The 576,716-nt window shown below is 41.8% G+C and overlaps 11 protein-coding genes across 31 annotated transcripts; 6 read left to right on the top strand and 5 right to left on the bottom strand.

Annotated features, from left to right (window-relative positions):
* Nucleotides 1-906: 906 nt before the first annotated feature.
* Nucleotides 907-278,623, bottom strand: rbms3 (RNA binding motif, single stranded interacting protein). Of its 5 annotated transcripts, XM_069177075.1 has the most exons (17): nucleotides 278,509-278,623; nucleotides 276,183-276,371; nucleotides 217,995-218,213; nucleotides 156,666-156,823; nucleotides 140,733-140,791; nucleotides 123,931-124,022; nucleotides 106,716-106,757; nucleotides 72,980-73,137; nucleotides 67,345-67,424; nucleotides 41,344-41,450; nucleotides 33,140-33,183; nucleotides 29,431-29,527; nucleotides 25,806-25,856; nucleotides 14,445-14,555; nucleotides 7,293-7,382; nucleotides 4,841-4,965; nucleotides 907-4,094 (listed from the first exon to the last, which is right to left on the bottom strand). In XM_069177075.1, the coding sequence occupies exons 2-17, from the start codon at nucleotides 276,354-276,356 to the stop codon at nucleotides 4,091-4,093; spliced, it is 1,611 nt and encodes a 536-aa protein (XP_069033176.1). In that variant the 5' UTR covers nucleotides 276,357-276,371; nucleotides 278,509-278,623; the 3' UTR covers nucleotides 907-4,090. The 5 variants fall into 5 exon arrangements, with proteins under 5 accessions (XP_069033176.1, XP_069033177.1, XP_069033178.1 ...); XM_069177076.1 differs by lacking the exon at nucleotides 106,716-106,757 and having other exon boundaries at nucleotides 278,509-278,621; XM_069177077.1 differs by lacking the exons at nucleotides 217,995-218,213; nucleotides 276,183-276,371; nucleotides 278,509-278,623 and adding an exon at nucleotides 192,671-194,076.
* Nucleotides 278,624-338,770: 60,147 nt separating this feature from the next.
* eomesa (eomesodermin homolog a) lies at nucleotides 338,771-342,865 on the top strand. Of its 2 annotated transcripts, XM_069177100.1 has the most exons (7): nucleotides 338,771-339,694; nucleotides 340,092-340,246; nucleotides 341,044-341,165; nucleotides 341,418-341,576; nucleotides 341,747-341,808; nucleotides 341,957-342,675; nucleotides 342,803-342,865. In XM_069177100.1, the coding sequence occupies exons 1-7, from the start codon at nucleotides 338,985-338,987 to the stop codon at nucleotides 342,814-342,816; spliced, it is 1,941 nt and encodes a 646-aa protein (XP_069033201.1). In that variant the 5' UTR covers nucleotides 338,771-338,984; the 3' UTR covers nucleotides 342,817-342,865. The 2 variants fall into 2 exon arrangements, with proteins under 2 accessions (XP_069033201.1, XP_069033199.1); XM_069177098.1 differs by having other exon boundaries at nucleotides 341,957-342,865.
* Nucleotides 342,866-350,761: 7,896 nt separating this feature from the next.
* On the top strand, nucleotides 350,762-395,757 carry LOC138215100 (sodium bicarbonate cotransporter 3-like). Of its 9 annotated transcripts, none has more exons than XM_069177088.1 (26): nucleotides 350,762-350,945; nucleotides 364,098-364,179; nucleotides 365,098-365,247; nucleotides 367,189-367,327; nucleotides 368,071-368,231; nucleotides 368,417-368,605; nucleotides 369,653-370,027; nucleotides 373,816-373,931; nucleotides 374,762-374,919; nucleotides 375,473-375,560; nucleotides 375,876-376,022; nucleotides 376,384-376,490; nucleotides 377,836-378,010; nucleotides 378,883-379,016; nucleotides 379,134-379,379; nucleotides 381,504-381,609; nucleotides 381,886-382,047; nucleotides 382,495-382,608; nucleotides 382,752-382,913; nucleotides 384,161-384,412; nucleotides 384,691-384,759; nucleotides 384,995-385,168; nucleotides 385,456-385,593; nucleotides 386,311-386,411; nucleotides 386,884-386,932; nucleotides 395,102-395,757. In XM_069177088.1, exons 1-26 carry the CDS (start codon nucleotides 350,904-350,906, stop codon nucleotides 395,480-395,482), a joined length of 4,017 nt encoding a protein of 1,338 aa, XP_069033189.1. In that variant the 5' UTR covers nucleotides 350,762-350,903; the 3' UTR covers nucleotides 395,483-395,757. The 9 variants fall into 9 exon arrangements, with proteins under 9 accessions (XP_069033189.1, XP_069033192.1, XP_069033196.1 ...); XM_069177091.1 differs by having other exon boundaries at nucleotides 368,417-368,566; XM_069177094.1 differs by lacking the exon at nucleotides 395,102-395,757 and adding an exon at nucleotides 389,119-391,438 and having other exon boundaries at nucleotides 350,763-350,945.
* A 97,161-nt stretch (nucleotides 395,758-492,918) lies between these two features.
* Nucleotides 492,919-517,013, top strand: LOC138214415 (adhesion G protein-coupled receptor B1-like). 2 transcript variants are annotated; one of them, XM_069176018.1, is made up of 32 exons: nucleotides 492,919-493,400; nucleotides 496,676-497,582; nucleotides 498,539-498,688; nucleotides 499,344-499,442; nucleotides 499,566-499,730; nucleotides 500,183-500,347; nucleotides 501,634-501,798; nucleotides 501,909-502,073; nucleotides 502,202-502,303; nucleotides 502,414-502,520; nucleotides 502,644-502,838; nucleotides 503,003-503,071; nucleotides 504,199-504,307; nucleotides 504,814-504,957; nucleotides 505,059-505,128; nucleotides 505,359-505,461; nucleotides 505,858-505,901; nucleotides 507,911-508,037; nucleotides 511,322-511,425; nucleotides 511,557-511,659; nucleotides 511,791-511,941; nucleotides 512,065-512,134; nucleotides 512,241-512,307; nucleotides 512,435-512,520; nucleotides 512,674-512,845; nucleotides 512,976-513,071; nucleotides 513,187-513,226; nucleotides 513,416-514,038; nucleotides 514,140-514,175; nucleotides 514,279-514,383; nucleotides 514,612-514,662; nucleotides 514,896-517,013. In XM_069176018.1, the coding sequence occupies exons 2-32, from the start codon at nucleotides 496,877-496,879 to the stop codon at nucleotides 515,091-515,093; spliced, it is 4,587 nt and encodes a 1,528-aa protein (XP_069032119.1). In that variant the 5' UTR covers nucleotides 492,919-493,400; nucleotides 496,676-496,876; the 3' UTR covers nucleotides 515,094-517,013. The 2 variants fall into 2 exon arrangements, with proteins under 2 accessions (XP_069032119.1, XP_069032120.1); XM_069176019.1 differs by having other exon boundaries at nucleotides 499,569-499,730.
* Nucleotides 517,014-525,659: 8,646 nt separating this feature from the next.
* Nucleotides 525,660-528,012, top strand: LOC138214368 (ATPase inhibitor A, mitochondrial-like). The gene is made up of 3 exons (XM_069175943.1): nucleotides 525,660-525,813; nucleotides 527,293-527,405; nucleotides 527,528-528,012. Exons 1-3 carry the CDS (start codon nucleotides 525,742-525,744, stop codon nucleotides 527,667-527,669), a joined length of 327 nt encoding a protein of 108 aa, XP_069032044.1. The 5' UTR covers nucleotides 525,660-525,741; the 3' UTR covers nucleotides 527,670-528,012.
* A 302-nt stretch (nucleotides 528,013-528,314) lies between these two features.
* Nucleotides 528,315-535,379, top strand: LOC138214366 (heterogeneous nuclear ribonucleoprotein R). Of its 2 annotated transcripts, XM_069175941.1 has the most exons (12): nucleotides 528,315-528,492; nucleotides 529,890-530,050; nucleotides 530,183-530,301; nucleotides 530,422-530,529; nucleotides 530,639-530,752; nucleotides 530,944-531,120; nucleotides 531,332-531,467; nucleotides 531,574-531,779; nucleotides 531,867-532,016; nucleotides 532,102-532,223; nucleotides 532,306-532,844; nucleotides 534,798-535,379. In XM_069175941.1, exons 2-12 carry the CDS (start codon nucleotides 529,894-529,896, stop codon nucleotides 534,830-534,832), a joined length of 1,863 nt encoding a protein of 620 aa, XP_069032042.1. In that variant the 5' UTR covers nucleotides 528,315-528,492; nucleotides 529,890-529,893; the 3' UTR covers nucleotides 534,833-535,379. The 2 variants fall into 2 exon arrangements, with proteins under 2 accessions (XP_069032042.1, XP_069032041.1); XM_069175940.1 differs by lacking the exon at nucleotides 534,798-535,379 and having other exon boundaries at nucleotides 528,316-528,492; nucleotides 532,306-533,748.
* A 2,259-nt stretch (nucleotides 535,380-537,638) lies between these two features.
* dnajc8 (DnaJ (Hsp40) homolog, subfamily C, member 8) lies at nucleotides 537,639-540,856 on the top strand. Its single transcript, XM_069175946.1, has 9 exons — nucleotides 537,639-537,742; nucleotides 538,317-538,418; nucleotides 538,840-538,896; nucleotides 539,292-539,358; nucleotides 539,501-539,595; nucleotides 539,700-539,771; nucleotides 539,973-540,064; nucleotides 540,201-540,276; nucleotides 540,376-540,856. The coding sequence occupies exons 1-9, from the start codon at nucleotides 537,671-537,673 to the stop codon at nucleotides 540,493-540,495; spliced, it is 753 nt and encodes a 250-aa protein (XP_069032047.1). The 5' UTR covers nucleotides 537,639-537,670; the 3' UTR covers nucleotides 540,496-540,856.
* A 501-nt stretch (nucleotides 540,857-541,357) lies between these two features.
* Nucleotides 541,358-546,503, bottom strand: LOC138214371 (uncharacterized). 2 transcript variants are annotated; one of them, XM_069175948.1, is made up of 5 exons: nucleotides 546,061-546,503; nucleotides 544,164-544,339; nucleotides 543,636-543,988; nucleotides 541,897-541,981; nucleotides 541,358-541,787 (listed from the first exon to the last, which is right to left on the bottom strand). In XM_069175948.1, the coding sequence occupies exons 3-5, from the start codon at nucleotides 543,857-543,859 to the stop codon at nucleotides 541,644-541,646; spliced, it is 453 nt and encodes a 150-aa protein (XP_069032049.1). In that variant the 5' UTR covers nucleotides 543,860-543,988; nucleotides 544,164-544,339; nucleotides 546,061-546,503; the 3' UTR covers nucleotides 541,358-541,643. The 2 variants fall into 2 exon arrangements, with proteins under 2 accessions (XP_069032049.1, XP_069032048.1); XM_069175947.1 differs by having other exon boundaries at nucleotides 541,358-541,790.
* A 104-nt stretch (nucleotides 546,504-546,607) lies between these two features.
* On the bottom strand, nucleotides 546,608-556,596 carry clk2a (CDC-like kinase 2a). Of its 2 annotated transcripts, XM_069175944.1 has the most exons (13): nucleotides 556,306-556,596; nucleotides 554,932-555,137; nucleotides 554,504-554,789; nucleotides 552,400-552,490; nucleotides 551,403-551,469; nucleotides 550,678-550,794; nucleotides 550,285-550,451; nucleotides 549,598-549,692; nucleotides 549,169-549,298; nucleotides 548,861-548,943; nucleotides 548,479-548,558; nucleotides 548,275-548,365; nucleotides 546,608-548,097 (listed from the first exon to the last, which is right to left on the bottom strand). In XM_069175944.1, exons 2-13 carry the CDS (start codon nucleotides 555,135-555,137, stop codon nucleotides 547,909-547,911), a joined length of 1,602 nt encoding a protein of 533 aa, XP_069032045.1. In that variant the 5' UTR covers nucleotides 556,306-556,596; the 3' UTR covers nucleotides 546,608-547,908. The 2 variants fall into 2 exon arrangements, with proteins under 2 accessions (XP_069032045.1, XP_069032046.1); XM_069175945.1 differs by lacking the exons at nucleotides 552,400-552,490; nucleotides 554,932-555,137; nucleotides 556,306-556,596 and having other exon boundaries at nucleotides 554,504-554,592.
* Nucleotides 556,597-557,862: 1,266 nt separating this feature from the next.
* LOC138214908 (histone-lysine N-methyltransferase SETDB1-B-like) lies at nucleotides 557,863-563,976 on the bottom strand. Of its 3 annotated transcripts, none has more exons than XM_069176757.1 (9): nucleotides 563,896-563,976; nucleotides 562,676-562,850; nucleotides 561,543-562,264; nucleotides 560,945-561,064; nucleotides 560,120-560,318; nucleotides 559,920-559,993; nucleotides 559,113-559,303; nucleotides 558,864-558,987; nucleotides 557,863-558,760 (listed from the first exon to the last, which is right to left on the bottom strand). In XM_069176757.1, the coding sequence occupies exons 2-9, from the start codon at nucleotides 562,843-562,845 to the stop codon at nucleotides 558,738-558,740; spliced, it is 1,623 nt and encodes a 540-aa protein (XP_069032858.1). In that variant the 5' UTR covers nucleotides 562,846-562,850; nucleotides 563,896-563,976; the 3' UTR covers nucleotides 557,863-558,737. The 3 variants fall into 3 exon arrangements, with proteins under 3 accessions (XP_069032858.1, XP_069032859.1, XP_069032856.1); XM_069176758.1 differs by having other exon boundaries at nucleotides 558,864-558,984; nucleotides 560,120-560,321; XM_069176755.1 differs by having other exon boundaries at nucleotides 560,120-560,321.
* A 3,020-nt stretch (nucleotides 563,977-566,996) lies between these two features.
* LOC138214849 (histone-lysine N-methyltransferase SETDB1-B-like) lies at nucleotides 566,997-573,225 on the bottom strand. 2 transcript variants are annotated; one of them, XM_069176682.1, is made up of 9 exons: nucleotides 572,872-573,225; nucleotides 572,058-572,147; nucleotides 571,473-571,805; nucleotides 571,196-571,369; nucleotides 570,419-570,620; nucleotides 570,230-570,303; nucleotides 569,071-569,261; nucleotides 568,278-568,392; nucleotides 566,997-567,377 (listed from the first exon to the last, which is right to left on the bottom strand). In XM_069176682.1, the coding sequence occupies exons 2-8, from the start codon at nucleotides 572,140-572,142 to the stop codon at nucleotides 568,294-568,296; spliced, it is 1,158 nt and encodes a 385-aa protein (XP_069032783.1). In that variant the 5' UTR covers nucleotides 572,143-572,147; nucleotides 572,872-573,225; the 3' UTR covers nucleotides 566,997-567,377; nucleotides 568,278-568,293. The 2 variants fall into 2 exon arrangements, with proteins under 2 accessions (XP_069032783.1, XP_069032784.1); XM_069176683.1 differs by having other exon boundaries at nucleotides 566,997-568,167.
* Nucleotides 573,226-576,716: the final 3,491 nt, after the last annotated feature.

A 576,716-nucleotide genomic window follows, 5' to 3' on the forward strand; every position in this document is an offset into this window, starting at 1 on the left:
CTGAAGAGTCACCGAGAGACGGTTTGAATGACGCACGTTTGAGTCTGACCTCGGTTGGTGGACGGAGGATCTGCAGCGGGCGTTCACAGCGTGACGGAGGAGAAATGAAAGATACGTATGGCTTTAAAAGTTCAGTTCACTTCAGGAACCTGCGCGCCCGTTTCTCTTTTGTCAGAGCGAGTTCACGGCCAAATGATTAACAGTGCCCAGCTCATCACAACGAAGGCAGAAGCCCGGAACAGCTTCGTCTTTAGCACCATGGAGTAGCTTCAATATTTCATAGCATTCCTTCAGCACATCTTTAACCAGCTCTCTCGTGTGCTTTGCTTTATTAACCGTAGCACACATAATTTGGAATCATTTGGAAGCTTTGTTAAAAGGCACTCGATGTACAATCTGATTGTTACTAACAAACATCGCCGCGCGCGATGACACGGTTTGCCTGTAGTGTGCACACCCATCAGTAGCGCTGGATTTGAATGAGTCACATGAACTGCGAGAGCTCAATTGCAATTGTCACCAAACAAAAAGCTCCCTCTGTCTGGAAGAAAGGGGTCTTTTGAGGGACACTGGAGTGGATCCTATTGCCCCGGAGGGAGACAAATTGGGCCCGTCAAGCCTCATTGCGAGAGTGACTGAAATTGGTTTGTGGTTCTGCTTCTGCACCATCCAATAAAGAGAAGAAACCTCAGAGAGAGAGTGCGAGAGAGGGGGGGCAGTGGGGGGGGGGGGCAGAAGAGGATGACAGTGAGGGAAAATGAGAGCAAAGGAGCCTGGTTTGGCTGTGGCACATTAATGGTGCCAGTGAAGCAGGGTTCTTTTTAGCGCTGGAGCACCACAGCTGAGGGCAGAGCGGGGGAGGGGCGTGTGTGTGTGTGTGTGTGTGTGTGTGTGTGGGGGGGGGGGGGGGGGGGGGCACGGGTGAACAGAGCTCCTGACACACACACACACACACACACACACACACACACACACACAGGCTGCCGTAATGTGGGCAGAAAAAGGCCGTCGTCCCACAGGCAATTTCTTCTGGGACAAGCCTCAGAGACGAAATCACCGCAAACCCCGGCAGCTCAGGGAGGGAAGGACTAGATCAGATGCGACGGGGTTGTTTGTGCAACAAATTGGGACAACTACGGGTGTAACTGACACTCAGCGGCGGGGTCGAGGAAGGAGCTGCCATCAAGCTCTTGTTATGGCTGGTGAGGAGCCGAGTTGGTTCCCACAGGTGTGCTGCGACCTGGGCAGATGATCAGGGGTCCTGTTCAAGACAATCAGTCCTTTCAAACACACTTCCTCCACACAGTGTTAAGTGTCACAGTGATGACAGACGGTCGTCTTGCGATGCAAACGAGACCTCGCGAAGCAAAGTTGCCTGGTTTCCTCTCAGCGGGGTAAAGAGTCAGTTTTGCTTCTTTTTCAAGTGTATTTTAAAGAATGAAAAAAAAAATGTAACATTTCATCGCAGTGACTTCTTGGGAGTCGTCACCGGTTGCCTTTCGACTTTACAGAGACGAAACCTGGCCAAGGAATAGTCCAGCTCATGAAACCGTAAGCGCTGTTTTCGCACTGGTTTTTGTATAAAGCAAACAAAAAAATAACATGTCAATTTGTGAGCTTTAGAGGCGCTTGTAGGTGACTTTTTTGTCACCAGTGGACGGAACCAGGCTGGCTCTCTCCTCCTGTTTTCAGTCTCTGTTCGAAGATAAGCAAACAAGCTGCTGCTTCTTGCTTCTTATTTACCATCCCCGCATGAGAATGATCGATTTTTTACATTCCCCAAAATGTCAAACTTTTATTGGCCCCTAAAATAGTTGCTTTAAAAGGCTTCGGCTGCCAGATCCATGCAATCAGTGCCATTTAGTGCTATAAAGTTTATGCAATCGTTGCTTTAGATTTCAAAGTCTATTTGTTGTTTTGTGACTAACAACTTACCAAATGTAAAGTCTATAGTAAACACCACTCATCTGGTATTTTGAGCACATAAATATTTAAAAAGTGACCTATGTCGAGATGGACATAGCGATGAACATAAGGTCAAACGGCAGCGGGGAGATTCCCACTGAAGCTTAATACACTGAGAAATGGTTGAGTTAGTTCTGGTTGAATCAAAGAGATAAAGAGACAGACAGTCAAACAGACAGGAGTCACTAAGAGGACAAAGCTGGAAGCAATGCATCAAACGACCACGGAGCGTAGCTAGCAACATTCCCCAATCTGTTTCCAAAAGTTTTCCCTGCAGGATCTGAGAGAGTTAGAGAGAGAGGAATGCACCCACGGTGTGTGTGAAAGCATCATCGGAGGGATGAGACAAAAAAAAAAAAGATATGAAGAGACGGGAAAAGGGACTTTCGGAAGAACTGCCACCAGTTGTGTCACACATTTAAATACTGTCTGATGTGTGTGTATGAGTTTGTAAGTGTATGTATGTTGAGGTTTGTGTCCACGTATATGGGCACCTGTGTGTGTGTGTGTGTGCGTGCGTGCGTGTGTGTGTGTGTGTGTGTGCGTGTGTGTGTGCGTGACAGCACGGACAACTATGAAAAATGATCTTAAACCCGGCGAAAACAACATGTCAGGAAGGATAGTAAGGACTGGTCCGGCCATCAAGGTCAAATAAAAAAACGACGACAACAGCAACAACAACAACAACAATATCAACATTAACATCAACAACAACAACAACATCAAGAACAACAAAATCAAACTGAAAAATGAAAAGGAAAAACAAACAAAACAAAACAAAACAAAAACTCTGGTTCAGAGTGTCTCTTCATCTTTGGTATAAAAATGGCCATCCATGGGCTGCATTTGATCCACAACTAGGAAAGACTACAGAAATTGTCAACAATTTCTTCTATTGCTTTTGCACTGATTGGTTTAAACCATAAGCTCCTACTGAATCTACTGTTTTTATTTTACTGCCAGAATTATTTCTGTAGTTGTTTTTTTCGTTCGTTTTTAATTTTTTTTTTTCTTCTTCTTTTTTTTTCTTTTTCTTTTTGCAGTGTGACAAGCAAAGCGGGCTAAAAACATCTTAAAGCTCATAAAAAAGGTAAAATGTGGCAGATAAAAAGCACTAATGTCATCGACAGCAACTTTGCCATGTAAAATAATAATGATAATAAAAAACAAGTTCAGCATTTGCAACAGACTGCACCCACAATGCAGCATGTTCTCTTATGTTTTCTTTTTTCCTCATTGTGAAAAATCTCTTCAAAGCTTCATCTTCCCCCCCTCGAGTCTTTTTTTTCCCCAACAGACATTTTGTTTTCTTCTGATACTTAGTTACCTCTGACATAATAATTATCAAAGTTTTCTTCTAATGAAGAAAAGAAAAAGCTCTTCTCTATTAAATCTGTACAGCTTATGTGATAGATTCTTTTTTCTCTTTAGAACAACTCATCCAGTGTCTTGGACCCTCAAAGTGGTTCAAGACACTGACTTTGTTTGCTCCCCTTCCCCCACCCCCCAACCAGACGTCAGATTTTAACTCTGTAAAAAGTTTCTGGCGCCCTTCAAATTAAGGCCATGAAGATTCAAGAAAGAAAAAACACGTTTTCGAATATATCTAGAAAACTAAGATTTAACACTAGAACATAAAAAAAGACAGAAAAGAAACTGTAGCTTAACATCTGAGGAAGACAATCTCTGTGTGTATCTCAAACTTGACTCCCCTTTTCTAATTACAAAATAAACTTCATCACCTACCTGCGCATTCAACCTTTTTTTTTGTTGTTGTTGTTATTTTGTCATTTTTTTCCTTTTTTTGTTTTTAATTGGTTGAGAATTTTCTTTGAGAAACTTTTCGAGCTTCACCTCAGCCCTTCAGGCAGGTTCCCAGACTAAACAATTTCGCTTCTTTGCACTGTGCCCAGCAATTTCCCCATCCCCTTCCTCAGTACGCTTTGCCTCCTTCTTGATTTTTTTTTTTCTCGTAGGCCAGGTAGGAAATGAAAAAAGTGTCTCTTTTTTGGTGCCTGGGCAATCTGGAAGCAATCTCTTTCTTTTCTCTTTTCCTCACATTCACAGTGCAGCCACCTTCTGTCTCAAGGCAACGCTGTCACAGGAACATTCGCTCAGGCCGTAGCTATCTGATGAAAGAGGGGAAAACAGAGAAGGGGGGGGGGTGCAGTTGTAATCAAAGCACAATTTTACAAACACAGAAGAGCAATGGAGCTGACAGCTGACAGCTCAGTCGGAGGACGGAAGCAAAATGACGCACGTTAAAGAGTTGTGATCAGGTCAGGAAGCAAAACTTGATGCCAAAATGACGAGCGAGTGACAACAGCAGCCAGGATTAATTACAATCATCGTATAAATGGAGCTGCGCCTCTTAAGTACCCTGTGTTTTATTTCAGTTTAAGACCTGTAATAAGTCCTTTACTGCTTCACGAAAAACATTTGTGAAACTGTTTTTATTATTCACAACAGCTGTCAGATTTTGATTTGGATAATATTGCTACAGTTGACTTAATAATTTGACTGTCAGGAAGTTTGTCAATACAGGTAAGATTTAGTTAGAAAAATCCTCTCTCTCTGCACATGTAATTAGCAGTGTGTATGTGATGGCAGAATCTTCTGAAAAAAATTGGATTGGAACATGACAGTCGGCTTATCGAGCAAAATAAAGGTGGCTAATTTGATGTGATCTCAAATATCTATAATGTATATAATGTCATAACTTCCATCCTTATCGCTCGCAATTTCAAAATAATAATAGATTTAATAAAAAAAAAAAAAAAAAAAAAAAAAAAAAAAAAAAAAAAAATGCGTCGGAGGAGGATTTGACATCTCCAAAAGGCTAACGGAAAGTGTCTTACTTCCCTGCTGGACTTACTTGGACTGGTATGAGTAAGCAGGAACATGGTCGGCAGCACTGTCCACCTGCATCTGTTGCTGCTGGCCAGCCACCTCCTGTGATGAAGGAGCCACTGTCTGGGGTGAGGCGTCTGTCACCACTCCCTGGAGACAAACACGACAGACAGGAAATGTGTCAAGAACAGTATGTGGCTGAAACTAGAAAACGTCTCCTTCTGTCCACTCTGCTTATACACCTGTGGTGCTGCATTGCGTGTCTGTCTCGGAAAGAAGACCACCTCCTCCGTTTCCTCTTCCTCATACCTGATTTTTTTTTTTTTACTCGGTTCACTTTTATCCCTGAAACCAAGAGTCTTAGTAAGAGTGTACGGTGTCGTGTAATAATGACACGCATGGGATTTGGTTTGACACAACATTACACTTTCCAAACGGACTCTGCGGCAGCAATCCGAACACGTGCTCGTTCTTACGCTCACGTAGGGCTGGGTTAGATTTTCAATACAGGTACCCGATACTTTGACTTGATAGCGGTTCTTGAGCGATACCAATCTTATAAAATCCATTAAAAAAAAAGAAAAGAAAAGACAATTACAATAAAAAAATGACAGTACAAATCTTTAGTTTTTGATGCAGCTTAGAGGGGGGCAGTGGAAGCCAGGCTACTTTCTGTCACAACAATTAACTGGCGTCAGTTACTGCAGCACACAAGAATCAGACAGATTGTGGCCAAAACTTAGATTGAAAGGCGTGAATGAATTTAGCCAGGTTGAAAGCAAGCGGTTTTATCTACGTGGGCGAACCGCCGAAGTACAGAGCCTGTTCATGGTAAACACTGTGGCTCACTGATGAGATTTTCTCCTGCATAAACGTTGCAGAAAGTACGATTTTAAAACCAAAATGTATTAGTGTGGATGTAGCCTCGGTATCAAAATGTGGTACAGAATAACACAACTTCATAAAACTAGACAGTATCGAAATAATTTGCTCAGTGCCATAAAAGTATTAATGTTCAGTAGGCAGCCCGACGCCCTCAGTACTAAAGTACTACAAATATTTCCATTCGTAGATGCCAAAATATGTCCAGTCGAAAAACACACATTGTAAGAGCGCGACCATACAAAAACTGCTGTCTTCAATTTTTGTGTTTGCTTCAAGGATCGTAGCAAAACTGTAAAGAATATTTGTTTTTACCTGGACATTAATAGGGGAATATTGAAGACTAAAGTAAATAAAATGCAAAACAACACAAAGCCAACATTCTGTGACATTTTGTCATGATGAAAGAAAACAATCTATAAAATGTGCCACTTCCTTTGCAGATTTTTCCGTCCGTGTTTGAGATAAGAAACGTCTTTAAGGATGGCTTTGCGCATCGAATTCATCACGACAACCTCTTAGCCTCTTTATGTGTCGAGCGTTACCGATAGCCCTATCACCGAGTCATCTCAATCACCTTTAACAAGCTCTCAAGGATACGCCGTCCTGTCCATACATCAGCCCCGCAGACACCGGCTGATACAGTGATATACACCCCGCTGCTGACGTTGGCACTGAGAGGACAATGGTGAGGATGAAATAGGTGAGAGGCGCCGTGGGCTACACTACAACTACATCTTTCTCTTCCATCGCACTCCTTCATGAGGACGACTGTAACTTTCTGAAGACGGAGAGGAGGAGGAGGAGGAGGAGGAGCGACTAATGGGTCTGTCAGGGGGAACTGTCATTGTCCGTGGCTGGTGGGCTAACCAGCGCTCTGTGGCTGACGGATGTGTGTGTGTTCCAGCTACCTACCAGCCCGAACCCGGCAGCGTGCGTGTGTGTGTGTGTGTGTGTGTGTGTGTGTGGGGGGGGGGGGGGGGGGGGGTGTTCGCACCACCGCCGGCACTGTGTCTCACTTCAGCTCCTGTCATTTGATACACGACTGATAGTCCATCTGAATACGACCGCACTGTCAGCCGCCAGACAGCTGGCCCGCTCTGCTCGCCGGCCTGCCTCTACCCGCCCGCTCTCCACGTTCATCATTTCTCAGGCTGGACTGCCCGAACCTGCCAGGAGCTCAGACAGCCGCCGAGGAAGTGAGAAAGTCTGGGCTGCACTTCAAATGTCTTTCCCAAATACTATAAAACTTCTGACTCATCTCGCTATGCTTGCAGTTTTTGATCCTTGTTATTTGCCGGTGGTGCGAGGCCATTTGTTTAGAGAGAATGGGAGCAATTTGTAGCGTGCTTCAAAATGCAATCCGTCTATTTAATGACTTTTTTCGTCTATTAATGTGGTGAGCAGGTTTTAAGATGGTGAATCGTGTGCTTGTGGGTGCAGGTGAGAGGGCTGTTAGTGGTAATGATGTCCTCCTTTGGGAAGTGGGCGACAGATTTTTGACTCTTGGTAAGTAACCTCTGTCTGCATGTGTGTGTGTGTGTGTGTGTGTGTGTGTGTGTGTGTGTGTGTGTGTGTGTGTGCATGTGTCTTACTTCAACAGGGACGGCTGTTGGAGGCACAGGAGTGTACTGGGGAATGTAGGTCCCTTGCATAGGCGCCGCGGCGGCTGCAGCAGTCATGTACTGAAACACAAGCAAAAGACAAACGCACATCAGAAAATCCTTACATATGCAAATCTCTCCCACACACATCAGGATTACAAGTCCCAATCTACTATCAGACAAGAAATATCATAATTCCCCGGAAGTCTCATTCAGTTTAATTATTTCCACAACGATTGGGAACGGGAGGCTGCTGTGCCCTCAGCATCCTTCGGAGGGCGCTAAAAGAATATGTGTACACGCTCAAGAGGAGCAGAGTGGATCGGAAAAGTGCATGTAAGGAGACATGGGAGAAGGAGGAGAAAGAGATGTCCTGCTGTCCCACAAAGACTTCACAGGCAAGCGGATGCAGAGGGCCACGGCTGAGAAGATGAAACATGAAAAACAAAGCTGAAGGGAATGAAGGAGAATGTGCAAGAGAGGGAGAGGAAAGAAGAAGCAGGGGTGGCCTCCTTGCCTGTGGCCTATATTCCTTGAGTCATGCCTTTTAAAGGGGGTGTTAGCGTGCTTCATGATGGCCATTTTACAGACGTGACACAGGTTCGGTTACATGACAGCCGTGGGGCTTTTACATGCAATATGAATGAGGACACGGCACTTTGTGCAAGGGTTTTTCTGTAACTTGCTGGGAATGCTTTGTGTGTGCGTGCGTGTGTGCGTGTGTGTGTGTGTGGTGTGTGTGTGTGTGTGTGTGTGTGTGGTGAATACACCGGTGTGAGCCTGATTTGTCAGTGTGTGTGCGTGTGCTTGTTTTTAATTAGCACATGCCTGTGCATAAAAGATGACTTATCGCTATTTGTCTGTCCAACTGTGCACGCGCATGTATGGGTTCTCCTGTGTGCAGCTGTGTGTGGGACACATACATGCGTGTGTGTGTGTGTGTGTGTGTGTGTGTGTGTGTGTGTGTGTGTGTCTGTGTGTGAGAAGACAGACAAAGAGAAAGAGGCTTGGAACGATAATGCTGCAGTACAGCGCTAACGGATGTGATCCCAGATAAAAGCCACCAGGCTGCCGCTCCGCCTCTCCTCCTCTTCCTGCCGCTTTTCCGGACCAAGGAAAAGGGGAAGTACAATCCCTCTCTTTCTGTTTTATTTTTTTTCCTTTGCCTCTCAGTCCCCCTGCCAGTGCTAAAAAGCGTGGCGGCAGTATGCAGTAGGAGTCGGTAATGGAGGGGCTGTGCCGGGCTGCGAAGTCTTTCTTGGCCGTGGGCCCGGCGGTGCTGGTGAAGTGTCATTACCGGCAGCGTTGCTAATGGATCGGGTACGGCTCCACCGCTCACCGCTAATGAGAGCAGCTAAAGGCCATGGACATGGGTGATTAACTCCCCCACCGACGCTACACATGGCCAGGAGGATGCCCTGGGATGGATGTTAGTGTGCGTTCGTATGCGAGTGTGACTGTGTGGGTCTTCGTATGCGAATTTAAGGTTATCACACCTTCAGGCTGTCACACTCAGGACAGGGTGAGGCGGCATATCCAGACCTCCTGACACATTAGCACATTACCTCTCTGTGTCATCCCTCCTTCCCTCTCACCTTCCTGTCACTCTCCTGCTCTCTTTCAACCTGCTATCGTGGAGGAGGGCCTATCAGATTGTTGAAGTGACCTTCTCCCTGGTGAATCGAAACCATGCATACCAATTTTCCCCGGGACTTTAGGTCTTTGCCTCTCCTCCCCATTAACTTATTCCGGCAACTCACTTGTGAGGGCTGCATGAAAGCAAATGAAGGGAAGTAGGAGATAATTAGCTATATCAAAATCTTCCTGTCACAGGGAGAATGTCCATTTGAAATGTTATATTTCTCAGCAGGACTACTAAAGGAATTTAAATTGGATTTAACAAGAAAATTTAATAAGATCATTTTCTTTTTCTTCTACCACAACCATTAGTTAACCTATTTAATGTGGCAGGTTGAGCAAGGCATATTTCCGCAGTTGCTGCTGTTGCAAGTCACAGGGATGTCAAGCCCAGCTCCATTGGACTGGGTTGCTATGGCGATAAAGATGATTTTTTTTTTGTCCAATCTCAACTCTTTTAATATTTCCCTGTCCACAGTCAGGGGACAGGTTTGGGTATTATAAAGCCTCCCTAATTGGCCATAAATGGTGCTTCACTCTTGGAGTCGCACACACAGCCACACATATACATTTATGCACATGCACACGCACACACCTGTGCCTGAAGCAGATGGCGTGTGCGTATGTTTGATGAACGGGAGGCCTGAATAGCTCCTTAACGAGGCTGGTGTGAGAAGACTCCTTAAGTCTCTTCTCCACCATCACTCTCCATGACACACACCTATAACTACAGTACAAATTCACACCGCAATGCAGCAATGCCGCGACGAAAATCCATAGCGTGGATAGACCCACTCCGGCACCGCCGTGGTTTGGACCTCTGCACCAGATTGACAGTTTGGGTCTGATGGGTACAGGGATAAAGGGACCGTTTCAATTCTGCGTTCAGTTCTCCACATCGACAGGAATTTCTTTAGAAACTGTAATCCTGGCATCGGTCGAACGCGGCACAGCACATTAGCATTTCTAAACGTTCAAATAAATCATCCGCCTGTCGCTCCGCCACTCAATCTCCTCGTCAATCTATCCATCCTCCCTGTGTTGACATGCTGTTCTGTTGTGTCATCTGCAAGGTGAAGGATAACAGTTGGTCAAGGCGAGAGCATCCAGCCACTCAGCGCAGGTTATTAATGGCAGTGCGGCGTGGGGGAAGGGCTCTGATGACTATTGATCTGAGCTGTGGTGCTCCAACACGGTGGGAACAATTGGACACCGGTGGCTGTGAATTACAGTGCCGTACCACTTCACTATGAAAAAGCTCATCATATCCCTTGGCTTTGTGAAAACCTGCAGAGAACCATACCGGCTAAATCAGTCACCAGTCGGCTGTTACTACATTATTTTGCTAATTTGATATTTATGTCTTGACATATTAGAGGTTATGTGGAACGTTTTTAACAACAAGTGGAGCAATGGAGACGTTTTTTTTTTTTTTAATGAGTGGGTCCTCGATTTGTTTGTCAGGAGCCCACAAAGAAGGAAACACGGGTGCACGCATAGGTGATATAATGTATAATCTGGCCTAAAATTTCACAAATAATCACATAACTTTGATAAACTTCAAGGACACACACAATGCCATCAATGAGTCAGAAATACAGTAAATAACAATAACCTTTTGTTTGTCTACGAGGCATCTTTAATGTAGTTGCTATCTATTAGTTCTCTCTTAGCCTAAAAGTTTTGTAAGTTCTTTGGGGGTGTTTTTTTTTATTATCCAGATATAATAAGAAGACTAACTTTATATTTAAAGCAGAATTTTCAAAGTCTGGGAACAAATAAAACTCATTGTCATAGTTCTTGGCTTTGAGCCCTCAAACACAGTCAAAACTGATTGTAAAATTTTAAAATGCCATAAAAGAGTTGTTCCTCCCCTAACAATTACCCTCAAGGTCCTGCAAGGACTAAACTGCTCAGTGGTGCAGGGGATCACCCACGTGTCAACATGTGTTACTGTTTGAATGTGAAGATGGAAAGGAAGGAGCGTACTCAGTCAACTTTCCCTGTGTGGGTAAAAGGTTAAATATAGCTATGCAGTTATGGAAGTGTAGAATAACATACTGTCCTTAACTTCACCACAGTGAAACCCGGAGAAGCAGCCCAGATAATAGAGGAAAGCGCTTCATACAAATCTGTCTTCCAGGGACACAGAAGCTGTCAATCACCACTGTCACCATGACAACAGAGACTTGGGTTCTACATGCAATGACAGGAATAGGATGGAGAACACAGACGGAAGGTCACCTCTTGTCATGTCAAACACTATGTCGCTCACACACAGACACTGACATGCGTGCGTGCAAACACACACACACACACACACACACACACACACACACACACACACACACTAAAATGACAACGGGAGCATATGCAAATCCACACATGCACAGCAACTAGGAGGCACACACAACTTGACATGACAGATAGACTCATGTTAAGCGGTGAGAGCTCCGAGATGGTAAATAAATCAGTTACTGAGCAATATGCACCAAACACGGTCAAATAAATCAGCGCGGATGGCATGTTTATGTGTACCATCCATAAACAGCACGCCTTAGGTTCTTTAGGGTTCTGTAATCAACTTCTTCAAGCCAAACAGACACCGAACAGAAAACAGAACACTTTCGGGTGAAGCAGCGAAATTCCAAAGCAGTGACCATCAGGTGGCATCGATCCACACTCCCTCGTTATGAGGCGAGGTTTTCCTTTGCCGCTCCTTTTTCAGGGCCCAAACACCCCACACAGCAAAATAACACAGCGTTCTCGGAAAGCTACGGTCACCACCACCAGTGTCACAGCTTGGGCGGACTGGGAACATTCGGTTCTTTTCTTGGAGAGAAGAAGGAAGCCGAAGCTGTGCACAAACAGCCGCAGCGAGCCCTGGAACAGCCAAGAGTATTCTGAGGTGTGGCTTCTCCTCCAGCAGCCAGAGGCAGCCATGATATGTTGTTGACTCTGGAGACGGTGCTCATTGCAGGTGCTCCTCTGCTGCCAAGGTTAAATCACGTGACCAGCAGGGGCAACCAAAACAACCTCACCACATGTGTGTGCACTTGAGGAATGTGCTTTAAGAGTATGCGGTGTCAAGTCCAGTTTACTACACGGATAGTTACAGATCCCGGTTCCTAACCCCACTTTTAACAGGCTTTCCCAATCAGGCAGTATGAAAGAGATTTCACATCTGGCGTAAGAATCGGCTTCACAGGAAACACGTCTCAATTCCCAGAGATGATCAAGTGTGGCATGCCGTGTGTGCAGCTCAGCCGTAGAGAAGTTAGGCTACACAGCGCTTTGCCTCAGGAAAGCTAAGCAGGCAGAAAGGGGAGAGGTGGAGAGGGTAAACCAGAAATGAAAAAAAAAAAAAAAAAAAAGGAGGGAGAGTGCCTTAACCCACTTTCTCCTATAATACAACCCATCAGACATCAGAAGCCATCATCATAGATTAGCCTGTCTCTAATCCTGGCTGTTAGCACAGCTGAGGCAGATTAGGGAGGGGGCATTCCTGACAGAGCCAACATGGCGTCACAGTCGCTGACAGCTCACCTGGAAACACATGGGTAACTGTACAATACGGCCCTGTTTCAATCATACACACAGAAACAGACACAGAGAGATCAAACGTAGTGCTGGAGCAAAGCTGTCTGCTTGCCTGCCCCCAGGCAGCAGGGTTAGAGCAGGAAGTCCGGCTTCAGAACTGTGTGACACTTCTAAGTCGACTTGATCCTGAAACAGGGGGGCGGGGGGGGGGGGGGTAGAGGGGTAGGGAGGGGGTCATGGTTTAAGGGGCATTGACTGTAAGTGAGTGTGTGGAATAAGGGAAACCGATGGAGTGATAGATTTGATGTGTGATTTAGAGAGTGAGGGAGACACAAAGTGTGAGAACGAAACAGAAATTAGAGGGTGAAAGTGAAGAAGGTGGAAAACAGAAAGCCCTGTCACACTGTTAAGCTTCACAGGAAATCTGTTTAATGTGGAAGATCAGGGAGGAAATATGCTCTCTCAATATCTGCCGGTGAATACATGCAGTGTAAAACAAATGATATGGCAGCTCCACGGCTGAGCACATGTGGCGACAGCCTAAGAAGGTTTGGCTTTCTCGAAAGGAAACGTAAAATCCATCTCTTACTCCGTGTGTACTTTTGTTTCTGAGCTAAATGAACAATGTTCTCCCGGATAAAAACCCTCCAACCTGGTCGTCCTCACCCATAATGCAATGGACACCAGCCACTTTCTTTCTAACCATATGATTTTCGGTTTCATCTCTTAAAAGCAGATGTAGACTTTTAGATATTTTGCATTTTTCTGTACAGGTATGATGAAAAGGAACAACAGCAGAACAGCAGGCCACAAATATATTGAAAATGTATTTTTCTATGACTGAATATGGTTTCAGTTTTGTCACAGAAACATGAAACACAATAAAGTTATGTTTTTTCTACGCCTCCAAAAAAACTGAGACTATGTGAATGCAATTTACAATCAACAGTTGATTAACTGTTAAAAGTGAATGAATTAGAGGGATTGTTTTTCCATAAGCCAATTGAACCGTTTTAATATAATACTGACACTTTTGTTGAAAATCGGACTCATTTTCCTTTATCAATAGTGCTGCGATGGTGTCAACAGAAAATTACCTGTAATGTTACCAAATGTTTCCGACAAAGTTCAAATGCATAGAAATCCGAACTTTCCTGTCACCGGTGTCTGTTACGGCCAAAACAAAACATTGAACTATGTACGTTTAACTTGATCTTTACACATTTGATCATTTTCACTTTCAAAAGTTTCCTCTGTATACAAATATTGAAAAATATTTGACATTTTTTTTTTGTGTTTCTTGTTAAATGCGGGATTACAGACTCACTGTACGAATCATGTTACATTGGTGTATGAACTTTTGAGATTTACATACGTAAAATGTTTTTATGTTTTTACATAAGTTGTGATGTGTACATTTGTGAAAATGTTTTCCATGCGTTTGAATTGCTTGGTATTTGTGTGTGGATTGGAACACGCATTTGTGAGTACCCAGAATGTGAACAAACTGTTGGACATATTTGCAAATCTTATTTTTCATCTGTAGATTATGCAACTCACATTTATGACCATTTTGAGTTCAGTTGCTCTCCATAATTGTGCCAACAGGGCTTCATATGAACTGAAAACAAACTGTGATTAAACTTGTTTTAGGAAAGATATTGTATCCACAAAAACTTGCAGAAGGGGTTAATATTGTTTTCTTTCAGCTCTGAGCAGTGCGTCCATATATCAGAGTGGAGCTAACATGCTGTGTAAAGGCAAAACCCAGTAGAAAAGTCTACCCAAGACTTCTTGCAGCTCATAAATCTTACTGCTACGATCACAGAGTAATAACTGAAGTCGCCCTAGATAAGTTTATCAGCAATTTTTTTTTTTTTTTGTCAACTTGGAGGTTCTCCCATGACAACTATGACAACAACATGGGGTTATGTGATTCATTGTGCCACAGTGAGGGGTACTTACACTTCCTGTAGTGCCCAGGGACAGATGGTTCATCTGCTGGGCGAGAGGGCCCATCATGCTGGCAGGCTGCATGGACATAGTGTGGTCCATGGCTGGCGTGATCACTGCACCCTGGGGGAAGGAGGTAAAAGAGAAGGACAAGTTGAGATGAAAGAGGGAACAGAAGAGATGATGAAGATTCTTTTGGTGCATATCCCAATATGCACGCTTCATGTGATCCTTCCTGGAGTTCCAACTTTATTCTGATTCCTCTTCACCTCCACAAAGTGTCTGCTAGTCCTCATGTTGGCCACAAATAAATTATACAAATGTTTGAAACAGTGGCGTCAATTTGTTTTTGTTCTTATGTAGCAAGAAATGACAGGGAGGGTGAAAAGAATAAATGATATGGTCTGAAGGAGGTGGTGGTACAAGGTAAAAGAGGTGAGACACAGTGTGAGGAAGTACAGGCAGAAGGCAACATGAGGACAGCACGGCCAGAGAAGAAGAAGGAAAGAGCGACTCTGTCAATAAACAGCAACAGAACTCAGGGACATCGTCAAGATCAATACACTCTACTGTCTTTGGTGCATCAAAATTGTCAATACGCGCTGCTGATGTATCAACAAGATGTGTTTGTGTGGTTCGCTGGCTGCTGAGAGAGAGGATGCTTCCTCTCCGTCCCTCCCTCACTGTTGAGCCTCCCCTCTTAGTATAATGCACAGCATGTTTTCCCTAACGGGTGGATGAGAACGCTAGAAGCTGCTTTTTCACGGTGCGGTGAAACATGAGGGAAAGTGATGAAACCATTGTTGCTCTTTCATCCCTTGTCATGATAGCTCCATTTCCCCGGCACTGAAGCTTTGGGAGGAGCGCCTTCAAAACCAGCCCTTATTCCTCTGTTCAGCCTTCTCATTTTTGTGTATGTGTCTGTATTGTAAGTGTGCCTGTGTGTGTTTGTGGGTAAGCCTGCAACGCACTTGTGCATGAGTGTGAACGAGATTGACAGTGTTTGTTTGCGTGTGCATGAGCGTGCAACTCTTGAGAGTGCATGTTTGCGAGCGTGTGCATGTGTGCACCCCACTGGTGACTCTGTGTGGGCCTGTTGGAGAACAAACTGTGCAGACACAGCCTGTCAAAAATGCTCTGCTTGTCTACTCCCTGCATTCACAACACAGCCAGCTAACTCTCTCTTTCCTCCCTCCTCCCCCGCCACTTCCGTCTCCCTGCCTCTCTGACTCTGTGTGCAGGCTTCATGTGATCCTGCTCAGAATTACGACTCCACGCAGAAATAAAGAAACTGGGTGGCATGCTGAGATCACTGGTGGAAGAAGTATTCCTTTTGTACCGGCTCTGAATATGTTTGAACTTAGTCTAGTTATAATGTAAGTGCAGATTAGCCAATCCCTTCAATAAAATAGGTTCCGCCACACAAATTAGCTCTAATGTAGATTAAAAAAAAAAAAAAAAAACGGATAAAAAGTAATCTCAGTTTCCTAATATATGCTGTGTGTGGAGTGAAGAGTAATAAAGGTCAACATGAAATATGTCAAGACTTTTGGACCGTTTTGAGTGCATCTCCTGGGTACTCACAGTGGACTGCATGTTTCCATACTTGTCAGTGTGAGTGCACTTATCCACTAAAAATAGTAAGTGTTATTACGTAGGTACACAATTTGAAACGGAGCATAAGTCTTTGCAATCAGACATTGGGTAGAAGTATGAGCACATGATCAATACAATTAACTCCAAATAAGTTCAAGGGCTTCATGTGCAGGTTTAGTGGACTCTGTCATTGCTATAATATTACATATTATTGGATTGATAGTACTGATACATTGCTGTATAATAATGCATCACATCAGAAGCGGATAATACACTTTGGACAAATTTTTTTTTTTAAAGTAATTATAGCTGTCATATAAATCTAGTCAAGTAAGAAGCACAAGTTTTTTTTCTCTGAAATGTTGTGAAGTATAACTTAACACCAAACAGAAATACAGAGTACTTACTATCGTTTTACCAGAGGCTGTGACAGACGAATAAAGGAGAGGAAGAGGGGAAATGAGGAGAGAGACAGAAAGACAGTGAGAGGACAGGAGGTAGATGATTAAGGACAGAGCCGATGGAGGTCATGGGGAAGACAGGAGCGAGGGAAGATGGACTTGGGGGGGGGGGGGGATTAGAGCCAAAGGCTGAGGACCACACAGAGGGAGAAAGCGAGAGAAGACAAAGGAAGAGGAAGAAAGAAGAGAGAAGGTGAGGAAGGGAGAAGGAAGGCGAAAGAGAGGAGTGAGAGGGAAGCAGCAGGAGCTGTGAGCTACCTGTTACTGATTCAGCCTCTGACAATGCCTTTATAATGGGAAAGGGAGAGCAACGGAAAAGCTTAATTCACAGACGTGTCAGGGAGAGTTAAGCCGATTTGTGATTTCGATTTTCTGTGTTTGTGAGACTGAGTGTCTGTGAGACTGGGGGTTTTAGTGTGTGTGTGTGTGTGTGTGTGTGTTCGTTCCGGTGTCTGTCTGGTTGTGTGTCAGTTCGTTGACAGGCTAGAGAGGAAAGAAATGAGAAAGAGATTGACACAAATAGACAATATATGTTTTTGATTTGTCCTCTGTGTGTAAGAGAAAGAGACAGAGCAAAGATAATAGATGCTGCAGACGTATCTGTTACAAATGTGCGAGTCAATGTATGCACATGTTTTGGTGGATGTGTGTGTGCGTGTGCGTGTGTGTGTGTGTGTGTGAAAAACCCATCTTGCTTAAGATGGTATTGATCCCGCTCTAGACAGGAGATGAGATGATATCAGCTCCTCGGTTGTAAAATACATTGACAAACACTCAACGACCAGAGATAATGTACAGTAAATAAGAAATCTTGTAAAAAAAAAAAAAAAAAAATCTTACGACCAGCAGTGTTTTTTAATGACTACTCATTACAAGTGAATGGCTGATCGGTATCAGCTGATTTTCATTACCTGGTCTTTATGTTTGCTGATCAGAAGAAACAATTGTAAAATAGGTGAGGCAGATACATAAATGTCACACAAATAGTGACTGTTTACTGCTGGATCCATTATGGCTGAAGGATGTCCACCGCGTTCAGTAGGCTGTTAAGGTAATTATATTCTGGTCTCAGGGTACAGGCAGCTCGGCAGTGTTTTCAGGCTGATTGTGTGAAACTGAAAATAGCATTTCTTTTTGAAGGATTATTTTGGGAGGTGTAAAAGACTTTAATGCAGTTTTGTGATCACAAAAATATCATCAAAGTGGGACTATTATTTTTGTTGTAGTCAAGCACACACACGATGACAATTGTCCTGCAGATGGACTAGAAGTTTATTACTTTAGAGTCCAATAAAGAAAATCATGGAACCTTAAAAATGAGAGATGTGTTATGTTTTTTTTTTTCTGCAGTAGCTCCCTAATGGTGCGTTCAAGCAGCTGGGAACGTTTCGATTTGGTAACCTCCGACTTCCCAGTTGAGAACGTTCACATGACAACAACAAAGACGCTACATGGCAGCCCCAGGAAATCTGCTGTCTTAATACAGAAAAGGGACAATCTCACCCATACAGACCATCACAGGGAAGAAATGGAGGTCATAAGGTCATTAGTACGTGGACACTACATTTCTACATGCCGTTTTTAGCAGATAACATTTAAAACAGCCAGCAAACTAACGGCAACACGGTAATGGCAGTGTGAGAGGGCTGTTACTGCTAGTCGTTGTCTGTCAATATAGTACTTAGTATTGTTTACAAGGAAAATACCCTGCTCTAATTAGTATGACCTAAATCAACCGTGAAGTGACAAACGTTGTCACATCGAGTGACGTCAGACAGACTTTTAGGAGCTCTGAAAAACCTCAGACTTTCCGAGTGGGAAATTCCCAGTTCGACAGCCGTTCAGGTGTTTTATCCCACTCAGGGGTTGCAACTCTCCCACTTCCTAGTTGCTTAAAAAAAACGCACCATAATAAAATCCTGCAAAGACCCAATTTAAAGTGTCTGATTGTGATGACATGAACACTGATCAGTATCAGCCCCAACAACCCGATCACAGCACCCCTACAGCTAGCCATTTTACTCATCTCTAGCCCTGCTGCAGGTTATAATATCCAACATGATTGCCTGTCTACACTGCTTGAAACTGGTGTTGATATATCCCAACCTATAGGCAATGCCTTCACTGAGTGAAAACAGCTTGAGTCCACAAAGAGAAGTTCACACACCGATCCTCACTGCTGGTGTTTCACTGCATTGCAAGTAGGCGTCTTGTTATTAAAACCAACCTTGTGTAATGTTCCAACAATGTACACAATATCATTAGCAGCCTAGTAAGAAGCAAGCATGAGTTTTAAAATCGCATGTGCTCTCTGTCAGGTGAAATGTGAAAGTTAGGCGGCAGAAGGACAAAAGAGAGGCACATCAAAAACCTCAAGAACATCAAACCACAACTGTGGTTGTATTCTTACGGAGTCTTTCATTAAAACAAAGCATCTCTTGTGTCATTCACGAGAAAGAGAACCTGGGCTTGACTCAACACATTCCTCGCTGTATTTGACAGTTGGTTTCTCCACCTGAGCTTCTGTGGTTTGGATACTGATGCTGGTGTGTGCATGAACACTGCAGAATACTCCAGGCTACAGGGTTTATTCGGCTAAAGCCTTAGCGTTGCATAGGTATTTGGTAACACACACATTATCAAACACACACACACACACACATATACACATAGACTAAGCTTGTTCAGTCAGTCATTCTTGGTGTGGAGAGCCCGGTGTTAGAGAAACATCTGCTGATGATTGAAAGGTAATTGTATACAGTGCATAATTCCGGGGACCTCTTATATTACAGGCTTGCCCATCCGAAGGCTATACACTATAGGTAATGCAACTGTAACCATGGAAACCACAAAGACAAAAAAAAGGTTTCTTAATGAAATATCATAATATGAGAGTGGGTAGAACTCCTGTAGTCCTCCAACATCTGAATGTTGTCTGAATGTGCTCTTATTTCTCCTGCTCTGTGTTGGTGCTGTATTAAGCTTTACAGTAGCAGCAGTAAGTCTCCCTTCGCCGACCTCCACTGTGACCACACTCTCCAGATGCCCTCAGGCACCTCTCTGTTCGGGTAAGCCCAAAAAAGGGAGCCAGCATCCCGTGTCTTCCACTCTAATCTGCAGCATGAATCCCTCCCCGGGGGCTAACAGACTACCAGGTTTGCCCTACTATTAACAATGCAGTCTGACTATAAGACACAGTGAGCCATAGACTGAGCGGTGGTGAGATGAACCGCTCATTTTACCCAACCAAGGCGGCGGAGAAATGGTCACGCACACTCATGAATAGCAATGAAACCTCACAAGTTGACAGTGATGTGGGGTAGCGGCTTATCTTTCTCTTCGCCATCGTGTGGAAATTTTAAAATCTCATTTTTTTTAATGGTTTTGAAAATCTCAATTGCAAACACGAGACCTACAGGGAATGGAGAATCGTTACTGTGAAATCGAAGCAGCTGAGGAAGCCACAAAAATGTATGTGAACAGATTAACATGTGGAGCCTGATACAGATGAAGGATTTCTCACCTCTGGCAATGTGACAATGATGTTTATCTACTGTGTGTCTATTTGTCCTCCACTATGAAATGACAATGAGAGGGATGACGGATCGGCCCCCTTCCACTTATTGATTCATTTGCCTGTCCATCAGGCACAATATCTCAGGGGATGCACATTGGATTGCATATTCAATTGACTAGATGCATTTTTACCAATGTGATTTAGCTTCTTTAAAAACACAGTTGCTGTCACATGAGGCGCTGCAGGCTAAAAATACAGATCAAAGTTTGGAGACTACAGACCATGACTGAGACAGTTTATGGTAATGCTGTTGCTTTGTTATAGATGGAATATACAGCGTGTGTGTGTGTGTGTGTGTCTGTGAGAAAGACGTAGATCCAAACTATTAATTTCAGTTTTATGACTGTTTATGATTTTAAACTGCTTTTAGTAATTAAGTTACGAGGAAAAATAAACCACTTACTTGTCCTCAGTGAAGAGGACATGGTATTTGAAGAAGTTATGTGTGCATGTATGTGTGTGTAAAAGAGGATAAGGGCGCTAGATGAAGCATGTAACAGTATTTGTCATGTCTTCGTGGGAGGTCCATTCCTCTCTGCAGTCGGACTGTAATCGTTTATCAGCCGGTTCTCTGACTGCCTTTTGTAGACAAATGGATCATTTCACACACAAGGATCTCTTCAGAATATTTACGCTATTTACAAAAGGAAAAAAAACGATTAGAAATCCAATTAAAAAAAACACAGCCGGCTAATAAAGCCTTCCCACCAAAGCATATCGGCTTTTGTCTCAAAATGTAGTTTTTGCTGCTATCGCAAAGATTTGTCGAGGTAATATCCAAAAGCTTATAGAGTAAATGCAGCCACTCAATCTCTCTGTCAGTCACCCCGTGGCTCTGCAACAATATCTCGCCTATATGTAGGAAACTTTAACTCTGAACAGACGATTTTTCACTGGCACCGACACAGTAGCTACAGTTGTCCTCTGAAAGGGCAGCAGAGGAGAGAAGGACAGAAAAAGAAAGGAAAGCAGGAGAGATGGAGAGAGACCAAAAAAAAGAGGGAGAAATGAGAGGGAGATGTATTGAAAAAGAGGTAAAGCGGGAGTGAGGATGGGAGAGAGGGTTGAAAAGATAGAGAGCACAGAGATAGAGCGGTGAGAGCAACTCAAGGACGAGTGCAGCCCTGTCTCAAATTCTGCCTCGCCAGTCAAATCCAAGAGACCCAACATAATGTTCCCCCTCTGAATCCGTGGAGCGTTTTTAATGTCAAGCGGGGAGATGGGTATCACAGAGTGCACTGATTCACCCCTATCCGATGAGGGCAGATAGTTATGGTTCAGTTCTAAGAGACCCAGAGAGCGTCTATTCAAAGCTTTAGCCAGGGTGGGGTGCAACTGAGAGAAATTCAATAATTCACCCTCAGTATGTAAGGGCCAATGCACCCCGGTAAATGCACACTTGAAGCACATACAGCTCAGAGTGAGGAAAAAAAACAACCCCGAAGAGTACGGATAAGTCATGGGGAAAGACAGCAATGCTGCGCATGGCTGGCACTGCAGTTACTCCAGCACTCTTTGGCAGTGTGAAGTGAATTTGAGAGCTTGTGCGTGTGTGATTGATGATCTGTACGTAAGTGAGTGTTTCTGCACTCAAACAATATGTGTGTTTAAGTCGTTGTGTATCTGTGTGTGAGCTGCACATGTGTATTTGTCATTTGGGGCCGTTCAAGTTTTTCTCCACATCGACAAGGTCTCCTGTGCTTGTGCAGCACTGACCGGAGAAGAGAGCATAAAGAGCAAGTGGTCACGCTGTTCTGACATCCCATGCCTAACTGCCAAATAAAGAGACAGTATGAGAGGAGAAGCGAGAAGGAAAACAAACAGATATAAACAGAGAGGAAAAGAAAAGCAGAACAGCACCTGGAAGAACAGTCTGTAGCTTCATTTAGCTGTCCACTCTCAAAAACACTGTCACTTACTATCAAGTTCCACACCACGTACATCTGGTCCATTAATTGAGGATAAACACATATTGAAAACTGTTCTCTCCTAAGTCTCTCTTTCTTACTGCAAACAAAGTACCGGCTCCTCGGCGGGATGAAGTCCAGTTTCGTATGGATAGACTTGTCAAACTTAATCTAGTCACATACAAACAAACACTTTTGCCGAAGCAATACATGCTGCAATGCTCTCTGTTTACTGTGCAATAAGCCAACGCTTGGCCGAGCTGTTGTCAGCTTGCAAACAGACACAGGGGTCTAGTCTATTCTATTCTGCGTTCCACTTAATTCTATTCTACATTGTGTTCTATTCTATGCTACTTTCAATTTTATTCTATTCTACATTGTATTCTATTATATTCTACATTCTAGTCTATATTCTATTCATTAAAATTTTATTCTAAGTTCTATTCATTTATATTGTACTCTCTCTACTTGACTCTATTCTATTCTATTCTATTCAATGACTGGTTGGCTGTGACCTCTTCCCCTTCCACGCTCGGCCGCCTCCATATTGCCCCGACACCAGGAGCACCATTGCACAACGCTCCATTGGTTTAACACGCGACACGAGGAGGGAGCCGCCAAATTGCAGCACAATCAATTGGTTTTTAATGCTTTGAGTAGCCCCCCAAGCATCTGAAGCTAGGACGCTTGGCTAATTTGATGTGATTCACCGAGCTGATGGCAGACTGTGTAAGTGTGTGTAAAGGGTGGTCTGCTGTGTATGGAGCTGGTAGTTCATATGAGCGTGGGTCATAAAGGGAGACAGATTGGTAGCTACGATACACTGACGGCTATGACAGCTGGGGTTAGCACCTAGCAGCCATTTGGTGACAGAAAGAGACACTGGAACACAATGGGGACGGGGCCATGGGGACGGATATGGACACATGGCTACTGCTGGCATGAGGGCGTGATGAGACGTACCCCACAGGACAACATGGCTGCTGGTTAGAGGATAGTGCCAAAGGCTCCAATGGGCCTCATGACATAAGGCAGGAAGATGGATGGCTGTCAGGCTGGTAGGGAATAATCAGTATGGACCACACATATGGTGATACATAACACATACAGTGCACACAAACATGTATCAGACAAACATGAGCAGTTACACAAACATAGATGATGAGGCTGTGTATATTCTCTCTACGTGATGACAGACCGACCATAACAACACATGACTAAGAGTCTGAGAAGCCAGACGATGAAGAAAATGGTGTGTACATTTAAACAAACACGAGCGTTAGTACAGTCTGGATGCAAGCACACATGCAGATATACAGATGTGTGCAAACGCAGATGCTTGTGGAAACATACGGGTTCACACAAGCAGATAGCCCTGGACATGCCGCGCAGTTACACGATCAGAGGTTTCAGAGGTTCACCTTGTACTGCTGCCTATCACCCATGAAACCCTCACTCTCACAACAGACAGACTCAGCAGCAGCAGCTAAAATAGGTAGTCTCTTAGCAAGCTGGCTTTAATTCAGTGTGAAACCAGTGTCACCAGGAAAGCGCATACCTGACTGAGAAGGAGGTAGACAACAGCAGGGCGGAGGTGAGTTAAGATACTCGCAGAAAAGGCAGGAAGTCGCGGGGCTGAAAGGCAAACGGAGCGCCTCGGAGGGCAGCTGCAGCTACAGCTGGGTGTGGTGTGTGTGTGTGTGTGTGTGTGTTTGTCTGTGTGTGTCTGCCGGGCTGGCTGGTGGCCTGCTGCGACCAGATTACATGTTCACTGTCCCACAGCGGGAGTGGAAGTGAGATGGGTAGGACTGATGGGTAAATGGCCACAGCGGGGAGCCATGCGGCTGGTTGAGCACTCCTCCCGTGAGTGAGTGCAGGACCAGCTGTAGAGTCCAGTGTTGCCAAATTTGTTCAGTTGCAGGGACTCACAAGCAGTTGCCTTCTTGACCGAGGCTATTGGCACTTTTACAGATAGTATCACCACCAACAACTAAGAGAAAATATGAGATCATTATATTTTCAGGTGTCCTATCGGCATTGAGTTATTGTATACTAGTGAACAATAATGTAAATGTCAAGTATTGTTTTTTTCATAGTGAGACTTTCAGGTGATTATTTGGTATCTATCCAGGGCATAGAGTGTTTCTCGCACCATATAACTTAATTATATTTTGCTGTTCTGCAAGATACTTCCCAAACACCTTGGGTGATAAATTCTAATTGTAAGGTGCTATCTATTCACCCATATTCATATTCATTTGCTCATTAGTACAGAATAGTGAACTTTGATATTAAAGCATGTTTTAAATTATACGGCTGTGTGATTCATTAGAGGTAACTTTAGCACACAAAGAAATAACACAAGTTAACCCTCAGGGTGGCAATTTCTTTTCCAAAGAGAAAATAACCGACTGTATAAATAAAATTACAACCGTCGTGCAGTTTTTACATGCTTATTATATACCGTCCCATAATGCATTTCTTAGGGGTATCGCACAGTTCAGTAAACATACTGTACTAGAATATATAAAATATGACAGCGCACTCTGTACTGCCGTCCTCGAAAGTAGCAGCCGCATATTTAGATGTGATGAAGTGAAGCTGTTTTATAGTTGTAAAGAATCAAATACATTTGCCCTTGACTGGTACCCAGTCTCTTTCTGTGAATAAACCGAGAGCGACGAGGAGCAAAGTACATTGAATATGCTTCGGGGGCCACAAAAAGCCTCAAGCAAACACTAAAGCCTCTGGCAGAATGATTTAAAATCTCTAAGCAACAAAACGAGAACAGTTATGGTGCCAGGCTCAATTAAAAAAGCTCAACCTTTAAACAATTTACTAAACCACTAATGTGCTTCGTTGTTATAATATTAGGGAGGCAAATCTGCTGAACATTTTTAAACAATACTGTGCGTAGGTAGCTCAAAATATGAATGTAAAGCTGAATATACAAACTGGACTATTTGAAGCTGTAGAAATTAAATAATCTTTAATCGTTTGATTTGTAATCAAAAAGTGAATCAGCCAATAAATCACAAAAAAATATATGTATATATTTTTCCCTAATAGAAGGAAAGTATGACTTTGCCAGAGTCATTACAAACTCTGGTATAAACAGGAATTTGGACACTCTGAAATGTAATGTTCTGTAAAGTCTGACCCCAATAATTGAGCTGAACCACTGGATATATTGCGACTACCTCACTGTTGCAGATTGTGTTTCTATTGAGTTAAATTGAATTAATATTATTTTTGTCTCCTGTCTGGGCTGGTAACCCCGAGCAACAGTCTACAGTCAATCCTGTGCTGTGGTCTGGTAAATGAAGCTGAATTGCTTCCTGGCACAACCAATACTTATAAAGTCCCAACCAAAAAAATAAAACAAAATGTGTTTGTATACTTAGGAGAGATGGAAACATGTGGTTATCAGAATGGGATCATGTGCTTTATGGAACTCTGTACAGTAACTGCAGGACCAACATGGTGTAATCATTTCACCAAGAGAGGGTTTCATGTATAGTGTACATGTGTGCAGTTAGTTGGTTTAACATTTGACCTGCAGCAGAGGAATAATGCATCTGAAACGTTTTTCCAGACTCAGTCTATTTTTCTGGTCAGTCATATTGCTCTAAATATAAAAATAAACTCTCCAAGTTGGAAACTATTTTCAGCACAACCGTAAAATAAAACTTAAAAAAATGTCCTTCTTAAACCTTTCACCAACTCTCACAAAATACTGTGCAGGAAGGAGAAAGTGGAAACAAATCATAGCTGTTCAACTAAGGGTGGGCAGTCAAGGGCACCTTGTGCAGGTGAATGGTAGAATACTTACTGTAGGTTGCATAACATATTGTTGATGAGGCATCCATGACGTACTCTGGACCTGAGGAGAAACACATAAAATGTAAAATGACGATGACTGTATACATTTTCCTCAGTCTTAGTCTGAAGTAGTATTCCACATAAAGCAATAAGTGCTGTTCAAATATTCACAATATGTTCAAATACTCTTCAGTGTGGAGGTTTTCAAACGATTGCACTGGTTTTAATGGACCAAAAATGGCTGAACTTTACACACACTAATTTGCGCCAAAGAATTAGTAAAAGAATTTTAAAGTCTGGAGGCAGCAAATCCCCCTCCTGCTTTGTCATCATTGCCAACACTGGGTCTTGTGCATAGAGCCCATGAATCAGGTTCCTTCACTATTATAGTGAATTAATGACCTAACCAGTGCTGTTGCAGGAGGGGTGAAAGATATTCTAGGAACAGATCTCGAGAAGATCCGAAAAAATAGCAGATGCAAAATATTTTCTACCTAAAAATGAAGGGAATTTGAAAGCAGCGAACAGAACAGAGACATTACTAGAGGAAAACATACACAGACATGCATATTTACAAATGTGGATGAAAAAGTTAAAGAGAGGATGAAACAGTGACAGTGCGAATGATCAAGAAACTGGAGGAATGGGCCGTGAACAAACAGAGCTCTTAGATATGCTGGAAAGAGGAATCAGACAGCTTGTAGCAGACAAACACACAGACTGGCCACTGATCCTGGTAAAATGATTAGATTAAACAAAGACAAACATGGAATAATCTGCTGTAAGCGCAATCAATCCTCTGAGCCAACCCAAATGCATGATTTGGATCCGTACCTAAACAAGCCTGATATTCTATAACATGAAGCCAAGTCTGCTTGTTTATACACAGCAATATTTGTTCTCCCCAGCTGAACGGGACAGCAGATAGACACAAAGAAAGCTTATCTCTAATCACTTCTCCTCAGCGTTTTCTAACTGAAATACTCCATGACCATCATGTGATGATTTACTAGAGAGAAGGGCTGTAGGCTTGAGACGGAGACAGTTGTAGGACTCAGAAAAATGTGGTAAAATCTTTGGTCATGAATTAAAAATAGTAGTCTTGTGTACTGAGAGATGTTTACACATGATTTAAAGCTTCGGCAACTCAACGAGACAAATGTAATCAATCAGAATACGCAGGAAACACTGGAGAGCTATTATAATGTACTGAAAAAAGAATTATTATTATTATTTTTTTTAAATCAGATTTACATTGCAAAATCAGCATTTCACTCTGCCTTATTTTCCACAGTCCTCAACAGTTTCAAGATCTCCTCTTCTTTTCACGTTTTACTGCACGCTTTGTCCGGGGATCTTTTATTATTTTACCAAATTTTCTAAACTCAAGAGCAGCACAGATGAATGATGAAATATAATGGTGTCTCCCAACACACCAATTATTTTTTTTTCTCAGTTTACATTGAAGCATTACGTTTCAGCAGACATTCATTGCATCACCTGACATGCCCAATTGTTCAGACGTTATTAGAACCATCTCACACAGTGTAACAAACTGGTAAGATTGTAGCTACTATACAGCCTATATACACATTCAAGTTACAAAACTAACAATCACAGACTAGGGTGGGATTACACTTCACCAGAACAATAAACAAAAACCAGACAGCCAAAAGTAGATCAGTTATCAGTAATGTAACAAAAACGCTAACAAATGCAGCATCATGAACAAAGATATCCGAATGACTTCGACTTGATTTGATCTTGAGACCTAAAACTTGACTTGAATCTTCCCCGAAGGACCAAAAAACTGCTCTGACAGAGTGCTTTCGTAAAGTCCAGGTATTTCACAGCTGCATTAGGTTCAGTGTGAGTGAATAGTAAATGTGAGCAACCTAAGAAGCTCTCTACCTCTGGCTGAACTTCACAGCTTTTGTTAAAATTTAAAGCAGGCCGTCAGCCAATAAGCCAAAAAGCTGGACAGTTGTTAAGCCGTGCGCTCAGCCAGTTGGCCCCCCCATCCAAAAAAAAAATCATACGTAAAGCCAAACAGTCAGCCAGTTAACTAGTTGGTAAGCCAGCCAGCCAGCCACATATTTAGTCAGCCAGCTCAGCTCAGTCTGCAGAGCCAGTGATGTAAACCAGGCCACGGCTGGCTAGCGGCTCTAGCTGAAATCTTGGTAGAGATCTGGCCTGGACTTGCTCCTGTCATGTGGATCATCAAAGCTGTTTTCCAGGAAACAAAGCCAATCATCATTCAAGCTCACTGGAGCCAGGCTTAAAAGAGCAGCAGAGCACTGCTGTTGGTATGGATCATTTGCAGATTTGATAAATCAATCCTCTCAAAACTGCAGCTCAAAAAATATCAACATAAACATAAAAGAGAGAATGGCATATACAGACATTTCCATACACCTTGAGATTTTCATTACAAAGGCAATACTTTCCATCATAAAAGGAAGTGATTTCCTTTTGTCTGGCATATACGGCTGCCTGGCTTGTCTCCCCTTTTTCTTTTTCTTTTTCTTCTGTCTCTTTGTACTTGAGCAGAAGATGAAGGACTCACCTTCCTGCCGTGACTGGCTGAAGGGCAATATTACAGGAAGCGGCGGCAGAGCTGCCCAATATTGAAACTGTGAGGATTAATATTCCTCAAAAGCCAGGCCATTGTTTTTGATAAATCAATTTGGGAAGCCTTCCGAGAGCGGATTAGAGACGCGCCCTGGCCCACTTTTCTCCCTCCTCCCCTCTCCCCTGCCCCGCCACCGCAGGTACTGGACCAGAGTTTTAATCAAGCGTGCCTCAAAGACGGGCACAGCAACCTTCAGCAGCACCCCTCCTCTGCCCACCCACCCGAGCCGCCGCCATCACCGCCACCTGAACTATCCTTCCTACTCTCCCCGTTTGTCTTTCTCTCCATCTGCCTCTTCTATTTTCCCATCTATCCTTCATCTCCGTTCTTTTGCTCACTATCCTCGTCTGTCTGTCTCTGCATACCAAGCAGAGCCGATGTTAAACGATAGTGTCTGAGCGAGAGGGCATGGTGGCAGCGCCTCTTGATGTTTAGATTCGACAAAGGGTGTTGCGTGAAATGTGCAGTGACGGAAAACGGTTAACGCTCCTGACATATCACAGAGACAATTTTTACGTTCCTGTTCTGTTCTGTTGGATTACTCCACAGATCACAGCCGTGAGCGATGTCGAAATTCACTCAGGAAGAGGAAAAGGATTGTGTTGAAGTTAGTAAAAAAAAATTAAAATAAAAGCAACAACAACAAAAAAAAAAAGCAGCCGAGAGAGCACGGAAAAGGCCAGCAAACTGGGAGGGAGGAAACTCTTTTCCCAGACACTTTCATTCTTGATGGGTGAGTTTCTTTTTTTCTACCCTGTCAGCCCTTTTTTAATCACCATTTTTTTTGTTGCTTATTTTCTGATGCCTGTTGTGTTTGCCGCCTACGAAACAGATGTCATCGAGCACAGCTGGAGCGGCGAAGAAACAACGAGAGAAGAAGAGAGAACCTCATGCTGTTTTGCAGCCCGCCCCTCTCTCTTCCATCCCCCCCCAACACAAAGTAAGCCCTCGTATTACACACACAGAGAGCAGTCTGTCCATAATGCGGCGCATTATGGCCCACCTGATATGTAGAAACGGGGGAAGCAGCGATGAAGGGCGTGATGGAGGTCTGTGCGATCATGCGGTTGGTGGCGATGCTGTAAGGCGAGGAGTAGAACCTGAGACGGGAGGAAAAAAAGGTTGGGAGGGAAAGAGGGGAGACAAAGGTGGAGGAGTCAACATCAGATAAAGAGGAGTGGAGAGTACAGAGGAGAGAGATCACTGCACAGCTAATTTGTCAAATTCACATTAGGTACATGGAACATTACGTCAGTGTGACTTTCTCTTACCTTCATACATAAATAGAGTGTTAACTGACACAAATATACGGTGGGATCCACGAGTCTGAGACCACTAATGAAGATGATTTTATTTTGTCTTGTCAGCGTCTTTTGAACGTCCACCGTCGATGTCCCTTGGACGTCAATGTTAAACGTTTAAAACACGTCGTTTTAAAAATAAAAACAGATGTCATCCACAGGGAATGTAATTTAATAACATCTTTTCATCATTCATCGTGGATGTCCTTCGGACGCCAATGTTGAACATTGAAAAGACATTATGAAAAGACGTCTTTTAAACGTTTAACATTGAAGTCCAAGGGACATTCGTGGTAATCAATGAAAATACGTTCAAAAAAGACGTGGACGTGATGTGAGTTCGGCAAAGACATTGAACTGTCATCTGCCTGATGTTGCATGTTTGCAGGATGGTCTTCTTTGGTTTTTGAAGCTATGAGGTGTGTTTGGGCTCCTTGTCCTGCTGGAGTGTGACTCCGTGGTCCAGGTAGAGTTGATTCGGTGCAGGTTTCCAACTCCTTGGAGTGCAAACCATGTTTCATTGTGGGTTGAGTACACTGTTATGATTCTCTTTCCTCTCTGTCTCCGAACACACATGCTTCCATTACTCTCATAGCTCAAACATGGATCCATCAGTAAATAAAACCTTTTTCTTTTCCATCCATTGTAATATTCTGGTATGTCTTAGCTAACTTTAAGTATGTTACCTTGCTTGCCCACCTGAAACCACAACCAGACAGCGTTCCTTCAACAGTACTTTTTCTGATTCGAGTCTTGCGCTCTTTATTTAGAAAATTCAGTGTCTGCGATGAAGCTCTTTCTCTCTTAGTGAACAAAGCTTGATGTATTGATCTTCTGAGGTTGCGGCACTTTTGATCTGCCTGATCGTGCTTTGGATACAACTGATCCAGTTTCTGCACAGCGTTTCAGAGCCCCATGCACTGCTCCCTTACAAAACCTCAGTCTGGCCATGATTTGCCGCTGAGAAAGACACTCTTGGCTAAGAATCGTTTTATTCTGAGGGTCTTTCTGGTGCCATGTTTCCCACTCTCACAAGGCTACTTTGTAAACAACTGGAAATTTCAGGCGAAGCCATATTTATAACAGGCGAATGATGGCTGCAAGTTGATTTACTTGAAAAAGCCTTAAGTCAATTAAATCCAACTGTCACCTGAATGCTGCTTCAAAGGAAGAATATGACTCAAGGAAATTTTGCCTTTTGTACAAAGAGTAAACATGGTACATTATATACATTTTCGTAAATTTGATTGCAGGATCCTGAAAAAAATTCCCTTATATTTTCAAAAAGACATAACTTTTTCAAATCTGTAAATTTCTTAATTATTTCTGGGTTTACATGAAAATATGTCAGATTGTTGATGTGGTCTCAGATTTTTTGGAGCCCACAGTAAACTAGAACACACACACACACACACACACACACACACACACACACACACACACACACACACACACACACACAACATACACATCCTTTAGCTCAGAAACACATGGCCATATTTTGTATTTTAAACAGCACATAAAATTCGTTAAGTGCGTTAAAGCGTTCTCAAGTTAAAAGCGTGGTTTTTGTAGTAGGATACCAGTATTTAGGTGACCCTGTGCTGTGCTGGCTGCAGAGCTGCGTAGCATGCTCGTAGGCTGAGCTTGGAGAAAACTACATTTCAAGAAAGTATGGTTTTAGCTGTGAAGAACTGACGTGATGCTGCTTTATCTTATTGCTCTGATTGAAGTTTTATAGCCAGCAAATGTCACTGAGATCTCCCAGGAAGCTGAGTGAAATGTCCAACAGTCTCTGCCACCTGAGCTGAAGACCATAATACTGGCCGAAGACACGAGATAGGTCACGTTCGATTTCTTCATACAGCATCAACACCACATGTTCTCTACGCCATTATATTTGAACCTTATTGTTATGCTTCGTGTCCTGAAGACCTTAGACCCACATTGACAGCTAAAAACTGGGTCTCTGAGGTCAAATTGAGCACAGACACAAGTGACATCACTATGCAGGATAACATAGTGTGCATTTGTTTTGTATCTTTATTTTTGTATCGCAATTATGGTTGCACTCAAAATTATATAACTTATATAACATGAAATACATCTGCATGTTGTGTGATTGCAATGCTGCACGGTCATTTTGATATGTTTGCGTCTTCATTAAATGAGCATGCTGAGTGTCTGGCAAAGGGAAGCATTTCATATTTTTCTACATATTTTAAAAGAAAAAAGTTGCAGTGAAGTTAATTTCACACACCGGGTCCAAATAATTAGGAATCAGACCCAAAGATAACAAAATCAAGGCAAATAAATATAATTATGATAAGACCCTTCATGCGTTATTTACAGTATGAGACGCTGCAAGAGCATTCAATTTCCTATCTTTTTAGGTTGGTTTTCACCATGGAACTTACCAAAACTGTTCCTGTCTGGTGCTCTTCTATAAAAGAGTACAGTTAAATGTATTCAAAGATGAGTGCAAGGGAGAGAATGGAACTCTAGCCCCACAATAGCATATATATATGCATTATATATGTGTAATCTGCATCATAGCTATATATATTTTTTAATCCAATTAGAATTTTGATGCACCTGTAAGCACAGTCTGACAATTATGCAGGGAAATTTCAGTTTTATATTTACAGTTCAACTGCCTTTAGATTTTCTACTTTGCATTATTTTGATATTCTTTGCCACTTATTTCAAATTATCTCCCTTTTTTTCAGGAACATGATCATCAGCCTAAACATCAAGTTGAATGTCTTGAGCGTTCTGCAGGTTTGTTGCTTAACACAACTATCTTTGGGATTATAATTTGGCAGATTTGCAAGGTTTTACATGTCGGGCTGTGTGAAGTGACTGATGCTATTCATCCAGTTTTTTTTTTTTGGTTGGGATTGACCCAGAGTCACGGGGGGATAAGTGGTTTAGGAAGAGAGAGTGAGGAGCTTCCTGTGAGTGAGGCCAGAGGGAGATACAGGGGAGCCTCTGCGCCTTCCTGTCTCAGTACGGTGGGGAAAAATAAAACACGTTGCCGGGTCATTTATTTCCACAGCACCATTAAATCATGACATAAAGACACAAAAACACACAGGAACGCACACATACACAAAGACCCAAACACATGTACACACACACACACACACACACACATGCACACACACACACATACACGCACACGCACACACACGCTCACGCTCACTCAGCGCTCCTTTGCCATTTCTCACCCGACCCCACCAATGAAAACCGATATTTGAAGTCTATATAGATTTCCTTAATCAAACAGTAACAAAGTGCACACACTACATTAATCTTTATGTATGACAGAGGTATCGACTGGGGGTCCTATGAGCCAAGAGGTGAGTGTATTAGATGGTGCCAAAGATGGATTGACTATCAAGCTCTTACCCATTCTGCATTGCAGCAGGATCATATGTTAACGCCATGCCAGTCTGAAAGAGAAAAACAGGAAGCATGCAGGATTAATCACAAATTAAGAGATCAATCAGAATGAAATATGTAAAACAGAAATAATAAACAGCAGGAATGACAAATGTGACCATTGAAAAGACATTTCAGGTCATAAAATTAGTCATGAAACAACAACTTTTTTCTTTTATTCACTTTTTTTGCACATTACAGTTGCATGAGAAGATTGTATGTTTTTATATTTGAGTTTTTTTTAATGGATTAAAACAAGGGCTATAATGTGATAATTAGGGAGCTGCTTTCCAGATTTTGTCAACATTGGACAGACTTAGGCTGCTTCCAGTCGTTCAGCTAAACTAACCACCTGCAGACTCCATCTTCATATTTTGTGTTCAGATATAATAGCATTATCAATCTTCTCATCTAAATCCTGGCAAGAAAACAGAAGTGTATTTCCCAAAACAATTATTCCATTACAGCTTATTAACAGGTGCACATAGGAATCCAAAACCTGAGAAGGAACCAGAACTCCTGCTCACTATCAGCCACTTGTTCGAACTGTATTAAGTCACAGCATTTCAGTGTAACCCTCCATTGGTGTGTTATGTATGTCACTGGCTAAGCTGTTCATATATTCCCCCACCAATGTCACCGAGATAATTTGCTGTACATTTATTGTACTTGGGGAATAACGTGATTTAGACCTTGATTCTTTTTGTTCAAAATAAATGAAATCTATATCAACTCATTTCAAATTGGAAAAACTGACAAATGACAAAGCCAATGTGGGAGAAAGCTTAGTCAATAGGACAAAGTGAATTAGTATTGAAAGGGCCTCTTTTTCTATTTCAATCACGTACAATCATGTTTTTATGAATGAGAGGAAATGAAGAAATGCCCTTTGGAGAGAAAAGGAGCGAGAGGAAAACCAAGTTCCTTGTCTGGTGATGGTGTGTGCGTGTGTGTGTGTGTGTGTGTGTGTGCGTGTGTGTGTGTGTGTGTGTGTGCGTGCGTGCGTGCGTGCGTGTGTGTGAGGCCCTCTTAGAGTCCAGGAGAGAAACCTGTGAGCCGCAATCCTTCATTTGCATTCCTGAAGGTTCTCTCCCGGAGGAGGGCTAATCCGATTTCTTTTAACGGGAGGCTGCTGAGGATGGCAGATTTCATCAGCATACACACACACACACACACACACACACGCACACACACACACACACACACACATATGCGCGCGCACACACACTCTTTTCTTGCCCTTCCCTTTCCCTCACCTTCCCTCTCCTTTCCTTCTTCAACATCTTGTGTTCTCCTTTCTCTCCTTACCTTTCTCTCTTCATCCCCCACTCTCCTCATCTCTTAATCTACCCCTCCCCTCCCTCCACCCCCATCCATCTCTCTGTACCCTTTTTGCCCTTGTTACTCCAGAGGGCTAACTACACCGAGCTACACAGTTAAGGGAATAGTGGCTCAGAGAAGCAGGGGGATCAGTGAGCCTGGACCAAACTGTCGAGAGTGAGCAAAAACAGAATCTCCAAGTGAATAAGCCCTTCCTGGACATAGGGATGGTTGGACATAGGTGTGTGTGGTGGAAAGCCTTTGTGTTCAGTTTGTGTCAATGTATTGATACATCTGGTTTAAAAAAAAAAAAAAAAAAAAAAAAAAAAAAAAAGCTTTAAGAGAGATTTTATGTAAAGTTGCAAAGGCTGGACGAAGATGCTTGCATTCGTTTTCTACATTATTTGCGTATTTTGCTTCAGTGTCTACGAGCGTCCTTTTCTGTGACTCCATATACCCAAAAATGTGAGATCACAACAGTCTCGCTGCATGCCTGTCAGCATGTTTGCGAGTGTGTGTTCACATGTGTGTTAATAGCAGCGGCAGACATGGCCAGCTGTCTGGCGAGGCTGATAACTCCCCTAAGTGCCGCCCTTGGTTCCATGAGCTGATGAATTCTACAGCAGAGAAGCTCCTGACCAGGAACCCTGCACAGCCAGTGACTGATTACTGATGCAGCCAGCTTTTGGCTCTATCACAACGAGGGGAAAGGAAAAGACATAGACAGGCTGTGCATGTGTCTGAGCTTGATCCAGGACTGGAAAAAAAAAAAAAACGTTACACTGTACAGGCCCTGTGAACAAAGCCTCGGCCCTGACTTGACTTTCAAAGGTGGAGTAGCTATTTATTGCAAGCATTGCAAGCTTCCTCAATTTATGCAGTAAATATGATGATTTAACAGAAACTTTCTGCCAAGACATTATGAATTTCTAATAATCTCTGAATACCAACACCGAAAAAAAATATTTGCGACTGTATGTACAGTAAAGTGCTCAAATGTAGCAGTGACAGCTGGATTCAAACAAAAAAAAAGTGACTCGGTTGCGTCTTCTTGGAGTCAATCATTAATTCAAGTTTAGCAAGTTGTGAAGAATTATTTTGCATTAATATCTTTATGACTGTGCTCTTGGGTTTACAAAATGAATATTTGTCTTGCTAATATAGTCTCAGTGCAAATGTAAATGTAAATTGTGCACCAAAACAGCAGCTTTTTCTTTTTAAAGTGCAGTAATATGTATGTAAATGTATGTATGCAGAACTAAGTTTAATACAGTTCGTAAAAAGGTTGAGGACATTTTATGTGATCAACTGTAAGGACACCTGCTGTACAGTTTTTATACAGGAAAACAAAGCTGGGCAATAGTCTCTGTGTCCTCATACACACACACACACACACACACACACACACACACACACACACACACACACACACACAAAAACACAAACACACGGACATCTGTCAGGCTTTCACACCGAGTGGAAAGCCGGATGTTTTTTTTTCATCTACACTCATTCCCCCAGAGTAGATGCTTGAGAAGTGTGACTTTGAAAGTTTTTTTTGTGTGTAGGAGTGTGTGTTGGTGAAAGAGAGTGAGGACGTGAAAAGAGAGAGCGAGGGTAGAAAAAAAAAAAAGAGCACCCATGGCGCTGGTGTCTGTGTGCGTGGTGGAAAGAAAAAATGCAGTGACTAATATGTTTGTCAGCATGAGACAGCGAGAGACAGCACTTTCTAGACTCCCACTTTGGGTAGTTTACAAGAAAATCTGTCATATATTTCTCAATCCTCACCACCAGCCACCCTGCAGCACTCAACCCCTTGTAACTCCTGACTGATAATGCAATGTGTTCCCTCTCTTTTTCTCTCTCAGTCTCAGTGAGTCACTTTCTCTCTCCATATGTTGCTGTGGGATCTGGGAAGACTTCAAACACAGAGAACTGCTAGAGGGAGGGTGCACTTGGAAAAAAAAGACAGAAAGAAAAGGAAGAGAGTGATGGAAAGCAAAAAGATACAGGCAGAGTGAGATCAACTGGAGAGAGAGCAGGTAGGGAGACGTAGAAGGAGAGAACAATGGATGGTGTGGGCTGTTGCTCCCCTTCATCTGCCTGCCACAGGGAGCGAGGTGAAGAATGGCCTCAGCTCTGATAAACACACTAACACGTGATGCCTATCTCCCATCTCCCCTGCCCACAGCTGATCAATGACCACATGGATGCACACACACATGAAACACACACTACATTTGGAAGGGCTTTTGTATTGATTACGTAAGTAAAAAAAAAAATAAAAAAAATCATGCTATCAGATCAGCCAAACCGTATCTGCAGGTGATCTCACTTGCACTGCGACCAGATGTGTGCCAGGTGTAAATATAGTCTGTACATATGAACCACACTCTTAAGGGGAAAACAAAATCACTTGAAAGGTCTTCTAAAGGTTTCTGCTATCTCAAGAGAGCCTGGCAAAGCTGCAGACGTCAAGTAGAGTCCACGCAGCTGCAGCATTTGAGATTTGCCATGTTTGTTGACCAAGTCAACCAGCTCCACCTACTGAATTTAAATTAAATATTGAGATATTTAATTATCACACTGTAAGATAAAAGGTAGTTCATAAAAATAGACACACCTCATCTTATAATATCCCTTAAGTCAAATATTGCCCTGGAGAGTTTGAAAGCTAAAATAACCTCAATTAGTAAAAACCTCTTCAGTCTGAAGGTCTAAACCTCACACTGTTTATCTCAAGGATAGCAAAACAACAACACACACACACACACACACACACACACACACACACACACACACACACACACACACACACACACACACACACACACACACACATAAAAGCACACTGGGGCATGTTCTGCTACATTCATACACACACACACACACACACACACACACACACACACACACACACACACACACACACATAAAAGCACACTGGGGCATGTTCTGCTACATTCATACACACACACACACACACACACACACACACACACACACACACACACACACACACACTGCCTTGAACTCAGGCAGCTACACTTCGGCCTCTCAGTCATGTCGTCATGCTATAACACAGAGTAATGTGGAACATTGAAGGTGGAGGGCACCAGAGAGGGTGACTGAGGGGAGGGAGGGGGGGTAGGGGGAGGAGAGGGGTGGGGAAATCATGCAGCGGACGGCACAGGAAGACAACATGAAAAACTTTCAAAGGAGACACAAACACCTGCACACCGACTTTGATTTGAGTTTGAAGGTGTGCGCAGACAGAAAACTGAGCAAATGTTTGCTTTCATTTGCATTTATTTGCTCCGCAGAGCTACCACACTGTACCAAGAGTGGAGACGTAAGCTGTAAGCCAGCTAGCAATGGACGCAGCAGCCGTGTCTGTGAGAGGGTGCTCGTGTGTTTTTGTTGAGCTCAGCCTCTGGCTGGACTCCGAACTCTCCAGAAAAACTCTGGGTCTCTCTGTTATTTCCCCACTAGTCTCTCTCCTTTTCCCTCTGGCCTCTGTATGTTTATTAAGTCCCAGGATACACGCAAACATTTTCACTCAACTTGAAATTTCACGTTCGTTTCTTTGTGTCAACTCGCATCGTCCGGGGCCAATTCGCATTTTGATCGCGCTCTGTCTCAACACACAACTTGTGTATGTCTCTGCTTTCTGAACGTTAACTTGTAATTGAATTTCTTTTTCATGATGAAAAAGCTGAAATCCTATTTATAGCCAGTGGGTTTGCATGCTTGTTTGTGTGTGTGTGTGTGTGTGTGTGTGTGTGTGACACCAGTCCTGTCTGCTAAAACTCTTTTCCAAACTATCTTTACACTGTAAGCAAGCATTGTTGCCCAGGTCATATGTTTGTTTTGTAAAGATGTGTCTCCTCTCCGCCGTACCTCTTTCTGCAGGCATCTTTTGGCCCAGGAGAAGCATTTTTTTGATCAGCGGTAATTGCACCCACCAACCTGACCAATGTTTATTGTTTGTTGCCTCGGCATGCTGTTATTTTCTCTCTGCTCTCTCGTCACCCCAAATGGTCGAGGGAAATGGCCTCCCACCTCTGATTCTTGTTCTATTGGAGGTTTCTTCATGTTGAAAGGGAGTTTTTCCTTCCAGCTGTCGCCCATGTAGAAATTGTTGAATGTTGGGTTTCTCTCGTTAATCTTGTAAGGGCATGATCTCACTATTCAAAGTACCCTGAGATGACTTACGGCGTCATATGAAGAAAATTGAAATGAAATGAATTGAAAGATGGCAGATATATAAGCAAATTTAAATGCACAATATCTGCAAACTGTGCACTTCCACGGGAAAATATTATTCCTGAACATTCCAGCAAAATGCTCACTTTTAGTGTCGTCACTTCAATGTTACAACAACTAAAGCACAATTAAGACTTTTATGGTTATATGAAGGCAAAACAAAGCACTTGATACGAGCAAATTAGTACTATATAAACACATTTTACAGGCTAAAGGACCAGTGCTACGTGGCAAGCAGCTGTTTTGAACCTAGGTCAAAGACCATGTGTGTGCACTGTCTGCAATGCAAAGGATGTCGGGGTTGGAGAATTAATACAGCAAACGGATTAAAAGGGCGTTTCCTGTATTTTTGGCAGTATCCTTATTGCACATTCAAAATTGAAGCATCCAAACACACAAACACGGTCACACATCCACAGTCATCTCACTTTACCCTAAGTCAACTGAGCTGATCCTGTCAGCGTGCGGGCCTTCGAGGGGGATGTAGCAATGTGATTTAGGTTAAACACGCCTCACTGGCTTATAGGTGCTTGGGCTGCTGAACATGTGATGGACAGACACACACACACACACACACACACACACACACACACACACACACACACAGCTAGTGCAGTACTCCACCTACCTCTTCCAAAACACACACACACACACATACTGCATCTCCACCACCCACACAGACACACAGAGAGCATGTGTTTTCTGAAGGACAAACATTTCATCTCCTGGTCTCCCCTACGTTGCCGTTTCAGCATAACTGTCATCCTCACTGAATGTGTGTGGGTGCAGATGCATGCGTGTATTCTCTCCCCTCTATACAGCCCAGTCTGAAGCGCTTCTCTTCCAGTCTCCTCTGTGTGTCCTTTCCAGTATAGCTGCTTGGTAGCATGTGAAGAGACTTTAACCTTGCCTCCAAATGTTACCGCGATAGATCCAATTTCAGTTTTCCCGGCATTCTGGTGTATGGCGGAAATATATGCGTTCAGTGAGGCGTTTGGCTTGAGATGCAATTTACATGACAGCTCATATACATCCGGGGGCAGCTTGTTCGATATCTGAGGTATTTTTCCTTTTCTTTTTGAACATCGCCATAGCTTTGAGTAAATATGAATGACAGGCAGTAATGGTTTACATAACGCCAGATGTTGCGGCCAACTTCTCTTGGGGCCTTGTGAGCAGGGTGGGGTCTGTTCTTAGAAATACCATTACCCCAGAGGTAAACGCCTTGTGCAGAACATCATCATAATGAATTTTAGAGAGTTCTGCTGACATATTTTGGATAAATTCGGTCCCTTAGATATCAATTCATAATAAATGTTTGCTGTAGTATCGCAATTTGCTCTCGTTCTGGAGGCAGTTTGTGAATCTGTAAAAGACGTATAACAGTCACAGAACTATGCAATCCTTCAACTTTTAAAGTTTGAACATGCAAATTCCATAGAAGTAGCTCATATTGATATGTTACTACATTTCTTTTCTCTGTTAATTATTATTTTTGCTACGTGTGAACGCTGGTGAAGGCAAGGTAATTCCTAAGCTTGTTTTTACTAGACCCAAATTTGTAAATATATGGGTCTGGCCAAGCTCCATTGGGGATTGTTTCCAGTCATTGAATCCTAATGGGTGAATTTTGAAACCATAGAAGCAGCCTTTAACCAATTACCATTGACCCGCATACACAGTCTGTGGTGTGCCAAAATTCCATCATTGCCCGTGTTGTTGGACCAATTAGCGACCGCTACTGGTTGTTAATGGGTCTGCTCTTCAGAGTCGCTGAGTGAACCCTCATGTTTCCAGACCATAATCACAGCAAAGACTGAAGCTGTGAGTCATAAATGGGTGCATCCAGGCTAGTAAATTCTCTTAAGTGAGGTAAAAGTAAGGTTTGTTGCAGAATATAAATAAATATAAAGATATGAAGGTTAATTGGCCGCCATGGTAAAAGCAGTTTATCATCATGAGGCTAATTTGTTGTTTTTCGCTGCATATTGGAGATGCATCCTGCTGCGTTCATCAATGGATGGACTTTGCTTAATGGTCAGGGAGGCATTGTTATTTTTTTTTTTTAAATGACTTACATGGGGGCTGGCTGTAAAACCTGCCTCTTCCCCCCCTACTACAGGTTGATGACTTTGAAGGGGTAAAAGACATCCAACAGTTGGTGGAGAGCAGCAGAGACATCAAGGAGGAATAGCTGAGACCATTCTTGAACAGAAATGTTACAATGTGAGCTGACTGCTCCTGAAAAAACAAATAAATGGACCTTTTTGTTTATTGTGATTTGTCCTGGATACAAATTTATATTAGTGGGTTTTGATGCAGTTTAATAAAAAAAACGTTTAAGGTCTGTATGTCATGTGATTCCATTACTTTACATTACCTACAGAACAAACCTGAAGAAGTTGGATGTGGCTTTTGCCAAAGAAGCATATATGAGGCAGAATTTAAAATAAATCCCAAAGATCTGGTGTGAGTTTAGTTTTGCACTCAACCCTGAACCAACACCTTGTGGAAGATTTTTTTTCAGTTGTGGGTGAGAAAATAAACGGGATCTGAATCCATTTCACACTAGTGTAACATCTTACCTCGCCTTCTCTGTGCCACGGCCTCCCGTTCTGAGGGTACTTGCTCTGGCTTTGGCGTTTCTTCTGCCCTCCGTCAGCAAATTTGCACAGCAAAGGCTCCGTGGGAGCTGCAGAGAAAAAGAGAGAGATAGGACAAAATCATGTGAGGAGGACTACATCGTGTGACCCTCAGTATGACGAACACCCTTTTGAACTGTGGCTTTTTTCTCTTCTTCTTCCATCACATCTCTCTCTCGCCCTTCTCTCCCTCCCTCCCTCCTTTCTGCCTTCCTATGGAGCTCCTAGACAAATTCCCAGACCGTCGATGTTGGCAGGCCCTCCCTATCCTCGCCCGGGCTGGCAGCCCATGAAAGAGCATTGCAGGGTATTGTTGAAATAATAATCACAGTAATCGCTCTTGTAAATACCTCTGAGATGGTAAGGCAGGACCGCTCTGTCAGCCAAAGCTTATTTCTAGAAGGCGTTCCTGTTCCTGACGCATAATCCCTCCGTGTTTTACTATAACAGCCATCTCCTCTTTTATTTGAAATTTTATGTCTTTTTCCACTCAGCAACCATCAGTGTAAGCACCTCACTGGGCTGTGTTGTTTGAGGAAAGACTGAAATACTGTAGATATTAATTGCGGTGCAAACACTAGGGGCAGTCTAATCATTTTTAACAAAAATTCCCTCACTTCAGATCACATCAGCAGCAGCAGCAGAGGTGCCACCTCGTCTTAGTATCAACAGCCTTGTGGATGCATAATTACCAATAAAAGGTAGATGAAAGTGTCTCGGTGACCTACATAGCTATAAAGATAACTTCTCAAAGGGCACTTTCTCACACTCGAGCTGCAGGTGAGCACCGAAAAGAGACAAATACCAATTCAGGTAGAGCACTCTCCTGATGAGATAGTGTGGAGAGGGAAAAAAAAGAAAAAAAAAAAAAGCCTGAGAAACGGGTGGCTCTCTTGGATCTTCGCAGTGTCCATCCCCTTTTCAGTTTGCGTCGGCGAGATCCGAATCTTTCAAGAAGCAGACAGATGAGAGACGGGAAGAGAGACAGTTGTATAAACCAGTAGACCTACAGGAGTGCAGACAGAGTAAAAAACAATAAGCAAAAAGAGGAGAGGACAGTGAAAGATAAGGGAAATGGCTGGCTGAGAGGGAAAAAGAGAAGCAGAGTGCCAACCTATACCAGGATCAAACAGCCGCAGCGTGGGAGTGCTGTACACTTCAGCGATAGTACAGTACACACTGAGCTGAGCGAGCTTGTCCAAACACTGAACCACGGCTGCCCTGCACCTGGTGGCTTAGGAGGGAACCTGACGGCTCTCCTGTCATCGCATTCGCATTACAGGCCCGGCAGCTCGTGACACAGCCGCTCTGTGACGACACAGGCCATTGACGGGGCTGTCTGCAGGAGGTTGAGCTAACGGGACCTTTCATCACGCTGCGCCAGCGATGACACCCACCGAGAGAATTGTTGATGCTTTAATCTCCGCTCCCAGATGTTAGAGGTGGCTTGATAATAACGCAGACATCACAAGACAGACAGGAGGGAAAGATATGCTGTCAGGATTGACAAGACAGCGGCAGCAACGAAACAACCTGATGTGACGTGAACTCATGACAAGGAGGTTTTCCAGTTGATGAAATAACTTAATTATCTAAACGGGCGATTTGTTTCTTTCGTTTAATTTAACTTTCTCACATATCAGCACTGTAACTGCTGCCGAACGCAGAAGATAATTATTTGTTAGTTACAGTAGGTGTCTGAGATGCAAATGAGAAGAGATTTGTGGAGTTAACAAATTTGTTTGTGCGCTTATGTGGCTAAAGGGATACTACGGGGCTAAACACATGCAAACAAACTTTCTCTAGAAGAAAGAAAAAAAACAACTAAGTGTGTTTATGTGCCTTTAGGGTCTACTATGGGACCAAACTTTTCAGAGTCAGCCCTGGAGAATGTAGCTGGGAAGGGAGAGTGAGAAAGACGCTACAGAAGAAAAACAACAAAAGCTCTTCCAAACCTCTCCTCTGGCACTCTGGGAGATAATTAGCTATCGGAGAAATTTGGAGAATCTGACACAGAGCACGCTGACGTTCCCCCTGTGACTACATCCCAAGTTCCCACAGCGAACTAGCCAAATTTGTATAAGACTCGAGCCCAAGATCAACACCTCACACCACCCCAACCACCCAGCCTGTGAACACACTCACCCCTCTGTAGCCCTGACACACACACACACACACACACACACACACACACACACACACACACACACACACACACACACACACACACACACACACACACACACCCTCTTCCTGCCCTTAAAGTCTCCCTGCTCTCACCCTCGAAAACACACGGAAATACACACAGACACACACACAATACAAAACTACCACCAACCTTACAACCCTTCTCGGACCTCTCACCACACACCGTCATCACTGGCAAAGCTCAGAATAAACGAAGCCACTGACTGTACATTCTGGGTTGTTGATGCTGCATCTTTAGTTCACAGGCTCCAAGTATAACACATTTCACTTTGACTTCAGAATAAGTGCTGTGTGTGTGTGTGTGTGTGTGTGTGTGTGTGGTGTGTGTGTGTGTGTGTGTGTGTGTGTGTGTGTGTGTGTGTGTGTGTGTGTGTGTGTGGGTGGGTGGGTGGGTGTGTGTGTGTGTGTGTGTGTGTGTGTGTGTGTGTGTGTGTGGGTGGGTGGGTGGGTGTGTGTGTGTGGGTGGGTGGGGGGGCTTAAAAAACACAAAAAACAGGTGTGAACCAATTTGCTGCTCTTTAATGATCCAAAATCATGGGAACAAAACATGAAGTACTTTTGGTCAGAGGTCAGCAACTGCGGCTAACAAGGTGCTCCATGGGAACCCCTAATTGTTTTTTTTGCAAGTTGCCGTAGGAACTGGTAAACACGTTAACGAGGGGCGACCGCAGACGTACGCACATGCCTGCGTGCACGCCAAGACCAACCACAGTCACGCACACATGTACGCACACAAAAGAGGAACAGTGCTGGAGAGCGAGAGTCAGATGCCTCCAGCCTCATTTGATCACAGCCTCGGCTCAATCACGCTCCTCGCTGGCTCTGAAGAGATTGTCATGGCTTTCTGCTCATCAATAGACGCAGTAAAATGAACCAATAAGTGCATGCAGATGTACTTCTGTACAATTACAATAGCAATTTAAATTGAGGCTTGTTGCAAGTTTCACTTATTAGCGCTGCGTGCATCAGTAATTATTTGCTGTTCCAGTTGTTTCCTATGAGCCGGCATCTGGTCGACATCAGCCCTTTGGCTGCAGACAAGCGCCGTTTCTCTCTGGTATCTGTAGACAAAGAGAGCTCGGGTGCTGCGGACGGTCTCGCAGAGCCAGCTGAAAAACATCTTGGTCCATGAATGCAAATCAGTACGAGCATTATGAAACACCAGTTTGAGCATGACATGCAGTCATTTGCTGCTCTGAATTGGACCGTACATCTGTTGGGCCTGAATGGTGAAATCAATGCAGGAATGCCCCAGCGTTGCAGAGGGGCTGGGTGAAAGGTTTTGCTCAGTGAAACAGGCAGCTTTTCACCATCAAGACAGTTACAAAAGAGGCCTCTCACAAGGGTTTGGAGTCAAACCGGGCCGGCCTCGCTTTGCTCTCAGAGTGTCCAAAACTCTTGAGAGGGCAAACAGAGAGAACTGTTCAGCCACAAAATATGTCAGTCTGAAAAGCTTCAGTGAAAGGAAGCTTTCAACTTCTCAATGACAACGCCGGTTAAAGGTTCCTGCAGGTTCTTGGCTTGCAGTTTCAATGATCTAAGCATTTCTGGAAAAAGTCTTCAGACGGCTCTCTGTGTTTTGCAGCACGGACATGTTTGGAGAAAGTATGGAAAACGAAGAAAGAGGAAAGTATTTTCTTATATTTTCTTGGAATTCTGCTGTGCTCTGATACTGCTCAAGGGGATCACTAATTGGATCAACAACTGTCTGATTCCCCTCAGCCGGCTTGACCTGTCTGCCCAGAATGAGGAGTGGGAGGAGAGAGAGACATAGAAAGACAGACGGATATATGAGGAGAAAGAAAGTGCAAGGGACGGCGTTCTAGAAATAGATGAAGAAGAAGGAACACAGGGATGAAAGAAGAACACGTGGCAGGTGGAGGGGACAATCGAGAAGGGTCACGGGTCAAAACCAAAGCAGAGTTGCATATATGTCTCCATTTTTCAGAGTCCAACAGACAAGCTCAGAATGGCTGCCAACCGGGGAAGCAGGCGGCGGCAGCAGCTTTCCTACAGGGAGGGCTTTGACGGATCCCAGTCGATAGCTCTCACAACTGCCACGCTGGCCTCGCATCCTTCAGCATGGAAATGAAGACAGTCTGCCAGCCGTTTTGCTGACAGGGACGGCACACGCTGCTCAGTGACACGGCCCAATAAATGGAGAGGGGCGCTGAGAGGAGAGCGAGGCGGAGAGCGACACAAAGAGGAGAGGGAGATAGATGGAAAGACAGATACGGTGTCACAGACGGACCAAAAGATATGAGGAGACTGTGACAGAAAGAGACAGAGGGGACAGAGATTCGCTGAGGGTGGAAGTGACAGGCGCAGTCCCGTCCCGTCCCCCCTTCCCCCCCCACCTCCTCCAATCCATACTGTACAGCTCATCTAGCCGAGCGGGATGAGCGCAGGGAGAAGGATGTCAACAACACCTTCGCTTCTCACCCTGCATCTGCTACACATGCTCTCCGGCTATTGATCAGCTTTTGCTCAGACTGTTCCATAGAGGGCTTCTTGCAGCACGGCAGGCAGTTCAGGCCCGAGATGATATTATGGATTACGGGAAGGGAAATGGAGGGAAGAGCCCTGGATGCGGGCGGTAGAAGCCTGATCGATGAGCTATTGCACACTTAACAAGAGTAATGCTATGTAGGGAGTCTCTGACATGCTAATCCATCTCTCACTCTCTCTGTCCGTCTACCTCGATCGCATTTCTCTCCGTAGTGGTTATCTCCTGTCTGCCTTTCTCTCTTCCCATTTCTATCTATCTATCCGTCCTTCCTCCCTTCCTTCCTTTCCTTCCCTTCCTTCCTTCCCTCCCTCCATCCATCCATCCATCCATCCATCCATTTATCTATTCATACGCCATAGAGCACTGATCCTCGACCACATTTTGACAAATAAACAAAGCTGATGGATGAGATGAGCTCCATGTGTGTCTGGCACTCAGTCAGTCTATAACGCAGCAGACAACAAGAATTGATTGAGACCATCTTATGGGAATAACAATACCTCAAAATGTGTTTTTTTTTTCAAAGAATATGCAAAAATCGGTGGGAAACGATCCAACAGAAAGGTGAACAATATTCTGCTTAAAACACAGTCGTAATTATTTTAGCAGATGAAAATATGGTTTGAATATAATTGCGCCTTCAAGTAGTGATACTGAATTAATCTGCTCTTACATTAAATTTGAGAGCAGCAAGTGCAGCGCAGCGCCAAACAGGCGGTGGGTTTCCAGCTGCTAGCCAACTCCTGAGAGACGAGCTCTGAGGTACCAGTTAAATGAGAACTTCATTTTAGCTTAATCAGCTAATTCCACTTGCCATTCCCGACACTGAGGTTTCCATGGTGAGTAAATAACTGAGAATAACAGAGCAGATAGACGCGTGTGAGCGAGTAGAAGTAAGTGTATGTGCGTTTGCCAGCCCCAATGAATGCCTCACAATCCGACATCCGTATATTAAAATAACATTTATACAAGCAGACAGTCCTCACCGCATTCATTCCAAATGGCATATTTGAGTGTCGCCGGGTCCTGCAGTCAGCTGCAACGTTAAAGTGGTGGTGGCAGATGTTTCTAATGCTAGAGCCACACATGCTGCGCCACGGTGCCAACATCTTTGTTGCTCCAGTAGGTCTCGGTATCGCTGGTCGCTTTGCACAGCTGGCCAGGGTGGCAATTACAGTACAAGTGGCCGCAATGTGGTTGTTTCAAAATTGTAAGACTATGGTATGAGATTGAAAGCTCTATTTGTAGAATGGATTCGAAATAAGATCCCAGCTAAGAAAACGCCACAATGCGCAGCAGGAAACGCGAGCCAGTACGTCACAGACGAATCCGCAAGCAGCGAGCCAAATGGTCTTGAAAATGTTGAAGACGTGTAACAATCATCCAAAATGCTGCATTACTTCTGCCCCGCTGAACTGATGAAGGAATTATCTTTGAGAAGAAAACATTCACAACTTACTGACTGACTTCATGACTGACTGTTATTGATCATTCAATAACTGTTATTACCTGGATGACTGAGGGTCTTTTTTGGCCTGCACACGTTTTTGAAGACTGGCTGGTAACAAACTGGGAACAAATAATACTGGACTTGTCAAACGTTTTCATGTTTTGCAGCAAAGAGATTAGAAGAAAAAAAAAGGCACCCACTTTAGACCAAAACACATATAATGAATTCAAATAGCATTAAAGTATTAAACTAGCCAAAATGTGTCTGTTTTTAAGGGAATTACAAACAAGTAAACCTTGTGGTATGAATCCAGCTCTGGCCTTTAGAACCGGCTGCGGTCGAGGGACTTCAGAGCTGGTATTGCTGGACTTTGCCTGCTATGTGGGGGTTGAGTTGTGCTTCCACTGTCTGTGTCGCTGCCTGTGTGGGCAGACAGTGGAGCCTGCTCTGTCCCTGTTAGCACAGTATTATAACACTGCCAACGCCTCCAGTGACCCGTGAAACCTCCCATCTATAGAGATGAATCATACAGATGGGCGCTTTGTAATTCAACAGAGCTGCCCATCTACCAGACCTACAGCAAATATTTCTCAGTGTATATGACACCGTATCAGAATCAGAATAAATCAGCTTTAAGCTCCGAAAGTACACTTGAAAAAGTACAGTGTACTCCATTGTTCTGTGGGGTTTTTTTCTTGTCAGGGCTTCATTATTTACATCAAGCACAGGAACTTGAATGCATATTAGCCTCTTACTCAGCCCCGTAATGTTACAGCAAATTATTTAGGTTCATTTATCAAGGTGAGGATTTGCTGAGGGAGGGATTTTTGAGTACTGCTCAGCTTGACATTCACAGAATTACATACATTCACACTCAGACTGCATGACTAACAGCCCTCTTCTATTGCCCAGGATGAAACTGAAAAGCAAAAGTGGATGTTGTGTGTTTTGCTAAATAGTTTCCTGCCTCTCAGTGAATTTCTCAGATGATTCAGGGATTCAAGCTTTTGATTCTCTTGTTTAAAGTAGGGTTAAATAATCTTGAGGCTACCACTGCCTGAATATTGATCATGAAATTTGAACACAGGCAGAATATATGTTACAAACACAAGAGATCCTCTTCAGTTAGAGTAGCATGCCGAAGCACACAAAAGGCAGCGTGTCTGTTAACTCGGTTTCCACCGTAGGGGCTTCCAGTAACAACGGCATGGACAGGAAAGAAAATGAAATTACAGCACAATAAATGAATTATCAATAAAGAGCCCTCAATACTGTATCTGAGGGAGGATCAATATGCCACAGCTGGGCTGCAATGTGGGCCCAGGGCTGAGGGCAGGCCTGTAGCTGAGGGACAAGTCGGATCGATAGTGTCACTGGGGGTGATTGACGATCAATGCTGCCAGTGACGTTGATTTATGATCAATGAAAGCAGGGCACCCGACTAATAAGGGGGTATCGGGTGGAGGGGGATGGTGTGTGAGGGGGATTCCATAGCGTCCCCTTTACTGTAACTGATTGGGGATCGATGAGGAGTGGCACCACGGCTGATTAGGGATCAGGCGAGTCTGTGGCAGAGGCAGGCAGCTATGTGTGAGAGGATTTGGTTGGCTGCGTGGAGACCAGCTCGTCTGAGCCGAGCAGAGCTGCACAGACTGTAATTAAAGCTGTGCTGAAAGGAGCTTTCCACTGTTTGATAGAAGCTGCAGGTGCAGCTCTCTTTGCTCTTTCACTTTCAAAAGAGCAGACACACACACACACACACACACACACACACACACACACTCACACACACACATACATACATACAGTATACACTCTGTTCACTCAGAGATGTACACACACAACCGAAGACAGCACAGGAAGGTCTGCACTATTCTCTACAACTCTCCCTCACAAAAAAATCTATTACTCTCATCGACATCCTTTCTACTTGTTTTCTCACAGTCTTCAGCTGTCTTTAAAAAAAACAACAACATAAGTGTCATTAATTAAAATAATGAGTCAAAAAAAAAAGTGCAACTGAAAACAGATCATTTTGTCTTGTTTCATTTCAGTAATATAATTTCCTCGTGCTGTAAGTTGCTATTCGTGTTACATATGGCTTTTTAAACTTTTTGTTTCTGTCTTCAGGTTATATTAGAAGCTAATTTTATGAAGTAATTTGTGATACTTGCTCTTGATTAACTGAACATGAATCTCACCTGTATTGGACGGAGACGTGTTGGTGTATTTGTTTTAAGGAGAAGAGTGATGTCAAGCATCTCTTGTGAATTAAAATTCCAGATGACCATCTCTCCTTTCTTAATTCTGTAATACAAGATACCAAGAGGCAAACTGGTCTTATGAACTGGCTGGAGCATCAAAGATTAATCATGCAACACAAACTGGCAAATTTTATGGAGTTAAAAAGCCACAGCGAAGTCCAAAGTTAAATCATTTGTGCTTTGTCTGAAAGACCCACACTATGGAGTCAGATTCGTATCAATGTCATTGAATGCACACAGAAGGATTCACAAATGTATTTCAAGATGTATATCGAAATTACTCCCTCCACAAAGTTTTTCAATGCACACAAAAACAAGTTTTTTTTTTAATAAATATAAAAGAGGAGTCTAACAAGACCTAAACACAAAAGGTCTTGTAAAAGTGGTAAAACATTTTATTGTTTCAACAGCTTTTATGTATTATTACTTATTGTAAGTCACTTTGGATAAAAGCGTCAGCTAAATTAAATGTAATGTAATGTAATATATACATGTAACAATATTCAAATAGGGTTTTTAATGGAAAATTGCAAATATTGTAAAAATATTTATTTGTGGATTTCCGTTGCATATATTTAAAACAACACATATTTGTGTGTGCATCAGAAATACATTTGTAACCTTATCTTTTATATTATTTTTTTCTTTACATGTATATGCAATGCTAGATATTTTGTATGTATTGGAAAATATTGTTGGGAGACAGACATTTACATATAAATCCTAAAATGGATTTGTAAATCATTCTGTGTGCACATTCACTCATATTGAGATCTGACGCCATACATATATGTCTGAACTTCAAACGGTGCGTCAGACGTTCCCAAGGCTCATAATTCATTCATTCATTTCTTAGGTATTCTCTTTGTTCTTGACACTAATTTTTCTCTGTCTTTCCAAAAAAGTTGCTGACAACAAAGTGGCAATTTTGTTGTGCTCACTGAATATGTCAACTGTTTTCCACGGAAAATGCAGAATCTGCTGGCTTCATTAAGTAAATATTACTACAGCACTGAAATTTATCAAATTGTTTCTGATTTTAAAGTGAGGGTAAGGCTAATAAAATTAAGTCTGTATAGCATTAAGGTGGATGATGTGCTTCTTTCTTCTGACAATTATTATGAATATCAAAATTAGTTTAAACCAACGAATGGGGTATAAACCTCAAAAGTGCCAAAATTAAACAGAAATCTGACCCCACTTCTTTCCTGTATCCATCCTCCAGGTTTTTCTTTTCAGTCTTCCCATTGTCTCAAATAAAATAAAATACGAAAGCAGTTTCAAAGCACGTTCCTCTTTTGGCAAAATATACACAAAATGAACCCTTTTAATAGCTTCAGCAGGCATGTTCCTTCCCCCCTGAGACAGCAATATCAGAGTGAAGACCAGAGAGAAAGGTTGACCTGTGTAGAACAACTTTGAGTAAGTCCTTGCTTAAAATCTCAGACGTGATGAAAGGCTTTGTTTTTCTCAGTCTGCGTTAATGGGCCCCAATCGATGCGGGAGAGCTGTGTTTTTTTTCTCCACATGTCCTGACCCTTGGGGAAACACAGGAAGGTAATGTGGGAGGGGAGAGATATTGACACACAACATCAATACCACGAGGGTTCACAAACAGCAGCGCTGTGAAGGTAAGTTCTTACTTGAAGTTGTGGCCGTTTATCGGGGACTCATCAGTGCAGCATCAAGGACAGAAGTACAGCATAAGAGGACCTGACAGTAAGTGTGGACTGTAAAGTAGCAGTTGGATACAAAATAAATACTGATGTTAAAACCGATGATATTTAACAGCGTCTACGATTCGCCCTTGCAAAACAACGCACCTGTCCCAGATACACCGACGGCGACAGCAATGCACTCACTTAAACAATGCCAGGAATGTGAGGCAGCACAGCACTGCCGCGGAGGCAAGCACATCGCCAGGCTGGCTCTCATCTGTCACCAACGGCAACTAGCCCGCCCGCCGCCATGATGTGCAGCCTAATTGGGGGAGCTGATGAGGTCTGATGAGGCCAGTACTTATTGAATTCCCCGGCCTGTTATTTAGATAATGCTGGAGAGAAGCGGCCTCCCTCATCTTTCCCATTCTCATCCATTCACTCTCCCAGCAGGGGGCTGCTGGCTAATCCACTCTTGTTTATAATGGCTGTACGAACTGAGGGGATTTGGACATGGTTTCCCCTCGCTAGCACACATCTAACACTCCCCACTGTTGATTTTACCACATAATGGGTCTATTGGACAAGTTAACCAGATCCCAACACCCATCTCAACCCCCTTGCCTGTCTTTCTTTCTCTCTTTCATGCAGGAAGGGCGGCGGTATTGTTGAAGAATTTGACTTTGAAGTAATGTTCCTTCCTTTTTTCTCTGCTTCTCCGAATGCAATTATCAAACTTCAAATATGTGGCTGTACAGTATTCACTGGTTTACAATGTGTGTGTGTGTGTGCATGTGAAAGTGAGAGAGAAAGGGAGTGAAATAAATTGTGACGGAGAGAAAGAAAACTGTAGAAAGAAGCGAAAGTTGCTGAACAGATGGCTAAATGGCAGCATAGCAAACTTTTAATTCTCTGCTTCAGACTGGTGAAGGAGATGGAGACCGTGAAGCCGCAGAGGGGTGCCAAAAGTACTGCTCAGTATGGGACAGCACATCAAAATGCATTAGAAGTGATGGAAACTCTGTGATTTATGTCTGTGCTGCACAGCACTGTAAAGGATCTGAATGTCAAATGCAAACTTTTTATTGAAAAATTCTGCATCGAGGTGGTCGGACATTCATTAGTACCAGCTGTGGTGTGGAGAGAATCCAACAAAGCTAATTTACTGAGATGACTGCCAGAGGAGCAACAATAGAGTAAATATCTGACAATTATTTTGAAGAGGCGGTATAAGAGACAGTCATATAACTGTAAAAACTGACTCACATTGTGACTACATAAAATATAGATGGGTTGTTTTTCTAATGTTTGCACCGGAGTCTCTTTGCAGACCATGAAAATCCCAGCTATTTGTCTGCCAGTCCGCATTTCAATAAAACACAATCAGCTGTCAAAATCTCTGAAACGCTGACATTAAATGTGCCTACAATATTTGTTTTCATTCCTTGAAACAGATCTAATATTATTAGCTGCAACTCTGACTGAAAAATTGGACCGCAACATAAACCAAACCCACTGAATTACTGGTCCGTGGAGTATGAAACGCCATCTAGAAAAACAAAAGCCCATATTTATAGGGGTCAGCTGTTGCCGCCTTATAGATCAGGGACGATACTGACGGGAGGGGGGGGGGCATTAAGGCAGCAACATTTAAAAGCTTACATGGAGAAAGTACAACCTTGAGTTCACCAGGGGCACGGCGAATCAATATTAGCTCGACTCAGAAATCTGCTGTATAATCCTTGATCTCCAAGGCCATTTGCTTTGCTGCCTGAAATTGGATACACCCTGACTGCATCCCCCCTCATACATCCCCCGCTGCGCAGAGCCGCGCTGCTCGCTTCACAAATAAAGACATCCTGAAAAATTGATCTGGATGCATCTGTGGCAAGATTACGTCTCGGGCTAAAAGAGAGATATGACTAGCTCAAGGTAATTCATAAATCTGTGTGTCTATGAGAGGATCAGGACAGGGGGGAAACCTAGTGGTAGTATTATCATCGCTGCATCACTATCTGGAAGGCTGCTCAAGCAACGAGTCAACAGCTTTACAAATGTTAAGAGCTGGTAAGGGCCACGTATTGAAAAACATTATTGTACACACTATAATGTAGGTATGATTAACAACAACAAGGAAAACAAGTATTCTTTGTTTTGCCTGTAAGCAACGATGCATTTTGTGGTCTAATACATTTACTGTGAAAGATGACTTCAGTAGAACTGAATGGAACGACCTTTTCAATCCATTTTTTTTTTCTTCCAATTTTAAAGATATCTATGATATTTTATTCACCAAAAGTTGTTTCTTTAAATCCATTCTTCCTCTCAACCTGGATTCCTCTGTGTTCTCCAGCTGCCTGTTTCGGAAGCTACTCACAAAAATAATTTGCATTATTTATGACCACCTACTCCGATTGGCTCCAGCCAATAGAAATACTACCTGATGAATAATGCAAATGTCCTTACGCTGCATCTTTACTGCGAGTAATGGTTACAACTGCAGATGTAAGACTCTGTTGGGGCTCTGAACCAGAGTCTGATCCTGATAATGTTTTCCAATGTGTCTGATGGTGGCTAGCTTAGCTTTAGCACCACTTGCGTATAACAGCAGGGGGATTGTGTCAAAAGATGACTATCAGCCAATCCAGGCATATTTCATTTCACTTCCTGGTGTGAGGTTTGCAACAGGTACTACCCTCAAAACCACTCGCTTGTGATGCTGGAATTTTAAAATTTCATATAATTTAGTAGCCTTACAGCCGAGGAGGAAGCCACCGTCACCCTGACTTCGACCCCAAAGCTTATTTTCTTGCTAAACTAGCGCTTGTAAATGCGCTGCCAAACAAAAGCTGATACACAAATAACCAACCTGTAAAATAATACAATAAAAATGGCAACATGGAGACTTGACCTGTCCTACCTGTGTCTGACATCATCTCAAGATCAACAAAAATATGCCCACTAACTGCTTTAATTTCAGGTCAAAGAATTTGATTTTCCACAGCAAAGCATGTGATGAAAATGCCACTGTCGGTTGATTATTTGATTCAGATCGGTAGCCCTTCAACTAATTTATGATAATTTTCCACTAACAGTGTCTTCATGATTCTTAAATGTTTTTACACTACACATTTCCGTGGGAGATGGCTCCTACTTGAACTTTTGCAGCGCTTCAAAACACTTTAGCGCCTCTTAAATGTTTTGTTATCTGACCCTTTCTTGTGCCTCCTGGCAGGTGAAACAAAACAAACAAAAGATTCCTCTTCAAGAGAGAAGCTATCCTCCAGTAACAGTACTTACTACTGCGTAACAAGCAACACATGAAACGTGAGATTTGCCAGAATCTGTTGGTGCTTCTCCACTGTTAGTGTGGGCTGCCTGACTTTTTTTGTGTGTGTTTTATTCCCATGGCAGTGTGTATTGTTAGAGTGGCAGTTGTTGGACTCTCTGAGGCCTTTAAGCTCACTGTTTTCCCCCTATTACTTGTGCCCGGTGGGGGGACAGACAGTTGTAGCGAGATGCGGCGCAGCGCAGCAGGGGTGGTCCCCAGATACCACCGATTCATACTTTCCACCTGACGCACAGGATAGAGAGAACAGAGAGCTGGCAATTACCAGACTTCTCTCTCTATATATACTGCAATCCTGGCCAGCTCCGCTCTGCTGTACTCCACTCTGAAGGCTGTCTCAGGGCCAAGCTGGAGGTAATGAAAGCAACACACTCCTAATGGACTATTGATGTGTGCGTGTTTGTGGGTGTGTGCGTGGATGTATGAGAGGAAGACAGGGAAAGAACAAAGGAAGGAAAAAGAGAACGTAAGAAATCATTCTGTTGGGGTGTTTTGTGTATTTTCTGTGTTTATGCCGTGGCAAAAAAAAAAATAAAATAAAAAAAAAAGGCCGCATCCATGTCTGCGAGCTACTGTAAATCATATATACAGGCAGATCAGAAATAAACTGCGAGTGAGATTCAACAGCCATGATGTGCCGTGCTGCCAGCCAAGGAAAGAGAAGACAGACAGAGAGACACTGTGTCTGAGGCATGAGGTCACTGAGAACCAGGTGTGTTTCCATCGTCCTTCAGCTCAAACCACCAGCAGGCGGCTCGCATATAAATACACACACATTCCAAAGAGAAAGGCACAAACAGCCCGAGGTGACAAAAACTCAGACACCATCACTGTAAATTTCACACAAATGGACCACGTCCCACCCTTACTGATGTTCCACTGGCAGAGCATGGAAGTTGTGTACGCATTTGTTTTTTGTGTGTGTCACTGTGTGTGTGTCACTGTGTATGTCACTGTGTGTGTGTCACTGTGTGTGTGTCACCGTGTGTGTGTGTGTGTCCCCTAACCTGCTGGCAGGCAATCGGATGAATGAATGGGCGTCCACTCCTGGAGGTCCGGTGGCACTACAGAAATAACTCTGTTGACCACAGTGACCTCTGCTTGTTCCCACACAGCCTGCGTCCTGTTCTAATGGAGGCGCGTGCTCTATTTTGGGGGCAGCGGCTCGATTTATCTCACTGCCCTCTGTGTCCTGGGACGGTGACAGTGACGTGGTCGGGTGTAACTGATGCCTCCTTTTTTTTCCCCTTTTTCTTTTTCCAAACCCTGCTTCCCTGACGCAAGCACACACAGGATACTATCAGTCATGTCTGGGCAATGCGATGACCCGCCTGTAGCTCACTATTGCGGTTTATTTTTAAGTGTATACTTTAAAACCTGCTCCAAACATCCTGAGGTGAAACAAAAACAACTTGAAAGCTGCAATAGATCAAAGTCATGTGTTGCGATACTCCAGCCTGATTATCTAATGTCGCATAATGAAAGGTGCATGAGATGGAGAGGAGTTGACCAGTGAACCACAGAAAGCAAGCCTGCTGAATTGCTCGCATACCACAGAGACCTTGGAGCATGATTATCCTCCTCAGCAAACTTAATCTTCATTCTAGAGGACAGGCAGGCTGGCCGGAAGGCTATGAGCTCAGTGACCTACTGTATCTGCTGAGAGGCTGAATATTATTCTTTGCAAAAAGAAATGCACTGCCTCGGGTCCTGCATTAGATTAAGTTGACTGATAGCTAAAACCTGGAGTCTATCTATCCGTGAAGATAACATGCACGCTGCAAGACTTCACTTCGGTGGTGGAGAGCCCAGTTTGATTTAAGGGGAGGAATGAAAAGAAAAAAAAATGAGAAGCGTTTGCGTGTGACTGTAAATTGTGCAGTCTGATTTTTAGAGCTCACCAGAGGAAAATTTATAGGGGAAACAAATAAGAAGTGCTCTACAATTTTTATTTTTTTATTTTTTTAATAACCGTTATGTCCTTAAGTAAAACATTCAGCCAATAACTGGTGCTTCAGCCATGTTTCACTGCGCAGTAAACTAAATAACTTTGCTCAACGATACATGGACATGGCTGCTGTACTTATGTGGATATTTAGGTTTCTGTTACTTGTGTGCATTTTTGATTGTAGTGAACAGAAACAGAACAATATATTCACGCTGCGTTTAGCTGTATATGACATCACGACGCTGCACTTTACTGTAAACTGGAAGCGCGGAGGCCCATTCCTGATGGATTATTTTGTAACACGAATGTTGTATTCCTTCTGTTTGCCTTGTGATTAAACGATTACCAGCGTGATAACTTTTAAGAATAGCAAAATCCAGAGTGTTATAAATGATACTGAAATATTTTAGCATCAGATTAACCTCCAAAATCCAGAGATCTATTAGTCAAAAAGGGCTGCCTGCATTGTAATTCAGTCTCACCCTTACCCGAAACAACATGCCTCTCGCAACGAGGCTTTATTTTAACGCTCGACTTTTGTCAGATTTGAGTGTGTACATTGGCGCTTTAAGCTTGATGTAAATGTCAGGTTACTAACATGTTCACAGCGGCAATGCTAACATGCTTATGTTGAGCACGTATGTTCACCACTCTCACCATCTTACTGTCTTAGGTTGGTAATGTTTTCTCATCAACAAACCTGGTGTTAGTGCTTAAATGTTCACAGGTTGTTACAATTCATCTTCCAGGGATCATAAATGCCTGTAGGAAATTCCAATCCAAACTGTGGGAATCACTAAATTCACGAGGATTCATCTTCCTTTGGGAACCATCACTGTACAATCTGTTCTGGCAGTCCACTCAAGGAATGTGGAGCTATTTCAGTTTGGCCCAAAGTGGTGGACAGACAGACGTTGCCATGCTCAGCTCGGAATGAGGTAAAATGTCAAAAGACTTAGTAAAGTATTTAACTATTGTTTTTCTCCTCCTTTTGTCGTCTAATGGCGGTTGGCAAACAGCTTTCAGGTGAATTGCTGCCACCTTCTGGCGGGAGTGGCACATTCGCACCTTTTCCACGAGCACCAATTCGATTTCCACAATTGTTGCTGCTTCACTTTAAAAAAACAACAACACATTGACGCCTGGAGAAAAGACATTTTTTTTGTCACAACTGTCAGCTCTCCACACCGTTAGTAAATCCACGGAATAAAAGCGAGGCGAACACACGTCAAACAATAAAGAGAGGAACATGTTCTTAACAAATAAAAGCAGCCTCATGTTTGCTCGCACCAATATTGTGTCCACTCATCTACAGCCAGTAGATGAGTGTTGGGGAGGTATGAGCAGGAACGTGTGTGAAGGCGAGCAGAGGAGAGGGGGGGAGTGCGTGCCGAGAAAGTGAGGGATGAAAGACAGTGGCGGTGGGGAAGATAAAAGCGGGGAAGGGATGAAATAGAGCCAGTATAAAAGCAAGGACAACAAAAAGTGCAAGGAGAGGTGCGAGCCGGGTGAACGGGAGAAAGATAGAAGGGGATCAACGCGGTGAACAGCTGGGCCGGAGTCACCAGGGTCAAGCTCAGGAAGCGGTCGCACAGTCAAAGTCATCCTTTCATCTCATCTGCTGGAGATGTAGCAACCTAAACTTTACTCAAATTTAACCTTCCAAAAGCACAGGTTGATCCAACTTTCATTCCTCTCTCTTCTGCTGCCTCCACCACCCATCCTCTTCCTCCCCTCTCTGCCCTTCTCCATCTGTTCTCTTTTATCTTCCTCGCTTATTCCTGTCACATTTCCTCAGCTCCTAATCTACTTCTTTCCATTGCACTCCTGCTATATTTCTCTCTATTACTCTCCCCTCGTTACGTATATTTTTCTCATGGTAACGCTCCTTCATTCTGTCTCTCTCCACATTAGTTGTGGTTGAGTGGAGAGCAAAGTCAATCGTTCCTGTCTGAACCCCTCCAGGAGCCAGAGCGCCTCTTCTCTGCCTAAACAAACTTTGAAGCCAATCAAAGGGCTTATATCATTTTCTGTGGAAGGGAACTGCAGCAGGTGAATACTTTATATTTCAGTGACAGATCCACTCTGAGCAGCTCCTCTCACCTCCTCCTCCTCCTCCTCCTCCTCCTCTCTGCTAACCATTGGCTTTGCTCATGAATGATACAGTTCAGTGGCAAAACAAACAAAGCGTGACAAATCCAGATTATTGTCTGTAGGCGAGATAAGGTTATAATGAGAAAGTGCATCGGGGGAAATTGATCCTTTTTCAGGAAGCTGTCTGATTTACTGGGGATGCCAATAATAACTTCCTGTGTGTCCTGCCTCTAATGGGAGGCGGGTGAAGTCAGAGGTGGGGGGTGGAAGGTTCTTGCTAACGGGACAGATTTCATTATGATGCAATATCCTGAGAAGAGCATTTGAAAGGGACGTTTTGTGGCTAATTATTATCTGCGGCAGGGTATATTGAAAAGCTGTCTGATTGCCGCCGCTGATCACAAACAGAGACAAAAATTTAGCGGGTTTACACCGGGTGACAGCAGAAGCAAATTAATTATCAATACATAAAGGATTTGACCTTTTTGTTTCTGTCAAAAAAGAGGAAGGAAAACATTACTTCGAAACAATTCACAGATCAGCACCCGCACATGACACACACACACACACACACATATGCATCATGGGAACTCACGTGCCTTTGCCTACTTGGAAAGGCAGCCATGTCTGAGACACGCTGACAGCCGAGCAACCAACCTACTTGGCTGCATGTTAAATCTACATGCCATAGGGGAGAGAAATGGGCCCACCGACAGGCCAGTTATTAGCCAGGGGAATGTGGGAGGGATGGCAGAAATTAACATAGATTACTCAAGTATGACTGACAGTTTCAGACTGGCTTTTTGTGACTTACCAAGTGATTTGGGACTTGTCTTAATTCAGCGAGGGACGTTTTAATACCGTGGGCTGTCTCCGCTATTTGGCACCGTTGCCTTGGTGAAGAGGGAAGGAGGGAATCTTTTTTTCTTTCTGCTATAGCACCCCCAGTTACAGCTCCCCCCCCCCCCCCCACACACACCCTCAGTGGCAGAGGCCTTGTGATCTGCAAATAATGATGGGGAGTGTTGGCGGGGCAGCACTTGGTGTTCAGGACTGTCTTTTGGTCCATACTGTGTTTTATATAAAGGATGCTTGCCAAAGAGTAGCTCCTGTGAAATCTGTCTGGCATTAGCCTGGGAGATGTTGTGGCTCTGCAAAAAGCCTGGGTGTCATTTGGATCTCTGGCAGATCAGATAACTGGGACTTTGATCAGTTTTTTCAAATACAATCATAAGCAGTGGTGCTTCCCACAAGTGTGCATGAAGAATACGTCTTTTACTACAAGCTTAAATTAATTGTGTATGTATACGACAGTCCTTTGAAACTTTAAGACAGAGTGATTGAGACAGTGCGAGTGAAGACCGACAGGGACAGAAAATAAATTGTGAAAACAGATAAAGTTAAAGAGAGAAATTCCAGAGTGTTGTAGAAAAAATAAAAAGCAGGAAAGCTTGTACATATTGCATGTTTCCGCTTGATTCCATCTCCCAAGGCCACTGTGGCTGCTTCCTGATGTGGTTTTTCATTATTTATCCGGCATCTATTGGACAATATTGGAGCCGACTCTCAGCTCTGCTGCCATATTGGCAAGCCACAACAGCGGAAGAGAAAAGGAAGAATCTGTAGTGTTATTGCACATTCAGTCTGGACTGAATCTCTGTTCGCACAGTTAGACATTCGAGCAGGGTTCATCGAAGTCCGATCATCTTTCCAATGCACAACACTACTCGTATCTAGCACTTCTGGAAATGCACCTCATCGTTTATTTAGCTGTTGCTCGATTGTTGACAATAAAATGAAGTCAAATAATACAAAGAGATGCCATTGGCTGGAGCAGCCCGGCACATGCTGCGCAAGAAAGGTTATACATTTTCTTTGTGCCACTGCAGACACACAGTAAGGTATGTACATGAGATTACTCACCTGCCAAAACCAAACAATGGCTAATGTATCTCCGGTTCGAATTACATTTACCATAGGGTGTCATCTCTAAGCTGTTTAATGCATTGTGGGACGAAGGGCTTTAATCAGCGAGGCTCAGTGGAGCCAGCGGATTAAATCACTTTTTATCTGTGCTTCCTTTGACTTTCCCAGTGCTCAGGGTTGCAGTGTAAATCATAACGCGTCCCTGTTGGGCTCACTTCAGTGTAGTTTATGACTGTAGCCACATTTCATAAATTCCATTTATTTTGTGTATTGAGTAAATCCACATCCACTAAAAACAAGGATAAGTCTTTATCCTCACCTCAAACTACAAAGTTGTTCATTTCTCAGAAAGGAGGATGATGTGTCTTCATGAGTGTTTCAGTCCATCAATTCCTGTGTGCAGCAGGTCCATTTATATGTACACTACGTACCTGGAAATTGACGCGCACGTATCCACATTTGAAACCACGATCATGTACGCGGTACATCCATGTATCATGTGCCGGTGTATGTGTATATATATATTTGTGCGCGCATGCATGCGCGCTCACAGCCGACAGCAGCGACAGGGAGAGCGGCTGCCGCATTGCACAGAATAGCTAAACAGCTGTAGTGCTCCATCAGGGCTATCGATCATGTCCCTCTCTCTGAATCACAATCAGACGTGGGCAGAGCAGAGCGGCTGGAGCAGGCGTCGGCGACTGGCTTGTTGGACAACTGCTACGCACCTCTCATATCAACCAGGCCTCGCCAAACAAACCTGACCTGGACTGCTGATCAGATGCATCTACACGCGAGTGCCACGGTTTCTTATTTCTGTAGAACTTGCAGGAACTTGCAAGTATTCAACTCAAGTTCTTGGTGTCCGAAATGTTTTCGAGCATTTGGGTTTTGTTGCCAGTGAACTGTGATGCACTCTGCTACTTATGTTACTGTTGTAAATGATGTCTGATCAGAGCAAATATTGATAGAAGATGACATTAACGGGGAGCTGAAATTTGTATTCATCAACAAAGAGAGAATTACACATGATTTCATTTATAAAAGGGACGTTGTTAAGTATCATTAGGTGCCATCTGCTATCATCTCTCCTCACTGTAAATCAACTCAGTCATGTAATCACAAGGAAGTTACATGTTATTACATTAAAATTTAAACAGGAAGTGAATGAACTTTGTCTGTGGCGCTATAAGCTGCCATCTGTTAGCATCTCCACAATTCTCTGTTGTTCCCTGAGATTCCTCCTCCCTGTGTGCATGTGTTATCTCTAACTCAATGTTAACTTCCTGCCAATATGGCGACTTCCTTTTCGTTTGTTTTTTCCGTGGTCGGTTGAATTTAACAGATGACCTGCCACCTGACATCCAGATATTTACTTCCTGGTATGGGACAGCAAGGTTACAACTCAATATCCTTTTTGTATTGCCACTGGACACACCTGAGTGGAAGAGGGCAGCTATAACAAGACCAACTCCCATCACACACACACACAGACGCACACACACTCACGCACGCGCACGCGCACGCGCACACACACACACACACACACACACACACACACACACACACACACACACACACACACATCTCTTGACACAGTGTGATTGAGTGGCTTAGCTGGAAATGCAGAGGCTTGTCAGATATGGGCTGGAGAGGATTGGTGAGTAAACTCGGTACATTGAGAAGTGTGTGCATGTATATGAGCGTGAATTCATGCATGGTGAGAGTATTGTGCTACTCTGTGTGTGTTTGTGGGTTATGTTTAAAAGCTAAATGGTGGGGGAAAAAAAATTCTCATTAGCATTTTATGGATGTTGACATTCCTTTCAGGTCAAAGCCAGCGGTGCGTGACCATATTTGTGCTCATGTGGTTTATGTGTGTGTCAAGGCTCACACACCGTGGTAGTCATGGCTGTCACACAAGCATACACATGCACGTGCACACATACGCACGCGCACGCGCACACACACACTCTCCTACTGTGCTGTGTGTGGTGGGAGCCCCCCGGGGGTGCCGCTGAGCTGTCAAAGCAGGATGGATGAAGAAGCTGCCCTGCATAGCAAGGGTCTCTGGGGAAATACCACCAACACGACACACACACACACACACACACACACACACACACACACACACACACACACACAGAGACACACTTCCAGCACACAGTAATGTATGTGTACCTCTTTTAAAATGCATAAATTGGAACATGCACGCATGGATGTGAACACAAAAACAAATCCAAATGTTGTGAGAACACTTTACGTGCGCACATGCACGCACGCACACACACGCACGCACACACCTACAAAAGAGTTATTTGCTGCCTCTGCGAGAAACAGAAACAGCCCTCGGGTCCTCCGCAGAAGAACATCTGAGTTTGATAAAGAATGTCCAGAGATCTCCATTTAGCAGACAGCAAGTCAACATGGACAGTGTCCGACAAGAGGAAAAAAACGAACTCTTCCTCCACCATCTTTTAAAATTTAAACTGAGGGAAAACGTATCAAAGAAACGACTCAGGGAGCCTTTATCCATAATTATTCACCAACAGAACATCTGAGAAAGCATTTTAGGAGCATAAATATATGTAATCTTTTTTATTACAATTTAAGTGTTACCTTTTAAGTTTTGGACATCATTCATATACAGTGGTGTGAAAAAGTGTTTGCTCCCTTCCTGATTTCCAATTTTTTTTGCCTGTCTGTCACACTTAAATGTTTCAGATCATCAAACAAATTTAAATATTAGTCAAAGATAACACAAGTAAACACAAAATGCAGTTTTTAAATGAAGGTTTTTATTATTAAGGGAGAAAAAAAAATCCAAACCCACATGGCCCTGTGTGAAAAAGTGTTTGCCCCCTCCTGTTAAAACATAACTTAACTGTGGTTTATCACACCTGAGTTCAATTTCTCTAGCCACACCCAGGCCTGATTACTGCCACACCTGTTCTCAATCAAGAAATCACTTAAATAGGACCTGCCTGACAAAGTGAAGTAGACCAAAAGATCCTCAAAAGCTAGGCATCATGCCGAGATCCAAAGAAATTCAGGAACAAATGAGAAAGAAAGTAATTGAGATCAATCAGTCTGGAAAAGGTTATAAAGCCATTTCTAAAGCTTTGGGACTCCAGCGAACCACAGTGAGAGCCATTATCCACAAATGGAGAAAACACGGAACAGCGGTGAACCTTTCCGGGAGTGGCCGGCCGACCAAAATTACCCCAAGAGCGCAGTGACGACTCATCCGAGAGGTCACAAAAGACCCCACAACAACATCCAAAGAACTGCAGGCCTCACTTAAGGTCAGTGTTCATGACTCCACCATAAGAAAGAGACTGGGCAAAAATGGCCTGCATGGCAGAGTTCCAAGACGAAAACCACCGCTGAGCAAAAAGAACATTAAGGCTCGTCTCATTTTTACCAGAAAACATCTTGATGATCCCCAAGACTTTTGGGAAAATACTCTGTGGACTGACGAGACAAAAGTTGAACTTTTTGGAAGGTGTGTCCCATTACATCTGGCGTAAAAGTAACACCGCATTTCAGAAAAAGAACATCATACCAACAGTAAAATATGGTGGTGGTAGTGTGATGGTCTGGGGCTGTTTTGCTGCTTCAGGACCTGGAAGACTTGCTGTGATAAATGGAACCATGAATTCTACCGTCTACCAAAACATCCTGAAGGAGAATGTCCAGCCATCTGTTCGTGACCTCAAGCTGAAGCCAACTTGGGTTCTGCAGCAGGACAATGATCCAAAACACACCAGCAAGTCCACCTCTGAATGGCTGAAAAAAACCCAAAATGAAGACTTTGGAGTGGCCTCGTCAAAGTCCTGACCTGAATCCTATTGAGATGCTGTGGCATGACCTTAAAAAGGCGGTTCGTTCTGGAAAACCCTCCAATGTGGCTGAATTACAACAACTCTACAAAGATGAGTGGGCCAAAATTCCTCCACAGCGCTGTAAAAGACTCATTGCAAGTTATCGCAAATGCTTAATTGCAGTTGTTGCTGCTAAGGGTGGCCCAACCAGTTATTAGGTTTAGGGGGAAAACACTTTTTCACACAGGGCCATGTGGGTTTGGATTTTTCTTCTCCCTTAATAATAAAAACTTTCATTTAAAAACGGCATTTTGTGTTTACTTGTGTTATCTTTGAATTTAAATTTGTTTGATGATCTGAAACATTTAAGTGTGACAAACATGCAAAAAAAAAAAAAAAGAAATCAGGAAGGGGGCAAACACTTTTTCACACCACTGTAAACATAACTAACATAATAGCCACCACATTTCTGAAATCTGGAGATCAAGTTGTCATTGCCAAAAAGAAGTCAGACAGGGTGAGAAACAGCAGCAGTCTGACAAAACAGTTCTGCATATTTTGAATAATCCCTTCAGAGTTGCGTGCACAGTTCTCATGCGCAAAGAGGAATTTTATTGACATTTCTGACGTGCTTACATTCGGTTTTACTTACAAAGAAAGTGGTTTAGATAATCTAGATGGACTGTTTGCCTGTTTATGACTTCGTATCATCTGACTGCTTGTGTTTCTTGCGTGGTCAGGCTTTGTTGCAGCATTTTATCCAGCTCCCAGATTTCAGCGATTACTTTGGTGAGTGAGTACGTTGCTATCATAACTGGTAGGAATGATGGCAAATATTACAAAAATGAAAAGCTAAAGTTGAGATAAACCATAAGCTGGGTTCCCACTCAAAATCGAATGTCAAATTTTCTGACATTTCCCTGGCTGTCACTGACTAAAAAAACCTGAAATTCCATGACCTATAATGAACAGAAAAACATGCTGCCGTTGTGCTGAGCAGACAAAAAACAGTGACATTTTCTGTTAAAAAACCGGCTGGCACATGCCACCCTGTTAGCACCAATATTGAAAGAAATTAAATACATGTCTAAATACCGGTTGCAGAGGCAAAGAATTTATCTAACAATACGGTAATTAGCTTCTAATAAGCTACATTTTTAATCTGTGTCAGTGACCACTAATGCTACCAAACATACACATTAAAAAATAATTAGTTAACTAATGTTAGAGCTACATAAAGAAATTCCCTGATATTCCATGACTTGGCCCAAAAAATTATAAAATTCCCTAATATTCCCTGAAATTCTCTGACCCGTGGGAATCCTGTATGAAGTGATTGCCGTGTCCATTACTTCAAATTACAAATGGCAACATCACGGGGAACAATTATATGTGTTACAAAAGTCAGTCTACGTGTATATTCAGATGTACAGCATGGAAAGGGAAGATTTCATAGACCCTTCAGCAGGGACCACAGTAGCAACGAACCCAAGCAGACCTTGTAAACTTAACCATTCTTAATTCCCCAGAAGGATTTCCTCGATCAGGGCGGTAAAATCTCCATGCTTGGCACAAGCCTGAACAATCCATTAACAATAATAAAGCCTGAGCGGCGGGGAGATAGACCCTTAAAGGGGAAGGTCAGCCTGATATTACAGCTTTAAAGGTTTCCTATTACGGCTCAACTTCAATATAACGGCTCACCTTGCCTTTAATGGCTGCTGGCTATGCAGTGGCTGAGCACATATGGAGATTCTAAATCCAGTCTCTCCGAGATATTACTGGAGAGTGGAGAGCGATTTATGGCTCTGTTTCTGTGCCGCTGGTTGGAGGTGGGAGCGTTGTTAATAAAATTGCCACAGTGGTGAAGGAGATCTCCTCGGCATCGCCCCTATCTGGCCTGCATGGCCTGCTGGGAGGCGCAGGAGACTCTGAGTGCTGCAGCACCTGGCCCCAAAAGTGCTTAAGCAGCATTTTTCCTTCATCCTGGCCTTTCCCTCTGACACTTTCTTTCATATCTTTACTCCCTTCCAACTCACTTTGTTTTTTCCACCTCCTGACACCCTCACTCCTCTGGAGACCTGCTCTGTTTCCCACATTTCCACTGCTTTGTCTCCTTACTTCTGAAACTCCGCTGCCTCTTTGGACACCGACGAAAAGACACATTTCTGTGATAACACACGGTGAGAACATTTCGGTCTCTATTTGGTGACACTTCTTTCTTTCACCCACTTTTTTCCCTGCCTGGTTTCTCCTTGGCCACCGTGTAGGGTGACTGCAGACAAGAGAGAGACAGGAAGGAGAGAGGACACTGCAACAGAGAGCAGGAGCAGAAGAGGAAAGAGGGGAGAGTGCAAGCTCTTAAGTAGATTGCAAAGAACAGCACAGAGGCATGAGGGTGAATATTAAGAGGGCTTTTTTTCCTCCTGCCCAGAGAAGTTCCTGCCTGCAGCACAAGCACCACCAGGGAGGGAGAGAGACGGTGACAGAGAGGAAGAGACCTATAGAACCATCAGCCAGAGCCACGGCAGCTAGCTTCAGGTGTCACACGCCACAGTGTACATTATCTATCAAGCTGTGCAGCAGATCTGAGATGAGAAATTGCCATAATTGAATTAATAAGGTGGATTCCTAATGAAAGAGTGATGATTTTTTTTTTCTGACAATGAAAGGGAAAGGGTGAGAGAAATGTCAGCGAAGGAGGGGAGACTCACCTGGAATGCCTGGCGGGGTTTTCAGGTATTTTCCATTGAAATGCTGTATCACTACTTCACATTTCTCTGTAGACTCCATCCTGCAAGAAAAAGCCATACATGGGGTTTCAAGTGAAAATAGTTATTGTCCATTTCTAGCAAAAGTTGAAAGTGATAATTCTGTCACCATAAAAAGCCCTCCAATTTACACTAAATCATCAGTGCTGGGGGGAAACAAACTGGATTACTTTCTGTGAGGATGTTTCTTTATGACACAAAACAATGATCGTCGCTGTTTTCTCTCTCACAAACAGGTAACAAAACAAAAAAAATCTATCAAGGTGAGTTCCAGCCCGCAGAGAGCGGCGCTACAGTTGTTTTTCATTATTAGTTTTAAACGACTCCGCAGCGCTCGTTTCCATTTCGCACTGTAACCCTTCACACGTGGAGCACGAGGGTAAATACTGCCACTGATGACACATTTACAATAATAAAGAATCACCCACTCGTGTGTGTCCTGCTGGCTGCCTTGTATCAGTGTGTTCATTTGAAAAATAAAGAAAAAAAAAAAAGTTCAGTGAGACTATCTAGAGAGTGTTACAGCTACGGAACGTCATTGTCTGCATGAGTCAGAAGTTCATAATGAAATTCAGGGTTTTTAGGGGAAGAGTTGTTATGCAGCTTTTCTCCGTGCATAATAGAAAAGAGAACGGATAGAAAGGCAGAACGAGCAGGTGAAAGGGATGTAGGAGAATAAATAGGAGGAGATAGAGATGAGAAGGTAGAAATGATATGCTTATGGATAGTAATGACTCTGATCTGCAGGACTGTGGCTAGAGAGAGAGAGAGAAAATACGGGAAGCCCACTCCCTCGTCTCCACTTTCCCAGCCACTGGATCAAAGACTGTGTTCAGGCCAAGCGGATGACCAGCAGGGGGGCTCTGTTCTTTCACATCATAAGCCTACAGACACTAATGTCACACACACTTTACATCAAAACACGTACAAAAGTATATCAAAACGAAAATGACGGAGGAAATGTTCTGTTTGTGTGCATGCGCACACACACATCTTTTTTCTTTCTACTGCGCTGCGACGAGAAACGCTAACTGGTGGGGGGGGATTTCAACAAGTTTGTCTCTGACTCCGAACTTTTGACCATATAAAAGACATGTAAGTCAGATAACATGCACACACTCTTGTTTTTATTCTGAGGCAGGAACAGTTTCAACGCTCAAGGAAACCCCTTATTTTCTTTTTTCCCCACTGTGCGTGGGTTAATGTGCTGGACTTTTTATTGGCTGGGTGCAGTGACTTCCTGGAGTCCCGGCTGGTTGATAACAAGAAAACAGGAGATCACAGCCTTAGGCTAAGCAAATAATCAGAGTAAAACTAGAACTTTTAGTTGTTGTTTTTTTAACCTCAGGTTTTGTACATATTAAAACAACAGCTATTATATATTAATCATAGCTGCTGGAAGGAGATTTTCCTTTCCTTTTCTTTTTTTAACTACGGACATAGCCAGGCTAGCTGTTTCTCCCTTATCCAGTCTTTATGCTAAGCTGCGGGCTGGTATATGGTCTTTAAGAAGCACATTGCAAATCAAATGTGTCATTCTGGGTGGACACATTGCAAAAGGCTGTCATTGAGTGAGGGGACTTGCAATATCCTTTAAAAATGGGCATACAGGCAGTTGCATTTCTCTTTACGGAGACACTGATTGTGTTGCATTAATTTGTACACAAAGACACGTACCAATGTCTCCCGTCTCCTTTTTGACCTCTGCACAGCTGGCAAATCGTGGCGTGAAGTGGGTGTGAATTCTGGATTGCTGCTGTTGGAAAGTTACAGCAAAATGCTCGGCATACACATCCCCCTGATCTGACATTGAAAAGAAGTGGGGGAAGAGGGTTTCCGATGCCACCTGAGTATCAAACGTTCCTCTGAGACGGAGTATAAATCTGACTTCAGGGTCTCCTGGATGTAACCTCACATGTAATGGACAGATATGACAGTGGTATCGATCTTCTTATCTGACTTGAAGCAAAAACAAATAATTATTATTTTAAATGAATTGCCTTACATTGGATTTAAAGCCAATCTGTACACTGTTCCCATCATCACAGCATGTTAGGATCCTATATGAACTCTAGCTGAACAAGAGTCCTCACGACCGACTATAGTTTGACTTCCTGCAGCTTCACTGATTGAGCTGCAAGAATTTTAAAACATCAACCACAGCAGAACTTTATCAAAGAGTGAGATTTGCTTTTCTCTTTCTATTTCTTCAGTCAAAAGGTTCCAGTATATTTTGAACATAATAAAAGCAAATATCTTTATGCATCTGCACATACTGTGTTGTACATATATTGGAGATTCCCTGATACACAGAGGACTCATTAAAATGAGGCGTTTTTTAAATGAAGGGTTGAGTGAACGCCTGTACGGTAATATACTCGGGGAATGTGCAGAATTCATTGCATTCCAGATTTTCATGCTTTATTCGCCCTCACCTCTTAAAATACTCATATCATCCTGTCACCCTCTCACTTCACTGTCTTCTGTCTCTCATCCTTCTCCCATCGCTGCCTTCATCCTTCTTTTTTTTTTTTTTTTTTACCATAGCTTCTTTATCGCTCTCTCCGTCCCATCCATCTTACTCCCGGGCCCGTCTGCACCTTTTCTTTTTGACGTCTCTCTCATTCCTCCCCGTCTTTCAACCTTGGTTATTTCCTCCATCTTTCACCGTTACCCTCACTCTCTCCTGCCCCATCTCTCTCACTCTCCGTGCCCTCCTTTCCTTCCCTCTCTGTCCATCCTTTTCTTTCTTACATCACGTCCCCATCCACATCAACATCTTTCTACCCCCTTTGTTCTCCCTACTCCTCTTTTTAGAATATGTAATCTCGCACACTTCCTGGCATCATCAATCTCTCACCGACCCTGTAGCCACCCCTTCTCCCCCCCTTCCCCCATCTTTCTTTCTTTTCCCTCTGTGCCCTGGTGTGTTAGGGAAGACTGATACTAACCAGCCTGCGTGACTCAGCTGATCACGAATCATAACAATTGGCCTTGTGTACATCACTACCACTCAGGAGCTAGAAATTAGATCAGTAGAAACACTTAGCTGAAGATGTATACAGGACAAAGAAAGGGGTTAGAAACCTTTAGATTTTATGTATTTTTATTATGTTATATACTGTATAGTTTCATTATACAAAAGAAACCAGACTACTCTCTCAGCAAAACCAGCAGCACGTGAACTTTCTCACTTTTTCAATAACTTGTTTATGATGTATTCTTCATTTTGCTCTGTCAGTGCATGCTTTTGCAACAGATTCTGATGAAAGCATCAAACCAGAAAGCTTACCTGAATACATCATACAGTGTGTTTATGTTTATATATAATCTGTATGCATGCACACATTGATAATCATGCTCCTAATCCGTGTTCACCAACACAGCTGAACCTCAGCCGAGTCCCATAAACATGCCAATAAGCGCTCCATAATGCTTTCCTTTCACGAGGCAGCCCAGTGACACAGAAAGGATCTGCATGAAGCACAACTAACCTCTTTATCGCTGTTGCTCTCTTTTGCTCAAGCTTAACAACCTTGTAGTGCTTATGAAATAATGACTTTTGTGCTTGTGAACTCCATTATCAAAATAAAAGCTGTGGTGAGGTTGTTTGTTAAGATGCTTTTGTTGTCCACTTTAAAAGTGTCTTCTCCAGAGTTTATTTAGTTGTTCTCTGAAGTTGATCCTGAGCTTCTCTCCGTGTTTTATTGCACTCTTTATCCCATCCATCCTTTATTATTTGCCTCCTCCTTAAAAAACATCCCTCCTTCACAGGTAGGGCAGGTGGACAGAAAACAGGTTGGTAAACAAGGCGTAAACAAGGCAGACAGGCTGTTAGAGGGAAAGAAAATGCTAAGCCAGACTGTCCGTCGGTCAGTCGGGCTTTTGGGGTATCGAGTTAGTCAGAGAGTCGGCCAGGTAGACAGTGAAAGCAGGCTGGGCATTTCTCTGTGTGCTGCTGGTTAATAGCATCAGGTGCTGCTGTCTGCAATGATTAGTGCTGGGGCTGGAGTAATGGGCTCTGATAACAGTAATGGATCGGCCCACAAACACTTAGCTCAGTTTACTCTCTCTAATGCCCCTCATAGCCCAGCCCTCAGCAGCTGTCTGTCTGTCTGTCTGTTGACACAGCTAATGGGACTTCTACAATTCATGAAATACATTGATTCGATTTTTTTTTCTGCTTTGGATCTCTACACGGCTTCTTTTGTTTAGATTTCTACATCCATACCTCTCAAATTTCTTTACTTCACATGCCCACACTCGCTTCTCTCACTTTACATTGCTCAATATTTCTGTCTCATAATGCCCTCTCTGTCCTGTCACCTTCACTCTCTCTTTATAATGACCTCTACCATTCTTTTTCACCAGACCATTGTTTCACACTCATGTCTCTCTCTCCCTCTCCCTTTCCATCACGTCTCTTCCTCCTCTCACTGAGGGCTGCATGAACAGGTGGCCTGTGGCAGGTTGTTGCTGTGCTCTGCTTGTTGGTCTGCAGGAGGCTTCCTACCTGTCTGCGTGTGTGTTCGTGCGAGAGCCTGCTTTTCCAATGCGCGTTTGTGTGCGTGCACAATCTCACAGGTGTGTAGGTATGTGTGGAAACCTGTCTGTGCATATGCTCATATTTGTGCCGGTTTATGTGTGTGTTTGTGCGTGTCTGTCCTGCTGTAACCTCCGGTAATAGAGCAGGGAATAGGAGAGGAGTTCAGCCAGAGCAGGTGATTAAGAAAAATCCCTGCAAGATGGCGGTTGCGTGGCCGTCAGTGGCCTCCTCTGGGTAAACAAGGGAGGAATGTGTGGAGAGGAATGAGAGCCTGGTGGCTGCTGTCGAGGACAAGGACAGAACGGTTTATGACTTTGGGGGATTAACAAACTGAAGTGGAAACTTTTCTAAGTAGAAAAAGAAATAAACCAGCAGTGAATATACTGTAAGGGTAATTGCTGGTATCCGTGAATGTTTGTGAATGCACAGACAGAAGCATCCATAAACAAGGATGTGCGCGCACACACACACACACACACACACACTGAAGCACAGGCATGAACAACAACAAACTCTTCCACTGGCAGACGCACAGTCAGACCGGCTTGGAGAAGAAACCAATCACCTTTTTAAACCTGCAGGTAGAAAGTGTCTTTTTGAAGCGAACATGTCGGTGCACACAGAGTGTACCATTGTGTGTCTGAATGCAAGTGCACGTATAGCTCTGCACACAACATGGGTAAAAATCCAACTTCAATTGACTCATCACAGGCAATATTACTCAACCTGTGACAACAGTTGCAAAGTGTCTTCTATGACTCTGGAGGGAGCTTTCCAAAGTCTGTCAAAAGTAACCCTGATTACTGTGTCACCAGGGTTATCTCCGCTTACTCTTGAGAATTACCATTTTTAATATAAAGCCCCAATTAAAAAAGTTGAGGTGTGGAGTTTGTAAGTTAAAGCAGGTGTAGACAGAATGGGTATAAAAACGGTCCTAGTACACAAACTGTCTGGTTTTTAGAGCTTGTTGCAAACTACATTTTGGGACCAAAAGACATGATATTTTAAATTGGTGTCATTATTATTGTTTACCTGGCGAAGCCGACTCCTCTGCTGACCCCGTTGGCATCCCTCAGTATCCTCGTGGAGATGACGTGACCCAGGGGCTTCAGCATGTTCTCCAGCTCCTGCTCATCCATAGACACTGGCAGGTTGGAGATGTACAGGTTGGTGGGGTCCTGCTCTTGTTGCTGCAGAGCGACGATGTTGACGAGAAAGCAAAAGAGGAGAAAAGCAAAGTCGGTGTGAGAAATAATGCATCAGTATCAATTGTGGGCACTGTGAAATAATGCACCAGCTTTGTGTCATAGGAAATCACGTAACATGTTGCAGCACTGCCAACTGTGCAGCCAAACTCTGGTTTAACTCGCATGACATTTGGCCTTATTGACACTCACACATTCATCTGCTCAAATGCAATATGGATACATCAATAATTCACTGTGCCACTGCTGTGTGCACGTGTGTGTGTGTGTGTGTGTGTGTGAACAAATGAGCGTGTTGGCTACATTACGTGTAAGTGAGTGGAAAGTATTACGCCGTATCGCACGCTGTACATATTTACAATAGCTTTTATACGGAGGCTTCTTGTTGTTTCCTTTTAACCAGATTTTAATGGTCAAGATTGAAGACCAAGTGAAAGAGAGAGAAAAGCTGTGTGTAGTACAGCAGTGTTTTTGGTGTAACGCCCAGGGGCTACCGCTAGCTGGGTAAGGCAGCACAGCTGGTTGTGGGTTGAGCCTGAGGTAGCAGAGGACCCGGTGAGCTCCACACTAGACCAGCTGGAAATAGCCCCCACCAGTCAATCAGGCACTGAGCCAGGCAGTCACAATGTGAGTCCCCAAACTGTGCATCCGGCAATGATTCAAGTCACTCAGTCTCTAAATTAAGCATGAATCCACATTATGACATCCATATCTCTAATTATGTATTTTCAAGATACCATATGCACATTAACATACACTTTCCTAACATACAAAAATTACATTCAAGCCATCCTTCCACCAGGTAGTAAGTGACTTATCAGATCAGGCAGCCAGCCAGATTCTGATCTGTTTCAGACTCGCGTCTCCATTTAGCAGCAGCCAGGACCATTGGGATTTAAATCTGTTGATGTTGATGCACAGGTTATTACATAATAAAGTGAAAATGCATTGTGTAACGCATTGTTACAGTGTCAGTATATTTTCAAGTCAGTCAATTTAATATTAGATTAAACAGAAAGAAAATGTGATCTTTCTGATAATTTTGAACCGATCTTGAGATTCTGCCATTTTGAACGGCACTCTAAATATATATACATGTATGTCATGCAATAAATTAAATGTAAATTTCCTTCTGATTCATCATAAAAGCCTCTCATATCAGTTTAGATCAACCATTTTACCAGTGGGGGGCCTTTAAAAGAAGCATCACCATGTAAAAAGGCAACAACAATCTGTGTCGTGGCCTACAATCTAATAAAGAAGACTGTTGAACCGATCCAGAATAACAATAGCAATTTTACAAGACATACATCCATAAAAAAATTATGAAATTATATTAATGAAAAAGAAAAATGTTCCATTACAGTCTGGGAGTGGATTAAGTTGAATCGGCCAAGTCTACTCTCGTAAACTTTAAAAACTGGCAAGACGACAAGTGAGGAAGAAAACCAAGGACAAGTAGGAGAGCAGCTAACTGACTGTAACTCAGAGAAAATTAAGACAATCTGCACATAACTCAAATTTATATTAATATGGCCTGGACCCCAAGCAGCCTTGTAATGTTAGTACAGGACTACTTTACTTTGAAAATAGTTGGTTTGGCCTCAAACAAGTGCGTCAAAAGGAAAAAGAAATTGAATTCTCAGTATAATATTTCATACGTAGAACTGTAAACAGCAACTTCAATGCAGAAGTCTGTCAGCTTCTCAGTTGGGGGTTGTGGAGATACTTCAGTTGCAGACAGCGTAAACACGGTCTTTGAGAATCTTTACAAACTCCGTGATTCACCACAGGCGACACCGTCTAACTCTGTTTTGTTTTGCTTTCCGCCGACAATTGAGGAAGAGGTTATGGAGGAGGAGAGGAAGTGCCTCCACCGGCGTCCTGCCTCCATATCTCCTCCATCTGTCAGAGGAGAAGACTGGTCCCTCCCCTGATTAATTAGCTGCCTTATCTGACAGGACATGTTTGATCTGATTAAAACCTTTGGGAGGAAGCCGATGCCTGAGACTACGGCTTTTTCTCCTTTTAACCAGGAACTCCATTACCAAACTAAACTCCTCCTTCTTCTGCAGGTTTGTCACATTTGGATGCTTTAGAACGTGAGAGGAAAAAAAGCTCACAAGAGTTTGTATAACACAGGATTTGCCAGTGAATGAAGCTTAATTAAATCTGCCTGTAAAAATCTACTGTACACGTGTCACTCTCCTGCTAAGTCCCCTCAGTGTGTGCAGCCTTTGCAGCTGTGCTTTCCTTTGAGTTTCGCTGGTTATGTGAGCCGATGTTTTTCAGGATTATGTCAAATAGGCTTCGTATTCCGATGTAGAAAGGAGGTTTGGATCAAAGAGTTAACTGACTGACTCACTCATTGGGCTAAGCCAATGATAAGAGAGTTTATATGTGTGTGTGTGTGTGTGTGTGTGTGTGTGTGTGTGTGTGTGTGTGTGTGTGTGTGTGTGTGTGTGTGTGTGTTCACTTGAATGGAAGCACTTTCTCCTATAAGCATGAGACGGTACATGCAGTGAAAGAGTGCGACAGCAGTAATTCGTGTGCGTGGGCTAATAGTAGAGGTCTCCGTTAGCAGGAGGGGGATTATCGTGGGGAGGCCTCGTCTACGCACGGCGCTAAGTTTTCTCTTTGATGACGTTCCGCACCACAAAGCCCTAAATACCCAGATGAGAAGGTTACGGAGAGGAGTGGAAATTGGAGCATTTTGACGGGAGGTGAGATGGGCTGGCCCATTCCACGAGGAGATTTAATTTCCTTTAATGTCAGCCTTCGCACTGCTGTCAGGCTATGAATGAAACGGTAATTGAGGTGTGCGTGTGCTCGTGTGTACCTGCGTATATCCTATGTCTCGGAGTAATTACGAATGTGTGTATATTCCATTACTGTACGCCTATGTATGCGTGCATTTTTCTGCTTTAAGTGTTTCCAAAAGAGAGTAAGCATGCCTGCCTCTTGTGTGTGTGTGTGTGTGTGTGTGTGTGTGTGCGTGCGTGCGTGCGTGCGTGCGTGCGTGCGTGCGTGTGTGTGTGTGTGTGTGATGGCTGGTTGTGTCTGTCCCCTCGCCATTGACCAGTGTTGTAGAAGGTTAATGGAAAGGCTCCAGGCTGCGCTGGGGCTTTGATGAGCATAATTCCTTCACCTTGCCACCAGGAGGACAGGAGGAATCCAACTGCGTGTGTGACAGGAGGGGGTGGGATGGAGGGGTGGTGGGTGGACGACGTGTCATTTCCTGCTGACTGATGGCCCCCTCGCTAGAGCTGACAGCCCCGTAGCAGTTATTTCATTTCGACACTCTGCTCTGTTTACCTCACTGTAATTTCTGAGAACGTTACCATGCTACAGGGGAGGGGGAGTATTAGTAGAGAGAAGAAAGGAAGAAAAAAAAAGTAGGCGAGGATCTGGGTTAAGGGGAAAAAAAACAGGAGTCAGAGATCACGTGCGGAAAGGTTAAAGAATGAAAAAGAGAGCTGAAGAGAAAGCGGGATGGAGGCAGCTGACATGACAGGCAGATATAACACATTAAAGGGAGCCCTTGTTGCCTTTTGACAACGCTGGAGGGTAAAGAGACGTCAGGAGTTAGAAGTCTCTCGTTCCGCCTATGGGGCTCTCAGGGCTGTATCCATTTAACTGATAAAAGTTAGAGATAGATATGTGTCTTGACTGGGGGCGCTGCATTTAACGCCATGTTGAGGCTGGGAGCTGCCCTCTCTCTCTCTTGCCAAAACTCACACACAAAGTCACTCCCCACATCCTTCCCCCTTTCCATTCCACATACCTCTCCATAAGCTTTTGTTTTCTTGTTTTTCCCCTCTTTTTTTCATTTCTCCTACTTCCCTTACTTTGTACATGAATCTATTGCTGATTGTCCCCCCCCCCCCCCCACCCCCACACTACTACTGGCACCTTCTCGGGCCCTTCATCCTCGCCTCTTTCTTCTCTCCTTCAGCTTGCTCAAGAGATTAGAGCTGTATGTGTAATTGGCACTACAGAGCTTCTCGGCTGCTCCTCTGAGCACGGACACACACTCTACGACCGTGTGCGTGCTTGTGGACAAGCATGCGTGTATATACGGCTGTCAATCCGTGGTAAAACAACACACAATTCACTTCCCTCAGGTATGCCACTCCTGCCTGCTGTGTGACTAACCAGAAGCCTGAAGGAGCACAATTAAAGCCAAAGACAATGGGACTGGCGGGAGAAATCTGCAAGGAAGCAGCAGTTGCCGTGTTTCTGCTGCTGCGAGGATGTGTTGCTGACAAGTTTGCCGATGCCGGAGGGAGTGTTCCTGTTCTCTTGTATATAGGTTGAGAATCTGTACTCAGATCTTGCTGTGGGAGCCTGAGTCTGCAGAATGCATTCAAAAGACAAGCAGGCCAACCGGTTGGAAGAAAGGAGTAGGGGGATGCGGGAACGGGGAGATGGAGAAGCATATGAGCGCGTCAACTCACTTCAAAAGCTTGAGTTTAATTTGTGAGGAGCCAGAGAATTCAGAGACAAAAAGGTAGCACTACAAAGGACCTATCATTCTGTCAGCTGGCTAGTCAGCTGGTCAGACAACAGCAGGCAAAGTCAGCCAGAGCAGCTTACCTCTCTTTGATGAGTGCTTCCCAACATTTTCTATTTTCACTCCCGAGCGGATGGCTGGATCATTCTACTTTTCCCTTTTGTAGAGGCTGTTGTCAAATGCTTCCTCAACACTCTGCCATTCTGTCTGTTACTAAGAACCTCTGTGACACCAGACTTCAAACCCCATCCACATCCAAGACTTTACATTACAACGTGTCCCCATCACAGTCTGTCTCTGTCCATTTCAGCCATTTAAAGCACGCATACAGTAGCCAGGCTGCAGCAGACTTGAAATTACACTAACAGATGTCACAGCAAAGCCTGTAATTTCACCCGTCAGTCAACCAGATGATACCGTGTTAGCGTCAGGTTTTGCTTCGCCTCGACACGAAAAGCAAAGTGCCTAAGGTTTAGGCACTAAAAACCACCTGGTTCATTTTATGTATGTTATGTTCGTAACATAAGTTACTTCAATTAAGTTACATATGTTGAGTTTCTGGCCCTACCAGCAGTTTATCTGCTGTATTTCTATGATGTTCTTTTCTCTCTCCGCTCTCCCTGCTCCCTGACCGATCGGGCCGGATGGCTGCCCGAGTGGTTCTGACATTTCTCCCTGTAAAATTTTGGGCTTTCTCTCTACAACATTGTAAAGACTTTACTATTTTACGTGCCTGGAGATGACTTGTGTTGTGATTTGACACTATATAAATAAAACCGAATTGAATACGTGACGTTATGTACGCACCTTTTGTTACTTAAAAGAAGTGCATGTTTTTTTTTTGTTGTTGCTTTCCCTAAGACTCGAACACTGGTTGTCCAGGTGAAATTCCCTAATTCCCTAAATTTCCTCTTCCCTTCATAGACTTTAACACTCTTTGTCACATGGCCTCACTCTTCAACTGTGGTCATACATGCGTGTACTTCTCACACCTTGGCTTGGCAAAACGTGACACTGACCAGGTATCCCCATGTTCAACAAATAGCATGCTGCATTTTCTGTAGTGCATTGGTATTTAAAATAAAATTTCAGAACAAAAAAATAATCCCGGTTCAAAGTGTGGTCTGTACAGTGGATTCATGTATTCATCAAAGTCAAACAGATGGTGAAACTTCGTAGGCTTGAATTCTCTCTTTAAACGTGATACACATCCTTCCAAACACGCCAACATATGCAAACGCACATTATAATCCAACACATGCATAAATGTCTTCAACCTAGACATGCTCAATCACAGAACAGCATGTTACAGTGCAAAAGAGAGACGACAAGAGCGCAAGCTGGTAACGTGTGAGGTCCTTCTGCTACTCGCTGGGGGGGAGCTGGAGGGGGAGGAGGGGTGACGAAATCCACATTTCTAATTCAAACCTTCTGTTGGAAACAAAGGGCTGCGAGGAGGAGGATTTGTGCCATCACCCAGGGCAGCCATATTCAATCCAATTACCACATTATGTCTGAACAAACAGCCTAAAACACCTGTCATTTAAACATGGCTTTAATAGCGCAGCATTAAAAGGGTTCTGGCAGAGGTTTAAGATAACGACTGCAAACATACCACGCAGGCAAACAGTTGTCAGTGCTTAAGAAACGGTATTAAACCTAATTCATTTTTTCTGTTATAGATAACATCTTTCCTCTGATTCATAATTTGAATCACCTGAGTGGGCAGCATTGCTGTAATCAGTTTGGCATGTACACCTTTAGGCTTGATTGTGATAAAGCGGAGAGCAGTTCCCATTTAAATGTTACTTTAATCTGAAGGTAATGTTTGGAAATTTGGCAAAGTAGAATGTGAATCAGTGTATATTTAAGTCAGATTCCTGTATGTGACTATATACAAGAATGTGAGGAGATTAAATAATTAATACAACATCAGTAAATCTGAAACATAATGGCTTTTGATTGAACATCAAATTATGCTTTAGTTTTTTTTAATGAATGAATTTCCCTTGTTCTGATCCAGATATATGTTACGTCAGCTGCTTGTGTTGGAGGCAAGTGAGTGTGTGTGGCAGTAAAACATCGATGCTTTGTCTACAGTAGAAGAGGCAGAGGTTGGCATTGCAATGTATGTGCAGTTTTAACATTTGCTCTCAAATCTGGCATCTTCCGACACCAAAAATGTGCCGATCCAATATTTTTTCTCCTCACATTGATTCATATACTTCAATTTAGGGTGTCTACTCATACTTTGTACAGATCTTGCAGCAGAACTCTCTTTTTCTCAAATATAAAAAAAAAATCCATTAAACCTCCTGGAATCACTTTAATGGGGACCTATTATGCCCATTTTCAGATTTAAAAAAAAAAAAATATTCTGAGACGCCACTCGAGAAGCTTTACAGGATTCACATTTCAAAAAAAAAAATCCTAGCATATATTATACTATCCCGTTATGGAGCCTCTCAGCTCATCCTCTGTCTGCAACAAGCTGTTTTAGTTCCTGTCTCTTTAAAGCCCCTCTCACTGAAAGCGTGATTTCTTTTGATTGGCTGACTTCCAGAGAGCCTGTCAAGCGCTAGATGCTGCCGTAGTGATAGAACTAGATTGGATCAGCGGTAGGGATGATTCGCTACGATTGGTTGTTATGTTGTGGTTGAGTTAGGGACCACTTGACTAACAGTGAAACAACGAGTCACAGCAGTGTAGAGTTGAGCGTGTGCGTCTCCCGGTGCTTGTGACCCCGGCCTCAGCCTGTAGCTGGTGCGGAGGTACTGAAAGGAAACCATCAACCTCCTAAATAACAACATTTTTCAATCTTGATCGGAAATGGAAAAAAAAAAATTCTCAGTTCAGTCCATAAATGTTCAAGGCTGACCATGTGAATGGAAAGCACAAACATTTACAGATTGGAAGGACGTCTCTGTTTGGTCAATTTTAGACTCATTACCTGCTGTTTTCAATCACAAGCCGTATATACAACGTTTCTACATATGGCCCTGCTAATTACATTACATTACATTACATTTCATTTAGCTGACGCTTTTATCCAAAGCGGCTTACAATAAGTGGCTAATAGGGGTGCATTTAGGAAATGCGCTAAAATAGCTAGTAAAATGTTATTCTGCTGTCGCCAAACAACTATAAATTATAGTATCTCTGGGCAACGTCGATCTGTACTTTGTGCATGTCCTTTGCCTGAAGCAGATGACCACACGAAAAAAAATCAATGACGAACTGACTTCACCGTTGAGAGCAACCTGAAGCTGACCTCTGAACTCAAAGAAATTACTTTAACATACATTCACGTAGATATTTGAAGCTTTGGCCACATTCAATATGAACACCTGACGTTGTAACATCATATATATGATAGAAAATACGTAAAACCATAATAGATCCTCTTTGATGTAGGGTAACATTAATATGGATTCGTCAGATCAGTGCATCTTTAATAGAAATGCAACATGACATACGGAAGAGTTCTCACTACAATACCTGATGCAGTGAAACTTATAGAGACAAAACTCTCTTACACTGCACAAACTGTCCATATGCCCTTCATCAAAAGAATCTATCCTTATGTGTCCAAAAATGATTACCACCCCTTTCCTCTCAATATTAGTGCAGCTTAGTCTGCTTTTCTGATCCGTAATCATTCTCTCTGTAAGCTACCAAACTGATCAATTATTTAATTTGTTCACATTAGGATGCTCATATGATTGATCAGTCTCAGCAGCAGCAACAGGATTATCCACTCACCAACAGATGGTGGCGAAGAAAATGCCCATTAATTAACCTCCCAGTGTCATTTTTACACCAGAAAGGAATTCAAAGTTTGTCATAGGACACAAAGTTTTTTTACAATATGTTTTTTACAAGATACAAAAGATTACAAAAAAAAAGAGCAGAATCTGAAGCTCGGGGGCAAAGGATTAGAGGTTCACCTTGCTCACGCACTGTTCCATTTGGCTGGAATACAATGTAACCTGATTAAATAAAAATCGTACAAATTACCATACGTTGCTGCAGAGCACACCTTAATACATCACATTATTCAGCTGCAGAATTCTTCCCATGAGTCCAATCCAAGCCAATGACAACTAAGTGTGTCCTCGCACCCAGAGGCACCGAGGTGTTTAGTTTAGTTTTAAGACCTACACTCATTCACGCACATAATTACACACGACGGTGCCGCACCGCACTGCATCTCAGAAGTGCAGAGTCGCGCGCGCATGCACAAGCCCGCATAGGACTGTACACACTCACACGCAGCAACGCGCATTGTCAATCTTTGTCCTATTACCGCTTATGGAAAAAATGCCTTTCTAGCTCCTCTGTATTATGCCGAGATGATAGATGCTGCGTAAGGAACGAAAGTGGGTGATACATTATTGAGCCTTTGAGTATGCTAACACAGTGGTGGGGCTTTGTTTTACTCATTCTCTCAGCCCGGCCTGCTCTCAGCTGGCATAGCTGGTAATATATTCATCCAACATAAGGCACAGAGAGCTACGAGCTGCGGCTCAAAACTGGCTTTCGATATGTCCTTCCATGTGCCGATTGACTTGCACTGTTGCAGTAAAGTGAATACAAAAGTAGAGCGAGAAACCAGTGCAGACAACATTGAAGGTCAAACACTCCACATGATTTTGATGTAGTGGGACTCACTACGGTAAAACACAAACTAAGACTCAGCTTCAAGTACTGGGAATGTTTAAAGGTAAGTGCAGATGGTTTTCTGAATTATCTATAAACTGTAATGCTCACATGTTGCAAGAAAGCCATCGTAGGTCAGGATTCAGCACTGGGCTCCGTCACGGAGATTTAAAAATGTGTACGACCACAAAAAAAAAAAAAAAACCACACGGGACACCCGTGATCACATGTATGACACATGTTTACCATATTTTGCAACATATGATAATATGGGGAGAATATGTGGAAAGGTTTTCACATGGCAATGTGCATGGACTTCACATATTACACCATGAAGATGTTACAAAACCACGAGTTTCCAATGGGCAAGATACATGTTTCACATGTGCACAATCACGTGAGTTTTTGCACATGTGAAATTCATTTGTTTTTTTCTGTAAGGGAACAAACCCCATGAAAAGACCAAATCCAAAACCTTGTTGGTTCATATCTCAATACTGCTTTACCCTGTCTGTCGCACTCAGCCACAACTCCATTTCTACACACTGAAGATTGGGGAATTTTCAAATGATTGTTAAAAATGACACAAATCAAAAGGTTTATGCAAAATCGTTTGTGTTTGGCAGGTGGGTGGGTAGGGTCTTTGAATAATAGTCAAATAGTTCCCAACAAACATCAAAGAGTGTTTTTGTTTGAAACGCCCGTCCCTACTTAAGATATCAATCTACAAAATATTATATATGGATCATTTTGTTTAAAAAAACAACAACAAAGCCTTAGTTATTACCTTAAAAAGCTGGGAACTATATTTCATAGAAAACATAACTCAATAGTAAATTGTTAATTTGCTGGGAAATTTTTTTAGCCGTGGATTTAACACATCACTTTTTACTACAGTGTCGATATTCATTGCCATATAGGAACATGTCACAGAGTGCCTGATTAGCAATAGTTTTGTACAACAACGGAGGTCTATGGCCTCAAAGGAAAACATAATCAGCTTAGCTCTTGTTAGAAAAATAAATGATTTGTTGGTTTTGCTGACGATATTCAGAAATACAAAAAGCACCAACCGGATCGTTTTACATTTTAAAGGATCCAGGAAGTGTGTTAACAAATCAAGTATCATTTCCTCTCATTTGCAGATGTGTGATGGGCGGATCACAACCTTTACTTTGCAAAACAGACATAACACCTCTAAATTATGCCTGCCATCAATGTCATGGCTCATACATTTTGATGCTGGGTTAATGTGAATTTAAATGGGTCGATATGCGCTTCACCCGCTTAATCACGACCCCCTGATTTGATTTTGTATCTCCCTCAGTGAGCTAATATTCCAGAGATTAAAATTTCATGTGGAGCTCATATCAAAAATCCATTATTAACATGGAAGACGGGCACGCCGGCCTCATCCCCGCGCTCCGCCAAAAGGAGACAAAACTCATGCACGCATAAGTGGGCAGGCACACATTCATGCAAAGACACTTTTTTCGCTCTGCTCCCCGAGGACTTCAAGACAAATTCATCCTTCCTTTGTAGATTTATTGAGGATTTTCCTCATAAGCTGCGGTTATGTCCTCGGACGTGCTCCCTGAGCTCAGGAGCAGACAACATTCACGAATGTCTTCCTGGTTTCATAATACATTTTCATCACCGTAACCTTCGTATTTTTCCATTACGGTGTTTGCAACAACAGCTCATTGTGTCGTCGCCAGGGTAAATGCATTTTTCTGTCTTATGCATCATTCATGATATCATTTCTGAGATTGAATTCCTCCTGGCTGACATCATGTGGAGGCGGAGAGTGGTGGTGAAGGTTTTGGTTTTGGAGTATGATTGGGGGGGGTGTTAAAAGGAAATGGTGGCGAGCTGTTTGATTTTCACCACTGACCAGCGCGAGGACCTCTGTCGGGAAACCTCCTGGGTTTCCTGCATCTGTAAATTATGGATGACTTTTCAGTTTGCACAAGAGCTCATTTTCTTTTCTCTCCAGCTTTTTGTTTTTTTTGTCTGTTTGCTGACATAAGAAACCTCTGGAAATTTCAACTTTTCAACCCACTATCACACTATTACACAAATTGTCCTCTTTCTCAGTGGACCACGCTTTTGAGACCACGATGATTTACTCTGAGCTCAGATGAGATACTAAACTGAACATATTGCATTCTTTAACTGTAGTGTAATGCCAAAATGAGCAAAGTGATGATGATATTTGGTGAAATAGACTTTTTTCAATTACCTTAGAAACTTAATTTAAGTCCATGGAGAGCTAGTGGGACTCCAATATCGCAGTAGCTTTCTGCATATTTTGCTCCATGGCAGCCTTAAAAAAAAACATGCTTTAAAAAGGAAATGTGAGGCTCTTTTGTTTGAACGCATTGATTTTATCAAGAGGCAAGGAGGACAAACATTTCCCACTGGTGAACACGCACGTCAGTTATTTTTGGCAATTAGCCACTTCACACCCAACAATACTATTCATGTTAGGTTAAGCCTTTCCTCCTCCAACTATGTGGAGAAGTGGTAATTCTGATTCTTGAACTATGAAACAAAACATGGGCATACTTGATTGAACTGTTCAAAAATAATCCTACAAACAAATGGTATGAACAACTGAACAGAGAGCGATACGATTTTGAAATTTGGCTTTTTAACTGAAAACCATAAAATCCAAAGTGGAAAACCACGGACCACTTTGGATTTTACAGTTTACAGTATTAGTCTGTGTTTTATTGTCAATGGTGCTGGACAAGCACAAACTTTGAAAGGTTGTCCCTATAAGTGATGAGTAGCTCTCAACCAGGGGTTTCTATTGGACAAGGGGTAGTTCTTTGTCCTGAAAAGATAGATTGATAAAATAGCAATTATAATTTGGGAAATAAATTGTATCCATATATTTGTATTTGGGTGGAACATACCGCACAAATAGGACAAAATGAAGTGAGGGTGATCTACCAAACATTTACTGTCACAATAACCAGAATAATGCAGATAAAGTAATGAACATCGAACAAGGACGAGGAAGGCAGCCGGAAAGTCTTTCTGTTGCCATCCGAGAGGTAGTTTTACAAATACAAAATCAACCAGATGTACCAAAAAAAAAAAAAAGAGAAAGAAATCAAGTGTAAAAACGAACAGTTGAACAATAACTAATTTATATGGATGTGAGGAATCCACTACAGTCTTTTCTACGCTGCGGAGGAGCACCAGAAAAAAAAGAAAATGTCGGGAACTGCCGCTCTAGTTTTCCGAGATCACAGGTATGCTGCATGTTGACCTCTGCACTTTTAAAAATCCCTTGCGTCTCCGACATACAGTCTCCTCTCCACTTCAGAAAGAAGAAGTCTCATTCACTGCACACTGTTCTCAGAGCCAACACATACGTTCCTCAGAGCCGCCCGCAACGGGGTTTACCACATCATAAAATTGTCATACATGTTAACTCCCCGGTGCGTGGGTCAAATGAGCCGAGGCAGTGGATGTTAAGTGACTTCAACAGGCTCACAACATTGTGTGAGGAGAGTGTTCACCAGACTGGCTCGCTTCAAGGATCAAAGTTGACTGACAGGGAGGAATGCAAAGTTACATGCATGCACTTAAAACATGCATCGATGACTTCCTATAAAGCTCAAAACACTCACAAATACACAAGCACTTGCGCACAATGGCACACAATCACAGCTCCTTTTCAATCCAGTTTGAAAAGCGGACACATGCAATACGTTGACAAGTCCGATTCAGTGCTATGATGACAGCTAGGATGTGTGAGCCTTTCAGTAGAGTGGTGTAGCATCATCAGAAACCAGGAGAGTGACAATCTCTTTGTTTCCCTCCACACTCCATCACCTGCTCTCCAAATGGAGGCACAATGCAATTTTCACTTATGAATCTACTGCAAAGCAAATGGCATACGCTGTTTGCCTACTCCACAAACACACCCTGAATAACTACCCTGGGTCATGGACTCATTTGTTATTCCTTAATGTGCCACAACTCACCGGGGAACACTAAGGCTGCCACGTGAAACTGCACAGCGATGTGAGCATCATATGTCTAACTGCGGCAGGAACACTTTGCCTTAGCTCTGTCACATCTGTGCAGAAAAAATGAAAACACAGTGGAGGCGAGAGCTGCAGAAATATTGAAATATATATTAAAGAATTATTTCTCAATGGAAAACAGCAACAACAAAAGTAATAAAAAAGCAATAATGGAAGTGTTGTGCGGGGAAAGCCACTCAGAACAAATCAACATTTATGTGACATCAGTCAGGTTCAGTGGTGGAGCTGATGCAGTGATTTTCAATTACAAAACAGAGATGTGGAGTATTAATTCCCTCTCAATCACAAAACACGGGGTCTTGTGAGCTGCTGATTAATTCCTGATTTGAATACTTTTTCCAAATCTAACGATTTTAATGTGTTCTTTCAGACCAAATTAGGCCAAAAATCATAAAATGTGCTTTTAACACATGTATTCATGATAGTACACGCACACATTAATGGAATTTGACATACAAAAAAAACTGACACTGTTGACAAACTACTACATTTTCCATTATTTTACACAAAGTTCATGTGTTTTGTACAGGAGATCTTTTCTCTTCCCATGCTGACAGCTGCCCCGCGGGACTAGTTAACATGCATGAATTTACGACTTGATATAAATACTGCCATTACTATGTAGTGGTCTGGAGGCAATACTTTTGTGACACAATTGTTATCAATATTGCATGTTTAAATTAGCAAAAATATTTGCTACAGCCCTGTCTGACCTTGAGAGATAGAAAGTAAGCTAAGTTTATTACTCTGAGCTCAGTGTCTGCAGTCCCAACTTTGTCTCTTTTTAAATACAAATTAAATAAATAGTGATTTGGATTTTTTTTTTTTTTTTTTTTGGGGGGGGGGGGTAATTATGTATTAGCGGTTATGGCATATTTTTCATGTCTTTTTTACATTATTGCAATTTTTTTATGTCATACTTTTGAAAAGTAAGGCTATACACATCTCATGGCTTAAGAAATGGTGAATGGAAATGTCTCTTAGTTATACAACTACAACTAGCTACACCCCTAAACACAGACACACAAACACAGACAAAAATCCACCCCGCCCTGTTAAGTGATTCTGTTGACCCATCAAAAACAGTACAGCTAGTTTCCGAACCCAAACCGTGTGTATTTCAGTGAGAGCATCATAAGCAGTAGATGACCTAAATAAAAGGGACGGCTGCTTGTTACAGTCTAATTATCACCCTAAATGGCCTGGAAGAGGGGCGGTACAGCGGGAGATAATGTGTTTGTTATGGACACTAATGATACAGTGGAAGCAAACTAACGACCCACCCTGGGTTTCCCACCGAGTTCAGCGGCTTCATCACTCCCTTCCTATGAAAACTTGGAAAAGTCTCCTCTTAACAGTTTCCTTTTTTCCTGCAGAGGGAGGTGTGGAGGGACACGGTGGAGGCAGGGAGAAAAAGAAACAGAAAAGAGAGGGAGACTAGGAGTTGGTGAAGCCATGAAGGGAGGAAGAATAATAAAGTCAGGCAGAAAGAGAAGAGGAGGAGAAAATAGCGAGTAATAAAAAGTGTGGTAATAACAACAACAACAACAACCAGTGCTTTTATTGATGGCCAGGTGGAGCCCGGGTGGAAGAAATAAGCTTGTTAACACCAAAGTGCAGCGGTGACAGCATCTAACTAATTCTAAACAAATGTTGAAATCTTGCATGAAATTAGTGACTGCAGTTTAAAAAAAATAAATGAATGAACCAAACTAAAGCCGGTCTGCTAGTATGACTCCTGCCATGCAGTTTGGCATAGAGCATTACAAGCACTGAATATGCAAATGTTAAGGTGTCGGGCTCTTGAACGCAGGCCTTTTAATAATATCAGGTGTGTGTGGTCAAGAAAAATTATCACATTTCATAGGAAACTATGCAAACAATAGTTGATTTAATACAAATGTAACAGAGAAGTAAGTGAATGTCTTTTGATGTAGCACAATTTTCCCCATTTTTTTCACATCCGATCACCTTCTGAAGATGTATTTAAGAAAAAGAGTAAACGAAGGAGTTAAGACTGATCATAGGAGGCAGGAGTGTAAGGACAGAGGGGAGGGAAGAGCAATGGCTGCTGGGTAATCAGGAGGGGGGGGGGCGGACCCTGGTTTGTAAGACAAGAGCATGAAAGCGTTGCGACAGACGTCATGGGTCTTGGCAGCAGAGACATCAGTGTCCACATGACAGCCATGACGGAGTGAGTGAACTCAAGACTCGGGAGAAAAGGAAGTGGAGAGGAAGACGAGGAGCACCCTGCGAGATGAGAGGGGGTCACCTTAAGCAGAGGTCATCACGGGTCGAGAGCGAGAGGAGAAGAGGAACATCACATGCGAGGCAACTTTGGGTAAACATCGGTCTTCTGATGTCAACACCTGCTTTATGTCGGCAGATAATTAACTGTCACACGTGTCCCTGCGGCTCTGAGCGTTTCCATAATCCCGCCATCATTTATCATTGCCATTAAAGGGGACATTATCATGGTCAACGCCATTGTCATTAGAGTCATCAACTTGTACCAACTGAGTGGGATCATATAAACAGACCGACAAGCCTTCGGGAAGCGACGCTAAGGCCCATTGCACAGGGCTACACAATAAACACAACAACATGAAGTAGGACATACTACCCCTCTTCATAAATTCTTCAACAAACCATCTCGGCTCATCAGCATGTCATCTGCGTAACGTCTAATGAGCTCTTCATTTTAAAGCGTCTGCATCATAACATGGCCCGTTGTTTGATGTCACAGCTGTCAAACAAGACTTTCATCCTAACATGATGACAGGAAATGCATGATAATTGTGTGTTTGCCCTTGTGTATGCATATGCATGGGAATTTTTCCCATTGCATTTGCGTGAAACAAACATGATGTGAAAATCGAGTGAATGTTTGTGTTTATTACAAAGTGGTGGTAGATTTGTGGAGCAGAAGAGAGGAGTAGAGACGCAGAAGAGGCACGAAGGGAGTCAGGGAGTCTCCCAGAGAGAGACCAAATGTGTTTACCGTCTCCTAACAGGTCTTTAAAAACAGGGCACTTCAGAGCCTCCTGGGCAGCCGGCTGGGAAAACCATCACGATGACCCGCAGTGCTGTTAGCTCGGTAGCGTATGAGCGCTGCCATTCTGTGTAATGTCGTCGGAGATTGCTACGGGGGCCCGCAGGTGTCAAACATGACTTCAGAGAGGGAGGAGGGATTTGTTGAACGATGTCCTTTTACAAGACAAACCAAAGGGGTTTAATGTTCATCACGTCATCGCGTGATTAACAACACCCATGTCCTTCCATTAGCCTGACCTTGTTAAGTATGTGCGGTGTGATTACACGGTCTGTCACTATCGTGTGTTTCCACCATTACCGACCACAGCCAGTGTTTGCTGAAATCTTCGCAGCTGTTGCTATGATGTTGTAAGCGCTTTCTGTTGTTGGTTACTGTTGTTGTTGTTGTTGCCACCAGAGTGACCTTAAGGCTGCCCGGCCACACTCGCATTCCTGCTCTCTTAAGTGTGAAGACTCCCCGTGTTCAACTCGCTTTCTCTCGCTTACTCTACTTCGCCGTCTCTCGTGCTCGCTCCCAACCCTGGCTGCTATAATTAGAGTAATTGGAATCAGATGATGCTGGCTTAATTGGAAAGGAATGCAGACGGGGCTATGGGGCTTTTCCGCACGGGAAAATCAGCTGGAAGAGAGAACACGAGACAGTAGGGAGACATGGCAGAGGACGAGGTCTACAGTCACGCATTTGGCTGCTCTGGCTTTAATAAAATTGCCAGGGTTTTGTCGTAAACACACAAACAAATTACAGCGCCCGGTGGAGTCCGAATACCGTCGTATGTTGGCAGCGCTAGAAGTATGATGTCAGGTAAGGCAATACATGTGATCTGAGTTTGGCAAAAGTATTCAAATTACAGGAGCATGATTTATGCACAGTAATGACTCGAAGTTGAAATTCAATCTCCTCATCTGACAGTAGCTCGGGCTTTGGGCAGAGCGATGCAGAAACATTTCACAGTGAAGGTTAGAGGGCCACAGGGTGATAGCGATACATATTGCATGATGAAAGTTGGATATACACTTGCCAACAAAGGGCCAGAATATTAAAGGTTAGACTCGGTCGGTAAGAGGGCAAGTTTCATTTAAACTGTGCCAGAAGCGAATTCTTCTTCGGAGTTGAAAGAGACTGTGTGAGAGAGGCTGAAAGAGAAAGAAAGTAAGAGAGAGGGAAAGGCAGAAAAAGAGGTGAGGGTGGTTTCATTCTGCTGAAAGTCACAGTTGAAAGTCAGCCTGATTGTTTGTTGTTTGTGTGCTGTGGCCGCCGATGCGTGGGAAGAGTGGTAGATTCCCTGCAGGCACTGGCAGCTTAATGAAGGAATGAGACACACTCCCGCTTCAAGAGCTGGGACTTCCTCATTTACACCAAACCCTGGGGGATCAAATGCTGCAGTTGGCCTCCTCATCAAAAGGGGGCAGTGTGGCATATTAGGTGTGTGTGTTCTGCGAGTGAGAGTGTATGTGTGTGTGTGTATATTTGTTCTTTGTTTATCTAGTTAAAGAGCTGGAACTGCATGAAGTCAAGAGAGGTTGATTCAATTATCCCGACAATCCCATCGTCTCTGCACAACTCATTTTCTACCACCGGAGTTTGCACCCCGTGTCTGGCGAGCGTGATAGAGAGGCTCGTTTGTCAGGTTCAAGCTCTCTATCTCCGGCTACATCTCATTACCCTTAACATGGGGGTGGCAACCGGGGACGGCTCGGAAGCGGGCTTCCATCTCCGTGTCTCACACTCATTCTATTTGTCCGTGCGGGCTTTAAATGTGTGCATGCAGCTCTTTTGTTTTGCCTGCCGCTTGCTGCCGGACTGCTCAGAGCCTTTGTCTTCCTGCGATGCTCCCCAGATCTCAGTTCGTTACAGAGCGTAATTAGCGTGGCGCGAGCGGGCTCCCCAGCCGACACACAAAACTCATTAAATTCCACTAGCCTGCTTTTCGCTGGCACACTCTCCTCGCCCCATATTAATCTTCCTTCCAACCCAAACTTTAATTCTCTGAGAAAATGTTTATGGGAGAAAACTGCTTCCGCCCTCACACACAATAACCGTGCGCCTGTTTATTGTGTCTTTTTCCTCTTAAAGTCGGTGCTGTTTTGTAACGCTGTGATCCAAGGTCAGGTCTAATGAGTGTCTGGCTAATCAGATGCAAGGTGCCACAGTGCCTCCCTGGTGACTGCAGCAGGTCCAATATGAGACCGGTGCACTTTCTCTGTGCCGCTCTCTCGGTCTTTGTCTCTGTCTCTCTGCATTCGCCTGCCTGCATCGCCAGACAATGACCAGACTCATTTCCAGAGTCTCCCTCGCTGCTAACAGGGCCACACAAACAAGGTCATGCCGACGGCTGTAAGAGGAAGACGTATCATTTACTGGGAGATGGATGACATGATGTCTTCGCAAAAAGCTTTTCTTTTGACCAGAAGTATTACTGCAACCCTCCTTACCTCCCCCCCCCCTCCTTTTCTAATTGAACAAAGAGGCAAAAGAACACTGCCACTTGAGCTGCAAGAGGAAATTGCCTCTTCAGTGTGGCAGAAAGTACATAAAGCATTGTTGAGAAATTGGTGTATTTGTTCAATAACCTGGCCTAAGAGGGCTGAGGACAGATTGAGCAAATTGAAGATGGGCATCCTTGATGACCTATCTGACCAATGGTGCAAAAGGCAGTAAACCTCCCCTCATTACTTCCCATAAAGTTCCCATTTGGCACAATTACATAGATCAGATATCCTTTCAATGGCAGCAGTAAAAATCAGTTTCTGTCTTCACGGTGCTGTGAAGTACCAGTTTTCCTTTTGCATCAAATATCTTCCCATTGGTCCCATTATGACCCACTATGAGGTGGACATTTCAGTGAAATATGATACAAAAAAAAGATAGCATGGATTGGAATGAAATAAAACTATAGTTGTTGAAATAGAGGTGGGTCACCAGAAAATGTATTTGTAATAAAGTAGCACGTGTAGGGCTGCATACCGGACTTTAATAGTTTAATGGCACCGAGCGAATTGCTTCGATACAATCTACTCACAAAATATTCCTTGTCTTTTCGTGCCAAATTTGGATTCTTTGCTACATCCACATAAGTAGTTTTTTTTCTTTTTAAAACATTTAACTTTTACTGAGTTCACGCAGCAGTGTTCCTCATCAGTATAAACCTGCATCGGCTTTGAGTGGCTCACTCACGTAGATGCAAATGATTTGTTTTAGTTTAAGTCATTTTCGCGCGAGAAAACATTATTTTACTATTTTCTTTAATCATTTGTTTTGGTGAGATCAGTCCGAGTTTTGCGCGCTGGAGGCTTCTTTCTTGGCAGCTGGCGTCCACCATGTGAGGTGTACAGGGAACATTGGTAAATCGTAGGGTCTATTGATAGCTTACATGTGAGACGTTTGGGGAACATCTGTTAATTGTTTGCTATAAAAAAAAAAACTTAAAAAAAACCTTAAAAAACCCCCAAAAAAACTGGATTACATTCTTGTATCGTAATGTGTCATGTAATTTTCTTTGTCTTAAACTGTATTTTATAAAATTTATATAAAAAAAATAATTATTGTTTGGAAAACATTGTCGAAGTCAAGGTACTGGTGCTAGGGTTAAAAAAAAAAAAAAAAAAAACGGAACAAAACTCAGACCTAACCACATGTCCGAATAAGTTCCATATATTGTTTGGATAATAACTAAATACTCAAGACTAAATACTCATATGCCAAAGACTGCATATGTCTCTTTTCATGCTGATTTATTTCATCCAATTGTTGTTTTGTACTATAAAAAACCTTACGCACATACAGTACTGTATGTCGTAATACAATATAATCATCAGTTACACTTTACATATCTGCCCTCTTGATACACATATCACGTTATTTTTGTCAGAAATAATTCTGTTTAAACAAGTTTCATTTGCAAACAATTATCTGCAAAAATCATTTTGTGTTTGCAAATGAGCGTAAAAAGACGTGGTTTAGGGCACCGCAGTCCGAAGCGGTACGGCGTCGCGTGTGGTGTGACTTTTAGGGTCTACAGCAGTGCTTTTCAAGTAGAAAGAAACGGGATGTAGTCGAGTAGACTGACAGCTCCCGCAGGGCTCCGGGGCCAGACGAGCGCTGCCAGAGCTCCCGTGGGTCCAACACCTGCCGGATGCAGCGGGATGAGAGCGGGTGGCAGTGGGGTATCAGAACCCTTGTACCCTCCACTCAGCCGTCCCAGAAAGAGAAACCTCACCAGGACTGGTGGAGAGACAGCTACCACTGGGACTTCCACACCGCTGCCTAGCATTTAATTTAACCTACTTGATGGGTGACTGGCTGCATTAACTTGACATTTGCTTCTGCACATCATGTCAGTTGGCAGAGGATACCAGCAAATTAGCCGCACTGTCATAGTGTCACAGAGTTTTGCTACGAGTTTTTATAGTCTATATATTAATTTTCTTTTATCATATTATCTTTTCATCACCGAGATGATGAGTTTTTAATTAGCCACAGAATTATCTACATCGTGAGCGGTGACCTTGAAAGGGCAGAGGCTGATAACAAAAAAATGGAGTAGAATTAAAAAGAGAAGAATAGAGAAGCAGAAAGTAAACACTGCTTAACAATGTACTCAGAGTACAACCTATTATTATCTAAGTCTACATCAACTGAGACATCAAAGCAAATCTTTGAGCAAAAAAGAAGTCCAGACTCCAGGATATGAACTTCCACGGCTCCCACGGCTCCTGTTCCCAAGTCAAGTCCATTCAGTCCTATTAGCAAACTGCAGGTTTTGCTAATGTCTAAAGTTATCCAGGCAGGTAGCAGTCCCCAGTTATGGTAATGGTTTCACCCAACCTCTTTGAAGGCACACTGGCTGTAATGGCGTCTGAAGAGAGCGATTGCAGGGTACAACCCTCCAGGGACTCATTAGCGAGGAGCAAAGCTATTTGAAGAAGGCCGTGTATGGGAGAGTGCAGTGAGAAACAGTGTGGGTTTTTTCCTGGACATGTTTTTTCTTACTACTGTTTTCCACCACCCCCCCCCCTCCCCTGTCAAAAAAAAAAAAAAAAAAAAATCAAAAACATAAGTGTGATGCTGTTCAAATGTAGACTGGGATAAACTGGTTGAATGTCCTTCACTAGCCTCAAACAATTCTAAGTCAATAACATTTCACCACGAGTTATTTTGGTCCCCCTCCCCACACCCCCATATCTATTAATGGTGAGACAGCTCCAGTTGCTTTTACGTTGGTTAGTCCTTAGTTGGACTATTGTTCAGCATGCAGCCAATTTCTCTCACTAAAAGTTTCATATTGTTTTTCTTTATATGTCATCAACTTTAACTGACCCAAATCTATACAAAGGACTAAAAAGACACCCATGAATTCATTTTCATCCCCACATTGTCACATGCAACGAAAGAAAAAAAAAAAAGTAGGCAGTGCAGCGACTACCGGAGCGTGAGGTTGTTCGTTAACTGGAAGATCTCTTCCTTTAAAAAATAAATAAATAAATAAAAAAAAGACCCCCAGCATTTACATTCCCCTAAACCCTTGCCTTTCATGCCAAGCCTGCTTTCAATATCAAAGCTCCTTTTGAGAGCCTCTGGTGGAATGATAACAGAGAGAAGGGGACTTTAGTGAAAATGTAAGATCTTGAAAAGAGGGAGAGATGAGGAGAAGAGAGGAAGAGAGACGGAGGGGGAGGGCGGGAGCCGGGAAGACAGCATATCAATCGCCCCTTTAACTGACACAAGTATTCTGAAGTGAGGTGTTTTTTTTGTTGGGTTTTTTTTTTAATCTTTTTTTAAACATGCAGGAAAATGTGAACACAATGCCGAGAGTGTGATAAAACATCATTAGGCATCCATGAAAGAGCCTCAGAGTTTTTGGTGACAATAGAATTCTTCTGTCAGATTTGGTGAGGATTACACACAGCGACACGGCGAGATGACTTGTTAAGAGAAAAGGAAGCTTCTGTTTTTTGTCCCTTTGGATGACATGTGTACACTTGTATGTGGGCCTGCGTGCGTGCGTGCGTGCGTGCGTGTGTGCGTGTGTGTGTGTGCGTGCGTGTGCGTGTGCGTGTGTGTTCGAATACAACTGTGCAAGTATATGTTCTGTGTCTTGCAGGAATGTGTGCCAGCTGACTGCACCTGGAAGCTGTTTGAGATAAACTCAGGCTGTTAGGGATTACTTTAGACAGTGCAACATGCATGCCAATCCGTCTACACATGTAGGCATTTGTGTGCGAGTGTGTCTGTGTGGTCTGCACAAATTTTTTATGTGCATGTGTTCAGGTGTTAAAAAAGAGACACACACAATATAAAACAAGGTACAGAACAAAGTAATTGCAGACTGTAAGTGAAAACACGGCAAATATTTCAGTGAGAGGCCAACCAAGTTTTGGACAGGGAAAAAACTAAAATAAATCTAAATATAGGAAGAATGCATGTTTACCAGCTGCGCTGATAAAAGACAGTTTTGCTTTGTATCATATTACAAACGTGACTTCATTCACTGGGGTGTTGGTGAATTGTTTGTATCCAGGGAGTCAAAAGGAGAACAGGCAACTGTTGTTAGACAAAAAGCAACCGTGCAGCCATGTCGCTGTGGTTTTTGGTTATTGGGTCTGTTTTGCTCTAACTTTGTTCTCTGTATTCCTGTCCAGTCTGATCTTGTTTTGTTTCAGTCCCGCAGACGACATCTGTGCTGGCGCTCTTGTTCTCTTGTTAGCCTGGTTCAAGTCGAATCAGTTTTATATTTACAGCCCAAAATGTCGGAGGACTTTAGAATCTGTACAGCATATGACAACCTCTATCCTTAGACTTTGGTGATGGATAAAGAGAATAACTTCACAGGAGTAGAAAGAAACCTCAGGGAGGACAAGAGAGGAGTGATTGTTGTTTTTGCAGACTTACATACGACAATGAAGGTACAATATTAGCCACAAAAGAATTACAACAAGATGAAACAGAAGTTCAAAATCAAGGTGGGAACAAGACAACACAATAATGTCATACAGTCATGTTGTCATATCAACCAGCACATACAAAGCAACATGGGCATTCATTTGGAGTTGCGTCCCTGGCCATTTTATGAGTGCACATTCAATATTCACTCTATTTCTACGTCTGCTTTTGGTCTCCACCGACTTCAAAAAGAAATATCTCCAGCCGTTTAGCTGCTAAAGCCTGCATTAGCTTCCAGGTGCAGCTGTGTTTTCACCAGCTAGTCTTTTAACTTTGCCTGTGTGACATTTGGTGCTGTGGGTAGTGTGCAGTGGGGTTTCAGGAGTAAAGCAGCCTGCTTCAGCCAAATCACTGTTGACCAGAGCTGCGAGACTGAAGAGTAAATTATAAAGTTGTGGGCCGACTGCAGATTTAGTATGAATACATTTTCTATGGCTCTGTCACCACAAGTGACCCTTTTTACATAAAGATCGAAAATGTATTATTGCTATAATGTTGATTAGGCATTTTTATTACATAAAACTTGGAATGAATTATTAACTTATAAATATCAAGCGTGGTAACCTACAAAAAAATGAGTTAAATTTCCTGTGACCACGAGCTGTACGTGTGTGTTTGTTTCTGTGTGACCTCTCTGTGGCACTCAAGGCATCACGGGGCACGGTGGAGGAAATGTGCCCTCCCTCCTTGTCTCCCTCCATCTATCTCATCATCACTCACTCCCACGCTGTAAACATCACCCTCCAGGTTGTGACACTGATGAGGGGAGCCCCCTACCAACCTGAGGAAGCCTGCCACGACAGGAAACTGTACTGTATGTGTGATGGTGTGTGTGTTTGTGTTTGTGTGTGTGTGTATGTGTGTGTGTGTGTGTGTGTGTGTGTGTGTGTGTGTGTGTGTGTGTGTGTGTGTGTGAAAGAGAGAGAGTAAGAGTATTGTTAGATATATATATTTATTTTACAGTATAAATGTTAATAAAAGGAAAACGCCTCCCCCTGGCCTTGCATCTATCTGCTGTCAATTCACTGTTTTATTTGCATGAAAGTTAGATGAAAAACAAACAAACAGGAGAAAGCCTCTTAACACAAGAGTTCATTAAAAAGGAGAAAAAAATAATGAAAAGAAAATAAATACCCTGTATCAGCAGTTTGGCTTTGTTCCCAAAACCCAAGACTCAAGCCCAGCAATACGCAGCTCTCTTCCAAACATCCAGCCTCCCCCTGGAGAGTTCTTGATAGGACCTCCACACAGATAATGACTTCTCCTGCCTCTCCTTTTCTTCTGGCTCTCTGTTCTAGCAGTTACTGTGCCAGCAGAGGTAGTTTGACCCCAGCATGGTCCCCGGCTTCCTGGATACTTCCTGGGAGGCCCTGGAGAACCGGGCCGGTCTGGAGGGTTCTCATGTCAGCAGTAGCACGGCCCTCCCGCATGAAAGATTTGTCTTACACCCAAGGCCTTTGAGATGCTATCTGCCCCTATTCGGAGGCAAATCTGTGAAACTTATCCCAGCAGTTTAAAGAGATTTATCTCGTTCTCCTGCTCGCCTCCTTTTGTGTAATTTTTCTTTATTCTTGTCATTCTGTTTGCCTTTCTCACTCTCACCTCTCTGTGTTGTTTAAACCATGCGGATGCTTCCTCTAATGCTCGGGGACTTAACATGCGATTTTAAGCTCAGACTGTTTCAGCTTCTGTTTTGCCCCCCCCCTCCACCCTACACCTAACTGCTCTCGCTGCAGACAAACACAGTCAACGGGTAAGAAGTGAAACACCACCAAGAACTCTGTCAATTTTCCGCAAATAATACTAACAACAGAGTATCAGACACAGCTACCTCCTGAAGCAACGCAATGGCAATTTTCTTCTTTTGTGCTTCTGACAGGCCTCATACCCAGGAGGGGGGAAAGAAATGGAGGTTTCCCTTTGGGAGGCAGTTAACGACATGCTGAAGGCTTTTCAGATGGAGGGGAGGCTTGGCATGTGCCACTGTAAACAAGCTGAAATGCTGGGAAGTTCAGTGAGAGAGCAGTGCCCCAAGTAAAGCTGTTCCAACATGACACACTGCTTTTGATGTGCCGGCCAAGTTTGCACTCCCAACCACTATGACACTTACCAAGTCAGTCCTACACAAACTCAGTTACCCCGCACAAGACAAACACACAAAAACCATGTGTAACATGAACAGTTGTATGCAACGTACAGTCATGCTTGTGCGACTGCTGCGTGTTTGTTCATATGATACGCAGAATGAACGTAAACACACACAGCTCCGCCAAGCTGCCCCCCCCACCCACCCTTCAGACCCATCAATCAACTCTATTCTCAGGCTCGACTCTTTCGCCACCCCTGGCCTGGCAGCCAACGCCGCCGGCATCTTAACCGAGTGTTTTTCCATGGTGCCACCAGTTCATGCGGCGCTTTATTTTTCCATTTAAGAACAGATGGTGGAGTGTAATAGTAGTGACAGATTTGATATTGCAGTGCTCGGCGGTGAATATTAAAAAGTTTTTGCTAAGAATCTAAGAAAGTGCCGTAATCAGAAGCATAACAAAGATAACTCCTGGATGATTCCCCTGATGGAGGGATTCAGGAAATATATCACCGTGGCAGGTACCAACCACTTTGGGATTTATTCAAACTAAACAGGGGGGCGGCTGAGGAAAATGCTGGAGGTTGCATTTAATATGTTTTCGCTACCATCTACAGCATCTCCTTCCATCCACATCCTATTGGCCTCCCCTCTGGCAGCCGTTATATAGAAAAACTTGCCTCGACCAAAACATGATGAGCCTACAAATCTCCTGCGGCTGACAGAGGGAGATGTCTGGCGTCCCGTGTAGGAGGAGACCAAGATTTGATTACACTCTGTCACAGAGCACTTGGATGAAAAACACAGACCTCTGCCAGAGCCAAAATGGCGTCTGGGCTGAGGGAACAGGGATCACACTGTGATTTGGAGTCCGGTCCAAAGCGTAGTAATGGAGAAACCAAGGAACATGTGCCTTTCAAAGGTGCCACCAAATTGAATAAAAAGTGCGAAATACTGAGTATCTCTTCTCACCTACAACTGGGAGTCAAAAGCCTTTTCACAGGGGCCGCGGTCAAGTTTACACTTTTATAAAGTTCAGATTGTGGAATGAGGCTTGAGTGCAGGTTTCTCTGCTCTACTATCAGTCAACAAATCTGTATCAAAAATAAAGAAATAAAGAAATAGGAAAAAGGAAACAAAAAAAAAGCTACATTGGTTTACATGGTTATGCAACAAAAGAGGAAATGTAGTTTTATACACTTAAAATGGCTTACTGCAAGAGATAACGACATTAACCTGCAATATTATGGTCTTGATAGGAGCAGGGCTGTTAAACAAAAATCATGTTGGCATCACAGTCCCTGATGATATTTTGCTAATGGTGCATCTTGGTGTAAGACCATCTAACATCTATGACTGCTGTCCTGCGTCTCTAGGACGAGAGAAAGTCTCACTGAAAGTAGTTCAACAAAATAAAATGATCAGTTTCCAGTTGTGTCTGTTGTTAGCCGCCAAACTGCTGTTGTATGAAAAACCCTGACGCATGTTTTGATTAACTTCTGAACTGAACCGATCGTCCACACGACTTCTGGGCATTCTTAAACCCTGATACGTGTACACAGTAATAACATCTCAGACAGACAGACAGTTGCATGTAAATCATTTCTGCCGGCTTGTACAGATCATTTTCTGGCGGCCGCTGACAGAGCTGAGAGCAGTGACCATCTGGTTTCCCTGTGTTTACTTCTCTCTGGGTTCAGTTTAAGTAGCACAGCCAGATTTCACTGGGAGACACCACAGAGAGGCCGGCTTTAAATCTCAGCATCCGAGCCAGTAATGGACACGTGTGTGCGTGTGTTTGTAACTGTGTCCATCTGCATATACTGTATTTAAATCACAGGATCCAGTCAGAGACCAAATTTAGACTTCAGAACATTCTGTGTTTCTGAGAATGAGTGAGAATTTGTATGTATGTATGTATTACTAAGAAATTCAGAGTAATCACCGAAGAAAATGCACACATTTCTGCACTTGCACGGACAGACACATATGCAGAAACACGCACGCATAAATCACAGCTGCTTTCCACAGTTGGATTGAGTTAGTGGGATTAAAATACATCATTTGGTAATTAAAATAGCAGATGTTTCCGTAGCCAGCCAGGCTAGCTGGATTAACCAGGCTGCAGAGTGGATCCCAGGAAGTGCAGGACAAAGGTCGGCCTGCCAAACTGCCATGTGATGTGATGCCTCTGTCTGACAGTGGATGATACACACAACCGAGCTGTTTGGGTGTGGCAAGCAGCAGGCGGGTGGAGGAGGATGGAGGAGGGGAAGAAAGTGGAGAGGAATGAATAAAAGAATAACCACTAGGAGGCCAGATGGGGATGGGGATTGGGGGGAGGGGAGGGAGGGTAAGAAGACAGTGATGAAGATGGCAGGAAGGAGGGAGGGTGGCAAATCTGGTGTTGGACTAATAGGGAATACTAAAATATATAAATAAATAAATTCTCAGTGGGAGGCCGAGGTCAAAATACGACATCGCTTCTGCAGGGGAAGGGGGGCAGATGCAGCGATACGGCTTTAATAGAGCTGTCCCACTGACAAGGTCACTGATAGTAAGGACCTTGACATGATAATAGAGTGTAGAGAAAATCTGATGAATGAACACATTAGAATGCATGAACCTGTAGTAGTGATGTCTATAACACTTAAAGGGAGCACGACACACGACACCAACCGTAATCTAAGAAATGCAAAGGTTTTTTCACACTCCAGATAAGGCTAAGATACTGGTATATTTCTCTATTATCAAAGTGATAGTTGTAGGATCCTAGTACGAGTGCTGTCTGAAGTGTTCTTTGTGAGGAGGACTGAAAGCATCTTATTTCTTGTATCGCAGGATTATTTCACTATAATGACTCATATGACCTGTACGGCTGACATGTTGTCCATGCTCATTAATCATGACAGGCTGGCAGAGAAAAACAATGTTCCCTGTGTTTGGGACTTTTCTGAGAAGCAGAACCTTTTACAGCTTTTGGAGAACACTTCAAATGAAGCTTTGCGACAATAGCACCGAGTGGCATTGACATCTTTGTCAGTCAGAGAAAGGCACACAGATAGAAAAAAAAAAAAAAAAAAAAAAAAAAAAAGGCAACAGGAAAAGAGTTTGAGCCACTGGAGTGGTACCAGAGGGGCCTGGTAAGATGGCATCGTCCACAGAGGCCTAATAATTGGTTGGGCATGACGGAAAAGTCGAGACCCTGCCAGTCTGCCAATGATGAGGTCATGGGATTGGGGAGCTAGTGTGCAGCCGGTTAGTCATGATCTTGGCCCATCCATCTAAGTTGTTAGGATAATAAATCTAAACTGACAGCTGTCGTAGATGAGTTTAAGCAGCACGGGCTGGCCAGAACAGTCCGGTAAATAAGGTGTGCTGGTGCTTTTAAAGCTTTCTGAGCTGAAAGAGAGAAGGAGAGAGTCTGGCAGTCTTTTACGCAGAGCAGTAATTCCATCTAAAAGCAACCAATAAAAATATCTTTATTTACTGAGAAAAAAATGTAGATAAGATAAGAGGCTGCAGCTCAAACTTTATATATATATATATATATATATATATATATATATATATAGGTTTCTACCATCTGCCTCTTTCTATATCAGTTTCTGTATCACTTTTTATTCTACGGATGAGCCTGCGGGCCGCTAATCTCAACATCACCAAACTAAATGACTGCCCAGTCTTCAGAATCAAGACAGCAACACTCTGAGACATAATCGGTATAAAACTCCTCTGTGTACGGCCCCTTGCAAGAGTTCATCAGCTTCTGAGCATTCAAGTGAAGAATGTATCATTTCTAGATGGTGCTTTGGAGGCAGTCGGCTCTCTCAAGGCCGATAATGTCTAAACAAAGAAGATGAGGTGGCGGCGTCCCAAAGGACATACGGCGGCGGGCCCTTTTAAAGCAGCACGCCATCTTGTGTGCAAAGGGTTGTCTATAAAGGTTGAAGGCTCTATCAGCACACAGGGAGCTCGGGGAATTGAACTTTCAACCCCCTCTGGTAATTTTGTGAAGTGTGCAGCAGAATAACTGTAGCACGCTGACCAAAAATGTCACCCTGCCCTTTCCTCTTGTCAGAAAGAGCCCGTCAGAGTCCTGGGGGCACTAACTAATTACTGTTCCCCGTGCTGGGTAGGTGACGCGTGTGCTGTTGTGTGTGCGAGTTGTCTCTTTAAAGTTTTCTATAGGTGTGTGCGTGCACGCCTAAATGACAAAGCGCTGTTTCTGTAAGGTCAGGCTCAACTTGTGTATCAGCTCCTTAGTGGGATGATAAGCAGATGTGCAACAAACAAGACAGGCAACAAGCCCTCACGCGCTATGACAGGTAAAGAAATTGGAGGCAGGTGGAAGTAAACAAGGTGTTGTGGGGTTTATTTTTTTTTGGTACAGCATGAGAGGCTGAAACATAAACCTACAACACAGAAAAACAGAACATTAATTACCACCCAGGGGCTTAATAAACATGAACTCAACGTTAATTCTCCCTGACATGAAAGGTACTGCTGGATACTTTGGAATCTGCACAAGAATTTAAAATAAAGTTTGTTGGGTATTAGAGAAAGATTGGTTGCACAGCATGAGTTTGTACTGACAAGGTCTAGTTGGCTGAATTGAGGTTAACAGATAATCCTGTTTTTGAATCTAACCAAAATATATACACAGCAAAGAAGTCCAGCGGTAATCCCTGAAGTTGAGTAAGAAACTGCAAAACTAAGCAATTCAATTTTCAAAAATCCACCCAATGCAGGTCTACGTAATGTTGGCAATGGGTCCACAAAGATGGCATTAGGCAAAAAACAATAATCCATCCAGTCCCTTCCCTATTGCGGCTGCCACCTCCCTGCCAGAGTTAAAATCGAGGGCCTGATGATTGGGAATTACGTATCAGTTTAGCGCCCTGGCACATTTCTTTCTGACCATCAAATCTTATGACCGCACACTGCCGTGAAGTCTCCTGTATCACCCAACCCCCAGTGAATGGTTATGCTCTGTCTCTCTGTCATCCGCACATTCATCATGACAGGTTTAATGTCCTAACTAAATAAATAGAAGAAGAAAAAAATAAATGAAATTAAATAAATGAAGTTTCTTTGTCTTAACTTTTTTGATTGATTGATTCAATTCTATTTTGACATGTTTTCCTGACTAAATTCATTTGTTTGTTAAAGTGCCTCTTCAGTCAAAACTGATTTCTTGTTATTTCTCGGATGTCGCTCACCTCACTGTGCAGAACAGAGTGATTTTTGTGCAGACTGTGTTTTCTTATTTATCCGCTGAAGTGCGAAAGCTTCTCCGTGCTCACCTCAAATCACTGCAGTTTAAAACAAATCTGATCTGGAAAGTTAAACAGAAAACTAAAAGAGATTTTTCATTGAGGTTGGGGACATCTTGTGTTGAACACTTTTTACAATCAAGGCACTGAATAAATTATTACCACGATGATTCATTTGGGTAAAAGTATGAGATCAACATCCAGGCTTAACGGATACCGGTTTATTCAAGGGGAAAAGAAAAAAAAACAGCCTCAGCTCCACGGCCACCAGCGCCTACACCTGCTCGACCGTGCTTGAGATCTCTCTGGCAGACATATCGAGTCATCAGCAAGTTATCAGCCTATGTGGACGGAGAGCTTCATTAGCACAAACACTGCATGCCAGCTAACGCGGCATAATTTTACACCCCCACTCGCCCCCTGTGTGTGTGTGTGCGTGTGTGTCAAGGTGCATCTTTTATGTGTGTGGGAATGTACTGGGAAGATGTGAATACTGTAGATCTAATCTCACGCACTTTTATATAAAAAAAATAAACCTGAAATACGGCTTGATAATATTAATTGAAACTGTACAGCACAGTCAGCCATACCCAACACCTGGAGCTTTTGTAAGTACAGGGACTTTATGGAACATAATTGAGGGTCAAATTTATTTTTGTTTATCTTTTATCCTTGAGCCTCATTATAACTGGTTTTAATGTAGTTGTTGAATAATTTATGCCGAGTGACCAGCTTGAATATGACTTACTTTGTGGTGGCATGTGTGTGCACTGCTTCTGTATGTCATACTGGAGTCAGAAGGCCGAGGTGATTTAGGAGTGTTTGCATTTACAGTATGTGTGTGCTACAGAGGCAGAGGCATGCTACAGTCAGCAGAACACGGACGGAGCTCAGTGTTTGTCCCTGCGATGTGTGTTTAATGGGGCCTCCACACACAGCGTCTCCCTGGTGGGAATGATGCTAATTACTGTACAGCACCTTGCCACACTCTCCTGCTGCTCCACACACACACACACACACACACACACACACACACACACACACACACACACACGCACACGCACTAACACACACACACCTGCACACAGATGCACATGTGCACGTACATGCACGTTCACATACAAAGCGATGCGCGCAAACAGCAAGGAGGACTGCAAAGATTCACCCGAGTAAGCAGGCAACATGCAAACGCAACCGCAAGCAAATAAACTCGCACTCAACTTGGCATTCACGTGCACACATGGTCACACACATTAAAAAAAAAAAAAAAAAAATAGGACACAATACTCAGCACATTCCTGCCCTCAGCCCACTCTTTCACCACTCTACGATCTCTCCTCACTCTGGGACTCTTTTTCCCACGTAACCTCCTGTTTTTTTCTCTCTCTGCATTAATTCTTTGAACACATTTTCCCACCACCTGGTCTTTCCCACCCCGTCTCCCAAATTTGAGCTGCATCTTTCCCACCGCTCGCCTCCTGGACATAACGCTGACCCATCGTGTAAGCATCACCTCGTCAGCCTGACCTCTGACATGGCTTCCAGGATTATCCGGGTTCACAGGTCGTGCCTGCACATTGATCCGGTGGAAGCGGATCAACATCTTCAGTGAAGTTAGCCGGGCTTCTCCACAATGACTTGGCCTTGAAGTTGAACCAAGCAACCATTAAAAGCTTCTTATTCAAATGGACGCAGTGAGGCAGACTGCGGGTTCGTATGGATATCGGTGTGTATATGAGTATCGTGTAAATGTAGGAGCAACTGTGTGTGTGTGTGCATGCATATCATATGCTCATCTGAAAGTGTGTGGGTCAGACACACACACACACACACACACACACACACACACACACACACACACACACACACACACACACACACACAAATAGGATGCAGAAAGTGGTGTGGGCCTGAGAGGGTATGGGTGAGTGTGTGCTGTCTACGACTGCAATCAATTACAAAACGTTGGGGCTGCATGTTCTAATCAGAGGCATAAATGTCAGCTCCTTTCCCCCGCACACGCCTCCATTTGCATCCATTAATGCAGAGTGAGAAGGAAAGAGAGTGAGAGCAAGTGGAAGAGAGGAGCTGCCTTGTGTTTCATATGGAGGAGGTGGGAGCAGGCAGGAAAAAAACAGGGCAGAAAAAGAGACAGTCAAGCAGCATAAGCAGCGAGAATCTGACAGACAGGTAAATCAGAGGTATATTATATGGTCAGAAGTAAGTCATATTTTTTTCCAGTTTGGTGAGTACGTGCCTAGTTTGCTCACTGTCATGAGCTCGACCTAGACACATTTTAAGTTAACTGCCATGAAGGGGACCAGCTTCACAAAAGCTGTTCATGAGCACGGTGTAGGTTGAAAATAGTGTCAAGTTTAGAAAATCGTTGTTGCTCATAAGTGCATTTGTGAGTCCTAAAACTGTCAGAAGTATGACATTTGTTCCATACTCCACCTCACTAACGCTCCTGTGGCTGAATGCAAGCAAATTGCTGAATCCAAAATCATTTGGGAAGCCATCTCAGAAGAGTGGAGCAACATATGAGGCATTATTTAAATTCAATTTTTAAAAACGTACATATAGATATGCACGTTTTTAGGTGTTTCCACAAATATGCTGTACGTTTTCTTTTAATTTGGATAAACGTACTCATTAAATTCCAGTAAGATACTTGAGTACTGTATGTAAATCCTCTTTGTGCATCGCTGTACAACATCTACAAGGGATGAAAAAGGAAAGCTGGGTGCATGATTGGAAAAGGAGAGGCAGCAAGAAAATTATAAATAAATACAAGAAAAAAACAGAAAAAAAAGAATGAGGGCAAGGCCTGAGTACTTTCAGCCATTACTGAAACCTCTCTCCTTTCTGGGGAGCATGGGGAGAGGGATGAAGTACCCAGTGCCATACTCAGACAGGCAGGCCATGGAGCTGCAGCTGTGATAGCAATTAGACTTTTATGTATTAAACATACCTTTGTCGAGAGTGAGGAGAGGAGAGAGGAAAAGGGGGAAGACTGGGGAAATGGAGAAAAAGAAGCGGTGTGAATAGTAGCCAGAGGAGCAACAGAATCGTATCTCTTCCTCTCTTCCTTCCTCTCTCCTGCCTCCCTAAACAGCAAAACAGGGGAAAGTTATTCCCTCACTGCTGTTCGGCATCTCCAAATGTTCCAGTGATTAAAAGTGTGACAGAGGACACTTGTATACATCCGGATAGCATGTAAACAGCTAGCTCTCCCTTGTGCTGGTCTCCTCTTCCACGCCTGGAGCCAGAGAAAAGGCACCGGGTTCACATAACTCGCAGTTCATCTCCTCCTCTTCATCCTTTTAAAGACTAATCGACCGTTCACTTGATCTTAATTGATGTTGCACCGGTGAGCACTAGTTCTTGGAATATTCAAACGTGTTTAGGCTGGGAAAACATCTTGACTGTAATATATATTGAGCAGACAGCTTTCATTATAAAAACATTAGGTTTTACCGACAAAGTAAACTCCCGTGTGTGACACAAACACTATGCTGTCTGGGACCATGCACGGCTACTGAAAACTATATGGTACAACATATAGGTAAAACGGTACAGAAGTGGTGAAATAACTAAGAAACAATTATTTTTTTCCCAAGTTCTATACTGTTTTAATTCTTTGTTTACTGTTTCCTTTGGTGCTATGATCCATGTTTGATGATAATCAAGACATTTAAAGTCATTTTCTTAAGAATCTTTTAATCAAAACCAGCGATTTTACTAAATATCTCAATCCACAGACAGAATAGGTGTTCATATTCAAGACTATACAACAGCATTGGTGGCATTACCTCCGTTTTGATTGGCACCCTAATTCACACATGCTCCCTTGTTTGTATCGTGCTTGATGGAAGGGCCATATGTTTTATGAGATGAGGTTATTCATAGGTTGTTGTGTTAACCAGGAACACTGTTGAACCTGTCACTTCCTCTTGAGCTGACAAGCTTTATTAGAGAAGGGGGAAGGACGCTCCTGTTTATTCATCCTCGGTTGACGGCACGTGGCGTGTGTCAAAACCAGATCCGCCATGCATAAGCTTGTTACATTTGTTCAACTGGTGCTGTATTGGTACAATGGCTTTAGTCAGTCAGTTGTGATGGAATCAGATTTGTTCCTGAGAGGAAGTGTGTAGGAGGATAGGGACACATGCCACAATATTGTGAGAAGGCAGATTGCCAGCAGTCTAAAAAAAAAAAAAAAAAAAAAAAAAAAAAAGGGTGATTGCTCACTTATGGATACTTGCTGTGGTATCACAACAATAAGGCTTTTTTTTTTTTTACAGTCGCCTGACTGTCACCCACAAATAAGCATATGGCTGAAATAAAAAAAATAAAAATGTCAGCACTCCCAGAGCACATTCACACACACACACACACACACACGCACAGAAACAGACACACTTCAGAAACCCCATTCTGTTTGGCTGTTGTTTTTGTCAGTTTACGACCTAAACCCCCCATTGTTGAATTAACCGCGGAGAGAGGGGTGGGTGGCTGGAGCCACGGTGCCAGGGCTACGCTGGCCCAGAAAAAAGCCACAACACAAACTAACTCTTGGCAGGGGATGGAGAGGCAATATTTTTTCCAAAAACTGATTACCTTCCTCTCTCCCCAGTGATCCCTCTCTCTCACTTTCTCTCTCTCTCTCTCTCTCTCTCTGAGACAAGCTGTTCCCTTGGCAGCTGTTTCGACAATGCAGATCCCCAAACGCGTGGGGAGGGGGGGGGGGTATATATGTGCGTGGGGGTGGAGGGGTTGGATGGGGGGCACTAATTCAGGAACCCTCCATATGCAAATCGGCACGGAAACACGCCAGGCTTCTTCCCCATGATGGCCTCTGGATGCTGAAACCGAGCACGATTAGCACTCAACACCAGCGTCAGATGCCGGAAACCCTGCTCTTTTCTGAGGGCTCGGCCTTTTGTTGGAGCCCTCTTCTATTCAATGGCCGGCCCCATGGTTATGTTTTTCCAGGTGTAAGCTCTCCAGGCGAGCTGCTCCCCCCCCCACCGGTTTCACCAGGTTTTGTTGGCCTCATAGATATCATACTGATGTGCTTTTTCTCTAGCCAATCCAACACACTCCAGTTCTGCTGACATGTAGATATGGCAAGAAATGAATGTGTGATCTTATTATATGCTACATACAAAACCATGTGTGTTGAAAAATGCTACTAGAAGCACAAATATACCTTTTACTTGACTATCCTGGCAGGACTCATTAGAGGAAAGATGATACTTCTCCGCCTAAAACATGAGTCAAATGTGACCAGGCAGCCCACGGGCAGGAAACAAACACATCATAATCCTCCTCTGTAATTGGGCAAATGAAAGATGTTGCCATTGGACAATGGTGCTGAAGCAGATGGCAACAGAAAGGCGATGTAAACCTCCCACTACCCTGACTGTAAGCTTGGCATGCTCTATTTTACAGTATTGCTCCAAAAGGTTGCGATATAGGCAACATTTTAGCAACCCAACAAACCTTCTGTTTTATACACATAAAGACACACTCCACCAAAAGTGAATATCTCTCGTCTCCCATCAAAGCACCTTCTCCTTCAAGACCCCCCACTGAGCATGCTTGCTAAGAGCCCGCCTTTGAGCCCCTAATGCACAGGCAATGAGATTAGGGCCGTCGCTGTAAGCCTTGAATTACTCACGTTATGACTTGATTGGCCAATAATTTGATTGGAGTCACATCTCTACTTCCCCTGGTTCTTCTGATCCCATCTTCCCTCCATCTATCCTTTTCTCCCTTTTTCTTCTTCTCCCCCTGTCTCCCACCCGTTCGAGGCAACATGAAGAAGTCTGGCTTGTCAGCTTTTGAAGCAGGACGTGACTGTTTCCATGGGGATTACAAAACTGATTTCTTAAGGAGGGGGAGAAAAAGTCGTACTAAGTCAGATGCAACCTTTTAAACCATTAAACAAAAACATCTAATTCTCTTCTCACAGCATGGCTCTGAATAACCTTTGTTTTGGTACACAGTTACACTCACTATGAATATTCAATATCTGGAATGAAACTGGCAACTAAACAGATACTGATGGACAGCTCAAACAAGGCTACTGGGTATTGTCATTGTTATACAAAACTGAAATATATTTGCACGTAAAATAAAATAAAAAGACAATTGGAGGAATTCATACTTTTTACTATTGTACAGGTTAGGTTTTTCTTGTTCCCCCCTATTCCAAAAAATAATAAAAAAAAAGCCAACTGACAACAATGACAAAAGACTATCTTTCGCTGACTGATCCAATAAGTATGAGTTTTTGTGTCGTATATAGTCAGAGCACACAGGGATTAACACCATTACAGATAGTAGCAGGTAATTTGCATTTTTATTCTGAGTTCACAGTCTTTCTGCATCTGTGAATTCATGTAACAACTAATAGTGGGTGGTATACAGGTAGGAACACCGGTAGCAACATACTGTAAGTAGAAACCAGGGCAGAGGTGCACGTTTAAGCTCATGCAGCTTCTGCCGGATGTGCGACAAAAGATGAAAGTGTAGGAAACATTACACAATGTAGAAATACATTTGTACTTTTAATTTATTATTTTAAAATTGCATATGGAGCGTGGGAAGAGGAGATACATGGATCTTTTAACAAATGAAAAATACGATTAAGAGACACTGGAAAACTGTCTCTTTAGAGTGACTTTTCCTGAAAATTGTGAAATAAACTGCCCACCACGAATTGCAAATGTTTTCTCGAGCTGCTTCTGAACACACTTGTTTAAAATCAAGGCGCCGTCAGTCTAGATAGGGAGTGATGGGATGTAGTGAACAAAGGCATCCCTATACTGTATGTTAACCTAATCTCACAGAGGGGGCCGCTGAGAGCCTGATCATTATTCGACATGGCAGAGCCTCCCTACCAGCCAGCTCGTCAAGGCTGCGTCTCCCTTTTTTCTGACAGTTATGAGGTGTATATACCCTGTTAATAAGGGAATACTGAGCCTGTGATGTGGTTCGGCAGTCGCTCCAGTGTAGACCGTAACACTGCTGCAAAGAAATAGATTCTAGAAAGCTCTGATTTGTCCTCATGAGGACCTGCCGAGGCTGAGAGGCCTGACTGGTTTTCTGTTTAGATACCCGGTAAATAAATTTGTATGAAAACATCAGAGAGACATGTAAACCTTACTGTCAAAAAGAAGCTGAACATGAAGGGCCAAAGGGAAGGAAAGGAGGCATTAGGAGATCAACTGATGTGCAAACAGCCCGGAGTGCGAATTTAAGGGGTCTCCAGTCTTATTTTACTACATGGAGGCAAAAGAGTTGATTCTGTTTGACTGCTAACTTCAAAATGAATCTGTGAAGAGTGCGTACCGCTCTGCAAATTAGCCTGGGAGACATTTTGTATCTATGTCACACACCAAGCAGAGAGAAGGATGCGGTTGGATGCTCCCACTACTGAGCGGATGGTTTGATGGTAATCACATCCCTGTTTTTTCCTCCCTTTTCGAGCTTGTCTACCATTCTCGGTTTTTAACTTTCTTCAGCTGTCACACTTCTCCGGAAGAAGGCAGCCATCTGGTATGAATCATACCATGCTCCGAATCAAATGTAACAACACAGAATTGCTGCATGTAAACACAGGCACAACGCAAATGATGGCAGCAGACAAATCGCAGTCGCTGGCAGAAACAAAGATATGCCTGAGAGCTAAACATGTTTGACGCATGTGGGAACGCACACATCCAGCGGAAGGCTACGAAGCGTACACGAATGCTAAAAAGCGTGCAACTAAAAACAAACCGAAAAGATCTAATATTTTGACATTCAGCAAACACAAAAATGTGAAGTTAACATGCAATAGCTTGGAAAAAAAAAAAAGAAAAACACAGTAATCATGCATGGCAGTCAGAAAAACCTAAAAGCAACTGCTAAGACATCACTGGGAGCGGTTTAAGATGCTGTCAGAGAGAAAGGTCACCACCTTGATCGTGCCACACGATAACACGGGGACAACAGCGCTGAGATAACCCAGGAGATAATGCAAAGATAAAAACCAGAGACGGCAGCAAGATAACCCTCACACAACACAGCAGCAACACTAAGATGGCATGAAATATACAGAGATAACACACACACAAAAAACAATGTGTCAAGGCAAAGCACAACAAACCGGCACTCAGGCCAAACATCAAGCATACAGTAAAGCGAAGGAGACAGAAGAGCTGCTTTTTAGGGTGGAGTGGAGGAATGAGAAGCAGTGACAGACATAACAAAGACAAATGGAGATAACAGGAGAGAGAGAGAGAGAGAGAGAGAGAGAGAGAGAGAGAGTCAGCATGCAGACATCACAATGCATGCAGACACAATACTGACTGTGCACAGAATAAAGGACAGGAGAGAATTTAGTGACTTTTAGATAAAAGTTTATATAAATACACGTGGAAAAGCAGTATTTGCATAACAGGCTCTTTGACATTCTCAAATGATTAAAACACACAAGCTGATACTGCGCTATGCAACAGTAACACAACTTCAAACCTTTCAGTGAGAGTTTCTTGGCCTGCTCGGAACCCACTCGAATCCTCGGAGTGGGTTTTGGGAATGTGCTGATGCTCTGTTTTCAATGTAAAACACTTTGAAGGAGAAGCAATGATCTGAAATCAACTCAGAGGGGGCTGATACACCATTGTGCTACACATCTACCTGTCTCCTATCAATTTCTCCCTCTGAACTGCTGACCAGCTTTTATTTCATCCAAACCCTGGGGGAAACTCAAGAACCTCCACTCCACCACTCCTTCTTTAAGCTCTTTTCTTTTTTTTTTTCCTTTCGTATCCCCTCCACATCCATTTCTCATCCTCCCGCTGCAAAGGAACGGTCACGGTGCGTGTGCATGTACAGTGTGTATGTGTACCCATAGGGCTTGAGGTCTTAAGGGCAAGGTCCCTTCCGAGCTTTGATAAACTACGTTGACCTTAAGATTTTTAAGATCCCACATTTCTTCCTGAGCAGAGCTAGAAAGGTCCATCATAAAAGACCAGACGTGGTGCGTAAAAACAGACAAAAATACACAACTGATGTGAAAACTGTCTTGTCTCTATTATCGCCGCTTTTTGCATGGCCAACATTCACACAGAAAAACTCATGGGAGCAGAGGCAGTGAGATGAAAAGGACAAAAAGGGACCCGTTACTCTGTCTTTTCCCTTCCTCATTAGGCAGAATGAGCGACTGTGTTGGTGTCAGAGAGCCGGTTCATCAACTCCAGCCCTGATCTGCCCTGATCGGCTCTGCCTGGACTCGCAGCGGCTCCCTCTTACTACAGACCTCTCGCATATGATTGAAGCCACTGGAAATGGAAACAGTCAGTGTAATTTAACATGGCATACCCGTAGAATTCATTAAAGGGAGACAGAGAGGGAGGCAGTGAGCGAGATGGAGAAAGGAAGGTGAGGATGGAGGAAAAGAGAGAGGATCTAAATCGGGAATGTTGTGGTGGATGGCTTGAAGATGTTCCGGCTCTAAAGAAAAAGGAAGAGGCAGTTCAGATTATATTAATTTAACGGTAAAAGACGCAGTTCAGGAAACTACCTATAATGCCAAATAGAAACTGCATTGATCACCTAATTATTGCTTGAAAACGCATAGATATGTGGACATATCAATAGCTGCGATGCTCTTTTTTTCTTTTCCAGATATCTTGTATGCAATACTGTACAAAAAAAGCATATTGTGTTACTGGTCTATCTGCAATAGAAATCCACCTCTGCACTCTGCACTGATGCAGGCTCTAATCTCACCGTGTTGCAGCACTGCCATTAAATATGACCTATGAAGAGCGAGTCTCGGTGCGACGGGAATGTGAACTTACACAAGTGTGCGACTGAATGTAAGCAGCAGCTTAAAGGTGGCATATACACTAATGCTGCTGCGATGGGAGGCCTTCATTAATCAATTGAAATTTTCTGGTAAATTAAAGATGAATTTAAGACCCCATGTTTTAATACAGCCGCTTGGTGCATTTGAGTAAGCAGTGGCAACTTCACATCATCTCAGAGCAATAAAATGTTGGAAAATGTATAGTTTGTCACTAAAAATGCAGTTTTCATGATGGCACACAGCAATAAACAAGCATACAACAACATAATAAAGATGAGATCCTTATATTCTAGCATATTCTGAGTTTTATAATATCTTATGCAGGCATTTCACAGTTGTTATTGTCTTCATTCTCCTTAGTTTTGACACTAACTCTCTGAAGTGTGCTCTGTCCTAAACTCTAACAGTTTTATTTTGACATGGCTTGAACACTCAAACTGGTTTCATGTATAATGCACCAACAAACATGATTCTTTGTTATCCTATTTTAATATTTTTGGAACAGCCTCCTTGCTGTCACTGTCATAACTCACTCTAGTGTGTGCAATGAGATATTGTAAGAACCTACTTGTCATGCCACAAGATCTGCTACGTATCTGCCAGTACTGCAGACCTTGCAGTTTACATTAGTGAGGTGAATACATGAATGAACAAATCATTTTGAAAAGTTAAAGCCCTTGTGTTTGCTCAAAGCTGCACAGTTGGACATTTTACAAACTATGCAAAAGCATACAGACTGTCATCTCTGTGTGAATTTACTGAATGCTCATATGCATATGCTCATATGTTCATGCATGCATATTATCAAACTGTGTAGCTACAGAGTGCAGTGCATCCTGTGGTACTGCATGTATCTTTGATCATAATCTAATCATTTACCTTTTTTCTTTTTAGATAAGGTCTATATGTGCGCAAATAGCATCGTCCTTTAACATTTGGAGTCCCTTATTTAAAAATAAAAAAAACTCGGAGCTTCCAGGCTCCTGGACATCTTAAAGTATTATGTTGGAAAAAGCTATTTTGTTGTACTTGTCTGAGCAGATATAACTGAGAAAAACAACTGACATAAAGTAGAATTTGTACAAATAATAGGATATCACGTACTACTGAACAATCAAATTCAATGAAAGAAAAGTGTTCGGTGCTCTCTGTTTATGTGCATCAACAGTGCGTCTGCTACCGAAGCCAAATGCTGTGAAGCTGAGAACGCCGATTGTCGGGGTTGAACATCTAAAACATGTGCAGTGACAACACTGCGAAACAGAGGAGGGGATGGATGGAGGGATATATAGAGAGAATGCAGAGGTGGCGGTGTGTAGTGAAGACTGGAGGTGGCTGGCATTGGGGAATCTAATCCCTGAGTTAATTGGTATGACTGATGAAGACAAATTGAAATGGGTCAGCTGAATCAGGGTGGAGAGGAGGGGTGGAAGAGAGGGGCCATTGTGGGGACCTCTCAGAAGCACAAACAGACATAAAGCAGAGCGAAGTGCACGAAGATTGTGGCGAGATGGTTGGAAGTTAGTAATTTAGTCAAATCCCATTTAAACCCATGGCTGTGGGAAACCAACTCGTACAGGTTAAAGCATGCACCGCAAATTCTTGGCAAAAGCTTTCCTTAACACTGAAGCTGCACCATTGATTTTGATTTGATATTCACATCTATTCACAGGTTGTATTCTCAGGGCCAGCTGAGTAAATGAATGCAAAGCGTTTCACCTGGTCTATGTGTGTCAATGTTGAGTGTGGAAGCCCAGTCCTTTGAACGTTGTCTCTGTGGCCCCACTAATTGAGCCAGATCAATTCACAGAGACAGCGAGCAGGTTGGCACAGTTGCCACATCAAAGAGATTCTAATAACTGCACACTGTGGCCATTACCAAGCCTGAAAAAGCCATATTTATGTTTGCTTCAAAGCAAGCATGGCAGCATTGAACATACTGAGAATGCAGGCCTTCGCTGCTGTTCTTTTTCCAGCCCACAGTTTAGACACAAGGCCATTTTCTAGCAATTTGGAAACAGAATAGACGCTATTCTCCCATACATAAACACAACCACTCCAAATTGTACTTTAATTACATGCATTTTTGCAGAGAAAGTGTGAACCAATAAAAAAAAACAAAAAAACACAAAAAGAACACAATGACAGACTGATATTCTTCAGAAGAAATTTCAATAATGGGCAAATGACCCCTCTGTATCTGTGCTGTTTAACATAGAAGCAGTCGTGTACTGCTCTGTTTTAGTGCTGGAATGCTCAGATGCTTTTTGTCTCTCGGTATGCACCGGGTCCAGATCTCTAAATGCACCTAACATGATGTGACTGTACAGAGGGGAAGTAAACCAAACGAGCTTCATTACCCTCCCAAAACATAAAGCCGTAGGCTACATAATGCTCATAAAATCTGAAATATATAACTGTGTTTAGCATAAATCTAAAGCATAAAGTGTATTGTTTTTCACAGTTTACAAATTCAATTTCACCAGCTCATATGTATCTTAATTGTAGCCCGACAGGAGAAAAAAATAAGAAATGACCTGGAAACGACAAAAGTATTTAAACCAAAATGCAAAGCTAGCAGGCAGTAAAAGTAAATTAAGCACATCAGATGCTGCGTTCAAATGGAACTCATGAGCTTGTAGTTACAACATGGGAAGTCGTGTCCACCGTATGCTTGGTGTTATGCCTTCTTTAAATCGTAAAAACACTGTTGCTAGGTAACGACAATGTGGACGGTGTATGGAAGCCAGAGAGGCAGGAAATGCAATGGCACAGTGGGAAAATATGAGGTCGTTGCAAAGATCAACATTTTCCTCAGACACGTACTATTATCTAAGTTATCAAGACAAACTCTACATTAATAAAATAACAATATATCCGCTTGACATCCGACAAAAAACATGAACTTCCATGGCGTCTGCCATTGCCGTTAACGTCAGCAAACAAGTCACAACTCACGAACTCGAGGCTTTTTGAAAATTTTGAGTTACGACATTGTGCATGCCACGAGGGGGGGCGTTCATATGGATTCTTATGTGCACGCTAAATACGACCCCAATTGAATACAGAAACAGAGTCTGTCCAAAGTCGACAGGAGGGAAGAATCAGGAATGATATCACAGACTATCAGGCTAACAGGTCAACAACCACTTTTTTGGTATATTAATGAATCTGGAAAGACATGAAGTTCCCAGTCGGCCTGGGTGGTATTGCAGGCTGCAGTTCAGCACGCACCGTATAGGAAGTAGGTACGAGAGCTGGTATCAGCATCCGCTGGGTCGAGCTGAGCCAATTTAAGTATAGTGTTTGTAGCACTGTTTGTTCTCAGCAGTGAGCGTATGCAGCTTTGGTCACAGCCCGGCGGGAACAACAGGTATCAATCACCACCTTGCACTGCTTAAAGCACAGCTTTGTCACACACTACTGAAGTGAGCTTCTAACATTACTGAATGTATGCTTCCTTTTGCACAGCTGGCTGTTAGTTTGGTAATATATAAAGGCAGAGCAGGCCAGAAGTCTGTGTAATGTCAGACTTCAGAGTGTGAGCATATGGCTAATTCCTGGAGATATTACGTACGGGTGTAAACTCAATTCATATCAAACCCTTCAAATTAAGAGTGGGACCTACTTGGTCATTGATTTCTGGCCACCATTACTACCCTTGCATCCACAGCGGGATCAGTTATGCTAAGGCTGTTGATTACCAGTTATCCATTTCCTCCCGCCACCTCGTCATATATCTCTTTCTCACTCTCCTCTCTCTGCCTGAGAAGTAATAAGTTTGAAACTTTGTTCATTAGTGCTGGCCTGTCTCCTGCTGTACGGGCTTGTCTGGAGGTGACATTATGGCTGGCAGGGCTCGCACTCTCGCCTTCCAGCGCTCTCTCTTTCCGCCATCTCTCTCACTTTTTGTCCCCCCCTCTCCGTTCCATTTTTTTCCTCACAATCTCCCACCTTTTTTGCTTCATCTTTTTTTTTTTTTTTTTTTTTTTTTTTAACTCCAGCTCTCACTGATTTCTACTTAAGTCACTCTGCCTCTGTGTCTCACTTTCTCTCGCGCTCGCAGCTCGGCACGTCTCCGCACTGCTCGGCGAAATAATTTACCGCACGCAGTGCTCCCGCGGATGATTGAAGCGTAATTAGACGGCAGAGACAGTGGAAGCCAACAGAGGTGCTCGGGAGCCAGAGCTTGTCAGATGGTCCGTCTCACTCTCACTGGCTTTGCCCTTCAAAACTATCACTTCTGTGGGAGGAACAGGGAGTGTGCTCAGCCACGCTAACTAAACCAAAAAAAAAAACAGATACCAGTGATTGCATCTTGTTTTATGAGTCATATTATTTCACTGCATTGCAGCTATTTCTGTAGGTATCAACATTGTCCTAAAGTTATTCACGTCATTGTGTCTGAGGCTACAGAAACACCACTAGAGATTACGTGGAAAACAGCTCATAAATTAATTTATACGGTCAGATTGCTTTTTGTAGATCATAAACACAACTTTAGCAAAGTTAACACTTAAATTTAGGATCAACTGTCACGCGATAAATATGCAGACATGAGGGTGGATGAACATGATGCTGAGGTGCTTTTCATTATAAATTGAGGGCAAACAGAAGAGAGAGAAAAAAAATCAGCCACACAGCTGTTTGTAGAAAAGCAGCATCGGCTGTGTGTTGCAGAGAGTATGACAACAATACTGTCACCTTGGTGAAGTATATTAAGGCTACAGGTGCTTGCTGAATCTAAAAAAAAAAAAAAAAGAAGAAAAAATTTCCCCTTGGGGATTAATAAAGTAACTATCTATCTATCTGAAAGCTAAAACTATACAGATACAGTACATGCTATGCTTACGTGCTGACAAGCATCATTTGAATTCTTACGTGCCGTATTAAAATGTGAAACAAAATGCTCTGCTGTGAGTGACTACAATCATCACGATGCCCCTGTTGATGGCAGCGTCAGAGGGAAAGTGCTGATCACCACACTGACACCATATGCTTTGCGAACAAAACAGCGAGGTGGATGTCAGGGGGGAAATGGCGTTGCATTCAAGGTGGCGCACATCGAACGGAGAGGTGAGTGATGCTGCTGAGTGAGCACCTGTATCCCCAAAGTCTGTCCAATTATCCTGCTGTATACACAACACACCGTCCCCCCCCTTTACATTTTCCCCAGATTTAACCCATGCCGCGGGGGAAGGCAGGCTTCACTGGGGCAAGCTGTCGTCAGCAACCAACTGTAACAGCACTGTCAGCCGTCCCTTTGATTATCACCCAGAGGTCACCCCGCGTTGAGCCGAACTGTGGGGTCCTGGGTGTCAGCGCAGCTAAGACGTCAGAGAAGTCACCTTTAAAGGATAATAAGAAGACTGCTGACTGACTGCAGACCACCCAGTGGGGGATCCGTGCTTTTCACATGAATATAAATGTGATATTGACGGGAAATATTCCCCAGGAGACAGAGGAGGAAAAGTCGGGCGGAGAAGACAGAGCAAGTCGAAGGGAGCGAAAGCGAGAATACATGAGCGAGCAGGAGGACTGAACGCTCTGATTCGTTTCACACCGTTAAACCGTCTGAAGAGTCGGCTGGTGACCACCGGTTGATGGGCCGGTGTGTGCCCTGTGTTATCGTAAACATTTGGGATTCACTTCATGGAGGCACTTTAATGATGCTTTTAGCATAATGTCCCCACTGTAATGTGAAGTGAAGGGCAAACGGCGCCTTTCTGTCTGCCTGTAGCTCCAGTGAACCTTATAAATATTAGTTATTCGGACAACGGTGGTGATGGAAGCCCTCTGTGAGCATTACATTACATTACATTTCATTTAGCTGACGCTTTTATCCAAAGCGACTTACAATAAGTGCATTTCAACCACGAGGGTACAAAACCCAGAACAACAGGAATCAAGAAAATACAATTTCTTCAAGAAAGCCAAACTACAAAGTGCTGTCAGTAAGTGCCAGCACTCTCCAACATCGAGACCATTGCTTTGTTTGACACCTTGGTAACCACAGGCACTGACCATTATATCATATTTGAGGTTATCACAGTATAAAAATTCTCCTTTAAAACTTCTCTTCTTTCACGTAGCAAAAATGGAAACCAAAGAGAAAATCTCTGGATGAAATGAATTCTAAAACCACAGACTTACATGCATTTTATTTGGTATCGTAGGGTTTTTAGTCAGATCCAAAGTTTATATAAACCATAACTACAGTAAATCAGACTGTACAGTGTTCGAGTCCATATGATGTTAGGAGTTGTTTTGCTAATTCTAGGCTGTCCAGACTGAGAGGGAGAAAAAAAAAACAACAACCAGAAAGTACAAAAAGGACAGCTTTGTTTTCATCCGGGCTGTTATCAGCAGAAGCCGACTGCAGCGAGAATAGGGACGGATGATTTCCATAAAGACTGGCTGTTGTCTGAAAGCAAGCAGCTGTCAGGCGGAATTACCTCTCCGACACAGACACCACAATCGAGGGCGCCCTTCCCATAATTCAGTCTGATTGGCTCAAGGGGAAAATGGCAGCCTGTGGAGAGTGAGGCGAGCGGCTGGTTGACAGGTTTGCATCTGCAAAGCTAGACGCGGCGTTTACCTGTTATCATTCTGTCTGCTCAACGTGTCAGTTTTCTCAGTTCAGGGAGCTACCTGAACAAAGTGGCGAAGAGAATAGACTCCATGGTGTGAGGAGGCAAGTATGTGCCTATACTTTATCTCTCTCACACACACACACGTGAATGATTATCAGTATATTCTCATAATATTCACCAAGTTCAGCTTTTCTAAATACATGTGTGGACTGTGATTTTTCACACTTTATTCATGAAGGCAATGTAACTTTGTTGTAACACTAGTTTACCATTAGACTGGTGGCACATGTGCACATGTTGCTTTCAATTTTTAAAACTCCGTAAACTTCACAAAGCAATGATATTTACCACATATTGGGCTGCATTAACCTGGAATACTTTGCAAAACAACTCGTCACTTGTATTTAACCAGCACAGTTTGACATTTTGGTAAATATGCTTGTTCGCTTCTCGCAAAGAGTTGGGATGGTCAGATCAATACCCCTCTCATGTCTTTATGCAAAGTGTGACGCTAGAACTGAGAGGCTCTGGAATGACTAGAAAGAGGGAGAAGTTGGAAGCCTGGCTGACTCCAAAATTAAAAAAAATACACCCCAGAGCCACTAATAAACACAAAATCTTATATTTCTTGTGTCAAGTTTGTATGCTAAGCTAGGCTAATTACCTATTGGCTCTGCCTTCATGTTTAACAAGAGAGGGGTATCGATTCACTCATCTAACTCTGCATTAAGGTGAATCAGCATGTCTTCCGAAAATGTTAAACAATTCTTCCTAAATAAGGTCAGGCAACATATTATAATTAAATAATCACTTCAAATTATGTTGATTTATGTATTAGTACACATCAAGACGAGTAGATGAGAATACGCATAAACAAATGCTTATTTTATCAGTGCACACAAAAATAAAATGTTTTGTGTATACAAGCATATGGTATGAACAAGCGCAAGCACACAATGATACACACCGTCAAGTTCATGCACACACATACTCCACACCTATGCTAAGTGCTCTTATCTGTGACTTGTGCAGAGGTGAGTGACAGGAAGGGAGGCGCAGGGGGGAAGTGTCCTTTAGGTGTCTTAATTATGTCTCCTCTCCTCCCTCTCGCTGTCACCGTCCCCAGGGGAGGACGAGACAAAAGGAAGGCAATGTTTCATCTCTGCTGCCTTGGTATTTGAAATTCCGAGGGGAGTAAGAGCAGAGAGACAGCAGGCTGTTACACTGGTGGAAGAAGAGGAAATCAAGTGACGCTTCCTTTTTTCCCCCCCTGTTTCTTGCCTCCTTTAGCAGCTGTGTTTAAAATAAGGCACCTTAATAAAAGTGTTTTAATGGCTTCAAGGCAGGAAAAAAAGGCGCAACTTGATTGCTGTGACAGTTTTATTTAATGAGCTCAAAGCCTCTGGCTCTGACTCACTATTCGTTTATTACTTTGTTGTGGAAAGATATATGTGACAAAATGGAGCAGAGGGAGTGAGAAAATGAGGCTGAATGCTCTTATTGTGGAAGTCGTCCGCGGCGTTTGGCAATCGCCTTTGTGATTTACACCTTCCGCAGCGCTCACCTGCGTTTTCATCCGGCCCCACCAGGGGGAACGCTGCTCTGCCACGGCAGAGCGGGAGGTGTCAGAGACACCTTGGCAGGTAGGCAGACACAAAGACAACACGCTGTTAATTATTGATGGGAATAAATTGCACTCACTGGATGTTTGGCAGTGCAATACATGGTGGATGTGAATACCAACGCGTTTATGAAAGCGCGCCCATGCGTGCGTGTGTGTGCGTGTGTGTGCGTGTGCGTGCGTGTGCGTGTGTGTGTGTGTGTGTCGAAGAGAAAACGATGACGAGAGAAGCAAAAGAAAAGGCGATCAGAGGGAAGGAAGACGGAGCGAGGTGGAGACGTTCGGAGGAGGAGCCGGCGGAGCGATGGTGGTGATACCTGGTAAAGAGACATTAGAGAGATGCAGAGGGAGTCTATAAAAGCAAACTACTCCTTAATGTCTCTCACAAGTGTGATAAAAGCACAGAGCTGCAGCACAGAATGCTGTCCTTTCCATTTGTGTGAACAGAACAAGGAAGCATTGAAAACTAAACTATTATACACAAATGCTAATAGAAAATGATTTTGCAAATGTGCCTACATACACATACATACATACATACACACACACACACACACACACGCAAACAAAAATTCTTAAAAAGGTCAGCTCTTTTGTTTTGGGACACGAGACCTCTCTCATGAAAATATTGACTGAGAAAAAGGGGAGCAAATGCAAAGTGTGGTCTTAAAATGAGATGGACAAAGAGCACGGCTCCTTATCTGTATTCTGAGAGCCTGCCCTCTTATAAATATTGGAAGAAGGACACTGTTGGGGGAAAGGAAACGGCCAAATGGTGTGTTTGAGAAATGGCACACCTGAGCACCACGCGGAATATCATCTCCTCCTGTCAGATCTCATCCCATTTGATCAAAATAATTGCCACCTTCATCGTTATCATCGGTTCTGTCATCTTCACCGGCGCCATCGCCATTCTCCATCTCATCAGGCCTCTTCTTTGGGGTTCAAGAGGGAGGGGTGGGGGGATTTTTGGATCAGATCAAAATGCGTCTGGGAAAATCACTCACAGTGTACCCTCATAGTCATCATCATATTTATTGCTTCAATACGACTAGCATTTTCCTCACCTATTTAGATATTCTGACACGAGCAAATCTGTGACTGGTATGAGAATAGCCTGGTTTAGTCTCGTCTATCATAGATGTCCGGGGAGAGAGGGGCCCTGCTGTGCTTTAGTCTATGTTGAGTCTCTGTGCAGTCAACAGGGAAATGAAAACATTAGAGGACAAAAATGAGAAAAGGACAGCATGATCACTGCTAGCGTGAGCCAGAGGGTTGACATACAGCAAACAATATCACTGAAATCCTTCTCTCGGCCTCACAGTTCTTTTGTAAGAAAACCAAACACGCACCAATCCAAATTCAGTCAAAATGTTAATATAAGATTCTATAGTGGCGAATTAGATGACACAAGCCCAGTGTGCGGTTTCCCTCTAAGCTGCTACTCCTCTCCATGTGTGTCAACCTGCCTCTATTGTACAACTCGCTGGGGCTCTCTTTGTACTTCTCAAACAGCTCGTCTCATCTGCTTCCACTTTAGCAGCCTAATAATGCTGCACAACATTAGCACAAGCGGCTGCTCAAACCTCAGTTAGAGCGCAGCCAGCTCACACACTGGCAACCACGCTCGCCATGTAATACTGTAATTCAGCACACATGCATACTCTCACACACAACAAGCCCGCATAACCGCTTGAAACTAGGGACCCCCACTCATACACATCTCCTATGAGACTCCAGCTTTGTCCTTTCACAGAGTGTCGGTAAGATAAAACAGACCTCCAGGCACCGCAGTCACCTCCCAACTTGTCATATAACCATACTTAAATGCAGTTAACAGCCCACATTCAAGAGTCTTCTTATATTAGAGTGAACAAGTTTGTCATTAAACAGCAAAGCGCTGTGGAAAATTACTTCCTATAAACATAAAAATGTGTTTACGGTTAAAACCAGTTTGTACGTGGGAGATTTCAGATCCATTCAGATCTTTTAAGTGTGTTAAATGTGCAAAACTAGATCCCTGGAGGGAACTGAATGCCCAACAAAGTGCTAATGATAATGCACGGTGTAGAGTAGAGACGCTAACTTGTTTTTAAACACTCCTTACCTTGGCCATTTGGGCCTGCACCCCAGTGGCTTTGAGAGACGACACGGCCTTCTGCGCTGCAGCTGGGCTGTCAAAATCCACAAAGCCATAGCCTGGAGACAGAGAGAGAAAAGAAGAGAGGGAGAAAAGAAGAAGAAGAAGAAGAAGAAGAAGAAGAGGAGGAAGAAGAAGAAGAAGAAGAAGAAGAAGAAGAAGAAGAAGAAGAAAATACAGACATTAGTAAAAAAAAAAAGAAAAAAAGAAAATGGAGGCAGATGACTAACAAGGAGAATGACAGGCACTTGGTAATTGTAGCAGTAATAGGTTGGTAACATGACTACAGAGGCTGCCAGTTCCCATATCTGGTGAGCACTACATTGTTTGATAATTAGCGACAGTGACGTTCATAGGGGGATGCTATGCATCTTAATTAGTAGCATGGATGAGCGATTTAGTAATAACAAACCCCGGCACCCTGCCCACCTCCACCTCCACACACACATACACTGATACACAGTATGCATGTGCAAACACACACACACACACACACACACACACACACAGATACACACACTCGGGTGTAGACGCACGTAAAAAAAACAATAAAAAAAAAAACACACCGAGTAGCGTAATAATAAAAAAATATATCGCTGTTTGTGATAGTTTGCGGTTTAATGACAACTCATTTGAATTAATTCAAACAAGTAGAATAATTAATGTAATGGTAATTTATGAGAAGCCGATGATTTCAATTCCGTGATTAAAGAATATTACACACATGTACACATAGCACATACACAGAGACGTGTCAATTAATTTTTCAAAACATCACTTTTCACTTGTTCAGCCTTTTGATTTTCTGAGGCTGTGAAGCTGGCCGGCCCACATCGTGTTCCACAACACCCGGCATATTAACACAACCCCATTTCACAGGCTCTGTAATCCTCTCCCCGGTAACAAATCTCTCAAAGGTTGACAACATATCAGAGCTGCTGCCATTTCTCTCCCGCTTTCCTCAACTCCATCTCTCTTACATACACGTAAAGACACGCTATTTCTTACAATTTAGCCTCTCTGTTCATCTTCTCACTGCCTCCCTCAATCCCTCGCCGCCTCTCACACACTTTCTCTCTCTGTCCCTCGCTCATATTTTTCCTGACATTAACAGCCACCAGCTCCCCATCTGGAAATTCATCAGCGGAGGAAAGCAGGGGGAATGAAATCTGTGCCTGTGATTTATGAGTTATTGTGATCCTGACGTTCTCCGGGATGTATCGGAGACGGGGGTCACGTCTGTGTTAATTAAAATTTGGTGGCGGATTAAAAGCAGTCAATGGTGCCCTCTGATCCACTGTTTCAGAAGGAAAGTGTAATTACAAAAGGATAATGGCTGTGAGATAGGGTGGGGTGGTGTGTGTGTGTGTGTGGGTGGGGGGGGGGCGCACTGGCCATTGCGGTTACCCCATCAACTTCCCAACGATCAAACCCTCACGCATGTATCAGCACACACAAACATGGACTGTAACGGCTCACTGTGTGCCATTTGCTTTGCACAAATAGCAAACATCTCACTTTCTCAGTCAGTGGAGGTATGGGTCTGTGTTGTTGTTGTTGTTGTTGTTGTGGTGGTGGCGGCGGGGGGGTCATTTTCCTGTCGGACGGCGGTGAAGGAGTGCGGCGTAATGTGAAAATCATAACCTGTGGCGGAAGAGAAATCGAGCGCGAGGACTGATTAATGGCCAGCTGTTAGAGTGAAGGTGGGAGGGGCGGCTCTTTAATTGTGGAAATATGAAGAGCCCGAGTGAAATGTCCCCGTTGGAAGTACGGGCAATACGACGAGAAACCGGACCTGCTCTTTCAAAAACGTAAATGCTATCGCGGAATTAATTTCTTAAGTAGCTGCAATTAGACAAGGCACCCAACCATTTTGTTAGTAAACCTTTAAATGCGCACTTTTAATCGCTATTTATGATAAGCTAGAAAGCCTGGCTTATAATAAGAGAAGCTTATAAAAAAAAATATGTAATTGGTGGTTGGGTTTCAGTTACAGAGAAACACTCTCTCTCTCTTGTCTTCAGTAGTATCTACTCATGCATATTCTTCGGACTTTTAATAGAGAGGATTTGTGATACCTGTCTGAGACTTCTGCCACCTCCCACATCTAATGGAGATGAAATGATTATCGGCTTTGGGGAAACTGACACTAACATGTCTTTTTACAGACAGTCTTCACAGTGAAAACAGTTTTCAAGGGACAAACAGAACAGATGGGTGATACACCAACAACATAAAGAGATTCTTTAGGTGTTGAAGCACCCCAAAGACTTTCGATATCCCCTGAAATATACACAAACTGCACAGTGCATGTCTCGAACTCTACGATCGTGCGAGATACTTGTTCCGTAACAATCAAAAACTATAAAGCGAGAGAGAGAAAAAGAAGTGACTATACAAAAGAGAGAAAAATACAACAACAAAAAAAGACAGGTGGTATATAAATACAATTTCACAAAGTACAAAAAACATATAAAACACTATATAGTAATGCAATCAAATTTATGTCACGTTGCAAGACATGCTCACAAACAAATTAGTGTGGTCTTTTCTTGGTTTTTAGAGGCTGCATTACAGTAAAGTGATGTCATTTTCTGACCCTACGAGACCATTGTAGATGTTCTATTATTACCCCTTTACCCACTTATTCATTATATTCACATTACTGATGATTATTTTTAACAAAAATCTTACTGTGGAAATATTTTGTGAAAGCACCGATAGGCATCCCTACAATATCGACACTGAGGTATTTGATCCCAAAAAATATTGCGATATCGAATTTTGTCCGCATCACCCAGCCCGTCGCGCCATACAAATCCTGGTGCACAAATTCAACAGCCAAGAGTTGTAGAGGCAGATGGGAGCGCGAGACAAAACAAGGAGAGGCAAAGAGTGGCACCTGCGCTTATAGAACTAAGCAGCAAGCGCACAAACAGCCACCTCAGGCGAGATCATTTCTGCTTGGCGAGCGCTGGAGGGCATTCGCACTCTCACAGGTCATCTCTGCTCTCAGAGCGGAGCTCTGTTCGTACAAGTGGACCTGACTTTTGACAATTTGGGGGCGGAAACCAAGAGAGGCACTGGCCCAAATTATAATATAAAATAATAAAATTTGCTTGTGAGCGACATAATTGACAATATCTATAACATCTGAGCAATGGCCTCTAGTTTTGCTACGACCTCTGTTTCACTGAATAAAATAACAGAAAAAAACAATGCTGTTGTTTTTTTTTTTTTTTTTTTTTTTTTTGTGTGCATCTCAAGTCGGTATTTGACAACTATTTTTGTCCTACAAACAGATGTCAGCTGCTGCCGTCTCAGTTGCGATGCAGATTCCCAGTGCAACGTTGGTCCAAATTCTTTCAGTTGCTCTGAAATCTGATTACTATCAAACTATAGCACGCGATTAATATGACATAAACATCACTCATTAAACTGTTTGGTGGACGTAGGTTGAAGCACTGAGCACCATTATCAGGTGTCTTTCTCAACTCCCTTTAATTCGGCACATATCCGTGTTTCTCTGTTCACAGTGAGTTGGAATATCCAGACTATCCGGGTTACTGTTTGAAAAGACGCGATGCTGTTGAATTTTTAAAACTATTTTCAAGGTTGTGAGCACCACATGGGGTCGAGGCAGAAAACATGCTTTTTTTTTGTCATTTGGGTGAACTGACCCTTTTAATGATAGCAGACTCCACTTATTCTCACTCTTTAGAACATATTAAAAGCACATTTAGAGAACCACATATAATGTTACGGATGCCCTCCAGGAAACTGCTGATTCTCTTTAATAATCAGAATATTCCAATGGTGGATACTTGGAACCCCCAATTACAAATTTAATATTCACCCCAGTACCACCTGGAGTGCACTTATCAAACTTTTAGCAGGATGAGGATTTTAGAGAATGCTGACCTATATTCAGAGAGCTCTGAATGGAGGAAGGAGAGAGAGGAAGGCAGAGAAAAAGAGAGCGAGTGAAAAGGTCTGTACAAAAGAAAGGCAGAGCGAGGAAGGAGGTTATTTAAGGTCAGCTGAATGCACTGAAGACGACTGAATTGATGTTCAGCAAGCTCACTGCAATAATAGATCCCGTTTGCTCTTCCCCTATGCAGTTATTGTAGCTGATATATGCATAACGATTCCGTAATGTGGAATGTTTGATCCGTGGCCACAGGGTAAAACTGTCAAAGGCTTGTTTAGTTGAAAAAGAGAATAATAATTGAGAGATATAGTGAAGTTTTAAGGCTCTATTTGTGCTTTTATTAGGGTTGAATGGTTGTGGAGGTTACGGAGAGTCGAACTCTTTCCTACATGTGTATACTGTATGTATGAGTAAGCTCATTTGCTTGAATACCGAGACCTTTAAAGTGAATTGAGTCTGTCTGAATCACGCTCAGTGTTTAAAAAGGAACAATTTATACACAAGTATATTTAACGTTATCATTGGGTTTAAAGTGGAACTTATATTAACTTGCTTTTAACCTTATATGTATCATTCTATGTAAGGAAATACAAAATATAATGGCACAACATCTATTAAGCATTTTTACATTTTGCAGAATAATATGTTATTGTTTTCCATTGTTGCTGGCAGATTCTGGTTCGTCAGTGAACACATTTGATCCCTTTTATAAACAAATCTACACAGTGTACTGTTCCACTAGCAATTAAAAGCCTCTCGCAAGTCTGACTGTAAAGTTTGCCTTCCACTCGGGATTGCACACCAGTTAGCTTAGCTTGCTAACCTTAGCACTGAGTCCACTGCCACTGCAGAGACATAAATAAGACTTGTCCTTTTAGGTAGCCACAGATTTTTTATCAAATAATTACACAGTCCAAGCAAACACCACAAAAATGGAATTTACTTTCAGTGCAACTTTGATTTAAAGTAATTATAAGGATTGTTCATTCAGTTAGATTATCAACAGTAATTTGGACAGCCCTACGAAAGCCACACTGCCGGTAAATTGAACACAAACACAATTCCATTGACTTCCGCGGTACAGAAGGTGGTGGCAGAAGTCTTACTGTGTAGACAAATACATTATTACATGGCCAAATAAAACAAAAGCTATCAGCATGGCTAGACAATATTAGAGATGGCCCTCAAAGACTTGTTTGTATATACTTGTATAGTATGAAATACTGCAGTGTCTATGTGTGTACATGTGTGCGGGTGCACTAACTGTATGGTACAATGACCCTCGGTGAGTCACTGAGCTGAGAAAAAGTCGATTAAGCAGCAGGGTCAAGAAACAACATTACACTCGATGTAAGACATCACACACACACACACACACACAGCTACACAGAGATGTACGCAGATGTTGCTTGAAGAATGCGTTTCTGAAGCCAAGTACATGCTGTACTGTGAATGCATCCAATGCGGGTGCTCTGCAGTTGCAATTTGAAGTGGGATGCAGAGGGCAAGGTGTTGTTTTGAAGTGTCTGCACAAACACAAACATCCAATCGATAGCTGTCACTTAAAAGCAGCTCAAAGAGACTGCCTACATGCGTGGCTGCTAATAATACCATGCAGCTGCGCACTAATATGTGCGCGCGCACACACACACACACACACACACACACACACACACACACACACACACACAGACTGAGTTGCTGAGGGACACATATATCCACACGAAGCACACTGGGAGGATGACACCCACAGACACACAGACACACAGACACACAGACACACACACACAGACACACACACACACACTCTATGCACAGACACACAGACTGTCTCTCTGAGAGGAATAAAGAGAACATGAGCTGCCATATCATATTTCCTGCTCTGGCTCTAACTGGGAGCCTGTCGAGATGAAAGGACCAGCTTCAATCAGTTACTACATGATAGTGTGATGCTGCCATTGCTTCTACTCTACTTAGTGACAGTGCTTGTATGACTATGTGCGCATGAGGCAGGGTGCTCCTTAACACAGTCCCCTCACGGAGGTGTAGAACTACAGTAGATGCCTCCTCGGGCTGCGCTCTACACAAAAGTTTTCAGTGGAGAGTGGAGATAAGGGAGTCATTACAGCGCGTGTATCGACATATCAATCAACTACACATCATTCATGCATTCACCATCAAATTATGCTAATCCTAATTACTTCTGGGGAAAATTACTATTCTTTATCTGCTAATAGTTGGGATTGTTTGGAGTTCCCTATATCCACCACCATTTTCCCCAATATATCCATTTTTCACATTCTCATATTCAGCGCTAATGATCCCATTTTGCACCGCATACAATGGAATAATAATGCCCTAAGTATGAATAATGAATCAACGACAAGTCACGGAGCATTACAACGGTGTGCCGGGGCAAACAGTGTAATTGTTTACGTCCTTGTGAGTCATCAAGAGGAGTTCTGAAGCTGCTGTTGCACATGGATGATTAATCATTGCAGTTACATGTATGTTTATAATTCAAACTTTGCATGTATTAAAGTAATTATGGTTAATGGAGGAGATAGATGGGCCACTCAATGGAAAAATATGCATAACAATGCTGTAATATGATTCTCATGATTAATGGATTCATGGCTGGAGTACCGCATCACGTTCCTTCCTACAGCATGTGCATTGTTCATTACCCCACTATACCGGCAGATATGTGACTGTGATTTCATTTCTTTGTATATTTGAGTATATTTCATATACAGTTGTACGAAATGCTGAAATTATGAATCAGATAATCAATTTGTTGATGAATAATAAATTAAATCATTCTGACTTTGAGAATCAAGTTATTGTTTATATGTCATTTGTCAAGAAAATAAAGGCAATCAGGCACTGATTTTTGACTCTTAATATGAGGTTTAGGGAACCAACTAATAATTAAGCTGTTGATTTCTTTGTGATTGTCGTTAAGTCTAAAAAATGTCAGGAAAGAAAAAGAAAAACGCTCGAGTTTCGAGAGCCCAAGGTGATATCATGAATGAGCTCTATCCAACAGTCCTAAACCCAAAGATATTCAGTTCACATTGGTATTAAACAGAGAACGGCATCAAATTCTCACATTTGCAAAGTTTGAACTGGCTAATATAAAATTGTTGTCCTTAATAAATGATTAAAACAATAACAGATTTTCCTCTTTTCTTCTGTTGATCAAGAAACATTTCCCTCTGTGTTTTAGACTCTTAATTTAGTACAACAGACTATATTAATTTTTTCTTGTAATGTATTCGACATGAATGGAATTTAATCGCTTGTGCATTTATAGATGGCTTGTGTCCATTTGGAGGTTTGACCCCCCCCCCCCCCCCCCTTTAGCTCTGCAGGGAGGATGGGTGATGGTTTTGGGAGGCTGTGGTGAGCTGTGCAAACACTGACGAGAGAAAAAAAAAAAGCGAGATGGCATCCATGACTGACTGTGGCCAAGCCAAGACCGCCTTGGTCCCACTCCAAACCCAGAGGAGAGCATCCTCACTACGACCGCATTCCTCTGTCCCCCTTCCATTTATCTTGCACCACCAGCAGCTGACTGATGATACATTTTTGCGGCTACCCTCCGCTAAACCATGCGTTGGTGGGTGTGCGTGCGTGAAAGTGTGTGTGTGTGTGTGTGTGTGTGTGTGTGTGTGTGTGTGTGTGTGTGTGTGTGTGTTGGTTGAATGGGTGTGTACAAATGCTTGCGTGTGTGTGACCTCCAACTTTCTTGTTTGTGTGTGGGTGCGCGAGTAAACAGGGGAGGATCATAAATCCAGCTTCCCCATTGAGGGATCCCACAGAGAAACATCTGCAATGCATATTTTTTTTTTAAGGCTGCGTATTCAAATGTCAGCTTTAGGCGTGGGACTTCTGACCACATCTCTCTCTTCTGAGCATTAACACTGCAGAGAAGTGACAAGTCATATAAGTCAACAGTTCCCCCCAATAACACTACAGGCTCATGTGCATCTGACATCCTAAAAATATGCAGTTGTTTTTCTATCCGCAAACAACTCAAAATCCTCACACCAAAAGTTATTTGAAATGGCTTGTGCAAACTGACACACTGCAGCTCTTGGAACCACTCAAAATAAAGATCCCTCGTTTACTTGTCCGGCGTCACCATCCTACCTGCCTTGTGCTCGGAGACAATCCCCATTTGTTGTAAAATAACTCTCACAGAGGACTCTTTTATATTAGACACTGGTGACGAGATAGCAGCACAGGCAATTAACTTATCAACCCTGCAACATGGATTTATGGCTCAGGCATTCGTCTTGGGCTGAAGCAGCCAGCCTATTGGCTGTATTGTATTTCTTGTCATCTTCTCTCGCAGGTGTAGGAGTGTCCTTGTCAGAGAGCTGCAGTCGGGATCTGCAGAGGGCAGAGTGCCAGGGCTTCGGGCCAACGGGGGCACTGGCAGCTCGTTGTGTCGAAGACAAACTAAACGCAGACTTGAAAACAACGAATTCCTCAACCAATATCTGTAAAAGTATGATAGATGAAATCTGTATATTGTAACACTGAAGCGCCAACAGAAGATGCATATTTTTCACAAAAAGATTGCTTGTACATTATAGATGAAACTGTTTTCTTCTTTTATGTAATCGTTTGGACACTAATGCTGCAGTGATTGAGAAATCACACTGTAGAAATTGTTTTTATGAAGGTATTTTGTTCATACTGCAGCAGGGATGCAATGTGCAATGCAGTGCAATATGAGATGAACATTTTCACAGGTCAAATATAGAAATACTTCAACATATGGGCTCGTGATAATCATCTCCTCTCTGTCTCAGCATTTGTTTCATCCTCATTTTCCTCTTCATTTTTCTTCCTCCTTAATTAATTCACATTTATTCACACTCATTAGCTCTAGCACAGAGCCATATGGCTCATACTATATTTCAAGCTCTAAATTGAACATAACAGTCGAAACGTTATTTATAATAGAGAGGCCTACAGTTATATTACAATCAACACTGTGTTTTAAAAAAAAAAAAATTATTAAGACAAACAGAGTCTGGCTTTGGAGGACATAGCTTCTAGCATTACCTCTAGAGCCACAAGGTCATCTTCATAAAGGTCAAGAGGCATTCAAAAATAGTGTTTTTCACACAATTAAAGACAATCCTCTCATCGCTGCTATTCACTGATGTAAAGTGGAAGAATATTTTGTGAAAGATGTGAAAAACAGTCTCCCGCACTGCGCCGGCACATCGCTTAGTTCTCCGGTCGCTTCATTAGCTTGCTAACTTAACAGCAAAACCCTGATGTGTTTGGTGCAACATGTGAAGAGCACTCGAGAAAGGTTTGAGACCTGAAGGGTGTTAATTACTTGTGAAGAGGTTGTTAAAATGAAACCCGTGGCAAAAAAAAAGTAAAAACTGAGTGGCTGTACAGAACCCACACGCACGTATCTCAAAAGAACACACACAAAGACTCACACACACGCAAAGCACGAATGCTAACACTAAGCATGAACAGAAGTGTACAAGCAAACACAAACTGGTAAATGCCAGGATATACACACACACATGCCTGTACTCACACAGCCACGCATGTTAACACACTGCATATTCATAGCGATACAAGTACCGCCACTCTTTCACACACACTCAGGTTAGAATGTCAAACAACCTTGAATAGCTTCTCATCATTTGGCACCCGTTGATGTGAAAATGCCACCAGCAGTATAAGCACATATTTTACACAAAGAGCAGATGCAGTCCTTCTCTTCTTTCACACTCCTCTTCCACTTCACCCATAGAGAGTCTTAAAATACCTGCTCTCCAACAATACCTGCAGCTAAATATCTGCATTCATGCTGGGTAGCATCTTCTGGGCCTCCACGTTATCCCCATTTGAGCAGCAGTTTGAAGCACCACCAGAGAAGAGAGGCTAAATATTTGAACAAAGCCGGATCAATGAAAAAGCAAGTGCCCTCGGAACATGGAGAAAATCTCCAGGTAGAGACAAACATTAAAATCCGGACAAAGACAAATCGTCCTATTCCTCCGAACAACTATGCAGCCCATTTTTTTTGTCTTGCATCTGTTAGTCATTCATGAGGAACGGCCCGGCCGCCCCCAGCTAGCCCTCCTCTTCATTGCAGTTATGATTTATGCCTTCCTTAACTAATCAAGGGTATGATCATTAGTCAGGGGATGTGCAATGGGCCAGGGCCTTGGCAGGTCAGTGGAAGGCCATATCTCACATTGTGGTTCCCATGCCATCCATGGGTTAGGTCCGGGATAAGAGATGACGGGAGGTACGCCTCCTCACCGTCCACCTAGCTCGCTGAAGCACGTGTCAACAAAAAAAAAAAAACACAAGTAAACTAATCCAGAGACATGTTGTAAAATGGATTGAGCCAGTGACAAGAGGAGAAAACCATCACGGTGACAAAAACCTGCAAAAGAGATTCCCAAGGGTTTGTTTGCAGTTTGTTCAAATTTGTTAGATATTTTTGGTTTTTGGTTTAGATCCAGAGGACAGAAAAATAACGCTTTAGAAATTAACAAATTTCCTACATCTGCAACGGATCCGTGAGAAAAAAAATTTCTTTGCTCTTGGTCTATTTTGAACCATAATTCTCTGGTCCCTGGATCTCATCTCACCACGACCTCCACAGTAAATATATACACATACACACATACACATACACACACACACACAAGAATTAAAAATACAAACACATAAACAGGAGATTACCACACTGCATGCAAAAACAGCACAGGAAGCGGAGGGGGTACAAAAGGTCAGAGCTCCAGGAATGTGGTGCTCATGGCCCGAGCACTGCTTCTATTTATGACAAACTTGGCCAATCAGACTTGGTGAACTGCCAACTTGGATCTTACAGGGCAGTAGGGGGGCGTGGAAGGTGGGGCGGGGGAGGGGGGAGGGGATGTTTGTGATTGGAGGGGTGTTAACAAAGGCCGCGGGTGTTATCCAATGAGGTTCTGCATGCTGAATCTGTCCAAATCAATGTGATTATCTCTCAGCTATTGCTAATTAGAGTCATTAATAGGCAATGCGAGCAGGAAACGGCGAACACTTTCGCTCCCTTTCTCCTTCAGCTGATCTCGCCTCTTTCTGGAATGGCTTTGAGGGAGCGGAGGCATTTGGAAAAGGTCTGTTGTTGGCCACACTTCAGTCGAGATTCTCATCTGCACATAATTCACTTTCAAAGGGCAGAGGGGGCGGCAAAGAGAATCCTTAATTGCGCCGGCACAGTGTACAACATAGACAAATGTTTATATCTTGGCCCTCTAATGAGAAACCAATAACGGATGCAGAAAGCACTCTCTGCCCCCCCCCCCCTCCCCTCCCGCCACCCCAAATACATATGCACATGACAATGAAAAACAGGCCTTTTCTGTGCACGTCACCTCATTCATCAATACCCCTTCTGCTCGGAGTCATGCGATACTCCACTTAGGCACTGATGCAGCCATAAATCTGTTTTTATAGAATGTAACATTGCCTGTATTTCTCCATTAGGTTGATCTCGTGGTAAGGGCAAAGGATGCTTCAGATTGTAATGGTCAGTCCGGACAGGCTTTTAAACTGCACCATGCAGAGGCTACTGGGAAAAAATGTATTCTGTATTCCAAAACTCAAGGACTTCAAATTTGAATAACAGTATGTGGGGAAATTATGCTGTAAATAGGTACTAATTATATTTTTTTCAGATGAGAAACAAACATATGTTACTTTAAACTAAAATCAAATGTTTGGATACAAAATTTGTGAGGATAAAATAAGAGGTTAGCATGGTTTACATCAAGTCACCCACAAAATAGAGTAAAGGCGACAGTAATTATTTCAAGATGTGAGTTTATGTAATGCCCTTGTGAGTGTTTAGCATCCTCATGTAAAAATGGATGGCAAGTTACAGGGCAAAGAAATGAACAACAGCTAACCGGTGAACACAAAGCCATGAGAGACTATCTTCACATCTCATCTATCTCCCACAATTCAGTGCGGTGGGCCGTCGCGGCGCAGCGCCAGTCAGGCCAGTGGATCTCGGCACAGCCTTATCTCCCAGCGGCGGAGGAGGAAACGGAGGTCCTTTAAAGGGCTGAGGTCATTTCCTTTGCCTCCAGGCTCTGGCAGGAAAAATAAAATGTCTCCATTCGGTCAGCCCTGCTTTATTTCAAATGCCGCCGCTGCCTTTTAAGAGGCCCTCGTGGGCACGGATGGCAAATGAGCGGTTTTGGGTTCTCGCAATCTATTCCTTTTTCTCTCTCCCGCTGCCATTCTCAATCCCCCACTCCATCTGTGATGTAAACCCCAAACCTCTGCTGTATTTCTACAGTGTATGTGAAAGTGCAGAGACAGATATATAGATAGAGTATGAGAGGGAGAGAGAAAAACAGAGACAAAGAGGGAAGGAGAAGCGGAGTGAGAGTGTGGAGGAGCATGAGAGCGAGAGAGATGAAGAGCTGAATGCCTCCTCTTCACAGACCTAAAGCCCTTTCGCAACTTCCTGTTCCTCTCTGAACTGGGCGACGTCCACAGAATGCGTGCGTATACTGTATATATTGGAATGCTCAGTTTATATGCAACTGTTGTGTGCCCTTGTAGGATTACAGACGTGTGTGTGTGCGTGTGTGTGCGTGTGTGTGTGTGTGTGTGTGTGTGTGTGTGTGTGTGTGTGTGTGTGTGTGTCATGGAGTAAGGGAGGGAGTGAGTCAGTGCTGGGAAGATAGAGAGGCTCATTGAAAGGCCTGTGTGGTGCGGTGGTGGAGGAGAGCAGCCAGAACAGGCTGACAGGCAGGCGGGCAGGCAGGCAGGCAGGCAGGCGGGCAGGCGGGCAGGCGGGCAGGCAGGCGGGCAGGCAGGCACACATGCTGTGATGTTAAAAAGAGGAGTGATAGATCTATTGCATGGCCGCTGCTGCTGCAAGGGCCCCACACACCTCAGGCAGATGGATGGGGAGTGCGTGCGTGCGGAGGGGGGGGGTGGGGGGTTGGATTAGTCTTCGTGTGTGCGTGCGTGCCCTTTTGTGTGTGCGAGTGCGTGGGAGAGGTGTATTACATGGTGTCTTGGAGTGTAGTTTTTTTCTGATGTGATACTTCAAACAGGGCTTTACAAGCACTTTACGCCACACAGTCGTCCAGCAAATGCATAGATAGATGCGTGGCAGAGGAGAAACGGCGTGCGCGCTCACGTTTAGTGCGTGGGCACCTGTGTTGGTTTATGTTCGTGAGTGCGCTGCAGTACACGCTTCCCTAACGCCCTGACCTGTAAGTACAGGAAGCGTCATCGCTGTTTTGTTTTTTTTGTGTTTTTTTTTTATCTGCTGCTCCACAGCAGACAGCTTCCACTCCCACACTCGCTGTTCCATCTCGCATATCGTCGGCTTTCTATCATCTCATCTTACAGCGCACACTATTTTAATCGTTTAATAGGCGTTTAGCGTTACAGAAAAAAAAAAAAGGGAGGCACTGAGTATTTACATACTATATGAAAGAATATTGAAATTCTATATCTTGTAGGTACACAGTTGAGATGCATGTAAATGTATGTTAACACACACACACACACACACACACACAGAGATACAAAACGAGGCTGCAGGTGCAGGAAAACAAGAAATACAGTGATGGTAGTGTTTATGAAAAGGTTCAACCTGCTTTCATACAGCTTTTGCCAAAACATATATGTCAAGGAGATCCTGTCAAGGCAGCTATTCAACTTCAATAGCGAGTGGGCTAAATGGAAAATCACAGTGGGCTTGTGGTCCACACGGAATACTTTGTCAAATAATGGCTACAAATAACTCTTACAGTATAATGTTAATAGAAAGCAGTGCATTCGCTGCAAACCAAACAAAACGGTTTATTACTGGTTGTGGCTGACTAAGTAGATAAATACATTTCATTTGCTCTGGAACTGGGAATTTTCTAAATTAGCTTTACAACATGTTTTGAAGCTTGTTGTTATGTTAGCTAATGCGAGTTTCTCTGTGGCCCACCAGCGCAGAGGGCAACGCGAGGCTTGACTGAGCGAATGGCAGGTGTGTTGCAGGTGCCATCCTGCTGAAGTGAATCACATCACACGCTGCTGCTAACACACACACTCACCGGGTTTCCCTGATCCTCCTCGTCCCAACGCTATCCTGTCGCCAAGGTTACTAACGCAGGAGATGCACACTCCTCCTTGCTTGTATCATTTTTGGACTATTGTTCAGATGTCTAAACGTAGCGCAGGAATACACACCTTCGCTTTATTTATCACATCGCACATATGTCAGACTGATATTGCCTGGCCATAGAAAAAATTCAAAAGGGCCATATCCAGCCAGCCGGCCACTAGTCGAATAGGCCTGCTGTCGAACCTCCCCCATGTTGAACCTGCTACATGTTGAAATATAGTCATCAAACACATCTACCTGAAAAGAAAATACACTAACATCTAGAGTCCATGCTCTGTATAGTAACTAATTACGGCTTTATTTTCATAAAATCATGTCTAAAATTTTTCATAAATCATAAACAAATCATGCACTGGACGCCTTAGCAGAGAACATCACGTTAAGCCCGTTGCACTTTTTTTGCTGTATCGACATGTGATGTTCTCTAGAGGTATCTGCCTTTGAGTCACCTGCTGCTTCGGATGGACGTATTGAAAAAAAATGAAAGGCAGCATTTTCTTTCGACAGATCAGTATCCGCAGTGTGCGAGACGATAATGTAACTCAACCAGTAAATTAATTTATACATGCTTTAATACCTGAAACAGACACATACTTTCTTGCTCTGCATCTCCAAACTTCTGGAAACCAAAAGCTTTTCAAGCAACAAAAATGAAGAGGAGGAGAAAAAAACAAAAATACAAGCAGAGTAGAAAAAGTTAGTCAGTGAGGACGAGATATGATGCCCTCTTTGTTTTTCCAATGGCTGATTGTCGATCTTTCTGTCTCACTCGCGCTTTCTCAGAGATGACTGGTCCTGACCTCTTCTCTAAGCTCATTTTTTCGCATTGTTTTGGCAGTGCGCTCACTGAGCTGAACTAAAAACAAATAACACGAGGTGGAGGAGAGGACGAGGAGGAGAGGGAGAGGAGACGGAGGAGAGGGACGCTCTCTGTGTGACGGCGGCACAGCGGTGATGAGCCACCACCCTGACGTTTAAACAAGTGTCAGGGTCAGAGAGGTCAGATGACTGGAAACAATGCGCGAGTAGACCGGGGCGACGTGCCGATCCCGCTTTGTTGCCAGGAGCGCACCCCAAGGCTATCGGGCCTCGATGCATCTGCTCGGCACGCTTTGTTACCTGCTCACCTTTCAGGACATACCGAGGGTGGGAGAGATGGAGAGCCATTGCATCAAAAATGATATTTTTGGGCAGTTTTGCTTCACCTCAACTCGTCTTTCAAAGAAGAACTTTTTTTCTCCAAGGTTACGAAGCCCTTCCCCTCACACTCTTTCTTCCTCTTTGTGCACATCTCCATCCACCTCCCTCTCTCTCTCACCGGGTGCAGAGCAGGACCATCCTTTCCACTCATAAAATACGTCTGCTTATATTTGCTTCTTGGCATCTCGGCAGCGCTGCATTCCAGGAGGGTGAGTTATGGGAAATGTTGTCTCCCACACAACACAGTACTAAGCAGGGCTGATTTTTTTTTTTTTTTTTTTTTTTTTTTGCGCTGTGCATAACTCAGGTCAGCTGGACTCGGGCGGCAATAAACATTTCATGTATTCGATTTCTTCAATCCCAGAAATTCAAAGAGGTTTTGTCTCACCTCTTTTCAAAGCTGCCCCCTCCCACCTCTCCTCTTTAATCCACTCTGTTCTGTGTCCTGTGACCTGCAGATACATCCTTCCCACTAACATGCATCCAGTGTAGTCTTTAATAGCCAGTAGGGCTCACAAAAAAGGACCTGCCAAGATAATCAGCCTTTTTTTATATCCTCTAAAAAGGCACAGGTTCTTTTTCCTAAACATTTTGACCCAGAGCATGCCCGGCAGGATAAACTCATGTGTGCAGCGGGGTTAAGAAGGCAGCTTCACCTTGAAAGGCCACACTTCTGAGCCGGGGAAACCACAAAAAGCAATTAAAAGTATTGATGGAACTTCAATGGCTCTTAAACAGTGCTGCCAGACACCTCGGGGCAAGTAGCACACTAATCTTTTTTTTCTTTTTTTCCCATCCCCTCTTTCAGAATTTCCTCACTTAAGACTTCGCTGGTTGTCATAATTACCAACTCGTGTTCAAGAAAAAATAAAAAGGTTTAAACTGTATTTGCGGGCATGCAAGGCAGGTGGCCAAGACACTAAGAGGGTGAGGTTGACAATAATAATAATAATAACTGAAGTTGATCTAATCCCAGCTAGCTTGTTACCTCGCTAATTGGTCGAGTAAGTGCACATGTTCAAGCATGTAATTGCGTGTAGTACGTGTGCTCCAGAAACAATTTCAAATGAGCCTGTAATGTCAGTGTTGCATGTGTGCATCCTTTACTGTGCAGACACTAATGAAAACACCCTTTCAAAAAGATTGTCGTCCGTACGACAACAGGAAATCGAAGAGGAGATAGGGAGGGGCTGAGACAGCGGCTGCCTGCCCGCTCATCCTCTGAAGCAGCACAGCGCCATCCAAGAGCAGGTTGTTTACCCGAAACCCGACTGCGGCGTGAAGCCAGCAACTCTCTAAATCACTGATTTATGGCACTAGGCTTCCTTGGCTGATGTCTAAATTTACAGCGAGGGTTTGGATTGCTGCTCTGTGACAAGACAAGTCTCAAGAATGATAGCTGCTGCACTAAAACAAGGTGGGTGTACAAGCCACAGTAAAATAATCACTTACCTTTGCACTGGTTAGTGTTCTTATCCAGAATGGCCTTGGTTGACACTATTTTTCCATACCTGCGAAGACACAGAAATTAAATTCAGTGTTTTTGACTCAACATGACCCACAGGACCTCTGACTGGTGGGCCAGTTCATTCACATCACCCTCCTGTGGTTACAGCACGCGTCTTATTTTCCATACTCGCTGCCATTTAGTTGCAACTACCAATTTGCAAAGTCGCACAAATGTCAGAAACCAATGGAAAGAGAAATCCCTTGAGGTTAATAACATTATGTTTATGGCTGACTTCAAATGAATGTGCAGGCCTTTGCCATTTCAGAGAGTCACTGGACATTATCAAAAGGTCTAAAAGCACAGTACAAATGTTTATATTAGCATAAAAGTAAAATCATGTTTAATTCTGATGAATTTCTTTCATATCTAAAAACTACACAACGAACAGAAAACAAAGCGAGTCAAAGGAATACTGATATAACATGTTAATTCGTGAGTTTTACAGGTGTCGGTAGGTGTCTTAAAACAGACACAGTTTTGTTTCTCCTGCTGTTTCCGTTCTTTGTAGTTCACGAAGCTAACCGCCAGCTTCATATTCAATAGACACATAATGTACACCAGCAAGCCTAAATATTATTACCACTTCCAGAAGAAGCGAATAATGCAGCGATGTCATGACAGCAGCGTATTCTCGCTGTCAACGTGTTGGACGTAGGAGAAATGGGCACGGTGAAGACTTTAAGGAGGAACAAGTTGTTACAACGTGGGTCCGTGCAACTTCAAAGCACCAATGGTTGTGGTTTGCTCAGTCAGCAGTGGTGAGCACCTGCCGTCAGTGAGGAGGGACTAACCATGAACTGGTGACATGGTGTTGGGGAGGGGGGGGGAGGGGGGGAGAGAGAGTCTGATCTGCGGCAGCTCAAACTCACAACTTAAAGGGGTAAAGGATCTGCTGGTAAGGTCTTAGTGCCAGACACCACAGTGGCACCTTAAGCTCCAAAACAGCAGCACATGAGGCGGGGCGGTCGTACTATGTTTGGTGCATCGATGTATGAGAGTGGCATCAATCTTCTCGTCCACCTCTCAGAGGGAAAGTGAGCAGGTTTATTTCCAACACAGTTAAACTATTTCTTTCATCCAATCAGAACACTCCTTTACTATCACAGCACATTTGCAAAGAAGTGAACATGTACTTGTCTTCCTGTATTTTGAAATATTTCAGTCCATGGAATTTGTGATTAAAAAAGAAAATCATGAGAAGTGTGAGATGTGTACAATGCAGGATGTGACCTTGTGAAACCAACTACAGAAGCCTAAATGTATAAAAGCTGTATAAGGAAAACTATGCTCTTAGGCTAACGCGCTGCCGACGCAGCTCCCTGCAAATTATCATTCTTTAAGCCACAGCTGTGTATTCACAGTGAGTTGCTACGACAATTTTCACAACTGAAAGAGTGACCTTACCGACTGACTGACAGTGAGTTATTCTATCTGCTTGTCTCAGCTAAAACTGCAACATGCTGCATTGTGTGCAGAGCGAGAAGTGCTGTCGCTCTTGTAAGTACAGTTTGTGCCAATCTATACGTGCAGATATAATGTCTGCATCTGTAGACGTGTGCTCGCGGCTGCTTGTACAATTACACTCGAGTACGTGATGCACATCTGGGTATAAATATGAGAGTGAGAACAATTCCCTGTGAGTCAAATGCACATCAGAACGAGTGAACGGAGTAAAAACAGCCACCTCCACACACACACGCGCACACACACACACACACACACACACACACACGCATCCATGCACACACACACACACACACACACATTCTGAAGAAGTGGCGCATCCGGGTCCATATTTCACCAGCAGGGGATAATTGTGCCATTTCTCAACGAGTGGCGGAGACTCTATTTACTGCATGCTGCGGTGGGATGGGTGGTGGATATGAACTGATGAGCTCCGAGAGGAAAACTACCAGCTCACACACACTAATACAGATACCACATGAGTAGACTCAAGCGCCCACACGCACACACACGCGCGCACGCAGAGAGGCAGCACTCTCCAATCAGTGGATTGTCTCTCTTCAGCAGATAAACAGGCCATTTTAGCTATAGGGATTCATAATCTACTGCAACAGAACAGGACTAACGTGCACTGTTTGATCATACTGAGACACTCTCAAGCATGAGTACACAAGATGAACATGGAACAGGAAGGGTTCATTTGATTAGAGAGCAAGCAGCTCTGGGGCGGCGACCGCAGTAAATCAGCATTTTCTCTACAACCCCAGAGAGAAACTTTCAAATGAGAATTACCAATATGGGCGCAATCATGGTTTAGGTAGTTAAAGGAGTTTTCACAGCTGAAAGTCAAGGTTCATGTTTTTGTTGCATTGTTGACATTTCATCTGGTTCATTTTGGTTTCGCGTCGCAATTTTGCGAGTGCACGAAAGACCTTCGAATGACAAACGTGCAGCCGTCATCACCTACGTCAGCGGGGTGTCCTGTTACCTGACATTAATTGGTTTGTAAGCCGGCTTGCTTCTGACGTCAGCGTGTTGTCAATTTGTCCGGTAGCCTTTCCCATTTGAATGAAGAAAAATTAACTCTCATTTCATTGTCACTATGCTGTTATTATTAAATTATTATTATTATTATTTCCCTCTGAGGGATTAATAAAGTATCTATCTATCTATCTATCTATCTATCTATCTATCTATCTATCTATCTATCTATCTATCTATCTATCTATCTATCTATCTATCTATCTATCTATCTATCTATCTATCTATCTATCTTATTATAGTGTGACTACCAGATTTATATTCCTCTCAGAAAATAAGTTGTACGTTTTGGTATTTTTCAAGTTGACTTTTTGATTTTGGATTGTTGGACACAATTACTATCACATACTTTGTCTCCTCCTCTCCACATAAGCTACCAAAGCATATTCTTCCTTTTTGAAATGTTTCTTCTTTTATTGTTTAATAGGTGACAATGGACTGCCACAACTTCCTCGAATTTATCCAGAAGTCTAAACAATTGAAAAGTGTTATCACACTGCACTCGAAAAAAAACCTCAGTTTGATCTGGACTGATACCATCTCTTTTAGCTGATGACTTGAAATTAGACTGAAGAACCATTTACTGATAAAATAACAATTTGAAGACATTCACAATGGGTGATACTGAATCAAAAAATTTTTTTTTAAATATCAAAGCAAATTTCTCAATTCTAATATGCAACAATTCGAAACACTTTCAAAACTATAAAGTAAAAAACATGATTCTAAAAATGTTGTCAAAACTACAAAACAGTCTTCTGCAAAAACATGATTTAAGATATACTGTACGTCAAAAATATGATCAAATCAGACACGATATACAATCTTACACCACAATATTTACATTGTGTGATTTACTGCCTCTTGCCTATTTGCACACAGGTGTCTGCCCTCCTTCAGTATTTAAGTGAAAAATGTTGTAAGCTTTCATTCTGGGAAGCAGTTAAAAAGCTCAGTGCTTTTGGCACAAATTGGGGGAAAGTTCTCATTAAAACTTTGTTTGGACTCTGGGGAAGCAGGAGACAGTAGCTTTCCAATGCCAGCTCATCACTACTTGCCTCATTAAATGTTAAAGATGGCTCATCAATGCATCCTATCCGCGGTCCAAACACACCACAAAGACACTGCGGGGAGATGAAAAGGCAAGGAGGAAGGAGCCAGCCCCGCGCCCATAATGGAGACATATTGGGGATGGATGGCGAATGTGATCAGCGTGTTCATATATGTGGGGAGTGTGTGCGGCTGTGGATGACCCTGCTGGAGGCTCCTTCGCCTCTCTGCCAACCAAGCCTGGGGAGGCTTTGATGTGACAGAGGCAGTCCCTGTGAAGCGCAGGTTTAACACCGTGATGCCGTGGCCGGGATGCAAAGCCTGTCTCCACTAATCCTATTTCAATCACTCTTGCAGCCTCTTATCTCTTACTCTGCTGGCCTTCGCCCCCCCCCCCAACCCCCCCTCCATAAATCTTCTCCTTTCTCTTTCTCCCTCTTTCTCCCTTAACGTCTCTCGACCACACTTCCCATTTTCCTTTCCTGTACTGTATCCGTCATTTCTCCCCTTTTGTCTCTCTGTTCCTCGTTTCTCCTAATAGGAATCCCATGGCAATCATTCTGATGCAATATCGGATCAACCCTAAGAAAAGAAGACGCCAGAAATGAAACCGTCTCAAAAAAAAAAAAAAAAACAGCAGCTTTATGAGCTATTTTAGGCTGATGAAAATGTGCAAATTGTGGTAGATGTGAAACATGTCATTCGCTTGACAGCTGTCTGGGCACTGAAATGCGATAAAACTGAAGCTGAGCCGAAAGCTCGGCAACATTTTTGAGAGGGCAGCTGCGTGTGCGCGAGTGACATCCCAGTGCTGCATGTCTTTCTTTCCTCGCTCTCTTGCTGGATGAGAGGATCCAGGCGTATACCATTTCCGTCATCAGGGGTGGGAAAGTGAAGAGGCTCTTTACTGTACGTGGGCAGGGAGAGAGAGCTGGCCAGAACCACAACACGTCACTGTGGTGTTGCTGCTACGCAGGAAACACAGCGCTGGAAAGGACGGATGGACCACCCACATGTTGCGCTCAGACCTTGCCCTCAGTCTCTGGACACACTCTCCAAAGATCTGTGATTATGTGTCTGCATGATTACACAATACAGCGATGCCTTGAACAGCAGGCAGGTGAAACCTGAACTGGGATCTAAGACCACCTCCTCCCATCTGTGCTCTCAGAGGGTCCTTGTATACAGTATATGATTGGTGAGGTGTGCGAGTGCGTTTCTTTTCCTGTGCTTGTGTGTGCATATGACAGTCCATCTGTGCCTGAAGATGAAGATTTGAATACATACACCATTTTTGGAAACCTCTTCCCATTATTTCATTAAAAGAAAACAACAAGTAGATGTTCCGCCTCACGATTGTCTGCCTCCAACAACCGGTCATGTTGCAGTTTACGTCCGTGTATGTCCAGACTCATAATATAAAATGTGTTTTGTGTATGTTTTGGCGAAATGATAATTATCAATATATTGACATGTTTGATATTAGTGAATGTCTTCCAGTAAGAAATATGCTGCCTTCACATATTTTTTGCAGGGGAGTTCGTGGTGAATGACCAGGGGAACCGTGTCCAGGGTTGTCATCCAGGAAGAGGAGGGAAAGACGGCGGACTCCGACATGCCAAATGAAAAAAAAAAAAAACAGCTTGGACTCCCTCACTGAAACCCCGTCCAACAAGAGGCGGCGCAGACTGTTCCTCCTGAGGAGATTCAGATCCCTCAGTGTGCAACGTGCTTCTGTAGATAAGTGTAAAATTGTGTCATAATTAACCTATCAATTCTACAATTGGTGCCACGATTGCAAGGTCACAGTAAACCTTGACGTCTGACCTTCGACCACCAACATCTGACCAGTTCATGCTTGAGCCCAAGTGAATGTTTGTGCCAAATTTTACAAAATTGCTTCAAGGCGTTCCCGAGATATCGCGTTCACAAGAATGGGAAGGACGGGCAAACGTAGTCGGACAGACAACCTGAAAACGTAATTGCACCAACCGACAGCGCAAAGTCTTAAAAATAGAGAAAAGACTGAAAGACAAGGGTTAGAATGAGCTTCACTGTTTTCAGCTGTGAAACTGAATTGTATAAAAGCAGAAAACTGCTTCAGGGCTGCTCAGCACCTTTGGCGCACCTGTGCACGGAGGGAGGAGGGGGGGGAGTGCAGGTGCAGACAGCACCCTATGCAGAACAATACCTGTACTTTATCACCTATTGTAGGCCTTTACGCAGAATAATTAGTAGAATGTAGATACTGCAGTTTCAAAAGAAAAGACAGCACGCTAACATTATTCTCACGTCGGAGCAGATGCAGCAGACACCCATCACACGCGTCCACATTTATTTGTTTGCTCTGTGCAGCAAATATTTCTCTGATGGGTTTTAAAAGCCTTTTTAAAAAAAATGTGTAATGATTATATTAATACCTTTGAGAGTGACACAGAGCTGCATTCAAATATATTGTTTCTACCAAATTTTCTCCCAACAACCTTTCGTGACCTGCTAGAACCTCGCACTGCTTTCTTGTCTCTAGATGCGAGACAGGTATGGTCGTAGGTATCGTCAGCCAACGGTAACCAGAAAAAAACAGCAAATTGCCTAATGGCAAGTTCGATCTTCGTCTTGTTGTTTGTGTATCGCAATAATAAGTGAGAATATTTGCACTTCAGATGAAACAGCTTTACGTTTTGTTAAGTCTTTGATACCAACTGAGACAGGTGTCACTGTGGTAGACACAAAGACGACAGATGGAAGTAAAAAGACAAAAAAAGGAAAAAAAATGACTTTTTTTTTTTATACAAACAGGATGTAAAGAGACAAATATAAAGAAGGAAAATCTCAGATGAATTTCACATACAAACATTCAAGCATTCACACACACAAATGAGGAAAAGAAAAGAGTAGTGTATACGTAAATGTATGAGTGTGAGCCTTGTTGCTGACGATCAGTAAGAACCTTCAGAAACTGCCCTTGACAGTCGTCTCCTGTCGTACAACACCTAAAATGTCCCACAGCTCGCACATCTCTGGGGCTCAGACAGAGGTCAGGCCTCCTACTTACTGGGCATCTTTTTGGGAAGAAATAGTAAACAGATGTTTTTGTGAAATGCTCCTGCAGTTGCTATGCGACAACTGAAAATCTATTTGGATGTAGCCAGCCTTAACACTACGAATATATCTATGTATTTTGTTGAATTTCAATGTTTTGCACTATGGGGACTAAAGACAGACTAAACTGACTGCAGCATCAGGGATCTAAAGCTGTCTGCCGCAGCTATCAGTCTCCAAGTGATATTATTGTATATATTTTACTCAAACGTTTTACGACTGTAAGAACTTTCAGAATTTAAAATGTCAAGCCCAGGTATTTTTTGTGATATGTGTGCAACGGACCCTGAATTTGAAATATAATTGCTGTTGTGAAGTTGAAATCCAATAAATGCTGTTGTTGTTATCAGTAGCCAGCTAATTGATGTACTTTTCGTACGGTAAACTTAACATGGCGGTAGACATAATGAAGAAAGAGCAGCACAGACTAACGAGCTTTCACAAATGAAAAACATTTTAGACTTGGAAAGACTGGTGGAAAACAAAACATGAAAAAAAACTGTGCTAAGACAGAAAAAAAAGGATTGATTGATATCTCTGATATAGAGATGCAGTGAGAAGAAGGCAGTATAGTCGTGATCAACACCTCACCAGAAACAGAGCAGCGGTTCAACCCACCACCACTGTGCTGATATCACTAACTTCTTCTCATGACCTCAGAGGTGATAGGTTAATAATTATAACCGTTATCTTTGCTCCAGCGTGGAGAACACAATATGTTATAGCAAAGTGAGTGCAATAGACCTTTTTTGATAAAAGATAAACCGTATACAACACTGTAGTAAAATGCATATTAAAAGGACAATGGTTTCAAAATCACTTAAAAAAAAAACACACAAAAAAAACACTATCAAACATAAAATCATCGTGTTGGCGAGGATGAGCAGCAATGAATCAAAAAGCTTCAACAAATTGGATAATTCCTTTTAGCGCACTCTGATTTTTCTTGGCAGAATTTCATAATTTTTTCAGGTGCTGGCATTCCCCCGTGTTCTGTCGGCGGGTTTCGCAGTAAACTGGCAAATGTTTACTTTGAAACCTTTAATGGCTGTAAATATGGGAAGAATCTTGGAATGGAAAGGTAATGCAGCCTTAAGTGGTTTCTATTTCTTTTCTGTTTTTCTTCTACCTCAACAAAACGTACATTGTTGGGACAAAAACCAACTGGCAACATCACAGAACATCGAGCACACTGGGGCATCGTGCGGTGATGTACTTCAGTTTTATAATTTGCTTGACAAAAAAAACATCACAATCAACGCGCAGCTTAGTCCATTCATTTTCTTCATCACACCCATCTGTTGAAGTTGGCTGTGGTCTCTCACACATACTGTGGTCATTAGCTGTCATCAACTATTCTGATTTCAATTTTTCCTCATTTTCCAACCGATGTGATTTCTTTTTATGAACATTGCTTTCACCTGGCTGGTTTGAAACGGATGACAAGTTGATTAGAACCATTCAAAGTTCCCCACCTGCCTAAATAATAGGAATGGATTGTAGCTGCAAGCAGAAACGCGGCCGCCGGGCTGCAGTCAGGCAATTTATACAGAAAAAGAAGGCAATTTAAAGGTTTAGCATGTGTTCCCAAGTTAGTATTCACAGTTTGCGAGTTAAATTTAAAACAATTAATTTTCACATTTAGGGATTTTCAACAAAAGAAAGTTTAAAATTCAGATGGCCACAGAGACTCCAACCGGAAAATTGTTCCCACAATTTAGTCGGTGTCTCTCCGGATGAGACTGGATCAATTCGCTAAGTTGGATCAATTGGTATTCCATTCATGTCTTGCTATGTAACTTTCTCATGAATAATCAGTTAACTTTATTAAATCAATACTAAATTTAAAATTTTTCCCAAATTATACATTTCAGGATAAATGAAATTCATTTACCGCACTTTTACCCCTACGACCTTGATCTCATCTGTTCACATAGACCAGATAAATGTAGGCTTTAATATGTGAAAGAAAAGAAAGTGATTTTCTTCTGGAAGTCTCAAAATACAGTACAACAAATTATACATTTGTGTGTAAAGTGTAAATTGTGAAAATGGAAATTCAGTTCTTTTTTTTTTAAGAAGAAAAATCTGAAACGCGTAAGGACAGAAAAGTACAAATATAAAGTGAAAGGAAAATGGAAGCTCTGTCTTCACAAGAGTGAGTCCAGCAGTATGGCATGCCGGTGTAAAAACGTTGGTATGGAGCCAGCAGTAAACAGCTCCAAACAAAGACTAACTTGGTTTATTCTCAAAGCTTGTCACACTGCTTTGAGATGAGCTACTCGCACATCTACTGCAATTCAAGGTCTGTTTGTTTTCTGAAAGCAGGCTGAGCTGGAGGCGACGTGGACAACCACGTCTGGAGATTAACCACTTTGGTTTAGTTAGACATTTTTATTCAAATTTGTACACTTTGTTTTTGTTTTTTATGGATTAACGAGACAATATATAATGTTGTTCATCAGTGGATTCTGGCAAGTGGTTTTACTTATAGACAGAGTCAGGATAGCCGTTTCCCTCGGGTTTCCAATTTTCATGCAAACCTGCTTCAGGCTGAACCTTCATACAGTACTTGACAGACAGATTTGACAGGCTGGAAATCCATCCTCTCATTTAACTCTTGGTAAAACAAACTCATAAGTGTATCTCTCGCAATCGCTCTATCCCATGGTAACCTCTGGATGCTGTGTCCTGGAGAAGACGGGGAATCATGTGCCCTGTTCACGGGTCCGTGTCACATCCGGACGTAAGCTAGCAGACTGAGGATGTATTTGCTACACGACCTGCAGGTAGAGAAAGTTGAAAGGGTAAAACCGTCGATGTGGGAAATACGTTCGACACAGAGACTGAAAGCCCAAAGAGCGCTTCATATTGAGCCTGGGGAAGCCAACAACAAACTGGTAGCATGTGTTAACTGAGAGTGCGCACCAATAATAGACGAGAGCAACAGTCAGTGACAGCAGGAAGCATTAGCCTGTTGTTCTGAGCGTTACTAGTTACTATTTCTCTGTCTTTCTGTTGCACGCACACACGCACACACACACACACACACACACGCGCACACACACACACACACACACACACACACACACACACACACACACACACACACACACACACACACACACACACAGGTCTTCTTCAGAGCCAGCGTTGCAGAATCGCCTCTGTTTGTTTGGAAGTGTCCAACCTGTCAAACCCACATGCCATGCACTGCCGTCTGACACGCACAAATGAACACATCTCATCTGCGCTGCTGCCGCTTCTCCTCGCTAGATACTGTTTCGGGGGGGGGGGGGGGGAATCGGAAGAGGGAAATGGAGAGAAAAGAGAAGGGAAGGACGGACAGAAGCGTGGGGAGTTGAAGCCAGAGAGTCCAGAGATCTCAGGTTTTTGTCCCTCACGTCAATCAGTCTTTTTTTTTTTGTGCCACAGACTCTGCTCCCACTTCGCTGTTGGAGCTTAAAAACGGTCTCCAATCTGCAAACGGCTGGAGTCAGATAAAATGCAAAGCGTGTTGGGGAGGGGGGGGTTAGGATGGGGGGGGGGGGGGGGTTGGTGGGGCCAGTTGCACATAGAAGACATACAGATCCTCATGTTACATTGACGACTGGATCGGTTTCTATGGTTATTGGTTTTACATTAGTTCCGGGGGAAAAAAATGTAAGTAAGTACCCAGAAAACTTGGTATTTTTAGAGACTTTACATTGTGTGAACCTAAGACATAAATTCATATTAAATAAGCACCTAAATAGAAATAAAAATGCTACAAGAAATTAAATGTTAAGAGCATTAAGTGCCATCTTCAGTGCAAAAGTGGAAGAGGAGCTATATCCAGCCTCTAAATAGGCAAACTGCCTATGTGTCATGTTTTTAGTAATGGGGGGGGATAAATAATTCAAAAACACCAGCCTAAGGCCAAATAGGTTTCTCCACTCGCACTTGCGCTACGATCGATGTTTGGGGAGGAAAACGGTGAAGTATTTTAGTCAGTTTTGCCTGGCCGGTGAAATGACTGTGTCACTTCTGCTGGAGCAGAGAAGTGGAGAGTTTAACAAGATGAAGAGATGTGAGAGAGCAGACGAAAGAGAAAAGAGAGAGCGGGAGTGCAACAGAGGATAAAACTGAAGAGACAGAGAGGGAAGTGGAGGGAGGAGGGTGAAACAGAAAAGGGGGGAAGAGTGAGAAAGCGAGCGTTGTTCGCACATAAAAAAAAAAAAAAAAAAAAGCGGGTATGGAGGATTCTGGTTCCAAGAATAGCAGATGGTTCTACTCAACGCGAAGCTGTAGGTGTAGGAGTAGTTTAGGCATTCCTGCGGTTGTGTCACTACTTTTCAGGAGGTTAAACACCACTCACCACTATCTCTTCGTGGCCTGAGTGACGCACAAGCTGACCCCGCCGATAGGCCAGAGTAGGGGCCAACACAAATAAAGATATTCCAGAGTTTAAAAAGTGTGATTGCATGACATCAGCAGGTATACATGTTGTTTGATCAAAGCAGCGTTGGACTTCCCTGGTTGACAGTCTGTGTCACCTCCGTCCACATCATGCGTTACTGATAGGTTTGGTAAGACGTGGACGTGCCGTGCCCGTGACCACACTGCAGCGAGGTAAGGAGTGAGACCACAGGAGGTCAGCAAAGAAAGCTTTTCAGGGGATGTTGAGTTGAAGATCTTTTAAATTCAACAACTTGTCTGAAACAGAAGTAACTTTAAGCAATCAGCTAACAGTAAACTTTAATGACAGGTTAGTATGAAGAACATTTTCTTTTCATCTTGATCTTCTGGTGTTTCTGTGATACAAAAATACTCTCCAGCCTACAAATATACAGACATTCCAACAAGCTAAAATAAGCATTTGACATTATAAATACCAGTGCGTCTGTCTGGCTCTATACAGATGTACTGGTGGGCGGGGGGTAACGAGAAATACAGGACTTTGAGGCTGGACCGGAGAGCCTTCGCTTACACTTTTTTCTTCCCTCTGTCAGTTTTTTGATACAGAGCCATGGGATGGGCCAGCTCTGATAGCTGGGCAGCTAATGTCAACACTGGACCTCGGAGAGCCATTAGGGATAATGTGGTGGCGCTGAGTGCCCGGTCCTCTGCTTTATCAAAACAGGTGGTTCCAGGGTCACCCTTTTCTTTTCTCTGCCCCTCACCTCCTCCACTTAGCAAACCTCTTGGCTCTCTCCCTCCTCTCCACCATTCTCTCAGCACACACGGGAAAGGTTATTTGCACAATTGGTGGTGATTAACTCTTGATTTGGCTCACTCTGTTCGAGTGATCGGGTCGGTGCATGGATGCAAAAAAACCCATGCAGCTGAGGGCACAGCTGTGGCTCGGCCATGACTGAAATTGGGTGAGGAGAACCAGGAAGGGAGGAAGCAGATGAGAAGGAGGCAGGGTTGAAGTGGAAGAAAAAGAGGAGCAAGGAATTAGGAACCTCTAGGGTCCTTTGCTTTCTTGGCAGTTCGAGTTCTGGATTCGGGCTTCTGGCAGAGAAAATAAGAACAGTTTTGTCCCTGTTATTCCAGGTGTGGGCCCTCATAAAGAAAAAAAGAAACCCATATCTTTCTTCCTTTCAGCCTTTCATTCAACAAGCTGCTTCCACTCTCTCTATTCATATCCTGGGATAAAGAGTGCAAACAAGAAAAATGTGGGTGCTGCCTAATATCTGGCTGAGAAGAGTTGGAGAAGCTGTTTTCCCCCCCCAAAGTGAATTTGGGGTGTGTTGGCTTTGTTGGCTCGGTTGGATGTGCTGGCCTCACTGTTCAGTTGGTGTTGGGCTCAGGGTTGGACCGGTGCCGCAACATGGGCGGTAAGGCCAAAGAATTTTTCTCACACTAACGGCTGTTCTAGCCATTGCTCCATTTCTCCATCCCTTCATCCATCCATCCATCCACTCATAAAGCTAGCCAGGCAAGTCGGAAGGCCTCTCACTGTCTGGGTGTTCAGCCAACAAATCCCCACTCCACTCCTTTGGCCTCTTCTATACACCCATATATCAGGCTGACGGCTGCGGAGAACCCGACATCCAGCCAGCTGAATAAAACAGAGATTAAGCACCCACCCGAATCTATTTAATTACTCATTCAACAGCTCTCGGCATGCGACTCCAACCGCTGTGAGAACTTTGGTATTCTTCAGTGTTTACTTTTGCTCCAGGGGATCACAGGAACGTTGAAGGACGAGGCTGGTCACAAAGAAAAATCTTGGGTTTGGCAACGCAGACCAAATGCACACTCAGATGTTGTAAAGACATGACATCACGTCTGTTAAACATGCACGCGTTGCCAAGTATAGTCAGCAAATAAACGTCAGTAACACCAACTAGATCAACAAAAGTCGGTAATAACACCACCGCAATATGGTCAGTATTACAGAACAAGAACACCTTCTGCTAACAGGCTAAATCCTCCTTTTGCACAAGAGTAGCATTTGGCTCTTTATTTCATATATAGGAATCATTTTTGGAATACCATCACATTTTACAGTATTCTCTTCAATGTTAGGGATGTATCTTTAAATCAGTAATTAGTAATGTATATGCTAAGGAAATATAAAAGTAACACCAACCTTAAAAAAAAAAAAAAAAAAATTCTGTGTTGTGTAAATCTATGAATTAAAACCTCTGCATTTCTGTTTATTAAGCAAGGACTGTGAAATTTGAGAGTTTGAAGCATTGAAAAGGGTTACTGGACCCGAGTGTGACAGGATCTTGGCAATAAAATATTAAGAGTTCACAAGGACAGGGTTACAACCACAGGAGAAGGCATTTATTTTTTTGGCCGTCGCTCAGGCATGTTCAACAGCCTCCAATCAGCAGCTACGATATGGCCTGTATTCAAGAATGCATCAGTTTGGCGGCAGCGTGTTTGCTTTTGAGATAGTGGTGAACCAGGGTGGCAAGAGCTGCTGCTTGTGTGTGACAAAACAAAGCCAGGCCTGAGAATTAGCTTTGACTCGTCTCACTGCCAGAACTCCCAAGGATACGTACAAGTACAGTATATACGCGCACACAGAGTAAGGCTCTGAGAGAGACGGCAGCCCCGAGATACTGATGAGGAAGAATCGCTAAAGTCAACGTCTGCGACTAAAACTCTCCCATTTTTTTGTATTCTCCCAAAAATACAGTGCCATATTTAGAGAGCGTTTATGTTTAACACCGAGTCTCCCCGGGAGAGCTGACGAGGCAGAGGGCCAGCAGAGGAGGCGCTTTGTGCTGGAGGGGGTCTGGGCATCTGGGAAAAAACCTGAGGGGGACCCAGGGTGCTGCAGCCTGCAGAGCAGTCGCATGACCTTTTCTCGAATGCTGCCACCCGCCTGCCACTGAAACACAGTCTGGCTAATTAAAGTTTCAGTGGCATTGAATTTTCACTGGCACAGCACACCTCGGGCAACCTTGGAGGCTCTTAGGCAGGGGATACACACCGAGGGAAGGATGGGCGATATAAGAAAAGAGGGAGAGGGGGAGCTGAGGAAGCAGCCGAACAAGAGGCCAGCCACTGGAGGACAGCACGGCAGATCCAAGCAATAACAGACAAAGTCAGTAGCTCTCCGCAACACACAGGAGAAGAGCTATATATTGGAATGCTAATCTACATTCACAAACATGCACACTGGCAGGGTATTTTACATAAGCTCCGACATGGTTTGGCCTTCCAAATAGTTACGCTCAAAATATTCAAGATCATATGGAATTAGAAACTAAATTGAAACTGTCCAACTCTGTACAACTGGGTCAATGCAAGAGCTAAGCGAGAGAAATCTAATGTCAAAACGCCGAGTGCTTTTCCAAATCTTATCGGGCTGCCTCTCCGGCTAATGGAATCTTGATGGGTCAGTATCAAGAAGAAATGCAGGGCTTATGACACGGCTACCGGGAGCATTACCAAATATACTGGACGGCATGTTCCCCTCTCCGAAGGATCATTGAATAATTGGCCACGTTTGAACAGGACATTTCTGGAAATACGGCCAAGAAAAGGTTATGCAACCAGACAGACTCGCTCATGGCCTGTATTTCACAATCTGCTGGCCTTGTCTCCATTAATGATCTTGACCCCTTTTTCACCATTTTAGAAGTGAAAAGGGCTTAATGAAGCTGAACAAAGCTGCTTGCGAGTGTATGTGTGTGAGAGAGACAGTGTCTGTGTGTGTGTGTGTGTGCGTGTGTGTGTGTGTGTGTGTGCGTGCGTGCGTGCGTGTGTGTGTGTGATCGTGTGTGAGAGATAGAGACACAGAAAAAAATAAAGCCCGTGCGACTGTGTGTTACAGCTTGATGAGGTCTTGGACTGTGATTCCTGGGGGAGGCAGTCCAATCTAGGCTTTATTAGGCCTTATTGAGCTGTGTGCAGGCAGGTGTGTGTGTTTTGTCTATCAGGGACATTTGGCAGAGCTTTATGAGTACCTTTATGTGTGTCCCGACCATACACTCCGTTGGTAGCAGTTTAATGGGGTGTGCAAGGTATTGTGCATGGATTTTCTTTTCATGCCTGTAATTTTCTTCTTAGAGGCTAACTTTTGAGTCTGATCACATCATTTGTGTCCCTATATCAATGCCTGTCTACCGCAACCGTGGCTCGAGGCTTGTCTCTCGGTATGTGAAACAAATAATTGTAAGAAACATACAACAAATAAGCCAGCTTTAACTGTATTGGACAAGGTCATTGAGTTGGATACCTGCCGTGTACCTTGAATAATTCACTGTGTTTTATCAAAAATGAACATGACTATTGGGAATTCATACAATTCAAACTTAAAAACAGAATTCAAAATGACAAAATCACTTGTTCCTAAAACCTATACACTAACATGGAATATATGGTAAAGACGACTATGGATTTCAGTACATTTAGACACAGAGGTATAATCAATATTATATACTGCTAAACACTTAAGAGCCATTAAAAACACAGAAATGTGCAGGTAGCTTATTACGATGCTGTAGTTAAGTTTTGAAATGAAGCGACATCTTGCGGCCGTATAAGTAACGACAGCTAAGTGACGATATCATGTGATTTATTTTTGTTGTTGTTGTTGTTGTTTTTTAAACCTAACCAGGGGCACTGATTTAGGAAACATGACCGTGGGTCATATTTGAGGGTACAAATAAACAACCCATATAGTCGTAAGGGTTGGAGGACTTGTTGCCACAGAATTGTGCAACTCAAAAAAGAAAAGAAAAAGAGAGTGACTGCTTCCCAGTACTCACGGTTGGCAGAGTTTGATGAGGTCCTGGTCGGTGGTTCCAGGTGGCAGGCCTCGAATATACAGATTGGTCTTGCTCAGCTGCTCCGCCCCTCCCTGGCTGCAGCTGTTGGTGCTGGGGCTGGGAGGAGCCATGGGATGAGGGGGTGGAGCATAGGGCTGCTGGGAATAGAAGAAGAAAAGAGGCATAATTTAACACAAATGACTAAAAATAGATTTTTCTCATTTGAAGACACGGGATGATGAGTGAATGAGTTTGACAGACACTGAGAGGTGAGGTGTGAAAACATTCCTAACGTTACAAAAAAAAAATGTGAGGGTAGTTCAAAATATACGGTATCTTGAGCAGGCAACAACAGTTCAATGTCACTGCATTTATGAGACAAGATATTTTAGGGCAGCTGTGAGACAGAGAGAAGATGAGATCAGGGTCACTAAGAGATGAAAACCCTGCAGCAGAAATTAATGAGTAAAAATTTCAAGAAAACAACAGTCTCAAGTAATAAGAAAAAAAACACTTCAGGGAAAACACTTCTACATCAGGGAAAAAAAAGGTCTGCACAATGACAAACAAAGTCTGTTCAGAGCAATTCATGGGAGATACATTCTTTATCTGTATTTTCAAATCTACTTTTTTCAATTCTGATCACGATTTGTCACATTTGGTTCTTTGTCAGTGGGTGTTTTTTTTTAACGTGGGACTGGAGTCAAGAGGGCAAACTTTTCTTCATTTTGTACTTAAAGTAAACATTTCGCCGTGGAGACTCTCTGAAATACGGGTTCATGAGGCTTCCAGCGGCTTATAAACAGTTTGAAATGATGGCAACTTCCTGCTTTCCACTAATATCCTCAAAACCAATCTCATTACGCTGTGAAACAATTTACACCTCCAAGGGTGTGAGATCCTGAGGCAACAATCCACTCCAGCCTATTTATAAACATCACCATATGAATATCTTCTGGAATGTATTCAAAATATAATAACAGCCCCCCCACCCCACCCCACCCCCTCCCTCCACACACACTTCTCTCTCCCGTCCCGTTCTTTCCTTATGTGCTTGTTGTGCTGTTAGCGTAGATTTATGCCATAGGAGTCAGGGCCCGCTGCTCACAGCCCATTTATATCTCTATTGCGGGGACGCTGCATGCAGTGACAGAGGGAGAGGGAGAGGGCCGGGGCCCTGTGGGCATGAGCGGAAAGAGGAAAGAGAGAGGCACCAAACAAATAAAAAAAAATGTAAAAAAAAAAATGTAAAAAAAAGGGAAGAAACGCTAAAAGAGAGTGAGCAAGAAGGTGAGAAAGAGGAGGAGAGAAGGAGTGCAATAAAGTGAGTGAGCGCTAGGATGAAACAGAGGGGAGGAAAAAAAAAAATTTGGTCAGGGAGAGAGGAGGACATGACTGAATGCCACCAGCAGCTCCAGTTAACCATGTTAACCCTTATCCTCCCCAGAGAGAACCCCAGGACCTCCATACCATGCTGTAGAAACACACACAGCTGAACGCGTGCATTCATAGACAGACACACACACACACACACACACACACACACACACACACACACACACACACACACACACACACACACACACACACACACACACACACACACACACACACACACACACCATTAGCCCTCCAATCTGCCCCACACGTTAGTAGCGACTGCCGGAGCATGGCTGATTTGATGCGCTATTTTAAGCGTGTGTGCCATGCCAGCGTGTCGCCTCCCACTCCTCAGACAAAGAGCCGGGGTCCCTGGAGCGTGAAGAGGGAGCCACGTCCATCAATGGACGGCCAATTACCACGCTGAGCTAAGTGGAACTGATGGGCAGCCGCTCACTGCGCCGGACTCACACACACTGTACACGTGTATGTTTGCCCGCGCACACACACACACACACACACACACACACACACACACACACACACACACACACACACACACACACACACACCACACGTCACGTGATAACTCAGAAACACCTTTTTCACACGGAAGCCAAAACATCCATCTACAGTGAAGGCCACACGCATTACTATTAGAGCTCCACCTTAAGACTCGGTCTGCTCTCAGGTCCTTTAAGGAAAATCAGTGAAGTCTTCATGTGAAAACTGAAACAAATAACGCGAATGTTTCTGGTCTCTGAATGCCGACCATCAGCTTGATTTTGTTTATTTACCAAGTGGGGACCACTGCAGTCTTTCGATGCGCAGGCCTAGAAATCAAATATGCATAACCTGGGGCTATGATATGTTTTTTATTTCCTATTTTTGGGGGGTTTTACCAGGTCAAAACTTCGAATGTTTTTGCATTCAATTACAAAGCCGAGCCTTTAGGGAATCAAGAGCCAACGGGTCTGATCACCACAGATACATATACACAAATTCCAGTAGACTCTGCTTCATACTGCTTTTGGTAGCCTTGGTTGCGCGGGCAAGAATGAAAAAAGCAGGACTAGTCTCCAGTCATTCATGTGTCCATGCTGTGGCAGTCGTATAGAAGAATCTTAATCTCTTGAGTGCTCCATGGGAGTTATTTTCTCCCACTCAAAGTTGCTGGAAAATGCACAGCTGCAGTTCAAGCCTCGACTCGGAGTCTTTCACCTTTACGCCCCCCTCCTCTCGCCTCTTCGTTTTGTTTTTCCCCAGTCCACTGTAGCTTAAACTTCGCACGCAGTACTTAACGTACTGTGTGACACGTACCAATTCACCAGAACAAACGGGGGGACAGGATGCAGAATTGCTGTCAGTGCTAAATGTTAATTGAAAGCCTCTCTCTTTCTCAGGCTTTCTTTCTTTGTTTTAGCCCTTTAGTGATACACGCAGGCCCCCTCCCCCTCCCCCTCCCCCCACTTCCCCCTACTTCCCCCTCCCTCTCCTCCCTGGGCTCCAGGCTTGGCATGCATCCTGGTCTTTGGAATTCATGTGTCCCGCCCTATCGATTTGCTTTCATTTTTTAAGGTCAGAAGCTGAAATCTTACACAATGAGGCATGGAGGGTCAAAACCAGCCCATTACTTACAGTGCTGGGCGAAAGAGGCAGAGAGCGAGGTTATCCAAGGGGAAAGAAAAAGGCCGGAAGAGTCCCCCGCGATGAGGAACGGACTGGGTGCTAAAGGTCTCAAAGGAATGGTGGACCGTTGGGTGGATGGCGGGATGGGGTGAGCGTGTTCAATGGCACAGTCTTGCAGAATTAATGGCGGTCTTTTGTTTTTATTTCACGCATGATGAATTGTATTAAGGGAGCTGAGGACTGAACAAGTTTAGGTGTGGAGTACCAACACGGAAAGCTCCTCAAATGTAATTACTCAAGAAACGGCACCATTTTTGTACCAAAAGGACCCCTTTTAATGAGTTTTGTCCAGCGTTGTGTGGCGTGTAGTTTATGTATGTACATGCTCTAGGGGCAGCGTGTGAGCTTTTACATGCATGGGAGAGAACCGAGTGAGCACACAACTGGCTGCTGCACACAAGCACGCAATACACGCACATTACCACCATAATGTTTCAATCCAATTCTCTCTTGGCTTCTGCTGGTTGCCGCGCCGGAGGTTAATAACCCAGCTTGTTTCTCCTCACGGACAGTTTCATGACTGCTGTTTACCCTCAGCCTGTCAAGCCCGTAAGATCCGGCATCTCAAATATATAACAAATACTGGCCTCATGTGTCAGAATGATGAGGATTGAATACAACACTTGACAAAGGGTATTTTAGCGAAGATTGAGGGAAAACTGGGAGAGCGCGGAAGAAAACAAAAACAAACAAAAAAAAGAAGAAAGAGTTCAAGAGAGGAATAGAAGAGTGTGGGAGAATAGCTGGTTATGACACTTCAAAAACCTCCAGGTGGTAAATGAGAAAAACCTCCATTCTCCCTCCTCCCTACCCAGCTGTGACATGCCGCTACAGAGGCTTACTGGGGATTTCAATTTGCCGCACTGTATTTTAGACAGACAAAATGGTTTACACAGGCCCAATTTACCGAGCCAGCCGTGCAGAGGGGGGGGGGGGGGTTCACAGCCTCTGTGACATGCCAGGGAATGTTTATGAGTGTATTAAGTGAGGATGATAAATCTAGCGTACGTTGCATAGGCTGAGGGCACACGGCGTCGTGCTGTATATTCACACACCCACACAAGGACAACACACTTTTCTTTACAGTCCGCAGCTAGCGCTCTTTGTCACCGAGAGTAAAATGTCCTGTAGATGACCCGAATCTCCTGTGTGTATTGTATTGTACATATATATTCGTGTGCTGCATCTTCTCACTGTAGGAAATGGGATGGCCTTTTAAAAAAAAAAAAAAAAAAAAAAAACGTTTATCAATGGTTTATTCAGCTTTAGTTGCACTGGGATTTTCTTAAACATACAGGGACACATAATCCTTCATCTGAAAAATAGGAAGATAAATAGTTTTCAATGAGAACAATAAGATGCCATCGGCAAACTCTGGTCTTTGTTGGTCCTTATTTGTCACTCCGAGCACTCGTACCGTAACACCATGGACGGCCGTGCACTTAAAATCCTAGCGGCAGCTAGCTTGACCGGGTTTTAAGACATTACGCGGTGCTATTATCTTAAAAATATTTGATTAATTTGAGATTTGAGAAATCCCACACATTAAAACGTAGAAGAAATCCTCTCTGTTGCTAGGGTCGTTACCAGGGGTCAGCCTATTCCCTGGAGTCGCGAACATCGCATACATTACATAAGAGTCTTCGGACGTGACTGATTGTTGCCCAATTATTAGTCATACCCCGTGTGTTGCCGTGGAAACGGAGATCGTTAAGAAGAAGCTATATATTTTGAGAGCGAATGGCCCCACGATGTGAATACATTTCGGTTCCACATCTTATTTAGTCGGTAACTTGTTTTGTAATCGCAACGTTACACGCGACGGTGCGCTTTAACGTCATCGTTGGCCCGCCGGTGTCACGGTCAGGACCGAGGCGCGGTTCCTGAAGTTGTATTTATAGCGTGCACCTGAAAATTGGGCTGTCCCATTTTTCCAAGTTGATTACATAAAGTGGTCTGAAAACATGCTTTTTTGAGTTCACGCGCCACACACACACACACACACACACACACACACACACACACGGAGAGCTGAGAGGAGGACAGCCACAGCAGTAATTGGACTGAGAGCAGGGCTACGGCATCCCTGCCTCTCTCCCTTCCTCCCCTGCACTCTGCAGGGCAGGGCTGTGACTGGGGGAGAGGCGGCTTGTGCATCAGCGTGGTAATTGGCTCTGATTTATAGGAGGCCGGAGCAGCGAGTCGAGAGCTGGCCCGACGCTGGCACGAGGCCAGACGAGGCCACGCTGTCAATATCAGTAAACCAGCCTAGCCCAGCCCAAACCCCCTCCCCTCCCACACAGCCATGACCCCACTACTCGAGATCAGCTGTCCCCGGGGTGTCAGGGTGCACGTGTGTGTGTGTGTGTGTGTGTGTGTGTGTGTGTGTGTGTGTGTGTGTGTGTGTGTGTGTACGTTCCTGTGCGAACGTGCGCTTCCTGTTCTGTTTGCTGCTGCGTTTGCCTTTCAACAAGTCACGCAAATCAGACACGTACACACACACACACACACACACACACACACACACACACACACACACACACACACACACACAAAAACCGTCCACAAAAAAATGACAAGCTGTCTCCTTAAATTGAAGAAAAAAGCCTCTCAGCTCATTCTCCATTAATTCATGCTGGCAAAGTCTCTGCAAAGACTCTTAAAGACAAGCATAGTCCCAGAGGCATCCCTTCCAAACTGCCAGAACTAACAGCTAGCTCGGCGGTCGGTCTGCATTCACAGCAACCTCTGAAGCACGGGAGGAACACAAATCCCCCATCCATCCTGGATAGCTGCTTCCAAACCTTTAGCCCTGAAACATGTGTTTTGAGAACCTGCAGCTGCATCTCAATGCTGAAAGAAGAGGGAGGGACACTGGAAGACAGACAGGAAGAGAGCTATTGCCTGTCCTCTTCTCGTTTTCCACGCCACGCTCTTTCTCTCTTTGTCTGCACCTGTCTAGGTAAACCCATAGCCAGAGGAGTGAATAGCAAATCATCCGCGATTCACCTGGGAATGCAGCGCTGCTGATTCTATAGCCAAATGTATCCTAATAGGGAAGACTGAAAGCACTCTGTATGCGGGGGCATAGAGAGAGTGAGAGAGAGAGAGGGGATGAGAGAACGAAGAAGTACAGGAGAGATATAGTTACAGGTATGAATGAGTTGATGCCAAGGCCTGCGACAGCTGCCAAACCCGAGAGCTGAGATGAAGAAGGAAATATAAGGAAAGAACAAATTCGGAAAAAAAAAAAAAAAAAAAAAAAGACATTAAAGTACAGGGGTCATTTTGACTGACTGATTCTCCACTAATCTTTGTGCCTTCCTCCACAGAAAAAAAAATAAAAAGAACGCCAGTAAGCCGACACTGCTGTGGACAATGACGCAATGGGGGCTAATTTTAAATATGCTGATAGGTCCATCTACAGTTTCTTTCAAAGCAGGAGAAGAGCTTCTTTCTCTCATCCTGTTTCTCTCTTTATTTTTCTCTCTCTGACCTCCCGCTAACTTTCCTTTTCTCGAACTTTCTTCTTTCTTCTTCTTCACGCTCTCTCTCTCCCTCCCTCCCTCCCTCGTCTCTCTTTTCACTTTGGGGCAGATAAGCGAGCGATGTTGTGTTTTGTGTTGTGTCAGGATCCATGTATCTAAAGATACAGAGCCCCAGAGTTAAAATACAGGCCGTATTTTCCTGGGGGTGAGAGATAGGATGCATGCACGTTATCTGACAGCGAGGACAAGACCTATGGAGGTAAACAAGAGATGCTTTATGGATCACTGTTTAACAACAGAGTCATCTGTTTTAGCTGGGAGGTGACTACATAACAGGGGGAGAAAAAAAAAACGGTGAGGTATTAAAAGTAGGAACTAAACGCGGATTTACTAAAAAGAAATCGATCTGATTTTATTTAATAGTGAAGCTTTATTGTCAAACAAAACTTGTGTGTTTTTACTTATTGTAAATGTGGCATCCAAAGATAGCACAAGGATCTAATTAAAATCACCTCTTTAAAAAGGACCACTGTTTTTTTTTTGTGTGTTTTTAAAGCCGTTTCATTTTTTCTTTCACTTCTTTTGTAAGAATTAAACTCTCATTCGGAGAAGTACTGTGGACCAATAATTAGTCATCAATCACCGCAGTTTAGAAGACTAAAAATAAAAATGTGGAAGAGCAAACAATGCAAGAGTATGACCTAGAAAAGAGCTTTTTTTTTTTTTTTTTTTTTTTTTTTTAAACCAGGAGAAAAACGCTATCATGAGAAGGTGGAGGGAAAAGAGAGGAAGGCATTGTATCACAATGCCTCTGGGCTTTATGATACTATCACACCGACAGTGAGAAGAGCTTTTAAATGCCACTAGGTTGGTTCACATGATCATCATTTTTCCTTTCGAAATTATGTCAGAAAGTTTTGTGCGATCAACGAATATGAGAGTTTGTCTTACGTAGTCCTGAATAGTTCACTTGTGACATTAACTTCAATCATCCTCTCTACAATGTTTCTGCCCTGACTCTCACTTGCTTGAATTCTGCGTGAACGACATATTATATAATGCATTTTAGGCTTTACCCGAATTAGTAAAACATACACAATGATTCATACCAAAGATGGCAACAGCGCTGTACACCATGTGGAAAATATGCCTGAAGGCGCAAAACAAAGGAGGAATTATGTTTGCGTTGGAGGCAAATCACAAGTGACATTTGAACAATGTAAACAGCTGAGATGATGTATTAGAAAAGTTAGAATAAACACACTGATGTATTTTTGTTTTTGTTTTGAAATCTTCCGTTCTCTTGGATTATCATTTTATTGCATTGTGGTGCATTAAAAACAGCCTCTTTTGCAAAAAAAAAACAAAAAAACAAAAAAACATTTCCTAACATACTAATTGCAGCTAGTAACTTTCTGGTGACGTCCTCCTTCCTCTCAGATTCCTGTTTTAGTTTTTCCTCAAGTGAGCGGGACCTGAGGATAAACACGCTTCTCCACATGGCTTTTACAGAACAGGTCGGTCAATCGGTCCACGCCAAAAAATCAACGTAGGGACACGGTGAGCATTCTATGTTTATGCCACTCCGCCGGCAAACCATAAACCCGGCTCTGCGCGGACATTAACAGCCAGCCGGTGTTTAGGTGACATAACCGGGGCTAAAGTGTGTTTGTGGAGCGTGATTATGACGGTTTGGCCGCGAGCGCCGCAGAGGGATCCGTAAAAGAAAGCAGAGAGCGAGCCGTGGGCAGAGCTAAAGTGAAACTCGATGGACATAAATATTTGGGCTGATTTGTCATCATTATGGCCAGCTGGGTCTGTTTCCAAGCTAGCCAGTGTGGAAGTGGAGACTGCAGGATGGTCGGGGAGGGGGGGGGGGGGAGCACGAGTGGGAGGACTGACGCACTCGTTTAAAAGACAGGGTTGACCGAGGAGGAGGGACAAAATGAGAATGCTTTTAAACTTCGGTGGCCAGCTGAAGCCAACATACGCCGGCAAGCGAGAGCTTCAAAACAGGAGCCGCCGATATACCGCGGCTGTGAATCCCCCCGACAAATAATCGGTTGGTTTCCGGGTCACTGAATTAAACAGAGCCTACCGATTCTAGAGCTCGCAAAGGTGCGAGAATTATTTTTTGATTTCTTTTACGGTCGTCTTCGAATGACTCGTTTTGTCACGATTCCAAACACGGGAAAGCAACAAATCCTCACACGAGGAGGTGAAACGGGGAAATGTTTGGCATTTCGGCTCGAGTTTACTTTTCATTGGTTATTTTGATGAAATGCGATACATGAGTGACGCACGCACACACACGCACGCACGCACGCACACACACACACACACACACTGTCTCTAATTGGGCACATTCTTCAGGAGTCAGTTATGTTTTTTCACATGAAGTGTAAGCACAAACACAGGACTGTGGAAGAAGTGGGGAGGGAGGGGAGGGAGCGGTGTTGCCGTCTCTCACCGAGACAAATGTCTCGCAACCCAGTCATGCACATGGGCTGGCATCCTACCCTGAAATGTCCTCATAAGCTGCATAAAGAATCCAGAGAGAGAGAGAGAGAGAGAGAGAGAGCGAGAGAGGCTGAATTACAAGCACGTAAGTGCAAGTCTCCCTTTTTCCCTCTCCGTCAAAAAAACACATCTCAAGTCTGCTCTCAAAACCTGCATGTGATGGTGGTTCTACGTCCACCGGCCAAGAACACCAACTTGTTGACAGACTGCCATTTCTGAATGAATGACTATAGATAGCTGACTGGCTGATGAGAGTTATTCCTGAGGTGTGGAGAATGCCAGAGAGAGAGAGAGAGAGACCGAGACAAGGGACAGATTGATAGAGAAGAAGCTCTCCCATTGGCTACGCTGCTCTCCACATAAACAAATTTCGGTTCCCTCTGCCAGAAGGTCAACTGTGCTGAAATTCATAAATAAGGCTGTAATTGGTGCAGGAGCGGCAAAGAGGCGCAAAGTGTTCCCACCAGCTTAGCGCATGAGTTACTGCCTGACAGTGACCTCAGAGCACGTGTTTGACTGCGGGCCCTCGGCCATATGTTAAAGTCACTATGTAATGTTTGCATAACTGAGCAATGTTAACATTGCTTTTACAAATAGCAGACTGTTGGATTTCTTTTACGCACGGACTTGTGCAAGCAAGTACTGCGCCCCGGTATAAGTCTACCCATGCCAGTTACAGAATCAAGTACTTTCAGGGAAATATATTTGCCCTTTATTAATACTGTTTTCATCAATTATGAATACGTCAATTATGTAATTTTCTGAAATGCTTCAGATCTGGCTTTCCTTCTAAATGGTTGGCAAAGCCTGTGGGTTTAGTATTAAGACGTTGTTGTTTCATATTGTAAATTTGATGTCGAAACAAATGTCCATGAAATATATCTCTTGCTAAAAAAAAAAAAAAAAAAAAAAAAAGTGTGCAAGCGTTCAATCTATTCCTCGTTTTCCTGTGCACCTGCCCACACGTAGGTCAGTGTTGTGTATTAGTATCATTATTCTTCACCTTGTTGTGTGTACATACGCAATCATCCCCCCCCCCCTCCCATGTCTGTGGGGAAATTCATTTTAATTCAGTTCCTAGTTAATTGGAATGGACAGACAAAGCAGAGAAACATTATCCCCACTGATAGCATATAAAAAAGGTGAGGGAAGATAAAATTCACAAATGCAGATAGAAACATGCACAGGAGAGAACACATCCTCGTCCTTTTGAATATTCAATTTCTTTCACATGCAAAGTAGTTGCACTGGATCTGGAATGTCACTTTTGCCCCCCCCCCCCCCCCCACACCCCGCCCCTCCACCCCCAAGGAATATACTCACTGGAGCGTTTCTGACAATTGCCGACTAAATACTGGCACTAAACACCAGCCACTGTTGTGGCAGGAAGGCTTGAGACAGCCATAACAAATCAGCCAGGGAACGGAGGATGGCTGGTTTGTGGTCGTTTGTTGGTTAATTTTATGACGCACATCTGAAAAACCTATCGAGGGATTTCGTGCAGGGATCCAAACCGACCAGCCTGTGTTTGTTCCTTCTCTAGCCCAGCCAGAAAAAAAACAGGTGTATAAAAAGCAGTAGAAGGAGGGACGCGGCGGTACGGGTGTTTCGACGCTTACAAACGGTCGGACCCCAGCATTTAACGGTTTAGCTCGTATTCTTTTTGATTATCGCGCAAATGTTTCAACTGGACGGACGTAATTTAAATGAGGCGCGGAGTGACCCACGTATCCAGTTATTTATCGACATGACAACTGTGAAGAAGAAACAAAAAAACAAAAAAACATCATTGCGTGGAAAAACTGAATGGGTTCGAAATGGTACCACTTCTCTTAATTGCAAGGCGAGCTGTAAATGAGATTTTGATGGATGTGAACTTCAGGATGAGTTTGAGAAAAGGTCATGCAGCAGCAGGCAATCAAACAAACAAGTTTAGATTATTTTTTTTTAAAATGAAAGGGGAATAAAAGCAAAATGATAAAAAAAAAAAAGAAGAAAAAAACAAATCATCAAAATCAATGCACTTTTGGCCTTTATGAAAATGTATGTTGCATCCAAATATTTGCATTCTAAATACTATACGTAACAGTGACAATACAAAGCTCCATCAACATCTGAAAAAACAATCTGGATGCAGGACTGGATGATTAAAGATGACCCTTATCAACTCCTACAAGTGAGAAAGCTTATGATTATGTTGTATTTGTATCAGTCACTGATAAATTCAGTAAATTGCATCAACTAAACAAAAATAAAAAAGACACTGCAAAGTGCAGATGATGGAGGCCAAACATAAATTCCCTTTTTTCTTCCTTTTTTTTTTCTTTTTTAAGAGCTAAAACATGTTGTTTTTCACATAGTGTTAAAGATACATGTTGCTTATTGTATCACTCAGCAGATATCTTATTTGTCTATAATGCCAGATATCACAAGTCCTGCTATAAACTCAGGAGTGACAAACTCGTCCTGCTTGAAAATAAAGATGCTTTTGGTTTCGGCATCAAACACCCTGTAATCAGGTTTACCCTTTTGTGAAAGAACTTGGGTTAGGTTTAGGAAAAGGACATGATTTGAGTAAAACAAGTCATTTCACGTAAGTAACGTGAAGTACGTCACATAAGTGGCTTTTTGACGTTAAGTTATGTATGTAAGGAAATTCACGTTGACTTTTGCTTGCTCACGGCCTCGGACGCCGACCTCCAGGGTAAAAGTCCTGTGTTTGTTCCGTCCAACCGCTCCTGACCTCCTGCCTACATGGATCTTGATCAATCTTTGCACTTCGTCACGACCTTCTTCTGCCACCCGGGGCAGGCCAGTCATACATGCGTGAACTTTTCACACCGACGGCAGACGAGACGTGACACTGACATGGTGTCTCCCAGCGGAGTGACGGGAGTATTACACGCTCTGACGTGATGCCGGGCGGCTCGACGAGAACGGCCTGACTGAACCACAGTGTTCATCCGTGTGAGGCCGGCTCGCCTACGGCGCCCATCTTTACGGCGCACCCTTCCTTCTGAATACATTGATTCCTACCTGAAGGCATTTGTTGGGGCTCTGGGATGAGATTGAAGTTGTCACAACATTAAGCTAAGGTTACACTTTAGAGTGGGCTAATGTCCTGACTCGTCATCTTTACTGAAGGAGTGCACCTTGTCAACATGGTTCCATTTTCCGTGGCAGTCCAAGCCCTGTGTTTTGACAAGGGATTAAAGATTCCTGACAGCTTAAGTGGCTTGTTTTATCCATACACCATACATTGAACTTTCTAAACTAACATCCTGTGAACCAGGTCCCCCTCCTCCTTTTTTCTTCTCTCAAACCCTCCATAAATGAATCCATCCCCTGCTAGTCCTCCATCCATCCTCTCTCTTCACCCTCTCCAATCCGTTCAGTCAGCTCTCATCTATCTCTAAATCCATCCCAATCCTCATCTGGCTGCTCGTCCTCCATTTCTCCTTCCTGCCCCCCCCCCCCCTCCCTCCTCTTCCTCCTTCTTCTCTTCTTTCTTTTCCGAAACTCTCTCCTCCCCTTTTCTCCTCCCTGTCTAAGAGCCATTGGGGAGTTTTTACATAGTGTTGAGCAGAGTTTAGTAGGCCAAAGAAGACGCCCGTGCCAGATTCCGCACAGTGTGTTCAGCAGCTATCCCCCTTGAAGGAATATCAGCATTACTCAACACAAAAAGAGCCCTGTATCCGCCCGCCTCCTCGGGCCTGAGCGCGCATACTGCAAAGCTGCCATCAGCAGCAGACAGCGAGGCTATGCAGGGGATTGTTTTACTCGGGGTCAATGCGAGAACAATGCCGCATTGTAAAATCTGTGGATTCACCGATTGCCGTTCTGCCGCTGCGCACCTGGATATGCCGTACCAAGAAAAATGTGTAAAGAAAAGAAAATGGGTGTTCACGTCAAAGTGGGAGCTCAAATACAAACCCCCACACGTGCACTTTTATTTTGTCCTACTTTCCTATCCATCAGTCCATTTCAGTTTTTACTCTCTAAGTAGGGGCTTTCAGTATTTCTGTTGGTTTGGCATATTGGCATGACCGTTAAGTTAGGGACCTTTCAGATGCGCCTCTTTGAGTGATTTAAAGGAAGAGAGTCAGGCGGTTCTGGGCAGAGCATCCTGGGCTGTCAATCCCATGACTTAGTGGAAACCAAACGGGAATGATCTGTGCTTCCCAGCTCTCACAAGCAGGGTTCAATCAGTGCGGGCGTGCAGCTTTATCCAAAAGTGTCACAATTGCGTGATAAATAAAGTGAGCACTGTCAGGCAGCCAGCTAGAACGAGAGATATGAGAAATAAGATTGCAGGGTGGGAGGAAGAGAGAGAGGAAGCAGAAAAAGAAGAAGAATACAGAAAGAGAGAGAGAGAGAGAGAGAGAGAGAGAGAGAGAGAGAGAGAGAGAGAGAGAGAGAGAGATCAAAGATGAATAGGGATGCAGATGCCTGCCAAAGGAGAAGCGGTGCAGTGTCTGAGTTGTCTGGACCTTGGTAGTGTGATTTATTCATGAGATAAGTCACCGTGGCTGTGGAACAGGTGAGTGTAATGGTGTAATGTTTCCCATTGCCTGACTGCTTGCCTCAGTGACTCTGGCCTGCTGTGCTCTTGCCAGGCCACTGGAAGAGTTTAATGCATGCAACACTTGGACAATGTGAGGGATCACAGCCAGTATAGATAAACACAGGCCATCTGGGTTAAAACAAACTCAACAGAGATGCTATCGGTCCGTCTATGTCTTCAAAGGTAACTCAATTCATCACTTCTTTCCACTTTATGCAAGGTTGACAGAGAGCAAAGTCAAGGTTAACAATTTATTCCTATATTTTTCTGTCTGACTTCAGTGGGAATAAACAAGTGAAGAATGAATGTTTCTCGTAACGGCATGTTTTTTTTTTTTTCCCCCCCGCCGCTCTGTATCTATCTACGACTGCATGTATTCATGAAGCTTCTCGGGAGTCTAATTTAACATCACAGTGCAAGCTGAATGGCCATAAATTTCAAGAAAACATGTGCAATTGTCCCATAACAGCAATCTTGTTGCAAGCCACTTTACACATAAAAGGCCAGGGATTATGGTTCTTCCCTCTGACAATTGCTCAAGCACTTTTTCCAAGGATCTCTCACTGATATGATCTCACTCCAAACAACTTTCTGAAAACACAGAGCAGCGATAGCAATAATGCCTTTTTTTTTTTATTTATTTCTCCTGCTTTTGAAAATTCAAAAGGCTATTTGGCTTTCCTCTCTTTTTTTCTTTTCTTTTTATGATGTCACCCTTAAGTCTAATGCGCACACTTCTGTAGTCCATTGAAATGTAGTTACTGCTTATCCCCTAGAATCCTCTCTCAGCTAATGAATCTGACAACTGGCTTTCTATTTCATTTTAAATTCAAATCTTGCATGATGAAAATGATCCCGATTCATTTCTTATTCGTGACTAAGAAAGCCCTTAAAGCTCTCCTTCAAGGTGAAATGCAATTGAGTTTGTACGTTTTTCCTGCCTTGCATTATATTTTTCCTAAACCAGGGCAAATTGTTCGGAGACATCAAAGATGAAAATCAGCGGTGGTCTGGCCTATTGTATTTGCTGAAAGGTTTCTAAACTATTTATTTGCCCTCCAATGGAGACTTTTCATGAGATGATAGCAGCGGACTGTTATTGTTGTGGTGTGTGGCCTTCCATTTTTTTTTTTGGCTGAATGTGTGGGGCTGAGCTCTGAGACAGGAACTCTCGCTTCATTGTACCAACGCACAGATTACCACATGAACAGGAAGCTCCTTGGCTCAGTCGCCTGCCAGCAGCAGACCACCTCTAAAATACCCAAGACAGCAGAGTCATTGTGGAGCTGAATATGAAGGGGTCTGCCTACAACCGTGGATGGACCATTACCATCACAATGATGCTCATGCTGTTTTTGTATTTTTTGTTTGTATTTAAAGACAACAGAACAAGGAGGGAGAGCTTGCCACACACAGAAAGCGCCCGCCAAGGCCAGAGTGGCACTCCTTGTTTTTTCGGTTAAGAAAGAATGTGCTGAAAAATACATAATTAATTAGTTATGGCCTGTTTAATGTCCCACAAGGGGCCCAACTTATCTTTGCTAGAATCCCATCAGCCCCAGCATATGTTGAGATTCCTCTCAAGGGTCATCGATCCCGTTAATGAGTTTCAGTCACCGAAGTAGAGCTACGGTAAACTGCTCTGTTTCATGTACTTATTTCAATGATCGGCCATTAAAGGGATCCAAATTTGTTCACTGTACGAACAGGTTGTGCTAATTAAAGAAAATATTACGCTAAACTGACACAAACAAAGACGGTCAATAAACAGTTTGATGTTTAGTGTGTGGTGAGAGTTACAGCTGGATGGCAGCTGTAGAAGGGACTGAAGATAATGAGGCTGAGTCACGATTTGGAAGAGTAAACAACTCGTGACTGACAACGGCGCTCTGTGGCTCCAACAGGCCACTTCAGTTCAAGGCTGGTCCGCTTTTCTGGTCAACCGTCTCCAAACTTGTGCACTCGTTTTTTTTTAATTAAAAAAAAAAAAAAAAGGTATCCTGAAGAGCTCTGATCATTGGTTCTAAATTTAAAAAAAAATTAAAAAAAAAAAAAAAGACTGAATCCAGTCAAAGAGAAGTGTGCAGCAGCTGTTTCTGACACTGAGCGGTCTGAATCTTTAGACTTCAGCGCTTCTAAGCGAGTCTATTTTTGCTTCCCACTGTTAAATTTAGAAAAAGGAATTAGCCAGAAGTTTGATTACTGACAAAAACTTTACTTGCAGGCAGACAACACAGTCTTATTTGACCTTCTGTCCTTTTTTCGAAACTTCAGTTAGTTTGGTATTTATGAAATATTATGGTCCTTTTGGTCCTCCCCACATCTCCAATCCGATGAATCCAAATAAAACAGAGATATATTTCCCCTATGAGTATCACTATTCATCGAAAAATCAGCATAGAAAATAAAGGAACAAATACTATGTAGTTTGCAGTCATTTCTGTGTCTTTAGCTTTTTAAGAAGGTATATTTACACCTCAAATCATATTTAGAATCTAGTTTAGCGTGTCAATATGACACTAAAACATGAACACTGTAATTACGATGTGTAAATAACATTTTAACTGTTGCCTTACTGTCATTGTGCTGCCTATGAGATGGCTGACAACAGAGTCCAAAAAAGGATCTCGCATGCGTATTTGCTATAACTGTGGAAATTGCTGGCTTGCCAAACCCCGAGGGAGAAACCGAGTGTTCAAGGGAGAAAAGAAAAGAGAGAAAAAGAGAAAGATGATAATATGAAGGACATCGTGTCTGTGCAGTTTCTGGATTTCAGGCCGAGCTCGGTCTTACATGTCATTGTTTATGTGTTGTTGTTGTTGTTTTTTTCAGACCGGGAGAAGCAGCGATAAATGTGTACTTGTGCAAGCATTAAACTATTTCAGCCCGGTGGTTTTCAGAAACAACGTAGCAACTGAGGAGAAAACACTGAATCTAATGCCCGCTAAAGGGCACTTAAGCTATTTCAGTGACAAACAGGACCATGGTTAATGTATATTACCAAACCGAGATTGAACCAGCCATTTGCGACTATAAGCAAGCAGGCAGTCAGGATCTCTATTTAAAGACATCCGAGAGACCAGCATTTTCTTCTCGCCTCGTTCCCTGCAGCTAAACAATAAATAACTAAATCACAAAACACTTAAAAGCCCCACCGTGCCACAATATCCACATATATCCGTCTCTCCACAGTCCCGCTCCTCTCTGCTCTGAATTATTTCAATTCTGCGAGAAGAAAAAAAAAAAAAAAAGAAGTCATAAAGAAATCAGTCTTGGCTCACTCTTCCTCCCTCTGACAGACTTATTTGACAACTCTGCTACATTAAACAGCCCACTGGTGAAAAGAGACGGGGAAAAAAATAAATAAAAGGAATGCATCCAATTATTCATGCATAATGATAGCCGTGTTATCCAGTAAGGCAAGGACTCCCACACAAAGCAGTTCCCCGTCTCCATCCAATACATCTTAAGTACTGACAATCGCCAGGAGTCACATTTGACGGGCACCTAATTTCGCGGCGTTCTCGTCATTCCTCACGAGCTACGGCCCATTGGCACCACGTCAAAGAGTTACAGCATTTATGATGAGATGACGGTGCGAGGAACATTAACTTGGTCCCCCGCCCCCCCCGCCCCAACCAAAAAAAAAAACGCCAAAAAAAACACATTAGCAGGCTTTGGCTGACACCGTCGTTGGGTCATGTTTCAGGCACTGGAGCTGCCTGCAGCCCCGAATAGAGAGTTAACAAGCAGCACCCACCCTCCCCTTACTCCCGTCAACCCCCCCCCCCCAGTATATGGCAGTGAAGACCTTCCATGTCGACGAGAGCTCAAGGTTCACAGCACCTCATTGCCTTAGCTACTACCAGGCAATAAATTCTACAGCAGGAATGAATTGGTTGACCTCGAGGGTAGCCAGTGTTGCAAGTTGCAATCTAATATCGTACATTATCCTATCTGTCTCTCCTCTTCTTTTTTTTTTTCTTTTTTTTTTCCATCACCCATGCATGTGCTTCAATCCTATTTGTAGATTGAAAATAATTAAAATTGCCTAAAAATCACTGGGGCCCTGTATCACGGAGGTTATTTGCAGTTTAATTATAACAGCGGTTGTTGCAGTACACAGACAGCTTCCGCTTTAATAAATGCAGCTGTGGTGCTCAGGTGGCTCGGCCCTCTCACTGTTCCTCTGTCACTGCTCCTAGTCGATGGGGCGCTCTTAATAATTCATGACCTCTACGAATCGGCATGCCCTAATTGGTGGGCAGGCTTAATACTCTCAGCACGGCTGGAACCAAAGACAAAAGCAGCCAGCGTGTTTACAGTGGTTGTTTCTTTTTCTTTTTTTTTTTTTTCCCCCTCCCAAGCAAATTCGAGAAAAAAAAAAGTACATGCCTTTCTTTGGTTTCAAGTTAAAAGGCCTTTCCTGAAATTCAAGAAGCACCTTGAAGCGCACCAGCTCATCCATGCGGGAGCAAACAGCACGAGCACTTGAATCAGACTGCCTTTTACATGCTTCGAGAGTGAAGGCTGGCAGGATATGTTCACCCTTCAAAACCAGCCCCGCTCTCCTTCTGCTCCGTCCTCAGAGCAGGTAGTGGTGTCGCTGGTTGTCGAGGTAAAAAGGACACCTTAAAAAGTGACGATGATGCCACTGCATTATGCATTGACGTCTGTTCGGCAGTCAGCAATCACTAGCCGAGGCTTTGGGGACTACATTTTGCATTGTATGCATTATGTAAATGCGTTATACATTTATTTATTAGTACGAGTTGGAGCAGTTCGCGTCAAGTCCTACATAAGAAGAAAAAATATAACCAGGTGCCCCGCATAACATTTATAGGCAAAGTTTAGGATTGTCACATGCTCACATAAAATCACAGAGATGATTAAGGGGAGTCATTGAGATGACCTGAAGGGAACTATAAAACTGCAAAATACTCGGTGCCTTTGTGTGCTTCTGTGTGTGAATTAAGAGCGGGCAATACTCCTATATACTGAAGCAACAAAAACAATGCGGACACCACTCAATTACAATTTGCTGTACCAACATAGTTTCTTTTCAAATATATAGTTGTATTAGATAAATACATGAAATTAGTGAACAAAACTCGCTTCTTAATTTAAAAGATTCAATAAAAAACAGACACTTTTACCTGGTTATTTCTTCTATAAACAAAAACTTAATTGAATTTTTGGAGGAAAAAAATTTGACATAATGACATCTACTACATCCATATTACAATATTAAATCCCATATAGATACAAGGTTTTACCCATATACTGTCCATCCCCTGTGACGATATATAATATGGTCATGCATGTGTGACACTTCCTAAAGGATAATTAAACATATCACATAAATACACACATACAGATGTCTATACCTTTTATAACACTTGTGTCTGAACTCCATTTCCCCTGAATTGCAGCAAAGTGTTTTTTGTTCATCAAAACACTTCCCATTTATCCATCCTCCATGCTTTTTTTCTAATCTCTCCTCTGTTTGACTCTAATTATTTTGAATTCTCAAGTTGCCAGTTATTGTGCAGTTATTGCAGCAGAGTTAACTATCTGCTCTCAGTAGAATTAGACTGAAGACTCTCAGCAGGTTGCTGATGTCTGATTGTAGTCTTCAGAGTCTCTCTTCCCTGAGAGCCACACATCATTTCTCCTGCTTGCTTTTAATTGCATTGTATTGGCGCAAACAAAACAAAACAAAAAAAATTCCCTCATTTCTTTGTATCTCCACTTCATTCTTTCGGTTAAACATTTCCCTTTTTCCAACCATTTTATATCAATTACCAGAGTGAATTAAGTCTTTGAATTTGTAAACTAGTTTCTCAGTGCATACCCAATTCATCATGAACCAAACTAACATTTCCTTTGGATGTGGTATGTTTTCTTAAAAAGTCATCCGGTTTTTTTTAACACACCAAGCTGACTACAGCTTTGAGAAGCTCAGTTCTGTGTAAAAGTCCTGTTTGGCAGAAATCTAGTGGCTGAGGCTCAAGAAAAGAGGTGGTGTTGGGCAGCAAGTGGCAAATCACAGAGACATAACGTCTTAGTTTGGGAATTGCTGCTTTAAAGCCTTAAATTTGGCATTTTGGCTGTTGCCTTCTTGTTTTTTTTGGAGCCAGAAGGGATCATGTTTGGACAAGTTGGGGAGGAGTGAGAGATGGATCTGACTGAGGAGCAGAGTGCACAATGCCCCGCCCACCTATACCAGGAAAACTGACTGCACCACAGGCCTGTCAATCAAACCAGGCAACCTACCAAACATACCTCCCTGTGAGGCCTAATATTGAATTAATTATGTTATTTTCAGAAGAACTACCAGAACACTGATCATGACACCATAATGACTCGTTGAATACATTTATTGAGTTGTTATTTCATAAAAAAAAGTTGATGTTTTTTGATTGGCAGTCTATTGGAGACAGAGTTTTTTTTTTTTTTTTTTTTTAGCCAGCTCCAAGTGGCCCTCAGTTGTATTACATTTTTAGGCACCTCTGCATTTCAGAGCCCCGGTCTATTTTTTATATACAGTCTATAATGGACACTAAAGTGCCCGCTGAGTTTTGGGAGCAAAAAGGTAAACTGTTTATACATAGAAGTGAAAAAGACAAAGAGAGACCTTCAGCTGATGCTTTTCACCTTGAAATGCCTCTGACGATCCACCCTGTAGCTCCTCCTGCCTTCCCTCCCTCCCTCCCTCCCTCCCTCTTCCCATGCTTCCCTCCGTTCACTTTTATCGAATTACAGGGGTGCAGTCTCACCCTGTGCCACGTTTAAAAAGGCACTAATGCATCTCAGCGTGAGGCAGCGTAGCTGTATCATCGCCGGTGTATTCCAGACAATTACCACCAAAGAGAAGGGCCAAATGGAGACGAAACAAATAGGTGTGGAGAAGCACTCGTTTGGATGACTCATTAAACAACTCGGCTATCAGGCCCGATGGGATTTCAGTTTCCCTCAAAATGCCTTAACAATGTCACTCGTCTGTAGTCATCGATTTCCTCCACCCCGCCTTATAATTGGAAGAAGGGTAGAAGTGTAATCTGAAACCGCAAGACGAGGGCAGACATTTTTAGATGATAAAATCATCCCTCTTCAATGACACTGAATCTGAAATGATAATTGAAGTATAATGTAGTCCCATTGATTTAATTATAATTTAGTGATTCGGTGCAGCACATATTCCAATTGATTAGCAGTGGCTTTATGTTTGATGCTTCAATCACCTCATTAACCCCCAAAATTGATCTAATAAAATACATTCTGTCCATGTGTATGGTTTTCATATGATGTTACCAGCAGTAAGCTTCACCCATTTTAAATTTCTTTCTTATCTAAAGACAGAACACAGCCGCTCTCCAATTTCCCTGTCTCCATCCAGTCAAAGAGCAGAGTGCAGGAAGGGTCTAATGTGATTAAACAAATGTGCTGCTGCCACCTGTGAGCCAGAAACCCCCCTGCTAACACGGGTCATCACAGGTGAAAACAAACCAGGCTTTATTAGAGGAATGATAGACACTTTGCGGGAGGCAGGGGGGGGTGCAAAGTTATCAAATCGGACCGCTAAAACATGCACCATATCCCTGGGAGGAGATTGGATTCCAAGTGCTGGCTCAGGGCAGCACCACCGGGGGTCACTCCACAATCTGCACGGGTCAGAGGCAAGGCAGCGCTACAAGCTGGTTTGACGTTCTCCATTAACTCACCCTCTCTAAGCCACAACATAAACCTGAGCCGCTAAAGAGAAAAAGGGAAAGAAACACAGAAAGAGGGAACACAAAGGGAACTACACACCAAATATCTTTGTAAAATCACGTTTGATAGATTGTGTGTGGAGAAAGATTATTTTAAAATATAGGGTTGCAACAAAATCCTCAAAGAGTATATTTCTGAATTGAAATGCCCAGAATAAACACAAATAAATACTATTGAACGACTAACCATTATGAAACCAAAACTTTGGGATAGCATTTGGATCACAGTCTGCAAAATTACCGTACAACATATTTGAGGTTAGTGTCATCTGTTAAAACAGAATTTGAGCAAAAAGCCTTTACAGACTGTGGCTCCGGTTTAAAAATCTACATACAGGCCGGCGCAACGCCTCATGTTCAGTCTCCAGACTGCACACTGTTTGGAAACATGATCACCAAAAGAGCCTGTTGGGCACAGACTGTGCACAGCTAGCATATACAACACATATAGAATCAGCTAGCCGCCACAAGCCACATGCTTTATTTAAAACTTCACCCTCAACCTCAGATGACTCGCGGAACGAAGGTTATTCGGGGTAGCTGAGCACGCCGAACATCTGAAACAGCATTACAGCCGGCAGAAAATGGGATTATTACCAGCAGAAGAAACAGGGCAGACATATGCAAGCGGGATTGCTATTGATCTGCTCAGCTTTGTGACTTCCATGAGACAGAAAAGTGAATGTTAAACGCCATAGGCATCGTACTGTAAAAGTCTGCCAACAGTGACATTGGCGGCCGCGATGTCATTATGGAAGTTTGGTTTATGTCTTTGAACGATGGTGCTTGTTCTCTGGCTTTAGTACAGGTGTAACTGTCTCCTCTCTACGCTTCATTTCACCCCATTTTACCTCGACAATAGGTCTGTGTCAGGGCCAAATGGTTTCACCATAAAGAGTTACAATAAGCACGGTGTGAAGAAACCGCATTATCTAACCTGACAGTTATCTATTTTTAATGATATCTGAAAAAGTATTGCCTACAGCCGGTTTATAATTACTCAAATTACTTCCTCCCCCTTCTCCAAAACCAGACTTCTCCTTCTTGACAATGGGACCTCACAGAAACAGCATATTTGTGAGCGCTGTGATGTAGATTTGCGGTGCCTGCAACAGCGATCACCTCTGCGGGGAGACGTGGGGGCTCTTGATAACCGCCAACAAAAACAACAAACCGTGCCTGGCAATTATGCGTGTCCATTTTAACATAATGTGGGGAGAACATGAGATGCGTGGGAGCGAGAGGTGACCGTTGTGTCGTGCGGGTGGGAGGTTTGTGTCTGTGTTCGTCCTAGAGAAAGAATGTGCGTTAGTATGTGTCAGAATATCTGGATGTATATATAAAAATGTGTGTGTGTGTGTGTGTGTGTGTGTGTGTGTGTGTGTGTGTACAGAACATTGATTGAATGTGGGTGTCCATGTTGCAGGCTTGTATGCCAGGAGAACAAGAGCCGGGATCTAAAGAACACATGTTTAGGGTTCTTTTGAGACCATCTCCTTGAGTTTGACAGCATTGTTTGGGTTTGAGTGGGTATTTTCAAAGGACTGCTTGGGATAAAAGACGAGTCTCTGGAGCTTATGGCTGCTGCACATTTTCCATTTTAGGATTCCAACCTTTCATGGCTATCAACTTTGAGAGATTGCAGAGTGGATTGTTTTTCACAGCAGGCGGCTGACTAACTAGATCGCAGATACTTTGCGCCAATTGCCGACTGTCAAAGAGAAGTAATGTAGTGGTAAAGTTCAAAATAAGTTTCCGCTTCTCTCTCGCTTTGATTTGTTTGTGATTTATTACATTTTATACCCATTTTTACCTTCAATTTTCTTGTGACGCTTGTGCATTAAAAACCTCTCAATGTTATAATTTAAATATATGGTTTTTTTTTCCTGGAGAAGTTTTAGCTATCGTTTCTTTCAGCCATGATAAAATTGTGACCACTGAAGACGCAACTAAAAAACACCAGCAGCCAGATGATCACACAGGTTCTCAATAAGCAACAGTTGAGCTTAAGTTAAGATATTTTTGTACCTTTGTTGAAAGGTAAAACCGGTGAGTACTACATACCCAAAATGTTTACAATAACTCCCGAACGCACAGCAACAACAGCAAAAAATTAGAAATTGAATGTCCATCTGTAAACGATGGTGGGTGTCAACTGTGGATAAGGTGTGTGGTCTTTAGCTTCTCTCTCTCAGAGAAGTTTCAGGGTGAGTTTAAAATCTCCGTAGGGTAGTATGAGGGCTTAGTTTTGCTTGATGTCTTTTCAGGGATGCGGCTGGGTTTCCACAGCGTTAACTTACTGAGTGCCATTACTGTCGGGCAAAACTGTGGAAATATGACCCGAGTTGTAATATTCTTTCAAGGCAATTTGTAAAAGCTTTATGATCCTTGAGGGTGCATAAAACGTTCCTTGTAGTTCCAGAGATGCAGGACCCTCCCCCCCCCAAAAAAAGGGGAAAAACTCCTCAGTCCCGCAGACGTTTTCTCAGAGATACAGGTTTCACTGTGACGCAGTGGAGGGATGGTGGGAGGCTGGCTGGCAGGCAGGATCAGTCAGTCAGGGTGACCTCATGTGTTTGGCACAAGGAATGCCTATCAGGTTTCCCTGTGTGCAGATTCCAGCTTGTTCACTCCACACCATACCCAGGACCCAACCCCCTGAGGCATGGCTCATGTGTGTGTGTGTGTGTGTGTGCGCATCAGTGTGGAGGAGGAGATAATTGCATGTATGTTTGTGTGTGTGTGTGTGTGTGTGTGTGTGTGTGTGTTTGTGTGTTAGAGTGAACGAGACAGAGAGGTAGAGAGATAAATTATGAGATAAATTATTCAGATCAGCCATGGTGGGGAGAGAAAGAGAGCCGCCACGGGAGGGTGAGCTGTGTGTCAGTCCCCTCCGGTGAACTCAGTGAACTCTGCAGGGCTCCCACCCTTCCTCAAATACAGCCCCCCCCCCCCTCCCCGCCTCCTTCCTCCACGATAAACGTCCTGCCCTCTCGAGTTTTCTCTCGGCCTCGTTACGTATGCACATGATAATGCGGGTCAGTACTGTATGTATGTTGGGGTTTTGAAAGTGTGTGAACCATTTCTTTCATGCTCCAAGTGCGTATGTGGGTTTTGTTGCTTTATGAATATGTAAAAAAAAAGAAGAAGAAAAAAAAAAAGAAACTCCTACTCACTGGAATGTAATTGAAAAAAAATGTAAAACAAAATGTAAAAAAATACTTTTTACCATTGAGCTGCACTTCAGGCAATGTTACGGTTATGTATGTTTGGGGTTAAAAAAAATAAAATCTAAATACAGTTCCTAAACAATTCAATTTGAGTAACTTTGAATCTTATATAAAATCTATTGTGCTTTAAAGGAGCAGTGTGGAAGATTTAGTGGTATTTAGGTTGGACATTGAAACTACCTGAACCAAACTACCCACACCCTCTTCTTCCGAGCAGAGAATCTGCAGCGGCCCCAAAACTGGCCAAAAAAGGTGAAAGCTCCTCTAGATCCAGCGTTTGGTCTGACATGGCGGTACAACATGGTGCACTCCACCGAAGAGGACCTGCTCGCCGTGTAGATATAAAGGGCTCATTCTAAGATAACAACAACACAATGATTCTTAGTTTCAGGTAACACTGAGCCGTTAAATACAGTTATTATATCATAAGTTAGATTACCTTTGGAGTGAAAGTAAATTCTTGACGTTGAACCCTGAAGTCTGAGTGCTACGCATACAATTGTAACAGTTCACCTACAGGTCAACGCAACTGAACAAACTCTTGTTTGCCGATGTAGACGGTGGAAAGTGATGCAGCTGAAAATCTAGTGGCTGGACGGGGACTTGGGACTGTTTTGTGATAATCAGCTTCATTTTAAACTCCAAAGACTGGCATTCAAACGACTAACAGATATTGATTTGCTATGTCGACGAACAACATTTGCTACTGATGCAAATAAAAAAGATAAAAGAGACACATTATCTAGTGAGAACAAATCTCAGTATTTTACAACCTTGAAATTGAGTCCAAACAAACATCCACCGGTACCCCACCGCAGGGTTACCCTACTGTAACCCCGTCTGAGCTGCTGGAGTCAACAAGGTAAGCGCACACTATTTGCCACTGTCACTATGGTAACAATACAGCACATACTGCCAGCGATCCCCTTAATAAAGCTTCAACAGGCTAAGAGGCTTCCCATTTCACAAATCACTGTGGCAACTACCGCGCAGTCACACCAGCAGAGAAATGTACGACGGGCGAGCACACACTGACACACACGCGGGTTAAACAGATGCGACATGCTAGTTACTGCTGCCGTGAGAGCCGAGCGTCCTCCATAACCCATGAGCAGGGGATTGATGGAGCAGGGGCCACCTGCTGCAGCTCTCCCTGGCTGTTAAACTGCTATCTAGAACTAAACAGATCAGCAGATAACATCCTGCGCGCCACGGGAAGTCGACATAACTGGGGCAAGGAGTTCCTCAACATTTCTGAGGCAGACGAGCGTCAACAGTGGTCTTAACGATCACACCGGGTCTGCGTCGGGGAACGTTGGCTCACCATCGCCAAAGTGTTTATCCAACGTTCGCAGGAAGGCGGGGGTAATGTCAGCTTAGTGATTAATTGCCGGCCCAAAGTGCTGAGGACACAGAATCCGCTCCGAATGGCGCCGACTGCAGCTCCTACAAGGGTTTATTGCTTTATCGGCTGAATCGTAATGTGACCCTCTTCTCTCCTCTCCCTCGGACGGTTCCAGCGGTGCCGGAGCATCCGCGGACGCTCGGCAAGGTGCCACCGTCGTTAATTGCCCGACGTAGTTTGCCTTCTAACTGTTGTGGGAAGTTTCTACTGTACTTTGCATTGATATCTTGAAAGAAAAAAAAAAAAAAAAAAAAAAAAAGCTTTTAGGAAACAATTTAAGTGCGGCATGTCTGCAAAGGGCTTCACACAGATCTCCATGGGTTGATATAGAGCTCCCTATACAGCATGATTTCTCCCAATATGTTGGGAGAAGCACAGCATATGGCGGTTACACAAGCATGCAGCTGTTGTTTTTGGGGGCTAGAGATAAATAATGGATACAAGTCTTCCACAGGGTACTCAAGACAGCTAATGAGAGAGAGAAAGCAGACAGGGAATTAGTAAACTAACTGTTTTTCAAAGCCACTGTTTTCTAACATTTTCATAAGAGCCCAAGGACAAAAAAAAAAAACACAGGAAGATGAAAACATCAGTATTCATCCACCGTATACAAATGCTAACGTTTTCATGTTTTTTTTGTTTTTTTGGAATAGTGTGCATATTTTAATAAAGACACAAGGAAAGATTTGTCTGAGGTGCACGTTAAAAGCATTTATTCCTGTGTGCACTTCGTCTCTCACACACTCCCCGTCCAACTGTTTCTCTGTGAAATGTGGGTGACCTTAATAATTTAGGGGGAAAGAGGAGAGAGGAGATTGCATTTGCCTCGGTGCAGACTGTACAGGGGGAAACTAGTGTTCTGCATCAAACCCTTCGAATGGTTTTTCATTTTCAGGCATTCACCTGCTACAAACTGAAGCCTTGCCCTCTCCATGTGTGCACAGGGGGGTGTCTCTGAGGCTACATGATTAACTACTGAAAAAGCAGAGAACTGGCATGCCGTACGGAGACTACATATCATAATGACACTTTTTAATTCTGTTGCCAATGGCTGTTTATGTGCTACTAATTACTGGTGAAGAATAATAATCTCTCCTCCGATTGGACTCTATCACGCCGTGGGCTTCCTCCTTCCATTTATCCTGCTTTGCGACTCTGCTGGCTCGGCCTGCTCTTGCATCAGAGTCCTTGCGACGTAATTCATGCCGCCTACCTGTCCCACTCAGTGTTTTTCCGAACGCTGACTAATGTGCACACGTTGTGGCCTCAGAAGCAGGCTGGAGCGAGTGGAAGGGTCTGCCAAAGAAACCATTCAGGCTAAATCTAAGGGGGTGGCTTGAGTCATTTAACTCAAATAAAGCCGGGAGAAAGGCCTGTTTGCTTTTGGTAATCCCCCTCTTGCTCGACAAGGCTTCGCAAGGTTCATCTGCTGCGCTAAATTGGTGCACGTATCCTTATTTGTATAGGAGCTCATTGTGGCTGGGTGAGAGGGGGAATCTGACAGGACTGGCAGCCATTCAAGCCCTCATGCCTATTTGCTTATCCTCATTCATGGCAGAATTGGCTTTTTCCGGAGCCATTTTTCAAGCTACGCGCGACACGGTATTTTCATTGAGCCTGCCACTACTAATGCAGCTGTGTAGAGTAAATGTTGCAGGCTGCCAGTATGTGTGTTTAGGAGAGGGGTGACCGGGGCCCCCCCACTGTAATCACAGCAGTAAGGCTACACAACCATTTTGCATGTCTGTAGCTGGTGTCTCCTCCGATTTCCACATCTGAATATCAGGATGAAGACACCGGGTCATCGGTTCGTGGAACCACAATGGAAACGAAATGCAAATTCCTCAAAGTGAAATGTACACAGCGAAAGGAGTTGTTTTTTTTCATTTAGGCACGACTATGACATCATTAAGTAAATGAAAGGCCATAGTGAAAAAATTATACTGTTTCTATTGTCTCTCCACAGGTGGTTTTCCTGGTCTCTTATTGTAGAACAGAAACATTATACTTGTTTTTGCAAGACTCTCCAGCAAAACATCTTAATAAAATACACACTATTTCCCAGACAGAGCCATTTTTTTTTTCTAAATTTGTCACCATTAGGTGCCCTTACTTTCACACTACATGTCTCTGGTTAAGAGGCAGACCGCAGACCAGGACTACAGCCCAGTACTAAGCTGAAACCATATGCGTATGACAAAACTGTCTGTGCAGACACTTTTTTTTTCCTCTCAACACCAGGATCATTGGAAAATAGTCTTTACAGCACTTCGCGCATACAAAGGTTCACGTGTTATCCGATTCACAACAGCTCCATTCATGACAAATTTGATTATAATTCATTAGAAAATTGTCGACCAAGGCCCCCTGCTGTATGAAAACAGATTTGGGTCTGATTAGGTACGAACATCTAAAACCTGAGATGCCCTCAGTCAGGCAGGTGAAAAGGCATTTCTGCCGCACCGGGAGCCGTGCAGGGATCCTCTGGTGCGCTGCTCCTCAAAGCGTACGCAGCAGCCACTCTTTAAAAATGCAGGAGCAATTACCCTGCCTGAGTCTGAGTCAGAGAACGCTACCATGCCGAGCTTCCACCACCACCACCACCTCCTCCTCCTCATCTTCCTCCACCTCCTCCTACCCCTTCCACTGCTGTTGTCGCTACACCGGCAACCTGAGTAATCTTCATGTGAACCTGCATGCCAAAGGTAGGGTACAAGACGCAAGCAGACACGGAAAGCTTCAGTTACACCAGAGCAACAAAAGCCCTTCTCTGCCTCACTGCCTGTCTGTCTCTCACGAGGTGCGTTTACCCCTCTCCCCGCCCTCACCCGTCTCCAGCACGTGGCTTACATCCTTCACCACCAGCTCGCTCTGCCGTCCTGACCCAGCTCCTCTTCTGCCCTTTTTTGTTCTTCCCCTGACTCGGGGCCAAAACAGATACTATTCTCCCTCTTTATGTGCAGCTATGCAGGTTTTTGTCCATGATTTTCAGCATTCCACTTTCCGAATGTTCTGGATCTCTTTTTTTATTTTTTTAGGGATACACGGTAGCACACAGTTCAGTCAAACATACTGTAAAGAAACTCGGGAGGATGTGCAGCTACACGCACACAAATTACATTTCAAATTCAGTTGCTCATATGACACAGGGGGTGCTCTGTTTACCGCCACTCTCAGGTTACTGTAGAGGAAAAATCAAGGCAAAATATTGAGCCGTGTACTGAAAGGATTCAGTATTAAATCAGACATATTATTCAGAAAATATTGAGCAAAAACAAAAAGCCTACAGAAGTTTCAACAAAGTTTAAAATCCCTTTATCTCTTTTATAACAAAGCTGATAATCCCGGACTATACATACTTAGTTAAATGGATTCCTTTTAGATGGAAAATTATATTCACTTGAAATTAAGTCGGTACAATGTTATAGATGTATTTGACAAGTATTATATCCCCTATGTTCATCTGTATGTTAATATAAACTGTGTGTTTTAAAAGGGTCAACACAGGAGGAGCCTCTCCAGCCACTCATGTCATCCTGCACAGATGGCAAGACACCAACCCCAGCAGACAGCGGGGGCTCCCGGAAACAGAGTAAGAGGCATGCAAAGGGGATGGAGGATGGGAAAGAGTAATTATAAAAGAGGGACAACATGAAAGAGAATTTAAAGATGAAGGGAGTCTTGGCAAAAGAAGGAGCAAGAAAGAGTGATTTGAGCAAAAGTGAGGGGGATACATAAACAGTCAAAGATGAAAAGAGACAAAATTTTAAAGTGTAGCCCGCCATCCTCAGAGGCAAAGAAGGGGAGACAGAAAATAGAGCGTGACAACGCCAGGCATGGCCCTTGCCAGAGAGGCAGGAGAGTGAAACAGTAGGCCAGACTAGACAGCTCCAGGCAGAGACTATGTTACAGAAAGAAATGCTAGTAAAAACAAGAAAGGGGGGGGAAGCAGGTGTATTTGTAGAGTCCTGCTGCACTGGTGGGTTTGAGGGGCACATCGTGTGTCTCCTTTCATCTGGCTCTAAATCTAAAGCAACATCTCTCATGTCCCTCTCTCTCTGTCTCGGTCTCGCTTCACGTTGTCTCTTCGTGCCTCTTTGTAGAAACACTCTGAAAACACAAAAAGCCCGTCCCATCAAAAATGTGTCTCGTTTTAGCTCCACAAATGTTACGCTAAATATGCACACACGCTACTGACCACCTGTTCAAATCCACAGTTTATAATGATAGCAGTGTGTGTGTGTCTCTCTTTTAACAGCAATACCTTTAAAAAGCTCGGGGGGGGGGGGGGGATTCAGTGTCTTAACCCAGGTTTTCTGGTTGAAGGAAGCTCGACCTGCCCGCTGCACCACCTTCCTCCCCAATATGCCCCATTTCACCACACAGGTAGGAGTTCATCCCTTTCGCAGCACAGACTCCGAGTCGCCGGTTATCTCCAGATGGCCGGCGAAGGAGAGTTCAGAGACGAGATTCCCTGGGGCAAGAACTCCAACCACCAGGCACATCATTTTATATCTTGGGCATTTATCTTGGATGCCTTTTTTTTTTTTTTTTTTTTTTTTTTTTTTTCAATTGCAACCTCCACTGAGCGAGAAGGTACTTTGTTCTGTGACTTGCTCAAGGACACTTCAATACGACACAAACCAATTGTGGAGAAGAAATATGTGACCTGCTTTAGAGACCTTCACTTTAAGCACTAGACCATTTACCAACGACACAGACCGTCTCAAACACACAATATGCCCACAACCTGTGACTCTATGAAGTTTAAACGTATTAATTGACTTCACTTTATCTGTGCTAGGTGAAAAAACAGCACACACATGCACCATAGCTGCGACATTTGAAATCTCCAAAGCTAATGCAGAGCAGGCTTCTCCTCCCATCTTTTGAAATATAGTCCATCAAATAAAAACAAGATTTCCCCTCTTCTTTGTATGTTTCTCTGTTCCTCTTCTGACAAAATGGATATCCATCTTGAGAGAGCACTCTGGTAAAGCAGCTGTAATGAGATGTAGATGGTTGCATGCGAAGGGCCAGGTCCCAGCAGCCAGTGCTCTGCGGTGTGCTGTATAATAGGCCACGAGAAGCAGTAATGCAAACACAACCTTAATGTATGTGTGTGCAGAAAGGGCTGGGCTGTCAGTTGAAAGATGAGAAGGACTAAGAGTACCCCCTCACTGTAGTGTGCGTCAGCGCGTGCGTGTTAATGTTTGTGCACGTAGACAAAGGCCATAGCAAATAAATGGACTTGCCTGCCCCATTGAATGACACTGAGGCATTTCACAGTTGGATAATGCTAAAGTCACAGGCACATAAAGGCAAGAGATATTAGGTGGTTAATTATCACACAAAAAAAGATGCCTGACCCTGTGAGGTGAAGGTTGGGGAAAACATGAAAAAAAAAAAAATGGAAAGCCAGCTCTCGACAAAAAGCTTGCAAGCTGGAGTGAGCAAAGAGAGAACTCGTGGTAGGTTCGTTTACAGCGAGGCTGGGACAGGGTTTTGTTTCAGGGAGCCAATTGTGAAGCATATATCAAAAATAGCAAGTGGGGAAAGGAGTTATATTCCCCCTGTCTTAGTGCTAATAAGAACATATTGTCCCAGACTGAAAATAGGCGTGGGCTTTAGTAAATATAACAGAAGACGTGTATTTTTCCAGCCCTAAAAGCACTTGATAAACTCTTCAAAGCAAATCCATATCAGCGGAGGCACAGGGAACTAAGCTACGAGCTGAAGTTTACGCCACTGATTACTGATTTCATGAAAGACTTTGGAAACAAGTCCTTTTTCTCTGTCTTTGATTTTTGCTTGGTCTCCATGTCCATGTAAATCTACCCCCCCCCCCCCCCCCACCCGCTTGTTGTCTATGTTTCTCTTTTTCCTCTATCGGGGCATTACAGGAGGATTTAGATGGCTCTGTTGTTATTTCTGCAGCACAATGGATCAACCCGTATAACGTAACCAAACCCTTTTCCTCGCTTTTAACAGGCCCTTCCCTCCCTCGTTCCCCATAATGCCTTTCTTTCTCACGCACATGCAACCCTTCCCTCCGTAGCTTCCCCCATTTATAAAGAATTAGACGGAGTATGAATGGTGCCTATGGCAGGGCCAGACACAAGCACAGATCCTCTCAAAGCGCTCCATTGACTGGTGTTTACTTAAGGCCAGGGACATTAGCCGCTGCTAAATCTACCTCAATCTGCCCCTCTTGGCTTCTCAGATTCTGCGTGTACTAGTCTGACTGCAACACAGAGGCCGGTCTGCTGCCAGATCATAGCCACAGAGCAATTGTGTGTATCCGCGTGTGCTGTTTGTCTGTGTGTGTGTCTGTGTGCGTGCGTGTGTGCGTGCGTGCGTGCGTGCGTGCGTGCGATAGTTGACATTAAGCATGTAATGACCTAGAGTCTCAGTGGTGTAAGAGCAGAAGGGCGCAGCGGCGTCAGGTACAGCTCGGGAACAGTAAAGCCAGCTGAAATATCGCAACAGAGGCAGAATTTATTTTAAATTATCAGTAATTTAAGAGCTCCTTTTTAGACTTGTGGTTGTAATAATGAAACAGAGAATTGAAACGACTCATCACTGACTGAAAATGAGATGCAATGCAACAGGCACTTAGCGCCCACATTTAGTTGAAAGCCATATTCTTCCTTAAACAGCATCGTGAAAAAACAACAATTGATCTGTGTGCTGTAATTTTTCTCGTGGGTGAGGGGAGGGGCCCGGCTGGGGCCTGGGTGAGGCATTTTACTGTAATTTTCTCATTTATGATGCACATCTATTACCTATCATTAAAGTTGAATGCACAGCAAGCTGTGAACAGCACTAACCATCGAGCTCACATAGAAAGACACAAGCTGAATGAAGGCTGAAATTTCAGCAAATGACTCCATGGACTGATCATCCAGGGAATAGACAGAAATAGGGCCTTTAAAGGATCCTTTCATCAAAGCAACATCCTGCCAGCTCCCCCCAGCCATAACCTCATATAAAAGCCACACACACAGACACACAAATCCTCTTTCAGGAATCAATAATTCAGCTAAAGAGAAGCACATGCTACGCCCCACTGCACTAATCAATAGAAAGCCAAATGTTATTGTTTCATCTCATTTTCTGACTTTTACATTCTAATCTGGGCTGACTAGCACATGCCGGACAGCATCAAAGAACTCCATTAAATTAGAATACAATACACCCATACGGAGGGGACCCCAAATTTACAAGGCGCCTCAGTTTATTCGGCCATGAAATTATGACAACATTCAGCTCCTTTTTTTACAATAATGTCGTTAGTTGTAAACAAACACATACGTCATGTAAAATTTCAATGCGTAGAATCAAACACATGTCATAAAACAGTGGCGTAACACTTTCATATGAGTTACAGCCCACTCGCCCTCCCTACCCTACCAAGATATTCCTGCTCCCCCATCCACGTCTCTTGGGAGACTGAGGCCGTTCATTGACAATGCAGCGATGAGGAGGTATAGAAAGATCTGTATGACTTGAGTGGAGAGTCCAGAAAAGGGAACTTTGCCTTGAATGTTTGTGCATTTGTGCGAAAGAAAGGCCAAAGTGACAGCTACGTGATTTTGTCGAGTGGTGTGGACCTGCCAGCCAAGGCCCGTCTCCCCTCTCAGTAATCAGGCTATCAATGATCATTAATGAGAACGTGAGATAGCTCTCGCCACACCGCCTAACAACTCTGGCCTCTCTCCCGGCCTCCCCCTTCTCCTACTGACACCGTCTGTGGTTCTGTCATATCAACGTACAAGGCCACTGGCAACGCTAACGAACCATGAAAATGAATATGAATGTTGGCTGCTGATTTATGTACGGAAAACCGTGCTCCTTTTTGCCCCGCACGCCCCATTTTGGGTCTCGTTTGCATGACACAGGACCCTAGCGGCTCGCCCAAGGATACATCAAACGCTGACGGTGGCAAGATCGGATCTGCGCTGACCTTGGGAGTGAACTGCGGCATCGGCGAAGGAGGCAGGGGGCCCTGTTGCAACAGAGCGGGGAGGCAGAAAGTGAGAGGAGGCAGGAAGAGGGGAAAAGAAAACTGGGAGGGAGGGAAGGAGGGAGGGAGGGAGGGGGCATGCCTTGATTGAGAGGCCCCCGAGATGAGCAACTCTGAGATATGAGAAGGGCGAGGGAGGGAGAGGGGGATGATGGAAGGAGTAGAGGAGGGGGGTGTGAGGGAGGGAGAGGGAAGCCATATGGCAGCAGTACAAATGTATTAAACTATAAATCAGGGAGAGAGCGAGTGGACTGCCAGGTGGGGCTGCAGTCAGGTCCTCCTGGCTGGAAGTGCAGAGGTTCATAATCTAGCTCCACATGGAAACGAATGAAAACATCAATGCAATTTTACTGATACATATCTAGCCTAAATATTTATTTTTTTAACATTTTACCTCCTTGTTACAAACAGCACAAAATAGACACATTTAAACTGTTATTCCTCCAGCTGAGTATAATTTAAAAATATTTGACACTGGTGCCATTAAAATAGCTGACTTTTGGAACCAACATCAGAACAATATATATATATATATTTTAAACCTTTTAAATCTGATTAAAGAGTAAGCAATAAAGCCCAAAAATCAGTCTGGCACTGTGCTGCGGACACATTTGGGTTGGTTCTCAAAAAGTATTAAGTATTAAACCCGAGTTGTTACTCTATGCATGCAATAGGAGATATTCAATAGTCACATAAAAATGTGAATTAATGAAAATAATGTTTAAAAAGTATTGAATTTGTGTGTTTAAAGTAATAATATCAAATATATTACTACTTTAGTAACCAAATAAAGGCTCAACTATTGCACACAGCTTAATTGTACACCTGCACCATGTTCCCTGCCACTGCTGCTTCATCACGCCATCACAAATGGACAGAAATTAGTGTTACGCATGTGGTAGAAAAACAAATAGCGTAATCCCCAAAAGGCTTCCATTTTAATCCCTTGATGATGTCTGGGTAAAGTGCCCAGCCAGTGTCCTGGCAGCCATCAGGGCCCAAGCCTGGGCTTCCATCCCAAAGGCACCGAAGCATACTACAACGAGAACAAACACGGGCAGCCTTCCTCGCCTGCTCTGTTTCAGGACCATACCATCACCATACAAAAAGAAGGGATCAGAACCTGTTGTTTTCTCTTCTTGGAAAGAACTCCCAAAAGACGTTTGTTCTTCATAATCAGATGCTTTATTACTTTATTTTGGCGAAAGAAAGCTTTGAAACAATGGACCACAACCAGCTTGCAAAAACTTCAAAAGTGAATTAAATCTGGATCCTAATTCTTTCATTTGCTTAATGTATGACAACACAAATAGAGCTGCCAGTTGGTTATTTTGATGAACAAACGCCTCCAGAGCTACCATAGGTGTTGTTTAACATGTTACACGTCATGCCATCTCATTATGAGCTCAGCAGTTTGCAGGTGAGTGATGGATGGAGGTTACTGGACAGCTCCTGATTACGGTCGACTAGGTTACGCTAACAGTAGTCCAAAGCATCCAGCCTTGATCTCTAATCCTTGATCATTCACTCAGTGACACGTACGCGCGCACACGTGCGCGCACACACACACACACGCACACACACACGCACACACACGCGCGCACACACACACACACACACACACACACACACACACACACACACACACACACACACACACACACACACACACACACACACACGCACACACAGACATACAAACTCCAATGAGGTACCTGCCATCTGAAACCATCACTGCGAAGGCCAGCTATCCACCAAATCCCATCTCCCCTCAGAGATGAGAGGGGGATGTGGAGAGAGGGGGGGGGGGTAGAAGAGAAGAGAGGGGGGCGGTAGGGAGGGAGGGGTGGAGAGGATGAGGAAGGGTGGGAGGGAGAGACAGGGCAGGAGTGTAGGAGTGGATGAGTGGGTTTGAGGAATGAAAGGCGTACCTTGGTCTGGAGATAGTGGGGGTAGTAGTAGGTGTACTGAGGGTACATTGGCTGCTGCTCCAATCGCTTGCCCATGTAGCTGGAATCCTTAGCACTGAGGCAGGGAATGGTGACACGGGGGCGGGAGCTGCCAAGTAGCTAGAAATGGGGATAGAGAGGCGACGGTGGTGGGGCTGTGCAATGCCTGTTTCTGCTGTCAACACCACTGTGTCGAGCTGGTCCTCCTGGGGAGACAGCAGGGTCGTCGGCGTGCCGGACAGTGGCTGGGAGAAGGTCTGCCTCTGATGGGGGGGAAGCTCCTGGCGAACTGTGCCTCACCGGTTGAGAGACTCAACTATACCCTGCGGATGCTCACTCAGTCTCTCGCCACCAGATCGATGGAAATAAATATTTCCACAAGTGCTGGAACCAAGCAAGAGCGGCTGCTGTCAGATAGTAACACCGAGTAAGGGTGAGGTAGAGGAAGAAGAGGAAAGAGAAGACGAGGAGGTGCAGGTGGCAGTAGCTCTGGCAGTCCTATGACTGTTGGAAAACGGGAGAGGAAGAGGAGGAGGAGAGGAGGAGGAAAGGAATGGTAAGGAAAACCGGGAGAGGACGTCTAGGTTCACTTCTCTATTTAAGCTGTTTCACTCCAGTCTTTCGCCTGGGCTTTAATCCTTGTCTCTCAAACACACCGTGAATCTGACTCTCTCTCACTGCCCCTCTCTCTCTCTCTCTCTCTCTTTCTCTCTCTCTCTTACATACACACACTTTCTCTCTCGCCTCTGTAATCTGATTCGACGATGGCTGCGCACTGTCCTGTTTGACAGAAGGGGAGATATCCTCAGTGCAGGTCGCCGACAGATGCACTTTGTGCGAGGGGCAGAATCGCAACACGAGAAGCAGAGCAGAGCGCAGACACAGAAAAGCAATCTCAGTCTGTAGCGGATGAGCCAGCAAGAGGACAGATAACAGAGAAATGATCCCAGTCGTCTCAATGATGTGGCAAAAAGCGTGTATTAAAAAAAAAAAATCCACTGGTTGGTTAGTCAATCCACTGAGTTCCAGCTAGTGGACGAGTGAAAAAAAAAACACAGTGGCTGTGTCCCGGGTGTCCAGTGGAGAAGGAGTCCCTCGTCTGCGATCCTCCCTCTTTCTGCTCTTGTAAAATGTGTTCCTTATTTCTTCCTTGGCTCTCTCACTCCTCTAAGCAGCCTGCCTCGTTCTCTCTCTCTCTCTCTCTCTCTGTCACACAGCTGCTCGCTCTGGCTCTCTCTCGCTCTCTCTCTCTCTCTCTCTCCTCCACACTGACAGGGTGGTAAAGGGGGCTCGTCCAACGCCTCCTCCTTCCCCTTCCCCGAGCCCAGCCGGTGGGAGGGTCTTGAGCGGCTCTGTGCGGAGGAAGAGGGATCCAGACACAGACCAGCGGGCTGCAGCGTTTCCACAAGCTGGGAGAGGAGGAGAGGAGTGGGGAACGAGATGAGCGGCGAGCAGTCGATTCCCCCTACTGGCTGCACACGGAGCTGCCACCTGGAACACAGTGTCTTCACACAAATCCTCTCTGGCGAGGCCGGTTCAACCTCAAAGCCGAGAAAGTTTGACAAACAGATTTCTACGTGAAAACTTTTTAAGAACGTACGAGTACAATTTTTTTATTTTTTTTTTTCTGCCCCGATGGACCATATTCTTAGAATTGTTTTAACACTTGAGATCATTTCCAGTCACCATCCTAGCCCTTCTTTCTTAACGGCAAGAAATACCCATGTCAATATTGTTATGTGTTGTGGCGAACTGTAAAAGCATGAACAACATCACAGACCTGCTGTCCGTGTTAACAATAGCCTTGTTTGTACAGCAAAAGTCAGTGAACAACAATCTCCAAGTATCAACTGAGACTGAAGAGAAAACCGCATCCTGTTCAACATCAAAAGATGATCACAAATGGTCTGTCTTTTTTTGATTGAATGTGACCAAAACCAAAAGGAAGTCACAGAACATTTGGCTGATCACAAGTTACCACAGTTACTGTCATAGCCCAAAAATAACAAAGATCAAACACAATGCACTTAAAGACCCACTCCTTTTTTTTTGGCTCACACTCAAACAGACACAAACACACAGACACACACAAGCTGACTAGAATGAATAGCAACTGACCTAAAGTCCTCGAAGGCATCTCAATGACGCCGAGGCCACAAGTTCAGGAGCCTCATTTTTCACTCAATTAGCAAATCAAGTTAGCTTTCCCTTGAATTTCCTTCCACGAGAACCACAGCCAAAAACTACAACATGAAATTATCGGACTGAAAACAATCACATGTCTGAAAATAGACGCCTGACTTTGATGAGTTTAGTTTTGTATTTCATCTGTTCCACTTGAAAGCATTACACAAAAACCCATGAGGCTGATGTCTCTTTCTCCAATGATAATAACCTAATTACAGATTTCTAGTCCACTAGTATGCGCTCAAGATAAGCAAGTTTATATGAGAAAAACACAAAAACTTTTCACCACACAGGATGCTGGGAGCTACTTATGTCGCCCTTGTATGTTATGTATTGTAACTTCAGTCACTATTTGCTTTGATCAATCACAGGGAAATTAATTAGTGACAATATTGAACATTTTTCAGATCACATTTCAAACACTTCTTTTCAGAATCTATACACACCATGCGGTGCAAATGCCACATACTTTTTTATGAGAGTAATGTGTTTAGAAGGGCCCAGTGCATGTGGTCAGACCCGATCGATACAAGCAGAAGAATCCCAGGGACCAAAACAAAGCAGAGAGGGAAAGGGCAGCTTTTTACAGACATGGAGAGGAAAATATAATTATCAGATAGCCCACTTTTATCTGAAGGAGAGAGATGAGGCTGATATTGATTGCGGATTACCAGATTAACAGCCTCTGATTCAACTAGACACAAACTCTCAGCATCTGTGGAAAGACACAAAGCGGAGAACACAGACGGTGAGACAGAGAAAGGCCAGCAGAGATGGTAATAGAAGAGAAGATACAGAGCGATAAGTAAGACACGTCGAAGATAGAAAGTGAAAGAGGCATAAAAGATTCATATATCTTCATACCTCTGTGTGCCCACTGAGTGACCATGTGAAGTCATCTCTGTGTGTCATAGATAAGGCTCATCATTTTTGTATTGCCACTATTTTAAATGAAGTAGAACGGAGCAGCGGATCGAGTGATTTTCACCCAGATTTTGTCCACGTGAGACCGAAAGTCGGGTTTTCTTCTGCAAATTATGGTTCTAGCAATACAAAGTGGGGACTAATTGCACACGAGAGGCCACCAAAGTAATTTGAAATAAAAACAAAAACTTATAATTTGGAATAAAATAAATCTTGAATCAGTGTGTCTGCACCGTGCTTTGTTAATCAGCTTCTGATTGTTACCCACATTTCTTACCTATTCATTTGTTTTAAATTCCAATTATCCAAAGTAGAGCAGCATTAATTACTGGATTAATTGACAATCAATCAACAACAAACTGTTTTGATAATAGATTAATCATTTACATAATTGCTACCAGCTTCTCAAATGTGAGGATTTGATTCTTTTCCTTGTCACACACAATAATGAGCTAAAAATATCTTTTGGCTTTGGGATTGTTGGTCAAATACAAAAACAACAACAACAACAAAAAAGAAGTGATTTGAATATCACATTTGGCTGTGGGAAATGTGGAAAAACTCTGATAGTTTCTGATATTGTTTTTAGAAAAAAAACAAAAGAATCTGTAATGAAAATAGCTGCAAATCTAACCAAATCAACACTTTTTGTAAAAGAGAGTTATCAAATTCTGTTTTAATTATGGAATATTTGCTGCAATTTATGACTACAAAGTGACCAACCTTTTCTAAAGTGTATTCACATTAGTCGACAGAGAATGGAAACACAGGAGAGTACCATTACACAGGCGTTGGTCAGCCGAACCATTAATATTCATCCAGCCATTAAGAATTAAGAGCCGGGAATTGAGACTTGACTCTTGAAACTAAAGAACTTGACCTGCGGCCCTACAGACAACACCAGAAACTACCTGGAGAACCGGCTGACATGAACTTTCAGCCTCTACCCACGAGCCCGGCGAAGGGTAGTTTATGAAGGCAATCTGACGTGAAGCGACCGGAGAGCAGTGCCGCACGCTGCATGTAAATAAACGTCAGCGCTGTGTTGCGTTACGTCGAAGCGGACCTTGAAAACTACGCGAGCTTTGCCTCGGCGGCCTGAACCGCTGCGACCGACACCACGGAGAGGTGACGCTTGGTCAGCTAATTCAGGGGAAGAGATGCGGTGCGAGTTTGACGCTGTTCTTGTACTACGCTCTGCTGCACTCTGCTGTGAAACGTTCTCATTTAGCATCATCTCCATGGTGTTGTGGTCGGGGCAAAGATAAGGCTCGTCATTTTCAGTTTTTATAATGACTAGCATATAATTATTCACTATAAAAGACAGAGTTCCCACTTGAAGTCAAATGTCAAATTCCCTGACTTTCGCTGATTAAAAAAAATAAACTGAAATTTACCATAATGAACACAAAAACATGAAAGTATTAAAAAAACAAAACAGTGGCATGTCTGTTAAAAAGCGGTCGGCCTAAATACATGTCTAAATTGCAGCGGCAAATAATTTATCTCACAGTAGCAGTAACTAGCTCACAACCTAATAAGGTACAGTTTAAATTTTTGTCAATCCCCACTTATGCTACCAGACACACACATTGACAGTAACTAGCTGACTAACGTTATAGCTACATATATGGAAAACATTACATTTTTATAACGAGCGACTAAAATTTAAACATGCAAAAAAAAAAATTATTTCCCTGATATTCCATAACTTGGCCCAAAAAATGATAAAATTCCCTGACTGGAAAAGAGGTTTTAAAATTCCCTGATATTCACCTGAAATTCACTGAGCCGTGGGGACCCTAAAAAGAGCCAGAGTTTTAAAGGGAGTTCATCAAAGACATATATTCAAAAAGTGATTTTCACCAAGATTTTTTTGTTTAATCCCACTTCGTCCACCGTTCGGCACCGGGGCATTTGCCACCCAGAGCAGCAGCACAGTAAGTCTCTTGTCAGTGTTCTTCACAGCGACAGAGAACTGATCTGATTCACAAGCTGATTTATCACGATGAAGCTCAAACTGTGCCGCTCCGCTGTTACTGATCCTCGAAAGCCCACACCGAGAAATATTTGCTAATAATTCTGCAGGGCCAGGTCTGTCTCACATTTTCAGAAAACAAATCAGGAGCCATCTGCTGCTCTTCTGTTCGGAGGTCCTCCTCCGATGCTTGTTGATTCACTTTCTACATTGAGAGCATGAGTGAGTCATTCCCGAGACTTTAAAATAGAGAGAGAGGAAGACAGCTGAGGGTGTATCATGCCCCTGAGTGCGTTGAGTAGTTACGATTCCCTCAAACGAATCAGGCGAGTCTAGTAATAGAAAACCTCAGCATGATCAGAGTGTGGCCTCTGGACAGGACCGGAGCGCTTATAAAGAGTTTGAGAGGATTTTTTTTTTTTTTTTTTTTTTTTTTTTTTTTAAGTCAAATTCTCTTGGAGAGTTTGAACTGCGTTGAAGGGAACATGTTTTGTAAGACAATTTAATTCTACTGAGATCCATGGAGATATGAGTGTTCTGAAGAGGCACTGAAAGAGCTGCACTTTAGTTCAACGGCTGCTCTGACAACACGAGTTCTTCTGCTCATGTCCTCAATCTCTAATAACAAGGGAGAAACAATGAGAGGGAAGAGATGAAGACGGAGCTTCAATGCCAGAACATGGAGAGAAAAAAAAAAAAGCTGAACGAGAACCTAAAAAGTTGTCTTTTAAATACAAAAAAACTGCACAGAACTACACAGTGTTCCCTTCAAAAACGAATTCCTAGAAAGTCCCAAGCTACCTCACCTCGCCCTCCCTCCCTGACCCCTTCCCCGAGGGCAAGGACTGGCCTTCTTCAAGCCGCTGCTGCAGGAACCAAGGGGCTTTGTTTCCTGTGGTTTGCTGGACAGTCCTGCCGTGGGTGTTTCCCAGAAATTACCAGATGCATGGAACTCAAGTGAAAGCTGGCGCAGAGCCAGGGGACCTGTGTGTGTGGGGGGGGGGGGGGGGGGGGTGAGAGGAGGGAAGGGAGTGGTGTAAGAAGGGAGGGGAAGGGGGAAGGGAGGGGAGTTGAGTAAGGGAATGGCTGGGACTGGTATTCCTGGAAAAACCCTTTTGCTTTTGGCAGCGGTTCTACTGGGAGATACCCAAGCAGCAGCAGATCATCTTACATATTTTATGCAGACCTGCTGATGTAGCATGACTAACCAGCTTCTCTGAGGCACGATGTTCACGATATAGTAAAAGACAAACTTTCCTGCATGAAATTAAATGGGAAAACGCAGTCTTGATCCATACCTCTATGCGATCACATTTCTACCAAGTGAAAATACTGTTAAAAAAATTTGATTTAAAAAAAAAAAAAAAAAAAAAAAAAAAAATATGTGCAAAAATAGTACCTTGTTCAGAGGTTGTCCTTGATAAGAGAAGACAAGAGACTAAAGTTGATTGTTTTTATGTTCAGTTTCATATTCATGAAGCTGCTGCATTTAAGCTAAAAACAAGAAAAGTCCCTTTCTATAGTGATATATCTTTTCCATTAAAGCATGCAGTGGTTATCAACTGATCCCGCCTCAGGACCCACATTTTTCCATATAGGCATCAAGTCATGACCCAATTTTTGGAGCCATTTAAACTTATTACAAAAATATTGCAGTAATACCCAATGCCTTTACGCACTGTTGAAACGTGAAAAAAAGCCTCAAAAAAAATGCAACTATGGTTAAAAAGAAAAACAATCAAATCAAAAGGCAGACTTACCTTTTACTACAGCTGGAGGCTTCACAAACAAGTTTAAAGTAGGGTTACTCAATGTTTTAATCATCTAAATTAAACCATATGAAATATGAAATAAAAAGGCGGACTTATCTTGAACTAAATGAAGTAGCACTTATTTAATCCTAACCCTTTTTTTCAAATGCTTAAATAAGAGCAACGATCCAAAATATAAGCGCAGCAGAAGTAGTTTTGTAGGCTTCAAAATAAAAGTTTGACTTCCACTCAACTTTTGAGGATTAACTATTTTTTTAATTTTTTTTCCCCATGCATTAATAATGGTTCGTGACCCGGGTTGAGAACTACTGCTAAAAGACACATATTAATGTAAAATCCAGATCAACTGTGAAAAAAGAAGGAATCATTTACTTACTTAAGATAATTCAGAGTATGAGGTCTACCAGAAAACCACAGGATTTGGCAGTTTGACTAAATCTGAAAGGCAAAGCAGCACAAACCACAGAAAGAAAAAGAGGGTGCATAACCTCTGATGGTGTCCAGAGAGCAAACTGTGTTTGATTTGGTCTCTTCCTATCCTTCAAGTCTTTTCTATTTCACTTATTTGATTGTGATTAAGGACTGAAATCAACAAGCCAATTAGATTAACAACTGAGCTTCGTATTATCCCAATGACAAATTGTACTTGCAAAAAAGTTCTGCTCTGAATTCAAAGTGTCCGTCTCCAATTAGAAACAAAGTTTTGTGTTTGTAAGTAGTTAAAAGCTTATCTAAATTGGCCAGTAACATAACGGGCATCTATTCAAAGTTTCTAACTGAAACACTGTAATCTGAGAATCTGAACAGATTTATGGAGATAAAGGAACTAGACACACTGGATGATGAACTCGCTTAAAAAGGGCCTCTAATGTTTCTGAACTCTGTACAGAAATTTCTACTATTATGTGTGTAAGTTCACTACATCCCAGACACATGAAATTTCTTAATACATTCTTATCAGTGCAACAACGGATGACAGCCTGAGGTAATTCAACACGGTCCCCCTCCAAGAGCATCATTTTCCACAGAGCAAAGAGCAAAGTGATAGAGTCAAGATATCGTTGCAGGGTTCTTCTCGTTATTATTATTATTATTGTTATTATTATTATTATTATTATTATTATTTCTTTATGTATGATGGTGTCATCGTTTGGTTTCAGCTAATCTATCTAATACTTTACGATAATGTAAAAAGGGCAGGCTGACTCCGGACCACCAGCTCTGCACTGAGACATGTGATAAACACCAGGCAGATTTCCAGTGAGTCATTAGCTTCTATCACAACACAGAAGAGAGTGATGCAGGCCTAATGGGGAGGAAATATGAAACCAGACGTGCACGAGTACAAATGACGCACAGCACATCCAACAAGGGACAGGCAATAGACCTAAAAGAGTTAATTGCATATACTTACTAGATCTCTGTTCCAAATGTGAAATGTATATACAAGTCACGCCGGCCGACTCGTTTCCTGATTAACGAGGTTCTGAGAAGAGTTGTTGCAAATTGATTTGGAACTGGGAATAGAGGCCTGCACCCGGGGTGAATTATACATGTGTGTGAATCTGCAAGCGTTTTAACTGCATTTGAACGTGCTTCAGCGTTAACATCAGGTGGTCTCCAGCTGTGGCAGCTCTCTTGAGTGCTGGCAGGAGCACAGGTGAGTGTGCGTGTCTGCTTTTCTCAACGTTAAAATACTAAGGAAAGCAAAATGTTCCAGAGATCACGGGAGGGTCACCGTTTCACTGACACCCAACGTGAAAACACTCCATGGGAGATCAGACTTCCTGTGTGGCCCAATATAACGTAAACTGTGAGTGAGCTGACTGTGTCCTCCTGTGAACCAACTGCAGTCCTACCGCCTGGGACAGCACGGTTACGTCCATGCAGATATAGAAGAGATGAAGCCAAGAAAATCCCTGCATAATAAGGTTTTAAGTGCTGCACAGCCAGAGAGTGTGTGGGTTTAAACAATAGATATTTTCCATGTGGGTGCGCTGAGCCAAAATGGTTAAAATCCACACTGTTTAGAATATGAAGAAAGCAGCAGACCTCACAGAGAAAAAAAGGCGAGAAATTGACTTAGAAAGAGGCCTATCAAAGCGTCGACACAGCACTCAGTGTATCATGTGTTTTATTCATTGCACTAATGCCCTAAATAGATCTAAGTGCAAAACCATTCAGACTTGTCAATTCTGTGCTACTTTTTTGTCTTTGTGCGTGTGCATCTTTAAGTGTCTGACACTTTCAAACAAAAATACATCTACGTATAGACCATAAAATAAGAAGGTCTGTGTACTTTTTATGCGTGTGCTAACTGGTGCTCATGGGTAACTGTGTCAGAAGCACACAAAGAGAGGATGAGAATAGTGAAGCAATAGATGAAGGGTCTGCCCACAGCAGAGAGAGAGAGAGAGATTGGAGATTGGGAAAAAGAGTTACTGCAGACCAAAAACAGATCTGCACAGGCCTATGAAGCTCAATGCTGCCTGCAATTGAGCAGGATGGGATGGGAGGACAGCAGCAAATTTTTAAAGCACCACTAAGCCATCCTGGAATGAAGTGAAATGACCACATGTCACAGAGATGAGAAGTGAGAGGGAGGGGACCGGCGGAGTGAGAAACAGCGCCGAGAATCAGGAGAGAGAGAAAACAGAGTGTGTCGTTCTAAGAGGAATATTTCAGGGTGGTAAATGGAGCAGAACTCCATTCCAGCTCCTCTCTTAACCTCCCCTGGTGTCTCATCCTGTGCATGCAAAGCATGAAGCCCAGGAGACAAAGAAAACGGGGAGGGAGAGTTGAGGAGACAAGTTTCAGGGCTAAATAACACTGAATGAAGAGACGAGATGTTTTGCACGCGCTTTTGTTTTAAAGTTAAAGAAAACACAGAGGTGGAAAAGCGAGTGGTACAGATGTGTTCTATTCGCATTTGTCATTCTGACCGTACTGTGGTTTAATTAGTAAAAATGTGAGGGCCACTGACGCCGACTGCACAGGCAACCACCTGACTGGTCACTGGATATGTCTTGTGCGGGATCACCGTGCACTCGTTCGGCTGTTGCAACAGGTTCTATTTTTGTATCAACAACTGATCAAATGACTACTTGTGTGTGAAAAGCTGTGGCTTGTTGCACACTTCGGTTGCAACACTTCAATTACTCTCAACCGTACGGAGCTCTATAGTATCTTTCAGATAATTGTTTTGGTTTCCCATCTATAACTTTACAGTGGTGGTTCTCTCTTACCTCTCTAATTGTTTTGCTGTCGATTGCAGCTGGCAGCTCTTCCTTTCAAAATAAAATTCTGCTAAAACTGCGGAACACTTCTAGTCCAACACTCTCCAGCGGACGGACAAAGTTAATGGCCAGAATATGAGCACGCGGGGAGCATTTGGCAGCTACAGAGTCATACATTTAACACAGGAATTGATCCAAGAACAAAAGTAGATTGAATTATGGATTTACATTGATCAAGTGGAATTAGAATTATCCAAATGAATTTAACGTTGCTGTCGGGGCAACTGTTTACACGTTCTCCAAATATCATTACAGGGTGACAATCTGCTAGTTTACAGTTCATTTAAGCTACTCTTTAAGCCAGAGAATGTGTTATTACAGATTTAAGTGAAGCTCTGTAAATCCATTATTATCATTAGGTTGTGTTTTACTGACACTAGAAAAGCCAAATTTGCACAAAGGAGAGGACGTCAGGATTTAATCAGTGAGCACCAGGCAAGTGGCTGACTCTTATAGGCCGACACTGTGGTCACCTGTTGATACACATTAGAACATTAGGACACAGCAGTTTTCCTTAGGCTATATTTGTCGTCGATGAACCAATCTTTCTCCGAATTGTCAGAAGTGAAATTAAGTCTTGGGGAAACCTGACATCTTGCAGATGATTAAGAACATTCACTTTGTGGTGCAACTCCACCAGGTAACATTTAGATGTCAGTGAGTGTAAGACTTTCAGGGCAATGCACTTTGAGATTGCCTCCTTTGCGGCGCCTCTATAATTACCAGTACTGAAATCATCAAAGTGCACCAACTAAATGGAGCAAAGCCGCTCCAACAAACCTTCCACCTTTCATTTAACCAAGGCTGCTGGGAGAGGATAAATGGAAAGAGGGTGTTATACACAGGTTCAATCTCCCACACAACAAACAATCATTTACTGTCGGGGAGAATGAGGAGAGAATGTGATACAGTTAGAGGAAAAGAAACATTAAAAGACAGTTTGAGAACAGGTGAACAAACAGCTGACAAAATTTTCATACTGTGGCCCAGATACTTTTTGGTGCTTGTCCTATTAGATGGCACCATTTTATAGCTGCAACAAAGTGTGCAATAGCACGTGTGCCTTCATGTGTCGGTCTCAGTACGCGGCTTGACAGAGCCAACGGGGAAGTGAACCATCAAGCTCTTTCCTCCAACGAGACTTGTTCATACGCTGCGATTCTGCTGCCAAAACAACACACAGTGGACCTTTCAAAAACAACACTGCTGTTAAATAAATCAAAAATACCCCGGCAGCTTAGCTCAGCGGCAAAGCCTGACACAACAACTGAATCATGGATTCAGTCATTCTCTTTTAATATTCTATTTTCTGCCCGTTCTTTAAATTTATGCCCAGGGGCAAAAAAAAAAAAAAAAGTGGTGCATCGTTTCAGAGACAAGAGGAAAGGTTTACGGCCACACAATGACGAACTTGCACTCTGCATCATGACTGTCTGGCCGTTTAAGACTCGGGATGGCACGACTGTATCTCCGTCATGGGATTGTTTTTATATTATGTGTACATTTTGGAACGTCAGAGTAAAAGCAGCTCATGTTTGTACTGTCACAGCATTTTGACACGGCAAAGCAGGAACGAACAGGTGCAATTACAAATACTACTCAGAGTATGTCCTTTTTGGAAGAAATCCTCACACGGTTCACACCAAAGAGATTTATTTCGTATGTCTATGAAACCTTTGGCCTAAATCTTAATTATTCCACTGGCTGCATCCGTAAACAGTGGCAGATTAACATGGTATGTCAGATAGATGAAAATATGTGGACATCAGTTATAGAAAACACACTTAATAGTTTGAGCTGTAGCACAGACTGTAGCAAAGACAATTGAAAATATTACACTGACTGCATTGTCCACGGCTGAGAGGCAGGCTTGGTCTAAGTTCCACTACATGTACTAAATGTAACTCTGAAGTCGGTACATATGTACACGTTTTGAAAATGTGTAAAGATACAAACATATTGGAGAGAAGTGAAGGACGAAGTGGTTTCTTTGATTGGATATGACCTGGAGCTCTTACCTCTTCAATGTTGTTTGGCAGCTAAAGTGATCTTAAAATCTGGATTTCTAAAGATACCCCATCTCTGGATGACTTTTATAAAGGGGATTTTGGAAATCCTTGCTCTGGAAAAGTTGACTTACACCCTTCATGACAACTCAAGGGATTTGTCAAGATATGGAAGCCGGTCTTAGACATGGTGGACCCGTCTGGAATGGGCTTTGCTCTGCCAGATTAAAAACACCGGAACCGATGTTGACTTGACCTGATGAAAGGAGTAAAATGTAATTATGTCAGGCTGGTTAGTGTGCGAGTGTGTTATTATTCTTTTTTTTTTCCCCTTCTGTTTTGCATTCTTAAAGTTTAAAAGTTTTGTCTTGATAAGTTGTAAAATAAAAAAAATTAAAAAACACCACTGATTGCTGCAGTGCATTTCGGCGCATGAGCCATTGTTTATCTTGCATCTGTGCTTTTCCACTCGTGACAAGTAAAAAATGTCTGCAGTACAAAGGGGGTCTCAATTGAGTGAGTGAATTTCGGTTTGGTATAACACGTCTACAGGAGCCGGCACGGAGAAGAACTGAGAATGTCGGGCTGCTGTCGGGAGACATGATATGAAACGGAGTACGGCATAACTGATGCTGCAAACAAAATATGGCAAGTTTGTCAGGTCTAGATAGTCGACAGAACGAAGGGCAGCTCGCAAGAATAAGAGGCCAATGATTGAGGGTAGAGTCAGTGGACCAACGTTAAAGATTGATTAGCTTTCATATTAAATGCCAACTTTCTCCTGAATATACGCAGGTTGTTTTTGGTGACGGAAAACTAGAAGATTCTATTTAGCTGTTCTCGTGAATCAAGGTGAGTCATCGCCAAGAAGTAATTAATCACAAAATCAACACACAGGAGATATAAAGGAGATTATCTAGATTTGGTGCCCCTGCTGTCCCATTTCTGGTCAGAAAAAAAAAAAAATGTGCAGCATATATTTCTCCTAAGTAATTGTTTGGATCAGTGTTTGTGTATACAACCTGACATTCTATAAACGTTATCTCCCCGACACCTTTTGCACTCATGGAGCCCTTCATCATCACACTCCCACCTTCATGCGTCACGCTTGGCACAGTGAAGTCACCGTGGTGGTCCTGGCCGGGTCCACTTCTAACATGCTGGACCCAATCTGATTCAGATAAAACTGTTTTGATTTCATCGGACTGAGAAATGTGTTGCCAGTTTTCATAAGGCTTCATTTCAAACTCGTTGGCAAAGTTTATTCTTGCAATTTTGTGCTGTTTCGTGAGAAGTGGTTTTTCTTCTTGTACAACGCCTGTTGAGGTTGACTTTGTTGATGTGTTTCCGGCCAGGAGAACTTACTCATCTGATTTTCGATGCAAAGTTTCGTAAATAGAGGGCGGAGGCGATATGGGTAAAGTCCAATTGAATTATATTTGTGACTAAAGATGTTGATAGCTCTATAGTGGTACTATTGTAGGGATGACTGACTCACAAAATATTTACACGATGAGCTTTTTGTTAATCAATCATCAATAATGTGGATATAAAGGCAAACAATTGAACACCTAGAACAAATACAAAAACATGCTAATGTGAAACCAAAGTGTTTGGATGTAATCCTATGTGTGTGTGTGTGTGTGTGTGTGTGTGTGTGTGTGTGTGTGTGTGTGCGTGTGTGTGTGTGTGTGTGTGTGTGTGTGTGCGTGTGATAGGTCTGGCTTATGACTGGAAATGACTCATTGGCTGTGCAAAAAAAACGTGTGGCTACAGTGTTCGTGTGTGTTCGTGTGTGTTCGTGTGTGTTCGTGTGTGTGTGTGTGTGTGTGTGTGTGTGTGTGTGTGTGTGTCTGTGTAGCCATGGGCTCCACAGAATCATAGAGGCCTCATCGTCTCCTTTTTTCCCATACGGTTCATGTTCAGCCATCGCACATGACCATACTGCATGATTGCACTGAAGGACTAGTATAATCAGCCATAATGCTTTACAGATGTTATGGGTGTTTTTAAAGCCAATACTACAGCCCCACAGCCATATATGAAAACCCATCTGTGTATGGATGTCAATGCATGCGAGCCTGCCTGTGTGTATACGTGGAGCTGAACACCAAGTCATTATCAGTGAAACATTGTGAATTAAGGTCACATCTACAGCTCAAAATGTGTGATTTATGTTCCCCTGCCCTGCCCTGTCATTGACTAATCACCTGAACAGAAAGTAGCAGGTGCAAACTGATTTGCAGAGGAGCGATTTCACAGATGAGACGCTGTGAATTTGCCATTAAACACGGCCAAGACACAGCACTAAGCCCACAATGACATGTAAATATGACAGTCCGTATGATCTGAACAAGAGAAGACACCCATTTAAATCCCTGTAAGATCTGCCAGCATCCCTCTTAATCCACCCCCTAACATCTCCCATTGTGTCCAACATCTAATATCAACCATGAACCGCTGCTAAATGAAGACTGGTGGCATACCACAGCCAGGAATTTGCATGGACCGCCCGCTCTTGTGAAATAGGAAATGAAACATACGGAGGCTTGGAAAGCGCTGTCAGATTCTGGATATTCCTGTGGTCTGGCGCTCAGGATCCTGTGGTCCAGGCCTTTAATTCCTAATGGTGGAGAAAGCCAAGCTCTGGTCACGACAGGAAATGCCTTCTAGGTGAAACATCCACCCAAAAGGCATTCATTCAGAAGTGTCAAATACACAAGGTTTCCCTATGAACGGGATTGGCGCACTGGAAAACAAAGTGCTTTGTCATTATGACCGTGTTCATTTGGTTAGAATCCAGCCAGCTGCTGCAGTGTTTAAAGGGAAATTCGTTTTTCTTTTTTTTTTGGCTCCACTAAAATATGCAACTTTTGAGCGTTCGTGTATCACAGCCAAAAGGTTCTGTGGAAGCTAGTCATTTATTTACCTCAAACACAGCAAAAAAAGCCGGGCAATAAAACCAGTTAGAAAAGTGTAATCTACTGGGCTTATGTTGGTGATTCCAATGTGTGAAAATAAAAAATTAGGTGTGAAGATTGCACGGTGTGTAATTTCCACTTCTCTCTCAGTTTTTACAAGATTTCACTGGCACTGTCTAACCAGGACAGGTGTAGACCAAAAAACTCCAGTCCATCTAAGAATGTGACAAATAAAAGGATCTGGGTTTTACAATAATGCACAGTGGGTAAGGACATATTAACAATACATAAAACTGACAAGCATTGGGGATACCAGATTCAACTTAAAGCAGAAATGCCCTGAATGCAAAGATAATTACTGTTGTTTACATTATGCTTGTAACAATTTGCAGAAAACACTGACTCTGAAAATACATTATTCTTGACAGCAGATTTAATGGTTTGATGCATTTGCCTAAATAAACAAAAAAAAACGGCCGTTACGCAGTAATGTTAAAATAAAATAAGGCAGATAGTGCAGCGACTTGATGTTGTTGATACTGCCGAACTGTGTGCTTGCGTGCGTGTGTGTGCGTGTGTGTGTGTGTGCGTGTGTGTGCGTGTGTGTGCGTGTGTGTGTGTGTGTGAGTGTGTGTGTGCGTGCACGTGCGTGTGTGTGTGTGCATGCGAGTGCGTGTAAAACGCGGCTGTGAAGGCGGCGGAGATGGCCGCTGGAGGATTTGAGCCGAGGAGTGTCATAAGAACAAATGCACATTCATGGCAGAGAGAGACACATTCGTGGCACTCAGTCACTCTGCACTGTTGAAGCAAATTAAGGAAGCCTTGGCAGCCTTTTAATGGTCTGTCACAGTCTAACAGGTTTAGAGCGCTTACAATGGACCCAGGCACTAAGCCCGACAGCTCGCACTTAATTGTTCAGAACCTGTGTGCATGCGTGCGTGCGTGTGTGAGTGTGTGTGTGCGTGTGTGTGTGTGTGTGTGTGTGTGTGTTTGCGTGTGTGTGCGTGTGTGTGTGTGTGTATACTGTTAGAGCCATTCTGTGCCTGTAACTAAAGTCAATGATTCTCATTATGAGGACAGATAAGATAGTCACTTACTGCCTGTCAGTCTGTCGGTCCAACTGGTTCAATACGACGACTCTTCAAGCTGATTGGTTATGGTGAACGTGGTGCCAATATCGCTGCTTCCAACCACAGTTTGCCTGCTTTTGTAGAGAAATAGATCCTAAGCCCATGATATTCATGCAATTAAATTCTCATTCGGCTGACTATAGGGCGTTAATTGTGTGGCTACTTCCCACAGAAAAAGAACCTCGAAATTTCAGAGCGATATTAAATAAACCAACCTCAGAAAGAGACAAAGACATGAGGGGCACAAAGCCATGAGTGGATTGAGTTATTGACTCAAGCAGCCAATAAATAAACAAAACATCTAGTGTCTCAATTTTCAAGCGGTGCCGGAAGAAATCAACAAAGCAAATAAAACCATTTGTTGTTCACTCTGTAACTCACACAGGCAGCAAAACGGTCCAAGGACAAGGTGGCAGTGCCTAAAAATCCCCCCGAAATGGTTGGAGATTGTGAGCTGGGTGACCTAGAATATGTTTGACAATCTTCTTTTAATTAGGCCTTGAAGACACGACTCATTCCAACTGCTGTCCCGAGAGCTAAATTAATTACTGAGACAAAGCCCATTCTAGCTCATGGCAAAGATGAATCATTGCAGTATTTGGGGAATGAGCAATGCTCCTCATTCAAGGGCTGATGAAAGAGACTCAGACTCGAAGATGTAAGTTAATGTATGTCCTCATAAAGCCTCCACGACGCTCCCGCTGCCCACATCGCACATCTACAGTTCACGTCAGCATCTGCTGCCTTTGCCATTAGGGTGTCGTAAATATTCTTCTTTTGGATGGAGCATTGCTTTGAAGAACATGTCATGAGAAGGAAACCCGGCATTTCGTGAGCAGATTTCTTTTTTTTCCATCACATCCATTCACAATCTCAACTCGGTTACCTCGCTCGGGCCATCAGGCAGCGGACGCGCCCTCGCCCGCTGCCAGCACGAGGCCATTCATTGGGCTAAAATGACAGTATCATCTGTCATTCTGTATAATTGGGCGTTGGTGAGTTATGGCTAATTACGCTAATCACAACACAAAGAGTGGTGCCAGAGCTCGGGCCCCACAAAGACAGAGATGAAAACGTGAGCTGCTGGGATGGAGTTATGTCACACCCACACCTGGTTTATGATTTTTTTTTTTTTTTTTAAATTGATATTTTTACTGACAAATTCCTATCAGATATAAAAAAAAAAGAAAAGAAGCACAAATAGCCTTTTTATTTGAGTTAAATCAGAGTTTTGGTTGTTTCTAAAGGGCACGGCAGAGCAGCACTCTGCAATCAGGGGAATTGATAACATTGCATGGCTGATCTCTCTCTTTCACTTTCCATCTTGTTATTTCTGTCTGTTCCTTTCTCTCTGATTATCAGTTCTTCTCTCACATTCTTCTTCTTCGTCGCTTTCTGCATCTTGTCTGAATCTAGAGATGTGCCGGGAATCCCTACAAGCAGGTTTGTCTTGACTGAATGATTGGCCAGTGTGTGTGCTCAGCAAGTCTGATGAGGTAACAATCAAGAGTTTACCCAAGTGACACCTGCAAATAAATTGAAGGCTTCACGGGGATGTCCATGTTCTCAGATTAAAGGGTGATAACCCACCCAAATGTTTTCATTAGGGGAACAATGCATCTTGTTATCTGTGCCTAATGAGAACTGTATTACTGTAGAGGATAACACATGGAAATATGTTGCAGCAGTTCTTGCAACAATCCCCCAGCAGTGGAGTATTTGTTATGATACAGAAGAGGGCAGCTAGTTTTGTCCTCTGCAGCACGTGTGCGTGTGTGTGTGTGTGTGTGTGTGTGTGTGTGTGTGTGTGTGTGTGTGTGTGTGTGTGTGTGTGTGTGTATTATGAAAAGAGATGAACTCTGCAGCAGTACGTAGACGCAATGCGGGCCGGCCCCTCGAGTTCAGGATTCATCCCCAGTCTTTCCACATATATCTTGTCACAACACCAACCGAAGGGATTCAGCTTTTATTTCTGCAACACATGCACACTCATATCTGTAGGAAGTCACATTAACTCGGTTATAAGTAGACTACGTGGACACTATTAGCTGAAGTGGACCGTGCTGGTAATGTAATTCCTTCCAGTTGTAGTTAAATAGTCCAATACAGCTATTAAGCCACAACGAGTGCAGGGCCACGATTCCCAAGCACGCCTAGCACGCAAAAATAATGAAACACTATCACAACCATGGGTAGTATCTGGACAGAGAAGACTGAAAAGATGATGAAGCAATGTTGTAAACATCTGGATATTAAGCATTTTGGATATAATGTGCTGTTAAGAGGAAGCATACCATCAGAAATGAAACAGCTCAGGGGTCAGGCGGAAAAATGTGTTTACAAAAGCAAGGAAAGGGACAAAGAACAGATGATTTTTTTTTCTTTCTTTTTTTTTTTTTGCAGCGTCTTATTGCTTCAGGCAGTCACACACATACAAGAGTCACGAGGTTAAGTAGCTTGCTCACAGACATCTCCACGTAAAGATGCAGAGTTTGCACCAGAGCATCACTTCCTTTACTTCTTCAATCAACCCAGGATTTAGTGCTGAATCCAAACTGCTAGTAGACCATCACGATTACCGCCACCATCATCATTAGATTTAAATTGTCTGAGCTCCTGTGAGAAATGGTTACTCACACAGACGCGGCTGATTACTTCTGTAGAAATCCCAGTCAAAATACAGGTCAGGGGAGGGGAAGTATACGTTAGGGGAATTTTTTTTTTGGTTTGTTTTCTGTACCTCGAAAATACTCAAACAATCTCTTAAAAAAACACATTAATAACTGATAATTTGGTTTCAAAGCAGGTTAAAAGCTTATGGCGGAGGATAAGTGTCTGAAACACTAAAATTAAGCTTTATATAAGGTGAAACCGTTTTTCTGCACAACAGAAATTCTAAATCCTTCTCAAAAACAAAACTATCTGGTAACTGACCCTGATGTGAAATAGTATAAAATCTAAGTTAAAAAGAGCATAAATAAAAAAAATTAAAAAAAAAAATTAAATAATCAAACAATTAATTAAGTTCTGAATATGTGCTATGGGCTTGTGTGCTCTCATGGATGCACTGCAAAGAGAAAATAACTTAATTTAACACTCAAAAGTACACTTGAGTAAGAATATTGGTAATTTAAAAATAAATTACAACAACAACAACAACAAAAAAAGACCAGAGCAGAGGAAACTGAAGGAAACGTATTTTTCCAGACCAGAAAATCTATAACGTGACGCTTATTCAAGGCAAAAGGAGTCTTTGCAGCACACGTGCCTTCATATAAGGAATCCAATAACACCGTGTGCAATCATTAACTTGTCAGGTTTTATTACACTAAAGTAGCTGGAGGGCTGGTCCCCTCACCATGATTGTTACCTAACCTTTTAAACGGTTTGGTAAATACTACTCGGAGAGAAGCAAGGTTTGACTTGAGGAGAGACAGTCAAACTGTATCCTTCCCATCCTCAATAGTGCTCTCTCGTCTCCTGTCCTATCCGTCTTCCACCTTCTTCGTACTGCTCTGCGGTATCCCTCTCTTTTGTCACCTGATTTTTGCAGTCTTGCTCTCTTTCAGTGCAAAAATCGGAATGAATGTCAGTTTCATATTTATTGCGAAACTCAAATTAAAATGATTAAAGACAATGGCAATTGGGGCTAGGACGACATACAAAAAAAAAAATGTTCCGACTACGATTGAAAAGCAAAGTATTACTGCAGTTTGGCGGTTTACTGCAAGTGGCCACATGTTAACCTCATGGTGGCGCATGGAGGAAAAATCTGGGGATAACCAAAGTGTTTCTGAAAAATTCAATGCCAATCCATCCAGTGGTGGTTGCCTGAATCGAAGTAATAGACAGACTAACCAAAACTATGATCCCTGGAAACATGATGCTAGAATGGTTAAAAAGCAAACCCTAGCTATAAACATGAGGCAGAATAAATTTTGTTCTTTTTTTTTTTTTTTTTACTGTACAGAGGGTTCTCAACTTACGAACATTCGAGTTACGAACATTCGTAGATACGAACAACCGCTGACGGATGTCCATAAATGTTCGTAAAATGCCGTATTGCGTTCGCAAGTTCGTATTTTGTACAGCGCGCCACATCCAACTGATACCCCTTTCTGCCGCAACCCACGCCGAGCAGCACTGGCTCATCTCCAACACTTCGTTCGTTGCTCCAACACTCACTTCGTTGTTGTGTTCATCTTAGTTCGTACCATCTTGGATACTTTACCGTTTCTCATATATTTATCACCCGTTTCTCACGTGTTTATCATGCCTAAGAAAGCAAATGCTAGTGGTAGTGGCAAAAAGCGTAAGGCAAGTGATGATAGTGGTAGTGGTAAGAAACGCCAGGCAATAACCATGGAAACGAAGGTTGCCATTATCTACGACTGTGTCAAAAACATCGATGCTTCGTGGCGTGAGGTTACGCAATCAAATATGCATGGTGTGTGGAAGTATTTGACCCCACAGTTTTTGAACAACTTCAAAGGTTTCAACCAAGAAGAAGAGGGCAAGAAGGTTGTTGCAAGCCTTATCGAGATCAGCAAGAACCTGCATCTCGACTTGGAGGAGGAGGATTTTGAGGAGCTTCTTGAGTCGCACTCGGAGGAGCTGACCAACGAAGACCTTATGGAGTTGGAAGCTATGCAGCGTGAAGAGGTACAGCAAGAGGATGAAGATGAGCCACTTCCCATAAAAAAGTTCGAAACTAAGAAGCTTGCAGCAGCTTTTTCGAAGATCGAAGAAGCATTGACACTTTTGGAGGCTCAAGACCCAAATGTTGAGAGGCTTTCGAAAGTGTCAACAAGCATTCATGACGCTCTACAGTGCTATCGAATCATCTACGATGAGAAGAAGAAGAAGACCACTCAGACATCCTTAGACAGCTTCTTCAAACCCGCCAAATCCTCTGCAATGCCTTCGTCAGCACCTGACTCCCCAGCAATGCCGTCCACCTCAGCAGTCTTAGAGGAATCAATCGAAGATATCTCCACTGAAGACATCTCCACCGCAATTTCCACCGAAGATATCTTCAATGAACTCGCCACTGAAGACGTCTCCACCGCAATTTCCAGCGACGATCTCTCCGATGACAACTCTGCCTCTCACCAACAATAACTCTTCCCTCTTCCTCCTCATCTTCCTCCTCCTCCAACTTCTACGTATACGCATCGACTTCGCTCTAAAGGTAAGTTACAGTAATCATGTTTATGTGTTGTTATTATGTACTCTAATTATTTCTGGTAAGTCTTAGGGAATAGTAATGAATAGTACAGTATAATGAAAACCAAGTGTGTCTTATTGCCTATAAGTCTTTTGCTTTGCACCGCCAACCAACCACCTCAACGACCTCCCACTGACTTCTGTGCAGTGTAAGGATAAACATAATCTAGACAGCAATTACTTTTCCCCCCCAAAATATATTTGGCGAGGCAAATTCGTAGTATATGAAAGCATTCTGGAGGAGTTAGAGTTGCATATTCACAGGAAATAACACCGTCTGTCTCTTTGACTCTCTTTCTAGTCCCAGTTCCTGACTTCTGCACGACTTTCTCCACTGCCCTTTTTTTGTCATACCATCCCCCCCCCCCCCCCCCCTGAGGGATCTTCATCCCGCCATATTAAAAGTGGAAATGTATCCGCTTCCATTGTAATTACAAACCCACTGGAGGCAAAGCTTCTTGATCTCTGCTGGATCCTTACTTGCCTTTCTTTTTTCCTGTATTTACTCACCTCTCAGCCGAGAGGACAGACACACGCTGAGCTATCAGTTCTGTTTTTCTTCCCGGGCTGTTGAGCATTCTTTGCATCTAATATGCCTGAAATTACAATAGCATTTAGAGAGGCAATAAAAACCGTGAAGTAAAAAGGGGAGGGTGTTCGAGAGAAACAGACTGTAAAAAGAGAGACCGGTCTGCTTCAGTTTGTTTGTGAATTGTGGGATTTCTGTTCCATATACAGTGAAGTATGTGTTGCATACAAGAGGCTGTATAAATCCACTCAAAAAATTGGAACTATGCCTTTGTTTACTGTTAGTGTCTGGATAAGCCATCTTTAGGCGCTGGGAATCCTCCTTCAGGCGAAAGTGTTGACTCGTAACAGCGTTGGACGAACGGCATGATAGTGGGGGAGAAGAATTGCTTTCTGCTGGGACGAAATGAAAACTGCTGAAAAGAAAAGAAGTGTCCCCTGCTGTCCCATGAAAACAGGCCAGTTACAGCCAGCTGAGTCGGCAATGGTTTGAGGTTGAGAGGGTCAAGGCGAGGGCAAGAGTTTGATGACCCCGTGGTGATCTGTAACCAAGGCCGGTTAGGTGGGTACTGTGAGAAGTGTGGCTTACTGACAACCCACCAAAACAAAAACACACGCGGGGCAACGGCGTGGCGTTAAAGAAAACAATAAAAAAACAAGACAAGGGTGTGGTTGTTGTGAATTTTGTACATTGTTTCCAGAACGTGCGGTCTGTTTCAAATTCTTTCAGAGATTTGTTTTACAATACGAAACTCTTGTCTGAACCCAATGTGTGTTTCCCGGAATAAGAAACAATGATGCAATACAAAGACAGATCAATCCATTGCAAATGAATGTACACCCTTTTTTCCTTCCGACCACACGGTTATATTAAGGGCTACTGAGATAAGGAAAGTCATTATTTATTTTTATTTTATAAATCTGTTCAATTTCACTCGAGCTGCAGTACCAGCAGTAAAATGATGCACCTTCTGGTGACTTGCTTTGAGGAATATTAACTCAGTCAGCCAACTCACAGGGAGTGGATTATAACTAATTAAGTAGGGGTGAAGTAGTATAGTCGTTTTTGAAGAATAAATAATCAAATAGTTTATGCGTCAGTCATCTTAAAAAATATACTTCCCCGATATATTTCTCGGTGCTTGGTAGTAATATGTTACTACTACCAGAAGGTGGCAGCAATGCACCTAAAAGCTGTTTGCCAACTGTCGTTAACAAGAAAAGGAGAAGAACAATTTAGTACTAGGTTCTGGTGAAACGAGATTGGCGTTATGAGATTTGATACCGAGATACAAACAGCAGAAACATGCAAAAAAATACTAAAACAGCCACGGCCCGGTTGATCCATCCTCAGATCAACAATCAGAAGCTGCGTCATCAGAAAAAGTAGAAACCCGTAATGTCTTGTTTTATTGTTTTTGTACATCTTTTACCTTGTTCTGCTACTGAACTGACTGATGAGTCGCCAACTTAATGTCGTTGTATCTTTTTACAATGACAATAAACATCCTTATCCTGAAGTAAGTTTGATGTTAGATGTGCAGAGCAAACAACAAATCTCATCTTAAAGATCAGTCAATGATAAGTCAAATAATTATCAAATGTCGAACGGTATTTTGTTTGAAATGCCCATCATTATTACTAATAGGCTCCGGTGAAGGGCAATGCAGAACATGTACGGCGACGCACGGCTGAGGGTGAAGAATGACGATAATAACTTCCTCCTGAAGGGAATATAGACTCCGATCCTACGTGTGATTGCTCGGCTGGAGGAAGGGCTTTAAAACGCTCCTTGAACATGAACGCTTTCTGAACTTCTTGCCGCTCAGGAAACCAATGACCATGCTAAATCTGAGGAGGACAAAAGAAGCTTCATGTTATTTCACATTTTTTGGGGGGCGGGTTGGTGGGGTGGGTGGGGGCCTCATTAAGGCAGCATGAAAAGAACAGAGACACTCCCGGGTCCTGTGTGTGGATGTTGATTACCATGACTGTACTCACTGGAGCCAGGAGAGAGAGAGTGTGTGTGTGTGTGTGTGTGTGTGTGTGGTGGGGGGGGGGGGGGGGGGGGGTTTGATTGGGGGACATCCTGTCTGAGAACAGAAAGGACCATAAAGTTCCACGAAACTTGTGACACATGTGACAGAGCGCCACAACAACTGCGACCGCAGCATTTATGTCTGTCCTGTGGAATGTTCTCCGTTTTTGCTTCCTGTTTGTGCACAACACGGTTTAAAAACAACAGAAGTGCTCTCTGCCCGAGGTGGTGTTGGCGGTGTACGCAATGACAGCGGTGTTTGTTCGCGACGGTGACGACGGCGTAAAACAAGTGGAAACGGTGGTCATTACTGGAATGGTGCAAATAAGAGGGACGCGCGCGCACAACCGCTTCCTGCTTACTACACAGAATGAATGAACGTGTGTCTGACTTTCACAGGAATAACGTAAAAGGAATGCGCCGTGCAAACCAGGACCCAACGTACAGAGATGGTTATCATATCTAAAAATCCAATCCAATTTCTTCACTCGATACACGCAGCCGCTTCGGGGGAGTCTCAACATGTTGGCAAATAGGCAGCTGGGAATTTAACTGGTGCGTATGCAAGATGAGAGAATATCAGAGTGTCGTAATGGAAAATGAGAGAGAATGAGAGAAAGATTTGGTGTGAAGCCTTGTAAATACATTTATTACAGGAAGAAACACAGAGAAATAAAAACCTGCCAAATATCTGTTTCCAGCTCTGCGAGTGTGACAGCAACACGACGATAATAAAATTCGTCAATTTGGCTCGGGCCTCGGTTCCAGTCGCACCCAGAACGTTCCGTTGGAAAACCAGATAGCACCAATAAAGTCAAATCAAACGGATTGCAGAGCAGCAATTAATTCCAAGGATAATGAGAAGGGAAGCCATCCAAAAGTGTCTCTGCCTCAATTAGTCTCTCATTGCACCGTCGATGCGGAGGATGTATGAAAGAAAAACAAATTAAGTTGCAGAGAAGAGAGATGAAGAGAGAGGGTCAAAAAAAAGAGGGGAGGGGGGAGGAAAAAGTGAGAGGAAGTGGTACGCCGTACATGGTGGGGCCTTGAGAGGAAAAGGAAAGATTAAAGGGAAAAGAGAGAGCAAGAAGGTGTGGGAGGAGAGAGGGAGATGGAGAAAGAATTTGCTGTGCGCATTTGAGCGTAACTGATAGTTACCACCACTAATGGACACTAGAGAGAGAGAGAGAGAGAGAGAGAGAGAGAGAGAGAGAGAGAGAGAGAGAGGTAGAGCAGAGAGCAACAAACAATCCAGAGGCGACAGTGAGACACAGACAAAGAATAGATGTACTGTACTCACGGGTGCATGGGTCGGACAGTAGGCGTAGCTTGTGTGCGTGGACTGCGGGTGGTGGTGGTGGTGGTGGGATATATAATGCTGCAGGCCGGCACGGGTGAAGGTGGGGCCGCTCCAGGCCCCTTGGCCAACGCTGCTGCCGGCGGCCCAACCGGAGCCCAGGCTTGGACTCATGGCTGCCGTCTTGCTGCTGTGGTAACCTCTCACTGCTGCACTGGGCTGCTGGGGGGCACAAAACGGAAAGCGGGAACGGGAGCGTGGCGGGAAAAAAGGGAAAGGGAAAAGAGGTTAGCGTGTGTGTGTGTGGGGGGGGAGAGACCGAGTGTAAGATAGTGCCGAGATGAATGTTGGCCTCGGGAACATCATTATCATAACTGCGAGCACCCTCCACCGTGCGGCGGGCAAGCACTGACAACTGACTGCCCGCTCGCTGACCTGTGTCGAAAGAGAAAGCGGGACGTGGTGTTGATCTAAAATCTCCACGCCAGACCATCCAGATTGTTCTCACACTTTCTTTTCACGCTAACTCCCTCCCCCCTTTTTCTCTCTGGGCACCAGATGTTGTGAAACCCCCCCACACCCTTCCCACCCCTCTCCCACACACACACACACACACACACACACACCTACCCCCCCCCCCCCTTTCTCACTCCTGTCACGGTTGAGATGTGTTCTTGCTGGAAAAAGCGCTGATTGGTTTGATAAGATGCTTGGATTACAGGCTGGCAACGGGGCTACCCAGCGCGCCATTATGTATTGGGTATCAACAGGGTCCAGGGAACACAGGGCTGAAGCCTGCTGACAGTCTGGCTTATGCTGCCCTGAGATGGGTTACCTTAGCTTTCATGGCCATTGGAGCACAGATAAATAAAAAAATAAAATAAAAAAATAAAAAAGGAATACAGGACACATGCCGGATCTGTGGCATTTTAACAAGAACCGGGGGCAAATGCTATTAGCAAACTCTGCTCAGCAAACGCTTTGAGGTTGTTTTTTTTGTTTTTGTTTTTATGTGCACTACGTTTCTAAGGAGCAAGCGTTCGTGCAACAGGTAAATTTATATGACGCTTGCTAGGTTTTCAAACACAAGGCGGTACAACCGCTTTCCAAAGAAAACCATGAATCTTTCAACTGGATCAGAAGATAAATAAACCATATAAAAGGTAATTGCATTACCTGAATAATGTGCGTTCTCACGGAGCTGAAAACATGCTGTTTTCTTAAGCTTTATTCACTCCGACTCGCAGAGAAGCACACGCACTCCTATATGAACCTGCATCCCGGGTTCGAGAACACAAATCAAGAAAGAAGACCGTCTTTTGTTTTTGTAACCGGCTGAACGAGAAAACGTCCAAGAAAGGAAACCGTTGTGTGCAACTGCTTCCTGAGAATAGGACCAACAACGTGGAATACAGTGCAAACAATACACGCACGATGCCCGAATCAATGGTCTCGTTTGTTTCACGGGTGTACAGTTGGCACACTTGTAGTTTTTTTTTTTTTTTTTATGTATCTGCAAAAGCATGTTCAGATGAAGAAATTCATCACAGCCGTGCTGATGTGTGAAACTTTAGCTCACGAAAAAGAGACATGTTGGAAATTCATGCGTTTCACAGGACGCCCACCAAAATATCCTTTGAAGAATGACTGACAATTTAGTGAAGCTTGCCGGCACTCGCTGCCATAAAAGGAATCGTACCGGTACGGTGAAACGAAATACACTATTTGCTTGAAACAACTAGTATTATTAATATATTGATCAACAGAAAATAAATTGACAAAAATGGTTGTTAGTGAACATATAGTTAAATCTTTTTTTTTTTTTTTTTTGTACAAATGCAGAGAACTTCTCAACCGCGAGAGTTTTTCTCCGTTTTGCGTTCTTCCTCATAAATGAATAAACCTTTTGGGTTTTGGACTCTTGGTTGGTAGCGGGTTGTCCAAACTTGCTGTAGACATTTGTTCACCGCTCTTTGACATATTGTACTGTAGGGAAAACAATAAGAGATTGTGCAGCGATGAGTACAGCGTCACTACTCGTAATATATTAAAGAGAGACGTTAAAGAAAACCATAAATAACCACTTCTTGACTACCAAATCGGTTCTATTCGATTGTTGTTGCCGTTCTGATCGTTCTTATTCCGATTTTGCTCCTTCAATGGAAAACACATGAAATACGATGCAATCCCAAGGCCATTCGTCATGATTTAATTTACATGCGTGCGAATTGTGTGCGGAGCAAAAACAAACCACCTTGAATGAAGCACAGCTGTCCATCGCTAGTGAGCATTAACAGTCCCCTTTAGCCCCTGTTGGATTTTCACTGAGGTCAGAGGCCATCCCACACAGGGGTTACTGCAGGAGAGTGATGGCAGTAATATAGACTCACAGCTGTGCTTAGAAAGCTTGCCAGTACCGTATTCTTCATCACTTATGAACCGGAGGGAGAAAAGCGTGAGCCAGAGTTCAGCCTAATACATGCAATCTATAATGACAGGTTTAGGGTTCACGTTAATATAAAACAGGAGGAGGCCATTTCCCCCCGAAGCAGGATAAATGCATTTACACACTGCAGCATAGACTCCATAGTGAAAAAAGAGGCCCACCGGTGTAATAAAAACGGTGAGCTGTGGGGGGAAAAAAACAGACAAATATGTGAAGCGCTGGTTTTGAATCACCAGGTTTTGAACCACGTCGAAAAATGGAAAGCTCCGTCGGTGGAAAAAGACAAACAAACGAGCAAGTTTGTGTCGTTTCCTGCTTTTAACAAACATGATGTTCTTTTCTCCGAGGGCTTAAATGAAAAGCTTAGTCACAGGGTTAAAATTTGAGAACCGTACGTGGGCAGGATATATTGTGCTAACAACACATCAGCATTTGGAGCTGCATCTCACTGATTCACCTTATTGAGTGCGATAGAGCCAGCACTCTATTACACCGCCACTGTAAAAGCCAGAGGGAGAGGAAAGCTCCGAGAACGCTACATTAAACTGCACGGCCACAGACACTACTTTAATGCGAGTATTCACCAGTTCATAGAGTTTAAATGCTTCCCCAAGTCGTGCAACAACCTCCACCGGCCTTATAAATGAGGATCATTCGGCCAAAAAGACGGGATTTAGAACTGATCCATCTCAAACAGAGGTGTTTAGCTAAAGCCTATCTCAAGAGAGCGCTAAATTTTAAACGTGTTTCATGCACATAAGTTATATGAAATAAGAGTCTTTGATGAAAAATGTTTTCAGGTTGCATGAGTGATATTCACCCTTTATATCACGGGGCAGGGCCGTGATTTAACACGAGACTGAAGTCTCGACCTTCCCGGACTAAAATGCATGATTGGTCCCCAGACTGAGATTCATGTCTCAGACTTTCAGCAGCTCGTCAGAAAGCTGCAGCCTGCCCATATTTCTCCATTTTATAAAGGAATCTGGTTACAGTTATTTCTCCTCCTTTAAAGGGGGGATGTTTTACATACCTGGCAAACAGATGTGTGTGTGTGTGTGTGTGTGTGTGTGTGTGTGTGCGCGTGATCATGCATGAGGGTCCTTTTTCAGTCTTGCCCTGCTCGCTGACACCGCTAAGTGTCTGGACTGACTACGAGACAGTTAACCATTCAAATCATAGTTTACAGGATTGTCAAGACTGAAGACGGCTAACATAACCAGCTATCAGTTATTGCACTTTTTTTTCTTTTTTTTTTTAACTTGGAGCAACCTTTGTGAGCACTTTGTGATAATATTTCCACGAAGCATCCTGCAGCGCAGTGCAGCTATAACAAGTTATACGTTTAGTGACAAAAGGAGCACACTCAAAAATCAATCTCTATATTGGATCAAAAAAATACAAAAAAAAAAAAAAAATCCTGCAGTTGGCCATTTCAGTTTCTATGTCATCAAGGCGAAATTCTTGAGCTGCAACTTCAAATTAGGGCTGAGGACGGGACTTTGGTATTTTTATGGCACCAACCGAATTGGTATCGAGCATCGGAAAATACCTCGCCATTTGGTACCCACGCTGCATCCGCGCTGTCACAGTTTTGTTTTAAATCGCATCATTCTTTCTTCATTCACACGCATTTAAGGGACATTGGTAAATCGTGAGGTGTTCAGGGGACGTCTGTTCATCGTAGCTTCACAAAACAACCAGGTTTAAGCTCTCCCCCTCTGAAACGCGTCAAAAGTTCAGATTTTCTTTTCAAAATGGATTTTATAACGTTCGTACCGATATTGATACCTTGACTTCATTCTAGCATTGACTACATTTAGCAGTTGAGATATTTGACATCTGTATTTGTATTGAAAAATGTCCAAAACGACCGAGGCTTACGGAGCAACTAGTCAGCCTCTATAAAAGATATCCTGAAAAACCTACACCGCCTGACTCCACAGCCGATTCACACGTTCATTTCTCTTCCAGCATGTTAACCTTAGATGATGATACATGCCACAAATAGAAGGATGTGCATTATTTTTTTGAGCGTTATTAATTATTTTTTTTAAAACATGATATTAGTTTGGCTGAGCAGACAAGAAAAATGTGACTACTTCAGCGAGCCAGGGTGTTATCAGCACCATTTATTACTGAAAATGCAAGTCGAGGCGGAATAATGCTTCACCTTCAGCTTTGAAAAAGTGAGTGGACGTTGTGGCTCCATTAATACGCTGAGATGAACCAGAGCGTAGCACCTCTCCAGAGTCCATTTTTCCTTTGGTTAAGTGATTTCCTCCCCTCTCCTCTCTCCTCCTGGTGACACATGCATGGTTGAGGCTGTCGGGGTACGGACCTTTTCTGAATTACAGAACTCTCCTGCTTCTCTTTATATAATAAAAGGTATCGCACCATGGGTCAACCTCTGCGCAGTTGCTTTTTCTTGGCCACAGTTGGTATTTTTTTTTTAATTTTTTTTTTTGGAATGCACGAAGGTGCCTTCAAATAAACTTAATAAATTGACAGATTAACTGCACTTTTAGTGCCGATTTAAAATACAATAAATTCAATTTGGAAGCTAATGGCAGCTCCGAATCCTCAGAGATGAAAGTTTACACTGGCCTATTTTAGGACTCCTTGCACTACAAAGAAGACACTGCTTCATTTCTCTGTGAACACTGTGTGACCCCGTAAACATGATGAAACTTCCTCTCTAAGGAATAATATGGCCATACTGAACAATTCCTTGCTTTCCAGGAAATATTTCCACCGTGAAATCTATAACACAATAGAACAAAAACAAGCTCCGGTACAGCGCTGAGGAAACTGTGGCCTTTTGCCGAGACGTCAGATTGCTTCTGTTGTACAGAAAGTTTAACAGAAATACGTGGTATATTGACTTTGCTGCAGGACGAGTCAAACACCCCAAGGCAACGTATCGTCTTGAAAAAGGTCCTGAAAAGATATTTAATTTCATCTGAAGATGTAACCTTTATCTCAAGGTTTAATACTACATTACGACCAATGCTCGTGTCGGTGCCTTTTTTTTTTTTTTCCTCTCTCGACGCATCAAATAACACGATTACCGTGAAATGGTGACTTCCCGCAACACAGATACGAATCAAAACGTCCTGGTTTCCTGTTGGCCCAGCTCCGCTTTATCTTGGCTCTGTACTTGTTTTTAAAAAGAGTGGGGTGCTGCCAAAAAGGACAATTTCATTGTCATCATGTCATCTTCATATTCCCATTTTACACGTCGCAGAATAAGAGATGACCACTGGTGTAAAACTGGCACAATTTCACTTCCCAAAAAAATGTCAAAATAAACAAAAATGAGGTCCCTAAAATATGATCAAAAATGAAAACAAACTAAGTGTCCGAGTGCCAAAGCAGCTTTTAAATGAATGATTTAAGGAGGAGAGGGACGCTGCAGGTCACCCTGGATGACATTAGCCGGGGGATATTGTTTTCTAGAGGGCCCTCCATGCACTTCTTGCTCCATTTGGCTAGCTATGAAAGAGATGCAGCTTTCCTTTGGCATCTCTGACGACCGACTTCCTGGAATCTGTGTTGCGTGAAATGGCCTCCTCTGTACCACTCGATCTCCTTCGCCAATCCTCATCCCCTCACACAAGTCAGCTTCCTGCTGCCAAACGGGCAGGCTTTGACTGTCGCTGTCAGATGGAGGTGCGACAGGCTTTGTGGGTCACTGGTAGCTCCACCTACTACAATCACTAATGGCACCCGTGTTCACCCCCGCCCCCCCCCCCATTCTTTCTCCAGCGCTCGGGGACCAAGTACAAGTGTAACCGCGGCAATGCGGCGGCAGGGCATGTGTGGATTTTGGCAAGTGGGAAATCTGACAGGTTTCAGGCTGTTCTCAGTTGAAAAAGGGAAGAAATAAACGAGTGAGAAGTTACCCCTGGGGCCTCCACGGTTACTTGCACTGGGGGCAAAGAGGGCTGGCAAGGCCAATACCAGACACTGTCTCTGGCTCTCTCTCTCTCTCTCTATATATATATATATATATATATATATCTTTCTTTTCATCTCTGCTTCTTCTGAGAAAACACTTCTACGAATGAAGATGAAAGTCCAGAGGGACAAGGAGGAGGTGGTAACCAAGGCAACTGGGTCAGAGGGTGACATTTTACGCGGGACTGCTGACAGCCACTTATACAAGCATTACAGTACTGTACTCGGGGTACACTGTGCTGAGTTTGGACTTTGGTGGATACCATTGAGATTTCTGCACTGACCTCACTGTGACTGTGAAATCTTTTTTTTTTGACTGGAGTCCCCATACAAGCTGTTGTGACCCGACCTGTTCAGAGATCGAGAGATGAACAGGATTCACAGTGGAGTCCGGCTCCTGCACTGTTATTTCAAGGTATTAGGTGGCTCTGTACACTGTTTATGTATCCCAGCTGAAAGTAGACTGTTTACTTCTTCAAGAAAATCTGTTTTCATACCAAATAAAGACTTTTGAGGTGCTGAAAGAAGGGAATGGAAAGCGGAGGTGCAGAGGGGGTACACAGATAACAAAAAAAAAAGAGGACAAAAGCAAAGGTATTTACTGAATGAGTCTTTGACCTCTGAGAATGCCTGATGAGCAATAATATGACCCTTCCACACTTGGAGCTCTCAGAAAACCTCACAACATTCTGTGTCTGTTATCCGTCTCCCCAAATATTTTCCTTGGCCCGACACATATTTACGCTCTGATGAACTTTGAGCCGGCTGCTGCTGTGAAGCGGATGTAGAGCCCTAAATTTGCATCCCGACATCCTATGGAAAGCAAATGGAAAGACATGGGGGTTGATCAGGCTCACAGACATGATTGTTAGGCTTCACTGAAGTGTCCTAATTTCAATAACATCAGGAAAACAGATAGAGCTAGTACAGAGGACTCTCTCTTTCCCACTGCCTTCCACTGGGCTCCCCCTGTGCTTTGACTATGAAGAAGAAGCATCCACCCCCTCAGTGGAGAGAGAATACAAACATTTACACAGGGGTACTTTTGGAAGAAATAAAGGTAGCTAAATGCCATCACTTAACCATTACATCCTGTTAGACGACGGTGCGGCCGTTTACTAATCAGACAGATGATTCAGTTGATTCATACCTTCATTTCTAGCCGACTGGACTACAGGAAAGCACTTTTGACTGGCCTCCCAAAGAAAACAACAGATAGACTTCGGCTGATCCAAAACCCTGTAGCTCGAGTGTTAACCAGAACCAAGAGGAGAGAACACACGAGTCCAGTTCCAGCTGCTCTGCACCGGCTGCCTGTGAGACACAGGATTGACTTTAAGGTCCTCCTCCTCAAATACAAAGCTCTTAATGGGCTCGGACTGAGTTACATCGCTAACTCTCTATGAACCTTCAAGAACATTGAGATCATCTGCTGCTGATTTATTGGAGGTTCCCAGCAACAGCCGAAAGAAAATTAGGGATTCAGCTTTTGTCAGCTACGCTCCAAAGCTGTGGAAAAAACTAGCTGTAGATATCAGGGAAGCTCAGTTAATACTTTTAAAAGAAAGCTCTAAACATATCTCTTTACTTGAGCCTTTAACTAGCTACTCTTGAAGCTCTCTTGCACTTGCCTGCTCTTGAACTACCGTACCTTTAAAATGCACATTGCTTTATTTCACATTTTAACTCTTATTTGTATTCAATTGTATGCATTTTATTTGTTCTTGTGCACCTCATTTCTTTTCTTTATTTTTAAATGTTCCTTTATATGTGTTTTTATGTGGAACACGCACTTTGAGCTGCCTTCCTTGTGTGAAAGGTGCCATACAAATAAAGTTTATTATCATTACTATCATTATTCATATTAATGGTGTGAAGTTTTTCACAATTAGTGTATGAATTCGGAAGTTATGGCCACAAACATGTTTTGTGAGGTCACAGTAATCTTTGACTACCAACATTTTATCAGTTTATCATTGATGGTCAGTGAAAGTTTGCGCTAAAGAGTCTCTCAAGGTGTTCTTCAGGTATATCACGTTCTCAAGAATGGGACGTATGTACGAATGGACAGACAACGAACTCGGACAACTTTTACGGTGGCATTAAATGAAGTCTGCCCTCCCAAAAACAAACTATAACATCAGTCACTTTCAGAAAGCGCTCTGAAATGACACGTTTATGGTGAAGTGACAAAGCGCTCTGTGACGGGGGCAAAGGAGGAAGTTTGGTGATGTTATCGTAGGGCATTAAGTCTTTGAAGAGAGACGAGGTCGCGGAGGGAGGACGGGTCCACGTCTTTAACATTGGAGACCACTGGTCATTACCCAAATTTAATCACAGACTGGCACATCATAAAACTGATTTATTAAGAGTTTTACAAGGTACAGACAAATTATGTTCTGCAGATCCGGGTGTCAAGATTAGAAATGGTTCTTTCCCAAGGACAGTTCCCAATAATAGATTTTGTGTTCTAGGACTTGTTTTGAAAATGACGATTGTTGCTACAGTTTGGTTTTGTAGCTGTGTGGTCTTTTTTTTATTTGAGTCTGTGGGGGTTGACCACTTTTCTTTATTGTTTGTGTGGATTGTAGAGCAGGTTTGGAAAGGTTTTCTCCAGTCAGAAGAACACCTCAACCTACTGAAAAAGTTCTAAACGTTCTACTAATAAAGACCTACACTCTGAAGAAACCATCTTACGATCTAGGAACCAGAGATTTTGAATCAACTGCATAGTCCAAATGATGAACCAAACAAATTGCCGTAAACTAATAATTAAATTGAGTCATTATTTACAGTCGTAGATTAACTCTTTTCAAGATAATTTATGGAATTATGAGATTCATCCATATTGCTACAGTACTTATTTTCATCATTTTAAAGCCCAAAACATAAAACTCTTAAAAGCTTCCACTGACATTGAACCACTAAGAATGCCAAATATATGTTTTGAATTACAGGAAACCTGGATGTAATGCACAGCACTTCAACGCGTTAACAGCAGTACAGAGACAGGCTGTTAATGTCTGCTGATGAACTATGATTACAGCTGTTTACCCACCGGGGCAGCCGAGCCACGTCTGAGTGAATCAAACCTCCAGACAAATGCTTTTAAACTGACATTTTAGTCCTCTTCTTATGTATGCTTTTTATACACCCACTTCTCCGGCTCCGTCACTTTGTCTGTTCGCCTCGCTCTATCACTGTCTCCCTTTGTCTCTCTCTCTCCGTTCAACTCTCTCTCTCCTTCCATCACTCTATAAACTGTGGGAATGATGGATGCCTCTGATTGCCGGAGGCCTAAGAGTCCAGCGCACTAAAGCCCGAGTGCTGTATGGAGCTCTGTGCCATTAAAAAAAAACACCTACACATTGCAGAAATAGCCACGCATGATCACTAAGTAAACAGAGGTCTGCATGGTCAGAGGAAGCTGGGGTGAAAGATTGCAAAACTAAAACTAAAATAAATGATACTAAATCTATCAAAAACACCGATTTTTTTTTTTTACCACTTCATTTTTGTGTACTAAAAAGTGATTCACGGACGTCTCGTTCTTAACAGTCGTGTTAATGTAAAGCTTCATGATCTTTGTGAAACTCTTATCCGCTATTTACTATTGCTACTTTCAATGAATGTCAATAACAGCGACATCTGAACAGAGAATTAACCAACCAATCAGCAATGAGCCCAGTATATTTATATCCAATTTAGGAGCCAACATGTGTAAAGTAATGTTTAGAAATAGAGTGAACTGTGCAAATTTTAGTGAGCACCATGATTAAATTAAAAAATAATGGAAAAAATATTTTTACCTTGACTGAATTACTGGTAAATCCCTCCCTCGAGCCATCAAATGTCATTGTCAGAATGCAGTTACAGTAATCCCTGTTTGATATTTTACTTTAATATAGATTTGAGATCATATCACCCCTCCCTTGCTGCAGTCATACTCCCATGTTGCTAAGCTATGTAAATGACAGCAGGATGAGTGATACCAGCACAGATCTCTACACAAGGTTGCTTGCGGTGAGACAAGGCAGCACTCAGGTTTGGCTGTTTCTGTCACTGACACTGTCCCAGTAGGCCAAAGTGAGAAGACGGGAAGAGGAGAGGGGGAGTAAGATGAGAGGAGATGAGCATGACTTTGAGGTGACGTAGAGTCTTCCACGGCAGACTCTTGTCTGTCTGTCTGTCAGGGGTTAATTCTAACTCCCTTTCTGTTTGAGTGGAGTGTCTGACGAACTGAGTGGAAGAGAAGAGAAGAGAAGAGAAGAGAAGAAAGAAAGAAAGAAAGAAAGAAAGAAAGAAAGAAAGAAAGAAAGAAAGAAAGAAAGAAAGAAAGAAAGAAAGAAAGAAAGAGAAAATGTAAAAGTGTGCGTGTTTTTCCAAATGTCCAGTGAGACGATGAGGACGGCCGTGCGTTGAGTCTTCCTCTTCCTCCCCCTCCTTCTGCAGTGTCCTTGGCTGTGTTCCATCCAGATGGGCCCTGGTTGCTGCAGCACCTCTCAGGATGACATGGGCCCCAGCTGCCTACAGCTGCTGCTATTCCTAGGCCCGTACCCGATTCCACCTCTAAGAAACCTGATACCACCTTCAAACGCGCACATCTGTCAGGCTGGGCATCCGAAGTGCAGGTACAAAGGAAGAAGTCGTTTACTTTGGTGGGTGATGATGAAAAGCTGCAAGAACTGCTCTTCAGTGTAAGATTGTTGCAAATATAATGTAAAGGACATCTGTTAATTATTTTTATTTTTTAATCAGACTACAGGCTGCTGACCAAAGAAGCATCAACGTCCACGACAACACAGAATGATGCAGACATGATCAAAGGGTCGGGGTCAAAAACCAGATAACACCTTTGTCTTCCACACGTTTACTCTTTTCTCCTCGCATGCTTGAAATCTATTTTCCATTTTGTTGTCTTCGTGAGATCCCCGTGGTGGCTGGAAATGAAGAATTAAGACAAGCGCACAAGAAAACAAACCAAGTTGCAACCAAGTCAGCGAACACTGCAGTCCTCCAATAACAACACTTCTTGATAAAAGTCTATTTTCTCTGCACACTGTCTCCACATGATGTTATCATTTTTCTTTAAATTCAATAAAGCCTTCTCGCGCCGCTCAGATGAAAACTGTATAGTTTCGAGATGAGCACACAGTTTTGTGCAAGTTTCCCATATGAGGCCGGCTCCTGCAATATGACTTGCTGAAATGCGGAGGATGTACTGCTGTGCGAAGCTGTTATGAACACGGATCATTATTAAACCTTGGGCTTTGTTTTGATTTCCACCAACGAGGAGCAGACAATTATCTGCTGAATAAACGAGACATCTTTTTTTTTTTTTTTTTTTTTATCCTTTCAGTTAAGTGTTGGTTCAAGCTTTTATAATCAGTCTTTTCCAATTTGCAGAGGTTCGTCCTTAGCAAAGGAACACATCATCCACCATCTCCATCCCCTCCTGTGTTTGCAGCCTTGGGCGAGAGTGACCTTAAGGCCTCGGAGGAGAAAACATTCGAGATACGTTCCCCTCAAACGTTTGGGAGGACGTGATGAGGCCATCTTTTTACAAACTGTCATTGTGTGATATTTTTTTTTAATTTCCCTGAATTTAAAGAGCAAGCCACTTCAGTGAAGTGCTTCCACTCCTTTTAACGGAAGTTCATTGTCAAAATGAAAAGTGTGCAGTGCGCATTGGGCTTCTTTATACATCGTGGCAATGAACACTTTTAAAGTGGAGAGCGATTCCACAATGTGTCATATCTCACGCTCCATCTGCTGCTCCGCCATCTCTCTGTCTCACCCATGTCTCGTATGAAAGACGGGGCATGGGTAAGGGACTGCAGTGAAAAACAAGAGGGATCCCGCCACTCTGCACCCCAGTGGAGCAGAACAGGGTACACATGTAGAGTCATGACCACATTCCAGCTCCTCTCTAGACCACTGACATGGGGACATGTCAGAACAGCAGCTCTTGGCCCCCTGAGAAAGCCAGACAGCTACACTGTCCCTGTTTTGAAGGGACCATATACTACCAGTGCACCGCCACCACCCGTCAGCTAACGCCTCTTTTCTTTTCGTTTGTTTGTTTGTTTGTTTGTTTGTTTTTTGGGAATGCTCTTTTTGGTTGGCAGTGAAACGTACTTTTTCCTCCTGCTAATCTCCACAGTGAAGATTAGAATGAAATCAGCCGTGTAACATTGCTGTTAGACCGTTATTAGTTGTTTAGAGACACTTCAGCAGGAAAACAAAAGCTTGTGGAGAATTGAAAACGTGGACGCTCAGATTAAAAACGGTCTCGAAAACCACCGGGGTCCCCAGTCCCTTTTTAACACAGGCACTATCTAACTTAACAATTATAAAACATGCAGTTAAAAGCCCAAAAAACATTAACGTGAGGGAGTAGCTGTGGAACTTGCACTTGTGTGCATTCAGTAATTAATTAAGTTAATTAAGCGCGAGCACTCGTGTGCCTGCCCTGCGGTTGGGGGGGCAAAGTGAATATTTTCTGCTTAGTGGTAGTCCTCTGTACCAAGTGTCTCCCTGCCACACTCACACCAGAACATGCTCTACTGGAACAGCAGATGACAGGATGCTGAGCACATCACAACGGTCCGTAACACAAATCACGGGACATGCGAGGATAAATGGGAGGCAAGATGTCAAGAGACACACATTACAGCAGCCAAACATAATGTATAGACTGCAGTGTCCCCACAGCACACCGTGACAGGGCAGCAGCCGTGGCCAGGACCAGCTTTACCAAGACGTATTTATAAAGCACCGTCATCGCTGTAATGTCTAGTGTCTAAATACATACAGTTGAAACCAGAAGTTTACATACACTGTGCAAAAAGACACATAACACTTTTTTTTCTCACTGTCTTAAGTTAAATCAGACTAAACCTCTCCTGTTTCAGGTCCGTTAGGATTACCAAAATTATTTAACTTTTGCTAAATGTCACAATAATGAGAAAGAGAATATTTTAGATAATTTTTCATTACTTTCTTCAAGGTCAAAAGTTTACATACAGTTCCTTAGTATTTAGTAGCATTGCCTTTGAACTGCATGACTTGGGTCAAATGTTTTGGGTATCCTTCCACAAGCTTCTTACAGTACTCTGCTGGAATTCTGGCCCATTCCTCCTGACAGAACTGGTGTAACTGAGTCAGGTTTGTTGGCCGCCTCGCTCGCACACGCCTTTTCAGATCTGCCCACAAATTTCCGATGGGATTCAGGTCAGGGCTTTGTGATGGCCACTCCAAGACATTGACTTTGTTGTCCTCAAGCCACTTTTTAACTATTTTGGCAGTATGCTTAGGGTCATTGTCCATTTGGAAGACCCATTTGCGCCCAAGTTTTAGCTTCCTGGCTGATGTCCTGAGATGTTGCCTTAATATTTCCAGGTAATGTTCTTTCTTCATGATGCCGTCTATTTTATGAAGAGCTCCAGTTCCTGCTGCAGCAAAACAGCCCCACAACATGATGCTGCCACCTCCATGCTTTACAGTTGGGATGGTGTTTTCAGGTCTACAAGCTTCCCCCTTTTTCCTCCAAATGTAACAGTGGTCATTATGGCCAAACAGCTCCACTTTAGTTTCATCAGACCACAGGACATGTCTCCAGAAGTTAAGGTCTTTGTCTTGGTGTCTTTTTGCAAACTGTAATCTGGCTTTTTTATGTTTCTTTAGGAGTAATGGCTTCCTTCTTGCTGAGTAGCCTTTCAGCCCATGTCGGTGCAGAACTCGTTTTACTGTGGATAATGACACTTTCTTACCAGCTTCAGCCATCATCTTCACAAGGTCTTTAGCTTTTGTTCTGGGGTTGATTTGCACATGTCGGACCAAAACACGTTCATCTCTGGGACACAGAGCCCGTCTCCTTCCTGAGCGGTGTGATGGCTGGACATTCCCATGTTTATACTTGTGTATAATTGTTTGCACAGATGAACGTGGCACCTTCAAGCATCTGGAAATTGCACCCAAGGATGAACCAGACTCCACGATTCTCTCCCTGATTTCTTGGCTGATTTCTTTTGACTTTCCCATGATTTCAAACAAGGAAGCAGAGTGTTTGAGGTGTGGCCTTAAAATACATCCCCAGGTGTGCCTTCAATTAACTTACATGTTGTCAGTTAACCTATCAGGAGCTTCAAAAGCCATGACATCATCATCTGGGCTTGCCCACGTTGTTTAAAGACATAGTACTTTTGGTGTATGTAAACTTTTGACCTCAAAGAAAGTAATATAAAATTCTCTAAGAAATTATCTTTCTCATTATTGTGACATTTAGCAAAAGTTAAATAATTTTGGTAATCCTAACGGACCTGAAACAGGAGAGGTTTAGTCTGATTTAACTTCAGACAGTGAGAAAAAAAGGGTTATGTGTCTTTTTGCACAGTGTATGTAAACTTCTGGTTTCAACTGTAGATACACTGAATGTTGTTCAGCAAGATATTAAAAGTCTACTGTCGGTTCTCTTAGCAAAGGCTGTGATTTATTGGCACTCACCACTGGGCAAACACTATATGGACAGAGCTATTTTAGTCATACGCTAATTTCCTCTCAGTACATTGTGTTCTACAGTAGAAGCCAAGCAGCAGATTATTTTAAGTGAGTATCATGTCATGCACGGCGTGGAAAAAGAATGATGTGTCATCTGATGAACATCACTTCCTGTCGTCATTTTTCAGCCACCAAATGATTTGGTGCACACTGAAGTGTTCACCAACATTCAGCAAATGGCCAAACTAACAATAAATCAGAAAACAGCAGGAAGAGTACGCCCCGGACCACTGAGTCAGCTCGAGAAACTTCCTGATTTATTTTCGTCCGAGCCATCAATCTCCGCAATTCCGTCAGAAAAACAGCAGTAGCTTCCGAATCCACACCGCAAGTCTTCCTTCAGTTCATAGCATCTAATGAAACTATCATTTGAGGTTTTGGTTTATGTTTGGTGGTCAAAGTTTTCAATGGCAAGATGCATTTGCCCGCATTGCACAACACAAATCCTCCTACTGCAGCATGTGTCCTCTGGGGCTGAGAGAGGCCATGCAGGCAACTGCAGATGGAGGATCACAATTTCCACATGTTCCACGCCCTGTTTTATAAAGCCTCTCAAGCTGTTAAAAGAGTGCAGGAGTCTGCTGCAGGACTGAATTTAATTGCTCATAGTACACGGACGTAGCAGGGATATACTGTTGACATTCATGTGTCTGTGCAGCAATAAAAACCTTTTCCATCTCGCCTCGTCATCCAAAATCGGACCACGATGCACTCCCAGGCCTCTCGGATAGATAAATGAGTGTGATTTGTTTTGACGGATCGGATATGGAAATGGAGCCACTGGCTGAGAGAGGTGACGCGATATCAACAACAAAAGTCAAGCAAAGAGGCGGGGAGAACGAGGAGCACCCTAGAGAGAGATCCAAAAACAGGACTACCGCTGATGATAGTTTGTCAAAGGACCAAAAAAAAACACAAAAAAACTGACGTGACACATTGATGCATCAAAAAAAAACAACCAGACAAAACATAAAGTCTTGTTACGTGGATACAAAACGCACGCATTTTGGAGATGCGTATTGACACACAAACACCCCAAAAGTAAGACAACCCACAGCTGGTGTCTTGTGCTATATGAGCAGCAGTTATATGACAAGGCAGTTCAGAGGCATGAGAAACCGGTCACAAAAAGAAATGTAGTGTGTGAGCATTCTGACCTGGAATTTTGAGCTTTGGTGGCCGAACCACCTAAACACAGCAAGAGTGTGCTCTAACCTGCACCGTGAAAGCATTATGAATGGTCTTTACCAAACATGTCCACTAAAAAGGCATTTGTCAGAACCTTCTAAAGTTGGCAACTTGAGCTGGCCCTCAGCATGGAACACTTCCTGAGGGCCAAAGGTCTGAGTGACCAGGCCAGGTCACTCAGACTGTGTTGGGCAGTCGGGTAAGGGTTAAGGTCACAACTTGAGGAAACACAAGACATCCATCTAATCTTCTCTGCCTAAATGAAGGAATCCATGACCTCTGCTACGCCGCACAAGAAAACACTTGAGCCCCAAAGACAGCAGCATATATATCATGAATCATTAAAGGCGTTAATGACGAGAGGGTTGGGTCGGGGAAAGGACGAGTAAAAGGGCAGCCGTTTATTTTTATCACAGAAATTACAGGTAAATAAATGATCAAGGGCAAATTCAAAACTTTGCTAACAACCTCAGGTGTCCGATGTGTGCGTTAAAGGTTTCTAAGACAGAAGAGGGCTGGGATTTCCACAGCAGCTGGGGCTAATTATACCGCGATAGCACCAGAAGCTGTCCAGCAAACAAAAGCGGAGTTGAGATGTAGGACAGACGTATTGGATATACAGCTCGAAACATTAGCCTCCTATTCAGCTATGAAACCTCCTACCGGTCGAGCGGGATGACTGAGGACGACAGGGATGCCTAATGTGACTTTCATTAACGACATGCTAAAGGCTAGGAGCTGAGGCAGGCCAAGCTCAAATTGAAAAGTGTTGAAGCATAACTGTGTCGGATGCCCAGTTTCCTAGCCCCCATAGTCTGACTGATTGAATTCCTGCCTCGCCCACAGAAGGAATTCCTAAGCTTTGCTTATTCCCACATCAAGTGGGTGGGTTCGGCTGGTTTGAAGGGTCTAACTAACCTGCCGTGAACCGCCAATGTTGCACAAAAGCGAGTCCATAATAAATTAACCTTAAGGGCATCGTGTAGCAGTAAACCAATTCTTTTTATGCCTTTATTTCATATGGTGACGGCGGAGGCAGAACGTCCGTGTGGGTTAAGAGGACCGGGGGAATGAACATGGGCTGAAGTTGTGCCAGTTCGGAGAGTCAAACCAGGGAGTCACTTCTCAGAGCACACGCACCAATGTGGTAAACACCCGAAAGCCTCCATTGTCGGGTCACCCACATTAAAGCACACCTAACAAACTGGAATAATTCTCTTGAGAACTCATACAAATAGTACTCAAGACAACCAATTAAACACACAAGACGACATAAGTATATGAAGTCAGGACCAAAATCTGGGATCTATTCAGTGGAAAATCTATGCTTTATTATTGATAATTAAGTGAACATTTAATAAAATGACCAAAATGACTTAACCTACAGCTGCTATTTCTACATTTCCTTACTCAGGTTGTTGGACCAGCAGCTTTTAGTAGTTGTTCGATCCAGACTGGGTTTTCTCTTTGGAACAGCCTCCACCTCCATATTAGGTCATTAGCTTCACTAAACCTCAATTGGAAACATCTTTATTCTATTTTCATTCACATTTCCAGATTAGACTAAATTTTAATTCTGACTATATTGTTTCACTATTAATGACTCCTCGTGTAGATCTCCAGTAGCTGTTCTGGCTAAATATTGTTCAAACTGATTCGAATTTTAGTTTTATGACTCCATTTTTAATCTGTCTTAATCTGTCTATGATGTGTTTTGATTCTGCCAGTGTATGCCGTCTTTAAATATGCTATTTAAAACCACTGACTAGACCCAAACATACTTCAACCTGAATTTACACCTTCAATTAGCACTGCTGCTCCTTTATTTCACAAACTGGTCGAGCTACCTGCGGCGGTCTACAGCTGTTCACACATCCAGTGGGGTGAGGGTCAGGAGGTCCAGGTAGAAGACGTGGTGCGATGCTGTTGAAGGAGCTAAATAAAACTATTTGCATACATTTAATGACAGGATGAGCCGAGGTGTCAGGCTGTAGGGGAGGATTGTAGCTGCTAATTAGTGGTAGAGTCTAAAATTTAAAAAAAAGACTCTCCAGCATGAAGGGCCTTGTTAGCTTAACAGTCAAACCTGAGTGGTCCGGCTGAGGGGTTGGCTGGCTGCTGCAGAGCAGTCTTCGCTCACTGACATCGATAGGGGCTCCACAGGAGGGTTCAGGAAACAATGGTGTTGACAAGCAGTATCAGGCCTAGCAGCATGAAGGCAGGGCCAAACGATTCCATTTCCCAGCCAATTCCATTATCAGGACACACAGACTTTACTAATGCCTGAAAACAGACAATACACAACCATCCTTCTAATTAAGCCCTTGAGCAGCGCTGCTTAGTGCACCGGCATATCTGTGTTGGATGCCTGCGAACAGCCTGATTGGATTCATCAGCACTTTTAATGTGCTCCTGTTTCCTCCCATAGGCCTCTAAAAGACTACCATCTGAATTCAATGGCCCATCCAATACATGCATGTTTAAAGCCCTGAGAGGCAGATTGGGGTATTGAGGCTGCCAGTTATGTCTTCAGGAATACGAAATCTGACAACCGCCCGTGTTAATGACAATGCGGACTAGAGACGAACAAGTCTGTCGAAAATTATTATCTCTATGTATTGTAATGCTAAACGCTGTGATCAAGAGCTTTTTATTATTCGCAGTTTTAGTAAACAAACAGCAGTATCTTCTTTCTTCTTTGGCAATATTAACATAAACCAAACCTCTACAAACATTGTTCTCTGTTTGAGCTCATATTGATAGTTTCCTGACCTTAATATAAACTTTGCACAAACGTGCAGCGATTTCCTACCCAGAACAACGCACATGAAACTAAAGTGGGAGGAGACAAGTTTGTTTGTATACCATTTGCATATTAGCCTTTTTAATTTAAGCAACATAACATCTCATAAGAATTGCTAAGAAAGTGCTCGAAAAACACAAAATAACCTCATTGCAAAACACATTTAGATGGAGGGTGTTTTGCACTGGCAAATTCTGGCGATTTGATATTTATCAAAATATAGCAGTTTTGATTCAATATATTGTGATATACTGTGTTTGTTTGGTTATTTTATATAATTTTAGGGGGAAAAAAATAATCTTGATTACCCCAATAATCTAACATGGTTACTTTGATTAAGTTATACACAAGAAACATCAAGCTGATGAATAAACTTTAAATCATAAGGACTTCTGTGGCAATAAATCATCAGAAGAAAAATTCCACAACTTTGTCCGGATAGTCGTGTAAAGTGGATTATTATGAAACTGTCAATACTATCTGCAATTAAGAAATGAAAGTCCGCTTTCTGCTCCTAAATTGACCAGCTCAGACCATAAAACGGAATATTATTGAATCTACAGAAGAAATAACATGAGACAATTACAGATGTGAGAAGAAGCAACACTGGCATAATTCTGATATAATAGAGATGGAGAGGGAGAGTGGATTCAGTTAAGTCCTGCTTTTTTTGCATTCTCAAGACGTCGAAAATGAGTGACACATTATCATTTTAGAGAGGCTCTCTTCCCAAAGATAAAAGACGTTAATGACCAAAGGCCGAGGAAGAGTGAGGGTCAAGACGGCGAGAGATAAACTGAGCGGAACAACCTAAAAATGGTCATTTAGTGAATGGCTTTGAAGAGATGTGGACCCACAATACCCCGGGGCGATCAAAATTAATTAAATGCTGCATGGCAACGCACATTTATAGTGTCTGCTTGTTTTTGTGTTTTTTTTAGAATGAAGCACATTAAGGATGTGAAAACTAAAAGCTCTCCTTTCTTTAATTTTCAAGAAAACTATTCTCTTTGGGGATGTGCATCTGCTCGAGTGTTTGAAATGACAGAGGCAGATTTTCTGTGTATAATTATATCCGGGTAATTAGCATATGTGCGAGGGTGAGTATATTCATTTACATTTCATAAAAAGCTCCTTTAATAACAAACGCTCCATGATTTCCTGATGACACATGTGGCTCTGCTGATGTGCTATTGGTGCTGATAAAGGAGTTTTAACATTAGACAATATGTCTGTGACACACCCAGCTTCAGAGGCATTGGAGCCGTTAAGCGAAAACCTTCATCATTCATTTAAACCCAAGTTACTTTAAGTGCTGTTGACCTCCGTCAAGTATTTCAACTTCTGTAATTGTTCTCGAGTACAATGAAGCAGCTTCCCCTTCTCAGTGCGTGCTTTCTCAAGATTTGTCCTCGAGTTCAACGACCCTCTATGGCACATCTTTACAAACCAGGCCGTGCACCGTGCGAGTCATTCGGCGTGGCAATCGAGCAAACCATAAAGCATCCAACAAAGTGACGAGCCGTGTTTTAACAAAACTGTGCATGAGTGCCAACAACATTCCCCCGAGGAACAATTAAGGTTTAGATGGAAATGATTCACTCGCAAAGATCCACACAGAAAAAATACGAGCAGCGATCAAGAAGTTCGGAGGTTCTTCCCCGTTGTGATGGGCACGGTGCACGAGGAGGCAATAACTTTCCCACTTGGTTGCGCTCCTGACCTGACACGACATTTCAAGTCTTGGACAGTGATCGTCTCAGACTTGGAAAAACAAATGTCCCTCAAAACACCTCGTTGCTTCATTGCCAAAGGCTCTCTGACGCATTCCACTGCAGGTTTCTTGGGTTTGACACACAGGTGTAAATGTGGATCAGGCGATGTAACCTGGAATACTCACTCATGAGGGTCATTGCTTTCCGCCTGCTCCGAGTTCACCGCTGTACTGCTTTCCGTTTGTGCGCGACAGAAGTTTCCTTAATTTTTTTGATTGTCCTTTGTACGACTGCATGAAGAAGTCTGAGAGAGACTGCAGTGCAATCAAAGGGAAATACAGTATGTGGAAAGAATAAATCTTTGAAATACCAGCATATTTCTGATCTGGAAGACGCTCTCCACTCAGTCCTTTTTCTCTCCATCAAGTTGACGATTAGCTGAACCCCAGATATATCGATAACATTTGCTATAAAATGGTGAAAACTTAACCGTGCATACAGGGACAAGGTAAGACTTTTCTCAGTGTGTTCATCAGAAAAGTGTCTCTGAATCTCATTCCTCTTTCTCCCATCACACACATGCAGTACGAAGGCCTTTCACCCAGGAATGTGGACTTCCAGCCAGAGCCTTTCCCCATCATGGCTTGCGGCTGAACTTGGAGTTCACTGTTTGAGGGGGCATCTGAACTGGTCCCTCTGCATACTGGGTCTGGAATGGAAAAAGCTGCCAATTTCCTCTTAAAACAAAAAAAAAAAACTAAAGGAGAAACATAAACCTTTTCAGTAACGGAGTTGCCTGCTGCGCACTGAATAAAATGTGGGTTTGAATTTTCCTCAAGGCAGGGGACCCCGACATAACTGCATCTCAGGTATAACGTACATATTTAATCCAACCGCCCTAATAAGTTTAAGTACATCTATCGACTATCCCAAGGTGCCTGTGGACTGCAGGCGGGAGAGGATATGGATACGCCTGTGCTGTGTCAGATACTGTGTAGGTTAGAGTGATTATGTGAAAGGTCAGGGTCTTTTTGCACCTCGGTGAAGGAGGAATGTGATAACAATACAAATTTCCCACAAGTCTGCACCGGCCATACCAATGCTGTGCATTCCTCCTGCAAACGCTGGCAAAAGACAAGTAAGTACAGCAAGTGGGCGGGAAGAACAAAGCGTATATTCACGGTGGAGCATGCACAGCTGAAAACGATGCAAAAAGACACACACAAAAAAAAAAATAAATAAATAAAAAATTCAAATTGATTGGATCTCTTTTCACAAGGTATACAATCATAATGACAGCAGGGTGTACCGTGAGCCGTCTGTCTGTCTGTGTTTGTGTGTGTGTGTGTGTGTGTGTGTGTGTGTGTGTGTGTGTTGAAGGTCTCCTCCTCCACATAAACACACCACACGCTCTACGTGCATATCTCTCCATCTGCTGGAAGGGATCAGGCCGGTCCTCCCTCCCTCCCTCTCCCCTGCTCTACCTCACTTCGCTAGAGGGAGAGATAGTGTAGATAAAAGAGGGCATTTAAGCACTGCCACTTGTGGAGAGGTCTCGTCTCCAAGCCTCCGGTGGTGTTCCGGCGCACAGCTGAGATTGAAGGCGAATCACAGACACAGCTCGAGGCCGAGCTGCTTTCTGCAGCAGTACCGGTGTTATAGACTTCTATGCGCACAGGCGCACAAGGAAGAAGGAGAGAAATGGAGTGGAAAGACTGAGAGGGAGGGCGGTGAACGGAAAGAGGACGAGGAGGATGAGGAGGAGGAGGAGGAGAGAGGAGAGGACAATATCTTTATCCATCATAACGAAAGACGGAAATGCTGAGGCTCCATGCCGCCTAGAATGCTAATATGCGAGACGCGGCCTGAAAGCAGCAAAGAGCAGGGCATCATGAAGAGACCGGGCTCGTGCAAAACACACGGGCGAAAGGCTAACTCCCTGACATTCATCAAGGGGCTCAGATTTGATTCCAAGCCAAACACAAGTCTCGATTTCTTCCTTCCTCGCTCGTTTCCTTCCAGACAGACAGTCGCGCAGATAGATACGGTCTATCTCTTCATTCCCCGACTTACATCCTGCTGGCCCCTGTGCTCTCTACAAATCTCTGACAGGGGGAAAGAAGAAAAAAAAAAAAAAAAAAAAAGGTGCCAGTAGTAATTCCATTGCTCATTATTCTTCATTACAGAGGAGAAAAGCACCCACGGCTAGATGATATTTGCTGTTAACTAAAGTTTCTGAGACAATTAAGCTCAGGTTGTTAAAATGAATCATTGTTGCGTCCATAACCGTGGAGGCCAGCAAAAGCGCCGGCATTTATGGTTTGTTTATTTGAACGCCTCCCGTGGATATCGACCCGGCCCTGTTGTAAACAGCAGGATAAGGCCCTCCGCGATCGTTGGGTGGATTTACTTTCTGCACAGGGATGAGCCATCCAATTGTGACCTAGATTAGACACGCAGGGTGGGAAAACACAGGCTCTCTCTTTCTAATGATTGCAGTAGATTTATCAGAGCAAACTTCTTCTTAATGAATCACATGACCGTTTCAACCTTTTTCCTGTGCGTTGGACAGTGCTGATAGCTTAAGTCTATATGGAAGATATGACTTGTAATTTCAGTCATTTCCTTGTCTGTGAAACCCTTATAAAAAGCATAGCCGTGTTCTTGCTGCTTGTTGTCCTTCCATCGATGACTAACTGTAAACATCAGACACTCGTAGGATCTGATGGGAACCGTTATTATGCTAATCTAAGCAGTTTCTGTTTCACACTCTTGCTGAAACAAGCTGCATAAAACTTGCTTCAATTGCCCCCAAAATGGAGACATGCCTTTTATGAATTTTGTTTTTCATTTTGTTCCTTCAATGCCTTTTTTTTTTTTTTTTTTGGGGGGGGGGGGGGGGGGAGGGGGGTTATTGTTGTGCATTGTGCGCAACTGGATCCTATATCCGGCTTAAATTAATTGGCCAACTTCCTTTTTAATAGGCCTTATGGTCTGCCTCTTAGGAGCAACCAGAAACTAATAGCCCCGGTCACGCTGCATGAAAACCATATAAACATCCCTGGCCCGTTTCACAGAAAAATATAGTTGCATTCCATCACTTTGGTTTTTTTTTTTTTTTTTTCCCCTCCTCCACTTTCTCAACTGATGAGACCGGCACTCTCTCTTCAAAGGCACTGCAGCTGAGACCATGATACATATTTATGTTGTCACGCTTGGCTGTTTATGGTTGGTATTTCACATTAAACCTTTGCCTGGTTTGTGTTGAGAAACAGGACACCTGAGAGACATATGGTGGGGAGCTCTGCCGATGTGAGCATGAATATGCCAAACCTGAGAGGACATACCAGACACACACACACACACACGCACGCACGCACGCACGCACACCACACACACACACAAGTGCAATTTCTAGGACCTCGGTTAGGCCTCTGAGGACTCTGGTAATACCCTGCATAATACCCCACATCACTTACCGAGAGCAACTGCAGCAGACAGACTCATTTAGAATGGATGTGCTTCAGGCAGCTATAAGGAATTCTATTATTGCTCTCAAAGAAACCAAGTATCTATATGGAAATTTTTCTCTGCCTAATGTATGGCTCTGCTGGATAGTTACACGATAATTCCAGTGTAATTAATGGTTTCTCTGGACAAGGGGTGATTAATGCAGAAGCAGCCACTGAGCATATATGAATTTTTATTTCCAACTATTGGAATATTTATCGAACATTTTGGTTAACAAGTTTAGTTTCCAAGACGGATTATAGGGACACCACAACGATTTCATTTTTGCACATTTGTTTTTCTGGAAGCCTCTAGTATACGACAAAAACATAATTGCAGGTGGACTACATGGTCATTTTACTGTGCACAAGCACACATGTTGAAAATGACAAAATGATTATATTTAATGAACCAAGACAGACCAAACATTCACAGCAGCTGAATAACTAAACAAAAAAAAAAGGCAAACGGCAAAGCATAAACAAGCACTTTTAAAAAAAAAACATTGGTCCTTCCAACTATAATAAGAGTATTTAAGTTAGTAATAGTACATGGGATCTTCTTGAAGTGAAGAAAGCTCAGAATAAGCGTCCAAAGTGAGAAGAAAAAAAAAGATGATAAAACAACAAAAGCAATTATAAATAGGTTTTATTGAGCCCTATTCAAATGATATGGATGATAGGTGATACTTAATGTATATATACTTAACATATGTCCAGTATTTTGAATGACACAACCACATTAAGCGAGTTTCAGCACTCTGCTTCAAATTCCGGCAAAAATTCTTTCCACACGGCCGCCTGCAAGAGTCGAGCAACGCTTCTGCAGTACGTGAACGCATATTTAGGTGCAACAGAATCTGCACATCTCCGTTTCTCGGTCTGCCCCCCCTCCCCCCCCCCCCCCACCCAGTCCATTTTCTCCATTTTGCCATCTCACTCACCCCCTGCCTCTCCATCACTCCTCTTTCTCCATCTGTTATTAGCAGTTCTTTAATAATGAACCCTACAGGCGTTCTCTTCATTAGGCAGGCGAGGGGAGAGAGGCCAGCTCGCCAGGCTGACCCTGCTACACTCTCCTCATCGGGGATCTGGCACAGGAATTTTAATAGGAGAGCAACGCAGGCAGGCAGGTCAGTCCCGGAGACACACTGTGCATGCCAATCTGAGCTGACCAACCGGCGTGAACACAGCGAGTGTGCTGCGCTGCTATAGCCTGACAGTCTGTAACGAGCACGGAGGAAGGGAAGGCAGACGGCGAAAGGATGACGGCGGGCGGGAAAGCAGTGGTGAAGGGATCAAGAGGGAACAAACGCCGAGGCACCGAGTAGCCAGTCAGGTGAGAGGAGAGGAGGGTCCGCGGGAAGGCCAGGGTGAAAAGGAGCCGGTGGCAAACCGAGACGATCCTTGCGGTGCTCGCCATACTAATGAAGCAGGCAGAGTTTTCGCTAACTTCCTTTTACCTGTGGTTATCATAACACTCGTTAGAAGAAACTATAAAGACGTGGATGCAAAAGGTGGGCTGTTACGAGTTGTAATATTCTACAAAAAAATGTCACTGTGGGAAAAAGAACGAGCTGTATTTCACGTCCCCTAAACCAGCCACCAGAGGATAAGCTATATAAAAGGTGTGTTTACGGTGGGATTTTAGAACTACCGTGTTGGGCTGGTTAATAAACCTTTCGGTCTCCTTCTCCATGCTTAAACAGTCTGCCTTTGAGCTTGAACTTTATAATCGGCCATTTTAAAAATGCCGTGCCCTGAACAGCACAGGTGATTTGTTGTATATCCACCACGGGGCCAGTGGATTTTCTTTTTTAGCTTTCCCCCCGCTATGGTAATTGTCACGTCGACCTTGATGCAGATAGGATAAATGAAACATATCCTCTGTCAAGACTCTGCCATTAGTAGCGCCACAGAATTACCTCATTTCCTCTGTGATCTCTGTAAACACTTCGGATTCTGTGCATGCCCGACCACTCTGCTATACTTCCCGTGATTTCCATGAGAGCGCTCACACCGGCGCATCGGTCCAAGAGATACTGCATGTGCACCTAGCTGAATACATCAATCCATCTTCACTATAAATTGTGTTTTAGCTTTCAGCCAAGAGCAAAACAGCTTCTTGGGGAGAAGCTGAGACTGTTTGATAAACCAGAATAGGTTGTTTTTTTTTTAGTTTTTTGATTTTATGATCGGGCTCAGTGAAACAGGAAAAAACAAGTTTCACATAGTAATACGTTGTCTGGCTTTTCAGTGCAAAATGACCAGTTTTGCTTGGTCTGTAGTGACCTAAATTATTGTTCGTGTTAATTCATGTATATATACTAAATACAGTATCTCAAAAGACCAGAAGAAGAAAACAGAAATTGAAAATGTATTTGTATTATGCCATTATACCGGACAGCAGACTGCAGATGCAATTTGCAGTTTTCTAAACCCGACCTGCCTTAGGTACCTTTTGGAGGATTTCCATTTTGCCACATCAAATGTTTATCACGATAATGCCGGCAAATCCACCACTTGAAATGCTTTGCATTTTTAATTTTTTTTTTTTTTTTAAAGATTATAGATTTTAGATAGTGGTAGACAATCAGATTTTACTGTGTAACAAACCTGCAAATAAATCCAGTTAAATAAGTTGGTTCAAAATGTCGTCGTTGACTGACTTCTTATTTCATGTTGACTCGTAAAATCAATCAGAAAGGCTCTTGATGGCTACATACAGCTAAAGGACACAGAAATAAGAAACCGTATTTTATATTATAAGAATAAAAAGGAAAGATGTAAGCTTAAACTGTTCTTACATTTCAACATAGCCAAGTTTAGCTTCTAACAAATTTTCACACAGTATGTTTTGACTTTCAGCATTATGAGAAAAGGCTTTTAGGATGGAGATTGAAAATATGTTTGGCAAACAGTAGTAGATAGAGCAGCTAACATTAAGATAAGATAAGAGTTTATTAATCCCACAGTGGGGAAATTTAGTATACTATAAAAATCTGCTAGCATCAGAACCAGTTTCTATACAGTGGGGAAATACTACACAACAGATCTTCATAGGGACTTTTATTTCCAATGGGACCTGAAAATAATATTGGTAGTTAATGACTCTTGTCATTTGAAATAACCCCTTAGTCACTATTTTATGCTGTGAACTAACTTACATTAGAGAGTCCTTTTGTCCTTTCTCTTTAGTTTTAGGTTTTATAAAGGCTAAAAAGAAAACAACTCACTTAAAGCACCACTCTTCCTCCAACTACTTCAACATGTGGAGAAGCTTGACAGATGTTTGCTCAACTTTGATTGGACAATCACCGTTCAGGGTCGAGGTCAGTTTCTGTGATAGAAATACGTTATCTGGCTCGGCACAGTGACTTTCCCACATTTCTTTTAATATTGGACAAAACAGGATGCATTTACCATCAAAGAAACCACAGTCCACATTTTCCAACCTCACAGTCACATATCTGCCTCACCACCAGAGACCATCATTTGCTTTTTACAAATAGTATATTTAGATAATGTCAATAAATCTGCAGGAGGAACAATAACAATACATGAAACCAGAAAGAGCTAATGAAAATAAATCACCCCTCTATGAACAAATTCTCTCTGATTCAGTTCCATTACTGAGCATCGACTGTGGTTTCCATAACAGAATATGGGCAAAGTCAAGTTCTGGTAATGTAGTTCTATGCGGAACATTTTTAGCACTGACAGCAGCCATAATTCACATTGGATCACACTGTAAATCCATAAATACATCACTTGTAATTGTCCACAGGCTGTCAGTGTCACAATCACAATCTGCCTTGTCATGTGTGGAGGACAGACACTTTAATGAAGAGCAGAGTACTGGGCCTTCATATTGTTCTCATTTCTTGCCCTGTCAGCTTTCCAAATTAAGAATGATGTTCCTATTTGTCTTACAGTTTATTTGTTGCAAAATGGTTGATTTAGTTCAAACTAACACATGGTTTGCAGCCTCTCCTATCAGTCCCAAGGCGGTAAATGCTGTGGCGAGAGCTTTGTTTTCGAAAAGTAAGAAGTGGGAAGCAGGTGGACAGAAAGGAAAACGGTGAACAATTTCATTCTTCAGGAGATATCTGGCTTGTGATCAAAACTGACACCCGCTCCTGCAGACGGACTGAAAGCACATAAACAAATGTCAGTACTTTAAAGAACAACCGACATAAAATTAAAAAAAATAAATAAATTAAAAAACATTACCCACCATGCATTTAAAATGTATTAGGTTGGACATTATCTTCACACACTTGTAACGGCCACGGCAGCGGTGCAGCGGAAATTTCCCCAGCTCATGAATCAGCCAATCAATCTACAGGATCTGCGTGCAATCAACATTGTTATCCCGCTGACAGATTGCAGTGCCGGGCCATCAGAGACTTTGAAATCGTATTCCAAAAACAAACTTTGATCGTCCTGCCCAGATGATGTAACTGAAAGTTATCCATTACAGGATGGCTGTGACATCACTCCCGAGTGAGCTCACGGCATCACAAAGAGCACATTCTGCCTCCGAATCCTCCCAGCGGTCCGTAATCTTGGCAGTGAGGGAAAAGTGGGGAGGCACAACGGCTTCCTTGTACGGTAATCATCCACTCATCACGGCAAAACCACCACAAAGCGCAAAACTTCGTCCGTCACCGAGCCAAATCTAAGCATCACTTTTCTTTATTTACGATGGTCGGTCATGATTATGGGCATGTTGACTTTTGAAAGCGCCGCTGTCTTCGCTGTCAGCAAACCGTTAAATTGCTGTACCCTGAAAATACAGACATCCTGGATATATTTATGCACCTCGAAGATGACATCAACTGCCGCGGCGTTCAGTGTTCGCGTTTTGTGCTGTGCGTTCGTCATTCACGTCAGTTAACGAGCATCATTACGGAGCCCGAAAACCTACACGGCGCTTACTGAAGGGATATTCTTACACCCGAAGGGAAACTTGTCGCTGCGAGGGCCTGAGAAACTCCGCATTTAAAACGTGCGTGCTCTCGCACGTGCGGGTGAGTGCGTGCGTGCGTGCTAGGGTACATACTGTCCATGTGTCGCGTCCAAGTCTCATATCGGTTCTGATGCATCAGATTACCCCATCAGAGGGAGCTGGTCCAGCGAGGCCATCGGCCCGACACTAATCCTCCTTTGATGAGTCTAGCTTCAGAGGAAAAGCACTGACATTTCGCACTAAGGCCTTCTCCCTTTTCTCCTGCCACGCACGGACGGAACTCGGCTCCGGTGAGACGCTCTTTCATCCCGACCTCGGCGAGATGAGGGTCTGGACTCAGATGACTGGTGGATTAGATGGCAGCTCACAAGAGACCCGAGAGACTGATGTCTGAGAGAAAGACTCGTGAGACGCGGCCTCGGGAGCGAGGCAAGACGCGGCCGAGGTCCTGGACCGGGGACGGTTAGTCAGGACGCGTTGGGGGGGGTAAAGGTCGTTGTGGAGATGTGGTTTCGGAGTCCAAAACGTAACCGGGAGGATTTCGGTTCGGCTTTCGAAACGGTCGCGCGGTTCGGTCAGAGTAGAAAAGCCAAAATCTTACGCATCGCTCGAGCTTGCTCGAGTACAAACAGCGGCAAAAACACCCTAAATATACTGTCCCGTTATTGGGTTCGACTGGATCAAATGAACGCAGTCTAATACTAAACCCTGCAATAAATCCTACCGTCGTGAGGAATATAATTCAGGTTCTGTTACAAAAAAGTTTCAACTGTATGGTTTGGAAGATGTAGATAGATAGTGAAGTCTCACGGTATTGCATTATATACAGATATGCATTCCTGTTTTTCTCGGTGATAAAACAGGGATGGACAGAATAATAGATATCCACGTCAGTGTAACAATACAATTCAGGAGCACCACAAACCGCAGCAAATCGAGACAGTTTCGAAATAATATTTACGTCGCCTTCGCGAGGGTTTACTGCAGGAGTATTTGGTATTAAAACTGCAGTCTACAACATGCACCGCACTTGCTTCAACTAACTGGCTGATCAGTGGTTTTGGATCAAACCCGACCGAGTAGACCGTCGCAGGTTACAGATCCACCGCCGAAAGGTAGGAACTAAAAGAACATAAAATGCCGAGATTTGTTTTACCACAGTACACAAATGACGAAACAAGGAACAAACGAGGACGCCTCCATAATATTCTAGCAAGTTCCCATTTGCTATTTAAAACGCATCAAGGAGTGGCGCTTAACATCAACACGCGCGGCACGTTCAACTTACCAACAGATGGAGTTCTTCCAGCGCAGCGGTAACCGGTAAGCACCTCTGTGTCATTACATTGACGAGAAAGAAAGAGCTGCTTTTGAAGTAAGGAATTGCTTCTTTGTTGATCCAAAAAGTCAGCGTGAAATGAAATGATGTAACGTCAAAGACGAATTTACAGTCCTTCTTTATTTTTTTACATTTGTAGCTCAGGCTACATTTTAAAGCGCTCTTCTGCCACTAAGGAAGCTCACATGGCCTCATCCATCCTTGAAATTTAACCTACAAGAGCATACCAGGAAAACGTACCGCCGTCACACTCTCACAACACTATTCACGGCGACTGATTACCGTTTTAGAAAAGAGTTCAGCTTGGCGCTATCAGAACGGGGGGTGGGGGGGGATTTATCATCTGAAAAAAAGAGAAAAAGAACGCGACCACGGGTGGTAAAATAGTGGTCAAATCTATACGGTTATTATCCCATTATTAACATCCTGTTGAATATGGAGCAAAACAGACAAAACGCTGAGGCTAGAAAATTGGACCATAACGGAGGAAGAGAGATCATATATCCCCAACGCTGGCTCCCAGTGGATCTTAGAGTTGTTTTCAAATACTGCTGATTACTTATAAAGCACTGAATGGCCAATTTCCTGTTTAGATTACTGAGCTTTTACAGTACGTTACCGTATCTCGCCGCTGTGAAACTGTGGATCTTCTGGGGGGGTGAAAAAAAAAAGTAACCGTTAGTCTCCCGAGTTAGACAACAGACCAAATGCGACCACTTTTTCTCACAACGATTGAGCTTTGGAATCGGCATTTGTTTTGAATGCTCCGTTCGTCTCTCCAGCAGCTTGTTTAGGAACGTTTCATATCAAGCTTTGCAAAATGAAAGGAAAAATACACACTTGTTTTGGGTTTTTGGTTGGTATATTTCTAAACTGCATAATTGTTTTGACGTTGTCATCTGCTATCAAATATTCAAATCTGCGAGGAACTGAAGAGGCTGAATAAATCAGAAAAGGTTTCAGTTCCTTTTCGTTCCAGCTTTCACCGGAGAATCACACTCTGAATCTCTGACTGCATATTTGAGATGGGTACTGAAATCAAAAATACAATTGGATATTTGAACTATCCGACTATTATTCGAAGAGGAAGTGTGTCTTTAACTATCATCTTTGATGGAGGTCATCTGATATTAAAGTTTCTTTGTCGGGGACTAAGCTAGCCATTAACTGCTGATCTGTGGATGGATGGTCTGCTCGGTGCTTTACTCTCAGAGAACTGGGAGGTAAGATATGCTATCTTAATAGAATTTGCACTGCATCTCATTTTCATATATTTGTGTTGAATGTCCTTGTCTTTGCACCTTCCTCCTGTTTGTACTGTAAAATCGAACATATTTTTCCGCTTTTTTCTTTTGTTGTTTAATGGCGTTTGGCAAACAGCTTTTAGGTGCATTGCCGCCCCCTTCTGGCACAAGTAACACATAATTAACAGGCCTCGGTAAAAACATGGGGAAATATACACGAGTCGCATTAACAATTCGATTTTTTTTATTATTTTTTTTATTATTTACTGACAACACGATAATTACGACCTATCCGTACTGTGTAGCATACAAAACCGCAAGATGACTGTTATTACACCCGTAGTAAATAGCAGGTGGCTGTGAGGGTTGGATCTCAGCCTCGTCTTTCCTAACCATTTCCTCTTGTTTACAAAAAAAAAAAAAACCTGTGCTCAACTACAAAAGTTACAAAATGTAAAATGCAAAACAAACAAAGTAAAAAAAATTGAAAAGAAAATGAAAGAAAGATCCCTGCATTTTGAGATCGGTCTTACGCCGACATCTCGTGCACGTGCATTCCTACGTATAACCAGGGAGTCACACCGCGCTAACCACGTCGCACAATCGCACCGCCGCTGTGGATTCTGGAGGAAAGGGTGAAAACACTTTTGCTTTCAGCACACAGAATCAATATCCTCATATACAGGTTTCAGAGACATGTTAGCTTTATGAACTAAAAGCTCTACTGCTGCTTCTGCCTCCACTCTGCTAACTTTGAACTGCAGACTTGACTGATTTAAGAAATAATAAAATCCTAATAGCTGGCCCTCTGGATGGCTATTGATTTCCCACAGCAGTGGCAGATCAAGAGGTACATTTATGATCAGACAGGGTGCAAGAAATTATACCATAGCACAAACCCACTATTGATTGGACAGAACAGTGTGAACTCTTAAAAAGTTAACCACTGTGTACACAGTTTTGCAATGCTGGGGGGCAGGAGAGGGGAGCGGAGGGGAGGGGAGGAGAGGAGAGGAGAGGAGAGGAGAGGAGAGGAGAGGAGAGACTCAGCTACTTCATTAATGTAAATAAGCGCTACATGAATTAGATTTATTGCGCTTCCATCACCACAAGTCAATCATTTAGGTTGATGTGTTGTTGTTTTTTTGTCACCGCTGATAATTATTTGCATAAAAACCTGCCGCCCGGGGGGGGGGGGGGGGGGGGGGGGGGCAGTCCTACTGCAGAGCTGCATCTGCATGCAGCTGTAAACATGCTAACTAGGACATCACAGAGAGACGCCGGGACGGGCAGAAGGACACTCAGCAGGAGACGGGTAAAAGAGGTAAAAGTCCAAAAAGGGGACAATAATGGGGAATATCACGCACTATATTGCATCCGTTTATAAAGTGAATAGGGAGATGAGTGTGTGTGTGTGTGTGTGTGTGTGTGTGTGTGTGTGTGTGTGTGTGTGACTGCCATTTCCAAATCCTCCTGTCTGTGTCTTCTCAAATACATTTCTCTCCTACATTTGCTTTTTTTTACAGTTTCCTTTCATCATATTTACAGTAATGTTGAAAGATACAACTGGTCAGGTAAAGAAAATAAGCAATAGATTTTAGATATTTTATCAGCTGTGACCATTTATTTTGTTGTAACTGTGTTTTAATAGCCGATTAAATTCTTCCATGAATTCGATATTTCAAAAATAAATTTCTTAAATATTACTACTTAATTGACTTGGAACGTGACAAGCACTTATCATGAATCCATAACTGCTGAACAGTTACACATAAATGATGATGAAATAAATGACTCCAATATAGTAGAAAATCTAAAATGCCCATCACAATCAATACATTTTACTTTGTTTTATTTAATGCTGCTACAATATTACTTTTATCTCATGAAGAATATATAGATAATCATATAAGGTTTTACTAAATGCCGCCTGCTATACCACGCCTGACAAAAAAAAAAATACCCTTATTGATGACATATTTACTATTGTGGGTTAATAAATCAACTTAAATTGCTATTCAATCCCTTTAAAATTTCAAGTGGTTTCTTATGTCTCCTCCCAACATCCTGTTTCAAAAGGAACCATGTAAAAATACGGATGCTCTCAAAATGCCATTTCATTGCGACTTCAATATTTGATGAAGCTCAGGCTGCAGCAGCCTTTGATGTATGCCAATAATGATGAAGGACTTCTGCAATGACTACGAGTGAAATGACCTTTTTTTTTTTTTTTTTTTGCCCCACAAGCAACTGAAGCTCCAACACGATAAACACAAAGTGATATTTTATATAAAACAAGATTGGCTTGTTTGGTTCATTAACCAAGGGAGCAGGTGAATAAGTGATTAATTGAATGAACAAATGACTTGGTGTTGTGGAAAAAGCGTGCTTCAAACACGTCCTTCCACAGCTAGGTGTGTCACTGCCTCCCTCTGGCACTGCAAGGAAGCACACACCTCACTAAGAAGAGTGCCTCCTACACCATCCTGGCTCTCTACAGACCTACATCACATCTCAAATAATGATGAAGAATTTCTTCTTTTTTTTTGTTCTTTTTTTTTTTTCATGTCCCGCTGTAAATCATGCAGAGGCTGTAATTTGTGCCACAGCTGCAGGTGGAGTCTTCAGCGTTTTGTAAAGACTGGAGTCTGTTTGCTGGTTTACTTGACAGTCCGCCTCAGCATCAGTCTGCCAAAATGTTAAGCAGCGCTCAACTGCAGCCGGAGTAGAATCGTCCGATCAGGTAACCTGAGTGAGCCGTCGCATGGTAAGCCGAGAAGAGACGCTGCCGGTTGTCTCGGAGGCATCTGGTGATAATGTGGTAAAAGGACCCCATTTATCCAAAACACATTACATGACCAAGGCGTGTTGACGTGAATCGGATACACAAGAGAGGCAAAAGTGGTTCGGCTAAAATAGGAAACACCAAAAAAAAAAAAAAAAAAAGCGAATCACATTTGCTGCGAGGGTCAATGTGGTGCTGACGCCATAGATGTCACTCAGGGGAGCTGATCTGATTGGGAAAAAAACAAAAAGGTCGAATAAGATCATCATCCGACAAGTTTGAGTGGTGATCTGAACGCAGTGAAGCTGCCAAAACTATTGAGGCAGTCGTACTATTATCTGTCCTCTGTCTCGGTGTGTTTGATAACAAAGGTCCTGAGCACCCTGACCAACATCCAGCACCTTTCTTTTTCGTATCACCCTTGCTAATCCACCGCCACTACACCCACTCGGTTCCCGTGTCTCTCTTTCAACCCCCTGCTCCTCCTCTGTCTGTCTCCACAGACTCTATAATGGCATTTGGTCACTGTAAAGAGCCATGATGGTGCTGTTAACTGCGAGGAGGGAGGCGGTTGTCACGGATACCTGATGCGGCATGGTGCTGGACCATCTGCCATGCAAAAGACAGCTCCCTGCTCACTGCTGTAATTACAGAAAAACCCAAGCAGCCAGTGAGCCCTGGCACACATGAGGACAAGAAGTATGTGTGAGTGACAGATAGAAAAAATGTAAAAAAAAAAAAAAAAGACAGAAAAATAACTGTGTTGTGTGACTGAAAACAAAACAAAAATACGCTGAAACTGCCTAAAATGAGCTATTAGCCGGTCCATAAGTTTAAACAAAATGGGGACATCAGGGCAAATTAAGACTTTTTTTTTTTTTCTTTTTTTTTTAAATAGACCCGTCTATTTTAACCACAGTACAGTATGTAGCATGGTCTGCTGTCATGCCTTTGTTTGTTGTTACCCATTGTGCTCCAAATAAACCAGCTGTCAAAAACTCCCCATTGAGCTCTATTAAAACTGGAAGTGTTCCTAATACACAGCGCGCTGAGCAAGGCAAGCGTGAAGGGCACAAACAAATAAACAGCAGCGAGAAGTTTCAATTAGTGACACCCACACTGACAGCAAGCATTAGCAGGCAAAGTTACTTAACTGGTCAATTTGGTTCACTGTAATTGGCCACATTTTGCAGGTGCACCACGTTTTTATGGGACCGCTGTGGGCTGAAAACTGCGTGTACACTGACTCCGCAAAACAAGACTCTGCAAGATATTTTGAAGGGGACGATGGCCAGATTTAAAAACCGGTACAGTTCTTGGCCGTTGTGGACACAGTCTCGGGACTATTGAGTGTAATATCTGTGGTTCAAATATACACGGCGTCCAATTCAAACAAGGAAACTGACGCACGAGTGCAAACGAGTTCAGGGAACATTTGTACAGCGTACATGCATAATTGAGGCGTGTTTAAGACTGCAGCGTAAAGGAGAGTACCGTATGTCCTGCAGCACAATACAACCTCCATTAACTCTCACAGCAGGTGAAGCGGAGAGAGGTGTGCTTGAACCATTTCATTTCTAATTAAATGCATTTCATCGAGAAAATAAACCATTACGTTCCTAAACTATTTGTGTGATGCCGTCATGATTACAATACAAGCTGCGCTATCATTTTCATTAGCGCGAGCTGTATAGTTATGACAGATGCCGAGGGACTGGACATTAGCTCTGATTCATGAGGCCACCCGTCGGGCTCAGCTCGGAAAAGCTAGCTTTCGAAACTGCGCACAGCAACAGCGGATAATGAAATCAAGACCGAAATGTATTTGTGTTACTTCCCGCAGCCAAAACCACACCGAATATTGCTGTCATTTGGCGACACCCAAAACTATTTGGATTAATAATGCTGTGGAAAAAAAAAACGTGTTTGCATTAAAGCGATATTGTTTAGTTTTAGTAGGCTCGTGAGCCATCTGTTTTTCATCTAGTACAGTTATTGGACTTAGTTTCTGCACCACACCCCTTTCCATCATCTGTTCAATATTCTATACATGTCGCTCGGAATAAGACACAGTATTGATTTGCATGCCTCTCTCCACATGGAGGACATAGATTATTTTGTGGTGATTTTCAGGAGGATTAAGGAGATTTAAAGTACTTAAAGGACACACGCGTTATGTTCCACCAACAGTTCTAATGAAGTCCAATAAGAAAAGAGTTAAATGAAGAAATAAAATCCAATAATTTTTTTTTCTGAGGGTCGGATCTGTCCCATTTAGGGTCTATTCATTAAGCTATAGTCGAGGGACTATTACAGGAGTATAAAAAGGATTTCTGCGGAGAGGCAGTGGATGAATGATGAATGATGAAAACAATAACAATGCCATAAGAATACCAACATTACATTTCCTGATAGGTCTGGCTTATTTTTATTTTGTGTGTGTGTGTGTGTGTGTGTGTGTGTGTGTGTGTGTGTGTGTGTGTATATGTGTATGTGATAGGCATGGCTTTTGACTGGAAATGACTCAATGGCTATGTGCATAAAACCGTGTGGCTACAGGATGTATAGCTTGTTTCTTTCACAGCCCCAGTTGTGACTATCAGACAAAGTCATTTGCCTCCATTTTTCCAGCTTGTAAAAAAAAAACAGAACGTTATATTTTCCCACAACATTGTGACAAAGTGCCGAAAGTGAAAGCACTATCTGATCAATTAATTATTGCACCTCAGCAGAATCAGATTCAATATCTTGTCTCACACTCGTTGGCACCACAGGCATGTCAATCAAACAGACATGTCCCCAAACATTCCCGCTGTTTGAGGCCTAATAACTAATTAAAAGATGGATTTATTTTCAGAACGACCAGCCAAAAACTACCAAGAAGGAACAACTTTAGCAAATGACGTCATTATGACTCGTGGAAAACAATAGTGACTTTGTATTTCACGAGCGAAGTTGAATGGGACTCTGTGGCGCCAGAGCCTTTTTTTGGTGCCAACCCCTCGCGGCCGTCAGCGGCATTGGCCTCACTTTCTAGACCCAGAAGATCCGATTTTTGTTTTTTACGTATATGAAAAAAAAAATTATTGCGCAATCACAGTTATTACACAATTTGTTTTTAAACCAGATTAAAAAGAAAAAAAGGAGAGCCCAATAACTTGGGAGGAGGCAACTTGTTGGATTTGCAGCAAAAAGCTGGAGATGTACAGAAAAAGGCAATTGAATTGTGAATTGTCATACAGATAATTCAAATAAAATCGCATGGTCACAGTATTAGTATGATTATTTTTATGACATGCAGATTTACAGGGATATTATTAGGTATTGTAACCACTACTCAGTTCCAGTTTAAATCAGCAACTTGAGTACCAAACTGCGCGCACACACACACACACACACACACAGACAGACAGACAGACTGACAGACACACACACACACACACACACACACACACAAAGAAACCCAATTCAGTGATGTTGGCAACTGCTCCGCAGTAACAAGACAAGTGTTTGATATTTACTTGCTCATACCAACGGCTGAACACGAGTAAAATCTCTCATGACGAGTGGCTTTTACAGTCTACATTCCTGTGCAGCAGCTTTAATCAAACGAGTAGCGGGAGAACGTAACTTCAGCTGTGGCTTCGACTCCTTTTCCTTCCTGTTTCTAATGTCCCGGCATCAGCACATAGTGAGGGTGAGCGGACTGGACACTCTGGAGCAAGGATCACAAACTGTCCCTGTGGGTACAGTTACCAAGGGCAACAGCGTAGGTCAGACACTGGCAGCACTGTGCTGCATTGACCAGGCAAAGAATTTGGTGAAAAACTGCGGCTATACTATTTATAATATAAAGGAAGAAAAGCAATTAGGAACCAAATGTGGTTTAAATTGCTTGGTGATCCAATTAAAACTGAAGCCCTGCAGACAGCAATGTGCTTCTAATGAGGTAAAATTAAAAGCATTAGCATTGCCTCTTCCCAACTGTCTCCCATGTAAGAACTTCCTCCTTCATATTTTCCTTCCTGTGGGCATGTCCTATTCTGAATGTCTGTAGAAAATAAATATGTATATTTGGAGTTATTATCACTCTCTAATTTACCGTAATGAAAGTGCTAGCCGGCGCTGGCGGATGAGCCATTTTAATTTAAGCATCGAATGCAGCCCTGCATATTAATGACCTTATTTGCATAAATCATGTCACTCCACTCGGGATTCCAATTAAACCCTTGATTAATTGCTCGGCTGACCCGTTAAATAGAATCCTTTAAGTGGTTCAACAGGCCACCGAAGCCTGTTGACACACACTCACACACACACTGGTGTAAACGCACACATGATTTACTCTGAATAAAATTAATCAGAAGAAAGGGATCTACTAATTTTGAAATGTGAACATGTTCTGAGAAGTGTGAAACCTGCAGGATGAAATGCAGAGCGAGCAGCCTGACTCACGGAGTGAACACTCAGTTCAGGAGGGAGACGCTTCGCTCGTCGAACGAGATAATGACATCAATGTCACCGGTAAAGATGAAACCCCACATCAGAGGAAGGCGTTTGTGGCTGCGAGATATTTTTTCAAAATGTCCTGTTTTACCGCGGTAGAGTACAGAGTAAGAACAATTCCACTTTGTGGAGGAGAAAACATAAAAAAAGGCTTGTTTACACGGACTGTAGTGAGACTTAAACATCCTACCCTCCCCTGACATATTAATTAAAATATGAAAGATTAAATTGTACACGCACACACACACACACACACACACACACACACACACACACTCTTGCATTTTCATTCCCCTCGACCAGCCACTAGTGAAAACACCTCTGTGGCTTTGTTGTAGCTGACCTGTTCTTTATATTGTGGTTTGTACACTCTGTCCAATGAAAGCTCGGAGGTATTAGCGCGTCCTCATTATTTTCACGACACCCTTATAAGTGCCGCTCGGCCGCAGCTGCACTTGTGTTCGAGATGCAGCAGCAACCGCTGCGCTTAATGGGCAGGAATTGGCAGAGCTCAACACCACGTCAGAAAGCACTGCATTTATTAAACGATGCTCCAAAAAGTAATTATTACACAGGAGACAGAATAATTCATCAGCTTATGACGGGAAGGTGTGAATATTATGATTGTGGCACATACCGGCCAATGAAACACACGAGCTGCGTCACAACAAACAACAGCTTCCATATCAAATAATGACGGCTTAATGACACAATCTTCTCGGAAGGTACTCGAAGCTCCCCGCTGCGGGCAAGAGCTGTTTACAGCTGTTACCACGGCAACGGCAAGTACACGGGAGCGTTGTAAACCAGCCTTCTGTCGGACGCTGTAATCACCGAACAACGCGGCGTCTCTGCAAAGCTCCGTGTTGTTTACCTTCCGTCTCCTCGCAGGGATTCTCACCAATAACATTTACATCACAACAAAAAACGGAGACCAGCGTAACTTCGCACACACCGGCCGCAAAGCCGAGCGCTCAACGAGACGCGCAGGGATTACACAACGCCGACCGCAGAGCCGACGAAGTCACATGTCACAGAAATAGCTAGAAATATTGTAGTTTTCTTTCTGAACATAAAAAAAAAAAAAAAAAAAAAAAAACAAGGGCTCAAAGTCACAACAAAATTCCCTGAGTCATAAAAGTGACGCAGTTTCACAAAAATCTAAGTCTTTCACTGTAATATAGAAGATGTAATAATGGCCTTCTTATGAAATGATATTAATTCAACACGTACCGTATGCACAAAAACATCTTGCGTCTGGAAGATGATGTGGACAGAGGAGGGTAAAAAAAAAAAAAGCCTCTCGGACTGCAAATGCGTTATTTCTTTTTTCAAATTTCAAGCTACCGCAAATATTGTTAAATTTCAGAGTTGACTGTAAGAAGGAAAAACAAAAATCCCAAAATTCATTGCTTGCCACTTCTTCTCAAAAGTGCAAATCCTGCTTTTATGAAAAAAGATCCGATTTACAAGAATATCCCTTTTTTTTTTTTTTTAATCTCTCGGATGTTATTCTTGTCATTTTTCACCGTTATCAGACTTTCAAGGGGTTTTTTGATGCACAAAATAGCAACAGATTAACAGATAATGAAAATGTTTTCGTCACATCCCCAGTTGTCATTTTGTATTTCATTTTTCGGCGATACAATCACAGCTCTTAAATAACTTAAGTTGAAGGTTGACCCCCGGCTTTGAGGCCAGCCCGCCCGAGCCGAGCCGGGCGCGTCGGATTAATATGCACCTACGTCACGAATGCTGTTTGTGCAGGGTTTTTTGTTTTTTTTCCCCTCATCTTCCGGCCGTACCGGAAGTGAGAACCGTGGAGCGAAAGAGGCCGGCGATCGAGGAAAGCCTGAAATATAGACTCGACTTTAAGGACTTTCTTTCTCGGGGGATGTCGGGTCAGTTTGGAGGGCGAAGTCCAAATCTACGTCGCTGCAGTTTTTTAATGGATCTTAAATAAGCACAACCCTAATAAATGATATGAGAAAATATCGCTCGACTCTCTGATTTTTACAGCGCGTTTCCTTTCTGCGCCGGGTCGATGAAGACGACGTCGAGGTAAGTCGAGGACGAAGCCGGTCGAGATCAAATCGCAAAGAGACTTGTGTCTGATTTCAGGACGAGAGGAAACGGAGAAGTGCATTTTCAGAATATTTTCAAAAATAGTTTTGGAATCGTCCCCGAATTTACTTTGCTCGGCTTCGATGTTTCCGAGGCGTTGAAATGCCAAACTTTCCGAGCCTGGGGATTAATAAAGTGTTATTTTACCTTCAAGAGCCTGCGCCGAATCTGTGCGCACAATAAGGAGCCTGTAGCTTCGCGGCTACACTCCAGGAATTTTCACCTTGACAAAAGAGAAGCGGTCTCGGGGCCCTTTTAAAGCTTCCCTCATTTCATTTCCATCTCTATTGCTCTCAGCGTTCGGTTGCATTTCAGCTGTGCGTCGCCATGGCAGCGGACACCGGCCCTCGTGTCTGACTCAGACATCATCCGGAGCATTTCAGCTCCGAGTGAGTCATAATGAGTCCCGCTCTCCGCTGCTACGGTGCTGAAAATAGGCTCACTTTCCTCCTTACGATTTCCTCCGGGGGAGAACGTCTGCGATCGTCTCTCGAAACACCCCTTTCATTCTGCAACGAACGCGTCCGTCAATAAGGGAGCGCGTCGGGATCCGGCCGAAGCCGTTTTGGGAAGCAGTGAATTGTGAATTTACGCACAGAAATGGAGAAACGCACACAGGCGGTGCACTAAACTCTCGCAGTCAAAAGATGCTAATTTCACATGTGTTTACAAAAAGACTGATAACGTTCTCTTCTTTTCTTTTTCAAAACAATTTTCTCGCGCAAATGTGATTTTTTTTTTTTTTTTTTTGATCTCCGACTATCTAAAGTCGTACAGACTACGAAGCTGAAACAAGAACTTCATTCTGACAATAATTGTTTGAAATAAATGTGTTCCTCTTAATTTCCCCTATTTCTTGAATTGTAGCACGCCCAACTTTCTGGTTGGTGTGCATCACATCTTCGGGCTGAGCAGGAAGCATCCTTCACGCTGCGATGTGAGGGAAGACAGGGAGAGGCACGAGGAGGGAGGGATGTTTCCCCGCGTGAAATTTGTAAATGAGATTTGGTAACCCTGGGCACGACATTACTTCTGGGTCCCGCGTCTTGGGGAAAATAGTCATTTCTGCTTCTCGTTGTTCTCTTATCTCTACAATCTACACACTTCAAATGAGATAGATAATGTGGCGCAGGTCTTTGGCCCGTCACTCATCTAGACCTATGGATGGGTTTGCCATTTACACACCTCGATACGTGTTGGTTTAGAACCTAGAGGGTGAACTTTACCTTATTGATCAAATTCAGATATCAATTAAGATACTGCCTGATGACTTGTTTTGCATATTTTCCAGTGGCTACGGCTGCAGGCATGCAATGCGGTAAACCCTGCCTATCTAGCAATATAATTAAAGCAGAGTAATGAGAGACGTGTTGATTTCAGTCCTTGATTATTTCCGAGTCTAGTTCACGGTCTTGTTGTAATGCGAGTGTGTAAGTATTGTAAGTGCTGCGTAGCACCGTATTGATTTTCTTTTTCATTATCCCTATATTTACAATTGCTGTTAAGCTCGTGCGAGAGCAAATGACAATACTGGTGAAACGGTGAGAATGTAGTTGTCAGCACCGGATGTGAGATTTCAAAAACCACGTCTATCTAAAAGTTAAAAAAAAAAATAAACATCTATGTGATTACTGATAGAAAATAATGACAGAAAACCGGAAGTGAGACTTTCATAATTCATCATATTAGGGATTTATCGGAGATGTTTTAAATGAATTTGGACGCTAATCTGGACAGAGAGTTTTAGTTGTAGTCTTACCAAGTAGACCTGGGACTTGTTTACGTGGCATTTGGTAATGTTAGGTTGTTTACAAGGCTGGAGATTAAGCTGAGGAAAGCATGAGCATCACGGTGACAAAAAGAGGCGTTCTGTATTCATTTTGCTGTGAAGCCAACACTGCACTGACGTGTCACCTTAAAATAATCAGATTGATCAGCATGAGCTGTGGTGTCAGAGAAAGAGTAACTGGAAAAGGACTTCAGAAAGATTGAACCTGTGCGTGTGCGTGTGTGCGTGTGCGTGTGTGTGCGTGTGTGTGTACATGTATTTTATACTATTCGATGACCAGGCTAATGAAAAATGTGTCATTTAATCCATCAGCAACGTGAGGTCACTGATGGAACTGGTGGAATTCCTCTGGTGCTTCCTAAGCTGCAGGTCTGCTTCAACCCTCAGCTCCTTTAAATCAAGATTGAAGACTTTTCTGTTTGCTGCTGCCTTTCATTGAACCAGATTTAAGGATGCTGATTTATTTCTTGCATTTCTGCATTTTATTTGTTAAACTGCACTGTAAGTTTTATCCTATTTTTTTAGCTTGTTTAATGTTTTAATGACCGTTTTTAAAAGTTTGAATCACTGTTTTTAATTGTTTTTAAATGTCCTTTTCTTTTGCCTTTTGTTTTGATGCTTTTAATGGTTTTATGTGAAGCACTTTGAATTGCCTTGTTGTTGAAATGTGCTGTACAAATAAGCTTGCCTTGCCTTGGTGTTGTTTCATCACCGTGCTTGTATTCTGGAATCCAGTGTTATCAAAAGGGATGCATGTCATTGTCATTTCATTAACCAACTTGTATTAACTTGTTTCCCAACATGAAATTATTATTATCCAAAAAGAAATATACAGAAGATATCTTTAGCACTTGTTCAGTTTGTAAATTATTTATTGTCACATAGTTTTATAATTCCTGTTAATACGCAATCTGGAGTAATGCTATTATCTTTTTATTACTATACCTCCTTTTATATGATTACATGCGCCCTCTGAAATTAGGCTTCACATCACTATCCTTTAAGCCTGTGACCTACAACCCATCTCAATAAAAACGTCACGATCCAGGAGCTCTGTTAGATTCATTTGCACATAGTGCATAGGCTAAATGAGCTTCCATATAAAATGTATTAAGTACACAGAGCTGAACTGTGCAACAAAGAGCTCAAGAAAACCACCCTGTATGCTAAAAATAGGTCCACTTAGAACAGTGTAGAAAGAGGATCTGCTTCAGTTCTCCTGGCAAAAGAGCCAATGCTCTCAATCCGCCCCACCACCCTTCCGATGGGATTTGCTAACACTGTGTGAATGTGCCAGTGACCAAGTTCCCTAGCATTCTCCTTCAAGGCCTGTAAAGGTCTCCTAACACAGTGATTAACATCATTACAAGTGTTACTTAAATCTGCTCGTGGTGAACAAAGACAGAGGCGAGCTATTATTACAGAAATATAATGTGCTTTTCAGTAAGTCTAATGTTTGTTTTGTCTCATTAATTGGTCTCTGAGAAACGTCTATTCATTAGCAATACACCAAACGCTTGCGTTAATGTGATGCGCGAAATATGGGTAACAAAACTGACAGCAGACCGAGGAAGGTGCCAATCAAGCACCTGGATGAAAGGGCTAATCGGGCCGAATACAGCAAGTGACACCTGTGTGAGTCGACCGTCATGGGGGGTGCAGGGCCTTTCAAGTCATTACAATGATTTTCAACTTCGTGGGGATTTAAAGAGACAGATTGCACATAAACTGCGGAGGAATAATGGGAGTCAATGGCTGGAAGAGGAAAGTGTGATCGGGATTAGGAGGCAATCTGGATTAGTCAAAGGATCTGGGGCTCACGCTGCTGCTGCAGGCATCGGATGACACGTTCAAAAATGCCAAGTCAGGCTGAGAGCCCGAGACAAGAAATGTGTGCGCACACCCATTGGCCCTCATGTTGTCATTTGGCTTTTTTTTTTTTTTCTTCTCCCCCCAGCTCCCACAAGCTTTGTCATTTTTACACGCCGAAATCGCCCATTGTGATACTTTAATTTTATCGGACAGAAATCCCTTGAGAAGACGACGAGATATGTATAACTAACAATTCAATTATTCACTGTGCAGTAGCTCTTTGCTTTAATATCTATAAAGTTAACAAAGCACTGGGACAAAGTCAAATATCTATTCTATCCTTTTCAATGCAATTGGCTCGTATAACAAGCAGACTAATAATACTTGAGAAATAACTTAATTACCACTCACTCTCTACAGCGCTCTAATTATAGCCTTTACAAAAGAGCAGCAGTAATGCACTTTTAAGTGTAATGGGAGTTTACCTAATTAGGCCTAGCACGCACACACACACACACACACACACACACTTGCGCACTGGTGAGAAAACTGTCATTCAGTAATTAGGAGTGGTGATGAAACCCTCTATTACCATTTCATTTACACACCATCACAGGCCACAGTCGGCTGACCTGTGTGCTCGCACACGGCCAGGCTTCGCTAACAGCTTTTAAAACAGAAACAACTTTATGACACAATGGTGGCATGAGACATTAGCTGGTTCGCCTTTTCATTTCGACAATCAGTTAAAAGCCAGTACAGTATTTTACCATTATGTACTCCAGCGATGACAGTCTTATATCTCCATCTGTAGTGTTAATGAGAGGCAGCGCCGTCAGACTGCAGCAACTAATAGGGCTGGTCACACAGTCAAACAAGGTGTGAATATATATATATTGCAGGCCCCGGGGAACATAATAGAGGCGTTTGGTTAATCTTATCACAGAGCTGGTGGGATGCCCTAATGATGCCCCCTTTGAGCTACGCAGTTAACCAGCCAATCACCCACCCATCCAGCCGTCACCGTGTTCACGCAGTCAGCACTTTGTTTGAAGCCTGAGCAGATGCACACATGGCCCTTGCTCCAGTTGCGTGGATGAGATCATGAGATCATGTTGAACCGGGACTCCCTGCTGTGACAGCGAGAGTCATAATATGTGGAAGCCATTTACGGGACATGAAAACGGGGCTCTGCATCTGGTGTGTAGGGAAAGCAGAAAAAGTAGGTTTTGACCAGGTATGTTCTCTCATGGCATGTACCGCTGTTCACATGTGACCAAAATATGATGAAAACATTGTCCTGGAGTAAGTCATGATGGTGATGGCATGTTTTTATTTTATTTTAACACTCACTCTGTTAAAAAGTTGTAAGGCACTCGCTTCCGGCGCGGCTGAACATAGTAGAGTTAACGGACGGGAAGCCGGTGAAGGATTGCGTCCGTAACTCCTGCAAGTAAAAGTGAAGGGGGGTTTGTACCGGCACAAATCACGAAACCTCTCATACATTATACCCTCCTGTCTCCGTGGGGTAAAAAAAAAAGAAAAAGAACTGACCGGCTGGACTATATGCGCGTGTGAAGATTCATCCCTGTTCGCAACTTTCCCTGGACACCGAATTGTGATATTAGGGAAAAGATGCAAGAAAACTTCAAGAAGAAAAAAAAAAAAAGAAAGAAGATCGCCAGAGGCAGCTGTAGCAGCTTAATTTACATCTACCTTTTACATGAAAGATTCTGACTCCAGGTGGAGTCATGGAGAACCAGAAAGTTAGAGCCAGATGGTGGTATACATGCAGCGTTTTACCATCCACTAACTCGCTAGTGTTGCTCTTAAAAGTAGCCACTAAAGCTAATGTGGGTATGGTAATTGATTTAGTGCAGGTTTTTCTTGCCCAAATCCACTTTGCTCATATATCACCACCACCGTCATCTGTTGCCTAATATTACATCCTATTAAATGTTGTGAATAATCCATGTTATAGGGCAGATGTACAACTTTTATATCTTGCGGTTTCTATTTTAGTTTTTCATTTGTTTGGGATTATAGAAAGCAGTGTTCATTTTTTGTTTTTATTTGTTTTTATAAAACATTAAAAACAGCACAGACAAATTTGATTATATCGCTGTTTTGTTTCTGCAAGATGGTATGAAGGCTGCACGCCAAGTCTCATCTAAACAATGGAAAAAATATTGAAGCTAAGAGCTTGATTTTTTTTTTCATTATAAGTCAAACATTTCTAAGTGGAAGCAGATTGTCCAAATGGAAATATTTAATAGCCTGTGTCACAACTAAACAGCATCTGTCGGCGTGGGCAGATCAGCGTTGAGGTCTTATCATTAAGATGGTCTGCATACTTATTTTACATCAGGACATTTCACGCCATCAGTGACAAGAGTTGGGTAAATTGTTATAATTTGCATCGTCTTATGCGGAGTACAAACAAAGAGGGTGTCATTCTCTGCAGAATTCGTTCACACACACACACTAATTCAATGATAACTCGTGATAATATAAACAGTACACAAACAACCCCCATGTTCCAGAAAAATTAAAAAAATAAAACGGCATCAGCAGCTGTCTTCAATTCTGAATCTGATCTTCCCCCAATTTCCACACTTACTGGGGCTTGACTTGAGCTGGAAGGCAGACCACCACATCCAAGAAACAAAACAATATTTTTTGCAATCAAATCAAAAGTACAAGCAGTTCACAGGACCAACATAAGCCAAGCATTCGTGCCTTCTATGGACCAATTTTGTTTGCGGAATTTTTTTTTTTTTGCAAGTGTTGGCAAAGTTTCCTTTTCCGTTCAGGTTTTGTTTTTTCGAGGCCAAATTTTGTCTTCAGGCCCTAAATTAACAGACACTTTTCTGGCTCCACTACTTTTTCACACTGTTCAATTAACTGCAAAAGTTTTTGCGCTTTATCTCATTCCAACTGATGTCTATATTTTGTCTTTTGAAAATGGCTTCTTGCGAACAGAAAACAAGGAAGGACTTTGAAGACTGTCAGTATAAAACTCAAGGTACTCTAAAAAAAAACTAATGTTGGGCTCCCTTATGTGTACGTACTACCTAATAAGGTGGCTTTTGTGGTGCGGAACAACACCGCACACTTCCAATGAGCATCTACATAATTATATGACTTTGAGCGCCACATGATGACCTGGCTTGCAGCCAGAAATGGCAACATTAAACACATTTCCAAGCAACATATAAAACTCTGGAGAATTTGGCCCTCTGAAGTCCAGGACCGACTACTGCTAATCAAGCACAGTTGGCAATTCTGCACAAGTCTTCCTTGACCTTTCCTTTGCTGCCAAGTCATCACAAACAGAGAGTGAACAGTTTCCAGCCTTGACACCGAGTCAGACACAAACCACGAACAACACACATTCCTCTACACAACTACGGCGTGGCAGACACACTGCAAACATCCATGGGGTGTACAATCCATTAAAAAAAATGCAAGAGGCAGATTTTTTTTTCAATCAAAGCAAAGGATTTTCCAGATGGCCTTCTAAATGGGGTATTCTCGTGCTTATTGCGGCAATGCCAAAGTGCTGGCCTACAAATCAAGCTGCACATCCCAAAAAATATTGAATAATGAACCAACTAAATTCATAGCAGCAGCAGGGTTGTTTATGCCCCCGTGCTGGCGGCAGTCTTCTCCATCTTAAGAAAGCCTCAAGAGAATCGCTTCAAACTTGGCACAAATGTTCACTTGGACTCAAGGATAAACCAATTAGATGCTGGGGTCAAACAGATGTGTCAAACAGACAGATGTGAGGTCACGGGTCCCATTCTTGTGAATGCCTTATCTTGAAAACACCTTGGAAAAAAAATGTCTTTAAATTTGGTAAAATGGTCACTTGGACGCAAAGATGAACTGATTTGATTTTTGGGGGTCAAAGGTCAAAACGTTGGTTGTTTTTTTTTTGTTTTTTTTTATTGCTGTTTCTATTGCATGTTTGACAGCTAACAGTGCATGTTGTGAAGTTCCAAAGCCTTCGACAATAGTCACAATAGAACAGAAACAGCTGAGTTTCCAGTAAGTTCAACCATATAAAACTGAACTGAGATTTGAGGGATTTTGGAGTGATATTACCAACGATGTAATCATTTAGCAACGAAGGCACTCCAGTATGAAGAATACTTGGTTCTCAGTACAGCTATAAAAAAAAAAAAAAAAAAAAAAATTAAAAAAAAGTGTCCATGATTGATGTTGTTCTTCAGTGACCCTCGGTGTGTCAGTTCAGAGTGTGTTCAGTTGTTGCATTTTGTTTTGTTTTGTTTCGTGGGAGGAAACCAGCACACCAGGGTTAAATCAGTAAAATAGTCGGCTATAATTGACAAACCATATAAATATGCAGCAAAGACGTGAACACCGCAAAAAAATATATATACATTATATATATATATATATATATATATATATATATATATATATATATATATATATATAGATAGTCCTGACAGACAGAAGCCAGCTGGCCTAGTAAGCAGAGTGATAATCAAACCTCATGAAACATAAAATAATACACCAAAATAATTGAACTTGCCCCGATTTGTTTGGTACAAGAACACCACAAGATAAACAGCAGTCAATGTAGAAATAAACACGGGTAATTAACAGTACTAAACTCTGCCCATTCTCATTCTTTCATTTCTTTTAGTTGCTGATCAATTTGTTTTCCACTGTCCACCAGACTTGTTTTGTTTTCTTTGGCTGAACAGCAGAGGCAGTTGGACTTTGCGATGAAGGAATGTTTGCTATTGGTTTCCGCCTTGTTATTCTTTTTGTTATTTGTGCACTTTATGGCTTTAAAATCTCAGGGGAAAACGTCGACTTTAATATCCTTCAAAATCTTCCAAAAGAACAACAATTCAATTTCTGTCACTCTTGTACAGTCTTTACAGTGTCTTTGCACAGAAAAGCACACGTAACAGTGACCCCGAACAGCTGCCAATCAAAAAGCTGAAGGCTGTTTATATGCTGTAAAGGCTGAAGGTCAACTGGATAGGATGTTGAAGACAGGCAGGACTGGAGTCATGACTGGTGACTCTTAGGTTATCTGTGTCGAGGGGGGATTAGGAGCGGCTGGTGATCCCATCAAAGCAATGTGTCACCGGCACCGTGTCTTACCAGGGAACCACACACTCGAGCGAGCACTGATCCCCTTAACTAACTCTCTCAGCAGCCGCAGCAACTAAGGCAAGCTGACAGCGGGGCTATTTTCAGGCAGAAATCCCCCTGGTTTGGACAGGGCCACAGACAGAGATGGCCGGCGCCCATGCCATCGCTCTCCATTAGAGAGAATGAAAAACACAGTGAGGAGCCCACTTTGCCACTTTGCAGCAGAGAGCAACCTTTTGCTCACAACAGCTCCCAGGAACAGATGAGGGATAAATGTGTTGTGACAGCGGCTAATAAGGTCCCTGTCATTCGCTGGTAGTGTGTCACTGTGTTGGTGTTTTTGTTTGTGTGTGTGCGTGTGCGTGTGCGTGTGTGTGTGTGTGTGTGCGTGTGGTGGGCACACGTGAGTGTCCAAGTGTCGTCTACATTTCTACAAAGAGCGCGCTTTGAACAGAGGAGTAAAATGCACCGATGAGAGATGAATAGCTCTGCTAAGAGGCTGCGTCTTGATACGTGTCTACATGATACACATTTGACATGCTTGATCAGCCGTTCCACTTTTGCATGACAGATTAAAAGAGGCAATGGACTAAAATAGGAAGCAGGAACACAAACAAAAGACTCTACAAATAGCCAGTCATAAAACGCATTTTAACAGCATAGCAGTCACACTGATTAGCATTTCCTATTGTCTCCAGTGTAGTTTTAGGGTTACCAAAGAATCCTGTTCCATTTCTGAGCTACCTAAACAAATGTGTCGCTATTATTGCATTATCTGGTTTGAAAATGTACATCGCAATGTCTTCTGATCCATATATCCCTGGTCAACTAAAGATTGCAGTGAGCGCAGTGAACACAAATAGAGCAAAGGATTCAAAAATCAATAGATAATGCTCTTACACCTCCTCACTAATGATCATCCGTCCCTAATACATGAGATCACAGACGAAGGCTCGACCTTGGTCACCAAAACAGGAGCTAACCCAATTACCTCACCCTGTGGACCCTCCAGACGCGATATATTTACTTTAACTCACCTAAGAGGAATACAGAGCGTGCTCTTCAGAGTGAGGGGAACGAGTTATGATGGAAAGAAGTGTGTCGATCAAACAACATGACAGAACGTGTTTTTAAATTCATGTCTCTAAAGTTCCTCTTGCATGTGCTACGGTGAGCAACTTTCTGAGCTCAGTCCTTGCTGGCCAGCGACACCTTTGCCACACTGGGCACCGATGTAAATGCTGAATCATCTAAAACTATGGCTGGATATTAAAGTAGTGTTATCGCAGTACTTCATTAGAGATTTGCAAAATCAGCATACCGCAGAGGTTTATTTTCAGAGGAGCTTTGGAAATATCTTGGTTGCGGATGTTTTGTCTGTCCGTTTATGATGTGCCGCATCAGTATGCTTCTGATTCTGGTGGAATAGTTGAGACCCAGCGGCACAGTCGGGCTGCAGTTGACAATTTACATTCGACGATAAAATATAGGCCTTTTTTCACAGCAGACATGTTGACCTGTGACGGAGGTTAAAACCACGGGTGTCACTAATAGCATTAAAGATAGCAACCTTTTATTCAAGTGTCTCGGTAAGCCAAGACAGCGTGACAGCGCATCAACCTGTACAATGACCCTGAAACTAAAGTAGATCAATGGATTTCAGCCATCATTAATCTAATTATTTACACCTGTCTGTTTCCCGCTGTGAGGTTTCAAAACGTCGTCCGTCAGAAACCGCTAAAAACGTTACGGCTTGTTTCCAACAGCTTTCCTCAAAGGAAACCGGTCTCGTCGTCTCTTTCAGCAAATCCATAGAGTTGAATTGGAATCTGCGTAATTCGTATTTGACACAACGATGCAACAACGATACTTTTCTCACAACATTTGCCGCTGAAGGAAAAGCAGAGGCGTAACCAGGCACGTTAATGAAATCATTTACTTAAGCCAATGTGATAGTAAGTGAGCAGGCTTGATACCAAAGCCCTGGGACTAAACCTGAGTGAAACGCAGCAATTACTAATGTCATTAGTTACACCAGTGTTTGGCAGGTAAACTCGTCCGCCCCGATACAGATGTGCTTCTTGAAAACTCCACTCCTTGTTTCGTTTTTTTTTTTTTTTTTTTTTTTTTAAGATCCCAAAACACTTCATCCGGACCTCCAGTTTCACAGTTCTAGAGCAACAATCATTTCTCCAGATTGTCACCTAAACACTGCACTCCTAAAAAAATATTTTGAAAACCATTACTTACTAGAATGAATTCAAAGTACATAAAAAAAAAAAAAAAACGATTGTTATCTTATTCAAGTCTATTCAATTAATCAATCTGGACATCGTTTGAGCGTTTTATTACCCAAAAGTAAAAAAGATCAAACTTTTCCAAAATGTATTTATATTACAGTGGCTTAAAAAAAAAAAAGAATTGCTCCCACTAATGCTCGGGACAACATTACAGTAATGTGGTTATCACATCCACATGTAGTTGTACTGTTTCTGCCAGAGATTCTCTGCCATCACACTCAAGTCACATCTCACCTCACTGCGAAGCAACCATCTCTAAAGACATTTCCCTTGAAATAGTCTGGTGCACGCCAGTGAATATTTGTGCTGTCAAAGGATTAAAACATCACACCATATCTAAAACTATTACTCCGACAATTGTCCCAATTTATTTTACCTTCCTGACACAGCTGAGCAGAGAAGCCATTAATTTTTATTTTTTTTTCAACAAAACCGAGGAGTAAGGCCTTTTTAAAAGGTCCCTGCCATCGTGGAGGCTTTGAACTGCCATGCCGGACTCTCCACACACACACAGAGGAAATGATTTGGTTATAGCAGGTTCAATTTGTTGCAGCAAAAAAAAAAACAAAAAAAAAAAAACGCCATCCATTTATATGTGTAAATGTGCAGCATTTGACTAAGTGCCAGTTCTCAATTTAGCCACTTGCAAAGAGCATATTGTAATGTGCGGTTTAATGTGCGCGTTACAGCCACATTGTGCTTTTTCCATGATCAGGCATACTGGCACATTGATTAACCTGTTCTTTACAAAAACCCGCAAGAGGCTCGGGGCAGAACTCCTGGGCTGCTCCCTCCGCAACCCTCGGCCCACCTCCGCTACCCGTTCATATCCGGAGGAGGGGTGTGGGATCGATGGCATGCCGGGATGCTATTAGAGCTGAGGCAGCTCGGCGGCCAGGCAGCCACAACTTCAAAAGCAAAGTGTGGGAGGAGAAATAACACAAGGTAATTATCCGAGCCCCGCTAGCTACCGCCGAGGTAATCTGTAGAGTGGAGGACGGAGGGGGCTGTGGAAGTGGTGTTCAGGATGTCTGTCCATATTTGCCTCAACTCACTGCACTCTGTTCAATCCAGCAAAATGCTGATGGAGAAGAGTCAAACTTTTCCTTCCCTTTTCCCCACATTTGGGTGCATTTTATCACATTACCAACCATTTTCACCTGACATCTTTATTCTGCTTATGATTAATCTACATAATATTTTAAAAAAAAAAAGAAGTTACGTAAAGTCGGGTAAAAAAAAAAACTTCTTCAGTTGTGAAACTGCTGACCAGTTTCGGAGTTTACAGCCAACATGGAGCTTAAAAGACCAAAAAAGTGGTAATTATAGTGAATCACATCCCAACCTGTCACACTGCAGCTCAAGCCAAATTGCTAAGCAAGGTGAGAAGCCATCTGCTTTTCCAGGTATCTTAAAAATCATTATGAGCAAAAAAAAAAAAAAAGCTATTAGGCAAACGCTCCAAGAGCATCTGGACAACAAGTCATCACAAAGTCAAAAAAGTTCCACTCATCAGACTTGAGCTCACGCGAGTTGATTTATTGCTTAACAAACACGAAATTCACTCAAATCCTGACCAAATACCGTCTGCGCAGATTTTAATTTTCTCATCGCTCATTTGAAAGTGCACACTGATTCAGCCGGAGCAATTTAATATAATTTGCTTTCTCTGTTCCTGAATGTTTCTCATTTGTGTAATCAAATATAACAGCAATAATCACTGGTACGAGTCTTCCACTCCCCGCCTAAAAGCTCAATCCCCAATGACTCATTTCTAATGGAAAGAAAACACAAATTACCGCGGCGAGGGAAAGATCAGTCTGTTTTACACGCACGCAAGAGATAAAATAAACTCCGTCGAAATATAGTGCACACAAGCGCAGGCATTAACGCACTCACAAAGACACCCTCTTTAGAGGACAATTATAAAAACTGTAGGATCAGCAGACTAACTCCTACATGCGGCCATAGCCTTCGCGCTTGCTGACTTGTTTCTGCTTCCAGTGCAGTTAATGAGTTAAAAGGTCAGTAGGCTGTGATGACACCAATTAGTGCAATATTTCAAATCAGCAGTGTAGCTCATCAGCAGCCGTGGTGGGCTAATGCTTTGAGATTTCAACAAAGCTAATTGCAGAATAATAAGCGCAAACCGACGGCGTTGCGGGGGGAGTGATGCACCTAAAGTGATCCCTCCGGGCGGTTTAGAGGTCATCTACTGCTCTTCAGTTGGTGTCACGGGTCAACGTGGAGGGGAGGGGGGGGGGGGGTGTCAGAGTGCAGCAAAAGTGTCAGGGGTCACGTTAAGAGTTAAGCGCAGGTTCGGCCTGAACACATCCTCTTAACCCTTTGGAGGAAAACTTTGCCTGATCCTTCTTGAGGATTCTTCTACAAAACACAAAGCTGCTAAATTGAGTGGAAACAAACTGAGATTTTTTTTTTTTTTTTTTTTTCCCAAATGACCAATCGGAAGAATTAAGTTTCATCTTTTTATTTTTTTAGTTGTGATTGCAACCCCGTGTTTGGGGTCCATCAAGGGGCATGCATCTGTGGTTCCTTCTGATAACGTCCATCCAGGCTTCTGCGATCTGTACCCGCTTTATCCAATGACCTGCTGACTCCGCACAGTAGGGTCCCCAAGCCAACCGACGCGTTCAAACCCAAACCGAGTTGTGAGGCGACCGTGCCGAACACCGCACCGCTCGGCGATCCGAGCACCCCCTGCGTTACTCAAGTTACTGCGCGTAGGTCTTGATCTGAAACACGGGGTAACACGGCATATGGCGTGTCGATGGTGTCCTGGTGGCTACACGTTTTGTCATTTAGACCCACGGAAGAGAGACGGCCAAAAATCGCCAAACTCGACTTTGTAAAACCGAGTGCCGACCAAAGCGCTAAACAGTAGCGAGGCTAGGCGAGCTAACGTCCAATCAGAAATGTTCGCTGGTGTTCGGGCATCTTAAATCCTGAATGGAACACAACTAATGCTAAAAGCTGAAAATTGGCGACACTGTATACATTTTATATTTGTCCGATCCACAGATACTAATTACAGATGCCGAGTCCTGTTGTGTCGAATATTAAACCCAGGATGCTCAGCTGTAACTAATTAGGCTTTCTTCAGCCTCAAAAACTCTGTTTCTGATTGGTCAACTGACACCAAGCTCCACGTGATGAGTCTGCACTGCTGATGACACTGAGAATCGGACAAAAATACCCCACTAACAATTCAGTGACCGGTTTTACGCTCTCCATTTCACAGCCACGTTGCTCGACAGTTAGCAGATAACATCGCAACCAGGAGCATCTGGGGATTAACTGCTCACTGAAGGGTACTTCACTTCATTTCTGGGAGCAAAATGAATTCTAAGCCTGGGCTTTTCTGCCCCTGGGTGTACAGATTCTGGAGACAGGCTGGGGATTCAAATTTACTTTAAGCAGCTGACTTCCTTCACCTTCACGCAGCAGCTGACCGAACCAGTGATCACCTCGTATGCCACCGCAAGCTCAGCGCCCGAGCCCGCGGGTCAATCTGCGTCACCTCATTTTCTGTGATGTATCACTATTAAACAACAGAGCGGGCAAGAAGCAAGCACCCTTTAACACGGACAAGAGCAGTGTTCTACTTCCACTGATGACACCTTGATGAATTAACACTCCCCACAGGAATCGATGGACCCGCGGCAGCGGTTGGCCAGCTTGCCAACCAGTCGGCCGTTCGGTGTCAGTAGGAGCCACGATCCCGGGGCGACCTTTAGTGAAAATGCACCACATGTTATGTTGACTTCTCTGCTAATTAACAGCAGAGAACAAAAAAGAACAAAGAGGTATAAAAAAATAAATAAATAAAAAAAAAAAGAAATTCCCCTTCTGTCCACACACTTAGACAGACACCAGTGTAATAACAGGGGCAGCGGCCTCGTTGCCCTTCGCGGGGCGGCGTCTGCCACTTGGGGACACCCACATTCTAAACAAATGTTTGATGTTGGCACTGCCAGCTAGTTAGAAACCCTCTGCTCTTTCAATTCTTCAAGCTAACGCCTTCATGCCTCATTGCTTCGCAATGCACCACCAACAACAGCCGGAGACAGACAAATGCCTGCGTTCCAACATAAACATGGTGTGCTCAAGCTCCTTCGGTGGCAACAAGCGTCATTGCAACTTGAAGTAGAAGTCACTTACTCAAAGGTTTTGATGCATCAGTGGGCAAGAAAGCCAGACATCTATGAGTCAACGTGGGCATTAAAAGGGGGGTTAACGTGGGGTCTGGAAGCCAAATATTGTAACCAATTGCATGAGGGCAACTAGGAAGGTGTGTGTGTGTGTGTGTGTGTGTGTGTGTGTGTGTGTGTGTGTGTGGGTGTGGGTGTGTGTGTGTGTGTGTGTGTGTGGGTGTGTGTGGGGGGGAAAGTTCTGCTGGTCTCATTGAGCCAATTACCTCCAAGAGAGGAGGCGATCTTTTGTCCAGCCTTGTGGAGAGTGTGTATTGAATTTCCCTACAAAATGTCTGCAATAAGGGATTCCTATGAGATGTCTGAAGCAGATTCAAGACAGGAAAAAAAAACAACCCTAATCATTATTTTTAGTTTGCATGGTTTTAGAGACTGTTACCTCAAAATACTATTGCACTATTACAAGAATTTGTCAGACGGACCGCGGTAGTAGAAAAAAATTAAGTATTTGCATGGGCAATTGATCATTTTTACAACTCCATAATTACACAAGCGGCACCCTGTATTGAATGTACAAGTGAAATTACTACTACAGTGAAATTACTAATATTATAATGAAGGGGAGTCTTATATTTTATCATTACTACACAGGAATTCTGTGTTTTACACATTTTTGTTCACACTTTTGACCAAAAAAAAAAAAACCTTAATATCAAATTACAAAGACATGTTTTGCAGTGGGACGCTCTCGGATATATTTCATACCTTGAAATGCTGCTTAAAATTGAGTCACAAATTGTATTAAAACGACATAAAGAATAGTTACCAGATCCCCCTACCAAGACAAGCTGACACACGCCTAAAATAATCACATTATTTAATAATTACAGTCGTTTCTGATGTTAGCTAAATGCCTCGAAAGCTCCTTCACCTCCCCAACACGAAGGGTAATGTCGATTACTCTTCACACAAAATCTGCTCAAAAGGACTCAAAATTGATACGGCAAGCCATGACAAGCATCCCATTCAGAGCTGCCAGTAGCAGTCAGTCCAGTCATCTAGTGAATGTTTTCGTATATCTGTTGTGTTTATTCCGCCTCTATCTCTTCTCTGCTCCGAGGCCTGCGGAGCCTCTCGGCCTGATTGACGGAAAGAGGTTCTGGCTGCTGCCAGAGAAGCATGATTGACGTCCTTGAGATGGAGCACAGCCAGTGAGGGTTTTACTGTCACTCTTGGACGTGCAGAGGGCTCCAAGATGGCAAAGGGTTGATATGTTTGAGAGTGAGCACTCGCATGTGGAGACTAATAATACTCCGATCTTAAATGTGCACGCCACGGCTGTGGTTTGCAGCTGTGGTTTGTAGCTCGCGCCGATTGGTTCTCGTGGCAACATAACAACACATTACCTACTTCCTTTGAAAGCGGTGAGACATAAGGCTGAACGGTTTCACTTTTTCTTGTAACAGTGCGCAAACAGGTCCCTTCCAGCACAGGGTAACCCATATGGCTCTGCAATTACCAGAGCTCTTGAATTGTATGAGAAAAATGCTTGACATCACTTAACACCACAAAACACGTCTGCGTTGCAACTCGGCTTTCCGACACTGCACGGCGATAACACGGTGAGTCAGTCGCTCTGTGCGAAAGTACACGACATATCACCCAGAATAGCTCAACAGACAGGCTGGATCTCATCATTCATCATGCTCATGTACAGACACACCCAGACACCCAGACACACACACACACACACACACACACACACACACACACACACACACAGCGCAGCACAGCACCTGCAGATGTGCAGCATGCAGTGAGAGTCTGCAACTTACCTTTTTGTCATCTTTCGGGGTTGCTGGCTGTGCATCTCCACTGAGGTTGTCAGGGGAATTCTTGCTGCTGGCATCCGTCTGTCTGTCGTCCACTTCATTCTGCTGATCGGCCCCTGACCGAGGAGAGCCCAGGGGGCAGGGCTCCGGCTGCTGAACACCACTTTGGACCTCCATCTTCCTCTGCGGTGCCTTGAAAAAAGGTCGAAGGCAGAAAGTAAAGCAGGAAAAAAAACAACAACTGTGAATTAGACAGGTGGACAGGGTTTATGTATATCTTCTAACAACATCTCTTTAAAGAAAAAAAAAAAAAGATCTGTGTGTACCACGTACAGCTGGATTTCTTCTGCCATGCAGATGAATGCAGGAGAAGACAATAATAGGAAAATGTTTGCTGAACTTTGACTAGATAATAAAAAGAAGCAGCGACAGTTTTGATATGACTCTTCATCAAAAACTTCAAGGGAAATGTAAATACAACTGACGGTTACATTACGCATTTGTGTACAAACCAGCAAATTGTCTTATATCAAATCCTACCATTGCCCTCTTTTTGTCGGTAGTAAAATATTTATATAGATGTGAAAATAAAGACTTGTATATAGTTTGCAAATTTGCTCTGGTTTGTTTTTAATATTTTTTGCTTGCAGCTCCCTATAACTTTTCAGCAAAGTTACATTTTTATATGGTACACTCGAGCACTTCTTGCATCTATGTGTGAGCCTAATAAAGAAATACTTGTCAGTCCACCATCACTATGATCAAATTTAAATCTTTATAATTAAATTACGAAGACAGATAAAGACAACCTTTTAGTTGTTCAAGGATTCCTTCATCGTGAGTTACACCATTGGTACAAGGATCTGTTTTCTTGTCTTGATGTAGGAAAATATTGACGCCAGTACAGGTTATTTTACTGTATACAATTTGGATGTGTCAAATTAAGAAAAGCACACTAACATTAAGTAACATTAATTCTGGCTGTATTCTGTTTAGATGAGCCAGTTCCAAGGTCAACCCCTACCAAAAATCCCTATCCTCTCTCATCTATAGAAGAAACCTCCCCGACCAAACAAAGAACTATTTGATTGCACAAAATGAATTACTACCAGCTCCAGGGTGTTGCACTGCAGCTGATCCTGACTTCTGACCTCATATCTGCAGACAGTGAAACTTGACTTTATTCTTATTTCACTGGCTGTAAGATAAGGACGTTAAAGAAACTCTATATATATATATATAATATGTTTGGGCTCCTAGGGGGCTGGTTGCAATAAATCCATAAAAGTTTGAACATGTAACCTCATAAAACTACAGAAAAGAAACAAGGAACATGGATCATAGCTGCGGATGAAAATTATGAGTTGTGATTTGTGACTAGAATGCTGTAAATATCTACCAATTAACAGGGCGGTGGATGCAAGCCAGAAAGTTTCATTGCATTAAAACAGTAGCAAGTCCACTGTGCTTTCAAGTCCCCCCAAACAATAAAGCAGAGACAAACAAAGAGACGAGACCTGACCTCGTTTGAAGGGCGGAACAAAACCTATCCATCTGAAATCAGCATCAAGGTGATGCTCAGTGGCTTCATCCTGTATTCTGGGTCCATTAATAAATTATGAGGTCACTTGGTGGTCCTCTCAGCCGAGATGAGCTGCCTCATAAATACATGTCCCGAAGGCCCCCTCTTTATTTTTGATTTTATTACTGAGCATTTTGACACTGCATCACCATAAGAGCTGGCGGCACCGTGACATCACAGGTGAGCGCACACCTGTTTGGGCCAAGTACGCGTGTGACGTAAGGTGTGACGTGTCAGCGGGTTCGTCTAATGGAAAAAAAAAAAAAAAAAAAACGATGGTGACAAACGCCACGAATAACCGACTCCTGAGCAAAAACGGCATCACATTACGCCGTGTTAAAACATAAACCTCTTGCCCGTCTCTTCAGCGGTTAACCTCGCAGGTGAGGCCCCCGGGGGGGGGGCGGGGGGGGGGTCAGCGTGCAATTTCAGGGCGAGTGTTCAAAGTTGACTACTTCTGCTGTTAACACGCCTGCTGAGCCTTCAGTTCACGCTCGAAGGGAAATGGAGCTGCAGTTAACAAATGGGTATTTTACTGAACGCACCACTCAAACGACACGGACACAAACGCTATATTCCGACTTTGAGCGACTTTGTGCACATCCCGACGAGGGGTTGTCGCCGCTGGCAAGAGGGGAGGGGGGGGGGGGGCTCCTACCGCTGTTTCTGTGTCATTGCAATAGCTTCAACTAGCTCCCAAGCAGCTGCACACCAACACACTCGTCGCGAAAACAATGCCGAATTTACCTCTCGTCACTTCTTTGGCTCCTCGTTATGTCTCAAGCATTACCGAGAGGGAGATGCGGTAGTGCAACTCGCTTTACATCTCTGTTGTTGCTCTGACGCGGAAAGCCGCGGCAGTCCGAGGCAGAACAACAGGCAACCGGTTCATTTAGTTGTACGAGAAGTTGTTCCGTCAAAGAAAAGAAAAGAAAAAAAAAAAAAAAAAAAAAAAAAAGAGAGAGAGAGAGAGAGAGAGAGAGAGAGAGACTGGCCGGGACGCAGTGAGACACTCCGGTCACCGCTGAGGAGGCAGTGCACGGTGTCAAAGCCGCACAAGGCGTCGCCGCCGCCGCCGCCGCCGCTGCTGCTGCTGTCACGGTGGGCGTATCCCCGCGAGCTGTCACCAAACAAACCCTCCTTTCCCCCCCCCCACCCGGTTAAAACCAGCCCGTGTCAAAAAAAAAAAAAAAAAAAAAAAAATGGTGCCTTTAAGTGCTCGTTGAAATATCTGAGACACCAGAATTATTTTTTTTTGAAGTGTATGCTGCAGAAGAATGTCTCAGCAGGTGGCGTTAAGCAGCTTTTTAGTGCAGGCTGAGAGGCAGTAAATATGAACAAGGGGTGCGTTTTATTGAATGTGTTTATCTCACGTATATTTATTTAAAATATGAATATGTTCCTGTGGATTCTAGTACAAAATTATATATATATATATATATATATCTGCTAAATAATGCCAAACAGGTCCTTTCATTGAATATGTCCCACAGTATATAAGACCCTTCAACACTCTTGTGCAGGAGGAGGGGCCGACCTACCCGGTTGGAGGTGAAGTGCAGCCAGGCCAGCAACAGCTAAACGGGGGAGTGCAAGTGGAAATATATTTATTGTATAACGCGCAAAGTGTAAATCGATGATATTTTAAAATAGTAATATTATTAATGGTGAAAGCAGCATAATCCTGTCTTTCAGATGAATATTTTATTTTATGCTAATAAGAATATATGCAACTTATTAGTATATTGTTTTATGAGTGCTCCAGAACCAAACTTAAACATTATTCTAACATCTAAAACTTTCAATAAACCTGCTTGCCTTAATTTATCTATTTTCCTACTTTGATCCTTTGTAACCTTGCTGTCTTGTTATGGATATAAATTGTTAGTATTCAATCAAAAGTGGATTGTTTCATTTCAAGAATAAAACAAAAAATACTCAAGGTACAAATTTGAGGAAAAATCGGACAAAATTAAACATGTTATGAAAAAGATTTTTTTTTTCTTTCTTTTATTCATATATCGCTTTAAATTTATCTTGAGACACCGTTGAATATGTTAATCACCAAATTCGGCATCAATTTCCTGAGAAGTGCTGTAGGGAAATAATTAGTAAGGCTCACTGACGGCCACAAGGTGGCGATATAAACTAAAGAAAACACCGGGTAGAGCACGAGGGAGAGACGGCATGGTTGAAGTATCTCTGGATTTTTAAAAAAAAATGTGAAACTAAACAACGCCACACTTTTTCAAGCAATGGAAAGCAAAAAGTGACACTTTGGTCACATATTTTCCATGTTGTCCTCCCTATGCCAGTGTGACTTGAGTATCGCTTGTATGTAAAGGATGACGGGAACCTCGAGTCTCCAGTAGGTGCCATTATGTGCATGATTTATTCTACAATGTGCAGTGTTTCAGAGTATTTCTTTGTTCTTTGTTTACCCTAAAGATGGGGCCTTCCCATCTGCTGAGCTGAGCTATAACATGAGGGGGCCATCATATGGGTGTTGGCCCATTGTGCCATCTTCATTGCCTTCCTGTCTGCTTCAGCTTAGGAGCCACACTGTTGCACCGTCTCATCCAAGCAGAAGGGATTTTACCCAAACGAACAACTGCTCTGACAGGCGGCCTCTCGTCTGTTTTGACAGAGCTGCCACTGCCAGAGAAGGCAGACAGGCAGTCTGAGAGGCAGGTGGATCGGCAGGCGGAGGGCAAGGCGCCGCGAAGGAGCATTGGGCCCTGTACACTCGGGCCCCTCAGCCATATCCAGGCAGGCATGTGTCCTCTACGTAAGCCAGCAGGGACACACAGTCAGGCATGTCGATGGCCCCAGCCGGCACAAGCAGATGTTTTCTGGGTATTGTTGTTCCGCCTCTCTGGTAATTGTTTTCCTTGAGGGCCAGCCAGTGGGACAAGGTGCCAGGTTGTGTTGTGGGAAGGAGTTATGGAGAGATGGAGAGACAGAGTGTATTCTCAATCAGCAATGCTTTGGAGGCTGCTGTACACAGGCTGTCCAGTTCCTTCTTTGTGCTCCATGTGTCTTGAATTACAGCACTACAAATCAAAAAAGATAAAGCGTTCAGTAGCGGCGCTTTTCATCTGGTATTTCAAAGCTGTAAAGGTAGTCGGTGCCCGGGTGTGACTGAGAAAAATTGAACTGGATTTAAACTCATAGATCATCATTCGTTTAAATGTCTTTGAGAGATTAATCACAAGGATTTACCTATTGAAATACTAAAATATGATGTGTTTGCTGTAGATAATTTTCACCTTATTGTGAGTCTAAATATGTATTTCAAAGTTGACTATGGTGCAGATGAGGTTAGGATCATTACGATTTTGCAGTATCTTGCTATTGTGAAGTCAGTTCTCTCTCACAAGACACTTAGCAATTTGTTATGGTACAGAGAACAGCTAATGCACTCAAGCTGTGTTAGACACTGAGTGTTATCCTGTGATCCCATGTTGAAATTGCCCTCTTAATTAGCACAGTGAACTACCGAGACCTTATTATAGGGTCAGATGTTCTCCAAACCTCAGTGAGCGCAGGCACGGAAAAGGCCCACTAGGGGGCACTTTGAGACTTTGGATCAAAAGCATGAGTACCACAGTCTTTTTGTAAAGTAAATTGTTCAATAGTTAGGGCTTTATTCATTTAAAATTCTGTGTACATTTTTGGCCAGATTTACATTTTATCACCCTTATTGACTGTAAATTGATGGAGCTGTTGATTGCTCTCTGAAGTTTTAATCTCGGGCTTCATGGATGTTTCTTTTTTTATTTTTATTTTTTTCAACAGATTCTTCACGTCGTGCTGCATGGATGAATTCATCATTTAAACTGTGTGATATTTTAGTTCTGGACCCAAAAGCTGTTCAACATTCATTTCTTGCAAGAAGCACCAACTCAAAAGAGGGATCTTAAAGTGTGGTGAAGTTGTTCGTTTGTTGTCATTGCATGCCACACGCCTGGGAAGCTGCAGCCTTCACTAAAAGCCAGTGTCAAGATGTTAAGCTTTTTCCCAGACTGACGCAAGATGTAAGTAATTTGGTCCAATAATGTTTTCATTTTTATATATATATATATATATATATATATGCACAGCATTGGAAGAAGACTGTATATATATATATATATATATATATATATATATATATATATATATATATATAAAGAGAGATATATAAATATATAATTGTAGGTGTTAAGAGCGCTGTTAAGAGCATGTTGGGATGGCAGACAGAAAAAGCTTCAGCCGTGGAATCTGCTGTTCACTAGCACAGCATTGGAAGAAGACTGTATTTCATAATCTGTCTTCACTGCCAATAGATGCAAGTGAAAATACAACCAATGTCACATCTGCCTTTTCACTATTTTTTGACACCGTGGGCCACTGTCCAATCCCATTGTGAACATCATCCATGTCAGACAGAGTGGTTAGACCTTGTTGCTCTGTGTATGTGTGAGTGCGTGCGTCTTTGTTTTCTGTTTGTTTGGTGTTTGTTGGGCCTTCCTCTAGCCGCTCCACCGCAGCGCAGAAACGTCTCACAAATGAAGAGGCGTCTGAGGCCCCGTGGCTGCGGGGTCACATGGCAGCCTTGTGAAGCTGTGGCGGTTACCAGCACGCCTCGCTGTACGCTGGCAGGATGAGGCACAACAGTCCAGCCTGATTACAGAGTAGCACCTTAGGCCCCCATATTTCTCACACCCAGGATGAAGGAGTGACAGCATCTGTGGGATAAGACTGTGTTGGATGAGATGGATTTACACAAGGGAGAGTGGGTAGCATACCTGAACAGAAATGAGGGTGGATGCAGTGAGAGAAAGTTTGGCCAGGGTTCATGGAAATATAAAATGAAATGTTATATAAGCTTGTTTTTGTCCAGAATAACCCTTCAGAGGTGCAGGATGTCTGTTAAATAAATCTGAAGGACAACAAATTGTTGTCTTCCTGACCTAAAAATATCATTTTTGTCTACATTTCAATAAATGTGTTTGCTTGTGCACATGCAGGCCGGCTTCCTGCCACTGATTCATACCTGTCAAAATCATATCAGCCATGACTCAAACCCCTCCCACTGTCAGCATGATTGACAGCCCAGGAAAAGTTCAAAAACCACACATTGGATCATCACCAAAATACAGCCACTACCGCAAGAAAGAATAAACACCTCTGAGTCACAGAACAGGGCCTTGAAAGATCTTAGTCATGCGATTTTTCTACGTCATTGTTTACTGGTCAATGGAAAACTCAAAGGCAGTATAAGTCTCTAAAAAACAGATTCACTGTTAAATCCAAACACAGCAAAAATTCTATCTTAAAAATAAAAATAGAGCAGAATAAAAACTGAAAATGGAAAAGATTTCTGATATTTAAATAGTCGTGACAATGTGTAAATGTTACTTTAAATTTAAAGTCCATTTGTCTTCTGTTTTCACATTTGCTTCATACATATTCAGGACAAAAGCATAACGTGTTCCAAGAGTAGTGGTGTTGCTAAAACTCGCAAGAGGACAAAAGAACTGCGCCTGCTGATATACCATGTGTCAACTTCCCTGTTTGTGTGTGTGCGTGTATGTGTGTGCATGCATTTCATGTGTGTGTGTGTGTGTGTGTGTGTGTGTGTGTGTGTGTGTGTGTGTGTGTGTGTGTGTGTGTGTGTGTGTGTGTGTGTGCGTGCGTGCGTGCGTGTTGTTTGTGTGTCTGCGTGTGTGTGTGTGTGTGTGTGTGTGTGTGTGTGTGTGTATGTGTGTGTGTGTGTGTGTGTGTGTGTGTGTGTGGGTGCCTATGAGCAAGCACACGCATACATTTGTGTCAGCCTGTGTGTGAAGAGGTAGCAATTTTTTTTTCTTTTCATGGGTGTGAACTGTAAAAGAAATATAGTCCAATTAGTTTTATTATGTGTGTGAAGGTCTCAAAAACCCAACTGGATAAAATCAGTAACACGGAGAGAGTTTAATTGTCTTATTCAATCATAACGATCTGACACATACCGTAAAGGAGAAGTTACGTATTGAGAAATGATCCCAAAACAAGATGGAAAATGTCACCTATGCTATAAAGGACATTGTGTTCAATTTTAGTTTAATGACTAAACAATTTTTACCTGAACAGCTCAGGTTCATGTTGGTAAAATGTATCCGATCAACAATCATAATTTATTTGTCCTGACTACAAAAAGTCGTCATAGCGACTGCACATCAGTGACTACAGTTAACCACAGCAACTGCACGCTACTTCATGTAAAACTACACGCCCGAGTGTTACTTTGTGGTTGTTGATGTTTCCAAGCTGGGTTGAATCATTAGGAAGTGATTCTCTCTAACAAGGGCTAAGGAGCTGTCAGGAGACATTCACAGGCAGGTTTCGCCATGGAGAGTGTGAGGAGTCTTATCAGGGTCTTAGCTGTTTTGCTGCGCCTGTTTATAAAGAGCCTGCTTTATTTGGAGTGAATGCATTCTAGCAAGGTCTCTACTGTTGCTGTGCGTTGATTAAAAGTGTTTTCACGATTACCCGTAGTGAGTCTATTCCAGCCTAACAGGGTTACTAGCAGTTTTAATGAAGGGGAGTAATCATTACATGTGAAAGGGGTTTGTCGGGGTCTCGCGCTGTCTTTCTCTGTCTGCTTGTTGTGAGCGTGACAGAGAACTTTGCCTCCGTTTGCTTTGGTTGTGACTTTCTTGTTGTTTGCTGATTTGTTTGGTTTGGTGATGTTTTTTTTGTTGTTTTTTTTATAAAAAAAAAAAAAGAAGAAATATGTCAGACTATCTACTCCATTATTGTAATGTTACTATTATCAACATTTATAATAACATTCTACAAAACATCTCTATTAAAATCCGTAATAAAACTGTGATGACAGTCATTTATCTTTATTTTTGTATTCAATGTGTTTGCCTGTTCTGCATCCCCCCTTCCTCTTCTTCAGTTACAGTTGCCGGCTTTGCTATGTGGTTTTTTTTGCTCTGCTCCTTTAGTTGGCTGTGGTCAGCTTTAGCATTTGCTGGTGTGAGTGAATTTCTCACAGCTTCTCGTGAATGTGTTTTTTGAAAGTCCTATTCAACATTTGGTGCAACTATAATCGGCACTAAGCCACTACGCTCATGCAGACGTGTCTGTGGATTCACACATTTAGGCCTTCAGAAGTGTTGTGCTATTTCTTTTTAATTTTATTTTCCAAGTAGCTACTAAAGAATTTTTTTTTCAGGTTGATGAAAGGACCATGGCTGGACTCAAAGAAGGTGAAGCATTGGTCACTGGGTTTCACTGACTGATCAAAGAACATTTAATTAGAATAGGAAAATAAAAAAATTTAAAAAAAGGCCTCCTTCACATTTTAATTTTCGACGAATCAATTAGAGTAAATATGGCTTTGATTGTCTTAAGCCTATTCATAATTTTCCATCAATATTTTTTCAGATAAAAACAAAATACGCCCAGTGAGCCACAGAAATAGATTAAACAGCTTTTAATTGACAATGTAACCTCTAACCCAGAGGGAAAAAAATATGAATCTCTATATGAATTTTATAAAAACTCATTTGACACATATTGTCAGATTAAATACAAAGCTTCTACTTTTATTACATCCACATTTGGTAATAATTGTAGAAGTGTCATTTGGCACCATGGAGGTTCCTCTTACCAACAGCTCAGTGATCGTACTCTCACTTCTCTCTTTTTTTTTCTTCTTTTTTTTAAAGAACAGCCTGCTGTCTTAAATTTAAACATCAGTTCAGGGCCAAGCTCCAGCTATTTGCGTATTCTCGAGAATGCTCGTGTCCCTGGTCACATTATCTACTTCTGTTATCAAATCAAACAATTACATCTGCAGTCCTGCTGCAGCAAATTACATTTTGACACAATGGTGCATCTTTGATTAATATATTGTAACATCTGACTCCGTGCGCTATCAGTCTCTGATGGGGCCAATAGATAATAAATGGATGACTTGTGAAGCTATAATGAAGTGACTGTCTTGTTATTGACAGGGGAGACTCCAGTGCTTCAGTGCAAGCTAGAGCTTCCAACGGAGGCCCTCCGGTGCACAGATTATTACACTGGCCGTTAAAATGAGCTAATGTTCTGCTGCCAGTGCTCCTCTCCAAAGGGACGAGAACTGAATTCCCCCCTCGCAGCTGCAAAGCAGAGGTGTAAATTAAAGCCAAATAAACTCAAATACAATGCCAGGCTGGAGTATTTCTATGATTAAAATGGGGGATTTTCTCCGTTTCTGGTAGAAAGTGGTGGGGATGCAGAGCTTTTCTCTTACACAGATAATGCTAATGCGGCTTTTGTTGTGAATTGTTTATTTTTGTGCATGTACTCCCTTTTTTTTTTTTTTTTACAGCTGTGTAATAATTTCGAAAACACTGTTTCCACTTAAAAACTGAGTTCAACGTTTAATTTGTTTGTTTTAAGATATATTTTTGTCGCTGAATTTTTTCTTTTCTGTTTCGCATTCATAATTTTGTTCAATTTAAATTCTTGTATCATGAAAGACGCATGTGTCGGCTATATTTGTGACCGAGCTATACGTGTGCAGATGAGCAGTTTCAACTAAGAAAACAAGACTCGCAGCAGGATCTGAAGCTGCTGTTTATTTTCCAGTCCTGAGGTGTCACCGACTTTCCCCAGGTACTTATTAGCAATGACAGGCGATTTCTGATTTGACAGGAGTGAGACAGGTGTAAATTTCACACACACACAATTCAACTCCACACGTTAATCCAATTAATTTTGAACAGGTTCTCCTTTTTCGCTCTGCCAGTGGAACAAAATCGAGGAGTCTTTGAGATGTTGGTTAGTACTTGCGTTGAAGAAATTATACCCTTTTTTTAGCTCAACTTTTTCATTCTTGACTTTAATTTGTGCCTAAACACAGAAACTGTACAAGTTACAAAATATGTGTTCTTCCTATATCAAATTTTAAATAAAAAGTACTTATAACATTGAAAGAGTTCAAATATTACAGACAATAATGTAACAAAAGTAGAAGAACTGATGTGATTGTTAAAGGGTAAAAAAAAAAAGCTTCGCACAAACATCAAGGCATCCTTGGTGGTGGGGAGTCGGGGGTTCGTGGGGATAACAGTGAAAAAATATTCCACTTTGAGAATGTGCAAGATCTCATGCAGTTGCCTCTCTCTCACTCTCTATCCCTCCTCTCTGTTGGCGCTAAATCACACGTTAGTACAGCCAGTGGATGTGTTGACAGTTTTACAAACAGAAATGTAAAACGCCATACTCAAGGGGTCTAAGAGATAAGGGGGGGAAGAGGAACAGGGCAGGAAGCAGAACAAACACAGCTCCGAGAAGCAGAGAATGCCATGTTAAAACACCTCGGCTGGGTTATTTTAATTACATAGGGTATGGCACGCTGTTAACTATAGCCACAAGTGGTGTCAGGTTATGGCCTGTAGAAAGAGCACTGCTGGTCGGTACCAGTGGTATTTCCTAAAGCTTATCGCCCCTGCAGAAGAGACATAAACTGTAAGAGGTGTCAGAATGAGGTAGAAAAACAGTTCACATATGAATCTGTGTTTAACTGATAATTCTCTGTATCAAAATATGTGATTCAAACCTACATTACTGCCATCTGACTTCACATGTTTCCCCTACCTGTAAAATGAAACTTTTGCCAGAGTGATTCCCTGCCGTCTTTAGCTCGCTTTGAATAAGTATGGCCGGCAGAAGTGAGAGACATTCCCAGTGGACTGTTGAAGCCTGCTGAGTACGGAATAAGGAGGTCTGGGGACATATAGACACAGCCAGAGGTACCCTGAGGGCAGGATTCTCAGACACTACTGGAGAGCGAGTCCATCCAACATGCCATGGATTACACATATATAGTGTGTCAGAGCTGCTGATATAGGCTCAAAATGTCTGAAATATGCACTTTTGATTTGAAAGTGTAAAGGATACTGCAGGACATCATGTGTCTCTGGCACAACAAGTGTCCTGTCCTTTAAGCCCTTTCTTAACTCACAAATTAGGTCTGGTCACCCACAAAATTGTCATTTACTTTTAATTAAAATGTGTTATTTTCTGCGGTGCTCTTCTTTTTCTTTATTTCCTGGCATATGGCCAAGACACGGAGCAGAGACCTGTTATCACAGTTGGACGTTTCTTTTAACAGGTCAAACAAAGCACTTGTAATCACATCAGCAACAGTCTTGAGTTTAGGTTCAATGCACTGTGGTTTTCTAAAGTTACAATACAGGAGAAATAAATGAGTAGATGAGAGGATTTCTGTTTGTTTTGATTTTCATCGACAAGGGACACCCACAGTTTTGAGCCCAGTGAATATAGTTTGTGTTTGTTCGCATTGTGTGTGTGTGTGTGTGTGTGTGTGTGTGTGTGTGTGTGTGTGTGTGTGTGTGTGTGTGTGTCTACCTGTTGGGGAGTTTTGTTGCAGCTAAATGCGAAGATTTTTTTCTTCAGATGCAGTGAGGCTGGCGTGAAGATAACGACTGGCCCCAACTGGTCCTGGTGCTGGTAGGACACAGGCCTCGCCTCCCTGAAAGGCATCATTAGAAAGTGGCAAAACTGCCAGGGGCAAAACTGGTCTCGCACAATGATCAATTCGGCAGACAGGATTGAATTATAGGGGGAGGGCGGGCTTTAAAAAGGGGGGGATTGGAGGGAGTTGGTATAGTACAAGGCCCCCTACTGCTTTAATTACTGATGTGTGCGTCTCCCTATTAACAGAGCACCTATGGTCCACTGGCCGCTCCGGGCCGGCACAAAGCTGGAGAGGAGAAAGAACATTCTGCAGAGAGGCAGCGAGAGAGAAACGACAGAGACACACAAACAGGAGTGCTCATTAGCGAATGGTAATCAGCGGTCGAGAGGTTGGGCACTCACCTCACAAAACGCCACATGTCAATTTCTCCCCTTCCATTCATGAGCCCACTCTCATTTTACCCTGCTCCCTCATGTTCCCTTGTTGAGGAGAATTGGATGGAGCACCGTGGGGGGAAACACTCGAAGGGAAACGTAAACACGGGCCCGGAGAAGGGACTTCGTCAATAAAGGAGGACCACACTCCTCAGTTGTGGCCCCTCGGTCTCCTTCCATGCAGACACCAACGTCAACTGCATACACTTCAAGTCACCTGTATTATATATTTTCCATACCTCTATCCCACGCATCCTATTTTTTATACACAGTTGTAACATGTGATCTTTAAGCTCCTCCCAGGGACTATTTATAACCTATAGAATACAGTATAGTACAGTGTAATGTATATATTTAAAAACCCTTTTACTATATGAATGCCATTAGCAGATGTGACCTTAATCTGAGTCAAAGTGTGAATCCACCTCGCTGCTTCTTCATGATGCATCAACACTCGCGATTACACAGTAAGTACATCAGGTTCAAATTACCTGACACTACTTCATTCACCAAAAAACATTACACTCACACATACCTCACTTAGAGAAACTCTCATACCTTTTAAATATTAAATATGAAAGCACAGCAAGGAAATGGTTAGTTTAGCTTATCATGAAGATTGAAGCGGGGGAAACAGCTGGCCTGTCTTTGGTTAAGAGGCCTAAAAAAAAAAAGATCATTAATCATCCCTTTATTTTGGACTGTTTAAACCCTACAAAAACTAAAAACGTTGAGTTTTTTCCAGAAAGTCACTGCTTTGGAAAGACAGCAAATAAATGTTTCCCAAAACGTCAACGCTTTCACATTTTCTTGCCATATTTCATGTTGCCATCAGGAAATGTCTTGTAATGTCACTTGTAAGCTACACTTACTCTATAAAAAAAAAAAAAAACAACACCTACATCTTAAAAAAGATGGTGCATAGATTTTAAATGCTCAAGAAAATTACTAAATTGCAGGTTTTGTGAGTTGCTGCCGGTTGATCTGCTGCAGTTGGACATGTAATGTTGTAGAGGGCTCCTTAAACTAGGCCATGGTTTTCTGTGGCCTCATGTATGGGCATGCCCGCCAGCTGTTCAGGTGCATGTGACACCAGCCCCGTATATTTCTTTAGCTGTCACAATGTGACAAAACAGTGCACCCAGCACGGTCCGCTGGGCAGTGAAAGAATATCTAATGCACCAGAGCCAATTTCATGTGTACTGAAATTGGGGAGGGCTGGCTCACACTCTCACATTCAAAACTTAAATCAGATCCCCTCTCAGTCGAGTGGAATCAATACAAGCTCTCCATCTTACTTTGAAATGAGACCAAGTCATCCTCGTGGATTATAGGTGGCTCATCACGGGACGACAGCGCGACTGGATATCTCTCGAGATCTATCTCCATCCGATCCTTCTGATCTCCATTTATCTAGCAGTCTACCACTCAATCTGTCCGTTCCCTCTATCCGTCCCTTACCCCTCTGTATTTGGATGAGCTCTAGGGCGGTGAATGAAGTAAGATAATCCATATCTTAATCAGAAGTAGGATTTCAAATGAAATCTCAAAGCCTGTGCACATTTTCAGAACCAGGTATTCATTCTGTTAAAAAAAAAAAACACAGAGAAAGAACAGTAATACACGTAATCCTCTCCTGAAATCAGAGTTCAAAACAGCCAAAACATCTTAGTAAAAATGTTACACTCCCAATAAATACCCTTAAAAAGAAGCCACTTAAATAAAAGCTGAGCATGGCTTTAATGTTTTGAGCTGTTACGCATCTTTTGCACCTCCATTTTCTCATCATGGTAGCTTCAACAAGGTTTAATTGGTATGGAAATGGAGGTGGTGAAACATGACGGGAACAAGCTTGACTACTTAGACCCTTTATTACTGTATACTGTCCTTTAACCAATTATCACCAATCTACTGCTCTGCAACCCCCTACCAGCCTCCTCCCTCATGATTTAACTGAGCTCCATGCAGCTGCAGAGAGGCAGCGATGGGTCGATAAATACGACTTGTAATCCACTGTGGTGCAAATTGAGTTTCTATTGGAGAATAATAGTTTGAAGAGCTTACTTGAGATTTCAAGCCCTCTACTTTCGCCAGCTCAGCTACTACACGCTACCAGATATGCTCAAATAAGAACGCAATAATCACAACATCACAACACTTTCATCCACTCGCTAACGGTTGTACTACTTTCCTATTATTCTTATTAATAAAACTGTGTATTTAATAGGAAATTATGTCATCTCTTGCATAGAGATCCACCTCAGTATTTGTCTGTGACAGCGTTTCTGTGTGTGCTTTATTTGCACATAGCCAGGAAATGTCACCTTGCAAAGAAAATTCACAGCTCAAGCTGTGTGTGTTTGCCACATAACGGAAAATGACTGGACCTCCAAAGAAGCAGATAAAAAGATGAGAAGTTACATCTGCATAAACAGATTACTCTTTCGCATCAAAAACAAATACATTTTCAGATATTTGGATCATGTTTGTGCAAAGTTGGACATCACAGAGCGGCAACCTCTCCTCGAGGTGAAAATACAATAACATTGCAGCAAAAATCTTAATACACAACTACAATCGGTGCAGCGCTGTTACAGCTCCTGCAAGAATCCATCCCTGGCATACTCATTTGGCATGGCCTTCTCAAAGACCAGCTTGTTGTCTGGGCCATTGTTAGCCCAGGAGGCTGGCCTGAGCCCTGAGGGCTTGGTCAGCGTTTAGGGTGTTTTGCAGGGTGGGGTGGTGAGGGAGGCTTGGGTGAGGGGAGGGGAAGAGGGGAGGCTATAAGAGATGGGTGCAGGCCAAGGCTGGGCAGGGCTCGATGCCAGGGTGTCAGTGGGACACCCTCTTTTCTGGGAGCCTGCTCAGCCCCCTCCTGGGGCCCCAGCAGGGTGCAGGAATACATGGTCAGTGCAAGACAGGTCCATCTGCCCCACTACCTCTGTCCCGCTCATGCCAGCACCTTCCTATCACCTGCTCCATCGGCACCTTATGGAAATGACCTACTGCTGCCTGACCTAGCTGACACGCATGGCTCACCTTCAGCATATGCCACCATAGCTGTGTTTTCTCCATCAGGATGGACGCTTTAAGTTGAAATCTCCACTTCCTCTATTTCATTTAACTAAATATAGTTTAAATATTTGCTATTTCAAGACAACAGAAAGCAAAACAGCAAAGTAAATTGAACGTAAAATACATCCAGGTCACATCAGGCTAAATACAATTAAACCAGAACTGCTTCTCATCAGAAACATTGTCTTACAGTAGAAATGTTTTAGTCTTTTGAAGTTGCTAAAATACCAGTTGCAAAATCTAGCAGTGGCTGTGCTTATGGAACATGCATGTGCACAGCAGAGCGTCTCTGATGTTGTTGCTTGTTTGGTGTAGAGGGAGTTTCCTTGCACATCTTTAAAGCCTCTTTGATGCCAGCTATAAGGTTGAGCATCGGCCATCGCGGAGACATTGCAGAGCGAGGTCTTGCATGTGACTGCTGAGCCATTTTACTGCAAACCCACTAGAATTTACAACACAACAGCACCGATCGCACGAGCGGGAGAGAATGTCGAGTTGGATTCTAAAAATAAGACGTCCTGCATCTGAAAAAGCTAACACCTTCTTCAAAAAAAACTCTGGTGTGAAAAAGAGCACCGTACTTCGAACGACTTAAAAAGTTCTGAGTTCTAAGACGTGAGCAGCAATATTTTTCAAGATGGAAATACAGACTCTGTCTGTTCAAAACATCACAGTTAAAATATACATCCGACATAATAAACCATAATTATTAAGTCTCTATCCAGGCCAGAGAAATACATGAGAGAAAGAAATGTTGGGGGGGGGTCATCTGTTTAAATAACTCACCTTTTGAGCCAATATTTTGTGTGTTTATCAAGCCTACATCGAGTTGTATTTCCCTATTTTGACAGTGAGGTGAACAATCAAGGTCTTGTGAATTCAACAGCAAGTGTTCAACAATTTCTTTCCTTTCCTTGTAGTTGGACGTGTCAAACAAAGCTCAAAGAAGAACTTCAGTGTCGGTTAGAGGTGCTTATTTTTACCACAAAAATTGGGAGACATTGGTAGTTTACTTTTTTAATTATTAGTAATTTCCATGAAGTTACTTTGGATTTGATTAAGTTTTACTAAACTAAGGCATTATTTTATCTTCTCTGTTTCTGTGCCACTGAGATAAAAATCTTTCCTTTGGCCTTTTGTTCATTTTTCTTGCCTTCACACTACTTTACCCTTGACAGCTGTCGACATACACTGTAGGGATCAAATATAATATCACATGCTGATATTTCGACATATTCCGAATCATAAACTGACATTTCTCACACTCCAGCAGTGGCAAGGCAGAGATTCGATCTTTACAATCCGACTCATTTAAAACACAAACAGAATGAGGTAGTTCTCCTGCTTCGATAAATGGGGCAGGCTGCGCGGCCTATTGTGCGGCGGTGTGCTGCCACCATGCTGAATGCAGTGAATAGGGAGCAGTCGTGCCCTCTGTGTAGCCCCAGCTGTCTTTGACTGATAGGCTGGAGGAGGGGGAGTGGCGAGGTGTAAGGAAGTTCAGAAGGCCTGTAGATTTACAACAGAACTGAACAGACTGTCGCGTTAGTCATCCCAACTAACCAACCAACCAGCCAGCCAAACAGTGGGCTGCAGCGTTAACACCCAGCTCCGCAGCTCAGAGCAAGCTAATTAATGCAGCCAAATGAGATCAGCAGCAGAGGCCCAGGCCAGGGCCATATTGCTAAATAGCTTCCTTCAGTATCGGGTCTGTGTGGTGTAATTACCACCAGGCCAATGCACAATGCCGCTTTTATGTCCCACTGAAAGTGATTTCATGTCCCTCATTCCCCCATTAGCAGCGTGTTTTTCAAATGTGATGAGAGGAGTCTGTCAATGGTTATCGTGTGTGTTTGTGGGAGAGAGTGCCAGTTTGCTTTGTATTTAATGGACAGCTTGGTGTAGGTATTGAAGCGGGCACATGTTCATTGGATGCAATGAATCTGAGGATGCAGCCCACCAACAAATAACGTCAGATTGATGGACATTAAATGAGTTCAACCTGTAGTGATGACAAACGTACTGTTTTGCTTGTTGTGTAAGGGGAAAAAAAACTCAGTATGTTAAAGAGATCTAAAACTAAATGACAAAAAAAAAATATATAAAAAATGATTGGCTGAAGAGAATGACACTGCAGTAGCACATGTGCCACTTTTTGAACATACTGCTCTACAACATTAAATGACAACAAATCCTCAACTATCTGCTGTTCATTGTTTGACAGACCACTACTACAATCATGAACAAATAAAGGGTCCATTTTTGACAGGACACGAGTACAAGACAAGCCATTATCATAGCAAGCTCAGTCCCCAAATCCAAAGTGTAAAAACTACACAGCAAAAAGAGTGGGTTGACAGACGACAAAGATACCACCTTTTTTGGGTTCAACAATGTTAACTACTTGATGTTACACAATAATTGTGTCCAATCAGAACATTTTAAATAAGTATTTTGGCAAAAATGAGGTTCAATCAATAATCAAAGTAAAGAAAAGAGATTTTAAAAAAAGCTTGGGTAAGCTCATTTTATCAATGTATTTATTACAAGTTAAGCCACAGCTCAAACATTGCTTCGGCCGATTTCTTTTTTTGGCCTTGATTATCAGAGAAGGGAGCTGTAAGTCACACTCTGATCGAGGTGTTGGAAAAACTTCTTACTGTGATTACTGTAAAACTAAAAACTCACTTTTTCCTTTTCTTTTCTCTTCTTTTTTTCAATGTCTTTTTTTATTTTTTTATAATAATGACAAAATCACAATTATGGTTTAATTTAAATTGCAAATGACAAAAGTAAAGATGGACTAAATTTCCAATGTTCGTCGTCTTCCTTTTTCCCCCTCATCCATATGCTGTGGCTGTCGTCCATTATAATCCCTCCATTCAAGTCAGCGTGAATATAGACACCAACAACCGTTTGGTGTCTAATGTAGCAGAAGCATCTCGCTGGCCCGCCACTATAGTGCCACCCTCACACTGTCAAAGGTGCCACGTTTAGCCCCAGGCACTACTACTCAATCGTTGCCTGGTTCGCGGGGGCCAGCACACCAGCAGGGCCGACTAATGCTTTACTAACCCTCGCCACCTCCACTCCTCTGTTCCCCTCCTCTGCACGGAGAGGCAAAGCCAGCGTCCCCGCCCCCACTGGCCCTTGTGGACGGAGCTCATCCCCACAGCGTTAAGGGGCGAGAAGACGGGCCGTGTTTTGCCGGGTCCCCGTGCAGCAGCGCTCTGCTCAGGACGGAGGGTCTCGAGGCTGAAACCTCACCGACTGCAACTGGAGCCCCTCCTGACAGGACATGTGTGGTAATGGGCTGCTAGGTCCCAGACCTGTCACCGTGCAACCCTGCAGGGTGCGCTCACATGTGCCTCAACTCCATCTGCCTTAAAAAAAAATAAAAAAAAATCAATAAATATTTCAAGATGCAAACAATTTACAAAAGCTCATGGAGAAATGAACTATGTTAGATTAAGATAAGATGTCCATTAACTTCTCTGTTCCTACGCACAAGCAGATAAAACTGTTTTGATTTTGTGGGAGCAAGAAATTGCGGTCATGGAATTCTCATCATGCACCATGAAGATTGAATAATATGTGGTGTCTTGCAATAAATCAGCAAGTTGGGGCATGAAGATGAGGAGAAAGAGAAAAGATTTTACAAAATCAAGTCACAACAGAGGATGTTACTATCAACAAATAAAGTGGAAAAAAAAAAAAAAAAAAAAAAAAAATTGTCAACCAGAGTTGAGAGGAGAGTGAAGAGGCACATAGCAGAGTCAGAGATCAGAACCAGTATTCACAGGTCCGGCCGGATGGGAGGTGAGAATCCAGGGTCAGGCTCTGACACGACTCCCTGACTTCTCATTTGGAGATTCTCATTTTCAGTTCCCAAACCGAGGGCAAGAAATCGTACCTGTGAGAAGCCTTCAGGCAGAACAGAGAGAGGTGTGGAAGAATCTGTTTCTGTCAGAGACGAGGCTGCTCAACTAGTCTGTGCTCCATCTGTGTGTCTGCTCAATCACAGTGGGAAGTTGTAACGATATGCACTCGGAAAACTTGTGACTGACGTACTGCACATTCACGTCTTGGGTATTATTGCAAATATTGGACAAACCTTTATAAAATATCCGCCTTTAGAAAATGTTATATGGTAGATAGGAGAGATCATGGTTATGGCAAATACACAACGGTTATGATTAGGCAAATAAAACTGTTAATATTTGTTTGATTTAAAAAAAAAAAAAAAAAAAAAAATTACTGTTCAAATTTTTTTATGAACAGACCAATATGGTGAATCTTCTGCCTTGAATTATTTGCAAAAGCCTGATGTGGGTTACCTCGATTGTGGTCCAAAAGCAACATGACTTCAACAGGACGCAAACCACATGAGCACAAACAACTGATCTGATTTCCAGTCGGCCGGATCTTTACTGAATGTCATTTCCCCTGCTCTGTTTCCCCACAATTCCTGTCCATGTCCACTGGCTCCGAACAAAGAAAGCCATAAACTGCTCAATAATAATGTAAATAATGAGCCACATGTTCCTTTAATGCCATGCAGCCCGGTAACACGCCACAGTGTGCAATAAACCTGTCAGTCCGTTTGCGGAAACCGTAACGATGTCACGTTTTGCGTCACCTAGGTGTGAAAAGTACCCATATGTACGCTCAGTGTCGAAGATGGACGTTCTGGGACAAAGGTCGTGTGACGACGTATAAAAGTGATGAAGTCCGGATAAGGACTGTAAGTTACAACTTGCCGTCGAATGATAGATAATCACACAAACACCATCCTGCTGCTGCAAATGGTTGCAAAGGCGCCAAAAGTTTCACGTAATTAATGAATGTTAAAATGAAACATTAAATTATAACCTATTATTAAAGATTCACCGATGGACTGAGCACAACAGTCAGAAGTCTTAGAGACAGACTAAAGCATTGTTAGTTTCATGGGATTTGTTAACAATAATAAAAATAGAAATTGATTATGCCTTGTTTTAGGTTTGAGTTTGTTCAGGTCAGGCAACTCACATGCTGTTTCAGGTTAGGAAAAGATTGTGGTTGAGATGTAAAAATGATAATAAATACCACATATTTTATACTGCTGTTTTTTAGACCTGTGGGAGTTACTGTAAAGTTCTGTGGATGTTCACCATATCAGTACTGATCTATCATTTTTTTTTAAAACTCTTCTAACTTTCAGTTCATGTGGCATATTCTTTTGTTTAATTAACCTAATTTAAAATTGAATTATTTATGATTTCATTTCTCCTGCTGTATCATATATGTTTGCGATAAAGGCCTACTATCAAGTAGTGTAACTCACTGAATCACGAAATGTAACAAAAAATACAGTCTGTAAACTGCATCGCATAAATCAGATTATTGATATCATATTTTGTTTGCCACAGTCTTCTTCCACAGATCTTATTTTGAATACAAAGAGGAAGATACACGTTTTGTCACTTAAACGCTGCAGCCTGATGTCAGGCGCAGTCAAGCTATTATCATCAAACTGAGTTGCTACTGATCTCACACACACACACACACACGCACGCGCACACACACACACACACACACACACACACACATTTTGTCACATTCACATTTCAGCATGACACAAAAGTCTCCGTCATGATGAGGTGCTTGTCATGACACACTCGTGCACACATGCACCCCCACCACCTCTTTGTGACAAACTCACACACTCACACTGACTCAGCCTCCTGAGCCTCTGACAGTGTTGTCTAATGGCTGCAGCGATGAGGTCAACTTGTTGAAGAGACGAACACGACCTTCCTCTCTCACGGACACGGCCTCTCTCCAAGATGATCAGAAGGCCCCCTTTTCACCTCTGCATTTCTGTCAGAGCGTTACGCACACATACATCGAAAGTGTTCGTTTACAGACACCCCTGCAGGCCACCGTGTAGATGTCTCGCCTTTGGATGAGAAGCAATCAAACAGTAACGATCCAAGTCCAAAAGTAACTTACAGAATCGTGTAAGGAAAACCAGTGAACTCTCAAAACTCGTCAAACCAATTCTCAGGAAAAATTTGCAAGTCTTTCAGGGTAAGTCAAGTCACGAGTCAAATTTGTAAGCGCGCTTGTAAAACTGAGTAAAATGTAGGCCGAGTGTCACATTAAAATGTGTAATACACCTCTGAGTCCACTAGAGGACACCGCGCCTGGGCGTGAAAAGTACACGCAAGTATGACTTGGGTCGAACAAGGTCATGTGACGAAGTACAAAGAGTGATCAAGTCAGTAGGGAGGAGGTTGGAGGCCGATGGATGGAACCTGGAGGACCGGTGTTTGAATTCACGAGAAAGCAAAAGTCAAAAGTTTCTTTGTTTATGTTGTTTACGCCAAATTCTGACCCGACCATCTGAATGTCGCAGCAGAAATCGAGACTCATCAGATCAGATGTTTTTTTTTTAATCTTCCATTGTCCAATTTTGGTGACCCCGTGCGAATTGTAGCCTCAGTTTCTTGTTCTTAGCTGACAGGAGTGGCACCCGGTGGTCTTCTGCTGCTGGAGCTCATCTGCTTCAAGGTTCCACATGTTGTGCGTTCAGAGATGGTCTTCTGCATACCTCGGTTGTAACGAGTGGTTATTTGAGTTACTGCTGGCTTTCTATCATCTCGAATCGGTCTGGTCGTTCTCCTCTGACCTCTGACCTCTGGCATCAACAAGGCATTTTCGCCCAGAGAACTGCCGCTCGCTGGATATTTTCTCTTTTTCGGGCCGTTCTCTGTAAACCCCAGGGATGGTGGTGCGTGAAAATCCCAGTAGATCAGCAGTCCCTGAAATACTCAGGCCAGCCCGTCTGGCACCAACAACCATGCCACGTTCAAAGTCACTTAAATCCCCTTTCTTTCCCATTCGGATGCTCGGTTTGAACTTCAGCAGGTCGTGTTGAGCACGTCTTACGTGCCAAAATGCATTGAGCTGCTGCCGTGTGATTGGCTGATTAGATATTTGCGTTAACGAGCAGTTGAACAGGTGTACCTAATAAAGTGGCCGGTGAGTTTGCATGGCGTAATGTATTTTATCTTACGTGACATACAAGTACTTTAAGTAACTTGCATTACATACGTAACATTACTGGAGAAAAGCTGCCTATTTTAACAGAGACCATGATCTTTTTCCAAACCTTAACATCGTGGGTTTGTACGCGGCAGGATCAATAGCACGTTACTTTTAACGACTCATTTAATGAATAATCCAGTGGACTGACGGGTGTATTACATGCCTTGGCAGGATATCAGGTTGGTAAAGTGATACCACAGTCAGGTTTCGTGGGTACGTCGTCCACCACTCGCTCCTCTCCAGCTCGTCCAAATATGGTCACCTCTCCGAACTCGGCAAGATGCCGGCGGCCAATATCCGAACTTGATGCTTCATGACAGCCATTCGGAAACCGATGGGCGACGTCCCTGCTGGTTGCCGCTCGGTCTTCCCACATCGCCAGCAAGTCACCAGCGGGGACAGAAAGATAGATGATGTGGTTGCGATCCACGTAACTTGCTGCAAGCCCATGTCTCGAACGCCATAGTAATATTTGACATATTTTCTTTGAATTACGCCTCCGTTTACTTCAGCATAAATTGTATAAATCTTTTTCCGTTCTTATCTTACCATCCCTAATCTTAAAGCGGGTACTTATTGCCTCAGCAGATGTCAGTTTTTGTTTATTTTTTTGGTCTTAAGGTCCCTTTGCTCTGCAGGGTTCGCTGAAGCAAGGAGACGACATCTTCTCCTTCCACAGAAAGCACCATGTCTCTGTCCACAACCTCAAAGACCAGACACCGTGCGCACACACACGCATGCACACACACACGCACACACACACACACACACACACACACACACACACAGTCCCTAGCCACACACTCTCTGACCCTGCCACCCCAAGCTCCTTGTACTCCCCATCCCCCCCCCACCACCACCTTCTCCTCCTCGCCCCCTCTGAGGAGAGGCGCGGTATTGAGCGGGAGCTTGAAACCATGCTTGTATTGTCAAAGGACTTGCCGGCACTTACCTCCACTTGAACATTTAGTGCTGGCTTGCTGGGCCTGGACAGAGAATAGCACTATAAGGTCACTGATGAATTGCTATTTCTGGACAAGGGATAAACACACTGCTTTGTAGGGATTAAATCTCCAATCTGTGGTGGCAGGGCTGAGATTTTTATTTTCTGTTTGTCGAGTCCTACTCTGTTTGAATTTGTAATATTGTACCAAAAAGGCTGCAGATTTATTAGAGGCCAGCATTACTTGTAAAGCTGCATATGGCATCCAGCGTCAAAGGCAGGGACGTTGTGTCAACCACTGATTAGAGTGAATTACAGTCATTCATTGTCAAATGAACTGTTATTTAATGAGCAAATTCCCTTGTAAATAGTGAATGTTGCATTTTCAACATCCGTTGCCAATTACAAATTATCGCTCAAGTAATTGTTACCGCTGAAACTGAAACTGTTTTTGAATTTCTGGCTTTATTTTAATGATCAGTTACATTTAGTCACAATTTTGAATAATTACACTTCATCAATTAAGCCATGTGCAATATTTGTAACGGATCTGGATCTGTTTGTTTATAAAAACTGTAACCTTCTCCATGTTTTTGAGTCGACTGCGATCGACCAAAGAGATAACTTGATCTATTAGTAACCATTTACCGTTTTACCTCACAAACTGTTCCTGACAGTATAAGAGTAATTAATAATCATTATAATGATTTTACTTGTGTTTTTCATGCTTCATTTTTTAAACTAGTTAACATAATGCCAGCTGTCGTGTTTTGATTATTTACCTCTCAGGTGGATCATATTAGTCCGTTTTTTATTGTAAATCCAGAATCATCAGGATGAAAGTTTGAGCTGCAGCTTTGGTTGCCTCCTTAACAACCAATAAAAACTTGTTTGTCTTTCTTAATTTGCACGGTCTTATTTCCTTTTACTTTTTTCTTTCAAATGAAAATGCTTTTAATCAAAAAGAATGGCAGCTTGTGTTTAATGATTTACAATTAACAAGACAACAAACAATAACATATCCACACATACAGATAGATAAATTGTGAGACTTGTAAAATCTAATTTTGATATTAAAGTGTTTTCTGTACCAGCAGAAGTTTATGAAATTGAATTCATAGCTGGGCTAAGTAACCTCTGAAAGCTTGGGAGTGTGTGAGACACCCTAAACATCTGTCACTGTGCATGTGTGTGTGCACATGTGGGTGTCTGTGCATTTTAATAATAAGGTGTTGACTCTGCCCTCTGAGGCTCACCTGTGGGGATTCCCAATGGTGTGTGCTCGGACGTTTGTTCATTAATGTGTGTGTGCACTTGCGCGCGCGCGCGTGTGTGTGTGTGTGTGTGTGTGTGTGTGTGTGTGTGTGTGTGTGTGTGTGTCACTTTGGGAAACACATATCTGTGCACTACAGCGCAACACCTGCCAGAGGCTGTGGCTGTTTATGACAGAGGCTGTGTGAGCTGGAGAGGACACGGTGGAGCATTGCCAGCTCCGCGCGCGCACACATGTTCATGCACGCACAAAAGCAAAGCACACAAAAAAAAAAAAAAAAAAAAACTGCTGTGATTTTTGTTGCAATTATTCATATTGTACAAATACAAAATTCACACAAGCAAACACTTCTGAATGGCCAGACATCGCACCTAGACTGGAAAAACTATGGAAAAACACTCTCCTCTATACACACACACACACACACGCACACGCACACGCACACACACACACACGCACACACACACACGCACACACGCGCGCACACACACACACACACACACACACACACACACACACACACACACACACACACACACACACGGGTAAATGTAATAACCACAGGGCCGGTGTGATCTGTGTCTCTCTCCCTAGGTCTTGCTGGCTGTGCAGGTCCCCAGCAGCTCCTATATTACAGCAGTAGGCAGGGGAGCCTGGCAGAGCCACCGGCCTACAAAGTTCAATATAAACGAACAGTGGGATCTCCCAGGGACCTGGCAGGGAAAAGCTTAGCAAAGTTAAAGCCTCACCAGCCCTTCCCGGCTGCCCATGCCAATGGAACAACACACACGCACACACTCACACTCAGTTGTGTACACACACCGACAGCCCACCTATTTGGCATGGAGGGAGTTGTGGGGAAGTGGTACAATAGGAATCAATAAGCCATTTTTTTTTGTTTTTGTTTGAGGTTATACACTTTGAGTTTATTTGTAATTTAGTGGTCACTTTTAATGTGATGACCAACAAAGAAAAAAACATCCATTTCAAAGGATCATACACTGAATCCAAAGCAGAATGAGTTGCAGGATGCACAAAAGTTCAATTTGTCTGAGATGAAATTATTTGTAATGGATGAAATAGGGTTGAAGTGCAGAGAAAGGACGGAAATGTGAACATCTACAACATGACAACTGAACAAACGTAATCCTCTGATGAAAATCATGTGATATGATAAAAAGCTAGAGAACAGCTGTTGAAACATTAATAATGAGTTTTAAACCGCAACCTACATTTTTGCAGGTTTTTTTTTCATCTTTACAATTTGCATCTTTTTGGTTTTAGATGAATAACAAACGAGATCAAGGCTGCCAGGTATCCACATCATGCACACTGAAAAGCAGCAAATCTTTATGATGCTCTACATAATCAGTCCGTGATTATCCACAAATGTTAAAGCACACAGCAGAACAAAGGAAAGACGTTTGGTGGAGGAAATAAGGATGCAAATTAATATTTAATATATAATTAATATATCTATTTTGTGCATCTTTTAATGTTTAGATCGTAGGTGTGAATCGTGTTGTTTCTCTAAGAGGAAATAACGTCCTTTGTTGGTTGACTCTGTAAAAAAAAAAAAAAAAAAAGATTATATTTTGTCCTCCTCCTCTCCCGCTCTGCACCCACTCAGCCTTTACTTTGCAGGGTTGCTCCCCTGTTCAGATGGCCGCGGACGCAATAATGACCCAACAGATGGGTTTATTAGACGGTGGTTAAGGCAGCCAGTGGGTGGTTTGTTCGGGGGGAACCAAGAGCCAAAGCCCCACGAGCTCTGGGGTGAAAAAAAAAAAAAAAGAAAAAAAAAAAAAAAAGGAGACTGACAGGAAACAAGTGACTCTGCTCCTCGTCCACTTGTTCCAATAGGCAGAGTCTCTCCCTCGTAATGATCTCGGCCTGTAGGGCTGCGCGCAACTGTCGGTGTCAGTGTGTCTTTTTGTGTCACACCCACACATATGTGCACTCCTGCTTATGTAACGCGTTCATGCTTTGCATTTGTACATTTCGGTACATATGCCCCCCCCCCCCCCCCCTCCCACCCCTCTCTCCCCCCTCGCCCGCCCCCACCGATGCATGTGCACGCCTTTTGACATGTAAATGAGATGGAGCTGGCTTTGTTAGGTACCTGCGTGTTAATGCTTGTTTAAGATGTCATCTGTCTCCTTCTGCCTCCCCATTCAGCGGCACGCTTTGTGTCTCCAGCCCCAGGTGTCGAAGGAGGTTCTTCAAACCCTCGTTAGTGTCTCGGAGTGTGTGTGTGTGTGTGTGTGTGTTTGTGTGTGTGTGTGTGTGTGTGTGTGTGTGTGTGTGTGTGTGTGCGCACGCTGCTAGAGCATGCCTTTCTAGATCACACGACAATATGGACCACATCAGATCATTCGCAGACCTCATTATTCTCTTTCCTCTTCTAGGTCTCTCCAACACTTGTTAGCTTTTGATGGTCAACGGGGCTCAATAGAGTTGGTTAAGCAAATAAAAGGCAAAAAGTGGGACATTAACTGAGCCAATTTGAAGGGATTCATCCATCAATGGGAAGGAAATTTGTAAATTAGCCTCTAATTACCACATTACGAGAAGATCAGAGGTTTTCTTTGTATGAAATGTAGTTGATTATTAGTGTTAAATAAACTATTCAAATTAAAACATTTTACCTGTAACTCTGACATTAATTTGTACAGTGAATAAAGTGCATAGGATGGACAACTAGATTATGACAACCGTTTATATTGAATGTAAACTTTATTTTTTTGCATTGTGTTCAGCAGTTCCCCTCAGGCGCCTTAACACATGCAGGTTTGTTTTTGTGGTGCATCTCTCTGATAACAGCCACTTTGAATTTTCTTTGATTCTAATGTTTCTTTTGATTTGTCATCAATAATAAAATTGTACAGTTCTATCGTTCAAAATTGTTTTTTGTTTTTTTTATCATTCCCTGAATTGCAGAAAAATATTAATGCTCTAATTATTTTTTTTTAGCCCTTTATTATATTTATTTCTTGCAGCATTTTGCTACTTGAAATTGCTGAACAAAAGGTTATTTACATCCTCATTTTAATTTGGCATTTCAAATTATTTCTTGATTTATTGAGAAATAACATTGCACTATCAACAGATTTTGGGATTGCTCCTCCATGCTCAAGCCACACTCAGAGGGACGCCTCCCCCCCCCCCTCCTCCTCTACCCTCCACACCCCGGAGGATCTTATGCTGCTTAGAGACCACTCATCTGAAGAGTGTAAAGCACACGACACCTGGAGGGAGAAATCAAATACTTGTTAGGACTGGGTGGGTGGAAGGGCCCTTCATGGTCTCTCACCTCCAAAAACCTCAGGACCCCCCTCAACCCCACCCGGATGCTGGTGACGCCCCCCCACCACCACCACCACCCCACTCCCCTCACTTCTATATCTGCCTCCCCTCTTGGCTCTTCAAAGGTCATCCAGCGCTGGCCGACGCCCCTCTCCACCCCCGAAGAAACCGAATGAAGGGTATGAACACTGAGCTTTTAGCCCCTCTTCCTCTCCAGGGGTGCATCTACCTCCTTTGTTGTCTCACTTGAGCAATGTATACTACACCTCCAATTTCCATCTATCATTTATGGGGACCTTGTCCTTATGCAGTGTTAACGTCACCTCTGAAGAAGATGATAGAAAAACGTCCAAAAACATACGCAACCTTTCTTACGTTTCCTCACAATATTTTTTTTTTTACACAGACCCCGAAGGATTCGAATGCAGTACTTGCAGGATATTTCTCCTTTTATGCAAACAAAAGATGAGCACTTTATCCACCACTGCACACAAACACAAACATGCCCTCACGCTCACATGCACATGCATCCAAAACAACACACCTTATGGGCACCCCTGCACAGACCCAATTCACCCACGTCTGTAATCCTCCTAATCTGTCACCATGACCCAGGGTAATGCAATGTCACCACAAGTGTTTGGCTTCGCTTTCAACTCAGCCATGTTGACACCCCACGTCTCCTCAGAAACTCCGGCTGACCCCGGCTGCAGCCCTCTGGCCTCCCCTCGGCGACACCGCGGCTCCTTCTGCCCTGTCTCGAGCAGCTACATCGTCTCAGGCACAGTTTGGCCCCGAGCCGACATCGTAGTACGCACAGCGGCCCGGGTTCAGGTGGCGTAAATATAGTCCAGCCTGACACTCGGAGTGGACAATACGTGCACCTGAGATGTAAACAAACTTAAGCCCCAGCCTACAGCATCGCTCACAAAAGCTTACAATATCCACCCTTGACAAAAGACGATGCCAGAATCTCTCGCACCTCACTTCTGCCTCTTCTCTTTCTTATGCGTGACATGGGGCGTTTGCACCGAGCACCAATTGGCATGACAGCGTGACCCCCAACCTTTTTTGCTGCTTGTCCCCACATCCCATCCCCTCCCATCTCCTTCTTTTCCTTGTCCCCTCATCATCCATGTCACCCCTCCCTCCCCCCCACTCTTCCCCCTCCACTCTCACCCACACCCCTGCTCTTCTCTCAGTGACAATATCCTGGTAATGGTGGCCTTTGTTTTTCTTGGCCCGGGCGCCTGGATTTGTCAGGACGCATTTCCTGCCCGCAGACTGAGGGGGCTGCTGCTGCGTGGCAATCTGGGCTCACTTCTCAGGCAGCTAAACCCTTTGACACTGTGCTTTTTAATTAAAATTACATTATGATTAATCAGGCAGAAGGAGGGGCCCTCCCCCTCACTTGCACTCCCTCTCCTCCTCCTCCTCCTCCTCCCCCTCCTCCTCCTCCTCCTCCTCTCTCCTCCTGCTCAGTTTCCAGGCAGGTTTGATTACAACCTGTGACGGACGTTCCTCACTGCCAAGCCGCTAAAGATGTGCTGGCAGATGCGGTGGACTGGCCAGCTTGTCAAGCCCCGGGGTTGCAGGCAGCTAGGGAGAGTGGGACAGAGTGACAGAGGAAGGGAGTGAATGAAAAAAAAAAAAAAGAAAAGAAGAAAGAACAGTAGGAGCAGAGATTGAAAGGATATGGCAAGGAGAGTGTGTGCAAAAGAAAGACCACGTATGTGACAAGAAAAGGAAATTAGCAGAAAAGAGAGAGGGAGGAAAATGAGAAGTGACAAGCAGGAGACTTAAAATCCTCCAGACACGCCGGAGAGACGGTGACAAGCCATCAGGCGGACTGGCAGGCAGGCAGAGCTCCTAGATGGGCTGTATCGATCTGGCGAGCACATACACTCATTCCCAGAACAGGGGAGATGACAGGGGAAGCGAGGAATCATTTCTCCCTCCGGCTCTGCCAGGCGGATGCGTACGAGGAGCTGTACTCGCCTCCAGCATCAGGGCTGCTGCTGCGGGCTCCTTTAGATCACATGTGCAGGGGTAGAATGTAACCTGGAGCTGTGTGTGTGTGTGTGTGTGTGTGTGTGTGTGTGTGTGTGTGTGTGTGTGTGTGTGTGTGTGTGTGTGTGTGTGTGTGTGTGTTTGCTTACTCAGGCTGAAATAGTCGTGTTAGAAGTACGTTGAGACCCATAAACAAAAGGCAGAGCCGGCGAAGAGCATGTCAGGGACAGACCAGAACAGGCACTTAGTGACAGGAACACTGTATACACTGCTGGGCATCTGGGTACCGTCATGTCACGTGAGCGATGCTGCAGCGTTTTAATAACTCTTTTCACTTTTGAATTTCTTTGGCAGCATCGTAACAAGCTACAAAAACACATTTTTGGATGTTGTCAATGAAGATTTTGAATTGTTTATGGTCACGTTTTTTTTTTTTTTTTTTTTTTTTACTGTTCTCTAGCAATTCATGATGGGAGCTGGTGTGCAGGTCAAATGACTGTTAGCTCGTTCACATGTAATTTTGTGTGTTGTGTATGAATGTTTGAGGTCGTATTTTTTTGGTGCGTGCATGCTTGTGTACTGGGCAACCACATAGTCATGCGTGTGTTAAAAAGGGCGTTTGCTGGTGATAACGGCAATATAAATGGACACTTTCCAGTTCCAGGACTGTCATTTTTTCGCTGTAATAACATTTTACTGGGTGAAAAAAAATCTGATGTTAAGCATTTGCCTTAATTAAAAATAGTCGTTTTATTCATCTTTTTTTTATTGATTTTTTTATTTTTATTTTGATAGGTCTGATAAGTAATGCCACACTGTGCATCACAGATCATGTCTGACAAATTAAAGATTGGAAAAGCAGATTTTCAATTGCGCAAAAAAAAAAAAAAAAAAAAAAAAAAAAAATGTAAACGTTGAAGTAATAATTGAACTTAGTTTTTAAATGTGTCATTTCTATTTTGCCCTAATTCATTGTTGTTTTCCGTTTTTCTGCCTGTCGCTCTCTGCTTAGCGTTCACCCTCTCAGCCCCCTGAGCTGAGCAGGCCTGTATCGAGTGTCCTGTGGCCACATTGACAGGCAGTATTAAAAGCCAGTAGGTGGTCTTTCACTGTCACTGGGCAGAAGCCCCTCGTCACAGCACATTAATTACACACTCTCTCCAGCGCAAACAAGCCTCGCCTATTCATGCATGAGACAGATTAAGAACAGAGCGTTGTTTTTCAAAATTCAGAATTTGCTCCCGTGTTGCTGCGGCGGATTTTGTTGAGGACATGCAGCGGCAACGGTAACAAAGGGAAGTGAGCAGTCACTATTTTAAAATGGGAAAAGTAGTTCAGATTCAGTGGACCCTGTGACGGTTCTCGATGAGTGGGCTGGAGAGAGTGTACAATCTGGTTGTATTTGCCTTTCTTTTTCTTTTTTTTTTTGCATTAACTCTATAAATACCAGTGTTGTGACTGCTGTGAGTGAAAGAAAATGTCAGTGAGTTTTTCTAATAATAATCCATCCATGGTGTTGCTCCCTCCTTCATGTGCACACGCGTGTATGCACACACGTTGGCGTACGTGTGCATTTAGTACAGCACGCGTGTACACCGGGTGTAGGTGGATGCACACAGGTGTGTATGCACGGACTGTCACGTTGCACCCTCCGACCTGACCCGGCCGTGAACTCTGCTGCCCTCGCGATCCATACGTATCATTTACCCACTGCCCTCCCTGCTGTCTGGCCTAATGCACGGAGGCGTGAAACACCTCGTAATGCTCAATCACAGCGGGGCACGGCATGCTAGGAGCCATCCAGAGTGACAGCGCAGGACCAGGGAGGCGGCCGGCCGAGGGAAGAGATGCCACATCGCCCTCGGGGAGAGGAGAGGAGGAGAGGGAGGTGGAGGAGGAAGGGCGAGAAGGGTGAGGGTCTAGAGGGGTTTAGAGGGGGGTAGGTGTACAAGTGTGTGTGTGTGGGGGGGGGGGGAGAGGGGTTGAATGGGTCTGGGTCCAGAACTGCACGATGCAGACATATCTAAAAATGCTGTAGGTTCTGTCTGCAAGTTGTCTGGTAATTTTACAAAAGTTTGCATTCTCCTGGCCAAAAAAGTAAATCGCTTGCGTCACTTTTTTGATGGCAAACATCAAAACAGTGCATCACTTTTGCAGTGTAATGAATTAATTAATTACTGAGGGCAAGTGGATTTTTGGTTTTTGACAGGACAGAACACACTCTAATCTGTTGCCTTCCTCTTTTTCTGTACAGCTGAATTACTCAAGAGGCTTGGTTCAAAATCAAACACATCGGACATTTTATTCTTGCAAGAAGGAGCAACTACATGCACCCTCAAAGAGAGGTGTCCAGCAGTGTTCCCCCCAGCAGTCCTCTGTAGCAGGGCTCCAGCAGTTCTCCAGCAGTTCTCCAGCATGGTTCTCCAGCAGTCCTCCCCAACAGTCCTCGCCTCAACCGGGCTCTACCCAGCCTGGCTTCCCCCAGCAGTCCTGTCCTCCGCAGTCCTCGTCTTTCCTCTCTTCAGTCCTCTTCCTTAGGGCAGCTTTTATACAGTTGACAAACAGTAGACCATCACCCCCATTCCCTCTGTATCTGATTTCGTATGGTAATACAGAGTTGGTTGTAGGTCACAAGATAAGGACACAGGGGAGTCGTCAATTAGATGAAATTAGAAGAAAGAATCACTTGCAAATAAGACAGAAAACAAAGGAAACTTTTCGGAGCCTTCTTGACAAAGAGACTTTCCGGAGCCACAATGCAAACAAGAGGAAGAGACAAATCCTTTTTTTTTTTTCCATCACATGTGATCTGTTGTATTGATACACAAAATGAGTGATTGCAGACAAAGTCAGCGATGTGTCATGGTGAAACAGAAACCTTCATTCTTCCCCTGTTCACACTACAACCTGTGGTCAGCACTTTTAAAATTGATCCCGCTGGATATGAGGTTTCTCACTTTTAAGGACTAATACTGTATAAATTGTCCCGGTGTGGGGTCCAGATGAAGGAATTAATGTTTATCATTACAACCTGCGTTAATGTAAACATGGTCTGAATCTGGACGAGGTCTTTGATGGGCGCCGTGACGATGAAGAGGACATGATTTTCTTGCATAGCGAGTGTTGGGCTGAAAGAGAAAAACACATTGGTGGAATGAGAAGAAGAGGACGAGGAGGAGGAGGAACGCAGAAAAAAAAGATGGTGAGGGAGAGAGATGCAACAGACGGAAGTCACACTTGTTAAGTTGAAGGTGTGAGGGAAAAAGACCCGATCATGTTTAACGGCAGCTTATTAAAACCCATCAATGTGTTGGTTAACACTTTCTGCTCTAAAACAGTGAATTTTTATTGATACATTTTGGAGCAACTATTACAAAATTTTACAAATGTTTAAATTTTATTGGAGAAAATAAGTATTATGCAGGTTAAAACCCGCGACCAATATCAGCTTCAAAAACATTTAAAATCCATGGCCCATTTTTGATATTATTTTAGCAAATGTTAATAGTGTGTACACACTAAACACGAGACACCTTAACCATCATTCAAGACACATTTTTCTGACTCACTTGCACCTTCTCTACTTGTAAAAACCTGACTAGCTAGCATCTGAAGAATTTTACACATACATACATAAGCCTCAGAAAGTGTGAGACACTGATATTGGCAGAAGGATCCATCTGATGCAATTGAGAATAAAACTGCTTTTTGCTCAAAGTCAGCACAAAATCTTCTACGAGATGTAAACAAGAGGAAGGATCTGCTTCCACTCTGGCAAAACCTCGCTTGTCCTTGCCCATGTCCTGTGGACTCATGCCCAGGACCGGGGCCTCTCCTAGGCCAAGTTGCCCAATGGTCCAGTTAATCATATGCAGCGCCACGAGGAAGCTTATGCTGGCCTATGCCAGTTTATGCCTCCATAACTGCAGGGTGTCGAGGCCACAACTACAGCGAGAGGGGGGCTTGACAGACTGGCTTGGCATCAGAGACCTTGGCTTGGATGAGAAGATGAGTGGACCCCTCAGAACCCGAACACCCTCCCTGTGTTTCTCCCAGTGTCCAGGTCCTGCTGTGGGGCCGCTGACCTCACTGACTGTGTGTACAGAGACCCTGCTGACCAACACAAACAGTGACATTACTGCCTCTCAGCAGGGAAACAAAACTCTGAAGAGCAGTGTGTGGGCTTGTTTGAGTCACACATGTGTACACGCGTCAGAAAAAAAAAAAAAAAAAAAGAATCAGGACGTCAATACATGCACTTCCAGAGCCGGCAGTACATCACTTACTTACTTTGACTGTTTACCGTTGAAAGACTTTCATTATATCAACCACTTTTCTTGCCCTTCATATTTTGCAGTGATATTTAACATAATTGCAATATGAATATGAATATGACTTTCCTAAATGGGGGGGTTCAAATTGCCACCAGGAATTCTTAGGAAACGAGGTATGTCTGAACTTCACATGATGCAAAAGAAAAAAAGTTGATTTCACGTGAGGTAGCAACACAAAGAAACTATTCCCGACATGAAGTAACTCAGTGTGTTGTGAACAAATGGACAAGTCACTCTTCTTCTGTGCAATTTGACAAGAGTAGCTGCTCAAGGCATGACCGATCACAGGAAGCTTTATGAAGTAAAACACACATGCCGCATTAACCTCAGGTGTACTTAAGACAAACAAAACTCAAATCATAGGGATTATATATTTTTTATATGAGTATCTGGTGGCTGCCACCATAAAAAAGATTAAAAAAAAAAAAAAAAAAAAAAAAAAAAAAACGTTTCCACTGCTGATAGCACCCTCTCAATGCAGCGTCATTACAATAGCAACGGCGCATGAAACCTCCGGACTTCATCTTCAACGCCACGTTCACACAAGCTGAATTCTTTCCCTGGCAAGGAAGCACATGAGTGTCAATTGGAACCTATACAAAGGTGATTCCAAAAATAGTACCACCTAGCAGGGACTACCCACAACTTTTTACTTATGGAAAACAAAAAAAATATGAGTCAAGCCGAGCCGAGCCAGTACCAGCAGTGGAAAAAGAAGCTTAAATGTCTACAACTATGCCAGCACCTCTATGGGGCTGCACCTGGCTTTGCTTGGAGTGAAATGCTAGGGTCTGCATCCGAAAATGCTCAAAATGACAAAAACCATGAGCTTTAAAGGGATTCATGTTTTCCATGTTCACCATTTGAATTCAATGTGAGCATAACATTTACTGACATTTTCTGTGTCATTCATTTAATCACAAACCAAAGTAATGGACAAATTTGTCATTTTGATCGGATGACTGCACCAGATAAAGAGTCACGGTATCACCAAAGTCACAACATTTCGTTCCGAGGACGACAAGAATGTGCGAGTCGAATTTCATAGCAGTCCATCCAATAGCTGGACAACAAATGTAAATTTAATGGCGGCACTGGAGGAAAGGTCAGAGGCTCACCAAAGTCGTCCAGATTTATTCTCTGTGGACCATAAACGTCTGCTAAAATCTGATGCAATCCCTCGAGTCACTGGTTACATGCCTACAAATAGACAAAAATCACAGTTTATCCAACAAACAGTCATTAAAGAGGACCTCGATGTCTTCAAAGATCACTTTTGGGAGAATGCCAGATGAAACTGCCCACTCATACACATTGAACATACTTATTTGTTTTAGTTCTTGTACAATTTTTTTTTGTCTTTTAAACGGCTAAGTGAGCTTGTCTGAGTGTGCACCATCACAAAGCTCATTGGCGCTGCGGGCCTTTAAATGGCAAAAGGCAAGACATCTACCAGATGACAAAAAAGCCGAGAAACACTTGCACATGTGTACGTGGGCATACATGATTATTTTAACCACCAATGTGTCAAAGGTACATAAGAACTGGTGAAACTAGACGGGTGTAATAAAGGCATGAACGCATCATATCCGTGTGTTGATGTGTTTTGCATCAATGAGCGCCCGCCACGAAAGAGCAGCACGGATTGACAGCGTAGTGGGGCTGGCCTCTGGCCGACTGTGACCTTTGACAAGTCTCTGTCACTTCTCACCTCTGCAAGACAAGCTCTGTCATACCAATGCACACAACATCACATGCTCCTTCCCCCCCCCCCCCATCCTACCGTCTCTTCAATTAAAAGCTTAATGGATGTTTTAGCACTCTGCCACTTTTGATGACAGCATTCTAATCTGCCACTGTTGGATCACTGAGAAGCTGAAGGGAGGGAGTGGGAGGAGGTGGAGGGGAGGGGGAAGGGGAGAGGTGGGGATATCTTACAGGTTAGGAGGGGGGCACTGACAATATAATCATGGTGAGACACTGCAGCGTGAGGAATTTTTTTTTTTTTTTTTTTTTCTATTTTTCACACGAGGCAGACCCAAAGGGGTGGTCCTGGTCAGGGCATCTAGCCGGAGAGCCTAGTCTCACCTCAGTGACATGGAAGCCACCCTGGCTGTCACTTTGCATCTCTGACGCCTAGAGAGGGAGACCATGACCAGCCTGACAGGGGCAGCGGAAGGTGAGGACCCAAAATGCTTGAGACACACTTGGCTCAGAGCCAAACTCTGCTCCTCCTTCACTTTCAACTGCCCCCCATCCCCCTCTCCTCCCCTCCCCCTCCCACCTCCCCCGTTTCCTCCTGACACCTCACAGTGTCTATGTGAACTTTTATACTTTATGATCTTTCTAACCTTTACATCTTGGGATTAAATTCTGAAAGGATCTGAAAGACCGATTAGTTTCCTTCCTGAGAGCTAATCAGGCTTTTTGACACCACGACAAGCAAGATAATTAAATAATGCCTGCTTTGAAACGACAAACATTTTCATATCAAGGTCCCGTATTGTACACATTCAGATTTCTAATTCTTTTTTAAAAAATTTTTTATTTGTAAAGCAGGTCAAGGTGCCATGTAAATATTGTGAAAGTGTTAAAACACTCAGTCCACAGGGAAATACAATCAGCTCTAATTCAGCAAATGTGCCGTTTGGACTTCCGTAACTTTGTGATGTCACAAACTCATGCTCAAGTCATTTCCCTAAGCACAGCCTAATGTCCAATCTTTCAAGTGAAAAAAAATCACAACAGAGTGGTTATTACCTAACTTAAAGACTAAATAAAACCTGTGGTTGCACAGACATGTGTCACTCAGAAAGAAGAGGGTCACTCACATCAATGCACCTTCAAGGCACAGTCATAAACAGCCTGTTCTTGGTAGAGCTTCAGAGAGAGTAAATGTAAAACTATTTTGAAATGATTTTGTCGTACTTAAAACCACACAAATATTTTTCTTATGGATATCAAATAAAACACCAGAAAAAAGTACGATGTAGGACCTTTAAATAAACTCCCAAATACATTATAGACATTTACCTCCTATTAAAACTGCACTAGATTAAAGGATAATTCCTGTGCCAAGCCCATGACAAAACCCCACAGTCATTACACAAAAAAAATGCATGATTGGCAGCATGTGTTTTACCAGAAATTACATGAAAAAAAAGCAATGCAGTGAGAAACAAAATCACAACGAAAACCCACTTTGGAGCAACCCCTCAGGACTGACTGACGTGACAATGACTAATCTGTTGATGCCGTGTGGGCGTTGCGAAGTGAGCAAGGGATTCCACATTTTCCGCAAAACAATCTGAGTGCTGTGGCACCCACAGACTGAGATTGTTTTGCAAAAGGTTTCGGTAGTCTTCTTGGTTGAGATAAAAACAAAAATTCTTAAAGTACTGATCACACTTTTGGTGTTGTTCAGCTATAGAATGTTTTACAATGAAATGAAAAAGGATACATAATATTTCACTCAATTGTGCTTTAAAGCTGCAGTGCGGTACTTTTACATATCAGTTAATGTCTGATACATTGATGTATTTTCAGACGACGTTGCTGATTAAGCCGACCACTGCCAGAAACATCTCTCTCTCTCTCTATGTCACAGTGTACAGTTTTTAAATTTGGTGTTAGGTGAGACATGACCACACTGGCTCACTGTAGTGATGTGTTTAATATCACCCAGCAGTGATTGTTTTACCAGAGTTGAAAGAAGGAGGGAGAAGGAATAGTTGTAACCGCTGTGAAATAGAGGAGTACTGCAGCAGCTGAGAGTGGTAAGAAATATCTAATAAGAATCCAAGTAAGGTTTCTAGAGTGAATGCCCTTAATAAAAAAAAAAAACAACCTCATTTTTTCAGAGAAAGGATTGAGATAAAAATAAAAATAAATAAAAGACGGCAATTGACAGAGAGCCCAAACACGGGATTGCTAAATCTACCAAAAAAGTATCACTTTTCACTTCAGATACTCGCTATGTTGGACTTGACCATCACTCTCTGTGGATAAGCCCAGGCTAATTTTATTTCTCAAATATTGAAGTGCTAACTAGTTTTTACATCAATGTAATGCGATGTGTCATAAATGTTGTCTGTAATAAAATGAAATGAAATGAAATGGCAAATTTCTTGGACTTGGGCCAAAAACGTTTTATTACCACCAGGTGCAGCTTCGTGTCCCACAGTTTGGGAATTACTAGTATTAGCAGGTAAGTGAAAATCTTGGGTGCTCGATCGACAACATTTTATCTGCATGTGACAATCATAACCCAATATAATGACGACTGTCATCTAAAATCGAGCGTAATAAGCCTGATCTAATTTTGTATTTTGTAGCGGCAAAACTTTTTTTCCCTCTGTATTCTCCATAAGCAGCTACTGGCGAGTGATGGGCAACAAATAACCTTAAATGACAAGCAGGATATTTATATGTGGAGGAAAATAGAGCATCAGTTTAACTGTCACCAATTGCTTGCTGTTTATTTCTGCTCTGCCTTTATTTGCAGGGGAAAGTTTGATGGCAGCCCCTCGGGGATCAGTTGGTGTAATTAGCATTAAAAAAACAGCATGACAATTAGTGCGCATTGTATAAGCTTGTTTCTTATTCTTTAAAAAAAAAATGTTTTTGAATGAATGCAATTTCTTTCTGGCACATGACTGGCTCATCTGTGAACAAAGTTCAATATATGAGAAAAAAGCAAAACTGTCGCAGGTCTTCAAAGTAGGCCGACTGCGGTATCCAAATTTTAGGTAAAAATCAACACTTTGTTATGCTGTTAGTGATTATTGGTTTGGTCTCTTCGGCGCATTTTAGGTGAACAATATGAACTGAGGCTGTTTATGTGATATTTGTTATATTTTCTACATCGTTTTCTCTCACACATTAGTCACCTTTCATGCTCCGCAACACTTTTTGATACCTTCCGGAGAACCAGCTCAAACTTGTTCATTTCACTTGTGGTTTTATGAGGGAAGGCCAACGGAAAAAAATGGCACCACAGTCAGATCAAGAAAAATTCACTTGTTCCAGCCCCTCATAGAGTTTTGGTCAATTCGGGGTAATGTTGTAGAGCATTTAATGACTATTCTTGGTATTGTTTGATTTGAAATGGAAAGAATAGTAGCTTTGCATTTCAATTATGAGACGAAAACAACATTTACGATACATGAAACCTGCCGTCGTCAATTCCCCCCCAAAAATACGTTAAGTCCTGCCATGATCTTCAGGGCTAAAATCTGGAAACAAGTGGCGTTTTGTTTTCTTTAATTCCTCACAAAACTTTCCCTGCTTTATGTTGCACCTACAGTTCACCTGCAGTGAAGTTTGCTAAATTATGACTAGGCTCTTTGTTACTTGCCATTGTTGAAATAAATATAACCGTTTTAAGAGAGAAGATAACTAAGAAATGAGATGAAATGCAACATTACAAGTTAATGTTTTGAAGCAAAGAATAATAATACCATTAAAAAAAAAAGTGTTGCGGCTGAATTTGGTGTGATGTTGCAGATGTATCATTATTTATGAATTTAAGTTTAACTGCTTAAAAATCCTTACTATTAAACCAACAAATATTGTGAACTATTTGATGTGAAAATGAGCCATCAGTGATCAGTGATCTCCCCCCAACATGTCTTCATTCTGAACTGATTACATACATCCTTTTGTAAGTACCAGCAATCTATCTTCGTTGCATGCACCACATACCCATATGACTGCCTTTATGAGTCACTAAGAATGACTTATAAGGGCATTTACTATCGCGTCACTGTTACGGTTATGTTCTGCCGTCGCTGCTGAAAAGAAACTCACACCAATTGTCAGTCGGAAACAGAAACACAAACTACAGTCTCCCACAGTAAAGTCCCCGTCCCCATGTGGACTCGGGGGGAGGGGAGAGGGGGGGGGTCTGGAACAATCCTCCTCTGCTCTGCTAGAGAGAGCTTTGTCACTTAAACTTCAATGTAAAGATACAAGAGTGCATCCAAAAGTGCTGAGACAGCTCCCGTTACATGTTGGGGAGGGGGGGGGGGGGGGGGGGGAATCTAAAACCTTTGTGAGCAAGTATTTTGAGTGTTCCACATGATTAACAATCTAGAGCAGTGAAGTAACGAGCCTTAAAAGAAGTGGGTTTTCTTTGACGTTCCCGTCAGACTGTCAAGTTAAACCGTGACGTTCCGGGGCATCTCGTCAGGAAAACAATCCGGACCGAACAGCCTAAACTTTGGTGCGATGGCACTTTTGGTTGTCCAACATGACAACACACGTGTGTTGAAAATGCACAAGTTTCACCGGAGGCTCTCTGACACTTCTTTCTGTTCCCAAAAAATGGAAGCCAATCTTTGACGTGTGCTCGCTGCTTAAGTTTCTGGGTGCATGGAGAAATGACCGATGCACCCGGACCGGTGGTCACAAAAACATGTGTGACTCGGGCGCTGATGCTGATCAAGCGACCAAACTTGGAAGACACACTCGCGTGGTTGACAGCTTCCCCATGCTCCGTGTACATCACAGTGCTGTGCACCATTCAATGCGCAACAGGAGCCGTCTCTGAACTTTTGGATGGGGCATTTGCTGAAACAACGGATTTTCTGCGGAGGACGGTCTCCAGGAAAGTATGGAAATTCTTCTTTTTTCAGCATTTGATCAAACACCTTGGCTAATTCTGCTGCGTGCTTTGTCAGGAAAAAAGATTCGAAAATAGTTTGTAGTCCAATATACAACAAAATACTGTAGAATGACGGTCCTCCTCTGTCCATCCATCCACACTTTCTTGCACTCATTCATACATCTGCACCCCTTTCCTTCCTGATCCCATCATTCTGTGTTGCACATGAACTTGTGCCCCCTGCCTTCTTGTTGACCTCCCCAGTAGAGTGCTATGAACCCATCACTGCCCCCTCCCCCCTTCCCTCCATCCCTTCTTCCTCCTCCTCCTCCTCTTCCTCCTCCCCTTGTTGCAGCCCTTTCAGTGAGGCAGATTGCTGATCCCGCCTGGCCGCCCCTTGCCGTCTCGCAGAAGTGCGAAAATAAGATGGCATTGGATCTATTAACACATTGGACTGAGTGTTAGTGAGGGGGCCCCAGCCGAGTCCACTCTCTCCCAAGGTCCACCAACCGCCATTCTTTGCCCCGCTCTGGCCGGGGGCAAGGTGGAAGGTTGTGTGTGTGTGTGTTCTGTAGGCAATTAGAGATATCAGAGAGCTGCAGGAGGGGGGTTAACGAAGAGGCAGGGGTGGAGCTCGAGAGCTCTATCCCGGGCGTGCTGACACTTGCCCACCGGATATTTCACCTGTTCATCAACAGCATGCCAATTGATGGATTGATCAGAGTAGTGATCGATAGAGACATGTCTGGACTCATGTTGACGAACAATAAGAAGCTCAGCACTCACGGGCAACCCTGAAACCGTGAATCTGGTGTTGTCAGCATTTGCAAGAAAGTGTGATATTGTGACATTTGCAATAAATACAAGAGGGATCTGGGACGGGTTGTGCACGGGGGCGTGTCAGGTTATACTTCCAGGCATGTGCTCATACGAGAGTGTGTCTTGTTCACTTGCACACGTGTGTGTGTGTGTGTGTGTGTGTGTGTGTGTAAGTGCGCACGTGTAAAATCATCCCAATCAGTCAGCATATTTTCTATTCATGAAGGTAAAACATAAACTGCCACATAAACTGCCATTTCTCAGATAACCTTGTTCCAATGTTATGATGACTTTACATGTGCTCGCATCCACAGGATTTCACTCCTGAACTTGTTGGCACGGCGAGATGTAATGTGTGTCTCTCTTCGAGTGTCTCTACCTCGGTGCGATTACACGCCCACAGATCTACCAGCTCCGTTGCAACAGCAACAAAAAAAATAAATAAATAAACCTCACAACTTTTTGTCACACTTCAATCACATAACATTACCCAACCGCATGTTAGGAATTAATAGACGGTGTTTGCTGCTATTTATTTGACTTTTTCTTTTTTTAGGAAAGGATGAATGAACACGCTCGCACGAAGAAGACAAAGAACACAAAGACAAAGTAGCAGAGTTTCCGTATATGTTCATCTGCATGTCTTTTTCAAAAAAATTAAGAATTACTATGTATAACAGTATTGTCTGTTCTGTTTCTCATTCTGGCAGAGGAAGCAAATTCCACCATCGCCCCTCTGCTGTACAGCATGTGGCCCTCCTTCAGAGGGTCTGGTTACCAAGCAGATTAGACAAGATATTTACAGGTGTGAAAAGATGCATTTTTCTAATACAGTGTGAAATTCTTCTGTTAAGTGCGCTCTTTCCAATAAGCCTGTTCACAATGGGATGAGAGAGAGGAAGAGAGAGAGAGGAAGAGAGAGAGGGAGAGAGAGAATCCGAGAAGCGAGTTGTCTTGTTTTTTGGCTCTGTATTTTAAAAGGAGCTGAGGCGTAGCTGAGCGCAAGTCTTAAGAAAAAGTGATAAAATATACAGTGAGAAAAGCTTTCAAAGTGTCGGGAAATTAAAGCGGAGTGCAGCAGCAGGGCGGGGGACGCGGGTGGGGGGTTGGTTGTCGGTGGGTGGTGGTGGAGCAGTGTTCAAGATGACTGCAATCTGCTTATCTGACTCCAAAGAGGAGTTGTCCTCAGAGGCCTCAGACTTCTCCTGCGTTCGTGACATCACATCGTCTGGTCAATAAATATGCAGGTTAAAAATTGCTTCCGAGATGAACAGACTACGACTACGTAGAGCATACTGACGCAAGCGGCAACTTTTTTTTTGGCAGGGAGGAAAAAAGCGTTTTGCTGTCGCCTGACGTGGCCCTGCAAGTTCGTAGCTTTTTCTTTTTTTTTTTTTTTTTTTTAATTAAAAAAAAGAACAGGAGGAAGAGCAGTCTGAAATACAGCGGAAGAGGAAATGATCAGGATGGGAGGTTGAAGGAGACGGGTTTTGGGTTTTGGATTTGGGTGAGGGCAACAGAGTGGGTGGAAGAGGGTGGAGATGCGGGGTGTAGGAGTGTTGTGACCACACGCCCTCACCCGTAGAGCATGGCTTGGAGCCCAGACAAGGTCTGCCTGCCTCGCTACGGAGAGAGGGGCCATTCTGTACAGGAGTCAGGAACAGCAGCGTGGGGATCAAAATGCTGCACTGCCAACTCTCCACCCTGTGAAAAACAAACAAATGATCCTTGCTGGTGAATTCCTCGGACTAGCGGTTTGCATTAATGAGTCTCAAGGTAGATAATGTTGTACAAGTGGAAGCGCGGGTGAATTTTAGGGCGAAAATGATTTGATAAATAACTGGGGGAAAGGATCAAAGCATGTGGTTACAGATCTTGCAATTATTTTAAGTCAGTGGCCCTAAATTAAACTATTGATATAAAACAAGAAAAAAAAATGAGTGTGATGTGAAAATGTTTTCCTTTCAAAAGAACTTGTGCTTTCCTATTTTTTTTTCTTTCTTTCTTTCTTTAAACCAAAAACACCTTGTCCTCATCTCCATTCCTACCAACAACTGTGCGATTTTACCAAAGAGCGGAGTGCACTAAAGCTTGTACAAGCACGATTTCTTTTGATGCCTCGCTAAATAAAACTCTGGCTCCTCTTTTATCCATTTCTGCCAGTTGTATTAGCAGTTTGTACGACCGGCGGCCCTCTCCCACCGTTTAAAGCGGTGACACACGGCTTGGCGGGCAGCGCTATGGGGCAGAGAGACCCCCTAATTAATGGAGGCAATCTTGCAGCTTTCAAGCGGCCTTACATTTCTTTTAATGAAAGGATTAAAGCAGTGCATTAAGATGTATTTAACCTCCAGCTCTGTTTCAATAAGTATTAAACAGGCCGTTAAATGGAGCGGGGGGCTCAGATGAAGCAGACAAAGGCCAACGTGCTGAATGTGGAGTGAGGGGTGGATCCGGGGAGCCGGGACAGGGTACGCTGTTTAGCATCTGCCTAAACAGCTCATGGGGAGCTGAAAGAGAAAAGGAACTGACTTGATGCAGCCTGCAGATGCACTGTGCAGCCACAGATTGCACAAGGCCCATCAGGAGCAATGAAGAATAAAGGGGTGTAGAAGAAAAAAAAAAAAAAAAAAAAAAAAAATATATATATATAATGAAAACTTATAACCTTAATGCAAACAACTGTTATTTTTCTGTTTCGTTCCGCTTGCGTGGTGAGGTGGCATTGTACTAAAAAGATGTACGTAGTCTACCCACAATGGAAAGCAGAGCCAGAAATCTCTGAAATCTATTTTCTAAGTTGTTGATTTTACAAAACAATCAACCGCCACCATGGAAGCTATGCCAGAGCCCCTGCTGAACAATGTTGGTATTGTTCACTTGGAGAAGAAAACTGGCGTGGGCTGCTGCATTTATCAATTTTCCCTTTCTCTTTTCGCCCACTTCTTGTTTGTCATGGCATGGCGAAGGCCCATTTTGGGCCCAGCAGGTTGTCCTGCGCGCATGGTATCACCTAAAATTAGTTCAAGTCAGCGGTGGCCTTTTTGCAGCTTTGCCACTGCGGATGTTTGCCGATCCAAAAAAAACAGCCTCGGCTCACTCGCTTTTCACGTTTGAGACAAGCCTTGCTTTCTGTTGTTGTTGTTTTTTTTCTTCGTGCAAAAATATTAAATGAAACTGTGCAAATTTAAAAAACAAAAAAAAGATCTTGAAGTGTCACAAATATTACAATACTTATAGCCACAGTTACAGATAAATCAAAAATGTTAAAAAGTCAATCACCACATAGAGCATATACACGTCAAAGAAAATACAAACGAGGAAATGAAGTCAGAACTGAACTGTTAAACTCCACAACATAACAGATAAGACAGCCTTGTCATGCGCTTAAGTGTTAATTAGTTTTCAGATTCTCTGCTCGCTCCCCATCTATGCTCATCATGAGTATATCGAGAATGACGGCATCGGTAGTTAAATACATTCCCTATCGCATGTCATTAGCCCCCTCCCACTGCAGGATGTGCTGGAGCAGCTTTTCTCGGGTTGTCTTCCACTGAGATGATTAGCCTGAAACTACATTTCAAAAGTGTTTGTCAGGGTGACTAGCAAGCTGCAGCCAATCTGAGTAACAGATGGATTTGGTCATTGAAGAACAGGCTGATCATGGTGTGCCTTAAACGATCACCCTGAAACCGTGGTTTAAACCTTCAGTCCACATTACCGTACTCTTTAAAAAAAAAAAAAAATAAAAAAAAAAAACTACGGTGTTTATGGTAGCCTGCAGACATGCATTATGGTGCCTTCTCTGCAGCGAGAGAAAATGAGACTGACAACTGGCAGTGAGAGTGAATTACAAGGGATATGGTTGAGCAGACATTAATTGGATAACTCTAAGTCCTTCTAAATGTCTCGTTGGATAGCTTTTTTTATGCTGGTGGGTTGTTAGACGGAAGATGAAGCTCGTTAGCACTGAAACAAAAAATTAACACACCCTATAAAATCGTATAAACTATCTAAAGTGCCTTTAACACTTGCTAATTTCTATTAGCCAGTGGGGGAAAAAAATTAAAAGCAAAACGCTTCTTTCATTCCTAAAAAGCTCAACAAATGTACGCACACAAAAAAAAACACCAAAAGAAATATACCAGATGCTTCACAAATCACACAAACACATTGTCACTTTGCACTCAAAGAAGTACTTTATAGAAGCATCGCCATCAAACTAAAATCATTCAAAGTTCAAAGACCCTTCCACGAATCACCGTCTTCTAAGCAGATGAAATCAAATGTCTGAATGATTGACAGATGTACTGACGGCTGAATGATTGACAGATGTACTGGCGGCTGAATGATTGACAGATGTTCTGACTTCACCCTTCGACACTGATGGATTTTTACCTGCAGTGACAGAAACGACAACCAGGTGACATGACAATGAGCAACTACTATGTATTCAACAAGAATTTTAGACTGCAAAGCTTAGTTTACCTTTCTTTTCTTTTTTTCAAACATTCTTATATTATTTAAATCTTCTTTCAAACTCTGTTGTGTAACTAAGCAGCGTTACTGGCAGTGTAACTGAGGTCTTTTTCAGTTGTTGCAATTTACAAGTGTCCCCTAAACGCCTCACATGCAGGCTATCACTAGACACTACAGTTCACAGATATTCCGTAAATGACTCACATGCTGGCTATCAGTAGATGTTACAATTTACCCATGTTCCCTAAATGCTCTACATGCAGGCTATCGGTAGACGCTTGCTTGCCCAGTCCACACAGAAGCCTTCAGTTCCTGCAACATACGCAATTCAGACAGATGTGTGGCCAAAAAAAATGTGTCTGGTAAAATAAGGTGTTCTAATATAAGTTTTTCTAACCAAAATAGATTTATTGCTGCACGAGCAGGTTATGAGTTAAAAAAAAAAAAAAAAAAAAAAAATGGTGTGTGGATGAAGCCTCGTTATCATATATTTTTTTTTACTACAAGAAAAGGTGTCATTGCTAGATACGATGGAATCCATTCGGTCGGTGCCATAAAAGTATCGAAGTTCGGTACCCGGCCCGATACAGGTCATTTGCCTTTTTTTTTTTTTTTTTTTTTTTGTGCGCTCACAGATGTTTTTATAATGTAACCAACAACGGATTTTTGGAAACCAGAGACGTTTGATATCTCTCTTGTAAATTTATGCTATTTGTTTTTAGCCTTATTATTAGCTCTTTTATTATTATTTATTATTATTATGATTAGGTCTTCTTTTGCGTGGTCAGGTATTCACTCCTCAGACTGAGGGACAAGCAGTCTAAAGGGCAACTCTCAACTTTGAATCAACTCTGAATGACATTTTCAGCCAATTAACTCAGCTTTTTTTCTGTCGAAGGGAAGAGTGTGTTCTGTATTTTTTTTTCTGAAGTTGTTAACGCTCCCTTTAAACTAAGAGCCTTTTGCAATTTATCTATTAAATCGGGAGGATGTTGCGTGACCAGTACAGCCTATTGATTCCTTTCAATAATATCAAAACATTCAGCATCTTTTTATATGTGTGCACCTTTCAGGAACCAAGAAAGAGTTTTAGAAGTTTGCTTTAAAGGGGTTTTCAGAGGCTCTTCAGAATGACTATATTCAGGCTTTAATGGAGTTGGCTGGGAAAGTGCCAAGACTGGCAAATACCACTCCTGCTGTGTTCTTTGCACCCCGGTCGCAGCTCTCAGAGGTATTCCCAGCCTGTTGAGCTTGTGAGGGAAAGAGAGAGGACCGCATGAGAGAAGAAGGAGGAGAGAGAGAACATATGATACGGGAAAGAGAGTGGGTAAGAGAGAGAAAAGGGAGGAAGGGAAGTGTAAAACAAAGAGATGAGTGATGGGGTGAGACACACCTTGTATGTTACTCGTTGCAGCTTTAGCCCTTAGGTCTGATTTTTTTTTTTTTTTTTTCGTCAGCTCCCTCCTCCCGCTATGCCCTTTCTCTCCTTCCCTGAGAACTGTCATTAAGTCATATGATCGTGTAAAGTGTAAAAAAAAAACAAGTGACCCACTCAGCAGAGTGCCAACGATGTGTGTGTGTGTGTGTGTGTGTGTGTGTGTGTGTGTGTGTGTGTGTGTGCGTGTGTGTCTGAGTGTGTGTAAAAGGCCTTTCCTGCTAGTCATGGATGCATGGATAAATATATTTTGAAGATGTTTTCATACTGTGATTATTATTTCCTTCAAACTAGCACTTAGGTGTAGGGACAAGGCAATGATCCCTCACTGGCTTCCCTCCACAAACACTGCCAATTGTGTTCTTCGGCACGCACGGCCGAGTTAAAGGTACCACTAGCAGGACCTGAACCTGGCCCTTGGCAGGTGGTGGATAGCAATTTTTTTCCCACCCACGTGTCCTATTTAGTGTCCATTTACGTTAATATTTCATGTGGCACATCCATAGCTACCCATGATAGCAGCTAACAGAAATGGTAGTTGGTAGCCAGTTACACAATTAGAAATAATATTTATTAAAGCATGAGTAAAGCAGGGCAGGAGCCTACTCGGGACTTTGAGCATGCAAAAGTTTAAGCATGGCGGGATGTGAAGGGATCTAATCAGCATTAAGAAACTGTTTCTGCAATCCGTTGTCACAAGACAACTTAAACCACCGGCACTATCTGGTATGTGTATCGTGCAAACTGTCCCGGGAAGAAACATAGAATCAAGTAGCTCAGAGTAAAGGAGTAAAAGAGGAATTTACATACATCTCTATGAAGTTTTCCGATCTGTGACAAAGCTGCCTGGCTTCCCATTGTGTCGCTGTGTTGAACTGTAACAAAGTTGAGATGGCCCAAGCCAAGACTGGAGGCCTCAGCTGTGGATGAGTTGAGCCAACGCATGGTGAAGGCCTTTGCTGGGGTGACAAGAGCAGGGTGCAGGGAGCCAGTGCATGTTAGCTAGCTAGAGCGTTTGGTAAAAGTGCAGACAGCTTGGGAGGTGCTAATGAATGCCGGGCATTGCTAACTGTACTGTACCCAGGCTCCGGGCGCAGCCTGGCAGCCTCCTGTCCCTCCTGCCCGTGCAAAATGTGAAAGATCAACCGGTTGGAGGGAGCAGACGGGAGCAAACACACACACACACACACACTCGAGTGCACACACACTGTACACACTCACACACGAGTGTGCGTGTGCACACGCATCCCGGAGCGCACACACAAGACTCACACAGACCGAATCCATGCCCACAGCGGCTCGCTCACACACACACACACACACACACACACACACACACACACACACACACACACACACACACACACACACACACACACACACACACACGCCGACACAAACACACTGAGGCCTGGCTCACTGTGGTATCACATCATGAGGGCTCCAGCCAGGCCAAGCCATGAGGCCTCAGCTGAGATGATTCAAGGCTCCCCGCTGGGTCCTCACTCAATCAGCCAGGTGGAGCTCCACAGCAGAGTGACAGCACAACTCCAACACTCCACGCTACACTCGCTAAATGTGGAACTAAATTTTGTGCTAATGAAAGTACAAGAGAGGAATGTAATTTTAAGTTCTAAGTTACACATTTTTGTAGCCTGTTATCTTCACAATATTTCATATCAGGCAATGTTGGAGAAAGTGTCTTCAACTATTTACGACTTATTTATTGTTTATTTAATAGTCTAATTTGTTTCTTGCCTAAATGCAAATGTTCACTTTATTAGACTCTCTATTAAAAGTAATCCTGTAGATTCTACAGTGTAGAATATTTTCAATATCCACCATCCAAAACAGAAAAATAACTAAGGAAAATGAATTCTGTTTGGTATTAAAGGGTAATAAATAAAGGTCGCTGAAGTTACTGCTTAATTCTGGGGACGTTTCAGAATTTCAGAAACACAAATACAAACCTCTTCCACAACCTGACCGATTTGATATTTCCACATTTCTGCAACTTTGTAGCAGAGTACAAATTTTTTTTTTAAATTTTTTTTTTTTTAGTATTGACAGAAAGAATATACGATACACAATATATCTGCCATATGTGGAAGTGAAATTTAGGTGACCATTCATTTGAAAAAGTGACCTACCGAGTGACTTGTTAGCTAAAAAGTACGCAAACAAATTATAAAACCATATGAAACAACTACACTCTGCGTTTCACAAATCTAAATGCCAGCAGTTCAGTGATTGCATCCTTGTTTTGTTTTTTTCACAACCTTATCTTGATCTTAATCTTAACCTTCCACATGCTATAAACATGCTGTGATAGCAGCAGGGTCGTACAGCAGACTTTTCTGTTGGGGTTTGTGTCATTATTAAAAGCAAACTGCCCTTAAGCTTGAATATTCTAATAAAAGAAATGCTGTGCCTCTTAATACAATTTGTTCCTAGCAGAGATGTTTGGAATAACAAGCGTGGTGTGCGTCAAGTGCATGACGTTCTGTGGAGACCCGGCTATGAAGGGGATCACTGTGAGAGCTGTGAACTCCTATCAGCCATACATCCTCATAATGGAGAGATCAGCACCTCAAATATGTACGTGCACAGAGTTGTTTTTTTTCTTGTTTTCACAACCCGACAGGAAGGCTCTGCTCTATCGTTGCCTCTTTGAATAATGCCCAGTTGTATAGGATGAATCATATTTTCCATTTTAACTAATGAATATTCATAATTGAATGTTTTGCATATAGCTTATTGACATAGCAATGGATGGTTGAAGACGTTAAAAAAAAAAAAAAAAAAAAAAAAAAATCACAGTTATGATTTATATCCTCTTATATTATTACAGATGGATGAACAATTTTTGAAAACTTTGTATTCAGTGTGAACAGAAAAGCACACATTATAATTAAATGTAGGTAGAGGCAATTCTAAATATGTATATGAACCCCTTTCACAGCAAGGCATTGCATTTATTATTTTATAAATTATACTTAAAGTATTAATATCCAACTCCCACCTGACCTTTAGGTACAAAATGTAATATCTCTGATTTTCTTCCTCGACTTTCTTCTTCACAGTAACAGGCATTCTTGAGTAAGTTGAGTCTCATTAAATGCTCTTTGTGAGTTGTCTGGAGATGTATCTATTCATTAGCTTCAAAAGGGTGTCATGTGTATGAATTATGCTAACAGGATCTAATTAGCAGATGCAAATGAGGTTAGTCAAAATTGTACTGAAAAGACAGAAGAAAAGCTCCATGGGATAGTTGGAGCTCGACAGCTCACCAACCGCCCCCACGCTGGGCACCAAATGTGATGGTTCGCCCCTGCTGCTGCTCTGTACAGGAGACAGGACTGAACCATAAACACAGGCATGGGGAGGACAGCTGTTCAGAGGTGTTCTAATCAAAACCAACACTGTGTACTATTTAAAAATTCTCATTTTGGTGAACATCTAGCTCAGAAATCACAAAATTACTCATTCAGATGAGCTTTAAATCCAGTCTGTTCTGCGGATGAATTGTCCACTCACACTGCCCTGTTTGGAGCCAAAAGTTAGCCCCCCAACTCCTCACACCTCCCCTCCTCCTAAACACACAGCGCAACGCAGACATGTGCCTGCCCCCCCACCCTCTCCTTCCCCCCCTCCCTGTCCCACAAGAAACAAGTTACACAACCAGCTGATGGAACTCCAGAATCCGGCGTGAAGAGGACTCACTAATAGCAGCCGCCTACAAGCTCCTGCCATTCTGACATCAGTGGCCCCAGACTGCGGAGAAGCTGGCAGGACTTAGGGAGCATGCCTTCTGGCCTCGGCAGGGAGGAAGGCCAGCAGGCTGCAGCATCACACACATACTCTACAGACACACACTTCCTACCGTAGTTCACATGCAGGCGGGGTTAGAGGTGGGAGGTAGCAAACTAGTGACCCTGTTTATGGTAGGAATCACAAAGCTAAAAAGAACAGAGAGTGGAACGTTTTTAACTGGCAAGAGTTGATCTTATGTGTTGAACCATGGCTCATGTCAGCCCTGCCAAGAGTGGCAGAATGTCATGATGCTAACGAGAAATGGGCTTCAGCTCTAAACCATGCCAGATTTATTTAAATGATGCACCTGGTCCTATCTGTCTATCCAATACTAGATAAAACAGGAAGGCAATTCACTTGATAGTAGGGATGGCCATTGAGGCAAAAATACGATTTGATAATTGATATTACAGTAGGTGTTGGCCTCCGCCAGGGTCGTCTCTTATCACCAATTCTGTTTGTGTATTTTCATGGATATGATTTCAAGGCACAGGCAGAGGGAGAAGAATGTCCAATTTGGGGGTCTCGGGATTGCTTCATATTTGCAGGATGATGTGGTTCTGTTGGCCTCATCAGACCGTGACCCTCGACATGTGCCGGGGTGATTTGTAGCCAAGTGTGAAGCGGCTGGGATGAGAATTAGCACCTCCAACTCTGAGGCCATGGTGCTCGGCCGGAAAACGATGGATTGCTCCCTTGCTCTGGCTTGGGACGGCGTTTCTGCCGTAAGTGAAGGAGTCTACGTTTCTTGGGGTCGTATTCATGATTGAGGGTAAAGATGGAGTGAGAGCGTCAGCTGACAAGTAGGCATTGTACCAGACCATTTTGGTGAAGAGGGAGCTTTTGATTTGCCAGTTGATCTGCGCTCCGACCCTCACCTATGGTCCTGAGCTTTGGTTAGTGACCGAAAGATCGAGATGACAGGCAGCTGAAAGTTTCTTCTGTAGGGCGGCTGACTCAGCCTTGGAGATAGGATATGGAGCTCCGACATTTGGAGGGAGCTCAGAGTCGAGCCGCTGTTTCTTTGCGTCGAAAGGAGCCGTTTCAGGTGGTCCGGGCATCGGGCTTCCTGAGTACCTTCCATTGGAGGTTTTTGGACCTGTTGAACTACTAGGAGACCCCAGAAAACACTAGAGGGATGATATATCTAATCTGGCCTGGAAAACTTGGGATCCCCCAGGAGAAGCTGTAAAATGGAAAGGGAGGTCTGGACTAACTTGCTCAACCTGGGGCCACAACGACCCATCCTAGATAAGCGACAATAGATGGATGGATGGATGGATAGATGGATATTTTCTGAAGACTACACAACTTGCTGCTGTACACGCACACCCACACAAAGATAAAGTCATATTATAGTTATATTATCATATTATAGAGCGTATCATTGCCTTTTCTCACACCATTGACAAGATTAGCCTATCTCACACGTGACAAAAAAAAAAATCTGCATAGCAACATTTATGACCAAGATAACATGCGACTGCGGGACGTCAGTGTGATAAACGTATGCATATTCATGTAGGTTTACACACAAAACAATTGTGTTCATCATACAAGAGATGATGGGTGTGTATACACACAAGGTAATTTTATCCAAGGGAGAGCTTGTGGACATGAGTGAATGTTAAGCTGTTAATCATAGCTGACTTTCTGAGGCTTTTTGCTTTACATAGATAGTTGTCCAGAAGTGACTCTTGACCCCAGGCAGTCCAATAGCACGACGGCGGCCTTTTTACAGTGTTTACACTTATTATCTGATATATCTGAAACACACCTGCTGCTGCAAGTGTCTACTGTGACTGCAATTTTTTTTTTTTTTTAGTACAACTGAATTAGATTCAGTGAAATCCATTTGAGAAAGTGAAAGAGAAAATAGCTCTACTGTGGTCTGAAGACCACCCACCCACCCACTCACTCACTCCTCTGCTGCTCTGGGTGAGTCACTGCCAACTACCGCTAACCACACAGGTGAGATAAACCATAGACCTACGCAATTCGCTTCAAAAGATAAATCCAAAATGTCAAAGTTCTTACGAGTTCAACACTGATTTCTGCACCTTCCCCTATGTTCTTCTATCACTATTCTCTCCTTTTACAAGCAATAAACCTGTTTGTTGTTGCATCTGTACAAAGGTTGCACACCAGGCCTCAATTCACCTTCATGCAGTTGTGACTGTTCTTTCTGTGGTGGGCTCCTTCGTATTTCTGAAACTTGACTATTAACAGCTCTATAGGCAAATGGCAAAACCAAAAAGCCAAACAATGCACATGATTAATTGCAATTTCACAAGACGTGAAAACAAAGCAAAAGCAGTTCTCTTCTTTGTTCATTTTGACTGCAGCAGATCCCCTGTCTTCACACCTCCCACATTGCTTTAACGTGTTGCATTGTCCCCCACACAGCTATTCACGTACACACACATGGACAAACAGCAGAAATGCATAGAAACCCACATGCACGCTCACTCACTCACACATATATATATGTGAAGACCACATGAATGTGGGGCTCCCCTTCTGTCTGCCTCTGCACTGAAGGTGCAATCGTTCGTTGTTCTGTTGAGGAGGTGGGGGGACAACCAGGGATGGAAGGTATTAGAGCGTGATGTGTCTTCCTCTGCCAAATCATATTTTGAATCGAAGGTCAGCCATCATCGGGGATCCCCGACATGCATCCATCGAAGCTGTGAAGGGTTAAACCAAGCAAACGTGATGAACCTGCTTTGTCACAGGTTCATCACAGTTGTGGCACCATCATCCAATAATTAAAAAAAAAGAAAAAGATAAAGACTTTAAAACTAAGCAAAAATGCTTTGAACATTTTGACTTTGTTTTCCGTGTAAAGAAAGTTTTTTTGAAGTAGTTCAGTATTTTGAGATATATGTTTTTTTTTTGCTCTCTTGCTGAGGAGATCAATACAAGTCTTAAGTCTGTATGAAAAATATGTAGTTGGCAGCCAGTTAGCTTAGCAAAATGATCCCCAAAATGTGGTGCGAGTACCACTGGAGGTACGCGAGGCTCTGCCCGGTGGTCCACAAGAGCCTTGCTGAAAGGCCAAACACTCCTAATGGCTAAATTAAAACCGTCATCTGATTTCAATATATTACAGACAACACTTGTTATGTACCCATCACATGACAATGATGTAAAAACTAGTTTTTAATCATTGAAATATTTTAGAAATAGAAACGCTAAGTTACATAGGGTGACGTCATGTTAGCCATAGCAAGAGGCAAACGTTAGCTTTACGCAGTCAGATTTTGGGCTCCACGGTTGTTAATTTGATCAAGTAGACTAAAGGAGAAGTTTGAAATGGCTTCAAGGTTAAAAAAAAAAAAATCAGTCAAGAGGAAAGTGCAAACGCTGGACTGACGCGTCAGGCATCAAGCTGCTCGCCCCTCTAAAGCTAACCAGTTAACAGTTATATTCTAATGGATGCATACAAATATCTACTCGTGGCAACAAAAAAAAAACACTTGCATACACACTGCATATATACGGTATATACGCAGCATAAGAAGGGTACCGGTGTTCTCATCTAACTCTCGGCAAGAAAAACAAATTAAGGGATTTCCCAAAATGTCTAACTGTTTATTTAATGTGTACCAGTTTGACAGGACGGTTATTCCTTTTTTCACCATAAATGATTGTCAGCATCTGTTTTCTGTCGCCTTGATAATCAAGGCTTGCCTCTGACTGACTGGGTCCCGAGTTAAATCATCAAATATTTGCAAACCGAGTGAAAAACATTGTTCCAACGTGAGGGTTACTCCTCCACACACTTCACCGCTATCCACTGCAGACTGTGCACATGAAAGAAAGAACAGCTAAAAGTCAGAATTTTCTTTGGGGGTGCTTCGTTGGCTCGGCAGACACCAGATTTTCAAAGCGAAGTCTGGACCATTAACACTGGGTACGGATCCAGCCTGTCTCGGCTGTTCTGTTCTATCAAGGTCTACAACCATCAAGATGAACCTCGAAACAAGCGCTCCCTGTCAGACAGAATGTTTGGTCCTTGTGTCTAGACCTCCACCATATCTGACCCGCCAGCACAGAAGGACACACAAACACTCGACAGACGATCATAAGGAACAAATACAGGCAGGCTCCTTCCCACCACCATGTGACTTGGATATGCATGCTCACTGCTGTTCGTAATTTCTTATCATTGACACCCACCCCTCCACATCCACATATACACTTGTCAAATATGACACCTCTACCCACAAGGAAGAGACGGGGTTCTCAGTCCACTTCTAGGAAACCTGTCTAAACTGTCCCAAGTCGTTCTTTTCTTTTTTTTTCTTTTTTTAAACCACACAAACGAGTGGGCCACCCATTAAATGTGAAAGACGTCTGCTTAGGTCTTCAGTTCAGAGACAGGAAGGCCTTTCGCTTGGTCCTTTACATCTCTCCGCTGCTTTCCAGTCAGAGAAGAAGACCGGTCCATGGACCACTTCCATGCTATGTGGGAGTCCCTGCTGTTTCCGTTGCTGCCAGGCAGGCAGCCTCTTCCCTCTCTCTTCGGAGCGTTTGGCTCCGTAACCACGGGAGCCCATCTGATGTGGCCCCCTCCCTCCCCCCATCTGACTAGCAGCTCTCTTCCCCAGGCCCAGACGGCTGGAGGGACAGAGCAGACGAAAGGGGCCGCAGATTGTTGTAGACCATTTACATGTAAATACAGAGACCAGGCCTGGGTCTGGGTTCAATATTGAAGGTGTCCGCTGCACTGAGGTCCCTCTGTGTGTGCATATATGAGCGTGTGTGCATACGCGCCGGCGAGTGTATATGATTGTGTGTGAGCGCGCACGCTTGTGTGTTTTCATGTATGTGCATGGCATGATCCAGTACATCTAAATTATACAGCTGCCAAATTGCTGCAAATGTTTTAATACAAAACCATTCTGTGGTCTCTAATTATATCTAATGGCTGCTGGATGCATTTCTCTAGAGCAAAAATAAAAGCCTTTTCAGTGAATAATTTGGCATTTTATCAATTAGTTTAATATATAATAAAGCACCAGAGTAATACAAATAAAATATAATACTGACTTTGACCTGTTTTGTATTCATATAAATAGGACTTAAAGGGGTCTGGCATGATGTTTTTTGTTTGAGAGTAAGGGGGATCTGAGGGCCTTCTAGCACTGTGAATGTAGCCCCGACTCCCCGGAGAGGGCTGAAGATGCCGAGGCAACATCCCCGTTTCACTGGGGGGGTCAACCTTAAACCATTATTCATGTCTACATAACCTCCCTCCCGCTAGCATATGCCTCTGGTTGGTAGACAGTAAGTCAGTTAGGGCTTTCCTCTGTGTTGCTCTAGAAGCTTTCATACCGGGAGAGAGAAGTGTTAAAACTCTACATTCTCACTTCTGACTCACTGATTTAACCACATTGAGGCAGGAGCAGCAGCAGAATACTCCTGTGGTGTAAATCTGTTTGTGTTCCCTGTCCAAAAAAAAAAAAAAAAAAAGGCAAGACAAGAAAAAAAAAATACAGGGTCCTCCTGAAATGCAGTTTCTGAGTCAGGGTTAGCAATGTGATAAAAGCCCAGTAATAGTGCTAGGGGAAAGGAGAGAGAACCAGGGGTGAGCTGGGTAGGGTAGCTGAGTCTTGGTGGCGGCCTCGGCTGGTTGGTTGGTTGAAGAGTGCGGGACAATCATCGTCCACCCCCCCCCCCCACCCCTACCCCTCCACCTCACCACCCAGGCACACCCTAACTCTCCTCGGCCGAGAGAGTGCGTCTGTTAGAGAGGGCATGTTATCTTGGAGGCTTAATGCCGAGTCGATACAACTCCACCACCCTCCCTTACACCTCACGTTCCAGGGAACACATATATCCAGTCTACGCTGTCAAACTTTTAGCACCTGCTATTTTGCTTTGGTCCCTTATGTCAATTCCTCTGGTGTTTCAGGAGGATGGGCTCGGAAGAAGTGGGTCAACAAAGGTTGATGCTAAAATGGGGATGAGGGTGAGACTCGGGCCAATGGACTGGCATCCACTTCGGTTGGCTAATGTTCCGCCCGTTACAACACGGTGAGCGAAAGTAAAAGGGTGGATGTGTCAAACTCAGTTCAGCGATTTGTAGTCAAGCTGCTGTTGCAGGTAATTACTTTAGTGGTATTAGGGAAAGATTTAATAAACAAATATGCATTTCTTTCAGTAGATTTTTTTTTTCTAAATCTAGAAACATAACTAGAGTTGAATACTTTTATACTAGACTTCTTCACTGTTTCGGAACTACGACAAGTATGGCAGTATTTATTTGTGAGACCAGATAAAAAAAAAAAAGACAGATATGGAGAGCACAGACTCTTAAACCTCACCCTGTTTCCATAATTGTACCTGCTGCTTTTCCCACCGGCCCTTGGTGACACTTCCTATAATGCAGTAATCCAAAAATCATGTTATCATGCCTTGGGGAATCAAATATAGCAGAGCAGCTTCAATCCTATTTCCCTGAATGCAACCGGTACACCTTATTCTTCTAAGATTTGTCTTAACACAGTGGATTATCATTGCCCCCTGAAAACCTGCGCATCGCAAAAATATTGGGCCCACATATCCCCAGATACGTTTCTGTTGTAATCCACCGCTCCATCCAACAGGCCACACACACACACACACACACACACACACACACACACACACACACACACACACACACACACACACACACACACACACAGGCGTGTATGCAGCAACATGCTGACATTGAGACTTATCTGTTGATATGACGCAAAGCAGCATCTGATGGTTTTATGCAATCTAGTGGATTTTAATGTATTTTGAGGAATTCAAACATGCTGCACATACAGAGAGACAACTCCCGCGGGTCTCACTCACTCACTGACTGGTTGCAGATGGAGAAAATTCCCATTTCATGATAATTTGCTCAGCTGGAATGACATATGAAATAGCCTACATAACATCAAACATGAATATACTTTACATATTACATCTAATGTTCTTTGAGTAGGTGTAAAAATGGCATTGAGACAAAAAAAAAAAATGTTAAACAAATATATGTTTCCCAATCTAAAGGGGGAAACACAGTGCTGTTTAAATCATGTAGAAACTGGTGGGGACAAGGAAAGAAGAAAAAGTAATTGATGAAAGCAATATGTACCCAAATGGAAATTCATGAAGCTGTCACCTTTGTATCTTTGAAGATAGCAGCATGTCTGTAACATAAGCTTTCCTTGTGTAAAGACTACTGCTTTGATTAAATGTTAGCAATCCCGGCACACTGGAAAATATACTGGGGGACATCTTTGATAAACTTGTGAAATAAATTCTTTCCAATAAAAATGTTCTTGAGGATGATGATTTGCGGAGGAGCGCAGCGCTGGCACGGTGCACATTGCACTCGGTTCTTTTCCCAGCACCCCTCCCTCCAGGGGTCTCTGTGGCGAGGATCTCTAATGAGACTTGCGTTATTAATCCTTGCAATGGGGTACATGAATTCACTCCTGAGCAAAGGCTTCAGCAGCCACCTCTGCCCATAAAACCTGGAATGCCTTCCTTTCATGTGCTGTGTTGATGATCTACTCTGACAACAATATGGTAAGACTTCCCTTCCCCTGTCGCGCAGGCCCTGGCCCGGGGCCAAAGAGGGTCATCTCAGACACACTTGGACTTTTATAGGTGGTCAAGAAACATGCTGACAGGTCACAAGTGGGAGCTCCTTTATGAGTAGGACCTAAACATCCACCTCATTTGGAATTAGTTTATTTATTGGTGGCCAATAAATCACGTTTATTTTGTTTTCTCACTTTCAAATGGCGACCAAGTCTTTGGGGTCACTGAGGAAAACCAACAGGCTTTAGACCACGGCCATTAAAACATTGACATTGTGGCTGTTTTACCAGGAATTTCTCTCAATGGGCTTGTACTCATCTGTGAAATAAAGCTGTAAAACAATGATCAGCTGTGAAACAATTCATACAAAGGAAATTTCACATCTTTCTGACAGATTGTAAAGGATCAAGAGTCCGGGCCTGTGCAGGTGCCACGAAAGCAAAAACAAACAAAAAAATGTGCCTGAAAAACAGAACTTCCTTTGACACCATGAATCAGTAATTTGCTGATAATGCAAAGGCCCTTTATATAAGAAAAGCTATACTGCATGATTGCACTTATGAAGTGATGACAGCTTAGGTGTGAAATGCTCAACTTTGGTTCGACTAAATGCAGCTCCCTTTGAACTATAGATTTACCTCCTTACTATAGAATGAGCCTGTAGCAACACTGAGTTAACAGAGTAGCACACCTCTACTGTGTGTTTGAGGGAAAAAAAAACAGAGAGGAAAGAAGCAGCTTGATGTTGTGTTTAATTTTGGCTCAACTTCACAGGCCAATGATGATCTTCACAATGCATATTTTTAATGTTGTCAAATTTTGCCTTTTGCATCGCAGCTATGTTCATTCCAATCCTTTGGGATTCATGGAAATGAGCATTCGCAACTAGTTCCTCCTGATTTTGCTAAAAAAGAATTTAAATAAATGAATGACACCCTATTTCACAAAACCCAAAAAGCTACACTGGCTTCATTTTACAGTTTTCCCAGAGGAATCCTATTTGTTGTAAAGCGCAGAAAAAAAACCCAAGGTGATTGGTGAAAATCTGGATTTATTATGTCGCAGATAAGTGCAATTCTCTGCTGAGAAATAGGTCAGAATAAATAACAGAACTGGTTTTGAATCATTTGAAACACGTTTGATCTCACTTGTCAAATGTTTGGTGTTTCTGGAGTCTGGGAAGGGTCTCAATCTTGATTGACAGATTGCGCGCTGTATGCATGTAGCCCTGGTCCCCTGATGGCCCGGTAGCCAGCTCCACTGTCCCATTTATGACACGAGCCAATCTGCCTCCAGCCGAGATTCTCCCTTAGCTTTTCACAGATTTGTATCCCCATTTTCCCCAAATTCATCTCACCCCCCATCCCCCCCTCAAGCTTTCTTTAAGACTCAGACATGCACGAACTGCCCGCGCACACACACACACACACACACACACACACACACACACACACACACACACACACGCACACACAGATACAAACACTGAACTGAGTTGAGGATGATGTAAAGTGAGAAAAAAGGGGGAAAAGTGAGAGATAACGGCCTGCATGCTGATCTCTTGCAGTGTTAAGTTACTTTAATAGAAGCAGGATGGGGACGTTACCCAGTGTCCTGATCAGTCACTAGAGAGCGCTGTCCCCGTGTTACTGCGGAGAAACCACTTTATCATTAGGCCTGGACACAGTGCAACGTTTCGTGTCCACATTTTTCTTTGATTATCTCTGATTCTTCGTGCGTCTGTGTCTGTGTGTGTGTGAGTGTGTGAGTGTGTGTGTGTGTGGGTGGGTGTTTGTTTGCGTGTCACAGGGGGCAATTCTCAACCACTTTGCATTCAGTTAATGTGTTTTGTTTTTTAATGTTGCCTATGTTGTAACTTATTACCAAAGCAAATGTGATTACAGCCTGTTTCTTTAGTTTTATTTAATTAATTTGATCTCTGCCAGTTTTATGCATGCACACCTTTGCAGTGTTATTGTGTCCTTTCACTGATGTGGGCTTCCCCAACTCTCACCGTCTTGTACGTTATTTGAAGCATTCGAATTATCAGAGATGTACCACCATTTAAAAACGGCCTCACCTCTTTCTTTTTTTTTAAACTCTAACATCAGATGAAAGAAATACATTTCTATTATGATTTCAGAAAGCTCAACCCATCAAGTAGTCCATCAACATGACATTAAATTTTAATATCCCAAATCAAGCCTATAATTTTAACCGTTTCATGTTTTTATAATCGGTAAATAAAATTAGGGAGTCGATCTCAATTGTCCTTAATATTTATCTTTCCTGATATTCTAATATATTTAGACAGATTTTGATTTAACCATAAAACAATTGATTACCTAAAGCACGTTTTTGTTGCGTGTCAGTCAGTAATTAAACAATCATTTTTAATTGTATGGAGAACAAAAAAAAACTCCGTGGAGAGAAAAAAATATCCAAATGTAGGCTGTATTTTTTATTTTTTTTTGTCCGGTTGTAGAGGGGAATAAAGTCCCAGCAGCAAAATGTTATCCGTCACAGCCTTAGAAAAAGAGATGATTGTCTGAAATAAAAGTCCAATGACTTTACTCGACTACATCTTTTTTTTTTTACGAAGACAAAGGTCAACATTTAAATAACAGTCTTGTTAAATTATATTATATTTTTCTGCCGGTTTTGACCGTCGATTGTTTTGTTATTAACGCCACGACTGAAGAGGCGACGGAGTCCAATTAAATTAGACGCACGTGTGCTTGCTTTCTTTTTTTTTTTTTAAACTTGGCGGAGTGTTTGCACGGGGACAAGTGGTCTCGGTGTTTGCTGTTCATCGCGGATAAGTCTTTTGGGGGGTGACTTTAGGTAGAGAAGTGGGCTCTATCTGGATGAATATTTCGCTCCCGTGATGGCTGGAGATGAGTTTGAAGCCGGAGCTGAACGATTAGAGGAGGCTGCGTGCGGTGAGAAATGCTGGAACTTGTGGAATGCGACCAGTTTAGGCAAATTCGTTTTTAGTGTGTTCAGATATTCTGCTTGTCGTTTTACGATGATGTTCCTCTTAATTTCTACAACGACCTGAATAATATTTGCAGCGTTAATTTAATGCAAAACGCCATAAATGTATGTATCTAAGTCTGCCTGGAAATATTCATCACCTCTAAGCCGGCATGAAATATAAGTAGACCTGTGATATAAAAAAAATAAAAATAATAAACTCTTGATAGGCATTATTCCTACCACAGGCTTTCTAATTGAATTAGAGTAGTGCAGCCATTGGCTATGGAGAGGGCTGGTGCCCCCGCATGCTTCTCCTAAAGCTCCTCCCCTAACGCTTACAATCCGTTTGGTGTACGGAGAACTACATCTTATAAGAGCCGCCGAACATCCCATGTCCAGCCCATAATCTGATCTGAAAATCTGTAGGTGAGGAGAGGCTCTAACCTCCCATCATTCGTCAGGGAGGGAAGGCTGCAGAGACAAAAAAGAATCAGGGCGCCGGTGGCACCTCCTCGGCTGAGATTCACTCTCTGGACTCTTGAAACTCTTTTATTTATTGCAAGATCTAAAAAACAATGCAGCTAGAGAACATTCTTCCCAGCACTAGCATCAATTTACCCAAGACCTTTTACAACCTGTCCTCGTCGGGCAGTGCCAACAACAGCCCGAGGGCATCGTCGCAGCTTGAATATCAAGAAGTCGACCGGACGGAATCAGAATCGAGCAGCGCGCCTAAGAAATATCTGAGCGCGGTGGGAAACGGGATGCTTGGCGAGGGAGAGGGGGACACTTTCACTAAAGGCGGGCCCGATGGGAGGAAAGGCTCCCCGGTGCTGGGTGAGGACGAGCTGACGAGCGGTCGGCGGTACAACATAGACGAACTTGGGTCTGACAGATACTTCATCTCGTCGTCCCAGGCGAGTTCCGACATGGCAAGCCCCTGTTCCCTCTTTCCCTATGCAGGACAGACCGGTTCGGTGTACACCGGGTCAAGCAGCTCCAGGTATCCGGCTTCCCTACATTACGGATCCGTCCTGCCGCCCACAGGCTTCTCCACATCCCCCGTGTGCACCGGTCGGAGCCAGTTTAGCAGCGGAGGGTACCAGTTTAGCCAGGGTCCGGGATGTTTGTACCCCTCCTATCCGGGGACGGGGACGGGTATCGGCTCCATGTCTCTGCCGGGGTCTGCCGCTGGAGCCAGAGCGCAGGTATACCTGTGCAACCGACCTCTATGGCTGAAATTCCACCGGCACCAAACCGAGATGATCATCACCAAACAGGGCAGGTAAGCAGATGCGCTGCTGGAGGCTTTGAAGGCCCAATTTACACACACAACAGGCCGAAAATAAAACTCATGTTTCTACATTTGGCCCATTTATTTGTCAAGATACAGGAGATTTTTTGCAACTTTTCAGCATATCCAAATTTTACGCAGGGGAACCACTTTTTTTTTTTGCTTATCGGGGGGCTGAAAATGACTTGTTTTCGTTTTTGGTAAATGCGCAATTACGCAGCAGGATAATCATGGCACTTGTATTTCAAATTTAATAAAGTATTCTGCCAAACTGAACACATGAAGATATTCATTGCCAGACGTATGTTTTGCTACAGTATTGTTTTTATAATGACGTCTGCTTTATTTACAGCTAATGAGTTATTGTTGTCTTTTTTTTTTTTCCCAGACGGATGTTCCCATTCCTCAGTTTCAACATCACTGGACTCAACCTCACGGCCCATTACAACGTCTTTGTAGAAGTTATTTTGGCTGACCCGAATCACTGGCGCTTTCAGGGAGGAAAGTGGGTCACTTGTGGAAAAGCAGACAATAATATGCAAGGTGGGTTACAGAAGTAACAATTTTTTTTTGACACTATCAAATTAGTATTTTGTGTTTAAAAATTCTTAAAAAGATATCGAAAAAGATTTGAATATAAACGCGTTTAGAACTGAGGCAGTACATACTGCATTTAGTCAGGACGAGTGCAAAAAAAAAAAGCTTTTTAATTTGAGCTTTTTTGTTGTTTTCAAACTAAAGACCGTTTTTTTCTTCTGTTTTTAGTGGACCTTAAATTTTTTTTGACAGGTTGTGATTTTGTGTGTTTAAATGCCATAATTCAGGTTTTCAGTTTAATTTGAAGTGCTAAATCTTCTCGGGGAGTCAACTTTAGTGTGAAGTTACTTATGAATGACTGCTACTTTAAAGAGTTGCAGCTTTAAATAAGAATACATTTAAAAAAAATAAAATCAAATTCTTCATTTGATATTTTTAAGTTTAAAGAAAAATAAGAAGAAAATGACAAACATTTTGTCTTTCAATATAGAAATTAGTTTTTAATTTTATCTCATTAAATGGGAGAAACACTCCATCAAATATTTTCTAAACTACCAATTGATGTTTTATCAAATATAAAATCATTGGAATATGTTTTATTGTCCTTTCTTTTAGTTTAACAATATATTTTCAATCGGATTGATTTGATTATAACATAAGATTAAAAGAAAATCTGGATTAAAAAGGAAATATCAAAAAGCAGAATATGATTAATTTCATGCATGTTTAGATGACACAAATTACACAGTTGCAGGCTCGCTCTTTTTTGATGGTTACATTACTATAACTTACTTTGCTTTTAGGTAACAAAATGTATGTTCATCCTGAATCTCCGAACACTGGTGCTCACTGGATGAGGCAAGAAATCTCCTTCGGCAAGTTGAAGCTGACCAACAATAAAGGGGCCAACAACAACAACACACAGGTTAGATATTGATTTCTGACATGCTTGAATTAAATTTTTGCCAAATGGACCAGGATTTTGATGACTACCTCTAGTTTGGATCATTGAATACAATCACTTAAATGTAATTTTCAATAATGATTACCATCTTTTTAATGATATTTATAAACAAGTTTCTATTTTAAATCAATCAAAAAAAAAAGACATGCATTCTGATCATCTTACATTTTGAAATGTACAGTGTCGGGCTCATCACCCACTTCTCGTTTTCAGATGATAGTCTTGCAGTCGCTTCACAAATACCAACCGCGGTTGCACATTGTGGAGGTGACAGAAGATGGTGTGGAAGACATGAGCAACGAGGCCAGAACTCAAACCTTCACCTTCCCAGAGAACCAGTTTATAGCCGTCACAGCTTATCAGAACACAGATGTAAGCGTTTGAATGATTTTTGTTTTATTTATGCTTTTTAGATATACTAAATTAAAATGATTTTCTCTTAAATTTTACTTATTAAAAACAGAATTCTTTCTTATTGCTCATCGGCCACTGCGTGTCTTTTAAGATGCACATTGTTCATGGAGGATTTCTTTTTGTTTCAGATCACACAGCTGAAGATAGACCACAACCCATTTGCAAAAGGCTTCCGGGATAATTATGACTCGTACGTATCTTTCTCCTCAAACAGTGTGGTTGTTGTTTTGTTTTTTGTGCGATGCAATATTTGTTGCATGTCCTCGACCCTGACTTTTCAATTGCAATTGATTTTTTTGTTTTGTTCCTGTGTTTTTTTTCCTCCACGTGATGAACAGGATGTACACCGCTCCAGAGAGTGACAGGCTGACTCCGTCCCCAACAGACTCCCCTCGCTCTACCCAAATCGTGCCCGGAGCCCGCTACGCCATGCAGCCTTTCTTTCAGGACCAGTTTGTCAACAACCTGCCTCAGAACCGATTCTACACCAGCGAGCGGGCAGTTCCGCAGACCAACAGCCTTCTCTCCCCGCAGAGTGAGGATGCCAGTGCAGCGGCCTCTGCTCAGCGCTGGTACATCCCCCCAGTCCAGCAGCCGGGCTCCAACAAGCTGGATCTGTCATACGAGAACGACTATTCTACCAGTAGCCTGCTGTCGTACGGCATCAAGCCCCTGTCCCTGCAGACATCCCACGCCCTCAGCTACTACCCAGACTCTGCCTTCGCCTCCATGGCTGCAGGTTGGGGCACTAGAAGCACTTATCAACGCAAAATGACCACGGGCCTGCCCTGGTCCCCTCGCCCGAGCCCCCCAGCCTTCCCGGAGGACCAGCTGGGGGCCACTAAAGAAAAGCTACCCGAGGAGAATGCACCGCCGGCCTCAACCTGGATCGAGACGTCCCACTCTCTGAAATCGGTGGACTCTACCGATTCAGGCGTGTACTCCATGGTGTGTAAGAGGCGCAGGATGTCCCCTGGGGGCTCAAGCACAGAGAACTCCCCAACCATCAAGTGTGAGGACTTGACTACGGAGGAGTACAACAAGGACAACCCAAAAGGCATGGGTTATTATGCATTCTACACAAGCCCCTAAGACTGTATTTATTTAAGCTAAATCTAAATCTTTTGTTTATTATTGAGTGCTCTCCATTCCTTGTTAATGTCTTTTTTCTCTTTTCTCTAAAGGTGCCAAAGCTTAGTGTTCCCCCCCAAGCAAGCTGCACAAGGTTATTTTCCCAGGCCAGCCCCTCTCACATACCTGAGCAGAAACATGCATAGTGATTGTTGTTTTAAAAAAAAAAGAAAAAGCATGTCCCATTTAATTCATTTATTTTTTAAACTTCTTTTTATTTTAAAAAAACGAATGTGATATTTTTTTCCCCCCCTGCGTATTTAAGTCATTTTCGTTGTACAGTATTCGTGCACTTTAGAATGTGATGTATCTTGTACAAATTTGTCTTCATGGAGTTGTTAAATGGATAATAAAACAGCTTTTCATAAAGCATTGTCTGAATATTTTTGAGTATGTTTTATTTCTCTCTTATGGCCACTGGATGCAGCTCTTCGATGTCAATCACTCGCAAATAAAAAATATGTACATGCATTTTCAAAAAATAACGACTGCTCCAAGAACTGAAATGACTGCATTTGATACATTTTAGTTCAATCTAAATATAAGTGTCCATTTTTCATTAAGCTGTGAATGTATATAAATTCCACTGTACTTAATAGATGATGGAAGCCATAAATTATGGCCTGTAAAATAAAGGATCTATTGAGTGGTTGTTTCCAACAAGTCGACATTGCAACAAGTATAATGTTTAAAATTCTCCCTGCACCTAAATAACGAGATGCTTTCTAACAGATGGGGGTCATAAAATATTATTAAATCTTATTTTGTAATATGGAATGATGTGGGATGCGCTATAAATATTACTCTTGTAAGCAACGTGAGACTAAGTGCAAATGATTTTAGAATTTTTTTTTTTCCTGCAACAATACTTCTCATTACAAACTATTCAACTTTAAATGTACCATCTTACTGATAAACCATATTCATTGTGATAATAAAAAAATGCATTTCATATATAAATACTTATAATCAGGGCAATTAACTATTGTAAACAACATCACAAAAAGACTTGAGAAGGCATAGTCAACATTGTTTTAGGGCTACAGTAAGAAAACCTTTTCATGTTCCTTGCTCCTGTAAATTCACAGGTAAAATTCTCCATAACGATATTCATAAAAGCGCTGAGCAATCTGTTTCATGCTCCAAATCCTGTAAGTGTTACAAGGTAACACCACAGCTCACAATTCAAGTGAGCAAAGTGTGATTTAAATATGAGATTTACAAGTCTTTCATGACATGATTCACAACATGGACTCAATTAGGTGAAAAGCACACAAAAGCAGAGTCCTACTATTCCTTCTGTTGTTGCCATGGCGTTTTCACACATTTTATAATTTACTTAAGTAACGCAAGTGCATGTGAGGCACGTATACTTAGAAAACGTGAAAACAGGCAAAATGGAAAGTGGCCCATCAACCATCCATCTCGGGGCAACGTTCAGCTCAACACCTCTATTTATACTGTACATCTATGGCCTCTCCGAAAGTGGATTAGTGAAGATAAAAATCCCTGAAAAGAGAAGTCATAATATTCACACAGACAGTTTGGCTCATGTTCTCAGCACCTGTTTTTCTTCAGTGAAAATTCTTCATATCCTCATCCATAAGGACCCCAATTTGAATTGATTTACATACTCAAATTCTAATTAATTCTGTTGTCAGACTCCTTGACAAAGTGAGGAGTCTGACTAACTCCAATTAACACCTCCTAACAAGGTAGAGTGCTTGATTGCCCCGGCCTCTCAGGAAAGCTGTAAGAAAAAGGCTCTAGGGGTAGGGGCGGAGGGTGGTGGGGGGGAGGGGGGTCGGGCCTGTAGAGTAAAAATGTTTGCACAAGTGCGTGTCAGCAAATTGTATTTCAGAGCATCTGATGATGTTTTTCTTCTCCTTTTCATGTTGTCTTGACCTCTGTTCATCAGTTATTCTGATGTGCAGAATAGCTGTCGAGACTATAAATGGGCAACCGCAACAACCCGTCTGAGGTATGCGAGTCACTGATACACTGACAATTGAAGAGAATCACATGGAAAATATTGCAGTTTAACTCACAATAATCAGATGATGGCTGGGAGCAAACCTATGCACATACAGTATAAATACTGTGCGTATGCTTTTAGTGACACTTAAAGTGAAGTTAGGATGATTTCAAAAGAATTCATTGTTCCTCTTGCTGCAAGATAGTTCTTTATGACTGTCTGCATGTTTAGGGGGCGTTGTCATGCTGCAGAATAAATTTGGGGCTCTGGGTATTTTGTGATGGATGAGAACCAAAACATCTAAAATTCCCAATACTTTAGGAAAGTATATCTTAAAGGGTACAACTATTGTCTCCAATCCTGTTTGAATGATATGTCAAAGGCATGTTGGCATCGATATTGGGCAGTGCTCTTGTAATATCTGCCATCGTCCCTCTTTAATAAAACCTCCTGTCCATGAGGTGACATACACAGTGGGAGCTTCGCTAACACACACTTTAACACAGGCTTGTATTTAAACTAACAATATAATCCCCAGTCTCAACTGAAGCACTTTTAAATTTTCTCATAATCTATTTGATTGATTCACATCTTTAATAACAGGGGCTTCTTGGGAGCTCCCGACAACTCCAAAAACCCAGCAACAAGTCGATAGATTGTGTCTTTCTCAACCATTCATGCAAGAAGTACAGCAATCAATAGACACCTCTAAAGCATGCTTCCAGAATTCAGCCCATGTTAACTTAAAGGAGATACACGCATTGGGATAAGACCTGAAGAATTGACTACTGTGCTCTACTGCTGTTAACATTGCTGGCAACACTCTGAGTAATTGACTGAGTTTTGTTGTTGTGTCAGTAATACAAGGCCTTGGAGGATAAACCCGGTGGTTTGCAGAATATGTAGTGTACTTATAAAACTTAACTCCCTTTCTTATTTCACGTGTGTGTGTGTGTGTGTGTGTGTGTGTGTGTGTGTGTGTGTGTGTGTGTGTGTGTGTGTGTGTGTGTGTGTGTGTGAATGGTCGTGTCTCTGTGTCCTTCCCTCAGGCTGTCCTTTGGTGACCATGTTGAGAGTTCATGTAAGAAAGACCAAGGAGGCCGGGGAGATATTGTACCCAAGGAGGGCTGACATCTAAACACAGATGAAGGCCTAAGGCTGTTTCCTCACCTTCAGTCACACACTATTACTGCTCTCACTGACTAAATGCAGCCACAGGCTGCAGATGTGTGTCTGGGTCAACATTTTTTTTTATACGACCCTTTTAAAAAGTAACAGTCGGGCACGACTGAGACATTAGCAATTATGTTTCCTCTTCACACTATATTTCCTATTTTGATGTGTTGATAAATGTCACCTCTGTTAAATGGTTATCAAGCCAGTTAGAATTACTGTACAATAGTTCCTCAGGGACTGTTTGAGTCTTATATGGCCACTCTGCTGTTTTGTGATGCATTCACTCGTGAAGGGTTTCGGTTGAAATATCTTGAGGTTAATGTCAGTAGTCGACACGAGTCAGATCCAGTCCTTATAATTGTTTCTGAAATGATGCCACAGCTTTCTTTCTGATGACTGCATGAATATTAAGGTCCACACTTCTGACAGGAACCAAGCCTTGTGTGCTATCTTATATTGTTCCACCATTTAGCCCAACACAATAATACCTATACAAAGTTCCAGGCACCAGTGCACGTCATGTGATTTTCTGGTCTTTGTATTATTTAGTAGAGGTCACACATCAACGCCCTAATGATGCTGACAAAGGCTCTCCTTTTAGATCACCCCAGGTGTTTATGAAGACAACACGATGCTTTATTTAGTTCACTGCCTCCTTTGGACCTGGTTCGTCAGCAGAAGATGTGGTGGGTGGGGTCGACTACAGTAGGCTGTAATGCTCACAGGTCTGTCGGAGTGAGACCCTGGTGTGAGCCGAGTCTCATGTTAGCGGGGCCACAACTGTCTGGAGAAGGGCGTCTGGTGTTGGCAGAGAGCGCGGAGGCGAAAGGAACTGGAGGCGGAGCGGGGCCTCGCGTCGGTGCCCTCAGACGGCGTGTGCAGCACGCAGGCAGGGCCTTGACTCACTGGTGCATGGATAATGTTGGAGAGAGTATCCCGCGGCTAAGCTGCACTTAACAGCACATTGATTTCAAACCCCTGTGTTCCCTCTGGAGGGCAGTGGAACGCACCTCAACAAGCCGGAGCCCCCTACACACACACACACACACACACACACACACACACACACACACACACACACACACCTCCCCTTCTTTCCCTCTTCCCACCTTCCCTCCTTCTGATCACCAGTACCATTTACCATCTCCACAACCTACCCCTCCCTCTATCCACCCATCCCTGTGTCGATTTGGGTACACCTTGCTGGTCACCGGCCTCTACACCCCACCCCACCTCCCGGTGTCCCAGTGGAGCGGAAAAGGATTCAGGGGCACTAAGGCTCCCGCAAGTCCCCCGTCTTGAGAGCAATGTTTTGGGGTAGGGCATGCAGAGGCAGCTGGGCGGAAAAGATCCGTGGTCAAAATCAATGCATTGGCACTTTGATGGAGCGCTCCCACAGATTTGGGAATTTCACATTCTCTTCCTTCTCTCCTGGCACCCCCGGAGGGCCTCACCACTGGAGAAAAACAACATCCACTAACCCTTCTGGGAAAGAGGGACTCTTAATTTCTACAATTTCTGGGACAAAACATGACACGGTCAATATTCATTTTGTGGCTTGCACCTAACATGTTACATTCTACAATCTATCACCTCTTGCAGCTCATAAATAAATAAAAAATATCCAAGTAACCTCTGTATAGATTGTACATGTTCAAAATTCAACAATGTCTTTTTTTATTTTTTTTTTATTAGATAGTTAAACTGACAAAAAGAGAAAATTAAATTTGTTCCCACTGCACTAAGTTTAGTACAGCCTCACTCTTCCCCCTTTTTCTTTTCTAAACCTTTGAAAGAGAAAACTTTCTTTCTCATCATCACCACACCTTGGGGTCTGCATCTCTGTACGAGAGTCCCAGCACAGGTGGATGCCAGTGTGGTGCTTCTTCCACTTGTCTAACTTCTGACTCATCTCCCTGCTGCATTATACGGATGCATGTTTCAGGAGCAGTACACAGCACACTTCTTTGTGCGCTAATGGGCTCTCAGCATCTTTAAGACTCCGGGTACAATTAAGAGGTGATAGTTTGATCTCCCACCTCACAGTTCTATTTCTGAGCTGCTGCGTGATTAATGCCGGAGGTTGATGAGTGGGTGAGGAATGGGCTCTATTTAGACGAAGACACCCATGAACTCCTCTGAAGAAACAGACTTCTTTGGCTATTTGCACCCGTCTGATTTCTATTCTATCTGTATTGTATTCCACTGCTGTTAAGCTTATGACACGATCATCAAATGATTATGTCATAATGCACATGACTGAGGGTGTTCACTGCAGTTATGACATTAATTAAATCTTTTAAATGTTTCAGCTTCTATATTGCTCTGGAAGAACTGCTATCCTAAAATGACTTTGTAGGCTGGCTCACAGGGAAGTTGTATAAGATTATTCCATTATGTATCCACACCAATATTTCAAATTATATTTTAAACCAAGTCTCAAAATGTTGTCTTCCATCTAAAGCTTTATTTGTATCAAGCATTTTTGGTGGTTAAGTTGAATTATTTTATTATAGGTGCGTTCACTTTTAAAAACAACGTGTAGGTTAAATGACCAGGTAAAGGAGAAGAATAAAACAAGAGAGAATCTAAAGTATTACCGCCAAAGAGTGAATTCAATTCTTCATTTCTGTCAGCCAAATGCTGTCGTCTATGATCAGAGAGAATTGTTTGATACAGCATTGCCATCTGCTGGTGAAAATGAATCATTACACATTAACATGATACTGCAAGCATTATTATGAAGGACTGTTAATAAGCTTGTGTTAAGACGTTGTAAGAAAAAAAAGAAGGATTTGATTTCAAGTTTATGCAAAAACTTTATATTACTAATCAATTAGGCTAACTGAAGCAACCCGATACACATAGAGAAGGTAAAAGGAAATAATTGTTTGTGATCCACTTTCAAATCAAAAGTTTCGATTTCAGTCATTTTTTTTTTTAGAAAATTTAGAACATTTGAAACTGCCTAAATTGATGTTATTGAACTGTGATGCAATATATAATACTATATGAGGAGGCATAGGCTAATATCTTAGGCTATATCTATCCCTATTAGCGTGCACTGGAAATCCGTGAGGGGTTGTTACTCTATCACTTAGCATATGACAAGCTTAGCCATGGTTTAAAGTGGATATAGCTTAACTGGCTTGGAGGGATTAAACTACAGTTGTTCCCTACAAGCTTTGGAACTGGTCTGATAATACAAACAGACTATATGTCCTTCTTGCAGGCATTGTGACTTGTGATGGGGCATTAATCAACAACTGTTATATGTGTATCATAATTCTGACATCTAAAAACAAAAAAAACAATATGACTGATATACATCTGCCTTTAAACTGAACTTCAAATTAAACCTTATAAAAGGAGAAACATTGACATCTACAGGCTTTTAGTTGACATAGCTACCAGGTTCAGATCATATACATGGCTATGATCAAATAAAAAATATGTTCTCCTCTCTCCTGTCATAGTATGTGCGATTTTATTGGGCTACATTTAGAAGTAAAACAACTTTAAGTCACATAATTACCACTGACTGCCTTAAACTGTTTCTCTCATCCAGTTTAAACCTAATTTTACATTAAGAGCTCAACCATATAGTCATTTTTGACCATAAAATAGGTGACCTATATTTCTAATAGATTTTTATGGGACTACATTAAATTTGGTGTTGGTAATTATTATGCATGTGTTATTTTACTACCGTGTTAAATATTGCTAGCGTCAAATAGCCGAAATATATGTTATTGTTGTTATTGTTGGCCTTTGCCAGGTCGACAGACAGCTGAAATTGTCTGGATGAACGCAGTTTGCATGTGGCCTCAGCAGAAAGTATTTTGCATTGGCCTTATCAATTTCCCATCATTAATTGCCTCATCAGTTATTGAACATAACATTAAAAAGTTCAATATACAACACAACATGCTTCACTAAGTGCTACAGAGAGGAAAAATCTGACTCGGGGCATAAAAAATAAGGTTCACAGGGATCCTTTGAATCAAGGTAGATTGACACATCAGCTCACTGGGACAGGTGAGTGACAGGCTTCAAAAACACTTTCTAAATGAATTGACCTTCACTTCCATCAGTCAGTTTGGGAACAGTTGCAGCTTTGTATCCGTGTGTTTTAATTATGGCATGGGCTTTCTGGTTAACAGTTCCATCACAGACTTTGCCTCTAAGTAGCTTTAAGGTTTAAACTAAGCGGTATTCCATCACAATGATCACTTTTATCTACGGTAGCTCCATTCACAGTGTTTTATGTTAAAAAAAAGAATGTTTAAAAAAAAAACACCACTTGTTTTGGCATTGCATAATTTCTCCAGCCAATATTCATAGAATATTTGGAGATTTAGACAAGAATTGAAACTAGAATCTCATGCAGGCTATTTAAATAGCTTTTGTCTGTCCATTTTACACTTGGAGTGATGTAATAGGCATATTGGAAAATGCTAAATGCCAAATATTGAAATTGCCATTTCACAGTTGTCATGTCAATAGTAAATAAAAACAATTCTTTTGAACAATTAATTATGGGCTGATTAGTCTGACTAATAAAACAGTAGTGATTAAATTGGCATTTTCTATTTAATTTTCAATCTTCTATTTGATTTTAATTACAGATAAAATCATTCTTCATATGCCAGCACTGTTAATGAGTTAAAACAACAACAACAACAACAACAACAACACAAAAAGCCCCGCTGGGGAGTTTTTAGGCGACAGTGAAATAGCTCCCACCCTCGTCGTTACGTTGCTGAATCTGATTGGCTACAAACACCGGGTGTTGAAGCGAATTGGTAATCAATCACTGTCAATCATTTTAGAGGCGTGGTCTCACTGTGTTGTTAGGGGAAAAAGCACACAGCCAGTCCACACTGTTAACACAAGTGTCACCCGTCCCGGGTCGGTACCGGGTCTCAACTGGCGGAAAAAAAAAAGCAAAAAAAAAAAAAAAAGCAAAAAAAAAAAAAAGCATTTAACGGTTGGCAGGTGAAATGGACGAACCGTCGGAACAAATGAGACCCCTCTTAAGAACAGTGAGTACCCGCACAGCACAGTTTTGCCGTCAGCCCACCGTTATAACTGTACGGCTCTTTGTCCGTGTCTGCCGAGCACAAGTACAAGAGGGATGCTTGGGAGTCAGATTCGGTGAGGCACCATCCGGCCACCGCTATTGTTAGCCGGCTTTCTACTCCTGACACGTGGCAGACGTACAAGTTGCTTTCAAGTCTCTTGTTAAAAGTCTGCCGAGCTGCTAATTCAGATATGAACCTCGCAGAAACGTGTTTCCGGACCTAGTTTTTTTTTTTTTTTTTTTTTTAAAGTTACCGTGCTGATCATTATTTTTTTGTTTTCTAATAGCAGTTGCTAATGAATTAGCCGAGCGCGAGCAAGAGCTTTTTTTTGTTGTTGTTTTCTTTCCCGTGCTCCCGTTATCAACTGTAAATAGTTCAACTGGAAGATACCCCGTTACTTCTCAAGTCCGAACATTTGTGTTTGACCAAGAACTTTCACAAACTAAAAAAAAAAAAAAACGTGCACGTAAACCTTTGGTACTGCCGGAGTAAGTCGGTACAGTCGTTTATAATGCACGTAATCGATTACCGGTAACTTTACACGGATTTGTACCCTGACGTTCAACAGGTTTACCCGTTCGTTACTTGGGGAAATAAAAAAATAAAAATGTGTCCCAGTAAATCCGTGGATAAGATCTGCTGGTACATTTACAGGAATAAAGGCCTCATTTGCATATCAAATGCGCCCAAAATAGAGCCGCTTTCTAGCGTGACATTTCCATGTCAGGAAATGCGGCTAATTTTACTGTGAAAAGCTCGCACAAGTACGGAGGCAAACACACGCATGCAACTCGTAAGACGACGCAGTGCGTACGCTGTCAAGTCACGTGAGATAAGCTGCACAACCGTGACGTTTTTAAAGTGAACTTTAAAAAGTCCCACATCCTGTCTTGTTGAGTTTATCGTCACAGATGGGATGATGAGCATCAAGCGCACAGCAGTGTTAACAAGCCCCCCCAAAAAAAGAAACTGGTTGCAGAGCCAAGTTTAAAATGCAAGCTGCCTGACATCAGTGCCGGTGTTGGGTTGCCCACTACTATTGCTTGTGTGTGTGTGTGTGTGTGTGTGTGTGCATTTATGAATATGCACATGCTGGTGAGGAAACTCGATCCCCGGCTGCCCAATCAAAAGGAAGTTTCCGGTTGGTTGGAGTACCTTCCCCAGACATGGAAGTCAATACGCTCACCGTGACACGGGACCCTCCAGGCAGTGATTCAGCTGCCTCGTGCCTAATAAAGTCTCAAGACTTATTTTGTTTACCCAGCTAAATGGAAATCCCATACAACATACCACTGTTAATCTTTGAGTGGGACTTCCAGCTAATGTGTGCATGTTTAAAAAACAAAAAACAAACATGAATGTGGTTTGAACAAGATACGTTTGTTTATTAACAGGCTTGCTGGTTGACCAGTGCTATTGTTTAGCAGGGAGTTTCTTTCAAAGTGAAATGTTGCCGTCATTGGCCTCCGAAATGTGCTTAAACAGTAAGAATCTCCATTTAAATTGTGGCTAAATAGTTAACCGTTGTTTAGCTTGGCTGCAACTTCTGTTCATTTCAAACAAGTGTGTTTTAGAGTCCTACAAAGAATGCACACATGGTATGTAATGACACAATGAGTTGTCATTGTTCTGATGACTTTATGCCGCCGACGATCATCTGAGCTCAGGCAATGTTTGAGGGATTTATAGGGAGGTCCCTTGACTAGATGTTTAAATGTCATGTATCAACTTCACTCAGTAGAGATGAGTTTATTGTGATTTTCTTACAGAGTGATTTTAATGGGCTGGCAATTCCTTCTCCATGTTTTGCATGTTAGACCTACAATATATCACGAGCGCTCAGTGCCAAAAGATTAGGCCAACAGGGACCACAATCCAGAGGGTGATCTGGTTTCAAGCTTGTGGTAGAAATGTTCGAGCTATACCAGCAACATTAGGATAATGGTTTTAGTTTGCTATTTAAAAACAGTCAAAACATTTATTTTCAAAGCATGTAGGATAGAATTTGGACGATATGGATTTTTGGGGGTTGATACCAATATTAAATAGTGCAAAAATATTTAGTTTTTTGTCAACACTATCAGTGCACTGAAACAGTAAACTTTATTGTAGATTTAAAAATGATAATATAGGGATCATTGTCATTTGTCTACAACAAAACATCAAAGTAATCGCATTAAAAGCTCTCAAAGACCATTGCAAGAACACAAATAGAAACCTCCAGGTTTTCCTTTGCGTTTGTCGCATGTCATATTTGGTCTATATGCACACGCTCTATCATTGACACTCTGATTTCTAATTATCGACTACATCAGCTTGGCTCTACAGTGTGAGCTGTCATTGAATTTTACCTCGGGTGTTTGCCAGCTCGCCATGGTGACGGGGATTTGGGCATCCAGCTGTCCCACTTGTGAGACACGATTTTAGTCCAGTGGGCTCTATAACCTGAACCTTTATTGGCTCAGTACTTACTGCCAGTGTTATTGAGTGTTTTGAATGGTAATTACAGAATGGGCCTTTCTAATAGGCTCTGTTCTCTTCTGTCATACTATTATGATAATACGATTAAACACATTAAACAGTACCCAGCTATAGGCTCATTGGCGTACACAACAGAGTCTCTTTGTTTATATTGCACCCAATTAGCATTGAGTGAGAATAACATGTACTTTTCTGCAAGTATGTTGTAATTAAACAGTACCATACACCACATGATTTTTAAGTGCTTTTATTGGAAAATGACCCAAGTCCACTTCATAAATTAGTAAATGACTTTCGTTGTGACTTCTAATGCCCTTCAAGTTTGTTTTTCCAAGAAAAAAATTGATTTAATTTTAAGAATTCATCTTTTATATTCAGTTTTTCCTTTAACTTATATTCACAGTGCATGGAAGCTGCTCTGTAAAGCCACAGCCTTCCACTAGAGGCAGCAGACTTAAACTGCCTATTTTAAAGCGTGTGTGTGCGTGTGCGTGCAGAACATTGTGGTAAATGACGGAAAGTCAGATCAAATGGCCAAAGATAACGCTTATGTTAATAGTGTACTGCCAGTGTTTAACAGGAACTGACAGCTCATCCAACCATAGGAAACTTATTAAACTCATCAACCCCATTATGATGGTAATTGTGGCCTGAGTCTTGATGATTGCGTATAATGGGAGCTTGGTTTTGTTGAGAGGAGTGAAATATACGGGGTTTATATTTCCATTTCTTTAGACCAAACAACCTCCTTGATCAATACAATATTCTTATTTTTCGTCTTTAAACTAAGCAATTTGTAGATATCAACCTGGACTCTGAGAACTTATTATGGGTATTTTTACTTTTAAAATGAATTGATGAATATAGAAAACTATTGTCAATCAAATATAAGAATAATGATTAGTTATAGCCCTTGTTCAAGCGACAATTTCCTGTGCAAATTCCTATTTATTGTAGTTCGTTTAAAATTTTTTTTTATTTTTTCATTTAACTGCATGATACTAGTGGATATTTCTTTTAGTCATTTTAAAAGATCACTGTTTGCTCAGTGAAATGTACTTGATGCTTCAACTCGGTCAGTTCAGCCATTAAATGTCACTCTTTCTGTTTAACCTCCTGCTCACTTTATGTCCCTCATTATGATGCCTATCTTAATTTCAGATTTGGTTTCACCTTTGCCTTCACGGTCTTGTGGTTAGTTAACTTTGATCTGACTGGCGCCGTTATGGATGCTGTGTCCACAGGTTATATCTGGCCTGAACAGTGGTCCAGAGAGTGTTTTCTTGAATTAAAAAATAGACTCTTTAATTACTGCCCCGGTTTCAGAAATATGTTCTTTTGCCCTACTCATGTGAGCGCCCCTGTTGCCGACCGAAAACAAAAGAGCCAGTTTTCTGAGAAAAGTACAGGCTGTTGAAAGACATGTCCAACCTTGAAGCTATGATAAGGACGGTGAATGTCAAAGTCAAAGGCACAGAGGCATTTGGAATCTTAATGAATACGAATACACAGCAATCTGTCCCTTTTTCTATTCGTTGCACCCTGTGAGGAATGCCGAGCCCACACGTGTGCTTGTATCTATTTATCTGTGTTGGGGGGGGGTCTTCATTTGTGACCTGAATACCTCAGCGGGTGAACATTTGTACGTCCTCCAAATGTGTGTGTGTGTGTGTGTGTCCTCCGTGTGGTGGCGTGTGTTTTTAAGCTCTTGGCTGGGGGCGAATAAAATATTCATGGTGGCCTGGTGGGATTGGCTGCTGTGCAAAGAGCGGGCTGACAGCAGAGCACTGTGTTCTGAAGCAGCTCGCTCCCTCTCTCTCTTCCTCCCTCTGTATAAAGAGATGAGCAGAGGAAGAGGGAACAGACGAGTGCGACACTGTGTCTGTTAGCGTTCAGCGCGCACGCACGCACACACACACACACACACACATACACACACACACACACCTTCTGCAACACCCAACCGACAGAAGGAGCTGGTTAACGTCCCTCCTGCCTTTGCTTTGCGGATGTTTTAGTCTAAATGGATGAACAGAGCGAAGGGGAACATGTGCTCACGGTACGTGTGTGTGTGTGTGTGTGTGTGTGTGTGTGTGTGTCTAGCTGTCGTGGTCTGCACAGCATTAATTATGCATTATTTGTGTTTACATTGGCACGTCCGCTGGTTTTCTTCTCCCGTAGAGTGGAGTAGCGGTCCGTGCTAATGTGTGGGGCAGGTGGTCTGTGCATTTTACCAGAACGATAAAGGCAGAGGTGTGAGGATGAGCGGGTTAAGGTGAAAGAGGGGGCATGGAGCTGTTATCTCACTGGACATGCCTCTTGAAATGGAAATGTTTTCTTTCAACTCTTTAACGGCCTCAAGCTGCACGAACGAGAGGAGACCGTCGGACACAGTTATGGCTGCTTGAAGGAGTGGGACAAGGAGAAAAGGAAGGAGGAGAGAGGAGGAAAGGACCGTCAGGGAAAGGAGGGGTGGAAAATGGGTCCGCTGAGGTAGTAGGATCCAAACAAGGAGCATGCTGTCAGAGATGGTGTTTATTTACCGAGTAGAAATTAATTAATATGTTTGTTTCCGTTCAGTCTAGCAAAAGGCAAACATTGCAATGCCCAGAGTAGATGCAAAATTGGGTGTAGAGGAAAACATCTGAGACAGAGAGCGAGGATATGTTTACCATTTTTGTGTCTGTGGGTCTCTTTGGAATATTGATTACATCCACGATTGATATCGGATTGTTTTTGAGAGTTTCTACCTGGTGAAATATCTTCCCAGCTCTTTCAATTAGACGATTCAACTACCGGTCTCAGGAAATGTTAGATACAGGACACGCGTTCCTGCTTGCCTTCTTAGTTGTGCCCGGTTCAAATGTACAGAAGCTCTAGGACGGTAAATCATTTAATGGATTGTCAGCAAAAGTCAGCAATATATAGCTGCCTGATCAAATTATAATTATTCGGTCTTGTGCATGTCTGTTCCACAGGACCTGCTCTACCGTAATGGATGTAGTATATGTTAAGTGACCAGTTGGTTTACATAGTCAGGTGCCAGATACCACGGGGAACCCTCAGCGGTCTTGCAGAGTCGGCACCTGGCTAGATCAGGGTTGGTTACCCACAAAGAAGCAACGTTATTCAGGGCTTTATGCTTCGGTTTATTTATACTGAAAAAAGCGTGGAAACGTACAGTACTGTAGTATATAAGGCACAGAGGGAAACTGACTTGATTAGAAGATTAAAGAAGTTTGACCCTGAGGTGTTGGGACCTAACAAAGGACACAAATGAGTTGTGTTTCATTAATGGATCCCTTCTCAAAACCAAGAGTCTATGAATTCATGTTACACTTTTGAATTCAAGCCTGGGATTTTAGCATTTTATGCAATCTGGATCCAGTTTTAAATGTGCTTATTTAATCAGAATCGTTTTAATTCTCTCAGTGACCCTATTTATTTTTGTTTATTGATCAAATTATGAATAAGTACGTAAAACACATAAAATCTTTCGGTTCAGAAGATGGACTGTTTAGAGTGGCAGCCTAATTGATGTTCTTGACCTGCACTTACAACCTGAAATTAGATTAAAAAGAGAATTGAATTAAACCTAAAACAATTTGTATGTGTTTACAGATTGAAATAACAGTCTACTGCTTTTGGCACATCTCATTTTTCCAGTAGCTGCTTGCTCCAAATACTGAAGGTCATGACTATTTCCCATCAACTAAAAGTTGATTCACTTATTGGTACGATATGAACAGAAACCTAACTGGTAAATTCTGACAGCTGAATTTAACAGGACAGGATGGTGTTACTAGAGAAGATTCCTCACTCTGTTGGAGTTGAACTGCTGGAACTAGAAACAGTTGATTTTGATTATAAAGCAGTTCTGTAGCGTTTACTTTATGAACAATGTGTTGCTGAGTGCAGACGGCGTGTTGGGTTAAAGTCTTTTCTGACACCGGCTTGAGGAGAGCTCGCAAATCCAAAGCCAAGTTTTATTTTGGCCGGTCAACCATTTAAATCACGGAGTAAACATCAGCGACATATGATACGATATGCTCACACTGTACAGTCCAGTTAGGCAGGAGCGATCATAATGTTTTAGCTCATCACAGTCTAATGGACATCAGTTGGTTAGAAGCCATTCATAATCTAGGTTTTTGTTTCCATTTTTTGTTTTCAGACATAATTTAATTGGTCTCATAATCTGACATTAATTATCATGGATATTTGTTTATATTCTCGTGTAGTGTGCGATAGTGTTTTTGGCAGTATAAAATGGAGAGATACTTGGTAATCTCATGGGACAGGTCTCTCACTATGTAACACCTCTCTTACGTCATTCCCCGTTGATTGGACCAGGTCCCAGCACAGCAAGGCTGGCAAAGAACTGAGATTAGAAGGAACCAGGCCTGTTGGCGTGTTGGGTGGCTGGTTGTTTCATTCACTGTCTGGTTGGCGGAAGAGGTGTTTGGCTGCTGTGTCGTTGTTACACTCCCATGCAAACATATCAACAGAAGTGAGGTTAATGTACATCTTGTTAATGAATCCTAAAATTACTTTTTTATTGTTTTGTCACGCAAAACTGCCAAATATTTGCGAGTCTCGGCGCCTCTTAATGTGACGACCTGCTGCTTTTATTTGTCACGTATGAGACTGAAATGAATATCTTTGAGTTCAAACAGGCAATGTGAATACGCCACTTGACTCTGGAAATTGTCACAATTTTGTTTTCTTTGCTTAGAGAACGAACACATGGTAAGGCTTGTGTTTACTCTTAAAGATTCATGTGAACTCTAAATCCTCACCCGTGTGTAAAACCCCAGATGTTGCTAATTTTACCATCTAAGCTGCTGAGGAAATCCTCACCGGCAGATACGCTTACAGTAATACCTGCACGAGCCTTGTAGTTTGTCATACAGGTAGATGGTGGAATAGTTGTTATTGCTATGTTTAAGCTGACATGTCTGTGATGTGGTCCCTTTTATACTATTTGAAAAGTTCACACTGAGTTAGTTTGTCTTTTATTAATTGTTCAGGTAGGCTTTCTCTCCGCTGATTTATGTCCGACTATTAAAACTGCAGCAGATCAACCTGATGATGTTTTGGGGTTTTATAGACCAGCAACCACTTCATGGGCTCTCGGCTAAATATTCTCCCAAATTAAACAAATTTAAACTGTTTCCTGCATCAGCCTTCGTGGATGTTTTTTTTTTTTTTGATCTTCTGAGCTGACACTAGAGGTGGCATTTTGTTTCCTGGTGACACTGCGAGACTTCTGATCTGAATTCCTCACCATGCTTAACATGCCTTTTTTAGTAGTTGAGAAGGAGGAATGTGTTATCCCATGAGTAATATTTCTGTCATGTTGCAGCACACATTTTTTTTCCCTCAATGGACCAACAAGCACTATTTTCATCTTCGTTTCTGCGTCAAGGCTCATACCACGGTTACGTTTAAATTCAGGGGGAAATGTTTCCATTTATTTTTGAGCCCTGGTCCCGAGCTGGCATTTGTCGTTTGTTGACAGTTCAGACACCGTTCTACTAATCCAATTATACTTAGGTCATTTGACCGGCTGCTTAGCTCGCTTATTAGTTTTAGACGGGCTTGGTAGCATATTTAAAACGAACCTTGTAGAACCACATTTGTCACCTCGAGGCACATATGTACTCACTGGACGCACACAGGAAAGAACACAAGGCTATGCAAATATAGTCTGTGTTCCTTCAATGAGTCCATGCAGCCAGAGACACATCTGCCCTCTGTCAACAGTCCTCTATTGATGTCATTATATGGCAGCTTTTCTTACTCAGCTGGCAATTCTGCCCTCCAAACCATCCCCACTGACACCAGACAATATGCCCACAAAGCACAGCTGTGGCTTTACAGGAGTAAATCAGTCCCCCCTCCCCCGCCGGCTTAGAGACTGTGGTTGACAAGACTGCAGTTTATTTTTGACAAAGCTATGTGACAGGTTGCATCATGTGTTCTTAAATTGTACCGACACCGGGTCGAGGCCATAACAGACTTTAACACGTGCTAATACTTCATTAAACGAGCATGACGACACCGTGCCTAAAATGCATGATCAGGGATTTTTGTATGCAAACAGGTGTATAAACACTTAAATCAACAGATTTTGTGAAGTGGTATTTTAAGAAGCTTATTATTAAGGCTATACTCTTGAAGCAGGAATCGTTGTTTCACACCAGCTTTGTTTGCCTTGCTGGGAGACATTGGTTAATGTGATTACTGCAGAATAGAGACATAAGGACTATGGCCACTAGTATGTTAAAAGAAAATTGCTACAATAATTATTTGAAATAATCTGAGAGATCCTGTTTCCTAAAGAAATATCTTCCCTTCCCGTTATTAAAATTTCATGTTGACCTTGATGAAACTTTTGTTTTAAGTTTTAGATCAAATGTCCCCCCCCCCCCCAGTAATACACATTGGAGTGGTAGTCTTTATTTTGAGTGTAATTAAAGATTTGGATTCTCAATCGTAGCAATCCGGTTGAAATTAATTGCACTGTGCTTCAACATTCATTTCTAAAAAGCGAATAATGACCTTTAAGGTGGATATTCATTTTACAACGTGGTAATCTTTAGATTTATTAGCCAGCGTGAGCGGTAGGCCTAAAGCTTTCAGCCTCTGCTTGATTGCAGTTACACCTCTAGTGCTTCTTGATCACAAATGACCATCAAGAACCAGTTCCCTTGTCATCAGCCTTGGTGCTGTGCATTGGAGGGAAGAGCTCCAGCTACTAGAGACAGATTAATTTCTTGCTGCTCTTCTCCCTGAGCTGAATTATTACTGCTACTCATGAAGGCACTGTCAAAGAGCAGTGCAGCTCATTATCATGTAAATACACCCGCAACTGAGCCCCTCGCTCCTCTACGTACACACACACACACACACACACACACACAGACTTACAAGTGCACACACACCAACACGATCACAGATGGCATCATTCATCGTAGGTGTGTTTATACCCGATGAATGATTATGGTAATGTACATGTGGAAACCTAAATGTCATTGAGACATAATCATAGTCTTAGTCAGTAATGGAACAGGGGGAGCAGAAGATGAACACATAGTGCAGGCTTTCAATCAAAATGAAAGTCAAATGTGGTCAGTGGAGGTGATTGGCACGTGCACACAGCACCCTGATATCATTCACCGATCATGTGTCCTTCCAGCGTGTGGCCAACATCATCACCTTTTGTTTCCACTATTCCTGCTTGGCAGCAGTGCCCCTCTGCGATTGGTTGAGGGGATTGAAAGGATCCTCCAATTGGGGATTGTGTTGCATCAAAGTGTTTGTCAATGAGGCAGGAGAACAGATTTGTGTTTGTTGAAATGGTGTGTAATATAAATGACTTATGCAAGAGATTAAATGGTAATTACAAATTCATTACGAAGTAATCATATAGACCCATTATACAAGGAAATACAAATTTAGCTCAATTAAATCTTTAGTTTCATATACTATGTAACCAATCAAATTGCAATTTACATCCATGTCTGTCCAAACTCGACCTAAATGATGATGCTTGTCCAATGAAGCTTATTTTGATTGAACACAAAGTTATGGCCATGTCTGAAGACGATGCTTCAAATATGGATGTTGCTGCAAACGAGCTCCCAATTGAAAAATGTGAACGCTTCACACACATTTTTAACCCGACAACACAGAACTATACAGTGTTTCAAGGTGGACACCCGAGAATAGTGGCACCAATTCAGTCACGGGCCAAATGTAAAATATGGTCAAAATCTCCCCCTCTGTTCCCGAGTTAAGGTGTTGAATAATGTCCAGAAATGTGTTTGTTTGTGCAAAAACCCTTCTGATGTCAGTAAAGTTGACCATTGACCTTTTAAGATATAAAATGTCATCAACTCAATATTTTTTTTTCCTATGTGTGAAATTTTGTCATGATAAGCACATGAATTCTTGAGTTATGCCAACTAAGTGTGTTGTGAGGTCACTTGATCTTTGACCAGCAAATTCTAATCAGTCCATCTCGAGTCCAAATGAACGTTTGTGCCAAATTTAAAGAAATTCACTGAAGACTTTCCTGAGATATCACGTCAATGGGACAGACAGGGGGATGGACAGATGGACAACCCAAAAACCCATAATACCTTTGGCCATAGTTGTCACTGCACCTAAAAGAAAATTCAAATCTAATCCCAACTTTCAGCATTCAGCTGTTTGAGCCTTACTCCTATATATCGCTTATTCAGCCTGTTTGTATCAGCCGAGCAGTCAAGAGTCAGGATTAGCTCACTGTCCTATTTCAGTTTTTTTTACACGCTATGAATGTCTGTCTAAAATAAGCTTTCCCTTCCTGGTCACAATACATTATGTGATGTTAAAATACACACAAGCCTGTCCAACTTTTATTGATCCTCTCTGTGCTGTCTCTCTTTGACATCTTTGGAAAGAAGGAATGAACCGATTTGGATTTCGGCGGTCAAAGGTCTCTGACTTCAAAAAATGCATTTAAAAACCTTTTCAAAATCATCACTTGTATGTTATGAGTGAACAAACATGAGCAGAAACTGCAACTTGATGGGTTGGCGGATACATACAACTGCGAGGCAGTAATTCTAGTTGTGATTATGTTTGAGGTCAAGGCCTCGAGTAGCATCGAGTAGCATAGACCTCGAGTCAGTTGCTATATTCTATTGATAGACACAGCGACTTCCTCCTGCACAACAGTTGTGTTTCGACCACACCCGCACTGTGTTTATGTGTCAGTCTTATGTTCTTAAAATGACCTGCCCTTAAGAGACATCAGGGTTCTACCAAGCTCCGTAAATCGGAACAAACCGGGTTTGGATTAAGGAGGTTTATGGTTCTTGTCTATAAGTGTTTTTATGTATTTTTATTGTTTTACACATCTGTATTTGTGAGATTCTAAGTTCCATGTTGTTGTTGTTTTTTTTTACATTTTTCAGTGGATTTTTTTGGTTTAACTGGTAAATAGTGGGGGTACGTGAGATGGCCCTAGAATGATATACAAATATTTTAGTATATGTTTCTGCAATGATTATAACAGTTTGCCTTCAGATATTCAAAAACGCAAAATAAAATGTATCTCAATTCAATTTAACAGCCAGTGTCAGTCTGACTGAATAAAGCCTTTGCCCTCCCCTACATTTTCTTTTACTTAATTTTTCATTCCGTAAATCTTCCTTTGCAGTTGCTGTTTTTGTCATCAATATTATTGTTGTACATATTCGTATTAGTACTGTGCCTTTGTACTTATCTCTGTGTTCACTTCAGTGGGCTGTATTTTCATATCTCTGCACACTCGAGTTTGATCTGTTTGTCCAGATTATATTAAAAACAGTTGCAATAAAAATGATCTCCGAGTTCTTTAGTTTGTAACAACAACAGGAACTCAGAGGGAGAACATGTTTTTGCTGCTTTCAGCTGTGCTTGTTGCTATAGATAAATTGGACTGTTGTCATTATCACAATGTAATTTTTTTTTTTTAAACATTAACAAGGTTACGATATTATCATGAATGATACGATATAGCACACTAAAGGTAAATGGTTATGGCTACAATCAGGGCTGGAGGGCAGGTATAGCATGTGTGTGTTTGAGTAGTACAATCGTTAATGCAGGGCACTATAACTTGATACAGAATATTAATGATATGTAGCTTTGTTGCCATGTATCCTAACAACTTTACTGTCTCCTCTAATCTGATCTCTTGATGTTTCTATGACATTAATATCAGGCAAATTATTTTCCCTAAGGTCATAAGCCTTTTTTTTTTTTTTTTTTAATGAGTGAAGCCAGCCTCTTCATGTTGCAATGAAACTTGACCTTTATCAGATGAACCATAACACTGAATATATTTTCCAATACAGGCTAATTAGTTTGTGGAACATAGCACATGTATAAACCCTCATAAAATTCCCAGCGACACCCGACTGCATTTTACAACACAAGGTTGTTAAAGACTTTCTCTCTCATATTTAACCTGTCAAACCTGTTGGAGTGTGTCATTTGTTCTGTGCTATATTTAAAATATGATAGGAATTTTCACACTCTTCACTAATCATGAAGTGCATCTGATTGTATTTTTGCCCAGAGTATGGGATGAGCTATTTCTCTTGACTGCCATGGTTAAAGCGGTGTGGAAATAGGCTGCGAGCCATGTGCAAAACCAATCACTTGTGCTGAAACAGAAATCTATGGAGTGATATTTAGTACGAGCTACAAATACAAATAAAAACAATAGCAGAACTTTATATGGTTCACCAAAGCTGCAGGTGATTTTACAGCACCTGCCATTTCTGAGACTCCAGCCTATGTAGCTAAATTGTCAAGTTTGATAGCTCTTCCTCCAACTCATAATGGGGAGCAGCTGTTAGTGTCCAACGAGTAGTACACATAAATCTCATTATAATAAATTAAATAAAAATAAAATGTGTATTGTATCAAATGTGTGTAATACACACACACACACACACACACACACACACACACACACACACACAAAAGCGGAAAAACTACATAATCTCTATGTAAATTGCAATAAAACAATTCACTTTGTATATGAAACGTGTTAATCCTGCCCTCTTCTCTCTCGCCTGTCACTGTTCTCAGGGTCTTGATGAGGAGGCACTAGTTGACCATGGAAAGATCAGCTTCGCTACCCTCACAAACTATGAAAGGGAAGACTTGGAAAGTAAGTTTCAACCCACACTGAAATGACTTTGTTGTGCCTTTGAGTGACAAATACTAAGATTTAAAAGGAAACTGCTTCATCTTTTTGAGGGTCTACCGTGTCATATCCTCCTTCCAATAATACGACCCCTGGAGCCCTGTGTAGTCTGTCCAGCTGTCAGTTTTCTCCCTTTTCTCCTGCTTCATCTCTTGTGTTCCCTCTCTTCTTCTTAACTCTCTCACTGCTCACTCCATCTGTTAAACTTGTGCTGTATGTCCTTTATGCCTTACTCAAGAGTCCTGCATCTTGGTTTCATTCCTCCTGGGTTTCCCCTCAAATCAAAGAAAGATGACTCATTTCTGAGAAATGGGAATGGGCAGAAAATCTAGGGTGAAAATAGGGCGTTTTCATTGCATAACACGGCTCCTTTGTGGCAGTAACAATAGTCAGCGGAAGTAGATGAAACACAGAGGGGAAAAACTGAGCGGTGAAAAAGTTAAATGTTGTACTCTGGTTTCCCTCAAGTAGGTTATGTAGAGCACTCAAAAGAAACGGAGGGAAATCATTTTTCTTGTGTCTCAAATGTTAGTATGTTAGTGTCTGTTCCAACTGTGGAACTGGTTTTATTATTTTAAATTGTCACTTTTTCAAAAAAGATTACATTTAGTTGTTATTTGAGGTTGAAATCTGCTGGACTTCATTTAACATGTTTTGAGGGGACTGAGTTGAGTTGCTGTATCTTTTACTAATGCACTTATTTTCCTCTTTACCACCTAATTAGTGGCATTCTAAGTTAGTAATGTATATGCATGTCTTCTCTTTACCGTTAATAGTTGAGCTAATTAAGCTTCCTTCTTTCCTATTTGTTTTGAGTTTACATGAAAGAATGGATGGAAAGCTCGCTAAAAAAAAAAAGGTAATGCATCTTTCTTTTCCCAGGCCACAGAGCAGTGTATGTAGGCGTCCATGTTCCTCTTGGAAGGGAGAACAAGCGGAGGCATCGCCACCGAGGACACAAACATCACCGAAAGAAGAAAGAGAAAGACTCGGAGGAGGGGAAAGACGACGGCAGGGAATCTCCCACTTATGGTTGGGCACAGTTTCTAAGTCACAACACCAAGTCCATAGTAAATGTCTTAATGCCTCTAGTTATGCACAAACTCCACACCACTCTTTTTAAATATTTCTCTCTCTCGATTCTACTTCGTAGTCTTGTATTCTATCCCGCAGTACTGTAGCTTGCATTTCTTTTGTACTTTTGAGCCCCTTCAACTCGGTTTATTCACACGCACCCAGGACTCGCCTCAGACGATAAACAGACGCTCTTGCGATCTGGAATAGATAGACATGGGGCTGTGTCCAAATTCCCCCACTTGTTCACTCATTCACTTCCACCTGACATGACATATTGCAGACACTCAGTAGTTTACTCAATAGTGAGCCTTAACCTGACCTTTAGGTCAAAAGACTTACTAACAGTTGTCATTTTGCATTGTGACCTTCAGCTGTTAAGTTGCATGGTGGTCATTTGGCATCTATAAAATGTGGGTACGCTGTAGAATTTACCAGTAAATGCAGAGCACTATATATTATAAATAGGCAGCAATTACGTGTATTTTACAGTATTCTCAGAAACACTTACAGCTACTAATATAATTTTCCAGTCTCTGTTGCAATGGTCCTGGACTATGCACACTAAAGAAATGCCATGTAACATATCCAGTTCTAACATTCATAAAAAGATTACGTTACTCAGAGAACAGTGTGGCATTATGGTGTGATTTGGAATCAGAGCGCCCTTTAACAACATACAGATTTCCAGATTAGAGCCCCACTTTGCTTAAGCCCTCGATATTGCCTTTCAAACGGTTCAGAATAAAACATTCAGTTCTAAAAGGCGCTAAAGGCCACTGTGCAGCAGCCTCTGACAAATTGAAGGCTATGACATTTTAAGCAATGTATGCAAGCATTTCGTGATAGAAGTTGCTGCATCACCCAGCTGCAAGACTCAAAACCACCCAAACAATGCTTTGAACTCTTTGAAGAATTAAGTTGTGCTTCAACAAACTACAAAACTCAACAAAATACTATTAGTTAATTATAGTTATACAGTACTGCTATCGTTATATGCACTTACTGACGACGCAGTACATAATGATTTAAGGCTAATACTCTAAAACAGCACCTAATGCTGGTGCCAAAAATGCATCCGTTAAATGTACTATTTATTCACATGTGCATAATACACACCAGACCACCACACCATGTACCCATGTGTTAACAGAAAATAACTCCTTTTTTTTCTCCTTGCTTCCAGTCATTCCATTTCTGCCTCCCTGTGGTGTAATCCTCCATATCTATTTCCGTTTTCTCTCTGCCTCCAGATGTCCCAATATCTGCCCTCTAATTCAATCAGGCATGAAAAGAAAATTGCTGAAAGCATCTGAGGTTTCATTATTCGCTCTTGCACACTACTCAAAAGATTTCGCAGCATCAAGCATGCAGATGTATTCCTCCTTATGTAGCAGAAAGAAAAGCAGATACAGTGATGGTGTCACTGTACCCTATCCCCAAAACATGATGTCACGTGTCAGAAGGCATTAGTGTCATTGCACAGGCCAGACACTTTGTTAAACAAACCCCAAAGAAATGTTTTTTTCATTCCCCTATCCCTCTATTATGCTTAGATTTAATGTCATCCTCTACTGGACATGTTCCCACATTGTCCTCCGTAGCTAAACTTAGAGAAAGATGTGGCGCTATAGTGGAAGCTCATACTAAACATAGATCTGTAGTACAATGATATGTATTACCTCATGGCATCTGCTTAAAAGTGACCTGTGGAGTTTTCTTTCCAATAAACAAAGTTTATTGGTGTAAAAGCCATTTGCAGGGCTGTGTAAAGCGTTACTATGAGTCTCAAAATTCCACGTTCTGTTTTAATAGCAGATAATTCCCTGAGATTTTTGCTGTTGTTATCACTATAAACTTCGTATACATGACATTGGCTTTTGCCCACTCTGCGTCCAGACACACCGTCCCAGAGGGTACAGTTCATCTTGGGTACAGAGGACGATGACCTCGAGCACGTCCCCCATGACCTCTTCACGGAGCTGGACGAGCTCTCCTTCAGAGACGGCAGTGCCACTGAGTGGAAAGAGACTGCCAGGTCAGAAAGCAACTGAAGTGTTGAACAGCAATGATGACAACCACAAAAAGAAAAACAAATGCAGAACTCCATCACGTAGATCTGTTGTCCTCTTGTACAAGTGTTTGAATGCACTTGTGTGATAGCTTTGGAGCATAATTACTGAATAGGAGTTGACATCCTAATTAGGTATTGTGCTACTGACTAGTAGTCCCAACTTTTTCAGTGCAATAAAAGTGAGTTTAGCTGTGAATAAGACAAGATGTTATTTGAGCTTTATAATCTTCAATTTGGCAAATTTTCACAATTCCTTTCTTTGAAAGTAATTTCTTTTAAGAAGTACAGCTGTATCGGTAGGGAATTGTCAAAAGCACTGAAACCGCAATTTCCACTGGAGATCTGGAGAGACGGACTTTCCTCACACGCAGCCACAGATCACAAAATGTTAATGAAGTTATTTTGCTAAGTGCTTGGGAATTTGAAGTTGTATTTATCACTTACCTTGTGATGCCTCTCAGAGTCCTCACCGACATAACTTGTTCAATAAAAGGCCAGATTTGGAGTGAGTCACTCAGTTTGCAGTGCTTGAGTAGTGAAATGAGATTTGAATTTGACCGAGGAAAAATGTAGCCGGACTATGCGAGCCAGAACAATGTATTCTTGACTATAATACATTGCTCTTTTTTTTTTTTGTCAATTATATTTCATGGTTTCAGGGAAAACATTTTTTTCTGTGTGTGTGCTTTCTTGGCAAACATCTGCAGATGGCTGAAGTTTGAAGAGGATGTGGAAGATGGTGGGGAGAGGTGGAGTAAACCCTACGTGGCCACATTGTCACTACACAGTTTATTTGAACTGCGCAGCTGCATACTTAATGGCACAGTCATGCTGGATATGAGGGCCAACAGTATTGAGGAAATTGCAGGTAAGTTTTACGCAATTAAATTACCCCATTAAAAGATACGGGACATATTTAAACCATTTTATTGTATTTTTTTAAGTTGCATTGTTGTGTAAGAAATGAAATAGATAAAGCAAATAATTGCCAGAATTCTACACAAGTAATTTGTTTTTGGTTTGTGTCCCTGCTGCTGCCTCTGTGTGACTCAGACATGTTGATCGACAACATGGTGGCATCAGGCCAGCTGAAGGAGGATTTGCGCAACAAGGTGCGGGAAGCGATGCTAAAGAAACATCACCACCAGAACGAGAGAAAGCTCAGTAATCGCATCCCTCTGGTGCGCTCCATTGCTGACATAGGCAAGAAACACTCTGACCCATTCTTGCTTGAAAGAAACGGTGAGATACTACGACGCACTCACATTTCTTTTTCCTCCATATTTTCCACCACTGGGGATCTGTTCGTAAAAACCCACTGTTCAAATCCCTCAATGCCAGCGTAGAAGGTGGAAGGTAAAAGTGAGTAAATTTTAGAGAATAATCTGCTGAAGCACTCGGTCCCCTTAGTGAAAGAGAAATTTGGGTGCTAATATATGTGCTAACCTGTATGGCTGGCCTGGCTTTGGGGTTTGAATTAATGACTGTTTTCACTCCATAAGGTGACATCCAGGAAATAACGCTTTACTTGCAGCTGGAGTCAGCATTGTATGTTTTGACTGGGCATGGCCACAGTGGTGTTAATGTATGGTGTGCATTTTAAGATCTTGGGTGAGAAGCCTGAGGTTTAAATGAATGAATTAATGAATGAAATATCACATTCTCCACTTCTGTGCCTGTGGTTATTGCTGGGCTTGCATTTTCATATCACTAAACCTGAAACGCAAATGTGAAAGGTCAAAATACTACATGTCACATTGAAGGTGGGTGGTGCTAATAGTTGCAGTGTGAAAGATGTTCAAACGAATATGTATTGTGAAGGATTTATGACTGGTCTGTTTGTAGTAGAGCACATGTTTGCTTCCAGTGCACTGACATCGTGCTAACTCATTCTCTCCTGCATGCGAGCGTCTCTGAAACTGAGAGTTTTGCCTCTATTCAATTCCGGTGTGTGATCAGTTTGTTTGGAGAATGTAATGCATTGTTTGGCCCTTGCAGACCCTCCTACATGCCTCACTGAATCATTCTTACCGTTTTCCGCACACAGCCATGCTTTTCGCTCACGTTTATGCAAGCACGAATCTCCTAACTACACCTCTGCCACGCTCCTGCTGCCCACCCTTTTTCACCGTCTCCTTCAGATACCATCTCTGTGATGTACTTCTACTTCATATGTTTTTCCTTTCTGCTCCATCCCTTGTTCCTTTTCCTCCTTCTTCTTTCCCTCCTCCTTTCTGTTGTTTCTCTGCTCCTTTTTTTTTTTTTTTTTGTCATTGTCTCCTCTGTTAGGAGAGGGCCTGTCCTCTTCACGTCTCTCTCTCCACAAGCCAGGGGCAGGGTCCTCTGGCTCCAACCTGTCCCAGAGGAGAGAGTCCAGAGTCTCCGTCCTGCTCAACCACCTCCTGCCCTCTTCTTCCTCCAACACTGGGTCATCCCCAGGCCTATCTCCCCACGCCACCCCTCAAAATACCCCAGCATCTTTTCGACGTTCCTCACACAGCTCGTCCCAAAGCCACGGCACAGGCCTCGGCATCCCTGAGGTGGTTGTATCTCCTCCCGAGGATGATGACCCCCCCAACTCTGCAGAAGAAGAGGCACTATCACAACCGCTCAGGCGACGAGCATCCTCGGCATCCCAGAACATTGAGCTGCTGCCCTTAGAAGGCAAATATCTGTGTAGCCTGCCAGTGTGAGTCACAGCTTGAACAGAGAACACTAGCACTAGCATGAAAGCTCTGCTCCGTGTTAACTTCCAACCTTGCGGCCATCTCATCAATAACCCACAGCAAGGCTCACGCTAAGGCACTATTTATTCAAAGTTTTTGACACTTCTGTCTTCTCCGCCTCACGATTCTTGCTTCTCTCCCATCTCCATTTCTCTCCACCGACCCATTCTTTCCTTCTACCTCTGATCCCTGACTGCCCTCTAAATTCTCCATACTTTTTCCTATTCACATTTTCTTACACATTCCTCAGCGTCTATGCCTTGTTTGGCCACATCCCCCCCTCACAACTCCTCAATTGTCGTTGCATGGCTGCCTCCCAAAATGTTTTGTGGTCTTTTTCCCTTACAGCATCACATGTCTTATGATGTTCTTATTTTCACACTCGGCTAACCCCATATCACGTGTCAAAGTATTTCACGTAAAGCCTGTTAGAGGAAACCTTCTGATCGGGCTTACTTGACTTTTTGACTGATCAGTTGATCAGTCTGATCACAGTCAGTCACCACATCTTTGGTATTTGCTACTACCATGCTATATACTATATATGACAACTACAGTTATATATACAGTTGCACAGCATGGACTTGACCTTGAAGAGGCACACATAGAAGTCCGTCAAGCCAGTCCAGATAGGTTTAATAACTAGATACATTGACCAAGAAAGTACAACCTTTAACAGTGTCTTGTACAATTTCAAAAATGTTGCCTAGTTTTTCTAACCCATATCTACTTTGGTTTTACTTGTACATTCACTCTCTTAGTGGGGACATGATTATGTGGAACTTCTGGCTGTTTATTTTTTTTGTGCAGCTCTGCTGTGCACAAACTCACAGCAGTGTGTTAAGAATAGTATTATTTATGAACTGGTCTCAGATGCAGATCTTGGAGCAAGCCTTGCAACATCCCTACTTCTGAAGCCCTTCTGTTTGTTGGTATGGTTTATGATGTAGATACTGACATATTACATTCCAAATCCTTTCAGCCATGACGTTTTTACCCCCAGGTGACTGGGCCATATTGAGTTCTCACAAATATGAATGTCACGCAACATGTGCTTTTTCCATTGCATCATTTGGCACCCATTCTCTTCCTCCTCATCAATTCCTAAGAATAAACATTCTTTTAGCCAATTAAGAGTGTACTGAGAGCAATGTGCCATGTGCACATAGCCAAAAACAAGCCAGAGATCAGACTTTGTGCGTTGGTACTGTATGTACTATCAAATTGGCACCTTACAGTGACTTTTTGTTCTTCCCAAACCAAGCTGTGTGAGTTTATTATTAGCCGCTGTGTGCTTGTGTATGTGCGTCCGTATTTGTTTCACTCTGGGAATGGTTCCATTTCAAAGTATGGGTCATTAGAATCAGCGTTCACATGGTGCGAGCTGAATCTGAAAGGTTGGGGTGGTCTTATTATAGCCAATAAGCTTCTGTAATTGTACCATCTTCTAGGAAAACACAAAGCATTAGGGAGCAAGCATCTCGACATCAGTGTGAGGTCTATTGATGTGCTCTGGTGATCACTGTAGGATATAAAAACTGCACTGTTGATTTTAAATGGCAAATCATCCAACCATGCATTGAACAACAGTATGCTCCTAATGTGGCGTAATAAATGGCAGTAAATGCCTGTCTTACATGTTACAAATACTTATCGCCAAGGGTGCAATGATATAGATGTTTTGTAATGGCATTAAGCTGAACACAGGCTATTTATACATACACATGCCGTGCATCAATTGAGTACGAAGTCATAAATGAAATACAGGGCATGCAGGGCATATCTATTACACTTGCTGAATGTTGTTATCGGTCCTACTTGAGTCTTTCTCAAGTCTAAAGCATTTTTAATTCGTCATTTAACCTTAACAGACCTAAGAGTGGTCTGTTTTTTTTCCAATCAGCCCATTTTTAAGTGGTTGCATCTAGACTCATGGCAACCCATTTTCAAGCAGAACCCTAACGTGTATGACTACTTGTAATCTCTTTATCTCTATAATGGAATTACCAGCACTGGACAAGCTAAGTACATAAATCTCTATAGATGCTTTAAAGACGGACTATAAATTAATGTGGTCTTCTTTTCACCTTTCATTGGAAAAGCCGGTGCTGCCAGTGGTATCAGTCCAAGAGACAGAAAATCTGTGTAATTTCAGCTATTTATATTACAGTTTTGCATACAAATGAGGTAGTCCTGTGACGCCACTGTTTGAAAGGCTTGTATGGGGGAGCATTCCGGGGCTTAGCCTTCCTGAATGAAGTGTATTGGCGGACACAACCTAAACTAATCCCTCCCATATTCCTAGCGGCTTTGTTGGGTATGTGAGCAATCCTGCTCCTGTTCAGCAGTCACAACTACCCAGCATCCACTGGGGTTACTCCAGGTTACAGTTCAAGGGTATGGATCAATGGTCAAACCACATGCTGGCACATGGCACATTTTAATTTGGGAACAATTTTAGATGAGAATGTGGCATTTTGCTTCAGCCTTTATGAATGTTTTTCATTTGATGTTTGCTTCATTATTCCTTGGTGGCTAAATGTATTTCTGCAAATGAAAAAAGAAGGAAAACCTGGTAAAAGAAGTGTAACTTGAGCATTTCAGAGGATAGTGTGCATATGCTACCCTTTGATTCAGCTACATTACTCCCATATTTCATTTCCCTCTCATGTCACCTCGAGTGCTAGCGTTTCCTGTACCTGGTATGGCTCAAATCACATAAGCAATGTCAAAGTGCGCAGCCAATTATGCGCAGAAATACCGTAGTTTCAACACTTGAAGGTGCTGAAGTATGAGGAACTGTCAGAATACCAAACACATTCACTCAACTTAAGCTCAAAGCGGACATGAATTCAAGCTAAGCAGGACTGACTTAAGTGCCAGAGCAATGAGCTCAACAGATGGGAAGCAATCAGGAACAATTCTGGGTGAAATATATCCTCTTTCCTGTGGAGAACACTGTTGCAGCTATGAATCAAATCATCACATCTAGCAAGTAATTGTTTTAATGGAAAAAATAATTTCATTTAAACCACAATTCCTACTATTTCAGCCTAATCACCTGCTTATCAAATTAAATGTTCGTACTAGGTCGTTCCAGACAAATTGGTCCTAACTGCCACCTGTTAATCACAATAACTTCTGGTTTTCATTTAAATAATTTAATAGAATGCCATTCAATATCTGGAACAGGAGAAAAAACAGCAATACCAGATGTGCAAATTTGCAATGTGTAGAATATGTTAGAGCTTAAACCAACATAAAAAAGGGAGAAATGAATTGGAAACATGTAAACCCAAACACTCCTCCAGGCCACTTACCTAAAACAGAGATGTGACTGAATATTATCGATGCCGTTTTTTTCTGTTTAAATGACCAAAACAGAATAGAAATGTCACTAAAACAATTTACTAATAATATCACTAAAACACACATTAACCAGTAATAGTGCATCACAAATCTGAGGGTAGTAGTGTGATTTCAGGTTTTTATATCAGCTTTGTTTACCAAGATTCTGTGATATTGCCACCCATTTGTTGAGCCCATGATATATAGACAACAGATCAAAATACCTAGAATATTTTTAATGTTTTACGTAGAGATAAAATGGAAGACAAATGGCATGTAATAATGAAATACATCACAAATTGGCATTCAATGGTGAATCAGGCAGCTGTCATTGCCTCCCGAGTATTTACACAGTGTCCTTCCTCCTGTCCCTCCCAGGACCACTGGTTTCTCCAAACTCTGTCCCAAACAATCTGGATGGCAACAAGGCGGTGGAGAGGAGGCCATCCAAAGTAGGGGTCAGTAGGGAAAGCAGCAGTGTCGACTTCAGCAAGGTAAACTAACCACAGTACTGAGCACAGAAACAGTCCATCATGCTGGAGGGGCCCATGACAGAGTCCATCAGTGTTTTTTCTTCAGTTTCTGGACTTTTACAGACATTTCAGTTGCCCGTGTTGAAAACAGCCTACATCTAAGCCAACATCACGTACTCATCATCCCGTTTCTACAGGGATCCGTTAGAGGCATCTTTAGTCACTGCTCCACCTGTAATGGACAAAGAATTGATCATCAAAGTAAAAGTCCAACAGTTATGTAACTGTTTAGTTTTGAAAATCCTCCTCCGTTGCATGGCTTCCATCCATCCTCCCATTTTGTTGCTCCTCATCCATTGAATAAAATGGCAGGCTGCCTTAAGCAGTTATCATTATAAAACCATCCATTATGACTGCCAAAAAACAAGGTGTTGTGTTTATATGACTCATTGCATATAAAAGAGGGATGAAGGCGCGAGTCTTTTCTACACAAGGACAAAGAAACTGTTGCCATACACAGATCTGTATTTAGCACTGCACAGAGAGGATGTTTACTGAAGATAATAAGAACTGGATCACAACAATGGACAATCTTTGCTCAGTACTACGTAGTTCCTAATGTTGCCACCAACTTTCCTTATCTGTCATTCGCTTTCATAGTATCCAAACGACCTGTTGCCATCCCTTATGTTCCTGTAGTGTCATCTCTTTTTCCATGCGTGTACTTCTGTTGTACTTCAACCAGCCTAGTGCCCTTATTCTCTATCGCAACGTCATCTTCTTTGTCTATTCTTTTCCGCTATTATTAGGATTCAGCTGTATATATGATTCCACACCGTCATTGATTTCAGGTGGACATGAATTTCATGAAAAAGATTCCTCCGGGTGCGGAGGCTTCCAATGTGCTGGTGGGAGAAGTGGACTTCCTGGAGAAGCCCATAATTGCGTTCGTACGACTGTCACCTGCAGTCCTTATCACAGGCCTCACTGAGGTGCCTGTGCCCACAAGGTACAATAATATTAAAATGAAGTCATCCACTCTGACAAGTTATTACACCCTGACAGCTGTTGAAAGCAAACTGACAAAGTAATTTGTAAAAGCTCCAATCACAAGGGAGTCACAAGGGGATTTACAGTCGTTTTGACTGTCGTTGTTTGTCCAATAACCCTGCTAATGCCTGTAACCTATGAAGCGACGAGACTAAGAGTTCAAAACTGTGCAAGTAGTCCCGTGAAACTGCAACGGTCATTACACAACATTAAACAAAATAGTGGCTTTGAAAAATGGAGACATCTTTGGTTTTCTTTTATACTTTAAAATACAAATCTTTGCAAGTGGGTACAAAAATAGCAGGCTAGCATGGATGTAAAAGTATCAAAAATATTTAACAACTCATAAGACAGCTAATTAGACCTCAAAGCATTTTACAAATGCAAATGGAACAGGGCCTCAACAAGTTTATCAGACAATTCCACAATACACCTTTGAGTAAAGAAAGTATGTAATGTTGTCATTAGTATTGGTATCGGAGTATTTAATTGAATGTGTCTGGCATTCATAGGTTTCTCTTCCTGCTATTGGGTCCTCATGGTAAAGGACCACAGTACCATGAAATTGGCAGATCCATGGCCACTCTAATGACAGATGAGGTAAGAAAGTGGTTATTTTACTAATACTAAGCAAAAATACTGTTCAATATTCGCAGGGAACTAATCTACTATTATTCTCATCATAATAGTTACAATTATAAATAATAGCTTGTTATTTTAGCTTGATTAGGTTTCAAACTATTCCAAAGGAAATATTTTGGCTCATTTTGTCAATTGAAGATGGAGCTGCTGGACTGGTCATTATTTGATTTGCTGCACTGACACCTCCTTCAGCACAAGGTCAATCTGACTTTGCTGTGAGCAATTTGATATATTACTGCAGAGACATAACTCCTGATAATCTTAATTCTGCAGATATTCCATGATGTGGCGTACAAGGCCAAAGACCGAGTTGATCTACTCTCTGGGATAGATGAGTTCCTCGATCAGGTGACTGTGCTGCCTCCTGGAGAATGGGACCCCACGATTCGAATTGAGCCCCCCAAGAATGTCCCATCTCAGGTCAGTGAATCTGTCAAAGTTTGTGTACTCTACTTAATGATGGATGCATTGAAGAGTATTTTTTGTTTTCAATTCAATACATAATGTGTTTGTAGACCTATCACTCTGCAACACACAAAGAGAAATTTGCCAGGATCTATTGGTGCATACGAACCAATAACCAGCCAATGACTCGTACACCTTTACTAGACCTCACAGTCTGGTCTCTCAAGGTTTTTGTACACTTCACTGACTTTGACTTCAAAGCATTATAATCACGGGGGGAGAGTGCCCTCTTATGGATATAAAGCATTATGACAACAAAGGAATTTAAATGCAAGAAACTACAGCATATTCTATTTATATGTCCTTTGACCTGCAGTTGAAGAGAAAGAGACCATCCCAGCTCAATGGCACTGCGTCTCCAGCTGGAGAGCTGGAAAAAGAGGAGGATCATCAGGCGGGGCCTGAGCTGCAGAGGACTGGGAGGTGAGTATAGTATGCTGACTTTAAATCTTTATTGGGCCTTACTTTCCCCAGTAATATTAATATCACTTATGTGATGTAACATGTTGATAAATACATATTTGATCATTAAGAATATCCTAGATGAATGACAATTTTATTAGTCACAAGTAAAGATGTTTACTGTATCAGTTGCAGTCAAAAGCTCACCTGAGAGCCCTCTTTTTGTCCTCTATAGTTACAAAAGCTGATTTATGAGGGTGTCCTTGCTGAAAATGCTCGAAAATTAAGATTAGATAAATGACAAGACATCATCCAAACTATTCTCCCTTAAAAGGCAGAAAACCATATTGCTTGCCCTGTAAGGAAGTATTCAATAAAATCGTATGGATTATTTTCACATATAAGTGGACTAGAACCTGAATATTTATGAAATATAAAATGTTATATCTCAACGCTACTGTTTTTGGAGCAGACACATTCTGCTGTACTCTGTGAACCTCAGATGCTGACATTTATAGATACCTGATGCTGAGGCCCTGGAGCCCAGGCCACACAGCAAGGAGAACGTGTTTATTTGAAAACCTCAGATGCACACACACTCTGCACACGTACACATCTGTTGGGAGGCACTGTATTATTTACAGATCCACTCTCCTTTTCACCGCTACTATAAAAGGGCCACGCTATGAGGGAGCTACTGGGCGACAGATCAGTGTAAGGGAATGCAGGAAGCTAATGTAAAGAAAGCAATCAAAAACATGGCTTCTGCAAAAGAGGCGGCACGGGTTGTGGAGGAAGGCAATGGAGGTTATTCCAGAGGTGTGGAGGAAAAGAAAATGTAAGACTTCGCACCAGAGCTATTGGACATATGTCAGATATGAAAGGTGAGAAATGGATTTCAAAAATAGAATCCCTCAAAGACAAAAGTAAAAAGAGGCAGAAACAGAAAACAGCTGGTGGACAGCCAGTGGTTTTGTACTGAATGTGCACGAAGACAAACTTTTCTTTTTCTTTCATTAAGCTCTAAGATCAACTATAGAAAGATTACGTTAAATTAACTTAACAATTCACAAGGTAACAGTATTCAGAGATGTAATAAATAGTTTCAGTAGTTTACCCAGTCTGGCTAAAGTCTGGACACATACTGCCTTTTTTACCATTCTGTTGCACCACAGACAGAAAGCTGCTTAATATTAAAGTAGTTGTTGTGACACTGAATTAGGTTTGTGTACTCCTCTCTTTCCCTTAACCTGAAATGTTCATATTGTATAACTAAAAGATTTTAAAAGTGCCCACGTCCTCTTTCCTCTGTAATGATAATACACAGCTCCATTTGAGAATTACATCTACCCCTCTTTTCTTCTAGGATTTTTGGAGGTCTGGTCCTGGATATAAAGCGGAAGGCACCGTTCTACTGGAGCGACATTAGGGACTCATTCAGTCTGCAGTGTCTAGCCTCTATCCTTTTCCTCTACTGCGCCTGCATGTCCCCTGTCATCACATTTGGAGGTCTGCTCGGCGAGGCAACAAAAGGCAACATAGTAAGTCATAAAGCCATCCAGCTATCATGAGAGTATATTAATTGAGATTGTGATTTTTGTGCTTCAACTTCAAATCTAAGCTTCCCTCAAACAGTCAGTCTTTTCTCTTCTCAATAATAATGTTATCTATATAGTTAACTAAAAATCCATGGCACTAACAGTTTCTCAGTGCAGAACTGCAGCTCGCTTCAACAAAACAATAACAATACAAAGGAATAAGACTCTGATGGCAGATGGGACCAAATCCACACACACCCACACACATCCATCCTTCCACATCTAGCAGCATGAACGTTATCATACTGAACATGTTTTCTATGAAAAAGAGACCGAATAGATGATCAAAAAGAATGAATTAATCAATACTGCGTAACACTTTGAAGTATAGAAGGAAAAAAATAAAGCCTTTTACAAATTCATTCTTCTGACCAAACTATTAATACTTTTCTGTCTAATTGTCTATCACACTGCGAGCTGTTGAGTTTAGTGTCTCTTCTTGTTGCTCCCTCTATCTCTGTCTGCTTCTCTCCCTTTTATCCAGATGTCCTTACTAGGCCAGGCCCCGTTGGCACAGACACACTCTGTGTGCTGGTGTGTGTGATGTGTCTAAGTAAACTCGGCAGGCGAGGGCTACGCAAAGATATGACTTCGGACAAGTCGGCAGGGTGGAAACAATTTGAACAGTTTATGCAGCCCAGAATGTCTCTTTAGTCAAAACCTTCTGTGACCTGGTCGGCGGGGTGGGGGGTCTCTTCCTCATCTGTCGCTTTTCTCCTTCAGCCTTTCCCTGTCAGTCGTCCTCGGTGCGGTTTCTCCTCCCAAATCCTCCCTCTCTTATTCCCTCTCTCCATCCCTCTCCTCTGTCTCTACAGAGTGCCATAGAGTCTCTATTTGGGGCATCAATGACAGGAGTGGCATACTCCCTCTTCGGAGGCCAGCCCCTCACTATTCTTGGCAGCACAGGGCCCGTTTTAGTGTTTGAAAAGATCCTCTTCAAGTTCTGCAAGTGAGTCCGAGCAAGTTAACTTTGTTGAACCATGGATTCCAACAGTTTAATGGGCCCTAATGGGGGTGTGTAGACCTCTTTTCATCCACTACCACGTCATCTGTCTTTCTTTCCCAGTGACTACAGTCTGTCCTACCTGTCACTACGGACCAGCATTGGTCTGTGGACAGCCTTCCTGTGTCTTGTCCTGGTGGCCACTGATGCTAGCTCGCTGGTCTGCTACATCACCCGCTTCACCGAGGAGGCCTTCGCGGCACTCATCTGCATCATCTTCATCTATGAGGCTCTAGAGAAGCTCTTTCACCTGGGAGAATTCTACCCTGTCGACATGCACAACAACTTGGACAACCTTACCCTGTATTCGTGAGTGCCGTTACATTCAGTTTCATGTTATTACTTTTTAGTCAATCTCCTATTTAAACGGTTAACTGATTCTCCACAATCTCCCCGACACAACTATGAAACGATATCTGTACCACCAGCATTTTACGGTGGATTACATGTCAAACGTAGCAATTGCACAAGACGCAATATTTTATTTATTAAAGGTTGTGAAATAACACTTCAAATAGCCGCAGGCTCGTATGCAGTCTTTGTGTTTCAGTCACCATTTCGCACAGTTCAATATCAAACACATATTCATATGAATAGTGTTCAGCGACATTCAAATGATGGTTGGACAAGTAAAATATCTCAAAACCAGTTTTTAAACAACACTGGTTGTTTTCGGTACAAGATATTGACATTATTATATTCAAAAACTTAGGAGGAGGATAGTTGTGCTTATAAAGAAGGGACCATTACAAGAGATTGTAAATGAAAGCAAACGCTGGAGAGTTTGAAAGGATGTTTACCGACAGCAGAAGGGCCTATTGAAAGAAAAATGAAGACCTCCTACCTCTTCAAACAAAAAGTTGTGAATAATATCCCACATGTTTTCTAGATCTTTTCGAGATCATTTTGTTTTAATATGTAAAAATACAACGCGTTTAAATTAAATCTATGGTACAAGCTATGGTGGACAGCGCCAGGATTTTTCACTGCAGTATCTTAGTAGCTTGACAGCATGGGAGTTACATGTCACTGTTCAAATTTAAATAACCAAACTACCATACCCACGGGCCAAGCATCAGTAGCCTCTATTAATAAAGGCCAACAACACAATATACAGCCGAAGTCCACACACACACACACAGGAACAACTGTTGATTGTTTGTAAACCAGGTATGCTGTGCTATACAACCTTCTCCCGTCCACCTCACTGCAAACACACACAAACCAGAGGGAAGAAGGGCAAAACTTACTTACCAATGAATGTCTGTTGTTGCGGTTCGTGGCAAAGCAGCGGTGATGTCCTCCTCACCAAGGGCCGATTTGATGAATACAGTGATGACTTCAGACGGTGTATAATGGTGTATTTCTGTCCACCACTCGCATCATGTGACTGCGTAGCTTCGACACAGGCGCCAAACCCGTCGTGGATTTAAAAAAAAAAAACTAAAAAAAACCCGGCGTCTTGATTGAACCGGCGGTCCTCAAGACGCATGACCTATGCTCCATGATCAGGGAGTATAATGTTCATCAGCGACTGAATGACTTGCATTTTCTGTCCTTACGTCCCGAGCGGGTATTTTCCTCAGCGCGGGGCGCCTCGGTCCGTGACCGGCAGGTGTCGGATCCAGGTGCTCGGAGGCCATCTGCTCCGACTGCCGGCGGAGGCACGGCGTGGCCACCTGTTGTTGAGCAGGTCCCAGGCCGCTTCCCGGGTAGTCATTAGAGCTCTTGATGTTCGTGATTCCTCGCTGTAGCTCCGCTCCTCTGCGTTGTCCACTACATCGTCGGGGACAAGCAGGGTTGGCCTTTCCAATCGTTTACGGGAACCACGTGGGGAAACTTAATTTGTCCAGCTCTCTTGTCTTTTGAGCAGCCAGCTAGCGCCGCTCGGCTAATTCACCGCGTTAAGATAAAACCCATGAACCCTGACGTTCTCGCGATATTTACCACTTTGATTTCACGCTGTGCTGGATGCAAGTTAAACGTTTTGAGTGATACGTTTTTAATCGGGAAATTTGTAATCCAGTATATAACATGTTAGCATGGATAACGCATGAAAACACACCTCATCGTTTTGCTACTGTGATACAGACAGAAGTCGGGGAAAGAGACAGAGCATCCCTCCAACTAACCCAATCACGTACCACCCATCCCAAGTGACAAATAATTAGTGGAGTTTTTCTACACTCCGCTCCAAAATATAATGGGTACTTATTTGGCCCATGCTACATCTACTAAGTTTTGTGAAAATCAGGCTGGTAGATTTTCTGTTATCATGCGGCCAAACAAACAAACAAACATAACAACTGAATTTAGCAGCTTTTCTGGAGCCTGTGATTTAAGTTCACTTTAAATTAACCAAAATGTTTTGGTTTTGGTTTTTTTTGTGCAAAGCATCAAGTGTTTCCTCATTGTTGGTTCTCGTGTCTCCAGGTGTCAGTGCTCTCCACCGGCCAATGCCTCAGATCTGCTGATCCAGAAGTGGAACCTTTCAGGATACAGCTCAGACTCTATACCATGGAGCAGCCTCAATGTTTCGGTGAGACTAACTCACAGTGACCTCTAGTGTAAGAGACATTAATTACAATAGTCACATTTGTCAGCTATGTAGAGCAAACAGTTAATCAGCCAATATGCAGACATTCACTGTCATTTATTAATTTATACCGATTTCCTTAGAAATACAAACACTACTCCAGCAACTGCATCTACCTCAACTTCTAAGCTGCCAAAACTGCTACAACTGTCAATACTAATACAGCAAATACAAAATAAACATTACAATGATCATTTTATGCTCTTTTTTTTCTTCTAGACGTGTAAAATGCTCAATGGGGAGTTTGTGGGTCCCGCCTGTAGTCACCAGGGGCCCTATATCCCAGATGTTCTCTTTTGGTCCATCATCCTCTTCTTCACCACCTTCTTTTTGTCCGCGTTCCTTAAGCAATTTAAGACGGAAAGATACTTCCCCACCAAGGTGAGATTTTAGGCTGGATTTTTTTTTTTTTTTAATGTACCGTGTGTCAAAGCGCAGTAAAAGCACACAGTAAAGTTGAGTCGTATTTTAAATACAAGATATCCATCTGAAACATCACATCTGAAAATCGCATTTTGTACATTTGGTGCATGCAAGTGCGGGTAAATCAAGCCAAAAGCTTCTCACACTATGCAAATGTTTACATTGTGTCAGTCATTAGTATGCTGGAGCAGTCTCATGAGCTGGAAGAAAAGATCTTCTTTCATCGTCCCACACAGTAGCAGCTAGTCTGTTATGACTTTCTGTAGGCAGGTGTTTGGTATTGTGTAAATTGCTACACTCTTTCTGTTGACATAAGATTATTTATTACTTTGTGGGATCTTGACTGTTTCCGACATTAAGAATGCGGCTGTTGTGAAGCAACTTCTATTTGTGTGTGTTGTGTAGGTGCGCTCCACTATCAGTGACTTTGCTGTGTTTATAACCATCATGGTCATGGTGTTGGTGGACTATCTAATGGGGATCCCGTCTCCTAAACTGAATGTTCCTGACCGCTTTGAGGTACGCAGATATTCCACTTTGTCTATCCTAATGCGTGGACATTCAAGGTGACGTCACATAAATTCTAATAATCTGCAAAAGGACTTTTCTCCAACAGTTGTTTAATGCCTGATACTAAATATAGCCTACCCTTTCCCCTGCAGCCAACTTCAAAGAACAGAGGCTGGCTGATGGACCCGTTGGGAGAAAATCCCTGGTGGACGCTGCTGGTGGCGGCGCTTCCCGCACTGCTCTGCACCATCCTCATCTTTATGGACCAGCAGATCACAGCAGTCATCATCAACCGCAAAGAGCACAAGCTGAAGGTCAGATCTGCCGCCACACTTTTCCTAAAAATACACTTGTCGGTGTTTTATTTCTGCGTGTGTGTTCTGAAGAGCAAGTATCCTGGATGTCTTTTCTAATTTTTACCAACAATGCCGATCCCTTCTCTCGTAGCCAGTGTTGCAAACTGCCTCATGATTTTTAGCTGATCTATCAGCTAGAAAGATCCTAAAAGTCATTAAAAACTTAATTCAAAACAATTCAAAAAGTCATGTGTTGGAAAAATTACTCAAGAGGCTTGATTCAAAATCAAACACATCGGACATTTATTCTTGCAAGAAGGAGCACATACGTGCACCCTCAAAGAGAGGTGTCCAGCATTGCCCCACGTCACTCTTCCGTCGGGCAGCTTTTATACAGTGTGACAAACAGTTGACAGTCACCCCCATTCCCTTTGTATCTGCTTTCCTATGGTAATACAGAGTTGGTTGTAGGTCACAAGATAAGGACACCGGGGAGTTGTCAATTAGATGCGGAAAGTAAATCAAAAAGGAATCACTTGCAAATAAGAGAGAAAACAGAAGAGACTTTCCGGAGCCACAATGCAAACAAGAGGAAGAGACAAATCTTTTTTTCCATCATCATGTTACATTTTTTGTTTATTTATGTGCAAAATATGTTTCTAATGTAATACATAATTATTGCAGCTGTAAACTCAAATGCAGCAGAATCAGAGTGGGCTGTCACAAATGCTGGATTCCATTTTACTGTCTTCCTGTGTTTTGAATAACAGAATATGCCAAAACCTCAAACTGGACTCTGTTTCTGTGCCACCAATCTGCCTGATCACCTGTTTTTGTTTGTTTGTTTGTGTTTTTATCTTTGTGCCTCCTCCAGCTTGCTTTCTTTCATCTGAAACAATCAACTACTGTGCACTCTTTCTACACCTCTCTAATTCTCTGAAGCTCTCTCATCTTTCACCAATCTCTTCTTTCACTTTCTTTCATTCTTAATTACGGTTGAAGCCGACATATTCTGTGTTCATCTCACAAAAATGCTTCGAATATTGTTTCTGGGGTATTCTTTTGTTTGCCATTCGAAAATAAATTGGATGCGTCTTTAACATTAACCAGACACAGATTTGAAACTCAAGATTCCCTGTATGAATGGATTAAGTTTTCTTAATTTTTACTTGAGGAAATTTGCTCCGCAGGAACTAACACTTATTACTCCCTCCATGGCTCTCGGATTTACTCGTCCGTCTCTTGTTTCCCCGTGTATCCTACAGAAAGGCTGTGGCTATCACCTGGACTTGCTGGTGGTGGCAGTAATGCTGGGTGTGTGCTCCATTATGGGCTTGCCGTGGTTCGTGGCAGCAACCGTCCTTTCCATCTCGCATGTCAACAGCCTGAAGGTGGAGTCTGGCTGCTCTGCTCCAGGAGAACAGCCCAAGTTTCTTGGCATTCGGGAGCAGCGGGTCACTGGATTTATGATCTTTGTCCTCATGGGTTGCTCTGTTTTTATGACGTCGGCACTCAAGGTGAGATGAGGTGATCCCTGGAATAACAGTTGGAAAACACATTGTAAAACACTGTACGCGAGAAGGTAATCTAGATATCCAAGACTTGTTGAGTCGCATGACGAGTGACTAAAGTGTGTTTTCACCTGTCAGACATGTCGTGCATGTTTTTCAATTTTCTGTCTTGTTAAATGTATTTTTCTGCATCAAATGCCTTTTTAGCTTTTCCTTTCGTGCACTGTAAATTGAATAATTTATACTGTTGTTTTACTCTGCCACTTCACTTCTGCTCTCCCCAGTTTATTCCTATGCCCGTCCTGTACGGAGTCTTCCTCTACATGGGTGTCTCTTCCCTCAAAGGCATTCAAGTAAGCCTGTGCTCTTCTGTCTTTGAAGATAACGTGCCCTTTTATTCTGAACAGAGCAGCAGTCATGAGCTGTTACAGAAGATAAGTGTGCCTCTTGCCGTTCCAAACCTTTGATCGTAATTCAGACTCCGTGAAAGCTTTTGTTAAATACGTTTCCTCTAATTTAGTGAAATTGCTCCTTTCCTACATTTTTACTTTTCAACTCTTTCACTCTTTACTCTCTTCTTCTCTGTAGTTCTTCGACAGAATCAAACTGTTTGGTATGCCTGCCAAGCACCAGCCTGATCTCATCTACCTGCGCTACGTGCCACTGTGGAAGGTCCACGTCTTCACCCTGGTGCAGCTCACCTGTTTGGTGCTGCTCTGGGTGATCAAAGCTTCTGCAGCAGCTGTTGTATTTCCCATGATGGTAATTACTGTCGCTCATTTGAGCACTTCACTACCTCTACATGAGACATTAGAGGAGTAGCAATAGATAGAGCTGCACTCACTCAATTGGCACACCACAATAAAGTGCTGTAATAGCATTTCATAAAATTTCTAATATCATTAATGATTTACATTTATGTTATCTGCTAAAATATAACTTTAGGGAATTTCTCAGTGCAACAGATGTGATTTTATCGTGTTTTATTCTGTTGTTTGTATTTTGTGTTGGGCAAGGAATATATATTCATAGATTTCCTGTGTCTCCAGGTTCTGGCGCTGGTCTTTATCCGAAAGCTTCTCGACTTTTTCTTTACCAAGAGGGAGCTGAGCTGGCTGGATGACCTGATACCGGAAAGCAAAAAGAAGAAAGAGGACGACAAGAAAAAGAAAGCACGTGAAAAGCTGGTAAAACTCATTTCATGTTTTGTTTTTTTATTATCTTTTGATGGGGAAAGTCACGAGTTATATTGTAATTCAAATAGAAAGAAGTTTAGTTTTTCTATTCTTTAACTGCTTCAACACACAACCAAGCAAACCATTTTTTGTTAAGTGTTCAAAAACATAATAAAAAAAACACCACTTTTATCTTAATTTATCTCCCTTGCATGCACTTAAACTTTACTATTACAAAATTCATCAACATTGTTCATTTGACTCTGACTCTGACTCACAAAAAAACTAAGACAGCTTCACAAATTGTGCAAATCTGATTCTGACACTCAAAATTGACATTAGAGTAGTTATACAACAATACAAATGGTTGCCTTAACAGCGGATGTCAATCATATTGCTATTTAATTGTAAACAACAGACATAGAAAAGGCCGAACCTTCAGCACCCCCATAAAAGATTGCGGTCCGGATGCTATGCACAGACTGTTTAATGGACATGCAAATATTACCATGACAAGAATAAGTGGAAGTCTTCGAATCAAATACATCAGATGTAAAGAAACAAGGCCACAGGAGACCAAGAGCCAGTTACAAGCCATAAACCAGCATAATGTTCTAAAACCCAGCCAAATAAAAGCCAAATATTAAAAAGACATAAGTGCTGGAGGATATGCGTCACTGCAGTAATAACTGGTTCGTGATCTATGCATTTAATATTATTTTCATTCAGGAGGAAGAGTCCAGACTGCAGAAAGAGAAGAATATGGGACTAAAGGTCAGCTTTGAAAGCTCAAACCAGCTCAACATCCCAGTAAAAGAACTCTCAGGGAGGTGAGTGCTGCTCAACATAAAGAGCTTTGATGTCAAATTCTGGGATAAAAAACTGTATGTTTTTTTCTTTTTTTGTGTGCAAATGCTCAGTGAAACAAAGTGTATTCTCTTTAAATTCTCTTCTGTTTTGGTATATCTCACCAAAAATCCAAATCTACTGTGATTATATTCTATTATCTTCTGGTCTGGAGGCTAAATACATTTTTATGATGGCCTAAAATGCTTTAATGGATCCAAATGAATGTAAAGAGTTCCTAAAAGACTTTCCTTCTGCCTTAATCAACGCCTCTACGGCCAATTTGCTCCAGATAGCCAGTCCAGAAACCTGAAGACAAAATGTGCTGCAGCTGTAGTTCATAGTAAATAATAAACTACAGCTGTAAACCGATTTTCTGATGTTGTCATGTACAACTTGAAATGGTCATTGTGACGCTGGTAGTCAGCTGTGTGTTATTATGTCCATCTTGAACAGATCATACAGAATAGGACTAGTGGCCCACAACCCCCCAATGGAAGAAGAGGTAGCACAGCTGTGCGTCTGATGCAAAACATCTGACCCACATGGCTGCATATTAACTCTGCTCACTGATGCTGGGACAGTGAGTTGCATGGCAGATAGAAAACAAACCCAAAAAAACCCCAGAAACACTGGCTTTAAAACACTTTGCACATCAACAACACCGTGTGTTGATGTATTTTGAGGGGAGATGGTCTTTGATAAAAATTAAAAAAAAAAAAAAAAGTTTGTCCCACTAATACTGTGTGCACAATCAACTCCGAACAAATACCTTTTTGCGCTAAAATGCCATCATTTCTTATTACACGTTAACCTGGAGCGTTCTGTTTGTGGCCTGTCTGGTCAGCCTTTTGTTTTAATCTCCAGTTCATGTGCATGTACGTGTCTGCTTTGTTTTGAACTGTCTTGCCCTGAACCTGTCCTGCTGATTTGACGTCCACATGCTTGTCTTCTCTTTGTGTTTTTATGTGTGTGCGTGTGTGTGTGTGTGTGTGTGTGTGCGCGTGTGTGTGTGTGTTTTGCATTTTGGCATGTAGTTCTGATTGTGACCCCTCGGTTGTAAATATCTCTGATGAAATGGCCAAAACCGCAGTGTGGAAAGCGGTGAACTCGAGTGCACAGTTTTGTGTCCAACCTGTGAAGCGTAGTGAAAGGTAGCTATGCCATCTCCTGGAGTTTCGCAGACCCCCTTCACCCAACTGCATTACCTTACTGTCATTATATGATCATGTGTTAGAGACTGCTGTTAACTCTAGAATGTTTTTATGACTCGTCAATCAAATATTTAGAGCGTTGAAATGTAATTGTTACATATAGGACGCAGTCGTGGGTGTCAGGTAATCGGTGAATATGTACGAGCAAAGATAAGGATTCCTTTGGCTGTTTACAGGGATATGTTTATTACAAAATGGAATTACTCGTACTAGTCTGACACCATTGAAATTGTAAACATACAGCACTGTGCAAAAGTTTTATGTACTTTAGAGGTTTAGGTTAGGTTAGGTTAGGTAGTTACGTTATTAATCCCCGAGGGGACATTTTTTTGCTACAGCAGCATACAGAAGCAATAAGATAATAATAGAACAATAGAAAAGCAATAAAATAGCAGTAAAATAGCAGTAAAAAAATATAAAATGCACAGTATATACAGTACAGTATATATCTATATATGTTATATACAAACAACCAAGAAACACAGTCAACAGTGTTATTGTTATGTGATGGATTTTGCCAGAGGTGAGTTATTGTACAGTCTTATTGCGTCTTAGATTCTCATCCAACACGTAATACAATCAGGGAGGCATCTGATTGGTCCTGCAGTCAATCCGCAGCTTGTGACATCGACTCCACACATACTGTCAAAGTCCTCGAGACAAATTTTCGGTAACAATAAAAATAACTTGTATTAGAACGGACAGAAGAAATTCAGAAGGTCTACATCAGGGGTCTCCCAACATTTTTTTCCCTCTGAGGGCTACTTTGACAAAATAAAAGTTTCCACGAGCTACTCGTGTTTAGTAACATTTATTTACATAGCTGAGCTCAAATAATACCAAATTGATGGGGCCGGGATGTCCGTGAATTTTGATTGGATATCAATTTCATCACATTCACCAAGTGACTCTTGTGTTATCAAACTTATGTACATATCGTTCAAACCTTCGGTGAGCTACTCAGAAACAGGTGGCGAGCTACCGGTAGCTCACGAGCGACAGGTAGGAGACCCCCCCCCCTAAATCCAAAGAACAATTGTGTCAAGTTCTCCGAGATGTTCGGCGCAACCTGCCCGCCAAGAGCCACGAACAATGATATGCAGCTTTACAGGACAAAGCACCAAATACTGATTGGATTTAGTTCGTTCTTTTAACTCCACTTGCAGGAAGTTAATTGATACGCATCCTCAAGTTCAATGTTGCTGTCTAAACCCTTTGCACAGGACTGCATGTTGTCAAAATTGACATGCATATTTTAACACACTTTCCTCACATGAGCTGTCATCACCAAGGTGCACTGTGGGTGGTCAAATATTATTAGCGTGGGGAATTGAGCACGATCGCTCCTCTACGTGACGAGAAAAAAAAAATAAATAAATAAATAAATTCACACTTACAGTTGCTCCTCCACCCTCCATCACCTCCGTCAATCCGCACAAGCGCTGATCTCGTCCGTTTTCCCTTCGTCTCCGAACAGCCAGGAAAAGGTGGCCTGCGTTAGAGTTGACGTCGGCCTGGACACACCTGGAGGATGCTCCGGTGCCGAGACCTTCCTGTGATGAAGGGAGGGGCCCTACTTTCACCTCCCCCGCTACCTTCTTCCCTCACGGCGCTGTACCCCGCCGACGGGCTCCATCTCAGTGGGGAGAGGGGGACGGGGGAGGGGGGGGGAAACGGGGACACTGAACTGGAGCAGCGTAACCTGTCTGCAGAGCTCCCTTTTTTTTTTTTTTTCTTTCTTTTTTTTTTTTTCTTTTTCCAGGGCAGCAGACGAGCTCCCACCCAAAGTCCTGCGAGTCCTCCTTCACTCATGTGGCGAAGCCCTACGTGTGCAGCACACGTGTACAAACCGGTTGCCGAGATGTACTGCAGAGGAAACATCTCCGAGGAATTCCGCTGTTGACTGCCCTCCGACGCTCGCTGTTTAGGAATCTTCTCGACCTAGCAATTTCTTTATCATCACCCGTTCAAACCACAGATGCCGAAGGAAGGGGCCTCACTGGTGGGGATCTTTTGACTGTGTGTATTTTACTTCAAACCATTGTATGTTTTTAATATCAGTTTTACTGTTATTTTACCTGGTTACAGTACTGTACGATTTTTTTTTTGTTTTTTTTTTTTTTTGTTTTTGGTTCTCAGCTCAAAATACCACAAGTTGTCCGGCATTGTTTTTTTTGTTGTTGTTGTTTTTTTTCCAATGTATTTAAGGTCAAATAAAAGAGCTTTCACTTAACTACACCAGCTCCAAAACTCACACAATTAAAACCATTCAGGTACCGTCGCTGTCAGACGGTTATATTTTATATTTTAGTCTTGACACGGTAAGTGACACGAACCAAAACACAGGTACATTCGGATACTACTTCTACACCGCACCACTGCCACACATCTTTTGCTCATCATCTCCTGTTGCCGGGGGGGACAATCAGTGTTGATACTGCTGCTCAAAAATTGGTCCGTTGTTTTCACTGTAAACCTCCCTGTTCATAGTGTATGTGATCCAATAGAAATATATGTACGTCAACTGTTCTGTCTTTTCATTTGTAACATTATAGAAAAAAAAAAAACTACTTCAGAGGCCATATGAAGTCTGTACTGTACAGTAAGCACTTTGCGAGTATAGTTTCTTATCTAAAAAGGATTATAGTGTGTTAATAAAAAAAAAAAAAAAAAAAGGTTACTTCTCTTCCCATGTATTATAGAGCCGTCGTTCAAAAGTCAAATAAAATAACTCAGGAATCTTGAAGGATTTCTGACGGTGGTCACTTGATATTTTTGTCACAAGGCGGTGATAATTAACTGCCCACTGTATTCCTTTCATCGCCGACATCACAACTATTTTAATAAATGCTGTAAATCATCAAATATAGGAAAAGGTGCAACATGAGAAAGTGAATATTTGAGCAGTTAGATGCACCTGTTTTTTTTTTTTATACTGTCTGTATTATTGTTAATAACGGCGTGTGCGTGGTATAAAGATCATTCGTTTAGCGTTGCAAATCATTTTATGCAAAGTATTTCTACTATACACGTGAGAACTATTACATCCTAGGAATTTGTTCTTATTTTTGCTAAGTGCAGTCCTGTTTTTAGCAATAAGTATTCCGTACCGTGCGACGGATGGACTTCCTGAACTCAGCCCGTAATTCAGGCAAAGAAGAATTTGTGAAATGATTTTGGTGTCTTTTTATTTTTCTTTTTTTTTCTCTCTCTCATCGGCGCTGTCTGTGTGTAGCTCCAGTGACTGTACGGACAATAGCTTATGTGCCTTGTTGAAGCTCTTTTATGTGCACGTCTTGTACTGATCATTTGAACGTGTTCAGCTGTACAGGTACACGCGACGGGATGGGGGGTGGGGGGGGCACACGAATGCCCCAAAAGACATACCGTCATTCTTTTACAAGAGCGAATCGGTACGCGGCTCTTCTCGCGGAGGCTCCTGCCTGTCTGTCTGCCTGCCTGTCTGTCTGTCTGTCTGCCTGCCTGTCTGTCTGTCTGTCTGTGGTGTTCCTCCGCGTCTGTGTGAAAGTCTGAGCCACCGACTCAAAACGATGTCGTTTCATTTCTCTTCCATTGACAGATGTAACCGTGTTGTGTTCCACCGTCACAGCTCTAGTATTGGCTCACTACGTAAAAAAAAAAAAAGCTCTGTAATCGATATTGAAGGTACCGTTTCTCTTCTGAATGATCAGTGTATGTCAAAGTATCGTGCTGTCGGCATCAACAATAAAAATGACATCTATATTAATTTATCCCCCCCCCCAAAAAAAAAATAAAAATGTACGTGGTTATTTTAAGACATTAATTGATAATGACATTAATGCGAGTCATCAGTGGGATCATCGCGGTGAAGTCATACAACCCAAGTACTTACAATTTCAAAATAATATTGTATATATATGTGTATACATATGTGTGTATATATATATATATATATATATATATATATATGTATATATACACATATATATATACATATATATACGTATATATACACACATATATACATATATATACACACATATACATATATATATATATATATTAACTGAGACTGTTGTGAAAATATATATATATACATGAATATTGTATATATATGTGTATACATATGTGTATGTATATATATACATATATATATATATACACATATGTATACACATATATACATCTATATATAATATATTAACTGAGACTTGTGAAAATATATATATATATATATATATATATACATGAATTTGAATAAACAATATCAGCAACAAAAAGGAGCTATAGAAGTTATATTGTATCTTTGCTGCTGTAAAGTAGACTATACAGTTAAAACCAGGGCGAGACTGATATCTGAGCCACACACATACTGTATATCAGCCTATAAGTAATAAGAATGCATACAAAATTACCAAATAGATGTTTAGAGGTCACGTGAAATATCATTCTCGGTGAATATTGGTTGTTACAGTTCAGCAACGGGGAAGAAGGCCCTAACGAACCGCATAACGCCAGGGCAGACTGAAGTAAACAAAGAACTTCACTTACAGTGATTTGTAGGAAAACACAAAGTTCAAACAGGAGTATAAGCTTCCCTAAAATCAAATAAATTAAATTAAAAAAAATTAAAAAAACAGAAAGGAATGTAATGCTTAAGCCTTACAGAAAGAAAGCCCTCTGATCCAGCAGCTGGTAGTGAGAATATTATATACTGACTGGACTGATTGCGAAGTGGCTGCAGGAGGGGCAGGTGAGGCAGGAGAAAGAGAGAGACTTGGGGACCTCTGGTGGGTGGAGGGAGTAATGCAGGGCTCAAACTGGAAGGCATCAAGACACAAACCGACATATTTGTTCACAGTTCTTAACAAATTTAAGTGTGTCCTTATCAAATATGTTCATGTTCAGAAAAAAGTATCAGTGAGTCATTGGAACTTTTTTTTTTAACTCAAAATTTATATTATTACTGGCCTCAAAAAAAAAATAAGAGCTGGCAAAGCAACATATCTTTTTCATAGCTGATATTTTGTCGGATGCAATTGATAATATCAAAATCAACTGCACCTCCATTTATAAGCGAATTGGGTTCCAGGGTGCTAATATTGAGCATCATGGTCACTGCCATATCTTACTGGGACACTTGTTGGAATAAGCGTCATCATGAATGAAATTTATTTCCCAGTGCTGCTTGTGCTCTGACAAGTTTAAATGTGCAAAAGGTCGACTGTAAAGACACACCGACTGGGTCCTGGGGGGGTGGGGGGGACGTTACGTTACCATAGCCATAATGTTGTTTAGAAAGAGCCAGAGGAGTTCTTCATGTTAAAGACAAAAGGTGGCAGCAGAGATCTATGTCAGACACCACTGCAGCTACACTGCAGACAGGTGGCTGGAACATGTGGCTTTATCTGCATCATCTTTTAAACGGACACTGGTTACATTTTTAAGTTCCTTAGAGGAAACAACACCTGTCGTTCACACGCAAGCGTTGCCACTTATCTGACTAATTAAACCTGCGCTGAGGACTTTGTGTGGAGACTTTGTTTGATTGACATTTACCTCGATGACCTTTTAGTTTTGGGGAACCCTGTTAAAAAATACACCTTTATTTCCCTCCCACCCCCCGTCGGCACATTAACTTTGGTTAATTCCTGTTCAGCATCAACCTGAAGAAAGGTTCGATGCAGAGTAAGTGGACGTTACATTTGTAAGCGGTGCTTGAACGCAGTCATTAAGTGCACAAACTTAGCGGATCAATCTTTTGCTGCTTTGGTTGGCTCAGAACACGCGTGACCCTTTTTCAGCATCAAACCGAATCTGACGGGACGTTAAAGCGCATCAGTGTGATCAGAGGTGACGCGTGATCCGTAATGAACATGCTCGATGTGCGTTTTGATTGTCATGCCGTAACATGCCACTAAATAAATGGTACAGGAAGTAGAATTTGATTTCTTTTTTTTCAATGTCATAGCATAAAACGTCACAGTGCGGGGTTTGAACCTCTTAAGGTTTTGTTTTTTTTTCCCGGTTGAAGACCGAGAGCTTTCTATTCATTAATGTGTGAAGGCCTTGTGGGTTGTTTTTTTTTTGGACAGTGTACCTTAAGGGAGTTATGGGCAAGTGGAATGATTTAGCTTTTTATATATACTTGTTCCTGCACAAATGTGACTCCGCTTTCACGTCTTACACAACAACACTACGTCAGGGAAAAGGTTCCACTTTGGAGAACTTCTGAGAAAAAAAATTTTTAGGACCAAAATTTCCCATTAAAAGTTATGTCGGCAGTTGGTTCCGGAATTTAACTTGACAAGTTGAATTAATTCCGACTTCTCTTGATTTCTCATAAGTTTTGAGCAGCACGTACTCTAATCTCGAAGCAGCACCGGCTTCAGCCCCGTGGATTCAGACCAGATCTCGCTCAGCAGATGTGGAGCTGGGAGTCAAATTCACCGACTATTTTCCTCCAGAAACCGACGTGTGCGTGTTCAACCGAGCCTCTTCCAGCCACAGAGTATACTGCCCGTTGCATAGTACTGTAAATGGAAGGCCTGCTCACTGTGAAAGGGTCATAAAAGAACAAATCAGTCAGCACTGTTGATTGTGTTCAAGACCGATCTTAAACCACGTGACTCCATTACAATGAATGTTGTTTTTAATAAACATGAATATTGTCCTCGGTACACAACATGTTACATGTAACAGCAGCAGGTGTATTGTTTTGTCCTACATGAACTCTGCATTATGGCAGTGCTTCAGTTAACTGTAGGAAATACAAATTGAAAAAAAAAAATAATTAAAATTGTCGACTCAACGCCACAAATTCAATTCCAGCCTCGACCGATATTCCACGAATGACGAACGATCAGTTCGCCGGTCTTGTTATGCTCTTTCAGACTGTCTAAAAGACTTAGTGTTACACGAGTTCACTTTAGTTTAAAAAAAAAAAAAAAAAACTAACTAAAATCTCCCCTCAGTCAGTTAGCCGGCATCACTCCAGTACAACACAGTACACGTGACACGTTTAAGTTACTCATGTAGTAATACAAGTGCTACGTGATTCACACGTATTCACTGAAATTCAGCGCTTGAATTACAGTGGCCCTTTTTTTTTTTTTTAAATGTCTTATTTTAATGTAACGACCATTACAAAAAAAATCAGGGCAATTCAAGCAGAACTATTTTGACAAATATCGCAGCGTCTTACAAAGAAAACAAACTGACTCAGGTTGTCAAACATGATTAGTGCTGTACTCAAGTTTTCATTATAAATCTGCCTGCTGTCTACGTTTACAAGGCTTTACTAGCAATCCTTGTACATCAGTTAAACTAATGTCGGCGTTGCTTGACATTTTTTTTTTTTGTCTTTGTTGAGACAAAAATAATAATAAAAAAAAAATTAATAAATACATTTTGTTTTTTAAATCCACATGAAATGACCTTTTTTTTTTTCTCTCTCTCTCTCTCTCTCTCTCTCCAAGTTAAATGGATCGTGTGTGTTTTCATATGTGGAGTCAACGACTGGGAAACTCTTAACAACTGCACTGCAACAGAATCAGTTTCCCGAAGCAGGTTGGGGATATTCATCCTCCTCTTTAAGAAAGAACATGCTCCGGCGGAGAGCCGCGGTGCTCGGCAGTGTTCAGTTCGCAGCGTTCGGCGGCCCCTCCGGGATGAGCGACATGAAAAAGGTTATGATGAACGCCCACGTGGACGAGAAGAAGCCCGTGTGGGGGGCGCTGTTCGGGTCCTCCGCTCCTTCCTCTCCACTTTCCCCGTCGTCGTCCGAGCTGTCGTCTATCACGTCTTCCTGTACCGGAAAGTCAACATGCACTGCGTTAACCTCGGCAGCAACTCCTTGATGAAGTTGTCTTCGGTGTGGGACCAATTCATTCTGTTCACAGAAAGGCAAAGTACCTTAAAAAGGAAAGCATTTTGTCGCCTGATGAAGAGTTACTCTTTTCAGCCAAAATGTCACTGTAGGTGTTTTCAATTTGCCACTAGAGTTGTAAAGAGCAATTATTTTGATTACTGATTAAATCATTTGAGGAATAGGTTCAATTGATCAAGTAATTGATGAAGTAGATTATAAAAATGCCTGAAAACAGTGATTAAAAAAAAAAAAAAAAAAAAGCCATCATAATTTACCATAGCTGACATTGACAGCTAAAAATTTGGTCTTTTTTTAAATGACCTTCACTTTTCAATAGTTTTAAAGGATTAATCAATAATCAACAAAGCTGTCCATTCACTTTCCCTCTGCAGCCCTATGGCTATTTAATACAGGTTGTATATGTCGTATACATATCTGGAGAGCGGTAACTCAGAAAAATCAATGTCACTCATAAAAACCCCATCAGCCCCGGCTACTGTTCTGAGTAAAAGCTGTGATGGATGAGGGAGGAGAGACAGTTACCATTTCTAGTAGGTCTTGGTTTTGTAGCTCTCCCTCCGGATCATCCTGGTTGGCTCTGTCTCCAGGAAGCTGCAGGTCGTTTTCCAGATTGAAGGGGAACCAGCCGGCCTGGTGCCTGCGGGAAGAAACAACGCAACAGATATGACGAGCCGTTTTGTGTCCTGGTAATTATATTTATTGTCCATTCATCATCTATTATTCTTTTGAGTAATACGCGAGTTGTTCAGGTTCTAATGTGCGAAAAGGACGATTAAAAAGGCACCTCGCGTCTTCCAAACTTTCCCAAAGATAGAGATGTTATTAGAAAATCAAGGAGACTAACACTATTTCGGCAGAGCGATGCACGTTGCGCAACAGGAATATAAATATTTGAATACAAAAAAAAAAAAAATTACAGAAAGACATTGTAAAGACTGTTTTGATGCAGCTATGTAGTCTTGGAAGAACCTTTCAATCACACTGGACGTGGACAACTATTAGACAAATAACCAGCTGTATATGCAGCAGTGCAACTCTGATGATCCGTTCATGGCAGCCTGGTTATGTCCACTATGGTTTTGTGTTTGAAAGGGTTAAACTGTGTAGTCCACCTCAAGAGGTGAGACAGAAGAGGGATGCTGTGTTGTCTGCCTATTTCCAGCCTGCCAGTTAAGTTGCAAGCAGCAACCCCGGGGGCTACAAAAAAAATCAAAAAATCAAACCAACGTGGATGTTGCCAAAAGCTGTAGTTCCTTAAATGGCCACTAGAGGCTGGTTCCAAAGGCGAGTCTGTAGCCGTAGACCGTCTCGTTAAAATGCCCAGTTTTACAGCCGAAAACAACAAAAAAAACAGTTTTGGTCTTTGTAGTGATTTTCCTTTAGGGGACGTCAAGGAGCCTACGGCCATTGTTTTTTTTTTTTACAGTCTACGGTTAATTGTTATGCATATTTCCCGGGTTGAGGACCGGGTCCAATCAGAGCTGTCATGCGCAGGGATTACCACAGGCGTGTAATGGACAGAAGAAGGATTGAACATTTTTGCAAATAACCCTAATCTAACCCCGGTCATTGGTTTGAAAGAGGCGTAGAAGGATCACTCACAGGTAAAGCACCAGCATGGCCATCATCACCATGACAAAGCGGCTGAAGGAGGAGTAGAAGTAGACTATACTGAGTAAGATGGCGGCGCGTGAAAATGTGTACACCCAGTCCAGCCAATCCCGGTTGAGCTCCTCCTCGTTCAGGATCTCCCCTCCCTGGGCGTTCATCTGGACCTCCGGGTTGCCGTGGCGACCCACCTGCGGCCGTTGGCTCAGGGGATTGGATTGGTTGGACTGAGTCGAGGGCTGGCCGGGCCGGAGGTGCTGCGAGGAGGCGGCCAGCAACTGACTGGAGGTGGAGAGACACGGAGTTCGGTAACACGGTTTCCTGCTTGAACAGCGCCCTTAACGCATTCGACAGAAATGGAGGGACCCAAACATAAATGGACTTACTAATGCATGTAGTACTGCCTGGCGTACAGCTGCTGCCACCACATTAGTGTCATGGGGTTGTAATAAGCAGGCATCTGTGTCGGAGGCGTGGACTGTGGGGAGTACTGATTCCAGCTGGAAGAGAGACACCGCATGACCAAAACAGGGACATTTGCACCCCCCTCGACCCCCACGACCGCTATTGCTGATAAATTAAGACCTGATATTTGTTTATGAGGCGCTATTAATGTCTATAGCATCACGTCACTTAAGATCATTTTCTTATCGAGAGACAGTTGCAATAATAACTCCATATTAGTCGCAATTTAAGTGAGACTTCATGTCTTTGTAAAGACGCCAAGCTGTCCAGAAAATCTACCTTTGCACTATTAAATGACCTAAACTTGAACCCAACAGCAGCCGTGTGTTTCTGCAGCTCTGTTTAGACAACGAGTAGCTTCTTGGTTTCTCATCCAGACACCGGTGTCTTTAAAGTTAATCTTCCTGACAGCTTCATTTACACTTGACAAGACTTTCCTCGGAGAGGGCGGCAGTGCCCGGGTGATTTTTGGCAGCAGGTGCGCAAGAGGAAGCGGTATTTTTTTTTTTTTTTTTAAAGTTATGACATATGTAGAAGGAAAGGTGTTGTGTATTCTCTCACAGGCTGCATCACTGATTGATTTTAAAACTTAATTTGCCATTAAAGCCTTAACTTATCACCACTGGGAGCACCAGGGATGCTGTGTTAACTTGTTAAAGTGGATTAGGAAATTAAAACTAGCCCCTGATGTCCTATTTATTTTTTATGTTCCAGGAACTTTCAGCTGCTGTAGTGAGTCAGCTTCCTAAAATACCCCTTACCTCTGCACTGCAGAAGTTATTAAAGTGTCCCCAGACTAAAAGCCTACCTGTGCATAAATTGTGGATACATCTGGTGGTGAGGGAAGGGTCCAGCTCGCTGCCTGAGTCCATCACTGCTCTCCCCTGTCGCTGGCTGGCCATCTTGACCGGGACTGTCGGAGGTCTGAGGGGCCTGGGAGCAGAAAATGAAACCCTGAATATTGATAATAGCCTAATGTCCATCTTGAAAGAAAGGCAAGCGAGGGTTTTAAATCCTCAGGGAGGTGACGATTACAAATGATGAAAGGAAATGTGGTGGTGATGAAATGAGCGGAAAGGTGTGAGGAGTACGCGGGCGACCTACCGCGGGACTGGCGGTGCTCTCCTGAGGCTTGTTACTGCTGCGTCGGGGGGGCTTCGGGGAGCTGGGAGGAGTTCGAGAGGCGCACACCAGATGGAGCATATGGTACTCATCCTGCTGTAGAAGCAGCCAATAAGGCTCATTATCATACAGAGTACTGCATGTTCCCCTGGACGTTCTTCGCCAATACGCAGCACTTCTAAATCTATATTGTGGACATTCGCTTTGATAACTCATGGTAAAGATGAGAGTTAAATTCATCACATGTGCAAAAATATTGGGAAATGTTACACTGATAAATATATACAACATCCACAATTGATTTTCTCAATAAAATACCACACACTTCCTGACATTTAAAAAAAAATACATTATTTTGATAGTGACTATCGCTGTGGCCCTCGGGTGTCGACGAGCAGAAGGATTTGGGGAATAAAACACAATTTTAAAAAAAAAATCAAAACATTTAAAAGAACAAAAAAAAAATAATAAGGGACAAGCGCTGTCCTTACAGCTGCATTACAACTGTATGCTGATGTTTTGGATATTGTGCCATCTTGTCTTTGTCCACTCGTTATTTAGTGGCTATAATTCTACACCTGAATTTATTCTCATTTTAAAAAACTCAATGAATTTTTTTTTTTTTTTTATATATATGCCTAAATGTGGCAGCAATAATCTCATTGTTTTTTTTTCTCTCAGGTCTTTTCTAAAGCTGTGACACCACTGGTCACACTACTACTACTACTACTATATTAAAGTACACATGAAGCTGAAGTCTGCTGCCCTGACAACAGCCTGCTGACGTGTATGTACTGTTTGGATGACCATCTTGTGTGAAGTCCAAATGAACAACAAAAAAAAGTGAATCATAATGAAGCTTGTTAAGAAAAATAGACCAACCTTAAAACACAAGACCAAAAATGCAATAATAAGTACACGAGGAGAAACTTTATCACGATCAACAAAGTATGCACTCAGTATTATTATTTACCTCACAAGCATAACACCTGGACAGCTAAACATTACACTCCAACAGTACTGCAGACCATTCAATTATAAACCTTCTATGTGGCCCGTGCCTCGTTTACAGGACGATACGTGTGCTGGAACAGCAGAGGGTCTTCTCCCGGTTAGTTAAAGCAGTGACTCAGGCAGCTGAAGTGCTGCTTGTTGGCTGTGAATGCATTAAACTAGAATAGTTCTCATGAATACGACACCAAGGTGTACAATAACCTACCTTCCTGAGCACATCTTTTAAGGTAAAGTGGTCCAAAAGCAGCTTTCCGGAATACACCAACCTCTGGTCTTTGGAGCTCTAAAAATACAGAAAGATAATGATAATGAGGTCAGGGAAACTTTATATTAGGAGCGATGGCAAGAATGTAGGTCGCTTAATTGTGTTTGCTGTTCTTAAACTGGTAAAAATGGCAATACTTGATATTACACAAATAAAACCATACATTCAACAAACGGCAAACTCTGAAATGAAGATGATCACAGCATCAAAAGGCAGATGCACACGTTGTGCGAGTAAGTAATGAGGATGAGATCATAGCAACCTCAATCAGGATAAGTAGGTCTTAACAGTGGATTTAGCTGCCAGTACAACAAGGTCAGAGTGTGTCTTCATAAAGCCGAAACTCGCTGCACAGCCATTCACGAATTAAAATGTCCTTTTTTTTTTTTTTTTTTTTTAAACCCGACCAACTCAGAAATGAGACCATCGTCTGGGTTCAAGCCGTCTCCTTGTTAAATATGTCACGGTTAACGTCCACCGAGTTGCACGAAGGAAAGTACTTTAGCCCGGAGTGAGATCGCTGTACGGCTTCACGAGGGAGCAGTTTGCTCCTGTGAGTTTACAATGATTGCATCAGAAGCAGCGGAGGGAAGATTAGCGTCACAATACAACAGGAATGCAAACGCCTTCCCTTCATTGTGACGTCTAAACTACAGACTTCAAGACTCGGATACAGCGACTCTGGAAACTTCTTTCACTTCAGTAATTCGGTCACGGTTGTGGGTCGATGTTGGTCCGCCATTATTCAACAGTAGCGTGGAATCGCAGCGGGAAGCTTAGCAGAAATGAAACAGCAAAACACATTCAGCTGGAAAATATTGGCTGTAAATTGAACAGTTAAAGTCTAAAACAGGGTTTTTCTTAGCATTATGAGGATTCGGCGCGGTACCCAATCTGTTTTGGGGACCACCAAAGCCAAATCTCATGTTGTAGTTGTTCCCAAGTGAACTTCAGCACGTTTTGTCTTTAAGCTCTTTTTGGTGTGGTTTATTTATCATCTGCTTTAGCTTTCCCAATTTTAAGAAAAACTATACACAGATGTGGATAGAGTAATGTTGAAAAAAAAATGATGTGAAATTACATATGTTTTGATGAAAAACATAACATTTTCTTGGGGGCAGGAACGGGCCCCCCCCTTTACCGCCGAAGTCTCCCACACACTCGTCTAAAATACCAACAAAATGCCTTTTTTTTTTTTCTGACTGGTTCCGAGTGGAACTGTAAATCTAACATTTTACAGCAGCCAGCAATAACTGATATTATCTTACACCACTTATACCTGAATATGAACACCACAAGCAGCAAAGATACGATCAGGGGACACTTTGGTGACCCGGCCGGCCATGTCGGCTATATTTGTTTTGTATGTTTTACGCGTTTTATTTTATATTTCACGGTCGTTGCACGTTTTATTTCATCAGTACCTCTGTGGCCACGCCACCGTACGCTGTCAAAGCCGTATCTCCTCCTTTTTGATTCAACAAGAATGAATAGGTGACTGGAATCGCCTTGAAATGATCTAAAAAAAAAAAAAGGTGCTGACAATTGCAGTTCTCGTCTGGACAGCTGGGAGGAGATCGGAAGTGAGGCACTCACCGGTTTACTTGGGTAGACGTCAGACAGGTGGGCTTTGAGTTTCTCCACGGTCCAGTTCTGGTGACAGTTGATTGTCTGGTCATGGTACTTCTGGTTGGGAGCCCTGATGACGAGGGTGACAGGACCTTCCGCAACAGCTCGATCCATGGCTCAAAACCATTTGTCTTCAATGGGAAAAGAAAAAGGAAATCTGGACGAGGCTTCCCGGCACCATCGGAGGCGCAGCTTCTCCTGCAACGTTGGACACGCAAGCCAAATAAGAACGGGAGGTTAGCGTGAACCCAATAACAACGTTATATATTACATTCATATCATTGCGGACGCGGAATTTGTGCTGCAAAAATAAGCACGGCGGGAGAAATACCGCTGGACGTGACGTCACGACGTTATTTGAATAAAGAATGAACCGTTACTCGTTTGTTACGCGGAGCGCGCTCCGACGCGTTTGACCCGACGGCCGTTTAATGACAGCCGGTGTAACCAGCTCGCATCCTCGGTGCTGTCGTGACGAATGGGATGAAATTATATTTACTAAAAAAAAACGCGAGAGCGAAATCCAAGCCGAGGATATTTAACAACTGGCTAAGCTAACGTTAGCTTCGGCAGATTTGTCTTGTCTCCGCCGTGTGCCAGGACAAGCAACGGAAGTTGTCACCTCGCCTGTCCGATACAAACCAGTCTTGGCTGTGTAACCATGTTCGTCTAAAGCGGAGATGTTGATAAACCCGGTTTACCTACCTTGTTTACTCCCAGTCACCGATATGTTACCTACTTGTAACTCAAGGCTAAACCAGTGTTGTTCTTCTTCGTTGGATCTCCGGAGGGTGTCGACATTTAAACATTGAAGTTTACTACCGCCGTCTACCGGTCAAAGGCGTCTATTACACCGTAGATATTTATTAATTTTTTTTTTTTAAAGTGTGGCCATAACCTATTATACAAAATAAGTTATTGAGTAATTATTTTTAATAAATGCAGGAAAAAAAAATCACACGTAAGTAATTTAGATTTGGATAATACAAAGTAGTTCTCAACATAACATAACCCCCCCCCCCCCCTCATTATTTGAAGCTTCAAAATTGACAATAGATTTGGATCAACACCTCTTTAAAATATGTGTTGCATTTATGCTGCATTGAATCAACTGTCTGTAACAAATTACCTGGCACACTGTGTATGTCATCTTCTAAAGATATCCTATTCAGATGTGCGAATGGGATGTGACCTGCTTCTCATGTTTGATCATTTGCACGACTATCACAATAAACCAAGAACAAGATATGTGGGAAACAGGAGAAAGCTTAAACTAGTCCACTCACTGATCATTTTATCAGGCTTGGGATGTATAATGTTCCGTGATGGGACCAGACTCTGTTGCAGTTGAGAGGATTTAGTATGACTGCCATCTTCTGGTAGCATAGTGTAACAACCTTACCTCTCATTCATTCATTCATTCATTCATTCATTCATTCATTCATTCATTCTGTGATTGATTCATTCGTGGACAAAAAGATTATTCTGCATTCTTCTTCTTTTTTTTTAATAGGCTGTCTCCAAAAAATACAGATGAAGAATTAAGGCCAGGACTGCTGAAGAATGTGGCTTAACACACATATATAAAAGCTATATATCCTTGTTAATTTAAGATAATAAATTAAACAATGGGAAAACATTTAGATGTTTATAACCTAACATCAAACTGGTCTGTAAACTATGGAAACAGAACTACAATGAGATGATATTTAACCTTGATAAAACCAGTATAACATAATTTCTTTCTGCAGATGCAAACCAGAGCAAAAATGTTTGATTCAGGTCATTATTGTTTTATTGTGTAGTAAAAATAACATTAACTGAACAGGTGATGCAAACATCAATACAGTATTTAATCTTGTGGAAAAGCATTAAAATCCTGAATGCACGGGGTCGTGCATGTAGATGTGACATGCTTTCATCAAAAGTAGGTATGCATGCAGAGAGTGTATGGACAAATATGACTCCATAACTAAAAAGGTGAAGAAGAAAATTTTACCTAACTTGTCTGATTTTGACCTTCAATTAAAAACTGAATGAATGTGCTCTGGGAATGGGTCAGCCTACATCCGACTGACTCATACTGTACAATTCAAGAGACCTCGCACACCGCTGACACAGACGTGTCATGTTATTCTCTTCTGTGTAGATGAGGACAGGACATTGTTCATCCCGTTTTAATGTCCTTTTCATGCAAGTGTTTGTGTGTGCTGCAGCTCATCATTGTTATCATAGTACAAGACTTCAAAGAGAGGCCTTTGAGTATATGCCCCCTTCTTGACCCAGATTTCCCCCACTCGCTCAAGTTTCCTTGGACAGGCAATTACATGCAGGTAAATTTGAAAATTGCCAATAGGTGTGTCAGTCCTGTAATAGAATGGCCTCTCCAGGATGTACACCACCTCTTACCCACCATGCGCTGTGATTGGCTCCAGCCATAGAGGACCCTGAAGCAGGTAAAGATGATGCATGGATTTCTTGAACAAGCACTTATAATAAATAAATAAAATAAATAAATCCCCTTTTCAAATGTGTTTTTCCCTTCTTCTTTTTTTTTTTTTATGAATGCTCTTAAGGCTTGTTATGTAGAATTAGTTTTAGAAATAAATATCTATATGAATCATTTCCTGTTGAAAGGATGCTTGCTCACTCTTTATGAGTTATACAACCAAGGACTTCCTGCAATCAAAACCTCTCCCATCAGGAGGGTGAAGCACTTTCCTTGTGATGTCCATTATGTTTGTCTCTGTGTTAGCACCTTTGACTGATGCAGTGGTGCAGTACAGCAAATGGCTGCATGGCTCCTTTAATAGCTCTACATTAGAGATATCCAACTTTTTTCCCCCCATTTCCTTCTCCCCGTGTGTGTACCCATTTATTACCCCGCTTCACAAAGACTGTTTTTCACACTCTGCCTCCATTTGGCATTGGGTGATGTTGTAATATATGGGACACTTCCGACTTGATTTCGGAAGTGGAAGGGGTTGAAATTAGGTCGGCATTAACCTCAATTCTGATGCCATTTTCCATCTCATTCCAAAAAAAAAATATATTTTTAAATTTCTCCTCAGATAACATGCATCATTTGATACACTGGTGTGCATCAGGAGCTTTTTTTGGGGGGGTCTCTTATTTAAAGATATTGATTTTTTTCCCCCCATCATTGATTGTGTCTCTGTCGCTGCTACTGTTCCCAGTGTATTTCTACTCTGGCTGTTGAATAGGCAGCAGCAACACAACCCTTATTGAATTTGAATAAAATCTGAGCTGAACCATGTTGAGGGTCATCCAAGTATTCAAGGATTTATTTGTGTGTTTGCATGAGGAAGCCCAGTGAAAGAACATTGTGTTTACTAGAAACAAAGTAACTCATTGGATAAATGGAGCCTATCTATTTATCTTTTCCAAAACGAACAACCTTGGATCACTGGATAGCAAACACTTGGGCGAATTTTTAGATATCCCTCTCATCACCATGCCCAAGTGAAATTGACATCTTTACATCAGCCTTCTTAAAATGTGAATTATAAAGTAAATAACAGCCTCAGCGAACACTGATATTCAAAAAAGTCTTAACTACAACGCTTCTAAATTTGACTCAAGAGAAATGAGGCACATGTGCTACATCCATTTTAGTTATAGTAGTACTTCATGGAACGTGTGGCGCTCTGCAACCTTCCAAAAATGGCATCAGATTGTGTTTTAACAACAGATACAGCCTCAACCTGTCGGGACCAGGGATGGATGATGGAGTTTGAAAGGGAATGAATCTCAGTATAATTATTATACAGTTGTAATCATATATTTTAGATGAAAATGTAATATGGTTACGTATGTAAGTATGTATATTAGATCAGAATTATATTCATTCACAGCAACCAATTCTTCCTTTTGGTGTCCGATAACAGTGATTACGTATTGTTATTTCTTGACATATGTCAAAAAGAGTAAGGACTTTATATTTTCTTGAGTTGATAAGAAAACTAATTTTTTCTTTTAGTTTTCGCTGAGGAAAATGTCAACCTGCTTTTAGAGACCTCAGAGAGCTTCCTGTAGGCTATTCTGGTGCTGAAGGATACCACTTTATGAAAGTAACCCCATTTATCATGTCACTCTTATTAGAGGGGGCTCCTTCTACAGAGAGGAAATGCAAAAAACTATTAGAAAAATAAGTTCAAAAGAATAGAACATCATTTTTTGTCCTGTAAGTAGGTCATATAATTCATTAATTTATTAATGAATGATAATTAACAGTTAATTTACGCTGTGTTATACACACCACAGAAAAACAAATTAAAGATGCAGATGCAGAACATCCTGAGGAAATTCAACTTCAACTTTAACTTTAATGTCAATCCACCATATGTAAGACATACAGTGAGATCAAAATATTGTTTCTCACAGTCACTGCTGTCCCCACGTGCTTCAAAGCCACCACCATCATACCTGTCCCGAAGAGGTCATCCTCATCCGGCTTTAATGACTACCGCCCTCACACACACACACAAATCGTTGGTTTTTCGGATATCAAAAGCCAACTTTTGATCCTTCCTGAAACAGTGCCTCAAGGTAATTTGTAATAAAAAAAGAAAAATAAGAAAAGAAATTGCTCACGTGGAAAAATGAAGTACACGTCTACATTCAATACACCTTAAATCCACAACACTGGATTCTGGGGCTCCAGATAGGTGCCAATCATTGGAACCTCTTTAGGGAGTAACAGGTGGAATTTGTCAAATAAACTTATGACATCTGGAATCTAATGTTCTCTTTTCAATGGAAGTGTGTGGTGTCATCATACCAAGATCAAAAGAGCTCTTTAAGGTCTTCAGAAAACTGTTGCGGGTGACTATTAGATTGACAGTTTGTCCAGGAAAAGCGGTCACAGCAAATTCAGCAAGAGCAGACACAGAGCAAAAAGAGGTCTCCAAGGACCCAAAATTTCATCACAGTATTTGCAGGTAACTCTGCAGCTTTTGGTCATAAAGTACATGCGTCCACTATTAAACAAACCCACGTGCATAGGAGCCGTGGCAAGAGCCTTTGTTGTCTACAAATAACAGCAAAACTACCGTTCTCCAATGAACAGAGGGAAAGGTGATCTTTTGGAGTAAGATCTGGGGTCTCATATAACTGTTGCGTACGCACCAAACAGTGCCTGGAAAAGGTGTACACCCCTCCCCGTGCAAAGTTTGGGATTTATAAAAACTAAACTTGACGGTAAATAGTGCGCACCTGTAAGCAAACGTGACCCAACTGTGACCCACGTACGCACGAAAATTGGCGACACAGGCGCCAGGTGGTGAGAATTGTAGAAATTAAATGTGACAGACAACTTGATAAGTATAACGAAGCCTCTCGCACATTTAATTTCACATCATATGCAATGTTTTAGAAATGAGGCCCCAGGTCCATACAGACAAATCAAAGTTTTTTGGCCAGAGTAATAGTAGACATGTTTGGTGCAGACAAAAGGCAGCTTTTTAAGTAGAAGAACCTTACATGGTAATGGTGCTGCCAAATCCCTGCCTCAGTGGGAAGAACGTAGTTACTGAGCGATGAATTCTGCATCATATAAAAGAGTGCTTGAAGATAACGTGACGCCATCGGTCTAAAAGTTGGAGCTGAACTGAAAATGGACATTTCAACAGCACAATAAGCAGAGATAAACTGAGCAGAGACAAGCTCAAAAAGAGGAAACGAAGGCTTATGTAATGGCCTAGTCAGAGCACAGACTTAAATCCTGTTGAAATGTTGTGAGGTGATTTGAAACCGGGAGCACAAACTATACAAGAAAACCCTCAAACATCTTGTAACTGAAGGAATTTTGCAAGGAAGATCATTTTTCTTCCATTCTTATACAGTAAGTCTAAATGCCTCCTGATGATAATGAGGAGGCATGACAATGTCTACAGATAACATTGATCTGAGATAATTTATTCCTGATGTTCAATGAAAAGTTAAATTAAAATTAAAAATTGAGAAACATTTGGATCATCCTAAATTCTGATGAAGTTTACAGTAAATCACTATTGTGTTGTTATTGCGTTGGTGAAATTAGCCCGTTGACACATCCATAGTGAAAACAAATCAAAAGCAATTCACTCAACAATGGAGTGAGTTTGTTCCTTTTCTATTGAAGTAAACATATTCAGAGGCTGCTGTGCTCCCTCTGTTCATAGTGACTGCCTAGATTAGTGACTCACTTGTGTGGAAAGGCCAATGGCAAATTTCACTTTATCCATCCATCCATATGATTAATCTGTTGCACCACTACAGTATGACCTGTTTAATATCTGCACAACAAAATGTGTATTGATGTTGACTTTACTGAGGGCCAGAACTATGGTGACCATGTCAGACTTTTTTTTAATAAATCAACCGACCACAACCTTGACTTTTCTATAACCTGAACTTGTATGAGCCAGAAGGTTCTACCTAATGGTTTCAGAAAAGCCAGAATATATTAGATATTTCACTGGACAGACAATGCTGGGACGGATGTTTGCTGAGGATAAAGAAGGGGAAATTTGGGGGTTTTAGTAACCTCAAGTGAGTTTACAAAAAAACAAACACTTGCTGGATATTCTATAGAATAGATTTCAGTACTTACGCAAACATGCTGAACCCTCATTGGTGATTTTAATACAGTACTTTTATCTGATCAAACCTCTTCTCAGGACTGTGTTTAACATCTCTCTGACTCTCCCATCAGCATTGTTGCACCTGCTTGGGAGACACATGACATTTACTTTATTGTTATTAGCACACAATAACAATAACCTCACCCAACTTTGTGTACAGTAGTAGTACCACCCGCCTTCAAGCTAAAACATCTTTGTTGGGACACACAGTCTTTGAATTTGGTTACTTGCAAGGCCAAAAAATAAGTCCTCCAAATTAAATAACAAAATGCATAATTTTTCCGTGCACTCTAGAAACACACATGGAAACATGTTCTGATGCGTTGACCCTGAGGACGGATGACATTATTTATTTGTGCTTTTCAAAACCATTCGATATCACTGCTGCAAAATAAATCTGTTTTATTACATGACAAAGCAGTTTGGTTTGGCTTAGTTACAGAAACAGCTTGTTTGTGTGTAAGGAAAGATCCTGGTTTGCATTAATTCATCTGATAATGAAGATTTTACATAATTTAGAATAATTAAGAACATGAGAAATATATTTCTATATTCTATGTTATAATTAATTATAGTATACCTGATAAAAAAAAAAAAAAAAAATAACTATGTCCACGTCCCACTTGCTTCATAGCCGTTCCACTTTCTCCACTCTGACTATTCTATCTATAATGTCAGTGCAGTCACACCATTTCATAAAATATTAAACAAGTAAGGTTTGCTTACGCAGAAGCTTTGGTTACATTTTCTACCTGCAGTGTGAGTCTTAAGGTCAAACATCTCAGTCATCGTTTGGCAGCAGACATGCAGAAATCTACATTGACAGTGTCACGGATGACACACTCAGGGTCAGTCACTTGTGCGTCACGTTCATTCGAGTTCAGCTGATGTCAATGTCTGCCTCTTCAGGACTTTCTGTGTGCAGCTCCCCTCTATCGTCAATATGGAAACAGCAGTACATAAAGGTTTACTCTTGCTTACTGTGATCCAAGTACTTTCTAATAAAATCTGTGAAGGTTATTATCAAAGCTTGAATGTAAATTGAATGTGTGATGTCGGTAAGTTTTATTTAACGTGACTATGTGGGGTTTATTTTGAAGGATGAGATTCCTGCTTTTCTACTGTGGTCAAGTGCGTAAAGCATTTAGTATCTAGAAGTGACCTTGTATGCTCGGGATTTTAAACTAAAATTGAATGAATAAAACATTGTATCTGTTGTGTTTTGTTTTTTTCAATGCTGTCAGTTTTATTGAACTGAATAGATTCTGAAGCCCTTGCACCCCCTTTGTGTTTCTCATCAACACGCCTTCAATTAGTGACTCACTGATGTGAAAAAAGTCACAGGCTGCAGGGTGATGCAGGGGGAGGAGGTTTAACTGCGGTTTTGACTACATTAAAAATCCATGTCAGGATTGTTAACCCTTAATTATGCCTTTACTAACAAGTAGCTCGCCTTCACTATTTGCGGCTATTATCACCATATCCTGAATGACTCACTGTGTCTTTGCATGTTCCTGACATATACAGTATACGCTGTAATTTTACTCTATATGTGCTGTGTATTTAGAGGAGTGTAAATATACCTGAATCTAATTAACACAATTACAAAATGCTGAAAATTGTATAATATGCAGCCTGATTTATACATTCTTATGATGTCAGACATTTCAAATATATAGACTGCAGGAAAGAAGAGCTTTTTTGACTTCACAATAACCATAAAATCTTGATTATAACTTTGAACGCAGCTACCTGTCAGTCAGTCCTCTGACACCTTTCCACAAACCTGTTGCTTACACTGGGTGGCAGTGTGCATTCATTTATATACTAAAACCAAACCATCTAATCAACCTGTCATGAACAGCATTGTCATATTTCCGGCACCTAATATGATCATAACAAATAAATACTCCCTACATGTTTACAACATTTGAAACATGCAACATTACAACCGATGCATGAAAAGAAGTATGAAATGTGACTATGACTGGCAGCAAACAATTCTTCTACCCTTTGAAAGATAGAAAAGCAGTGCCAAGTTGTGTCCACAATATTCATACAATGTGCAGCATTGCTTTCAAATATACATGTATGCACAAACCTTATCTTGACATCATGGGCTCAAAGATTGAATGCACCGTCTCTCATTTCCAAAGAAAAGACTCATTGTTTAATCTTGCATAGAAGACTAAAATATTATTATAAAATAATGATGCAACAGCAACTAAACCTTGAGCTTTGACCCACTCTGCAGATCCCTTGTAATTAATAATAATAAACTTGTACTTTGTATAGCACCTTTCATAAATGAAATACATCTTAAAATGCTTTAAAGCAAGAAAATTACATGCAGTGTTTCACATAAAAACAGATATGAAGGAACATAAATACATATTAAAATGTAATTTGAAAATATGAAAAAGACCTAGAATTAGTCCCAGAGTTTATATTAAATTGTAATTTGCGGTGATTTTTGTCGTGAAATATGAAGATTTGTCTGTTCATCATGCATCAACAGCCAAGTATCTCAAACTGAAAACTTTTCTTTCTCAGCTGCATGATTGTGTTACGCTCACACATCTAGCCAGTCTGAAAGCAGCAGTCCCCATGGTAACAGGTTTCCTGTCTGCAGGAGCTCCATAAACAGATTTCCTGATAGACAGGGGGGGACGAACAGAGAAGAAAAGAAGAGCAGATTCAAAATTGTAGTTTGGCAACCTTTAGGCAAAACTATCTATATGCAATAAATATTTGATATTAAAAGTTCATGACTTTTGTTCTGGCTTCAAACTGTTGTGTGATTTCAAGTGCTAATGACTCACCTATACTAAGTTCACGCAAGTCAGGTATTTTCTGTTTGTGCTCACAGCAGCATCCAGACGGTTTCTTTTTACGCAAGCATGAACTGAGAGAGGACAAAAGCAGCATCTTAAGACTGACTCAGGCCATCCTCTGTTTGTAAGTGTTTCCTGCCTGGAAAGATGCACAAATTTGGCAGTTTCAATTGCATGCTATTTCGCTAAAGAAATCCCTCCCACAAGTCCTGAAAATGGACGTGATGACTGAAGAAGATGAAAGGGTAAATTGCCAGTGAAGTTTCATTCACAGCGGTGGTATTTGCCTCTTTAATTATCTTGTGGTGGGTCGTTAGATTGCATCATAGGCAGGATGACCCCGTGCAATGTCTCCACAATGGGTCCATCATTAAAGCATGTGGCACCTGTTGTTCTGTGTTAGAATTATTTCTGGTGAGCTTATAATAGTCCCATTCAATCCAGGAATAGTGTACTCAGCAGATGCTGGATGTGCACAGTGCAGGCAAGAACAACTTGGCCCAAGCATTATACGCAAATTATTAGTTGCACCAACTAAAATTAGTTCCTTGAATCCACTCCCAAGATAAATACTGGTGGTGTGCAATAAGTGACTCATTTTCAAGTCATGTATTTTTAGGACACTGATCTAAAATGGAGGCAGCTACAGCTGGAAATAGGTATTTTGGAAGTCAGCAATTTAAAAAAAGAACTTTTGCGTCACAGGATGTTTTCTTAAAAAAAAACCACATAATATACAGTTGGTGTCCTACTTGAAGCAGTAGCCGATATTGCAAAAAAAAAAAAATTAAAAAATGTATATCCTGAAGCAAAGAGAGGTCAGACCGAAATAAAGCAAATAAACCAAAATTATTTTTTAAAGCCCTTCTTATTTTTTCAACAACTCAAACAATTCATCCAGGCCTTTGTCTCGTGATATCTCTTGTTTAAGATTAGTACAAAAGACTGAGCCTGAACTTCTATCACAAATTTAGCTTGTCTTTTATTTGAATATGTATTCAATTGTTCAACATCTTTTACTTTCTGTAACCATGTAACAGTTTGTTACTGTGCTATGAAAATAAAGTTTTACTGACCTCCAACAAACTATTTATGTTGGATTTTATTAGATTTCTCAATGATGGCTTGGCATACTTTTAAAGACAATAACATTGACAGCTCAGCCCACTACAATGCAATACATGTTCTGTTCTACTTGTCTGCCAGATTTTGTTTTACCACCCACCTTTAGAATAAAACCATCAGCAGGACTCCATATTTGACAAATTTAATTATAGTACTTAATTTTCTTAAAAATGATAATGTATTTAACTTGAAACTTGACTTTTCAGTCAATTTGACAATGCCATCAGTCTACACTGCCTACATAGTTTATCAAAGCACGGGTCAATGAGGACATTTACTTTTCAGCATGTTTGAGTTTAGGCTTCATCTTGCACATAAAGCATTTGCAAAGTAGTTTTACAGGTTATTTTTTAGGAGTGACAAATTCTGATCATTTATTCACATTGCAAACCTTTCTGAACACAACTTCCTCAAATAAAGGAAAAAAAATTAAAACTTGGGTCCATCTTGGAGTGCAATCTGGGTAAATCAGGCTCCCTGACTGTAATCATGACGGCTTGCATGGTCAGTGTAAAATAGCTTTTTCTTTCCAGCCCCCATTAGTCCTTAGCAGGAAACACATATCAACAGATTCTCAGGTGGACAACAATAAAGTGTATAAACATAAAAAAGGTCATATAGAAGGCAAAGGATTGCAGATCATGGCCAGACATCTTAATGAAATTCTGGAGCTCTACCTTCATTGCACCAATCACATTTCCCGCAACCTATTTTCCCTCTTCAATTTAAATCTTAATGCAAGATGCATTTACACCTTACATGTGAGGTGATAGGTGATAGAATATACCTTTTAAAAAGATGTCATGATTATCCAAGGTTGTCATGAACTGCAGTTCTTACATAACTATATTCTGTGTCAAAACACATCCTATTCATGTTATCCTCCTCCTCAAGTTATATTTAATAAATAATAAAATGCTGATAAATATGTTTACTGTCATCCCACTGAAATGCAAAAATAAAACTTAAATTAAGCAATAAGTGCGTTGGTAGTGTGAGGCACGACAACTAGTAAACCTCCCTCTTTTTCTTACTGCTCCTCCTTTTCACAACCCAAAAAACAAAACATGAATGGAGGCACAGACTCATACATGTCAGCCTTATCAATGGACTTAACTACTCATTTAGAATACAAAAAAAAAAAAGACTGTGTCTATCATTTTATTGTCAATCAACTTTGGAATAATGGGTGCAAAGCCTCTGCAATAAGCGAGTCAAACGGAAAACTGCACTTAAGTGAAAGTGCTGTGTGGCGCTCAAAGTGTGTTGTATTGAACAAGTTAGCTCTCGAGATTGAGTTTCCATAGCTACGGGTTCATCAAAATGCAGGGCACGTGTAGTCAAACTCTACTTGAGGTGTTCGAGAAGGGACAAGCAGGTTGAATTGATGCACTCTTTTTGCAGAGTCACAAGTGGTACCATTAAGTTCAATTAGCAGGCATCCATCCGATAACTTTTCTGGATAGTTATTCCTAATGGTCCTTTATGCCATATAAGAACACTGCATGACTTTGTCTATATCTGAAAGTTAACTTGGCCAACATGCTACTTAACCGACACACCTGGAGATTAGCCCTTTGGAGGTTGTCTGGTTGCAGACCTCTGTGTTTTAGCAATACAAATAGATAGAAAGGCAATTCAGTCTGATTATCAGACTAGTTGGTTGTCAGGGATTCAAGCGAAAACAAAAACTGTCAATCAAAAAAACAATATATATATAAAAAGTAATGGCATATTATAATATGTTGTTCACCTCCTCCTGTAAATTTCTTTATAATTTTTTTTTATTAAAAGGCAAAATTATCCACATTTGGACAAAATCCTCCATGTAGTGTAAATAAGGAATGTGCTCAATGGCTCGCGAACAAAGAAGGACTTTCTAATTAATTTTTTTAGGGTCAGGCAGTACATAGGAGACTAAAGGAGGAAGGTTATCTGTGTGTTTATACTTTACACTTACCAAACAGTTTATTGGTGTGCAGAATGTCATTCATGCAAATATCTAATCAGCCAGTCACGCGGCAGCAGAGCAATTCATAAAATCATGCAGATATAGGTCAGCTTGAGTTAATGACAAATCAAGAACCAGAATTGGGAAATGATTGATGGTGCTAGACATGCTTGTTTAAGTAGCTGATCTCTTGATGAGTTGATCTCCTGAACTCCAGGGATTTTTACATGCTACAGTCTGTAGTTTACTCAGAAGGATGCAAAAAACAAATATCATCCAATGAGAGGCAGCTCCCTGGATGGTAATGCCTTTTTAAAAATGTGGAAAGCAGACTGCTCCAACTTGAGGCGGGTGGGATACAACAGCAGCGGATGACGTCAGGTTCCACTCCTGTCAGCCCTGAACTAAATCTGAGGTAACAGTCTCACTGAATGCTAAATTTTTTTTAAAATGTAGCCCGGTCTGATGAGTCTTAATTCCTGCACAGGCTGGAGATGATAGGTTCAAAATTTTGCTTCAACAACATTAAACTATTCCTTGTATCAACAGTCTAGGCTGCTGCTGCTGCTGGTGTAATGATGTGGAGAATATTTTCTTGGCACAACTTGGGCTCCTTTATACCAACTAATTATCATTTTAGATGCTACAGCCTGTGTGACAGTTCCATCTTCTAATGGCTACTGCCAGCATGATAGTGCACAAAACAAAAGATGTCTCACACTGATTGGTCCTTTGGGATGTGTGAGTGGGATGTGAGTCTTTTTCCTGAAGCTCAGCTCCTCTACCAGACATCAGGGGGTTTTCTCTGCTGTTTTTAGGACTATACTCCTCTGAACAGAGATGTCAGACCTGGAATCTGCAGGAGCCACTTCCTTAGTTTGGGTGTAACAGTCTCCTATTACCAGTGGGACCACTTTGGACTTCACCATCCACATCTGTTCCACAGCTGGTCCCTCAGCCCCCAATACTTCTCGACCTTCTCATGCTTTCTTTTCTTGATTTTACTGTGATCAGTCACTTGAAGTCTAGCAGGAGCTTGGCTGTGCTGTTCCTATTCACTTTCTGTAGTGTTTCCCACTGGCACTTCAAGACTACTACCCATGTGCTAAACTGTCTTTTTCCACAGGCTTCCCCTTGGAGCCTGTCTGCTGAGGTACAATACTGCCTCTACAAACCTGGTTCTCAGGACCTATTCTTGTGATGCCATAATCAAAGCCTTTGTACTGTCCATCAGACAGGCCTTTTCCAGCAACTGGTAGGATATTTTGATGTCCATCACTTCTCTGTCTGCTGATGATACATGCCATGGAGGGGGTTGGTCTGCCGTGATATTTTCTCTTCCTCTGTCTCACAGTCAGCCCTCTGTTGCCTGAGATACTCCTGCAGTGGTTCATCCCTTTAGGTCATCTTCCTCATGTATTCATGGATGCTCCATATTTCATCCTGGATTGTGGCTCTGACACTCTATATTTTGGATGACGCAGTGGTGTGGTCACTGTATTTGAAACAGGGGATTTGAGTCAGTCAGGGCAAGTCAATGGGCTTTGATCTATTACTAAAGCCACACCTCAGACGTCACCAGTGACGCTGGTGTTGAGAATTTTGTGGACTACCGGAATGGATATATGCTGTATGTATATGGCAGAGCAATTTAATAAGGACCTCCCTAAAAATATATGCATTATATGTATGTATATAACAAGCCACTACCACTTTTGAATAATCCAGTTACATTTGAAGGATTTGATTTAAATCCCTTCCTGTAACTAAATACCATCCACATATTCTGCTTAGCTATGAAATGTGTCACATCACTGAAGCTCTAAATAATGTTTCATGTGACTTTTTGGGTACGATTGTGGTTAACAGAAAGGCAAATATTATTTGCAGGTCTGTGAAAGGTGATCTTTAGTCCGTTGCAATAAAGTCTAATTCAGGGACACTCCTAGTTACAGCAATACTTGAAGACTACTCAACATGGTTTTGCCACTTTTCTTTTTGTCAGATTACCTATTCTGAATTCAAAGACAGGGTCAGAACCTTTTTTGGACAGCATTTCAACAGAAGTGGGAACACTCAGAAGTGGCTTCTTTATCTATTGTCACAAGGATAACCTGTAATAATCCTGCAGCACTTGACCTTGACATGGCCTAAACCCTCTCCCTCCTTGCGACCATGTCAGTTAGTGGGGCCATCTGCAGGGCACTGCTGTGCCAGACTTCCTCTCAGGTCTGAGCAGAGAGCTTGAGCCACCTGACAGCAGCCACTAGAGCCTGTCAGCATCAGAGCGATGTATTCAGCTCCATTCTCTCATCTCCCCTCAAGGGCAGCCAACTTCCTGTTGCTGGGTTACACTAATTGCAGAATTAGTATTCTGAACCGAGCTGCCGCCGGAAACTGAGGCTCCACCAGACACCGATGGCCAGTGCAAGCCACTATAATTACAACACCGCAGAGACCCTCAGCACTCTTTGTCTGAGTCTCTTAAACCCATGTATCTTCCGTGTAGATCGCTTTCCCTACTGCTTATCTTGACCTTTCAGTTAAAGGGGCGCATCTGTCCTATTAACTACTTCTCTTGTTAGACCACATCCATAGAGAAGTTTAGCCTGCTGATGCATGAACTTCTGTTGATCTTGCCAGTCATAGAAAATTATCCTGCAAAATGTTTTTGGGATGTTTTTAAACATGTGCATAGTGTTTGCAATATAGTGTAATTATCAAATTAATTAAAAGTTTTGTATTATTATGACCTACATTAATTGTATAAAACTATCATAAACCTGTTTTCAGGGACATGTGTGTGCATTTGTATTGTACAGATTATTTTATGCTCATAGATTTTTGTTTGCATGCCCTGCTGCTTTCACACGCTTCTTGTCAAATTCATTTCATTTATTACGAGAAGAGACATCACCACAGCAACACGGCTACCACAGGCTCAGGGATCTTCCATATGTCAGGCTCAGTTACCGTGACAACACATTTTGTGGTAAAGTTCCGGCACAGAGGAACTCCCTGCACCTTGACGAGGGATATTGATAAAAGAAAAAGAAAAGAGCAATTACTTACTGGTTGGGAAACATTACTCTGAATTTGCTGTCAACTTCCGGCAGTGAATTACTGTGTCACACGGAGCGTACATGTGCCTCATTCAGAGTGTGTTTGCATGCACATGCATGTGCTGATGAGAGGATGTAATCTGCAGAGGCGTGTGCAGCCATTTAAAATGTCAGAGTTGTTGGTGCTCACTGAGTGACGCAAAGCCTCTCTTTCAGGCGGTGTTTTTCCCTGACCTGGACAAAAGCAGACAGGGGATTTGTGTCATTCCGAGAACAAAAACGAGCATAGATTTTTGTTGGTTTTTACGCAGAGATTTTTCAACTTGCTACACAACACATGGATGCACAGAATACATGAATATAAATGTGCTGCATGAGAAACTTAAAAACATTTCAGACTTGGATAATTTTGCATGCAGACCATGATTCTGTTTTCCTGCATGGATCAGAAGTGAAGAGAGCTCGACTAAACCAGTGCAGCATTGACTTCACATTCTTGCTGTTCACCTGACTTTTTGCCTCAACAAGACTAAGTTTCTTTTTTTTTTTTAAGGTGGATGTGCGTCATTCATGTTTGAGACTAATCTCTCTGCAGAAACGTCTCGACCTCTATTAGGTGCAGTCACCAGGTTCGTATGACTAAGTCAAATACTTGCTGCATCTCAATGTGAACACAGACTGAGGCTTGAACATTTTATTGGAAAAGACATTCATATTTGAAAATCTAATGGTATCAACAACCTGTAATAAAGGAGAAGGGGATTTGTGAACCCAACAACAGCTGCAATTAATGGAGAGAAAATCATTCTTGATTAAATATACAGTGTCTTTTATGTTGTGATGAGTTTATGAGGGGCATGTTTAGGTTGTGCAATCTGATAGATTAATTCAAAGCAGCCTCTTAAAATTCACTATTCTAGCATTTCAATGACGTGGTCTCCTACATGGCCTGATTTGCAAAGCAAAAATAGCAATTGACCTGCAAAATAAATGTTATATTTTTTTATAAAAACTTCTGATCTATTTATCTGTCTACTTCTCCATAAAATATCAAATCCTTAAATTAGATTTGCTAAGATTGTTGCTATATGTAAGCTCAACTCTTACATATATCCTGCACCTGGTCATATAGAGCAGTGTGTAGGATTTAGTGGCCTCCAGCGGTGAGGTTGTAGATTTATGGCCGAGTCTTTATTTCAGGGGGATTACACACCAATGAAAACATAGTTAGGAATATCATAATTGCATTTCTACTAACAAATCCCCCTAAATCCTAAACACTGAACAAAGTCTAACAAAATCTGAAACTACTATTTTATAGATTCTTATAGACACAGGAAAAGGAAGCAGGTTCCTGTCCGAAGACCTCATTCTGCTCACCAGTTGGTTGGGGAGCTCAACTCTTACATATATCCTGCACCTGGTCATATAGAGCAGTGTGTAGGATTTAGTGGCCTCCAGCGGTGAGGTTGTAGATTTATGGCTGAGTCTTTATTTCAGGGGGATTACACACCAATGAAAACATAGTTAGGAATATCATAATTGCATTTCTACTAACAAATCCCCCTAAATCCTAAACACTGAACTTTGAAAGTAAACAATTAAATCCAAAAATCAATCCTAAAGCTAATAAGTAGCCAGTGTATTGATGCTAAAAGAGGTTAAATATGAACAAGCCTGAACCTATTTATTGATTTCTGATTTCTGACACCAACTAAAAGACCATAGCAGCAGTCCAGGCATGTACAGCAACTTCTGCAACATTAAAGTTGACAAACTTAAAAATATCTTTCAAACGATCAAACATTATCATCCGATCCTTAAAAATTCTCACGAGTCAAAAACTACACACAAGTCTTTTAGCACAGGCTTGATGTTGGTGGTGATGGCAAGACTTGATCTCTGCTTGCGAGCTTTCTGGACCAATAACAAGAATCTCGGTTTTTGCAGAGTTAAGCTAAAACTGAAACTGAATGCTGGAACACCTGCTTTAAACTCTGAGGTGTTGACAGGGATTTATCAGAGAAAATAAAGTTCCCTGACTCCCATGTCAGTTGTTGTCCTGTGCAAAGGTACCAAGCCATTAACTGAAAACTAAAAGTCCATCGGTCGCCTGAAGCTGGTTATTACACAACCTCGACCCACCTACACATCCTTGCCCTCTGGAGACTTTTTCTATCATTCGCTCGCACGCACGCACACACGCAATGTAATAAATCCCATTTTTCTTTGGCTGTTTTCTCAGATCTTCAAAAGTCACTAAAGCTTGATCAAAGTTTATTGCAAAGCCAGGTGCTTAGTTTTGTTTCATATTTCAGGTAGTTTCAGAGGAAATGGCAACACAGAAAACAAGTATTCAAATAAATTTTATTATTTGAGTAAACTTTCAGTCAGACATTTACTGTGCAGAGGTGCAGACATCAAGATATTAAAAGGTGTCCTTTTTGTGAGAATGACACCTTATTAATCTGGACGGACTGAATGCCATTACTACATTTTCTATACAGACTCTGAGTGCTCTCACTCAATTCAGGGAGGTGGCACAACTGAAATCAAACCAAATCACGTTTGGAGACCGGGGTGGCATAAAAATATGTAGATGCAAAGTTCCAGAAGATTCACAAATGCAGTTTTATTTATATTATATTACAAATTGTGTTGATTACCTCTCAGTGTACATATCATGTTGTAATGTTGGAGACCCATGCTTGAATCTGATAATTTATTAAATCGTTCTCTCTCACTTCGTTTCACTGTCTTCGTCTTCCAATCTCTCTTTTTTTTCACCATCAGTGTTCTGACGTCTGTTTTTTCTCAGGCTTTTGAAGTGAAGTCATTCATATTGTTTTTGTGTTAAGTCACTGCAATCAGCCCACTCACTTTCTCTCCGTGTGCTGTATATGTTTGTGAGTGCATGTGTGTCCGGTTAATTTGTGTCTGAATAGAAATGAAAAGGCTCTAGTGGAAACTGTTGAGGCTAGTTTTTTTTTTTTTTACTCCAATGACGTCAATGACATTTTATGGGAGCCAGCGACTGTAGAAAATGAACACCTACAGCAATCACTAACTTGGAAGTACCAGATTACCAAGGCAATTAGAATGAAGTGTCGGGTGCTTAGAAGAGACCTGGAGAAAAAAAATACATTCTTTTCAACCAGTGTAATTGTAAGAAGGCTTTTCGGGACATCACAGCCTTTGGTCACTTTGTCAAAGGATTTCCTGTCGGCGAGCCAGTACTCAAACCCTTGATGGTAAAGTACGTTGTACGTGCAATAAGCATTTTTACACACTGATCATACTTTTTCCACTGAAAACATGGAGCGAGTTCAACTGTATAATTTACACAATGATCTATATTATGTATCTAAAGCACCCTCAGCAATCCTTAAGATTTCAGTTGATTTGGTGACACCCATGGCAAACACAGCAAACTCTCCTTAAGCAGCTGCTTACAACGATGTAGTCACCTTAGTTAATGCTTTAATTAATCTGTTGTCCACGCATGAGATCATGAATGTAAGACTTTGAACTCATGTTACTTTCATGTTCATGAACCTGTTATGGAATGACAGATATGTTGCAAGCTTCGCAAGATACAAGGCTGACTAAAATATACAGAGGTCATTACAGAATGTAAATATCTTGAATGACCTCTGTAGAATTCATAAATAGTGTGAAAAACAGAGTTTCATTTTATTAAATTATTATGTAATAGGAGAAAGGAAAGTAGACAGTACACTGCTGCCTTAATGCTGCTGTTTCACTGCTCAGTTCACAAACAAACAAATAATTTTGATGTATTACTTAGCTTATCTGTCACTAAGTCAGCATGTGACACTTCAGTGAGTAAAGGGAGTTTACTATCAAAAGGAATTCTTAGAAGAAAAAAGTAATGACAAGATCAAAAGCAAAGAAAACTGAGGTATGAAGCTGAAACTTGGGGCAGAAATCTCAGTCAAAATGAACATTAAGGGGAAACATTCTTTTTGATTCAGCATTGTTTTCTGCAGGTAAATGTACTTCCTGTTTATTAAATAAAACATTTACAGGACAAGTTTGTACATTAGCAGAACTTTTCCCTATATTGAATTTGTCATCTAAAAGATAGTTTTTCATTCTATATTTCCGGTTCTTAACTGTTCTTTTGTGTCATGCAGGAGCTGAAAAGCAAAAGCCTTGAGCTTCATGGGAAATAAAAGCTGTCTAGAAGCTCATTGATTTCTGCTGTGCATCACTGAACACCAGTAACTCAGGGCAAACACAAAAGCCCAACTGAGATCTTTTGTTACCTCTTTGTGTTATAGCCTTAAAATCTTTAAAGTTATAAATGCTGGATTAATAGATTTTCAGGTAAAGATGTCAGAGGAACTCTCTGGGGTGAAATGTGTGAGACGTGCAGATTATCATGCGAAGGCTTTCTGCAGCGGAAGTGGCCATTAGAGGTTCAAACGAGCTGCACAGTCACAGGAGTTGTTAAACAGCACAGCATCAGCCGCTTCCTGTAGGTCACACAAACAGACAGGTGAAGGCAGATCAAGGCAGCTTGTTCGGAGAATTGTAAGCAATCTCTACGGGTTACAAAATCTTTAAAAAAAAAAAAAAAAAAGAGCTGCAGGAATTGACCTGCCACTTTGTGCAGACAGCATGGCCCTGAGCAATTTCAACCCACTGTGCACATTCAATGTTTCAATCATTTGAAACTGAATCCATTCATATTATATGCCTCACAGAGACATTGTGGTTTTCACCATTTTATTTGATCCTTTTTGTTTAAGCATCTTCTCAGAAGTCTATTACACTTTACTGCAATACAAATGTATTCATTGCTCATATTTTATTAATAAAATTAATGGGGAAAATTTGACACTTTAATAGCCACTTAGCACTATTAGCATGCTCACTGTGACATGATAACGAATTATGTATATCAGGTCGAATGTGTGACATGTTCATTATCTTAGTTTATTTGTATAAATATGGTTGAAATGCACTTATTGTAGGTCGCTTTGGATAAAAGCGTCAGCTAAATGAAATGTAATGTTAGCAGACAAATCACCGCTGCACAAACTACAACAAATTGTTTAAACAGCAAAACATTCAAATGCAAGAATAAGTTTTTGATTGCTTACCTTCTCTTTCTTCACTTCCAGAGAAGCGATCTGATGTTTGTGAACAACTGAGACCGGTTCAGTGACGTTGCCTGAGATTTAGACCTGCCTGGGCTGAACTACTGCTAACACTGCTGCTAATAGGCTACTAACTTCTTAGTGTGATCTCCTATTCTCACAGGCAGGTCACGCCGCGATAAAATATACACAAAACGCAACATAAAAATTCGTGAAGGATTTTTATTTAACTGTTCATCGAAACCAAGCCGATAGAAAATTATCCTAACGCTCAGTTGAGAGAACCGTGTCACGCGTATCGTTAGTGGGCACCTGTTCCTTATTCAGTTTAAATTCCTTGGATCAGTTTAAATGGTCTCACCTGGGGGAGGAGGAGGCCAACCAATAGCGATGAAGTGGAGACTAACAGTTTGGATGAGCTACAACCAATAGAACCATTAGTTCTTTGGCTATGATGGCTGTTTAGTGCTCAGATATTATCAATAGGTAGCCTACTATTATCAAAAAAGTTATAATTTACAAAGCTTTCATGTCCATGCTCATTTAGGTGCCATAGAATAAATTCACAAAACTGTCAGTCCATTTCTTCTTAATGTCTGTTTCTTTTATTGATAAGAAGTACAAAGGAACTAAATCTTTCAGGGTTTGTAAAATAAATGAAATGTTTGTTTTGCACAAATAGTTTCCTTCATTTAAAATTAAAATAAAATCACAAAGCAAAGCTTGTTCAATCCAAACCTTTACTCGGAGTTGAAGCTTTTGAGAAACCTTAACAATTTGGAAGAGTTTGCATTCACATAGTTTAAAATAACAACTTGAGTGGTTGATATTTCATTCTCTGATTCCAGTATTTTTTAGACTTAGTACTTTCAACTTTCAGTCAGTGCTTGAAAATAACTCAATGCATTTACACAAGTGCTACAATTCAGTACAATTGTGAGGTCCTTGCACTTTACTGAGTATTTGCATTTGATGCTACTTTACACCTATCTGCATTTCAGAGAGAAATATTGTACTCTCCATCAACTACATTTATTTGGTAGCTTTAGTTAAGTTTAAGATGAAAATGTGACACAGTGAATAATATAACAAGATTTAGACTACAATGCATTGAAAATTAAACCAGTGGTTTTTAACCTGTTAGCTTCTGACATCTTACAAAAATCAGTGTAGTCAGGGTCAAATTTCAGATGTCTATGAATTGCGAACAGCTCCACCAAATAGTAATTTTTCCCTCTAAACTGCATGGTTTAATTTCAATAAAAGTTTGAAGGATCCAATACATCACCAAAAATCAAAGGTTAGAGAACAAGTCCAAAATCTGAAAACAGATTTGTGTAAACATGAAGCCCAACTGATGGGAATTTTTTAGTTTTGCAGGTTTTAGGTCACTGTGAAGACATTTTCCTTCATTATAAGGTTTCTCTAATTCTATGAGGGAACGGGATTCTTCTGAAGTCATAATGACCTCCTGAACTGTGGGTCACCAACAGTCAGCCAATAGGTGAAGAGGCAACTGCTACTGAATGTAAGATCTGTTATGACTTTAAAAGAGGACAATCTCTGGATTTTCAAAGAAGAGAATAATCTTAAAAAAAAAATAAAAAAATAAAAAATCTAAAATCGTCTATAAGATATAAACAGTAACTATGAAGACAAAGGAGATAAGAGATGGACTGGCAAAGATCCCTAACCACATTTGTTATTTTGACTCTCCTCAATCAAATATTTCAATACATATTTCTACTTAAGACATTAGATGGACTTCTGAGGCTTCTTCCAGCAGAGTTGGCCTGCTCTATAATTTCCATTACAGTTATACACAAAGAATACGAGACAAATTAAAATCTGACCTGAGATTTGATCAACGATGTAATTAAGCGTCACCTCAAGGGTGGCTTACCTAAATGCCTGTATTAAATAACGTGAAAATCCACTAAATAGCTGTCAGGATCTTTTACGTAGAGTTACAACAACCTCATGGCAGCGCTTGAGGAAAAGTCGGGGACCAGAAATGTACAAAATGTACTTAAGATCTTCCCACTGGCAGCACTACAATCAGTCCAAGACCAATGTGTCACTCATGAAGCCTTTTCAGGCAATTAATGCACATATTGGGTTTTGATCCACACCATAATGATCCAACAAGTTTTATAGATTGCAACAGAAACCTGAAAATAAAACCACTGGGGCTCTGTGATTGTTTTCTCGACTGATGTTTCCAAAGTCAAGAATATCAACCTTGGTCAATCAGTATCAAACAACAACAAGTAAAATCAGCAAGACAGGTTTAAATGGGGCACAATGGTAAATCAAGCCAGTCTGAAATGATACTGCTGGTTTGTGCACTGTTAATATCTCTTTTCTCTGCTGAATGAAAAAAAAAAACAGAAAATACTAAGACACCTTAATGCCAACATATGCCTCTATATTATTGCATCTGAGACAAAAGATTTAGTCACACTCCAATAAATTTCAGTTATTCATTTGACAAAGCTTGACAGCAGATTGTAATTGCAATTGGCTGTTAATAAATGCCAACACTTCATAAAAAGTGGTTACCCCAAGAATACAACATGACAGCTTGTTTTGAGGAGATCTCCAAGCTAATTTAGAGTCAAACTCTCCACTCAGCTTGCCGCTTTTAAATTGTCCTTCCGACTACTCAACGTCAGAGTTGCAGCCTGAAGCCAGTCGTTATCACAACAAAAAGTGCACAGCTAAAGAGAGATACTATTTTGGTTCATTTTACAACAACCTTGCTGACTGAATCAACGGAAGCCTTCCAAACCTAAACATTGACATCAACGCGATTATTAGATTTTTATTTGTGTTTAGTGGACTTATATCTGTCACTGACAGTCATCACTTTCCCTGTTTGCTCTCACTTCCAGTGAAATAGACACAATTACACAGAAACCCTGTAAAAAAAAAAAAAAACAGTAGAAAGAGACATACCCTGCAATTCAAGCCATAGCTGTATTATTTGGAGCTTTCTAGAGAAATAAAGGAAGGAAACACTCAAAATATGTAAAAATAAAAAATAACAAAAAATAAAAAACTTCATACAGGAAAGGTTATAAGCAAATTTGGCCAGATTTTATGATATTTTTTTGGATCAAGAAAATGTATCATCATTTACTATTTTATCTTCAACCAACTATACTACATTGTAATTTTTTGCGTTAGCATTTCTTTGGGGAGCAGGATATACGTTAGAATTTTTTGGCAGCGGATAAAATTGTGAAATTGAAATAAGTCAACAACATTAAAACTTTAATGTTAGATACATTTTGTAACAAGGTAAGTCACCAGCAGGAGCTTCCATCCACAAGAAAACATCCCATTAGTGTTGGCAAGAGAAGGAGCATCCAGCAGAGCTCCCCAGCAGCAGACAACCTGAAGATCAGCACCTTGGACAGCTCCACCATCATATCCACAATCAAATCAGTCCCATCCAGATTCTGGGCTTTCCCCAGGCTGCATTAAATATGTGTCCCTTTGTTAGTGCCCTAACTGTCTCAGCATGAAGGTGCCCACACAGCAGCCAGTGCACGCAAAAAAATCAGCTGTATTTTCTCTATGTTTTAATGACGCTGTCTCACTTTAACTATTATGTTATTTGTATTTTCTGGTCTATGCATGCAATGTAATTGTACAGTGTATTGGGACCACGCTTCTTTGTGATTCTGAACTAATTAGTCTGCCTGAGAATGGACCTCTCTAACAGACAGCTGGTTACTATGTTATTGTGTTTACATAAAGATCTGCCATGTGGATTATCATAGAGGCCAATATCCACCACACAATACCTTTATCGATGTTGCTGTCAGTTATTAATTAGGGCTCATTTGAATGGAGGTACAATACTTATCTGACATCCAGTTGAACATTTTAGTAGTTAATTATTACAGGTTAATGGAATTCCCACTGTACAAGTTCAACCTATCTGCCTAATGTTTGAAGTGTAATAAATGTCATGGGCATCAAATTAAAACAAGCCTTTCATTGCAGTTGAAAGCCTACATTAATAAAAGACAGAAAATGGCTTTTAGAAAAAGCCATTTATGACTTTAGTAATTACAGAAGTGCTTTTAACATGTTGGGTGCAGGGTTGGCGGGAGAAGCAGTTTCATAATTGCCCATTAAAATTGATGTTTTTTAAAAGGTGCATTTTCATCAAACAGACTAATTTGCTGAATAATTACTACTATTAATCTTTTTCAACTTCATGCTCAGATAAAAGTTTAAAAAGATATCAGTAAATGATGTAGTGGTGGAAACATTATGGTCATATCTATATCCACAGTGAATAAGTAAATATTTAAAAATTAAAACCAGCCTGATCTCTCTTTTGAAAACATGCTTAAACAGTGAACACCACAACCTATGCATCACCATAAATGAGAGCTGTAATGGCTCCGTACAGTCTTCATTACAGATTACATCATGACATGACAGAAAATAACCACTTTTCTTCACAATGGTCAATGACACCAATTTCCTCTGCTTCCTCTGCAATTTAACATTTAACAGGATATTGGTTGTCATGGAAAAGTTCTCAATTTAGTATAATATGGCCGTGCTAGAGAGTTAGTCATTTAGTGCACATTTCAAACCACAACAGTTGTGTGAAAATTAAGATTTAGTGCATCGAGATAAGCAGCTAGTGATGACAATTGTCCAGGTAAGTGCCATTAGGCCATTGCAAAAAAATTTTTTTTTTAAATAATTAATATTATATAAATATATATTTTTTTTTTTGCAATGGCCTAATGACACTTACCTGGACAATAATAATAATATATATTATATATATTTCTTTTCTTTTTTTTCTTTTTTTTTGCTTGTTTCATTGTGCCTACTAATTGGAGGAATGTTACTGTGCTTCGCTTGCTGCTATTTTAAATATTTTCAGTGGAGTGGAAACTTTGTCAGATGTGTAATTGGATGTTTTTTCACATTGTTTAATGTACATGCTAAATTGAATCCTTTTGTACTTTGTCACATTTTGTAATTGTAAATACATCAGAATTTGCAACTCAACCAATTAACTGCCTCAGAAAACGAATCCTAATGACACTGGTCATTCTGCATCTTGTGTCACCAACAAGTCAAAATTTCATCTTGACATACAACACATCCCAGATCAAGGTGAAATTGAACTGTGGATTTTGCCGTTATATAGTATGCGCCTGAACTGTTTGGCTGCAAATGCACCCCACCAGCTAGCGTAATTTCAATCAGGCTTAAAGAGAAATTCAATAAATTTATTTGACATGTGCCCAGCACTTAAAGGTTGTAGAAGGAATGAAATCATCAGTTTAAGGTTGTAGTTATGTCATGAGCTGTAAAGAAGCACTACAGTGCTGATGAACTCAGTGGAGGAATCCATAGGTTGATGAAGATGATTGCCTCACAGACAGAGGTCATTATAAATTCTGAGTGGTTTAAGATTTAATGAGAAGGAAGCAGGGCTGGGGGGGAGGGATATAAATATATAGTAAGAACATGACATGATCTACCTGACTGATCTCTCTCTCGGCTTTATTTGTCTATTTCTTATTGCCTTGGAAAACCACATATTTCCACCATTTCAACTTTTCCTTGATCCAATAAAAATGGCCCCAATTTTTTTTTTTTTTTGCGACAATCTGGGTACGATCTGCCATAATGTGCTCTTGTGGCTGTAATTTGGTTCAGTGTAACTGCTACAGTATCTCCCATCAATACAACATAGTTTACTGTTACCATGTTCATACATGTTCACAACTAAGTTTCTCTTAAAATAAAAAAAGCACATTCATTAAAGCACATCTTTAATCTCTATGAAGTTAATCCCTGGCAATTCATGACATAACAGAAAACATTTTTAACATGGAAAGACATTTCTTTTGTTTCATGTTTAAACCTAAGTTAGCAAAGCAGTTGCTTTTGAAAGATCTTGAAAAGTTATAACCAAAATACAGCACTTTTGTAAATAAAATAAATAGATAAAAGGTTTTCAAAAATGTCAAACACAACATTATTAAATTCACTGAAGTACAAGTGGAGCCGAGCAAGACTTCAAGTCATAGCAATAATGAAGTGAATGTGGAAGTTGGACACATAGTGCATATTTATTATGTTTGCCTTTTTCTTTTTATTGCCTGTGGAGTGTTGCTGTTGTTGTAGCCAAATATTTTTTTTCTTAATAACAATAATTCAGCTAGACAACTCACGTGGAACATTTTATTGATGTGACTACTGAAGTTTGATATTTATCATCTAGGCTTTGACCTTGTCACTGCCCTCAGCATTTATTTCAAGCAAAAACATGTTTTGTTTTATTTTGAAAACACTTTATTGCATTCTTTAGACCAAAAAAGTTTGGGATTTATTCCTTTTGTTGCCTTGTTGTTGAGGACAACACAAGTTTCTGAAGTCACTGGTCAAGGTTAGGTGCAGCCATCAATGGCTTTAAAGGTGAATGTTGTGGTTGGAGGGGAATCATAAACATTTCTGTGGTAAGAGGAATATTGATGTTAAAGTGATTACTTCATGCAAATGCAACACTCCTTTTCTGTGATTCCTTCAATTTCTCATCATAAATTAAACTGGAGTAAGTAGTTCAAAGAGTAGTTCAACATTTTGAGAGATATGCCTATTTCATGGTAAGATTAAAATCTTAGCTTCACATAAAGACAATACTAAAGACAAAACCACATTGCATCACCTTTGTTTGAATCAAACTTTGTTTTTTGTTTGAATTAAACAAATAAGAGACTTTGGAGACAATTCAAAGTCAATGCCACTATCTAAATTCCTGGTATTAAACCACAGTGACACAACCAGATTTATCCAATTCTCACAGTTTATGGCTTCACACGTCACACATGTAGTACAATCCGGTGATAAAGTAAAAACAGTAATAACAGCCCCCCCCCCATTCTCCCCCAAGGTGGTTAGACTCCTAAACTCACAGTAAACACAATCTGTCAACCCTTCATCCATCCACTGACTCACACATACAGCTGTTCTGAAATGCACTTAATGGACTCTTAATTCTAACAATGAATTTTTATTATGTGTTTATATGATCTATGATTTTTTTTTTTTTATAGGTGAAAGGCATTTATGAAAGTAGATAAAAATGACAAATAAAGGCAATTCGAAAGAATAATCAGATGGTTTTGTTGTTTACATTTAGCATTCAGTAAACATATTTTAATTTCATCTTTGTACAAGAGAACTTTTATATTTTTTCAGTTTTTACTATAGGATACTTTCAAACTTCTGCAATTAGAAAGAAGTCAGATATCTTTGGGTAATCCTGTTTTTTTCTTTTGTTGTTAAAATTAAATTAATTTAAATTTAACTTAGGTTTCTGTCATTCAAAAAAAAAATTATTTTAAACATTACAATACACTTTAACAGTATTACTGCATCTAAAAATACCAACGTACGTCATTGGAAAACTGTGCTGCTAAAGGTTAGTGTGCGTACTGTAGAAGTGAGAACGATAAAAAATTTAACACAAGCGGAAACCTCCGAAATCACACTTACGAAGTATGCAATTGGGTAGTGTGATTATGTAGTGTAGGGTGAAACAAAGTGTTTGCATGAAAGCATCAACTGAGTGAATTATGTCTTCTCACACATTCTTTAAATACAGAGTGTATTTATATTTTTCACTTAATTAGTTCTCTGTGATTGTAACCATGATGCCATCAACTTAACAAAAGCTGGATCGAGACAAGAGACCCAGTCTAGAATAAAAAAAAAATTTAAAAAAAGGAAATTCAGCAAATCGCTGTGAGCAGGTGAACTGGATGTAACTGAAAACCCTCATGATTGCAGAGATAAAAAGCAATTATCTGCTTTTTCTAACACCTTTGAAAACCAAAGCCAATAATGACAAACCGCTGAGGAAGGTAGTGATTCACACTGACCTTTGAACATGGTAGAGCTTCTCTGTTGGTAGCCTCCAGTGAAACCGTCAGGGAATACGTCACACATTGGGAACGTGAACCCTACGGCACGACAGGGAGTTCATGCTGGCGTAGGTTGAAAAATGTGTTTATATCTGTGCGTAGATGTCTCCTGGCATGCCTGTCTGTCTTTGCAAGCAAGTGTTAATGCACATAATCAAATAGTCTGTGTGTGTGTGTGTGTGTGTGTGTGTGTGTGTGTGTGTGTGTGTGTGTGTGTGTGTGTGTGTGTGTGTGTGTGTGCGCTCCATGTAGCACATGACTGAGTTACATTCAGTTTTAACCGTACTGTATATATATGCATTTGCATCATTGTGTACGTAAGCACACACAGTGCCAAGCCAAGTGTTTACTGGTTGAATTACTCCTCCTACATAGTCTAAAAACAGCAATGTTTATAATTACTTCTATTCCACAATTTCTTGCAAATCTCTTGTGGCTCATTCTTTAACGTGATTAACAAGATTTCCATCACTAAGGTCTCCGTCTCCTCTGTCTGCATGTTGTATTCTGTATAGTGAAACAAGAAAGCGGAATGCAAAAGAATTTGGCACATCCTGTGGGAAGATATACATATTAAAAACAGCTGCATAAATGGCTGTTCTTTTCTGTTTAGGGCTGATTAGATTTGGGTTAACTCAAACCCTCGCTGGATGGATGTGACTGTAAGCAAACTCGAAAATTGTAAAGTGCAATGGAAACAAGACATAAATGTTCATTAAAGATGCTGTAAAGAAAATTCCAAGATTTGCTTCTCAATACATTATAGACGTGTGAAATGAGTTGCTGAAAGCATGTGCAAAGTTTGAAAGCTTTGTCACACTGAAATATGGAGTTAGACTGTTAAACAGTTTCTCATCTGTCTTCAGCTCAGGTTTTTTTTTAGGCGTGGCTAAAAGGTAGCCTCAGTACGTCACCGAGCTAGTGCACAGACGGTTTATATAACCTTCTGCGTGGCTCCTCCTCTCACACGGTGAAACGCTATAAAAGCCTGGAGATCATTTGCATAGAGGTCATCCCACTCGATTTAAATTCTACTCCTGCTGGAGTCAGATATTATTGTACATCAGCTAGCTGCTACAGGAGGCTGCAGAGAGCAGGTGGGGGTGGAGGGACATCAGTGGAAGAGAAAGACTTTCGGCTTGACCTGAGCAGGTTCAAAGTTTGAAGTGATGTGATGTAATGAATTGACATGTGATGTAATGCAGCGTTGTGCATGTTACAGTCGTTACAGAACTAAATCAACTCCTCCGCTCTTATTATCTCCACTATTGTAATGCAGGTGCGTTAGAAGTAGTTGGAGAGCTCACTGTCTGCCGTCTCTGGTGTCCAGTTTGACTCCTGTGTTACAGCTCAGGGGGACAAGCTGGATTTATATGTATCTGTATGTTTCACTCATTGGACAAATAAATTCTAATTTTATTCTGTTTTCACAAAGCAGGCTGCTCCATCCACCAGAGAGACAGAGTATCAGTGTGACATCATGCATAAAGTCACCCGAGAGGTTGGATGTCAGACGGACCGCTTAGTGGGGAAAAGAACTGCAGCCACAGGACTGTCCTACAGAACACTGAACACCTTCCAGCGAGTGGGCGGAGCTTCAGCTCCTTCAGGACACGCCCCCCCCAGTCTCAGAGCAGAGAAGACTGCCGATTTTCTCACGATTTCAAAGCCTAATTTAACAAACTTGTCTGTGTTTTTTTTTCATTCACATTTGGATGGGTAGTTAACAACCCATACTTCTGTGGTGTGATGAACTTAAAACTCATTTTCATTTCTACTTTACAGCGTTGTTAAAGCTTGTGGTCCACCATTTACTGATGATCCACTAACTAATTGCATTCACTTTTGCAGATTTTCTGGATATGCATTTAAAAATTGCTCTATATTTGGATGGAGACCTTTTTGTTTACAAGGTGTGAGCACCAAGCATTTCTGTTTTACAGCTTTCCTCTCAGAAAAACTTTAGTTTCTCACAAAGTAACAACAGCAGTGCCAACTACACAAAGCCTTTATTGTTAAAAGCAATAAAACCAAATGGTTAAAACCCTTGCAGGGGTAATTGTGTAAACTAATGCTGTGAGTGTCAGAGACATAAAGGCTGGTGCTGGTTTGAAAGGAGGAACACAAACAAAATGAATGCTGGTTTATCCACAAACTAGCTGAGTGTACGAAGGAATCTTTGGGGGAGTGTTAAGGTCATTAGATGTGTCACTTCCTCTACTAAATGGATTCAGAGTGAATAAGAGCAATGATAAGGAGGCAATAATCATCTATGCTTCGCCACTTTAGAAGGTTCAATTTAATGGAGGAAGAACGTTTGACGCAATTCCTGTTGCAAACAAACCTCTTTTGTAATGCTACAATATTACTGTATGATTCACAGAAAATTGCACATTAGTTTTGGCATATAATTTTTTTTTGAAGGACTCTGAAATACTATGGCATTATTAAAAAAAAAAAATGCTTGGGGAAATATTGAAAGGTGAAATAGTGAAATTTATCCAAGTTCACATACAGCATTTAAGTAACTGCTGTTCATAAAAGAGAAAACAATTACAGTATATTCCACAGCTATCAGCTCCGCGTGGTGAAAATGGTTGTACTCAGTGCCATTAGAAAGCAGAAGAAATTGATCCACTTCATAATCGCTCAGCTGGACACTGTTTTCCTGAGATAGACTTCATTTTTTGTCCATAAAACCAATTCATATATAAAAAGGAACAAGAGTACCTGTCAAGCGCAACACAAAGGATTCAGATGTATTCTGAAGTGTACATACTGTAGAACAGCAATGTCTCTGAAATGATTCATGTTAAGTGCTGCAATGTGATTGCTGTATATTGTAAAACAGCTTTGACAACAGCACAAAAAGCACCTTATGTCTTGTGCCACAGTTGAAAGACAGCATATGCTCTGTATATTCAATGGAGGTAATTATAAGAACACACAGACAGGGGCCAATTACTGACCTGGGCTCAGTCTGTACATACTGTCAAGACTCCTCCTAAACTCAATGAACTAACGATTATTTGAGTGAGTTTATGTCAGAATCAATAATATGAACATTTGAAACCTGCTCCTCATACACGTGCCTGATGCCAAAATATCAACAATCAAACATTTATTCCCATTTCAAGCAGAGCGTGGCCAGCTGCGCCGAGATTAGCATTTCTGTGACTATACAAAACTACAACTTCTGACAACATGATTGTTATTTTCATTTTTGCATGGGACAACATTTTTGATAACCAGTTAAGATTTACTGAGAGTTACTATCATTATTATTGAGATCACACAGTTCTGAACATTTCTGACTTCTGTGTGAGTGGTTCTTTCAGATCGCACACAGGTGGCTAAAAGCAACACCTGAAGTGGATTTGTAGTTTTGTTGTCTTATTTGTACACTAAAAAAATTTAAAGGATTCTATAATTACATAATAGCCCTACACTGAGGAGCTCTGGCTGGCAGTTTTCAGCATGTCATCAAAAACAAGCAGCAGCACACAGGTCTGCAGTAGATAGACAATAGGCTTTGTGTAATCCTGCCTCTAGATTGTTCTCTCAGCCCTCTCAAAGTGCTGAAGCCACTGAAGGACAATATATTACTGCACACCCTTTTAAATGTTACAGCATGTATAGTGAACCTCTTCTGGTCATTAAGTACAAAACAACCACCATTTTCTTGTGCTCATTCATAATAAGAAACAACCCCAACATGCACTGAGACAATAACGTGGACAAATCCAGCACAGGATCAACATATTTCACATTGTCATTCAGGGAGGTTTAGTCTCAATCTTCCTGCCCTGAGTTAACATATGTGGAGAAATCAGGAAGAACATTGTGAAAACATATAAACTTCACATAGAAAGTTTCAAAGTCAAGTCAGAAGAACTCTAGTTTGTTGTGGATCAGTGAGTTGCTGCGTGCCCTTTATGAGCTAAAACTATATTTAAAAGATCTATTAGAAAGATCTTTCTTCTGCCTACAGAAAAGCAATAAAAAGGAGCATTTCGTCCTCCACAGTCTTTAAATAGAGTCTCTGTGAATCATGCTTCATTCAGTGAAGACGTTCTGGATCGTGTCACTGTTGTCTGTGACTGACATGATGACAGCAATAAACATGATGATGACAAAATTGGAAACGTGGGCAGTGATGGAATATTAATGAATTAAATGTCTTGGTTTTCTTCTAAGCTCATCACACTTGATGTGTCAAAATAAACTAAAAACAACAACAAAAAAGAAGAGGGGTGCCTTTAACTTTAAATGTGGATTATTTTATTTATTTATCTCTTAAAACCTTATTTAGATCTCACTGTGGATACTTTCTAACTTTTTTTGAATAATCTTTGATAGGTGTTGTACGATGTGTTACAAGAAGGTGATAAACCAGTGTATAATATAGTCTACACACAATCAGTGGGTCAATTTTAATGAAAGAGTTATTAATGGCGGGCATAATATAGTTTACAATACAGCAACAAATAGATATAAAAATCATGTCTAATGACCATATCACTGCTGGAATATTAAATAAAATATTGGTGAGATATAGTGTATTGTAGCCATCTGGCTGAGCTGAGCAGAGTACTGTTGCCATGGCGTCCACGATCAGTGAAATACACCAGTGGCCGGTGACGTGTAATCCATTTACCATGGAAGTAAAAACATCACATCCGTTTCTCTTGACATTGCGCACCTTCACTCTGACATGAAGGAAAACAACAAGACATTTTCTGGGCCAGAAACAAAAGAGCAACAAGGAAAATATGTTGCCAAAGCCATCATCTTGACTTTTTGTTATTTGTGCTGTAATAAAAGCATTACACACCAACAGAACTTTTGCGTCAGTGACTTCTCTTTTTGTCGTCAACTGAAATCCCAACTGCTCCTCCGTGCTTCATCAACCTTAATGGCACTCACTTTAGCTCACGGTCCCAAGAGACACCAATGATGACGCTCCCCTGATGTTCACAAAAAGACGTCACGAACAGTTATACTCAGACTCCACGTTAAAATGAAATTGCCAAATCCATGACAAACTCAAAAGTAATAACTTATTTGATTGAGGATTTTATTTCAACCTCTAAATCTCACCTCCTACTTCATAATGCGTGCTCCCTGCAGCGCAGCATAACTGTAATGAGCCACAGTGCGAATATTTATTTTGGGGTCCACCTGCTGAAAATGGCGTGCGCTCATGTGCACACGCACAAACGGACTCACACACAACTTCAGACAGCTGCAATGCAGACAACTCCAATGTCACCACGGAGAGGCTCATCATGCAACACCCATCCTGTGAACCACTATTCTAACAGCCTGGCCTGCACTCCAATCAACACATCCTCATTTCTCCAACTCTCAAACATTCCAAACAGCTTTGGCATAACTTTACTGACCGTTTCCTTCCAGTCCTTCCTAAAAGTTTCAGAAAAGTTTAACTTTGAAGTTTAAAGTTGAAGAACAAATGGACATGACGATATCAACATGTTATTAAAAATGACAGGCAGTGAGGTCAGTGGACAAGCTAGCCTGCCTTTGCCGGGCGGTGTGCAAGACGGCTCACCGCAAAATTCTTACATTGGCCCCCGACAGCCTCTTAGCCCCAATGTACTGCATCACTTTCACTGTAAATATTTACACCATTGCATGCTCCATGTTATCAGCATACTTCAATTTCTGCAACTGTAATGAAGTAACAGAGTAACTGTATTTGGACAATCACTGCAACTAAATGCAAATTAATTCAGGAGAAAGAATATCAGCACTAATGACAGTAATATTTGTAAGAATGTTTAAATGTCATGCTGCTGTGATTGTGGTTCGCATTAAATTAACGCAAATGAAGACGAAACAGGTCACAGCGTCTAACTGAGTAAAGAGCAACATGAAAAATTACCCTCTTATCAGATAACAATTGTATTTTGGAAAAATACAAGTTTACGTAGTCATTATTGCAGTGTGCATGTTGGAAGCCCTGCAAGTATGATTACTCCAACATTCTCAGTTGACCTGAGAGTGTTGGAGTAATGGAGTCATAAACCACATTATATACCAGTATTTAAAAAATAATTATAATAAGCAAATGAGGAAAGTGACCTCTGAAACAGCACCCACAATTTTAAGAAGCTAAAACGCTTCCTTAAAACAGAAAAAATAATTAGTGGGGCAGCCCTAATTAGCCAGGGAAATAGAGTTTCAGCTGACCCGCTGAACCCCTTGACTCTAATTACAGGTTTGCGCGCACAGGAACAGCAAAGTGTCCTCTCTAGAGCAGCACAAGAGTCCCTCCAACTCCATCTCGTATTGTTGAAGCTGTGATATTACAAGCAACCAGGAGGGAAACCCTGTCAGTAATTTGTATTTATGAGTTAAAGATACCAGGAAATTCCTGACACCTCTTGAAAGAATAAAGACACATCAACAAACTGTTGCCAGAATGACTTAAGGTGCACCACAGCTGACAGTTACATCAATAAATGAACACTAATAAAGTCAATTCAACTCATTTTAAAGCAACTATAGCTAGTCTGCTTGTATCTGGTTAAAGTATAAAACATGTAACACAATCAAAGTAGATAATTTTAACTATTATGTGTGACTACAAGATTAGTACTAAAGCCTACCACCTTGATATAATTTGTTAACACAAAATCAACAAAAGGAGTATTTTCCTGTACTTCTCAATCTGCCCAAATTGTGAAAACAGCCTGCTAAAATGTGGTGTAATGGCAAGTTTAAACTGGCAAGTAAGGTAAGTTAAAGTAAAGCTGTAACAGCACAACTCCCCAAGTGTATTGAACTGAGCAATAGACTGCACACCAACATGGCTTTTTTCACATAATCTATTTAGATCTACTAGGGAAGGCAGATGCAAATCTGTTTTGGCACAATACATTAAAAGGAAAATTGGCCATTGCCCCTTACATCTGAAATGAATACATTAATACTGTATTTCCTTCTGCAGAAGTCAGTTGGAGGAATTGCCAAACTTAATGAGCTGGTGGTACAAAACCAACAAGATGACAAGAGAGATGTCAGCCGAAACACAGTCTGTACGTGCTCTCACGGCCTTCAAAGAAGATTCAATCAGACAAAATATAGACGAATGGGACATACAATAACCGGATGAACATGAGGTGACCTTTGACCACCAAAATCCATTCAGTTCATCACTGAGTCCAAGTAAACGTTTGTACCAAATTTTGAAGGAATTTTATTGAGGCGTTCCCGAGATGTCACGTTCACGAGTTCTGAACTATATTATAATATATTGTAGTATAAATTCCACTATTCATCCATTTATTGTCCATTAAATGTGAAGGAACAGAATGACGTACAAATGACACTTAGGACAAACTGAATAATTTGTAAAGCATGCGAGCTGAGAGGTTCTTTTATCTTCCAATAAATTCTTCGGTTGAGGCTTTTTTAAGTGACCAGACATGATGAAGGAAAAAGGCCTTTCAGATGAAGTAGGACATAAAGACATGAGGCAGTTTATTTTCATTGTAAAAAATACAACGAAATTAAGTTGGTAACTCACCAGTTCAGCAGCAATGAACAAGGGAAAAGATATTAAAGAAAAAGTAGCCCTCGTCTCTGCTTCAAGTTGAGCAAATTTAGACCCTTTTCAAACTATATGGAAATCAAGTGTGCTCTTTTATCTGACGTACACATGAATTGGTTGACTGGATATTTGGTGCACATGAAATTAACCGCATGCTCTTATTTATTCTCCCGTCATAGATTTGTTTGGTAGCCGGGGGGGAAATCATCAACAGCAGTAAATAAAGAGCTGCAGTTTGTGTCTTTTTACTGACAATGTGGTTTGATTTCAGGATCACCTAGTTTTGCCAAAAAGTTTACCAACAAGTGAGTTTAGTAGCTGTTTTGGCAAACACGTGGAAAGCAGCAGAACAATACAGTTTCTATGGGCTACTTTTATTCAGCTGTATACTGTAATCTTAGAGTGCATTGTAACCTTCATGAACTTAAGCTGGTCGTCATCGATCTTCTATGTGGAGGAGGAAACTGTTACCTTATACAGGCATCTTTTAAATCTAGAGGGCATGAGCCTTCATTAGGAAGATGTTAAGTGCTGTTTCTATTTAGGTTTTGCTGTATTTGTGTTTGAGATGGATGAAGATTAAAAAAGATAAAGGAAACAGGAAAAAAATTTAAGTAAAAGTAAATGCACATTATTTCTGTCACCTATTCAAACAACTGACTTCAGCTGTTTCTTTTGACTCACCATGAATAGTCATATCTACACTGAACACTGTAAACATCTTTATAATGTGGAAACATGATCATTTGCTATTCATTGAAGGAGCAATTATGGAGATATTTGCTGCCTCAAAGCACAAAATGATACTATTATCCGTTATTGACATACAGGATAAGGAATGAATACGAGCGGCTGCATTCAGTTTCACTCTGCAATGTTTGCTGATGTTTGAAGTTATTATCCTCAGTAAAGGAACCATTTGTGTATCGAGATGACTTTTGCATTGAAGTCATCATTTTGTGAGCATTTGTAGATCGTTTGGCCTCATACACTCTAAACTTGTTAGATGGCTCGTTTAATGGATAAATTGATACCCATTATAAGGAAGTATTGGTCAAGTTTATCTTAAGGACACAAATACTTTCCAGAGAATTGAACTAAAGGTTTATTTTTGGACCTGAATGTGTGTGCATGGGAAAAATACAATAAAAGAAGCTTTCATCTAATTCATGTCAAAGCCATCAGTGAGTGTAATTTTCAGACACATAGCTAATCTCAAAAAGGCAGGAAATTTAGCCGAATTATACAAATTAAACTCTTACAACCTGATCAGTGCAACAACTTCAATATTTGCTCTATACATATCAACGATCACAAATTTACTTTCTGTTTTTCCTCACGTTGTCTGCAACACCATCCACCCACTACTGTCACCTTCCTTGTACACTGTCCACAAATCAGACATCACATTTTTCTATCCTAGGCTGTATCAGTGAGGAAGAGGAGGAGGAATGTTATGGTCTCGTGGCTAGCTTCAACGTGTGCTGTAAAACATCACGTGCAGTTTACCAGCAGTAAGACCAAGGGAGCTGGATGTGGATTCCAAAACGAAGCGAGACACCGATGACACTAGCAAACATTTAGAGGAGGCAGAGATGATGCAAGAGCTGCCAGCGCTGGCTGCACCTGAGGACCCGCAGACGTAAGCAGCCGACTGTACACGAGGAATCATACAAGTGACTGCAGGATCAACTTTTTTCTTTTAAATTTTCCTTCAAGGTCTTGCCAAACACAACAACGTCAAGATGTTGTGCTTGACGTGTTGTCTGTTGCATTTTGCATTCGCAGAGGTGTGCTGAGAGAGAGAGAGAGAGAGCGAGAGAGAGAGAGAGAGAGAGAGAGAGAGAGAGAGAGAGAGAGAGAGAGACAGAGAGAGGCAGACAGGATGGGGAGGCTGCTCTGTGACCGCTCAACATCTGTGCACAGCCAAAGCACAGAGGGGAGGATGAGAGCGAAAGTAAACTCCATCTGAAAAAAAAAAAAAAAAAAAACACCTCCTGCCTGCTGTGGTAACCTGATGCAGCTATGAGTCATCATTGAATCAGCTTCATTGGCCTCAGGGTGCAATATGGAGCACTTCAAGTATTCATCTGAGTTGTCAAATAGTAAAACACTTCCTGTGCAGATGGCATTACAGCTCAGAGAAGGTGTAGAACATCTGCAGTGTCAACGAGCACGGATGACGATGGAGAAATCTGAAACATGTTGTACTTTATATACTTTATATCTTTTTATGCATCTGCTCAAGTATTAAACGTCTGCACATTTTTTCTACAGCTGCATAATTACATGTTAATAGACCACATTTAATTAATTTACTTAATCTACATTATCATTAAATACAAAAAAAATGTCATATTGAATATAGATCATAGTGTGTCTCTCTTACTGATTATACTGATGCTGCAGTTCACATCACTTTTATTTCTTCACTGAAGGTATCAGCCGCTCCTCCTTTCACTTATTAGCTTTCTATCCGATCTCCCAGCAAAACTGTCTTAATGAGAAGTAATGTTACCTGACGTCAAGCCTCAACCCCCCCCCCCCCCCCCCCCCCTTCACTCTCATATAACAGCTGTTTAACCACAGGAATGCTGCATAAAGGTTTACAACTGTGGTCATTTAATAGATTATTGTTCTGTTTTGTCTCCGAAATGCAAATCCATATCAAATCAACTTGACTTCTTAACTAACTTCACTTCACACAATATAACAAAGAATATGTGTGCCTGTGTCTGCAGATGTCTATTCAGAAAAAAAAATTATAAAAAAAAAAAAAAAGAAAAATGAAAAAGGGAGGGAGGGAGGGAGGGAAGGAGGCTTGCACCACAAGAGGAAAAGCATAAGGTGAGAACAACCGGAAGTGCTGCTACTCCCAGTTCAGCCTGAGAGGGGCAGAAGAGAGCTGGAGATGCCCTCCTCCTCTGACCCAGCAGTGTGCACGTTGCCTGAGGAAAGTACAGGCTGTAAGGTTATGACAGGACACCTCAGCTGTTTAGTCATAGAGTTTCAATTTAGGCTTTGATTCCGGTAGTTTCCTCAGGTTTCTCAAGTCATATAACAATGGTGACTGTCAGCCTGTAACTAAGCAGACACATAATGCTGAATGGATTTAAGTCTGTAAAGTAAAACTTTCATACATTTTATAAAGTATTTTGTCTACACCCTGCATATGTTGGCCCACTGTATATACATTAATGCTAAGACACATCTGCAATGCACGTACTATATGAACACCACATAGTGCAGTGTGAAAAACTTTTATCCCATGACGCATATCTCTCCATATTGAGAATGACATCAAACATTTCCAACAATATGAACTCCAGTCTGATGAGTCATCAACATCAAGACATCAAGGTCTTCTCAATAATCAGGACAGAAACAAGTGAAAACCAGATTAAAGTTACCTGTCAGCCTTTCACAATACTCTCAGCAGCCTCATGTGCAATACTATGCTTGCGTTGTTTATCAGATTTATCTATTATAATCATTTATGCATAAAACAAAATTTATCCATCTGAATTGATGTTACGTTTTTCTCACAGATAACACCAACATTTTTCCACAGTTCTTTGTCAGTTTGTGTAAAATCTGATTTACTTAATTATATTGTTTAAATAACACTAGTTTCTTTCCCTGCATATAAACAAAGCTGGTTTTAAAATAAGAGGGAGGAAACCGTGAGGGGGAGTGAGTGTGTGATGGCAGTGAGAGCGAGGCGGCATCGTCTTTGTGTGTGGGAGGGTGACAGTTTTCTCTGGTTGGTTTCAGCAGGTTGGACTCATTTTCAGCCGAGCAGTCAGCCTCGTGCTTCAGACCTGCCCGTCCCACAACCTAAACCCGTGGATGAGGTGGGAGTGGACTGTGTGTCAGCGGACTGTGTGTCAGCCATTACTCATACTACAACTTGTAGTGGTGGATCAATAATCAAAGAAAATAAATACAAGACTTCTGGTCGTCTTTTGGCCTATTCTGCAAACCCTGATCAGTGTTTTTTAGCCCCGAATTGAATCTCCTTTAGAAGCGGTGATATCAAGGCGGGCCGGTGGCGGCGGTAATGTTTATATTAAAAGTAGATGTGTAGGAATTAAACTGTCTGCAGTCTGAGCAGATTGCTAGGTACTAATTATTATTAATCAGTGCTACTCAGTACAAGATCACAGAAACACTATTCTGCTGCGGATAAAGTGGCATTAGAGCCTCACAAAAAGAGGAAAATTAAGGAGCAGAGGAACACTTTGCTGAGCAATGTGTGTTGCAGCCTGAAAGGGGATAGTTTGTTTTTCAGTCATATTACAACTTCCAAACTAGCTGAAGTCATCAAATGTACAATATTGTATGTGAGAAAAGGGAACTGTTACTTCCAAGCAGTCTACATGTTTTAAAATTCTCCCACAAGCACGTTAAAACAGTCAAATATGTGTGGGTAAGCCAACTAATCCTTCAGCTAAGCCTTAACACTCCAATTTTGCTTGAAAGCCTACAGCACATCAATAAAGGGCCACTGTCATATTGCATTTATATAGCAGGAAAGTGTATGCTTCACTGCCAGCAAAGAAATTAACACATTCCAAGTTTGAAGTAGGTTTTACAAACGTTTGTCTTGACCACTCTGGAACAGATATGTTGAATGGATGCAAAAGGCGTGTAGAATAAAGCAGCGTGTCTACAAACAACTTGGATTTGGTTCTGTGATTTTCTCTCCTTGCATCTTTTCAGAAATTGCATAGTGCTGAGTGTTTTGACTGGGCAAACTGAGGCAGCTTTGGGGATTAAGGAACAATGCGGTAGGATTCCTGCCCTGTGATTCTGTATAGGCTACTGTATATCTTTAAATATACTGTGTCAGGACATGAGGTACATCATAAGGTGTCAGGAGTGTGCCAAGAGGCATGCTCATGAGACCGATGGCTTTCAACTCCTCCAGGACATGTTTGCTGTGGGTTACACCATCCATGCCAGATGCTAAGCAGAATGGGTGATGGACGGAGATAAAAAAAAAATAATTAAATTAAAAAAAGAGGTGACACTGGCACACTGACTCTAAACCCAAATCTAAATTTGAAACAATGACATTTCGGGTTCACGTGGGTGTCAGATTTAAATAAAATAGGTAAATGTGGGTCTGTCAGTGTGTTCACAAACTAATCCGTCACATGTCAATTAATTCAAAGACTTATTTTCATGGTAGCCGTGTTGTTCCTTGCAGCTTGAGCAACTTTGTCAAATTAAGGGACACCCTTGTATTGAGGAACCCACAGAAAATGATCACCTGACTCTGCAGTTCCCCTCAGTTATTGAGCAGCTTTGTATTTTATAGTTCATTGTTATGGTTTTATGGCCCATTATTTTACTTTTCAGTCTCACTGCTCTCCTCAACCTGGCTTGTACCTGCAGCAGGAAGCTGTTTAATGACACCGCTCATAAATTTCACCTCCTGTGCCACCTGCCAGAGCACTAAACGTCTGACTGACAAAGTTAGAAACTATAGCTGATGAGCATAGTGGAGCATTTAGCTGCCATAGAGCCAAAACAGAGCTAAAGGGAAAATAAATACTGGACTTAGATTCATGAGGTAGCCAGAAACATGACTCCTAATGGATGCTAATGTTTGCCTGCTTCTTCTGCACGTGGAGATGGGCAATTCTTTGCTGATATTTTTGCAAATTTATCAGGGAATTCAATATATGTCAGTGTTGCAAAAAGTATTTTCAAAGTATGTACTGTCTATCACTTTAAACTGCAGCCAGTATCTATAATGCTCAATTTAAACCCAATTATTTCTTCTTTACTGTGATGTTTGAATAACAACCATCATAAGAGCAAAACAAAAACAAAGCACCTAAATAGAAACATGTTAGCACTTACATATTACATAAAGAATTGGACAAATAAATAATTTGACTTCACAACATGTTTATTTACTGCAACTATAGACTGCTGCAAACTCCCGGTCTCCTTGTTTTTCTAGATTTGTGTTGAAATGGCCAGTTGAGCAAAAAATAGATCTCAAATTATGGGCACCACTTTGTATTTCAATTTTCAGAGCACCATCAATTATGTTACATTTATCTTGGCTGAGACGGTTTGTTGCCAAATGAAAACAAATATAGGTGTCAATCAGGCTAGGGCTTCTTTAAGTGGCTCAATCAATCTGTTTTGCACAGTAAAATTGTGGTGTTGTATACAAGCTATTTTCTTCAAATAAGAGGTCCCCTTTGAAGAAAGATAATTAAATCACATAAATTTGAAAACCCTCTCCCAAAACCTGGTCTGGTAAATGAATTCTATTTTTTGCTCTGTTGTAGCTATGACATGATGGATCTAGCTTGATGACTGTCCTCATCAAGCTAGATCCATCTATCTCATCCAAGAATAGACTTTTAATGATAGACAGTTTATTCTCAGAGCAAAAAGATTTTCCTGTACAAGCACGTTATGGTTTCCATGAAAAGCCGTAAAAGGCTAAGACACATCTTTTTCTTTTTTTTTTCTCTCCAAGGGATGTGATCAGAGCCTCTGAATTTGGACTCAATCCAGGTGTTGTTACATACATTTTTCTACGATAATTTGAGTATTAGTTCGGGACCAAAGTGCAATTTGCTGGAGGATATATAGAGAAGAAGCAGCTGATACTACGAGTCACTGAAAAGTTTGCTGCTTAATAATTGATAAAGTAAAGAGGTTTTGAGGAAACGGCCCAATATTCAACTAAGTGCAGCCTTCCTTTTTTGAAAGGAAGCGGAGTTCTTAAGTAATGACAACACAGAAAATAACCTCTTCTATGAGAGAGAGCGTGCATGAAAGGCAGATGGAGACATGGAGGACTAGTGTGGGATTCTGTGGGGTATCATGTAATTTTCTCTACAGTGCATGCTTTTATTTAAATTTCCATAAGTGTTTCTTGAATCTCTGCAGTCTCCATCTTCAAAGCAGCATACCTAATCAGTCGGGCTCATAAACCTTCAGGCAGTGTAATTGTAAGAAACTCAGCAGAAAAGTTACAGGGAAAATGTTTCAACATGCATTTGTTTGGTACACTGCTGTCTAAGATTATAGCTCGCTGCAGCTGCTCTTCCATCTTCAAACTTCAGAAAAATGTATGTGTTACATAATGCAGGTGCATTATCCATCACCTTCAACCTCCAGAATAATTTGCTGTTGTTTGTAATCGCATAGACTTCATGATACTTCTTCAACAAGGACGTTTGGTTCCGATAACTATTCTGATATTACAGGAGTCAGACATTTACAGCGACTCCAACAGAACGTATAACCCTTTCACATGAATACATCCTGCAGACTACACATTGTATGTTGGAAGTCAATGCACCAGAGATATACAAAAGGCTTGACAGTACAGGTCAATACTTCTGCCCAGTTGGTATTGGATTTGCAGTCAGGTATTGAACTCTAACATTTTCTTTGCACTCTTTCAAAACTACCAGGAGATTTAGGACTCCAGAAAGGAAAGGACTGCAGCTTTGATTCAGTTTACTTTTCTCACCAAATGTTTGATTTAATAATAATTAGTATTTCTGTTATTGTACATACAACAGTGGGGTGTTGTCAGACCACAAACACTGAGGAAGTAAAGCCGATGTCAACAAAACTGATCATTTAATTAACTTGTAGTAATTAACTGCATAATGAAGGACTTCACATATTCCATAGACAAAGGAGAGACAGCAGTGCACATTTATTTGCATGAACAGTCAGCAGTAGCACACTGTAGCTGCATATTTTAATGTATGTAGTTGACAGGTGCCGCTGCCTTCAGCTAGAACTTTCCTTGAAGTCCTCTTATGTCACTTTTATTTCCTGTGAGAGCTGATTAAACTGTCGGAAGTGGAAAATCCATTGCTAACACAAGTCCTTGAGAATTCCCCACCTGCCTACAGAAAGATTCCCTGTCCCCATGGAAACCTAATCGACTGCGAGAAAGAGAGAGTGACAGAAACGGCAGGGTGCGAGGCAGGGAGAAAGATAGGGAAAGAAAAGGAAAGGGAGGCAGGCGAAGGTGTTTCTGGTGTGCCAGAAGAACAAAATCTTGGTTCTGACCTGTCATGCTGTTACTTCATGCTGTTACTTTGAGACGATCAGAGCATTCAGTGAAAAAACTGATGAAGGTCTCCTGCAACGAAACAAAACCCCCCATCTCCAACTTTTGATGGTAAGTTAATGTATTGTCGCCACATAAAGGTGTTATAGCAAACATGTGACTAAACAGTTGACTTTAAACCCACAGTAGACGTTAAGCAACCTTGACATTTACATTCACAGTTCCTTACGTCAAAAATGTAAACTCCTTTTGTTTTGATCTCAACTATAAACTACTTAGGGAAATACCTTCAGCTAAACAGTCCATATGTTACCTACATAGCTGCTAACATTCTGGAGTGTGGTGCTGGACAGGTGATATACAGAGGGTTTATTAAAGCTGCTGTAAACAGCAGCCTGCCTGCAGAGTGATACACAACAATCATGCTATGGGACAGAAAGTGAAAACAACAAGCTGATGGACACTAAAATGGCCCATAGAGCTGAGGAAAAACTGAGTGACTTCTTCAACATACATACTATACAGGCGTTTGTTCATATTTTCATTGAAAAGTACTGATAAGTGCAGCTTTAAATTTCTGTGCAAGTCTTCATCGACAGACTAGAGATACTGTTGCATGTGACCTGATGCATATTTTTGTTTGTTTGTACACAACTAGGCAGACCAGAGTGTTATCTGTACACAGTGATACTATCATCCATATTCTATTAAGCCACATAATGTAAAATATGGCAACATCAAAACCATCTATGAGTCTTCTCATACTCTCTAGTGGGTTTTGAGACTTGAACTTTCATGCCTGCAAAACATCACAATCCCCTTCCAGCTCTTCTTTATTCAACTGATGCCCGTGCATAATGCATCTGACACAGAGAATAGCCTCTCTGCCAGTGTGGCGCTTCTCTTGTCCTTGATGAGCTCTTTGTTTTGATCCCTTGACACCAAACTCTCATCAACTCTCCCTACCTGGTGTCCTCTCTCTGCATGCCTCTCTCTTCCCCTCTGCAGCAGCTCTCCATTTCCCTTATCACCTCTTTTCTATCAGTCTTATACAAACTCAACATATTGCTTGCCTCTGCCTCGCCCACCACTTCCGCTCGCTCCCGCTTGCCCTCCCTCCTCCCCTCCCTCCCTGTATCTGTCTCCTTTTCCTTTGGCTGTTGTCTCAGAGCCAGGTTCACGTCAGCATAATGTGAGACTGCTTTTCTTCGGCCAACAGCTGAAAGCTGTTACTTTCTGCCTGCCTGTTTCTCTCTTATAATGGCTTGTCTCTCACTTCTCTCTTTCCGTGGCTTTCCTCTGCACTATTAGATAGTCACTCACTTAAAATCTGTAAGCTTGTTGCCTGAAAAAAACTCTGCCCTCAAGCTGTATTCAGGTCATAAACATTGATTGCATTCAGCCAAACGCAGATAGAAAACCAGCCGATTATCAAATTTAATGCTGCAAATGTGTCCTAAATTTTGAAAATGTATTTGTAAATGGAACTGATGCTTAATTAAATTGTAATGGGGTATCTTTTTATGTCATGAGTGAACTCTCGTTACCCTCTGCAAGCTGATGATGCAGATGTTGGAATACTGCAAAGTCTCAGCACCATCTTTGCAGTCCAAATATGACAAAACAGGAAGCTCTAGCAGAAGTAGGGAAGGACTTGCAGGCAACTGACACGTTTGAAGTGGGTCATGTGATAGAGTAGAAAGAGCGAGATTAAAGTAACACAAGTAAGTTACTCATTTAACGTAACATTACTTCACTAAAATTATTTATTTCAACTCAAACCATAATGTTTATCTAACCCTAACCAATTAGTTTTGGTGCTTAAACGTTTTAATGAACCGTTCGTGAATCGGTTGTGTAAGTGCTTGCATATACTGAGAGTGTTTAATCTGAAAAACAGGAACTGTGTTGTGTAAATCACCTTTGAGTTTGTGCATCATTAAAAAACAAGTAATGAAGACGACAGGAACTCAAGAAGACGATCTGTCTTCTAGCAGTGATACATGTTATTGTTTTGGTACAAGCAGCAGAATCGAGTCTGGGAAATCGATGTTTCGCAAGAAGTTCCCGTGTCAATGTTTTGTTAAAGTTAAACCCTCTCACCTGTAGCTACATGAGGTAATTTGTTTGTTTTCTGAGCCAGCCGCTGGTGGCCGTCTGTTTGGTCAATACCAGCATAAGCACAGAAGAATGCTTGTATACTCATTAGATCACAAAGACTGGCAGTGGTTATTAGCCTTTACTGAGTGGGGGTTGTGTGCTTGCAAAGCTTTCCTATAATTGCTTCAAAAAAAAAGGGGGTTAGAGGGTTCAATACCTATACAATACAAGCTTGAAACAAATACTACCTTTGTTAAAGTATGACAGATTTTTTTGTTGTGACAGTGTCACAGTCTGATATGTTGCATAATACCCTCTGCCTTCTCATCCCCATTTCCGCTAATTGTATGCGGCGGCACACTTAGTGTTTACAGTGGAGGATTATTGGGTACACATTTCAAAAGGGTGGAGTGCAGTGTCTGCAAAATAACAAAGCCGAGGCCAGTCAACACTATTTGGTAACTGTCTCAATAAAAAAAAAAAAAAAAAAAAAAAAAAAAAAGTACATTATTGTCCCTGTAGCTGTATACATCATGATCATCATGTGGCTGTTCTCCTCACCATTATATGAAAACTAAAATAAGACACAAAACCACACCAGGACACAAATGGATCATGAAAGTCCCTCCAGTTGCTTTTCATTCAAATGCATCTACCTACAGGGTCACTCCCCTGTAGCTCTGCTCTGCACTATTTCCAGAAGTGACGTATTTTAATGTCCTAATGGATTTCAACAAGATGTGTATTTACACGATTGTACTTTCCTAAACCACTTTTCCCGGCTGACAAATGGGGGGAAGGCAGACAAGAAGAGCTCACACGAGCTGAATGGATATAATGGAGCTTCTTGTGGGCTTGTTTTAGTTATGAATAGCTACAGTACAGTATGAACAGGAGGAAATGTAGGAGAAGAGTGTGAATGAATGACACCATATTCCTTCATTTATTTATAGTTTTAAGCTATGGGTGTTGGATGGAGTATAAATATCTGTTTTGTGAAAGCATCTAAAGACGAGTCAGTTCTGAATGCCACCTTACGATTATTGTGTACTAAACGTGTCTGCTGTTCCCCACTTTCTCTTGGAGAACAAAACCCACGTTATTTTTACTGTGCGTGTTCACGAGTGGAAAACTGAGCACAGCTAACATCACTAACATTTACACCTGCTTTTCTGTCCAACTATCCACACACGCAATAATTGCACTGATTAAATATAATGTGCTTATTTAGTATTTTTTGTGAAGCAGAAACATGTTCTGTGCCTTGCGGTTCCAAAGTATGATATACAGTGGCTCCAATTACACGGAGTCCAATTTTCAGATGAAAAATGGTTCAAAAACTGTAAATTTCAATTGGTTGCTGAGTAGTTTAAAACATTTTCTAAACTGATCAAGAGAACATTTTTACAATGTAAACGGTAAACCTGATTGCATCCTGGTTGCATTCTTCCGACACGACTTCAGTCTTGACGTAAATCTCTCCACCTCCAAAAAATGGCGACTTACAAGCTGAAGTGGACCACAGCTTAGTTTGTTTTTGACACAAATTCTTGAAGAACTGAACATTATTGGATGCCTAATGTGTGTTGTCAAGCTATTGCTTGATTAAGAGCAATACACCAATAGCAAATAGTGACCATATATCCATCTTATTTTTTTCTCCCATTTTTCTGCCACAAAGACCCGCCTCACTTGGTCTCTGATTGGCACTCATTGCCATTTTTGTTGGGTTTGTTAGGTGTTTTTGTCATTTTAGAGCCAATCAGAGGCAGATTAGAGGTGAATCTGTACAGATTGTGGTTGGGAATTTTTTTTTTTTCAAACATGTCATGTAAAAATAACTTTTGTGCCTGTAACACATCTGTTCCACTTAAATGAGGCAGTGTGTGTAAACACTGGACCGTATTAGATCACATCCCGTGACAACATGAAATCTTCAATCAGAATTGAAAAAAAAACTGTGCACGTAACTGCTGCAAGTGTAATCACATTAATGACATGAGTAATGTATAGTGTAGAATAGTATACTGTATAAAGAACAAGTGTGAAATCATGCATCATTGTGGTACAAATGAGCTGATCTGCTGGTGCGGCTGACATACTCATGAAGCAGCATCACACTGAGAAAGTTCCCCTGCTGTTAGGCACTCCAAGAGATGGGTGGGCGTGCTTCCAGAGAAGATTTCCTCATGCCAGAGGCGAGGGTAGCAGCATCAGCATCGGTACCCACACGTCTGCAACCTGCAGCCAGATTGTTGTTACATGCAGTTATAAACATGCAGATACAAAAATTTCAAATAGCCTTTCATACCCCGTTATTGAGGTAAACTAGGTGTGGTCGGACACCTAACTTATTCATAATACCGATACTTGTTTTAAGCATCAGTTAAAGTATCAGTGGATGTCAATCACCTCCATCTAACTCGCAAACCTATTGACAAATATTGCTCTGTTGTCATTCTCTGACAAGATTATGAAATTAGATCACGCTTTGGGCCTTTAAATGCTTGCCTGTTTGCTTGCACACTTAGCATCTCTGCTGCTATTGCGTACATGCATGTATGGGTGAAACACCAATTACCTGTTTAGTTCAGAGAGGGAAACATTTTGGTAGTTTATAACAGTTTATAATCATATAATATATCATTTTTATCACAATATAATTTAGTTATAAGCACTATTACTGTGTTGTTAATATTCATAACTCACACATAAGTGCAGGCTGGTGTCTTATAAATGACAAAATAGTACAACATAAAACACTATGTGGAGAACTTGCCATTATTGACAATTATCGTAATTTATCTGCTCTATAAATAGGCACTTAAAACATCTTTATATGTACATCATATGCTCATAATGAAAACACATTTTTATATAGTGCTTAGAAATGCTAACTTGTTGGGGGCAATTAAAGTAAAGCCTTACCCATACAGGTAAACTAATCAAAAGAGTTTAATGCTTTAACATATGTGGGATTACATAGTTAACGGAGAGTCATAAAAATAAATGCCTATTATGTCCTCCTAACAGTCACAGGCTGGGCACTGTTATGATGTACAGTAGTGATGAAATATCATAGGAAAGGCAAAAAAGCTCTGCAGTAAATAAAAAAATTTAAGATTTTATCTGATCCTCTGTGGTTTACTTGCTGGGCCGATTAGCACTGCAGCACAGGTTACCATGGTGACCTACAATGTTCACCGTGAACCACCTATATGATTCCACAAAATCAGAGTTAAACCCAAAGATAGCTGGATAATCCATTGCTTTGAGGTACAGGCCCCTGCAGATAAGCGCAACCAACATCACAGATGGAACAACAGAAGAATAAAAAAAAACATATTCACAAAATAGAGAGGACCACTTTGAACAGCTCATAACACAGTAAAACAACAAAACACAACTATAAGTGATTTTTTTTTTTTTTACACTGAAACATGTACAAACAGATTTTCCTGATATTACTTACACTGACTACCTGATGAGCTAGAGATATTTCATACATACATATAAATAGCATTTATACCAAAGTTATTTGTACTTGACACCCTCTCCATGTAATCACAAAACCTGTTCCCGTTTTTCCTTTAGATGAAAATAAACCCTGCTAAAACTGGAAGAGTTATAACTGCACTGTGAAGCCATTACGAAGGCCTGGAACACAATTTTACTCCCACAACTATTACACCCCTCTTGTTTTTTACACCATTGACTATAATTACTCTTGGTTCTAATCGTAAGCCATAACGTTAAAATAACTTGTCAAACTAAGAATAAAAAAGTGATTCTAGCTTTTCCATTTCCAAACATAATACACTTTCCATTCATTTACAGAATGTGGTGAAGATTTCAGTTTAAGAATGGTGTAGCAAATTAAAGGAGCAGGTTTTGCTTGTAATAATCCCTTTTTTATGAAACAAATGACAATTTTTTTGTATGCCAAAACATTGAAAAGTACCTTTCATTAAAAACACATTGTGAATCACTTGTACTCACTTTATTAATCACATTTGGTCTCCTGGTGTGTATTAGGAAAAAAATAATTTGCAAGAATGACATGTTTTTTAGTAAAGTGAGTGCAAGTGATTGGTAATGTGTTTTGTTAAGTTAACTTTCCATCCAATAATTAACTGAGTTAGAAAAATAAAAAGTTTATAAAAAAAATCTCAATCTTTTGTAGTATTAACACTGATACTATGCCATTAATTATAGTCAATACAGTGACTGCTGTTTTTTTTGTTTTCAACAACGTACTTTTGAGAACTGAAAAGTATTCTAGTTTTCAGTTGCACTATGCAACTCTGATTTGGGTTGGTTCAGCTTTCTTGTTTTTATTGCTACTCTTTTCCAAAAACATCTTATAAAGGTGATCCAGCACAAGATGCATGAATTTATTTTGTTTTCACATTGGCAAACAAGTCCGTCTGTGACTAATGTCAGAAAGCTTGTACAACCAATGTCACAACAATGAGCTGTTAACATGACACTGGGTGTTAACGGTTCAGCGTTCACTTATTCAGAAGTTAAAGATCTTTGTGTATCTGTCACACACCCACTTGTAAAGAGGGCTGACTAAATCCACCTTTGACAAAATGAGGCTACGGGTGACTAATCAGCTGACAGATAAACTGATGTTTTGACCTCAGTCACACATTGTAAACTGAAGCCTTTCTTGTTCTGCGTATCAGAGGTTTGTGGTACTTTGTATTGGATTTTGTGCTGAGGAAGTTTTCTTCATCTTTATGGAAGATTTTAAATTATGATGGATCCAAGTTTTCTGCATCAAATATATTTGGTAAGGCACATCTACTCTACTGAAAACAAGACAAGAAGCAAGCAGTGACGATTTTTCACATATGATCCATTTGAACTTTTACACATGGGGAGGGTAGAGTACAGCCCGGAGTTGTAAAGAGTTACTCACTGGGAGCAGATTGGGTTAAAGCATGTGACATGTCATGTCAGTCTGCACACATGCACACAAGAGGTTTTTTTTGGACAGAAGTCACACTTACTCTCCCACACCCCATCATAAACTTACAGATACACACTGTCATACACAGGGGAGGAAGCTGGAGTGCCCGCGGGGAGAACCCACGCAGGCACGGGGAGGACATACAAACTCCACACAGAAAAGCCCCAGCTAAGGTTCGAACCCAGCCCCAACCTATATTCGAACCAAGATCCTTCTAGCTGTGAGGCGACAGTGCTAACCACTGCACCACCATGCCTTCGGTTATGTATTTTTTTTTTATCAATTTTTTAAGGGCAAACTATTTAGAAAGTTTCAGAAAATCTTTCACAAGAAATATAAATGTGTGTTACAGTGGTGACTGTGTGAAACAAACCAGTGTGTGTGACAAAAGCGACAGCAGATATTACAGATGTGTGTTCATGCAAAAGCAGGGCAAAACAGTCCAGACAAGAAAAAAAGGTGCAAAGACAACACGTTTCTTAGCCCTAAAGATATGTGACAAGTGGAAATGATAATTATAATTTTAAAAGAGACAAATCATACATACAAAATCCTGTAGAATGGTTAAAAAGATTATATGTCATGACAAAGATTGTATAAAATGTGTTCAAAAAGGGTTTAAAACGGCAAGAACTCAGTGTGCTAAAATAGGGTACAATACTGTGAAACTGTTATTTATTCATTGTGGATTTCATTCATTTTTGTTAAAGCGAATTCATTATTGCATCATCAATCATCTGCCAAGTAGCCTAATCAGCTATCCTGAGATCGATTGCTTTTGTCTTTGTCGGCGTAAATTCAGTGTTTTCCAGTAAATAAGTTCTCTGAGGAAACATCACCACATCACTCTCATGATTATTTCTCCCCATTTTCAGGTATGTTGTTGTTTTTGAGTAGTAAGGGGACTGTAATAATATCCTAATGGGTCCAAAGTGCCAGAGAATGTACATGTAGTATTTTGAGTGAGTTAATGCAGAGTTTTGTTCAACCCGTAACTTCACCGAGGGATTCAGCCATTTTCTGAATTCCCCTGTAAATGTAATGTATGTATGTAAAAGTGGTTTATACAGCTTGTATACGGTTTATGTAGCAACTTTAAGAAGTTCAACCGCAGCTGCTGCATGTAGATTACCAGTCAAGGTGTGTAATGAGAACTCTGTGCTCTACTGTAGCCAAGTGTTGATTGATTTGTTAAATTGTATATTGTAAATGTATGTAATTAATTCCAGTAAATACGTTCACTGAGGAAACATCACCACATCACTCTCGTAATTATTTCTTCCCCTTTTTCAGAGGTATAACATGTGCACAGGCCATTTTAGTAAGAAAAATGTAACGTTAACATAGTTTTTGTTCATCAACAGGGTCGCTCCACAGGCTAAAATCACCCTAAGAAATGGAGGTTTGATTGAATAAAAATAACATTTTCATTTTCTTACCAGAGGCGAAAATTGCTCGAAACATTTTGGCTCCAGGGTGCACTACAGCGGTGTTTAAGAGAGACGTTAGAACATCAACACATGCTGCAGTAGGTTTTTTTTCTGATCTTTAAAGAATATAAATCAAACAGGGAGTGAAAACTCACCACACAAATCAGTTCGACATCTTTTTAGTTAACATCAAAATCCTTTCTCATAATGCAGCTATATGGGGTAAAATTGTGTTCTTAAGCACTTGTGTGTTCAGGTATGCCAATATGCTGTAGTGTGTCACAGCATAGGATAATGTAGGCCACTATGTGTGGGAGAGTATGTATGTGTGAGATTATGAGAGCAGGTATGATTTATCACCAACATGAATGCTCACACATGCGTGCACATACCACAAAAACAAAATAAAACAGTAATAGACCTCCTAAAAGTAAGGAAAGGCATAAATACTGGAGGGAATAATGTTGTGGTGGCACCTTAATGTGCATTAAGAATATGAAGTACGTTTCATCCTTCTTTTGTGAACGTGCACTCATTCTCAACGAAGGAAAATACTTTGTCAATAAGGTAGTTCTAATTGATTTTCTAAATGCTTTCTATTGCTTTTGAAAGTTGGAAAGAAGCATGCTTACAAAGGTATGCCTTACTTTGAGGAGAAATTGTGCCCTAATTAATTGCATACCATCTCTAATTTTCACCTTCACAACTGCAGCCTCACGTATTGGTTTTACAGACCCAGATGGCTTTGGGAGATTTAATCTCCCGATCAGCCCCCGAGTGTACAGACAAACATGGCAAAGAGCATGTCTGGATCCACAGCCAATTCTCTGTTGAAACAAGTGGCCTTAACCTCACCAGAACACTCAATCCTTCACAGCAGTCCAAAACTCTGCGCTGGCAGATTGCAGCCCATTTACACTTGCCATTTGTTTGTGTTGTTTTTTTGCAGTTTTGCTCACTCAGGAAAAAAAAAAATGTCATGAGAACATGATTTAAACAAGAGTTACTTCAACTTGACTCATTAACTCATTCAATGAGAGGAGTTGTAAATTTGGTTGTCATGACTGTTTTGGGACGGTGACATTTCAGCGGTTGCATTGCTAACATCTCACAGTGTTAGCTACATCCAGTTCCTTCCTGTTATTTTAGAAGCCATGACAATGAAAACAATTTACCATGTCCTACTCACTAAATGATTCATGCATATTTATGAGGGAGTAATCCCATTAAATGTGGCAGTATTACTCCACTGAAGACTACTTTTAATGTATGAATGTATAAAAAAAAAAAAGAAGCTGCTTTTCTCTCAAATATGCAACCCATATTTGTGATGGGAGTTAATACAGCCAAAGGTATCAGGCTGGAAATTGACACTTGGCAGACTCGCCAGGCATTATGTTAATGGTAGTAGATTACAAAACAAACAGTGTGCCGCTGATGGATGATGATGATTTCACTCTCAGCTCAATTTCAACTTCAACTTCAGAGCAATGACTAGAACTGCAAGCATGTGACTCCACAGGAAGCCTTTTATCAACTTTAATCAATCTATTAATAATTATTCATTATTATCTGTCACAAATAACAGAAAAATAACATAAACCTATTAATTGTATAAGTCTCCTGCACACAATGTAGTGTCCTCTACGAACATGATCATGTCTCATAAGCCCAAATGTCACATACAGTGAATTGCAACTTTCAAATCATATCATTGCAATGAACTGGCCCAAAGAATGCAGTAATATTGCCACAAAAAGGCTTTGTGTAAAAGAGTTGTGTCACTGTATGCAATTATCTAGTTACAGTAAAATGAGGCTAAATGAGAAATGTACTTTGTATGAGCCACGGTAAAGTTTCTTTCAAGTTCACAATACTTCTTCTTTGGTCAGGGTTAGGGAAAGGTTATGGTTTGTGTAAAAGTTAAAAGGGAAAAACAAAATGTTAAAAGATTTCACTGTAGGTCACAAATACCTTTCTCCAATCGGATAATTTCTACGTTTATACATCCAGCCAAATCTCATCCCTTAAAAATTTTCCAGCACTAACGGAACTTCTGCTTTCTACTTTCTGTGATTTGTAACTGACTGTAAATATGTTGTTTTGAGCAGTTTGAAAATGTCTTTAAGAGAATGACTGGCAATTGGCTCTTTATATTGTGTGTAGGTTATTGTAACTGTGCTTGAAAATTACATTTGAATGTTGCTGAATTAGGTTTAAGGGACAAATTTCATTGTTGGGGGGTGGGTGTCTCAGTCCAGTTGTGGTTGAACAAAGTCGACCCCAACACTGCTACAATAATAGCCTTTAATAATACACTTAATACACTTTAGCTTCTGAAGTAATTGACGAGCTCCACCCACTGTCAGCTAGCCAGTCAAAAGGAAGGGAAGCAACCTAATAATATGATGGCACTACTAAACCTGGCAGACTGTTCACTGGACAGCAAGAAGACGTTTGTTGAGAAAATCTTGGGTTATTTCAGAATGATTGAACAAGCCATCAATGTTAGTGAGGCCAATCAATCATCGATGCAATAAACCTTGATAAAAGCATTAACAAATGCTTTATTAACATTAAAATTGTTGTCATTGGAAGTTAATAAACAATTTATGAGTGTGATTCATTGTAAAGTGGCATTCATCTGCAAAAGTGTGGAAAGAAACAGACACCTAACCTTAAATGTAAACATGATTTAACTCAGGAATAAGTCTTTACTGTCACACTTGTCATTTCTGTTGGACTATGTGTATTTTCTAGATACCTGCCAGCAATTTCTATGACGCATGTAAGCTCCATTGAGCAGTAGGGGGTTGGCAGACTGATGGTTCCCAGACTGTAAGTGGCAGCCTGATTTTTTTTAATTTAACGCGCTATTTCCACTCACCGACCTAAACCAAGTGCGTACGTGTTAAGATTTAAGGGAAATGATGTAAAAATGTGGGCTACAATATTATGTGCAGTTCTTGGCTACAGCCAATATCTTCTTGGCTGGAAATCAAAAGAGACACTAAATAGTAAATAGGATGGTTTATGAGGGTGGCAAATGATGCACAAAATTGCTCACTGAAAATGCTGCCAGACATGTATCCTTTTTGCCTCTACAGTTCTCTTAACTGGAGCTGCAACTCATAATGTTCTGTCAGTTTGCACTTTGTTTGCACACAAAGGCTGCTGGCCATGTAGAGTATCTATAGTCATCTTTTCATAAATGGTGAGAAGAAAAAAAACAAATCTCATACAAAACTGTTCGAACAAAGAAAAAGTTCAAGAATTATCTACTGTATATTCTCTTAGTTTGTTGTCACGTCAACAATTTTCAAATTGTTCAGTCAATGTTTTGAATCCACAAATCAACTTCTTCAGCTGTCTACACTAGTATTTATTTCCAGAACTTTCTGTTCAGACTTATCTACCACAACAAAGCATGCTACATTGTTTTTTCTTCTTGAGACGAAGAATACCTCTTCAGACAGCAATTACTTCTTTTTTGATTGCAGCATGTTTGCAGGAGGCAAATAAGAACATGATTTATTTCATCATATGATGAATAGAATTTAAATGAATTCTTCTAATGTAAAAACTTTTTTTTTAATCATAATAACATAAATAGAATGCTATTTTACAAATAGTTTTAATATAACCAGGTTTCTGTCATACAGTCTACTGCAGGATTTCTGTTCTTGAGTAATACAGCATATGTACAGCCTTCAGGAATTGAAATGAAAACCCCCATTTTCCTGTTTATTTATATCATCTCTCTTAATGCAACTGCACATGTGACTTCATGCTAAGTGACGCTCAAAGTGTTGATAAAAGGGATTACACTGGGAAATGGCAAGAGATTTTTAAAGAACTACAAAAATATACATATAATATACACAAAGGAACAAACTGCTTGTTTGGATACACAACCAAATGTTGATTTTCCGTATGTTAATTCTCCAGTCACTACAAACTAATCATTGCCTGGAAGGTGGGGAGCCAACATATGGTGTTGTAAACTTTAAAAACTCATAAGCACATTTTAATTGTAATTATTGGACTAAAATCTGCACATTTATTCATATAATTCCTTAAACAACTGGTAGTTGAAAGTACTAATAATTCTGAAATTTCAAACAAGCCTTGATGGTCAAGATACACAAGGCTTAAGTCTTGCTTTGACTGAAGGTCACAAAAAATGCTCTAAACTCCTCCATGTTGTATGTTGTGAAAAATGACGAGGGTGTGGTTTTGCAGTGCGTGGGACTCTTTTTTGATCATAGACAGAGATCTGCAGGCCCTTCATGAGGCCAGTACACGATACTGTGCACATGGCTATGAGAGCACCTGTGTGTTACTTTACCTCAGTGCATGTCCTAATGCTAACCGACCTTTTTGATCAACCGCTCAGAATCTCCTGTTTTGATCTCTGAACCAGGGGACCTTCCTCTCTTCCCTGTGGTTGATCTTGTAGCCCTCCTTGTTCCCACCCTTCCCTCCTCCGCTCTGTGTACTTCACACACATCAAGAGCACCGATTCCCCCGCCTCTGACTCACTACATGGCCCACTGTGTGAGTGTGTATAAGGAGAGAGTATGTAAATGAAGGATCTGCAAAGAGAAGGCTCAACATGGTCCACATGGCTGCCTCCTCTGTGTTAATAGGTTTGGTCTCTTGTTGACCCTAAGGCAGTATCATCACCAATGGGTCCCTGCAGTATAACAGAGGGTTGGGTACAGAAAGCTAGACAGCAACTGATAATGAGATAGACCAACAAAAAGAAGCAGACTGAAAGATAATTTCTAAAAGATTAAGAGAAAGAGATGTCACATTAGAATTGAGAGGACGGGAAAGAAAGAGGTGGATAGTGAGGTAAAGGGTTAGTCACTCCATGTCCCCTCAGCCCCGATCATAACAAAGGCAGGAAAATGGCATAATGAATATAAATTACAGCAGACATAAAGACAGCCCATCCACTGTATCCCACACACTGTTTTCTTGTCCTTCTTGTGTGTCTCTGGTCAGCATATGCAAAGGTAGCGGTCTCGTCTTTTGTTTTTGTCAGGCCGGTAAGCATGTGCAAGGCGTGGGAGTCGAACGCTAAAGAGCTTGGGCTTTTTAATCCGTGTGGCCAAAACTCATGCAGCCTTCAACAAACTCTTCCCTTTTACTGCCATCCAATGTGCTCACCTCTGCAGTGTGAATGTGTTGTTAAATGACAACTAAAAGGTACTGAAGGAGAAATTTGGCACAATTTGAACTCAGTCCTGCAGCTTGTGTCTGGATAATTTCATGCATCTTGGGTCTACATTAAATCCTGACACAATTTAGGCAAATTCAGTCTGTACTCATATGCACTTCCATTTACCTGACTCAAAATCTGGTTGCTACATAAGCAGTTGTTCAGGCAGCTGTAAATTTCTTAAATATACAGCCAAAGTAATAACCCTAGGCCAATGACTATTAACATTTTCAGCGATTAACTTATTGAACAACAATCCAAGCTTGAGAATACAAAGGTGGACTGATGTTTGTAATGTACGTGAAAGAAAAAGGGGTGGACAATCAAAAATACCTCTCAATATATTGCAGTCCAGTAGAATACTTTCAATCATTGTGATTATAGTCTGGAAACCCTGTTAAGGTTTGCTCAGCCACTCTGAAGGCTGGACCAAACCAGCAAACAGTGGGAGTGGCTAAGTGAGATAACATTGAAGTAGTTCCAACAATGGTGGTGATAGTACACTGTTGGTGCACAATATATGCTACATGGTGGTTAATGCAGTTTGGTTAAAGGCTACTCCAATAGTTTAAAAAATTAAGTTGGTCTATGCTGGTTAGGATGCAATGATTGGAAAGGACCCGTATATTCATACAGTGAATTTGGGTCTTATACCACCAGGCTAGTGTAATACCACCTCAATGATAAACATCAAGACGAATTATTATCTTTCTCAGTTTCAACAAAAACTGAAAAATCTTACCCTTTTTTTTAAAGTGGAATTCAAGGTACAACTGCTGTAATGGATTGCATTCGACTGTACAGGTGTACCTCATAAAGTGGACACTGAATGTTTTTATTACAGCACATTATATCGAAGATTGTTCTTTGTTATTTATTTAAAAGCATGAGTGGGGGAACACAACATAAGTCAAGGGAATAATGGTGCCTGTAAGGTCTTCAAGTTTACGTCCCCCAGAGATCACCTGACCTCACTGTTCTTATCCCCTGCCTCCTATTTGGACTTCCGGTTGCCGATCCCCTGCCTTTTTGCCTGCTGGTTATTCGAGTTGTTTGTTTGATCTGACTGCCTTCCTGATGGCAATGGCAGACCTGTTTATTTGACCTCTGAACTTCTTCAAAGCACCTCAGTGCCTTAGTTGAGTCCGAGTGTCTGCGTTTGGGGCGTTCATTCCTGTGGTGAGTAACCTCAACCTTTTACAGAAATGTCCCAGTGGGACAAAACAAGAGAGAATTTTGAGGAGATGTTTAAGATAAGGAGAATTAAATAAAACTTGTAGTGACAGTGCATGTTTAAATATCCCAGTAAAAAATACTAGGGAACAGTATTGCTGTCTTGGGGTTGGAAAATTGGGGAATAAATTAAGCACTAAGCAAGTCTTCTACTTGAGCGATCTGCTTTAATACACAGTTAATACACTTGAAACAGAAGTCTGTCCATCAAATGATTAAACTGTTGAATGCATGCACCACTTAAATCTTAGTAAAAAACCACCACTTCTCACAAAAACATGTGTAACTCGGGTGCCGATTTTGATGAGTTTTTACTCACAAACGTTATAGCTTTTCTGAGCTATATGCACGTCACAGTGCTGCATATTGTTTCTGCACAACAGGAGCAGTCTCTGAACCTATTGATCCACCCTCATATAACTGTTTTTAATTTAAAGAAAGGCTCCTCGACAAGAGTTCTAATCATTTGCTTCTGTCTGCAGATGCGGATGTGATTATTAAATCATATTATTTCAGCAAAGAACTATTACTTGGTTAAGTTTTTTAGACATACTGCACTTCCCCAGTGCTTATCTAACTCTGCACTGCTGTACTGCAGCTCATCTTGTTTACCACTTTGCTTATCGTCCTCTCTGGGTGATCCTCATTGTCTACTTCTGCGCCATCTGCTTTCTGTTCATCTCTACCAAACCCTCAGTCTGAGGAGGCTTCGCGATGAGCTTCAGTGATTGACAAAGGTTAAAAAGTAAACAGATCTTTTGTGCACACACTTGAAAAATCTGTGATCAGGAGTGTGAATGCAATGCATGTATGCATTTGCAGAAAATATACAGACACACAGAGGTCAAGTGAATCAGGTATAAAGTGTACAGATGAAAGGACAAGGGAAGTTTACAAATTAGATGAACACATTTGCAATCATCCACAGTTCAGAGTGAGGGGGACCTGAACTGTGAGTTTAAAGTGTCCGTCTGAGGGTTGGAAGGGTGTTGGTTCTACGAGTAAGTGTGAAGTGTGAGTCTACTGAATAAGCAGAGCAGCTCTAGTCAGCAACCAGCGTGTGAAGGTCTTGTGGGAGTGTCCAGATGTTACTGTGAGACACTCAAGTCACCTCCCCCTTGCCTTGACATTTTCTGGAAATTGAGTCTTACATGACATTCAAAGGTCTTACAAGCATCTTTCAGAGAAAAGTAAAGGATTTAAATGTATCTTTTTCTTTAAAGAATGAAGAACAAGGCGAGTGTGTCAATGAGGCTTGTTTTAACCTCTCGTACCTTGATCATTAAATGTCACAACTCCACTTTGGTGTAACTAAAGCACCTTTTGTGCACGTCTTTGGGTAAATGTGTTTACAATGTCAGACTAATCGTCTCACTTTTACATAAAAGTCATGACAACAATTTTACTTAGATGGAAGGATACACACAATTTTAAAGGATAGGAAAGGTATACCAGAAAAAGCTTCCAGACAGTGGCACTTGCTACTGAAACATGTAGTAGTGCAGTTTGTTGTTATTCGCATGAATTTCAAAGTACAAAGAGGATAAGAGTAATCTCTTTCTGCCATCAGTGAGCCTAATTAAGAGGGACCCACTTCACGATGCAGGTTACCTGAACCAAAGGTATCAAAGAGTCTCTTGTTCACCTACAGCCTGCCTGTGATTCCACTGTCAGACAACACAACTCCTCAGAAAGGAAACCATCTCTGATTATGCATTTAAATGTGTTGAGGACTGCTGGAGCTGACATGCCAGAGAAGAAAAAAAGAGAAAGCTTGTTTGATGAAAGCTTCAAGCTCCACTTGCACCCAGGTACTGCATAGTGCTAACAATCACTGTCCATAAAGTGAGCAAGCAGGGCAAACGTGAGCAGGAAAGATAATGAAGAAGTAAAAATTGGTGGTAGACTGATATTGTTATATATATATATATGACATCATTAGATTTGAACTACTTTATATATTGTCCAGCCTCAACACCCATCCGATCTAAATCCGATTTATGACATATGCTGTAAAATGAACATTGCTTGCGCATATTTTCTTGTTGCATACTTTAATGAACATACAATATTTGTCCATTAATAATAATCATGCAAGAAAACATACACAAAATATAGGTCACACAAGCATACAAACAACTGCAGCTGGGAACTGGCTCATAGAAAACTCAATTACACAATAAGTGACTATGGACAGTGTTATACTAACAAATCAAACGATGATCAGACATAGTCTGTTATGGAAGCCAAGTTCACAAAATATCTCAATGATAAGAGCATCAACAGCTGTATTTGCAGGCAAAGGAAGAGCACCTATGAACTGTCCCCATAGTCAAAAGAAAACATGGTGAGGCAGCATTTAGTTATCATAGCGCTCATCTGAGGAACCTGCTGCAAGTCGGTTTTAAGTGTCAGGCCAGTTTAATTGTAACTTTAATATTACAAAGTGACAGAATTTTGTATTTGACAATGGTTCTAAAATGCACATTTAAAACAGATTTCAAAAAACACATGTAGAATAAGACTAAAACTTTTAAAGAATCTGAGAAATATGCCTCAGGACTATTTTTAAATGGAGTCGAGTTGAACTTATTTGCCACTAATTAGGATTGCATGCGTACCTTGGAAAATGTCAGGCCACACTTACAGTATTTCATGTCTGGCAATAAGTAGTGTAATCAGGGCACCAAGGGCTCTCTTCCTGTTGTATCCTGTTCCTGACACTACAATCATAACATGACTCACGCTGAAAGGCAAGCTTACCTTCGATTTACAGGGGGATAATATTGCTGTGAGGCTCGGGGACTTGGTTGACGCCATTCTGACACAGGTGAATGGCGTTGTCATGGCAATAAAGGGATTTCCTGTTCACCACTCGGAGCGCAGCACATATTATCATCTAATAAGCGCTGCACCTCCACAGGTGATCCTCAAAAAGTCTCCTCCTACATTGTCATGCAGGAGACATCACTTCACCACATGGAAAATCCCGGGTAGTTGCCATGGACGTGATGCTGCTACCAACAGCATCACGATCACAACATGCAGGCATTGAACTTGCCTCTTCTCACTGCAGTCTGCTTGATAGACTAGAGTTAATGAACTGAATAATTATTTGTTGGCTTGCAGTTATGATGAAAAATATTTTTGCCATTTCAACCCTCTGCTTTAAACACTTACTTTTATGTTTATAATTGTAAGTAAGGTAATGTACTGGAAGTGACATATAAACATGAATCTGAAACCAGCAGCTTGACAAAACAGCCTGCTAATTCTAGTGGTGGAAATGAACAATTTTCTTCTTTACCGGATGAAAGTACAATTTTAGGTTACTTGTGTACGTCCCCAATTCACAGATTATACTCCATTTCACTTTAATTTACCTTTTAGCTCACAATATTCATTTGACAGCCGGAACTCTTCAGATCAAGAGTTTACATCAAAACATATGAGAACCACATGATGCACTTTTATGCAAAGAATAAACCCATGTAAATTCTAACCTTTTAGACATTTAACCCCTACAAAAAAAACTGTAGTTGGTGGTCTTTGTCCCATGTTTAAGATATCTGTGAATTGCTGGCATGTGTGTATTTTTACTTTTGATTTAAATATAATTACCTGCCGATGGTTAGGCCCTTCTCAACAGGATTTTGAATTTAAGACTTTTGCTTGCAAATTGTTATTCGTTGTATTACTTTTACTGAGTAAAAATTTGAGTACTTGTTCCCACTGTCGATTAAATTGGTTAAAGTGGTTTCAAATTATTTTAGGTTCATGAAACAATGCTTTTTTTTTTTAGACCCATACCTTTTTATAGCTATGAAATTTTAAGAGCAGATCCTTTTTTTCCAAGAAACATTTATTCTAGTCATTACTCTCTTACATCTATCGTTGTGGTGGATAAAAAAAAAAAATGAACAGGAAGTGAGCTATGCAGCTGGATGACACAGACAGTATTTTATCTCTCTTTCTCTGAGGCCAATATTTTTGCAGTAGTCATAAATTTGTGCATCAATAGTCATTCCGAATACTTAAATTGGAAATTCGGTATTCAGTATTTAAATCCATCTGTTGAATCATGTCACATTTTTCCTAACCAGGACTCACAATTACCATTCTGTACTGTTCAGTGCAGAAATATCCCCATGCTGCCCTCAGTTTGTACCATGCGATGCCAATTAACTGAGGGCAGGGCTGCATGTGGCATTTGGGAGTGTTGCATAAAGATGGTATGGTGTTTTGGAATTTATCAAAGGTGTAGACTTTGTGCCCGTCAGAACATAGGTGTCAGCAGGATGCCTAGTGGCAGAAGATCAGACATGCTGAAATACAGACTGATACCAAACACTTGCCTGGAGCCACTAACTCAAAAACAGACTGTGCTACAAAAACAACAGCAAGTAATGACTCTTCAGCAGAGGTTAGGGCCCGTCTTCCTGCTTGGTGTTCTCATTAAAGGCATTTTCGCTTTGCCTCAGATTTTTCTTTTCTTTTTTTTTTTTAAACCTTCATCTCTCTTTGTTCTGTCAGTAAACCATATGTTGTACTTTTTTGTAATAATGCAAATTCACCAGCACAGATTTTAAATGATTGTCAGAGAGTTAAGTTCAAAAGTTTGGACCTTTTTCAGTCACATAACAATGTTGTCTCACTGCTGTGCTGTGTTTTCATTTACTGAGGTTTGGGCATATCTGAAATCAGTTAATTAGTGTTAAATTAAATTTACATAAAATTTAAGTAATTAATGTTTGTTAATCTAAAGATAAATAAAAGAATCTAAATCAGATCAATATTTGGTGTGACCACGCCTGGAGATATTGCAACAGTTCTTATGCGGGTTCATGCAGCAACATGAATTTGAGAATCAGTTGCCTCACTGATGGTATCTGCATGATGAACACAAAAGTTGAAAAGTTGTAGCTCTAAGCTCTAAACTCAACTCAGCAGCGTGTCTCTCAAGCCACATCTTGAATTTGAAACTGTTACCTCCAGTGTAAGGGAAGAGAGTTACAATTCCAGAGATAACCTTAAGCCGCCTCTGCAGTTCCCCTCACTTTTGCCACTCTTATCAACCTTGTTCCAACATGCAGCAAACTCTGATACGCGCACTGTATGTACGCTTAATGTCCAGCAGCCAAGAGTTAACACAACTCTAGTGGACTGTTTCATTGGATATTGGAACATTTAGCTCCTAAAGATCCAAATATTTTCCTCTTGACTTGGTGGAGAGCAAAACAGGGTTGAATAAAAGAGTTAATATTGGTCTTTAATTACTGCATTGCAGATAGACGATGTCTCCTTCTTTGGAAAGCTTATTTTACCAGCTATCGCCAACACCAGGGTGTTGTTATTGTAGTTTTTCTTCCTGTTGACTAGACGTTTTATGTCATATTGTTTGATTTGTCAGACTATATTCACTAAATCGGGAGCTAAACAAGTCCAATATAATTTTGACTGGACGCGGAAGCCACCGTTTATAGTTAAATCTATTCAGAGTGCTCAACAGTAGGAACCATGTAGACCTTCTTATTTTCCAGAAGTTAACTTTGCTGTTCCAGGAAGCTCTCCTGTTGATTCACCGCGTCATTAAGTTATATTTTTACATTATTTTTGTCCCAGTTGGCTTGGCAACTGGATCATGAATAACATCCGAGCAGTTATTTTTAATGGACTTACCCCAATGGTATTATCATGTTGTCTGGCAAGAGGTTTATAAAAGAGCCAGCGCATCATTTTTGCTCACCAGATGAGATCTCTCAAGAGTCTCAAGTTTCCAATTGATAGATCTTTTGTGTCTTCCAGTACATCTAACCAGCTCTGTGAATGGAAAACCCTTTGTCAAAGAGTTATGAGCCTTCTTGGGCCTTGTTTTTTTGTCCAATACTTTTGTTCACGCAAATTCCAAATTTAAATGACATATTCAATTGTGACGAATGAAAAAGATCAGATGATGGCTCAGTGCTATTGTCTACCAGGAGGCGGGCCTGACTTAAAAACTACTTACAGAAGCTGATTGGGATCTGACACAATCTGACATAACGAATTAAGGTGTATAAAATGCAATTGATTAATTGAGGAATTAAGAAGTTGAAAAAGATTAAAGCCGCATTTGTCAATATATCTATTGTAACAATGGATCAAATGAAAATATGTAATGTGAAAGGGCTCAACCCACAGAGAACTGATGTCTAGAACTATATAGCATCTCTCAGTGTTTTGGGTTTACGGTCCATGATTTGTTCTCTTTTTGATCAGACCTACCACTCTCAACCCTATCTCCAGTCACAGCAGGCAACTGTTTTCAACAAAAACCTGTGATAAACCCAGTGTATGCTACCTGCCGAGCATCAAACAGCTAATAAAGTCAGGACCTGGTGACTATAGTGGAACATTCAGCTGCTCACAGGGCAGATATTCTTCAAAGAAGAATGAGTATTCAAATTGCATTTGTCAGGTGGATGGAAATACAATTCCAATGCTTTTGTTGCTGTGTATTTGCTGCGTATAAATGAAAGAAAAAAAAAGTCATACATTCTTAATATGTGTTGCTTTATATTGGTCTTTTTAAAGTTTGATCCACAAGAGTTAATTAATATGGCTTTCCGTCTAACCCAAAATGTAACCACGTGGTCTTTTTCTTAAATCTAAAAACTGTGTTTTTCCCGCCAAAACACATACTTGTGTACTTATATGTACATTTTTTAGTCTTTCACACAGTCATGTATGGAAACATGCAGTGCACCATGGGTACCCGGATGGTGTACTCAAACTGGTCATTGATTACGGAATGCTTATTATGGATTATGGACACTTATCACCCCCAACGCTCGCTATCATGGCTACATAGCGGAAAGGGAGGGACTACCGACCTACTTTCAAACTGCGGTAGCTGCAGCTGTTGCATATGCACTACACAAATACAAGTTGTACACATCCACACAAGACTGCTTAATTTCCACTAAGCACCACCATACTGTGGTTGCATGAAAGCCATCATTACTGTATACTTGAAACAGGGGCATGAAAACAAGTTAATATTTCTGTAATTTAACCAAATCAAGCTGGCAGATATGTTTGCGACTGATCCATTCACATGTTACGATCACTTCAAGTAAGTGCAGAATGACAGTGTTGATTGGCAGGTGTAAAACACGCTGTGGCATGGTAACAGGTTGGACAATGTAAACCTGCTCTGGAAGCACTAAGATTTTTATTTCCATGTACATGAGTACAGAGTTCAGGTACAATAAAAGTAGAGATGTGAATGCAATTCGTTTCAGCAGTAAAACGGTGGGCACAATACAATAGCAACTGTGGGACAAAACAGCCTCACACTTCTGAATAAAATTGCTCTTGGCAAACCAGGTACTGGTGCTTTCTTTGATGGCTTTTCATAGGAAAATCAGGATTCATGCTTGCTTCTCCTCTGATAAACACAAGCCAAGAAGACTTCTTTTTGTATGCCTTGTGGCTCTTTCCCACCACAAGCTGCCAGGACAGAACAGGAATTATTAATTCATACTGTTAACTTGCCAGTTCTTTCAAATTTGGCATGCACAAAACTTGCGAAGTTGAAGTGGAGATCTCCGTTAAAAAAAGATCAACTAATACATTCGCAAGTGCACTCGAACATCTGAATGTTCCACATTGGATATTGATAACAGATATTAGAGGAGAGAGAGGGAGGTTAAGATGATTCAGTGAATCACCAGGAAGCTCCCATCCTGTTGGTGCTTATACTGTTCCAAGTGCTGGTGGGAGTGCAGCATGATGCTATTAAGGAAGATGACGTCATGAGGTGATTCCATGACAAACTGCGGGCGGTCATCTTATTCTCCCACAGTCTTTCCCCATATCAAGCAGTGCCACTTCAGCTCCTCCTCCACATTACTACTCAAAAACGTAATCACTGTAATCTGCATCATAACATAATCAAACCACCCTCCTTCAGTTTAGATATTTTATTATATAATTTTTTTTTAAAAAAGGTGTCTACTTGGAACAAAGCTCACAGACAGTTTATAATCCTGATTAAAAAAACAACAAAGAAATTTCTAATATCTGGCACATGCAAAATAGTCTGCACTTCCTGAACTCTTGGTTTGTGCCAGCTGACCCTGTCATCTGCCCTCGTTTCTTCTCTCCTCCAACCTACCACTCGCTTCAGCCCGGCAACCCTTTCCGGTCCTCCACACTGCATAGTGGGTATCACATGAAGGAAGCCCACACATCAGCCCTGATATAGATAGCGCACATCTATGACGAATTAAACAACAAACCTAAAGACACCCAAGATAATATGTATGAATGGAGGAGGGTGAGAGGGGTAAAAAAAGAAAATATGTATCACACTAGAACTGATAAAAAAATTTGTGTGAGCCGGATATTTCTTTGTATGGTTGAGTCTCCTACACACATTCTGCTTTTGAAAACAGAATGACTCGCATATGCGGTGTGTGGGGAGGAATTCCTAGGTGACTATTTTAGGGATGGGTTTCACATAAGTCACTGAGTGTCTCACATGAAAACACAAGCTGGGGAATGTTATGTGCATGATCTGTTGACCCACAGGAGGTGGATGCCACGAAGGAAACATGAATCGTGCATATTAGCTAATTTTAGTACAAAAACCTTGCCACCAAGATAATAAAAAAAAAAACCTGTTGTTTTTTTGAAGTAAAGAGTATTTAGTTTTTACAGTAGTCATACAAAAAATATTCATTTTTGAATGCGTACTATTGAAGTAGAGGAAATTCTCAGATTCATTCAGCACAGTTAAAAAACATTTCTGGTTGATGAGAAGGCAGCTTCAGAAAGATACTAAATGGTTAGAAAAACATTTAGCTTTTTCTTTGTGTCGTTAAAATGGTGACTGGTTATAATCACTGAGTCATAATTTGATTGTCCATCAGCGAACATCTTTAATTTCCAAAAGAAAAAATTACCCAGCTGTTTTCTTTCTTTTTACATTTTATACTGTACAAATTATTGTAACACATATGTTCTTGGTACAGTATATTGTCTGGAATTAGGACGCAGCTAGTGACAGAGAGAAAATAAGCAGAATTGCAGAAATTCAACTGCAGGATTAAATTACCCAAAAATGCATTCAGGTAAAAAAATAATCTCAGAAAATGCACCAATAAATGAGAGTAAATTGGTAATAAGTGGTGCATAAAATACATCATTAGGACTACTTAATGTATGATGCATATGATAGAGTCATGTCCATAGTGCGTAATTTTGCCAATCACAGACGCACAAGTGAATGAAACAAATGAATCTATCCCCCCCCATATTCATTAAAGGCATGACACATAATGTTCTCATAATGCCAGTCTGTGGTCTGCTGTTGATTATAGCAGATGGGAAAAGTAACTGTCAAATTGTCCACTAGGGGCTCTGAAGACAGCTCATCTGAAAGTGTGAAGACGTGTTCTGTCTTTGTTTACGGCACAACTGTGAAGACGTTATAAAAGGATAAAAGTGGCCCCAGACAGTCACTTGATGGAAAATGGGCCATTTTTGCTTTGACCTTTGGCTCTTCATTTTTCACCAATTTAAAGTTATATGAAAATTCAGTTGAGTTTGGGTTTTAAAATGTTAGTAAAGTTATAACCAGGCTGGCATTATATTGGTATTTTATATCATAAAAAAAATGCAATGAAAAGTCCACGTCTTTTCAAATAAAAGAGTCACACGTCTGCATTTTGAAGACATAGTCCTTCTCTAAAGAGATCTCAGAAGAGTGAAGTGTCTTTTTCCTGCAAAGCAATGAAAGCCTGGGCCTGTGTCCTCAAGCACACAGACACAGAGCTGCTCTCACTCAAAATCCGTAAGTGGGGTTGTTCTGAAGAAAATACAAATAAGAAAAGTGGCCATGTTTACTGCAATTGGGGAGCTTAGGGCACATCTGGGAACATATCATCAAATCCAACATTGCTTTTTAGTGTTTCTAGTCTTTTGTTATTTGAAGGTGGCCACACAGATTGTATAAGTACATCTGTAAAATACGGTAAAATAAAGTCAGCTTCATTCTTAAATGAAGAAAAGAGTTTCAACATTTCTTCCAATAGATGTGAAATAATGACATTGTTGTGGATGAAATATAACTTTGACACATTAAAAAAAAATTGTTACAGAACACAGTGAAGGTATTTGTCAAAACTGAAAAAAATTTGGCATCTTTCTAAACTTGACACTTACTTAGTTGCAGTTTGTTCTGCGGGTCAAGCAGGATGAAAGCAGCATAATTATCCTTAAATTAAAATAGGAGTCAAATGCTGAAAGTGAGTCAAGGTGGCAGCGGATGTGAATGAGTCAGGCACCAGTCAATGGCTCATTATCATGTCTGCAATGCTGCATGTGACTCTCTTATTAGCTCCCGTTAGGACAGACTTGTTGTGTCCACTGCAGATCATATCGCAGCACAGTGAAAGTGTTGTACGTCACACATTAAGGCTTGGCAGTTGGTTTGGTATTGCACTGATCGCAAATATGGAAAAATACAGAGGCCAGGAACGGATGGATGGAACCACCAGCGACGCCTGAAGGCTGAACTATCTCCATATGCACACTAAATTATTTGTTACTTCATGAGGAAGACCAGTGGCTAAAATCAATGCAGAGTAATCTACTGCTGATATGAAGTCTTATTTTTATTGTCTTTTAAAAATAAATGTAATTTCTTCTTAAAATCTGTTGTGTATTTCTATGTCTCTGTAAAGCACTTTGAATTGCCTTCCCTGAATGGTGCGATATAAATGTACTTGTCTATACTTTCCTTGCCTGAATGTTGCACAACTCCAAGAAGAGAGGTTATCAATGTATCAAATTCCCCAATAAAAAGCAAATAAAAAATAATAAACCGTGACTGAGCCCTTTAAAGAACAACCGATATCTAACTATTGTCAGAAATCAACTTCCCATGGAAAAGAGGATCGTGATTCCCATTCGGAAATAAACAAGGCCATTACCAAAGGAGTGTGTGGGCATCACAAAAAGACAGAAATCACGAGTCTGGGATAGAGTAAGCACCCTGGTTTTGTACCATTACAGGTTTTGATATCAGCACGACGACCTGTTATTCAAGCACACAAAAGCCAAATCATTACGGCTAATCTTGATGTAAACCTGAGCCAACCGTAAAAATCCTAAATCCACCAATTTATATATTTTATCTGCTAAGGAAATAACTGTAATTACTGGAATTATTGGCCCTGGGGTTATTCATTGAATCAATTATCTTGTACCACTGGATATTCTCAGAAAAAGATCAACTTTCAGGGTCAGATGTGGCAACACATTTGAAGAGGCCACCTAACTAAATCATCATTTATTTCTACTAACTTGTCAGCATTTCTTAATCCATCCACCTATATACTGTATCTATGACTCCAGCAAATGGGATTGCTTCTTATTTGCCAGAACAGTTAGGGGAAATCAACTTTCATCCACATTTAAATTGTGATTTTGGAGAGAGAGAGAGAGAGAACGAGACAGAGCGAGAACAAGAGACAGAGCAAACGAGGGTAGCCAGCTGTGGAAGAAGCCAACAGGATTAAACCGATTATATTGCTAAGCTGAGTCCAACTGGTTCGTCTCCCAGTAAAAACAACTGAATCAAAGCTAAGTCTCTCCAGCAATGCCCTTTGAATCTCTGCTCTGCTATTCGAGTTTACTTTGTACTCTGTGGATGTGGTTACTTGCACGAGTGGGTGTACAGTAGGTGAATCGTGTAAAGACAAATGTAGGTATGTAGGTGTGCGCAGGTGGCTTGCATGCACCAACTATCTTCTTTTTTTTTTTTTTAACACAACCAAGACCAAAGGAAGTATACATAGATTTACCAAAGGGGGGTGGGCCAACCTAAATTAAAACAAATGGACTGTTTTTGACTGTTAGACCCTTGCAATTAATCTGATTAATGTTGGACTGTTGGACTACTTTAAAGTTAGAGAGGAAAGAATTAAAGGAGTAGGGCAGGTACGGCCTGTTTGAGATTTTCTCCATTTCCCTTGCTGTGTTCCAAATAGCATATGTACATACTAACACTCACTATTTTGAGTGCCTTAATGCTTTTACACTGTCAAGTGTGGAAACATGGAGTGCACAATAAGGATTCAGATCCAAATGGTCACCATCTTGGCTACATGGTGGAAAAAGAGGAACCACCAACCTAAAGTTTTTTAAAACTGTGGCGGTCGAGGAAGCTGCAGTTGTTGTTGAACACCCCACAAAAGTTTTGTTTTTTTCACAAAGTACTACCATACTGCTTTTGGATAGAAGCCATCAATATATTTATTAAGTGTGTTGAACAGAGGGCACGAAATCATGTTCATCTCTGGGTAAAATAATCAAAACCAGCAGATATTTTGGCAGCTGATGCCAAGCAATTCTTTTCAAAGAAGTGTAGAAATGAGAAATATCGGTTTTATAAAGATTAGGTGCCACAGTAATTCTTACTCGGTTGATGTGAGACCAGGAAGACAGAATCGGCTACAGGCCAGCTCTATCTCCCTGTTTCACATCTTTAGTTGGCCGTTTTGTCCTGATACAAGTCTTTATACTTCATACTCATGGCACAGACATGATGGTAGTATCGAGCTTCATATTTAAGTCTCTGAAAGAAAGACAATGTCCAAATAATGTCTTACTATTCCTTTAAGTTTTCAATTGTATTTGAGCATAAATTTGATCAGTTTAAAAAATTACAACCAGCTGCTCTTATTGAAAATAATCACAATGGTCTAAAAAACAAGAGCCTCCTCTTTTATTACACCTTAAAGTTGAGATATCTTCTCACCGTGTTATTAGTCAGTAAAGTTCTACATCCCTCTCGTGTCTCACAGGCAGAACAGTGAGTGGTAAATGGACAGACCCCTCAGGTCCCCCTGAAGACATCAGGTTCATGTCTGCATGTTTCATCATCCTAATATGTGACGAAAACAAATAGCATCATGGTAAATCGTAGGAAATACAGTAGGTGGCTCCCCGTGGCATCCAGTCTGCTCAAAGGAGTCCATATTGTAGACACACATTGGGATTGTGTGGGTCCCTGCCATTGTGTGCCAAGCCCACTGATGATTCAAGCCTCATGGCACTTTCTACAGGGTCTAAGTAGCCCTGTCCATTGAAGCGAGGACCTGCCAGTCGTCAGCAGCTTGTTCTGGGCATCTGACCAAGCTATCAGTCACAAACCACGTGTACAGATCGATATGTGCCATGAATGTGTTTTGGCATGGGATGGACAGCAACAGTTAGGCCTACACTTTGGGCAGTGTGGGAAGAGGTGTTAACAAAATCATCATTAACTCCCTGCTGCGGTGTTTCATCACCACACAGCCTCTTAGGGCAGACGTCTTCGTCACTGAATCTCTGTACTTCCCAGCATGGGCATGTTGTTATTTTAGGCATGATGGAAGGACATACAATTTATATAAACAAAAGCAAGAGAGGAGGGAAAAAAATGGTAGTACAGCGATACATATATATATATATTATGCAGGTCTAATTACATTTAATTATTGAAATTAAAAATATTTTATGAATTAATGTTTTCTTTGCAGACCTAGAGAATTCTGTAATTTAAGAAACCTTTTGAAGACTATTTTATATTTTGCCATCAAATATTTTGCTTTTCTAAATAGGCATCTTTTAGGCAACAGCTTTAATATAAATATTGGCTTATATACCACAAAGCATTACAGCCACATAAAGGGGGGAAAGTTTAAAGATTTCTCTTTTATTATTTTGCATTTCAAGCTGTCGAGAATAAAGTCAAAATGACGAGAATAAAGTTGAAATGTTGAGGAATCATGTCAAACTTTCAGTTGCTGGCAAACAACATTTAAACTTTATCCTCAAAGTGCAAAATAAAAAAATCTTCCTCCTTGTATTATTTTCCCCTTAATGTGGCCCTAACACTCCGTCACTTACGAAACAGTAATTACAGATCAATAAGACAACATTTGGGGTTTCCAGGTTGCGTAAAATATTCCTCCAGCATAACACCTGCTTTGGCTTTTTATGTAGATGCTTTAGTTTATCAGGAAGATCGGTCAAGTGGAAAAGGCTACCGGTCATCTGTTTCAAAATCTAATCAAGCAATCTAATAAGATGTTAACATTCACAGCATTAGAACTTAAAAGAACCTGAATTAGATCTATTTATAATTGTATTATTATAAAACGCCAACCACCCAAAAGGATTTTAAAATTTGTAATACTTAAAATTGGTCAATAATTACCATAATAAAATTAGTGAATATTAATATATTATATTAAATAATTAGTGAGCTACTTATTTACTATTAATGAAGCCATTTATAAAAGGGGTCTTATTAGACAATGGAGTTAATAAATCCATGCGTATGTTTGTTTGAGTTAGCAATGGCAACAAATGGATGTTTGTCTGAGAGAGGACTGTTAATGCCTCAGAAGAAAAGTAATTGAATTTGCAGACAATCCCGCCTGTTTGTTGCTTTAGGACTTCATAATTTAGCACAAGAGGAGAAATATTGGACTGATGAGTACTGTGCTCTGGTCACCATACTCTCTGGCTTTGTAAATGTTCGTCCTCCTCTCTTACAGATTTGGGATGGATTTATGTCTTTGTACATGTCTGTCTGTCTGTCTTGTTTAAAACTTACCAGTCATTTGCAAAGCAACAAATTTAAATTAGACGAAAACTTCACAAATATTTATTTAAACTGTATAATGTGCCGTACTGAGAACGTCTGAGGTGTGCTATAAACCACAAAACCAAGTCCTAAAATACCCTGACCGAGCGGCGAGTTATTTTTTCCTTGTTCCTGCTGAGAGCAGACAACATCTTTCACTGGTTGGAAACACTTGACCAATTGTGCCTATAGTCAGAGGAAACAAAACAACCCATTCCCTTTTTTTCCTAGAGTGTGAAGAAAAACTCTCGATTCACCTGACATTGCAAGCAAAACGTAAAATTCATGCCTCTGACCAAAAGAATACAGTTATGGAAATGGTTAAAGAAGGACTTTTTCCCATTGTAGGGTACTTGTCTGAGCCTGCAGTGTTCTGCTTGGCTATTGCTATTCTCAGAAGTACCGATAGTAAAAATAAACTCAGGTGTTGATCTGGGCTTTTTTTTTTTTATTATTATTATCAAATCGATCTTTGTTTTGCCATTTTACAGCTTTTATTTTCATTATTTTTCTCCATGGGTCCTTTCACACACATGCCTGTTGTGATCTCTTTATTCTGTCTCAAAGTTCAAGCTGAATTCTTAATGTCACATAGCCACACAGTAAACTAAGAGCTTATTTTCTTTTACAGTTACAGTAAGTCCAACAATACACTTTGATAGCGTAAACTGTTCAGATTTGATCAAAAGCACACCACGTCTCCCTCTGAGAAACCGTTTTAAATTATATTTAAGCAGTAAATGTGTCTGACATTGACTCACATCTTGCTAGACCAGGGATCAATCCTGTGGCCTTTTTATGTTTGACAGGATAAAAGTATTTTATGGCTTCGATGACCTTTAATGTGTGTCTGTGTGTGCGTTTGTGCAGTTAAATGTTGATTGAATAGCATATGCTGCCTTTTCAATCGTTTTCTAGCGTTATTATATAACATCAGTGACTGCTAAGGAGAGAGCCTGGGCTTTGACATTCAACACTCCAGAGGCCAACGTGATTTCACAGTACATATACTGTATGTGTATGCATGTGTGAGTGAGTAACAAAAATCTATAATTTTCGCATAAAGTAAAAGTTGACACAATTTAGTTGATTAGCAGGCAGGTAACATATAGCAGAAAATGCCCTTTTATAATGAGAGTTGAACATTATAAAAAAATATTTTTTTTTTTAAAAACTGTGAATATGACCAGAGGGGGACATTTATGTGAACTCACATTTACACACGGTAGACACTACTCTATTTGCATGCGGCATCACAGCTGAATGAGAGAGTCAATCAAGTCAATGTCAAGTGTTTAACACAAATCAAGTGATTCTTTAGCATTACCTCAACTTTTATTTGCCAGTAAAAAAAAATTGTGAACTTGTTGAAATTAATTTGTAGAAGATGTTTATATTTTAAGTACATGCATAGTCTGATGGAAAACCTTCATCTCATTAGTGATAATTTGCTTGCTTAATAGCTTCATGAATTTCAAACAGTGATTGCAGTAACCAAAAAGAGCCTTTGCCTTTCCCTACTGTCAATTGCTGGTGAAGAAATCTGCGCTTGGTGGGATGTGATGGAGTCTCTGACGCACATCTTCAACACTCAATGAGACCTTTTTCACATGGGGAGTTACGGTGAGCTACATCTGGCAACTGAAGACAATCCCCCCGCGGCTCATTTAAAGATGCTGTCATAGTACTTACAGCTCCTGCCTCAATAAAGAGATTTTAATGGTTGAAGTAACTCCCGTTGTCTACGTGAGTGTGTGAATCAGGGAGCAACTGAAAAAAATCAACTGACGTCCATTCAGTGGTGCTTTTTAAGCTTTTTTTTTTTTTTTTTTTAATTTTTTTTTAGATATTTGGTCTATCATGCCAAATATCAAGAGCAAATTTAACAAAATTATATTTGTCATTCAATATATTATCGACGGCAAGTGTCTAAGCTGAGTGTAGCCTCATCTCTTCCTCACAGTTTGCTGTTCTTCTGAAATTGGGACACGAGCCCCAGTGAACTTTCTCACTGAATGAATCAGTGAGAAAGTGAGGGAGGTCCTGCACTCACTGACATTATGTTAAAAGGATTTGGTTCCCCTCTGTATGTAAATGTGGGAGGAAAAAACATTACAGGAGCACCTTTCAGTATAATGGGTTGCACTACTCCACAGCCTCAGAAATTACTGTAGAATTAAAACACCTCACTGATCCTGTCTTACTAAAACCTCAGTTTCGCAAAGGCGGGATTGTTTGTCAAACCTGTTCTCAATTTGATCTTTAAATAGAGCAGGAATTTCAAATATTAAAGCAACCGAGGCTAAACTAAAGTATAAATAAATTACTGAATCAATTTCCAAAGATAATGTAAAGCATATTTATGATTTCATTTAGACTTTACACAAACTTCATCAAACTTGCTAGATTCAACAGTAACCGCTTTCAAAGCATAATGATCAATTATTCGTAGCAGCAGGCACAAATACCATGTACCCACTATGAATCCATATCAACTATAAGTACATTTATTGAATTAAAAGGTGCAATTTCGCTGCCGTCTGAGGTCAAATATTTCTTTTCACCTTCCCTTGTACCCACTGTGGGGTAACATGTTGGAGGGATAAGTCTCGGTTGTTTTGTTGTTGCTGTTTTTACAGGTTCTAAACTAATTGATTTGATAGGCAAAACCAAGCTGCGTGGTAGAGTTGCCCAACAAGTAGACGTCCATAAAAGTGAACAGAATGACTTCTTCAATTTTTGGAGCAATTTAGTGTGAGTTATCCTCCTGTTTAACATCGTAAATATTTATACTGGATATTATAGTAACACTGCAGAGAGAGCGGTCGATGGAGTCATTTGGGGCCCAACAGCAAGTTTTTACCTTGAAGAGGGTAAAAAAAAAAACCTACTAAAGCGCACTGATTGAAAACAAGTCGATCTTTCAACACTACCTTATTATTACCCGAGTGAAAACATTTGCCCCAGGGCTCCTCCAGGGTTTCAGCCAACTCGGGAGTAATTCTAAAGATCTTGTGTTAGATCACATTTCTTTATGTTCATGCTCAGGTATAAAATTGCAATAATGCCTGTGCTTTGGCAACTGCATACTCTATTAAAAGTGCCTTCTTTTACTTCTCTCCGTTTCTTCTCAGTCTGACTACAGGATGGGACTACAATTTATTTGTGTCTTAATGGATCCTGATATAGTGGAACGATGAAAAGTTGTATTAAAATCAATTCAATTATATTTATTTGAACAGATAGATCTACTAAACTGAAATGTGGTGGCACAGTGCGTTTCAAAAGGGGGGAAAAACGTTCATTATATTATTGGATGCATTCACTCTCAACATTTAAGTTACTACCCCAGAGAGAAGATGAAGTATTTTTTGTTGTTGTTTGTGGTTTATAATTATGTTGCGGTACCACACCATGCAGGGGACTCGTTTATCGTGGTTTTACAGACAACATGCAAAATACATTTTGTTCAACCTCTTTTGGCTAATATAAATAACAACAGCCAGAATCTTGTTTTTATGTCAGACACCCCCATGGTGTTTGTTTTCTTGTATTTTTTTTCCCGTGTTGATGTCTTGACAGTTTTGTTTTTGTCTTTGCAGCGTGTCTGTGAACTAAAACATGTGGCCTGAAGTACCAGTTTCGAGGAATATATCCGTCTCTGAGAAATAAGAACACCAATGATTGAATTGTGACCGCTTTGTACCTTTCGGTGCAATGTTTGTTTTGGCCTCTGAAAATGGCTATTTTTAAATGACGACAGAACATTATGGAGTGTTTGACTTCCGGCGCTGAAGTCAGTGTAGGGACAGTGTAAACAAACTAACCTCTGTTTAGCAACAAGAGGTAAACACATAAAATGAATCCATCCAAACTTTTGCATCTTACCTTTACCACTAATTCTATACCTTTTTAAGTTTTTTTTCCACAAATAAATGTGAAAAACAAATTATATACACACAAAAATAACCACTAAGGACCAATAGAAACTAAATGTTTTTGATGCTGACACAAAGCATTATCTAATAAACCTGAGCACAATTAAAGCTAAATTCAGTATGTTCAGATACTTTATTATTGTTTTTGTTTTTTTTAAATGGAAGAATTGCATTGACTCAACTATATAAAACAGGAAGAGGTGATTAGTAAAAAAAAAAACCACATCATGTCATCATGTCAAATCAGTCAAGTAAACAAACAGAAAAGTCACGATGACAATAAACCCAGCTAAGCAGGACGAGCTAATGACGGCAAAGCTCTGCAGTCACCGTGGAGTGAATGAGAAAGACCAAATAGGAACATGTCTGGGAAATAAACAGCTTGGCTTTGTCTTGAACATTCATTTCTTTTGCACCCACTTCACACCATCATTCATGAGTGGGTTTCACAGGAGAACCATGCAGCCAAATAATATTTTTACCTCAGACGTAATATGATCAGATGACTAAAAAAAGGATGAGCGAACTTTTCAGGGTTTGAGGGGTTTGAAGTGAGTGGTAGTGAGCTATAGCACTATAACAACAGAACTGAACATTAAATACTGTGATGACCTACTGCAGTGACACGAGGACGTAAAATTTGGTTAAAGCTGCACTAATCTTCACTAAAAGTGCAAGACTTTTACATATAAGTAAACGTCCGTTACATTCAGGCCATTACCAAAAAAAATTCACACAATGCTTATTTATCACTTGCCAGGTGCACTATTTCACCCTATAAAAAGTCAATAAATCTGATGTCTGGTGAGACTTTCCTGTGCTGGCTGGCTGGATGAATACTGGGCACACTATGTACAGAGCATGTGTATCACTGATTTCTGGTTAAGCCCTATGTCAACTTGTAGACTTTCCAAAGGCTATCGGACCAAATGCTTCACGATAGTGAAATAAATAATTTTGCAGGAGTTGTAATGGTCAAAACAATTGATCTTTTGGGCTATGACGTAATAATATGTCGACTGTTTTTGTAATTACTCTTACTGGCAGTAGGGGAAGAGAAAAGTTGCGCACTGCAGTTTTAAGGCAACAATAGATGAAAACGTGCGTCTTGTGAAAGGAGTCATATACTGGTAAAATGAGAATGATCACACAACTCTACAGTTCCCCTCTGCTATACAGCAACAGGCAGCTGTTTTCAGTGAAAATGCTCTCAAACCCGACTGTACTCTGTAATTTTTATTTATCAGACAGACAGAAAAATAACTTTTGTAAATAGACAGCTGTTTGCTATCTCTCGATGTATCATCTTAAAAATGTGCCAGTGTTGTGTTTCCAACTGATTACACTAATACCAAGCAACCCAAAAAAAAAAAAACGAAAAATACTGCTTTAAATTCATTGTTTAAAGTCATTAGGGTTATTTAGGGAACATCTTTGACAGACTTTTTGCCTGACAAGATCAAACCAGGAGTATATCTCAATAAAGGTGGCTAATCTTGATTCAAACCTGTATCAAAAGGCCTACTGCTGCTCAAAATTAGTGATATTGCCAGTGAGTACACTTGAAATGAGGATGCTTAGACTGGCAAGGATCACAAAAAATACACAACTTCTTGTAATTGGAATAGCGAACAAAACAAGACAAAAAAGTAAGCCAAGCAAGCAAGTATGCAAGTCTGTACAACAGTAACAGTTACAGTAACAGTTAGTAAAGGCTAATCTCAGCATGTTAACGTGCTCACAGTGGCCAGGTACAACATTTATCATGTTCACTATCTCGGCCTTTCAGTATGTTAAAATGTATACGTGGCTAAAACAAACAGAAACTTAATGAGAAAAATCCCACCAATACATAAAGAAGGTTTCTTCCCACAACGACAGCTATACCTACGCTCCAGTAATGTGATTATCTCCACTCTTGATGATCTTGTAAACTGAAACTCAATATCAATAACTGAAACTCAAGTAGATTGTTCCACTTAATAAGTATTTGTCTCCCTCGCTCTCCCTGGTCTACATCAATAATCCAAGTGTCTGCACAGACAGAATTAATTTGCCACCTTGGAGATTTTATTTAAAATTCTATTGGTTGTAGAGAACCTGTAATTTGTCCTCAGGTATTCTGTTCTGTTAATTAAAGTCTGTAGGACTCATCCAACCTTGTCAAGCCTATTTGAGTTAATCTGGTTTAAAAGGCCATTTTAATCTATAACAGGCTTAATTCCTGTCCTGGAGACTGGCCCAAGCTATTTGAGAGAAAAGATGAAATTGAACTAGGGGAGCTAAGGCACTGTCTTCAAAATGAATTTTCTCATTTTTGCTACTTTCTTTTACTGTGCAGACTGACTGAAAGGGCTTGTAGGATGGGATGGAGCCCGTTCCATAATGCAGTTACACAAACACATGGGCTGTTTTGATTCATAAATGTCATTTTACCCCCCAGCCTGTCTTCATACTGTGGCAGGTAAGTGGAGCACCAGGGAAGAAAATAGAAATAGAGCACTCACAGATATATAATTTTACATCTGGCTTTAAGAAGCGGATGAATGACTTTATGTCATTCGAGATGTATTTGATCAGCTGATCAGTTTTTTTTACCTCCACACACACCAAAGAAATAATGCAGGGATATAATCACGACAGGTTTTGTTCAAATATGAGCGTTAGTTTATCTGATTATACTGCCATTTATTCCTACACTGATTAACTGGCCAACTTTTCTCTGCCACAGTCAGAAGCCGCTACTGCCTGTTCCACTGCAGCTCGTCAAAGCTGCAGTTTGTTTTTATTGGCTGGATATTCTGGATGTTTGAAAACAGTAGGAGCCAAGTGACCTGCAGATACCAGGGCAAACCTGCAGAGACCCTGCAGGGGGAAGGCGACTGATCAAATTGTCATCCTGAGACTATGTCCCACACAGTGGACAGTAATAACCCAAAGATGTGGTTTTAACATTACATTTGAAGAGGAAAGACTGCTGGGAGTGTGTGTGTGTGTGTGTGTGTGTGTGTGTGTGTGTGTGTGTGTGTGTGTGTGTGTGTGTGTGTGTGTGTGTGTGTGTGTGTGTTTGAATTAATCATTACTTTTTTTTGCATCAGTGGGCAAAATTCCATTATAATCTTTAAGCATGTTGTATTTTAGTTGGTCTGAGAGAACATTTCCTGCAGCTCCTCTTTGCTTTATATTCAGGCTTTATAAAATCTAGTCCATGATGGACACTAGGCCAATCACAGGTCATTTCAGAGAGAGTGCGTTCCTCCTGGCTGTGATACAAATGTAGTTACATGTGCATGTCTCTTCAGACTTCAGCCTGATTGGTGGAAAGTCCTGTAGAAAAAGTTTCTGTTTCAGCACTAGCAACAACTAAGAGACACTGAACCCTCCTGGATCAATCGTTCTCTCAAGTGAACAGAGCGAAGCTCCTGAATTTCAATCAAATTTGAGCCAAGACAGGGTGTCACCCGACCAGGACCCCACATCGGTCTCCATGCGCACCCTGAGACCAAGTCCATCAGCCCTCAGAGAAGGCCTCAAGGAATGCATTAGTGGCGGTGGTGGGGGACACGTCATCCGGTTGGGATAGAGGAGAGGTCCAGACAGGGAGGATAGACCGTGATTAATGTCTCACAAGGATACCCAAAGGTCCCTGCTGGCAGCCTGCAGGGAAGGATGTGGGCAAAAAGAAGCTCAGGTAGTGCCCAATGTCGCACACCTCAGAAACCATGGGGAGAGTGACGAAGAAGCAGGCCAAGCGAGAGACCCTCAGCAACCCAGAGGCAATGAAGAGTGCAGTAGGGCAGGCAAGCCATCTTTGTGTTGTATAAGTGTAAGAGGCATGTGCTCATGCCCGAGCTCATATAGTGAGAATGGCTTATCAGAGAGGGGAGGGAGTGGTGGAGGGTGGTGCATTTTCAAATTCTGCTTCTTTTTTTTTTGCCTTTCACAGAAAACTGCCTACTGCAATCCATTAAATGTGGGGGAAAAAATATGGGCCACCTGTGGGTTTGTTGCTTATCTGGACAAATAAATGGAGTGATTCTGGTATACAGTGGTGTTAGGTTTATATTGCATGTCTGTATGCAGGAGATATTGTAGATTGAGAGAGAACATGTACTGTATTGCGTATGTGTGTGTGTGTGTGTGTGTGTGTGTGTGTGTGTGTGTGTGTGTGTGTGTGTGTGTGTGTGTGTGTGTGTGTGTGTGTGCGTGTGCATGTGGTTAAATCTGCTTGTGTGAGAGAGAAGCAACACTTGTCGATGCCTGATTCATTGTAATACAAAATTTTCTCAAATAAAGAAATGAAATGAAATACACCTGTAAAATTGGATCAATATTTGTCCTTGTGATGCTGAAGAAGTCTCAGCACTAGAATTCGAGGACCTTGCTCAGAAAAACAGTACAGACGAAAAGAAAAAGTAGAAAAGACCTCGTCATGACGTCTCTGCTTCGCCTGCTCCTCTCCACCACACCAGAGCAGAAAAATGGATTTCCGGGCTGCCCAAATATGGCCAGGCGATGATGAGGTGTGCAACAGATGAGTCATCCTCCAGACTCCCACACTCCTTACCCTTACATGTGTGCAAGATAGAGAGGGAGAGAAAACAGAGTGAGGCAACGAGAGAATAAAGGAATAAAAGCACTACAAAAGCTGCGTAGAGAAAGCCTTAAAATCAAGTAATGGTGATCACATTATGACATGCATAAATTTCCAGGAGGAACTAATGAGACCAGAGAACAACAGCAGTGACTGCAGAGTCTAATGCTACGCACAATCCATGCACAACCCTTTTTCTCCCTTCAAGTCGCATCACTGTTCTACCTGCAACCACCAAAACATCCTGCAAACATAGCTCGGCTGCCTGTTCGCCCTTTGTTCGGCATAATGTGTCATGCAGTTTGCAGTGCCTTAAGGCGCAGAATGAAAAACATGTTTATGTCTAAGTGTGCACACACTCTTCGAAATCGAAGATAAAATGCACATTTCATCATCAATTGTTCACATTTACCATGTTTTTCCTGCAACAGATATTTTTCACTTAAAGTTTGTAATGCAAAGGCAGCAATGGGTCACTTAAAGCTTGGTTGTGCTCGGAGCACTGTGATAATGCAATGCTTTTTACACACTGGGAAACAAATATGTTTCAGGGATTAAAAAAAAATAACTATCTCTGAATGACCGCCAATTGTGGGGAAAACTGAAACGCAAAAGGTAAACTCATTATTTCGTAAATCAAACCAGCAGTAGCTTTATCAGTCAGTTCTTAGGCTCAAATTAGCATGCCCATGTTTTAAAAATTTTTACATTATTAGGGATAAGTTAGACTTTTTGGGGAATAGAATTCAATGAGAACAGCGTATAGTTTGACGTGTGCATCCCTGTGCTTGATCCAATCTAGCACCAATCCTTATTGTAAGTACAGATAATACTGATGATTTAATTCCTTCGAATAAAAGACACAAGCAAAGGTTAATGGTCTATATTGTTTATAAGGAACACAATTAATAAGCATTACACAATCCAAAATTGTCACTAATCTTTTTGGACAGCTTAGAGCTACATAATTTAACTTTGCAGACCTCTCATTTTGCAAGAAAATGAGTTTAATCCCCTTCGAGCCCGAGCAGCTCTTCTCTCTGCTGAAATTCCCAAACGTCCCAAATCGCATGGTTGCTTTCCAAAAGAATTCAATTACGAAATAAATTTTGATTTTACATTTACTTTAATCTCTTCATCTCTGTTCATTTTTATATACATACTATATGCATGCATTTTTTTCAGTGAAGAAATGTAATATTTGTTTTTTCTTGAAGTCTGTCTTTGGGGAGCAAGCAAAGTAACTGGATGCCAATGTTAGGGTTTGATGTGCAGTCGTGTCACCCAGAGAGAGGTGAAGCTGCGTGGGAAAACTCGCTACTGACATTCATTTCACACATTTATGTCTCGACATGTCTGCGAAATCTTTAGCCTGTCATACTGTTAGCGATGCCAACCTTTATATACCTTCACTTTCCTGAGAACATGCTGTAAAATGTCAAGACTTGATAACTTGGTAATACTACTTATGAAACACTGTTTACAAAGTGGACCAGTAAGGTTATATAAGAGCCTTGAAATATTGTAATTTTAGGTCAGACATCGAAACTGCAACATCAGTAATTATGGGTCACCTTTCTCATGATTTCTTTTCTTCAGTCAAATGGATAATGTGCAAATCAAAAGTTTGACATTTTAAGATAAAACACTGATTTACTTTCTGTTAACTGTGGACAGGACCAGGCTAGCTGTTTCCCATCCTTTAGCTAGGCTGACCAAACTCTCTGCTGGCTTATATCTAAAGGACAGATAATGATAATGTTATCAATCTTCTCATCTAATGCCAACACCAGAAAGTGAAATGGCATCTCTCCCAAAATGTTGAATTGTTCATTGTATTATATGTCTTTTTTTCCCCCTACTTTTTAGTCTGTCATTAAAAAAAAATCTATTATAGTAGAGGTGAAAATTCGTCACTGTCCCTGCCACTTTGGTTTTCCCAAAGTTTTCTTTCAGTCACTCGATAAGAAATGAGCCACAGCATCAAAGCCAGCTGGGCTCCTCTTTGTCCACATTTTTCAAGCTCTCTCCCGATGACTGAGAGTCTCCGCACTAGTCATCCACAGGTAACTCCATGTATGTCTTTCCTGCAGCCAAATCAGTTTCCTCCAGTGAGAACCTGTTGTGAAGAGGCCTTCCTCTGGCACTCACTGTAGCGAAACTCCTGTGAGTCATTCTGCAACATGCCTACATCTCTCTTTCTGCTGTTTATTAGATTCACACCACCTGCCCGATCAGTACCTAATGAATCTTATTCCTTTCACACACATGCCGATGATTAAGCACAGTTTGGTACGTGCTGTTAGCTTGTTGTTGTTGTTTTTGTTATTATCATCCTTGAGAGTGATGAACAGCAGGGAAGCCTCCGCTGGATTAAAATGGACATTGTGTTCTTGACAAATGAATTATCATCCTGGTATGAACCAACACAAATACATTGGAGGTATTTTCCTCACTCACTCTTTTAAGAAAAGGTCAGGGAGTTTTGTTGAGTTCTGCTGGATGTTGCGTCAGCAAAATAATAATACAAAAAAAGAAATGTCAGAATTTCAGGCTTTTTTCTTCTCTGTGTCTGAATTGATCACCTAAACAATTTTACTGCCACCCGCGATGCTCAGCAGATGCAGCAAAAAAGTGGGTATTGGCGACAATGGCGGAGTTTATGACCAGCTGATGGGCCCTTTGGGGTATCGATTACAAGGAGTGAAACCTCATCTTCGTGTTAACTGTGAGTGTATCTGAAAAGAGACCCTCGTTCTTACACTTCATTCAAGTCAATCTCACCCTCTAAAAGTATGTTTAAACAGTCCTTCCGCACAGATTATGTTTTTAATTAACACTTGGAGGAAATATTAATTAACATATTTGTACAGTTGCACACAGCCCTTAAGGTCAGGAAAAGATTATAGTCTTGGTAAAATACTGAGAAAAGCCTACGTAAAATGATGTAACCTCAGCGAGACGACAACAACAACAACAACAACAACAACAACAACAACAACAACAACAAAAACATCAACAAAGGCCTGCATCTGCTTCTATGTAGACATATATTGTCCAGAAAGGAACAGAACATACTGTACGTCCTGGCGGCCAAACAGTTCGCTAGTATACTATAAAAGATGACCAAGTTGGCATATCTCTCAGGTTAAGGAGTGTGTTATGTGTTGCTGACTAAACTAACAAACAGACTTCTGTCCATTCAAGGATATTCTTATGTTTGAGGTATGAAGGACAAGCCTCATACACGTGATTAGTTTTTAAATGTATCCACTCATTGTCAGTGGCAGCTGAGGGATGAAGAGGAGCTCAGACAAAAGGCGAGAACTGAAGAGGAAAGCACAACGAGACTGTGACCGGCTTCACCAAGATATGAGCAAAGGTGTCTTTTGACTTGAAGGAGCCTTTTGAAGTTATTCTGTTCTCTTGCTCTCTTACTTTTTGTCGCTGAAAGTAGGTTCTCATATTAGAATGGAAAATTACTTATTTAGCTTGTATTTGTAAATACGGTACCTTCTATTCTTTCCAGCATAGTCCCTTTTATTTGTACATAAGGTAAATTATAAAATTGGGTGACCTTTAACTTACGTTCTATTTCTTTGCTTTCTGGAGGGCTCTTATCTGGCGGAGACTGGGCACCCTGTGTTTCCAGTAATACTGAGCCTATTACTGTGACTACTTCCACACTTGAAGTAGGGTGGCTGGAGGTAAACGGAGGAAGATGGAGACGGAAAGGATGAGAGAATTATGAGTGAAACTAGGCAACAGGTGTATATCTGATTTTACAAATCTGAAAAAAAAACTGCCCGACTCTTGGGATAGAAAAAAAGTGTTTTTTATAAATGGCAACCAACAGATAGAGTAAATAATCTTTAAATAATTTTCAAAAGCAAATGGCCCATCAAAAATATAATGAAAGGTCGGGGGGGTGGGGGGGTTTAAGTATTTTAAATCCATGCAAAGCAAAGCAGTTGGAAGATAAGAACATTGCTCACGCCTGCACACACCCACCAATATTTCTGTTTTTGTCTTTTGTTATACACTGACATAATACCACACATCTACACAAAAACCTCTTGAAACTCTATTTCTGAACATGCAGAGAGAAAAATTTAAAATCTTGCCCGGTCAAGAACTACATCTCTTGCTGATTGTTAAGAAATAACTTATTTGTAGTTATTTGTCAGTTAGGTAATGAACTTAAGAACTTTTCTCAGTGCAAAGAGAAAATGTGAATCTATGAAGCCTCCTTACGATTATGTACCATGAATCGTTTTAATTAAGACTGACCTTGTTTGGAAAATGGTCACTGTATGGCATCTATTGTTAGAAACTAGTTTCTTGCTGTCTTTTCTACCTTATTAGCTACATATGCTGTAGTTCTTGATTTGAAAAGATTCCGTGAACTACTTTTTGCCTAATCACCAGTGTTACTGGGAAACTTCTATCATGGTTGCAGTTTTTCTTTAACTTCTTCAGGTCACTCGGAAGCATTCGAGAACTGCCTCAGTTCATCTATATTGTGGCACCAACAGGACTGAGACCTGTTTTTCAGAGTGGTGTGCTGCCTGCCTTGTGAGGAGTGATTTGCCGGCACAGGTCAAGGTAATTGGTTTTGGCTGCACACCAACCTGTCCTGGTCCACCCCCACCAGACTGTGTCTGCCCTACTTCAGCTCCACAGTGAGAATTAAAGCTACAAGAATAAAGAAATGTGAAAACAGATGTCTGGATCCGTCTTTGGTTGAATTTTTTTCTTGCCACTATGTTACCGGAAATCCTATTGAAGCTACAGCAAGTGTGCAGTATGAAACAGACCATTTGAGTCGGATCTCATTTAGTTGGATTCTCAACAATCTGCTCGTTGTACAAGACAAGAGCTTCAGCACACAGGCGCAGCTGACTTATTATACAAGCACCTGTGGAATACACTGGATGCTCTACTATGAAGTGGACTACAAATGAACAAATATTTATAGAAAACTTTTTGAGTGTCAGATGGAAAGGTATGAGTACAGACTTTAGACTCAATATGAGTTACATCACATTGGGTTTAAGCCACTCCAAAGGTTTCTGGAAAACAGTACAGGAGGGACAACTTCCAGAGCTCTTTGACACGAGCAGCCATCAGACTCCGCAACACCTTTGGTCCAAATTAATCCAAAAATCTGCCAATTAGTACATCACTCCACTTATGCAAACTACATGACTTCTGTATGTATTATGCAAGAAAAATTGAATGATTACATATCTGCCGTTCCATATTCTCCTCCATACTTTGAAATCTGTTTACTGTACTTGTAAGTGAACTACCAACTACATGTTTTTATACGTTTCCTGTTCATGTCATCATTTGCTTGTTCGAATCAAAAAATCCTATTCTCTTCTCTCCTGCAGTGCACAGGCACAACCTGCAGCTTTTTTTTTAAAAACAGCACCATCTAGGGTTCAGATAGCTTGATAGCTGCAAGCAACATGATCCACGAAGGCACAGCAGGAATTCAGGATGAGAAATCATACAAGTCATTTTGGGTGTAACTTCAGCAGGACTTGTTCTGAAGAAGGCAACACGGGTGCAATGTTGGAACAACAGATATGCCGTACAAATACTAACTTTTAGTCACTGTTACGATCGTTAAATGTCAAAAATGTAGTCTGTTGCTGGTTTTACAACTATATCAAACCAAAAGTCCACACAGTACTCTCCAACCTTACTGAGAAAATTACATCCTGTGACACTTTTAAGGGGGGGGATTTGCCTCTGAACACCGGGCTGGGCCAGCGAGTGCCTCCCGCTGTATTAAAAAATACATGTTTAGCGAGACCGCTGTCGTGATTCCTGTGCAAAAGTGTGTGGAGGTGATAGGTGGAGAAGTGCAGTGGTGATTCCTCTTTTTTTGTTCTCTTTCACACACTGACTTATATGGAGATTTGTTTATGTAACTGTGCCTGCAGCAGCCCACGCCTCCCTCTTAAATGAGTTCTAACAAACCAAAAGGCCTTAAAGGTTCAAATGAATAAGTACAACAGGTTTTGGTTGTTTGAAATTAGATCATTGTTTAGTGGCCAATGGTGCATATTTGTTAATTACTCCCAGTGTAGCAGCAGTTTTAGTTCTGGTAATGAGAAGCTCTGGTTCAGTAGCTGGAGGTTAAATAAAGCTCCAGGGCCATTCAGCAGTAGACAGTAAACAGAAAGGCTCTCCATTTGTTGTCTTATTCTCCTCCAGTGTCTGTAGTCTCTCCAGCAGAATCTCTATCACTGTTTGTCCAGTTCTTCCTCCCCAACATCAGCTCATCATCTCAACTCATTCATTATTCCTTTCCCTCGTGCCTGTCAACCCTATCAGAAATGCATGAGGAGGAAGGGAAGTTGTTGAACAATGGGTCAAACTTGTCCTCATTTTCGTGCATGCTGGGTGTCTAATAGCTCATCTGATTACACAGTTGGGCATAAATTTGGTACATTTAATCAGAACAGCAGAAGAGATGAGGGTGTAAAATGTAAATTAGATAACTAGGACTTTGGGAATTTGATCTACATGAATAAAGCTGCTGCAGGCATGAACTACGTAGTTAATGGTTTAGGGTCAGTCTCTTACCAGGTTATACATGATTTAGTTCTCGCATGCTAAGCCAATAAAGTTTCTTTACGTTGATAAATTGGTGTGAAAGTGTAGAGACATATGTAAACATGCCCTTCAAAAACAGATCAGTGTACATGTATGACTAAATTCAAATAAAAGCATGTTAATCACAAGAATTGTAATATAGTATATAAGGTATGTAGTTTTAATGGCTATAATCTACAGTATGAGCGAGTAGAAGTGTGTGGGATGAAGTCATACTGTGTGACAAGCGGCTCTACATGCATGTAACGCGTATTGTGTTGGAATGCACAGGACACATTGTGACACATTTTACTCGTACGCATGTGTGAAGAAAGACAAAGGCTGTTGTGCTTACTCATGACACTAGCGTCATCAGCCTGCTTGTTGACTGCAGCACAAAAAACAAACACAATTTTGCTGCAGCTGTTCTCGTAACTGTCTGAAATTATATTAAGTGTAACTCACTCAAGGGGTTTGCCAAGACTCACTACACACTCAAAAGACAATTCATGACAAAAAATGTCTAAGTCGTTAATTACCAAATTATCATAACAATACCCTTTTGTTTATCACATAATAGACTACTAAAATCTAAAGTTACAAACCAACAAAAATTCAAAGAAAATACTATCATTGCGACTTGATTCCTTATTTAGATACCACAAAATACTCTGATTAACACATTTAAGTCATCAAATTTAAGTTTAGTGCCACTTTTCCAAACTTTAGTATCTACTGATCATCATTTCAAGTAATTTTCTCCAATCAGAGGCACAGATTTGACAAAGGGGACATTTGTGTAAACTTAAAATGGGGTGGTGTGTTCAAAATAAATAATCTTTTCCAGATATACAGAGAACATGCAGTCCTGCTGGTCAACTTACCCACCAAGCTTTGGGTCAAGTGACCCCCTATCAGCCCTGAAGCTGTGGTAACACATTCCTTTAAAAGTAATTGATGAGGAGGAAACTACATTTTTTTATGTTGTTTTGTAAGGTGATTTCCCTCAGAGAGCTTCCCATGCCACCACAACACAACACAGTGCAACTCCTGAGGGACAGTGAAGAAAAATAATTATGACTGATGATCACTCGTTTTAGCCTCTCAGTTTTACACTTCCTGACTCACGCTGTTTGGACAGTCATTTATGTATTCTTTCTCTCTCATGCAGCTCTGCTGGAAGAGGAATCGAGCCAACATTGCACCAACAAGTAGACACCCACATAGGTTATCCCTTTCACACTTTGAGAACTACCCAGATCCGCCCACATCCCTGGAGAGAGAGACCATGTGAGAGAGAAGACGAGGCAGGGAGGGATGGAGACGCCTATTCCTGTGTGCACGTGTGCGTTTGTGTATGTGAGTGCGTGTTTCTGAGAGGGACGGAGGGAGGGACGGACGGACAGACAGACACAGACAGACAGACAGACAGAGGGTGTGCGCGCCTGTGATTCCTGCATTACCGCACCGGCTGCACCTCAGCTCGACTTTTAATTGGTCGATTAAATTGGTCACTATGTCTGCATACATCATGCTTTCTGCACGGATGAGTTTACTAAACAGCACATGACCATTAATAACTTTGATTGCCTTTTAATAAGTCTTAAAGAGAAAGGTCATCCTTTTCTGTCCTGAATAAACGGCCGAATGAGCCGTAATAACAAACGGTTTCTAAATGTTTCATATTAAATTAAATGCATTATGGCTAATTAAATAACAAATTAATTATGATTATAATTATTCACAGATAAACCTTTGTGCAATGTTCGTGCGCTGAGAAGCTCGTGTTGCGTTACTGTTCGTTTGAAGGTAATTCATCTCTGTATTGCGTCCCCGTGCTTGCACACCTATTCCGTTGATCCTCTTTCCGGTACCTTTGGCTCTGCGTTGATATCTGCGTAGTTTGATGCTCATAATCGTTTGTCCCCGTCTCACTGCACAGATCCCTCCCCTCTCTTCAGTGCCTCCCTCCCTCCTCCGTGCGCTAACACAGTCACTCTCACACTTACACACGCACACACACAAACATGTCTCCCCCGCACACCCTCCCCGTCTTGCTGCTGTCTCATTCACTTCAGTACTCCATCCACGCACTGACTCCAACTTGAAGCAGGGGGGGCGGGGTTGGATATATATCTCCGAGAGGAGGCCACAAGATACACTGAGACTGGATCCACTTGCAGTGCAAAGACCACAAGCAAGAAGACTCCGAAGCCGGGAGTAGAAGTACCAACATTTATCCTGGAGCTCAGAGAGAAAACCACAGCGTTTGGTTCTACGGACTGTCTGCTGGAGCTCCGATTCAACTAATTTGTCACTCTGCTATACGCCAGTTTCTCTGGATATAGCAGCTAAACATAGTTGGTAGTAAACTCTTTGGAGTTTGGCAAGAGTCGCTTTATTTTTTTCTTTGCTTGTGAGAGTGGACTGCACTGAAACTTGGGATCGACCCGCTTTGGTCAGGCTTGGACCTGGCGCATTCTTTCTGCGGCTTCAAACACTGCGAAAGTTTTTGGCCAGGGCACAGATCTGAAGACTGAACTACACTCAGCAGCTGCTACCCGAGTCCAGAACCAACACACCTGGGCGACCGGTTTGAGAGCCGCTGACGAGACGTCAAAGAAACGTTTTCAAGGTAAGGAAAGACGACAAGACTTTTATTTCTTTGTTTTTTTTTTTCCTTTTCTGTTTCCTGTTTGTCTGCTTCATACACCCGTTGTATGAAAGTTACAAAGTAAAGTTAAGAGGCGGGTGTGACTTGCCTTGCAGAAGCGGAGTTTGTTTCAGCACTCTTGTCAGTTTAAAGCCGCCTGTCGCTGTCCGTGGTGCTGAAACTCTCTACCGGCTTCTACAGTTAAAATGTTCGTGCAACTTGAATCAACTGCGCTGCTTTTTGTATATATTTCAGCTACTGTGTGCAACACTGTTTGTTCCCATAACATCCATCTACTTAAAATATATTTCGGAACTGTTGAAAAGTTCTAGCACCGCATTGCCTCACATGTAGTCTGCTGCTAGAGTAGCAGAGTACTTTGTCATGCCTCCGGGTGACGCGACCTGATAGTTCAGCAACAGAAAGTCAAGTCAGACCGTAGCAACTGGTTGCTTGATAGAAATTTCTGTTATGCTTGTATTATTTATTTTGCAGGACAGATACAGTTGAGGTAAAATATGTTACAATTGTAACATATGTTACAATTATATGACATGTGCACTGCAAAACAATTAAGTTTCCGAATAAGCGCATGCACATGTATTGCAAACATTTTTGCAGTAATGGCTTAAACAACTGCAAAGATATGACAACTCCATTTAGATGAAAGAGACTGTTTGCTTGTATCATATCAAATGGGAAAACCTGCAGACTGAGTTTTTTTCTTTAAGAAAGGAAAGACTACAGCAGAGATACGTACGACCAGGATTTCATTACATCTGCTGCAATGAAATCCTTTTCTGACTCTGAACACACACACGCTTTCTCAAAACTTAGCTCCAAGCCCCATATCAGCAATCTGCGGTGATTTTTTTAGTTTTGCTGTTGGCATGTTTTTGCTGTCACAGTTTTGCAGCAAAGCCATCGGGTGGTCTAGTTTCTTGCACGTGTGCAAGTACTTGCACTGGGTGCAGAAAAGAAAAAGCATAAGCAAAATGTGGATGAGGAATGGCCAGCAATTGCTACACACATGGCTTTTCTCAACGTTGCTTCTGCAAAAAGAAAGCAATTTGCAAAGAAAAGAAAAGATCGAGAATTTGTCTTTCAGTCATTCTCTGTCAATTGCACTCACATTTCCATACACACAAACATTATCATTCAATAGTGGAAGAAAAATCCTATTTAGAACAACATTCAGACTAAAAAGCTCATATGTCACACGTTAGCCGATGTAAGTCTGACTGGAAAATCTTAACCCAGCTTTCAAGTTGTTGCAGCAGCTGAACAGCAATTAGTTTGTCTAAATATATACTGATATTAAAGTAGCTATACAGTTACTCAGGCTATATCTTTTCACAGCTTTCTGCTTCTGGTAGTCATGCAGATTACTTGACTGCCTGCAGGTGTTCATGAACAGTCAGTGAAACTGGCACATCTCATCATATGCCTGCACATTTCTTATTGCTTTACAATATAGCATTGTTTGTCTTGCTCAAAAACCCTTGTTTCTCTTGCTTGTGATTTATGCAAAGCTTGCTTTATCTGTGATGAGACAGGCTTCTACAAAACTGTGCACACCAGCATAAACCAGCATGTCGCTAATGGTAATTTTGCAATTTTTGTGTTTTTCACACTGATCTGCAAAAAATAAACTCTGTCTCCATAACGACAAACTGCCTGCACTTTAGGCTGCCTGCTAAGCAGAAAATGTTGTTGACGACAGCAAACGGACAAACAAGAGGCAGGGACAGGGAGGTTGGGTGTGGGAAGTCAGCGGCCATGTAGAAAAAGAGCAACACAGAAACAGAGTTCTCCCACCACAACTGAACCATTCTTTTCACTCCGTGCCTCATCAGATGCCCATTCATGGAACTTCCGGTTGATGGAAGGCGGGAGAGAGACATGCACCTGTACAAAGCAGAGGTCTTTGCTGCGTTGCACACAGGAGAGGGGAGGGTGAGGCAGAGGGAGGGAGGGCGGAATGTGAAAAGGGATGCAACGAACGTAATTATGAGTTGTCTGGCTGAAAAGTGCAGGTGCTTCTCAAAGGGACTGTCACTCCAGGCGTCAATTGTGTTGCCATGTGTATGCAATGCCCCATCTTTAAGATTAACCCCCTCAGTCACATACAGCAAATACAGACTGCTTCTGCAGAGGCTCAAATAAAACCCCGTGCCTCCTTCTAAATTCCTGATCACAATGTGTATTATATTTCATATTGAATTAGGTCTTTGGTGGGTGCAACTGTCAATCCCTGACAAAAGAAAGAAAGAGCAGGAAAACATGAGAAAGCAGAAGAAAATCCCTGACTGCATGAGAGATGTTGCTGAGCAACCGTGTTTCCTCCTCTTGTCTGAGCTGCAAAGAGCATCTATTACTTCTGTTGGTCCAGTCAAATACAGAGACCTTGACAGTGACTATATGTCCTTTCTCAGGGCAGGATTAGTCACACAATGACAAAAAGTCAGAGTCTCTGCAAGATAAAGGGAGATCTGGGCAAAGCATGCTTGCAAGATGATGGAAAAAGTGAAAAGAAAATTACCATGGATGCATAATTTGAATGCATGTAGACCCTCTGCAAAGTAGCAAAAAATGCATGATTAGAAAATAGTTTTAGTCATGCACAAGTGTAAAATGTGCATGCATCTGCCTTAACATGTAAGCTTTTGCCTTAATGTGCAAGAGAGACAGTCATTTGTCACTGCACACGCACATATCGTCTCACTTCATGCTCTGGTATGTAATGCAGGAAATATTCCCAAAGCAGTTTTTAAGATGGCACAGTAGGGTATGTAATCACTCCTCACCATGGACACAAACCAGCAATTTCTCTTGTTTACCGCTCAATAGGAGGAGTGCATTGCACAAATAATGGAACTAATAAGCGTCTGTGGTTGCCAGTGGCAATGCTTCTATGGACGTCAGACTGACGCACATGATTCGCAGTACAGTTCAGTGTGTGGGAGGAAAGAGCAGAAGCTTGGAGATACCAGCTTGCTGTGAAGGACTGTAATTGCACTGCAGAAGCAATTATGTACCAAAGAACAGCGTATTTTAGATCATTGTACATAGCCTGAAATGCTCTGACACAGATCGCAGACAGACCCCTAATGCATAAATATTAGTTTGACAATAGGTCCCATTATAATGCATTTTTCTGTCCTCCATGCTAATATATGGTGTGTGTTTTGGTTATTTAGATGTTTGGAGTATTCTGACTTTTTTCCTCTGCTTCATTTTTTTCTGTTTTTCTGCAGCTCCCTCTCTAATACAGACATGATAGACTGTCTGATTTACTAAAACCTACAAATCCAACAATTCTTCAGAGGGCTTGTGAAGATAAACAGAAGATCTGCAACACGTGCAGTAACTTGCAACAAAGAAGTCAAAGAAACAACCTGCTGAAACCAGCAATCACAGATACAGCACCAACACCGTCCTCTAGCTAAGCCGACCAAATGGCTTGGTCAGGTGTTACCGGCCCCTGTGTGGCCCTTGTCCTGCTCTTCTTCGGTTTGACCTCCTGCACTCCCTCCGGCCCGGCCTCCGCCACCTGTGCCACCCTGGAACAGAGCCGCTTCTTTGGTGTATTCTCTTCTACGACCACCCTGCCCTCTACGCCGTGCTCCTGGACCCTGCAGAATCCCGACCCTCGCCGCTACACTGTCTACATGAAAATCACCAAGCCCACCGATTCCTGCATGCCGCGCCAGATCAGGACCTTCCAGTTCGACTCCTTCATTGAGACCTCCCGCACCTACCTGGGTATGGAGAGCTTCGATGAGGTCGTCAGGCTGTGCGACGCGTCAACCACCGTCACCTACCTTGAGTCTAGCAAGCAGTTCCTGCAGATCCGCAAAGTGGCCCCAAGAAACGCCATGGAGATCACAGAGGGGCAGAATGATGTTAGCGAGTTCAAGGCTGAGTTTCTAGTCGTGGGGAAGAGGAACCCAAGTATGCCTGCCTGCCAGATGCTGTGCCAGTGGCTGGAGAAGTGCCTGTCCAGCAGCACCCATGATAATCCCTGTGGCATCATGAACACCCCCTGCCAGTGCTGGGAGGCCCCAAAGAGGAAGCCAGGAAGCTGCTACAGGGGCGGTGTCTATGTGGAGAAGTGCCTTTCTGTTCCCAGAGACAACAACGGACGCGATGCTGAGATTATCAGTAAGTTTGTAGCATGACTGGTTTGATATATGCCCAGAGAAAGCTTTTAAAAATGTGAAAGAAATCAAAGAAAAACTGAAAAATCTCAAGAAGTTTATCCAAACATTGAACCTCAAAAGAAACAACAACAAAAAAAAAGATATGTCCTCTTGCAATTGTTGAGGTGTTTTGTAACGAGATCCAGCCTGTTGACCAGGTGGAGAAGCACATGTTCCCAAAGATACCAGAGCTCTGCAGGCTGCCTCCAGCCGTGCTGTCACTCAGTGTTTGTGTCTTAAGAGCCACTGAGTGTAATTATCCATGTCTGAAGAACTGGGGCAGAGGATGTGCACTTTGCCGCCTCAAAGTAAATCAAAGGTGTTAGAGAAATGTGCCAGTGCATCTTCAGGTGTAAGTGGCAGTATCTACAGAACCTCACGCATCAGTTTGTCTCAGAGGGCAGACTTGTTGAGTTTAATGCTTGGCAAGGAGTCTGGCTTTTAGGGGGCGGGAGGGGGGGGGCAGATAGAGGGCATGTTTGTGTGTTAGATTAAGGGCAGAGAAGATCACAAAGACCTCAGTCAGCTGGCAGCAGAAATCGAAGCTGCACTCGTCGTCGTCGCCACAGCAACACGCAGGTCGGCCTCTCACACCGCTCTGCCGTGGCTCACAATGAGTGGTTAAAAGCAAACAATCACCATTTCAAATGGAACATCTATCGGCTTGAGTGCTCAGTTTTCCTCACAAAGAATCGTCCTTGCACATTCTCTGCACATAAAACAGACATTACTCACTTCCTGTTCAGAGGTTTGGAGGCTGTTTGTTGAGTCATGCTTTTGTACACTTCTTGCACCTAAACAACTACGGATTGTCAAGTTTTACACACAGCCAAGTTTCAGATGGAGCCCTATCATTTCATGCAAAACTGTCCATTTCCAACTTTGCTCAGTGCACGCGTTCTTATCTCTTTCCTGCAGAGGGCTGGGCCGGTTGGGGACGCTGGTCTGTCTGCAGCCAGGAATGCGGAGGCGGAGTCCAGGTGCGCAGCCGAGCCTGCCAGCCCGAGGATGATGTGTGTGAAGGAACAGTTGAAGAAGGCCGCGCTTGCAACCCTCAATCATGCATTGGTAAGCCTTACTATAATTTAGCCATTTCATATTTTCGTGGGGGGGGGGGCGGGGCACACAAAATCACTATGACCACAGCTTAATAGCGACAAATCCCGCAACACAAAGCACATAAACCATGACAACGTCACCAAAAACAGCAACCTGCAGCGGACACCATACATAAGAAAAAATAGCGCACTCACCCTCTTTGGAGCTTGCTGAGTCTAATAAAGCTGGAGACGCGTTTGCTTGCAAAATCCATCCTCCTCAGCAAACAGTTGTTCCGCTTCCAGGTTACATTTCCATGTCAGACACTCAAGGTTAGCTTTGTGCACGTGAAACATACTCCTTTTGGTTTGCTGAAGACGCTTTTCAATGCCGGGAAAGAGTTCTCGCAGGCCGCAATGGAGGCTCCAAACATTAAAGCACACTTTAATGCAATGATTTGCAAAATTATCGATAAAGCGAATCCTCGCTCAGCTGATCCCGCCAAAATTCGAAACTCGAGTCAATGGTCTGACGTCATGTGACTCACAGCCTACTACAGGTGAAAAATGGCATCAATCACGGGTGGGGCGGGGCTATTGTCATTTCTGGCCCGCCCTGAATGAGGAGCGCTGCTACAGACGGCTCAAATCCATGCTATAATCATGCAATTTTCAAATTCTTTCAGGCAAAGAGCGCAACAGGAGTCAGGGTCTGCGGGCCATCGTCGGTTTGAAGAGAGACAATGCTGATGATTCCAGCCCAGGAGTTGTTGCCACCCAGACAGGTGAGATAATGAGGTCTTTGAATTGTTTATCCATAGATATTACAGAGATATTGCAAACTGCTTTGCAAAACTAAACTTTTCTTAGTTTACAAGGGCTGACCCTCTATTTCACTTTGTTCACAGTAGATGCTAAGACAGATGAGTGGTCCCCCTGGAGTTCATGTTCAATTACCTGCGGGGAGGGCTGGCAGGGTCGCACCCGTGTCTGTGCCACGTCCTCCTTCACCACCCAGTGCACCGGACCCCTGCGTGAGAACCGTCTCTGCAATAACACCGCTGTCTGCCCTGGTGAGTGCCTGGTTCCTCCCTCTCTTTAATGTGACAGGAAGAGAAAAGAATAGAGAATTATTCTAGAGAAAAGCAAAAGAATAGAGTGTGATCTAGAAATTTGGTATTTTTGTAGTGCACAATAGAAGTCAAAGCCATTATTTCTCCATGATTTCTGTTTATACAGCCCCAGCCACAAAGGAAAAGTTGCCTAGATAATGAGAAGCAGACAAGATAGAGAGGCTTGTTTGAGCTTTTACTTTCTGAGCTTTGGACTTGTGAACAAAGGCTGCTATAGAATATCAAGTCCTTTTCCCTAATGGGCCTGTGATGTTGTGTGGAGGACTGCCCCACCTAGTGGAGAGTCCACCCATCATGACCTTCCTGTGAATTTAACAAATTACACTGTGACATAGTTTCAATAAACTGTCATATGCTTTATTGAAATCCCCCTCTGTGTTACTCCTGTGCAGTGAATGGTGCTTGGGATGAGTGGACCCCCTGGAGCTTGTGCTCATCCACTTGTGGTCGTGGTTATCGTGACCGTACCCGCACATGCAAGCTGCCCCAGAATGGAGGAGAGCCTTGCCGCGGCCCAACTAGACAAACAAAGTTTTGCAACATTGCTGTCTGCCCAGGTGAGTCAAGGATTTCAATATTTGAAGAATTTTTTTTAATTGCTGATTTCAATTTTGTGATATACAATAAGATACATCTAGTATCAAATCAATGAAAAATCCAAACTTTGCTCTAATTGGAGAGCTTGATTTTTTTACTACCATATACTTCTCTCCATGACAACTAACTCGGGCTATGATTAACTCCTCAGCTAACTGATTCATATCCTAGAGCATATTAAAGCACTTATCACCATCACCAACAGTAACTGCAATGGTAGGTTGGCATTACATCTGACGCATCAGAATAAAAGCCTCCCTGTTCATTAGTCAGAGCAGCTTTAGAGCAAGCGCCTGTGACTCACACTGTGCTCATGGTCACACAGAAGTTTTCCTACTCTGCCACCTACACGTGAGCTGTAAAGATTGAAGTCAATTTCAAGTCTCAGCTGCAGTTTGATAGTTTTACCCAGTGGCTGTCATTATCACATGTATGCTTTTATTAAAAAAAAAAAAAAAGAAGTGATTTCTTAGTCTGAATATAGTCTTATTGCAATTGCGTTTTACCATCAGCAGATGTCTCTGTGCACCACAGCTGCATTACTGTTAATTTCTGTGACAGAGAAAGTCATTACTGAGAGATTATTACACATTTCATTTCAAACTGGAAGGTTTAGGAAATTAAGTCTTCCTTAATGGCCCATTTGGCACAATAAAAATTCTTAATTTGACCAATCTGACTTTTTTTTTTTTAAAGACTATTCAATTTATTCTATCTATTTGGCCATATAACAAGGCAACATTTAATAGCAGCTGTGCTAGATTTTTTTTTTTCTAAGTTATTTAATCTTTTTAGGGCTATTGTACTGCCAGATTTAAATCTGCTATATAAAAAGTTTTCCTGTCATGAGTCAATATTCCCTCTCATTTATTTTTGTGCCCTTTTTTTAAAAATGCCCAAGACAGAGTTTTTATAACAGTATTGCTTCTCAATATGACATGAAAATGGTTCTCTTGGTCTGTATCTTGGATCTTCTCATCAGCTTGGCTAAATCAAGTTCACAAATAATGTCCATAATGGTTTTAAAGACAGTGGATCTTCGAGGTTGAGAGGGTACATACAGTTATGCTTGAAGGGCAGACCACTTCACTCCAACTCTCTATTTCATTTAAACTCAGCTAAAGTAGGTCATGTGAAAAGTTAATAGCATCAATGACTGTGTCTTGATGCCTGTGGCCTGTGGGTCCATCCTGTCCTCACACCAGCTGTAACTCTCTTGTGTATATGTTCCTCTGCTTCCCTCTAGTGGACGGATCCTGGAATGATTGGTCCGCCTGGACTGCGTGCTCTGCCTCTTGCTCCAACGGCACCATGCAAAGAACCAGAGAGTGCAATGGACCATCCTACGGCGGCTCAGAGTGCCACGGCAGCTGGAAAGAGACAAACAACTGTTTCCTGAAAGACTGTCCCGGTAAATTAAAAAAATAATACAAATTAAAGATTCACTCTCCAGATAAAATGGAAATGATTTAGACATGTCCCAGTGCAGGGTTCATGGAGTGAAATGTTGTCTTTCTGTAGTTGATGGACGCTGGCATGCATGGAGCTCATGGGGAAGCTGCAGCAAGACCTGCGGTGGAGGCATCCAGCAGAGACAGAGAGTCTGTGAAGGGCCTTTCTTTGGAGGAGAACTTTGCCCCGGTGAAACAGGAGAACAGAGGCGCTGCAATGAGAAGAGATGTCCTGGTTAGTGGCTTCAACACAATAAATAAGTGGCATATCAGTACAGTACATCGCTAATACAAAAGCAAATTGATTGACTCATTGACTATGATGCATCAATCACATCATACCTGATTCTTTTAACCTTTCAGAGCCCCATGAGATCTGCTCTGAACAGAACACTGGAGATGTCATGTGGAAGAACACCCCCGCTGGAGACATGGCTGCCACCGCCTGCCCTGTTGATGCATCAGGTACAGTGACAGTGATGCAGGATGTGCTCTGTCTCTTTTTCTTTGCATGTTACAGTGTTTAAAATCCCCCACCATGCCAACAACAGGTGTCTGCTTTCTCCCATTGACAGGTCTGATTCTGCGTCGCTGCACCCTGGATGCTGTAGGTCTGGCATCCTGGGAGAGCCCAACTCATATCAAGTGTGTCTCCAAGGACTATGAGAACATCCGTATCATGGTAAGCCCCGAAATCTTAACATGATTAAAATTCTAAATGCCTCATCTGTTTTGTTTTCATATGGCTAATTTCCCAGTAGTGCACTCAAAGGTTCAGATTAACCTCTCGACTTTCTGTCTGCAGTCAAGGGACTACATCTCCAAAGCGCAGATGGGGCAGAGCATTGATGGGGTCACTGAGGTGATTTCACGCCTGAGATTTTCTTCTGATCAAGGAGCAAAGTACAGCGGCGACCTCTTGGCTGTCATGGAAATCCTGAAGAACACCACTGAGCTGTACAAAGGAACTAGGCTGAGGCTGAGCAATGCTGATGTCGAGGTGAGCTCGAGTCTTGTTCGCAAACCACTGACATTGTGTATGTGCATATTTCAAAATAATATCATGCAGCGCTCTGTTTCTTATGATGTCTGACCAAAAATAGTTTCCAATTAAGCTGGATTTGGTATCTTCTTAAACATTTCCCTTGCTTTAATGATCTGCAGAACTATGTCCAGACCATCAGCAACTTACTGAAGGAGGAACATCATGACAAATGGCAAGAGGCACGGCTGGTAAGTGATAAAGAGGGTGTGATCCAGAGTCAATATGTGCAGGGGAGAAAATAGGTCTGTTATGTTAACCTTCTTGTGATGAGTGTGTCTGGGACAAATACAGGGTGTGTTTGACAAGTTTGTGTAAAACATTTTTTTTAAATGGGATGGGTTGGGGCAAGTCCACTACAAATGACTGGTGCACTTGCAATGATTAGCAGTCCAAAATGTTCTTTGAAGTTCAATTAGAAAGCAGTAAAAATCTGATGACGGTTACAAGAAGAAAAACAAAAACGTAATTTAAATGTATTCAATTCAATCACCGAGGACTACTTAGTTTGTTTTAATTTGCACATACGGTTCAGACTGAACAGAAGTTTGTCTTGTTTACATATGTTCTCCCCACTTTTGTGACACTGTCAGTGTTCCTGCTAAAAGTGAGTTCAGTAAGAATTTGGACAGACAGAAATGTTGGGAAAACGGAAAACTCCCATTACAGGGAGGAAATACACATATTTGTGTGTAAACTGAAAACAGGAGGCTCAATTACCAAGGCCACTGCGACAAGAGAAAGCACTTCAAGGTGACAGCAATAGAGAGAGAAAGAGAAAGCGAGAGAGTGAATCAGGGAGAATCACTACTCCCACTCTGCAATCTGTGAGTGTCCATGCCATCCTACATACTGATGGCCGTTGTGAGGACACACAGACAGCCCATTGCATACAAGCACACACCTTGCGCCCACATCGCTGCAGTTCTGCGTCAGAGCCACGCAAGTAAGGCAGCCCTCCCTTCCACTGAGCGAGAGAGCGAGAGGACAAAAAAACCCGAGTATGAATCAACAACCTGCCCATTTATGGCCTTAAGGAAGTTCTGAGGTTGCATAGCAGCAAGGAATGTGCTTCCTTTTTTTTTGTTTTCCTTCAGTCCACTGCTGAGTGCTCTGAAAGAATAAGTACAAGTTGGACTGGTACAAGAACAGGAAGTCCAGATATGGACATGTTATGAATGAACAGTTTTGTTTTCATGGTGCACAATTCAATTGTATTAATTGCATATAATGAAACGAGATGAATGTACCCCTGCCTTTTCCCTTATTTCCTTATTTTTGACTCCTCTCCATCTCTCTTCCTTCTCTTTTTATGCAGATGGGTGCCAACGTTAAGGAGTTCCTCCGCCTTGTCGAGGACTTTGTGAACATGATCGGTACGCAAATGAGTGGCTTTCAGGACATTTACGAAGTCACCGAGAATTTAGGTGAGCTCTAATTTCCTCTGCCAGCTGCTCTCTGCTGCCGTCTAGTCAGGATGATTTGTCCTTTCTGCAACCACAGAGTCCATCAATCTTAATCTCGCCTGTGAACCCGAGTCCATATAAGCAGCAGCAGAAGGCATCAGTCATAACTCTGACAGATTGTCCATCAGCTGCACCATATTACTTGTGCTATCTCCCAAGATGTTGTGCGAGTATATTTGGCACAACACAAGAGAAACTTCTCTGTTAAGAATAACTGAGTGTGAAATGTAAACGTCACACAGATTCACTCTGTGCGACTTGTGCGAGTGTTTTGGCTCAGTCAATGTGACAGTCTCACAGGATTTAGTAAGACATGACTAATCTGGTCAGATAACACATGAAACCAGAATGTCCTTGGCACTGTTTGCACCGTTTCATTCAGCCGATACTGTGGAGAAAGTGTGTTGATGACCTCTTGAGTGCTGTTCGCTGACAAAAGCCAATGTCTCTATCTCTGCCCCTCTCAGTGCTGAGCATCCACAAGCGTCCTACAACCACAAACTCCAACTTCACCTTCCCTGTGAAGGGCTGGAGAGGCATGCTGGAGTGGGTCACAACCTCTGAGGAGAAGATCTCCGTGTCCCGTGATGCTCTGGCTCTCGAACATTCTGGTAAGATCAATAAAACATAACCATTTTTTTCGGACGTCAACTAATGTTCATTCTTCTGAATTTGAGTCTGATCAGGCAGTTTGTTTTTTGTTTTTTTCCAGAAGGCAACGATGCTTTTGTGACCGGCGTTGTCCTCTACAGAAACCTCTCTTCTCTTCTGTCCTTCCAGAGGTAACATTATTTCTCTGCTTTTATGTGTATGAAGCCAGCCTTTCATGAAATATATTTTGTAGACACAAGATGGCGCCCCTTGTTGAAAGAGTCATTACTTCCATGTCACTGCATCATCTCATTTTTATTGTAAGGCCTCACAGACATCTCATAACAAACCGTTACCACATTCACTCTGCTATAATGTCTCATTTGCACTACACTGACTGTGTAATTTTCTTTCTTCACAGTAACACTACCCTGCTCAACTCCAAGGTGGTGTCAGTAATCGTCAAGCCCAACCCAACTTTCCTGTCAACCCCCGTTGAGATCGAATTCCCCCACCTTCATAATGTGAGTTCCTAATGGTTACCCAATCTAATGGAGCCTTACGAAAAATATCAGCCCCCCCTCTGGGTGTTTGCTCACCACAGTGCACGGAGCCTGACATTTTGCTGACATTTGCAGTGACACTGTGACTTTTTACTTTCCTTGTGCCATTGCAACTCGGCAAAGATCGCAGCGCAACCAAATAGTCATGCGCAATAATTAGTCTCTGCAGCTGACAAGAATCTGTTTTCAGTCTCGTGCATGTATCGCAAGTGAGGGATGGCGTGAAATGTGGGCAGGTGGCTGACATCAAGCTGTTGCATCTCACACCTTTTTATAGTAAGGTGTCCCAGCCTACATGTTTCCCTTTTTCTGCATAAATTTCTCACACTGTTTTCTCCATCTATGTCTTCTTTGCAGGGCACTGTGAATGAGACATGCCTCTCATGGGATGAAAGTGAAACGTAAGTGTTGACGACAGTTGTTTTTCTTCCTAAATGTGCGTCTAACCATCACTCGCATCACATTTTTTTGTCCTCTATGGCCTTGTAAACTGATGTAGTTGTTGTTTATTGCCTCGCTTTAAAGCCAAGGTCCTTTCAGTCATGCGTCTTTCACTGCACATGAACATTCAACCTCCCCCAGTCCTCCACTCACTAGAGAGGGAGCACAAATGTTTCATCCATTTTTCATGTCAATCATTTCTGACAAGGAGGACAAAGAACGCATGTTCACGCTGACCCGTCTGTCCCAGCCAGAAGCACCAGGCCTCACTCAGCTGTCTGACACACTTAGTGCATGATACACAGACTTAAGAAATGACAACTCTAATGATCCACAGTGGTTCAAGATGAGTGACACTTCCCTTTGATCTAATGGTCTCCTGTATCACACCACATCCTGAGGGAGTGGAACAATACACAGGCAGCTCTTCTTAACTCATTACATAGATCTGTGTAAATTAAACACAGCACCTATAAGTCACACACCAGAGTGTCAGTCTAAAGAATATGGCAGCTCTCCCTCCTTCACTCCTCAGCCCTGTTCTTATGTTACTGCTGAGGTTAATGTCTATGGAATTGGGGAGTTTTTAAAGATGCTTACATGCATTTGAATGACTTTGCCTGGATCAGTCAGACCAACTATACCCTCCTGAACAATACACAGGTGGACCATTTGCATTTAGATAGATTTGTATACTTGTGGAGCACTGATAAGAAATGAAAAAGCACCTGCACCAAGTTCCCCACTAGGCCTATTTTACATAAGCCAACAACAACCAAATTCAGAGTGTAAGCAAAAGCAGAAATGAATTGAAGGAGAAAATGTAATTAACTCGTATACTTTCAGAGGGAGGGCCATGTGCCTCAAGTCAAATTAGATTCATTTGTGACAGCGGATGTGATTAATGGCAGGATAGAGGCAGTGGAAATGACAGAGGATGAGGCTCTGGCTGACGGCAGAGTTTGGGGTCATTGTTTGCTTGCGCAGTTGTATATGTTTGAGAGCGCTCTGATCACAAGAAGTGGTCCATTAGCTTTTCTCCACCACTGGACTTTATCCGGATGGATACAGATAAAATGATAAGCAGCTTTGTCAATAACAGGGTCACAAGGCCTACTTTGCCTCCCATTTCAACATGCACCATTTAACCCATCTGCGTGGTATGACAATTCGCAGACAGCGCACATTAAACCGTGCAGCCAAGCCTACTTCGATGTCCTTCCAGTAAACTGTCATGATGATTTTGTCCTGCGGCTGTCCTCCCATGACACTCTGTACCAGGCTGGTCCTGCTGGCTATGATGCCCCTCTGTATTCACCAGTCAGTCAAGAGCCTGAGGGTGCTGCTCATTGCCTTAAACTTCTCTCTGCTCTCTGGCATCTTCTTCTGCAAGTAGTGTTGCAGTGTAGGTTTTCTCAAAATGGAGAAATAATCACAACTCAGACTGTCTTCACCTTCCCTTCCTTAGTTTTGAAGAGGGAACACTCTGTCCTCTGTCTCCACTGAGCAAGACAGATGTTGCCAATGATCTCATGTCTTCAGAGGAAAGATTGCACCTAACAAGAAAATTATACAGATTATGCTAATAATGACTTTTATAAGGGCCGATCATTATTAATCATAGCACAGATGGCTATTAATCACATTAATGTAAAAGTAAATAACAAACTGCATCCTGAGGCGCAAATGATCAACTCAAGTTACGTAAAATGTTTATTTATCTCAAAAAACAATTAATTAAGTCTTTCAGTATCAAAATGTTATATAAGAGGCAAAAATAAAAGGTGATTCTATGTATTGGATCACTAAAAATTCAAACCATATGCCTCTACAAATGTGTACATTTGTTTAAAATATATATTTTTCCACCACACATATATAATAAAAGTTGCATAAAGAGGCATTCACATGAGAGATTTGTCAGATCTCTCCTCTCCTAACCCATCTTTCCCTCTCTTTCCCTGTGCAGTTCTTCTCTGCTTGGCTCTTGGTCTGCTCGGAGCTGCAGAGCGGTGCCCGTTCATTCATTCAGAACCAAATGCGTGTGTGACAGCCTCTCCACCTTCGCCATTTTAGCGCACATCAACTTCGACTCGGTAAGTCATCCGTCTATTCACAATATGGGCTTGTGTTTTTTAATCACCATACATCTTAAATGTCTCGTGCAGTGAGTGTGTGTGTGTTGATGCGGTGCAGTGTTCAGTACTTGTTGTTTTCGAGCGGTTTGCTGTAGCGCTGCCTGCCAGCACTTCTTTGTGTCAGTGCAGGTGCCGCTGATCGGAGAATTGCAGCCGGGCTGTTTTTTAATTGAGGGGAAATAACCGAGCAACATGTTGATGTGGAGAAATTGCATTTCGATTTTAAAATCAAAACATTATGAATTGCACATTAGCGAATCGATTTTGCACGAGTTTGTTAATTTTGTGCTAATTTGCTTGCAGTCAGCTGCATAATTGACAAAATAAATATTATCGCTACAGTGAGAAACTGCTTATAGTGTCTTGCATGAAAAATTTAGAAACATTTCCCCTAAATTATCGATCTAATCACTCAAAATGACTTTCACTGTTCATTTCGGTTTGCATTTAATTTCCAATTATGCATGATTTAAAATCATGCATAATCGAACTGCAGAGTTATTGCAGGGGAACTTGCATACCAGATGCGATGATCACTAAAATTTGTCATTAGGCATCGCTGTATTTCATGCGCAAAGACAATGTGTAATTTTCCCCTTTAGACCGTGTTGCCTCTGAAGCTGCTCGCTCTCCAGTTGCCTTGGTAACGGCTTCTGCAGCGCGGCCTGTGTGATTTCTGATAACTGAGAAGCTGGGGACACACACACACACACACACACACACACACACACACACACACACACACAGAGCCCTCTCTTCTCTGAACAGCCCCCCAGGACAGAGGAAATGGTCTGTCTGTCTCTGCTGAAATGTGATTGCAGCATGCTGCACACAATAAACAATCAACAGATGTCTATTAGATTGAGGAAATGTATATTTTAAATGGGCAGAAGTCTCCTCCTCTGGCCTATTTAGTTGGCAGTTGCAGTGCAGCTTATGAATTTAGACTGCAGTGTTTTTACTGCTGCTAAACCCACTGAGTCTCTTCTTCTCTCCCTAACCTGTTGTTTACGTCCCTCATTTGATTTGCCTTGCTGTTGCCAGTCTGAACAGCGCCGCCCATATTTGTTATAGGCTGCACATACCCCCTCCTCTGAACCTCCCACAACCGTAAAAAGGCAGCTGCGCCAATCATTTCGTCTGCCAATATCTCTGAATTCTCGATTACACCCCCACCCCACCCCTTCTCCTCCTCCTCCTCCTTCCTCTTCGGCCACAGCAGTAAGTCTGAAAATGCCAGAGAGGCGGACCAATGAGAGACAGACGTCTGGTCATGCACTGATGGTTCCTTCTCTTCCCCACCCACCCCGACCCCACCCGCATCTTCATCCATCCTTTGATGTGTGCCGTGGATATTTTCAATCTCAGTCTCCCTGCGAGTTGTATGAGGAACACCAGCAAGAGGCAGAAATAGAAAGGAAGGAGTGAGGAGATGTGGAAAAACGGCCAGATAGTGCAGTGTGTTGGCTCTCATTCGACATGGTCTCATTTCAGGAGTTCTCAGGCATCATGTGTGTTGGAGACATAATGGTCCTGTGAGAGCAGCCCACATAGTTAGTACAGCAGATGCCCTTGACCACTGGCTTAATCAGTTTTTTAAAAAAAACCAGCTGGAAATAGGATTTCTCGTTTTTTTTCTTCATTCACCTGCTTTAGATTTCTTCAAAATGAGAACATGTGATTCAGTCAAGGACAGGCAGAAGACATGCTTCATATTTAGGTCAAACAGACTGAATTTTACTCAGTGGCCCATGGTGCAAGATTCAACCCAGATATAGAAACTGAGAAAAGAGGGAACAGGACATGCTGTGTGCAGCAGGGTGTTTTTTTCTTTCCCCAGATTCAGTAAAAGCAAGAGGCGAAAAGACAACTCGCCACTCTGCTATCTGCCATCTGTTTTGGGGTGCTTCGATGTCGCTAGATAGATTTTGAAACAAATTTACCACACTAAATTAGTCCCTGGCTACCATAGGCTGGACTTCACCAGCTGTGCTTTGATATCAGAGAAGCCTATGTGGAGCACATATTGAGATGGAGGCTCAGTATTGCATTGTTTCAATTCTGGGACACAGCAATGGGAAATGTATTAGAAGCCATGCTTCCCATACGCCTGTAATACAAGAATTTATGGCCATCATAAATCGAAAGAAGGCCAAAGCGGTGTCTATTTCATTCCCCACTATCAGTGCTAATTTGATACTTGCAGATTTATTACATTTCAGGACATTTTCTCACTTACCTTCTTGAGACACTTAGCTATTTTTCAACACATTATTAAAAATATAGCCACACCATTTGTCAATGAGGGATTCTTCATCAGTAACCCAGACCATTTTTATCCAACTCACACACTTGGCGACGATGACAACTTAATCAGAGGTGTTAGATGAACGCGAAACCTTATTATGGCCGTCAGAGTAGGTGTGAGACAGACAAAGATTAGATCCATTGAAACCACACGGCTATCTGTTGGAGGGGTTTCAAGGCGTGTTAGCTGGCAGATTTGTATGCGCAGCCTTGACCCGTTGGCCCGCCAGGTGAATGAGCAGCAGGGAAGACGGGCAAAAGAACAATCCCTCCACCAGAGGTTGGGTGCTAGGGCTGTTTGAAACATGGGATGGTCACCGCCACTGGCAGTGGTGGGCGATAAGCGGCTGTCAGAGATCAGAAGGGCAGGTGGTGGCAGATTAATGTACAGGTGATAATGGTCCACCTGTTCACCCCTCCAGGGATCGACAAGGAGCTACTGGTTTGGCACCAAAGCAGTGAGAAAATGCTCAAACACAGCTAACAGGGAGAGGAAAAAAAAAGGAGGTCGCAGTAGCAGCTCAAAATAATGACTGAATACAGCAAACCCCCCTGAACTGTCCCTGGCCATTGAACACCCCCCACCCCCCCTCCTTCTTGCCTAATGGACAGAGATATGTGTATCCTCCTCACCTCATTTGCTGACTCAAAAGCTCAATGGTGAAAGGCAGCGACCCTGACCATTTGTTTAGTTTGCCGCTCCATCTTTCTGACACGTTCACCTTGAGGTCACCTTGCCTCAGCCGTGGCCTGATTGTGCCATTCAACCATTTGCCTACAGGGAGCCATCTGCTATTCCAGATAGCGCACACACACCCAGAGGCGTCATATCTTGCGTGTGTGTGTGTGGCTCTCATTGCTGGTTTCTTCTCTGTATGAATGTGTATTTGCAATCAGCTCTAAGAGGCATATTTGGTCTTGTCTCCTCTCTGCAGATCATGGACAAGGCACTGCTTCCGTCCGTGACCCTCATCGTTGGCTGTGGGGTCTCCTCTCTCACCCTGCTGCTCCTCATCATCATCTACGTCTCCGTGTGGAAGTAAGTAACCCCGCAAGCAACGTCCGGCCATGTCAGCCTCTAATACTATATGTTGTATTCTGTGGTTTCTCTTTACTCTGCCTGCTTATCCCTAAACTCACTCTTCTCTCCTCCCTTTTTCAAAACTCCAGGTACATCCGCTCAGAGCGCTCCGTTATCCTTATCAACTTCTGCCTCTCTATTATATGCTCCAATGCCCTCATTCTTGTCGGACAAACTCAGGCTCGCAACAAGGTAAGGCACTCTTTCACTCCTTTCTAAAACCTTACTCAAACTCACTGCTTTGGGGACTTTGGGCGTAGCAATGCTACTGACACAGATTCCTCATCTTTCCTCTCCATCTCCTTCCTCCTGGGCTCCCACAGGTGGTGTGCACTCTTGTCGCAGCTTTGCTGCACTTCTTTTTCCTCTCCTCCTTCTGCTGGGTGCTGACAGAAGCTTGGCAATCTTACATGGCTGTCACTGGTCGTCTGCGCAACCGCATCATCCGCAAGCGCTTCTTGTGCTTAGGCTGGGGTAAGTGTCTTTAATGTTCATCTCTTTTTTTCTTTTTTTTCTCACCCGTGTTGCATCACTTTTCTCCATTTAACTATTAGGCTCTAACTTTTTTCCCCTTTTGCATATTTTCCTGTCTTTCAGGCCTTCCTGCTCTGGTTGTGGCAGTCTCTGTTGGCTTTACGAAAGCTAAGGGATACGGCACTGTCACCTAGTAAGTGTAGTCTCAGCCTTCCACTTCTGCATCTTCTCTTTTCTTTGCATTTGTTTTGAGAAAACGTTTCCCTGAGCTCAAGCATTCATATTCTTCTCCTTCCTAGCTGCTGGCTGTCTCTCGAGGGTGGACTCCTCTACTCCTTTGTTGGCCCCGCTGCAGCTGTTGTTTTGGTTCGTATTCTGACTTTGACATCCCAATCCATCCCAATACGTTGTCTGTTTGTAAAAGCATTACCCATTATAACATCGTCTCACTCGTGGTTTTTTGGTTGTTTTTTTTTTTTTATCTTGCAAACAGGTGAACATGGTCATTGGTATTCTAGTCTTCAACAAGCTGGTATCCAAGGACGGCATCACCGACGTGAAACTGAAGGAGAGAGCCGGGTAGGTCTTATTGATCTTCTCTGCACACGGGAGTATTGTGCTTATCACCCTCATCAGTGCCATTACAGGTTTATTGATGATGTGCTTTGATATCAAGCCTCACAATCAAACAGCAGGAGTTGTGTCTAATCTGTTGTTTTTTTCACCCTGCAGGGCATCGCTGTGGAGCTCCTGCGTAGTTCTGCCCCTCTTGGCCCTCACTTGGATGTCTGCTGTCCTGGCCATCACAGACCGCCGCTCTGCCCTCTTTCAGATCCTCTTTGCCGTCTTCGACTCTCTGGAGGGTTTCATCATCGTCATGGTGCACTGCATCCTGCGTAGAGAGGTAAGACAAACAATTAGTTAAGATAAAATGAATTAAGATGAAAAGGAAAATTAATTTGTTTTGTTTTTTATGGAGTTACATGAGCTACTACATAGCGAACAATTTCCTGAATTTCCCTTCCATCCATTAGGTTCAAGAGGCTGTAAAGTGCAGAGTAGTTGACCGCAAGGACGATGGAAATGGTGACTCTGGCAGCTCCCTTCACAATGGCCACACCCAGCATATGGTAAATTTCTTGGCTTATTGCCTTTTTAATGTCTTGAGTGCCTCTTGCATTTACCCTTAAATGAATATGTGCATACATTAAACACTGATAGAATATTTTTTTGTTCTTTTATCAGCAGTCTGATAACGAAAAGGATGGAGATTCAAGCAGACAAGGTGAGGCCCTATTACATCAACTTTTCTCTCTCGCCCTTAACCATTTTTCCATTTGCATTACAATTTCTGAGCCTTGCACTTAAAACATCTTACCTTGCATAAAAAGAGCACTTTTTTATTGAACCAGATTTTTCACGTGGTTGGTTCTTTATTATGTTTAACTCTCTTTTTACAATTTTTTCTTAAAAGGAATGAAGAGCTGCTCTGAAGAGAAGATGCCTCCTCCTCAGCTGCCTCTTCCCATGGGCTCCAACTTCCACACACTGCCCTCCAACCCTAGTAAGAGTCACATGCAGGCGGTTCCTGAGTACTCCAGCCACACCCTCACCCTGAAGAGAGAGAAAAGTCGGCTGGCAGGAGGAGTCGACCCATCCTGCGGGAAACCTGTGTACGTCTGTGAAGGGGAGCTCTTCAGCCAACTGGACGCTGATCTCGCTCGGGCCCAGGCTGAGGGCAGCATCTCTGACGGCAGCGGCTACGTCCTCTTGCCCAACACCACCTCCACCCTTAGGACCAAGCCCAAAGATGACACAACAAAATACAATATTGCCGTGGAGCAGCTGCCGCAGGCCAGACTCATGCACCTCGGCGGGCCCTACGCCGAACCCCAGGCCGCCTTTGGGATGAAGTCCATCCCCCCCGACCAGGTCAGCGTGTCGTACTCCGAGAGAGACTCGCCAATCCAGAACATCCACAACATGTCCAGCGAGTCTCACATCACCCACAGCAGCCTGGAGAACACCTTTGAGTCCATGAACTCCATGATGTCCAAGAGTGAGACCATCTCTACTCTTTCCATGAGCTCCTTGGAGGTAAGACGAGACAGAATAGTTGTTTTATGGATTCTTGTCAAATCTTTCTAATATTTATTTGAAGCTAAACCTTCTTTTTTGTGTTTTGTTTTTCTTTGCAGAGACAGAAATCTCGTTATGCTGAGTTGGACTTTGAGGTAAATATTGTTTGGATAAGGTTTTTAAAAACATTATAAAAGACATGTGGTATATGTGAATGCATTGTAGCAAGTACTAATTTTGAGAATGTTTGTTTTTTAGAAAATAATGCACACTAAGAAACGCCACCAGAACATGTTCCAGGACCTTAACAGGAAGCTACATCATGCTGAGAAAGACAGAGAGTCTCCTGCTTCTGACAGCAAGGTAACATATCCTGATATTATCCTCATCATCCATTTCCATGGACATTCAATTCCATGAAATGCAAAAAAAAAGAAAATCCAGAGGCAATGATACAGTTAAAAAAATATTCTCTGGTGTGAAAATGACCTTTATAAAACAATGTACAACATAGTGTATTGAACTATGGTTGTCAGTATCTCGGGGTCATTTGAATAAGGATGTATTTTCTTCATTCCTTCCTTCTTACAGTCTGTGAGATGGAGTGTGTCCTCAGGAGGAAGTGACAAAACGAACCACAGCGTGAGTGTTTATAGACAACCTCACAATCTCAAAATGTACAGCCTGTAGAGAAGACACACCACAAGATAGTGCATATGCCTGAAGGATGTGTAATTTGCCCAAATGGCAGCATGACTTTCATTATTAGAAAATCACCTCTGATGAAGCCCATTTCATTTTGATGAGATCAGAAATGAGCTCAGGGCTCATGAGTGACACCAGTGCTAAAGTGTCTCCTCTCTCTGCTCCAACAGGACAAACAGCAGGCTCCTCTGGAGAGGCCATGGGAGGGAGTCCGGGGAATACCGCAGTCACCCCCAGCATGGGTGCGCAAAGACCTGGAGCCCTTAGCTGCCTCGCCTCTGGAGCTGCACTCTGTAGAGTGGGAGAAGACCAGCACCACCATCCCTCTGGTGGGGCAGGACATCATCGACCTGCAAACAGAGGTCTGAGGGGGAGGAAGGGGGCTAGCAGAGCCGCCTGATTTCACCTCGGTCACCTTTTTTGGTTTGGGAATGGGATCCTTTATGGATAGATTAGAAGAAGCCAAGAAAGGATGGAAATGAGAAAGTAGGTCCCAGAATCAGTGTCTTCAAACCCTCAGCCAGAGCAGGAAGGACGGAAGAGATGGAGGAGTGGAGTTGGAGTTGACGGGACGTTTAATGTAGCTTCTCTGTGTGGACTTATCTGCAGCTCTTATCGAGAGTGCTCTAAAGGTGAAAGGGTTAGTTGGGCGATTAGTGGTGTCCATGGACCAGGACGGTCTGTGGTTCCATTACCGCTTCACTGGGAGTTTCCTGAACCCTGCACACTGGGTTTCAGAAGATGTGGTCAACATGTCTGTGCTTCTCTTTTTTCCTTCAACTTAACATTGGAGAAAAATTCAATAATATTGAAACGGCGTGTCCTCCCTGCTTCTCGGGAGGAACAGCCGGAACTCTTTGGCTGCTCTTCTTCCAGCCAAGTTACCTTCCAAAACAGGACAAGGCAATTGAGCATAAGGGACCAGTTTCATGCTCCAATACTCTGCACTTAAATGGGCGCACACATTATTTTTTTTTTTTTTTTTTTTTTCGTTTGTTTGTGTGTTCAGCTTCACACCTGGAACTGCTACTTCAGAGCTGAAAATGACTGAAAAATGACTCTCCTACTGGAGGACAAGCTTAATCACATGAACAATGCTTCTCACTATTGTTTTCATTATTTTTGTTATTATTCCAATGATTATTACCAGTGTTATAATTAGCATTGTTCTTGCCATTGTTGAGTTTATGGCCTTTATTTTGATTTTTTTTTTCAGTCCTCTCATGACTATTAGGCACAAGATTTATCATTTTTCTACTGTGACCTATAACAGTATTCTCCAATAAAAAACATATGAACTGCATCGGGACAAACGTACTGAGTGGTGATGGAGGTGGGAGTTACTTCTCCAACATTTCCTGGTTTCTCCAATATTCTGCTTCAATACCAAAACACCAGCACAAGGATGAACACAGACTCTCACAAAGGAAGAGCAGTGCACTCTGGGAAATGCTGGATGGATTTGTGAGGAGGTCTGGGGGGTGATACCACCCCCCTCCTCTCAGCTGGGGCAAGATGCAGGCTCTTCCATGTTGTACATGTGGATTCAAGGGGTCAGTGAGACCTTTCATCATCGCCCTTTTGTTTCTCAGCCTTGCAGAACTCTTGGAGCAGCAGAGGCTCTTAAGCTTTCCAGTGCCGCGTCAGGTCCTCAAGACTTCAACACATTTGTGTTTTCAGCCATCAAGTGTGAAATAGTGCAATATGATGGGCGCTTGATGCTCAAGCAAGACTGATATTAGGATTTAGGAGTTTTTTCTTACCAATGTTTCAAAACTTTTATACCATCTTCCACATATTTACAGAGCATATAGATGCTTTATGAAAATATTGTATTAGTAATTCAAAGAATTTATTCACTAGAGATTTGTTAGCACAAGACTCCATATTTGGAGCACTATGTGACAGGTAGATAATTGTATTTCTATAAAGCTAACATGTAGAATGAATGATAGTCTATGAATATCTCTTAACTGTGCTTCAGGATAATTGCGATTACTCTCCGCTGTGTAGCGACGGGTAATTGAACCTCATGTCTTCTGTAACCGTTTGTTACTGTAACCTCGTCAATAACTCAGCAGTATGTGCTACCAGCCAATTCCCCTGTTCCTTTCAATTCCTCTGTCCCTCGCACAGCCCTATTCATGCCTCGAGTTACTTGTACTGAATACCCATTTGTATTATCTTGTCACTACGTTGTTTTTTATGTTCTGTCTTACCTCCTGTAAATGTACAGTTTTCACAGCACAAAATGAATGTGACTTATTTCTAATAAAAACACATCTATACTACATAACGTGCAAATGTGGTCCTTGTTGAGCGATATAATGGTGAAATGCAACTTTAAATCTCATATTCTCGCATGTCTTCTAATAATCAGATTCAGAACAACTGACCAAATAACCTCTCCTGCAGAGTCAAATCAGCATGTCGTCTGACAGCAATTTCTGAAACCCAGGACAAAACAAATTGGCATCTAAAAAATTAAAGTTCGAAAGTAAAATAACTAGGAAACAAATGGAAAATGCTGCACCATGTACAAAGATAGAACAAGGAGAAATGGATTTTGAACTCCTGCCACATTAAAGCCGCTGGCAAACATTTCACTCTCTAAATATAGATATGATTTGCAGGTACATTAAACAGCAATCTCTTAAGATGATAAAAGTGCAATTCCCCTCTGTTCTATTTTCATGCTTTGCAGGGAGGCAAATCACTACCAAGAAAAAAGATTTGTGAAGTTGAGTAATGAGAAAACAAACACATTTGACAGGGGCCAGAATATGATTGTGACCTCTTTAAAAATAGGAAATTGTCTCAGCAGCTTAAATTTAGATTTGCCTACTCTGTCTTCAGTATTGCCCCTCTGCTTTCTCTCCTCTCCATAATCAGTTCTTGTGCTGTAATTCTGCTGCAAGGCATAAGCAAAAGGAGATTTACATCATCCATTTGTTGAGCACCGCTCTCATTTTGTGAGGTCACCAGGAGAGCAGACTGGCTCCTGTGCAAATGGTGCTTTACTGTACGTGCCGTTTTCACTGCATCTTGTGTTTGTTAGCACATGATATCACGTGATATGCACCATTTTCTCATGGCTTCTGAATAATTTTGGCTTGGTAGAACATTTTGTGCTAATTTATGCTCCCAACAAAAGTCATTGGTTCAATGTGCAGTATGTGCAGTCGGCTAATAATGATTCAAAAACATCTAATGTTGGAGACAATTTTCCAGTTTCCAGGCTCAGTGGCCCCTCGTTCTTTGTATTTCTTTCATGTGTTGAGCTGCAGATAGTTCCAATCAATTAGCAGGAAGACGGGTATGTGGACAGACAGAATGGAAATGGCGGTACTTGCCTTATATTTGCTCATATACACACATTTTAATACCACAATATGCATTCACATTATAAAGAAAAGACAAAAACTTATATCTGCGCTCCGGCTTCCTAATATTACCCAACCTCAAGGTATATGTAGCAGGACTTGCCAGTGACCCACATACTACTGCAAATACTCACAGAAGCACATAAATATGCTGTGCACGCAGCAATAAAGGAGAAAAGACAACTGCATGTTTCCTAATATCCACTGTATAAGTATACAGCCTCTGTCCGAATCAGACTTTAACAAATCTAATCAATGTCACAATGATTGTATGCAGACGCCATGTTTGTCTGTGTGCGTGCGTGTTTATGTCAAAGACAGAATCCCAATGCTAATCAGATCCTAAAGCTGTTGATGATTGCCCACCCCCTCTCTAACACACACACAGCCTCTAATTCTCAGCTCAACCCCCACCCGATGTTAAATCCAGTATCAATTAGCACCTTGCAGGCTAATAGCAAGATCCTGCCTGTCTCTTAATTGAAAGCTGTTGCTATAGAAACAGCAAGTGCTAATCCTAAAGATGGGAAAAGAAGAGAAGGTCTTTAAAACAGAAAAGAGAAGTGAAAGAACATCTTTGGACAGGCAGTAATGTCCTCTTAATGGCCCTCGGCAGTACATGAAATTATTATAATTATCAAGTGTGAGGCAGCAGAGAGGTTAACACCGAATTGTCTTAATCTCTTGTAGTTAATACTTTTATTAAGCTGGAGGATATTAAATACAAGGAAAGAAGTTTGATTAACTTGGTCATCTTTATAATAACCCTGCATGTCAATTTGGGATGTGATTGAACTCATTCTTTTTTTTTTTATTGTGTATGCACAGTATACTTGTATATTTATTCGCAAGCAGATGTTTTGTTTTTTGTGGATGCATACTGCAAATTACTCTTACACATTGCATCTACTTGGACCCATCAGAAAAACAAATTAAATACATGAACGCAGCATCCAGAGGTTTTAAAGTTCAAATGGAAAACATACTCCAGCAAATTATTATTGCCATAATTTCTACCACTTCCAATAGTAGGCCTGCAACCAGCAATGTGCTCTGACTCCCCAGTGGAGGGTTTATGAAAAATTTCCCGATATGATGATGATAATATCAACTCCAGCGCTACGTGGATGGATAAGCAATACCCTGCATCTTATTCCAAACATTGGCAGTGAGTCTGAGATTGAATGGCTCAACTCAAAGCTGTCTACAGAGGGCACAATATTATACTGTGCATCACGGAGAAAAGAGAAGGCTGAGGACACCAGTGAAAGTAAAAAAAAAAAAAAGGCTTTTGTCTCTATGAAACCCTTATTGATTCCACAACTGGCATGTTGTCATTTGTATGACATTGAAAGGTGACATTTTATTTGAAATACTGGAAAGGAGCAGTAATTAGAGACACCGTTTCTCAACTGAACAGTTGGAGCATGGATTATATCCCAGGCTGGAACCGGTCGATGTCTTTCAATTGCAACCTGTCAACGTATTGTGGAGCAAACACACTGAAATGCCACCTGCGCCCTCACTGGAGAAACATCGGCTTCAAGTCTGTCTACTGTTATGCAATGCCTTGTCATTTGTATGCAGGTGTGGACACAATAGAAAAAGCATCCTGTAGAGTCTATCAGAAAGGCCTGGAGTTTTGAATCACAAAGTCTTCATCAGGAGATTGAGTTTGTCTGTAGATATATAAAATGTTTACTAAACTGCTCAGGAAGAGGACAATTAGACAAACTCAATCTGCTGATTGTGCATTCTTTTTGTAGTCTTGCTTTTTCTAATTCCTTTATATTATGATGTGTATTGGTAATTTTGAACATAGTATGAGTTTATAACTATTAGGTATATTCAAAAGAAGCGCTCAACAATCAGCACAGATTTTCATACAATCTCAACAGAAACTGTTTGTGTGCTGTGCCGTGCTGCTTTTCTTACAAAACTGTGCTGGATTCAAATCGTTACCGGGGAATGAAACTTCAGCTCTGGAGATTAGTACATCCATTGTTTTCAGCTGTAGCACAGCATGTCCTTCAGCTCAAATGATACCCTTGTCTTCCAGAGCGTAACAGATCCGAAAGCAAGTCTCCGACACCCTTAAACTGCTGGCTTGTCTGTGTCTGATGGCGCGATTTCTCTTGAATGGCAAGCAATCACAAAAACTCAGGGAATCGGCACAGGGAGCAGGTATGATGAGGAGGGCTGTTCAGGTTAATATTAGTTGGTCTCCCGCTGACCTGAAATAAGCACTTACACAGACCTCTACAAACACACTGTTTAATATCTCTCTCTCCTTGTCACTCTCACACCTTATGCTTTTATGCACTTTACCTCCTGATTAAGGTTGATAAAGAGCAGTTCACTGTAACATGGAGAAAGGGCCTCCCTCCCTCTGTGGCTTCTTTACCTTTGAATGGCAAAAAGCCAGATGTGGTGGGTTACAGCTGTGTTTGTGCGTCATCACTAAATGCCACCATTCTCTTGAGAGTGGTTTTCCAGGGGGTATTACAACATTCAGACGGTGTGCTAACCCCAGGGGTTGACTTGACTGGAGGGAGGCTAATGACTATCTTTTGTACTGATAGAATACAAAGGGCTTTCAAATTGAAGGACATTGGCCAGAAACAGTTGTGAATATAACGAAATTATATAAGAAAGAAACTCATGGGAAAAGTATTGACAACTATTAAAAAGACTGACATTTTCAACCACTTTTCACAAGTAGGTCTCAGAATTAGTATTTTGTGAAATATCACATCTACAACATGAATTGATAACATTTTGTAACGTACTACGGATGCACATTGCTGTCAAGTATCACATTATAACCGGAAAAGTTTATTGCTTTGACAAAAGGTTTTTCACATGGCAATATCAATGATCAAGTTATCATTTTAAACGTTTTATGCTAGAAGAAGAATTTATCATGTTTATCATGATAGATAGTACCTGATAAGTTTGTATGTTGTAATAACGTGAAAAGGTTTTTACATCATTATGTGATACTGAACCGTTTCTCTTTTTCTTGTGTGGCAGCAATACGGTTCCACAGTAGGCTACAAAATGTTCTTCATTCATTAATTCAGGCCATTGTCATGTCAACATTTTAATTGTACAGTACTTTCCTCATTGCTAACCAGTAAGTGTGAACCTAAGATGGTAAAAATGTTTGCTAAAAAATCTCTACGATATCATTAACAATTTGAGCATGCCAAGATTGGCATTTAGCTCAGATCACCTCTGACTCTGTATAAATTCAAGTTAAAAGAGCTGCTAACATGGAAGTAGAATATTTGTTTCTTGTTTCTCACTCTGTGATTGTAAAACCCTTCACAAGCTGTGAGTGAATGCAGCAAACAGCTGGGAGGAAAGTGACATTGTTTCAAAAGAACATTTGGCAGGGTGTTTTTTGAATTCGCCCCTCTTATTGCAGTCACCTAAATGAGTCAATTCCCTTTTTAATTACCCCTGAGCTGCCTATGAACCCGGCACGTAACGTCTGCCTTTGCCAAAAGACCTCGTATGTTCAGAACACAAAGAATCTGGACCCCTTTATCAATCCTGATGGTCACCATGGCAACAGTGGCAGCATCCAGGCAAGCTCATGAGAGCCATTAGCAGCAAGGAGTTTCAGCAGCAGCACACCCTGAGAAATAGATCAGCTGAAAGCACATAAAGGAAACCAAGAAGTCTAAACACATTTAAAGAAACAAGCAGAGTCTGTTCTTACAAAATATTATAGCTTCTTGAATTGCAGTTCTCATGCCATTATAATCAGGTAGTCTCATTGAGAAGGAGATCTGTCACATTCAGTATGTAGGCACAGCACAGCAAAGGCCAAACAACCACCAAGAAGGAATAAAAACAGTTACAAGCATCATAAAAACATCAAATAATGAATGCAAGTGATGTGAAAGAATCTAGCTTAAGGGGAGTTTGCACTATAAAAGGTGCGTAGTCCCAGTTCTGCCAAGGTTAGTGGGAACTTGAGGGAAATAGCGAGTCAGGGGATCTTGTAGTTGCATGAGTTTAGTGTGAGGTTGTTGGGAAGCTTTCATTGTAGCTCTTTATAGATGAATACAATGGGATGGTATTAATATTCACTAAATCTCCTATTTACTGTATGTCTCATTATTGGGCTCCACAAGATGGGCTTTTAGGAAAATATTGTATTAGTCATTTTACTATTTTATACTAAAGTAACTCCATGCCAACACAGTGCTATTACCTCAGCAATATGTGTTGAAATCCTGAACAAAAGGTTCAATTGCAGAGGTGTATCAACATGCTTTTCCCCAGAGGTATGAATGAATTTCTGATGGGAGTGCTATTTCATGAAATTACTGGTGATCTGGTAAAAGGAAGCAGATTACAAGCATTATGCATGACCTTCAAACATGTCGATTTTTTTTTTTTTTTTTTTTTCTAAAAGGCTGTTACATTGTTAGATAGAGACATGCAAATGTAATGTGAGTTCACATTAAATGTTATGCAAATAATAATCGTAAACAATGAAAGGATATTATGGCAAAAAAAAATGCAATGAGTGTGGAGCACAGGTTATGAAAAGAGATTGTCGTTCAAGAACATTGTGCCACATCTTTTCGTCTGCATGACCTTACTTTGTCTTTGCTCGGGTTAGTGCTGTTGCCAGGATACGATTTCCTATGGCAACACTTGAGCCGGCGAGGTGAACAGCTCTGAAAGGATCCAGGTAACTGGCAGCTATGCAAACTGTCGACCGGAAGTCTATACATGGCCTTAGAAAAACGCAGATGGACGCACTCAAAAACAGACATCAAAGTTCAGTCTGTCTCAGTGCAGTGGCTGTTTTTTTTCTCCTAAACACAAAATAAATTCAAATTGACCTGTACTTGTTGGTAATCTTTATTTAAAAGGTGTGCAAATAGAAGTTATTCATGCCTTATTCGTGGTTGCAGAACGAATATGTCCACCTCTTTTATCACTCATATTTTTCATCTGAAGCATTTGTCATGTTATTTTTTTCTCATATTTGTCGCAGCTGAGTTATGTGACAAATGCACGACAATTTTCCCCCTCAGTGAATATTGGAGCCTTCTGTCCAGCACTGCACTGCAACATTCATGGTTCTACAGGAAACTCAATTTCTATGCTCATTTGAAACAAAATGAGAGCAGCACTCTCTGTAGTCCATTACAAGAGAAGATGGCTTTGCTTTATATGAATGTTTCGTTCTCTGTATATGCACTGTTATACTGGAACAAGCTGCAGAACAGTCATAAGCTTTAGACACTCCTTCTTCTGGGAGACCTCAGCGTTACTCATCGCTCATAATTTATAATAATGTCACTGAATGTTTGAATTAGTAAATGCAGCATATGTGGGTGTTTGTGTCTGTGACGGTTGTCTAGTGTGAATTCATTTCCTTGTTGTGATATTGTTACTCCTTTTGCAAAAGAGATTTTAATCGCAATGAGATTTACAGAATAAATTAAGTATAACTAACAATCTAACAGCAGCTTGTTCCATATTCATTACAGCAGATACAGTCCATTTGTATGAGTGCATACTGCCACCATTTGTTGCAACACTGTCACTACCTCAGTGGTGCAGTTTCCTCCTGCTGATGTGGGAGTGTAGAAAGTAATGTCCAAGATCTGTCTCTAAAATGTCTTACTTAACCTAGAAAACACAGCTTCAGAAAAACACAGTACACATATGTTATTATTGATGCTGTTCATACTCTGTTGCACAATCGCTGCGTTGTATTTCAGCCTTCACACCTTCCGCCTCTGCCCTTTGTAATTACAGACACAGACCGGGGATGCTGCACAGAACGCAGGGGCCCAACAGGTTTCCATGCTTTTCTTTTCACAGATGCTTCCACATCCTCATGGTCATTGCTGAGCTAAACAGCTTGAAAGGATGCAGCGCGTCATCACAACAGCACCACGCCCACGCTTTCTCACTGACCCTCAACTCTGCAGGAATTAGAGAATGGAAGGGGAGTTTCAGGGATGGTGAGCTCATGCTATACACTGCAGTGGGATGAGCATTGTCGGACAGAGGGCAGCTCTTCATCAATGGGATTACATTATGACTCATATGTACTGAACACCCACCACCTCTCCTTATTGTGCAAAGCTTGCTCTTTGTGCCGCGGAGTGTGTCTCATCCAGCAGTTGAGAGATGAGCACTCTTCTTCTGTCATTTGTATTGTCGCAAGACTTGAGTAAAACTGCATCAGACACGGGTACAAATCTGTGACACATAATGGTAATTTGAATATTTTTCCAATTATCTTTGTAAGAAGGAGACCAGATGAGAATAAATGATGGCTTCAATCCCCCAATAATCTTGAACCAAAATCATTGGTTGAAATGGTGAATGAATTTTCAATGCAAGACAATTTTCTAGTTTCACATGCTGAAATGGGAATGCAAGTTCAGTTCAGTTCAGCTTAGAGCTTTGAACTGCAGGATATATAATCATAAACACACTCACATCACTGTCTGAAATACTGTCTTTAGTAATATAGTAGTCATAAACTGTTAGATGTGATGTTGCATGGAAATAAAAAAATATGTATTGTATTGTTTTAATTGTAATGGTTTTGTGATAATTTCCTAGAAGTTTCCTCGTGACAGAATTGGTCCTGATTGAAGGGAAATGTAGACTCAGAATCATAGTTATCTGCATAATTGTAACAACAGGTTAGCTTTTAGCTTAACATAAGAATTCAAGAAATGATAAATAAGCTATATGTATTAAGTTTCCATGAAAAAGTGAAAGTTTAATGTCGCAGTTCTTTCAAGAAAATAACATTTCTGTACAAGTGGTGCAATAGAATACAAGAACCTTCCTCGAATTTCTATAGGAAATTAAAAAGGTTATTTTTCACAGTACAGTATGCCACACTGCTAACAAAATTACATCTAATCCAGAAGCTCCTTTACTTGAAGTATAAAAGTATAGCAAAGTAAAACTAATTTGGTCCCTCTGACTGATATGGCATCATTCAATTATTAATGGTGAAGCATCATGTTACTGCTGGGGTTGGACGACTTTGATTTACTTTATATACAATTTTATATACAGGGACAGCAGATAAATCTGAGGGGTCGTCAGATTTGGTCCCTCTGTCACCAATCCAGTTTACTGAAAGAGAAACGAGGAAAAAAAATCTCATCTTTGATTTGTGGTGAGATATTAGACCATTTGAACGTTTATGAAAATGAAACCATTTGTTTAGAGGGAAAAATCTCTATTTTGTGGAGCTGTTAACAACTCACACACATCTGAAATGTAATCCTGTTCGGAAAGGAAGGTTGGAGACCAGTGGTTTAATCTTTAACATTGTGTTGTAGTTTAAAAGCTTGTTACATTATCCATTGTGTCAAAACTTTTTTTTTTTTTTTCAACAATTTTACTTACGTAAACATACCTGAATAAATGTACTTTACTTTCCACCAGTGCGGATAACATGCAGCTCTCACCCCTCACCAGATGGGGGCAGCAAGGAGCCCACATGTGCCACGGATAGTTGTCTCTCCACGCCCATATTTACTTCAAATTTCCGCATTTTGAGCGAGGAAGAAGAGGACACTGAAGTTTTCAGTCTGCTGCAGTTGCTTTTAATAATATCTGAGCGGTAATGGAAAAGCTTCTTCTGAGAGCAAACCTGAGGAGGTGCATCGCCTCTCAGATCAGAATGGCATCTGATCAGGTAAACTGCGCTGGATTGGTGACAGCTGTTTTTTTGTTTTTGTTTTTTTATGTTAGCATTAGCTCGCTAAAAACTGCCATACTAATGATGGTCGGCTGAAGCCGGCTGGTTGGTAACTTCTGATCCAGTCAAGGATCATCTTATCATGCGGGCTCGTTGATGATTCGTTAAACATATGTGCAGTTGGTAATCAAATAATCATAAATGACAAGCAATGAAATGAACCTATCATTTTACCCCAAAAAACTTTAATGAACTATATGCATAATCACTTTTCTAAATATATCTGTCAATTAACTTGTATATTTCGCAAACAGACAACCCCCATCAATTGATGTATTGTTGCCAAATGACCGTGTCTTTAGAGAGAAATAAGATGGATTATTGATCCTATTATAGGTTTTTAAAATGTGAAAATACAGCTGCAAGAGGAAGTAAAAGAATCCTTTGAAATTATCAGCATTTATATTTAAATTTGCTTCTAAAATGTGCCCAGATTTTTGTCTTAATCCCAATTTGCTGTCCATAAGAAACATGCTTCACAAAAAGGTGAGCTCAGAAGGCTTATTATCAAGAATTGTTTATTTGCATAAAGATAGATAGTGTCACCCATTAATCTCAGATAGTTTAGGTATTTATCAAACTACAGGAGACAAATTGTTTATACATGGAGGTGATCTCCCTGTTGAATGACCTCAACAGCCATTCACGCCAGATGTAATTCAAATCCAATGACCAGGAGGAATCAATCTTCTTTTGTTAATTGAAACCATTAACTCACAGCCTGGACGTGGGCGGTGCAATTAAACGACCCATTTCTGATTCACTTTAAGAGATGGTTCGTGAAGAACAGCCACACAACACAAAATCAATGTGGGTGTAAACCTGGTTGGCTCCTTGGTGTGAAAAGGGTATAAGAGTATGAAGTAGTTCTCTACGCCTGAATGATCCAAAATTCCCCCAGAAACTTGTGCAGCTCTGATGTGTTGCTGCTGGAAACGCTTGTACGAGGTTCCTGCCGCCAAAGGAGATTTGACCAGTTGTTAAATCCAAAATTTCACTTCTTTTCCCCACCGGTGCTGTGATTGTGTTCAATAAAAACGTGTTATAGTTTGTGTGTTATTAGCTTAAGTCCATGATATTTGTCTATAGCCTACTTGAAAAAATGTCCCCTCGGGGATTAATAAAGTAACTACCTAACCTTGTGGCTCAGATCAGGTCATGCAGAAAACCAAACGGTTCTCGAGCGTAACACTACCAGAAATGTTGTTTACAAATGTGTTACATTGTTGGATATAAAGGTAACAAATTATTTTAATGTGAACCTCCTTAACTTCACAAACATGAGTGGGTCTTCTTTTTAAAATATTGCAAAGAAAAGAAGATGGTTATGGAATAAAAGCTATTGTTCATTGTGATTCTTTTTCTCGTATGAAAGTTGTAACAAAGTACAATTTTGCCTTTTTTTTTGTATTGCAGCTCGGGGAGTTGGGCAAAGGAGCAGGGAAAGGTGGAGGAGGAGGAGGCTCAGTGAGGGAGGCAGGAGGTGCATTTGGAAAGAAGGGAGTGGCAGAGGAAGAGCGGTACTTCAGGTGAAAATCAGGATGATATAATTAATCCCACTGTTGAATTCTCATACCTGTATCAATGGTTTTCGATGATGTTTTTTTTTTTTTTTTAACCTGATTTGTCTTTATTTTGTTTCCCCCTGCAGGCAGAAGGAGAAGGAGCATCTGGAGGCACTGAGGAAGCATCACGCAGAAGAGATTGAGCACCACAAAAAAGAGATTGAGCGCCTACAGAAGGAGATCGACCGCCACAAGGGCAAAATCAGAAAGCTCAACCATGATGACTGAAGCTCAGAGGCGTGTCGTCACTTCTCTTCCCGAGAGAGTCCAGCCATGTTAATAACAATAAAATAATGATATAGCTATAGATTGATTGTTTGCTGGTCAAGGCAGGTCTGTATGGGATGTCATACTGACGTCATCAAAAGTACAAAAAAAAAAAAAAGAAAAAATCAAACAATAAAGTGATTAATTGTTTTGCTATCCTTGAAAGCTTTAGAATATGTGTGAGTCATTGTTCATCCCTCTCCTTTATTGTCACTTGTTCATTCAGTGCGCTTTTTGAATTGTGTTGGCACGGAGGAAAAAAAAAAAAAAAAGAGGCGGATCCGGTTTGCTGTCATTGGTTTAAAGTCCTGCCAGTCAAGAGTTCACTCGCTGTGGTTGGACAGTTGACGATAAAGCGCTGGACTCCTTCCCTGCGCCTCCCGCTTTGTTTTTTTAAAATTTCATAGCCACTTAGCTGCATTTAAACTATCTCCCCTCTACGTGTTGCTATTAAATCGTTGCCACTTCGACCCTTGAGCCGGGTAACGGCGTTTCCGAAAGCCGTCAAAAACCTTTTACCGCACAACGAGAAGACGGCTTGTCCCGAGCTGTCAAAAAAAAAAACACCCCATTCCCGCTTCGCGAGTTTTCGTTAACATCTCGCGATGGTTGCGGAGCGGTGGCGTTGTTCGGGCGAGCCGACGACGAGACCGTAGCCGTCTGGAAATTTGTCTCGTGGGTTAGACTCAAACGTTTTCTGCGTGTTAGACAATTTTGTACGCCGGACGAGTCGAATCGTTTCACATTTTAACACACACCGCAGTTAGTTTGCCGAATTAGACTGGTAAGTGTCGCTAACTATCTGTTCGCACCTTGTAGGGAGCGTGTGTTTGATTTGTGAACGGGTGTCTCTCAGCACGGCGAGGCCTAAAGTATAAGCTCGTTTAGCTAACCAGAAAGCCAACCATTATTTTTATTTTTTTTTTACTGTTTGCTCGAGAATGAGAAAGAAAAAGACTCGGAAGATCTAGCTCGTTATGAAAAAAAAATACAATACGTGCAAATGTGCGTTTATTCGGTAAATATCGGCGCATATGAATTTAAAAAAATGTAATTCATCTCGCTTGGTAAGCAGGCTGCATGTGAAGGGGGCGGGACTGGCTGTCGGTCTTGAAGTGACCGGGTTGTGTTACCGAACAAAATGCATCAACATTTCCACATCGATTGTGTTTTTTTTGTTTTTTATTATTATCAAACAAGGATTTGTAATAATTGCAACTCCCAACAGGATGTTAATCCGACCTCCACAACTGGCCTGTGTTAGTATTTGTTCATGGCTGTAATATCACACAAGGATACTAACTAAAAGTCGAGATGTTCATTCATTTGACAGCGAAAATAACAGGCTCAAAGGTTGTCATCGTTAAAAGGAACAATGTCATTTATGGTAGTGAAATTCTCGATTATGAGATCAATTCTTTTAAAAAAAAAAAAAGTGTATCGTTGATAATAAACTTTATTTTTTTGAGCACCTTTCACAGTTTCTTTTTTTTTTCTTTTTTTAATAGGTTTCGGGCGGGCTTAGGTGCTGTGGTAGTGGCGAGGGGTTGTGGGCAGTTATTTGACTAAAAACGACACATTTCCACGTAATTTTGGACTATAATCATTACGATATTGATTTTTTAAAAAGCTGTGTCTGCCATAAAATGAGCTATAGTGATTTAGGTGCAATGAAAACACACTTTGGATGCTGCAGCCAAGTGATATAATGGTGGGGGAAAACCCTGTTACATTGCATAAAAATGCTTTTTAAGTCAAATTAAAAACTAACAAATTAGCAATAATAAGAAAAACTACCTTGGGTGGAAAGAAACCGTTGTAAAGGTAAAAACAAATATCAAATAAAAACAGTAGTCTGAAAAAATTAAAAAAAATAACTTGATGTTACAAAACTTTGGTGCATAAAAAAAAGGGATGCTTCACCATACTTTTTTTTTTTTTTTTTTTTAATAATATTTAGCAAGCCTGCACTATTCGACCATGATAAAAAAAAAAAAAAAGTCAAATTATTATGAAGGTGCTGAACTAAAAAGAGTAAAAGAAGTTTAAAATCAATCCTCTGCCACCTCAGGCGGCCGGTGCAACGATGCTAAAAATGGGATCTCTTTTCCTGCCTCTTGTTAAAATCCCAGGTGCTGAATTTTGTTCAATTAGTCGTCTTTCTCGGTTGGTGTATCACAGGAGAATGGCTGCCGCTGAGGTGAACGGTAGTTCTGCCCCGGCGAAGGAGGAAGAGGAGCCCATGGACGTGACCGCAGCGCACACGGAGAACTACCAGACGCTCATCGATGCCGGGCTGCCCCAGAAAGTTGCTGAGAGCCTAGATAACATCTTCCAGACAGGTGGGAGGATTGTTGTTGTTTTGACTCCAAAAAAAAAACCTCTTCAGTGTAATTTTATCATGCCATTCTGGAAAAAAATAAAGCTGTCTGCTGTAGCTAAGCTTTGACAGCGACCCTTCCTTGTAACCGCAGGCTTGGTGGCATACGTTGACCTGGACGAAAGAGCTATCGATGCACTGCGGGAGTTCAACGAGGAGGGAGCGCTCACTGTGCTGCAGCAGTTCAAAGAGAGTGACCTGTCTCACGTACAGGTATCCACGGAGATGGATTACACTCCTTTTTGTCCTTGAGAGGAGTTTTATGTTAATGTAGATCGAAGGCACGTACTAAAATCTCAATTTATTTATTTATTTATTTATTTTTTAATGTAGAACAAAAGTGCTTTCCTTTGTGGAGTCATGAAGACCTACAGACAGCGAGAAAAACAAGGAAGTAAAGTACAAGAATCCACCAAGGGCCCAGATGAGGCAAAAATAAAGGTAAAAAAAAAAAAAAAAGAAAAGTCTTTTCCGTAGAAGGTCAGAAAGAGGGTCATATAAACACGCCTCCGCAGCTCAGTCAATGTGTGTTTTTGTGTGTGTTTTTCAGGCCCTGCTGGAGCGGACGGGATACACTCTGGATGTCACTACAGGGCAGAGAAAATACGGGGGTCCCCCACCTGAGGACGTGTTCAAAGGCACACAGCCGGGGATTGGAACTGAGGTAGCGAAGCGATCGATAGATATTGACGGAACCTGTCCGTCAGGAGTTTCACAGCTCCGTTTTAATTCGATTTGATAATTGAATTTGAAGCATTACGCCCGCGCCGCAGTGTCGCTCATAAAGAACCTTAACTATCTCGCCGCGTGTTGCGTTCGTCGCACCCTCACCTCCATTTCCCTCTTCCTCGCCAGGTGTTTGTTGGAAAGATCCCGAGGGATTTGTATGAAGATGAGCTGGTGCCGCTCTTCGAGTCTGCGGGTCCCATCTGGGACCTCAGGTTAATGATGGACCCCCTGTCTGGTCAGAATAGAGGTTATGCCTTCATCACATACTGCAATAAGGACGATGCACAAAAGGCTGTGAAGCTTGTGAGTAGCATCGCAGCAGGGTGGAAAAACGATGTCAATCCACATTTAAACAACTCAAAGAGGATTATTCTACAACTGTTTTACGTCCAGATGCTTTGGGAAATAGATGTATGACGGGGGGTTAACTTTAAAGACGATTTATTCTTGAAACTGTTGCTTTTATTTACTTTCCGTTTCACTCAGTGGTTAACCGCTCTTATTTTCTTTTCAGTGTGATAACCATGAAATCCGCCCCGGCAAGTACTTGGGAGTGTGTATATCTGTTGCAAACAATCGCCTGTTCGTCGGATCAATTCCAAAGAACAAGACAAGAGAAAGTATATTGGAAGACTTCGGCAAAGTCACAGGTTAGTTTTGAGTTCACAGGCGTGCATTTAGTTTCAGAAACTCATTAACATAAACCGTGGGTTATGAAAGGTGCGACAGCTGTTCGGATGTTGTTTTACCTTACAGAGGGTCTCCAGGAGGTGATATTGTACCACCAGCCAGATGACAAGAAGAAGAACCGGGGCTTCTGTTTCCTCGAGTACGAGGATCACAAGTCTGCAGCACAGGCTCGCCGCCGCCTCATGAGCGGCAAGGTCAAAGTGTGGGGGAACCCGGTCACTGTGGAGTGGGCCGACCCCGTGGCTGAACCCGACCCGGAGGTCATGGCCAAGGTTAGCGGTCGCCAGGTCTTTTAAAACGCACCAGACGCGCCGTTTTCTGCGGGGGGTGACAAATATCCTGCTTTTCTGCGATCACAGGTCAAGGTGCTCTTTGTGAGGAAGCTGGCCACAGCGGTGACTGAAGAGCTGCTTGAAAAGACTTTCTCTCAGTTTGGAAAGCTGGAACGAGTGAAGAAGTTGAAAGACTACGCTTTTGTTCATTTCGAGGAAAGGGATGCTGCCGTCAAGGTGGGGTTGTTCACACTTCGTTCAAGACGTGTTACTACACGAGTGAAGTTTCTGTGCATGCTAACGGCTGGTTTGGTTTGCTCAGGCAATGGATGAGATGAACGGGAAGGAGCTGGGAGGGGAGGAAATTGAGATCGTCCTGGCAAAGCCCCCAGACAAGAAGAGGAAAGAGCGCCAAGCAGCTCGGCAGACCACCAGGAATGCGGGGTGAGTCAGGCGACTGGTCAGCTACCTGATTTATTCTCACGTAAGGGATCGAATGCATGAAACACTATCCTCTCCGCTGCAGGTATGACGACTACTACTACTACCCTCCTCCGCGCATGCCGCCACCGGGCCGCGGCAGGGGCCGCGGAGGCCGCGGGGGCTATGCCTATCCACCAGATTACTATGGCTATGAGGACTACTATGACGACTACTATGGCTACGATTATCATGACTACCGTGGCGGCTATGAAGACCCTTACTACGGCTACGAAGACGTGTACAGCATGAGGGGCCGCGGTTCCCGTCCTAGCAGGGGAGGGCCTCCTCCACCGAGGTCTCGCGGAGCTCCGCCGGCACGAGGCCGGGGTGGCTACGCCCAAAGGGGGCCGCCCCTCGGCGGTCCGAGGGGAGGCCGAGGAGGGCGGGGAGCCCCTTTCCAGCCCCAGAGGGGCCGTGGTCCTCGCGGGGCCCGGGGCAACCGCGGCGGGAACGTCGGCGGAAAGAGGAAGGCAGACGTGTTTAACCAGCCTGACTCCAAGCGCCGCCAGACCAACAACCAGCAGAACTGGGGGTCCCAGCCCATCGCCCAGCAGCCCCTGCAGCAAGGGGCCGACTATTCCGGTAACTATGGTTACAGTAATGACACCATGGAGTTTTCACAGGATTCTTATGGGCAGCAGTGGAAGTAGATGCACCAAAAGGTATTACAAAAAAAAAAGAGAAAAACAACAATAAAAAAGAAAAAAACAGGAGATTGGCCACAATTTTTTGATTGACTTTTTATTCTTCATCCCTCTTAAAAAAAAAAAATCTGTATATATCTCAGAAAAAAACGGACAGACCCCAGAATTGGCTCGAGGTGATTGGCTGGAAAGCCCTTTGGCAGAAGAAATGAACGTAACCGTTGTGGTGAATCATTTGCTCCTCCTACGGTTTACATTGGGACACGTGTCTTTAAAAAAAAAAAAAACACACACACACAAAATACACTTTTACTGTTACTTTTTGTTCCCGGTTCTTTTAAAGCCAACAATGAACATTTCCAAAAAAAAAACAAAAAAAAAACGTGGACATTCATTCTCAAAAGTCTGAGAGGACATTAAATAATGAATATTGCCTTGCAGGAAGTTTTTGTCCATGCCCCCCTCCTCCCCTCTCCTTCTTGTACTCCCTTTATTTGTGGTTTCTCATAGTTGCTTAGGGACTTGCTTGTAAATAAATGCATATGGTTAGAGCTTCATACTTCATTTTTTGCAATGGTGGAGAAAAGAATCCACAGGAAGGAAGAAAAACAAAGTTTTGTAATGTTCAAAGTGTATGCCTAGCATTTCTAGAGATAGACGAATTGTGTTTTTTTTTAAAACTGATACCATAACTTCCTATGTTTTCTTTAAACTTGCCCAGTAGGATTTGGTTTGGCTCACCTTAAGAGCCTTAGCAGTTTGTTCTCTGATGTTCTTTGTATTTATAACTTTTACGTTTGTTCCGTTTCAATAAAACTCAGCTGAGCATCAGTCAATTGTCAGATACTCAAATTCAGTGTCGTCATTCAGTATTTGATTTGATTTTTTGAACCTCAATTCTCTCATTTGGATGAAGATCTTCTTTCCCCAAGTCAAATTTTTTTTTCCCCTCAGAGGATAATCACAAATTGAGCAGTCACACAACGGGACAAGAGAACTTTGAAAGGCGTCTGGATGATGCAGAGTTCAAACAGGATTTTTAACCCTTTATTCTCCAGTGCATGTCAGACTGCAGTCATTTCCTGCGCACACAGTTCATGTTGTGAATGTTACAGCGATACCAACAACAATTAAAGGAACCAAGCTGTAAATTTGACTTCTCGCCATTACTCAAGAGTGTTCCTGTCTGTCCAGTCTGTGCGCACAGGTGTGCAGTTTATGCTTTAGTAAACCTCAGCCTACCTTCAATAAATGTGGTTCTCTGCCATTCCAGATGAAGGGAAAGAAAGCCATTTACGCCTGTGAAAATTATGTGGATATTTATTGAGCTTGTATTGAAATATAACGCGTGTAAACGGCACATTTTATGACGATTTGTGCACATCTCTATGAGATGTAGTATTACGATGCAGTGGAAACACGTGATTTTCACGGCTGTAAATGTTTTGTGTCTTTGGACACCTTTTTAAATGTTCTTTTTTTTTTTCTTTTTTTTTTAAGACGGGGCTGACACCTACTTACTGAAGCTTATACTCTGTACACCTTCACACAAACTTGAGAGACAAGGACAGTTTTGTTTATTGGTCCTCAGTCAGAGCGACATTTTTGACTTGGACTGGATTTGTTCTTGTATGAGTTGTCTCCACATGAATTTTTTTTTTTTTATTTCCAAAAATCCGCTCATCAACCATCTTTTCTCTCCTTTTGAAGACACCAAGGATCTGACCATCCAAAGGGTTAAAATTCCTTTGAAAAAAAAAAAAAAGTGACTTTGGCAATCGGCAAATTTTTGTTCACAGTAGAAAATTGTTTTTAGCTTCTTGCCTTTTTGGTGCCATGATATCATTGTATTTTGTTTCATATGTCTGTCCTCTTATTCCAACCTACCTAGGTGGAGAAGCATTGAGAGCGGCACCGCTAGAATGAGGAACTCACCTGAACGGTACTCAAGGGTGAGCTAGCCTTGCACAGAGTACTGTCTCCTCTCCTGTAGCTCATTGTAATCACTGGAGAAACACTAGCCGTAATCATACCTTGCTTTTTTTATTTTTTTTAATTTTTTTTATTGCTTCCTCACTAATTTACTGTCCTATGAATCAACCTTTTATGTATTTATTTATTTATTTGGGGAGGAGTGGGATTTTTTTCTTTTCCAGGTATTAAAGAAGACGAGTCACTAAAGTTGACTGAACAATCATGGGAATATTAATTGCTATCGGGCTGTTTCTTGGGCTGACAGAACATATGAATTGTGCATATTTCCTTCAAAGACATTGTGCATATTTTGTCATCTAAAGCCAAAGAAGTGATGCACAGCTTTAAGGGGTCTAATTCCCGTTTCTTTAATCTGGAATAAAGAGCCAGGATTTGGTAAGCGCTATAAATGTAAAAACCACGCCAACACCTGCTGCCCGTCTTGGCTTACTGCACCTCAGCTGTCTGCACACACGTTCAGTGAATGGGAGGGAGGACGGGTGGGGTGGGGGAGAAATGGACATTTCACCTCCTGTGCCGCTAGAGGAAGCAGCTCCACACCAGCACGCCCAAGTGTTTGTTTTCTTTAATCCAACGATGCATATATTGACCGTTTTCTGAGCTGAATACTTGTTAATTAGTAGGTTGACATTAACTAGAGGAGCTGCTTTTTTTTTTTTTTTTTTAATTCATTGTGAAAGCAGCGGGGATGCTGAATTTATATGTTTGTGAAATTGGCTGATGTTGGAACAATGGCTGCACCTCAAAACCGATGTCTTTGCCCCGTATCGCCACAAGATGGCAGCAGAAGGGGTAGGTTATTTGTATTTCACAGGCAAGACTGGGATTAAGGGACCACAGTGCAGCAGACAGCTAATTGTTGACACCTACTGTGATTAAAGTGCCATTAAACAGCTTCTCATATCAGCACTCTGTCTTTATATGTCGCCTCTTGTCACCAGGCAGTAAAGGAGCTGCCTGCATCCATGTGAATGAGTTCACAGAATTGGAAGGGGCTGATTGGTAAGATTGTTCATTATCAATTTATGTTCAGAGAGACTACACGTTTGTATTTTTTTTTTTTCATTTGTTATAGTTTAAAGCATAATGCGGTCTATCACATCTTTACCTTCCAGAGCAAGTAAGTTCAATAATTTATTATTTTTTATTTTTTTTTTATTTTTTTTTATTTTTCAGAATAAATCAAGAATCAAGTCACTGATCTCGCGGATGTATTTTTTTTTTTTTTTTTTTTTTTTTTTAGATAAAAATGATACCTGCCTTATATTAAAGACAATACAGTCTGTCTGGTCATGTGGTGGGTTGGTTGGCGGTGTTTAGAAATTGATCTACCAAGATTTGTTGACAATGTCCTCGTCTGTGTGGCTCTTTTCTAGTTCTGAGTCAGAACAGTGTTCCTCCACGAGGTGCGAGCCGGGTCCGCCGTGGGATTTCACGTCCCTCTGGACGGGACCGCAGGACGCCGAGGTCCAGAATCCACCGAGGGTGCACCTGGCGCCTTTTACCTGCTTACAGCTCAGCAGAGGTGACGGGTGAGAAATAATCTCGGCTCAGTGCAGCTGCTCAGAAAAGCTTAGCGTTGTGTAACTTTCATTGACTCCTTAAGTCTCCATGTGAAATGAAATGTCAGCAGTTTTAGTGATTGTTTCGTAACTAAAGTTTAAACAGGAGTCAAACTGAAAGCGGAGGTGTGTCGATTTTAAAACAGATTTAAATATTCTCATGTTCTTGATGTCTTCTTTTTTCTTTTTTTTTTGCTTAGACCAGAACATTTGGAGGGGACAGTTGATGGACAACAATGACCCGGAGCTCCTTCCGGCATCCTGCTTATCCAGGCTTCGAGAATTACTCCTGGAAATGTAAATGAAATGTGCGTTTGGTTGTTTCAACACTTTGTTCAAATAAATAAATGTGTCTATTTACATTTTTAACTTTATATTAACGTGGACCTTGTGATGTGTTTTTTTTTTATTATTTCAAACCGCCGCGGCATGGTTGTGTTTTCCTTTTGGGAGGCCATTGTGAATGTTGAGCACTATCACGGGAGTTCATTGTGAAGTTGAATAGAAAATCATGGGTGGATTACTGCAGCTCTTGCTCAGCATCGTGATTTAACGACAAGCATCTGTGATAGTACTGTGTGTAAATCCAGTCACTACTGGGCTTGAAGAAGGGGATCTGTAATTATTTAAAATGACCTAGAAGTTTAGCAGGCTGTTAACATCAGATACATAGTGGGTATTTTTGTGGATCAAAGATGTTAAAAGTGTTAAACTACACGTCAATCAATGTGCTCGGTAAACCCGAGAGGCTTCCGTTCATTAATACAGACCGAGGCGAAAATAACTGAACGGTAAAGCGGAAGTGTTTTCTCTTTCTAGGAATTAGTTCCTGTATTTTCAAAATAAGGCAGGGTATAGTTTCAGTTTAAAAAAAAAAAAAAAAATACATAAATATATCTCCATGTTTTACATCTTAAGTTTCACATCATCCATACAGACAGCTTTCAGTTGGTATTTGTCAGCTGTCGTCGATCCAATACATTTTAATTTTTTTTATAGCCATTATTATTTTATAGCTAAAAAAAAAATCTATTTATTCATTTAAATCATTTCATAAATCGTTTGATAAAATTAATAAAAAACGTTTGTTATATACTGACGCGCAGACGAACTGAATTATTAAACGATTTTATTTTTATTTTGTTTCCTCACGAAGCGAACGTGTGGTCACGTGACGTCCCTACGTCACATGTAAACCAGGGTGAAGATGGCGGCCGCCGGAGGAGAGTCCTCTTGTCAGAGTGTGTCGGATGAATTATTTCAAAACTTCTACACGGAGGTACGACAGAGCTTCTGTTCGCTTGTGTTTTTCCGAAGCGCCGGCGACCCGCCGTTCATCGGCTGAAGCCGATTGGTCGGAGGTCGTCCCGTTCCTCAGCCGCGAGGCCTCGCAAGACGTGAACATCAGCTAACGACGAGGAGCTAACGTTGACTGGAGGTGTTTTGAGCAGCTTCACTCTGGCGTTGCACCGAAAGGGAAACACGTTTCCACTCTCTTATTCTCTGCTGACGTGACCGCGAAATCACAGTTTGCTGCACGGTCGTGGTTTTTTTTTAGGTGGAGAGGGTGGGGGGGTGTGTGTGTGTGTGGGGGGGGGGGGGGGTGTAGTAAGTGCACGTCGGTGGACGGTGTTGACCATCATGCATTCAAATCAAAAGGAGGTCAGGTGATCCCAGAAAAGATGCATTTCCTTCCGTGGTCACCTTTTACTGCTGAGTGCCGGCTGCAGAAAAAAAAAAAACAACACTCAGGGGAGGGGGGAGAAGAAAAAAAAAAAGGATTTTGAAGCTGCAGTTTCAAGATGAACTTCGGTTGTCGTTTTGAATGTTTTCGTGGGTCTTTGTTGTGACAGGTGAAGCAGATTGAGAAAAGAGACTCCGTGTTAACCTCCAAGCAGCAGATCGAAAGACTGCTCAGACCTGGTTCATCCTACTTCAATCTGAACCCCTTCGAGGTAACTTAAGTGTGTTTATTCATCACTGATAAACATGTTAACTAGTCTGTGTTATATATTTTTATTTATTTTTTTGACATAGTTTCTACGTCTAAATTAATGTTGCATGCAAAACAGCCAACATCTGTGATAAATAATAATGTGCTAAAATCAACAAACCCATCTGGGATGCTGAAGAAGAAGAAGAAGAAAAAAGTTGATTTACTTATAATAGATGACTGAAACATTTGGACTTTGCCATAAAACCCAAAATGTTATAGAGGCAATACAACGCCTGTCTGAACTTTCAGTGTTTCTCTTGCATGCCGACAGCAGCTGGAGTTCAGCACGCTAGTAATCTTGTGAATTGACACTTTGGTTACCATAACTAATGTATTATAAACCTGAGGAACGGCCATTTAAATATCCATGTCATTTTCAGGTGCTGCAAATTGATCCAGAAGCAACAGATGACGAACTGAAGAAAAGATTTCGGGCGGTAAGGAAAGCACGAGAAAACTGGGGGGGGGGGGGGGATAAATCATCTTTGAAGATATGCCTTATATTATATTAGGTTGCACTCGAAGCGCTTTATCTAGAGGGTCGTTTGTTGCTGCTAATTCTCCCCACCGGTGTTATTGTTTTAATATATCTTGTTCCACGTGTTGGATTTTGTTTACTGCTTTTATGATGCCTTTAAGAGTTGGATTTCTCCGTCTGCCTTTAGACTGGTTTACTGCATTATGTGCTGTATGCACGAGTGGTTCTATTTTTATTTTTCACGTAGAAACATTTCAGTCAATCGTGTGTTTATATCGCAAAGCAGTCAAATAAATAATGTTATAGATAATCATTCATTTTTAATTCCTAATCTTGGTCTCTTTAACTGTGCAGTTGTCCATTTTGGTCCATCCAGACAAAAATCAGGGTGACCCAGAGAGAGCACAGAAAGCCTTCGAAGGTATGAATACTCATATTTGACATTTTTGACCGTTTTCAAAGGCTTTCGTTAAACCTTTTTAAACCTGCTGTACGTTCAGTTGACGCTGACATCAATTCAAAACAAAGTTTTAATTCAACCTGAATTTACGATTATGTTCCAGCTGTGGACAAGGCATACAAACTTCTACTGGAACCAGAACAGAAGAAGAGAGCCTTAGATGTGATCCATGCAGGAAAGGAATATGTGGAGCACATGGTGAGTAGTCTCCACGTCCAATACCGTATTTCACACATTTTTGCTCAGAGTTACTGAGTTTTCTTAATCTGTACTGGTTTAGTAATGTTAATTTGATTGAACAGGTAAAGGAGAAAAGGAAACAGTTGAAGAAGGAAGGGAAGTCGTTGGATATGGAGGAAGATGACCCTGAAATGGTAAGTTCGAATTATTGAAATATTTTCTGAAACTAAATCAGACTTCAAGTTGAAATTGTAAAGGAAAGTGAGGATGAGTATAAAAAAAAAGAGTCATAATCACAGTCAAGGTGACTGTTAACATTAAGATTGAAAATTGACTATACTATATACTTATCATGCATAACTTTTTTTGTTTGTGGTTTTATTTTTTTTCTCCAGTTCAGGCAAGCTGTGTACAAACAGACCATGAAGCTGTTCGCAGAGCTTCAAATCAAGAGGAAGGAAAGGGAAGCAAAGGAAATGCATGAAAGGTATATTTAAAAAAAAAAAAAATTATATTCACAACCTGTTTGTTGTTGTTGCGGAAAACCATAAACTGTTGAGCTGCTTTTATTTAAATTTACTAATCATTAGTTTGTGTTTCTTGTGTTTCTCTTACTTTACCAGGAAAAGGGCGAGAGAGGAAGAAATCGAGGTAGCAGAGAAAGCAAAGCGGGAGAGAGAATGGCAGAAAAACTTTGAGGCATGCCCTTCCTTGACTGTGGCTATTCATCTCAAATAGGATGACCCCTCTATTGGAATTTAGTAAATCACTTTTTTTTTTTTATTACACATTTTTCAGGAAACAAGAGATGGGCGTGTGGACAGTTGGAGGAACTTCCAGGCCAAAGGGAAGACCAAGGAGAAGAAAAACAGGTCCTTCCTTAAACCTCCTAAAGTCAAGATGGAACAGAGGGAATGATGCTATAAAATGGACTTCACTAGATTAAAATCCACTGTTCAAAAAAAGAAAAGAAAAAAAAAAATCCCAGATCTGTGTATCCTCACCTCGTCGTCTGCAGTCAGCTGTGTAATCATCATCACAGTCATCAGGACACGTCTCATACCACGACTTCCTCCTCCCGACAAACGTAGTTTTGTACTTGGTTTTCTAATGTACATATTTGTGATCTGGAGATCAGACCTGCCTCGTGTAAGAAAGAGAAATGATGCATCTTCCATTTATGTAACTGGTGAGAAAAATGTTGTTTGTTGTCATTTTGCTTTTTTTTTTTTTTTCTTTCTTTTTTTTTTAAACTAAATAAAGCTCGGTCTCAAGCCTACTTTACTGTGGCCTACAAAGCGGAGTGTAATGTTCGCAGTGAAGCTACAGCCAGGTACGGATGGGAGTTTGGGAAATGGAAATCGAAGGAAATGTTTTCGATGATCTATCTCGATCCCTTTTCACAAGCCCAATATACAATAGTGACTACGTTTACGCGCAGTACTTTCAAATATGCTGTCAGAACAGGAAATATATTTCTTGACCGGCTGATAGCTCACAGAGATAAGTATTTTGAGGCTAGAGTACAAATGCATTTAGTGTCCCCGATACCGGCGTTAGGTCTGCACGTCTTTAATGTATTAATTTAAATGCTGTTGATTAAAAAAAAAAAAAAAAAAGACCAAACACCTCACTGGTGTTTTTTTTTTTTTTATTATTATTTCCTAAGCTGTTTTGGAAGAGCTGAATACAATTATGTTATGTGCTTAGTTTCTGCTTTGGATTTCAAACAAATTCCATAAAAATAAACCGACTGGCTCGTAAAATAACACCCGTGCAATTTCAAAGAGTCACAAGAGTTTTGTGAAATTTAATAATATTTCAGGAAAAGAAAACACTTCTCATTAAACAAGTAGACACACAGATGGTGACGGGATGCTAAAAGTGTACAACAAATGTCAAAGAGGCAAAACAATAGTAACGCAAACTTAAGATTCCTTTCCTTTCTTAGTGGTCTCATTTTCAACTCGCATCACCTTTCTCCCATCAGGTCTCCTTTTGTATGGAAATCTCTTCTGCATGCAGGCTATTCAAAAAGTCTCATCGTCCTCGAACGTGTTGCGGCGTCACATGACTTTACACTGATCTCCTCCACCTGCAGCAGCAGGACCTCCGTTAGTGCTACTCATCAGGCCGTCCAGACTGAGGCCCTGAAAGGCTCCAAATAAGGAATCGTTGTTCGCCGGGGCCGGTTTCCTGGCAGCGGTGGTCTGCTGCGGGTGGAAGAGACGGCAGCCAATGATTGTTGGATTTACATCTTGACAAGCAAAAAAAAAAAAAAAAAGAAATCTTCAGTGTCATTGTTGTCAATTCACTTACCCTCGGGAGGCAGTGGTGGCTCCTGAAGTGAGTTCTGACGGACCGATCTGCGTTCTTCTTGGCCAGTACGGCTTGCTGACGTTTCCTTTTGGCAAAAAAAAAAAAGAAAAAAGGAGCAAAACCTCAGGCATGTCACATGGACAAGCGGCTTATTCATGTGAGGAAGAACCTTTATCCTCACTAAGCCAAGTTCGGTCTGGCCAAGAGTCTCAGCTGGCTGACAAGTTATTTTAAACTTTAAATCCTGAAATAGTTTCTTGTCTTTTTAAACGAGTACAGAAACAATTCAGATTTTCAGAAAAAAAAACCTGAAGTGACTATGTTTACAGTGAAGGAAATAATGATTTGATCCGTTTGCCGATTTTGTATGTTTGCCCACTGACAAACAAATGAACGGTCTATAATTGTAATGGAAGGTTTATCTGAAGTGATAAGACAGAATATTAAATTTATTTTATTTTTTTTTAAATCCAGAAAATCACATCATATAAAACTTATAAATTGATTTGCATTTGATTGTGTGACATAAGTATTTGATCCTCTACCAGCCAGCAAGAATTCTGGCTCCCACCGACCGGTTAGATTCGTACTCTCACTTTAAAAAAGTACTCCGAATCTCGACTCATTACCCGTCTAAAAGACACCTGTCCACAGAATCAATCAATCAGATTCCAACCTCTCCACCGTGGTGGGCGAGACCAAAGAGCTGCCTGAGGACGTCGGGGACAAGATTGTAGACCTGCGCGAGGCTGGAATGGGCTACAAGACCATCGGCAAGCGGCTCGGTGAGAAGGAGACAGCTGTTGGTGCGATTATTCGGAAATGGCAGAAACACAAAATGACCATCAGTCGCCCTCGTGGGGCATCGACGATGATGAGAGAGGTGAGGGATCAGCCCAGAACTACACGGGAGGAACTTGTTCATGAACTCAAGACAGCCGGGACCGAAACATTACGCTTCGGGGGCGTTTCTCTGCTGAAGGGGGACGGGACGACTTCACCGCATCGAGGGGATGACGGACGGGGCCACGTACCGGGGACATCTTGGGCGACAACCTCCTTCCCTCAGCCAGGACACTGAAAACGGGTTGTGGGCGGGCCTTCCAGCACGACAATGACCCAAAACCTACGGCCGAGGCGACAAAGGAGCGGCTCGAGAAGAAGCACATTGAGGTCATGGAGTGACCTCGCCGGTCTCCGGACCTTAATCCCACAGAAAAATCTGTGGAGGGAGCTGAAGCTTTGAGTTGCCGAGCGACGGTCTCGAAACCTTAAGGATTTGGAGAGGATCTGCAAAGAGGAGTCGACCAAAATCCCTCCTGAGATGTGTTCAAACCTGGTGACCAACGACAAGAAACGTCTGACCTCTGCGCTCGCCAACAGCAGTTTCTCCACCAAGTACCGAGTCACGTTTTGCTCGGGGATCAAATACTTATTTCACACAATCAAATGCAAATCAATTTATAACTTTTATATGATGTGACTTTCTGGATTTTTTTTAAATTTTTTTTTATTCTGTCTGTTAAAATAAACCTGCCATTACAATTATAGACCGTTCATTTCTTTTATCAGTGGGCAAACTAACAGAATCGGCGGGGGATCAAATCCTTATTTCCTTCACTGTAAATATGAAGGAAATTTTTTTTTTTAAATTCTTACCGAGGCAGAAAAATAGCACCATAAAAAGACTAAAACGTCAATTTCACAGTTAATAAGATTGAAATGCTCTTTCTCCGTACCGCTCTCTCTTCAGGTCAGCCTGGTACGCTCTGAGCCAGGAGTCTGGGACTTTCTGGCCGTTAGCGGGGAGGCTCCTCCTCCTGCCGACGCTCTTCCTGCGGGTGAAGCTGCTTCTGCGGACGGACTGGCTCCTGTTGGCTCCTCTCTTGGCGGAGGTGCTCTTCCCGGACACGCAGCTGGTGAACTGCTTCAGCGGAGCCCCCAGAGACATGAGGGAATCCATCTCCAGATGTTCGGTCTTGTGTAGGTGTTTTTTTGGTTTTTTTTTGTTGTTGTTGTTGTTTTTTTCCCCCCGGGGGTGGTCTCTCTTTATGGCAAAGTCAGTTCAGGATGCGACTGATGAGGCTGTAATCTGCAAATACAAAAAAAATACAAAAAAAAAAGAAGAAGGTATAACCATTATGAAAACCTTCAATACCTCCGTGACGCGTCAATAAAGAAAAGGCACCTCAGTGTTATCGAACTGAATTCCCATTTTAAAAAGTACAATTTAACATAATAGGCTTAGAGAAACAAATGGGACTGACCTGTGAGCGGTATCTCCTGCAGACACAATCGGCTGATAGCATCATTTGTTAAAGCTGCGAGACGTCGAGTCGATGCATTGCTTCGAGCACTTCGGTTTGTGTACCTGTAAACGCCTCCCCCCTCAGTCACGGGTTGCTCTTATGGGGATTTGACTGATGACCTCGCCGAGGATTAGCTGAGGACGCAAGTCGTTTATCTCATTTACAACGGAGCGGCTCCAGACAAATCTGCACAGGTGAGCAGCTGCTCGGTCCCTGAAATAGCTCACACATTATAAACGCGTTTTCAGTCGGGGGGGGGGGGGGGGGGGGGGGGGGGTTTGACCGCAAGTGGGCTGCGCCGAGTTTAAAAAAAGGTGCATCCTTCACTTTTCTCACGATGTAACTTTAAGTGACCCCCGCAGAGGAGACCGTTTGGTGATAAAGCATCGGAGGAAGCTGGACAGACTTGAGAGGTGGAGGATGACGCAGAGAGGATTCCTTTCTTTCCCCTGAAGACACGCCGTTTCATTAACGGGGGACATTAAGCAACCGCCTCGAAGCTAAATGACTCATTTCTTTCATCCACGCGGTTAACTGAATCCGGACTCTCAAGTCTGTCCACATTTCTTCTAATCACTTAGCTCGGATTCTTCAGAAGGCTGCTACTGAAATGAGAAGTCTATTCCGAACACATTGAATATCAGGAACTTCAATTAAATACTTGAATTTTGAGACTCCTAAGCTTTAAGAGCTGACACTTTCTGAACTGCAGTCTATTTCTTATATTACTATTGTATCTGCTCATGTATAACTATCCAATTCAATTTGAGCTCTATAATGTCAAAAGACAACATAAATCATCTCGGGATGCTTTTCATAGTAAGGTCAACCTTACAGTATTGTAAGAAGAAACCAACAATCTCCTCTCCCCCCCCCCCCCCTTGAGCAGCATTTGGCTACAGTGGGAAAGAATAACTCCCTTTTAACAGGAAGAAACCTCAGACAGAAGCGGACTCAGAGGTGGGCGGCCCATCGGCTTCCACCGGTTGGCAGCATAGAGATAGAGCAAAAAAATAAATAAAATAAACAGAGCAGGTAGGTGGGGCCAGTAACCACAGATCAGAAACATTCCTGCAGAAAGTTAGAGAGAGAGAGACAAGACAGATGAAAAAGTAGAAACTATGGAAGACCAAGCGGGCACAGTTGTCGCATATAAATGCGTGGAGAGCCACAGGTAGTGGAGTCTGCTTCCCGAACCCAGAGCGGGAGCTGGTTCCACAGGAGAGAGCCTGAACGCCGAAGGTTCCGCCTCCATTCTGTTTTTGGAAACTCTAGGGGAACCACGAGCCGTCACTCTGAGAGCGTAGCGCTCTATTGGGAAAGTCGGGCACGATAAGGTCTTCAAGACGGGATGTAGATTGGCTTATAAAGGGCCTTGTATGCAAGAAGGAGGATTTTAAACTCTGTTCTTCACTTCACGGGGAGCGAATGAAGAGAAGCTAAAATGGGAGGAAATTTGATCTAAGCCGCTCTGAGTCAGTCAACAGTGGCTCGCTGTGATGAAGTCAAACGTTTTTTTTTTTTCTAAATGTAGTTATAGCTGTGGTAGAATTTTGGTCACATATGGTGGCCAACGCCAATTGATTAAAGGCTGATCTAATGTTTAAAAAAATAAAATAAAAATGAACCCGAGGTCTATGATTCTCTACGGAGAGTGGCAAGACCCATAAATTCAGGCAGTAAATTTGGGTCGGGTAACACCGGGCTGGTGATGTCATAAAGCAGGGTCCCAATTTTGGCTACAGTATAAATAGCGTAGTAGGGGTCTCCGCAGCTAGAACGAGCCTTCCACACACAGGACTGCAGTGAGACAGAATGCGGACAGTGAGGTTAATAACAGTAAACTGGCACATACCCACAGATGGTGACGCCTACACGACAGGGATACACCTGTTGCAGCAGATCTTCCGTGCTTCCGTCCTCTTCCGGTCTTCACGAGGTGGCAGCTGAGCTCAGATTTTGGAAGGGAATGAAAGAAGAGATTAGTTTCCGACAGAAATTAACGAACAAGATAGGACTGCTGATAGAAGGCAAGCGATATCGGTACATGTGCCTGCCAGGAGGGATTAATGGCAAAGCCAGCACTTTAGGACACCGTGCCTACAAGCTTAGCAATTACAAACTCAAGTTACTTTAAACTAGTTACAGAGGGGGGGGGGGGAACAAGACTAATTTTGAAAACCAAATTAAATATGTAAATGGATTTCTCTGAACTCGAGATGTACTGGACTGCAGTACACCGCAGAGCTGCCTGGTAAAACAACTAGGAAGATGGCACTTTTCCAAAGGTTGCCGTTTCTTTGAAGCAAATCTGCAAAACTATTTAAAGAATGTGCTTTAAATAGGGAAATAATCACTGTTGTGATCCGTATGAGGTAAGAGATGGACTCGGGACACGGTGGTGGTATTTAAAGACAGACCGCCTTCCTTCAGCTGCCAGAGGCCCAAACTGATACTAAGAGCACCATAAGCCTTTGGCAAGGAGGACTTTAATTCTACACAATAATACATATGTACAGTTATATACGCTTTAATTTCATACAAAAAAAAAAAAAAAAAAACAAGTCATGTACAGGTGGCGGGGGTGGGAACGATGACCTATTGGAACTCCTCATCATAATAAATACTGTCAACAGGAACTGTGCTTAACCTCAGTGGAGAGACTTCAGGTTGGACCATGTCAGACATGGAAAAGGCAGTCTACGTTTTTTTCGACAAATTTTTACCTAAACCAATGAACAAAACATGAACCCACACACCCACACACATCTACACACACACACGCACATCTGCGCGCGCACACACACACACACACGCACACACACTCGCATCAGCATCCCAAACACATATATATATATATATCTTTAATAAGACAGGCTACGGAGGCCTGAGTGACTGGAGTGACCATCACCATTATCATCTCACTGGCAAATAATAACAGGCCCACCGACCGGAGATTTAGGGCAGCATCTCCATATAGGGGAAAATTCCTTTTATACATAAAATAAGAAACATGAAAAACTATATGCAATGCAAGTGCTCACTTGACAGCGTAAACAAAAACTTGAGACACCCGTCTCGGCTGGAGATACTCGTATCGAGATTGACCGACTTCACTGGAATACCGTGCGTGTCTCCATGTTTAAATGTGCGTGAGGACTTGCGCTGCATATACAGCTCTATCTCCTTTTTTTTTTTTTACCCTTTCCATGGACTTCAGAATCGGAAGACATCTCCTCTCCAAAGCTGAGTTCTTTTATGACTGACTGTAGTCGTGCTTATTTCCTTTGAGAGGTGTATTATTTTCTTTACATGCGGATGAAAATAATAGACGGATGGACGGAAGGGAGGAAGGTGGTTCAGAAGTCAAAAGGAAGACAGGAGCTGCATAGAGGGCTACTTTGGATATAAACAATGTTCCATTTAAGATTTTTCGGCCTCCGACTGAGGCTGTGGCCGCTCGAAAGGATTCATCTGGACTCTTTCCCGGGCTCTCGTGGGGTTATTTTGGTCTCTGTTGCAGAAACATGCCTCTCGTGGCTGCAGAGGAGGAAGTCAGAGGGGCGGGGCGGAGTAAGAAGTTCATGCTTTAATGACAAACGACAGAACACCTCTGAAGCCCCCAATCCATTCAATAGTTCAGCTGCTCCACATAGAAAGGACTCGACTTCTTCCATCATTCAGTGTCCCGGTGGCTCTCGGGTCACCGGCTGATGTCCCGGTTTCCCTCCCAGTTCTTGCTGCCTGCTGCCTCACCACTGCCCCCGCTCTCGAAGAAAGGGTGTTTGAGGGAGTCGGCCAGCACCAACCTCTTGGAGGGCTCGTACTCCAACATGCTTTCAATGAGGTCAAACAGCTGGTGGTGCTCCTCCGCTTCGGACAGCAGATACCGCTGACAGAAGGAACAGACGGGCAACCAAGAAAGAGAAGGGGAAAAACGAGCGGGATTAGCAGGAGACAAACTCCAGTACGAAACAAAGAGCACTGTTGTCGCTTCAGTACACCGGACTATTTTCAGTTTTCGGCCCTGCGAAACATACAGTATTCATTCCTCTCCCACTCCTCTTACCCGTAAGGGTTTGCAGTTTTCTCGGACATATTTCCCCGCTGAGGAGCTCTCATCCCAATCCAGACGGCCACGGTAGAAATACTTCTGCTTCCTGAGAGTGTAAGGTGATCAGCGTAGGCAGCGTTAAAGCGTGTGCGTCCTCTTTTCCGTACAGAAGGTGGATTCATGTGCGTAAATTTTCGACACTTTTTTCTGCTTTCCTACCTGGTCTTACGAATCATCCTAGAGGGCACTGGTCCGAGGATTCTTTCCATCATGGCCAAATGCTCCCTGTTGTCATGAGTCTGAAAGAAATATAAGCGAGACAACCATAACCACGCAGGTTCTGCAGTTACATATGGCGTCAGGCAGATTGACGGAGCGCACAAATGACACCGAGGGTTAATTCCTACCAGGTAAACTGCTGGATTCACTAAATGCTACAACACTTCACATTTACACATACACGTGTTGATGCATACTACATCTCTAACTGTCTTGAGATACAGGCAGAATATCAATGAATCAATATAAAAGACAAGGAAGTAAGTCCTAACTGAATAAAAGGCGACATCCTGCTAAAGTACGTAGAGATACTGTTGTGTACCTGAAACAAGGTGAAGCCCAGGTAGTACTCAAACAGGATACAGCCGATACTCCACACATCACAGGGGTGACTCCAACCCAGTTCTGAGGAACAGAAACATGTTATGAACACATGAAAACACAAGAGGAAAAAAAATGTGTTTTGTGCAGGAAGTGAATGCTTTTGCTGACATGACATAAAATTAGCCCAAATTTTTGATTCTCAATTTCATGTATTTCCAAGAAGATTTAAAAACCTAGATGGCAGCCATTATTCAGACAAAGTGTTAATATGTACGCGTGTACTTCTCCACCTACAGTCATTCTCACCTAGTATGACCTCGGGCGCTCTGTAATGCCGTGTTGACACAATGGTGCTGTGGTGTTCGTGGTCAAATGTGGCACTGCCAAAGTCCACCACCCGTACTGCCGTGCTCTTAACGGTCCTCTCCTCTCGTTTCTGCAAGATAGACAACACGCTTAATAGGACTTCCTTATGCAAACTTTGTTACAGTAGTAACCGTGTCAAAGAAACGTTTGCTTTACCCAAAACACACCCGTGGTTATTTCATATCTATTTATGAGACATGCAAGCACTATCTAGCATTTAAATCTTCCCTCGCTCATGGATCTCATGAATATTACCTGGAACTGGACAGTCTGTCTTCTCTATAAGTGAGCTGAATACGATACTGGCTGGTCAGGTTCAGAACAAACCTGCTGACAGGCAAAATTAGACTTTTCACCTTCTCTTCTTACCTTCTCTACATTGTAGGACATCGTGAAGTCCGAGTTGACAAACAAGATGTTCTCAGGCTTCAGGTCTGTGTGTGTCAGCTTATTGTCATGGAGGACTATGGAGAAAAAACATCTGGTTAGTATTTCACCCTTAGACAGGAAATGAACATAAAGCAACTTTATGCAAACCATCTTCTTATCATTCAGTGCTCATTTTTCTTCCTTTTAGATCAAATTAGATTTTTGAAACATCTAATTATGATCATGGTAATATGATGAACACTGATTAAAAAAAAATAATTTAAAACAGTATTATAATTACTACAGTAAATAAGCCCATTAGAACAATATTTACCAACTAAAAAGACCTGGCCAGGACTTATACAGCATTTATTTCCCATGAAGAAGCTGAAAAAGTTAATAGTTTATTTGGCTCTAATGCCCTCATGTGGTTAAAGGAGGTCTGCCACAAACAGCAGATGATTTTAATTCAGCTGCTCCACATGTAGGCAACGGATGAAGAGACATTAATGACAGAGAGCGGGTTTGTTGGACAACAACATATTTTTAGGGACGTCAAGTCAAAAAGCTTACAGGTACATTCAAATTCAAGCTGAAGATTCAGAGTAGTGTATCCACTCTATTCTTAAATATCCCACTTATCCAGGCTTCGTGGTCATACATTTTCAACACATAAAAATAACTTACACTTCACAGCAAGACAGATTTGGTAGGCCATGTGTCGAACTTGACATATGGAGTAGGGCAGGTAGTTGTTTTCCTTTAGAAAGTCGAAGGTGCTCAGAGCCAGCAGCTCAAAAGAGATGCACATGTGACCGTGGTAGTCAAACCAGTCATACATCTGAACACACAGACTGAAAGATAAACAGAAACATGCGAGGGTTGACAGTAAAGCAGCAGACCTTTCTTGCTGATCATTTCACAGTGAAGCTACTGAAATGAGCAAAACTAGTTTGGTTATTGACATTTAACTTCAGTGCTCGTAAATGTGTCATCACCCAGCTACAAGGCTGAGCGTGGTGTCAGTTTTAAAAAGCTGTATAGAGTAAAATGATTATTTTGTACTCAATCAGAACTCACAATTTGTTATCAGGGTCCTTCTCATTGATCTTCTCTAGCACATTAATCTCCAGGCGAGCTGCTTCCTTGTATTTCTCCACATTCTTGATGATTTTCAGAGCAACGTGGGCTCCTCCTCTGTAAAACATAAGACGCTGTTAAGCCAAAAACGGGTAATGAAAGACAAAATATGCACTGCTTGTAGTGTAGACGCAGATCCACGAAAAAGGGCTTGCCAGTTACACTGAATGCCAGACACCAAACTGACCATGATCTGTTTATTTTTGCACTTATATGGTGTGAGAAAAAAAAAAAAAGAGAAAAAAGAGGGAAGTTACTCCTACAGCAGCTCCAGCTGGTAAAAAGCCCCAGATCACTGTGTGTCAGCCTACATTTCCTGGCCATGAACTAAATACTTGAGGTACATTTCTGAACCTGTCACAAAACAATAACTCTTCCACGAAGAGAGGCACTTGCAGCACCCCTTTTTTTTTCAGGCCCACAGCCGCATGAGGCTAAGACATAGCAGAGCTGATTTCACCACGTGATCAACAAAGGCAGCACAAATAAAGTGGGAAAATTGAACGTAGTAGCTTGTAGTTGACAGCCACTAACAGGAAGCAGCAAACACAGAATGAAACAATAATACGGGTGCATGTTTAATACTGGTATCCCCAGGTACGAGTATACGTAATACGACCCCAGAGGGTGCCAGTTGTTGTTTTTCAGTTTGAGCTGACACACACCTGCGATGGTCAATGCACTGCATCACCCTCCCAAAGGTGCCTTCTCCCAAAGTGCTGACAATCTCATCTGCAACACAACACAGAGAGAAAAGGAAGAGAGAGGGGGAGTGGGGAAAGAAAGAACAGCAGCATTAGACATGTGGACGAGAGCAGCGATACATCATGCCAAAGTGTAGACAGGCGAATCAGTGCTAGCGCCCATCCCCTTTTCAAATCGCTGCCTATTCAATCTGGCAGGATCCAAACACTTTGAGGTGGTCTATGATAACTGAATACACGGCACTATGATCAAATAATAAGGGGGCAAACATAAGGCTCCCCCTTCCGTTGATGACCAATTTGCAGTCATTGAAAATGTGAGCACATCCTTTCAAGATGTGGCTGTCTTTGCCCAAAAGAATAAGGGGGTAATGTATGAAACTGAAAGAAATTCAATCTGATTAGTATTTCTAGCACAAATGATTTATTCACAGAAGAAGAGTTAAATGTAAATAAAGTGTCTATATGTACAACGGTTGTACTAATCTTAACGAAAAATAACTAAATAAGTGATGTTGGTGAGATCTTTCTACTCCCCAAAAAAAAAAAAAAAAAAAAAAAAAACATCCCTGAAACCCTTATTGTGGAAAATTGCTGACTTACATTACAGGTTTAAAACCTGTAACTGAGTTTTAAGCTAAAGCGCAACAGAAACAAACATATGCAAACGGGATTCTATGTTTAGGAAATTCAAGTAACCTGTGAAACATAGAAAAATGCTCCACAGCTTAAAATCCTAAAACAAAGAGCAGAATGTACCTAAAGTCCCTCTCAAAATCTTCAACATTCTTGCACTCCACCCTGCTATTTCAGCTAGAGCGAAGAGCATTCTAGCGAGGCATCATCATCATCATCATCATCATCATCATCATCATCAGGCACTCCCATGTCATGTAAATGCTCTATGCTTTAATACTCATATGGAGAAGGGTTACGATAGAGTAGTGGCAGTGAGTACATCTCTCTTGCAGGACGTCCCCACTCCGACAGATCAGGTGCCCTTCCTCGTCGTCCCTCACACTCAGTGCCCGCGTCCGGCTGTCGCTCCGCTGTTTTCACACCCAAACGCCCATCAGCAGGTCACAACACGACCGAAGGGGACAGGGGGGGTTTCAGGGGCAGCCGCAGCCACGGCGTCAGGCGGCACAGGTAGACGAGGAGGGAGGAGGAGGGTGGTGTTGGCAGTAGTTGATGTAGTTGTGGTTGTAGGTGGGTTTCGTGGTCATGGGGCGATTCACGCATGACACCACGTGAAGGAAATATATAACGATAGGGATATAGTGCAAGGGAACAAGTCAAAGATCACATGTTGTCCTCTGCTCCTCTCCCCCCTCTACCTTTAAACCACAGCTGCTTACAAACAGAGAAGCAACTGGCATATCCATTCATCAACGCAAAAAAACCAATAAAGACAGTAATGTAACTAGTTCAAAACTTTTCAGGCTAACTTGCTTAAGTTAAACAAGACGGAAATAAAATGACAGGACCAAAAGCATTCAAGCAGGAAATATTTAAAAAAATAACTCCAACATTCATACTACGTCAAATTCAACCCCTCGCTCACTTACATTTATAATATTAGAAGGAAACTTCGGTGTTCTCCAACCTGGACCCTAGTTGGCCATCATTATAGGTCTAGATGATTAATGGGGACAACAACTTTGGAAATCGATTCAGTATTAAGCCGGAGCCCTTCAGTCGGCAAGCTCAGGCTGTTAGAATAAATGTCTGACACCATCACTAATCCAAAAGCAGAAGTTTTGCTCCAAAGATCTCACTGAGTTGTAAGAAGTCAACGGTGGAAACATGAGTGAGACTTGGAGATACGGATGCCATGACAAATTTGTTGTGTTGGAGTACAGAAAAACAGAAGTCATAGCTTAGAGTGATCTAAAAGATTTAGTAAAAAAAATTAAATAAAAAAAAAAGAAAAGAAATGGTACCTGTTTGCACATTTCTGAACTGTGCCAAAACAAATGTTATGCAACACTTAGCGTAGCTTTCATGGATAGGAACATGCTGAATTGAGGCTAATTGTGTTACAAACGGATGCTGACGCTTGTTGTCCAAACACTGTGACGTGCAGACCACAGAGTCAGCTTTGATCATTTAGACTGAGATGACTACTGCCAGCCGAAGATGACAAGAAATTGTCTGTGACAAAGACTTTCTCAAGAGAAATGTTGTTTCAAAAGTAGAAATACCTCCTGCAAACAGAGTTGGCGGCGATGTTTTAAGCTAAAGTCATGACTCGGTTGAAATTTTGCACAAACCGCTGGCTCAATGACTGACTGTTTTTGCCCTTATCCTGCCATTGACCGATTTAGAAAATTGCTCCCATAAGTCACTTTAGACCCAAAATGAAGGGGTATCAAAGTCCAGGTTGAAAAAAATGTAAAACTGTTTCCTTTAGCAGGTGTGGTTAAACATACCGCACACAAAAAGAAAGATTTAATGGATCGAAGTCGTTTTTAAGTGCCGATAACGTCTAACAAAAGTCTGAATACCGTTAAAATCGAAATTTTGCATTGTGTTTGGTAGAACATTTTCACTTTCTTCAGTCTATCTTTACTAATATTCACAAGTGGCCAAATAACTACTATAACAGGCATTCCTGCCTTTTCTAGTAAAACTGAAAAATACTTAACTTAAAATTTATGAACAGAATTATGTGTCACCGGTTGTAACTTGGCTTTCAAAGGGAAATGTTAGAAAAGACATGGTGGGTGTGTATGTGAAGAACAGCAAGAAGTCGTGGTTGATCATTAATGAACTCCTGAAGAAGTGCTTGCATAAAAATGAAAATGCTCTGCCAAAATGAAATGCCAATTTAAGCAAAACCCGCTTAAACAAAACAAAAACAAAATCAAAATCAAAATCAAAATCCCTCTGACAGAACAAAAGCAAATCATAAAGATTGTACTACTTACCAAGTCCAATGGCTGTAAAGAGGAAATGGTTATGGAAAGACAGAGACAGCAAGAGCTGAGTGAAAGAAACAAGAGGTGGAAAGAAAGAGTACGAGAGAGTTAAAATACAATCTCGGGTCTGGCTGTACTCACCGAGGAGGATGGGCTATAGGACCTGGTTCTACGCCGCCTTCGTTTGTGCTTACGCCTGCTGCCTTTCCGCCGGTACGACTCGTCCCGTTCGCGCTCCCTCTCACGGCCACGTCGGTAGTCATACATGTTTGGAGAGAAGTCCCGTGGATAGTAATTCTCAGCTGCTCCATGAGGCTCCCTCTCTCTGTCGCGGTCTTGATCTCGGCCCTGATCTAAGCGTCTGTATCCCTCGCAGTATCTTCGGTCAAATGGTCGGTGTTCCGTCGAGCGATTGTCATAGCTGCGACTGAATTAAGGGAACGTAGGCACATTTTACGACCGATACGAAAAAGAAAGCAGCCTTCAAGACAGGATTTACAGTGCTGGTAATGTAAAACTCATTTACAGCATAACAACCCAAGCAAATTTCGGCATTCGCACAAACATACCTCCTTGAGTGTACAAAGCTTCCGTCCTGTCTGTGTCCCCGTCCCCTTCTGTCTCGGTCTCTCTCTCTGTCACTGCTGGAGGAGTAAGTAGGTGACCTTCTGTGCCGATGTCTTCGTCCTCTGTCTCTATCTCGATCTCTGTAACGGTCTTGGTAGCTGCCTCGACTGTCTCTTTCCGAGGATGTGTACCGTCTGGTGTGAGGCATCTATTAGAAGAACAACAAAACATTTGCGTATAAAAAAAAAAAGAAAGAAGAAGAATTAGGGCCTGGACCAAAAATTCCCTTTAAAGTTTATTCAGATTTAGCCAAAAGCCAGGAAACTCCTTCCCACGGTTAGACATGTTATTCTTCAATATTCACCTGTTCAGCTTACTGCCAGACTCAAGTGGTTTGCGGGACTCAAATGACAAACATCAAAATTCAGCTGAACCGTCACATTAAACCTCTCATTGTCGGGACATCACATTTAACTCTACATGAAATGCACAGTGAATATTACTCCTTAAAAAATAAAAAAAAAAATCAGATCATGGGGGGGTTTGACTGAGGGCAACAGCTTAAACTTATTTGATGAAGAAACGTGGCTGTATAAGAGGCCTGTACGCGACTACAGCCACAGTTGAACATAAACGCGTGTCAACATGAGACATGCAGCCTATAAATATGTGCAAAAAAAACCCCTGCAAATATGAGAGAGAACAGCGTTTAAATGCAGGGAGACTTGGTTAATAAACCCTGTTGCATGATCCTATTTAACTATTGACAACCTCTTTCAGGGTAAATACAGTGGCCCTTCAAACGACTGTAAACAACAAACAAACCGACACGATTGTCACGAACAGAAAACGAGAAAACGATGCCATTTCGGTAAAGCTTTGACTAAAACTACTCTCGTAACATAACAGCACATCGTTGTTTCGTGAAATTAGGTTGTCTATTCAGCCCACAAGCGTCGAAAAGCCTCTTTTTTTGTTTGTTTCCTCTCCAACCTTGTAAGACGATTCAACACCCGCGTTAACGTTAGAAAAAAAAAAAAAAAAAAAACTGCCGTTAACGCTTGTTAGTTCCCACACGAAGCACCAGAGCAACAACTACTACATCTCAACATCTTGTCCCAAAACAACAACAACAACAACAACAAACCCCCCCCCCCAAAAAAAAGATCAGCTCCGAGCACGAAAAAAAAAAAAAAAAAAAAACTTGCGATCAACGAGCGACGCACTGGCGGTTTAGCATACGCTGCTAGCAGCGAGCTAATGTAAATAATTTGACCGCCATCTTAGCTTTAGCTGCGTTCAATCGGCTGAACGGCTCCTCGCGCAAAGACAGCTTTATTTAACAGCGACAAACCCTTCAAAATGTCACATTTTACCGTTTTAGCAGCGAGGCCGGTACGCTTGTCCCACAAAAAGTCCGTGGTGGCGTTCCAGTTTTCCCCTATTATCTTGTCACTGGCCCGCAGTTCAAGGCTCCGGAGCTAACACGCAGCCAGCTTTTCTTTTTCTTTTTTTTTCTGTGTGTGTGTGTGTGTGTGTGTGTGTCTCTGTGTGTGTCTGTGTGTGTGTGTGTGTGTGTGTCTCTGTGTGTGTGTGTGTCCCCCTCCAGTCTCGGTAACACAGCTCACAGCTCGTTCTGGTTCAGACTAGTAACGCCTCCCTGAGCTCGGATGTAAGTCCTGCATGAACACAACCACACACACGCACACAGCTATGGAGGGGGCGACCCACCTCCAACCTGCAACAGCTAAAATAATAAAAAATAATAATATAAATAAACAAAAATGCGATATCTGACAAGGTGTTTTGAGTTCATGTGATACTAGTTGAGAAATGGTATTTAATTTAAGTCAGAAACTTGACCGATGTCGTAAATTCTGATTTTAGCAAAATCCATCACAGTACAATAACACTGTTGACTGTGTTTCTTGGTTGTTTGTATATTATATATATAGATATGTTGACTGTTTCTTGGTTTGTTGTATATAATATATATAGATATATAATGTATTGTATATACTGTGCATTTTATATTTATATTTTTTACTGCTATTTACTGCTATTTTATTTTATTGCTTTTCTATTATTATATTATTCTATTCTATTCTATTATTATTTTATTCTATTGTTTCTATTATTGTCTTATTGCTTCTGTATGTATGCTGCTGTAGCGAAAAAATTTCCCCTCGGGGATTAATAAAGTATATACCTACCTACCTACCTTATCTCACCTTGCTGTCTAAAAAAAAAATATATATCTATATATATATATATATATATATATATATATATATATATATATATTTGATTTACTATAAGCTTAATGTTGACTTTTTGTAAATTAAACTTACCAACTCAAACGTTTTGAATTCTCATAATTGTGTAATGTTATTTTTGATCATGTCTAACATTTAGGTTAGGTTAGGTAGTTACTTCATTAACCCCCGAGGGGAATTTTTTTTCGCTACAGCAGCATACAGGAAGATAATAATAGAATAATAGAAAGCAATAAAATAGCAGTAAAATGGCAGTAAAAATATAAAATATAAAATGCACAGTATATACAGTATATACAGTACGGTATATATCTATATATATTATATACAAACTTATATTTACTTATTTTACTTTCCCGGTAAAAAAAAAAAAAAACATCTTAAAAGTTTGCAGATTGTACGTTCACGTAAGGGCTGGATACGGCCCGATCCACGCCCAACGACAAGATGCCTGTTTGGATACTGTTGTTTTTTTGTTTTTTTTACCTGTCTTGGTAAAAACCTTCAGCTGGGCCAGATGTTTCTGATAAAAATACATATCCTTTAGCAAATGGTAGAGTTTTGTTCACAAACTAAAACAAAGTGAGACAAAAAAAGTACACTGAGGCCATCAGAATTCAATCCAATCCAATGTGAGATTTGCGGTATATCAAAAGACAATACAGAAAACTGGGAGGTACTCCATGGTAAAGCACCATTTATGTAATTTCTTTCTGAGAATTCATCACTCTTGTTTCCTGATGTCCTAAAAGTGTGGCCTTGAGTTCCTTGCACAAAGGTGTGATTCCAAAACAAGCACTTTTCATTTACTGTGATTTCCAAAACATGTAAAAAAAAAAAAAAAGTAAGATACAAATGAGCAGTTGTAATATACCACATCTCAGAGAAAATAATAAAAAAAAAGGTTTATGGTCCCTTATAAATTTATCTCACCCTTGATTCCACCTTGATCACACTACTGTTATACAATTATTCACCACACCACACCCTATGCACCTTATGACTCCTTGGAATTGTTTTGATAGCATCATAAAAAGGCTCATACTCTTAAACTATACTCATCTTGCATTTTCCTGTCCGAAACTGATACCACAAAAGGGACGTGTGTGTGATTAGTGTATTTTATATATTAATATATCTATTATCAATAAGAGTAATTTGTAGCCATTAATTGACAAAATATTCTGCGCTGCCCTCGAAGCTCCTGTAATCTTCCTATGCAAATGTTTTACTTTTGAGTTTGAATAGTTCTGGATGCTGCCCTCCTCTTTGCCACATTTGTAGGTTAAAAACTTCAAAATTCAGGTTCAAGGCAATTTATTTATATTCAAGGGCATAAGACTTTAATAAAATATCATTTAAAAACAAATGCTTCCGAGTGAATTTGACACATTTCAGCCTTCTCAATGAGGTAGAACTTTCAACAGGACATTAGAATCCTCATCCACGGTCCCCTTCAGGCCCGCAGGAACAGCACCAGGCTCCGAGAGGGTTTTGGGCGTAGAGACCATCGTTCTCTTCACATGTTCACATCATTGTAATGGTTTTGATGATTCTGACGTACACAAGACAAGTAAATACATGAGAAAAATTTAAATAAGATATTAAGAAAAAAATTAAGAATTTGTAGCTTATTTTGGAGTACGAATTTAATTTACCCACGACTGAGACGGACATATTCTTCTTGTTTCCCTCCTTTTTCATTGCTATAACCTTCCTCATATTAATGATCTGTTCCAAGCGTAGGGAGCCTCGATAGATCCACTCCTCACGTTGATCCTTCTAGGGATGATGACACACAAACTACTATAAATCAATGTGAATAAATACAACAGTATGAAGAAAAAAAAATTGATAATCCAGAATGAATGGAGGTACTTCAAAGGGCAATGTGATATGATACTGACCAGAAAATTAATCTTCATCAAGCTGCTGTCGATCTCCAGCACCTCACACCTCTGCAGGAATCCATTGAGTTGTGCGTTAATGTTCTGTCCCACCTTGTACTGGGTCTGAGGCACATTGGGCCAGGAACGCACGTAATCCATCATAAAGTCCCGGTGATAGTCTTCTGGGATATCGTCCAAGGGGTCTGGCACTGTCACAGAAAATGGAAGGAAAAAAAAAAAAAAAAAGTCTTGTCACTCTTTTTAATATCAGCATAATAATAGCAGATCCTGTGGACAACATGTACAATTTGGAAGTCTGATTCCAACTCCACCACACAAATTTCCATTAATTCTTAACAGGGAGACTCTTCACATCTTTTCAGACAGAGATAAAAAAAAAAAGAAAAAAGAAAAAAGGAAAAAAAAAAAAAAGCTTTTGAAAAACTGCAATAAAAATGGCAGCAAGCACAGATAGGCTGGTGTTTGGCTTGGCTTTTGACGTAATTTTGTTTTTATTTTACACAAAAGACATTTAGACTTTTCACACAGCAGAGAAGCACTGGTCCAAATAGCAACACTTGTGCTTTTCCTTTTAAAGTTAAGTCAAAATGTTTGAAGTGAACCAGGCACATTTTTATCTGCCTTTCACAAGATTTGGCATCCACTGCCTTTACTTGTAGAGTTTACATAAAATCAGAGATAAACCCAAACATTGTATGTAGACGAGAGAAGTTTTCCAAAATTGCTTTTTCACTTAATCTCTCAAACAGATCAACTTGTGTCTGAAAAAAAATATCCATTGTAAATTAAAACACGTAAACTTACGTGGTTTGCACACCAGGTAAAGTGAAGGTAAGGGAACATAGACTGGTGTGAGATCATCACAAAAGACCAAGAACCTGTAAAATTAAAAACATATTTAAAGTAGTAAAATTGACCGTGCTTTATCATAAAAACTGAGTGAATACATTTCTAAAAGGCATCTTCTGAATTTATCGTAAAAAGAATAACACACACACACAAACCTCATGTGGTTTTTCCTGCTCGGGACCTCTGCCAGGACACCAGGCAGGAACTTCTGCTTGTCAGCGTTGCACTTGACCACCACGCGTGCACCAACAATAAGCTGATCCACTTTTGCCAAGCAGTCAAAGGCAATGTGGTGGCCAGACAATAGGCTCTTCCCCTTCTCCTCAAACTTGACCTTGTATTTCAATTTACCATCTTCTGAAATGAAAAAACGAAACAAAACAAAAAACAGGTACTGGTACTCTGAAAACCTTTTGTAGATGAAAAACCTCTTTTAATCAGTTCTCTGAATACATCAGCCCCTGAATACACAGACCAGATCATTTAAAACTCAAACTTTGTAATGTGAAAGGCCTGTATATCATTAGCCTGGTATTACCAGACCCAAATTCACTGTGAGATTTTTCCTAGTCATTGCATCCTATTAAGCATAGACATCAGGTGAATTTCGAAACTATTAGAGCAACTTTTAACCAATCGGCATTGACCACCAAATAACATGTTGCAGAAACTGACCCGAAGGAGTGCAACAAATCACTGCAGTTGTGTCAGGAACCGACCTGTTTTAAAAATATTAGGCACTGCCCTCGTATTTAAACTTAACATTTTCTGAAATGGAGAGGAAAAAAAACGACTTCACTAGTCATATCACTTCATCTAGCTCTACCACTGCCGCCATTGTTGGAACTGCATTGCAAAATTAAATGTGGGGGTAAATTGCAGAACAAGACCCCTTAAAGAGAGAAATAGCCGTCAAGTTGAAGACAAATGCATTATATTGGGTTGTGCTTGCTGATAAAAAAAACATTTTTAATTCCTACCCTTTGTTATTATTTTCACAACTGTTCCTTGTTGCCAGTCTATGGTACCCTTTCTGGCCAGGACCGGCATGTTTACGCTGATCTCTTCGGGAAGCACGCTGGGAGCGGTTTTGGCACGCCCTGTAGAGGAATGTGAAGCTGATATTATACACCCAGAGGTACCTGACAGTTTACGAGGAGCATTACATGTTAATGTTAAAACTGAAACAAATTAATTTCTGTCCATTCCCAAGTGATGTCCCACGAAGCCATGGTGAGGGCAGCCAATTGTGATCAACCGGGCAAGATGGAGTTGTTTCCGGTTTAGGTTGCAAAACATGAAACGGACTTTAGATTGTAATTGTCCTGCTTTACCTACATCTTTATCTAAATTACTGATATAAGGCTAAAAAAAAAAAAATGCAGATCGTCTAATGTGTCAGTTTGCTCTCTAAATCAGCAGAAAAGTAAAGCATCTTTGCACAAGCAGAAAGACATGGACATGACAACACAAACTATGGTGACTAAATGACAGATTTCTTTCTCATGGCACAGGTGATTTGGAAGAAATTAAGTTTTATTTTCAAGACCATGAAAAAAAAAAAACTATAGCCCTTACCTTCCTTGTTTGATGTCGATGCTTTTATGGTGTTGTTCTTGGCGTTGGCTTGAGGTGCTTCTGTGTTTTTTGTGCTGCTTTTAGCATTAGTCTTTGCGGCTACTCGCGATGTCGATGCTTTCGTTTTATTGCTCTTTGCACAGCTGTTTGTGCTCGCTGTGGGCACCGACGTCTTTGCTCTTTTGCTCTTTGCGTCAGAATTTCTGCTTGCTTGCATTGTTCCATGTCTCGTATGACTCGTTTCAGACTTTTGACTAATTTTTCTCCTCTTGTTTGACCCACTGTTAAAACTTGAGAGAGAAATATCAGAGTCATCGATTGAGTCATCTGGTTCCCACCGGATAACGGACCCAGTGGTGCTTAAAGATTCATCTCCAATGCAGTCATTCTGAGGCGGTGATGAAGCTGAATACTTGTTGATCGTAGACAGAGGAAGTTTAGTCAAGACCACCACCAGTTCCCTCATTAAAGGGAGACGCCGTTTTGTTCCATTAACTTTCTCCTGGTTCTCATTGACTTGTGGCTTTGGTAACAGAGGGGCGGGGCCAGTGGAAGTTGCTGAGCTGCAGGCTGAACTCTTACATTCATCAGACTCTGAGAGAATGGTTTGTCTTTTACCACAGACTCTAGGGTTATCATCATCATCTGAATCTGTGTCACTGTACGTCCATCCCAGCAAAGAGTACTGTTTCCGTACAATTTCCTCACATGCTGCCACCGACCTGAACGATGTCAACAACAAAGGGAGCATGAATAAAGCAAATAACTCAAACACGTAAGCAAAATAAATGTACTTCAAGTCCAGAGAAAGGGACCCGTATATCCTTTACATATCCTTTACATTTTCTCTTATCCTTTTATGAATCATAATGTATCCGTCCAATCTGATTAAAACAATAAATAATATTGACATACACAAAAACTGATTGACAAAAGCCAGTTTTAGAATAGTTGTATGAATTTGAAAGAAATGTATAAACAAAAGTTTTTGGGGTTTTAAGAACATAGGAAATCATGTTAAAATCAAGGTTTGGATTTTTTCTTTTTTTTAATTTCAGGATTGCCAGAGTCACTGCAATTATTTTCTTTTACGGGAGGCAGAAATAAGAGCATGAAGTAGATACAACACTCACTTGCAGAGCCTGAGGAGGTCGGCTGTCTGTTCTTCAATCTTTTCCAGCAGAGACTGCAGAACAGTGCATTTCTCTGGCACATCTGGCGAGAACAGCGTGCCCCTCTTTACCTCGTGTTGGATCCACCGCTGGAACTCCTCTTTGCTCATCTCCATCTCGTCCTCCTCCATAATGTCTGCAACACACAACATTTTAAATCACAAGCCAGAGGTTTAATTGTTTAGCAAGAAAATGGGAGGGGGGCACTCTGTAAATTTGCTATTTTGAGGCCTCAAGTCTGAAAATTCGACCGTCACAACTTGTTTTTTTTTATTTAGTGGAAAGAGACCATATCTGGACGAAGTGCGAAGGGGGAGTGAAGGGTGGATCTCACTGAGAACCAGAGGACAACACGCCTGCCAACCTACACCGGCAACCTTACTGCCTGGCATGTCAATCAAACCATGCACGCCCTCAGACATTCCTCTCTTTGAGGCCTAATATCTCATTTCTAATGGAATTCTTTTCAGAAGGACCAGAGTGCCAGAGCACTGAAGGAGTAAATTCAGCAAATGACACCATAATGATGGTTTGAAAAATATTATTGACTTTATATTTCATGAAAAGTTGAGGCTCGTTGAATGGGAGTCTATTGGAGCCAGAGTTTTTTTTTGGAGCTGACGCCTGGTGACCCTCAGTGAACCGGAAGCTACATCTTTTTATATTCAGTCTATACTCTGCACTGATTGCGCAACTTCATGGCATGAAAAATCTTTAAAATTACATTTATACAGATGTGAAGCCTTAACGGTCTTTAAATCTGACATACCAATATAAAGCTATTGTCTTGTATACCTGTATTTCACTATTTATTAATAAATAGTTTTACATTTATTTAAGTAATAACATCAAACAGATAACATGGCGAATAACATGGGAACTTAAAATGGAGGTTGAATCATGAGCAGGAACCACAGACCACCTGTGAAGCATTTAAAGAGGCTCCCCGGTCAAAAAATAAAACAACACTTAAGTTGTTTTTTTTAAAGACAACAGCCTGCACCAGCTGCATCAGTGATCCTGGGCAACAATACTCCGTGGCACGTACTGCTCTTCATCAAACCAATAAACCGAGATACATTAACCGACCTGATCGCTGAGTTCTCGACCAATAAACACTTTATTTTGTAATAGGTAGGTATTTTTTCATTTAAATGCGTCAAATAAGGCACAAATCATACCTTCAGACAGCTTCCTCCAAATCTTTCATGTGCCTCGTCTTCTTCGCTTCATGTTGCTGCATCAAGCCGTGAGGAGCTCACTGCTGCCCCCTGTGTTCGTAAATACCGAACACGTCCTTCACGTTGGCCTTTTTGCTACTTCAAAGCAGTTTAAAAAAAATAATACAATATGCATATATATTGTATATAAAACAGCCAGTAGGGACTTAACTAAGGACATGTAGTTAAAACAAATAAAACAAATGAATGTTACAAACAGCCTCCAAAATACAGTTCTTAGTAAAAGTAGTACTTTGGTAAAAAAAAATAGCATTTGAAGAAATACACTCCACAATGAGGACATGTCCTGCAATTAAAATATTGGTTAAATAAAATAATAGTATATGTTGGCAATCAAATGTCCAACCCTATTTCCCCAAAAGTTGGGAATGTAAATAAAAACGTAATTTGATGATTTGCAAATGATCTCAACCCATATTTCATTGGAAAGACTAGATACAGTATCAAATGTTGAAACCGTTGTATGGAAAATGTTTTTGCAAATTTGTTGCTGGCATCAAATTCAAAATGAGAATACATTTTTCACAACACAATAACATTTCTCAGTTTTAACATTTGACATGTTGTCTTTGGTCTATTTTCAATTAAATACAATGGGTACGGAAAGTATTCAGACCCCTTTACATTTTTCACTCTTTGTTTCATTGCAGCCATTTGCTAAAATCAAAAAAGTTCATTTTATTTCTCATTAATGTACACTCAGCACCCCATCTTGACAGAAAAAAACAGAAATGTAGAAATTTGTGCAAATTTATTAAAAAAGAAAAACTGAAATATCACATGGTCATAAGTATTCAGACCCTTTGCTGTGACACTCATATTTAACTCACATGCTGTCCATTTCTTCTGATCCTCCTTGAGATGGTTCTACTCCTTCATTGGAGTCCAGCTGTGTTTAATTAAACTGATTGGACTTGATTAGGAAAGGCACACACCTGTCTATATAAGACCTTACAGCTCACAGTGCATGTCAGAGCAAATGAGAATCATGAGGTCGAAGGAACTGTCCAAGGAGCTCAGAGACAGAATTGTGGCAAGGCACAGATCTGGCCAAGGTTACAAAATCATTTCTGCAGCACTCAAGGTTCCTAAGAGCACAGTGGCCTCCATAATCCTTAAATGGAAGAAGTTTGGGACAACCAGAACTCTTCCTAGACCTGGCCGTCCAGCCAAATTGAGCAATCGTGGGAGAAGAGCCTTGGTGAGAGAGGTAAAGAAGAACCCAAAGATCACTGTGGCTGAGCTCCAGAGATGCAGTAGGGAGATGGGAGAAAGTTCCACAAAGTCAACTATCACTGCAGCCCTCCACCAGTCGGGGCTTTATGGCAGAGTGGAGAAGCCTCTCCTCAGTGCAAGACATATGAAAGCCCGCATAGAGTTTGCCAAAAAAAACACATGAAGGACTCCCAGACTATGAGAAATAAGATTCTCTGGTCTGATGAGACCAAGATTGAACTTTTTGGCGTTAATTCTAAGCGGTATGTGTGGAGAAAACCAGGCACTGCTCATCACCTGCCCAATACAATCCCAACAGTGAAACGTGGTGGCAGCATCATGCTATGGGGGTGTTTTTCAGCTGCAGGGACAGGACGACTGGTTGCAATTGAAGGAAAGATGAATGCGGCCAAGTACAGAGATATCCTGGAAGAAAACCTCTTCCAGAGTGCCCTGGACCTCAGACTGGGCCGAAGGTTCACCTTCCAACAAGACAATGACCCTCAGCACACAGCTAAAATAACAAAGGAGTGGCTTCAGAACAACTCTGTGACCATTCTTGACTGGCCCAGCCAGAGCCCTGACCTAAACCCAATTGAGCATCTCTGGAGAGACCTGAAAATGGCTGTCCACCAACGTTCACCATCCAACCTGACGGAACTGGAGAGGATCTGCAAGGAAGAATGGCAGAGGATCCCCAAATCCAGGTGTGAAAAGCTTGTTGCATCATTCCCAAGAAGACTCATGGCTGTACTAGCTCAAAAGGGTGCTTCTACTCAATACTGAGCAAAGGGTCTGAATACTTATGACCATGTGATATTTCAGTTTTTCTTTTTTAATAAATTTGCACAAATTTCTACATTTCTGTTTTTTTTTCTGTGAAGATGGGGTGCTGAGTGTACATTAATGAGAAATAAAATGAACTTTTTTGATTTTAGCAAATGGCTGCAATGAAACAAAGAGTGAAAAATTTAAAGGGGTCTGAATACTTTCCGTACCCACTGTATGTATTAACATTTGTCAGTAAAGACATTCCTGTTTACAAAGGGGTTTGGGTCTTTGTAATTCGACTAAGTGTGGACTATGCGTTTTATATATGGTTTACTATATCTTTTTAACTCGCTTTTGTATCTTATTTTTACTTTGTAAAGCACTTTATGACTGTGAAAAAGTGCTATAGAAATAAGCTTCAATGACTTACAGGATTTGCATATCCTCAAATTAGTTTTTTTTGTTTTTTTTAAACAGGGTTGTACTTAAATCATTAAAAATAAAAGTTCTCATTGAGCAGATTAATACATGTTTTGGAGAAAAATAACAGTGTTTCGACTCCACAACATAGTAGAGTAGAAATAAAAAAGTAAAAAAGAAACACCCAAAGAACAAGTACCTCAAAAATCTACTGTAGTAGTGTTTGAGAAAATGTGCTTATTTTGAGCCTTCACCAGAAGGATTTTTGCAGATATTATAGACTGCACTGGTTTTATCAATTTTGCCTGATAAAATGGTTGTACATCTACACAATATCTTTATACAAATTAACATAACCTAAAGAGCTCCATTAATTTAAAAAAAAAGTAAGAAAGAAACCCCTTATATAAGCTTTATTTTCAAAATTCTACTGTGGTGCCCTCAGCTTCATTCATAAGGACTCCATAATGTAAATAGGTGGAAGAAGTGTAGATACAAAACAACGGAGGTTAGATATCTAAAAACAAGACAATCCTGATTTTTCTTTGAAGTAACAGGTAGTTAGAGGTCTGCGCACTTGGAGTGTTTGAGATATTTGATCACACAGCTGAAAAATATACAAAGTAAAACAAGAATGAGAAAGTAAAATATTTTATTTACATCTCATACTCTGGAAATGACGCTAAGGGTACTTGAGCATAAACTAATATACAATGTAGAACTATCTCACAATGAAACAAAAGAATGACACAAAGAATGGATAAGTGAAGCTAAACAAAGCAAGGAAATTGTAGAAAATCAAACTGGATGTTAGAAAAAAAGACTTTTTCATTGGAACAGTTTATTTCCAGATTTGAATAATGAAAACCAAGTATATGAAAATATTATCATAAAACATATTTACAGTGAGGTTCCCCAAAGTCTCAATTATGCAGTGCATCATGCATAACAAAAAATTGAATTAATACTGAAGATGGCTCTTCTCTTATTTCTTCAAAATGTTTCAACATTTTCACCTTTAAACCAAAATGGAAACATGTATTAAAAACCTTGCAGTTGATGCAAAATGCTGCAACAAGAGTACTGACGGGCTTTAACAAGAGAGATCATATGTAGTGCCATGAAATAACCTGTGTTGTGATTTGGCGTTATATAAATAAAATTGAATTGAATATTTAACCGTGGCTTACATGAGTTCTGTAATGTGCCCTAATACGAGAGATACGAGTGCACAAGCACAGATTAAATACAACGTTTCAATCATAAATTCGTTCGGGCTGTCATATTGTTAAACATATTCTTGCACATTTGCTTGTTTGAACACAGCTGCTTGAATGTGCTGCCAAAAGCTGTATGCAGCTAATTTCACATTTCTGGACAAATTGAAAAATTATTAACTTTAACATGGCTTCTGTGCTGATGATGCGCAGCTTTATTTGGGGATGCAATATTTCACCAATTAATGATATCTGCATATTTGTACAATTAAACTAAAACTAAAATAGAAAAGAAAAAAACTGCGTGAGGCTGGAACATGTTGGAACAGAAATGCTTGAATAGTTGATTGCACTCTCATATTTCAAACTGGATTTTGGGGTGAAATGGTTCCATTTACATAAAATCCAATGGCACATCCCTCCAAGGTGATCTATATTCTTAAAGACACCCTCCAATGAAACTCCAGCTTTTGTTAAATTGTCCTTGTGTTGCAGCTCGAGCCGCAGTGGGAAGCTGAACGGTGGATTATGAACAAAGGCGTAGGTGTAGTTACATCTAGGCCATCTTAAGGCATTAGGGGAGGTTTTTCTTGGGGGGGAAAACATTGTAAATATATCATTTTGATGAAGAAAGCTGCATTTTTATGGGTTTAATCAATGCCAGTGAGGAACTTTAAATGCAGCCACTTAATTATTTACCTGTCTCTGTGGATTATTAGTTAGAGTTCTCCTTGGTCTCTTTCAATTCCAAAAACCGAGCCATGTGTTCCAGTCGTAAGGAGCCTCGATAGATCCACTCCTTCTGTTGGTTTTCCTGAGTGTGACATAAAGATATTTAATTTAATTTTTATAAACTTGCATTCACAAAGATGACATGAGAAGACCATTAATAGTATAAACATATAAAATCTCTGTTAAGAATTCTTTTATTTTGACCGAAAAAATGGACATTGCTGCCGTCGTCTCTAAAAGTCAATATATTGATATTGAGGATGGGTCAGATTTGATTAATATTCAAATAGTTGTTCAAATGTAAAAAAAAAAAAAAAATGGTATGTGACTGTTCTTCCTTATTTCCCTTGTTTTTATCGGAATAGTCGATTAATAGTTGATTATTTCTCAGCAATTTCCAAATAGTATTTTTGCTTCAGATGCCCATCACTACCGGATATCACAGATATCAGCACTTTATGATCCAAATCAAAAATCAGTCAAGTTCTGGAGACTTTGGGAATTTTGCAAAAGTCAGCAGCAAGAAGACAGCTGCTGACTGCTTTATCTGTATGTCTTGTTTCCCATTTTATTCCTGTTTTACATTTTTATAATTTACCTATATTGCAGCACATGTAGCTGACTGGTTTGGTTTGGGGTGGGACGTTTTGTGTGCCTTTGTTTCTGTGATTGCTAATTTGTTGGGTACGGGTATACGTGTCTTAAAACCAGTTAAAAATCCACTTAAAGAAATGTAAACACAAATAAGAAAGACACTGACCTGAAAAACAACCTGAATCAAGCTGCAGTCGACCACCTGCACCTCACACCTCTGCTGGACTTCATTTAATTCAGCATTAAGGGTCTGTCCAACCCTGTACTGAGTTAAATGAGGATACGGCCAATCCTTCAGGTACTGTTTCATGAAGGTCTTGTGAGGGCCGTCAACAATGTCGTCCAAGACGTTTTCTACTGTTGAAAAAACACAAAACAAAAAGTCTGTCACACTCTGGTGTGTCGGAAAGTATATTACACTACGATTACACCCAGGGGCCACTTGTGTTCAAATTGTAAACACTTGTGGCACTGTCACTTGTATTACTGTCTGATGAATTATGTATACGAGTTGTGATCAAAAAGTTCCAAGTTTCGCAGGACAGTGACGTGCACGCAGCACGGGGAAGTGTTGACTTTTGGGAGGACTTATTTCAAGTTATGTCAGTTAATCGCCATCAGCACCCGAGTATCACTCGTTTTTGTGCATATTTTCAATTTCACCACGGACCTCCTCCTCACTCTGTGCGTGTCACAGTGCGGCACTCCGTTTACACAGAACAAACAGGAGGAGTCTCTGAACTTTTTGATCGCCCCTCATAAATGATCCAAACAAAACAGAAAACCAGTCAGAGCTACTGAAACCTCCGCCGGGTACTGTGACGGCACTATCTGTTATCGTGTACACAATAGGTAAGCAACAGGTGAAAAGACCTGCACCGTAATAGCACATACTGTTAACTCTGCATTATGTAAATCTTCATAGGCAGTTTGTTTTCTTTCTCTGCAAACACTTCCATCTTGCTGTTTTTTGATTACCTTGAGGCTCTGTCAAAGAAACTCAGCATTTCCTAAACAGACACTTCACAAAAACCTTTAAGCACCACAGAGGACATAATGCCTCCTTTTCATGGTTCACTTTTAATGTAGAATATCTGCAGAAATCAGTGGATGAAAACCTTGTTTCTGTTTGAGAGGACCAAATCAAAACAGGCACAAATCACACAACGGAAAGATAAGATGGAAATAAGAAATAAAGGCCAATCTCTGATCCAAGCCTGTTTCAAATAAAGGCTTGTCTCGCTTTGTAAATGGAGGCACTGCACAGGAGTTTAGAATTTACAAGTGTAAGCAAACACCCTCAGCATGAAAACAGTAAAACTTACATGGTCTGCAGGCCAGGTGAAGTAAAGGTAAAGCAACATAGACCGGCGTGTGATCGTCCAAAAAGACCAAGAACCTGTAAAATGAAAATGTGTCTCCATCAAATCAAACTTTTACATTTGGACTTTCAGGAGTGAGTTGTGAGGTATTCAGTCGTAGAAGTACGAAGAAATACTCGTTCAACTACACACCTTAAGCGGTTCTTTCTGCTGGGGAGCTCGGCCAAAATACCGGGCCGGAACCGGAACTTGTTATTTGGAGACCGAATCACGACCCGGGCACCGACAAACAGCTGTTCCAGTTTCGGTGAGGCGTCGAAGGCGATGTGGTGCCCGGAAACGAGTCTCTTCCCCTTTTCTTCATAACCAACTTTGTACTTTAACCGTCCACCTTCTGCAAAAACAAAATATCAGTGAATAAAATTGGTCAAATCATCATCAGTTATTTCATTTTCCACCTTATTGTAGTTACTAATTGTTAAAAAAGTGAAAAGAATAATTATTTGTGAGAGGAATATGTGGAAGCTGCATTTATGCATGAATATGTAAAAAAACAAAACAGAAATGGATTCTGTTATTGATAAAAATGTTGTTTTTAATCAATAAATTATTATTTATTCTATGAAATATTATTATATATCATTTTATATTATTATAATATAAAATATTTAAAAAATGCAACCAGTCACACAAAGTCCAAGGTGACATCCTTAAATTGAATTTGTCCAAAAAATTTCCAAAACTCAAAGATATTCATATTGAAACAAACAAAAAAAGAGAAAAGTAGCAAAACCTGCACATTTGCAGATGACTTCAATGATTAAATATCTAAATAATGTGATGAATTACTTGACAACATCATTCACTGATACTTATAACCCATAATTCAATACGCTTATAATATTCTTCTTAAAAGCTCTTATTCTTCCAAATAATTCTTTCGGGGTATGTGCAGCAGTATTTTCTTACCTTTTGTCACTATATCCAGTATTTTCCCTCGTTGCCATCTCATGGTTCTCTTCTTGGCCAGAACCATCATGTCCACTTTGACTTCTTCCTCTGGCAAGTTAGGACGAACCTTCGTGGTTTCATTGGAGGAATGGGCAAATGCTGATGATATAACCAAGGGTGCTTCTTCTACTACTGTGGAAAACAAAATGTGAAATTGTGAAGTCCTTGAGCGTTTTAAAGTATTTTCTTTTTTACCATCAGTTTTCATCTGTGAGGAACATCTGTGTGGCCTTACCATTGCTGTTGTTACTGGTTGTTGGCAATTCAGGGGTATTCACCGTTTCACATTTGATGACTTTTGAAGTGTTTGGTTTATTGTTGGAGGCTGAAAAATCACAATCACTAGAATCGTCCTCTGGTTTCCACAGCATATCAGAGTCAGAGCTGCTGAGGGATTCGTCTTCACTATAGAACTGCTGAGGCGTTGGTGGTCGCAGAGCGCTGATCTTATAATCAGGAAGTCTCGTCAAAACTACCACCGGGTTTTTTGATAGACGGAGAAGTTCCAAGTCGTTGTCACATTTTATTATCTTGGGAATGAATGAGCATGTGGATATAGACATACTTTCTGCAAAGAAAAATAAAATTATTTTGATGTGCAACAATTAAAAAACCTACAGCAGACATTGTTGTGCTACAACAATTACTTATTAAATTAGTGGAAAATTAACGAATGACCCTATTAAAAACAAGTTAACTGATCGAGTCAATTTTCAAACAGATGCATCTCATATATGTGGATTTGGATCTTAATTGTGTCACTTTGATAAATAAATAAATATTTAAAATTAAAAAAAAAAAATCAGCCCTTGGTACTTACCATCAGCCTCTACTTTTATTTGTATTTCCGAGTTGTTTATCAGCCTCCCACCGGACTCCTGATGCTCCAACTCATCCACCTCCATAACCGCTGAAAAACAAAACAACATTTAACTTACGTAAACATCTTATTACATAAAGGGATATGACCGCAGTGTTTTTTTATTATGCGAGATGTGAAGACACATATTGCATACTAGAGTGCAAACATTTATACTGCCATGGTCAATAAATCTCTTACTGTGAATGTGGTGTAGAAAATCTACTGATATTTTAGAGGCTTGCAAAAAAAAACAAAAAACAAAAAAAAGGTTAATTTGAATATTGGTTTAGATGTCGATTATTTTCTTGAATAACAGATTAGCTGTTTGGTCTTTAAAATGTCAGCAAATGGTGCAAAAAATGGTATCCAGAAGACCAAGGTTCAGCCTAAAACCAGTCAACAACCAAGTATTTAGTCTTACTATCACGGAGGACTAAAGAAACCAGAAAATACGTCTCAACTAAACCACAAAAATATAAAATAGAGAACTTTATTTGGACTTCAGGGGCATTAAAATCCAGTAAATGTCATCGTAGTAAGGGGGGGGGGGGGAGAAACCAGATGTAAACGGTGGATGTAACGTATTTTAAACACACAATGTCGGCAGGTATGGCTTCGTGTTTAAGATTTATTGGTGCTGTCGTTGTTCGGCGGATGTAAAAGTCGTTGGGACATTTTTGACTTTGTGAGTTACGGTCGAAACTTAAAACTAAAAAAAGCGATAAATACTTCAACCGAAAAAAAAAAAACAAAAAAAAAAAACACAGCTTACCTGATGTTGTTTCAAATTCTGGTCACAGCAAGACGCAAATGAAAATTTTGCGTGCAAAAAATAAATAAATAAATAAAATAAGCTGCCGTTTGGTAGTCGAGGAAGATAGCGATCAGGCTAACAACATACAAGCTCGTACTGAAAATACAAACTGTTTAAGAAACACTCCGGTTAATAGTCTTCGTGATTTCGCATCACGGTTGTATTCCAATTGTACAAAAGGTCGTGCAACTTTGTTCTGCTAAATAAGTGTCATACAAAAGATAATCTTAAACCATTTCCTCCATTTTACATATCGGTGTTGTCGTCTTTGCTTCTTCGGAGACCTTCATCTTCTTCTTCTTCTTCTTCTTCTTCTTCTTCTTTTTCTGCACTTCCGGCAGACTGGATGTCTTTCAGTACGTTGCTGCCCCCTACAGGTTACAGTTAGATTGCAGTTCGGAGGACTACTTTGACAGTCCTAGTGGGATTCAGCTCTTCATTGTGATCATCTTTGTGCCTTTGTGATTCAAGTAGCAGCATTCAGTATCTCTCTTTCTTATATTTAAAAGTTGTATTCGAAGTGTTTCATAGTTTGTTGTTTTCTGAAGTCCATCCTCATGTTTGCCAAGTCCCACGCCGTCTCTGGCTCAGTCTAGTCATACAAGCTATGTGCCTTTTCTCTTTCTCTCTTAATAACGGTCCTTTCTTTACATGACTTTGCATTGCAAAATAGTGAAGCCACTTCTTTTGATTTCCCAATCTTTCTGCCACGTGGTTGTTGGGTTTCTCTTGATAATGGACATATTCTAATAAACAGTCTCACATCTTTGCCTTTCTTCAGTGCTTTTTTTTTTTTTTTTTTTTTTAGCACCATATCTTTTACCGCATTCCCTTCCACCCCCCCCACATGGGTAGACACCTAAAGAAACCCCACTGAACCTCCAGCCTGCTCAGTCACACAATCCTCAGTTCCACCACAAAGTCTGTCCAGGCTCCGACCTTTCAATCCCAAAATGTCATACAAAATGAAGCTGAATCTAAACATGACAGCTCACTTTGGCTTCACTTTCTCAACACTGATATCATAGCCATTAATTCAGTGATAAAACCCCAAAACTCCTTCAGACAGTCATTCTGTAATTTCCAAATCTGGATTTTCCAGTTTTAGGGTCTTAGGTTCCATTATTATAAATTTGGAGATACGTTCTCAGTTGTTCTTTAGCCTTTCCATTACTTTGTCACCAAAAGCAATTGTACCATGTGTCGTTATTGCCAGTTTGAGTCATCGTATTCCCAATGGAGTTTCTCCCATTTCTATGAGTGAAGGTGGAACTGGGGTGGCATGGAAACCCACGTATCATATTCCCAGTGCCTTTGCTTGCACTACATCCAATGTACTGAGAGCTGATTTGGCTTCTGTTCCGTAACATAAACACCCATAGTTTAATCTGTGTCCTCTCATACTCATGTAAATCATTAATTGTGTCTTGGCCAGCATCCCATGTGCTTCCTGAGAGGGAACGCATTACATTAATTACCACGTTGGCCTTCTATCAAAGTGCAGTCCCCAGAAATTTGATTTCTTTTATCCTCTCAGTTGCATGTCCATACAGAAGTAAACTGCAACATTCAGGCTCTTTCCGTCCTCTTCTTCTTGTTATAGTTTCGTGATGGTTGGCAAACAATAAAATGATGCATCAGCACCATGAACTGGTCTGGAGCGTAGCTCCGGATTAACCAAAGTCGCTTATTTTTGATTGATAGCGGACACTCTCCAAAAGAATGTCACAAACTCAGTCTACATTGCATTCACATGCTTTATTGTATAAAACAACAAATGCAATGTTATTTGGTAACTGTTCGCTTCATTACCATGACCATTATCGCAAACTTTTCTATGAGTCTATCAAAATAACACTTTGGGGGATGGTTCATGACTCTGAGGAGAAACATTTTCTATAGCAGTTGCTCCTTTCACAGACCGTTTTTCAAAGATTAACAGGCATTCAAACTCTTTTACCAATTGTATGATAGCTTTAATATTTTCATTCAGGCTGACGGTAGCTTCAGTATGAATGTAGCTGTGTATATGGGATTTATTTTAAGATTGGCAGAAAAATATCAAACGGTTTATATCATCAAGAGAAGCAGGAGTGAGTCGACTCAGCTCTTTGACTTTCCAATGAAATGGATCTTGTTTTACTTGAAACATAGGTTCTGGGTAGGTAGGGCCCCTTGATGCCTCTGGCCCCTGGGCATCATTATCTGTAATCCATCCATCCGCTGTTCGAGAGGAATTCAAGTCGGAAACACTCAAATACAACCGGATGCATGTCCCCACTTCCATCAGAGTGTAGTTATGATTACTTTTTGTTCAAAGTGGACTAGTCTCTGTGTCTCATGTAGACTTCATGTATTCTGAAGTATCCATACAGCTGTGATCTTAATTTTGCTGCCGAGTCTTAGTTAGTGACAGATTTCTCTCTCCACTGGATCAGTTGATCTGCTCCTCCTGGTAGGTGGAGGTGGAGATGGAGCCGTAAGGATCCATCACCGTCTGGGCACAGCGCACCACCGTCACCAGGAGGAAGAAACACAGGAGGACGAGGAAGAAGAGTGCGAAGCCGAGGTCCACGTCCACCTCAAACTGCGGTGCAGGGTGAGGAGCCTGGTCCATGTGGGCGAAGATAACAGCTGATCCTTCGTTAAACGATTCTCCTCCTCGTCAGTTCAGCACCATCACTTTAGGAAGTGCCGTCTGTGCGCATGTGCTACGGTGATGGTGGTGATGACTTAGTGCCAGAAATATAAATCAAAAAGAAAGATAAAGATAAAGGAGATTAAAATAAGCTTCAAAATGCAGAAACAGCTCTTAACATTATAATCTTATACTGCCGGCCCAGAGAAAGATGTAATAAATATAACTGCAAATGTCTGTGGTTGGATTCAGGTCAGGAACGTCTTGCATGTCCTGTCTCTCCCCGTCTCTCCCTGTCCCTCTCTTGTCTGTATCTTCACTGTGCAACTACATAAAGGAAAAACAAAACAAACAAAAAAATGCCACAAAGGCCCCTGAATTCACACTTAACCATGACTTTTTTTTCACATATTTTCATGACTGAGTAATAGTGATGTCATTCTCATAATTTGCTGTTTACTGTTTTTTTTTTACTTGTTTTTTTGTTTGTTTTTCTAAATATTTTTGCTATTGTTTTTTTCTGTTTTTTTTTTTAACTGTTTTGTAAACTTCTTCCTGTTTTTACTGTTTTATTAATGTGTTATGCTGTTTTATAAACTGTTACTTATGAAGAACATTGTAACTTTGTTCTGCGAAAGGAGCTTTAATAAATAAACTTAATACTACTTAATACTTAATTACCTGGGAGTGAATGTTTGGTCTATAAAATATCTGAAAATCCAGGGAAATTAATAAACTAAAGCTGATGTTAGATCACTGCACTGGCATCTTATTGGCGTATATGTCAGCTCATAAAACCTGCAGTTCAAATAATACAGTAGAACTGAGGTCAGTCCGAAACCATGTCACCATTACGGTTTGCTCAGCAGAGGAAGTTCACTGTTGATTTTTACGCTATAAAAACTCACTTTAGACTATATCTTGGTCACGATTTTCAAAAAATATTGTTCTGTCTTTATGTTAAAAAGTACAATCAGTCCCATCAGCCTGTGAAGAAGTCTATATCAATAATCTAAAATAATGATTAAAGCCGTATGGGATGAAAAACAAATGTTGTTATACATTTAAAGTCCTATTTGGCATTACCTCTAGATAGTTGTTATTTATTAATCTTAAAGATATAGTTTCAAACTCACCATAGCTCCTGTGCGGTCATCAGTGACCC

The sequence above is a fragment of the Embiotoca jacksoni genome, unplaced genomic scaffold (assembly GCF_022577435.1).
Source record: "Embiotoca jacksoni isolate LCO1_2020_lvr unplaced genomic scaffold, fEmbJac1.0.p SCAF_7, whole genome shotgun sequence".
NCBI classification, from domain to species: Eukaryota; Metazoa; Chordata; class Actinopteri; family Embiotocidae; genus Embiotoca; species Embiotoca jacksoni.

Bases quoted from the DNA above. Each gene is read 5' to 3' on its own strand.
- LOC138214415 (XM_069176018.1), top strand. From the start codon at position 496,877: ATGGCTTGGTCAGGTGTTACCGGCCCCTGTGTGGCCCTTGTCCTGCTC. The intron at 502,074-502,201 runs GTTAGTGGCTTC...TTAACCTTTCAG, and splicing joins CAATGAGAAGAGATGTCCTG to AGCCCCATGAGATCTGCTCT. The intron at 508,038-511,321 runs GTAAGTCATCCG...TCCTCTCTGCAG, and splicing joins CGCACATCAACTTCGACTCG to ATCATGGACAAGGCACTGCT.
- dnajc8 (XM_069175946.1), top strand. From the start codon at position 537,671: ATGGCGGCCGCCGGAGGAGAGTCCTCTTGTCAGAGTGTGTCGGATGAA. The intron at 538,419-538,839 runs GTAACTTAAGTG...TGTCATTTTCAG, and splicing joins TCAATCTGAACCCCTTCGAG to GTGCTGCAAATTGATCCAGA. The intron at 539,772-539,972 runs GTAAGTTCGAAT...TTTTTTCTCCAG, and splicing joins AGGAAGATGACCCTGAAATG to TTCAGGCAAGCTGTGTACAA.
- LOC138214366 (XM_069175940.1), top strand. From the start codon at position 529,894: ATGGCTGCCGCTGAGGTGAACGGTAGTTCTGCCCCGGCGAAGGAGGAA. The intron at 530,530-530,638 runs GTAAAAAAAAAA...TGTGTTTTTCAG, and splicing joins CAGATGAGGCAAAAATAAAG to GCCCTGCTGGAGCGGACGGG. The intron at 531,468-531,573 runs GTTAGTTTTGAG...TTTACCTTACAG, and splicing joins AGACTTCGGCAAAGTCACAG to AGGGTCTCCAGGAGGTGATA.
- LOC138214908 (XM_069176755.1), bottom strand. From the start codon at position 562,845: ATGGAGGAGGACGAGATGGAGATGAGCAAAGAGGAGTTCCAGCGGTGG. The intron at 561,065-561,542 runs GTAAGGGCTATA...ATTCCTCTACAG, and splicing joins ATCGACATCAAACAAGGAAG to GGCGTGCCAAAACCGCTCCC. The intron at 559,994-560,119 runs GTTTGTGTGTGT...TTAATTTTACAG, and splicing joins AGCAGGAAAAACCACATGAG to GTTCTTGGTCTTTTGTGATG.
- clk2a (XM_069175944.1), bottom strand. From the start codon at position 555,137: ATGCCTCACACCAGACGGTACACATCCTCGGAAAGAGACAGTCGAGGC. The intron at 551,470-552,399 runs GTACTCACTGCC...GTTGTGTTGCAG, and splicing joins GGACGTCCTGCAAGAGAGAT to ATGAGATTGTCAGCACTTTG. The intron at 550,795-551,402 runs GTGTGTGTCAGC...TATGTTTTACAG, and splicing joins CAGTGCATTGACCATCGCAG to AGGAGGAGCCCACGTTGCTC.
- LOC138214849 (XM_069176682.1), bottom strand. From the start codon at position 572,142: ATGGAGGTGGATGAGTTGGAGCATCAGGAGTCCGGTGGGAGGCTGATA. The intron at 571,806-572,057 runs GTAAGTACCAAG...TTTTCTTTGCAG, and splicing joins AATAAAAGTAGAGGCTGATG to AAAGTATGTCTATATCCACA. The intron at 568,393-569,070 runs GTCAGTGTCTTT...TGTCACACTCAG, and splicing joins TGATTCAGGTTGTTTTTCAG to GAAAACCAACAGAAGGAGTG.
- LOC138215100 (XM_069177088.1), top strand. From the start codon at position 350,904: ATGGACGAACCGTCGGAACAAATGAGACCCCTCTTAAGAACA. The intron at 367,328-368,070 runs GTCAGAAAGCAA...AAACATCTGCAG, and splicing joins GAGTGGAAAGAGACTGCCAG to ATGGCTGAAGTTTGAAGAGG. The intron at 382,609-382,751 runs GTACGCAGATAT...TTTCCCCTGCAG, and splicing joins ATGTTCCTGACCGCTTTGAG to CCAACTTCAAAGAACAGAGG.
- rbms3 (XM_069177075.1), bottom strand. From the start codon at position 276,356: ATGGAGGTCCAAAGTGGTGTTCAGCAGCCGGAGCCCTGCCCCCTGGGC. The intron at 73,138-106,715 runs GTATGTTTAATA...GTCGCTCTGCAG, and splicing joins TCTCCTCACTCTCGACAAAG to CAACAAGAGCAGGACCCCAC. The intron at 33,184-41,343 runs GTAAGATGTTAC...TTTCTCTTTCAG, and splicing joins CGTGGCACAGAGAAGGCGAG to ACTGGCATGGCGTTAACATA.
- LOC138214368 (XM_069175943.1), top strand. From the start codon at position 525,742: ATGGAAAAGCTTCTTCTGAGAGCAAACCTGAGGAGGTGCATCGCCTCT. The intron at 525,814-527,292 runs GTAAACTGCGCT...TTTGTATTGCAG, and splicing joins TCAGAATGGCATCTGATCAG to CTCGGGGAGTTGGGCAAAGG. The intron at 527,406-527,527 runs GTGAAAATCAGG...TTCCCCCTGCAG, and splicing joins GAGGAAGAGCGGTACTTCAG to GCAGAAGGAGAAGGAGCATC.
- LOC138214371 (XM_069175947.1), bottom strand. From the start codon at position 543,859: ATGGATTCCCTCATGTCTCTGGGGGCTCCGCTGAAGCAGTTCACCAGC. The intron at 541,982-543,635 runs GTACGGAGAAAG...TTTTGCCAAAAG, and splicing joins GCTGACCTGAAGAGAGAGCG to GAAACGTCAGCAAGCCGTAC. The intron at 541,791-541,896 runs GTAAGTGAATTG...TTCCACCCGCAG, and splicing joins GCCACCACTGCCTCCCGAGG to CAGACCACCGCTGCCAGGAA.
- eomesa (XM_069177098.1), top strand. From the start codon at position 338,985: ATGCAGCTAGAGAACATTCTTCCCAGCACTAGCATCAATTTACCCAAG. The intron at 341,166-341,417 runs GTTAGATATTGA...TCTCGTTTTCAG, and splicing joins CCAACAACAACAACACACAG to ATGATAGTCTTGCAGTCGCT. The intron at 341,809-341,956 runs GTACGTATCTTT...CGTGATGAACAG, and splicing joins TTCCGGGATAATTATGACTC to GATGTACACCGCTCCAGAGA.